General features: G+C 39.2%; 17 protein-coding genes and 2 pseudogenes across 33 annotated transcripts in view; 13 read left to right on the plus strand and 6 right to left on the minus strand.

Annotated features, from left to right (window-relative positions):
• The first annotated feature begins 638 nt into the window (after window positions 1-638).
• atp8b4 (ATPase phospholipid transporting 8B4) lies at window positions 639-24,041 on the plus strand. The gene is made up of 27 exons (XM_063002355.1): window positions 639-723; window positions 2,984-3,042; window positions 4,133-4,246; window positions 4,775-4,873; window positions 6,144-6,205; window positions 6,296-6,368; window positions 6,629-6,699; window positions 6,920-7,002; window positions 8,278-8,436; window positions 8,761-8,849; window positions 10,095-10,291; window positions 11,509-11,717; window positions 11,862-11,905; window positions 12,009-12,174; window positions 13,569-13,757; window positions 14,775-14,890; window positions 15,879-16,043; window positions 17,333-17,444; window positions 17,592-17,697; window positions 18,695-18,833; window positions 19,713-19,896; window positions 21,043-21,266; window positions 21,365-21,448; window positions 21,551-21,796; window positions 22,342-22,480; window positions 22,657-22,787; window positions 23,679-24,041. The coding sequence occupies exons 1-27, from the start codon at window positions 648-650 to the stop codon at window positions 24,024-24,026; spliced, it is 3,684 nt and encodes a 1,227-aa protein (XP_062858425.1). The 5' UTR covers window positions 639-647; the 3' UTR covers window positions 24,027-24,041.
• An 8,530-nt stretch (window positions 24,042-32,571) lies between these two features.
• galk2 (galactokinase 2) lies at window positions 32,572-41,614 on the minus strand. Its single transcript, XM_062992029.1, has 10 exons — window positions 41,481-41,614; window positions 37,999-38,087; window positions 37,014-37,137; window positions 36,828-36,918; window positions 36,580-36,726; window positions 36,344-36,442; window positions 36,086-36,238; window positions 34,745-34,955; window positions 34,439-34,640; window positions 32,572-32,949 (listed from the first exon to the last, which is right to left on the minus strand). The coding sequence occupies exons 1-10, from the start codon at window positions 41,528-41,530 to the stop codon at window positions 32,742-32,744; spliced, it is 1,374 nt and encodes a 457-aa protein (XP_062848099.1). The 5' UTR covers window positions 41,531-41,614; the 3' UTR covers window positions 32,572-32,741.
• A 234-nt stretch (window positions 41,615-41,848) lies between these two features.
• On the plus strand, window positions 41,849-51,308 carry cops2 (COP9 signalosome subunit 2). Its single transcript, XM_062992039.1, has 13 exons — window positions 41,849-41,925; window positions 44,579-44,692; window positions 44,775-44,852; window positions 44,943-45,068; window positions 45,180-45,269; window positions 47,599-47,676; window positions 47,760-47,934; window positions 48,459-48,637; window positions 48,728-48,780; window positions 48,898-48,995; window positions 50,038-50,120; window positions 50,221-50,279; window positions 50,449-51,308. Exons 1-13 carry the CDS (start codon window positions 41,872-41,874, stop codon window positions 50,591-50,593), a joined length of 1,332 nt encoding a protein of 443 aa, XP_062848109.1. The 5' UTR covers window positions 41,849-41,871; the 3' UTR covers window positions 50,594-51,308.
• A 2,721-nt stretch (window positions 51,309-54,029) lies between these two features.
• Window positions 54,030-85,635, plus strand: cep152 (centrosomal protein 152). The gene is made up of 28 exons (XM_063000308.1): window positions 54,030-54,060; window positions 57,521-57,624; window positions 68,726-68,829; window positions 68,911-68,977; window positions 69,781-70,011; window positions 70,534-70,696; window positions 70,808-70,948; window positions 72,169-72,308; window positions 72,402-72,602; window positions 72,977-73,124; window positions 73,351-73,442; window positions 73,527-73,690; window positions 74,418-74,622; window positions 75,289-75,393; window positions 75,908-76,038; window positions 76,191-76,319; window positions 76,451-76,583; window positions 77,796-78,068; window positions 78,330-78,461; window positions 79,618-80,015; window positions 80,307-80,502; window positions 81,708-81,783; window positions 81,876-82,043; window positions 82,218-82,302; window positions 82,400-82,482; window positions 84,190-84,346; window positions 84,432-84,538; window positions 84,652-85,635. The coding sequence occupies exons 2-28, from the start codon at window positions 57,538-57,540 to the stop codon at window positions 85,491-85,493; spliced, it is 4,758 nt and encodes a 1,585-aa protein (XP_062856378.1). The 5' UTR covers window positions 54,030-54,060; window positions 57,521-57,537; the 3' UTR covers window positions 85,494-85,635.
• Window positions 85,636-89,042: 3,407 nt separating this feature from the next.
• zgc:101540 (hsFATP2a_ACSVL_like domain-containing protein) lies at window positions 89,043-107,232 on the plus strand. The gene is made up of 10 exons (XM_062992049.1): window positions 89,043-89,517; window positions 93,776-93,985; window positions 94,397-94,555; window positions 97,940-98,064; window positions 98,223-98,417; window positions 98,512-98,602; window positions 100,279-100,477; window positions 100,661-100,758; window positions 102,710-102,840; window positions 105,433-107,232. Exons 1-10 carry the CDS (start codon window positions 89,043-89,045, stop codon window positions 105,607-105,609), a joined length of 1,860 nt encoding a protein of 619 aa, XP_062848119.1. The 3' UTR covers window positions 105,610-107,232.
• Window positions 107,233-116,413: 9,181 nt separating this feature from the next.
• On the minus strand, window positions 116,414-284,241 carry tjp1b (tight junction protein 1b). 14 transcript variants are annotated; one of them, XM_062992134.1, is made up of 30 exons: window positions 284,137-284,241; window positions 255,583-255,624; window positions 255,321-255,480; window positions 166,728-166,784; window positions 164,889-165,013; window positions 159,931-160,033; window positions 159,486-159,810; window positions 159,264-159,367; window positions 157,481-157,649; window positions 154,903-155,047; window positions 151,735-151,862; window positions 149,822-149,927; window positions 149,570-149,720; window positions 147,987-148,095; window positions 147,584-147,803; window positions 146,782-146,966; window positions 146,548-146,643; window positions 144,775-144,857; window positions 144,439-144,649; window positions 142,790-142,890; window positions 141,246-141,599; window positions 134,409-134,648; window positions 127,005-127,910; window positions 126,797-126,888; window positions 125,983-126,195; window positions 125,467-125,606; window positions 124,851-125,283; window positions 123,055-123,272; window positions 122,685-122,828; window positions 116,414-117,645 (listed from the first exon to the last, which is right to left on the minus strand). In XM_062992134.1, exons 4-30 carry the CDS (start codon window positions 166,773-166,775, stop codon window positions 117,551-117,553), a joined length of 5,244 nt encoding a protein of 1,747 aa, XP_062848204.1. In that variant the 5' UTR covers window positions 166,776-166,784; window positions 255,321-255,480; window positions 255,583-255,624; window positions 284,137-284,241; the 3' UTR covers window positions 116,414-117,550. The 14 variants fall into 14 exon arrangements, with proteins under 14 accessions (XP_062848204.1, XP_062848210.1, XP_062848188.1 ...); XM_062992140.1 differs by having other exon boundaries at window positions 159,264-159,370; XM_062992118.1 differs by having other exon boundaries at window positions 159,246-159,370.
• A 4,096-nt stretch (window positions 284,242-288,337) lies between these two features.
• On the minus strand, window positions 288,338-312,624 carry duox (dual oxidase). Its single transcript, XM_063002368.1, has 33 exons — window positions 312,561-312,624; window positions 312,406-312,483; window positions 311,577-311,738; window positions 310,013-310,200; window positions 309,590-309,788; window positions 307,510-307,676; window positions 307,141-307,201; window positions 304,492-304,588; window positions 304,118-304,208; window positions 303,878-303,980; window positions 303,621-303,793; window positions 303,359-303,534; window positions 302,111-302,229; window positions 301,884-302,024; window positions 301,664-301,777; window positions 301,368-301,570; window positions 297,972-298,157; window positions 297,069-297,294; window positions 296,838-296,931; window positions 296,434-296,609; window positions 296,171-296,252; window positions 295,994-296,071; window positions 293,873-294,051; window positions 293,528-293,758; window positions 292,621-292,720; window positions 292,473-292,522; window positions 291,096-291,223; window positions 290,836-290,989; window positions 289,672-289,904; window positions 289,359-289,517; window positions 289,062-289,217; window positions 288,735-288,863; window positions 288,338-288,572 (listed from the first exon to the last, which is right to left on the minus strand). Exons 1-33 carry the CDS (start codon window positions 312,622-312,624, stop codon window positions 288,450-288,452), a joined length of 4,620 nt encoding a protein of 1,539 aa, XP_062858438.1. The 3' UTR covers window positions 288,338-288,449.
• A 2,426-nt stretch (window positions 312,625-315,050) lies between these two features.
• Window positions 315,051-319,047, plus strand: duox2 (dual oxidase 2). The gene is made up of 8 exons (XM_063002398.1): window positions 315,051-315,135; window positions 315,444-315,616; window positions 315,819-315,876; window positions 316,776-316,910; window positions 317,120-317,327; window positions 318,175-318,389; window positions 318,510-318,727; window positions 318,853-319,047. Exons 2-8 carry the CDS (start codon window positions 315,470-315,472, stop codon window positions 318,859-318,861), a joined length of 990 nt encoding a protein of 329 aa, XP_062858468.1. The 5' UTR covers window positions 315,051-315,135; window positions 315,444-315,469; the 3' UTR covers window positions 318,862-319,047.
• On the minus strand, window positions 318,247-337,682 carry apba2a (amyloid beta (A4) precursor protein-binding, family A, member 2a). 2 transcript variants are annotated; one of them, XR_010013740.1, is made up of 13 exons: window positions 337,606-337,682; window positions 332,901-334,400; window positions 331,389-331,472; window positions 331,231-331,270; window positions 327,728-327,873; window positions 326,965-327,051; window positions 326,697-326,873; window positions 324,359-324,538; window positions 323,944-324,156; window positions 323,346-323,465; window positions 322,067-322,207; window positions 321,840-321,979; window positions 318,247-318,293 (listed from the first exon to the last, which is right to left on the minus strand). XR_010013740.1 is itself a non-coding variant. In XM_063002381.1 (12 exons), exons 2-12 carry the CDS (start codon window positions 334,356-334,358, stop codon window positions 321,908-321,910), a joined length of 2,718 nt encoding a protein of 905 aa, XP_062858451.1. In that variant the 5' UTR covers window positions 334,359-334,400; window positions 337,606-337,682; the 3' UTR covers window positions 321,826-321,907. The 2 variants fall into 2 exon arrangements, 1 of the variants encoding a protein (XP_062858451.1); XM_063002381.1 differs by lacking the exon at window positions 318,247-318,293 and having other exon boundaries at window positions 321,826-321,979.
• Window positions 337,683-344,171: 6,489 nt separating this feature from the next.
• On the plus strand, window positions 344,172-350,429 carry eif3ja (eukaryotic translation initiation factor 3, subunit Ja). Its single transcript, XM_062992196.1, has 8 exons — window positions 344,172-344,210; window positions 344,334-344,422; window positions 347,565-347,613; window positions 347,697-347,788; window positions 348,282-348,396; window positions 348,504-348,665; window positions 348,794-348,867; window positions 349,939-350,429. The coding sequence occupies exons 1-8, from the start codon at window positions 344,189-344,191 to the stop codon at window positions 350,068-350,070; spliced, it is 735 nt and encodes a 244-aa protein (XP_062848266.1). The 5' UTR covers window positions 344,172-344,188; the 3' UTR covers window positions 350,071-350,429.
• parp16 (poly (ADP-ribose) polymerase family, member 16) lies at window positions 349,084-357,487 on the minus strand. Of its 3 annotated transcripts, none has more exons than XM_062992183.1 (7): window positions 356,332-356,589; window positions 354,952-355,148; window positions 354,494-354,631; window positions 354,141-354,347; window positions 353,853-354,024; window positions 353,600-353,744; window positions 349,084-349,332 (listed from the first exon to the last, which is right to left on the minus strand). In XM_062992183.1, the coding sequence occupies exons 1-7, from the start codon at window positions 356,411-356,413 to the stop codon at window positions 349,320-349,322; spliced, it is 954 nt and encodes a 317-aa protein (XP_062848253.1). In that variant the 5' UTR covers window positions 356,414-356,589; the 3' UTR covers window positions 349,084-349,319. The 3 variants fall into 3 exon arrangements, with proteins under 3 accessions (XP_062848253.1, XP_062848246.1, XP_062848238.1); XM_062992176.1 differs by lacking the exons at window positions 349,084-349,332; window positions 356,332-356,589 and adding exons at window positions 351,086-352,117; window positions 357,345-357,487; XM_062992168.1 differs by lacking the exon at window positions 349,084-349,332 and adding an exon at window positions 351,086-352,117.
• A 2,572-nt stretch (window positions 357,488-360,059) lies between these two features.
• Window positions 360,060-367,576, plus strand: scamp5a (secretory carrier membrane protein 5a). Its single transcript, XM_062992208.1, has 7 exons — window positions 360,060-360,127; window positions 361,111-361,165; window positions 361,575-361,694; window positions 363,290-363,446; window positions 363,580-363,681; window positions 365,990-366,107; window positions 367,291-367,576. Exons 2-7 carry the CDS (start codon window positions 361,159-361,161, stop codon window positions 367,477-367,479), a joined length of 693 nt encoding a protein of 230 aa, XP_062848278.1. The 5' UTR covers window positions 360,060-360,127; window positions 361,111-361,158; the 3' UTR covers window positions 367,480-367,576.
• A 7,849-nt stretch (window positions 367,577-375,425) lies between these two features.
• On the plus strand, window positions 375,426-382,801 carry LOC134320790 (inhibitory synaptic factor 1). Its single transcript, XM_063002410.1, has 2 exons — window positions 375,426-375,658; window positions 381,888-382,801. Exons 1-2 carry the CDS (start codon window positions 375,512-375,514, stop codon window positions 382,506-382,508), a joined length of 768 nt encoding a protein of 255 aa, XP_062858480.1. The 5' UTR covers window positions 375,426-375,511; the 3' UTR covers window positions 382,509-382,801.
• A 19,648-nt stretch (window positions 382,802-402,449) lies between these two features.
• LOC134320794 (ubiquitin-like protein 7) lies at window positions 402,450-413,917 on the plus strand (annotated as a pseudogene).
• Window positions 413,918-416,851: 2,934 nt separating this feature from the next.
• Window positions 416,852-418,165, minus strand: LOC134320804 (E3 SUMO-protein ligase ZBED1-like). The gene is made up of 2 exons (XM_063002434.1): window positions 417,276-418,165; window positions 416,852-417,177 (listed from the first exon to the last, which is right to left on the minus strand). The coding sequence occupies exons 1-2, from the start codon at window positions 417,604-417,606 to the stop codon at window positions 416,852-416,854; spliced, it is 657 nt and encodes a 218-aa protein (XP_062858504.1). The 5' UTR covers window positions 417,607-418,165.
• Window positions 418,166-485,315: 67,150 nt separating this feature from the next.
• LOC134310595 (peroxisomal succinyl-coenzyme A thioesterase-like) lies at window positions 485,316-497,684 on the plus strand. Its single transcript, XM_062992228.1, has 10 exons — window positions 485,316-485,511; window positions 486,975-487,074; window positions 487,162-487,352; window positions 487,554-487,726; window positions 488,772-488,891; window positions 491,277-491,359; window positions 493,889-493,982; window positions 494,108-494,188; window positions 495,492-495,633; window positions 496,453-497,684. Exons 1-10 carry the CDS (start codon window positions 485,316-485,318, stop codon window positions 496,554-496,556), a joined length of 1,284 nt encoding a protein of 427 aa, XP_062848298.1. The 3' UTR covers window positions 496,557-497,684.
• A 20,867-nt stretch (window positions 497,685-518,551) lies between these two features.
• On the plus strand, window positions 518,552-542,264 carry LOC134319299 (laminin subunit beta-4-like; annotated as a pseudogene).
• A 15,448-nt stretch (window positions 542,265-557,712) lies between these two features.
• LOC134320809 (ubiquitin-like protein 7) lies at window positions 557,713-569,173 on the plus strand. The gene is made up of 10 exons (XM_063002447.1): window positions 557,713-557,896; window positions 563,354-563,473; window positions 564,447-564,529; window positions 564,822-564,906; window positions 565,963-566,020; window positions 566,156-566,289; window positions 566,653-566,702; window positions 567,405-567,581; window positions 568,645-568,755; window positions 568,861-569,173. Exons 1-10 carry the CDS (start codon window positions 557,713-557,715, stop codon window positions 568,996-568,998), a joined length of 1,140 nt encoding a protein of 379 aa, XP_062858517.1. The 3' UTR covers window positions 568,999-569,173.
• Window positions 569,174-574,360: 5,187 nt separating this feature from the next.
• The window catches only part of LOC134310603 (peroxisomal succinyl-coenzyme A thioesterase-like), an 18,606-nt gene continuing 16,250 nt past the window's right edge, over window positions 574,361-576,716 (plus strand). The window contains exon 1 of the mRNA XM_062992244.1: window positions 574,361-574,619. The gene's annotated coding sequence lies outside the window, so the exon portion shown is untranslated. The remainder of the gene's footprint in view (window positions 574,620-576,716) is intronic.

The raw sequence follows: 576,716 nt of genomic DNA on the forward strand, positions 1-576,716 counted from the left end.
TTTCTAGGGTGTAATTCAGAAAGAAAATGTCAGGTTTGATTTAATTTGTTAAAAGTCAACAGTGTAGACCTTCCACCACCCTTAGAGGTTTTTAAATGATTAGCCATAATCATATGGTAATTACTTTAAGCCCCCAAGCTATGATATTCCACTGCCAACAAAACATGTCTTTGTTTATTAGATACTCGGGCAAGTAAAGTCAATGTCTTTTCATTCTGAAGTGACCTCTACACAGATTTTAATATCTGCAATTACCTGCCCAAAGAAAATGTAGACTCTAGAGATTATAAATGTAGGAGGGACCACTCTATAGTTATAGTGAGGGGAAATATGTATTCAGCAACTTCTGTTTTTGATATTTGATGTACTTCTATTGTATACATCTGCTTCAAATATACACACATATACACACAAGATGGTGGAGGTCTTGTTTTAAATTCAGTAAGACATTTGGAGGACTTTATACATGTAAATTTGAAGTGAATATTTGCTCTAGAAATATATGCAATAACAAGGGCAAAAGTGGTTGATTACTAATTTCCCATTACTCCACATTACATGGTGGTTTTAAGTTAAACTTGTAGTGGTTTACTGGCTGATTGTGAAACCTTGTTTGTGCTATAAAAGAATGACAGTGCACACAGACAATGGCACAGAGATGGCTGTGGATGTTAGTGCCATGGAGAGGAGGCTGGAACCCACGTGCCAAAGCGCCTGGACAAGGTAGTCCTGCATAGGCTTATGGGAATGGGAATGGTGAAATGATAGCAGAAATGGAAAAAAAAACATCTGGTAATGTTAATTCTATAAGTTTATGGGTTTAAAGTTCCAGCTGCGCAATGTCTCACTCATATGGTTTAAAGTGTGGCTGATCAGCTTTCTTATGAGAGAAAAAATAGCAAAGATTTTTGATGTATTAATTTCTGCTTCTTTGTAGTTCTTAATTGTGCTATTCCATCTATCAGTGTGTTTTAAAAGATAAAAGAGAGTTGCTGGTGCACTCAGTGCTGGTCACAAGCTCAAATAAAAATAAGTATAATAAAAATAAATCTAAATTAGTCATGTAGACCAGATTTATCCACTGTGGCGACCCCTACATAAGGGAGCAGCCAAAACAAATTGTGTTGTGAATTTGATTTTAAATGGATGTAATTGTTATTTTTACTTGTCAATATACACTTAATCACCATCAAAGTCTTTCAAAAATTACATTCAAATTATAAAAAGAGTTTTCCTTATTCCACAACTTGCAGAAGGTATTGTCAGTAATTACAGCTGTCTTCTTGGAAACGTCTCTACAATCTTTGCACACCTGGATTTGGACAGTCTATCCCACTATTTATAGCAGATCATTTAAATCTGCATCAAATTAAATGGCAAGTGTATTTAAAGTGCCATTTTTAGGACACTCCACAGATGTCTGATGGCATATAAGTCTGGGCTTTGTCTGGGTCATTTAAGGACATTCAGACACTTGCCCTGACTTGAACTGTCATGCCAGAGTTCGCATGCGCTCAGGAGTAGGTTTTCTTCAAAGCTGCATTCATACATCACTGAATTCTTACCAGTCCCCCTGTCCCTGCCACATAGAAGCGCCCAATACCATGATGCTGCCACCTTTATGTTTCACTGTGAAGATGTTATTAGCCTGGTGATTTGATGTGCCAAATCTTCACCAGACATAGTGCTTGCTGTTCTGTCCAAAAAGTTCAGTCTTTGTCTAATCAGACCAGAATGTCTCCTCATGTTGTTTTACATTCTGTTTACAAAACTAAAACTCAACAGCTTGCCATTAAGGCTTGATTTATTGTTTTCTACAGAGATGTGTGTCCTTCCAACACGTTTTTTAAACTTTTGCAGCTCTTGTGGAGTAAAATTTGAGCTCTTTATTAACTTTTTTAACCCAGGTTCTTCTTGCTTAATTGTTGCATAAGTTTTATGGTTGTGCAAAGCTTTTTTAATTTCAAAGTTACTGAGGCTACTGTGGTCTTGGAAACACTCAAACGCTTTATAGATGTTTTATATACTTGCCCTGATCTAATGCCTAAGCATAATTTAATCACTGATATCCACAGACAGTTCCTTGAACATCATGACTTGTTTTATACTATAGCATACTATAGCAATGCAGGGCTATTTTAAACCCAAGTTTGTATCTTTTCAAATGATGTACTATCAATTCAGATTGTCTGAATGATTTTGTAAATAAGAGATTTTTGTTTTTGATTTTTAATTCATTTTCGAAAAACATGTTCTAATTTTAACATTATGGGTGATTCAGTGTACATTGATAGATAAACCTGGCAATTATATTCATTTAAAATCAAAGCCACAACACAATAAATACACTTATCCACTAAAAACTCTGCTATGCTAATACAAACAGTGTAATGTTTGTTTAAATAATTTAATTGCACACAAGCTTGTTATGCAGTAATGGTACTATCTTGCTACTAGAAGAAGTAGTTAAAGTAAAAACTTGTAGCCACAATGCTGTCCAAACAGTTTGCAACTTATATAGACAAAGAGTTTTCTCAATATCAGATTACTGATGTGCAAGTTAATTAAATGCTTAACTTAATATTTTTAAATTATTGTAAACATTCTAAACTCTATTTTGTAAATTGTGTTTATGTGCAGAAGATTTTCAATAGCAGTTTTATTCCTTTCCATGTGGTCACTTTACAGGAAACAGAGACAATAGATATTAAACCACAAAGTAATTTGTTGGTCCTCACCATTGGAAACTGCAGACTGTAAAGGGGTTAGTTGCAAAATTAGCACTAATAAAGTGCTGACAACCCACATTAAAATACAAACAACACACACACATAGAATATTGGGCTCAATATAGGACAACAGAAAAACTCTTAGTCATTAAGCTGTGAATTATTTAGTAGGGTGATGTATTCTTTACAGTGCTTTTGAATATTGCCTCAATAAATCTTTGTCATTTAATTTTTTAATGTTTTACTTTTTTAAGAGGAGGAACGCCATGTTAGAGCCAATGACCGCGACTACAACGAGAGATTTAATTATGCTGTAAGTATTTTGCATAAACAGTATCTTTATCAAACGCTGTAGGGCTGTAGAATCAAAAACATGCAAAAACAAAACATTTGTTTTAACTTTATTTACAGAGTGATTTACAGATACAGTTAAGCTCAACAGTTTACAAATACAGCAGTACCTTGAATCTCAACGTCAGTTGGTTCTGGGAGTGGCGTTGAGTGGGGTGTTGAGTTTTAAGGTATTTTTTCCCATAAGGATGTATGGGAAACCTGTTAATGCATTCCATGGTCCTGTGGACTTGCATATATTTTAGGCAAATGTAAAATAATAGTCGTCTCATATTTACACTTTGATGACGTATTACTGCACCCCTTCCACCCCAAGCGCTAAACAAAGCGACTGTTCATTGTTAATTTGAAATTAAATAAATATATTTAAAAAAAAAACCTGAACATGTTGAGTTTAAGGGTACAAATTTCTTGATGAAGGGCATTGAGATTTAAAGATTTTGAGTTTAGGGGGCGTTGAGTTACAAGGTACAACTGTACTTGTAAGGGACATGCTGTAGTTGTTATAACAGTCTCACAACTGTAGTTCTTTTTCCAAAAACACTTTCATAACATATTATATGTGATGTGAGTCAGTGATATTTATTTAGCAACTTGATTTACGTTTTGTAGTGTTATTTCTTATTAGTTATTATGGCTGAGCAGTGATCATGATTGATTTCTGTGTTAAATATGTTGACTTCTCGGTGCCCATAAAGTAGTCTTTTCTTTTCCAAGGTTGGGAGGAAAACACAAACTTTCATCTTGGCAAAATAGAAAGTTTCTGATCAGATGTTATCCAAGACCCACCCAAAAAACCTACCAAAATGTTCATGGGTGTGACCTAATTATGTGGACACAGAAAAAGAAAACATGTCCCTGTTGACTTGAATGACACTTTAATTCATCATTCCTATAATTTAATCAAAGGTGGAGATAATATGATAATGGCAGATGAAAATACTGTGTATGTTTGTAGGAAATGAAAAGTTAGACATAATTGTTAAAGCAATGAAAATTGATCAGTTCATATAGTTTGCAGTGTAACATGGCACTTTGCTTTTTTCCTTTAGGACAATCACATCAAGACAGCAAAGTATACCTTCTACACTTTCCTACCCATCAACTTATTTGAGCAGTTTCAACGATTTGCAAATGCATACTTCTTAGTGTTGCTCATTCTACAGGTATGTGTTTTGGTTGAGATCTTGCCACTGCACTTTGAGATTTGCATTGTTATGTTACATTAAAGTGAACAATACTTAATTATTGGAAATTTGAATGTATTAGAAATGGTTTCATACAGTAGAAAATAGATATTTTAGTACTGTTAAATGATTGACAATGATGCAGTTAATAAAGTTGGTTGGTTGATTAAGTATAGGTCCTGAGGACATGGGTTTGATCCTAGTCTCCAGTCACTGTTTGTGAGTGTTTTGATGTCTCCATGCCCGCCAAGATTTTTCCTCTGGGTACTCCACTGTTGTCACACCTCCAAAATTCATGCAAAAGCCAAATTGACTCTGCTCTGCCTGTGAGAGACTGAGCGAGTGAGTGTGTGTTGCTCTAGGATAGGATTTGCACCCTGTATTCCAGCGTTACACCCAGTGTTTCTAAATGGTATCAGACCCATTTTGACCAAACTGAAGCAGTAGGCGAATATAAATGAAATTAGTTAATGTACAGTTGATTTAATAATAATTCTGTGTTTACAGCTTATTCCTGAGATCTCCTCTCTGTCCTGGTTTACCACTATTGTGCCTTTGGTGTTGGTACTGTCTATCACTGCTGTAAAAGATGCAACTGATGACTATGTAAGCATCCATTCTTTCTGCCGATGTGCCATGTATTTCCATATAAATATTTTAATTAATAGTTTCTAATGTATATTTACCAATGCATTCACATATTCTGCTCAAAGACACCATACTAAATGTGTTCACTTTTTTCTGGGGTTTTCCAGAGAGCTGCTTTTCCTTCATCCTTTTCCTGATTTGATATCACCCCTATGTGCTTATTTGTGCTGAAAAACACAAGTGAACATTTGAAAGCACTCTTTATCTTACAGTGTTCCTCGCTGACTCTTGTGGTCAAAAAGTGGATTGGATTGCATTAACTGTGCACAATAACTATTACTTAGTAATAAATATTATTATTATAAGCAGAGCTTAATACATGTGATTAACTAGGTAAAAAAATGACACCAATTTGGACAGGTGCATAATATTTTGAATTAACCCCACTAACTGTTAGGTGCAGCTGTATTTATAACAACTAATATCTGATATTTTTGGGGGGATTTTATTTGCATTTTTCCCCAATTTTCCTCCCAATTTAGTCATGTCCAATTACCCGATTGCATTTCGCTTCCTCTCTTCTGCTGCTAACCTCCACTCCTAATCGAGGAGAGCCGTGACTTACACTGGCCCCTACTGACACATAGCCGATTGCATCTTTTACTTCTATAGACAATCTCAGGGCTACAAGTCCATGTCCAGAGAATTTCCTGTTCCTGTATCCACTGTGTGCAAAAAAAAAAAATGGAAGATTGCATAAATTTTTTTTTATGGTGGATAAAGTACCTTAATCAACCTTCAAACATATTAAGCTGACCTGCAGACACAGGGTACAACAGTGTCAGCTCACACTATCTGTTTTCATCTGAATGAAATGAGATAAAAAGTCAAACAGGAGATTCCAGAACTTACCGGAAGCCACAATCCTTCTGAAAGAATGTTCTACGGACTGATGAGAACAGAATTTTTGGTAAAGCATGTAATTGTACCATTTACAGAAAATAAAATGAGGCATTCCAAGAAAAGAACGCAGTCACTACGGTCAAACATGGTGGACCTTTACTGATGTTTTGGGTTGGGTTGCTTCTTCTGACACTGAATGTCCTGATTATGTGCATGTCATAATTAAATTTGGTCAATCATCACTTTAAAGCAGTCTCTCTCTTTCAAGTCTAGCTCTGCACTTAATTTGGCTAAACCCACCACCACTGTGTGATTATAAAACATATTAAGATAAGCTATTCGTCCAGTCTTTCATGAGCTGTAAACAGTGGTGTTTGTGTTTCAGTTCCGCCATAAAAGTGATCAACAAGTCAACACTCGCCAGTCTCAGGTACTCATTCATCAAAAGTAAGTCGTCATTTTTGCTTATTTTGAAGATGCTGAATTTGCACAGTGAAGGTTAGATACAGTAAACGTGTTGTGCATCTTATTCTGCAGGCTACAAAATGAGAAATGGATGAACGTTCGAGTTGGAGACATTATAAAACTTGAGAACAACCAGTTTGTTGCTGTAAGTAACTGTCCATTGGAATTTGAAGGTGGCGCTAAAAATAGAACATTCAATAAATATGAAATCAATGCTCTCCTCTCATATTGTTACTGGATTATCTTTAGCGTAGGCCTGGTATTACTTTAACATTTAGACAGGCCACTAAGTCATCTCATATTAACTGCTATAAGGAAGAACCTCAGCAATGCCATTTTAGAACTCTAACCCAAGTGTGTGATTGATTTAGACACTCTTTGCTCTGTTCTCTGTGGGATTGGCAGGCTGATTTGCTTCTCCTCTCCAGCAGTGAACCATATGGGCTGTGCTATATTGAGACATCAGAGTTAGATGGGTAAGAGTGTTGGTGAGACACAAGTACTTTTATAGACAAAATTATTAATGTAATGGAAGATGAAAGATCAGGCATAGTAATTACATCTACACTATTGCATGATAAGAGATAATAAAAGGAAATTTGATTCCCATACATTTATGCTTATGCTTTTTATCTTTATAGTGATTAACTAATGCACTGTACTAGCTTTAAATATTCTTCTCTCTGGATTTAACAGAGAAACAAACCTGAAGGTGCGCCAAGCCCTGCCAGTAACTTCAGACCTTGGGGCAGACGTTGCCAAGCTTGCAGAATTTGACGGTATTACAAAGCATGAGTAATGTCTTATTATTACAAATGTACACTCAGGCTGATCTCATACACAAAAAGCTATTACATTACTGCATTGATTGTCCTAGGTGTTGTGTATGTGTCCAGTATTGGAAATTGTAATCTAGGGCTCGTATAAAAGTGCTTTAGTAATCAGTTCTTGAATTTGTAAACACTCTTAGTCAGTGCAAAATAAGATAATGGAAAACTATACAGTCAGTGTGTCTGTGTGCGTGTGTATGTTTATGAGAGGTCAGATAAGAACAGTTACAAACTGCAGTATAATGTTACCTAAAGAAAAGCACATATAAACATTGGGACAACAGTATGCATTTACCCTCTTTAACTAGTGCATTTTTTTTCCAACATGGCACTTTTATTGGATGACACGTTTCCGACAAAATAGATCCACATATTTGTCCCCTACAAGTGGCAGTAAATTTTAAGTCTGTAATTAGCAAAGTGCTAAGCTAGATCACATAACAGGTTTGCTGAAGACTTAAGCATGTTCTTTATGTCATAATGTCTTCAGTTGCCACACACGCTGCTGAGTTCAAGACCTCTGGAAGCAACGAAAGCTCAAAACTTAACATTAGCAAACAAGTTTATGTTGGAGAATAGTAAGGAGAACAGTAAATTTAGTGGGGGGTGAAGAAATAATGTTATCCATGCCCTGGGCTCACTATAGTTCAATCAAGTTACCAGCGATCATACACAAAGCACTGTTCACAGAGCCAAGAACTTAAACTTAACTGAAACCCATCAAACACGCTAGGGGTCAGTTCTAATCATGACCACCAGCCAGGCCTTATGAAGACTGAAGGGCGGCACGGTGGCTAAGTGGGTAGCACTGTCTGCGTGGGTTTACTCCGGGTGCTCCGGTTTCCTCCCACAGTCCAAAGACATGCAAGTGAGGTGAATTGGAGATACTAAATTGTCCATGACTGTGTTCGATATAACCTTGTGTGAACTGATGAATCTTGTGTAATGAGTAACTACCGTTCCTGTCATGAACGTAACCAAAGTGTAAAACATGACGTTAAAATCCTAATAAACAAACAAACAAACAATGAAGACTAAATAGACAGTGAAGACTGTTGTAGCAGCAAATGGTGACCATTTCCGTTTTAATAACCATGGTTGTTGATTTAATAGTAGTGTGTCAGGTGTCCACAAACTTTTGGCCATAAAAATAGTCAATGCTTAAGAAGTCATACAAGTAATTAACATTTAATGTTGTATTTACCGTATTGTTCTGTTTAACAGGAGAGGTTATATGTGAACCTCCCAATAATAAACTGGACAGATTTACTGGGACCCTGTACTGGAAGGACAACAAATACCCCCTGGACAATGATAAAATGCTACTGAGAGGCTGTATGCTTCGAAACACTGAGTGGTGCTTTGGTCTTGTAATCTTTGCTGGTAAATGTTATTTTTTTCACAATTTGTTATAAATAGGTTAGGGCAGTGGTAGCTCAGTGATTACAGTACAGAACCAGTAGTCAGAAGCTTAGATTAAATTCAGTCACAGTTGCCTTGGATAAAAGCGTCCACTAAATGCAATAAATGTGAAATAGTCTTACAGGGAATTTATAATAGCTGCTCTTTTGCTGAGTCAAGGTTTTTTTTGCAACCACACTGTGTTTGGCACTTTGGCCTTATTAATATTTCATGTTTAATAAGTAGAAAAGATCCACCTGGATTGCCACATTTAAATGTGCTTGTGCTTTGCTTTTCCATCATAAGGGCTCCAAACCAAGCTGATGCAGAACTGTGGGAGGACAAAATTCAAAAGAACCAGCATTGACAAGCTGATGAACACTTTAGTTTTGTGGGTGAGTGCATCTCATTCTGCTCTTTATATGCAGGGTTTTGTCTGTGCGTGACATCTTAATAACTTATACCCTGGGACATGAGTTTATTCCATGTCTGCTGAGCACGCTGAAAGCCTGCAGTGTTGAAAAGAAACAGTAAACAAGTATTTACTCTATATGCAATTATTGCTTTGTGAGATAGGCTGTAATTTTGTTAGCGGATTGGCTTAAAGGAGGCATTTTTGTGACTTTTTACCATCATGCTGTGTTTCCAGTTCTTGGTTGTAACTCCTAGCACTTAAGCCGAGAAAAAGTGCATATGCCTTGACCAGTCAAAAAAGGTTGCATTTGTAATGGCACTGAGAAACGCTGTTGACCTTCCACCCTCAGGCACAGCCAATTGTTGCCTATCAATTGGTGCCTATCAAGAAGGCCAGCTCCATAGTGGGGTCCGAACAGGACTCAGTTAAGCAGACAGCAGAGTTAAGAATGCTCACAAAACTTAACTCAATAATCACAAACCATTCACACCCACTTCATACCCTGGAGGTGTTTTGACAAAGCACCTTCAGTCACAGACTGATTCCTCCCAAATGCAGGACTGAACGCTACAGGAAATCTTTTCTTACAACTGCAATCAGACTGTTCAACAACTCATAATAATTCAAAATAATTCATAATAATTTATAATAAATACATACATATATCTATCTATCTATCTATCTATCTATCTATCTATCTATCTATCTATCTATCTATCTATCTATCTATCTATCTATCTATCTGCAGCAGGCAAGGTCAATAGCACAACTAAGATTTAAATTTGTGGGTTGAAGCTCACACCTTTGCAACTGATTGTGATAGATTTTTCTTCTGGTTGTATTAGGCCAGGCAAGGTTTAGACCCTGGTCCCTAGGTATCAGGTGTTGAGTAGCACCAACAAAAGTTGATACATCACCATGCCACCCTTGATTACTGCTAATAAATGAAAATGCATTGCGTACTTAGGAGGCATGAAATGGCCAAATGTGGAGTGTTACTGACTGACTGATCTCTATTGTACTGAAACAACCAAGAGTAGAAGTTGCTGAAGGCTCTGTAACAATACACTCTGATGGACCAATAATCTCAGTAAGCTTTGGAAGAAGACAACCAAGAAACTCTATTGTGCCATATTCTTCCTAATTCTGTTTCTTGCTTACCTAGTCTTGCCAAAATTAGAACACAGAAGTACGTTTAAAATGCAACAATTGTTTTGGTTTACAGATTTTTGGATTCCTCATCTGCATGGGGATTATTCTGGCAATTGGGAACACCATTTGGGAGCAAGGAGTGGGCAGAACCTTCTGGGAACACCTACAATGGAATAAACTACTTAGCAGTCCTGTCTTCTCTGGATTCCTCACTTTCTGGTCTTACATTATCATTCTCAACACCGTGGTCCCAATATCTCTATATGTTAGGTAAGAAAACTATATTGCCAGAATAGAAAAGGCCTAGAGTGGTCTGTAGCACTATTGTCGGTAGGCCGTCAATATGTTTTATTATCTGTGAAAATAAGTAAAAAAGATACAATATAAGCCAAATTGAAATGAAGGCCTAATTAGAATACTTGTGATCAAAACCCTCACAAATTAAGGTCCTATGTATCCTACAACCGGTCAGAAATGTATTCTCATTTACATTTTAGACAATGGTATTTTTCAGATTACCTCAAAACATGACCAAATATCACACAAAATTATTAGAATAACTTCAGCTGTCCTGACCAGTGTCGCCAATGTAATGGAGTTTGTAAGGGAATGTCTGAAAAGTTAATACAACTTTCAAACTGGCTTTGGCTAAAGAAAGGAAATAAAATCAAATGTATTAAGAATAGTTTCACTAAAGGGGCACTTGGGTAGCGCAGTGGCAATGTTAAGTGGTGTAGCTTTGGCAGTATACTCAAGCTAAAAGAAATAAATAATCTAATTTAATACTTTTATTTGGGTGGTGGATCATTCTCAGCACTGCAGTGACACTGACATGGTGGTGGTGTGTTAGTGTGTGTTGTGCTGGTATGAGTGTATAAGACACAGCAATGCTGGTGGAGTTTTGTAAACACTCACTGTCACTTCTGGACTAAGAATAGTCCACCAACCAAATATATCCAGCCAACAGCGCCCCGTGGGCAGTATCTTGTGACCACTGATGAAGGTCTAGAAGATGACCAACTCAAACAGCAGCCATAGATGAGCGATCGTCTCTGACTTTACATCTACAAGGTGGATCAACTAGGTAGGAGTGTCTAATAGAGTGGACAGTGAGTGGACATGGTATTTAAAAACTCCAGCAGCGCTGCTGTGTCTGATCCACTCATACCAGCACAACACACACTAACACACCACCACCATGTCAGTGTCACTGCAGTGCTGAGAATGATCCACCACCAAAATAATACCTGCTCTGTGGTGGTCCTGTGGGGGTCCTGACCACTGAAGAACAGGGTGAAAGCAGGCTAAAAATGTATGTAGAGAAATAGATGGACTACAGTCAGTAATTGTGCTTCTATATGGTAAGTGGAGCTGATAAAATGGACAGTGTGTAGAAACCAGGAGATGGTTTTAATGTTATGGCTGATCGGTGTATTTGGGAATGAAATTCCTGGTTGGGTTATAATCTGTGCTGTTGCTGTCTGCAGTGTTGAAGTACTGCGTCTAGGCCACAGTTACTTCATAAACTGGGACCGAAAGATGTACTACAGTCGCAAAGACACTGCAGCTGAGGCTCGAACCACAACTCTAAACGAAGAGCTGGGCCAGGTTGAATTCATCTTCTCAGACAAGACAGGGACTCTTACGCAAAACGTTATGGTCTTTAATAAATGCTCCATTAATGGCCAGATCTATGGTGAGTATTTGTTTTCAATATTCAACATACATTCTCCACACACACACATTACTTCTTCTTTAAGTGGATTATTATGTATTATAGTGACTATAGTAAAGTCTTTAGTACTTTACTTTATTAATTGGTATTGATTTATGTGTGCAGGAGATGTTTATGATGAGTTTGGACACAAAGTGGATATCACAGAGGTGAGAATAATATGTAATGTAATGCCTGAACGAAAAGGATGATTTGATGAGATGGTGAATCGCTAAAGGGTGTTTGACACTCTTTATCTCACTCACATTCTAGAAAACACCATGTGTGGATTTCTCTTTCAACCCACTAATGGACCGGAAGTTTCGCTTTTATGATAGCAGCCTGGTAGAGGCCATAAAGTTGGAGGAGCCGCTGGTGCAGGAGTTTTTTAGATTACTAGCACTATGCCATACAGTCATGACTGAAGAACGGAGTGAAGGTAAATTATACATGTAATTCATAGCAGTGTGTGTGTGTTCTCATGCATAGAATGTAATAACTGCAAAAGTTCAGATGTGTCATTCTGGGATCATGGGAAAACTTTAAATAAAAGTTTAAGGTTAACATTTAATGACTGGATTTCTTTTAGCTGTGTTGCTGCATGTAAGCAATTAATTTTGCTGAAGAAGTTAATGCTGGTTCTGATAGAAAGGTGTCAGAATACACAGTGTGTCGCAGTTGCAGGGCTGTTTTGGCAGCAAAAGGGGGACCAACACAATATTAGGAAGGTGGTGATAATGTTATGCCTGATCAGTGTACATTGACCGAATAATCATAATATAAATCAATGGCATAGCTCGAGAATCAGAGTTCCACAAGGCTCTGTTCTTGGCCCCATGCTATTTATTACTTATATAATGCTTAATTTGTTAATGATACACAAATCTATCTTAGTCAAAAACCAACAGAATAATCTTTTGATGCTGTTGTCTTGTATTTATGAAATATAAGCTTAAGGCAGAAAAAAAGATATCTGATTGGTACCAAATCAGCCATGTCTGCCCACTCCAGCCCACCTATCCTACTCTGTGCATTAGTATTTTACTCGACTCCTGTTTCACTTTTGTTTCACATACCGAATCTCTGACTAAGCCTGAATCTCCTCAATATTGCTAGAGTCCACACTATGCTCACTTTTGAAGATGTTGGTATCCTGGTGAATGCTTTCATGCATCCAGGTTAGATTACTGTAACTACTTGTTCTATGGTCTACCGGCTAAAACTTTACTGTGTATTGAAAACTCTGTAGCCAGAGTCTTGCTATCCACCAAGAAGGCTGGACACATCACTTTTATCCATTATCAGATACATTGGCTTTAAGCCTTGCATGGCCTTGCTTCATATTTACCTCTCAACACTTTTACATCCGCATGTTGCGTCACGCAGGTCCTCTGACTCTTATCTGTTAGTTGTTCCTAAGTATAGGCTATCTACTATTGCAGGTCCTTTATTGTTGCCCCCCCAGTTATCTGAAATTCCCACCCTCAACTATTTGTGCCTCTGTGTCTCTTTGCAGTTTCAAAGCTAAGCTAAAACCTACCTTTTTTCTGAATAATTTTGCTAATGGCTTTTGTATTGTGATGCGACCTTGGGGTTGTGAAATGCACAAAGTATTATTTTGATATGTATATGTTGACCATTTCTATACTGTAGTTTGGTACCATCAATATTTTTGTGGAATTTTGTGAAGTGTTAGAATTCAAGGATGAGATAAATGTTTAATATCCCAAACATTTTAACACTTTATGTCTAAAATCTGTTCTAGGTGAGCTGGTGTATCAGGCCTGTTTAATATCCCAAATATTTTAACACTATGTCTAAAATCTGTTCTAGGAGAGCTGGTGTATCAGGCTCAGTCTCCAGATGAAGGAGCTTTGGTGACTGCAGCACGCAATTTTGGCTTTGTATTTCGATCCAGAACACCAGAGACCATTACTCTGTATGAAATGGGCCAGCCGGTCACATATCAGCTCGTGGCTATATTGGATTTTAGTAATGTTCGCAAAAGAATGAGTGTTATTGGTAAGCTTGTTTTGTTTATCTGTACGCGTTGTGCATTTCAGTTGTAAGATATTCTGATGCTTGACATTTACCAACATATTGGGTGATAGTTTGGGTACCATATTTCAAACAGAAAACATCATAAATTTGTAGTTCCGAATCTCAGCTTTGCTATCCGGCATGCTGGGTGCCTACATGAACATCGTTTGGCTGTTGTTCATACAGGGTGGGAGCCGGACTGGGACTCTTCATAACTGATGCAATTACGACCTCTGCTGGCTGATTGATGGTGTCTGCACCGAGACGTAGGGATAATGCGTTGATCAGGATGTGGTTCTCCATACACAAAGCTGATCTGCATATGAACTCGCCTTGTGCAGGTGAAAAGATGCCGTCGGAGTCAGTGTCAGTCTTGGCTCCCATCAACCAGGGTGGAGATCAACATCAGTAGAAAGGAAGCATTATGCAGTTGGGTATTTGGATATGCTAAAGATGGGAGAAAAAGGGGAGAGTATGCATAAACAAAATCAAAGAATGTAGGCGCTTGGGTGGCACAGTGTTCTATTACGCTAGCCCACAACCATTGAGATCCAGTTTTGAATCTCAACATTGTTATCAGCCGGCCGGGACTCTAAACAGACATGATTGGCTAAGTCTAAGGGGGCAGGCGAAGCCTGTCTGGGGTATTCCTACCAGTGTTTCCCAGGACTCTGGAACTGGGCACGCCACAACCACAACCATGACCGGGATAAAGCGGCCCAAAGGCAGTTTTCATATACAAATTATTTGCACTCTGTGTGTCAGGAATGCAAACTGAAATATCTACTTTTTATGGCCAAAATTATGTAGACACTTCTCCTAATTATTAAGTTGTTTTATCCTCAGTCATTGGTAACAGTGTATACAATCAGTTATTCAAAAAGTGTATGGTTCTAAACTTGTAACAACAGTTTAGAAAAGCTCTTTCCTTTGTCCAGCATGGCTGTGTCACTGTGCACAAAGTGTACAATACAATGCTCAGTCATTTCTCTTGTGCAGTAAGGAATCCTAAAGGGCAGCTGAAGCTTTACTCTAAAGGAGCAGACACAATAATCTTTGAGAGACTTGACTCATCCAATGAAGAGCTTATGTACACTACCTCAGAGCACCTTAATGTAAGTTCTTTTTATTGTCTTCTTTTTCTTTCTTCAGCCTATTTAACTAAACTTTTATTTAATCTTCACAAAGCTATTTTGATGTAATACATTCTCAAACCAGTGAGTCATATTTACATTGGCTTTCTACAAGCTTAAGCACTTGTAGCAGGTCTAGTGATCTGAAGATCACTGGTTCAAGCTTTAACACAGTGGTTCAGTGGGTTGCATTGTCACCTCACAGCAAGAGAGTCCTGGGTTTAATTCCCAGGTGGAGTGGTCTAGGTCGTTTCTGTGTGGAGTTTTAATGTTTTCCCCTTGTCTTTGTGGGTTTCCTTCCACAGGCCAAAGACATGCAGTCAGGTAGGCTAATTGGAGCTACTAAAATTGCCCTACGTGTGTGTGTGAGTGAGTGTTTGCCCTGTAATAGACTGACGACCTGTCTTTTGCCAAGTGTATCGTTTCGACTGCGACCCTGAATAGGATAAAGCGGTGGTAAAACAGACAACAAATTAATGAATGACCACTGCCTATAAGGAAGATCTTAAACCCTCAATCCCTTGTGTTGTATTCGACCACCATTGTGTTGGATAAAACTGTCTGCTTAATGCCTCAAATGTAAAAGACAGAGACTTGTTAGAAAAACAGTTGCATCTTTTAGCACAGACTCTGTCACTTAGTCATCTCTTGCTCTTGTTTGTTCCATTCTGTGCTTTTCAAAGAACAAATAGCTTTAATTTGCTGCACAGAATTTATTTTTAATACTTAGGAAGCAGAAAGCAGGATGAGAATTAGGCATGACAGAACCATAAACCTGGAAATAATGTATGCAAATGTTGCACATTATTTATCCTTAATTAGGCCCTTAGTTCTCTAAAGCAAAGCTATTTATCACATCTTCAAACAAAAGTCCCTTTTCCGTAAATCTGATTACTATTTTTTAAATCTGAAACATACAATTTTGGTAGGTAAACATAATGAATCTCTTTCTAATGTGCAATATGTTTAGGAGTTTGCCGGTGAAGGACTTAGGACTCTGGCACTGGCTTATAAAGACCTGGATGAGGACATGTTTGATGAATGGATGAAAAAACTGCTGTTTGCCAGCACAACACTGGACAACCGGGAGGAGAGACTTGAAGCTCTGTATGAGGAGATAGAGCAGGATCTGATGGTGAGAGCACCTGTGCGGACAGTTTGTGTATTCTAAGAATTTCACTACTATTTTCATGTGTAATATGTTAAAAAATGAAAACACTGCCCAGGTTGAAAAAACACATTTAAGTTTAGCCAGCTGACAAATTCTTTTAGCCAAGGCAACAATGTAAAATCCAAGCAGACTAAATGCCTCAGCATTGGCGGCTTGGTGGTGCTGGAGGTTAAACTTTTGTTTACGTGTACAGTTCCTTAACCACTAAGCCATCAATGTCAAAGAAAATGGGGCAACCTGGGACAATGGGACTCAGGGACTGTAGCATGGCTGCAGCCCTTTACACATAAACAATTGAATTGAATAACTTATAGACTGTAATGTTCCTCCATTTAGACATACCCAATTTCCCATAGCAATCATGACCACCAGCACATGCACAACACCTACGCAAGGTAGCTTACTCCTTCTCTGATGAGTGTAGCCACCAGTCACTTCTTTTCACCTGCCAGAGGCACATTTCAGAAGAAGGAAAATAATTATTTGTCACATTTACATATACACGAGTACAGCACAATAAAATTATTTGTTCATATATCCCAGTTTGTTTGGAAGCTGGAGTCAGAGCACAGGGTCAGCCATTGCACGACACTCCTGGAGCAGACAGGATTAAGAACTTTGCACAAGGGCCCAACAGTGGCTGCATAGCAAAGGCTGGATTTGAACTGGCAATCTTCCGATTGATAGCCCAAAGCTCTACCCACTAGGCTACCACTGTCCTATAAAAAGCTTTAACATGTACATGGGACCACACTGTGCCTAATGTATTTCCTTGGCACTTGTGGCAGTAGGTATCGATGTTGCACTGGCAAGATGCAGGCTTATCTGGCCATCTCTTTCTCAGACGTTAATGTTTTCAATAGCTGCTGACATAATAAAGTGGAATTTAAGATCATTCCTCCCGATTAAGTGATTTTAGCTCTCTTTAGGTCATACCACAGCACTGATTATTGTAACGTCTACTCTTAGGGAGAGCAGGAATTATATTAAAATGTCTGTGTCCTTTAAACTTGGTTTTGCTCTTTGCATAGTTCACATAAACAGATCTTTTTATAGAATGCAGAATCAGGCATGTCTTTTTTATGTCAGGGCACCTACACAGTTGATTAATTGGAATGCCTGGTCTTCAGACAAGTTTAGTTCATATATTTTCAGCCTGTACAGGCTTTACACTTTACTGCAGTTGTATAAAATATGTAAACCTGTCTGTAGGAACATTGGAATAGATTTCTCATCTCTTGTTCTTTTCAAAGCTTCTCGGAGCTACAGCCATAGAGGATAAACTGCAGGAAGGAGTGCCAGAAACTATAACCTGCTTAACCCTGGCCAATATCAAAATCTGGGTTCTCACTGGAGATAAACTTGGTGAGCAGCACCAGTAATAATTACTTAGAGATAAAATGTACATTTTCTTTGATTATGTAAAGTAATAGCACTACTAGATATAGATTCATTTGTGACAGTTGTATTCTTGTCTCATCTGGGGTAGCATAACTGTTTTCTGTTTTGTAGAGACCGCAATGAATATCGGCTACTCCTGCAACATGCTGAGAGATGACATGAATGAAATGTTCATAATCTCAGGTCACACCATGCTCGAGGTTCAGCAGGAACTCAGGTAACAACTTGCCAATAACTTGTTTTGATGTGCAACACGAACAGATTATCTAGTCATTTTTAGAATACTGCTTTTAAACTAGTTTCCTATACACTAAATCATTAACTGTGTGTAAATTAGGTACAGTTTCATGAAGGTTTTATGTTCTAAGAAGCATTTTATGTTTATTACTTAAAAACCTGTGCTGAACTAATTATACTATATGTAATATGGTGCTCAGGTGATACAAGGGTCTATTACCATAGCCCACCAAATTGAGATCCGTGTTCGAATCTCAGTGCTACTGTTGGCCAACTGGGCGTCTACACAGACATGATAGGCATGGCTATGTCTTAGATGGGGTAAGGTGGGGGACCAAAGCCTGGTGACAAACTGGAACCTTGTATAGGGTATTCCTGCTTTGTGCCCAGAATCGTACCTGCCACCTGAAATGTATTATATACACCGATCAGCCATAACATTAAAACCACCTCCTTGTTTCTGCACTTGCGGTCCATTTTATCAGCTCCACTTACCATATAGAAGCACTTTGTAGATCTACAATTACTGACTGTAGTCCATCTGTTTCTCTACATACCTTTTTAAACCCTTTTATGCTGTTCTTCAATGGTAAGGACCCTCACAGGACCACCACAGAGCAGGTATTATTTGGGTGGTGAATCATTCTCAGTACTGTAGTGACACTGACATGGTGGTGTTGTGTTAGTGTGTGTTGTGCTGGTATGAGTGGATCAGACACAGCAGCGCTGTGCAGGTTTAAAAAGTATGCAGAGAAACAGATGGACTACAGTCAGTAATTGTAGAACTAGACAGTGCTTCTATATGGTAAGTGGAGCTGATAAAATAGAAAGTGAGTGTAGAAACAAGGAGGTGGTTTTAATGTTATGGCTGATCGGTGTATGTATGTTGTGCTTGACTTAACCAATAGTTTGATGTGTATGTTAAAACTAACACAATGTATTTTATTTCTTTGTTGGACTTTTCCTGTTGTGCTCAGAAATGCCAAAGAGAGAATCATTGGTCCCAGCAGAGAGAGGTTCAGCAGTAGCCAAGATATGAGAAAGCCTTCTAGTGACTCTGTGTTTGAGCAGACCATCATTGCAGAATATGCACTGATTATTAATGGTCACAGCTTGGTAAGGATGCTTATGTCATTTAGCAGTTTTCTATTCATTTCCAATACACATGCATATAGAATTGTAGTCACTCCTCAGGGCGAGTTTGGTGAAAATCCACTTAGTTGTTCCAGTTCAGGTGGCACCAGGGGCAGGGGGTAGGGAAACTATTTAGTGATATGGTTTATTTATTTTGTGATCTGGTTTAGGCCTTGATAGTCTTTGCAGAGGCGTAGACCACCATCATTTTTATCCATGGAGAAGAATCTGGCAGACATGAGTGACTTAGATGGTTGAATGACACTTTGCCCGAGTGCTTTTTGGATATAGTTTTCCATGGCGTTGGGTCACCTTGAAGGACAAGGAATATACCCAGGTTTTGTGGAGAGTAGCCCCAGGGAGAAGGTTGATGGCACAATCATAGTCTCTTACTTCCATCAAGGACTTGGATTTTGAGAGTTGGAGAAAAGGTTCCTTACCCTTGGTTATTGGCATTGTGGATTTAGGATGTCTACGCAGGTTTCCATCAGGTACTCGAGTTTCATCCCACATTTTCAAAACATGCCTGTGGTTGGAGCTGCTATTCTAAAAACCCCTATGTAAGAAATCAGCTGAGTGTTATGCCCTGCAATGAATTGGCACATCCAAGTCCTGAGTGTGTGGGTAAATCAATGATGAAAAAATAAACAGTGGAAAAGATTTTCTGCAGATCTAAGATAACAATGTAAAAAGTGCAATAAAAGCATTTTGTTTTTGTGTCGGCTGAATATTTGTAATAAATATCAGTAATAAAAGCTATCCACCACTTAATGCTGCACATAATCGTATTCATGTTGCTATTGGTCCCAAATCTCACAGCTTCTTGAGGGCACTAACACTTATCTTTCCCCTAATGGACAGGCTCATGCACTGGAGGCAGAGTTGGAGCAGATCTTGTTGGATGTAGCCTGTTTGTGTAAGACTGTGATTTGCTGTAGAGTAACTCCTTTGCAAAAAGCCCAAGTGGTCGAACTGGTCAAGAGGCATAAAAGAGTTGTCACCCTGGCCATCGGAGATGGAGCCAACGACGTCAATATGATCAAAAGTAAGGCTGTATTGACACTGACTGTTTATCTTGCATGAACACAGTAATATTCAGGTTTATTTTAAAATGTTTGAATTCTTTTACACAGCAAATTGTGATCATTACATTTTCTAAAGAAGTAGCTTATATCCGATAGTATTAGTAACCCTTCTGTTAGACCTTACCAGACAACATAGCCTTCATGCATGAATCTGGCATCAGTAAGTGTTGGCCTCTTAACAACCTGTCTGCAATTCTTGGCTCATCCCTCCTCAAACCACTGATGGTGGGTACTTACCACGACTGCCTGTGAACACTTCCAACAACAATGGAAATACTCCTCTCAAATCTGCTGCATTTAATGTGTGCTATCAATAACAAGCATCAGTCCAATATTTAATATATACCTGACCATGACAAGCACAATTTTTATGAAATAGGCATTACTGTGCACATTATAAGGGTGGTTCTAATGATTTGGCTTCTAAAAGGATTTAGAAAGTATTTCAACAATTAGTCTTTTTGCACACTTCTGGTTCTTTCTGGGGGTATGTTACTGCATTGTGCCTAGTGATTCCAGATGAATCCCAAACCCTGACCAGGATAAAGCAGCAATAAAACATAAAAATGAAATGAAATAAAGCTTTCATGAATTTTGAGTATGGATTTTGCCCAAATAAGAGTTCGCCATTTTAATTAACTTGTGTCCTGCCTCTTAACACAGCCAAGCTACTTCTATTTCCGAATGATTGATGTCACTGTGGTCCTGGGATCACTCAAAGCCTTGATATAGATATAGTGTTCAGAGTATGCAGTGGTTAGTACCTACCAAAAGGGTAACAAGGAAGGACAACCGGTGAACTGGTAATGGGGGTGTGGCTGTGTTTAGCCACTACTATGTTAAACCTGTCATCAATTGAAGTAATTCTGATTTAGCTGATTAACTTTGGCGCTACTTTTTGTTGATGTATCTGTTTTAAATTAACTGTTTTTGTAGACCTTCATACTCATTTGAAATAATCATAAAAATCCGTACTGTAAACACAACTTAATCTCCAGACATTTAGAGATGTCCATTTAATTAGAGGTGTTGTAGTTGAATCAGAAAGGGTGACATTTAATGCAGTGGTTACATAGGTGACCTGGTAAATTTTCTGTTATTTGCAGCGGCCCACATCGGCGTGGGCATTAGTGGACAGGAGGGCATGCAGGCGGTTCTGGCCTCAGACTACTCCTTTGCTCAATTCCGTTACCTGCAGCGCCTTTTGCTGGTCCATGGCCGGTGGTCTTACCACCGCATGTGCAACTTCCTCTGCTACTTCTTTTATAAGAACTTCGCTTTCACACTGGTGCATTTCTGGTTTGGATTTTTGTGTGGCTTCTCTGCACAGGTAAGCTTTTTATTCCATACAGAATCCTTATAGTAACTGATAACTGTAGAAGTGTTTCAACGATGTGTCCATATTATTCTTTGTTTTTTTTGCATTAGACTGTGTATGACCAGTGGTTCATCACCCTGTTCAACATTGTTTACACTTCGCTGCCTGTTCTTGCTATGGGCCTGTTTGATCAAGTGAGAATTACACACACAGTCTCACAAATTCTCATTTAGCCCTGCAGTGTGAATTACAGCGGTGCATTTACATCTTACAACTGTTTTCTTTCTTTCTGACAGGATGTAAATGAGCAGTACAGCCTGCGCTATCCTAACTTGTACCAACCGGGGCAGCTCAATCTGTTGTTCAACAAGCGCAAATTTTTCATGTGCACCCTTCAGGGAATCTACACTTCATTTGTTCTGTTCTTCATCCCATATGGAGTCTTCTTGTGTGCTGTGCGAGATGATGGCTCACACATATCCGATCAGCAATCCTTTGCTGTTACTATAGCAACCTCACTGGTCATCGTGGTTAGCGTCCAGGTGAGTTTTTAAAATGTATACATGGGTTGCTGAATATGTAAGACTGTACCAGATAACAGGATAAGATTTAGTTATACTTAGATTCATTGTTAGAAAAAGTTTGCAAATACTACATGTCCCATATGAATGTATTTTGTATGTAAAATGCAGATGTAAGCTATATGTACGTGTATATATACATACATAAAATAATGTTTAATTTATAAATAAGGGATTAACAATAAAACTATTCAATTACAACAACATTGGGCTATATCATGGTGTTACAACATATTAGCTACTTCATATGCTTCTTGTAGAAGAAATATTAAGTTACTTAAAAGAGAGATGCTCTGTTAGTTTTGAACCACAGTAACTGAACCCATAGAGAGTGAATCTGTGGATAAGAGGGGGACTGCTGTTTGTACACTTATTGTAGGCATGCTGTAATTAATGGCTCACTCACTCACTTTCTTAACCGCTTATTTTGATAACATTCTTTTGACATTGGTCACATGTCCTTTTGTACCGTTGTTTTCGAATGCTTTGTTTTCCCATGTATTTAGATCGGGCTTGACACAAACTACTGGACAGCTGTGAACCACTTCTTTATTTGGGGCAGTCTGGCCATGTACTTTGCCATTCTGTTTGCAATAACCAGTGATGGCCTCTTTACAATATTTCAAAACCAGTTTCCATTCGTAGGTAGGTACAAACTTTATTTATAAGCGTCTTTGAGTATCTTGAAAAGCGCTATATAAATAAAATGTATTATTATTATTATTTGTACAGGCTCATGGACTAACCCAGTTTTGTTAGCATAGTAATTTTTGGATTACTGTCTTATTAATTAGTCACATGTACCATTTGTTTTGGTCTAGGCACCGCACGGAACACTCTGAATCAGAAGATTGTGTGGCTTGTCATTCTTCTCATAACCGTGGTGTGTTTAATGCCAATGATGGCCATCCGCTTCCTCAGGACAGACCTCTATCCTACACAGACTGATAAAGTAAGTGCATTACAATGCAAAGTAATTGGTGGAGTATTTGCTTACTATGGACACTGAATATTTAGTGCTTATCTGTGAAATTGTACATGTTGTAGGTGTTTAATTATTAGTATTAAGATATTTCTGTTCCACATTTTTTAAGACTTTTTGGGCTACCTGATATAGATAAAATAGCCGGAGCTCGTCTGTTGGATCGGACCACATGGGCCAGCCTTCGCTCCCTATGTGCATTAATGAGCCTTGGCCGCCCATGACCCTGTCGCTGGTTTACCACTGTTCCTTTCTTGGACCACTTTTGATAGATACTGACCACTGCAGACTGGGAACACACCCCACAAGAGCTGCAGTTTTGGAGATGCTCTCACCCAGTCATCTAGCCACCACAATTTCACCCTTGTCAAACTCGCTCAAATCCTTAAGCTTGGGAAGCATTTTTCCTGCTTCTAACACATCAACTTTGAGAATAAAATGTTCACTTGCTGCCTAATATATCCCACCCACTAACAGGTGCTGTGATGAAGAGATAATCAGTGTTATTCACTTCACCTGTCAGTGGTCATAATGTTATGCCTGATCGGTATATATTTGTTGTCAGTTGGTTAAAGTCAGCATACTACTAAAGTCAGATTTTACAAGAACACTGCAGAGAAAGTTCATTTCTGTTTAACAGAATCATTGTATTAATGTTGTATTAATGTTCACCCTTTTTAGTAACAAGAACCTCCTGCTATATTATCTATTTCAGGTAGTACAGAGAAAGCACCATTGTCTTAAATACTTTTCTTTCCAAAATGTTTAACTTTACAAATGATCATGCAGTGAGGCAGTTTGCTACTCAGGAGCAGTTTTAATAAACCCTAATCGAGTTCAACTGCTCTCTTCTTTTAATAGGTGCGTCTGCTTCAGCAGGCCAGCAGGAGGCAGCACCCTCAGGAGCAGAACCTGAGACGAGTGCGCAGGACCAGCTCTCGCCGCTCGGCCTACGCCTTCGCCCACCAACAGGGATATGGAGAGCTCATTACCTCCGGCAAGAACATGAAAGTCCACACTCCCTCCACCTCTGCATTTCCTGACTCTCCAGAGAGACTCAAAAGTAGTACCAGCTGGACAGAAAACATGTCCAAAAAGGAATTAGACACGAACAGTACAGTGGCTGGTGAGGAAACAATGCATTCTGGGATTACAGAGCATCCCAGACCTACGCACCAGCACAGCCTTCGGACACTCTACACAGACTGACTGAGTGGTATATCCTGCAGCACAATATAGAGCACACCGAGTAATGCCAGCTCAGTAAAGGTGAGGGTGTTTTTCTTTAGGAAATATGAGATTAAGTGATTTACACTATATGTCCAAAAGTATGTGGACACCTGTCCATGAGCTTGTTGGACATCAAATTTTTTTTTTACCCCTTTTTCTCCCACTCTTTAGCGCATCCAATTTCTGCCCGTCAATCATCCTCTCACTAATGCTGGTCCCCGCTCCTGATTGAGGAGGACGAGGCTGCTCCACGCCCCCTCCGACACGTGCACAGCAATCGAACATCTTATCACCTACACTTGACGAGCGCAGTGCGGTACAGCGCTGTGCTCGGAGGGCCACACCCCCTACCGCACTCCTTCCCTATCTCCGTGCAGGCGCCACCAACCAGCCAGCAAAGATCGTAATCGCACCAGTCTGAGAGAGAGTCTCCCGGCTTTAATCCCGCCCCTTATCTGAACAACAGGCCACTCAGCCTCAGCTGGCAAGGCAGAGCCGAGATTCGATACGATGTATTCGAGATCTCAGCTCTGGTGAACAGCGTGTGTTTTACCACTGCGCCACCTGAGCGGCTAACTGGACATCAATTTTAAAACCATAGGCATTAATATGGAGCTGAACCCCAAGCTTCCTCTGGCTTGTTGTGGCTGGTACACCCTTCAAACTTTTGGGAAGCTTTTCCACAGCATGTTAGAGTGTACCTGAGAAAATTTACTCAAAAGAACATGTGTCGGACACTAATATTGGATAAAAAGGCCTGGCTTGTGATAAATGTTCCAATTCAAATGTGTTTAGTGGGGTTAAGGTCAGGGCTCTGTGCTGGCCACCGGAGTTCCTTAACACCAAATCTGTTGTCTTTATGGACCCTGCATTGTGCACAGTGACATAGTCATGCTAGAACATGACTTTCCTGAAAAAGGTTAAACAAATAATAACATAATTAATTTTCTAAACCTGTTCACATTGGGTAAGGAGGCTGAAATGCCTGAACTCAGTAATTAAGAGGGGTGTCCAAAACTTTCGGTCATATTGTGCTTTGATGAGAATGCACCAACAATTAAAATGCTACATGACCTCGGTACCGGGGTAAGAAATCATCAGAAATCTGTTGGAAAGAGACTAGTAATCAGTCTTAACTAAAAATTAAACTCACATTGCTGCTGCACTCTTATATGACATGAAATATAATAATTTTTGGATATAAATTTTGTAAGCTGACTGGGACTCACGGTGTGTGCTACACGGTAATGTTTACCTAACTATAATACAAGCTAGCAGCATACGATACGTGTTAAATATTAATTTATATTTGTATTGCTAATATGTGCATGGAATTCTGTGAATTCTAAAATGAAGGGATTTTAACACTGGCATTTAATGTCACTGAACGTTACCTCAATTTGACTCAAATTGTCATTTTTAACTTTTTGCTAGGAGTAGTTTTTGTGTTTTTGGTTCTGAGGCCGAACCACACTCTTGCTTTAAATAAAATTGGCCTGCTGGGAACCTGCTTGCTATTTGTATTTTTACTAGCCAGTTAATATGGGCAGTAGGTTTTTAACAATATACTTGTCTTAAAAAAACTGTCATTAATATAAAATGTTTAGGTCTTCCATGGCTTTCTGATGTTTTTATACGAAATGCAGCTTATTAACTGTGCTGCTAGTCACAGCTAGGGTGGCCACATTCATAGACACAAAAAGGAGGACATTACACCCCCAAAAGGAGGACGTCATACCAGGACCAGGGGGACATGATACTGCAACACACAGAATTAAACCATAACCCATATAACAGAGTTTTTGACCAATTTAAGCAAGAATTCTATAACAAATTACTGTTTTACTCTTCAAATGTTGTGTCTACTTTTGATATTTAAGTCTGTTCCTCGCTGCCTCCAAAAAGTTTACTATTGGCCAGGAATTTGTGGTACTAATTGACTCAAGTAGAGGTGTATGCACAACAGAGCGAGTGGGCGAAATTCAACCACCTAATCACAGACTAGCATTTAGAGGGTGGACCTTCTGTGATTGGCCAGTGGTGGGCGAGCCACGATAGGTAGCACTATAAAACAATGAAATACAAAGCATTTGTTTTGATGTGTACCTGAGCCAATGACAGATAATATTGATCAAAAATGTAACCAGTTCACTCCAAAAGGAGAATTTTTAAGTGTCCGTCCTAGCGTTGCATGGGCGGAGGACTGGCAGCTGAAAAACCAGACGGCTGGCCACCCTAGTCACAGCTGTTGTACTGAAAAAAGGAAAGTAAAGGATTTCAGACCATGTGAACTAAAGCTCAGATGTGACAAGGATTATAAAACAATATTCTTAGTTAACTGATGTAAATATTTAACCCTAAAATTGTCAGGTGATGTACTTAAAATGTCAGAGGATGTACTTCCTTATAAACTTGCTTATTACTTTTTTATTTTACTTGCTGTGGGTTTAAAACTTTACTTGCTAAAATCATTAGGCTGTGCATAATAAAAAAAATAAATGTGATATATTAATAAAAATGATTTGATTATATAAAAAGCTAATGCATTTATGCAGTAAAAATATTTGTCAGAACAATTGTCCAGAAACACAAGAAAACAATTAGATGTGCAAAATAATATAAAATAAAATAATATAGAACTAAAGCATGATCATAATGGATGTAAAGCTGATCACTCCATGCTTTGTTCATGCAGGCCCTGGCAAAAAATTCTTTATTTGCAGACATAGACTGGCTTATTATGTACAGTATACAACGAACGCCTTTATTTGTCATAAATACATATACAGGTGTACAGTACAATGAAATTCTTTCTTTGCATATCCTAGCTTGTTTGGAAGCTGGGGTCAGAGCGCAGGGTCAGCCATTGTATGGCGCCTCTGAAGCAGAGAGGGTTAAGGGCCTTGCTCAAGGGCCCAACAGTGGCTGCATGGCAGAGCTGAGATGTGAACTCTCAACCTTTCAGTTGATGGCCCAAAGCTCTACCCACTAGGCTACCACCGTACTATGAGTACCATCTGATGCTGCTCTGATTCTAATGAATTTTAAATCACTTATTGTCACCTGTTAGAAATGGATGTTGCATAAACGTTCTGCATTCTATAATTAGGCAAGGTATACTGTATACCGATGTAATACTGACATGAAACAAACACATTTTAGGCATGCTCAGATCCCATCCCAGGCATACAGCTGTATCTCCATCTCTCCAGCTGGTTTGAGTGGTCATATAGCAGCAGCCTGCAAAAACGTCGTGGCACTAAATGAGCAGCAGTAAACAGCAGAGACGAGCCAGCATAATTAAGCACAGATAAGACTCTTTACCTTTATTTCCTCATTTATGCAAAAAAATTAAATTCACACTTTCATTTAGTCATTGACTCAGAGAGTGCATTATCTTTTTAGTCTATTTAAGTTTTATTTTTTTAGTGAACTCAGACTGGCATGATCATGAGAAAATGTTACTTCATTCAGCTTTTTGGAGAGTTTATTCAAAGGCTTCCGGTATATTGCAGAACAATGTAGTAGGTTACTTGTATGCATAAATTCAAGTCCTTACATGATTTCAATTACCTACAGTTAGGTTAAGCATTACAGTTTTGGGTTTGGTGTTCAAACCTCCCGATACAACAGTACCTCTGCTTTAAAACCTTTAAATACTCAAAAACTGCTTGTTATATTTTATAATATGTTCCTTAACTGAGCTAAATTATTTTATATACAGCCAGAGACAAAATATGAAACCACTAGTGAAAATGCATCTGTTAATTATTATTGTCTTTTTTTTTAAATAATTTAATACATGAATATTTTTCATTATACAGTAGATAACTGCTGAATCGCATGGCCATATTTCTTAGAGATGAATAATGTTCAGCAAATCAAATCCACCTGAGAGTTGTGTAAGCATATGCTTTGATGGAAGTGGTACAACTTAAGCAGGTCTGACCTTTCGTACAAAGGGAACTGACATGCTCAGTCTTACATTTTTCAGTAGTGCCAAATATGAAGGCATTCTGAAATTCAGTGGTTAAAGTTGTAGCTCAGTGGTTAAATTACTGGACTAGTAATCAGAAGGTTGCCGGTTCAAGGCCCACCACTGCTAAGTTGCCACTGCTGGGCCCCTGAGCAAAGCCCTTAACCCTCAATCGTGTTAAGTCATAATTGTAAGTCGCTTTGTATAAAATCATCTGCTAAATGCCGAAAATGTAAATTCATGTATCCAAAATGTTTATGCTGATTATATAAAAACCTTGTGTTAAATTTTACAAGAATTTTCACTAGTGGTCTCAGACCTTTGGCCCCCACTGTTCACCTTATCACTGATCTACCACTACCACAGTAACTCATCAAAAAGCTGGTATACTATAACAAAACCATGGTAAAAGTCACTAAACTCTTTAGTATGCCCATGTCTATGGAGATTGCATCTTTAAATGCTTAATTTTATACACATGTGAGCAATGATTGTTGTTGCAATAGCTAAACACACTAACTAAAAGGCTGTTCACATACTTTTGGCCATGTAGTAAAATTCTCTAATGTGCATGTTTCATCTCTCAGTCCAAATCAGGTTTGCATGCAAACAAGCAAAAATTAAATTTACAGTTAAGAGGCTACACAGCTGTGCCTTTCATTCCCTGTCCACAGATAGACGAAGCTGTTTCTGTATTTAGTAACCTTGGGCTGACTACAGAAAGACAGACAAATTAGGCATTTTGTCACTGTCCTTTTATAAAAGGGAATTTGTGCCTTTTTCTTTTTTTGTTTGAGTGAGATAAGTATATTTTTGTGTTTAGCACAGTATTTTATCTCTGCCACCAAGGCCTTTCTACACATTACAAACTGTGCAACAACCTGGTGTACACAATAATGCTTTCCAGACAAAAGCTGAACTTTTATGTTACACTCGGATATAAAGATATTGGAGAGAGTTTTATTTATGTTTATGTATGTACAGTTTGCCTTATTTAATTCAAAACTGTCTTAAATATCTTAAGAATGTACGAATTTACTGCTGTGCTATTTTGTGAATGAAGAGAATGAAAATTGTTTATCATTTTTATTTATATGCATGTTTTTTTTACAGTTCATTCTACTTTTTATACGATGCATTAAATGTTCAATACAAATGACACTGATGTCTTGTCATTTTTATTATTTTACACTGGAGACTAATATTACAAAAATAATACAAAAATTTTAACACGTGTTGCTCATGGCACAGTGGTACTCCTCACAGCAAGTCTGGGTTTGATTCCCCAGCCAGGCGACCAGGGTCCTTTCTGTATGGAATTTGTATGTTCTTCCTGTGTTCACGTGGGATTCCTCTGGGTGCTCCGGTTTCCTCCCACAAGTCCAAAGACAAGCAGTCAAGGTAATTGGTGCTAATAAAAACTGCCCTAAGTGTAAGTGTGTGTCCTGTGAAGGACTGAAGATTTGTCCAGGGTGTTTCCTACCTTTTGTAGAAAGAATCAGACCCTGACCAGGATAAAGTGGTGGTAAAACAGACAATTAATAAACCTGTAGCTCACTTGCTAATATTAAATGAACAGCCAACATTAGCACCACCAGTCTAATATGCTGTCAAAACAGCTCTAGCTCTCCAAAACATCTGGTATCTGGTACCAGGACTTTGCAGGCCCCTCAACCTCTGTACTTTGCAAGATGGATTACCCTACAGTGCATTCTGGTACAAGCTCTACGTATAGTAAAATTAAGCACAGCTGCCCAGTTGTCCACATGATCTCTGAGAAAACAGGATTCGTCAGAGTAGTCAACCTTCTTTCATTGCTTCGTGTGCACATTGTAGATGCTTCAACAGCAGACAGGTGGTAAACGTGGGTAATTTGACTGGTCTGCGACTACACAGCCCAATACATTGAAGGGTTCAATGCACTGTGTTGTGACACATTCAAAATGATCTGCAATTTGAGCCACAATAGCTTAGTACTAGATGCCAGAAACTTCATTTACTTTACAGACTGTTTCAGAGACCCTTTAACCAGTGGTTTGGCCTTAACAATTTGTTGATTTATTAAAATCACCAAGTTCTTAATGCTGTCTGTATCTGTTGCATTCAGCTTGTGTAGTAGAACTCCCATAAGCCCAAATTTAATATATCCCTCACTGTGCAATTCAATTCAACTGTTATGAAACAAGCGCTGCTATGCACGTATATATATGTTTACACACTCTTTTAGTATGTCATGGCAGTAAATGTCTGACAGAAGAGTGTTTTTCTACATAGGAAATAAACAGTATGGCTATTGGAAAAAGCAGGAGATGAATCACAATGCTGCGTCCAAAATATACAGCAACAATGTTTATATATCAGGTTGTGTGGAAAGATCACTTATGTCAATGAACCTTGTTAGTGGTTATGATTTATCTGAATTTCAGTATCCTTAAATAAACTCATGAAATAACTAAAATGCAAAAAGAATGTGTTCATGTCTTTCAGTTATTTAGAGCTAATTAGATAGCTGTTTAGCATGTGGCTAATTAATTAAAGCAACCAGGAAAAATGATGTATTAACCTAGTGAACTGACATAATAATATTACCTTGTATGTACTAATTCAACATAATTTTCAGTTCTATGCATCTAGCAAGCCAACCTACCTTTAAATGTAGTCTACACACCATGCACCATGTAGGTGTGATGAATGCGTGTGCTAATTTGGACCCATTCATTTTGAATGAATTTGAAACACACTTTGGTCAGGACTGGGCTTTAATGAGGAATTAAGTTTGTATAAGGAAGAAAGTATTATAAGACTGCTTGAAATACTGTGTGGCAGAGTGAGTGTCCTGTATTTATTTTCTAAGCTTCTAAGTGCCATTTGTGAGAACACGGACAAATCTTATGTTAACAAGCGTATCAGTACATTCCTGCTGGCTCAAAACTCAGGGACTAGTTTTATTCAGTGTTGTAGAATAATGATTAGAGCAATATTTTAAGCCAATGGGTGCATTTCAGCCACCCCAGTAGTTCTGTGTGAAGTGTACTACACAGGGAATTTGGCCATTTTCAGTGAGATTCCAAACTATAGGAAGGGAAAGCATTCAGTTGGAAAGGAATTTTTGACTGTATAGGGAGTGGTGAGCAGTGGCGGCTCCTGCCAAACCTCTCGGGGGGGCAATTGTTGCGATGATGGCTAAGGTGACCCGTTCAATGGGTAAATTAAAGCTTAAATAATTAACATCTTAAGTCATCTGTCAGTTTGCCCTCACAAATAACTTTGAACATGGAGAGAGACCAGCTTTACCATTAATCATAAAATGAAGTAAAGCTTTCACACTAACAATTTAATTCTGTCTTCATCAGATAGCATTTTATTTTAGATGCAGCAGATCCAGAATAAAGATCGGCATCGAGGCTGATGTGCAATGAATAAAGAAGTACAGTTAAACAATTGGGGAGATACAATAAGTGCAATCACAATTCACAATTTAAAAATTACATTACTTACTTATAATTTACCTGTAACTTATATGATTCCCCCCCCCTTTGTAGATACTTGCTTGTGTTTAAATTTGGTCTGGGTGGCCCTTATTCTTAAGTTGCTAATTTATCCTGATTACTACGACTGAATGGCATTTCCCTTAATGACACGATGGAGTTGCTCCGAACTGAGGTAATGGTAGTCATGGTGATGAGATCGCGACACCAGGTTACGTGTGACGCAAGCACGTAAGTGCGAGCCCTCCCGGAACCCATTCAGATTGTATTGCAGCGCCTGCAGTTAGAAAAAAAGAGCCTTAACATGAGAGTCTATGAGAGCAATCTGGGGCAATTTTCAGTCAGACTGAAATCGCCACAAAAGGGACGGTACTGTACGGAACACAACTCGATGCTGATTGGACGATATTCAGAGGCAAGACAGACTCCAGAACAGTCACAGCTGTGATAGAAAAATTTCTTCCCTTTCGCCCTTTGGTGGTGCGTTGCCCGATCGCCCTAAGGAACGAGCCGCCCCTGGTGGTGAGTAACGTTTTTTCAATGTAGAAAGTTGACAAAGTTTAACCATCAACCATCACGTGTCTTGTGGATGAAGACAGCTGGTTCATTATCTAAGAGCAGCAAATGGTCCAAGCAGAATTGTGTCATATTACGTTCAGCAGAATTATGTCCAAAATATTACATTTATTCCCATGTTGCATTCACAATATGATATATGCCTGTGGTTCATTAGTATGCTAGTAACTCCAGAAGGCAAAGGGAATGGTCGAGGATTGCTGTCAACACGACGCTGAGACATTTACATGATGATGATGCAGGGCATTCCGAATTAAAGGATTTAAACAACTGAAGTTCCCTTAGTGTGTAGGGAATTCAAGGGCACTGCATAGGGACCCTAAGGGATAAAGGCCAGCTTATTACCAAGCTGAAACACCATGGAAACCGACCAGGTGTTTAGCACTGTAACGATCTGAATAAGCAGGTCCATAAGCTGGATGAGGGTCTTATAATACGTCACATGAAAATCACCAGAAAACATAAATTTTTTTAACATCTTCCTTTTAATCAGAAAGTCTAAATGTTAGTAAACTGTATTAGAAAATCATTTTTGACCATGCTACAATTCATGTAAACAATTTGTATTAATTTCCCTCAAATTTAAAAATATGTATCAAAATCTTTATTTATGACAAGAATCTTACTAATCATAAAAAATATCTCTCTTGTATTTTATTCCTCTGTAAAAATGGCCGCTCCTCCTCCTGGCCTTGTTACAAAAAGGCTCTGCTTTACAAGAGCTGCTCGGCGAGCATCAGGCATGTAGTAGCGCTCCTTCACCGTCTGAAGAAAAGAAGCCACTTTTTCAGTGGGTACCATGGAAACAGTGCAGCCTCCCCATCCAGCGCCTGTTAACCTGGAGCCCACAGCACCGGCCTGCCTGTGGAGATCACAATGAGACTTTTACTTCCACTCCAATACAACACATGCAGAGTTTCAGCAAATCGACTGTGTGTGCAGTAACATACTGAACTGGACAACTGGACTGAATAACATGAACCTATAGCAGTATATAAATACAAAGAAGCAAAGAAGTGAATCTGTGACTTCCCATTAAAGATTAATAATGCTTACATCTGGTAATTGGATGCTTCCTACTCTTAAGTAGTTTTAGCGGTAAGTATGGGGCATTATTCCCATTAAGTATGGGAACATCTTTCACCATAGGGTGCACCTGGTTCTATTCTATTTTCTCATATCATTATGAATCACTCACTATTCTTAACAGCTGGTATCATGCACCACAAGTTAAAGACATCCTTTAGCTTTCTGCAAACATAAATTCATTAAAGTATCATACTTCACTCAAAGCTCCATATTTCGCTTCTAGAATCAATATGTACATTGGCCTTAAAAAGGGTTTTTAATGGTGATCCTGTGATAAATTCAGGTTATTACGACATATAGACAGGGTCATAGAGGTGTTTATCAAGTGCTTCTTAATAAAGATGTTATTGTGGCTGCAATTTTAAAGCACTTGGTGAACATTCTGTAAAGTAAATTCTATCATCATTTAAGATAGATAGATAGATAGATAGATAGATAGATAGATAGATAGATAGATAGATAGACAGATAGATAGATAGATAGATAGATAGATAGATAGATAGATAGATAGATAGATAGATAGATAGATAGATAGATAGATAGATAGATAGATAGATAGATAGATAGATAGATACTTTATTTATCCCGAAGGAAATTATTGAAGATAAGAGATTCCACTTGGGACCACTATTCCACTTTGCTGATGCCATTTATCTTTGTTTAACATAAATTTGACTGGAAAGTAACAAACTTGAAAAACCTAACCCCAGATCTCAGTGGCGATATCAGCTGGACACGTGTCTACGCAGACATGATTGGCTATGTGTGAGGAATAGTGTAGCCATTGTGAGATGCACTTTAATGTGTGCTTTCTGTTCCTGGTTAAAACAGGGAAGGTTGTTTCAGCAAAGGAAACCAGTGTAAAAACAGAATGAATGTCAAATCAGGGATGCAGACCAGAATGTTCCATTATAGGAAAACCTAAATACGTGAGAAGCAGAAAGAAAAAAGTTAGGTAGGCATGTATGGTCAGGTTTTTTTTCTTTTCTTTTCATCAGTGTTTTTTCTTGATCTGTTTATAAGAGCCTGAAGCAGCCAGATGTTTTCCCCTGAAAATGTATTTTATTGTCAGCTCCTAGAATATAAGGAGAGCTTAATTAAATATCCAAAATATTCTCCCTGACAGAAACTGAAACTGACAAGAAAACCAAACCTTATATTAGTAGTCAAAGTCTGATAACACTAATGCATAGGTGAATCACTTCTAGATGCTAAGCAGATTGAAAATAATGTTCTATTAACTTCCTACTGTTCCTACTTACAGACAAGTGTCCACCAGCTGGTCCAGCTCAGAGCAGCTACACTCATAGAAGTCTCTGCAGCTGGCATGGCTTTGATTCATCAGCTCACCCAGCTTTAACACAGCACCAGAAGGTGGAGAATCACATACAGCCTTGAACTCCAGCACACGAGCAGCTTCACTGTACACATGCCTGGCCCGCAGGTACAGCTTGAAGTGGGTCACTAAGGTAAAAACAAAACAAGAACCTCTCACAGATCTGATAACCGACACTAAATAACTATTCCCATCTTTTCCAAACAAGGTTTGTCTTATTAGAAACCCTGACCGTCCTGTGTGTTGGCACTGAGGATGCTGTCACATAGTTGCTCATTGGTGATTTCCAAAACTTTACAGATTTCTTCTCTGCTGTAGGGCTCAGGATGAAGAACTTCCATCACCAACTCCAGCATCTTCTCCAAACTGAAACCAAGCTCTGTCTGTAGCTGTCCCAGCTTCTGCACAGCAGTCCAATCCAGTCCTCGAACTTTAGCCAGTACCTGTGAGCAGATTAAGCAAAGCTTCAATCAGAGTGTATTGTTTCATGACATAAAGAACATCTAATTTGGCCCAGACTGCAAACTATAGGCAAGTACAGATTAAACTTAACTATCACCACAAACACCAAAAATCTAACTTTTAATACAAAGCAATGTTTTACCTGTAATATCTTGCTGAGTAATGTGCCACCCAGAAAACCTGGTCACAAGACATGACTAGATGCTGTATGGGGTGTCAAACTCATTTTCACAGATTTATTATTTATGTTATAAAATTATAACAAAGACAAAAGGCTAGAGTGATTTGAAAATCTAAAACCTTTTCCCACTACTGAAGAGAGGTTTTAGCTCTCAGTTTTGAGTATCAGTGGTGCTGCCAGTCTAGACATGTACAAAGGTGAAAAGGTAGGATGAAGTTTCCTGCTTCGTGATCAAGGTGCAGGCATGAGTAGTGAAGGAACACAAAGGGTGAAGCATGACTCAGTACCCAGTATGGCTCTCTGTGCAAACTGACAGTTGGCTGGGGAAAAGAAGTGGCCAGTGACTGCTTACGCTAGGAGGGGGCTGGTGCTTGTCTGTGGCCACTCTTGACCAAAGTGGGGGTTATGTAAACACCAGAGAAAATGTAGTGGGAAATTGGCACTGACTACATTTGGAGAAATGTAGCAAAAATGCAAAAACTCACATCCTAAAGAAAACAGATAGAAATACATTGTAAAATGTTCACGTATTCACTGCCTGTTTTTACCACTGCTTTATCCTACTAAGGGTCACAGAGGCCTGATTCCCTGGGTGAAAGGCAGGAAACACTTTGGGAAGGTTGCCAGTTCATCACAGTGCAAACACACACACACACACACACACACACAGGGCAATTTTAGTATCTCCAGTTAACCCGACATGTTTGGACCGTGGGAGCAAACTGGAGCACCCGAAGGAAACCCACAAAGTTACGGGAGAACATGCAAACTCCAGACAGAAAGGACCCGGACCGCTCCACCTGGGAATCAAACCCAGGACCTTCTTGCTGTGAGGTGACAGTGCTACCCACTGAGCCACTGTGCCACCCTGTATAAAGGTTGACTTTTTTTTTCTAATGAAATACCATGCAATGTTATTGATTTCCTCACTTTTGTGGCAAGGCGACATTCCACTACTCGAATGTTGAAGTGAGCTGAAGCTGCTTTGTTCATTTCCACACAGCTGTTAGCGATCACAAAGACAGCTCTGTCTGGCAGCTTTACATCTGTACTTCTCAGAGGATTGAACTCAATCAGCTTGGCCTTAAAAGACAGAACATACAGAATCAGATACATACTTAGAAAGCTACATTTTATAGTCCTAAAACAAATTGGTTTGTAAGAATGTGTAAGAATGAAATACATTACAGTTCCTTCTTCAGCGAGAAATGAGATGGACTGATCCATCCCTCCTCCTTCAGTGCCAATGTAGCGTTCACACTTAGCACATGTCTCAGCTAACACCACCTGGTAAAACATAATCAGGTACAATTTCTAGATGAATTACAGAATGCAGCAAACAACTGTGTATGCATGGTATTTTAAATTAACCCAATCCTAGTGAGTGGTGACAGTAATAAGGAAATTTCTAGAAATGGAATCACTTTGGAAATAGACTGTTGATTGGCTTCCATTGTGACCAGACCAGAGCAGCAAACTAGAGCACTGGAACTGGACAGTCCTGAGCTAGCAGGAATAGTTCCATCCACCAGACATCGAATTCCAGCCAGAGAAGACAAGCTCAGCAACTCCTACAATACACAAATAGACATCATCTTTTAATATTTCACTAGCTTTCACAGTTGTAAAATTAAGTGCTCTCTCTAAGGAAAACCTGTTCTCGCATTCTCACCTGAACACCCTTAACTCCACAAAGGAAATAATAGTACCACTGAGGATTCTCTCTGTCTATGGTAATTTCACTGACTGACACAGTAAAATTCCTGCATGGAGAGACTGTTTGTTAACCCGTGTAACATGGTTCAATGGTGCCATATTCAGGTTATGCTTTGACTTGCCTTAAAACAGGTACACCTACTTATATTTGGGATCAGTGTTGGCCAGTTGGATTATTTGGGAGTTGTTCACGGACACAGCAGCCAGGATATCTTGCTCAATAGCCATAGGAAGGACAGCATAACCACAGTAGTCAATGTGCTCGCCTAAACATCAGAACAAGAGGTGTAATCAAACAGTATAAATTAAATGTCTAGACAGTGATGCATTTGTCTTTTAGTGTAACTTTGGTTGGACCACTTAAGAACATTAAGAGACTTGTCCTGAACACACTCCAGTGTTGTTTTGGCTGCATGCTTTGGGACAGTTTTGTGTGTAAAAGGTGAAATGTTTTATTAAGTTTACATTTTTTGCTGCTTTTAAGAAGCTTCTTATTGAGGTTATGGTGGTCCTGGGAACACTTAAAGCCATCATTAACAGTGATTATTATAAGTGTAGACTGATAGGTAAAATTGGAAATTTTATCCATTCAAAATTAAATCCACAACTCAGTAAAGTGGGCAAAAAGTCAAAGGGTCTGAATACTTTCTGAATCCTCTGTATATAGTATGTTTTTTTTTTATATTGAAGATATTGGTAGCAAAAAATCCACACATCTAGTAGCAATTAATGAGATGAAGCTTCATTAAGTTCTTAGATACAAGGCTATCAATATATCAGCATATTATGTTTGGATAAAGAACAAAAGGGTTGTGCACATCCAAAGAACATCATACTCACAGTAAAAAAATGAAGCAGTAACAGCATTGTGTGCTGCTCGTACAAATTACACATTAGGAAAACATTAAGAGATGATGTACCATGAGATATAAGTCAATAATTTAATCTTGTCGACCAAGAAATAACATTGTGAAGTTTCAACAAGACTGCCCCAAACATAAAGCCTAAATGACATTTTTTATAAGAAAGGTTGAATGATTCCGATTTGAATGCCATAGAAAAGAATTTGGTTAAATACTTGCTTCACCTCACAGCATAGGTAAGACACTAATTACAATACAACTTACCTATCAAATTCACTCTGCCAGGAGCACAAACGTAGAAAAGAGGAAATTCTTCATACTTTCCATGAAATGCTTCTTTCAGTTTCTGAAGTCTGGAAGGGAAATGTTTCCGTTAATTCAGCTCCAAATGATTACACAGATTCATAAAGCCAATAAGCTACGTTTCTTTATTGCTGCTGTACAAACAACAGAACAGCAATTCAGGAGGAATTCGGGAGGAATGGAAACTACTACTAAATGTGTGTGACTTTCAAGCTCTCAGACAACACTACATAAGAAATCATATCTACTGTCATAAATATAGCCAAATGGGCTTAGTAGTACTTTAGAAACTATTGTCAATTAACAAAAGACCGCTGCTGCATCAAAAAAATGCAACGTGAAATCTATTATACAAATAGAAAGCAGTACATCACTTCTATGAAGAAACACCACTGAGTTGTCTGAGCCTGAGCTCATCTCAGATAAACTGAACACTGTGGTTTGTCTTCTGAAAAAAGAACATCAAGTGCCCACAGCATGGGTAACTTGCATATGTGTAAGGTACAATTCATGCAATATTTCAATTTTAAAGAGATGTTCGCTATCAAGGCAATGTTTTTTTGTTTCAACATGACAATGCAAGGCCTTATTCTGCATGTTCTACAACAGTGTGGCTTCATAGACACAGAGCGTGTGCTTGATTGGCCTGCTTGCAGTCCCAATCTGTCTCCTATTGGAAATGTATGGTGTATCATGAAGAAGCGAATCAGTTAACAGAGAATCGTATCAAGCAAGAATGGAGAAATTAGTGTCCTTAGTTCCCAAACCATTAAATAGTTTCGTTAATAGGAAAGGTAATGGAACACAGTGCTAAACATGCCTCTGTCTTAACCTTTATTTTTAAATGTGTGTTGCAGGCATCAAATTACAAATGTGTTTATATTTACAAAATACAATGAAGTTGATCAGTGAACACTGGAAACCTTTTCTTTCTAGTTTTATCAGTTTACTAAAGATTCAAGAGAATTAACAAATCACAGATTCTTGTTTTAGTGTATTTTACAAAGAAATGGGGTTTGTAATTTGCAGTTTATTTGGATGCTGATAAAAAACTAATAAATGAATGCCAAGAGGCGTACCTGTAGGTGTAATACTGCCACCTACCGGTGAAAAGTGACCTACTCTCACTGAGTCAACATATCTTTGTGATTTGTTATGGTTTAACATGGTTAAATATGGTTATGGTTCTAAAAAAACAACAACAAACGTCAATGGGCAGCCATGGTATTTTTAAAAATCTGTTTAAACAGTTGTCATTTTTCTCATTGCCAATTATGTACAGTCAAAGTACAGAAACAGTAAAAATATGTTAAACTTCTGCACATTTTATTAACAGCTACTATTAGAATCAACTAAACTGAAAAATTCAAACAAAATGTCCTAAATGTAAGAAAAATGCAACATTTTACATTGTTCACTATAGTGGAATTGCTCATTTATTTTTCCAAAAAATGTAATTTTACCAGGGGTGTCAAAACATTTGCATAATATTACCAGACAGTAAAACCATCTAGATCAAAGATCACAAGAAAATAACATAATAAACAGTTATAGCTTAACAGAATGCTACCATTCCTCAGGTTATAAAACAACAACAATTTAGGGCCATTGAAATAGTTATTGCCTCAGTGTGGTTGCAGAAGGATTTTTAACTCAAATAGACTTGAAGCCAAGTGATTAAAAACACTGCACAAATTGCTCATTTAGAATGATGGGAGCAAGGTAACCCTAACCCTAACCCCTAACCCACTAAAAAGGCATTAGGAAAGGCCACTGTTAAAGCGACTGTTCCTTTGACTGAGTTGCAGAAGGCAGTGGCTGGAACTAAAGTTGATATTTATTGCATAACCATTTCAAATGTGTTACACCAACAGTACATTGACAAATTAGTTTGTTGTTTAAAAAAGTACTTGGAGTATTCATAACAAGTAACATCATGACTTCTTAGTTAATAGCCTAATGCAGTAGTTAGCAAAGTGGGTGACATGGCACCATGGAGTCATTCGAGTCATATCCATAATTAAACATTAAAAGGAGAAATATACCCCGATCAGCCATAACATTAAAACCACCTCCTTGTTTCTACACTCACTGTCCATTTTATCAGCTCCACTTACCATATATGAGCACTTTGTAGTTCTACAATTACTGACTGTAGTCCATCTGTTTCTCTGCATGCTTTGTTAGCCCCCTTTCATGCTGTTCTTCAATGGTCAGGACCCCCACATGACCACTACATAGCAGGTATTATTTGGGTGGTGGATCATTCTCAGCACTGCAGTGACACTGACATGGTGGTGGTGTGTTAGTGTGTGTTGTGCTGGTATGAGTGGATCAGACACAGAAATGCTGATGGAGTTTTTAAACACCTCACTGTCACTGCTGGAGTGAGAATAGTCCACCAACCAAAGATATCCAGCCAACAGCACCCCTTGGGCAGCGTCCTGTGACCACTGATTAGGTCTAGAAGATGACCAACTTAAACAGCAGCAATAGATGAGTGATCATCTCTGACTTTACATCTACAAGGTGGACCAACTTGGTAGAAGTGTCTAATAGAGTAAACAGGCATTTTAAAACTCCAGCAGCGCAGCTGTGTCTGATCCACTCATACCAGCACAACACACACTAACACACCACCACCATGTCATTGTCACTGCAGTGTTGAGAATAATCCCCCACCTAAATAACACCTGCTCTGTGGTGGTCCTGTGGGGGTCCTGACCATTGAAGAACAGGGTGAAAGCAGGCTAGAAAAACTACAGTCAGTAATTGTAGAACTACAAAGTGCTTCTATATGGTAAGTGGAGCTGATAAAATGGACAGTGAGTGTAGAAACAAGGAGGTGGTTTTAATGTTATGGCTGATCAGTGTACACTTGCTACTAAACATGGGGGTCATTTACAGGGATATACACAGATGCTTTTCAGCATGGACTGGCAATCTGGTCAGGGTTATGACAATACATGACAATACAAAGAGGTTTTACACATCAGCCTGTATCGAAAAGCATCAACTGTTAGAAAGCATACACTGGGAAGAAGATTTTCAGTAGAATTAAGATCCAAAGCTGAATACCAAATCAACAAGAGATGTTTTTAAATGAAGATAATTATGCCCTTGAGTAGCCCTGTAAAAGTTCCAATTTAGATCCTATCGTACATCTGTGGTAAGACCTTCAAGGTCCAACCTGGAAAACGTGATGGAAGGAGAAAAACTGCCTTCATACTACGACATCATACAAACAAGTACTACAAGTTCTAGTACTACACCACAGTTTCTGTTTTGAGCAAATAACCTACAATAAATCAGATCTTTAAACAGATGTCAGAGGCAGCTGATACATGTCATTTCCATTATATGTACATGCACACAATGTCTTTGTGTTTACTGTATGGAATTGCATCATTTAGTTATTCAGCCACAAATAAGATATATCATACCTGTCGTTGGTACTAAGCAGCACTTTGATCTTTGGTGGATTAGCAGCCATTAGGAGTTTATAATATCGTGTAAATTAAAAGCTGCTCTATTCAAAGGGAGCAGCTCATCAGGTGACAATCATACCCGGAATATTACTCCAGCTATACGGAAGAAGTAAAGCTCATTCAAAAAGCACTGGTAGCTACACTTTGTCGGGAGTTTTACCACTGATCTGGGAACGGCTCATTTTTCAAAAAGTAGCGTTTTTGATATGCAACATGGGTGCAGATCTGATCTAGGATCAGTGCAAAGAACGCCTTCTTCTAAACACATGCGCATTAGCGTTCTCACTGTGATTATTTTGAGGCGCGAAGGATTGTGGGAGTGTTTCGGCCCTATTGACCGGTCAAGATGTCTGACATGGAGGATGATTTCATGTGCGATGATGAAGAGGATTATGATCTGGTAACTATCAAGTCGCTTGTGCAGTAATTACATGTGCTGACTCTAGAATTAGTTGTAATAGTGACAGGTTGGAATTGGTTTGCATTAGAAAACTCCGGCTTGCTGTCTTGTTAGCTTGCTATGCTTGTGCTGGCTAGCTCACTGACTGGCCTAGCCTGAGCTAGCTAGCTTATGTTTAGGGGTTCTGAATCATACACAGCGTACTACCGTACTAACTAGTATGATAACATGGTACACTGCATGTGTTTTCCTTACTAGTCTTACATGCTGTCTAGGGTGTAGTATGCGGTTTAGCAGTAAACTAAGCGGAGCTTAATGTTATAGCATAGCTTGTGTGGAATTAGCTTGTCGTTCTGCTTAGGTCCTGAAGTGTAAAATGACCAGGACTTGATACTTTTGAATTATGACTTAAGTTTAGATTATTTTTTAAAAAGAACTCTTACTGTTTAGTTATAAAGTTTAGAATTTACCTTCTGCGGACTTGGCGCTTTCAGGATGTTAAATGTCTGCAGGCTAGTTAGCTCCTTAGCCAGCTAGCTGTCAGTGACTTACTGTCATTCTGGAGTTCTGTATAGTTTATTTAACACCATGTACAATATGAATACAGCGGACTGGAGATTTAGATGTAGCTATGATGTCTGAATCACCTCACTGTCAAATAAACTCGCATAAACATGTATTTGTAGGGCTGAATGACAGCTTTGAAACAACACCATACAAACATCTGCTGCTCAAAAATGTCATCTTCGTGTCACTGTAAATTAGATGCTTGATATGCAGTGGGTTCAGAAAATGTGTGGACTGTGTGTTGGGAAGAGAAGGGATATAATTACCAACGAATATGAGATCCTTTGTTGTGGTCAAGTGCATCATGTTTGCATCAGTTATCTTTGAAATGTATCTGAAACCCAATTGGATTCCACATAGTTTGGGTGTATACAAGGACACACCATTTACACTGTATTGCTAGTACATAACCAAACCACCAAAGTCTAAGAAACTGTCTTTAGGTTGCTGTGATTAATTGTGGCAATGCATAGATCAGGGCAAGTATATGAAACACTATCTCAGACATCGAATCTTCTCAGGACCACAGTGGCCTCAGTCATTCTGAATTAGAAAAAGCATGACAGGACCATGAAGCCTGCTAGAGTTGGCTTTCTGACCAATTTGGGCATGTATGCAAGTAGGTTCTTGGTCAGAGAGTTAAGAGGACACAATGTTCACTCTAGAACAGCGGTCCCCAACCTTTTTTGCACCACGGACCGGTTTCATATAAAATATAATTTCACGGACTGGCGTGGGCAGGAGGATTTAAAATAGAATAACTATACTGCTCACAAATTAGCTTTTTTGCTGCAACGTGATGCTGCTTCCACCTGGGGGTGATATGAGATGATAAACACCCGTGTGTTGGAAATGAAAACAGTGTTTTCATTGCAGATGTAGCGATCTCTTTTTATCTCTTATTTATTTTTTCTGTGCAACTCGGTAATAAATGCCTGGTGGTTGGGGACCACTGCTCTAGAAGATCTCTGCAGTGATGGGAGAACCTGTTGGACATCTCCGCAGCACTTCATAGTTTAAGACAGAAGCCATTGTTGAGTAAAAGGCATTTGACAGCCCACTTGGAGTTTACTAAACAGCATGGAAAGACTCTGGCAACATAAGTAAAAGATTATCTGGTCTGATGAGACAAAAATGGATGTATTTGAGCAAAACAGCAAGCACTAAGTCTGGTAAAAAGCAGACACTTCATTGTTTGACAATTGTTGTTATTATGAAACTTGGTGGTGGCAACATCATGGTATGGAAGTGAAGTGGCAGCACGGGAAAGGAGTCTGGTTAGGATTGAGGGACAGATGAATGCAGCCAAGTACAGGAACGTTGTTGAAGACTTAAAGCATACGGCAAAAACAACATTGAAGCTGCTTCGGAGCAAGTCTCTGAATGTTATGTTGCCAAACCAAAGCAGCACACTTCATTTAATGTTTGTAAAGAAATCACAGATCCATTATCACTTTGTCAATATAGGTAAAAATAGCAATGATATCCATTCATGTAGGATAGTTTAAGTTCTAGATTAAGCTCTCTGTGTGTGGTGCATTACTACATGCATAATACAACAAAGACTCCAGTCTGTTGCAAAGCTGAAGTGTTATATCAAGTAAGAAAGGAAAAAATTTGAATTACAACAACTGGTGATCTTAGATACCAACCTATTATGTTTCAATTAATCTTTATCAACTGCTTTGCACTGGTCAGAGTTGTGGAGGGTCTGGTTCCACCAGGAAACACTGGGTGCAAGACAGAAGTACCCTGGACAGAGTGCCAATCCATTGCAAGGCTACAGCCATACCCACCTCAGACATAACCAATTATGTCTGTTTAGATAAATGAGGTCTGGATTCAGTGGTAAAAAGCTAGCCTACAAGATCTCTTTGCCACCCGAGTACCCAGCCTGTTACAGACCATTGTTAACAGGCAATGCCATTGGAAAAAGCTGATGTTACATATATATGATTAACACATCCTTACCAGGCTTGCCAACTATTTTAAACTTGTATCTTTCTTTCCTTGCATCCACCATGCATTTCTTAAGCTCTGTGAACTCCAGCTAACACATTTATTTTTTTATCTTTTCTAATTGTAGGAATACTCAGAGGACAGTAACTCTGAGCCAAATGTTGACTTGGAAAATCAGTACTATAATTCCAAAGCTCTAAAGGAAGATGATCCCAAAGCAGCTTTAAGCAGCTTTCAAAAGGTAAAGCAGTACCACATTAACTGTGTTCCATCTTTATAAAGCTTGCTATAATTTGACATAACACTTGTTTTCTGGTCTTCAGGTGCTGGAACTTGAGGGTGAGAAAGGAGAATGGGGTTTCAAAGCACTAAAACAGATGATAAAAATTAATTTTAAGCTGGTATGTAAAATATAATTTTTTTCGGTGTAATGTTACATTAATCATTGAGTTTATCCCCGTTTTGCTATATATATATTTTTTTTTCTTCAGACAAACTTCCCTGAAATGATGAACCGTTACAAACAACTCTTGACCTATATAAGAAGTGCTGTCACAAGGAACTACTCTGAGAAATCCATTAACTCCATTTTAGATTACATCTCAACATCAAAACAGGTATTCTTTCTAGGAAACAATTCTTTATTACACTCAGATATGCTTATCTTTTATAAACATTGGTGAAGAAAGCATGTTTTCCTTTTTTCCTCTATTGTTTCCTGTTTATAGATGGACTTGCTTCAAGAATTTTATGAGACTACGCTAGACGCTTTAAAGGATGCCAAAAACGACAGACTGTGGTTTAAAACCAACACAAAGGTCTGTTGATTTCTCAACCACATTAAATTGTGAACAATTATACAGGGGTATAAAAAAAAGTATTCAGGCATTTAGTTTTGGTTATTTAATATACCTTCAGTATATACAGGGGTTGGACAAAATAACTGAAACACCTGTCATTTTAGTGTGGGAGGTTTCATGGCTAAATTGGACCAGTCTGGTGGCCAATCTTCATTAATTGCACATTGTACCAGTAAGAGCAGAGTGTGAAGGTTCAATTAGCAGGGTAAGAGCACAGTTTTGCTCAAAATATTGCAATGCACACAACATTATGGGTGACATACCAGAGTTCAAAAGAGGACAAATTGTTGGTGCACGTCTTGCTGGCGCATCTGTGACCAAGACAGCAAGTTTTTGTGATGTATCAAGAGCCACGGTATCCAGGGTAATGTCAGCATACCACCAAGAAGGACAAACCACATCCAACAGGATTAACTGTGGACACAAGAGGAAGCTGTCTGAAAGGGATGTTCGGGTGCTAACCCGGATTGTATCCAAAAAACATAAAACCACGGCTGCCCAAATCACGGCAGAATTAAATGTGCACCTCAACTCTCCTGTTTCCACCAGAACTGTCCGTCGGGAGCTCCACAGGGTCAATATACACGGCCGGGCTGCTATAGCCAAACCTTTGGTCACTCGTGCCGATGCCAAACGTCGGTTTCAATGGTGCAAGGAGCGCAAATCTTGGGCTGTGGACAATGTGAAACATGTATTGTTCTCTGATGAGTCCACCTTTACTGTTTTCCCCACATCCGGGAGAGTTACGGTGTGGAGAAGCCCCAAAGAAGCGTACCACCCAGACTGTTGCATGCCCAGAGTGAAGCATGGGGGTGGATCAGTGATGGTTTGGGCTGCCATATCATGGCATTCCCTTGGCCCAATACTTGTGCTAGATGGGCGCGTCACTGCCAAGGACTACCGAACCATTCTGGAGGACCATGTGCATCCAATGGCGGTGCCGTGTATCAGGATGACAATGCACCAATACACACAGCAAGACTGGTGAAAGATTGGTTTGATGAACATGAAAGTGAAGTTGAACATCTCCCATGGCCTGCACAGTCACCAGATCTAAATATTATTGAGCCACTTTGGGGTGTTTTGGAGAAGCGAGTCAGGAAACGTTTTCCTCCACCAGCATCACGTAGTGACCTGGCCACTATCCTGCAAGAAGAATGGCTTAAAATCCCTCTGACCACTGTGCAGGACTTGTATATGTCATTTCCAAGACGAATTGACGCTGTATTGGCCGCAAAAGGAGGCCCTACACCATACTAATAAATTATTGTGGTCTAAAACCAGGTGTTTCAGTTATTTTGTCCAACTTCTGTATATTCATGTTAAAATGTACACATATTGTATGTTATACCTCACTCACTCACTTTCTTAACCTCTTATCCAATTAGGGTCACGGGGGGTGCTGGAGCCTATCACAGCTTTTCAATGGGCACAAGGCACACAGTAATACTCTGGACGGGGCGCCAGTCCATCGCAGGGCAGACACACATACACACACACCCATTCACCTATATGGCAATTCAGTGTCTCCAATCAACCTGACTGCATGTTTTTGGACTGTGTGAGGAAACCGGAGCTCCCGGAGGAAACCCAAACAGACACGGGGAGAACATGCAAACTCCACACAGAAAGGACCCGGACCGCCCCTCCTGGGGAGCGAACTCGGGACCTTCTTGCTGTGAGGCGACAGTGCTACCAACCGTGACGTTATACCTAACAAAGCATAACAAAGAAATGTAAACAAATACAATTGTTGGGAAAAGAGCGAGCATTCAGACACTACATTAAACTAAATAAAACTTTATTAAATGTTAATTGCATCTGGGTTTATCATAATAAATGATGCATTATGGTGAAGGTAAAGTAGCTTAATTAAGTTTATTAAGTTAATTAAGTTATCAAATAAAACTTTATATTAAAACTACATAATATAATTAATGTGTAGAAACGGGAATTCTCTAACAAGCTCATGGTAAGGTTACAGCATGCTGTTGGCATATAAAAACAATAGCTTTGTTTATATTAGCTGCTTTGTTTGCATTTGAGGCCAAAAATATATATGTCAAAATTAATGGTTAGAAATTTAAAATAATTCAATTTGTGATTTCTTACTGATATTAAAGCTCAAGGTAATTGATTCTAAAAATCTGTATAACATCACCATGCTTATTTGTTCACTATCAATATTCAGTGTCTGATTTTTGCCATCTTACTAGGCTGCAGCGGCTGCTGCATTTCCAGAAAAGAAAGAACTAAATTCTAAACTTGGATGCTTTATTTATTACAGTTGGGGAAGTTGTATCTGGAGAGAGAGGAGTATGGAAAACTGCAGAAAATTCTCAGGCAGTTGCACCAGTCATGTCAGGTAAAACACCAGGGATGCTAAAATGTTTGAACTTACCGAATTAAAAACTGCATGTTCATTGCCACTCAATTTCATTTGTATAGACAGATGATGGGGAAGATGACCTCAAGAAAGGCACACAGCTGTTGGAGATTTATGCTTTAGAAATCCAGATGTACACAGCCCAAAAGAACAACAAGAAACTCAAAGCCCTTTATGAGCAGTCTTTACACATCAAGTCAGCAATCCCACATCCACTCATCATGGGGGTCATCAGAGGTATTTCTTTGCTATATCTACTACCGATGTACACCGATCAGGCATAACATAATGCCACCTTCCTAATATTGTGTTGGTCCCCTTTTTGGGCCAGCCTTCGCTCCCCACGTGCATCAGTAAGGCTTGGCCGCACTTTCGGCCATGACCCTGTCGCCGCTTTACCACTGTTTTTTCCTTAGACCACTTTTGATAGATACTGACCACTGAACACCCCACAAGAGCTGCAGTTATGGAGATGCTCTGACCCAGTCATCTAGCCATCACAATTTGGCCCTTGTCAAACTCGCTTAAATTCTTATGCTTGCCCATTTTTCCTGCTTCTAACACATCAACTTTGAGGATAAAATGTTCACTTGCTGCCTAATATATCCCACCCACTAACAGGTGCCGTGATGAAGAGATAATCAGTGTTATTCACTTCACCTGTCAGTGGTCATAATGTTATGCCTGGTCGGTGTACATGTTTCTTTACATCTGATGTATAAGTAAATAACAGCATACATCTTTGGATTGTGTTGGTCTAGAATGCGGTGGAAAAATGCACTTACGTGAGGGAGAGTTTGAAAAGGCGCACACAGATTTCTTTGAGGCGTTTAAAAATTATGACGAATCTGGAAGTCCTAGAAGAACTACCTGTTTAAAGTACTTGGTCCTGGCCAACATGCTGATGAAGTCAGGAATAAACCCATTTGATTCCCAAGAGGTAATACAAAACATTATTTGACAGTGTTTTGTTGTCAATTTATTATTTGCCTGAGTTAACTTGTTTTTTAAAATGTTTCTCAATTGCTAGGCAAAACCCTACAAAAATGATCCAGAAATTCTAGCGATGACGAACTTGGTAAGGTAAGGAACAATTAAAACACACCTACAATAGACCTACATAATAAATGTATTATTCTAAAGTTGGTTTGGTCTAAGATTTTAAAGTACTTAACACTGTTTTTGTTTTGTTATAAATAGTGCTTACCAGAACAATGACATCACAGAGTTTGAGAAAATCTTGAAGACGAATCACAGTAACATAATGGATGACCCCTTCATCAGGGAACATATCGAAGGTTAGCCTGACCAGCAGTTACTATAAATGTAAAGGTTAAAATATTGCCCAAGTATTCACCCCCTTTTTCTGAAGTTTTGTAATGTTACAACCTGAAATAAAATTGGATTTTGTCTTTATTAGATTGGTATTTTCCATTTGTGCTAAAATTAATCTCTGGTGAAACAAGTTGCATACAGAAGTAACATAAGTTACTGTGTACACCAAGACCAATGTTTGTTTATTAATCTGGATTTAATGTCATGTTTTACACTTTAGTTGCATTTGTGACAGGAAGAGAAGTTACAGGGCAATTGCCATGGGCAATTTTATATCTCCAATTTAGCTGAGGGCGGCATGGGCGTTCAGTGGGTAGCATTGGCGCCTCATAGCAAGAAGATCCTAGGTTTGATTCCTGGTTGGAGTGGTCCGGGTCCTTTCTGTGTGGAGATCGCATGTTCTCCCTGTGTCTGCATGGGTATCCTCTGGGAGCTCTGGTTTCCTCCCACAGTCCATAGACATGCAAGTGAGGTGAATTAGAGATACAAAATTGTCCATGACTCTGTTTGAACTGATGAATCTTGTGTAACCAGTAATTACCTGTTCTGTCATGAATGTAACCAAAGTGTGAAAAACATGTGGGAGAAAAGAAACTGGAGCTCCTAGAGGGAACAAGCAGAACAAGCAGACTTCACATAGAAATGGCCCAGACTGCTCTACCTGGGATTCAAAGCCAGGACCTTTTTGCTGTGAGGCGACAGTGCTACCCACTGAGAAACAATGCTTTTCCCATAGAAATACATTTTCTCCATTCCTTCACCAAGATCGATTTCTCTTTGTGTAGCTCATATCATTACAGCTTGAGTTTTTTTATGATTATTTTGGGGTGGCGTGAAATGGTGTCTTAGTATCTTTCAGATCACGTAGGGACATGTGAACATAGGGACTGTCTGAACCAGAGATGGTTGTAACACTATATAAAGGGTGTGAATATTTATGTAGAACAATGTTTAGTCTTCAGAGGAGCATATGGGATTAAAATGACCCCTTTTTTTGTCTTTTAGAGCTGTTACGAAACATAAGGACGCAAGTGCTAATTAAATTAATTAAGCCTTATACTAGAATACACATACCTTTCATCTCAAAGGTAACATTTTCCTTACAAAATTTTGTAGTATTATATTATTACATTTTAAGTTGTAATCAGCATTTATGAGTCTGTTACCCTGGTGTCTATGTTTCTGCAGGAACTAAACATTGATGTTGTGGATGTAGAAAGTTTGCTTGTGCAGTGTATATTGGACAAGTAAGTTGTCTTGTTTTTCATACACTAATAAACTACAACAAGGTAGTAAGGACAAGTTTCTCACTTGTAGAAAAGAAAGCCAGCAAACTGTTGTGTGAATAATTAAGTTAACAAACTGTACAAGGTTACATGTTTATTCTAACTTGTGTTGTATGATTAACTGTTTTAGCACGATCAATGGCCGGATCGACCAGGTTAACCAGCTATTGGAACTCGATCACCAGAAAAGAGGAGGTGCTCGATACACATCATTAGATAAATGGACCAATCAGCTGAATTCACTCAACCAGGCCATTGTCAGTAAACTGGCTTGATTAGCTGCTCAAGATCCCTAAACCAGTTCATTCTCCAGACAGCCAGATGGATCCGAAAGGGCTGTCAGTGACACAAACTTCCTTCAGGTCTTCTAGCCCCTAATCGCTGAGTGACATGAAGTGTGTGCTTAAACTGGCTAATTTGTGTTATGCGGCTGCAGATACTTAAACCCCAACAGCTTTGTACATCCCAACAAAACAGAAATGCCCAATGGAAATCTACTGTTGTGAACCTATTGAAGTCTACTGCTCTTTAGACTATGATGGAGTCACCTTGGAAAATATTTTAATCACTTGTCTTGACATTTGGTTATGGCGAAAGGTATACATTTTACCTTTTTTTAGAGGTGTGGTAATACTCAGTAATAAACTGAAAATGTTTATCTGATGCACTTTGTCAGAGCATGTTTTGTTGTTTAGAGCACTCTGAAAGGTTTAGGTAGATTCACTGCCGCATCTGTGAACAAGGTAGTTATTACTTAAATTTCTTTACTTCTCACTAACAGTATTGGGTGGTTTTAGAAGAAAAAAAACTGTGTTTTCCAGTGTGGTTGAAAGCATGACAATAAGTGCAAATTGTTTTCACAGTTATATTGATCTTAAAGCTACATTGCATTTGGTAATTTCACACTTGATCATATCACATATGCTCTGTAAACCTTTATTACATATTTCAAAAACAATAATAAAGGATGCCTTTGTTGCTTAAAAGTAATTGAATTGTTTCATATAGAAACAAGACTGAAATGGGAAAGACAATAGCATTGATGTATTTCCTTATATTTGGGAATGATGGAAGCCTATGACAAAAAGATTTTTAAATTAGATATCAAGATATTTTACATTCACATTTAGCAGACACTTTTATCCAAAGCGGCTTACAGTTGTGACAGCATTTGATTGAGGGTTAAGGGTCTTGCTCTAGGGCCCAACAGTGGCAACCTGGCAGTGATGAGGCTTGAACCGGCAACCTTGTGATTATCAACTGCCCTAAATAGAAGACAATTCAACCTCTAAAATACACATTCTAGCTATATAATATGCACTGATGTTACCTCAAGCTCATTTTTACCCAACTGTTTGTTTATGCTGACTTTTGATTGAGCATAAAGTATATTCATAGCTTCATACAGGACTGCCACATTGTTATTTTGCTTTATTATTTTTTTTTTTAGTTATAATCCTGTTTGTAAACTATGTATTTAGGATAATCATTTTCTCTTGTCTAATATGCAATTTTACTTATAAATATGTAATTAAAGACCCCAGATTTGATTGTTGCAAGTAGGAGTGTAGTCCCAGATGTGTGGTAATTTTGCTAGTTTTATTCCATTTTGAAATACTAATGTTATTGTGAGCAATACAAACAATTCTTTAGTGTTATTACAGTTTTTAACAGTTAAATCTACATTCTACATTTAAAATCTATCTACTTGAAAATTATATTAGATGGGTAAGTTTCCATTTAAATTAATAGACATGCAAGTGGAATGTCATCTTAGGAGTGTGTAAAACAGGTACATGTGGACAAAATAGCTAAACCACCACTTAAGAAAAAGCCTGACTTTAAAGTAAGACTACAAAAAAAAAACTTAAGTGAATTAGATGGGTCAATCATCGGCATACATCAGCTTTAAATTAGCACTTTAATAAGTAAAATTCTAAAGCGGTGGGGGGGCAGCACGGTGGCTAAGTGGGTAGCACTGTCACCTCACAGCAGAAAGGTCCTGGGTGTGATCCCTAGGTGGAGTGGTCTGGCTCCTTTCTGTGTGGAGTTTGCATGTTCTCCACGTGTCTGCATGGGTTTACTCCGAGTGCTCCTGTTTCCTCCCACATTCCGAAGACATGCAAGTGAGGTAAATTGGAGACACTGAATTGTCAAATGACTGTATTTGATACAACCTTGTGTGAACTGATGAACCTTGTGTAATGAGTAACTACCGTTCCTGTCATGAATGTAACCAAAGTGTAAAACTTGACATTAAAAAAATCCTAATCATAAACAATAAAGCAGTGTAAGGCCAAATAGTAAAGTAAATCTGAAAAATTCTTAGCCAGTCACATAACTTTTTAAAACACAATTTCATTGGAAGATTGAAAAAGATATTGGGTGTATTGTGGGCTTCGGTTTTAATAAATGCTTTATCCTACCAACACGCAAGGTGGGAATACAGTCAAGACATGTACAGGGCAGTGGCATCACTTTCTCACAACTAGGGGCAATTTAGCATAGATCAGTCGTTCTCTACCAGGGGGTCGAGGTCTCCAAAGACGCCTCAGTGAGCCTGGGGGGAACCCGTTGCATTTAATTAAGAAAAGTAAAAACGAATCACATGTAATGGAACAAGATCATTAATAAGCTATTATCGTGTGGGAGATTTCTTGTGAGGTCATAAATCTATTTTGAACTGCCTATGTTGGATCTTTTAGAGTGGACACATTTAATTTTCCCACCACAAAAGTGCAAAGATCAATGGACTGCGACTACGAAAGATTCCTATTCAGATCCTGCTGAAGCAGACCAAAGGTGAGGAAGCTCCCACCACCAGTTCACCCGAAGTAAACCCACATAGACCAAAGTCAGAAAATACCAAGATAATATACCTGCATTGTGGATTAATCATAACTCCCATGAGCAAAAATACAAGAATTTTTTTGAACAGTGTGGTCTAAGAGAAAAAAGGTTGAGAACCCCTGACGTAGACAATATGCCCACAGTATAGAATGGAATGCTTTTATTTGTTGTATATACGTATACAGATGTACAGTACAACAAAATTATTTAGACGCATATTCCAGCTTGTTTGGAAGCTGGGGTCAGAGCTCTGGGTCAGCCATTGTACAGCACCCCGGAGCAGAGAGGGTTAAAGGCCTTGCTTAAGGGTCCAACAGTAGCAACATGGCAGAGCTGAGATTCGAATTCTCAATCTTTTGATTGATAGCCCACAGCTCTACCCACTAAGCCACCACTGTCCACTGTAGTATGTTTTGACTGGTCAAAGAATATAAAAGGAAACCCACGAGTAGGTAGGTGGGAGAACCTACCAAAGTGGTTCTGTAAAGCTGCTTTACACGCCAAACTCGACTCAAAGTATAAACACAAATATACACGTATATGCAACGTCACAGCCCAGATAGCCAATCAGCTTGTGGGATTTTTACCGCTGTTCAAGGCGCCATGTTTCAACTAATGACGGTTTGGCTGTGTTTGATATCACGCAGGTTAGCAGTTATAAGCTTCCTCACCCTCTGACTGGACTCTATGTAATATCAGAGCTAATGAACAATGCTTGTCGTGTAGCATTTGGAATGAAAGGATTTTTAAACAAGCTGGCTACGGTTGTCACCGGTATACCGATTAAATGTATCGACTGCTAATGCTATCACTGGCTACACTGTATTGCTAAAAACACCAGTACTGACCTACCGCTGGTTTAGCTCTGTGGCTAATATTGTATACTCTGAAGGTAAGTGGTGCTTCTATATACTATTTTATTTATTAATACATAACGCCTGTTTAGCTAGTTAGCTACTTGTATATGGCGCTAAATAGTAACGACGAAATTTATTGTGTATTAAGTTTACATATTCTTACAAAACAAAAATCCTCTCTACGTAATACCGTTCATGTTAACGGCTTTCCGTACACGTTTGTCCTGCTACTACATTGTAGTGTGACTTCACAGCACCTGGACTAACACCAAACACCAATGATTTTAATTCTCTCATAATGTTCCACATTTTGCATTCCTAATAAGCCAAAAGAAACACATCACGTTTACTATTTATTAAAGCAATTTTATTAATACATAATTCACAAATAGTGCTCTCAGTTGGTTCAAGTGTTTTGTTGATTTATTAAGTAAAGATTGTCTAAACAGGGTATAATTTATAACCCAGATAAACAAAACATTTATATGCACAGGTTAATATTGAGTGCTAAGTATGCATACATACACTTAGTTTATGGTTTTTTAATAGGTGGGCATTTTTGTTGTTTTTTACAGTCAGCATTCAAATAGAAATTGTGTACTAAAAATTTTTATAAAAATGCTGTATTTAAGTTTTCTTCCATGCAGAGGATGTGTTCAATTATATACAGTTAGAACAAACTAGAGGTGTTCAAACCTAACATTAAGATTAGGCTGTATACAAGGAAGAGGTTACGAATAATTAAACATACAAGAACAGCTATAGTATTCCACAAATGGAAAATTACAACATTTCAAAGTATGAATTTTAACTACACTTTTTATCAAGCAAAGAATTTTGGTATATATTGTTACTGTTACGGTCTTAACCCTTTAATAGTCTGCTTAATCATTTGGTTGATCTTACATTGAGTAAACACTCGGGTAAAAATTAAGCTGTATTTAAATAATCTTGTTTGGGCTGTGTCTGCTCCTTGGTTGACAAGTGTTACTCAAAAATATTGCTATGGTATGTAGATGATACTGGGGTTTTAAGAAAACAGCGTTTCTAATGTATTTGTCACCTTGAAGCCAGCAGCTGAAAAATCATCCATGAAAAGTTGGATCTTCTACATTTTTGTGATCATCTAAACTGTTTGGTAGAGGCTCATAAGAAATACTGTGTGCATTAGTAATATATTAATATTAATTGTTTGTTGTTGGTATAGTCTCAAAAAACTAAGAAATGCTAAGAAATATTTTTCTGCAAAGAAACATTATTAAAGGATTAAGTGTGTGGAAGTATTATGCAACGTTAAAAAAAAAAAAATTATGCTATATGTAACACTGTTTTCACCTGCACGAGTCGAATTCATATGTGGATCAGCTTTGTGTACAGAAAGCAACACCCTGTTCAATGCATTATTCCTCGACTCTGTGCACCCTGTATGAACAACAGCCAATCGTTGTTCATGTAGCCGCCCAGCCGGATGACAGAGCTGAGTTTCGAACCGATGAGTTCGAAATGTCAGCTCTGCTGTGCTATTGTGTTTTACCGCTGCGCCACCTGAGCAGCCCAAATTTCATTTATTTTTGATATGTACAGTGGGGCCAAAAAGTATTTAGTCAGCCACTGATTGTGCAAGTTCTCCTACTTAGAAAGATGAGAGAGGTCTGTAATTTTCATCATAGGTACACTTCAACTATGAGAGACAATGAGAAAAAAAATCCAGGAAATCACATTGTATGATTTTTAAAGAATTTATTTGTAAATTATGGTGGAAAATAAGTATTTGGTCAATAACAAACAAGCAAGATTTCTGGCTCTCACAGACCTGTAACTTCTTCTTTAAGAAGCTCTTCTGTCCTCCACTCGTTACCTGTATTAATGGCACCTATTTGACCTTGTTATCTGTATAAAAGACACCTGTCCACAGCCTCAAACAGTCAGACTCCAAACTCAACCATGGCCAAGACCAAAGAAAATTATAGACCTGCACCAGGCTGGGAAGAGTGAATTTACAATAGGCAAGCAGGTTGGTGTGAATAAATCAACTGTGGGAGCAATTGTAAGAAAATGGAAGACATACAAGACCATTGATAATCTCCCTCAATCCCGTGGGGTCAAAATGATCATGAGAACGGTGAGCAAAAATCCCAGAACTACACGGAGGGACCTGATGAATGACCTGCAGAGAGCTGGGACCAAAGTAACAAAGGCTACCATCAGTAACACACTACGCCGAGAGGGACTCAAATCCTGCAGTGCCAGGCGTGTCCCCCTGCTTAAGCCAGTACATGTCCAGGCCCATCTGAAGTTTGCCAGAGAGCATATGGATGATCCAGTAGAGGATTGGGAGAATATCATGTGGTCAGATGAAACCAAAATGGAACTTTTTGGTAAAAACTCAACTCGTCGTGTTTGGAGGAAGAAGAAAAACCCAAGAACACCATACCTATTGTGAAGCATGGGGGTGGAAACATCATGCTTTGGGGCAGTTTTTCTGCAAAGGGGACAGGACGACTGATCCGTGTTGAGGGAAGAATGAACGGGGCCATGTATCGTGAGATTTTCCATCAGTGAGAGCATTGAAGATGGAACGTGGCTGGGTCTTCCAGCATGACAATGATCCCAAACACACCGCTCGAGCAACGAAGGAGTGGCTCCATAAAAAGCATTTCAAGGTCCTGGAGTGGCCTAGCCAGTCTCCAGACCTCAACCCCATAGAAAATTTGTGGAGGGAGTTGAAAGTCCGTGTTGCCCCAAAACATCACTGCTCTAGAGGAGATCTGCATGGAGGAATGGGCCAAAATACCAGCTACAGTGTGTGCAAACCTGGTGAAGACTTACAGGAAACGTTTGACCTCTGTCATTGCCAACAAAGGTTATGTTACAAAGTATTGAGTTGAACTTTTGTTATTGATCAAATACTTATTTCCACCATAATTTACAAATACATTCTTTAAAAATCCTACAATGTGATTTCCTGGATTTTCATAGTTGAAGTGTACCTATGATGAAAATTACAGACCTCTCTCATCTTTCTAAGTAGGAGAACTTGCACAACCAGTGGCTGACTAAATACTTTTTGGCCCCACTGTACTTTCAGCAATTGACACTTTAATAAATTCATAAATTGTTTTGGTGTCAGATAAAGGTCAGTTGTATGCAACATCTTACATCACCTGTTGCAGTAATGCAGTTCACTGATAGATATCAGCCAAACTGCTGGTTTCTCCTACAGTCTATTTATATACCCATAGTATGTCTGAGCTCATATGAACTGACATGTCAGCAGAACATTCAGCATATTTTTTTTTATACATCTGCTCTCTATTGAACCAGAAGAATCGCTGTAGGTCTAACACAACCACATATTCTACAATTTTGCTTCAAAACATTTTTGTATGTATTTGTTACACATTTTGGTTCAGTGTTATACATTCTTGAATAATGTCTTTCCCCAGAGTTTGTTTTTGCATCTTTATAACTATCCAATGTTGTTTTCTTTTTAAGACACTTCATAGCTAGCAATGTCGATCGATTTTGACAGTGCTGCATTGCAAACACAACATGAAGAGGAAGAGTATGATCAAGAGGATTTTGCACGAGAGCAGGAGGTAGGATTTTTGCAGCATTTCTGCCTTTATCAGTATGACTGTATGTGTGTAGGTAAGATATTAAGTGCACAGCAGTTGGCAAATTGCGCTTTGAAAGTTGATGCAAACAATTTGTACTTGGAAAAACACATTGCACTTTTGTTTTAAATATGTCACATGTATTGTCTCACCCCAGTGGTGATTCTGTGATTGTTTGCATTTGACCAATCAATAGTCTGCACACTTTTTCATAGATAGATAGATAGATAGATAGATAGATAGATAGATAGATAGATAGATAGATAGATAGATAGATAGACAGATAGACAGACAGATAGACAGACAGATACTTTATTAATCCCGAAGGAAATTAAAGGCACTGTACTCATATGGCCCTCTTTGGTACTCTTGTAACCACTAAATCTGTGGGCTCACAGATTAAAAAAAATACTGTAACATAGGGTACTGTGAAATGGAAGGGGGCTATAAGTCAGTACCTTGACATTATTGCACTGCATGATATAGTATATTGCTATTATAATTGCCAGAAAGTGCAGTTGATAAAATAAAAGAGGCAAACCTTAATAAACCTTAACAGTAGAAGTCTCTCCTATAGAGAACTTTGAAGAAAGTCAAGGTGTTAGTGAGTACAGTTTTCTGCGCTATAGAAAGACACTTAAAAACTGGGTGAAACTCAGTAGAGCCAAAGGCAGAACAGTATCTGTTTGCCATTGCTAAGATAGCAAAATAAGAAAGAGTTTTATAATAAGTTTATAATTACTCTATCTAAAAAAAAGTATCCATCCATCTATGTAGCGATGCCCGTGTAGTTGGTCAGGCAAGGCAAAGACCTGTAACATACCTTAACGTTGTTTCAGTACTACCTTAGAAAACAAGAATAAGATTGTAGGCCTTAAATCATGGAGTGGCCAGCACAGTCTCCAGACTTAAACTCCGCTGAGCTAGTTTAGCATGAATTGGACAAAAGGGTGTAAGTAAATCGGCTCTGTAGAACGGCACTGAATTTGTATGTGTTGATGTGAATATTTCAAGTGGCCTTGAATTGGGTGCAGGCATTGTTTATGCTAGTTTTTAATTTTCTACACTAGAACATGGTGCTTAGCACTTTAGTAAACCTTTTCTAATTGTTGTTACTATGAAAAATAATACCCTGACAGTTGACCCACAGACACGCCCATTCAAAGAAGCCAAACCTCAATCTTTAAGGGCATAATGAGCAAAACAGCCTGTTGTAACATGAAGCCTGAAATCCACAAGGTGTAGTCATGTAAAATCACAGAATTTGATATGGTTTTAAGATTTTCTTTACATTTTAGCAGTTGTTATTTCATAATTGTGTTGTGTATTTATTGTGATATTAGGGTAACCGCATAATACTCACGATAATCATAGCAATTACCTTGCTTGATATTCTTATTCTGCTTATCACTTTTCAACTGGATTAGGAACAAAAGAGGTACTTACACTTTACTGTTAATTTCAAGTGATTAGTCCTGTCATCAATGTGAAATTTCAACTATTAATTGTCGTTCAAATAACTAACACATTTGTTGTCTGCTTTACACTTGTATCTGTATCTATCTATCTATCTATCTATCTATCTATCTATCTATCTATCTATCTATCTATCTATCTATCTATCTATCTATCTATCTATCTATATACTGTATGTGTGTGTATGTATATATATATATATATATATATATATATGTATATATATATATATATATACATATATACATATACACATATACAGTGTATCACAAAAGTGAGTACGCCCCTCACATTTCTGCAAATATTTCATTATATCTTTTCATGGGACAACACTATAGACATGAAACTTGGATATAACTTAGAGTAGTCAGTGTACAACTTGTATAGCAGTGTAGATTTACTGTCTTCTGAAAATAACTCAACACACAGCCATTAATGTCTAAATAGCTGGCAACATAAGTGAGTACACCCCACAGTGAACATGTCCAAATTGTGCCCAAATGTGTTGTTGTCCCTCCCTGGTGTCATGTGTCAAGGTCCCAGGTGTAAATGGGGAGCAGGGCTGTTAAATTTGGTGTTTTGGGTACAATTCTCTCATACTGGCCACTGGATATTCAACATGGCACCTCATGGCAAAGAACTCTCTGAGGATGTGAGAAATAGAATTGTTGCTCTCCACAAAGATGGCCTGGGCTATAAGAAGATTGCTAACAACCTGAAACTGAGCTACAGCATGGTGGCCAAGGTCATACAGCGGTTTTCCAGGACAGGTTCCACTCGGAACAGGCTTCGCCAGGGTCGACCAAAGAAGTTGAGTCCACGTGTTCGGCGTCATATCCAGAGGTTGGCTTTAAAAAATAGACACATGAGTGCTGCCAGCATTGCTGCAGAGGTTGAAGATGTGGGAGGTCAGCCTGTCAGTGCTCAGACCATACGCCGCACACTGCATCAACTCGGTCTGCATGGTCGTCATCAGAAGGAAGCTGACGCACAAGAAAGCCCGCAAACAGTTTGCTGAAGACAAGCAGTCCAAGAACATGGATTACTGGAACGCCCTGTGGTCTGACGAGACCAAGATAAACTTGTTTGGCTCAGATGGTGTCCAGCATGTATGGCGGCGCCCTGGTGAGAAGTACCAAGACAACTGTATCTTGCCTACAGTCAAGCATGGTGGTGGTAGCATCATGGTCTTGGGCTGCATGAGTGTTGCTGGCACTGGGGAGCTGCAGTTCATTGAGGGAAACATGAATTCCAACATGTACTGTGACATTCTGAAACAGAGCATGATCCCCTCCCTTCGAAAACTGGGCCTCATGGCAGTTTTCCAACAGGATAACGACCCCAAACACAACCTCCAAGATGACAACTGCCTTGCTGAGGAAGCTGAAGGTAAAGGTGATGGACTAAACCCAATTGAGCACCTGTGGCGCATCCTCAAGTGGAAGGTGGAGGAGTTCAAGGTGTCTAACATCCACCAGCTCCGTGATGTCATCATGGAGGTGTGGAAGAGGATTCCAGTAGCAACCTGTGCAGCTCTGGTGAATTCCATGCCCAGGAGGGTTAAGGCAGTGCTAATAATGGTGGTCACACAAAATATTGACACTTTGGGCACAATTTGGACATGTTCACTGTGGGGTGTACTCACTTATGTTGCCAGCCATTTAGACATTAATGGCTGTGTGTTTAGTTATATTCAGAAGACAGTAAATCTACACTGCTATACAAGTTGTACACTGACTACTCTAAGTTATATCCAAGTTTCATGTCTATAGTGTTGTCCCATGAAAAGATATAATGAAATATTTGCAGAAATGTGAGGGGTGTACTCACTTTTGTGATACACTGTATACATATATACAGGGGTTGGACAAAATAACTGAAACACCTGGTTTTAGACCACAATAATTTATTAGTATGGTGTAGGGCCTCCTTTTGCGGCCAATACAGCGTAAATTCGTCTTGGAAATGACATATACAAGTCCTGCACAGTGGTCAGAGGGATTTTAAGCCATTCTTGTTGCAGGATAGTGGCCAGGTCACTACGTGATGCTGGTGGAGGAAAACGTTTCCTGACTCGCTTCTCCAAAACACCCCAAAGTGGCTCAATAATATTTAGATCTGGTGACTGTGCAAGCCATGGGAGATGTTCAACTTCACTTTCATGTTCATCAAACCAATCTTTCACCAGTCTTGCTGTGTGTATTGGTGCATTGTCATCCTGATACACGGCACCGCCATTGGATGCACATGGTCCTCCAGAATGGTTCGGTAGTCCTTGGCAGTGACGCGCCCATCTAGCACAAGTATTGGTCCAAGGGAATGCCATGATATGGCAGCCCAAACCATCACTGATCCACCCCCATGCTTCTCTCTGGGCATGCAACAGTCTGGGTGGTACGCTTCTTTGGGGCTTCTCCACACCGTAACTCTCCCGGATGTGGGGAAAACAGTAAAGGTGAACTCATCAGAGAACAATACATGTTTCACATTGTCCACAGCCCAAGATTTGCACTCCTTGCACCATTGAAACCGACGTTTGGCATTGGCACGAGTGACCAAAGGTTTGGCTATAGCAGCCCGGCCGTGTATATTGACCCTGTGGAGCTCCCGACGGACAGTTCTGGTGGAAACAGGAGAGTTGAGGTGCACATTTAATTCTGCCGTGATTTGGGCAGCCGTGGTTTTATGTTTTTTGGATACAATCCGGGTTAGCACCCGAACATCCCTTTCAGACAGCTTCCTCTTGCGTCCACAGTTAATCCTGTTGGATGTGGTTTGTCCTTCTTGGTGGTATGCTGACATTACCCTGGATACCGTGGCTCTTGATACATCACAAAGACTTGCTGTCTTGGTCACAGATGCGCCAGCAAGACGTGCACCAACAATTTGTCCTCTTTTGAACTCTGGTATGTCACCCATAATGTTGTGTGCATTGCAATATTTTGAGCAAAACTGTGCTCTTACCCTGCTAATTGAACCTTCACACTCTGCTCTTACTGGTGCAATGTGCAATTAATGAAGATTGGCCACCAGACTGGTCCAATTTAGCCATGAAACCTCCCACACTAAAATGACAGGTGTTTCAGTTATTTTGTCCAACCCCTGTATATATATATATATATATATATATATATATATATATATATATATATATATATATATATATACAGTGTATCACAAAAGTGAGTACACCCCTCACATTTCTGCAGATATTTAAGTATATCTTTTCATGGGACAACACTGACAAAATGACACTTTGACACAATGAAAAGTAGTCTGTGTGCAGCTTATATAACAGTGTAAATTTATTCTTCCCTCAAAATAACTCAATATACAGCCATTAATGTCTAAACCACCGGCAACAAAAGTGAGTACACCCCTAAGAGACTACACCCCTAAATGTCCAAATTGAGCACTGCTTGTCATTTTCCCTCCAAAATGTCATGTGACTCGTTAGTGTTACTAGGTCTCAGGTGTGCATAGGGAGCAGGTGTGTTCAATTTAGTAGTACAGCTCTCACACTCTCTCATACTGGTCACTGAAAGTTCCAACATGGCACCTCATGGCAAAGAACTCTCTGAGGATCTTAAAAGACGAATTGTTGCGCTACATGAAGATGGCCAAGGCTACAAGAAGATTGCCAACACCCTGAAACTGAGCTGCAGCACAGTGGCCAAGATCATCCAGCGTTTTAAAAGAGCAGGGTCCACTCAGAACAGACCTCGCGTTGGTCGTCCAAAGAAGCTGAGTGCACGTGCTCAGCGTCACATCCAACTGCTGTCTTTGAAAGATAGGCGCAGGAGTGCTGTCAGCATTGCTGCAGAGATTGAAAAGGTGGGGGGTCAGCCTGTCAGTGCTCAGACCATACGCTGCACACTACATCAAATTGGTCTGCATGGCTGTCACCCCAGAAGGAAGCCTCTTCTGAAGTCTCTACACAAGAAAGCCTGCAAACAGTTTGCTGAAGACATGTCAACAAAGGACATGGATTACTGGAACCATGTCCTATGGTCTGATGAGACCAAGATTAACTTGTTTGGTTCAGATGGTCTCAAGTATGTGTGGCGGCAATCAGGTGAGGAGTACAAAGATAAGTGTGTCATGCCTACAGTCAAGCATGGTGGTGGGAATGCCATGGTCTGGGGCTGCATGGGTGCAGCAGGTGTTGGGGAGTTACATTTCATTGAGGGACACATGAACTCCAATATGTACTGTGAAATACTGAAGCAGAGCATGATCCCCTCCCTCCGGAAACTGGGTCGCAGGGCAGTGTTCCAGCATGATAATGACCCCAAACACACCTCTAAGATGAACACTGCTTTAATGAAGAGGCTGAGGGTAAAGGTGATGGACTGGCCAAGCATGTCTCCAGACCTAAACCCAATAGAACATCTTTGGGGCATCCTCAAGCGGAAGGTGGAGGAGCGCAAAGTCTCGAATATCCGCCAGCTCCGTGATGTCGTCATGGAGGAGTGGAAAAGCATTCCAGTGGCAACCTGTGAAGCTCTGGTAAACTCCATGCCCAGGAGAGTTAAGGCAGTTCTGGGAAATAATGGTGGCCACACAAAATATTGACACTTCAGGAACTTTCACTAAGGGGTGTACTCACTTTTGTTGCCGGTGGTTTAGACATTAATGGCTGTATATTGAGTTATTTTGAGGGAAGAATAAATTTACACTGTTATATAAGCTGCACACAGACTACTTTTCATTGTGTCAAAGTGTCATTTTGTTAGTGTTGTCAAATGAAAAGATATACTTAAATATCTGCAGAAATGTGAGGGGTGTACTCACTTTTGTGATACACTGTATATATATATATATATATATATATATATATACAGGTCCTTCTCAAAAAATTAGCATATTGTGATAAAGTTCATTATTTTCCATAATGTAATGATAAAAATTAAACTTTCATATATTTTAGATTCATTGCACACCAACTGAAATATTTCAGGTCTTTTATTGTTTTAATACTGATGATTTTGGCATACAGCTCATGAAAACCCAAAATTCCTATCTAAAAAAATTAGCATATTTCATCCGACCAATAAAAGAAAAGTGTTTTTAATACAAAAAAAGTCAACCTTCAAATAATTATGTTCAGTTATGCACTCAATACTTGGTCGGGAATCCTTTTGCAGAAATGACTGCTTCAATGCGGCGTGGCATGGAGGCAATCAGCCTGTGGCACTGCTGAGGTGTTATGGAGGCCCAGGATGCTTCGATAGCGGCCTTAAGCTCATCCAGAGTGTTGGGTCTTGTGTCTCTCAACTTTCTCTTCACAATATCCCACAGATTCTCTATGGGGTTCAGGTCAGGAGAGTTGGCAGGCCAATTGAGCACAGTAATACCATGGTCAGTAAACCATTCACCAGTGGTTTTGGCACTGTGAGCAGGTGCCAGGTCGTGCTGAAAAATGAAATCTTCATCTCCATAAAGCTTTTCAGCAGATGGAAGCATGAAGTGCTCCAAAATCTCCTGATAGCTAGCTGCATTGGCCCTGCCCTTGATAAAACACAGTGGACCAACACCAGCAGCTGACATGGCACCCCAGACCATCACTGACTGTGGGTACTTGACACTGGACTTCAGGCATTTTGGCATTTCCTTCTCCCCAGTCTTCCTCCAGACTCTGGCACCTTGATTTCCGAAAACAGTACTTTGGACCACTGAGCAACAGTCCAGTGCTGCTTCTCTGTAGCCCAGGTCAGGCGCTTCTGCCGCTGTTTCTGGTTCAAAAGTGGCTTGACCTGGGGAATGCGGCACCTGTAGCCCATTTCCTGCACACGCCTGTGCACGGTGGCTCTGGATGTTTCTACTCCAGACTCAGTCCACTGCTTCCGCAGGTCCCCCAAGGTCTGGAATCGGCCCTTCTCCACAATCTTCCTCAGGGTCCGGTCACCTCTTCTCGTTGTGCAGCGTTTTCTGCCACACTTTTTCCTTCCCACAGACTTCCCACTGAGGTGCCTTGATACAGCACTCTGGGAACAGCCTATTCGTTCAGAAATTTCTTTCTGTGTCTTACCCTCTTGCTTGAGGGTGTCAATGATGGCCTTCTGGACAGCAGTCAGGTCGGCAGTCTTACCCATGATTGCAGTTTTGAGTAATGAACCAGGCTGGGAGTTTTTAAAAGCCTCAGGAATCTTTTGCAGGTGTTTAGAGTTAATTCGTTGATTCAGATGATTAGGTTAATAGCTCGTTTAGAGAACCTTTTCATGATATGCTAATTGTTTGAGATAGGAATTTTGGGTTTTCATGAGCTGTATGCCAAAATCATCAGTATTAAAACAATAAAAGACCTGAAATATTTCAGTTGGTGTGCAATGAATCTAAAATATATGAAAGTTTAATTTTTATCATTACATTATGGAAAATAATGAACTTTATCACAATATGCTAATTTTTTGAGAAGGACCTGTATATGTATATATATATATATATATATATATATATATATACAGTGTATCACAAAAGTGAGTACACCCCTCACATTTCTGCAAATATTTTATTATATCTTTTCATGGGACAACACTATAGAAATAAAACTTGGATATAACTTAGAGTAGTCAGTGTACAACTTGTATAGCAGTGTAGATTTACTGTCTTCTGAAAATAATTCAACACACAGCCATTAATGTCTAAATGGCTGGCAACATAAGTGAGTACACCCCACAGTGAACATGTCCAAATTGTGCCCAAAGTGTCAATATTTTGTGTGACCACCATTATTATCCAGCACTGCCTTAACCCTCCTGGGCATGGAATTCACCAGAGCTGCACAGGTTGCTACTGGAATCCTCTTCCACTCCTCCATGATGACATTACGGAGCTGGTGGATGTTAGACACCTTGAACTCCTCCACCTTCCACTTGAGGATGCGCCACATGTGCTCAATTGGGTTTAGTCCATCACCTTTACCTTCAGCTTCCTCAGCAAGGCAGTTGTCATCTTGGAGGTTGTGTTTGGAGTCATTATCCTGTTGGAAAACTGCCATGAGGCCCAGTTTTCGAAGGGAGGGGATCATGCTCTGTTTCAGAATGTCACAGTACATGTTGGAATTCATGTTTCCCTCAATAAACTGCAGCTCCCCAGTGCCAGCAACACTCATGCAGCCCAAGACCATGATGCTACCACCACCATGCTTGACTGTAGGCAAGATACAGTTGTCTTGGTACTTCTCACCAGGGCGCCGCCACACATGCTGGACACCATCTGAGCCAAACAAGTTTATCTTGGTCTCGTCAGACCACAGGGCATTCCAGTAATCCATGTTCTTGGACTGCTTGTCTTCAGCAAACTGTTTGTGGGCTTTCTTGTGCGTCAGCTTCCTTCGGGGATGACGACCATGCAGACCGAGTTGATGCAGTGTGCGGCGTATGGTCTGAGCACTGACAGGCTGACCTCCCACGTCTTCAACCTCTGCAGCAATGCTGGCAGCACTCATGTGTCTATTTTTTAAAGCCAACCTCTGGATATGACGCCGAACACGTGGACTCAACTTCTTTGGTCGACCCTGGCGAAGCCTGTTCCGAGTGGAACCTGTCCTGGAAAACCGCTGTATGACCTTGGCCACCATGCTGTAGCTCAGTTTCAGGGTGTTAGCAATCTTCTTATAGCCCAGGCCATCTTTGTGGAGAGCAACAATTCTATTTCTCACATCCTCAGAGAGTTCTTTGCCATGAGGTGCCATGTTGAATATCCAGTGGCCAGTATGAGAGAATTGTACCCAAAACACCAAATTTAACAGCCCTGCTCCCCATTTACACCTGGGACCTTGACACATGACACCAGGGAGGGACAACGACACATTTGGGCACAATTTGGACATGTTCACTGTGGGGTGTACTCACTTATGTTGCCAGCTATTTAGACATTAATGACTGTGTGTTGAGTTATTTTCAGAAGACAGTAAATCTACACTGCTATACAAGCTGTACACTGACTACTCTAAGTTATATCCAAGTTTCATGTCTATAGTGTTGTCCCATGAAAAGATATAATGAAATATTTGCAGAAATGTGAGGGGTGTACTCACTTTTGTGATACACTGTATATATTGTGTATATATATATATATATATACATATATATGTATATATATAATGTTTTTATAAGATGAGCCAACTCATTAAAACCACCTTTCTAATTAGCTGTCCAAACAGCTCCGACCCGCCAAGACATGGAATCCATGAAACATCTAAAATAGTCCTAGGGTTTCTGATATCGAATTTTACTGCAGTATATGCCAGCATGAAGTGAAATGAACTTGTAATTAGGGAAGCTCAGAATAATTGCGGTTGATTATGTTTAATTGTGGATGCAGAAAAACGAGACTAATAATTGCTGGTGTCAAATGTCATTCTGTACAGTTTATTTTGTATTTGTTTTTCTGTATTGCCTTGTTTGTGTAACGACGTTAATTATGTTAAAATTTGACCTTATTTTGATGATCTGCTATTTTATCAAAATTAAGTTGAAAGGGATTGTCACTTGGATGTCCAACAAGCTTATAGTCAAGCTTATAGTGTCCACACACTTTTGGCAATATAGTGCAGTTCTTGATCTGCACTATATGATCAGCTAATATCTCAACCAATCGATGCATTTAAATTAATGTTGTATGTTGTTTGTTTTAATGATTATTTTTAGCAAGTAGAAGAGGGAACACCTCCTCTTAAAAATGCCCTGAGATGTTTGTGTTTGAAGGCGAAACTCTTCCAATCAGAGGCATGTAGGCTGTGACTCACTCCTAAGTTATCTACTGCTCAATAGACTTAAACTGTTATTGGCTGAAGTGAAAGAGCTGTCAGGTGTGTCTGATGACTCTCACAGCATGTGCTTCTCTGGCTTAATTCACTGGCTTTCTCTTAGTTTTGTGCTCTCTCAGCATAGCTGACCACATTGTCTTGTCTGATGTTTTAACCACTAAAAGGGATAGAGTAATATGTTTTGTAGAGGACAAAGTTGTGTAGGTCTAGGTTATATGGATAGCTGGCAGATTTGTTTTTTTATTGGCATGTGGGATTGTTTTTGCTCCAGTTAATCAAAATGTATGGTCCAAGCCTAACAGAAGAACTTGAAGTAGGACACAGCACAAACTAAATACAGGATAAGTTCCTCCTTTTGTTTCTGTACTTGCGCCTGCTTGATCATATGATTCACAGAGCCAAACTCCTGCAACTTGAAAGCATGTGGTTCAGTAACCAAAGCTAGCTGTGACAACACTGTCACTGTGTGTAGTCTAAATGTGCGGGATTGAACATGTTTTTGTGTGTGAGGAGACCGTGGAAGATGTCAGGTTGATACGCCACTCATTATGGCAAGTAAGTCTCTCAGGTCCAGACTCTTCATCTGTCTGTAATGCCTGTTGTATTTTGTCTGTGGACTTGTTTTGCTGATCATGAACCAATGTTTATTTCCTGCGCATTTATTTAATATTTATATATATATAGCCTTAGGTGTAACTTTTTTATAGAAGACAAATCTCCTTGTTATGAAAGTGGCTGGTATTGTTTTTGTCAACAGTTGCTATGGTTTCCTACACATTGTCGAGTCTCTCTAGATTTATGCACATTGTTTCATACAACATATGTGTTCTTTAGCTCCACAAGCTTCTGACAGACCTTCCAGACGATATGCTGGAGGATAGCCATGACTCCTCACCAGAGCTGGACCATTCAACCTGCAGTCCCCGACGAGACAATGGGTACACAAGCCTGTCAAGTATTTGTTTTCTGTGAAGTACATAATTTCAGGAGTATTTATAAGCATGTTTAATGTATTATAGAGCCCAACATTCTTGGAATGGACAGTCTGAGTGGTCCAATCAACCTCATCCTCATTCTGCTGAAGAGGTAAGTTTCTTACTTTCAGTTCAGTTTTAAAAGTTTATTCACAGTGAGAGTTTTCTGCATGAAAAAACCCCAGAATCGGCTTTTGATGTAAAAAAAATACAGTTTTTTTTAATGTAGTTTTTTATTTTCATAGCTTCTTTTGAATACAGTCAAAAACTAATCTGTATAAGAATATACTCTTGGTCAATGGAATGTCACCCTGACAAAAAGCCAGAATAGTGTTACTATTAATGTTATAAAACAAGCTATATAAATAATAATAATAATAATAATAATAAATCGAATTTAAGTAAGCACTCAGGTGGCACAGGGGGTCGGGCCCAACGCAGCTGGGAGCCGGGTTCAAGTCTAGGCAGTTCTGTAGTAGGTGGCTAAAGCCCTGCGATGTATTGACGTCCTGTTCAGGGTATTTCTGACTTGCGCTCAGTGTTTATGAACCTGCCAAAACCCTTACCAGAATTAAGCTGTCATAAAAATGTAATAAAATGAACAATAATTTAAGCATTGAGCTGTAAAGAACATTTTGGTCACTTTGACAGTTTTATTTTTTAGGCTTTAAGACAACATACAGCCAGACACTGCCTGGGGAAATCAGCTTCTTGTGCCATAATTTTTCAGAAAGGTCTTGGTTATGTATAGTTACAGGGATACAGACTCATCCATGGTGTATAAGATCATGCAGAAACTCTCTCTTTGTCCTATATTACATAAAAAATATATACAAATTAAAAAATAAATCAGGAAGAGGGTAAATGCTTTTTTTCACAGCACTTTCTGACAGTGGTAATGTTATTGATCTCCAGAATAGGACTGAGCATTTAGCTCTTGACTGGAATACACACCATGGTCAGAACTATCAGTATGAGCCTGCGGATTGTGTATACTCTTCTGCCGGAACAGCAGACTCTGACTTCTCTACCGAGGAGGGCTATGAACAGGCTGCATACCCACACATGGGTCTCTACCACAGGACAGGGAACCATGAAGATGAGCAAGGCCATGAAATCCATACCAATGGCAGAAATCGATTTCAGGTAACTGTTAAATACGCATGCTTTTCCCTAGTTTGTTTGTTTGTTTGTTTGTTAAACAAATGATTATAAAAACTTTTATGCATTAAAACCTTTATTATTTATTATTTGTATCAAGGTCTTTCGATATTATAAAAGCTGCTTAGATACAAATACAGTAGTTCATAGGCCTTTAATAAGGCCACTAATAAGGGTTACTGTGTCGCAGCATGGGGCTCTCACTTGGAGCAGCAGTCTACTACACTAGCCCACCACCTGCTCGGTTTGAATCTCAGCTGTGCTATTAACCGGCTGGTTGTCTACACAGACATAATTGGCTATGTCCTTTATAATAAAATTATTGTTGGTAAAACTGGTGTTTGCTCCTCCATGAAAATGTAAGCTTGTTTACAAAAGTAAACTATTAATTGTAGTCATTTATAATCAGTTAACAGGCAGTTACGGTAATAATTTTGACAGAACTAGTAATAAATCTTTAGTTAATATGCAATTAAATGTAATGATTTTTTTTCTTTTAAATTTCAGAATTTTGATAATGGAGTAGCTAAGAATGAAGATGTTGACTGTTACGAAGCAAGCTACCAGCCACAGAACCCAGCACACCAAGCAAACATGTTTAACGTTCAGCCAGCTCATCAAAATGGTCACTTCGACCAGCTGCAACGAGACTTTCTCGATGCATCACCAAGTAAGTTGTTAAAAACAAAAACAAACTGGTAATATTCAATGCATAAAACCCATTTTTAATGATAATTCATAGAAATGAGAAGTGTGCGCTCTCTTTTTTTTTTTTTTTTAGCTGATGTTAATGCTCAAGAATGTGCACAGTTGAAGATTTTAAACAAAGCTCAGTCAAGGCAGATTGAACATCTGGAACAGAAACTAGAGGATAACCGACGTAAAGTGAGATATTTGGAGCATCAGTTTGCCATCGTTAAAGGTAAGCTAACTTTTGACAGACACTACAAAGAACTACAGTCCCCTTCACAATAATTGGCACCCCTGATAAAGCTGAGTAAAAAGAGGTATAAGAAATCACCTTTTGGTGAATTGCTGTATTTCACACTGAAACAATAAGAAAAATCCAACTGTTATGAACATTTATTCAGAAAAGAATCCCGTAACCAGGAATAATCATTTTTAACAATTAGCACCCCATGCATTTAATAGTTTGTACAACTTCCCTTTGCAGTTAAACAGCATTTAGTCTTCTCCTATAACGTTGTATAGCATTGGAGAATGCAGAGCAGGGAATTTGAGACTATTCCTTTTTACAGAACCTTTCCAGATCATCCAGGGTCCTCTATTGCTGCGTTTTCCAAGTCCTGGGTCACGACCCTTAGTTCATTGTGAGCTGAAAAAAAAAAAGGGTCACATGTAAACTTGTATGCGAATGCCCCCTTGTGGAGGCTTTATGTTACATCTTGTAAAACACAGAGTAAGATGCATTGCTTGTGTTGCTTGGGTCGTGTAAAAAATCATGGACAAAATGTTGGTTGCTTGAAAGAAAGTTTGAAAAACCCTGCTCTACTGTGCACTCTCATCTGTAGTTCGCCCCACGGGTTTTCTATGAGGTTTAGATCAGGGGACTGAGATGGCCAAGGCAGGTGCTTGATTAAGCTATTTTTGTGTTAATATGGGTCCTGCTAGAGGCAACTTGGCAGTGGTGCGCCTTGAACTGGTCACAGGGTGGCACGGTGGTTCAGTGGGTAGCACTTTTACCTTGCAGCAGGAAAGTCCTGGGTTTGTTTCCCAAATGAAGTGGTCCAGGTCTTTTTTGTATGGAGTGTACATGTTTTCTGTCTGTGTGCATGGGTTTCGTCCAGGATCCATCTCACAGTCCAAAGACATGTAAGTGAGGTAAACTGGAGATACAAAATTGCCCGTGACGATGTTTGACGTTGAACTTGAGCTGATGAATCATGTGTAACCAGTAACTACCTGTCCTGTCATGAATGTAACCAAAGTAAAAACCATGACCTTAAATCCTAATAAACAAATGAACTGATAAAAAGTTCAGTACCGTAACCTGCTGAGCCACTACACTTAATAAATTTTTATTATTCCAGGGCATAAACATATGCAATATGTAAGTTGTGAAATAACCATGATTGAGTCTACCAGAAGTGTGAATGGCTGTATTGCTTTGTCTGTATCCAGATGAAAAGGAAGGGCTGGCATTATCACTGAAGGAGTCTGGCTGTCTGATAGATGAGGCGAAAGATAGAGAATCTCAGCTGCAGAAAGAAGTCAACTCTATGGAGCGACAGATTCAAATGCTTACAGAGAGAGAACAGGAGGTACAAATTCAGCAGTGGGAATCAAGTATTCCATTAAGGAATCTAGCTGCATCATTCAAAGGCTGTGTTCACTGTGTGTATGCTTTTGTGTAGAACATAAAGAAACAGCATGCTGCTGAGGCAGCTGTAGACAGCTTGCAGAAGCAGATGACTGAGCTGTGCCGTTCTGAAACACTGACGCGAGCGCGAGAACAGCACGACAGAGACGTGGCTGCAATGAGGGAACAGCATGAGGCGAGAGTTCTCGCCCTCCAGCAAAAACTGGATTCAGTCACTCAAAGCCTGAATGAGCAGGTCGGTACACTTAGAATTTACTCATTACATGTAGGGTCCGTGTGAAGAGCCGGTGAAAATTAAACAGAACTGATACATTTAAGTACCAAATTTAATGTGCTTTAGAGCTTGTCAGGATTAGGTTTTTTTTTGCAATTTATTGATTTTATTTTTGCCTTTATGTGGCCTGGTTTAATACTTCTAAAAAGAATATAAATTCTGTAATAAAAATATTAGCAACTAACAATTTGATCTTAATCATTTGTAACTAAGAGTAGTGTGTTGCCGTTCATGATTTTCACTACATGTTCCCTAGATGGCACTACAAGTCCGTGTAGTCTTTGGGCTTTTTATTTTACATAAAGAGCAAAGTAGTATGTGTTTGCACTTGGCAGGTGCAGGCAGGCCAGAGGCTGCGGGAGCAGGTGAAGCAGCTGGAAAGGCAACGAGAGGAAGAGCAGGTGGACAGAGCTGCGGTCATCAACGCCCTCACACAGCGTTTGGAGGAGAGCCAGCAACAGTGTGCCAAGCTACTTCAAACTGGTATGTGTGTGTGTGATCACTATATGGGTCAGTTGTCTGTTCCTGCACAAATATTCGGTTAACTGATTTTAACATAATGCATATTACCCTTAAGCAGTGTAGCTCAAATGTCATCTTGTCTGTAATATGTTTGTTCCTCTTCATAAAATCCCCTATAAAACCAGCATTGTAAAGTACATTGTCTTAAATTTTAAATGTTTGTATTTATATTTGCCTGTATTTTTAGGCTCTGTGCAAGAGATGAGCCAGATGCAGATAAAACTACAGCAGGCTCAGTCTAGTCGCAACATAAGTGAAAATATGAACAAAGCACTGCAAGTAAGTTATGCCGGCCCTGTGTGAGAATCCAAAACCAATACCATATGACCCATGTGTGTGCAGTAACTCATTTTCTTTATACAGGAAGAGTTAAATGAGCTGAAGGAACAGGTCACCCTGTATGAGTCTGCTGTGAAGCTCGGGACACTTTCATTTGACTCGAACCCAGACTGGGAAAACCAGCTGTCAGAATCCTACATAGATCTTGGGATAAAGAAAGTTAACTGGAAAAAAGACAAAAATAACAGGTAATGTTAACAAGCATGTTGTAAAGTACTACAGCATATCAAAATGTATGTGAATGTTTGGATTAGGGTTACACAATGAAGACTAAAATCATGTTTTGTTTAATATTGAGATGAGTTATTGCCATTATATGGACATTTTAGCAACATTGAAGTTAGGCTAATTAAATAATTAGTTAATTGGCAAAATGCAGTTTTAAACGAGCAATTGTAGCAAAAATATTTTATAGTTTTATATTTACATTTTAGGCTATAAACTATTTAATCGGGTGTCGTGATATGTTGTTGCATTAGACAAAAATGCCTATGTCTAATGGAGGGTAGGATGAAGGGATTTCACATTATGGCTGCAATTTTGGCCTCTGCTGGCTGGTCAGTGGTGCCTGTACAGTGCCGGTGAATGATCCAGATAAGTGTCTGTCTCTCTGCACCTGATACTGATCCCTTTGTGAACCTGCCTTATGCAGGTGAAAAGCAGCTGTTGGCTACTAAACGGGTTAAACCTGTGGGGCATGTGTTTAGATACGGCCCCGCTCGGTCTGGGTAGGGGTCTGCAGCAGTAAAGGAGATGCAATTAAAGCCATAATAAAGGCAAACACAAGAAGCATGATTAAAATATAAACAATAAACCATGCTCTGGGTTCAATATGCAAATGTTTTTAGGAAACGGGTCAGATTTTTTTTTCCTCTTTAGTCACTTACGGCTACTTCTGTCCCCCCCTCATTTTAGCACTCCTGCATTATCAGACTCTAGTCAGTCTAAGACGGACTTGACGAAAGACCTCAAGACCGAGCTTCAGCGATGTTTGGCCCAGCTGAAATCTAAAAGGGAAAAGATCTCTCAGCTACAAGAAGATCTTCGAACCTCCCACAGTCGTCTAGAGCAGCTGCAAACCCAGTTACAAGGAGCTGAGAAGATGGCCAAAGACTCAGTGGTGAGAACTATCTTTGAATGCTTATTTGTTTCTAAACATAGTGTAACTATGTCTTAAATCTTGGAGTACTGTACTAAATAATACTGTCTGTTAGAAGTAGTGCACCTCTGACTGTACGGTTGCACAGTATGCATCACATAGGATGTGGTTTGGGACACAGCAGGAGTGTGCCGTGTAAACAACATCTGCCTGCCGTGACTATGGATGTGTGCTTGCATGGCTAAAAAATAACTGTATACACTGCAGTTCATTTTAAAATCATGTGTCTTAAGCGTAAAGAACACATAATAACAAGTAAGGTAAAAGTGAGTAACGGAACCTGTGTGCATGCATACAATTGAAGCTAAGCAATGTGCTATCACCCACCAAAAGTATGCAACACATAGCATTTGATTAAGTTCTGTTAGAGATATTTCAAAGCAAAGCCTTTTGTTAAGTATGCTTATAATATGAATTAAACTACTTTTGTTTTAAACAGGGACATGTTCTAGAAAGCTTTTATGTCATAGCCACTTCGGTTTTAGCACAGTAGTGACTAAATCTGACAGTGATGAGCTTTCACCGCATCATCACATCAAATGATTGAAGTACTGTTATACTGGGTAATGCTCTTCTATTAAACCTTGACCTAATTGCTGAAGAGTTTGCATTCTCTGTCTGGTGCAGGTGAGGGAGAACAGCCTAGAAAAGCTTTTGGAACAATCAAGCGCCCCACACAAAGAGCTTGTGAGACTGGAAACGGAACGACAGCAACTCCAGAAGAGAGTAGAGGTCTCGGGAACTATTATTCTTTTTGTCATTTAACAAGTTGTTTATTTGTGTGGTATTGTGATAATTAAAAGTGTATAAATAATCATTTCACTCACACATTCATGTGTTATAAGTGTCAAAATAGGCTGCAATATTTTTATTTATTTATTTATTTATTTATAGTGTCACATTTCAATAAACTAATCCAAGTCATGTAACACAAGTTTACCTGGAAAAGCCTGGTGCAGCAGGGCAAAGGGTGTGTCCAGTTTGCTTATCAATATAATCTGATAGGCATGTGAGTGGCGCAGTTGTCTGTTATGTTAGCCCACCGCTGCTGGGATCCGGGTTAAAATCTCACTGGTGCTGCAGGTCAGGCGTCTTCACAGTTGCTTCGCCAGTGCCCTGCAATGGATTGATGTCTTATCGAAAGTGTCCTCTGCACTTGCTGTTTCCCTGTAGAGCTGGAAACTTTCTACATAGAGCGATGGTTTAAAATACTGTTTTTTAAACTAATTTTTTTTTTTAATGACAGGCTCTTGAGATGCGAAATAAGGAGCTAAAGCAGAGTGAGGAGAAGGTAAAAGCAGCAAACTCTGAGCTTTGCATAAAGATGAGAGAGATGATTCAGGAGCTGGATCAGGAGAAACAAGAGGCTGCAGAAAGGCAAGAAACTCTTCATGCACTTTACAAGGGTGGATTTTAATGCTGGCTGTGTTGCACATTTTTCCTTGATTAGACCACATTGCATTTTGTTTAAATCTGGAGCATATTATGGAGCTAAGTAAAACAATGTGTGTGTGTGTGTGTGTTGTAAGGTATGAAAGGACTCAGCAGCAGTACAGAGATGACGTGGTGCAGCATGTGCGTGCAGAACTCGTTCAAGAACATTCAGCTCATGTGGAGCAGCTCACAGCTCGACATCAACACCAAATTCAGCAGCTGGAGTAAGAGCGATTATATGCAAAATGTATTCTAAGAAAAGTGTGCAGGGTGCTTGTGACTAAGTGCTGTTACAATGGTAATCGTCATAGGTTTGGTCTTTGTAAACTGACTTGCTTGTGTATGTTCTTAACAGATCTAAATTAGCTGACCTCAATCAAGAGGTGTTGGCTGTGCAGGAATGCTACCTTTCTGTTTGCAAAGAAAAGGACAAGCTGGAAGAGGCTCTTCAAAGCAGAATTAAGGAGGAGAAACTAAGAGAGGCTAAGGTAATAAAGTGTCATTGTCTTGTCAGTCATAACACTGGTTAGCTGACATTTTATGTTTATAATAGCCCTTATAGTAAAATCACTAATTCACTCAAGTTTCAAAAAATTTTCTGCTAACACACCAGTGCCGAGATTCTGAACTCCTCGGTTCTAAACCGGTCGGCTGGGCACCATCTATTGGGCATAATGGGCAGTGCCTGCAGCAGACACTAATTGGCCATGGTGTCTGCTAGGCCAGGATGGCCGGACTATGTGGGTGGGGGCTTCAAACGCTGTGCAAGGACCCTGATTAGCAGGAAAAAAGGGGTTCGCTAAGGACTGCATAAATAACTAGAAAAAAAATTATTGCAGTGTAAAACAAGACACTTGCATTTGTGTGATTTTGGAAAACACTCCTTTAGTTGGAATAAAAAAAAAAAATAAAAAAAAAAACCGGTGCTGGAACCCATGAACACCTAAAAGACCTGACACTTCTGCCGTAAACCTGCTGCTTGTCAGTTTGTGGGTGACAAATTAGTCATTGTTTGATGAATGACATCTGTTACAGATACCAAGCCCTCATGCTGTGTGTATAAAAAGTCTGTGATTATGACAAATGAGTATAGGCAGCTGTCAATGTAGAGATGGTTATTTTATTTTTTTATAAAATCCTTTGCATACTCTGATCATTGCCTAATGGTTGTGTTTTGTTCCAATGTAAAGGTTGTGGGTTTGAATTCCAGCTCTGCCATGCAGCCACTGTTGGGCTCTTGAGCAAGGCCCTTAACCCTCTTGGCTCAAGGGGCCCTAGATTAACAGGTTATCTAAAAAGAGGGAACATAGAGATGCAATTACACTTACAAATTAAGGATATTATGACTAGAAAATGAGCATGTAAATTGGCCCTTGTATTATTTGTCTTCTGCTTATGCCTGATCCTTATTTCTGATGAGTATATAATGACACTAATGTGCAAGGCTGCTATAGTGCTTTTGAGAGAACATAATCAAGTATTCAAGCATGCTTTTTTTTTTATCAGATGGCAAGAATTGGGTCACTTGGCTTTTTTTTTTTCTTTTTTCTTTTTACAGAGGGTGAGAATTGGGTCACTATAGGCCTTTTATTTTGCTAATTCTAGGTGTTTACATGCTGTTTGTGTTTAAATATAGGAGTGGATTTGTGCATGTCCATGTTCTCACTAAAGCACACTATGTCCTAACTTTACTCACCTAGTTCGAAAAGAACTCGGCTCAAAGACTGGAGGAGGCCCTTAGGGAAAAGCAAAAAGCGAAAGCTGCAGAAACCCAGGAGGGCTCCTCTCAGACGAACAGCTCAGAGTCAGAAACCCAGCTCATCTCCCTGGAGCAGCTTGAGACCAGACTCGGTGAGCAGAGAGTGGCACTGCAGCAAGAGGCCGACAACAAGCTGGCCAAAGCAGTAGAGGAGGCAGGAAGACGAAGAGAGAGAGAGTTGCAGCAGAAACATGTGCAAGACATGTCATTGCAGGTTTGTTTTATGGAGTGAGTTGGGGTATCAGTTAGCTTCCAGCCCCAGCACCAAGACACTGTTTAATTAATGAGACAAAAAGGGAACTACTATCTAACAGACTAACACAAACATGTACACATAAAAGTGCATTCGTTTCTGAGACTTGCTCATTTTGTTCAAGCTGTTAGCAAACCCTGCTAATTCACTGCTAACCTGATCAGAATGAAATGCTTAAATGATACTGGAAATATTCCTAAAACCTAGTCTTGCTTCCTACAGGTTGAAGGTGCTGTGTCCACGGCCCAGGATAGCTGGCTCAGAGACCTGACCTCTCTCCCAGAGTACAAAACCAACCTGCAGACAGAGAGGGAACAGTGGGAGAAGCTACAGGAGCAATATACTCAAGAGCAGGTAAGTTCAGTAGTCATAATTCTTAATGTATGTAGCTCTGTTTGCCTAACACATAAGCCAGCAGTGTTTTTATTGCTTGTTTATTTACATGCTAATTATATTTTAATTGAATCAATATACCAGCCACAAACAAAGTGTAAAACAGCAAATTGTTTGACCCGCACTGTTACTCTGACATTTTATTTCTGATCTGGCTCTCAGTGTAACTGGTAAAACCAGTTCATATCAACATATTGTACCTATAGTGTCAGTAAAGCTAATATTTCTATTATTACTTACTTCTGTAATACTGGAATAAATGGTCAATTTATCTTGAATACTTTCACTACAATATATGCAGAGTAGAAAAAAAAAAACCAAATATAACTTTTTGTGTATGTTATAGACTATGCAAACAGAAGGCTGGAAATACCAAGACTGTTCACATCCAACCAACAAGCACAAGCTGGTCTATAATTTCCCACAGTTGGGCTGTATAGAATTCACAACCAATTTGTAAAACACCCTCCATAAAATGTCCTATCACTAATAGTTAAGTTTTAATGCAATATAGGAAAGAGGTAATGCACCATAAATGTGGAAATAAGCTATAATCATCCCAATCCTAAAACCAATAGTTTAAGTCCATAGTGATCCAAACATTTACTACTTCATTGCTCTAACTGGCTGTGTCTGCAAAATCATGGAAGTGATGATTAAAAACTACTCTGTGTTGGTATTAGTAGGTAATAACAAATTTAGTAAATAACAGTGTAGCTTCAGAAGAGGTCAGTGAACCATAGACCATCTTGTTAGCCTGGAAGTCTACATCCGAGATGGCTTCATTAAAAAGGAACATGTAGCAATTTTCTTCGACCTGGAAAAAGCATATAATACAACCTGGTAATACGGAATTCTAAAAGACATGCTCCAAATGGGGTTGTGCATTCTCATTTGAAATTTCTTGTCCAACAAAAAAAAATCAGTGTTTATAGTAACAAACCCTTATGCACCAGATCTGGTGTTTCCCCAAGGAAGTATACTGTCTGTTACTCTCTTAATCATTAAAAGAAATAGCATTGTGCAATCTGTCAGACCAAATGTAATATGTAGTCATCGCACACAGGTAAATTATTTTATTTGCACGCTAATATCCCATCATATTTTCATCATCCAGGTGTCTTCAGCCATTAAAGCCTCAGAAGACAAATGGCAGGAGATTATTACTGAAAAACTAAAGGAGCTGGATAGCAGTTTGAGCAGAAACCAAGAGCTTCAAGACAAGGTGCACAACCTGACCACACAGCTGAAGCATCACAGTGAGGAACAGACCTCACTACTTAAATCTGAGCTCTCTGCAGCTAGAGACTTGTGGAACACTGAAAAGCAGGAGGAGATCTCATGCCTGAGGAGCCAGTTCCAGAGGGAGCAGAACAGCCAACTGCAGAAACACCAGGCTCAGTTGGAGAGGATCACAGAGGAAACCCGAGAGGAGGCTATCAGACAGGGCCAAGCTCAACTACAGGAGGCCCTGCACAGGAAAGAGCAGGAGTGGAGAAGTCAGCAAGAGCGCATGTAATTATCAAACTCTAGATGATTACACCATGGTTTTGTTTAATGCACATTAATCCATGCAAAAATGTATCAGGCTTCACATTTGCTCCTAGTATAGTATAGTCTTTCTTGTGCTGATATATACATAAAAGAAAATGGGACACATGCCTTTTTGTGCCACTGAAACGAAATAAACTAAATAAATATGTACTTGGAGCAATAGAGAACAATCCTGATATTATTACATTTTAAAAAGTAAAGGCAGTGTTTGCTTAAGGATAAAACTTTTTTTATTTTTTAAAAATATTTTAGACTTTTGAAGGAAAGGCAGCGGGCAAAGGAAGAGGTGCTGCGTGAGTTACAAGAGGTGCTAAAGGAGCTGCACGAGAGGAGAGTGGTTTCTGAAGAGCAAGAAAGCATGGATGGCAGTCTTCGATCCAAACTGAGAGACTTGTGTAGAAAGGCACTTGTCAGATCTGTAGCCAGTGCCAAGCATGAATGGATGAAGGTTAGTGATGTCATCAGGTTCAGAAAGAGTTTTGTGTCCCCTGTTTTGCATCGTTGTTGTTTTAGGCAGGGTTTTATCACTGTCATTTTAAAAAATCAATATTTAAAGGATTAATATTAGTATTGATATTATTACTACCTAGTTTGGAATTGACCTTTACACAAACGGTCACAGGTGCTTGGGTGGTGCAGCAGTAAATTACGTTAGCCCACTACCGCCGGGATGGGGAGTTTGAATCCCCAGCTGTGGTAGTGGTCAGTTAGGTGCAGACATGACTAGCTATGTCTGGGGAGGGGACCGCCCAGGCAGAGGAGGCCCAGCGATGGTTTGGCGTTGTGTGTGTGTGGTGTGTGTTTCTGCATAGTGCCCAGTCATTCTGGGGCAGCCCTGACCAGGATGAAGCAGTGGTAAAAAAAAAAAATGGAAATAGATAAATGAATCTTCAGTTACAGAATGTCACAATGACAGTCTTTTACAGATGCTTTAAGACAGCAATATTTTACCTGCTTTCTCATAATGCTAATGTTTAAATAATATTTAATTCCAGCATTAATTGAAATGGATTACACTTGTTATAGTGTTTTCAACATTTAACAAGTTATATTCAGCAATTTGCATTTTTACAGGTGCCCTCATATTAAGGGATTGCCACAGCAGATCATTTTGGTCTGCATTAGTTTCCACTACTGTTTGCAAATCAATTATTTCAACCAGCCAGCAGAGGCTGCAATTGCAACAGCGTTTAGGAACCCCTCTGACTGTTCCTCAGACAATCATCTTTGTTGGGGTGCCCGGCTGGTTGATAGCACAGCAGAGCACCCACAAGCGAATAATTTTTAACAGTAGTGATGTTACTACATTGCCACTGGAGATTGTAATAAATTAACAACTGTACAAAAATCTCTTTAAACAAGTTGGACTGACTTGTAGATTCAGTCTGTAAAATTGGTGATCCAGTTATTGACAAAACCTTTTATTTTGCATTGATCAGATTCACACTCAGTTTGACTTGTGGGACATGTCATGCGAAGTTAACAGAAAAACTCTCAACAATATAAAATGTACTGGATCAGAAATTATGCCAGATCTATATTGCAGGACCTGCACTTGGTACATTTTCTCCCTATGTCTAAAAGACATTTTCTGTTAACCATACATGTGGCCATTTACAGACTCTAATAAAAAACGGTTTGTGTGCAATACAGAGCAGTGAGGAAAAGTTGAAGCTTGTACTCAAGGAAACCCAAGAGCAACATGAGAAGGAACTTAATCATATACGTAGTATGTATTCTCCTACTTCTACTTGATGTTTTAAGCTTATTGTTAAATTTTTTTGATAATGGAAGGGAAACCCCTGCATTACTGCTTCACAGGCTCTTCAGCTCAGAGAAGTGAAAGTGTGTGTGACAATAAAAGCTGTACTGAGACCTCTGGCAAACTCCAGAAGAAGTGTCAGGAGCTGCAAAGGCATCTGGAGAAGGCTTGCCGTCAGCTTCAGCACACAGTTCGAGAGCATAAGAACACTTTGCACAAGCTTAAGGGTGATTAGTGCTAGTGCTTTACTCTTTGCCTTTGTCCTTATGGTTCTTTTTGTTGTTGTTGGGGGGTTTTTTTTAAACAAAGAGATTTTGGCCATATGTTCTGTTTTTTGTTCAGGAGCTAGTACTTAGTAACTTACTGTGACTAATTTTAATTTGAACTTTTTGTCCTTTTAGAGGAACATGAAGATGCCTTGTGTACAGAGAGGGAGGCCCATGCCAAAGCACTTGAGGCCAAACTGTCTGAAAGCAAGGAATTAAGGTTAGTACTGCCATTTTGATAAAACATACAAATAGGCTCTGAATTTGACCTTTAATACAATATACTGTGTGTTTATTATTGTTATATTGTATTACAGTGATGGAGATGGTCGACAGAATCTTAATGCTGGCCTTGATGAAATGAAGGAACAATACCTGAAAGCTGTGCAAAAGATCAGAGGTCTGTTTTTTATTTTGTTGCATAATATAAATATATGAAGACTATTAAGAGCCTGCCCAGAATAAAGCGGATTATGGAAATAAAATTAATAAGAAAAGACATTCCAGCTTAAGTGTGATTGTTTAAGCATCACTTTGGGATGATCACATCTTGTTTATAAGGATGATGAAATGTACACATTTTTTAGTTGCTAGTTAGGCATGTTAATTATTTAAAAGTGATTTAATTACTTATGAATAGATTGCTGAGAATACATCATTTAAAAAGCCACTACAGAAATTCTACTTATTCCTACCAGAAATATCTTCTAAAATGCAATAAAAAAATAAATTAAAACTGTGACTTGTAAAATTGCTTGAACTTTTGTTTAACTGATAAAAGAACAAAGAGCATTTTGTTTTCACTGACAAGCCTAATTGTGTTTTGTAAATATAAAAAAACATTAGAAAACAATAGAATATGGAGAATATGAAGCCTGAAATGCACTCAAAAAAGTTGGGACAAAGGCAAAATAAGACTAAGGTTATACAAGAAACACTTTCTGGAAGTGTTACCATAAAGCACACCCTAACCGAATGCCCAACATATAACGAAGAAAGACAGATTACATATGTCTGAGAACTATGCCTAAGATTGCTTTGACTGTCTCTTTCTTAAAATATTTACATTTATTGTATTTGCAGGTGCTTTTGTCACAATAATTCACTTATGATTTTCACTTAATTTTTATCAACCGTTTTATTGGGGTCATGATTGCTACAGGTCTGGTTTCACCTCGTAACACACAGGCAGGAATATCCTGGACATAATGCCAATCCAGGATGGAGCTTGCATGGGTGCTGTGCTATCCAAGCTTTGGAGAATATTTTTTCATTTAAGTACATATGTTTTACCACCCATTTATTGTAGTCATGGTTTGCTGTGGGTCCAGCTTCCCCGGAATCACTGGGTGCAATGCAGTAACACACCCCAGACAGGATGCCAATCAACGCCAAGATATAGTCACAGCCAATCACGTCTATATGTATATGCCCTACCGGCCAATAGCACAGCTGGGTATTTGAATCCTGGATCTTGGCAGTAGTTGACTAATGTAATTTACCGTTGCGCCACCCAAGTACCTTCTGTTAAGAGTATACACTGACCAGACATAACATTATGACCACTGACAGGTAAGTGAATAACACTGATTATCTCGTCATCACGGCACCTGTTAGTGGGTGGGATGTATTAGGCAGCAAGTGAACATTTTATCCTCAATGTTGATGTGTTAGGAGCAGGAAAAATGATTTGAGCAAGTTTGACAAGGGCCAAATTGTGATGGCTAGATGATTGGGTCAGAGCATCTCCAAAACTGCAGCTCTTGTAGGGTGTTCCCGGTCTGCAGTGGTCAGTATCTATCAAAAGTGGTCTAAGGAAGGAACAGTGATAACTCGGTGACAGGGACAAGGCTTATTGATGCACGTAGGGAGCGAAGGCTGGCCTGTGTGGTCCGATCCAACAGACAAGTTTCTGGTTTTTGAACAGCAGACACGTTTGGGCATTTGGGTTTTGCATCCTTATGAATGATCAAAAATAACAGGATCTTTGATATGTTATTTCACTATTTGGCCATTACGGCATGCATTATTCAAATCTGTTTGTTGAGGTGTGCTTTAAGTCACAAGACATAATTTGGAAATGTTGCTGCTGTTCTGTGTTGTGCAGGGGACATGCTGCGCTACCTACAGGAAAGCAAGGAGCGAGCAGCCGAGCTGATTAGAGCTGAGGTGCTAAGGGAGAGGCAGGACACGGCTCGCAGGATGCGCAAGTACTACCTTACCTGCCTGCAGGAACTGTTAGAAGAAGGGGGGCAGACCACAGGGTAAGAGTTTGGTTTTGTCTTGAGATTTGGCACTTGTAATGGCCCATGCTAACCAGTGCTTTTTTTTATATTTCTTTTAACCCAGAGCTGAGAAGAAAATTATTAATGCCGCCAGCAAACTGGCTGCCATGGCCAAGGTGTTGGAGACTCCTGTAGCCAAGAAGAAGCTGCAAAGAAATCAGAACATCCAAGGTATTGGTCAGAACCTGATAGTAAAAATATATCTATGGATTTAAAGAGTAACCTGGCTCTTTAATACTGTACTTACAAACATTACTGTTTATTAATTATTATATTTATCACAGATGCATCACCAAATCTGGAAGCTTCTAAAATTGAACTGGGTTTAAAAGGTGTTGTCTCAAGCCAAAGCCTTTCTGCTGAGTCCAACGAACACCACAAGACACATCAGGTGAATTACCATCCTGAGACCAGCTATGCAACCCAAACCGTCAAGATAAAAGAAGTTAAACCTGTAGGCAAGAGCTCTTATTCAGACTTTAAATCTGTAAAAGCACACAGTGCCAAAGGACCTGAAAGACCTGAACAGCTCACCCCAGGATCACTCCACTCTGTAAACCTCGCATCTGGTAATGAATTTGCATCATCCAGTGTACACAATAGTACTGTTAACTCTGCCAATGTGACGTTAAGAAAGCAGAGCAGGGAGATGTTCCTGATGGGAACAGAAGCAGGAAAAGCCAGTGAGCGTTTGACTCCTCAGGTGACTGTTCAGCCCTTCCTGATTGAAGAGGCACCAGTGAGAGATGATGGCCAGAGCGACTGGAGTTTATCTAGCAACGGCTCCGCTGTCATCCATGACTTTCACTTCTCCTCGTCTTATCGCAGCAAATTACCAAATTTATTGAACATTCACTCATTAACTGGCCACTCTGTAGAGCATCTGGACTTTGGAAGTCACTTGGGAGATGACTCTGATGTAACTGTTTACAAAGAGATTGCCAAAAAGCCGTCTGATATGAAACCCAAATTAAACACACATAGTAAAGCAAGTAAAAGCAGGGAGCCAATTCCTGGCTCAGAGGAAGAGAACTATAGACTTTGTCCCAAAAGTTTATTCTCAGAATTTAAAATGTGTCTGAAGGATAGTGGGATTGACAGCCCTTTGCCCCTGCTTCAGAAATGAAATAGTGTCTATATTATGATATATTTATATTGTGTATGTGTCTGTGTTTTAGTGAGTTGCACTGAGCTTTGAATATGCTTAGTGATTATGAATGTGTTGAAAGCAGGATTTGTTTAATAAACTTTTCTACCAGGATTTTGAATTTGTTGTTTTGTCATTTATTATTCTCATTATCTAAAGTATACTTTGGAAAGAATGTAGTATCCTATACAGTTGCAGTTGGAAATATTCACCCTCCCCTATCTTAAGTTATGTTGTTGTGTATAGAATAGAGAGAATATTTTATTGATACAAGTAATAATTTTAAGTAAAAAATGTCTAGTTTTCTTGACAAATGTCCATGTATGGAACATACTTTTGAATTGATAGCTTTAATGTGAATTCAGTAAGTGCTAGCACACTTTTCCACTTGCAGCTGTACATGTCTATATAGTGCACTCCATATGTGCAAGCTATAGGTCTTTAAGACCACTGCAAAGGAATGCAGAGTTCCTTATTGACCCCTCCTTTCACTGACTGTTTGTAAGGAATGGGGTTGCCATGTTTTGAGAGAAACTGTTGACTGGTTCTAAAAAAGTTTGTTAACATCTAAATGAAACTATGTTTTAACATGAACATGTTTGTATCTATATTGCTTAATATAGTCTTGACTTGGATGTGTAGATGCAATGATTTATGTTAATTCACAGGGGTTTGACCATGTGGACATATTCATTACAGAATCATGCTGGATTTGTGTGCAGTGTTATCTGAGGGATTGAAGGTCAAAGGCACTAACATTAGTTTTCAGTCTTGCACGAAGACTTAAACGGATTTTGAAGTTTTTAATGTAATCGAATGTATTTGGAATTCCCAAATATCTTGCAATTGTATGTTTAGAAACATTGTGCTTAAGCTTTTCACTCATGCATTTTTTTTTTCAAAATGGCTAATCATGTTTGCATTACTTTTTCAGCTATTTACTTGTGGAAAGTTTTAAAACTGGTATATTTGATTATTTCCTTAGCTTTCAAGTTTTAAATTACCTGTGTTTCAATTTATGGGGTATGTTACATGCATTAAATTAGGAATTAGGGTAAATTAACAAAGATTGATAAAGCTAATTTTTTTGGTGTTTTCAAGTAAATGCCTGTGAAATATCTTATACAAATCATGTCTTTTTAAAGTGATTTACTGTCTCCACTTTACACTAAACATTTTTCCTTTATTTTATGGAGATAAAGAAAGGCTTTCTACAAGGTTCTGGAGTGTGTCTGTGAGAATATTTGCCTATTTAGTTAGAGATCTTTTGTATGGTCATGCGCTGATGTTTGAGGATAAGGTCTGGCTAGCAACTAACATTCCAATACATTACTGAAATATTCAGTGGGGTTAAGGTCAGTGCTCTGTGCAGGCCAGGGGACATCCATACCAAACTGGTTTCCCCAGAATTATTCGGTGCAATGCAAAAACACACCCAGTACAGGATGTCAATCCATTGCAGGGCTTTAGCCATCCTCCCATGTCTATGTAGACACCCGACTGACAAATAGCTTTGCTGATGGATCCCTGGATCCTAGTCGTAGTGGGCTGGCGTAATTTACCGCTGCACCACCAGAGTGCCATACTTCTTGATGAAGCTTTCCCAGATTTATTGGCAAATGTTTGTATAGATTTAGAGAGTATGAACATGATTTTTCAAATAATCGTATAAAATATATATCGTTTTCAGAGACACTTTGTTAAAGGTTATGCATGGTAAAAATCTAGGTTATTTATGTACAGTCAAATGTTTATAATTACCCTTGAGGATCATGTATGCCAGCTATTTACGGTTTTCAAAAATCTCCTATCCAGATTGGGAAGAAAACTCAATTATGCTAAAAGGTAAATTGGTTGGTTAATCTGATGTAATCGAAGAACCTTAAAAAACATATCTGCCCTAGCACTACCACCATAAAGCACTCTACAGATACGGCTGAAATCCCCTACTTGCAACTGTAACAGTGACACCTAATATATGATTGAGGTGCTGGCACAAATGGCAGAGGGATATAAAGAGCATAAAAGACTAAAAATAAATGACTGGTGGCTGCATGCAGCAGAGATTAGAAATGCAATGGCTATGTCTAAAATGGGGAGAAATTGCCGCTCAGGTGGCGCTGCAACCAGAGCTGATGATGGGTGGGACTAAGCCGGATATGCGTCTCTCTCTGTCAGACTGATGCAATTACGATTTCTGCTGGCTGATTAGAGGCGCCTACACAGAGATGAGGAAAGAGTGCTCTTAGGGTGTGTCTCTCCGTACACAACGCTAGGTAGCACAACACTCGTCAATGTGTGAGTGATAAGATGCATACGGCTTACTGCCCATGTGTCGGAGGGGGCATGGGTTAGCTTCGATCTCCTCGGTCAGAGCAGGGATCAACATAGGCGGAGAGGAAGCACGATGCAACTGGGCAATTGGACGTGCTAAAGGGGGAGAAAAAAGGGGAGAAAATGTTTTTAAAAATAATAATAAAATGGGGAGAAACCACTGGGGCAGCACGGTGGCTCAGTGGGCAGCACTGTTCCCTCACAGCAAGAAGGTCCTTGATTCGATTCCCAGGTGGAGCGGTCTGGGTCCTTTCTGTGTGGAGTTTGCATGTTCTCCCTGTGTCTGTGTGAGTGTCCTCCCACAGTCCAAGGGACATGCAAGTGAGGTGAATTGGAGATACTAAATTGTCCATGACTGTGTTTGACATTAAATTTGGGAACTGATAAATCTTGTGTAACCAGTAAAACCTGTCATGTCATGAATGTAACCAAGGTGTGTAAAAAAACCGTGTTCAAATCCTAATGAATAAATAAATTCACCTTACCACAGGCTTAAGGGTGGCACGGTGGTTTAAGTGGGTAGCACTGTCGCCTCACAGCAAGAAGGTCCTGGGTTCGATCCCCAGGTGGGGCAGTCCGGGTCCTTTCCGTGTGGAGTTTGCATGTTCTCCCCGTGTCTGCATGGGTTTCCTCCGGGAGCTCCGGTTTCCTCCCACAGTCCAAGGATGTGCAAGTGAGGTGAATTGGAGACACTGAATTGTCCATGACTGTTCGATATAACCTTGTGAACTGATGAATCTTGTGTAATGAGTAACTACCGTTTCCTGTCATGAATGTAACCAAAGTGTAAAACATGACGTTAAAATCCTAATAAACAAACAAACAAACCACAGGCTTAAAGGCTGCTATGCAAAAAGATTCTAGAATCTTTGTAAAATGCAGACAAGCAAGAATCTATGAATGAATCTTCTGTACATGGGTTTTCTATCTTTGACCAAGCGTAGTTGCTGAAAACCTACATACTCAAAGGACACCAGTTGACTTCAACTGTATGTACAGCGTGAGTGGATTTTAGGTGGGTTTTTGGTTAAACATGGCAACCCTTTAGGCTGTGGGAGGAACGGACCGAACGCTCCCAGCTCTAGCGCTGCCAAACCAGTGAACTTGCGCCCTATGTGCTCCAAGAATTCCTCTGTGTAGTAGTGAAAAATTCCGCCTGAAGTGTAGCTGAGCACCGAGTGCGCCTGGATAACCATGTACATATGCTTGACTTTGCTAGCTGGTCTGGTGATTTTACCAGTACTGCTGAAACTGCAGTTTCCATACTGTTACCAGGATTGTGTCTATATGCTGAAGGCTCTGGGTTTTGGAGTGCGCTTAGAGACCTATAAGAGGAGAAAGCGCTTCTACAGCATTCTCGACTGCTTTTTAGACGCTGTGAGAAAGCAGCCGCACAAACCCTTCATCTACTTCGAGGGAAAGACCTACTCATACTCCGATGTAGATCGTCAGAGTAACAAAATTGCTCATGCTTTACAGACTGTGGCTGGACTGAAGGAGGGAGACACTGTGGCCTTGTTCTTAGGGAACGAGCCTTGTTTCGTCTGGGTCTGGCTCGGCCTGGCCAAACTGGGCTGTCCTACTGCTTTACTCAACTTTAACATTAGATCCAAATCTCTTCTGCACTGCTTCTCCTGCTGCGGTGCAAACGTGCTCATTGCAGCTGAAGGTAAAGAGTCCATGCATTATAAAATCACTGATTACTCAAACTACACAATTCATCCTGCATAGAGCCATAGACAGTGTATGGACTTTGACCTGCTTTAGACCTACTTTAGACTAAATGCACTGATTAAGCAGGCAGCATTTTTCATTCATTGCAACCTAAGAATGTGCTATGTCGTTTGTATTGAACACATTGATTTTACATTACATTTACATTTTCAGCATTTAGCAGACGCTTTCATCCAAAGCGACTTACAGTACTGTGACAGTATACAGTCTAAGCAATTGAGGGTCAAGGGCCTTGCTCAAGGGCCCAACAGTGGCAACCTGGCAGTGGTGAGGCTTGAACCGCCAATCTTCTGATTACTGAACCAGTACCTTAACCACTAGGCTACAACTGCCCTTTAAAGAACTGAGTGTGCATTAGTAAACCTAAACAGCCTACACATTGTCTACAAATATAGTAACAGTTGTGTTATGACTTGCCTTAGGAGTTGGCATCCTGCAAAGTTCACACCAAGTGCACAATAGTCTATATTAAGTGACAGAAATCTTTAAAAGTCTAGAGAACAACCTCCGCACTAGTTGAGTTTGCGTAAAACAACCTGGATGTTTCATAATGCTTTTGGGTCAGTGTTCTCTAAATAGAGAAGATAATTTTTACCCCCCCCCCCCCCCCCCTCCATTGGCAGAAATGCACAATGCCAGGTTTTGTGAAATGGAGTGTACATCAGCACAACAGTTATCTCAAAAGTGAAGCATTGTGCGGAGAGGGATTAGCAAATTCAGGTCATGGTAGCAGTCATTCATTTAACATAATGAACCAAACCACAATTTAAACACAATACGTTTAAAAGAAAAGTTTTAGAGTGAAGGCAAAAGTTCTGACCATAACCCAACTAAAATGTAATTAAATGGCCTGATCCAAACCAACCTCTAAAAAAGAGATTGCCCCAAAACAAGCTGGATTTAGGCCAAGAAGAGGCATGTAAAATCAGATCACGTCCCTCCAGATCAACATGGACAAAACAAGAGAAAGGAACCATGTTCTGTAATAATGTTTCATTGATTTTACAAAGGCACTGAGGTAGATTATGACCACTGAGCAAGTTTACAAGATAGCCAGAACAGGAAAGCAGCTACTGAACCACATTAAGTCCCACAATTTACATTACTTTGGGCATGGGATGAGGCACCCACATGATAACATTGAAGGCAGTGTTATGACAGGATTTGTGGAAGGACTCAGAAGACAAGCAAAACCAGGAATAGGCTAAAGTGACAATGTGAATTAGAATATCAGTTCTTAGTCTGCTACAAGTGACACGAGACAGAGCACATTGGAGAAAGCTGGCCCATCTGTTCAGCCAGACCTCTCAAACGATGTGTTGACATGACATGACAAGTGGCCTGAGGAGGGTTGCTATATCCAGTTAGTTTTCAGGTTACTCCAAAGGCTTCATAAACTTTTTTTTGCAATTGTAAATAAAAAGGGTGACAAGGGGCTGGTCGAGGCCACTTAAGAGGGTCAAAGTAATGAACATGTAAATATGTGTAATATATTTTGGGGGTTATTATGTGTAATATGTCATGTGGTCTAAAATATGTTAGCCAAAAGAATGTTTTACAGAGACTAACTTTTAAAGCAATTTTGTATTTTTAAGAAGATTGCTTTTAAACTGAGCCTTTGTACAGTTGCAATCAAAAAATTCAAACATTTTTCCCCAGTAAAATAAATATTAATAATTTATTTATAATGATAACTTTTGAGTTATAATTCGAGAGCTATATTTTGAATTAAATAAATAAGGATTTAACTGTAAACTAAGTCTTTCTGTTGAATGATGCAACAAACAAGTAAAGAAAATAAATGATGTATTTTGGAGTAGCAGGATATTTTGTTAATACCGCCATGTCACAGTAATTCAATCCCTACATAATACTGCTAATCTTAAAACCTACTGCTAGTCTGTGTAACCTAAAGTTGGGTTACAACATGATTAAATCATTGGGAATCAATAACAACCTTTCATTTGCTTTAGCTGTGATGTGTTATATAAACCCCACCCAGAGATTGGAGTGTTCAAGGTCTTCCGCAAACATGGTGGAAACTAAGAAGCTGCCACAAAAGCTGAGACAGAAGATAATTTCACTGCACCAAAAGGGCAATGGGTATGAGAAGATTTCTAAGACCCTGAATCTTCCTACAGACCATTGAAAATCTTGTGTGGAAGTTCCAAACTTATGGCACAGCAGCAATCCTTCCTGGCTGTGGGAGAAAGCCCAACATTTGTATCAGTGACATTCATAAGAAGATCATTTAACCAATGACCTTATGGCTGGACTTCATGACGCCACTCTTGACCAAGAAGCTCCTGGAATATCCAGGAGTGGCCTCCAGATTTAAATTTCATTAAAAAATCTTTTGCAGCATGAAAGGCATCAAACTTTAATGAGCTGGAAGCTTTTGCATGATAAGAATGAAAAATAGTTTGCAAGAAAGGCATCAGAAGCGTGGTAGCACATACTGAAGCCACTTATTAGAGTTTATAAAGGCAAAAGGATGTCCTGATGCTGGGGTTAAGTAATACTGCACATGGACATTTGTCAGTAGGCCTAAATGTTTTTAATTTAAACTTAAAATTATATTGACTGATTAGAATTGCTTGTATGTATCAATTTCTTTCTTTGTTTACTAAGACTTTTTGTTATTTAATTCTACACACATCACCATAATAACTTTAAAAGTGAGCGGATTGAATATTTGTTAGAGATGTGCCGATCGGGGTTTTTGGCACCGATTCCGATCTGCGATCTCCTTTCAGGGACATCGGCCGATAGCCGATTGCGATCCCCCCGAGGGGGGGTTGGGGGGGTTTAGCAGTAAATAAAATAAATAAACTTAAAAAGAGCCTCACAGTGAAGATAAACCGGAGCAGCGCGCGTGTGTGTGTGTGTGTGTGTGTGCGCCCTTAGAAGATACGCTTTGTTCACAGTATCGCTATAAGTGATTCATTGATTCATGAGTCGATTCATTTTTCGCCAAGCGTAAGTTTCTCTTCTCAGTTATCTCTCCGTGTTTACTGTTATTAATTAAATGTCGTGGTTTTAAATAAACACCAGCTACTACAGAACATTCTGTGTGACTCTCTTACATTAAAAAGCTTCATTAAACTGCTATTACCACAGATCTGTAACCGACCGTCAGACTCGTTCCGTCTAAGGAGCTAAAAGTTCAGCAGATGATCCTGAACTAACGAATTTGGTAATGAATAAACTTTTGCCTCTGATTGGCTCTGTAACATTTTCTGTTCTCATCTACATCACAAGTAAGAACCACTTCCGATATACCAGAGTGAACCAGGAGTTTATATAACGTGCTGATAGAATCGACTCAGATGTGACCGGGTTGAATTATCTTTTTAAAGTAAATATTACAATCAGCAAAATTACATCGTATGTATGATGCACAACGTTAATGATGTTATTTTAGGTCATGAAGAGCTTTCACTGTGGTTTCTGTACGATGGTTGATGAATGGTGATGTGATGGTTGGCGTCTGGATCAATCCACTGAGCTGTTAACTTAACATGATCTTTATATATCACACGATCGGATCGGCTACTTTTAGGAGATATCGGCCGATCGCCGATAGCATATTTTGATTAAAAATCGGCCGATACCGATTCATAGCCGATCGATCGTCCCATCTCTAATATTTGTGATTGCAACTGTTTTGTATTAAGTTTTCTAGGCTGCTGATTCAGATGACTTAGGTCACAGGCTCAGCTTATTTTTTCCAAATGTACTACAATTTAATAGTGAGCAAATTCATTTAAATGTAATCGTTTGCAGCTCTCCCCAGTTCTCACAAAAGGTCACGACTTTCTCCTGTTCTCACAAGCTCACAACTTTTACAACTTTCTCCTGTTCTCACAAAAGACCCAATTATGGCTTTTTACCTGTTGATTAAGTACAGTATTATTACAGTGTTACTGAAAGACAGTAGATTTAAACTCTAGTTTTCTCTTAATAATCTTTGCAATTTGCATACATTTTAAGTATCACTGCAGAGGTTTTGCCATCAAAATGACAAAACAATGGAGTCATTGTATATTAAAAAAATTACTATTATTTACAAAGAAAAAGGTACACTAACATCTATTTTTGTACTTTCAATAGTTTTATTGTCGATATTATCATCAACCCTAATTTAATTTTCATGTTGTAGATAAAGTCTTTTTTACTGTGTGTTCTTACAGAGCTCAGTACTGCAGTTGAAGAGATTTTACCTGCTTTAAAAGAGAAGGGCATCAGTGTTTATTTGCTTTCTGATAAGAGCAGCACTGATGGAATTAAGGCTATCTCCCAGGCCATCACTCAGGCTTCTGATGAAGCATTATCTCCATCACTCAGAGCCAACATTAAAGTCCGCAGCACGGCTTTGTACATCTACACGTCTGGAACCACAGGTAACAATGAACATTGCTTGAGGTTTTTATATACTGTAGCCTCAGGGACCTCAGATATTTTAAACTCATCACATACAGAAAATGCATGATAAAACACACCTGGACCATTACTATGATTGGCATACACTATCCACCCACTAAATGTTCAGGAACAAAGTTCATAATAGTTTTCAGATAAGCTGCACTGCTGTATTACAAGTGCTACAATGTATTACTGAAAAAATAGCTTAGAAATAGCCAGGTTAACACTAATTTTTGGAAACATTCTTACTCTGAAGCATTTTCCACACCTGTCTAAAACTTTTGCACATTACTATATGTATGTGTATTATTGTGTATTATTATAAAAGATAGTTTGTATTATTATACATAATAGTATAATATTTAACCCATAAACTCATCTTTCTTTAGGCCTTCCAAAAGCCGCTGTGGTGACTCATGAAAGAGTGTGGGCTGCCTCATTCATTCAGGGTATTTCTGGAGCTACTTCTGAGGATGTGTTCTACCTCAACCTGCCTCTCTATCACAGTGCCGGCTTTCTCATAGGATTCGTTGGATGTATTGAAAGAGGTAATGCTTTTTAATGCGTGTCACCTTGTTTTCTCCTACTCTTAGAAATGCACCGACCCAATCATTCTTTCTGGCCCAGTATTGGCCTGACACGCCTGATAAATACTGAATCGGATTTTACTGCTGCGCCATGTGAGCGCCCTATAAATACAGATTTCTAATTCACCATATGATTATTTCTGCTCATTTGAACAAGTGTTTCTACAATTTGTAAAATATAAAATTCATTCATATAACATTTGAATTTGGTAAAAATATTTGAGTTCTGATCAGCATTGATTTCAATAGCAGAACCATTTTTATATTCTGTATATAGCCTTAAATCAGGCATGTCCAAATTCTGGCCCGCAGGCCAATCGCGGCCCGCGATCGGATTTTATATGGCCCGCGTCTTCTGTCTTCAATTGTATTACTTGTGGCCCGCCAGCACAGTCAAACAGAAAAAAAATATATTTCGTCGCTGTCTGATTAAAAACACTTTTAGCGGTTTTCACTTTTTTACATGTTTTGATTGTGGGTATAAATCTCTGTCTGTCCATAGCAGCGAATATCAAAATGATTAATTAAAAGATGGATGAAATCTCGCAATCTCTTTAATGAGTATTTCCATTGGCTGCTAGACCTGTCAATCAAACCGCGTATCCCCGCCTCCTTCCCCTCCGGTACTGTTTGAGAAAGAAGCGAAACTCGTTTGCTCTCTACAGTTTATTCAGGTTATTCAATCACATGGTTGTAAACATGATTTATATTTGTGATGTTTGTAGTTTTTTAAAAACACATTTGTATCTGATATTTATATGGACTAAGTGTTTACACGGACTGTATTTATTAACACAATTGCACTTTTTTATAGCAGTAAATAACATGATTTACAAAGTAAAGATAATGTCTGGTAATTTGATTGTTTCAGGTATTTACAGGTACTTAATGGTAATTTAGAACAGTATTTCCCAGTCTTGTTTCTGCACATTACAGTATTAAAAGGTTTTCTATAAATAATCATATCTGTGTTTTGATGTTTTATTGATGCATTATATTAGATCAAAATATTTAGAAAAGCATGATTTCTGAGTTAGCCAGATAACTTAAGCAAAATGTCAAGGATTGCTCAATATGAACGTCTTTTTTTCTCTTTTGTCTTATGGTTCTGTATGCCAGGAAATACTCCAAAGGTAGCCATGCATTGTTATAGTTTAAACCCAAACCATGTTTGGCACCTGAATGTTTACATTTGGTTGTTGTTTGCTGTGTGAAAATAAAATGATTAAATAACAGCGTATTATATGCATTATTTTTTTATTTATATTTTTCCCCCTATTTTTTCCCCCAATTTTTATCCCCCAGTCTAGTCGTGTCCAATTACCTTGGAATGCGTCCTCTATACTGATTCGACCCTTCACCGCTGACTGAGTACCCCTCCGGTACGCAATCAGTACAGATAGTGCATTTTTCACCTGCGCAAGTTGAGTTCATACACTTGGCGGGCACTGTGTATGGAGCGCCACACCCCCATCAGCATTATTCCTCAGCCCTGTGCAGGTGCCATCAGTCAGCTAGCAGGGGCCACAGTCGCACCAGTTATGAGGACCTATGATCCAACTTTTTTACCCTCTAACCCTGAACAACAGTCAATCATTGTTCATACAGCCGCCCAGCCCAGTCGGAAAGGCAGAGCTGAGATTCGATACGATGTATTCGAAACCCCAACTCTGGTGAGCTAGCGTACTTTACCACTGCGCCACCTGAGCGGCCTGCATATTTTATTGTTTAAAATAATGTCATCAGGGACTGTTGGCCCTTGGGCACTTTCACATTATCAAATCTGGCCCTCCTAGAAAAAAGTTTGGACACCACTGCCTTAAATGATATATCCTAAAAATATGCTTCATTTGACTAAGTAAACATCATTAGCATTGGCAACATGTACAATACATACAGATATCCAGGTCCAAAAAAACATAATGAGTAAGTCTTGTGTGACAATGGCAAGAACAAAAACCCTTAACATTATGACCGATAAACCTTGAGTGGACCAAGATGCACTATATTGCCAAAAGTATTCGCTCGTCTGCCTTCACACACATATGAACTTGAGTGATGTCCCATTCTTAATCCATAGGGTTTAATATGATGTCGGCCCACCCTTTGCAGCTATAACAGTTTCAACTCTTCTGGGAAGGTTTTCCACAAGGTTTAGGAGTGTGTTTATGGGATTTTTTGACCATTCTTCCAGAAGCGCATTTGTGAGGTCAGACACAATTCATCCCAAAGGTGTTCTATCGGGTTGAGGTCAGGACTCTGTGCAGGCCAGTCAAGTTCTTCCACACCAAACTCACTCATCCATGTCTTTATGGATCTTGCTTTGTGCACTGGTGTGCAGTCGTGTTGGAACAGGAAGGGGCCATCCCCAAACTGTTCCCACAAAGTTGGGAGCATGAAATTGTCCAAAATCTCTTGGCATGCTGAAGCATTAAGAGTTCCTTTCACTGGAACTAAGAGGCCGAGCCCAACTCCTGAAAAACAACCTCACACCATAATCCTCCCTCCACCAAACTTTACACTTGGCACAATGCGGTCAGACAAGTACCATTCTCCTGGCAACCGCCAAACCCAGACTCCAAACCCAGTGGCTACCACTTCGTGGCTGAGTTGCTGTCACGGTACCACGCTGGAATTCACTGAGCTTTTGAGAGTGACCCATTCTTTCACAAATGTTTGTAGAAGCAGTCTGCATGCCTAGGTGCTTGGTTTTATACACCTGTGGCCATGGAAGTGATTGGAACACCTGAATTCAATGATTTGGATGGGTGAGTAAATACTTTTGGCAATATAGTGTATAAATGGACCCATCAGTATTTGGAAGTCTTCTCTCCTTGGAGCCTTCTGTTTGATGAGTTTCTGGATATCATGTTAAATGTGGCTACTGTTACTGTGGAACCCCGTTACATCCCGTAGTCCAACAGTGTTGGCTCCAGTAGTGTCAAACCTCCAGGATGCAGCCTTTAGTAGGTAGACAGGTCCTTGGCATCATGTGAGCTGGAGAGGGTACTTGATAGTCTGCAGGTAGTTAGAAGTGGCGGAGGAGTTACAATCAAGAAATTAGAAACTGCTATATTGAGAGAAAGGACAAATACAGAAATAGAATCATAATTAAGGACTATTTTTAAAAGCATTTGTGAGTTTAGGCACTATTGGACATACATTCTATAAACACTGCATCAAATGCTACTTCTATGTCTAGTTTATTGATTTAGTCGACCTTGTCGTTATTTTTTAAGTAAGATATTATAATTTCCTTCATATAATGCAACACATTAAAGATATTGTATTATGCATGAATCTATATGTCTTAATGCAGCTTATATTTGTATCTTATTGTTTTAGGAAATTCTTTTGTGCTGAGGAGAAAATTTTCAGCCTCTCAGTTCTGGGACGACTGCAGAAAGCACAACGTTACAGTGATGCAGTACATTGGAGAAACAATGCGTTACCTCTGCAATACACCAAAGGTCAGCATTTTGTCTCTAATAAATGGCTCTGCATTCACCAGTATCTGAGGGCTGTTTCTCATCTCAATAGGAGTTTAATATCAGCTTTTGGGTTTTCTTTACTTTTTGAGCAGTGTTCACCTTATACTTCACTGCTGAATTAAAATGTCTCTTTTTAGAAAGACAATGACAGAGAGCATAACGTGAGGATTGCTATAGGTAATGGTGTACGGGCTGATATTTGGAAGGAATTCCTTAACCGATTTGGGAATATATATGTCCGTGAGCTCTACGCTGCCACAGAAGGAAACATTGGCTTTATTAACTACACCACAAAGGTCGGTGTCGTGGGCCGGGTTAATTTCCTGCACAAGGTAAGTCTGTACTCAATTGAATGGACATTGTAGGTAAAACAGCGATGTAGGTAGTACATTTTAAATCTACAAATGTTTTACCTTTCTTGAGCAGAAATTCTTCCATTACGCTCTGATCAAGTTTGACATAGAGAAGGAAGAGCCTGTGAGGAATGCAGATGGACTGTGTGTGCTTGCTGATCCAGGTCTGTCACTAACTGCTACTTACTCTACTAGTTCAGCTCATTTGCAAAGTTGACAGTGTTATGAACATCATGCTCCACACAGGGTTTTGAGTTATCGCTTAGGGACCAAATGTTTTATTGTTTTACTAGCCAAAAAGCCAATTTCATTATATCTGGTGATAAAACTGGCACAAGGTTATGTTTTTATGCCTACTTCTAATGTCATAGACTGTAAAAGGTTTGACAGAAAGTATAAGTATACTTACCCTTAGGGGGCGGCACAGTGGCTCAGTGGGTAGCACTGTTGTCCCACAGCAAAAAGGTCCTGGATTCGATCCCCAGGTGTGGAGTTTGCATGTTCTCCCCGTGTCTGCAAGGGTTTACTACCACAGTCCAAAAACGTGCAAGTGAGGTGAATTGGAGAAACAAAATTGTCCATGACTGTGTTTGATGTTAAACTTGTGAACTGATGAATCTTGTGTAACCAGTATGTTTCTGTCATGAATGTAACCAAAGTATAAAGTATAAAACATGACGTTAAAATCCTAATAAATAAATAAATAAATAACTTACCCTTAGGTAGACAGCAAACAGTGTAACCATTTGAGACATGGTATAACCTGGTATTTTTTAAATAAGTAAAATGGCTAAAACACTCAAATTGTCTAAACATTCATGTAATTTTGTTAGTACTTTACAAGCACATATCTTGTTTAAATGACAGTTTAATTAATAGATGGGAAGAAGAAATAAAACACCACCATTGCTAAATGTTGGCCTATCTCCCATTACTGCTATTTTCGGTAATGTGTCTTTTTCACAGGCCCTACCACGCACATTTAGCCATGGAAAGGCATAAGGTTCTTTTATATATTTTAGTGATCCTTTTAAAAGTCACTGATGGCATACATTTTGTCTAATACTTAGTAAATGCCTTTTAAAACAATCTTTTATTTTGTGATGTTCTTCAATGGTCAGGACCACCACAGAGTAGGTATTATTTAAGTGGTGGATGATTCTCAGCACTGCAGTGACAATGACATGGTGGTGGTGTGGTAGTGTGTGTTGTGCTGGTATGAGTGGATCAGACACAGCAGCACTGCTGGAGTTTTTAAATACCGTGTCCACTCACTGTCCACTCTATTGGACAATCCTACCTAGTTGGTCCACCTTGTAGATGTAAAGTCAAAGACGATCGCTCATCTATTGCTGCTGTTTAAGTTGGTCATCATCTAGACCTTCATCAATGGTCACAGGATGCTGCCCATGGGGCGCTGTTGGCTGGAGGACTATTCTCAGTCCAGCAGTGACAGTGACCTGCTCTGTAGTTGTCCTGTGGGGGTCCTGACCATTGTAGAACAGCATGAAACGGGGTTAACAAAGCATGCAGAGAAACAGATGGACAACAGTCAGTAATTGTAGAACTATAAAGTGTTTCTATATGGTAAGTGGAGCTGATAAAATGGACAGTGAGTGTAGAAACAAGGAGGTGGTTTTAATGTTATGGTTGATCGGTGTATATGTATGCATATATTTAGTACATATGTGGATGTTCCACAAAGTACTTTTGTAAATTAAAAATGAATAAAGTCAACAAAAAGGATTACATAAAATACACTTGAAACTAACAAATATCTTGTCATAGTAAATTAAAAAAATTTAAAGTCTATTATTTTTAAAATAAAAATAATTTGCAGGTGAGGCTGGACTGCTGGTTGGAAAAATCACCAAAAAATCACCATTTGATGGCTACGCTGGAAACAAGCAGCAGACAGAGAAGAAGAGACTTACAGATGTGCTTGTTAAAGGAGATCTATATTTCAACAGCGGCGACTTGCTGAAGATCGACCATGACCGTTTTGTTTACTTTCATGATCGGGTCGGAGATACTTTCAGGTAATCTCAAGAGTAAAAGTAACATACCAAACTTTTATCAGACGTGGAGGAATTACTTAAGTAAAGGAATTATTTGTTTTTATCACAATGGAACTTATTTTAAAAGGATGAATGATGTAATTATAAACTAATGTGTATTTATTGGCTGCACCAGTATGATTAATCAATCGTTGTCTTTTACAGGTGGAAAGGAGAAAATGTAGCTACAACTGAAGTATCAGATATTCTCTCTATGGTGGGCTGCATTGAGGAAGCAAATGTCTATGGTGTTGCTGTGAAAGGTAGAATCTAGGATATAGTGTCTTTTAAAATGTTTTAAAATATAATATTTTGCTTCGGATTATGTATGAATAATTTATGCAAAAACAAATGTAGTTTACAGTCTGCATTTTTGATTAGAAGTTTAAGAGCTTAAATTTCAGGCAGAATGTAGGAACAGAACTGGCAGTGCAATCACTAAATTAAAATGGTTCATTAAAACATGAAACTTTAAAATGCAGAAATCTGTCTAAAACCTTAGAAATGTAAGGAAACCTTTCTAACTTCTCCCTCCCTAAAGCTTTTAGAACCAGGGAAGTGAAACAATTGCAAACACAGCTGTTCACAGTTCCAAAGAGGCCAAATCATGGGTGAATACATTGCAGGGATATCAGTAAACCCCCCTGCATAATTATTTCATAAATCACATAGTAGTCTTTACCCTGCAATATTAATTAGTAAATGTGAACTGAAAAGTTAACACACACTTGGAAGGAACGTTATGGCAGTCTTGAAAGTTTAAAGATTTCTGCAACTGCTCTTTTTATAAACATTGGCATTTTGCCAGGGTCAGAAACAAATCCTGCCTAGTGGTGGTAAATTCGGTTCATTTTTTGGACTCGGGTTAATCTGAGTCGCTCGGTAATGTGATCCGGTTCACTCTCTTTATTCTCTTGCATTACTAATCTATACCACTACTAATCAGCCACATAATGCACACCAGTGTTCAGGTCATCCCAAAGGAGTTTAAGAAAGAGGGACACCAAACTCAGCACACCATGTCTTTATGGATACTGCTTTGTGCACAGGGACACTAATGCAGGAACAGGGCCTTCCCTAAATTTTGCCACAAAGATGCAAGCATTTTATACTTATATAGCTGATTTAATACAAGGTAGCTCAGTGGGTAGCACTGTTGCCTCACAGCAAGAAGGTCCTGTAATTCCCAGGTGGATCAGCACAGGTCCTTTCTGTGTAAGGTTAGCAAGTTCTCCCTGTGTCTGTGTGGTTGTCCTCTGGGTGCTCTGGTTTCCTCCCACAGTCCAAAGACATACAGTCAGGTTAAGTGGACATACTAAAAAACTGCATGTTTGCCCTGTGATGGACTGGCGACCTGTTCAGGGTATTTTTCGAGTCAAACCTGCAATTAAGTATAGATGTACCTTTATAGTGTAGGTAATTTCAATATCCACTGTAGGTTGACCCTTTGATGCACAAGCTAAGCAAACCTAATTCTAATGCACAACATGGGTCAAAAATGACCCATATTCATCCATTCAAGAATATTTTCATATGCACATTTGTCAGTTATTCATGTATTTGCTGTCTTAGCTAATAAAAGCTATCTATACTAGAATATGTTAACAGCTAGCAAGCAAATAGTATTGGACATATTCAAGATTCAAGAGCCTAATCTTTGGTTGTCTTTCAAAAGATCAGTAAATATGTTTTTGACTACAAACACTTACAAATGTCAGTAGTTCCTGTCAAATTCCATAGTAAATACATAAGGGTCATTTTTGACCCATGTTGTGCATTAGAAGTGTAGTGATACAAAAATGATTTTTATTAAAAAAGCAAAAAATATAAAACTGAAATAAGGATTTGTGATGATCAAAAACAAGTTAATTGAATAATTCATGGCAGCTTGAATGACGAAATTTATTTATTGCAAAGATATAGAAAATAATAACTCAGTTGGGTCACTTTTGACCCAGGTTGTGCATCAAAGGGTTAATAGAAGAAAGCTGTTTAGAAATGATACAATTCTGGAATTTTGTGGTGTACTTTTTATTTTAACAGCATAAATAACTGTAAAAGATCTGAAACGGACTATAAGAGTCGGTAGTATTGCCTCTGCTAAGCATGGTTGTTAAACCCTACAGTGCTCATGTGCTAATTGCATTAGATTCTTCGTTTGGATAAATGAATCTTCTAAATGAATAAATGTAATTAAATTTCTTTCTTTTTAAGGACATGAGGGGAGAATTGGAATGGCAGCCATTACATTAAAAGAGGGGAGAGAGTTTGATTGCACTGATACATGCAGAGTTGTAGCAACCTACCTGCCAGTTTACGCCAGACCTCGTTTCATTCGTATTCAGGTAAGATTGACAGTTGTATCAATGACAAATCTGAGTTTCAAAAGAGTTGATGAATACTTTACATAGGAGTAAAAATACATATGCAGTTTATCAGCAATAATCTAGTAGTGTTGATGTTTGCTTCTTCTGTACTTACTGTATTTTACATGCCTTCTTACTAACCTGTATTCTTACAAAGCATTTCAAAATGAAAATCAGAATACTATTAAAACTGCCATACATTTACACATTTTAGCTCTTACATTAACTGGTATGGTGCCTTGCTGAGGCGAGAAGGCTTGCTTCTCTAAGGGAAGCACCAGAGCTCTGCTGTCTAGAGATTTATCTCATGCAGACTACAGCAAAATTCAGAATAGGTAGAGGAACAAGAGATATTGCAGATGTCACCATGTGCTTCATTCAGTACAGCAAAGATTTCAACTGCAGTGACCACACAATATTATTGAATGTCCTCAGCAATACGGGAATACCAGAGTATCTCATCATTCTAATAAGGAACCTCAACACTGATAAACAAGCCACTATCATGACAGAAAATGGGCAAACAGATTGGCTCCATATTGGCAAAGTAGTTAGACAAGGCTGCATTTTGTCACCATTCCTGTTTAACCTGTACACTGAACATATAAGAAGAGAAGCCTCTCACTTAAAGCCCAGCTAAGCAAACGGAAGCGCTCTTATTTTGGACACATTATGAAAAGAACCAATTCATTAGAAAAGACAATTATGCCTATGAAAGTAAAAGAGGATGAGGATGGCCAGCAACAAGATAGATGGATACAGTTAGATGGACAACAAATAAGCCAATAAAAAGACTCAGGCAGGATGTTCTGCAGAAGAAAACACTATTCATGTGGTTGATAGGAATTAGAATCAACTTGACGGCATTCGACACAAAAATGTACATCATGTTAATGACCATTTTAAAATGCAGTTCTGTTAATTACAAGTGAAATACTGGAAAAGTTGGGACAGAAGAATAAAGAGTAAAAAGTATATTATAAAACGGATAGTTCCGGTCCTAAAATCTGATTGGCTGAGCCGCGTTCGAAGCCGTTGTAAAATCCCCGATAAACGCACACCTATGACCACCTCACATCATTCCAGATTAATACGCCACTGAAAAGAAAAAGTGAATGTTATTTTCGCCCTCATGTTGCCTAGCAACACTGTTACTCGAACTACCTTGCGTCGCGGAAGAATGCTTTATTGTAAGTTTATACACAATAAATACATTTATGAATTAAACATTGTTGTATTTGTTGTATTTTATGTTGACCGCCGTTTTATAAAAGCAATAAGCCACTCGAGACCGTGCGTTACTGCTATGATTTTAGCACGGGGAAAGAAGTTTTAGGCACTCTGCTTCGCGTCGTGCCAAAAATGTCATCCCCATGCTAAAATCACAGTAACGCACGGTCTCTCGTGGCTTATTGCTTTATAAAAATATTCAGGTTACACCATTCAGAAGCAGCTACAATAAGCAGGTTAGTTGGGAACAAGTGAGGGAATCATGATTCATGGTTGGGTATAAAAGAAGTATTTACAAGTAAAGATTGGGCATGGTTTATCACTTGGTGCCACTTGACGCCACTCATCAAGCAGTTGTTTTATGCAACAGTGATAAATATGGCTACATATGCTTTGGCAAACAATTCTCACTTAACACAGTCCACCACTGCTTCAAACTCTATAACACAAAGAGAAAGCTAAACATCAATTCTATGAGGAACCATCAAGTTCTCTAAGGTTGAGCTCATCTCAGATGGACCAAAAGACAGTGGAAATGTGTGCTGTGGTTAGATGAGTCTAAGTTTTATTTTGTTTTCAGTGAAAGACAACCCAAATCTAACTACTAATTAAAATGTATGTCTTATCATAAAAAAAGAGAATCAAACACTGGTGACCTCCAGTTGCTGAGCAGGTGAAGGACAATAGTGAGGCCTGCTATGTTGTACAGCTTGGAGGGAGTGGAACTGATTAAAAGACAGAAGGGGGAGCTGGATGTGGCAGAGATGATGCTGCGATTCTTGTTCGGAGTGACGAGGAAGGACAAAATTAAGAACAAGTTTATTAGAGGGACAGTGCAGGTAGGATGTTTTAAAGACAAGGTTAGGGAGGAGAGAATAAGATGATTTGGGCATGTGCCACCAGGAGCCACCAGGCAGGAGAACTAGAAGCAGGTGCAAGGTGCTTGGGGTGACAAAGGAGGATGCTTATGACAGGGCAAGATGAGCCACAAATAAGCCATCAGGAGCATCTAAAGAATTAGTATCCTCAGTTCCCAAACGATTAAAAAGATATGAAAGGTGATGTAATACAGTGGTAAACCTGCCTTTACTGAGTATAATACTTTTACAGAATATGAAACAGGTATCACATTTTTAATTATATTTACAAAATGCAATGAAGCCAATCACTGAAAACATGGTTAGAATGAACAAATCATAGATTCTTGTTTTATTGGAATTTACAAAATATTCCAACTTTCCTGGTAATAGAGTTTCTACAGTACATTAGCTACTGTCTATAATGTCCTGTATATAATGTATATAGCAGAAAGTGAATCATGGAAGCACATTTGTGTTTCAGAATTCTTTGGAAATCACAGGAACATTCAAAATGAAAAAGGTAAAGTTGGTGGAGGAGGGCTTTGATCCAGCACTCATTCATGATCAACTCTACTTCCTTGATCTGGTGAAGAAGAAATATGTTCTGCTCACTCAGGACATTTATAATGACGTGATTTCAGGAGACATTAAACTGTAAGCTTGAAAATGTACAAACTACCAAAGACATCCAGGGATTGGACAAAATAACTGAAACACCTGTCATTTTAGTGTGGGAGGTTTCATGGCTAAATTGGACCAGTCTGGTGGCCAATCTTCATTAATTGCACATTGCACCAGTAAGAGCAGAGTGTGAAGGTTCAATTAGCAGGGTAAGAGCACAGTTTTGCTCAAAATATTGCAATGCACACAACATTATGGGTGACATACCAGAGTTCAAAAGAGGACAAATTGTTGGTGCACGTCTTGCTGGCGCATCTGTGACCAAGACAGCAAGTCTTTGTGATGTATCAAGAGCTACGGTATCCAGGGTAATGTCAGCATACCACCAAGAAGGACAAACCACATCCAACAGGATTAACTGTGGACGCAAGAGGAAGCTGTCTGAAAGGGATGTTCGGGTGCTAACACGGATTGTATCCAAAAAACATAAAACCACGGCTGCCCAAATCACGGCAGAATTAAATGTGCACCTCAACTCTCCTGTTTCCACCAGAACTGTCCGTCGGGAGCTCCACAGGGTCAATATACACGGCCGGGCTGCTATAGCCAAACCTTTGGTCACTCGTGCCAATGCCAAACGTCGGTTTCAATGGTGCAAGGAGCGCAAATCTTGGGCTGTGGACAATGTGAAACATGTATTGTTCTCTGATGAGTCCACCTTTACTGTTTTCCCCACTTCCGGGAGAGTTACGGTGTGGAGAAGCCCCAAAGAAGCGTACCACCCAGACTGTTGCATGCCCAGAGTGAAGCATGGGGATGGATCAGTGATGGTTTGGGCTGCCATATCATGGCATTCCCTTGGCCCAATACTTGTGCTAGATGGGTGCGTCACTGCCAAGGACTACCGAACCATTCTGGAGGACCATGTGCATCCAATGGTTCAAACATTGTATCCTGAAGGCGGTGCCGTGTATCAGGATGACAATGCACCAATACACACAGCAAGACTGGTGAAAGATTGGTTTGATGAACATGAAAGTGAAGTTGAACATCTCCCATGGCCTGCACAGTCACCAGATCTAAATATTATTGAGCCACTTTGGGGTGTTTTGGAGAAGCGAGTCAGGAAACGTTTTCCTCCACCAGCATCACGTAGTGACCTGGCCACTATCCTGCAAGAAGAATGGCTTAAAATCCCTCTGACCACTGTGCAGGACCTGTATGTCATTTCCAAGACGAATTGATGCTGTATTGGCCGCAAAAGGAGGCCCTACACCATACTAATAAATTATTGTGGTCTAAAACCAGGTGTTTCAGTTTCATTGTCCAACCCCTGGTAGAATTGTCTTTTATGTTTTTTCATGTGCCTTATGAATAAAAACAGGAACTAATGGTAAACAGTTATAGACTAATCTCAGGGAAACTCCTGGAGGTTTATCATTCCGGTCAGTATTTAATACCCATTTACTAATTCAGTTAACAAAACTTTATGCTGTGAAAGTGATTACTATAATGTAGCATGTTTGATGTGACTTTTAATAATGTACATTTTCTGTTGTTTAACTGCCAATAAATGTACTAATCAATATAATCTGGGGGTGAAATTGTAACATTGTATGTGATGAAACTTTTGAGATTAAAAGTCCCTCTTGTACATTTACATTTTTGGTATTTAGCAGATACTTTTATCCAAAGCGACTTACAGTTGTGACAGTATACAGTCTAAGCCATTGAGGGTTAAGGGCCTTGCTCAAGGGCCCAACAGTGGCAACCTGGCAGTGGTGAGGTTCTAACAGGCAACCTTCTGATTACTGGACCAGTACCTTAATCACTAGGCTACAGTGCATAGTGGCCCAACAGTGGTAACTTGGCGGTGGAGGGGTTTAAACCAGCAACCTTCTGATTACTAGTCCAGTACCTTAACCACTGAGCTCCTTTTTATCTTAAATTTTTTTATTACTCTGCCAACCAGTATTTACATTTGGATACAATTTAGAAAATTGTTTCATATTAGTCAATGTTTTAAAGTATTTACCAGAACTTTTAAATGAAAGATATACTGAGTTGTCATATTTGCTATATTATTATTACTATTTGAATGGTGACTTAAATTTGAGAATTACCATTAATACACAATGCATTTATCAGTGAGAAATTGTGTATTAACAATTAAGAATTTAATGCCTAGTACACTGATCAGCCATAACATTAAAACCACCTCCTTGTTTCTACACTCACTGTCCATTTTATCAGCTCCACTTACCATATAGAAGCACTTTGTAGTTCTACAATTACTGACTGTAGTCCATCTATTTCTCTACATACTTTTTTTAACCTGCTTTAACCTACTATTCTCAGTCCGGCAGTGACAGTGAGGTGTGTAAAAACTCCATCAGTATTGCTGTGTCTGATCCACTCATACCAGCACAACACACACTAACACACCACCACCATGTCAGTGTCACTGCATGACCCACCACCCAAATAATACCTACTCTGTAGTGGTCCTGAGAGAGTCCTGACCCTTGAAGAACAGCATGAAAGGGGGCTAACAAAGCATGTAGAGAAACAGATGGACTACAGTCAGTAATTGTAGAACTACAAAGTGCTTCTATATGCTGATAAAATACTAGAGAGTGAGTGTAGAAAAAAGGAGGTGGTTTTAATGTTATGGCTGATTAAAACAGTGGAGGTTTTTGTGGAAGAACTTTTAGCTGCTAGGCATAAGTGTGAGTGTGTTCCAAGCCAGATCTATGAGGTCTATAATAAACAGCACTGGGGGAAAATGCCTAATTGTGCATGTGCCTGAAGTCATTGCCAATCAAAAAGTTGTTTTCATTAGATAAATGTGATGGTGTGTAGCTTTATTTATTTATGTAGCTTTGAACAGTTTGAGAACCTCTGCTGTAGTGAATACAGTAATATAGGGTCTGTCTAAAAACCTAGTGAGCTGTCTTGCTGCCTGCTGCCTACCTAAAAGGCTGCTTAAGTGCAGAGGAATGTAATAAGACTTTGAACTTTGGAGATCAGATTATTTAAACACACTGCTTAGACAGCGATTACATCATTGACTGACCCCACAGTTTTTGCTTACTAAGCTAACACAGTTAGCATTAGGACATACAAATCAATGGGCTGAGGCGACACAACCCGCTAGCATGCCAGCTAACATCTCCCTCAGTTTTCCGAATATGCAAAGAAATTACACTCTAGGGTTATACTTTGCTTGCTGCTCTATTTCTGTCCCCCAATCTGAATACTGTTGTGAGAAAAATTGTGCCAAAGTGAATGCTGGGATTGCTTCACTGCAGAGGAAGCATTGGATGCTTCCTCGTAATTCAGTCAGTTTATAGCTTAGAATTAAGGCACCTTAGTAGGCAGCATTGTAAGGTACAGTAGACCCTTGACTTACGAATTTAATTGGTTCCGAAGGGCTGTTCTTAAGTCAAAATGTTTGTTAGTTAAACCTATTTTTCCCATAAGAATTAATGTAAATAGAATTAATCCGTGCCAGACCTCCCAAACCCCTTACCTAACCTTTCTAATGTCTTAAATGGTCTTTTTTGTTATAAATACAATTATATTTTCCCTTAAATCTTAAATTATAGAATAGATAATACTGTAATAAACAACAACACAGTAGTACTGTACATAAAACACACACCACATTTCAGTACAGTACGTGTGCTGTACTATACACCATAATGCATTTCTTTCTTTTTTTATAAAATGTATCTACCAGAAACAACAATAACTCATACTTCTCTATTATTTCCTTCTTTATTTCAATAGCGTTGTATTTTGTAAGTGTAATTGCACGAAAGAAAAAATACTTTACTCAGCAATTTCCTTCTTCTCTCTCCCTCACTGTCCCCCTCGGTCTCACCACTACGCTTTCTCTGCAACTTTTTTGGGGCCATTTTAATATAGAATTTTACAAAATAAAAACCGAAAAAACACTGTCCGCTGTCCAAATGTTCGCTCACTTTATATATATATATATATACTGTATATATACAGTATATATACAGTGTATCACAAAAGTGAGTACACCCCTCACATTTCTGCAGATATTTAAGTATATCTTTTCATGGGACAACACTGACAAAATGACACTTTGACACAATGAAAAGTAGTCTGTGTGCAGCTTATATAACAGTGTAAATTTATTCTTCCCTCAAAATAACTCGATATACAGCCATTAATGTCTAAACCACCGGCAACAAAAGTGAGTACACCCCTAAGAGACTACACCCCTAAATGTCCAAATTGAGCACTGCTTGTCATTTTCCCTCCAAAATGTCATGTGATTTGTTAGTGTTACTAGGTCTCAGGTGTGCATAGGGAGCAGGTGTGTTCAATTTAGTAGTACAGCTCTCACACTCTCTCATACTGGTCACTGAAAGTTCCAACATGGCACCTCATGGCAAAGAACTCTCTGAGGATCTTAAAAGACGAATTGTTGCGCTACATGAAGATGGCCAAGGCTACAAGAAGATTGCCAACACCCTGAAACTGAGCTGCAGCACAGTGGCGAAGATCATCCAGCGTTTTAAAAGAGCAGGGTCCACTCAGAACAGACCTCGCGTTGGTCGTCCAAAGAAGCTGAGTGCACGTGCTCAGCGTCACATCCAACTGCTGTCTTTGAAAGATAGGCGCAGGAGTGCTGTCAGCATTGCTGCAGAGATTGAAAAGGTGGGGGGTCAGCCTGTCAGTGCTCAGACCATACGCCGCACACTACATCAAATTGGTCTGCATGGCTGTCACCCCAGAAGGAAGCCTCCTCTGAAGTCTCTACACAAGAAAGCCCGCAAACAGTTTGCTGAAGACATGTCAACAAAGGACATGGATTACTGGAACCATGTCCTATGGTCTGATGAGACCAAGATTAATTTGTTTGGTTCAGATGGTCTCAAGCATGTGTGGCGGCAATCAGGTGAGGAGTACAAAGATAAGTGTGTCATGCCTACAGTCAAGCATGGTGGTGGGAATGCCATGGTCTGGGGCTGCATGAGTGCAGCAGGTGTTGGGGAGTTACATTTCATTGAGGGACACATGAACTCCAATATGTACTGTGAAATACTGAAGCAGAGCATGATCCCCTCCCTCCGGAAACTGGGTCACAGGGAAGTGTTCCAGCATGATAATGACCCAAAACACACCTCTAAGACGACCACTGCTTTATTGAAGAGGCTGAGGGTAAAGGTGATGGACTGGCCAAGCATGTCTCCAGACCTAAACCCAATAGAACATCTTTGGGGCATCCTCAAGCGGAAGGTGGAGGAGCGCAAAGTCTCGAATATCCGCCAGCTCCGTGATGTCGTCATGGAGGAGTGGAAAAGCATTCCAGTGGCAACCTGTGAAGCTCTGGTAAACTCCATGCCCAGGAGAGTTAAGGCAGTTCTGGGAAATAATGGTGGCCACACAAAATATTGACACTTCAGGAACTTTCACTAAGGGGTGTACTCACTTTTGTTGCCGGTGGTTTAGACATTAATGGCTGTATATTGAGTTATTTTGAGGGAAGAATAAATTTACACTGTTATATAAGCTGCACACAGACTACTTTTCATTGTGTCAAAGTGTCATTTTGTCAGTGTTGTCCCATGAAAAGATATACTTAAATATCTGCAGAAATGTGAGGGGTGTACTCACTTTTGTGATACACTGTATATATATATATATACAGTGTATCACAAAAGTGAGTACACCCCTCACATTTCTGCAGATATTTAAGTATATCTTTTCATGGGACAACACTGACAAAATGACACTTTGACACAATGAAAAGTAGTCTGTGTGCAGCTTATATAACAGTGTAAATTTATTCTTCCCTCAAAATAACTCAATATACAGCCATTAATGTCTAAACCACCGGCAACAAAAGTGAGTACACCCCTAAGAGACTACACCCCTAAATGTCCAAATTGAGCACTGCTTGTCATTTTCCCTCCAAAATGTCATGTGATTTGTTAGTGTTACTAGGTCTCAGGTGTGCATAGGGAGCAGGTGTGTTCAATTTAGTAGTACAGCTCTCACACTCTCTCATACTGGTCACTGAAAGTTCCAACATGGCACTTCATGGCAAAGAACTCTCTGAGGATCTTAAAAGACGAATTGTTGCGCTACATGAAGATGGCCAAGGCTACAAGAAGATTGCCAACACCCTGAAACTGAGCTGCAGCACAGTGGCCAAGATCATCCAGCGTTTTAAAAGAGCAGGGTCCACTCAGAACAGACCTCGCGTTGGTCGTCCAAAGAAGCTGAGTGCACGTGCTCAGCATCACATCCAACTGCTGTCTTTGAAAGATAGGCGCAGGAGTGCTGTCAGCATTGCTGCAGAGATTGAAAAGGTGGGGGGTCAGCCTGTCAGTGCTCAGACCATACGCCGCACACTACATCAAATTGGTCTGCATGGCTGTCACCCCAGAAGGAAGCTTCTTCTGAAGTCTCTACACAAGAAAGCCCGCAAACAGTTTGCTGAAGACATGTCAACAAAGGACATGGATTACTGGAACCATGTCCTATGGTCTGATGAGACCAAGATTAATTTGTTTGGTTCAGATGGTCTCAAGCATGTGTGGCGGCAATCAGGTGAGGAGTACAAAGATAAGTGCGTCATGCCTACAGTCAAGCATGGTGGTGGGAATGCCATGGTCTGGGGCTGCATGAGTGCAGCAGGTGTTGGGGAGTTACATTTCATTGAGGGACACATGAACTCCAATATGTACTGTGAAATACTGAAGCAGAGCATGATCCCCTCCCTCCGGAAACTGGGTCGCAGGGCAGTGTTCCAGCATGATAATGACCCCAAACACACCTCTAAGACGACCACTGCTTTATTGAAGAGGCTGAGGGTAAAGGTGATGGACTGGCCAAGCATGTCTCCAGACCTAAACCCAATAGAACATCTTTGGGGCATCCTCAAGCGGAAGGTGGAGGAGTGCAAAGTCTCGAATATCCGCCAGCTCCGTGATGTCGTCATGGAGGAGTGGAAAAGCATTCCAGTGGCAACCTGTGAAGCTCTGGTAAACTCCATGCCCAGGAGAGTTAAGGCAGTTCTGGGAAATAATGGTGGCCACACAAAATATTGACACTTCAGAAACTTTCACTAAGGGGTGTACTCACTTTTGTTGCCGGTGGTTTAGACATTAATGGCTGTATATTGAGTTATTTTGAGGGAAGAATAAATTTACACTGTTATATAAGCTGCACACAGACTACTTTTCATTGTGTCAAAGTGTCATTTTGTCAGTGTTGTCCCATGAAAAGATATACTTAAATATCTGCAGAAATGTGAGGGGTGTACTCACTTTTGTGATACACTGTATATATATATATATATATACATACAGTGATCATCCATAACATTAAAACCTCCTTGTTTCTACACTCACTGTCCATTTTATCAGCTCCACTTACTATATAGGAGCACTTTGTAGTTCTACAATTACTGACTGTAGTCCATCTATTTCTCTACATACCGTTTTAGCCTGCTTTCCGTCAGGTATTATTCAGGTGGTGGATCATTCTCAGCACTGCAGTAACAATGACATGATGGTGGTGTGTTAGTGTGTGTTGTGCTGGTATGAGTGGATCAGACACAGAAGTGCTGCTGGAGTTTTTAAATACCGTAACCACTCACTGTCCACTCTATTAGACACTCCTACCTTGTTGGTCCACCTTGTAGATGTAAAGTCAGAGACAATCGCTCATCTATTTCTGCTGTTTGAGTTGGTCGTCTTCAAGACCTTCATCAGTGGTTACAGGACGCTGCCCACGGGGTGCTGTTGGCTGGATATATTTTTGGTTGGTGGACTATTTTCAGTCCAGCAGTGACAGTGAGGTGTTTAAAAACTCCATCAGCGCTGCTGTGTCTGATCCACTCATACCAGCACAACACACACTAACACACCACCACCATGTCAATGTCACTGCAGTGCTGAGAATGATCCACCACCCAAATAATACCTGCTCTGTGGTGGTCCTGACCATTGAAGAACAGCATGAAAGGGAGCTAACAAAGCATGCAGAGAAACAGATGGACTACAGTCAGTAATTGTTAAGCTACAAAGTGCTTCTATATGGTCAGTGGAGCTGATAAAATGGACAATGTGTGTAGAAACAAGGAGGTAGTTTTAATGTTATGGCTGATCAGTGTGTGTATGTGTGTGTATATACAGTGTATCACAAAAGTGAGTACACCTCTCACATTTCTGCAAATATTTTATTATATCTTTTCATGGGACAACACTATAGAACTAAAACTTGGATATAACTTAGAGTAGTCAGTGTACAACTTGTATAGCAGTGTAGATTTACTGTCTTCTGAAAATAACTCAACACACAGCCATTAATGTCTAAATGGCTGGCAACATAAGTGAGTACACCCCACAGTGAACATGTCCAAATTGTGCCCAAAGTGTCAATATTTTGTGTGACCACCATTATTATCCAGCACTGCCTTAACCCTCCTGGGCATGGAATTCACCAGAGCTGCACAGGTTGCTACTGGAATCCTCTTCCACTCCTCCATGATGACATCACGGAGCTGGTGGATGTTAGACACCTTGAACTCCTCCACCTTCCACTTGAGGATGCGCCACAGGTGCTCAATTGGGTTTAGTCCATCACCTTTACTTTCAGCTTCCTCAGCAAGGCAGTTGCCATCTTGGAGGTTGTGTTTGGGGTCGTTATCCTGTTGGAAAACTGCCATGAGGCCCAGTTTTCGAAGGGAGGGGATCATGCTCTGTTTCAGAATGTCACAGTACATGTTGGAATTCATGTTTCCCTCAATGAACTGCAGCTCCCCAGTGCCAGCAACACTCATGCAGCCCAAGACCATGATGCTACCACCACCATGCTTGACTGTAGGCAAGATACAGTTGTCTTGGTACTTCTCACCAGGGCGCCGCCACACATGCTGGACACCATCTGAGCCAAACAAGTTTATCTTGGTCTCGTCAGACCACAGGGCATTCCAGTAATCCATGTTCTTGGACTGCTTGTCTTCAGCAAACTGTTTGCTGGCTTTCTTGTGCGTCAGCTTCCTTCTGGGATGACGACCATGCAGACCGAGTTGATGCAGTGTGCGGCGTATGGTCTGAGCACTGACAGGCTGACCTCCCACGTCTTCAACCTCTGCAGCAATGCTGGCAGCACTCATGTGTCTATTTTTTAAAGCCAACCTCTGGATATGACGCCGAACACGTGGACTCAACTTCTTTGGTCGACCCTGGCGAAGCCTGTTCCGAGTGGAACCTGTCCTGGAAAACCGCTGTATGACCTTGGCCACCATGCTGTAGCTCAGTTTCAGGGTGTTAGCAATCTTCTTATAGCCCAGGCCATCTTTGTGGAGAGCAACAATTCTATTTCTCACATCCTCAGAGAATTCTTTGCCATGAGGTGCCATGTTGAATATCCAGTGGCCAGTATGAGAGAATTGTACCCAAAACACCAAATTTAACAGCCCTGCTCCCCATTTACACCTGGGACCTTGACACATGACACCAGGGAGGGACAACGACACATTTGGGCACAATTTGGACATGTTCACTGTGGGGTGTACTCACTTATGTTGCCAGCTATTTAGACATTAATGGCTGTGTGTTGAGTTATTTTCAGAAGACAGTAAATCTACACTGCTATACAAGCTGTACACTGACTACTCTAAGTTATATCCAAGTTTCATGTCTATAGTGTTGTCCCATGAAAAGATATAATGAAATATTTGCAGAAATGTGAGAGGTGTACTCACTTTTGTGATACACTGTATATATATATATATATATATATATATATATATATATATATATATATATATATATATATATAGAGAGAGAGAGAGAGAGAGAGAGAGAGAGAGAGAGAGAGAGAGAGAGAGAGAGAGAGAGAGAGAGAGACGGTCGGAGTCAACTTGTTCGTGACCACGTGTTTCACGAAATTTGTTCGTACGTTAAGTTGAAAAAAAATCACTCATAACCCAAAATGGTCATATGGTAAATGGTTCGTAAGTCAAGGGTCTACTGTATATAAAAATTTAGACAGCCTTCTTCTCGGGAGTGTGTGTAGGCAGATGTGAGCTCGCTACATAAATAGCATATTACTTATATCTGACCAGGAGAGCACCACTGGTGACAAACCAAAACTTCAAAAACAAAATACCTTCAGTTGCTATCTAGCACATTAGCTGGAGTTATTAATTTGTTATGTATATGGTACCTTCCTTGAAACTTTTCCTCAAAACCAGCTTTCTATAGGGACTCAGCAGCACACCATGATATGGCTTTAAAACAACCTTTGCACCTCTTACGCTGGCTTTACTCCAACTGTGCTACACTTCACTCCTTGTTTACTCTGCTGACACTGCAGGCATGTGACTACTTTAAAAAGAATTTATTCATTAATACAATGGCATATTTAGAAATGTGCTGCAAATGAACTTATTTAAATGAAATAAATGGCATCCTCATGAGAAAAAGAAAAATGAAAGCTGTACTATCATATCAAAAAGAAAGATTACTGATGTGCCTTCATAAATTGTTTACTAGTACAAAAATACATTTCAGGGCACACAATACAGCATTCAGTATCACAATTAAAGTACAGGGTCACTCGCACAGCGACCCTAAATACAGATTCATGAAATTATTCAAACCAAGCGCTTTCCTATTCTGTAAATAAGAATAAAAACGTTATTTTTCTTACTGTTAAAAATGCCATTGAATAGAGATTTGTTTATATGATGGTAGAAAAGGTTTATTTTAAATTTTGTATTACTGCTAAGTTTAATTCCAAGGCTCAGGGGTATAACTGTAATACAAACATAACCAATGTAATAGTTCCTTTTTGATCATTTTTTATTTTCCCCTCCATTTTTTATATAAAATAAAAAAAAATGTACAAAAGATCATTTACAGCGAACAGCGAACCAAGGCCATATGCCAGCAGTATATACAGCCATAATTTAAACATATCCTAGTGTTTCTATATCTTTTGACTTCATATGCATAGCAGTAAAATAAAGCATACCTGTTCATTAGCCTCGATTATTATGTGCTAAATCCAATCCACTAACAGAACGACTTCAGAATGCTGACATGAACTTAAATATCCTTCATCACTTCGCTCATTGTAACTGAAGTTTGCATGTTTTGGGGTGAACGGATGGAATATGCAGATAAGGCATCACTGCTTGCAGTGTATCGATGGGGAAGTCGGTGTTCTGAACGTAGTAGCAGGTTTCTGGACCTGAGTCGTAGCACATGCATAGATCTCTAGACAGCAGGAGTTTTTTTTGGAAAACCAAAGTCAATGCCAGTGTGTTCCTCTATGGTAAAACGTCACTAGAAAAAGACCGTTTGAAACATTGAGCCCATTTTGAAGCCAGTGAGAAAGTCTATCAGTGATGAGCATGAAAGTCCCAATCCTCTAAAAGCACATCCTCATGTCATAATCCTTTAGCGTCCTTCAATCTAACCCTTTAAAAACAAGGCTCAGAATGACGCAGATCTGCAGAAAGACCCCAGCCTTCACAATCAAAAAAGTGATGCACACTGCACCTTTTTTGCTTGTGAGTACATACACGGAATTGCAACATAGAAAATGAATCATTTCGATTCTTATTTTTTTTCATTTATTTTCAGACAATCGCCAAAATAGGACCATTTCAGTCTGTCTGTGGCACCAGTCATGCATTCTATCATCAGTTCTAATAATTCTTTTAATCCATCGTTTTTGGCAAGCCTTCAAGCACCGAAAAAAAGAAAGAAAAGAATGAGTTTAGTGGGGATTCAGCACCAGGAGGAGGTGCTCTACTTGTCCTCCGAGGAAATTCGTGGGCGCAATAAACTCTATCCGCAAACTAAGAGGTAAGAATTGTAGAGTTGAGCAGGAGTGAAAAGGGGAAGAAGAGAAGAAGCTTCTTCTTGTTCTTTAATAACACTTTTCCATTCAGTAACAGACCAGCTGTCCCCTCCTCAGAAGTGGTCAATGAGCACAGACACACAGTTGGCGCCCACCAGGTAGTTGGGGTCCCCTGGGAGAGATTTATTTTGCCAGCATTTAGGGTCACCTGCAAGCAAATCATAAGGTCAGTAATGGAAATAATAATCTAGCATTTCTGCATTGAATGACATCTACATCGACAACTGTTTAGGTGATTTCGAGCAGTTTGAATGATTTCCATTTGCAGCCACTGTGTGTGTGTGTGTGTGTGTGTGTATATACACTGATCAGCCATAACATTAAAACCACCTCCTTGTTTCTACACACACCGTCCATTTTTTTGGCATCACTTACCCTATAGGAGCACTTTGTAGTTCTACAATTACTGACTGTAGTCCATCTATCTTTGCATACTTTGTTAGCACCCTTTCATGCTGTTCTTTAATGGTCAGGACTCTCCCAGGACCACTACAGAGCAGGTATTATTTGAGTGGTGGATCATTCTCAGCACTGCAGTGACACTGACATGGTGGTGGTGTGTTAGTGTGTGTTGTGCTGGTATGAGTGAATAAGACACAGCAGCGCTGCTGGAGTTTTTAACTGCTGGACTGAGAAAAGTCCACCAACCAAAAACATCCAGCCAACAGTTCCCCATGGGCAGCATCCTGTGACCACTGATGAAGGTCTAGAAGATGACCAACTCAAACAGCAGCAATAGATGAGTGATCGTCTCTGACTTTACATCTACAAGGTGGACCAACAAGGTAGGAGTGTCTAATAGAGTGGACAGTGAGTGGACACGGTATTTAAAAACTCCAGCAGTGCTGCTGTGTCTGATCCACTCATACCAGCACAACACACACTAACACACCACCACCATGTCATTGTCACTGCAGTGCTGAGAATGATCCACCACCCATTGCAGAACAGTATGAAAGGGGGCTAACAAAGCATGCAGAGAAACAGATGGACTACAGTCAGTAACTGTAGAACTACAAAGTGCTTCTATATGGTAAGTAGAGCTGATAAAATGGACATAAAAAATGGCTGATAAGTGTAGAAACAAAGAGGTGGTTTTGATGTTATGGCTGATCAGTGTATATATATATATATATATATATATATATATATATATATATATATATATATATATATATATATACATACACAGTGAGGGAAATAAGTATTTGATCCCCTGCTGATTTTGTAAGTTTACCCCCTTACAAAGACTTGAACAGTCTATAATTTTTATGGAAGGTTTATTTTAACAGAGAGAGACAGAATATCAACAAAAAAATCCAGAAAAAAAACATTAAATAAAAGTTATAAATTAATTTGTATTTAATTAAGGGAAATAAGTATTTGATCCCCTACCAACCAGCAAGAATTCTGACCCCCACAGACCGGTTATGTGCCCATGAGGCACACAAATTAGTCCTGTCCCTGTATAAAAGACTCCTGTCACAGAATCAGTTTCTTCCGTTCAAATCTCTCGACCACCATGGGCAAGACCAAAGAGCTATCAAAGGACGTCAGGGACAAGATTGTAGACCTGCACGAGGCTGGAATGGGCTACAAGACCATCAGCAAGAAGCTTGGTGAGAAAGAGACCACTGTTGGTGCGATCATTCGAAAATGGAAGAAATACAAGATCACAGTCAATCACCCTCACTCTGGAGCTCCATGCAAGATCTCACCTGGTGGGGTAAGAATGATTCTGAGAAAGGTGAGGTCAGTCCAGAATTACATGGGAGGAGCTTGTCAATGATCTCAAGGGAGCTGGGAGCACAGTCACCAAGAAAACCATTAGTAACACACTTCGCCGTAATGGATTGAGATCCTGCAGTGCCCGCAAAGTCCCTTTGCTCAAGAAGGCTCATGTACAGGCCCGTCTGAAGTTTGCCAATGAACACCTGAATGATTCAGAGAAAGCTTGGGAGAATGTGATATGGTCAGATGAGACCAAAATTGAGCTCTTTGGCATCAACTCCACTCGCCGTGTTTGGAGGCAGAGAAATGCCCGGTGGGGATGGTGTTCTTGGGGTCATATCCAGCATTTCTCTGCTCCCAGCTCCCTTGAGATCATTGACAAGCTCCTCCCGTGTAATTCTGGACTGACCTCACCTTTCTCAGAATCATTCTTACCCCACCAGGTGAGATCTTGCATGGAGCTCCAGAGTGAGGGTGATTGACTGTGATCTTGCATTTCTTCCATTTTCGAATGATCGCACCAACAGTGGTCTCTTTCTCACCAAGCTTCTTGCTGATGGTCTTGTAGCCCATTCCAGCCTTGTACAGGTCTACAATCTTGTCCCTGACGTCCTTTGATAGCTCTTTGGTCTTGCCCATGGTGGTCGAGAGATTTGAACGGAAGAAACTGATTCTGTGACAGGAGTCTTTTATACAGGGACAGGACTAATTTGTGTGCCTCATGAGCACATAACCGGTCTGTGGGGGTCAGAATTCTTGCTGGTTGGTAGGGGATCAAATACTTATTTCCCTTAGTTAAATACAAATTAATTTATAACTTTTATTTAATGTTTTTTTTCTGGATTTTTTGTTGATATTCTGTCTCACTGTTAAAATAAACCTTCCATAAAAATTATAGACTGTTTAAGTCTTTGTAAGGGGGTAAACTTACAAAATCAGCAGGGGATCAAATACTTATTTCCCCCACTGTATATATATATATATATAACATTTCATTGAGCATTTTTTTAATTGGGTAGATACATCATGAAGAATCTCTTCACTTCACACTTTTGTTTTGAATCTTTTCAGACTTTTCAGCCATTTCTGACTTTTTTAAAACAAACTAACCTGACAATTAGAATCTACCATCCCCAAACCAATAAGGGGGTTAACATTAAAAAGAAAATTCTGACACTTTAAATCACAAGCTTCTCTCTAAACCATCACACAGACCACTGCCTTGTCTGACTCCCCAACAGATTGGAACTGCAGACATAAATGTTACTCTTATTTTACTACATAACCAAAGTTAACTACACCCATCATTGGCATGTTTGGCTGTTAAAAAGCTATTTTAAGCTACTGCATATTAAACATCTGAAGCTCACGCATCATAAAGCAACCAAACCTGTTTGGAGGAGCACATAAACTACGCTACTATGTTTAGCTATCTAATGCCTGCAGTTGGCTTATTATGCCGAGGAAGATAACAACTGACATAATAAGTATTTGAGCCAGGCAGTAGTAGCAGTATGTTCTAAGCCACTGATGAAAATTGAATGGCTGGGTCAGTCTCCCAACACTAGGGAGAATAATTTTCATTAAAAACCAAATTAGCACCTTACAGTTTCAATTAAAACCAATAAAGAAGGCATTTAACACAGTACAAACACTTTTTGGCAAGAATCATGAGAAAAAGAAAGGAAATACAGGTATAGGATTACAAGGATTAGCTAGAAAGAGCCAGAAATTGAATATATCACCCAACATTAATTTAACCTTCATTACAGTCACTGGGGATGTACCAAATACATTAGGTATTACCTGATACAGATTTACAGAATGGCATGTTTAATGACAATGTATCCTATGTCCACATGTATGATCTATGCTATACCTGTTTATGTACAACCTTAATTCTAAAAAGCTAAGACTGTAGGCAAAAAAAGTTTTAAAAACCAGTAACTTGTGCTGATTTTAATGAAATGAGTGTCCTAGACAATTTACCATATTTGTTGTAAAAATATGTTTAAATTCCCAATTTGATGTCTGCAACACATTCCAAAAAAGTTGTGATGGAGAAATGTATGACTAAAGAGTTTGTGAAATGGGGGGAAAAAAACCTGATTTGCAACTTTAAACGAATAACAGTGGATGTTATCATGACTGGAGATAAAAAGAGCATTGTAAAAGGCATTGGTCAAGGGTCACTTTGAGAAATGCTTTTAACCTGTTGGACTATTGGCTTGAATATTGACTGTTGGCTCACTCGGTTTTTTTCAACGCTAAATTGCAAGGAATTTAGGGATTTCACCATCTACAGTCCAAAACATTATTAAACGATGAATAAAATCTAGACAAGTCTCTGTGTGTTAAAGGCAATGCTTAAAACCAATACTGAATGCATGTGATCCCTCACATAACCACATATGCTATATTTTGGAAAATATTGGTCTGGTGAGTCTTTCAAATAGTTTTTAGAAATATCAATGTTGTGGTCCTCCCAACTGTAACCAACACAAAGTTTTAACAGTCAGTGTTTGCTTAATAGTGGAATGTATTAATTCTAATGGCATAGGTAACTTGCATTTACATTTACGGCATTTAGCAGACACTTTTATCCAAAGCGACTTACAGTTGTGACAGTATACAATCTAAGCAATTGAGGGTTAAGGGCCTTGCTAAAAGGCCCAACAATGACAACCTGGCAGTGGTGAGGCTTGAACCGGCAACCTTCTGATTACTGGACCAGTACCTTAACCACTAGGCTATAGCTGCCCAACTTGCACCTCTAAAGGCACCATCAGTGCTGAAGGGTATAAATCTTGGTGATAATTGGACTTTCCAGCAAGACAATGATCCCAACTAATTCAGGACTTCCAATTCAGACCTTGAATATCCTAGAGTTACCTTCTCACTCTCCAGAAAATCTCTGGTGGGATTTTAAAAAAATAGCAGTTACAGGACAAAGGCCACAAAACCTTAATCAGCTGAAAGCTTTTAGTTTCTACAAAAGGGGTTCCAGAAGCTTGTTAGCTCTTACTTAATATCGCTTATTAGAGGTTAAGTCAAAAGGATGTTCCACCAAGGACTGAGAGTGGAGGTTAAGTAATAGTGCATGTATATATTTTTTTATCTATTACTGAGACTTGTTGATGTATATTTCCATTCAATTCTATACACATCATAACTTTTAAGGTGAGGGGGGGTTAAATATATAAAACTGCACCTGTATATTTAAGAACAATGGAGTACTATTTTCAACTTAATACAGGTCAAAGGATTTACAAATGATTTCTCTTTTCTGTACTATCCCATCTTTTTTGGAATTGAGATTAATGAAAAACACTTTATTCAGTGAGCTACTGTTTCAGGTCAATACTGGTTTAATACCATCAGACTGGTACATCCCAAATGATCACCAACAGCAAAGAGCAAAGAAACCCAAAGGACCACAGAGAAAGGACAGCATACCCGACGAGGAGTCGGAGGATTTTAGAGCAAAAGACCAACCATCAGGGGTCATAGACGCACAGTGTGGTAAGCGCAGCTCCACCGGCTTCTGGAACTTCAGACCATGAGGTCCACACATGACCAGAGGACTGAGCAGAGTCTCACCTGCAAGAAAACACATAGTGAGCACTATAGCCACTTGACCAGCTTGAGAACAAGCCTGAGTATTTCATAATTGATGTTACTCTTAGGAACTGTGCTTAAGTGCACCACAATCAATTTATTAACGTTCTTTTATTTAAAACACAACTTCATTTAATATTTAACAACATATATTAAAACGATGGACAGGAAAGAAGGGCCCATGTGCTTATTCAGAGTTTTTCTTTACCTTTCTCCTTGTCGAGTGGAGGCAGGATGCTGTTGTCTCTGCACACTTTGAAATAGATCTCTTGCTCCACGCTTTCAGGAATAGCTCCCTGCGGAATAATAATGCTTACTCCCGTCTCTATTGAGCTTAAAACCCCACCATTACAGTTAAAGATGCCCCGTGCTGTGGCGACCACAGTGTGTCCTTCATCGTCTTCGTCATCATCCAGAGCACTTGGGCTGAAAGACAAAGTGATCAGTTAATTAAAGCTGAAAGACACCCGCAGAAAGCACAACAGCAGGTATGTTTTATTTATATGCATCGAACAGGAATGTTGCAGTATTGCATAATCCCCTGCAGTACTGCAACATTAACTATTTTAAATGCATTGCTTTAATTAATTACATTACAACAAGGAGAATTTTTCCAACTGTTAGACTGATGACAGAAATACTAGACCACTGGCAATAATAAACCACTGCACCACCCAAGCACATAGACTAAAGTAATAGATAACCTAAATTTAGAATAAGCAGCTGATGTGATGTGTAGGATTTACAAACCCTATTTCCAGAAAAGTTGGTACACTTTCTAAAAATGCAAAAAACTACCTACCTAATTGTATTTTGTAAATACAAAAATAACAATAGAATGTGACACCTGCAACACACAAAAAAGCTGGGGCAGGGGCCAAATAAAGACTAGAGTTACACAAGAAGCACTGTTCTAGAAGGTTCCACAATCATCTAAATTGACCATAAAAGAAGCATCCACCAAAGGCTTAGTCTTTGCAAGCAAGGATGGGTTGCACTTTGTCCTTGAAATGTTCTCTGGGCCCAAAGCCATTTGAGACGAAACATGTTCTGTGGTCAGATGAGTACACGGTTAGCTTGCTTTGGGTAAAAACAGATGTTGGGTTCTATGTGCCAAAGATGAAAAAGACCATACAGACTGTGATGGCATGGGGGTGCATCAGTGCCGACGGCATGGGTAATCTGCATATATGTGAAGGAACGATGTGATGTGGATGCATATATTGGTATTTTGGATAAACATATGTTGGCATCAAGATGCCGTCCTTTCTCAGACACTCCATGCCTATTTCAGCAGGACAATTCTAGGCCTCATTCTGCACAAGTTACAACAGCGGGGCTCTGTAGACACAGAGTGCAGGTGCTTGATTGGCCTGCCTGCAGTCCAGTTCTGTCTCATACTAAAAATGTATGGCACATCATAAAGAAGAGAATGATTAAAATGTAGAGTTAAAAGAAAATGTGATGTGACCCAGTGGCAAACATGCTTGAAACACACACTAAAAAGCTGGAACAGATGGGTCAATTTATACATTTGTTTACATACAAATAGAATTACGTTTGTCATAAAAAAAAACTTTGTCCTTTTGTCTGTTAATTAAAGATTCAAGTGAATTAAATTACAGCTTTTAGTTTTTTATTGCAATTTTAGTAAGTGTCCCAACTTTTCTGGAAATGGGGTTTGTATTTAATTACAGTATAATCAGATACAAAGCACCTTATGGACATGTTTGTTTGGTACAGTTTGCAAATAAACATGTTAAGCTTTTCTGTAGCTGATCAACTGTTTTATTCCCTTGTTAGGTCAGAAATGCATTTCTTCTATCCAACAATGGCATACTGGTGGTAGTGGGGCTTGAACCAGTAATCTTCACATTATTAGTCCAGTACCTTCACCACTAAGCTACCACTGCACTCACTATTGCCAGTGGGACTGCTTTGGAGATCTACTAAAAGTGAGTAAGTGTTTATGACCGTTTTAAGATTAATAAGAAGGTATTTTACCTGACAGGGATAGCCTTGGGGATAGAATTGACATTATTGTGCTGATATTTGATTCTGCTGTCCATGGTGCGAGTGAAGGTGTCCACTCCGCTGTCTGTGTCTTGAGGCTGGGGTGAGAGTTGAGGTTTGGGGTTACTGTTCACTACAGTGGGCTTTGACTGAGTGTCGTTGGGCAGAAGGTTGTGGTTGAATTTGGGGCTCTCAAACTTGCGCTCGAAGGGTCGGGCGGTGCTTGTGTATGGCTTAGGGACGTAGCGGTTGTAGCTGGTGGTGGCGGGGGCACCCAAGGTCTTGGGTGGGATGTCAGCGCCATTAACAGGAGATTTCGGGGAAAGGTAGTTGCCTTGGACCACGTCGTCCCTGGCAGGAGGCCGAAGAGTAGACACATCTGGCTTGGCTTTGGGGGAGTTGTGGGGATCTGGCAGAGAGTTCACTGTAAATGCCCGAAGACAAACTTGTTAAGAGACTGTTCAAAGCACAGATAAACTTGCAAAGTCAGCATGGGATCTAGGCTAAACAAACACAGCTTCAGCAAAGCTTATGTAATAGTACCCTGTGTCTGCCTGAATACGGCATGCTTTCAGAATCATCTAGAAAGAGTGGTTTAAGCTCTCACCCTCTGTGTTGTTGAGTTTGGGCAGAGACGTGGGTGGGACAGCAGGACCAGATTGACCATAAGGAGTTGGTGTGGAGTTGATCTGGGGGATTGGCTCATATCTCTTATCCATAGGGCTTATTTTCTCCACTGGCTCAGTCCTAAAACAGCATAAGGGTTAAAATTTTTTTTATTAAGACACACAGTCAAGTATGGCTTTGTTGGTATGAAAAAAGGACGAAAAGAACAAGGATGCCCAGTCGAAAACCATCATGATCATTTTTTTGGACCACTTTGTTTAATTAAAGCCCTTTCTGCATTTACTCAAAGCAACTTACAATTATGACCCAAATACAGTTTAAGCAATTGAGGGTTTAGGGCATTTATATCTAGTTAAACCTAACCGTATTACATACTGAAACTTGTAGTCTGCATACAGTGCATTAAAAATCATAACTATATACTATTATTTATGATACTATATACTACTATACTAATATACAATCACACCCTTGAGTCAAGTGTAGCTGATGATACCTGTTGTAAGGGTACCCAATCTGAGGCTGTGCCGGTTTATTTAGATCATGGAAGCGATTGACTGCAGGCTGATTTGTGGGCTTGGTGTCAAAGCTGCGGCGGTCAAAGTAGGAGAGCTGTTTCCTATAGTAGTCCTCATCCTCCTCAGGGTCGTAGTGGTTAGTGCGGACCACTTCTTCTAACCGAGACTGGGGTTTCTGTGGCTCTGGGGCCCTATTAAGAAACAAAGAGAAGAATTTTGTGCTCTTGAGATGCATTAGAAGAATGATTTGGTGTCAAATGTACTAACTCTATAACACAACAAGCCACTGTTCCATAACTAGAACTCTCAGTAACCCTTGTTGCCCAATTCTCCATTGTCCTTTAAAAAGTTGCACTTGAACATGAAGCAAAAACTACCAATAATTCTGTGCACACACTGTACCAGCATCAGTGCCCACAGTGGAATGCTGTTCGGAAACACTTTGCAGTGTGGGAGCATGCAGTACAGAACATCAAACAAAACAGCCTAGCTACCATTTTCACACTTCTGTGAGAGTCTTACAGCATGATTCTATCTGGCTTCTTAAAGCCCTCAAATCAAAAGGACTGGTTTATAATCTTGGAGTACTTGGGAGTCTTATCTTTTTGGCCATCATGAATGTCTTCATGATATTCAATGGACAATGGTTGGCTTGGTGCATCAAAGCTAGAACACCCTACACCTTGATAATCAATATTTACGTCACCAGTGCCTTTCTGTTAATGGTGTGTTTTTTTTTCCTATAATAAAATGACTCAGATGTTTAGAAGAAAATAAGCTGCCATTAGTTACCTGTATCCAGGCTTCTCCTGTTCCAGGTTGTTGAGAGAGTTGGTTTTAGGGACTGGCCCAGGTACACTTACAGGTTTGGGAAAATCTGTGGGCTAGGATATAAAAAGGCATTCATTTAAAATACAAAAAAATTAGAGTTACTAATTCTAAACTCTTACAAGATTTACTTGCATTCTAATATGACTTAATTTAGTAGAAAATTACATACCCTGACACCCGGTAAATCTCCGGTATCCTTGGCTCTATCAACAGATACAGAGCGTTTGTTCTCAAACATCTTAACCCTGGTGAGAACAGACTGGGGCTTCATGGCTGGGTCTTCCTCCTCCGGCTCTTCTCTGGGTGGAGGCTGAGATTTAGAAACTACAGTGTGTACTGGCTCCCCTGGTGACAGCACAACTTCAGGTTTAGGAGGAGGAACTGCAGGCTCAGAGTTCATATGTTCGTGTGGCCCTGATTTGTATGCACGGTTTGGTGGGCCTGGGTTGTATGCAGGCCTGACAGAAGCATCTCCATAATACTGTTTCGAAGGGTCAGGGGAGCGAGGGTTATTAATGGGAAAGCCATGGGTTTCTGGCTCATAAGGAGAGCGAGCATCATATGTGACTGGCGGAGGAGGCGGTTGATCATCATAACGAACAGGCCCTGCTTTATTATGCCTTTGTGGCCGGCTATCGTAAACCGCGGGCTGCTCGTCGTAGCGGGGCTGAGTGGGGCTATAATCCCGAGTGGGGCCGTCCTCGTAGGGAGAGTGGGGCTCGTAGCTATGAGCGGGAGGCTGGTGGCCCTGAGGATAGCCCGGCCCGACAGGGGGAGGAGCCTGAGGCGAGGTCTGCTGGTCATAGTGGGGCCACTGTTCATCATAATGAGGCACACGGTTGTCATAGTGCAGGTGCGCGTTGTAGTTATGAGGCTTTGGTTGTGCATAGCCGCCACCATCGTAGCCGTAAGGCGGGTGGTTGTACTCGCGGTATGGCTGTTTGTCCTGGTACACAGGCTGGTGACTGTAGGACAGAGAGGATGGGGGAGCTAAAGACGGCTGCGGTGGTTGGGGCTTCATAACATGATTCACTCGCACAGGTTCATCCACACTGTACAGATCCTTCTTATACATCTGGAGGAACACAACACCAAATATGGACAAAAATCAGATGTCAGAAACTGATGCACCACAGATAAGTGTAGGCACATTTAAAATGAAAAATGTATTTAGGAGACATTCAGAGAGTCAGGTACACTAATTCTCACATTTTACACACACACACACAAAATACAGTTTAAACATATTGTGATCAATATGCAAATAACAAGCAGATAATCTTATCAGTCTAACATATCCAGCTCTACATGTCTTTAATTCGGTAAGGGGCCTTTTAATAATGATGTGCACACATATCCAGCCCTGGGGATCCAGCTGGGATACTGGAATTAAAGCTGCTATGTAGAATTGAAATTGTATGAATTAATAATTGCTTATTCATGACTAAAAGGCTCCTTCTCAAACTTTCTGTAGCCTGAAGACAGTAAATTGTAAAAGGATAAGCACTTGTTATAAATGCATGGCTTATTGTTATAAAATAAAGAAAGGTCATGGTCCATGGTCAGTGTACCTTTTGGTCATTATGTTTAATCGTTAGCAACAAAAAATAAGAGTTTCCTTAAAGTAGCTAAAACAGGTTTTACTGAAAACCATTAATTATGCTGAAAGTTGAAGCACTTTAAGTTTGAATCTCAGGCAGTGCTACCAACCTAGCACTGCCGCTGTACAATCCCTGACCTCTGTTGTGTGTATATATATATATATATACATACACATATATACACACACACATATATATGTGTATATATACAGTATGTATGTATATACTGTATGTATGTTGTATGCATGTATGTGTATGTATATGTATGTGTGTATATATATGTATACGTATGTATGTATGTATGTATGTATGTATGTATATATACTGTATATATATACCTGTGTATATATATATATATATATATATATACAGTGTATCACAAAAGTGAGTACACCCCTCACATTTCTGCAGATATTTAAGTATATCTTTTCATGGGACAACACTGACAAAATGACACTTTGACACAATGAAAAGTAGTCTGTGTGCAGCTTATATAACAGTGTAAATTTATTCTTCCCTCAAAATAACTCAATATACAGCCATTAATGTCTAAACCACCGGCAACAAAAGTGAGTACACCCCTAAGAGACTACACCCCTAAATGTCCAAATTGAGCACTGCTTGTCATTTTCCCTTCAAAATGTCATGTGATTTGTTAGTGTTACTAGGTCTCAGGTGTGCATAGGAAGCAGGTGTGTTCAATTTAGTAGTACAGCTCTCACACTCTCTCATACTGGTCACTGAAAGTTCCAACATGGCACCTCATGGCAAAGAACTCTCTGAGGATCTTAAAAGACGAATTGTTGCGCTACATGAAGATGGCCAAGGCTACAAGAAGATTGCCAACACCCTGAAACTGAGCTGCAGCACAGTGGCCAAGATCATCCAGCGTTTTAAAAGAGCAGGTTCCACTCAGAACAGACCTCGCGTTGGTCATCCAAAGAAGCTGAGTGCACGTGCTCAGCGTCACATCCAACTGCTGTCTTTGAAAGATAGGCGCAGGAGTGCTGTCAGCATTGCTGCAGAGATTGAAAAGGTGGGGGGTCAGCCTGTCAGTGCTCAGACCATATGCCGCACACTACATCAAATTGGTCTGCATGGCTGTCACCACAGAAGGAAGCCTCTTCTGAAGTCTCTACACAAGAAAGCCCGCAAACAGTTTGCTGAAGACATGTCAACAAAGGACATGGATTACTGGAACCATGTCCTATGGTCTGATGAGACCAAGATTAATTTGTTTGGTTCAGATGGTCTCAAGCATGTGTGGCGGCAATCAGGTGAGGAGTACAAAGATAAGTGTGTCATGCCTACAGTCAAGCATGGTGGTGGGAATGCCATGGTCTGGGGCTGCATGAGTGTAGCAGGTGTTGGGGAGTTACATTTCATTGAGGGACACATGAACTCCAATATGTACTGTGAAATACTGAAGCAGAGCATGATCCCCTCCCTCCGGAAACTGGGTCGCAGGGCAGTGTTCCAGCATGATAATGACCCCAAACACACCTCTAAGACGACCACTGCTTTATTGAAGAGGCTGAGGGTAAAGGTGATGGACTGGCCAAGCATGTCTCCAGACCTAAACCCAATACAACATCTTTGGGGCATCCTCAAGCGGAAGGTGGAGGAGCGCAAAGTCTCGAATATCCGCCAGCTCCGTGATGTCGTCATGGAGGAGTGGAAAAGCATTCCAGTGGCAACCTGTGAAGCTCTGGTAAACTCCATGCCCAGGAGAGTTAAGGCAGTTCTGGGAAATAATGGTGGCCACACAAAATATTGACACTTTAGGAACTTTCACTAAGGGGTGTACTCACTTTTGTTGCCGGTGGTTTAGACATTAATGGCTGTATATTGAGTTATTTTGAGGGAAGAATAAATTTACACTGTTATATAAGCTGCACACAGACTACTTTTCATTGTGTCAAAGTGTCATTTTGTCAGTGTTGTCCCATGAAAAGATATACTTCAATATCTGCAGAAATGTGAGGGGTGTACTCACTTTTGTGATACACTGTATATATATATATATATATATATATATATATATATATATATATATATATATATATATATATATATATATATATATACAGTGGGGGAAATAAGTATTTGATCCCCTGCTGATTTTGTAAGTTTACCCCCTTACAAAGACTTAAACAGTCTATAATTTTATGGAAGGTTTATTTTAACAGAGAGAGACAGAATATCAACAAAAAATCCAGAAAAAAAAAACAATAAATAAAAGTTATAAATTAATTTGTATTTAATTAAGGGAAATGAGTATTTGATCCCCTACCAACCAGCAAGAATTCTGACCCCCACAGACCGGTTATGTGCCCATGAGGCACACAAATTAGTCCTGTCCCTGTATAAAAGACTCCTGTCACAGAATCAGTTTCTTCCGTTCAAATCTCTCGACCACCATGGGCAAGACCAAAGAGCTATCAAAGGACGTCAGGGACAAGATTGTAGACCTGCACAAGGCTGGAATGGGCTACAAGACCATCAGCAAGAAGCTTGGTGAGAAAGAGACCACTGTTGGTGCGATCATTCGAAAATGGAAGAAATACAAGATCACAGCCAATCGCCCTCACTCTGGAGCTCCATGCAAGATCTCACCTCGTGGGGTAAGAATGATTCTGAGAAAGGTGAGGTCAGTCCAGAATTACACGGGAGGAGCTTATCAATGATCTCAAGGGAGCTGGGAGCACAGTCACCAAGAAAACCATTAGTAACACACTTCGCCGTAATGGATTGAGATCCTGCAGTGCCCGCAAAGTCCCTTTGCTCAAGAAGGCTCATGTACAGGCCCGTCTGAAGTTTGCCAATGAACAGCTGAATGATTCAGAGAAAGCTTGGGAGAATGTGATATGGTCAGATGAGACCAAAATTGAACTCTTTGGCATCAACTCCACTCGCCGTGTTTGGAGGCAGAGGAATGCCCAGTGGGGATGGTGTTCTTGGGGTCATATCCAGCATTTCTCTGCTCCCAGCTCCCTTGAGATCATTGATAAGCTCCTCCCGTGTAATTCTGGACTGAACTCACCTTTCTCAGAATCATTCTTACCCCACCAGGTGAGATCTTGCATGGAGCTCCAGAGTGAGGGCGATTGACTGTGATCTTGTATTTCTTCCATTTTCAAATTATCGCACCAACAGTGGTCTCTTTCTCACCAAGCTTCTTGCTGATGGTCTTGTAGCCCATTCCAGCCTTGTGCAGGTCTACATTTGTTACATTTGTATGTCTACCCAATTTATTTATTTATTATTTTTTATAATTTATTTTCAATTTAAGTTTAATTTAATTGTGTGTATGTATGATTTGTGTAAATACTATCACTTCAAATTATTCTCCAGGCCACCCAAAGAGGATGGGGGTCCCTGCTGAGTGATTCCTATCAGGGTTTTTTCCTGTAGTTTTAAGGGAGTTTTTTCTTGCCACTGTCACCCTTGGCTTTGGTCTGTTGGTCCTGGATTCTGCAAAGTTGCTTTGAGACAATGCATTGTAAAAAGCACTATATAAATACATTTGACTTGACTACCATATATATATATATATATATATATATATATATATATATATATATATATATATATATATACAGTGTATCACAAAAGTGAGTACACCCCTCACATTTCTGCAGATATTTAAGTATATCTTTTCATGGGACAACACTGACAAAATGACACTTTGACACAATGAAAAGTAGTCTGTGTGCAGCTTATATAACAGTGTAAATTTATTCTTCCCTCAAAATAACTCAATATACAGCCATTAATGTCTAAACCACCGGCAACAAAAGTGAGTACACCCCTAAGAGACTACACCCCTAAATGTCCAAATTGAGCACTGCTTGTCATTTTCCCTCCAAAATGTCATGTGATTTGTTAGTGTTACTAGGTCTCAGGTGTGCATAGGGAGCAGGTGTGTTCAATTTAGTAGTACAGCTCTCACACTCTCTCATACTGGTCACTGAAAGTTCCAACATGGCACCTCATGGCAAAGAACTCTCTGAGGATCTTAAAAGACGAATTGTTGCGCTACATGAAGATGGCCAAGGCTACAAGAAGATTGCCAACACCCTGAAACTGAGCTGCAGCACAGTGGCCAAGATCATCCAGCGTTTTAAAAGAGCAGGGTCCACTCAGAACAGACCTCGCGTTGGTCGTCCAAAGAAGCTGAGTGCACGTGCTCAGCGTCACATCCAACTGCTGTCTTTGAAAGATAGGCACAGGAGTGCTGTCAGCATTGCTGCAGAGATTGAAAAGGTGGGGGGTCAGCCTGTCAGTGCTCAGACCATACGCCGCACACTACATCAAATTGGTCTGCATGGCTGTCACCCCAGAAAGAAGCCTCTTCTGAAGTCTCTACACAAGAAAGCCCGCAAACAGTTTGCTGAAGACATGTCAACAAAGGACATGGATTACTGGAACCATGTCCTATGGTCTGATGAGACCAAGATTAATTTGTTTGGTTCAGATGGTCTCAAGCATGTGTGGCGGCAATCAGGTGAGGAGTACAAAGATAAGTGTGTCATGCCTACAGTCAAGCATGGTGGTGGGAATGCCATGGTCTGGGGCTGCATGAGTGCAGCAGGTGTTGGGGAGTTACATTTCATTGAGGGACACATGAACTCCAATAAGTACTGTGAAATACTGAAGCAGAGCATGATCCCCTTCCTCCGGAAAATGGGTCGCAGGGCAGTGTTCCAGCATGATAATGACCCCAAACACACCTCTAAGACGACCACTGCTTTATTGAAGAGGCTGAGGGTAAAGGTGATGGACTGGCCAACCATGTCTCCAGACCTAAACCCAATAGAACATCTTTGGGGCATCCTCAAGCGGAAGGTGGAGGAGTGCAAAGTCTCGAATATCCGCCAGCTCCGTGATGTCGTCATGGAGGAGTGGAAAAGCATTCCAGTGGCAACCTGTGAAGCTCTGGTAAACTCCATGCACAGGAGAGTTAAGGCAGTTCTGGGAAATAATGGTGGCCACACAAAATATTGACACTTCAGGAACTTTCACTAAGGGGTGTACTCACTTTTGTTGCCGGTGGTTTAGACATTAATGGCTGTATATTGAGTTATTTTGAGGGAAGAATAAATTTACACTGTTATATAAGCTGCACACAGACTACTTTTCATTGTGTCAAAGTGTCATTTTGTCAGTGTTGTCCCATGAATAGATATACTTAAAAATCTGCAGAAATGTGAGGGGTGTACTCACTTTTGTGATACACTGTATATATATATATATATATATATATAAAACTAAAATTTGATAGTTACACAACGATGAATTTAATTTTGGTTTGTTTATTGGTGTGTAATTTTGGCTTGTTTATTGGTATGCAATTTTGGTTTGTTTGGTATTCAAAAAGAATGTTAAATGACCAAAAGTACACAGACCCAGACGCTATAAGGGGTTATACATTTTTGTAATTGTAATTCTTTAGTAAAGAATACTGTCTGCAGGTTAGATTGACATGCAGGTACAAAAGCTCATTCTTGCAAATAAGGTAAAGTTCCATTTGCAATTTCTTAATCTACTGCTACTACATATACAGTGCCCACTGGTGCAGCTCTAACGTCTGTGGCAAACCAAGTCCTAACAATACATACTACTTCTACAGACAGGACAAGCTGAAAGAAACTTCAATCATTAGGAGCCATGCAAAGGGTAGAAGAGGTGACTGAAGAGACTGTGAGATAGTAGGAGGCTTCTCTTCTAGGATCACACAGCTGTGCCAGGCTCTTTTCCCTTTTCCTCACACAGGCCCATCGAGTGCAGGTGTACCGGTCACTCACACTCTTGAGGTGGCAGAGGCACACGCAGCACACGCATGGGTGGGCACAGCACACATGCACACAGCAAAGTTGTAGGAAAGTAGCATTGTGCAAGAGACAAGCAGTTAAAAAAAGAGTGAGCGAGCCGAGCCCTGGTCCAGCTCACGACGGTGCTACTGGTGGTACCTTAGGATGTGGGCTGGGTGCGAGCGACTGGTGGGGGTCGTGTGTTGGGGCCTGAGTGGGCTCAGGATCGGGCTGGGGCTCGGGTTCTGGGACAGGAAGGTTTAGTGAGTCGGCCTGACCGGTGCCAGGTGGCTCCTTGGGATTCGTACCCACTAGCGGTGCGGCGGGCTCAACAGCAAGGGGCACTGCTGCTGCTGCTGCAGGGGGGAAGGAGGGCAGGGCCGCAGCAGCCTCAGCCTGCTGTGAAGTATGGGGCACACAGGTTATAGAGACACGCCACCAAAAGCACACAGCATTTTGTTTTTACATGTGGATGTCTATAAAGTAAGAACATGATAGCTTTGAGCTGCTAAAACAAACAATTAAAGAAGGTGTGTAACATGTGGCAACAACACTAAGCATTTTTTAAAGTAAGACTCTACACAAAAGCTAGACTTCAAGAACAATGAGTCCTGTTTTATCCTTACAAATTAATCTGGAAAAAAACAGACCTAGGGATTAGTTTCTTGGTTTCTCAAAGCTATGGATGAGTAAGCACATTTACAAGAACAAGTACTACGATGGCTTATTGCTGCCAAGCAGAAAAGAAATATATCCTTCAGTATACTGTTCAAACAACAAATATTTGTGGGCATAAAGCTTGTCTTTTTTTTTAGCATTGCATCACTTGTTACTGGGCAGCATCACTTGTACTTGGCAACATGTCACAGCAAAAAAAAGCTTTTAGTACTATGCTGACGCTTTGCTGGGTATCACTTCTGACCAGGCATAACATTATGACCACGGACAGGTGAAGTGAATAACACTGATTATCTCTTCATCACAGCAAGTGTTAGTGGGTGGGATATATTAGGCAGCAAGTGAATATTTTATCCTCAAAGTTGACGTGTTAGAAGCAGGAAAAATGGACAAGCGTAAGGATTTGGGCGTGTTTGACAAGGGCCAAATTGTGATGGCTAGACCACTGGGTCAAAGCATCTCCAAAACTGCAGCTCTTGTGGGGTGTTTCCGATCTGCAGTGGTCAGTATCTATCAAAAGTGGTCCAAGGAAGGAACAAGGCTCATTGAGGCACGTGGGGAGCGAAGGCTGGCCCGTGTGGTCCAATACAACAGACGAGCTACTGTAGCTCAAATTGCTGAAGAAGTTAATGCTGGTTCTGATAGAAAGGTGTCAGACTCAATGCCATAACGGGTCAGGGCTGTTTTGGAAGCAAAAGAGGCACCAACACAATATTAGGATGTGGTCATAATGTTATGCCCGATCGGTGTATGTTAGCATGCACAAGGCTAATTTTACATTTACATTTTCAACATTTAGCATTCCAAAGCGACTTACAGTTACAGTCTAAGCAATTCAGTGTTAAGAGCCTTGCTCAGGGACCCAACAATAGCAACCTGGCAGTGGTGGGGTTTGAACCAGCAACCTTCTGCTTACTAGTTCAGTACCTTAACCGCTAGGCTACTACTGCCACTGCTTATCATGTTTAGTTTGACGTAGTGGTGCAGTTGATTGAATGAACCAAATTTTACTTCATACTTGGGTTAAGTCATGTGCAAATACTACTGAAAACACCATCTTTGCTGGTTTTAAAGCTTTTTCTGCTGACACATTGCCAAGTAACGAGTGACGCATTGCTAAGTAAAGACAAGCTTTATACACACAAACCTTAATTATCTTGTATTTGTGCTACTACAAAACAAACAAACAGAATACAAACAGATCTGTACTTAACAGATAAACATACACAATTAATGTATTCTAAACTACCATTACCTAGTAGTGTTGTATAAACCAGATGCCTTTTATAGCCTACTGTGTTAAGGCAGACTAAACTAAATGCATAGCAACAACTGACTTGTCTTAAAGCTACTGTTTAGCGGAAAATATTGTCAATACTAAAACATATTTAGTTCACTTTTTAGGGCTTTTTTTATTTTTATTTCATAAAATCTAATGTATTTAGTGTGTTATCGCAAATAACATTCCATCTGTGATCTACAGCATTTGCCGTAAACATATGTTGTTCGAACGACATAAATTATATTTTCTGTTTGGCAGCAATACACCACCATATAAAACAGATAACTGAAGGATATGTATTTAACCAATCGAATCAGAGAGCTCAAAGTCTTCTTGACCTAATCAGTGATGTCAGTAAGTTCTCGGAAAGCTAGACTAAAAGTCATAAGTTTACATACACTTAGGTTGAAGTCATTAAAACTCATTTATCACTTAATAGATTCCATGTAAACGTACTTTTTCAGCAAGTTGTTTAGGATCTACTTTTTACAACAAATGTTTACAAACAGATCATTTCACTTAGAATACTTTTATTTATATTTTATTTACACTTTTTCTCCCATTTTCTCCCAATAGCATAGTCAACTTGTCTTCCACTGATTGCAGTCGAGGTGGGTATATTGCTGCTCATGCCTCCTCCGACCAGCGTGCAGCCCTTGGCAGAACCCTTTTTAGAACCCTTTTTCACCTATGCACTCTGCACAGGCATCTATCTATCTATCTATCTATCTATCTATCTATCTATCTATCTATCTATCTATCTATCTATCTATCTATCTATCTATCTATCTATCTATCTATCTATCTATCTATCTGCTAATCAGGGTCCTTACACAGCGTTTGAAGACTCCACCCACATAATCCGGTCATCCCGCCCTAGCAGAAACATGTCTGCTGCAGGCACTGCCAATTATGCCCAGCTGGCCAGTGGCAACACCGAGTTTCGAACCAAAGAGTTCAGAATCTCGGTGCTGGTGTGGTAGCAGAATATCCAGCTGCGCCACCTGGGCGCCTTTCACTTAGAATTCTTGATATTAAAAGTATAGTGGGGGTCAGTTTACACACAGCAAGTTTACAAGTGGAGAATTTCGGAAAACAATATCATGGCTTTAAAAGCTTCTGATTGACTTATTGACATCATTTAAGTTCATTAGAGGTGGACCCATGGCAGTATTCTCAACCTCCAAGTCAATCAGCCAAAGCATCAGAAAAAAGAATTGTGAACCTTTTCCAAGCAATTTCCAAATGCCTGAGGGTGCCACATTTGCTCAAACAATATTATTCAAGTTTAAACACCATGGGACCACATACAGTGTATCACAAAAGTGAGTACACCCCTCACATTTCTGCAAATATTTCATTATATCTTTTCATGGGACAACACTATAGACATGAAACTTGGATATAACTTAGAGTAGTCAGTGTACAACTTGTATAGCAGTGTAGATTTACTGTCTTCTGAAAATAACTCAACACACAGCCATTAATGTCTAAATAGCTGGCAACATAAGTGAGTACACCCCACAGTGAACATGTCCAAATTGCGCCCAAAGTGTCAATATTTTGTGTGACCACCATTATTATCCAGCACTGCCTTAACCCTCCTGGGCATGGAATTCACCAGAGCTGCACAGGTTGCTACTGGAATCCTCTTCCACTCCTCCATGATGACATCACGGAGCTGGTGGATGTTAGACACCTTGAACTCCTCCACCTTCCACTTGAGGATGCGCCACAGGTGCTCAATTGGGTTTAGTCCATCACCTTTACCTTCAGCTTCCTCAGCAAGGCAGTTGTCATCTTGGAGGTTGTGTTTGGGGTCGTTATCCTGTTGGAAAACTGCCATGAGGCCCAGTTTTTGAAGGGAGGGGATCATGCTCTGTTTCAGAATGTCACAGTACATGTTGGAATTCATGTTTCCCTCAATGAACTGCAGCTCCCCAGTGCCAGCAACACTCATGCAGCCCAAGACCATGATGCTACCACCACCATGCTTGACTGTAGGCAAGATACAGTTGTCTTGGTACTTCTCACCAGGGCGCCGCCACACATGCTGGACACCATCTGAGCCAAACAAGTTTATCTTGGTCTCGTCAGACCACAGGGCATTCCAGTAATCCATGTTCTTGGACTGCTTGTCTTCAGCAAACTGTTTGCGGGCTTTCTTGTGCGTCAGCTTCCTTCTGGGATGACGACCATGCAGACCGAGTTGATGCAGTGTGCGGCGTATGGTCTGAGCATTGACAGGCTGACCTCCCACGTCTTCAACCTCTGCAGCAATGCTGGCAGCACTCATGTGTCTATTTTTTAAAGCCAACCTCTGGATATGACGCCGAACACATGGACTCGACTTCTTTGGTCGACCCTGGCGAAGCCTGTTCCGAGTGGAACCTGTCCTGGAAAACCGCTGTATGACCTTGGCCACCATGCTGTAGCTCAGTTTCAGGGTGTTAGCAATCTTCTTATAGCCCAGGCCATCTTTGTGGAGAGCAACAATTCTATTTCTCACATCCTCAGAGAGTTCTTTGCCATGAGGTGCCATGTTGAATATCCAGTGGCCAGTATGAGAGAATTGTACCCAAAACACCAAATTTAACAGCCCTGCTCCCCATTTACATCTGGGACCTTGACACATGACACCAGGGAGGGACAACGACACATTTGGGCACAATTTGGACATGTTCACTGTGGGGTGTACTCACTTATGTTGCCAGCTATTTAGACATTAATGGCTGTGTGTTGAGTTATTTTCAGAAGACAGTAAATCTACACTGCTATACAAGCTGTACACTGACTACTCTAAGTTATATCCAAGTTTCATGTCTATAGTGTTGTCCCATGAAAAGATATAATGAAATATTTGCAGAAATGTGAGGGGTGTACTCACTTTTGTGATACACTGTAGCTATCATATTGTTCAGCAAGGAGGCACATTCTTTCCCTAGAGGTCATCATACTTCGGTGGAAAAAATCAAAATCAATTCAACAACTGCAGCAAATGACCTTGTGAAGATGCTGGAGGTAACAGATACAGAAATATCTATATGAACAGTAAAACGTGTCCTTTATTGACATGACCTGAAAGGCCACTGCTCAAAAACTGCCATAAAAAACTAGGTTACAGTTTGCAACTGCACATGAGGACAAAGATCTTACTATATGGAGAAATGTCTGGTCTGATGTCTCTGGTCTGATAAGACAAAAATTGAACTGTTTGGCCATAATAACCATTGTTATATATGAAGAGAAATGAGGGAGGCTTGCAAGCAAGACTTGCTTGGAGGGGGAATGTGTATTAGGATAAATCGTCAGGAATTGAAAAATGTTTAAATTAATGTGGCCAAGGTGAATGTAAACTTATGACTTCATTTGTAGTAGGACTACCTTGGTAGAGCTGTTATTTTCTAATTACAGAGGTGGATAAAATAAAAATCAGTCAGTTAAAATATATCATACCACAAATATGACATTAAGCTGAACAGGAAAACTATTCTACAGTACAGTAGTACAGTGGTAAACTGCATGTGAAGCCTGCATTGCAGCTATTGTTGTACGAGGGATCTTCAAAAAGTTTCTTTTATATTTTGGTTGGAAATGGTGAGGGTGAAAGGAGTAGTAATTAGTCATGTCTGAGAGACTGAGAGAGAGCTTATAGTCTGGATTTAGCGCCATCTGATTTCTACCTTTTTGGACTGCTCAAAGAAGCTTTAAAGGGAAGAAGATTTTCATGTGATGATGATGTGAAAGCAGTGGTGCATCATGGCATCAAAAAGTTGGTACAATGCTGGGCAAAATACATCAGAAGGTGACTATGTAGAAAAGTGATGTCATTTGTTTTTCAAATTCTTAATAAACAGAGTTAAGTGCTGAAACCTTTTGAAGAAACCTCATATTTAACACCAATTATTCAGATCTTGTCTCAAATATGTCCTGATATTATGGTGTGACTGACAAAAAAATGGACTGCTAGCTACTGACACTCTTCAACATGTGCATTCCAAACAGCAAACTAGCTCTGGCCATGTAACTGTGCTGCATTACTGCAAGACTGAGTGGTACATGAAGCTGTGTCTTTCAATCAAAAAAGTCTTGTTAAAATAACACAGTGAAAAGTTTAATAACTGGAATATTTTTTGTACGCTTGTCTGACTTGACTAATGAAAGTTGCTTATTGATTTAAAAACACCTGCTCTTCTGTAGCATATTTTCTACTTAAATTCTTGACCAGAATGTTTAATCCTAAAGCACTACTTATGTAGTGATTTAGTGATTACGTAAAAGTATTTGTTAAATGTGCACATATGCAAAACATGACCTAGCAGTGGGTCATTTTGCACACGTTTGTAAAGTGGCACAGATTTCTAAGGATGTGGCCAAAATTGGACCACCCTTAATTTTGTGAAAAGAAACTGACAAAGATCCAACAACCCCACTTAAAAGGAAAACTGTCACATTTGGCTGTTAAATTTCATTTTTCCCTCTAACAAGTTGCTAGAAATATCCCAGAGAAATCTAGATCAATAACATCATTGGGTCTGTATCGAACAGAAGGAAAACCATATTCCCTAGACTGACCTTATAGCTGATACTGTAACTCGGCGACCTTCTAAAATATGCCACTACATTGATTCTTGAGAGCGAGAGACCTGTATATTCGTGTTATAGATATTGTGATATTTCCTTTTTGTCTTTTTTTTAAAAATGGTTTACTATTTTTATTTAAAGCTCTGGCATTACACAGTGTTTCCATTGAACTGAATAACCCTTAAAAGCAGAGCCAATCAAAATAGTAATGTAGAGTAAACAGTACAGGATATAGTCTTGTTGCGTCTGAATAGGCTTACTGATATAGACACGGTTAGAAAAAAAGACAGTACGAGCAAGAGTACAATATATCTAGACCTTCATGGATAATCATGACATTTCACTATTATTCCAACAGGTTGAATCAACTCGGAACCGAATTGAAAGTCTGCTACAGAATGACTAAAAGCTTTATATATAATAAAACCTCTGTTATAATGTATAGACTGTACCTGCTGGGGAGCAGGCACCTTGAATCCAGCTGCCTCAATGTGGTTCATTGGTTCAGGCTGGGGAGCTGGGTGCTGGTAGCCTGGGTAAGCCGGCACATCCTGGATGACCGGTGGGTCCTCTCGAACAGGTTCTGAGGAGCGGGTGATGGCGGGTTCGCTGGGTAAGCCCACCTCATCGTTTAAGGTCTCGTCCAGCTCCTGGTCGGTATAGGCGCCTCCTTCTGTATCAGTGTCCTCGTAATCAGATGTGTGACGACTGTCTGTGCTATACATGCTGTACTCGCTGCCGGGCGCCGAGAGGTACGACAGACGGTCGTCGTGGATGTCTATGTCGTCCTCTGGAGCTCCGTCAGCCTGGTGAGGGGGTGGACATTTGAGAAATAGTAGAGTGTAAATCATAAGGTTCAAAAAAAGTTATTCTTTAGAGACAACTGCTCACATGAGCAATACAGCAGGAACAACAGTTACACTCAATCATGTAAACAACAATCATAGCACATCAAAGAACAAAACTAGATGAAAAAAATACCAGGACAGATTAGGGGAATGTAATCTCCAAGAAATGGCCAAAAACTACAACTGGATGTTTTAATAACCCTTAACATAATAAAGCAAATATTTAAAACTGGCCAATGTATTCACTTTACTCCTTCAAAAACCCTAGTAAACTTGGAATAGTGAAGACAATTTAGCAAGAGAAAGATAAATATATGTATGTTTAGTGCTTATAAATAAAATTTCGACTTTCCCCCATTATCTCCTGATCTAGATCTGGAACCAGATCACCACATGGCCCTTCTGACAAATGTTTAATATGTGCCCCTTCTGCCAGTGTTGGATTCCCATACAGAGCTGCATTGCACAACGAGAGCCATGCTAGGCTGTATGCACAGGAGCCTGGACCAGTCTCAAACCTATATTACATAGCACAGCAGCAGCAGGAAGATATCTTATCCAGCCTTCCCTCCCTCAAACTCTGCCCACTATGTTTGTATGGACGTCAGGTTGGGTGCTCTGCTGAGGTTCTAACTCGGACACTTCGCTAGTGTGTTAGACCGCTGCACCACCAGAGTGCCCACTACAGATTTTTGCATATTCATAAACATTATGTCTAAACATCTACAGTGGATGTATGAACTGAAAGTATGTCAAATAAAACAAAAGTGGCTCGCCTGTCACTACTTCATACTAATGCAAACTTTATTTTTATTAAACAATCATTACTGTAATTACATCACAAGCTCAGGCTGTTATTAGAATTGAACAGACTGACTAATCTCTACTCTGGTATTCAGATCATGTTTTACTGCATCTGTCTAAGAACTGAGTGAGTGCTGTGCCAAATGATGCTCTAATGCACTCTTTTTTTCTAACGAAGCATCTTTAAGATATGCTATTTTGGGGGTGTGGCCAGGTTTGTCTCAATGTTAATGCAATGTCTATAAACACTCTGGTTAGTAGCTACAGTGAATGACATGTCAAGCTAAAATATAATAATAATTAATCATATACAACTAACAAGAAAAAAAAAGGAATGTGCTTACCTTGCCCTCAGAAACCCAGACCAGCTGGTTCTGTTGCTGCTGGATGGTCTCTTTCAGTGCGCCATACCACCCATCATTCATGTTGTTCAAATTAATGGTGGCTAATGAGAGAGAGAGAAATTTGGTTAATGTTTCTACCTTGCGGATGACCTCTAGCATTTTAGCTCCTTTCACACATGTACTTCACCTGCGACTGGGACAAAAACACTTTTGAGTGTAACAGAGTGGGATGTCTAACAAAGGTCAGGTCTACATGCCTTCTGCCATGTTGAGTGTTTAATGCAGTTAGCATGTTTGATTTTGACAAGACAAGGATCATCCACATAAACAGAGAAGCTTACAGAATCAAACTGGCTTAATCATGTGCTATCCTGCATCTGTCATGTAAAACTGGCTTGCAATAAGTGAGCTTGCTTACTGTAACAGTGTGGGCATGGATTAGAATTGGTATCAGAATAAAATGAGAAAGTGACATCCATTATATTGAGAAGTTTTGGACCGTTTGTGCAAAGGACAAATCTCCATGTCAAATTAATAAACTGCACAGTATTAATAGTGATGGCTCAGTAGTACAGCTGCAATTAGAAATATCCTACATACCACAAAGTAATTATTTCGAACTAAACTAACATTTTGTTAATACCACCATGTCACTATTTTTCAACCCCTGAACTATACTGCTAATATAAAACCCTTAAACAAGTCTGTATGACCTAAAGTTGGGTTACAACATGATTACACCATTGGTAATCAATAACAACCCTTAATTTGCTTCAGCTGTGATGTGGTCTATAAACATCACCCAGAAATACAATTGTTCAAGGTGTGTTGCAACCATGATGAAAACTAAGGAGCAATGGGTACAAGATGATTTCAAAGACCTTGAACATTCTTAGTGACACCTTGAGGAGTATGATGCAGCAGCAAACCTGCCTGGCAGTGGGAGAAAGCCCAAAATTTGTTCACATGCCACTATTGACCAAGAAGCACATGATGGGTCGAGTGGAATAGATCAAAAGGAATTTAGATGGGCCTGTAGAGTTCTCTGGAGTGACAAAACTGGAAGTGTTCAGCCATATGGATCAGCGGTCTGTCTGGTGCAAGAAAGGTGAGTCTTATGACCAGAAGAACACTATCATCACAGTCACACATGGAGTTGGATCACTGATGTTTTTCTTGTCTGTGTAAATACATATTTTTTTCTCTGTTTACTGACACTTCTATTATCATATTTTCATTCTAAACACATTACCATAACGACTCTTAAGGTGATGGGGGGTGAATGTTTCTGATTGCAACTTTATCAGCTCTGCCAAGCTGCCACTGTTGGGCACCAAACAAGGGCCTCCAGCATTAACATTAAAAGCTCAGATTAGCTGTAAATCCCTCCGGATAAAAGCATTTGCTAAATGAATACATAGAAATAGAAGTATTTATTTAGGAATCAATCACCCTCAAATCACACCAAGAAATTTTGATGCTGTTGTGCCCCCGAGCAGATGCCTGTTATGATTCACTGATCAGTTTTGTTTAATATAAAACTGCATTCTCACACATACTTACAGTCACATAGCAAGTATATCCAGGCATATCATGGCTTTCCATATTATGGAAATTAATCATTTATTATTCATTGTTTTTGTACGTACTGGTGAAAAGATGGTGGTTGTTCTTTCTTAGTTTGAGAGCCCGCTCATACAGTTTTCTGGCACTCTTTCTAGACTCGGGGCAGAGCCTGGTCCTCATGTTCTTCACACCCTGTTTGCTGTCAGGGTTCAGGAATACCACAATGGGGTACCACTGGGCATAGTTTAGACGGTCCACAGCATTAGGAGTGATGTCCAGCACTGCATGCTTATCCTTCAAGATGAGAAAGAGAACACAAGCTCAAACAGGGAGATAATGAAAGGATTCACAAAGGAGCAAAGCACAAAGTGATGATGTGGTTAAGTGTTTTACACTGTGTTAAGTGAACAAACACTCACTCGATCGATGATCTGTTTAATGGTATGAAGACGGATGATTCCAGAGTTACGCTGGTCTGTGCCTGCGTCTCTGGGTTCACTCTCTGAAAAACAGAACACACATACTTATAGCATGACAGCTGAAGATATAGTGAATAAGAGTGTTTTAGAGTTGGTTATGTATTTGTAATATATACTGATGAAAATAAAGCTGTTTTGGTCATTTTGGTTGACTGTTTCTCTCAAAAGTAGCTTTTCCAATTCCCTACTGCAATTACTCTGCCTTTTAAACCCCTTCCATGCTAGCAGAGAAAAGCCACAGACTACCACCTGCTCCCTCAGACACATCTACAGTTGCTGACTGCTTCTTTTAGATCATGTCGATCCAGGGTTCGAATTCACAGTGGTGCTATTGGCTGGTCAGGTTTTTACCTATGCACGATTGGCTATGTCTGAGGGAGGGAAATTGCAGATGCCCCACAATGGATTGGCATGAAAATAATTTAGTTTTAATTATTAAAAGCATTATTTTATCCTTAAACTGTTTGCATCGCCTATTTTTTATTCTATGTTATGCATTTTTCCCTTTTCTCTCAATATAGTTGTATCCATTTACCTCTTCTGCTGCAGACTCCTACCCTAACCGAGGAGGGCGTACCTAACGCACGCCTCTGACACATAATGCCTAGTTCACACTACACGATTCTTGCCCTGATTTTCGCTCGGCGACTGGTCGGCGATTGATTTTCCGGGTCGGGAGCAACTCAGCGTTCACTCGGCGATCAAAACTCGGCTCTCAGTCGCTAAGTGTGAACTATCCAACAACTCGACCCGACCGGCTTGCCGAGCGCTCGGCGACCGGATCGAGTTTTCTAGCACGTCAGATATCTGATCTCAGATGGGCAACTGGGAATGAGTGACATGTCGAACAGCCAATGAGAACGCAGGATACAGCGTGAAGGGAAATGCAGAAGAGGATATAGTTTATATCAGAATACACCGGCACACACACGTTTTACAGTATTTCTGATTTGATCGTTCTCTACAAAACATAACACCCATGCTGCATTACAAAATTATTAATTAACATCCACTTCACTACAGAACAAGCCATATACTGTTTGTGTTGCCAAATCCACTCAGATTCATTTATTTTTCCTCTTTGATTTTACGCTGCACATCAGACCACAAACACTTTGATCACTCGCTACTTGTTGACGTGCATTTTTGGACGTGGTATCATTAAAACCCTCGTCACTTCTCATGTGTGTTTTTGTAAAGAAGAAAAAAAAGGAGACCAGAGAAGCTCGCCTGCGATTCCAGTTAGTGATCGATCGTGCAGTGTGAAACCCCCTATCACCGATCAGTCGTGTAGTGTGAAATATACACCGACTGAAAGACTCCCGGGTGCAAGAGATTCAGTCGTGTAGTGTGAACTGTACAGCGACCTGACGACTTGGAAAGTCGTGTAGTGTGAACTTGGCATAAGTATCACGCATTGATCTCCATTATTTACCTATTCACAATCTTAGGTGCCATCGACCAGCCAGAAGAGGCCACAATTGCAGCAGCAATGAGGAACCCTTTGGCACTCGAGATCTCAGAGTGGTGGGTTTGATGCGACAACCAAGCACTCTGTATTTCACAATTTAAAAATATAATAGGGCCTATTTCAGGTGGACTCAAATCAAACATAGGAGGATTTAAAAATACTCTGGACACGTTTTAATTGTTCATACAAACCTTAAGGTTTAATGGTAATAATAATAAGTATGATGAGTGATCTATACTCACTTGCAAGCTCGAAGATGTCTGGTTCCTCTCTTGAAAGTTTCTCTCGAGCAAGATCAGCAATAGGGCCAAATACTACCACCGGTCTCAGGAAACCAGCTATATCATAAAGCATCAACAAAATTGATCAGCGTACAAAACTATTAAACTTCATATACAAAACAGGCAAAACACACCACAATGGAGTGATAACCTGCAGAACATATGATTTATTAGCAAAACTAATTGAGTTCTCACCTTCTCTGAGAACAACCCTCTCATAAGCAGGGAACTTGGTCTGGACAGGCTGGGCAGAGAGATCTTCTCGACTTTTCCTCAGGTTCCTCTTGGAGCTACGCAGGCCACGGAACCTCCAGAAGTCCGCCCTGTCACCTCCTGCTGTTTTAGGTAGAGTATACTGCACGCTGGACAGCTGCTCCGCTCTGGATAAGTGACAGGAGCATGAATGTCTGTATCTGCTTGATACCCACACAACTAAAAAAACTAGCTGAGGGAGGAAGTCACCATCAAAAACAAAAACTTGCCACTCACCTCCAGAGTGAATGGTTAGTGAAGATGTGTATACATGTGTGTGAATGTGTGAAAGGTTTCACTACGCCACTACGTGATAAGTGTATTTGGGTCCCAAACTGCAGAACACAATATTAAATCTTATATTTGGTTAGTGCACCATGTCTTTACTATTTTGACATACTGCTTAGAACAGCAGCAAAACTTAACTATATTTACTGCCAGCAAAGTGATAATCTAGGGCAAACTGAATGACTTATACATATACATATGTACAGTACAATGAAATTCTTCTTCCACAGAGCGCAGGGTCAGTCAGCACCCCTGGAGTCGAGAGGGTTATGGGCCTTGCCCAGGATTTAAACCCACAACCTTCTAGTTGGTAACCCACATCTCTACCTACTAGGCTAATTAAAATTACAAGCTAACTTGAAATTACATTCATTCTTTCATTGTCTGTTTTACCAATGCTTTGTCCCATTCAGGGTATGATTCACTGGGCAAACAACCTCTAGAAATTATCTAGTACCTGTTTTTGTTAGGGATGATTCCTCTCTCCACCTCCTGATGGTTCTTGCCGATGCGGATGGCAAGCCAGGAGCCCAGTTTGCCGTTATACAGCGTATCCACTACACGGAACACCTCCCCCTTATTAAAGCTCAGACCATAGGGAGACTCCTTCTCATACTCAAAATGAGTCCTGATGTAAAATGAGTCACCCACGTCCGACTCTACAATTCTTCGGTACACTGAAGAGGAAAAAAGAGAGGAGCATTAGTAGAGGAAAAGGAGAAAATCCTAAATGTGTTCTTTAACTGAACATGTGATTTTAGAAAGTGCATGTTCTTTATATCATCTGTAGGAGATTATTATGAGGAATTTTACACAGAGCATGTGATTTATAAAAATGAATACATGTTATGCACCCCTACCATCCTTCTTTTTTTGAGCCAGAATAGTGACATCATCTCCTTTGGGCAAATCCAAAAGAAAGAGCACAGCTTCCTCTCGGATTATGTTTGCAAAATCTACATTATTGACCTGAGGAGAAACAAAAGATAGACACTTGATTAAATGAACACTGATTTATTCTACTGCTATAAACAAGAAAAAAACTACACCTAATACACAACATTAAGTTTGCATTTTGTACATTGTACTGTTTGTAGAATTTGGTGTGTGGGAGATCCAAAGGCAGCTTTTGGCAGCTACTCAGGAGAAAATCCCACTGAGGAAACCACCATGAAAGTAAAAGCATTTTAATACAGGCTGAGGTTTAAGAACGTTTATACTGCAGACAAGGTCAAGTTCGAGAATCAAACCCTCATAAAACCAGGGCTGCCATTACAGAAACCATAAAACATGACTATAAAAGTAGAATCCTCCCAAGGCATTTAAGTATTCTACTTATCATTTAACAGAGCTAAACTAGCTGTCTGATGTATTATGGTACAGAAAAGCAAAGAATGAGAGGAAAGGTATTATCAGAAATGTAGAACATTTAAATAATTAAATGCTTATTGGACTATATACACAGGTACATTAAAAACCTTGGGCACTAAATTAGTCTGTTTAAACTGAACCTGTGTGCATTTAATTACTAGTTGCTGCTCATTAAGGTAAGTGAGAAAGCAGTAAATCCTACTCAGGTCTGAACTAAAGGAGACTAACACTACATCTAAATCTGGATTGATTACTGCAAGACAGTAATTGCACCTTGATTAGACCCAAATGTTGGTACTTGGTTTTACAGGTGAGCTGCATTTTGTTTATTTTTTGTAGCGAAAGCTAAACTGAAAAAAGAACAGTTTCAGAGCTATTTTCTATATTTTGCCCTCACATAAGAAAGAAGCTCATATCACTTGTATCTGACTAGAACATAACCAAATGCAGGTGCTCCAGTGGCACAGGGGTAAAACACTTGATCTCTTGAGTTCTAAACTCTGCTCTGGTATCAACCAGCTGGGAAGCTACACAGACATGATGGACACGTCTGAGGGAGAGCAGAGCAGAGCAAAGGGATTCCTAACTGCTGCTGCAATACAGCCTCTGAATTTTGTGTGTCACCATGAACTACTAGTAATGGAATCCTCAAGGAAGAGCTGACATGGAGCATATTATGTGGGAACCAACCATGACCTGAACAGCGGTGGTGCAATCAGCAGTGGAACTACAATGGGGATGACTGGAAATGACTACACTGTTTAATACAGGGAAGAAAACAGTGTGTGTGTGTCTACATACATACATACATACATACATACATACATACATACGTATACAATAACCATTTCCAGTTTCCCCATATGGTCCATGTGACTTCCCCCCAGCTCTTCCTTGAGGATTTCTCTACTAGTAGTGCATCGTGACACAAAAATGTACCATGTTTTTTTGTAAGTTTTTGTTTCAGGCTATCAGACATAATCAGTGGATCTATGGTTTATTCTTAAGTTGTATTCTTAAAATATGCCCATGTTTGTGTGTTGCCAACACTGCAGTCCAAAGGAGGCCTCACCCTGAGAATTTGGTCTCCCTCTTCGAGGCCTTCTTTAGCAGCAGGACTGTCCTCCAGCACGCCAGCCACAAAAATGCCCACATCGTTGCCTCCAGCCAGCCGCAGCCCAACACTTTCACCCTTCTTAAACTTTACCAGCTTCATACTGGGCCTAAAAAAAGAAATACAAACACAAAAGCAAATAAAACTATCACCTTACTGATAGTAAATACTATGAAAATGTGTTAATGAAAAAGCAACATAAAAGCATACCGCAGAATACTGTCATCGTGAGTTACACTGGGCACAGGGGCATCTGCTGGACTAACAGGTAGGTCCACATCAGGCTGGCCAGGCTGGGCATATACAGGCTTCGGCTCTGTGGAGACCAGTGAAGAGTGTAAATCCTATTTAGTACAGCACACAATGCTAGCAACGTGTAGTTAGGAAGTCTTGCATTAAAATGCACTGCTGATGTTTGCATTATTTTAATATATACAATAAACAGTGCTTACAGCAATTCGTTATACCCTGTCAAAATCTGAAAGCTTAGTACAGAGCACAGTGCCTGAATGCAGGGGCGGACAAAGATTTGGAATCCGTCCATCCAATAACAGCAACATGCAGCTGAATTCTGTTGACTGTTAAAATAAATTATACCATCTCTTGCTTGTTACATTCAATAGATCTTAGTAAAAAAGGACAAAATAATGCTACATTTTATCTATTATTACTGATTTAATAATTAAGCACTTCGGTTCCTAAAGCACTATCGGCCTTCCTGGTCATAACTAGGGTAAAATGCCGGTAGGAACTTGCATGTAGCCGCTGTCGCTGTCCCTCACCTCCGACCGAGGACAGCCATAGACTGTCCCATGCCCACACCCATTGCAATCAACCGCTCCTTTTCACCTGCTAGTGGCAGGGTCTTACAGACTGCAGCATCACAGAAAGCCACACACTGCAATTCTAGATCAACCACCCCTTGTGCAGGCACCCCAACCAGCCAGAAGAGATTAGGCTTCCCTGCTCAACCATTGTCCTTTCCCACTACAAACACATAGCCTTTTTTGCACCATGGACCGATTTCATATAAGATATAATTTCACGGACCGACAGGGGCAGGGGGTTTAAAATAGAATAACTATAGAATGGAAAAGAAGTGTGAATCCTGAGCTGTTTTGCTGCAATTTGCTGGTGACTGGGGACAATAACACCCTAAGAGTATTGGAAATTGAATTGCTCTTGTAGTGATCTCTAATTATTTATTCTTTCTGTGCGGCCCAGTAATAAATGACCCACGGATTGGTACCACTCCGCGGCCCGGGGGTTGGGGACCACTGCATTAGACTGCTGTGCCATCCGGTGTGTCACAATTTTGTAACAAACCCTTACTGATTAAAGTGTTGGATACTCCACCTCAGTTCGCTACTTATTTATTTATTTAAGATTTTAATGTCATGTTTTACACTTTGGTTACATTTATGACAGGAACGGTAGTTACTGGTTGCACAAGATTAATCAGTTCAAGTCTTTAATGGACAATTTTGTATCTCTAATTCACCTCACTTGCATGTCTTAGTGCTGTGGGAGGAAACCAGAGCTCCCGGAGGAAACCCACACAGACATGGGGAGAACATGCAAACTCCACACAGAAAGGATCCGGACCACCCCACCTAAGAATCAAAGCCAGGACCTTCTTGCTGTGAGGCGACAGTGCTACCCACCAAGCCTCACAGGCATATGTATACAAATACTGAGATGTGTTCTAATATTGACATTAGAATTACCTATTGCTACCTAATAGAATGCTTACTGGAAGTTTAAGCTTGGGAACTTATATTTATATTCATTCAGATAGCCCATGGAGGCAGCATGATGCCCACACAATATGTTCTGTACTGAAGCAGGTCAGGCAGGAAATTGCTGCACAGCAAAATGCTGCAGGCAGGAGAATGTCATAATGAATCAACTCATTCTGATTAGCACTTCACTCTGCACGCACACGGTTCAGCAGTCCAAATAGATGTACTTTTTCCGGCTGGTTAGCTGTATTCAAGCATAGCTACGGATTTAAAATCAACCATGTTTAATGCTTCCTGCAAAATATTTCAAATCAATTGAACACGCTGGTGAGTGTGTGTAAACAGATAAAGGTGGGTCAGTAGGTTGATGTGAACTCTGACCTGGCAGAGGGGGGAGCTGTTTCTCCTCTCTGGGCGCAGACTGCTCCAAAGCTTTCTGAGTCTCCTCCACCATTTTAGCAGGAAGAGGGAGTGGCTTGGAGATGTGGTCCTCATCACGACTCCTGTGGCTGCAAACACAAGGACGAGTTTTTACACCGTCGTAGTGGAGTCATTTAGTCAGTACATCAACGTCGGGCATCCATTGTCCCGGGCACTCGATACTGGCAGATGCTTAGAGACCTAATTAGCATGCATGCATTAACAAGCAATACTGAAAGTACAGCTAAAATGTGCAATTCTCACTGAGCTCATCCAGCAAACGTTTTTAGAATTAATGCACGCCTTTTGGCCTGAAGAACAGATGTGATAAAAGCACATCCCTTTTCCTTACTATCGAGGCCAATAAAGCACCGTTTTACCGCAAATGACAAGCTGCTGTGAGGGGAAGAGAGCCAGACAAGGACGGTGCGTGGCTACGGCAGCTCGCTAGCCTTGAAGGTCACAGCTGTGTATTACTGCTCCTTTGCTAGACTATATTTAGAGCAGCCCATCTGATCTGGAGTGATGGAGGAAGATAGAGAGATAAAACAAGACAATCTCCAGGTCCAGTGTGCTCTCTGACCGTCAGAGTTAAATGGGAAAAGGGGCCCTGAAAAATCGGCACATGGCCCCAAAGCCAGAACGCTTTCATTCAGTAACCTTTAATGTCCGAGTCAGCACTGCAGAGGAAAAGAGGAATCTTTCTTCTTTCTTCTGATCCTGCATCTCACTGTAGGATCCACATGCGATCCTGTTTTATTCATGACACTATTGAATATTTTTCTGGCACTTACAGTAAGGCTCAATCATAAAAGTCTCCGGGTCTCTTTTTACGAAGAGTAAAGCTGCGTTCATGTTTTAACAACGTCATACAATGTATTTACGCAGAACGGAATCTTATGGCTGAATAGTATACATTACTATATTTTACACTCACAGTCATGAGAAAAGCAACAATCTACTACGAATTATTCATTTTGTGGTTTGGAAAGCTCAGAAATGCTATTAAATATACAGGCATGGCCTCCTTATTCTTTGTTAAGAAGATTAAAATCAACTTCAGCCATGAGTTGATATAAATGGGGCCAGTTCTACTACAATTATTACATTTAGGGTATTTTGCAGACTCAAGGGAAGACAATGCTAGAGATAAGGGCCTTGCTCAAGTTCCCAAATGTGGTAACTTGGCTGTGTAAGCTATAGGAGTGGAAAGAGAGGACATAAAGAAGAGAAGGAGGTGAGAGTTTGGAGGGAAAAAAGCAGTGACTGCCAAAGCACTTTTTTTAAACACACACTTTCCCCTTTGTTAACCGACTGGCAGGTTGGAACCAGGCAGTAAAAGCAACAATGAAAAGAGCATGGGAAGAAAGAATACCTTAATTAATTCTACCCACAGCTGCCCTACATGGCAAAGCTCAAAGCACACAATTACAATCGATTCTATTTGAGAGCATTTAGACTAATTTAAGTCAGTTTTAACTGTGTACAGAGATTTAGAACAACATTTTTAACATTAAAACATACTGTTCATCTAGTTGTATTTCAGATTTCCTGAAGCGTTAAGCATTAAGGCAAATTATAATGTCTTTAGAGATTTCCAATGCACAACGATTCATTATTTAACTTGAGCGTTGGCTTAAATTGGGGATGTCCAAACTATGGCCATTTTGTGGTGTATTAGAAGGTGTTTTAGAAATAAAATAAACGTTGGCCCACCATTAAAATAAAATAAAAAAAGCTTAAACAGTTTAAACTCTTGAGTGTTGCTATTGCATAAAACAAATCAAAAACACTCCCCATTTTCTTTCTCAAACCTAAAACACTAACGTTAACGAGTTTTTGGATAAACATGGCAGCGCCAAAGAAACGAAAAAACTAGAATGCAGAAGATTTTTTAAAAATGCATTTTCCTCCCTTTTCTCTCGAGTTTTTAGCGCGTCCAATTTTTACCCAATTGCGTTATGCTTCCTTTCTACTGGTGCTGACCCCTGCCCCAATTGAGGAGAGCAAACAGACACACGCCCCCTCCGACACATTTGCAGTAGCCGACTGCATCCTTTCACCCGCACGAGGCGAGTTCATATGCGGATCAGTTTGTGTATGGAGAGCCACACCCTGATCAACGCATTATCCTTCAACTCTGTGCAGACGGCATTAATCAGCCAGCAGAGATCGTAACTGAATCAGTTATGAGGTCCCCTCCCTGTATGAACAACAAGCCAATCATTGTTCATATAGCCACCCAGCCCAACAGATGAGTTCGAAATGTCAGCTCAGGTGTGCTAGCGAGTGGCGAGAATGCAGAAGATTTTAAGCGTGCTGGAAATATGAATATTCAGAGGGAAGTGTGTATGTTTCATTCAAAAAAGTATAAATAATAATCTTCCCATTGGGATTATAAACTGGTGAGTGAAATTGGTCAAACCTTAGTTTACACAACATTGTCAAAGATAAATGAATAGTCATTTGAATACAAAGGAAGTGTAATTGTTATTAAGTAAGTCTATTATATTTTTATTTGTTTTAATACAAGAGAGTCTGTAGCCCTGTGTTTGCATATTTTATACTCCATGTGGCCCCCAACAAGAAAAGTTTGGACACCCCTGGGTTAAATGAAACAGTCTACACTACTACTGAACAGCTATCTATCTAGGGTATGGTCAAATATCTGTGTAAACACCAATCATGGCTATATGCAAGATTAAATGCTACACCAATAGTTTATTGCACTACATACACTGCAAATCCATTTAAACAGTATGCTGAAAACATGCTGCTTCTCCACTGTTTCTGAGTGATTTTGATTGATGCTCGTTTAAGTGGTTCCGCACCAGGCTATCAAGGTCACAATCACTTTGGCAAAGTGTTAAAATACATTTCATGTATTGCACTAACAAACAGCAGGACAGTTACTATGAGGTGTGCATCAGCTCAGTATTAGCCGAGACTCAAAGCTCTTTTATATGTTATATAAGAGGGGAGCACTCTTTATTACAGTTAATATAAGTTATCTTAGGCCCATGATAAAAATCCAAAAAAGAACAAGCAAGCTGAAATGTTCACAAAAAGAAATGCAGCTAAAGGATCTGTTGTAAGAAAACATGTAGGAGAGTGAGAGAAAGTACAGACCTGCCATTGCTGATTTGTGGAGGAGAATGTCTCGAATGGTCCGAGGGCTCTGAGCGTCGGTCTGGAGAGCGAGAGCGACTGCTTTTCTTCTTGTCGTGGGATCGGTTCGAGTGATCAGAAGCTACTGAGTGAACATCTGAAATATCTGCCACAAAGAGAACACAGACAATGCTCTTCAATCTGATATGTCAGGCTCACTCAGCCCGAAATGATTTTCTAACAAAACAATGCACCTGGAAACGAACGTGAGGGACTATGAAGCCAATCCAGAGCCACACATAAGCTTGTTACCACACTAAACTAAAGTATGTTAAATTAGTTTTCTATTTAAGATATGATTACTGACCATACAGAACAGTCTGAACAGTTTGAACCCAGTTGAACCCAGAAAATTGTTGAGCCAACTTTTTTACCATAGTTTGAATCATTGTTTTGTTTGTGTTCTGGATGGTAATGGTGTACGGCAATTTACTACTAACTTGTAAAAAGACATTCTCACAACTGCAATTCTTGTTAGGCTGCATTCCCAGAAAAAGCGCTTTAGTGCTGACTGTGCCATTCCGTATTCCAGATTCACCATATTGACTCGACTTTTTTAGCGTTTGCCACTGTGTTCAAAGTTCAGTCTGATTGAATTTTGACAATTCTATCTCATTAAATTTTGACCTGGCCGGCACAGTGGTTAGTTGAGTACTATTGTCACCGCACAGCAAGAAGGTCCTGGGTTCAATTGCCAGGTGGACCGCTCCGGGTCCTTTATGTGTGGAGTTTGCATGTTCTCCATATGTCCATGTGGGTTTTTTCTGGTGCTCCGGTTTCCTCCCACAGTCCCAAGACATGCAGTCGGGTTCATTGGAGCTACTAAAATTGCCCTAGGTGTGAACCTGTCTTTTTATTGTGTGTGTATGTGTGTTTGTGTGTGGGCCCTGTGATGGACTGGCAACCTGTCCTGGGTGTTTCCTACCTTTTACCTGGTGAACTGTACCCACTGTGATTCTAAATAGGATAGGGATAGGAAGTGGTGGTAAAAAGACAATGAATGAATAAATGACTGAATGAACTTTGACCCTGTTTGCCGCTGACCTTTTCTAATTGTTTGTATGACAATGTAGTCTGAAGTAAAGCACAGACATGGCAAGGAGAAACCAGAAATGAGGATTCTCTCCGGTTTACAAAATCCTGAACAGTTTAATTTTACTATAAATTATAAGCATGGCATTGTGAGAAAAAATACGGCATGGCAACTAGTAAACTGAAATAGGGAGACCGTATTTGCATGTTAATTAACAATCCCACATTTCCGAATCCTGGATTTACTTGTTGTGGCTTTGTAACTCTTTAATAAAGTTTAATGCACCCTTTGATTGATGCAATAAAGTTTCATGAACCTGTTTCTGTTTTTTTATTGTTTCACATCTCCAAATGACAACTGCTGCAGAGCTTTCATGTTTTTAAACTAAACTACATTCATATAAAACTGCATGTGAATAAACTTTAACACTGGCAGTCAATGTTGTGTATTGTATTCAAGCTTGCCGCTCAGTAGCGCTGCTGCAGTTTATCAGGTGAAAGGCTTAATGGCTCTGATAAGTGGCAATTTGCACCCAGCTTTGCAAATAGATGCAATCTTTCAGAAAGGTGTGGCTCAGTGAGAAAAAAACAACATTTTAGGTTGACTGTCTAGAAAAGCCATGAAGGAGCTATAAAAAAAAACTCTGATAGTTAGCACTCAGATGTGTGAGATTTTAAGGTAACACAGGATATGGTGCAAACGCCCACTGTGCAAGATAATAATGCTCAAAATGGATCAGAATGCCAAGCCTCGTGGCAAGATTTCATGGCCTACCTCACTTGATTTAAACCTAGTAAAATCTTTAGAAAAAAGACTTAAGGTACAGTATGTACTTGCTTTGATGTAGGAATGCTTTGACATTTCATTACAAACCTCTCACGCCTCGTATAAAAGCATTCCAAGAAGAATTAAAGCTAATGTTAACATAGGGCAAATGTTGGCCCTACTCCTGAATAGCTTTAATGTGTTTTTGGGCGCCCAGATGGTGCATCGGGATATTCCACTAGCACACCAGCACAGGGAATCTGAACTTTCCAAGTTCGAATCTCAGCTCTGCTACTGGTCGGCTGGGGGCCTCCTAGCAGACACAACGTGCAGTGCCAGCAGCAGACAAAATTGGCCACTAATCTGCTGGGTGGGAAAAGATCGGACTAAAAAGGGGGTGGGGTCTTCAACACTGTGTAAGGACCCTGTGGAGGATCGCAGAAATCAGTGCATGACAGTGTGAGACTGGCCTTACACACGAATCCACCAAAACACAGGCGAATAAGAGGAGGTCGGTGAGAGTCAGGCAAATATACCATACTTGGATGCAATCAGGGTCCCCAGCAGCGGAAAACTAATTGGCTATGCTAAATTGGGAGAAAAAGGGATGCAACCAGTAATAGATTTGACACATAAAAATAGAGAATAAAAACTGTGCATTGTGTATGAGTAAACATCTGTTTGGTTCTCATCTTGCAACCCTTTGAACCCTGTAGTGTACTTAAGAACAGCAATACTAACCATCCCTGTCCGAAGCATTAGCTGAGGGGATGCTGTCGTCCAGGTCAGGGATGTTAAGCAGCGTGGCTCTCTCATCCCTCTGAACAACCATCTTCAACTTGCCCTTGGACCTCTCAATCAACTTTTTAGCATCTATCAAGGACAGGTTCTCCGTCACTGTTCCATTGATCTACACGTGGAAAAAAAAGAAATTGTGAGAACAATTCCCCTTTAAAGTATAAATTATGTAAACTGAAAATTAATATGCAAACTTATTACCAGATAAAACTGTAAAAAAAAATCATGTACAACTTTAAGAAACAATTGACACCTATTTCAAAAAGTTAATTGTTTTTCATGAATGATGTGCCAAGAAGTATACACGAGACATCAAATAAGCAATAATGAAACATAATAGATGTTACTTAAAGTAACATACATTTACATTACATTTATGGCATGTAGCAGATGCTTTTATCCAAAATAACTAACAATTATGACGAAATACAAATCGAGCAATTGAGAGTTAACAGCCTTGTTTAGGTGGCAACTTGGTGGAGTTGGGGCTTGAACCACCAACCTTCTGATTACTAGTTCGATACCTTAACCACTTCTTAGACCTTTATGGAATTAAGCAGATGGTTCTATACAAGGCGACTTACAATTGTTACTGAATACAAAGCAAGTAATTAAAAGTTAAGGGCATTGCATAGGTGCCCAACAAAGGCAACTTGGCAGTGGTGGGGTTGCCATATGGAAGGCAAAAACTACATATCAAAATCAATAGCAAGCAAAAACTATATCAAAATCAAAGACTATATTAGTTTTTGATTTAAACATGCAAGTCTAAGAGGGGGGAGGGTTGCACTACTAATTATAGAAACGTGTATTTTTTATTCTATTTTTGCATTTCCCCAGCAATTTACAGCAAAGGCTGAGTCTGACTATGACAGACACCAGCCAGTGGTGTCTGCATGTAGGTGCCTGGCCGACCGGCCGGTAGCGGATCTAGGATTCAAAGGGAACATGCATATCCGAATATAAATATGTGATAAAATGTTGGCACACATATGTGAAACCTCTATTTAATAGACTAAAAGGGGGTGCACTGGTCCGTAAAATGCGATTGTCCGAAACAGCAAGGTTTTATTTTTCAGGGGGTGCAAAAATATACGAAAACACAGCACTAAGGTCCACAAAAGTGCTGAATATGCACATATGATCAACAGTGAACAACATAAATAGATATGTAAATAAGTAATGTAAAATCTTTAAATAAATATTAAAATTGGTGTACTGTATTACTGGGGGGAAATTTCATTTACTTTGTGTGGTGGAAGTTTTTTTTTTGCGCTGTGATTGTATAGTGGGGACTCTATTATTTTGAGTCTGAAGCAGTGCTGGTGGCTACCGGAGCAATTCTGGTGCATAACTAATCACTAGAAAAAAAGCGAGAACAAAGCGAGCCTCCCGACAAAACAAAGCCCATCACTCATGTAAAAAGAGAGACGTGCGCCGGCTAGCGGACCATTGCTGAACTACTGGTCTTGGTACGCTTCTCGCTGGAATTTTAAACAATCGAAGCAGACATTTGGTTTTCCAAATTTTGTACATTAAATCCGAAATCCATTAAATGGAGATCTGTTAAATCAAGGTTCCACTGTATTTTATTAATGCTTTTATTTAAATACATCCCTCCTTACACTCAGCAGATCTGATGTAAAGTTATCACTTTGCATACTTTGGTGCCTTAATCCATATCTAATCTCCTCCCAACACTACTTACTGTCCTGCTCTCCCTCACCTTCAGCACCACATCTCCTTCCTGGATGTTGCCGTCCCTGGCGGCCAGGCTCTCGGGTGAGATGTCCTTGACGAAGATGTGGCTGGCCAGGCGAAGGCCATATTCTGCTTATAAGAGTGAAAGGCAGCAAAATGTGCGCGCCATGTTAGCATAGGCTTATACATGATGAAATACTCAGCATATGAGAGGTGTTTGTTTCTAGATTGACGCTGTGAGTCTAACCTTCATTCTTGCGGGACTTGACGAGCGTGACCTTGGCTGGCCGGGAAGGTAGGTTGGAGGAGACAGAGTGGCGGTCTGAGCGCGGGGATAGACTTCGTTCCCTGGACGCGCTGCGCTCTCTGTCCCGCTCCCTTCTGTTGCCCTGCCTCTCTCCCCTCGCACTGCGCCTGCCTGTAGCCCCGCCCCCGCCGTAGCCGCTACGCCCACTCCGTGATTCATAGATCTCTTCCTCGTAGCTGTCCTCGTCTTCGTCGTGTTCTGACATGATTTCACGATCTCCGTGATTCCCCATGTTGACCTGGACCTTCCGCTTTCGTCTGATGGTCTGCAAAGGAATAAATGACATGAAATTTGGAGTCAGGAACTAGCATTTTGTCTTTTTCTTTGTTATTACTTACACTGTGTGTCCACAAGTCACCCGATTAATATTGAGAATTAAACTTACTATTTTTGCATTTTTCCCACTTTTCCGTAGCTGCTGCACTGCATATGCATGCTCCACATTATCCATAGAGACTGAGTTGACCATTACAACCCTGTCATTTTCCCTGTAACAACAAAGCAAATGTTTATTTATTTATTTATTTATTTATTAAGATCATTTCACATCATGCTTTACACACTTTGGTTACATTCATACAATACAGGTAGTTTCTGGTTACACAAGATTCATCAGTTCAAGTCTTTAATATCCAACACAGTCATGGACAATTTTGTATCTCCAGTTCACATCACTTGCATGTATTTGGACTGTGGGAGGAAACCGGAGCTCTTGGAGGAAACCCGAGCTCCCAGAGGAAACCCACACAGTTATGGGGAGAACATGCAAACTCCACACAGAAAGGACCTGGACCGCTCCACCTGGGAATCAAGCTCAGGACGTTCTTGCTGTGAGGTGACTACCCACCAAGCCACCCTGCCACCCGAGCAGAGCAAATAGGCTCAGGCAACAATTTAAGTTCTTTAATATTTTTCTTTTGAGGCCAGCTAATAGGAACTAGTAAAGTAAATATAATAAGCAAGCAAGCATACATAAATTACTCTAGTTTATTAAAATAGAAGAATGATGATGTATGTCTAATTAACCTGACTGCTTGGGTTTTCTATGGGAATTCCGGTTTCCTCCCACAGTCAAAAGACATGGAGAACCCAAACCGCTCAACTTGAGGTTCAAACCCAGAACCTTCTTGCTGTGAAACAACAGTGCTACCCACCAAGCCACTGTGCCGCCCGACACGCAAACAAAGCAATTAAAAACAATATTTTGACCACTCCAGTAGGGATTGCATTTTGCTGTATCCGAAGAACTAACAAATTTTGTACTTTACACCTTTTGTATTCTTGCCTGAACTGCCATACATGGCTTCAAGTACCTTACATTTATGCAGATCAACAAATCATCATCATCATGCTCAGTATAAGTGCCATAAGGCTGACAAACGCCCATTATAGGTTTATAATGAAAGAACTGAGGTGTCCGTGTACTTACTGAATCCACTCTATCTTTACTACAAAAGATATGCCATAATGATATTGTATAGCCTACATAATGAACTGCACAGTCAGGGCAGTGGTAGCTCAGTGGTTAATGTACTGAACTAGTAATCGGAAGTGCCATATTGCCACAGATGAGCCTGAGAGCAAGGCCCTAAAACTTCTATTGATTGTACAGTATCATTTACAGGTATAAGTGTGTGTGTGTGTGTGTGTGTGTGTGTGTGTGTGTGTGTGTGTGTGTGAGAGTTGTGTGTGATGAGTTTTTTGTTCTGTTTTCGTGCTCTGTCAAATACCTTGTACGTGTGAGCATACTTTGAAAATAAAGCCTAATTCTGATTCTAATATTTAGACATAATTGTAAGTGGCTTTAGATACAAGCAGCCACTAAGTGACAAAAATGTAAATATAAAGCAAAATGAGAACCTTTGCTTCCATTCAAATGTGGCGGCCCTATTGCTGAATGATACAAGTAGAGGTAAATGTGTATTTTTTAATTTGTTATTTAATTATTTATTTAGTTACACTAATGACAGGACAGGTAATTACAGGTTACACATGATTTATTAGTTTCAATTTTGCATATCAAATTATCTAACTTACATGTCTATAAACTGTGAGAGGAAACCAGAGCTCAGAGTAAACCCAGAGTAAACCCACACAGACATGAGGAGAACATGCAAACTCCACACAGAAAGGACCCAGACCGCTACACCTAGAAATCAAACCCAGGACCTTCATGCTGTGAAGCAACAGTGCTACCCACCGAGCCACCGTTCTGCCCACAAGTTTTTATTGTACTTTAGACTGCAATTACTGACAAAGTTTGCTTTCGACAGCATTTTTATTCTCACTAGGATTCAAATAATGACTCGTTAAGCATCATGAAGGCACTCAGTGTCATTTGAGCCACCAGATTAACTCAATCAGAGACAATAAAACAGCTATTAGGTAGACAAGCAGGACATAATGGATTCTAATTGACAAGGAAGACCAGAGGTTTTTCTTTTTTTATTCCCCCCATTTCATTTCATTTTCAATGCTTTATCCAGGTCATTGTCACAGTGGAAATCAGTGGGGGCAATGCAGTAACACACCACAGACAGATGATGGCCAGACAGACAGCCAATTGTGTATGTACAGTGTATCACAAAAGTGAGTACACCCCTCACATTTCTGCAGATATTTAAGTATATCTTTTCATGGGACAACACTGACAAAATGACACTTTGACACAATGAAAAGTAGTCTGTGTGCAGCTTATATAACAGTGTAAATTTATTCTTCCCTCAAAATAACTCAATATACAGCCATTAATGTCTAAACCACCAGCAACAAAAGTGAGTACACACCTTAGTGAAAGTTCCTGAAGTGTCAATATTTTGTGTGGCCACCATTATTTCCCAGAACTGCCTTAACTCTCCTGGGCATGGAGTTTACCAGAGCTTCACAGGTTGCCACTGGAATGCTTTTCCACTCCTCCATGACGACATCACGGAGCTGGCGGATATTCGAGACTTTGCGCTCCTCCACCTTCCGCTTGAGGATGCCCCAAAGATGTTCTATTGGGTTTAGGTCTGGAGACATGCTTGGCCAGTCCATCACCTTTACCCTCAGCCTCTTCAATAAAGCAGTGGTCGTCTTAAAGGTGTGTTTGGGGTCATTATCATGCTGGAACACTGCCCTGCGACCCAGTTTCCGGAGGGAGGGGATCATGCTCTGCTTCAGTATTTCACAGTACATATTGGAGTTCATGTGTCCCTCAATGAAATGTAACTCCCCAACACCTGCTGCACTCATGCAGCCCCAGACCATGGCATTCCCACCACCATGCTTGACTGTAGGCATGACACACTTATCTTTGTACTCCTCACCTGATTGCCGCCACACATGCTTGAGACCATCTGAACCAAACAAATTAATCTTGGTCTCATCAGACCATAGGACATGGTTCCAGTAATCCATGTCCTTTGTTGACATGTCTTCAGCAAACTGTTTGCGGGCTTTCTTGTGTAGAGACTTCAGAAGAGGCTTCCTTCTGGGGTGACAGCCATGCAGACCAATTTGATGTAGTGTGCGGCGTATGGTCTGAGCACTGACAGGCTGACCCCCCACCTTTTCAATCTCTGCAGCAATGCTGACAGCACTCCTGCGCCTATCTTTCAAAGACAGCAGTTGGATGTGACGCTGAGCACGTGCACTCAGCTTCTTTGGACGACCAACGCGAGGTCTGTTCTGAGTGGACCCTGCTCTTTTAAAACGCTGGATGATCTTGGCCACTGTGCTGCAGCTCAGTTTCAGGGTGTTGGCAATCTTCTTGTAGCCTTGGCCATCTTCATGTAGCGCAACAATTCGTCTTTTAAGATCCTCAGAGAGTTCTTTGCCATGAGGTGCAGTGTTGGAACTTTCAGTGACCAGTATGAGAGAGTGTGAGAGCTGTACTACTAAATTGAACACACCTGCTCCCTATGCACACCTGAGACCTAGTAACACTAACAAATCACATGACATTTTGGAGGGAAAATGACAAGCAGTGCTCAATTTGGACATTTAGGGGTGTAGTCTCTTAGGGGTGTACTCACTTTTGTTGCCGGTGGTTTAGACATTAATGGCTGTATATTGAGTTATTTTGAGGGAAGAATAAATTTACACTGTTATATAAGCTGCACACAGACTACTTTTCATTGTGTCAAAGTGTCATTTTGTCAGTGTTGTCCCATGAAAAGATATACTTAAATATCTGCAGAAATGTGAGGGGTGTACTCACTTTTGTGATACACTGTATGTATGCATGCAGACAACTGATCGGCTGATAGCACCACTGGGAGATTTGAACCCTGGGTCCCAGCTCAGATGTTCGTCAAAAGGTAAATGCTCTTAAAGCCTTTTAGTCTTGCACTAGAATGAATGGAAACCCTCTTACTATTCTAACTGCAATTGCATCACTTAACTCTGGGTTCTTAAACAGATCCTTTCTCACAGAGTTTTCATACTTTTATGCACTAAGGTGATTACATATACCTTGAGCAAGTGAAACATGATGTAATTGGGAGAGTAGTGTTTATGCAGAGAATAAGGCAATGTTCAAAAACACATTTAGAATCCTAGTGTCCTTAGTGTAAATAATTTTATGACTTCTCGTCCATGTATTATTTTAGCTTCTTTCACTTTGCCGGAGAATTATAACTAAGGCCTTATTCACGGCCGTGAAAATTGCATCACGGACCTTGAAATGAGCCTTTACCTGTGTAATATGCAACATTAATGTTTGTGTTTAGTGTAGCATTCAAGTGTCTCATGTTTACTGGTTAATTTCCACTACGAGCCGGTCCTAGCAATCCTATGGCAATTCAGTTAGCAATGGGTAAGTCAAAATGTCCAAGATGTCAAAGTCTAAAGCAGCTAACACGACTGAGTTTGAAAATGAGAATGTTCATATTTAAGACAGAGCCTTGCACCGTCGCTGAATGTTTTAGGTTTACATTCAACTATTAAAATAGGCTGTGCTGTGTATTGCAGCTTCCATTTATTCCATCATTCAATTTATTAGTGTAATTTAATGACTGTCATGAAATGTGGCACTTTTCTTAAAGAATCTGTGACATCTGTAATTTAAAAAAATGAGGTCTGTGGAATAAAACTAATTTTCCAGAGAATTTAGTAGGGCCATAATAATAAGAAACAAGTGTGACAAGATTTATTTATCTGTGACGTATGTACTTGTTGCCTGAAGGTTGCCAAGTTTTTTTTTTATATATAATGGCTTAATGGATGGTGTGAAGGTCAATTCTGTTTAAACTGAGTAGAATATGTCCAGCTAAAAGCTTCATTAAACAAGTCCATGTAGGCCTACAAATAAGAAATCGATAAGTCAGAACACTGTTCGATCAGACAATGAGAGGTTCTTACTGCAGCAGGCCTTCTGCCGGACCTCCCTTCAGCACGTCTGAGATGACTATGGAGGTCTCTCCACTCTGGAAGTGAGGGTTATCCCTTCCACCTGAGATAGCAATTCCAAACCCAAACCCTGGAGCCTGCAAAAAGAAAGTGAAAACTTATTATTAAACCTGTATACATGCTACATGCTTTCAAACATTAAAGTACAATCTATGTAAATATCAAGAAGGACGGGAAAATAGAAAAGAGTTGGTATTGCTAGCACACAACTGGATCTTCAATACGTCCCAGAACACATGATACCTTTCTAAGGAAATGTATGAACTACACTAAGGAGTAGCAAACCACAGTTTGGCATCAACTACTCAACAAAGTTTAGTGTGGTTAAAATTTGAACACATACAAGCATGTTAAAGCTACCTAGTTCAAACTGACTGATTACTGATCAATACTCCATTGCCCATCTAACAAGCAACGGGCTGAGGCGGCACAACCTGCTTGTATGCCAGCTAACATCTCCCTCTGTGTACCTAAAACAGTACTTTAATAAATTACAACTGTACACCTTTATAAAAAAATCAATGATTATTTACATTTGAAAATAACTCCGCATCTGTTCACCATATTTGGATTTTTTGTGAGAAATGTTGTGCCGCACTGACTGGGATTGGCTTTACTGCTAAGGAAGCATTGGATGCTCCCTCGTTATTCAATCAGTTTATAGCTTCGAAATCAGGCACTTAAGTATGCAGCATTTTAAGGCATCAAACAATTCTTCTTCTTGGAAGCACGTGTAGGATGGCATAAATTTGTCTATGTAAAGAGCTCACTTAATTGATTATTTTATAAGCTACACCACAGATGAACTTTGTGGGTGTACCATTACTGACTGTAGCCCATTTGTCGCTCTGTACACTTCGTCACCCCCTTGGACCTCATGTATCAATTGAGACGGACACCCACAGGGTATATACTTTAATGTTGATGCTTGGAGAAGAACAGAGCTCCAACCAAAAATATAAAGCCAACAGCATCAACAAGTGCTAACAGAGTATGTGTTTTTAATAAAGACACCAGTTGTACTGTAAAACTGTATTTAAAAATCCCAACAACACTGCTGCACCTGATGCGCTCAAACCAAAACAACACACCATATCATTATGTTATTGTCATTCTATTGTGGAGAATCATTATCTGGTCGGTCCTGGTCTTCCTGGAATTGGGCTTGTAGAACTGCATGAATAAATACTATGATCAGAGATAGTTAGCATGTAGAGTGTATATTGTAAACAAGAAAAGTCTCTAACCAACAGTCTATTAATATGCGAGTCATAAAATGAAGAAGTAGTCCCCTGCCACTGCTACTTAATATAACACGGTCAGCAGGGTCTGATCAGTAGAATCCCGACATTCTGTCTTTACTGCTGTAAAGACACTGGTTTAATATAGAAAAAACTAAAACACTTTATTTGTCATATATACATATGCTAGGAAGCTAGGGTCAGAGCGCAGGGTCAGACAGGGTGCAGGACCTTGACAGGATTAAGGACCTTGCTCAATGGCCCAACAGTGGCTGCATTTTGGCTCCGATTTATAGCCCAAAGCTCAATCCACTAGGCTACCACTGTCCCTTAAGCCTTTAAATGGAGATTTAATATAATAACACTGAATTCCTGATATGTTTGCACTCACAAGAGGGAAAATAAGCCAATATTTTAAGAAATACTTATACACATATATTCAACCCAACACTACAGAAGTTTACCCAGAATAAACCAACAGTTAACCCTATATACAGAACTTTGTCCTTTCAAAATATAATTAGAAAGAAAAAAGGAAAACAGGCCTTACCCTGTGTAGAGTTACTGTGTGCTGTTCCCATATTACTGTCTCCTCCATTGCTGCACTCTGCAAGAGAAAAAGCAAAGCGTAAGCTGTTAGATTAAACCACATTAACATCCTACACACTCTAAGTGGGCTAAAATCCCTAAAATAAGCAAAAACTCCCTACCAACACTGCATCAAATACACGACATCCATACTGTAAGATTATGTGCTCAAGTACACTGTTTTTCTTCCTCAAACCTGATTTTGCTTTTGGGATGCTCACATTACAATTTTAACATGCAATATATTTAAACCGAGTCTTAAACCTTTGGCACTTTATATTGTGCTTTACAATGCACCACCTTACTATAGGTGACAGATTTGGACTTCAGTCAGGAAAGTCTAGCACCTGCACTCTTATTACAAGCCCACAATGTTGTAACATAAAAAATATGGCTTGGCATTGCCTTACTAAAACAAGCTGGGATGTTTTTCATCCTCAATTCTATTTTGCTTTTAGGTTGCTCACATTAAATTTTTTGTACATGCAATATATTTGAAACTAGTCTTAAATCTATGGTACTTGGAAAATTACCCACATGCGCAACAAGCCCCACTAGTGTTGTCAGAACAAATTTTACTATTCTAATACTATTACAACCGCAAAAATTGGGAAAATTATTCCTTTAAAAAGATCTAAATAAATCACAGGCGCTCGGTTAATGCAGCAGTCTAGTAGGTTAACCCACCCCTGCTGAGATTCATCCCCAGGTATCACTTGGTCATATCCAGGGTCTTTCTTTCATGTGGCCAGTGTTTCCTGATGAATACAGGATAAAGCAGCAGGATATTCCACTAGCACACCAGCGCCGAGATTCTGACCTCCTCAGTTCGAAACTCAGTGTTGCCACCGGTCGGCTGGGTGCCATCTAGTGGGCATAATTGGCAGTGCCTGCAGGGAGGGATGACTAGAATATGTGGACGGGGTGATTGGCGGATAGAGGTGCCTGTGCAGAGTGCATGGGTGGGAAAGGGTTCCGGTAAGGGCTGCGTGCGGGTCGGAGGAGGCGTGAGCCTCCTCAACTGCAGAAAATCGGGGATCTCCAGCAGCTGAAGATAAACTGACTACACTAAATTGGGAAAAAATGGGAAAAAAAACACGGTGGTAGATCAGCAGTTTAGATACTGCACCAGTAATCAGAGGGTTGCAAGTTCAAGCCCCACCACCACCAACTGCCACTGTTGGGCCCCTGAGCAAGGTCCTTAACCCTTAATTGCTCAAATTGTGTTCAGTCATAATAGTAAGTTGCTTTGGATCAAAGCATCTGCTAAATACCATAAATGTAAATACATGTGCACAGTGAGGAACAGCATCCTATGTTGGACTGTGAATGAGGATGGATATTCAGTGCATTTGGTCCTTGCTGTATAAGTGGTGCACATGGGACACTCATAAAGGACAAGCTTTTGTTAGTATTGTCAAGCCAGAAGGCTGCACCTGGCAGGATATTCTCTCTCTCTCACCAGTGTTTCCTCCTTCACACACGTGCACACAATAATCATTCAGTGTTGTATTTACATTAGCACATTAGACTCAGTCGAAGGTAAAGTTATAAACCTATATATGCCTAACCCAAGAGCCCAGCTCAGTCCAGCAAATAAAACCACAGACTCAGAATTAAAATGGTAAAATGAAAATCCAGGAGCAATCGGGAAGTCTTTAGTAAACACTTCCTTAATAGCTTCCTGTGGTATTGTTTAAACCCACTGGCAGGCTAAAAGGGAAGCTGGTGACTTCAGTGTGTCACATACCTCAGGACAATAGAATCATTGTGATCTGAAGTAAACAGTAGAGCAGAGTGAAACTAGAAAGCTCTAGTATAGGTTTACATCCAAGACAAGTGCTTGTGCATCTCTCAATGACAAATGAGTTTTAATAACACTGGGACAAAAACGAAAGGTGTGCTAGACTGAATTTAAAATAGTTTTTTAATTGTTTTACTGAATGAACCCAGATGACACAAAGCAAGAATGCTAGAGGGCTAGCATTTTAATACAGTATTGCTGCAGGGGAGAAACATCTGTTGCTAAAAAAAGGTTATACATTTTAATAGAATAAGGCAGATGAGAACCCATGAGCTGACTAGAGAAACCTACTGACTTAAATTCCATTGGGATGCTGCAGCAAGACTTTAAACAGGCAGTTCATGTTCAAAAACTGCAGTGTAGCCAAATGAAAGAGTTCTATGAAGAAGAGTGGGCCAGAATTCCTCCAGAATCACTCACAAACATTCATCCCAACGTTTGATTGCAGTTCTCATGTCAAGGGTGGCACAGTCAGTCATTAGGTTTAGAAGGCCATTACTTTTACATGGGTATTACAGGTTTTTAATCACCTTTTATCCTTTCATAAATTACAATTACAAATACAGCCACAAGTGGTGATTTCCAAGGACCAAGCACAAATTACCCCAATGTGGCTCCATGCCTGAATATGGGACCATTCCTAAATGAGAATATACTCAAATGCACTCTTTGTTTGCATAATATTATCTTTAGGGCTGTCAAACGATTAAAATTTTTAATCGCGATTAATCTCAGAATTTCATATAGTTAATCGCAATTAATCGCATTTTTTTTTTTTTTTTTTTGGAAAAAGGAGGTGGTTTTAATGTTATGGCTGATCCGTGTACATACACTAACATACACAAAAACTCATTCACAATCAACAGTCTTGTTCCCTGGGTTCTGACAACTCATACTAGTGACTATATTACTTGCATCTTTGCACAATATTGGATTGTTTTTGCACCTTATTCTCACATTATTCCACCTGCTGCTATATAAACCCTACGCTGCTAACTGGATATCAGAATACGTTTTTATTAGGGCTGTCGAAGTTAACGCGATAATAATAACGCGTTCCAGTGTTGCCAGATTGGGCGGTTATCCGCCAAATTGGGCGGATTTTGTTGGAAAACAATTTAATAGCATTTAAATAACACTTCTGTTTAAAAGAAAATATTCAGTTTTAAGAAGCACCAGCATTGTAGAAGGTTATTAAAAGTAAAGTCAATTTTCAATGCTGATTTGGCTTAATAGTGTTGGTCAGTCTGTATCATATTCTTGAAATGATAAAGTATTGCAAAGGAATATCTTTTAAATTCTTCCTCATATATTTTGGTTTTTCACATGTCAGGGAAAATTAAGAGAGAAAAAAGCTTATTATTATTATCATGCGTGTGATATATATCATTTACGTGATCTGCGTATCACGTTACCACTGTGTGTTGTACGTCACTGAGCTGATATGTGTATCAGGTGACCAGCGGGTAACGGCGTGTTCTGTTTAAGTGTGATGCTCCAAGTTGTGGATTAAGCAATAAAGACAAACACGTTCTCCACATAACTAGTGTCATTTGTATTTCGTGGTTAAGTACAAAACATAACAATGCGGGTCTTCGTGATGTAATTCTACATGGCACTTACTGCCTGTATAGGTGAATTTTTCCTGTATAGAATTTGCGTTAACGGCACTTTTTTTTTTTTATCGCGTTAAACTGAGATCGCATTAATGCATTATTATCGCGTTAACTTCGACAGCCCTAATTATCTTGCATGTTATAGCACCACCTAACACTGCAGTTATACCATATTTTTGCCATAGCATACGAACCTCCTATGCTATGTTAAATATATATTTTCTTTATGCATTTTCTCCCCTTTTTCTCCCTTTTAGCGCGTCCAATTCCCCGATCGTGTCATGCTTCCTCTGCACCAATGCCGATCCCTGCTCTGATTGAGAAGAACGAAGCTAAACCACGCCCGCTCCGACACGTGGGCAGCAGCCGTATGCATTTTGTCACCTACATTTTGACGAGTGCAGTGCGGATCAGCCTTGTGTACGGAGAGAGACACACCCTGATCCACACTCTCTACCCATCTCTGTGCAGGCGCCATCAATCAGCCAGCAGAGGTCATAACTGCATTAGTTATGAGAGAGTTCCTATCCAGCTTTAATATCCCACCCCTATCTGAACAAGAGGCCAATCGTTGTTCATGTGGCTGCTCAGCCCAGCCAGCAGGCAGAGCTGAGACTCGATACGATGTATTCGAGATCCCAGCTCTGGTGTTCAGCGTGTGTTTAACTCATGTTTTTAATTAACATCTGACAACACCCCTGTACAGAAATTCCAAATGTTTGTTGATAAGTGTTTAGGCATGTGCAATCAAAGTGGGCGGAGCTACATGGGCTTTTATGTAGAGTGTGAGACAAGTAATCGAGGGGAAAAGAAATTTGTCTTTATGCCATATGGGGTAGAAGATATGGACCTCAAAGTTAATATGCCATAGCGACACCATTAGGCCAAATGGGTTTAGGCACCTGAGTAGCAGTCACATGGCTAAACATCTTATGGTTTGGTCTGTGCAGTGGTCAAATACTTTCAGCAATCGGATTGGTCGATGGTGGCCCTGTTTTTTTCAGAAGCATAGAACCTTAAGAAGGATATGATACAGAAGCATTATGCCAAATTTCATGTCAACAATCATTGGACAATTATTGTTTGTGTAACATTATCTTGGATGTTCTAGCACTGCAGTTAGACCATAGTTTTGCCATAACCTTCGTACCCTCTATGCTATGTTACTCTGAAGTTTAGTGACAATCTATGAAATCCTAACAAAAACTTTAGGGTTCCAGCACGTTTGATGCTTGAACCCCTAATAATCAAAAGAAAAGAACCCCCCACAAGAGCAGAACTGACACTGTTAGTATGAGTATCACATCAGCTGTTGAGCCAGACTTCTGACATCCAGTCAAACTTTTTTAATATATGCACCACTGGGGAATAAATCTCAGGGTGGTAGATTGACCCTTGTGCATGTCCCAGGACACCACGTTGGTTCTTTGTCAGTAATCTATTTAAAGTGTAGGAGGGTGAATCTGCATTTCCTCACAACGCATTTTATAAGCAAGTCTTAACATTTGGTACATTAGGGTTTGTTGTTTTTGCAAATAAAGCCTTAGTCATGATTTGCGCTAGGCTGATCAGTCAAGAATTTGGCAAAATGTCCATCTTTTTCTCATACCTACAGTAGAAGTAGATGAATTTTGTACATTTCACACCTAGGTTCACTCATGTGCTGTCTCGGGCCCAAACAATTGCTTTAACCACGATTTTCTGCCATATCTGCAACATGATACCAACAGAGCCCTGGCATTTATCAGCTGACTGCACGGTAATTAAACACAGTCCTCAAAAAATGAAAGGGAGTTAAAGAGATTAAACTAAAAGCCTACAGTATCTGGCCGTCTAGGTTAAAAGCTAAATGCTTTCTTGGGTTTTTGAACGCTTTTAAGCTAACATGGTGTAGACTACACAACTTTCAAACTTCTCTATCCCTTGTGGATAAAGTGATGCATGCACTATGCAATCTATCACAGACAAATCTCCCACAATACACTATCTTTCTCCTGGACTAATCTCTGATACAAAGAGTCTGAACAAGAGATCTGGAAATGTGAGAGACTGGTTGAATAGATGCAGAAGGCGAGGATTTTCTGTTTCAAAACAGGTTAGAAGTAAATTACAATGAGGAGTATCAGAAGAATTGTGTGCATGCTATACTTTCAAATACAAGATTCTTCTATTATTTTCAAGACTCCCTGTATAACACATGAAGCACAAATCAGGCAAGAGAAGTGGTACAGTTGCTGCTTGTAAGATAAAAAAGCAGCATCCCAAACTGCATACTACATACTGATCTCAATGTTTAAAGTCGTACTGACCATGCTAGTGCTGTACTAATTTAATATACTATATACTGTATAACAGCAGCAAGATTTCGTGTTATGCAATAATTCTAGCTGGTGGTGTTGGTATACTTCTTGCAGCCGGCTTTCATGATAGATCTCTTATGCTCTAATTGGTGGTTAGTCATGCCAGGGTTAATAATGATGTGTTTGCTCAGTGGTTAAGGTGCTGGACTAGTCATTGATTAAAGCCACTGTTGGCCCTTGAGCAAGACCCGTAACCCTTAATTGCTCACAACTGTAAGTTGCTTTGGATAAAAGCATCTGCCAAATGACGTCAATGTCAATGTAGAGACGGACTGGCAAGCATTTTGGGGCTGATGCTAGTTGACAACGGCCCTTCAGCTAGATCGCCTATTCCAGACCTAGGTTATTAAAAACTAAAATGATTCAGTAACAAGCTCTCAGAAAAGGGCAGTGTCACCATTTCATGGTCAAATGCTACAGGTTTTATTTACATCAAGTGTTTTATTTATTTATTTGGATTTTAATGTCATGATTTATACACTTTGGTTACATTCATGACAGGACAGGTAGTAACTGGTTACACAAAATACATCAGTTCAAGTCTTTAATATCAAACACAGTCATGGACAATTTTGTATCTCCAATTCAACTCACTTGCATGTCTTTGGACTGTGGTAGGAAACCGGAGCTCCCGGAGGAAACCCACGCAGACACAGGGAGAACATGCAAACTCCACACAGAAAGGACCCAGACCGCTCCACCTGGGGATCGAACCCAGGGCCTTCTTGCTGTGAGGCGACAGTGCTACCCACTGAGCCACAGTTCCACCCCATCAAGTGTTTAAACATGTAGATAAGATATTTAGAATCAAATCCTACATCTACTTTTAGATGCTGGCATTTTCCCTTAGACCAGCTTTTAGGTTGTTCGCCAATTAGGAATTAATGTATTAAAACTGAAGTGTCTACAATGTACCATTGTTCTTGACCATTTTTCTTTTAATGAAGCATCAAGCATCATTATCACTGCTCTTCAGATCTTGTCATCTCACAGCTTACAATCTTTTCCCACATCATAATTAAAATGTACTGTAAATAGCTCGGCGGTTGAAGACGTTCAGCATGGAAAAACAGCATCATATACACGGACTTGATAGGTGGTTGGTTGGGAGTAACTATTGGAAGGTGCACTTGTCAGTCCGCTCTCAGTGCCAGTCTCAAGCCCGGATAAAAAATATAGAGGGTTGCATCAGGATAGGCATCCAGCATAAATAACCAAAATGATGCTCTGTGGAAACCGAAGGACAAAATGTTTAACCCTTGTGTAGTCTTAACATTCTGTATACTCCCCTTGTCCTTATGGTCAAAAATGACCCACCTGATTAACCCCCTAAAATAACGCAGCCTAATAAAATTTTAAAACCCAAAACTAATTTGCCTGTAAACAACCTGTTGGGTGCTCAGGTGGCGCAGCGGTAAAATACAGAGCTGACAGTTCGAAACTCAGCTGTGCTATCCGGCAAGCTGGGCACCTACATGAACAACGATAGGCTGTTGTTTATGCAAGGTGGGGGCCACACCTCAGAACTGATGCAATTATGACCTCTGCAGGCTAAACACAGGGACGAGGGATAATGCATTGATCAGGGTGTGGCTCTCCGTACACAAAGCTAATCTGCATATTAACTTTGCTGGTGAAAAGATGCAGTCGGCTACTGCACACTTGTCGGAGGGGGCATGTGTCAGTCTCGGCTCTCCTCAACCAGGGCGGAGATCAACATCAGTAGAGAGGAAGCGTAATGCAATCAGGTACGACTAGATTGGGAGTAAAATTGGGGGAAAATGCAAATTAAAAAACAACCTGTCAATCATTCCAAACTTTGTGAACATCTGGATCACTCCAGGAAAAGTCAAATCTCAGGTTGAAAAAAAAGAAAATAATCTTATCTGCTAATAATCATATTGATGGGTCATTATTGACCCATAAGACAACACAAGAGTAAAATAAATAAATGATAAATACATAAACAAAGAAATTAGGTCTAGCTGTCTGCTGGAATTTTGTATCTATGTCACAATTCTCTACATACAAAAACATTTGCCTGCTTACACTCTTATATCTCGTCTAAAAAGAAGCCAAATACAATCTATAGCCAAAAGAAATCTTTCTGCGGCATTACTCTGTATGCTTACACTATACTACCGACATCAACCGACTGTTAAATATGTTAAAAATAAAATAACTCAGGCTTGTTGACACAGGTCATTCCACTCTGATAGGCTTAGCCAAAGTTTACTCAACCATTTCAGAGAGATGCCCGACTGAGGGGAAAAGTAATGTACAGCGCTCCAGGCTTAGCTGCACTCTGCATGCTTGTAATCAGGAGGACCAGAGGTCGTTTTTACACTTAGCCCTAATACCCGGGTTAGTGTGCAGGACTCATTTCAGACTCGTCCTTCTAAACCCCAGCTTTTGCAAAGATTTCCAGCACATCAGACATAACAAATAGTACATTTCTTTACTCTTCTTATAACTGTCCATTTCATTGACGCTTTGCATATTGACCCAGTGCATTTTTACTTTGCTTGCCACTAATCAACCATACTAGTGAAGCCTTCCAGCTCAGGCAATAAATTAATATACAAAATCATTTTTTTCAGTATTTTCAATGTGTTTGACCCATTTTGTACATTATTTTATATATGGTGCATAAACTAGTCACATCTAATTCATAAAAAATATTTGACAAGCATAACAATACTTGATTCTGTTATTTCCAGTGGAATGTCACTTAAGATTTAATGCCATGTTTTGCTTCTATTTGTTACATCTATGGAAGGACAAGGTCATGCTTTTAGGTCAGTGTCTTCATCGATTTTTGTTCTCCATCATTGGTTTTACATACGTGTTCAGGTTTATGGGCTAACATTTTTAAAATTATTATGTTTATTAGGATTTTAATGTCATGTTTTACACACTTTGGTTACATTCATGACAGGAACGGTAGTTACTCGTTACACAAGGTTCATCAGTTCACAAGGTTATATCGAACACAGTCATGGATAACTTAGTGTCTCCAATTCACCTCACTTGCATGTCTTTGGACTGTGGGAGGAAACCAGAGCACCCGGAGGAAACTCACACAGACACGGGGAGAACATGCAAACTCCACACAGAAAGGACCCGGACCACCGCACGTGGGGATCAAAACCAGGACCTTCTTGCGAGGCGACCCACTTAGCCACCGTGCTGCCCTTTCAAATTATTAGAGTCATTAGTTCATTCTTTTGTCTGTCCATTTAATTCACACTTATTGACCATATTGACCCAGCACATTTTCACTTTGATTGTCACTTATCAACCATCCGAGTAAAGCCTTCCAGCTCAGGCAGTAAATTAATATACAAAACCAATTTATTCGGTGTCTTCATGTGTTTTATAAAACAGAACGACAAAGACACATATGCACCACAAAAGGAATTAGAGTCTATTATTCAACACATGGTCTGTACAATGTATTTACTTACCACAGCGTCCTATTGTCTGCCAGCATAAAACGTAAAATACACTAATTGCCAAAAGTATTCACTCACCCATCCAAATCATTGAATTCAGGTGTTCCAATCACTGCCATGGCCACAGGTGTATAAAACCAAGCGCCTAGGCATGCAGACTGCTTCTACAAACATTTGTGAAAGAATGGGTCGCCCTCAGGAGCTCAGTGAATTCCAGCGTGGTATCGTGATAGGATCGAAGTCCAGTCGTGAAATTTCCTCACTACTAAATATTCCACAGTCAACTGTCAGTGGTATTATAACAAAGTAGAAGCGATTGGGAACGACAGCAACTCAGCCACAAAGTAGTAGCCACGTAAAGTGACAGAGCGGGGTCAGCGGATGCCGAGGCGCATAGTGCGCAGAGGTCGCCAACTTTCTGCAGAGTCAATCGCTACAGACCTCCAAACTTCATGTGGCCTTCAGATTAGCTCAAGAACAGAGCGTACAGAGCTTCATGGAATAGGTTTCTATGGCCGAGCAGCTGCATCCAAGTCTTACATCACCAAGCGCAATGCAAAGCGTCGGATGCAGTGGTGTAAAGCACGACGTCACTGGACTCTAGAGCAGTGGAGACGTGTTCTCTGGAGTGACGAATCACGCTTCTCTGTCTGGCAATCTGATGGACGAGTCTGGGTTTGGCGGTTGCCAGGAGAACGGTACTTGTCTGACCGCATTGTGCCAAGTGTAAAGTTTGGTGGAGGGAGGATTATGGTGTGAGGTTGTTTTTCAGGAGTTGAGCTCGGCTTCTTAGTTCCAGTGAAAGGAACTCTTAATGCTTCAGCGTACCAAGAGATTTTGGACAATTTCATGCTCCCAACTTTGTGGGAACAGTTTGGGGATGGCCCCTTCCTGTTCCAACACGACTGCACACCAGTGCACAAAGCAAGATCCATAAAGACATGAATGAGTGAGTTTGGTGTGGAAGAACTTGACTGGCCTGCACAGAGTCCTGACCTCAACCCGACAGAACACCTTTGGGATGAATTAGAGCAGAGACTGCGAGCCAGGCCTTCTCGTCCAACATCAGTGTCTGACCTCACAAATGCGCTTCTGGAAGAATGGTCAAAAATTCCCATAAACACACTCCTAAACCTTGTGGAAAACCTTCCTAGAAGAGTTGAAGCTGTTATAGCTGCAAAGGGTGGGCCAAAATCATATTAAACCCTATGGATTAAGAATGGGACGTCACTCAAGTTCATATGCGTGTGAAGGCAGACGAGCGAATACCGTTGGCAATATAGTGTATCACGAGTGACCGGATGTTTGACCAATCACAGTATTCTATTCCTTAAGTCAGTAGAGGTTCACCTTACAACACAGCACAGTTCACACTTAAGCTTACTAAAAGACCCTTAGCCCTTGTTATCCGGGGATCAGACACTGATATCCAGGGTCTGCACCCTGTCTTGACAGCTTTTCACACATGCCCAACTACATCAACTTCAGTAGTTTAAACAGGCTCAGTCTGTAGCAGAAGTGCAAATGTAAAAAAGTTTACTTTTTAGTCTACATTAATATTTTAACATATTGGGAGATACTGATCAAGCATAACATTATGACCACCTCCTTGTTTCTACACTCACTGTCCATTTTATCAGCTCCACTTACCATATAGAAGCACTTTGTAGTTCTACAATTACTGACTGTAGTCTATCTATTTCTCTACATATCTTTTTAGCCTGCTTTCGCCCTGTTCTTCAATGGTCAGGACCCCCACAGAGCAGGTATTATTTGGGTGGTGGATCATTCTCAGCACTGCAGTGACACTGACATGGTGGTGGTGTGTTAGTGTGTGTTGTGCTGGTATGGATAAGACATAGCAGCGCTGATGGAGTTTTTAAACATCTCACTGTCACTGCTGGACTGAGAATAGTCCACCAACCAAAAATATCCAGCCAACAGCACCCCGTGGGAAGCGTCCTGTGACCACTGATGAAGGTCTGGAAGATGACCAACTCGAACAGCAGCAATAGATGAGCGATCATCTCTGACTTTACATCTACAAGGTGGACCAACCAGGTAGGAGTGTCTAATAGAGTGGACAGTGAGTGGACATGGTATTTAAAAACTCCAGCAGCGCTGCTGTGTCTGATCCACTCATACCAGCACAACACACACTAACACACCACCACCATGTCATTGTCACTGCAGTGCTGAGAATGATCCACCACCCAAATAATATCTGCTCTGTGGTGGTCCTGTGGGGGTCCTGACCATTGAAGAACAGGGTGAAAGCAGGCTAAAAAGATATGTAGAGAAATAGATAGACTACAGTCAGTAATTGTAAAACTACAAAGTGCTTCTATATGGTAAGTGGAGCTGATAAAACCCTTGCAAAAAGCAGTGTAGGCTTATTGGTTTTTACATAAATATTAGGCTTATATATTTATATAAATGTTAAATTGTTTTTTTTTTTTTTTACAAAGACCACAAGCTAAAGTAATACAGAATAAGAAAATTAGCCCTCCTATATTATCCACTTTGCGTTCTTTCTCTGTCAGCTGCAGCCTCCTATAGAGCCGGTATACTGGCCAGATGAGCAAAGTCGGGGGACAGTTACAGCATAGTGAAGCATAAAAGAAGGATTAATAATTAAACAGAAAACTCTACTTTAATTCAGAGAATAGAAAAGGTGTGGAAGGAGACGGAGAAAGAGAAAATCACAGTACAAATGTGCTGATCAAGGAGATAACTACTGCAAAATCAGCCTCTTCATCTGTGCTCTGCATGACGGTGTGGAGCAGCTTATTGATTTATGCTATGGATATAGCTTGTGGTAAAGAAAGGGCTGGACTATTTTTAGAGATGAGATGTAGGCTGAATATGACCTGTATGTACACATTACGTACATTTTTTTCATATGGTGCATAAACTAGTCACATTTAATACATAAAACGTGTTCAGTTTATTGGCTTCACTTTACGAAATAAAGACATTAGTTTATCCTTTCGTCAGTAGATATATAAGCTGACCTACCACCATGCTACATCATCACTGACCTACCTCCATGCTATCCTCTGTGGTGATAGTATTCTTCTGTTTATAAGCCTTGCCCTTCTTGCACCAGACAAACCACTGATCCAAATGACCACACAACTCTTGGTCAAAAATGGCCTAGTCTAGACATGATGGCATAGAGTCTAAAAATGGCATAGAGTCTTGACATGCAGTCCTTGGTTGTTGGGTAATCTTACGGTTGCCACTTACACATTTGTTCTAGCCTTCATCAGGTCATCCTGCAAGTATTTTATGGTAACATAACACATGGGTTTTTCGTCATTGTCCTGATGAGATCAATAAGCCCTCTGGACCAAATGTTGGGCTTTCTTCCACGGCCAGGCACGGCTACGTTACCATAAGCTGGTAATTTGCTTCATCACAGATGCAGCAAATTAAGGGTGGTTATTATGTTTCCAATGGTGTAATCATGTTGTAACCCAACTTTAGGTCTTACAGACTAGCAGTAGGTTTTAAGATCAGCAATATCATGCAGGGGTTGAATAATTGTGGCATGGCAGTATTTACAATTCTTTCTTCATTTGCATGCATCATGTAGAGCTAGATTATGCTTTACATTAAGTCTTTTAGTTCTAAAACCTTAATTTTCTTTGGCCTCTGTGTCCTTTGTTAAGTATTAACCAGGTTACACACAATTACATGTTCAAATTGAGTACCCAAAATAAACAGCAGCACAGCTTACAAAGTGCAGTGAACTAAGTCCCAGATACTGCTGCTAAACTAAATACAAGCTATAAATAAATGGTTGATGGTTTAAATGATTGAATAATTCTACAATAAAAAACACCAAAGGAAAATTTATTGCAGGTGTAAAGATCAACGTTGATGGAATTTCCTGTTGCAATTGTAAGACAGAGACTCATTGTTTAATGAACCATATCCATAAATAACCCAGCACCAAATTACAGCTGACAAACAAACACCGAAAGGCCAAATCAAATTTATAGGAAGAGACAGCTTGGTCTCAGTCGAGCAGTTAAATTTCCATCTGAATTAAAAAGCAGCACTGACAAGTTCTTTTCTAACAATAAGAATGCCTGAATAGGGGGCGTCCCTATTGAGATGAGCAACATTTACTACATTCAAACAAATTAGTTTTGCCAGGATAGAATTTTCACCACAGGAAAAAAACGTGTTGAGAATTGATCGATTAAAACAACCTGTATCAGCAGCAGAAATTGAGCTTGTGTGGTGTAATGGAGCCACGCTGCTGGTAATAACAGTACTGCCTGAATTCTGGATGGGGAGGGGGGGGCAACCATAGTGCTGGTTCTAAGCCTGGATGAACAGGAGAGAAAAGAAGAGGCATCCAGTGTACAAAATGTGCCAATGTGGACAAATGATTCTCTGCGGCATCTCAAAAACAAAAAAAAACAAAAAAGTAAAAAAAATCTTCTGCATACCAATTTTAGAAGCAGACTCAAATGTTTGTTTGTTTATTTGTTTGTTTGGATTTTAACATCATGTTTTACACACTTTGGTTACATTCTTGACAGGAACGGTAGCCACTCGTTACACAAGATTCATCAGTTCACAAGCATCAATGTCAAACACAGCCACGGACAACTTAGTATCTCCAGTTCACCTCACTTGCATGTCTTTGGACAGTAGGAGGAAACCCACACAGACACGAGGAGAACATGCAAACTCCACACAGAAAGGACCCGGACCGCCCCACCTGGGGATCGAACCCAGGACCTTCTTGCTGTGAGGCGACGGTGCTACCCACTTAACCACCATGCATCCCAGCAGACTCGATGAAGTCCTCATTATTAGTTGAACTTGATTTCAAGTAGTTACATGCAGCTAGCAGACCACCACGTCTGACCCAGCTCTACAGACAGCCTACACACCGTGCTATGCAGGCTATGACGTTATAAAACCACAGGCAGGCATCGAAATTTCACCCATCCTCACTGGGAAGGTAAACTTTGGTGAGATAGTCACGTTTCGTCTTCAACAAGGGAGTGATTGATGGTCTAACAGCAGAGTGCAGAAGCACTGAGGTGCTGCTTACAAGCTTAGAAACACACTGAATGCTTGTTTGTACATGAAATCAGTCATGTATGTAAGTGTGCACACCCTCTTATAATTGTGGATGTGGATGTATTCAGAATGAACCAATCACATTCAACCTCATATTAAACGGTAGTCAGTGACACCTGCCATCAAGTCAAGTGACTCTAATTAAAACCATATAAAGCTCTTTTAGTAGGATTTTCCTGAGTTTACTTAAATTTATCTTACAGCAAAAGACAGTCCACAAAGAGCTTACAAGGCATAAAAGTGATCTCATTACTGAAAGGTATCAGACAGGAAAAAGGTACAAAAAATACAAGGCATTACATACACCATAGAACACAATCAGCAAGAAAATGAAATATGTCACAAAGTGACGTTACAAAGAACTGGACGTCCTTCCAAAACTGATGAAAAGACAAAAAGAAAACTGGTCTGGGAGGCTGCCAAGAGGTCTAAGCAACACTAAAGTAGCTGCAGAATGTTTTGGTTGTTATTCTTCACATGTCTAGGTTGTACAGTAGGGTGGCAAAATGGAAGAATTTTCTTACATAGAAGGGCATCCAAGCCCAGAGATGGGGACTCGAGTCCGAGTCGCACGTAAGTCGCACACACAGCGACTTCAGACTTGACTCGGACTCGTTTCAAATGACTCAGACTCGACTCGTGACTCGCAAAAATTGACTTGTGGACAACAAAAGTCAGCAACATTAGTCACGTGTGACAATTATATATATATATAGTTCGTGTTTTACTTCACAACCGGGAAAAGTTTGGAGGTTTTTAATTAGAAGCACATATACAAAATAACGGATTCTATTCCTAATGGGACACACGGTTATAAATGTAATAGTATCTGGAAGTACAGAAGTTAAGGTAAGCAGTATTATGGATTTTTTACTGTGTTTGGGATTTGGGCCACTGTGCCCGATTTATTGCACGCTTTTGTTTTGCAATGAAAACAAAACGTATCAGTTTAAGCTTTTAACTGGTACCTAGGAAAGTAAAGGCACTAAGTAAAACGGCAAAATACAGTCGCTAATCTGTTGTTTTTTATCTAAACTTACAAATTAATTGTTTATTTCTATGCTACATTTCCAATATATGTCGGACTCTAGCCTAAAGACTCGTGACTTGACTCGGACTCTAGCCTAAAGACTCGTGACTTGACTCGGACTCTAGCCTAAAGACTCGTGACTTGACTCGGACTCTAGCCTAAAGACTCGTGACTTGACTCGGACTCTAGCCTAAAGACTCGTGACTTGACTCGGACTCTAGCCTAAAGACTCGTGACTTGACTCGGACTCTAGCCTAAAGACTCGTGACTTGACTCGGACTCTAGCCTAAAGACTCGTGACTTGACTCGGACTCTAGCCTAAAGACTCGTGACTTGACTCGGACTCTAGCCTAAAGACTCGTGACTTGACTCGGACTCTAGCCTAAAGACTCGTGACTTGACTCGGACTCTAGCCTAAAGACTCGTGACTTGACTCGGACTCTAGCCTAAAGACTCGTGACTTGACATGGACTCTAGCCTAAAGACTCGTGACTTGACTCGGACTCTAGCCTAAAGACTCGTGACTTGACTCGGACTCTAGCCTAAAGACTCGTGACTTGACTCGGACTCTAGCCTAAAGACTCGTGACTTGACTCGGACTCTAGCCTAAAGACTCGTGACTTGACTCGGACTCTAGCCTAAAGACTCGTGACTTGACTCGGACTCTAGCCTAAAGACTCGTGACTTGACTCGGACTCTAGCCTAAAGACTCGTGACTTGACTCGGACTCTAGCCTAAAGACTCTGACTCGTATTTTGTGACTTGTGAACATCTCTGTCCAAGGCCCCCTACATTTGGCAAAACCCTACATGTCTGCCAAAAGCATGTGGGGAAAATGTATTATGTTCTGATGAGACCAAGGCTGAACTTTTTGGCCATAATTCCAAAAAGCATGTTTGGTACAAAAACAACACTGTGCATCACCAAAAGAACACCATACATACAGTGAAGCATGATGGTGGGACCATTGCTTTGGAGTTGTTTTCCTATAGCAGTAAAAAAAGGCCTTTAGTAAGCATGGAGGGAATTATGAACGGTTCCAAATTTAAGTAAATTTTTGGCACAAGCCCTTCAGACTTCTGCTTAAAAGCTGAAGATGAAGAGTTTGTTTGTTTATTAGGATTTTAACGTCATGTTTTACACTTTGGTTACATTCATGACAGGAACAGTAGTTACTTATCACACAAGGTTCATCAGTTCACAAGGTTATATCGAACACAGTCTTGGATCTCCAATTTACATCACTTGCATGTCTTTGGACTGTGGAAGGAAACCCACGCAGGAACGAGAAGAACATGCAAACTCCACACAGAAAGGACCCGGACCGCTCCACCTGGGGATCGAACCCCGGACCTTTTAGCTGTGAGGCGATAGTGTGAAGATAAAGAGTAAATTCACCTTTCAGCACGATCCAAAGCATACCTCCACATCAACAAAAGAATGTATTCACCAGAAGAATAAAGTTTTAGATGAACCAGCCAGAGCCCAGAGCTAAATCCAGTTAAAAATCTGTAAGGTACCCTGAAGAGGGCTGTGCACAAGCTGTGCTTTTGCAGAGATGAGTGGGCAATTATTGGCAGGTAAAGATGCGCCATGCTGATAGAGTCCTATCCTAAAAGACTGAATGTTGTCATAAATCAAGAGGTGATTCAAATAGGTGATTAAGTGGGTTGTGCATTTTTATGCAACCACATTATTGTAAGTTGTTTTATTATTATTTCCCCTCAAACAGGTCACATTAAAGGTGGAAAAAGTTCAAAAAATTATTCATCTTGGTCTCATTTTTTTTAAATCACAAAAACCTGGTACTACATATTGTATTGAGAATCCAGTATTTATCCAGTATTTTTTTTTACAGTTCCAGGACACGAGAGGTTTTAGCTGCACACTTTGTAGGGCATATTGGTGAAAACCTTTGCCACCCAGGACTGCACAGTGTAGGAGGAAAGCTGGCAGGAGGTGGAGCTGACAGCTCTCTCCACTACAGGGTCCTGAGGCTCAGACTGAATCAGGGCCACTCGGGCCCACACACAGATGGATCAGACAGCTGAGCACAGTGCGAACAAGAGGCTGGGGCCAAAGCATTCCCTAAGAAAGGCTACTGTCCAAATCATGTCCTCGGTCAGACACAAGCTGATCGGAAAAAAGCCATCAATAGAGCGTTAATACAATGCATGTAAAATTATTACTGACAGATTTGGTGCAAGCCAAACTGACTGGCTGCACATGAAAGCCTGGTCACATCTGATTTGTGGCAAGGCATGAATGGTCCTTATGGATAACCCAAACTTTAAAAACCTAACTTTTGAATTGTAATTATGCGCCTTCATTTTGATTTATTGTTCAGTAGCTATTCTTTTTTAAGGGTTTACAGAACTTAGTCATACACATGATTAAATATTCCAAAAATGTTGTTTTGCTCAGCCAAGAAAAACAGCCAAGAACAATGATCTTATACACAGCACATGAGAACTAATGAGAACGAGAATGTATTATCTACAGGGGCAAGCTGTAGCCCAATCAGAAGGTCGCTGGTTCAAGCCTCACAACTGCCCGATTCCTGCTGTTGGGCCCTTGAGCATGGCCCTTAACCCTCAATTGCTCAGACTGTAACTGTAATGTATGTCACTTTGGATAAAAGCGTCTCCTAAATGCCAAAAATGTATGTAATGTAATGTAAATATAACACTCGTCATGCCAAGAGTTCCTTTACTGTAAGAAGCAAGAAACACAATGAGTTATTCTATGTTATTTACGTCTTGCTATACAGCCCCATTCACCCTGTATAACAATGAGAGGAAATGGTACTAAAAATAGTTCTCGCTGTCGCTGGTGGGTTTGGATGGTGAAGCCCTATGGGACAGGGATGTAGACACTGACAAGCACAGAAAAGTCAAAAAAATGTACAGTATAATTAACCAAACAGGTTAGACAATATGTCAGAACCATTTAGAACTGCACTGCAATGCTGAATAACTAAGAGGAACAGCAGTCTTAACCTGAAGGATGTCACATGCTTCCACAGAGTTCTATGCTATCACAGGGCTGCTGTAAGAAAATCTGTTTTATTTCAGCCCCAATATTTCTCATTTGGTGTCACAGCCAATTCCCAACCACAACCTAAATCTCCCCCTCAATCACATACCAGCTACCTGAAAGGGTGAGCTTTTAAGATAAAATTTGATCCTTTTAGGTAGACCATGCCGTGGATTCATAATGCACCCAAAATTAATTACATAAGGTAGTACTACATAGCGTATTACGTAGGGATGGTAATGACTAACCAATTAACCAATAATAAACTAAGAAGTTATTGTTCGATTAAAGCTGTCAGTTAAAAATGTCATTTAATCAGGTGGCGCAGCGGTAAAAACACACGCTGGAACCAGAGCTGGGATCTCGAATAAATCATATCGAATCTCAGCTCTGCCTACCATCTAAGGTTGAGCGGCCACATGAACAACGATTGGCCTGTTGTTCAGATATGGGCGGAACTAAACCGGATAGGGTCTCTCTCCCATAACTGGTGCAATTACGACCTCTGCTGGCTGATTGATGGCGCCTGCACAGAAATGAGAAGAGAGTGCTCTCAGGGTGTGTCCTCTCCGTACACAACGCTGATCTGCACTGCACTCGTCAAAGTGTAGGTGATAAAATGCATACGCCATGCTGCCCATGTGTCAGAGGGGGCATGGGTTAGCTTCGTTCTCCTCAGTCAGAGCAGGGATCGGCATTGGTGGAGAGGAAGCATGACGCAATCGGGCAGTTGGATGCGCCAAAAGGGAGAAAGAAAAAAATTTAATTAATTTTCCAACAGTTGACGCTTGGTTTTAATTGTAAGCAGAACTGAAGAGCTCTCTCTTTCCTACCGATCTGAGACTCACCCTCAGCCACGCTCAGTTTGCATCCGCTACTTCTGGGTACAAATGTAAAGTGTGTTAGAGTTGTAATCCAAACAGTAAAACTATAAAGTGTTTTATATTATTTCAATGATTAAAAGTTAAACTAATGTACATTAAAATTATAAGCAGAAGTCGTTTTCTCATCTGTATGGAATTGAATATTTTGCATCACGTCCCAGTCTTATAATAATGACACTAATGTTGTCAGAAAAAGCTTTAAAATTACCGACCGCATTTATATTGTTTGATTAGCATGTTTTATTAGCTTTTTTCAGTTTGCTACTGACTTTGTTTAAAATGTACGTTCAAAGTGTTGACCTAGTTACTGTGTTTATGTTTCCGTTTCTGTTCTGCTCCTTTATTTGTTTTATACTTTAGGACTTTGAGATGTCATCCAGATGACAGAGAACTACAACCGTTATAAAGCTTAGTGACTGCAATAAACCACTGTATGTAAATAATTTTTGACCTGCATGCCAGTATTTGACTAGCCTATACTGCCACAAGATTTGCTTATGAAAGCGACTACGTTCACTTCCCATGTTTTATTTAATAAAAATACAACCACTTGTCCAGGGCAAAGTGAAATTACACAACATTTTTACCCAATCAATATGGATGTTATAGAATAGAATAAATGCCTTTATTTGTCATATATACACATACAGGTGTACAGTATAACAAAATTCTTTTTTGAAAGATTGGGTCAGAGCCCAGGGTCACCCATTGTACGGCAGCCCTGAAGCAGAGAGGGTTAAGGGCCTTGCTCAGGGGTCCAACAGTGGCTGCATGGCAAAGCTGGGATTCGAACTCTCAATCTTTCAGTTAATAGCCCAAAGCCATTCCTACTAGGCTACCACCGTCCCATTGTTCATGATTAAGCAATAAACAACAGATGAATAAAAGAAAAAGGCCATTAAAATTGGTTTCCTATAGCTAAAAAAAATACTTTAATGTAGAGAAGGACTGCTACAATCACACACATTAAAGCAATCAAGTGATTATAAGCGCTTGCTCCAGTTTAGGACAGCATGTTTACTACAACACTGGTGTTATTGCCTACAGGCATATAACGGCTTTCTAGTGCAGAAATCAACATGTTACTAACTTACTATGTTTAAAATATGCATTCTACATCAGCCAATTTTGATTTAATGATAAATAAAGCCATATTTAATTTAACAATTTATATTTAATGTATTTTTATTAGGATTTTAACGTCATGTTTTACACTGTGGTTACATTCATGACAGGACAGGTAGTTACTGGTTACACAAGATTCATCAGTACACAAGTTTTAATGTCAAACACAGTCATGGACAATTCTGTATCTCCAGTTCACCTCACTTGCATGTCTTTGGACAGTGGGAGGAAACCGGAGCTCCCGGAGGAAACCCACACAGACACGGGGAGAACATGCAAACTCCACACAGCAAAGGACCCGGACAGTTTCACCTGGGAATCGAACCCAGGACCTTCTTGCTGTGAGGTGACAGTGCTACACACTGAGGCACTGTGCCAGCCTATTTGATAGAATGAAGGTATGTGACTGCCTACCATGCTGATTTTACCACACACAGTTGAACAAACAATTGTTAGCAAGCATACCCTACCTTTACCAGTGCTCAGTGGCAGACTGCCAGTAACAAGTACAACTAACAACAGACATAAAGATCTGTCACAGTAAGTCATCTTTAATTAGATCTTCACTGGTCAGAATTTTGACTGGAAATCAGATCATCATACACAACAGCACCCAACCCCCTAACCCAAACTGTTTGGTGAAGCTGAACTAAAAATAACTGTTGCGCACAAACCAGTGTTTATACAGTATTAGATTCTTATGTTTTTGTTAAGGTACCACAGCCAAAAGGTGAGGGGAGAAATATAAACATATATCCACATTGCCATGCACACCCTTGTGTTCTGGCACCGCATCACGGAGCACTAGCAGAACAGGTATCATGTGGTGATAGATGACGATCCATCCTTTCTCCGTGTCAGATGCGAAGTGCTGATGTTTGCTGAACGTATGCAAGCTAGGGAGCAGGCGGTGCCAGAAATTCCGAACAGAGTGGCGACCTTACAGCACGGTACAGGACAAACGGAGTCCCAGAGGATACAGCGACATTGAGTGGACATGTGTGACCTCACACAGCCAGGCTGCATGTAATCAATGCAGATTAGCATGGAGGAACTTAATGCCGCACTAACAATCTGACAAATGTAATAGCACTAAACGAACAGAATGAATCATTTGACCAGTTGAATCATTAAGCTTCATTTAGTTTTAGCTGCACTTTGAAAATAAACAATCGATTCACAGTTTAATGACTGCAAAAAGCAAACGATTAAACTTTACTTACAATAGCTTCTGATCACGACATAAGACTTGGACTCATCGCTACCTCCAATAATCCAGCTGTACATACGGCAGGCTCAACCATCCACCTGTACCTGCATCCTTAACCTGAAACTGTCTTCTCCAATCAATCACTGAGCTTCCAGATGGTGCACAAAACCAAGTTACTACTCCAAACACTTTCTGAAATCAGTCCTGAAGTACCAGAACTAATTTAGTCACCTCTGGAAACATCTTTAAACATCCTGAAGCGGATTCACCCGTCTCACTTTTCCTTCTTGCTCTGCCTACCGTCATGTTTCCATTTCCTCCACCTCTCGCCATCTGCACCTCCGTCTCTTGTTCCGTCCGTTTCGGTTCTTATAAACACACACACGGAGGAGAATGCATCCCAGTGGCCTGGCAGCGTGCTAGCGTGCGTGTGTGCATAGAGGGAGGGGAGCTGCAGTTGTGCTACAGTGTGGAGCTCCTCCACTCAGCAGGAGCACAGATCCATCTGCAGTAGAAACTGCTGTACTGGCCTTAACCCTTCATGCACCATGCACGAGCCAGCTACTGTTAGACCAGGGGTTATGCTTAAAATCCTAGCACCAGATCACGAGCATGGCGATTCACACTGGGCTTGAGCTCTTTACACATCTGGAACACTGTACTTGTGCTTGTAGATTGTGTATTACAGATGTGAAACCAAAATCGTGACACGATTTACCTTCGGTGGCGTATTTTTAAAAGGGGGGGGGGGGGGGGATGGGGAGGGTTGGGGCATGCCATATTATAGGCCAGGGTTGTTTCTGTCTCCTGCCTGTGTGCACATAGGGACAACTGATATCAAGATATTTAGAAAGCAACTGCGTAGCAAAGGGAGAAAATTCAAACTCAGCAAATAATAACCAACGATCGGACGATTTTTGAAGCCATTACTAATTGGCCATGTTCCTTTAGAGCAGACGCCCATATTGCCAATTTTGAACGGGTTGAGAGGGCAGGTGGTGCAGTGATGACGCAACACATCACCAAAACCTAGTTAACATGAATTTCCATTTAAAAGCCTCACAAGTAGTATCTGGGTGGCGTCAGTTTGTGGCTAAAGATTAACTAACTGAAATCAAAGGGTTCTATTCTAACCAGTGACGCAGGAGCCTCTGTCAAGGTTGATTTATTTCAAATCTTTCATTTGTGCCATTAATAATAATCAAATTCATTTAAAGATTACTGACCAGGCTTCTGTTAAGAGATTTCGTTCACAAATGAACAACTACATGAATAAATACACTTTTATAAATAAAGAATTAAGAAAGTCTGACACTGGGCACAGGGCAGGAATATCCTAAAAGGTCATCAACCCTTTGCATACAATAATGTCTGTGTAGATGCCTGGCCAGTCGATAGCACAGGTCAGATTCAAACCCATATTCGAATACTGTACTTAAATGATTCTGAACTGTCTGAACACTTGGAGGTATGTCTACACACAAGTAATAATAAGAACTGTTACTGGAACTTTGCACTTTACCTTATTTTAACCAAGTTTGTTGTGCCCAGAAGACGATAAACAGTTAGGGTAAACATCAGGTGTCCTTAAACTAAAGCTAATGGGCCAGGTGTATAAAAATAAAGTAGTAATTGGCTCCTTACTTTACATATCAAAAAGGCATTCAGTTTAATTCCTGGCCATTTTTTGCCTGTTTTTAGTTCTATTTTTGTATTTTCCCATTTTCTCTCAACCTAGAAATACTCAAACCCCCAACTGTAACTTCCTCTAATGCTGATGCAGCCCTCCTTAATCTTATCTAGGGTTGGGGCCGCCCCTGAGAGCACACTGACATCTCCCCAGTGCATCTCCCAATGGCTAATCTGTTCATCAATAACATAAGGTCTGTGTTTGTTGAATTTCTAATGCCATGTCAGCTACTATGGCTATCATCATTATTATTATCCTTAATTATGATTAATAAAGTATTTATCCATCCATCTATCTATCCGTCTGTCTATCCGTCTGTCTATCCGTCTGTCTATCCGTCTGTCTGTCTGTCTGTCTGTCTATCCGTCTATCTGTCTGTCTATCCGTCTATCTGTCTGTCTATCTGTCTGTCTATCCGTCTATCTGTCTGTCTATCCGTCTATCTGTCTGTCTATCATGGCTGGATAGTAGATTCAGTCTTTACATGTTAAAATAAGGAGTCGATTTGCTTTTTTAATTTTTTTTTTACTTGTGTGTATAGTGGTTAGAATGTTTGGGTGTCTATGAGGGTGTAGAATTTAATTGTTTTTTCATAACTTCTATGGTGTTTTTAAGTGCTAGTGCATAGTGTCTATGTAGACGGCCAACAGCACCACTAAGATTTGAACCCCGGTTCTCAAAAAAAGTGGGTGGGCTAACCTGTCTCACTACTGTGCCACCTGAGCACCCTTTAAGAAACTGTATTGTTTACTCAAAATGATGTTTTTGCAAAGAAAAGGCTAGCGAAACTAGGCCATTGAAGTCATTGTTATGCAAAAGGTGAAACCAATGTGTGTGCATTAACATTAAATATCAGTGAAACCAGTATAGAGAAAGCTGTTTGATGCAGGCACAACAATTCCATTGGTCTTAAATGGTAATGAGGGGACACACAAAAAAGACTAAAAATAGCCAAACATGACTAGTCTGTGTTTTGTTGGTCCATTAGTGTCCATTTACAGCACAAGACATTAACATGCCATCTAAACATCAAACCAGTTATCAGTGTTGGTTGATACAGCTTTGATATACCGATCAGCCATAACATTAAAGCCACCTCCCTGTTTCTACACACACTGTCCATTTTATCAGCTCCACTTACCATATAGAAGCACTTTGTAGTTCTACAATTACTGACTGTAGTCCATCTGTTTCTCTACATACTTTTTTACCCTGCTTTTACCCTGTTCTTCAATGGTCAGGACTCTCCCAGGACCACTACAGAGTAGGTATTATTTAGGTGGTGGATCATTCTCAGCACTGCAGTGACACTGACATGGTGGTGGTGTGTTAGTGTGTGTTGTGCTGGTATGAGTGGATCAGACACAGCAGCGCTGCTGGAGTTTTTAAATACTGTGTCCACTCACTGTCCACTCTATTAGACACTCCTACCTAGTTGGTCCACCTTGTAGATGTAAAGTCAGAGATGATCGCTCATCTGTTGCTGCTGTTTGAGTTGTTCATCTTCTAGACCTTCATCAGTGCTCACAGGGCGCTGTTGGCTGGATATATTTTTGGTTGGTGTACTATTCTCAGTCCAGCAGTGACAGTGAGGTGTTTAAAAATTCCAGCAGTGCTGCTGTGTCTGATCCACTCATACCAGCACAATACACACCAACACACCACCACCATCAGTTTTACTGCAGTGCAGAAAATGACCCACAGCTCAAATAATACCTGCTCTGTGGTGGTCATGTGGCAGTCCTGACCATTGAAGAACAGCATGAAAGGGGGCTAACAAAGCATGCAGAGAAACAGATGGACTACAGTCAGTAATTGTAGAACTACAAAGTGCTTCTATATGGTAAGTGGAGCTGATAACATGGACAGTGAGTGTAGAAACAAGGAGGTGGTTTTAATGTTATGGCTGATTGGTGTATATTAAGATGGAATTTAAAAGACATTAGAATAACTGCATGAGTTACTGATTCATAAGCAGGAGCATTTGCATACCCCACAAGCCTCAGCTGTACACGAGCCTGTTATGCTGCATAGCGAGGGAGGCTAATACTGCGTGCTCTCCTCAGTACCCTTGCCAAGGTGGCATTCAATCAATCCCTCCTCTCAGTCACACACACAGTTAGCCCTGTTAGCTGTATTATATACAGGTAAGGCAGCTGGGATGAGTTGTTCGGTAGCTGCTGTTCGAGTGTCCGTGCTCAGATATACTCGTCAGTAATCTCTCACGTGTACAGATGTTTGGAGGAACAGGAGCTGTTGGCACGCTGTCATGGTGGAATGTGAGTGAACACACAGGCTGGGAGCGGTGACAGATTTCAAGCGTGTTTTCTTTGCCCCTTTTAATACGGCGAGGCTACACTAACACAGAGCATGTGTGATCATGGCTGACAGCCAGAACACCTCCAACCTAAGGAGAATATTAATTACTCTGAGCTATGTATAAATTCTGCTGATGATCCCTGTGTTTATTTAAATCCATCTGCAAACGTGGGAAACGCATCGCTCCAGTAAATCTGCTCTTCCACATCGAACGGCTATAAATAGCTCAAAGCCGCCGATGCTAAGAAGAGCGGATATTTCATTATTTCTGCCCGTAGATCAGAGGCGGAGCATAAATCAAGCAAAATAACGTTCGAATCTCAAAAAAATTGTACATTTCTACCCTGGCTTTCTCATCCAGAGTGCACACTACTCTACTGTCAGTATCTTACAATTGCTGTACCTCTCCCACAATACCACTCAATCATTCAGAAGCACTATATCTGTGATGGTAAGGAAATGCACACTGATCCAAATATCAGTCTTTTAAAAACGAACGTGAGCAGAGTTGACATGACTGTCAGATGTCCAGAAAAAATTGACAAATGATCGATACCAATACAAACAGCAAGAATGTGTGGTTTTGCAACACAGAGTGCATGAACAAGAGACACACTACTACAGCAAGAGTAAATGGTCCGTCACTAAATTCCAAACCAAAAACTAAAAGTATGAGGGATCTTCGAATAACTTCCGCACGTTTATATTTTGGTTTAGCGCCATCTGATTTCCACCTTTTTGGACCACTCAAAGAAGCTTTAAGGGGAAGAAGATTTTCATGTGATGATGTGAAAGCAGCAGTGCTACACACTCAACTAGGGATGTAACGATGCACCACAAGGCAGTTAAAAATCGATGCACATGATTCGAATCGGTAATTCATGTAAAATGAATGAATATTCACTTTAAACAGCACTATTCACCTCGCCTGGTTGACATCACTACACAGAGTTGTACTGGATTTTCCAGCAAAATTTATTTATGTAAGGATACTTTATAATGTGGGATTTGTTTTAAAATTTCATTTCAGTTTTTTTTACACAAAAAGGGAAATGTGCAGTATTGTTTTGCATACTTTGTACCTACCTCAGAAATAAAAGGGCATTCATTATTTATATAAATAAAAGATTTATTATTTTTCCCCACTATTTTTTCTCCCCTAATCTAGTCGTGTCCAATTACCCTGATTGCGTCCTCTATACCAATTCGACCCTTCACCGTTGACTGAGGACGCCTCTCAACTGACATCCGGCACGTAGTCAGTACAGACTGCATTTTTCACCTGCACGAGTCGAGTTCATACACTGACGAGCACTGTGTATGGAGGGCCACACCACCATCAGCATTATTCCTCAGCCCTGTGCAGGCGCCATCAGTCCGCCAGCAGGGGTCGCAGTTGCACCAGTTATGAGGACCCATGATTCGACTGTTTTTACCCTCTAACCCTGGACAATCGTTGTTCATGCTGTCACCCAGCCCAGTCGGAAAGGCAGAGCTGAGATTCGACACAAGGTATTCGAAACCCCAACTCTGGTGCGCTTGCGTACTTTACTGCTGCGCCACCTGAGCGGCTTATTTTATTTTTTTAAAGAGAAATAATAAAAGGACATTTTGTCATAATTTGTCTTCAATTTCATTTTGTTAAAAAAAAAAAAGTGAATCCGTATCGTGAACCCAGTATCGTGAATCATATCGCATCGTGGGTAGTGTGTATCGTTACATCCCTACGCTCAACTAAAAACATTTTTTGATGATGGCATTAAAAAGGTGGTATGATGCTGGGAAAATGCATCTATGTAGAAAAGTGATGTCATTTGTTTTTTAAATTCTTAATAAATAGAGCTAAGAATCAGTGCAGAAACTTTTTGAAGAACCCTCAACATGGGGTGGATTACAAGGTGCATGCTGTACACAGTAAATTCCAAACTACTTGTACGTTCGACAGAGCAACAGGACTGTTTCTAATAAAAAACTGAACAGGCCATACAGTAGGGAAGCGCAAAGTAATGCTTTTGCCATGAAATACCAATACCAGCACAAGTCTCTCTGCATGAGCTTTAAATTCAGCCGCGATCAATTTAAAGTTCGTTAGGCATGAGAGACGATCCTTGAGTGGTCCCTGAGAATAAAACTTGATCCTCAATGAAATAACTTCCGCCAGCTAGATGTTAAATCAATAATACCTTAATACTACTTATTAGTCCATGACTTCTACTGTTTCTTAGTGGTGAGAGCAGCTCACAGCGTTTACAGAAATAAACTGAATATAATCACTAACACTTCTCTTAGTTACTTAAAGCAGTGTTTACTTATCTGTTAAATACATAAAGGCAACAACTCTTGTTTTATTGTTGTTACACAGTTAATATAGTTTTAACAATAGCAGTTGTTTATTAATAAGTTTAGGCTAATAATTAAAGGTCTTATTTGCTTTTAATGATATTGAGCTACTACAAAGAATCATCAGATTTACTAGTACTGAATTGACTACCAAAATGTTGGTATTATGACAACTTTGCATGTACAATAGTATGTGGTTTGGGACACATGGTGGTTTGGCCCTGCGATACTTTGTTGTTAGGGACCAATCAGTCCATTAAATAATTATCTCTATAGGTCAATTCTCAGAGCGTCGTTACCAAAATCACATGGAAAAGAGGGGTAAAAAATTTAATCAGGATGGAGAAGGCACATTCTAGTCCCAACCCTCTTTGGCCAGTGCAGGTGCAAGCAGCATGATTCCAACAGGAGGGAATTGGAACTGAACTCATAAGTGGAGACAAGTCAAAACTCTTGTTATGATTAAGATTGGCTTTCCTGACCATGAGGCTGATGGCAGAGCTAGTTGATACTGTGAGTGTCATGGGGGTCATTAGTGATGCCAAGACCAGACCTTTGGCCATACTCAACTGCTCCCTGGAAATCATGTCTTGTGATAGATCAAGTCTTTAGGAGGAGGACTGGAGGAGAAGTTTTACTCTAAATAAGTTGGTTATTGTGAGTAATGACCAGCAGAAGCAAGTACATTTCTTAATGCACTCCATGTTCCTTTTTTTTATCCAGCTGAATTGGAAGAACCACTTGAAACAGAGTTAACTTGCTAACAAACGTGCTGACTGTGCTTCTGGTCAGATTTTTCCATCAACCGCTGGATGGTTGGAATACTAGTCAGGGCACAGTGGCTCCAGGAAACACTAGGTGTAAAGCTCCCTCCCTTCCCAAAGACATATCCATTTATGTTTGTATAGATGCCCAGCCAGCCAAACATGATAGTCAACCACTGCTGAGATTCAAATTCATAATATACCACTGCACCACTTGAGCCCCAAACATTTTGTTAAATGACCAGAAGCTCCTTAGAATTAAATGCTGGTTGGCAAAAAAACTTGGACAGGTAATGAAAGCTTTGCTTATCAGACAAGTCAAGTTCTTCCACACCAAACTCACCCAGCCATACCTTTATGGATCTTGATTTGTGCACTGGGACACAGTCATTCTAGAACTGTTCTCACAAAGCTGAAAGCATATAATTGTCCAAAATGTCTTGGTATGATGAAGCATTAAGATTTCCCTTCAATAGAACTAGGAGGCATGGGCCAACCCCTACAACCACCACACAGCATTATCCCTCCAACAAACTTTAGAACTGGCAGAATGCAGTCAGGCAGGTAATGATCCCCTGGTATTCGCCAAAACCAGAGTCCTCAATCAGACTGCCAGATAGAAAGGTGTGATTAGTCATGCCACAGAACACGTTTTCACTGCTCCAGAGTCTACTGGCAGCACGCTTTACACTACAGAAAGCTCCTGGCGTACAGTTTTTGTGCTGATCTTAAAGCCAGAGAAGTTTTGGAACACCCTGGTGGCTTTTACGCACCGTGAGCATCAGCACTCGTTGTCTCCGCTTTGTAACTTTAAGTGGTCTGCCACTTCATGGCTGAGTTGCTGTGGTCCCAAAACGCTTCCACTTTTCAGTAATAAAACTCACTGTTGATCGTGGAATATCTAGGAGGGAAGAAATTTCACATACGGAGCTGTTGCTACTGTGGCATCCCATTACAGTATCAAACTCAAATTAAGTGAGCTCTTTAGAATGACCCATTCTTTCACACGTTTGTAAAGGTAGACTGCTTGATTTTACACACAATAAGACAATGGGACTGAATGAAACACCTGAATATAATGATTAAGAGGTGTGTCCCTATACTTTTGTCCATGCAGTGTTTATAACAATCCACAGGGTCCTACACACTTTCTATAAAGCAACATTATGCTCTGTGTAGCGGTGGGTTGATGTGCTGATCGTGCAGAACACACACACACACAAACGCTCACACATAAACCCACCTCACAAACTCACACACTCACAGTGATGAATGAGCTGACAAGAGGATGTATGGTGTCTCCAATAAGATATGGATATTAAGGCCCCTATTTCAATAAGAAAGATTAATGAGAATTTACAATCGGTCTGAGCTAAGGGTTTTCTGCATAGTCAGAAAGAAGATGGGATGCCAATTCACACATCCTGAAAGTTCTTTATCTATCTGACATTACAAATTAGAGTCGAACCAGAAATGTAAGACCCATTCTTAAGCCATCATTAATGTCAAATAAACAATATAATCATAATGTCACAAAGCACAAGACATAATGAACATGACAATGAGTTCACTGTATATCAGTAGCCTCCGAGTCAGCAGATTTGCATCCATTAAAGCACCTATGGAATGTATCTCAACACCTTGTCCGTACCATACCATTCATATACTGTCCAATTATGTGTGATTCCCTAACCACTTCATTCTAATAAAGGGTTGCAGTGGGTGTTGTACCACCCAGGAACACTGGGACGCATAGCAGAAATATACCATGGGCAGGGTGCAAATCCACCACATGGCATCACCTTCTTACTCACTCATTAATGTATAGAGACAATTTAGAGTAGCCAGTCCCTCCGGTGGCACTTTGGAAGGTAGAAGAAAATTAAGAAACCTAGAAGAAAGTGGAGTACCTGGTAGAAACCCAAGTAGGCATGGGTAAAACATGCAAAAATGAAATAAATGGAGGTCCCCAGGAGGTCAACCAGCTTTAGAACAGTGCTGCCTATTTCCCAAATGCTACTACCATTATGTTTACATCGAATAACCTGTTCACATTACACCTAAATATTTTTATAATACAGTTCTCAAACACTTTCCCATGAAATTTAACTGACGTTGTGTTATACTATGATGATGAATATCATATCTGTCCTGTTAGGAATTAGAAGCAATTGTTAATCAATTACACCTGTTTTGGTGCAGATGAAAGTGACAACAGGTGTACTAGAGAGGTGAAAGCAAGACAACCCACAAAATGTGAATGGTTTTACAGGTGGTAGCCACAAGCAAATACTCTCTCCTTGTCCTTCATGACTGATTCTTCTCTAGTTTTGAGTTTTGCTAGTGTCCTTATCACTACAAGTAGTGATACCTGCAGCCCAATCAGGCTGTACAGGTAGTCCAGCTCCTTCAGAATAGGACATTCATACATGGCGTTGCAAAGTGGTTTGCTGTGTCTCCCAGCACACTCTCAAGAGCATGTTAGAGATATGCCATGGCTGTTACACGAGGAGATCTGGACAGGGCCATAGAAGGGCATCAGCTCAGCAGCAGGACCGGTATCTGCTTCTGAGCAAGGAGAAACAGAAGGAGCACTACAAAACAACCTCCTGTGGCCTACTGGTGTGCATGTTTCTGACCAAACTGTTTGAAGCAGACTCCATGAGGGCTTGACTACCTATAGTGGAACCTGTGCTTATAGCCCAGCACTGTGCAGCTCAACTGGCATTCACCACAGGTCCACCACTGGCACCCCATTCTCTTCACAGATGACAGCAGGTTCACACTGAGCACACCTTAAGCCCAGACCAGAATGAACCAGTTACAGATTTCTTTTTTCTTTTCTCTGCTCCTATATTTTAGGGTGTCACCATTGCAGATCTGGTCTGCATAGCCAATGGCGAATGCCCAACCTGACGCAACCCTCCCTAAATTTATCCGGACTTGGGACCAGCACTAAGAGCGCACTAACAAGTGCACTTGGACACGCTGGTCCTTTCTGCCAACCACTCCACCAACACCTCGCTCCTCAATTATTGGTTATGCCCGCCCGGCTCATAGCAAGATCCAGGGTACAAATCTCAGCGGTAGTAGACTAGCGTATTTTGCCACCTAAATAATCAATAGATGTGCTTCTGAGCACATTCTTTCTGTGATATTTCTGCCTATAGTTGCAGAAAACTGAAAGATCCAATTAACGGCATATGTTCTAAACACTATTACTGCACTGAAATACGGGTGGCTTTTTCTAGATTTTTCCAGCTCCGTAACTAAATTCTACAATTCAATAAAAATCCGATTATTCCTGTCCACACACTCACTTTAATACTGTTAATGCTTTTCTTGAAAGTTTTACAGGAAGTCATAAATGAAACAGAAGCAAAACAGTGGGTTTCAGCACAATAAAGCGAGAAATAATAAAGTTTGTCGAATAAGGGTAGACAAAAGTAGCAGTTGGGATGTGAGCCAAACGGCAAGAATAATGAAAAAATAAATCAACTGCATCTCTCCGAAAGCTTTCTGAGTCACCAGGTACTTGCCTTCTCTGTAGTACAAGCACAGCACTATGCTAAAGGAAGACAATAAGGTAACAGCATGGGTTTAAAGCACATGGTTCTTTGTACACCTGATACCTGGCTGCTGTAATACTACACTAGCCTGTGAGAAAAGGTTTTATTAACTGCACGTGTTACTGCTGACCTATAACCCTATAAAGGTACACGCTGGAAAAGGCTGTGGTGTACATTGCAACACACCCCTTCATGACTCAGACAGACGTAGTTAATATGCGACCTACGCCATCTCACATTTATACCGGCTTAGTCAGAGCAAACTCTCAATCTGTATTCTCATAAAAGGGTGATGGCAAAATATAAATGGAACTGGATGATTTAAGAATGAGTTCAAATAAAAGGGGTGACATAATACACTTGGTATGTGATTTTTTCCTTCTGAACAATGACGGAATCTATTCAATGCTATACAGCCATAACATTAACACCACCTCCTTGTTTCTACACACATTTTATTGGCTACGCTTACCATATAGAAGCACTTTGTAGTTCTACAACTACTGACTGCAGTCCATTTGTTTCTCTACATACTTTGTTAGCCCCCTTTCATGCTGTTCTTCAATGGTCAGGACTCTCCCAGGACCACTACAGAGCAGGTATTATTTGGGTGGTGGATCATTCTCAGTCTCTGACTTTACATCTTCAAGGTGGACCAACTAGGTAGGAGTGTCTAATAGAATGGACAGTGAATGGACACGGTATTTAAAAATTCCTGCTGTGTCTGACCCACTCATATTAGCACAACACACACTAACACACCACCATCATGTCAGTGTCACTGCAGTGCTGAGAATGATCCACCACCCAAATAATACCTGCTCTGTGGTGGTCCTGTGGTGGTCCTGACCACTGAAGAACAGGGTGAAAGCAGGTTAAAAAAGTATGTAGAGAAACAGATGGGACTACAGTCAGTAATTGTAGAACTACAAAGTGCTTCTATATGGTAAGTGGAGCTGATAAAATGGATAGTAAGGGTAGAAACAAGGAGGTTTTAATGTCATGGCTGATTGGTGTATATGGTGTTTCAGAACTGACACAAATGTCCAACAAAATCTAAAATGCACATGTAGGACATTACCAAACTAGTGGTCCAGGTGTCACAATGTTTCAAATAATAAACTGAGCAATCTTGTACATTTAAGACAACTGGACAGTAGTAACCTTTGGACAACAAAGCATTGTCAGCAATTGTGATAGGTGTGGAACTTGCTGCTCCACCCTTTATCCTTTTCAAAATGACAATAATTATAGACAGACAAGAATGCATGTCATGTTTTACCGCCCCTCTACCCTGATCAGGAATATTCAGATTCAGATTCAGATTCAGATTACTTTATTTGTCCCCGAGGGGCAATTTAAAGAGCATAAAGGTAGCTTAAGAGCACACACAACTCTCAAGACACATAACAGCACACAATACAACAAACAGCGTTCACAAATAAGAACATATACAAACTCATAGATGAATTATAAAGTGCATGCATTATTAAAAAGTTGTACTTCATGTAGCCGCATCAGCGCTTATGACTGGTCAGTGTTCAGCATTTAAGAGCTGGACTGCCCTGGGGAGGAAGGTTATCTTCCTCCTCTGCGTCCTGCAGTGTGGACAACGGAGTCTGCGTCTTGAGGGAAGCCATTCAAACTCAGAAAACAGAATATGAGAGGGGTCCTGTAAAATCCTGCGAGCTGCCTTCACAGTCTGCTGATCACATAAGGTGGTAAGAGAACGAATAGGTTGTTCAATGATCTTTGAGCATACTTTAACCACATTCAACAGACGGTTTCTGTTCTGGAGAGTGATGGAGTGAAACCAGCATGTGAAAGAGAAGGTTATTATATTTTCAATAAAAGTATAATAGAAAGTGGTAAGAGTGTCCTTACTAGTTCCAAATGATTTTAACTTCCTGAGTAAGTACTGTCTCTGATGGCATTTCTTTAGTATCTCCTCTGTGTTGGAAGAAAATCTCAGCATGTTGTCAACAATTGTCCCCAAATATTTATACTCTTCCACAATCTCCACTGTCTCCCCTTGTATGACGGTGGTGACTGCCTCGGCCTTCTGTCTGTGTTTGGAGGAAAAGGTCACTATCATCTCCTTGGTTTTATTTATGTTGAGCTCGAGGCACAAGTTTCCACACCACTCCACAAAACTCTGCAGAGCCGAGCTGTGGTAGGTTTATTTATTTATTAGGATTTTAAAGTCCATGGTTACATTTATGACAGAAACGGTAGTTACTCATTACACAAGATTCATCAGTTCACAAGTTCAATATCAAACACAGTCATGGACAATTTTGTAACTCCAGTTCACTTCACTTGCATGTCTTTGGACTGTGGGAGGAAACCGGAGCTCCTGGAGGAAACCCATGCAGACACAGGGAGAACATGCAAACTCCACACAGAAAGGACCCGGACCACCCCACCTGGGGATTAAACCCAGGACCTTCTTGCTGTGAGGCGACAGTGCTACCCACTGAGCCACCACCCAGAATATGGTGGGTCCGGCTTCCTCGGAATCACTGGGCACAATGCAGGAACACACCCCAGACAGGATGCCAGTCCATCCCAGGGCCTCTGTAACCGATCCCCCCTAAGACATCAATACCGTCTATATGCAAATACCTGAACAGCCGATAGTGCAGGGGATTCTAACCCGGGATCCCAGCAGCGGTGGGATAACATATATTACAGCTGCAGTCCACAGCACGTGGTCTACGGTCCATGTTCTATTGTTTTTAAAACAATAGAATTCAGAGGGTAATTTGTTTCTGGTTACAGAGCTTGGAGGCCTGAAGTAGAAACACAGACTGCAGTTTTTACTCAGAGCATAACAGGTACTTAATCAAATGCTACACTACAAGAAGTGCTCTGTCAACAAATGACCTTACCTTTAAGAGCTTTCTGTTTTTGCATGATCAGGATACTTCTGACAGTAACTACTAATTACTATAGATCACCACATATGTAAACACATATTACTATTAAATATTATCATAAGAGGTTGTTAGGCTATTGAAGACTTAATGTGATGACAATTACCTAACACCATGATTTTAGTATTAACAATAAGAGTAAAATACTTATTGTATGTATACAATGTCAACAATGCCTACCCTACAAGGTAGGCTACTCATCAGTTACTTTCTCCGTTGGCATTTCTAAACCTCTTTTCAGTTTCGATCAAGATAAAACAACAGATTGCAACAAAAAGACCTGGGTCATGATACCAACACATACTCTAGACACCATTTAAATATTCTACATTCTGTCTGTCTGTCTGCATGCGTTTCTGGTTCACTGAAGCCACTACTGTGCAGCATCAGTGAAACACAGTATGACAGCTCTATTTCAGGATCTCATGTTTCAGCACATCTAGTTTATTGCATTTTACTACACTTAGAAACTGCATTCACGAATAATACAATGCTTTCCGCCTGTACATGTAAAGTCTATGTAAGGCATTGTATTAGTAAATACTTAAGGCAAAAAGGGCTAGTGGCTGGCAAGATAGATGTAAACAATTCAGTCCAGATAAGTGTCTATAAGAAGCCTAGGACATCATTGTTATGAACCTGACAAACAATATATGAATTCCTAAGTAAAACTAAGTCTAGTAAAATACTACTATAATCCAACTAGAATTCACCATTCGTATTGCAGACATTATGTCTGTAATGTATGTATTGTTTTCACCTAGTAAACGCTTTCCTTAAGTGACTTCTTTCAATTCATTTTGTTCAAATTCCATCAACCACTTTGTCTTGGTCAGAGTCACGGTTGGTCCGGTTACACCGGGAAAGCCTATATGAGTCACGTTAAAACAAAAAACAAAGCTCTATTGTTGTGGCCAATAATGTGCAGCTACATTATCCATAAACTAAAGTAAAGAGAACGTAAAAACCATGACACATGCTGGATGACACAGAGGAAAAACAGGTCAGACACATTCATGGAATGCCAGACTAGTTTCCTGCACTTCACCCAAGTTTCAACCGAAACAGACACACACCCATAGTACAATGTGCGTCGTAGTAGAGGATGAAAGAGGGCGGGCTCATTAACTTTAAAACTGTTTCTAACTCTATTATAGGCCAAGTCATGTCTATAAAATTGATAAACCAGCTAATTCTTACTGCCATTAATGCCATAAAGACAACAAAACTAAAATAAGGTAGAACTAATATGTGTATATGTGAGCATGAATATCATACTGATATCAGAGCACTATTTTATAGCATCTAGTTGTTGTGTATTGAAAGCGGCGCTGCAACTGCTGAGGTGGAAGCCATCCTAGCATCCTAGCTATTTACATTAGTATTAAAATCGACTTTATAGTGCTGACTGTATCTGAATTCAACAGTCTAAAGCATTTTAGCTTAAGAACAGTGAACTGTTAAACTGTTGCTTTAGAGCTGTTTGTTAACTGCTGTCTAATGACGGTTGGTTGCAAATTAAGACAATTCTTAGTCAAAGCATGACCTACCAAAATAATCAGATAATAACGGTCTGAGAATCGAATGAAGCTGTGGGTATTGTGACATGAGTCTGTGGATCTTGCATTACAGCTTTGTGTGTAATGTGGATAGTCAGGTGTCAGAGTGATCTGACTGTAAAGTAACATCACTGATCACATCGCTTACCCTTAATGTTATGACAACCCCATATCAGAAAACGTTGGGACAGTATGGAATATGCAAATGTTTGATTGTTTGTTTATTAGGATTTTAACGTCATGTTTTACACTTTGGTTACATTCATGACAGGAACGGTTGTTACTCATTACACAAGGTTCATCAGTTCACAAGGTTATATCAAACACAGTCATGGACAATTTTGTATCTCCAATTCACCTCACTTGCACGTCTTTGGACTGTGGGAGGAAACCGGAGCAGCCGGAGTAAACCCACGCAGACACAGAGAGAACATGCAAACCACACAGAAGGGACCCGGACCACCCCTCCTGGGGATCGAACCCAGGCCCTTCTTGCTGTGAGGCAACAGTGCTACCCACTTAGCCACCGTGCCACCCGAATATGCAAATGTAACAGAAAAAAATGCAGTTTACTACATTTACTTTGACTTTAATTTAATTGCAGACAGTATGAACCCAAGATATTTCATGTTTTGTCGAGTTTCAAATGAGTTAATTTCATTTATTAATAAACATCAATTTATGCATTTCAGACCTGCAACACGTTCCAAAAAAAAGCTGGGGCAGTAAAGCATTTTTCACATTGCAAAGTTGCCATTACTTTCTCACAACACTTGAAATACATTTTGGCACTGAGGATTTCAAGTGATAAAGTGTTTCAGGTGTTTTTTTGTCACATTCCTTCTGCAAACACTTCTTAAGGTGTGTGGGGTTGTCTTTGTCATATTACGCAATCCTTTTCCAAATTCTCCACAGCCATGCCTTTGTAATGTGTGCATCGTGTAGTTTTGTATCGTCTTCTTAAAAAATGAATGGACGTCCCTAGAAAAGATGCATATGTTGCTCTAAAATCTCACTGTACTTCAGGAATGGATGTATAGTAACAAAACAATAAAACTGACCAGACAAAACATGAAATATATTGGGTTCATACTGTCTGCAATGTAATAAAAGTCAGTGTAAGCATTTTCCATCAACTTCACTCTCCCAGGATTACAGTAGATGACGTTGTTGTGTAGTGTGGGTGCTGCATGGTAAGTTCTGAGGAACTGGGTTTGAACATCACATCCAGTCAGTATATAAAAAGGAATTACAATGTCCAGGCCCTCTGTTAAAATCTGTATGCAGAAGGGGGTGTGTGTGTGTGTGTGTGGCCACCCGATGGCCTGGCGTCCTGTATAGAGTATTTTCCCGCCTTGCGCGTAATGGTTTCTAGGGGGTGAGGACCCGGACCCCCCGAATGAGAGTGTAGTGACCACTTGATTGCTAATGGGCACTGCTAATACTGCTACAACATAGAGCAACTTCATGGCTGCTCAGAAGACAAAAAAAAACAAATAGGTGATTTGGGTGCTCAAACAATGTATTTTAAGAGTCAATGGCTCTGTTCCAATAACGAAAATCAGTATTTTTATAAATACCCTGACCCTTCTTATCATAGTAACGAATTGCTAACTAAAACAATCAGCGTTAACCACTGCTATCTCACTAGCACAGCCCGTGTTTAGCCTGTTAGCTACTGCTACACCTGTGTTAAAGCTACATTCATGTGTTTTTCGCATTCTTGTACAACCGGGTTCCCAAGCTAACAGGTGCACCTGTTACTTTGAGTCTTAATTACGAGTTAGAGTTTAGAAAACAGTTCTGGTATTTGAAGTTTTAGACTTGGTTGACTGTTAGCGTATGTCGAAAGAAAGTTTATTACGGACAAGATCTTGAGTAGTTCATAATTTTGTATTTATATTGATATAACGTTTAGCAGTCAACAGTTACGCCATGGGCAGTGGCTTACATTTGTAACCACTGGTTGCACTATGTAATGTAGCCACATTTCTACACTGGGTAAATGTTGGGAAAATACCAGAATAAATTAGATACGAAACATCAATAGCAGTGCTTTTTAATAATTAAAACAAATTACGATTGTACAACCGGGTGAATTAGGAGAATTCCAGAAGCATGTGAACTTGGCATTAGTAAACACAGCGACTGTACTAAGAAGGCAGCCACAAGTAACGCGATGGACGACTGTTAAACATATGATCTGTTCGTGTTTTAGCCAGAGACAGACCTAAATGTATTTCGGAAAAGATGTAACAAAGATCCAAACTCAAATCTTTACCTTATTAGAAGCAGCCCTGGCAGACATTTTGTTCCTTCTTCAGCAACTTGGCTAAACGTTGTAGGTTAAAACCACACCGCGTTGCGGTTGGTTGGTCGCCCGACAAACTAGTAATAACAGGCGGTTTGTTTCCCCTCGTCCGATGCCGCAGCGCCGGGCTACAGTTGATCACTCAACCCTCTGATGAGCAACATGTCAGCACCGCTACCTCAGTCCAAAGTTCCTGGCGAGATCCCTTTTAGCGTAGCAAATACGCTATCGGCAACAGCTGCTATTGACGCTAATAAATCGTTCCTGAGAACCAATCCAAATCGATGAGTCGAATCCAGATGTTTAAAAAAAATCTTCCGAATTCAGATATCCGTTCAGATATACAAGCGGAGATGCGGGATCATCGTCCTCAGCGTCATTACTGCCTGACTGCAATGGCAGGATGGCTTTTCTGTCTAGAGCTGAGATTCGATTCCAAAAAGAGTCGATTCCTACAGTCCAGGCATTGAAAACCTGATAAATCCAGGGCTGTGGATGAGATATATGCTGGTATGCCTCAGTCTACACCAGTTATTCTCAAACTTTTGGCTACACTCCTTTATTTAATAATTTATTAATCCACGTACCCTATTATCAGACAAAATCATACATTAAAAAACCCTTAATGCAACAATTATTCATATTTTTCTTAATAAAAAAAGAGCAAACTAGTCAGTTGTAAATCTGCCTCGTGTGCTGCATAATACCTACTTGGGACTTCATTTATTTTATTTATCAATTATTTATTTGTATTATTTTTTAAAATGCGTGTTACAGTATTTAATACTTTCCCTAAATATTATTTTCCCATTTTGGCTATTAGTGGCTATGTGACCGGTTTTGTCCCTGAGGAATAACCGACTTGTCGTGTTTTAAGATCAATTCTAATTCATATTACACTTTTTTGTTAGTGCTATATTTCTTTTTAAAATATATACATTTTCCCTGTGTTTAAGTTTTAGAAAATTTCTGGAATCGATTCCTGGACTCGATTCTATTCCCAACATTCAGAATCGGAATCGTATTTTTCGATTCGAACAGCCCTATTTCTCTCACAGCGCCCTGACTCCAAGCAACAGCCATGACGTCTTTCTGGGACAGTCCATTCGTTGCTGAAGGGGTGTTTAGTAAACACCGAGAGCTCAAAGTACACGGCTCTACTGTAATATATGTTTTTGGAGAGGTCTGTGTTTTATATTAGTGTAATTAGCATGCATGAATTTAATTAATATCCGTAAAAACGGGGAGAAAACGCCACTCAAAATAAAATGCTCCCCCGAGAGATAAATGAATCGTTCTAAATAGTGGAATGGGCAGAAATTATTATGGCACATTTAACAATGTTTGTAATGTTTGAGGTCTGGTGTAACTGTTAGTGGATGCAGTATATTTACAAGTCTAACTTTAAATGTGGTTATGACTGCCTTGCCACTTTAACCACACTGGAAACCTCAGCTTCTTGCAAATTTCCTGTCTGCTTAAGCACTGAACAATCACTGCAACTGGGTGCTCATAAAATAGTCAAGTGCTCCTGAAATGGTCGTTTTAACCATTAAAAATCAACGTGGCTTGCTTACTAACTACATTTGCTTTTGTTTTTAGTTACTTACAAGTGTGATTTAAGTATAAGTCAGTTTTGTGTATTTTTAAATGATTTATTTAATAGTAGTAAAGCATGTTAAAATAAAAAGTAAGATTTAGGCTTTTTCTGTCTCCAAAGCCAAAAAAAAAAACTTAAAATAAACCAAAAGATTCCAAAAATTTATTAAATAATATTTGATTTCAGGTGCAGTCTTTTAGCAGGACCCAACTTGCTGGCTGGCATCTAAGACTTCATCTTTTATTGGTCACAATTGGAATTGTAATGTTTCTGAATTAATTTAGTTTATATCATAAGCAAATAATGATACAGGTGCAAAACACTTGTATGATGATTTGTGGTCATACATTCATATACATTCAATCATTTATTTTTATTAAAAGTTTTTTTTTCAGTCAGGGTCACAGTACCATTTGCAATACCATTTGGAAACTGACCGCAAACAGGAATACACCCTGCTCAGGGTGCCAATTAATTGCAGGACAACACACTTTTTAGAGACTCAATGTAGTCTATCAATTATGACAAGTCATCAAGGTACCTGCCTGTAAGTTCGACCTTTTGACACATCAGTCCACATAATATTGTTTCAAAAGTCTTGGGAGTCATCTAAATGTTTTTCTGGCAACAACTAGACGAAGCATTGTGTTCTTTTTGGTCAGCATTGTTTTGTTCAGACAGGTTCTATTTAAGTGATGTTTTGATTTAACACATGGCAGTAATTATGCTGTGTGGTGAGTGAAAATTGAACCCAGTTGTCAGTGAATTTGGTTAACTGATTGATTTAGTACATAAGGAGCAATTACTGCTTTACATATGGCCAGGTAAGGCTAAGTATAAATCTTATATGATGCATTCTCCCCGTGTCTGCGTGGGTTTACTCCGGGTGCTCCGGTTTCCTCCCACAGTCCAAAGACATGCAAGTGAGGTGAATTGGAGATACAAAATTGTCCATGACTGTGTTTGTTATAACCTTGTGAACTGATGAATCTTGTGTAATGAGTAACTACCGTTTCCTGTCAAGAATGTAACCAAAGTGTAAAACATGACGTTAAAATCCTAATAAACAAACAAACAAACATTTGTTGATGCATTGTTGTAACACATTCACCTCATCACCAGTGTTACAATTACCTGCAATCTGACACCTAATGTTTCATGGATTGCCCCTACTCAGACCATTACTGTTTGGTACTCATGACTTATGCCTGCCTGTATCTGCTGCATTTAATGTGTGTACTACAAGTAACAACCGTCAGCTCAACATGTAATATATCCTAAACTGCAACATGCGCAATTGTAGTATTACCATGCACATTTTTTGGAGATTGTCCTAATTCTGTGGCACATTGGTGTATAAACATATTAAAAATGCAGAAAGCCTCTCACTCTTTTGTCCTCCTTTTTTTTATCCAAGCATGATTTGTTGCATAACTAAAAAATCTTTAGCACAGATTCATAAAATACAACTGTTTAAGGTGCTGTCAAAAATAATGCTGTAATTTCAGTGGGTGAACTGTAATAAAATAAAAAAGGTGTACATTTTCGGAATATTTTTTGGACTTTTTTTTGCTCACTCAACAGTCCTTTCGGAATGGGCTCACTATCACTCTGAGTTTGGCAGTGTAAATCAAGCAGGCTTGTGCTTTATAGCCGATAACTGCATGGCTATATAATGGATCCATAAGCAAGATACATGGCTCCATAAGCAAGAAAGTATTTAGCCTGCATCTAAACTGCCAGACATAACTCAGTTTGATGCTGCAGGGAAACGCAAAAGCGTTTTACAATTATACACCCTTGGATCAATGAAGAACAACCTAAAACACATGTAGGGTGGTCATGTAGCATTGTGTGCAATGTTTTAATTCTAGTTCCTGATCTGTCAGGTTACTAATTTATACCATACTGCTAAATGCTGAGATGGTCCATCAGAACACCTAAGACACAATCTGTAGGACAAAGCCAAATTGTTTCTGACAACAATAGTGACACCATGCACATCCTACCTTTATTCTTAATACATTTACCTAAGCTCTAGTGTATGTGAGAATAGTGCAGTGACATTTATTGTGAGGTCAATGTTTATGTTAAACACATTGTTAAATGTTAGCACTTTTACTTTTAGTTAATATTATTTGTAAATGAAGCTTTGAATGTAAATGAAGCATTTTAGAGATTATACTGGTACAGAAAAAGGAATTTAGAATTCAGTGCCAATTTGGTTGTATGGGTTGGATGAAACTATATGTCCATCATAATCTGTCTGTCCAAGTGTTGCAGTTTTAAATTAAATTTGATTTATAGATGACACTATAGGGTGACACTGTCTGCAGTCATGGGCTTAGAGGCTGGTGTCCAAGAAAGGACAGCCTGCTCTTGTTTTTTTTCTTTGTTCATCTGATCAGCAAGAAACTTTAGTTGTGATTTAAGCTGCCAGTTTTAGAGCAAAAGCTTGTTTGACTGTGGTTATATGGTGAACCTGCTTATTGGTTGTTTAAAAATAACAGACCATTCATACTCCATAAGTATCTGTTTAGGTTTTCTTCAAGACCATGGCAAGAGATCATTGTTTTAAGTGCTTATTAATTTGTTTGTCCAACTAGCCCTATTTATATGGGTACAAGATAGACACTAGATATAGTCAATCAATCACATCAGTTTACATTAAATCAAATGGTTTTTAATTTCTTCTTCTTTTTCCTGAGCCTTTGTCCCGTTTTTTGGTTATGTGGTCAGTATTTCTGGCTTCTTCCCATTAGGGGTCGCCGGCGGGATTTGGCACAGTTTTACGCCGGATGCCCTTCCTGACACAACCCTCCCTATTTATCCGGGCTTGGGACCGGCACTACAATGCACTGGTCTGTGCATCCCAGCGGCTAGGTAACTATGGGACAATTCAGTGTGTCCAATTAGCCTAGTGGCATGTCTTTGGACTGTGGGAGGAAACCGGAGCACCCAGAGGAAACCCACGCAGACACGGGGAGAACATGCAAACTCTGCACACCCGGGGATCGAACCCAGGACCTTCTCGCTGTGAGGCGACAGTGCTACCCACTTAGCCACCGTGCCGCCCTAAATGGTTTTTAATTTAATTATATTAAAAAAACATTATATTTACATTCTAAGATGTATCTGTATGTTTATTTCTGATACAACATATTTTCTAAAAACCCAAAACAAACTTTAAAGAACTTGAAAAAAGAAATGACAGAAATCCCCAAACTGTCAAGACATGCCATGTCTTGTAAGTGTATAAAAAACTAATGCATTCAACTGCAAGAGTGGCTAATCCGTGCTTTTTACTATTTTGTTTAAACAGCAGAAATAACAAAATGTTATTCTAATTTGGAACTATTAGTGATATATAATAGTGGTTACATAAAAGTGTTATGATGGCAAATTAAGACAGCCAACTTTTTTTTTACTAATTACATTCAAAGTTTAATCACGCTTCTGCTTTTTCTCACCACAGCAGATCATTCGTCTCCATCTTGCCCTGTCCTGTCACCCCAACCACCTGCATCACTACCTCACCGCATCATAAACCTTTTTTTTTTTCCTTCCCTTCTCCCACCTGGCAGCTTCATTCTCAGCACCCTTTTCCCAATACAACTGTCATCTCTCATCTACATATACAGTGTATCACAAAAGTGAGTACACCCCTCACATTTCTGCAAATATTTCATTATATCTTTTCATGGGACAACACTATAGACATGAAACTTGGATATAACTTAGAGTAGTCAGTGTACAGCTTGTATAGCAGTGTAGATTTACTGTCTTCTGAAAATAACTCAACACACAGCCATTAATGTCTAAATGGCTGGCAACATAAGTGAGTACACCCCACAGTGAACATGTCCAAATTGTGCCCAAAATGTGTCGTTGTCCCTCCCTGGTGTCATGTGTCAAGGTCCCAGGTGTAAATGGGGAGCAGGGCTGTTAAATTTGGTGTTTTGGGTACAATTCTCTCATACTGGCCACTGGATATTCAACATGGCACCTCATGGCAAAGAACTCTCTGAGGATGTGAGAAATAGAATTGTTGCTCTCCACAAAGATGGCCTGGGCTATAAGAAGATTGCTAACACCCTGAAACTGAGCTACAGCATGGTGGCCAAGGTCATACAGCGCTTTTCCAGGACAGGTTCCACTCGGAACAGGCTTCGCCAGGGTCGACCAAAGAAGTTGAGTCCACGTGTTCGGCGTCATATCCAGAGGTTGGCTTTAAAAAATAGACACATGAGTGCTGCCAGCATTGCTGCAGAGGTTGAAGACGTGGGAGGTCAGCCTGTCAGTGCTCAGACCATACGCCACACACTGCATCAACTCGGTCTGCATGGTCGTCATCCCAGAAGGAAGCTGACGCACAAGAAAGCCCGCAAACAGTTTGCTGAAGACAAGCAGTCCAAGAACATGGATTACTGGAATGCCCTGTGGTCTGATGAGACCAAGATAAACTTGTTTGGCTCAGATGGTGTCCAGCATGTGTGGCGGCGCCCTGGTGAGAAGTACCAACACAACTGTATCTTGCCTACAGTCAAGCATGGTGGTGGTAGCATCATGGTCTTGGGCTGCATGAGTGTTGCTGGCACTGGGGAGCTGCAGTTCATTGAGGGAAACATGAATTCCAACATGTACTGTGACATTCTGAAACAGAGCATGATCCCCTCCCTTCGAAAACTGGGCCTCATGGCAGTTTTCCAACAGGATAACGACCCCAAACACAACCTCCAAGATGACAACTGCCTTGCTGAGGAAGCTGAAGGTAAAGGTGATGGACTAAACCCAACTGAGCACCTGTGGCGCATCCTCAAGTGGAAGGTGGAGTTCAAGGTGTCTAACATCCACCAGCTCTGTGATGTCATCATGGAGGAGTGGAAGAGGATTCCAGTAGCAACCTGTGTAGCTCTGGTGAATTCCATGCCCAGGAGGGTTAAGGCAGTGCTGGATAATAATGGTGGTCACACAAAATATTGACACTTTGGGCACAATTTGGACATGTTCACTGTGGGGTGTACTCACTTATGTTGCCAGCCATTTAGACATTAATGGCTGTGTGTTGAGTTATTTTCAGAAGACAGTAAATCTACACTGCTATACAAGTTGTACACTGACTACTCTAAGTTATATCCAAGTTTTATTTCTATAGTGTTGTCCCATGAAAAGATATAATAAAATATTTGCAGAAATGTGAGGGGTGTACTCACTTTTGTGATACACTGTACCTAAACCATCTCAATCTCTTTACCCTAACTTTGTCTCCAAAATATCCTACCAGCGCTGTCCCTCTAATAAACTTGTTCCTTATCTTGTCCATCCTCGTCACTCCCAATGAGAATTGCTGTATGCTCATCTCTGCCACCTTTAGCTCCCTCTCTGTCTTAGTCAGAGCTGCTGCCTCCAAGCCATATACCATAGCAGGCCTTACTACTGTTGTAAACTTTCCCTTTCACTCTGGCAGACAGCTTTCTATCACAAATCTCTCCTACCATTCTATGCCACCCACTCCTGCCTACACACTCTTCTTGACCTCTCTACCACAGTCCTTCCTCCCACTACGCACATGTGCATCATATTCCATGGAGACTCCAGCACAACATCGTCCACCAGCCTATCTGTGACCATTGCACTTTAAGAACACAGATTTTCTTATTATCACAAAACGTCAAAATATGTGTCCATGTTAATCACTCATCTGCTAGAGATATGGTAGAGATAAGGATTAAAAATGCTTTCATATCAGCATTAACAAAAACACTATGAAAAGCATTTACTTTAATTATTTCAAACAAGAGAATAATATGATTGGTTATTGTACTCCAGCTGGTACTCATGTTGTTTGCATCAGGGGTTTGTGAGAGAATTACTGTCATTAGCACTATACTCAGGAAAAAAGGAACATATAGTCTTTACTAAATGTCTTCTATGTGTACTAATAATGTTCAAGCATGTAGCAGAAACAGCTAGAAGCAACTGACGAGGCAAAGTCACATGAAGCATAATGAGAAGAAAACTGAAGACACTGCGTCAGTCAAGACAATGAGAAAACTTAATAACAGTCCTACACTAGATGTTCTTATAGCAGCTTTGTTATTGAAATCCTTTTCGTATTTCTTTACAAAGCATTACAGTGATGTTGAAGTTACAGTGAAAACAATGTAAACAATAGCCAAGCTCATATTGTAAGAGTCTGAATCTGAGAGACAACTGGTACTGTCACAGAGATGACAGTGAAAAGCAACTTCACTGTCACTACAGCGCAGTGATGCCATTAGTAATCAATCTTTCACTGACGCTGATTTATATAGGACATTAAAAACAACCAACGTTGACACAACTACTGTATGGCTGCTAAAATATATTTATTTATTTTAAAATAAATAAATGAGGATAATTGGTTATCCAATTAGTTGGAGTCCATGTCATCTAAATTTAAGCAAAGTATTTTAGTTGCCATGTCTCATGAAACAGATACAATTACAGTTTAAGATATACTGTATATGTAAGTGTTGGGTAAACTCCAGTTGCATAATTGTTTCAACAGCTAATTATTGCTATTAAAAATTATAATACAGTGGTACCTTGATACTCAACGTCAACTGGTTCTGGGACTGGCGTTGAGTTTTAAGGTATTTTTTCCCATAAGGATGTATAAGAAGCCTGTTAATGGGTTCCATAGTCCCGTGGAACTGCACATATTTTAGGCTTAAGTAAAATAATGGGGTTGTTTTTGACACTTATACACTGAAAATAACACAAATATAATATAACACTGAAATACAATTACAAAACAGTTAAAAATCAATCACAAATACAATAAAACCTGCACTTTACCTTTACTTCTTTATTGTTTTCTTATGCTTCTTAATTAGTGAAGAGAAAAAATAAGCAGTAATAATTAGGTTTAGTGTTTTTATGTCATTCTTTTAATACATTAAGTTTCATTATTTTGTTTTTATAATAAGCATTTTAGAATCAAGAAAATCAAGATTGATTACACCACACAACTGTGCTGAATCACTCTGAATCAAACTTTCCATATTATGCCAAACACCTCAATTTTACATCTTTTTTAGACAGCAATGGCTTTGTAATGAATCTTTCAAACAGAAAACCTGCATAAGACAAACTTCTTATAACTGTTGCTATTAAAAAAATCTTGCTTTGTGATGTCTTGAATGCTTTTAACAGTTTTACCCATTTTTCCGGTCTCTACACTTTACATACTATTATAAATACTATACAGTGGTACCTTAAAACTCAACGTCAATTAGTTCTGGGACTGGCGTTTAGTTTAAAAGATTCAAGGTATTTTTTCCCATAAGGATGTATGGGAAACCTGTTAATGCATTCCATAGTCCCATGAAACTGCATATATTTTAGGCTTATCTAAAATAATGGGGTTGTTTTTGACCCGTATACACTGAAAATAACACAAATATAATATAAAAACACTGAAATAAAAAGCTGATTCTTATAATTTCTCAGAAACCCGAGCTGTAACACAAGTTTAAAAGTGAAACAGGAGAAAAATCCAGATACACAGATACATGTGGAGCTTTCAGGGTGAATGTGATGGTTATTCCACACAAATGCAGATTCGTCTCATGTGAACACTTTGATGACGTATTACTGCACCGCTCAAGCTCGATCGCTGAACAAAGCGACTGTTCATTGTTAATTTGAAATTATATAAAACGATTTATAAAAAATAAACTGAACACATTGTGTTTAAGGGAAACGTTGAGTTTAAGAGTACAAATTTCTCGAGGAAGGGTGTTGAGTTTCAAAGATTTTGAATTTAGAGGACGTTGAGTTACAAGGTACCACTGTACTACACTATAAAACTGTAAATTCCAGATGTTGGCCATCCCCTGCATAATGTGACTTTGGGTCCTCCTGATCCTTTCTGTCAACAGTATTTTATTTTATATAGTATTATATATTAAACATTTTATTTTTTATTATGCTTTAACTTTTGTGTAAAAGAAGTTCATATAAATTAATTTCCATGTCTAATTTCTTTCTAAAAATTCATTGCAGCTAAAAGATGCAAATGGTGGCACAGGTATTTTTTTTTTTATTAATACCATTAAAAGATTCTAATTTTGCTATTATGGCCTTGGCCCATTTGTGCACAGGAGCGTATATGGCTGTAATTTACATACAGTATGTAGAAACACAGAACCCACCCCTCTGATATGACTTTTTCAATGCCATCCACAATTTAATATTTTGTTTTTTAAACATGGCCATGTCTGATTTGTGGGTAGACAGAGGGGCCGACAGGAGAAGTGCTGTAACCCAGTAATAAGTCTGTAATGAGCAATCATTTATAATGAATGAATTACTAGTGGATTTCTTAAATAAAGTGCTTTTCACTAAAGAGCAAATTCCAAATTCCACATGTAAGTGTATGTGTTTTTTAAAAGCTTAGGTGGCATAGCAATCTAACACTCTAGCACACCCCTGCAACATGATGAAACTCAAAATCTCAGCAGTGCTATCAACCCGGCGTCCAACAGACACAACATTTCGTGTCTGTGGCAGGGAAGGTCGGATGAAGTTGGTACCAGCGTGAGTGAGGGTTGTCTCACCACTGACAGATGCCAAGTAGCAGCTGGCAACCACATGCGTGTCAGAAAGGGCACATAATAGTTTGCAGCTCTTTTTGTCCCGAACAGAGGTGGTGCAAGAAGAGAAAGTGGTGATGCATTTGGTTTTTTTAAAAACATAGAAATTACCTGGTTTTAAGTGTGAAAGGTATTTAAGTGTGATAAAGTATGTCACACTTAAATAAATAATACAAATGCCATTGGTCTTGTTGGAGCCAAACCTGATTGGTACCTTTGGTTCTGCTCCATTGGCTTATGGTAAAAGCACAATTTAGTGTTATTGTACTTTGTAGTAAAACCAAGCAGTAGTTTGTAGTAAAACAAGGTCTTAATATATTGGTATATTAAAGTGCTCTAAAATAAATAATTAAATGAAAACATTTGCATCTTTAGTGTAAGCACTTTTTTGCTTTGCAGGGTTGCTGAGCTCTTTGTAATTCCCTTAACCACTTCTGTCACCTCTTATCTCTAGTGCACTAATGAGCTCGGGGGAGATTCAGGCTCTGTGGGAGCCGAGCAGAGACAGGGGTCCTGCAGTGTCGCTGATGTAGGGAGACCTCATGCTGGTTTCATCACAGGATACAGGGATGGAATGAACAGAGAGAGAAAAAGGAGAAAATCGACTTCTATAGCACTGAAAAAGTTCGCGTTCATGCATTAAAGAAATTAAATGGTTTAATAATACATGAATACATAAAAATAATCCACTGTCCCAAATGAAGAACAAATGTTGCATAAACCAACAGCAAAAGGTACTGCTTAACAAACTACATACATTTATTCGGTGCATAAGAAACAACCTGCAAATGTCCTAAAGCCACTTCACAAGTAAAATACTACCACCATACAATCAGCCTGCACACACTGACAGGAATGTTGAAGTAGCTGTTTTACATGTATAAATATGAACACAATTATAAACCCCATGTGTTTACAAACTACAATTGAGTTAATAAATGAAAACATTGAAAATCTTTTCTTTCTTTCTATGCTTTTGCCAGTTAAATTAACAAATCACAAATTCTTCCTATTACTGCATTTTACTAGTATTAGGAGACCTACGGTAGCTGGTGAATGCACCCCGAGTTCCCAGCGAAGTAGGTCTTACAGAGCAAGACAAACAAAGGCCTTAAGTGGCAGGAGGACCAATTAGGGCTGATCACCCACAGCTGCGGAGTTGGCTATTTAAGCCAGCTCTGCGCAGCAGTGGGTGTCGCACCTTTTGTTTGTTTTCCCGGTTTATCAGTGGCAGTTCGTCCGCGCTTTCTAGGGTTTAGAGGGTATCCCCTGGTGGCATCGCCATTAGGGTGTGTAGACTGGAAGGTCGAGGTACTTCTTTATTTTCACCTTAGAATTTAGCGTGGTGCGACGCCGTGCAGCCCTTGCGCTGCCTTTTTGTTTATCGGTCAGCGTTAGCAATGCTGCTACGCTACCAGCCTTCTTGCTGGAAGCGGTTTGCCCGCAACCCCTATTAACCAGGCAGTAATCGGATTCAGTTACCACTGGGTGGCGACGCTGTTAAGCGTGCGGCTGGAGCGTGGCATTCCCCGGTTCGAATCCTCACTTGTGTCTGGGTAAACTAAACGTGTTCTCTTCTCTCTTTTCAGATCGGCGTTATTCCTCAGCGGTGTTCCCCCTGCGAGGTCACGTCGATCGCGAACATTTGTAGACTCCCGTGGTTCGGGAGTTAGTGTCATTTCGACAGCCATCGGATTCAGTAACCACTGGGTGGCGACGCCGTTAAGCATTCGACGGGTGCGCTGCATTCCCTGGTTCGAATCCCCGCTTGGTCTCTTTAAATTAATATTTTATCTGTTCTCTTTTCAGATCGGCGATCCCCCCCGTGGGGTTCTCTGGAGAGCTTTCGCCGATCGCGGACATTACTAGTTTCCCACCGATCTGGGAGCTAGTAGTACTCGGGGAAACTCTTCTTCCGCATCCTTCTTCTACAGCGCCGTAAAGCGCCCTAGCAGTCTCAACTACCCGCGGCGTTATAGCGCGGAGTTAACGCGACCGTCCCTCGTTGAGGAGACCTGGGTTCGCGTCCTCATTTTGTCATTTGTTTATCTGTGTTTTCTTTGCCTGCAGTTTCGGCGGCACCAGCGGACTTCCCGACTGGTTTTTATTTCCAAGCCTTTTTCCCTTTTTGTTTATTTTTCTATTATAAATAAATTATTATTTAAGTTAAGTTTCCGCGTTTGAGTCCTCCTTTCTCCATCGTAACAGAAAGGTGCGACCAGTTATGGACTCAGCGGAACTCGCCCCTGTGTCTGACGCACTACGCCACCAAGGGATGGCGCTGGGCAGGCACGAGGTAGCTCTCAATGAGCTGGCGCAGCGCGTAACCGCGCTCGCCCAACACGTGCCAACCTCGGGAGCCACCCCGAATCCCGTGATCCACGCTGGGGAGTCTGTCACCCGGGACACACCTATTCCTCCCCCTGAGAGATACTCAGGGGAAGCAAAGAAGTGTCGGGGATTTCTCCTCCAATGCTCGCTAGCATTCGAGCTGCAACCGTCTCGCTACCCAACTGAACGTTCGAAAGTGGCCTATATCATTTCCCTTCTCACCGGGAGGGCACTGGAATGGGCTACCGCACTTTGGGAGCAGAATGCCCCCGAATGTTCATCAGAAAGCTCCTTTAAGGAAGCATTAAAGGAGACGTTTTTCCACCCTGCAGGGGGTCGAGAGGCGGGTCCACGCCTGCTCGAACTCATGCAAGGTAGTCGCTCAGTAGCGGACTACGTAATCGAGTTCCGAACGCTAGCAGCAGAGTGTGGTTGGGATGAGGGGGCCCTCGTCGCCATTTTTCATCGCGGCCTTTCCTGCAGAGTTAAGGACGAGCTGGCCACGAGGGATCCTCCTGCCACCCTTAGGGCCTTTTACACGCTGGCCACGTCTATAGACACTCGACTTCGCCAGCGAGCGCGGGAACGGGGTTCTTGCCCTCCGTTCGTGCGTTCGTCTGTCCCTCCTAACTCCTCTCTGTCCAATCCCGATCCCGAACCCATGCAATTGGGCTCGACACGACCTGACGCCCCTCAGGCATCAGGAACCCGCTTTAGACCCCGAACCACCGTTAAACTAGCGGGCCGCTCTCGAACTAGGGAGTCGAGAGAGGGCCAGACTAATATCCCTAGTCAGGGACTGTTTTTTTCGGCCCAATTGTCTTGGGGTTCGGGGAACACAAACCTCCGGGTTTGTGTAGATTCGGGAGCAGTAGAGAGCTTCATTGATATCAATCTGGTACGCAGGCTGGGGATAGAGGTCCAACCGCTAACCAAGCCGGTCTCGGTCCATGCTGTTGATGGCCGAGCCGTAGCGGGTAGCCCGATTACCCATCGGACGCAGCCCTTGACGCTGCGTCTGGAGGACCACGAGGAACGGATCACCTTTTTAGTGACTCACGTTCCTCACCTCCAGGTGGTCCTGGGTTTTTCGTGGTTACAAAGACACAACCCCCAGATCGACTGGGCCACCGGGTCAATCTTCATTTGGGGAACACGGTGTAGAGATTCATGCTTGCTTCAAGCCGGCGCGAATCTCAACCCGCCAGTACCAAAAATGGAGACCCCGGATTTGGCCACAGTTCCTCCTGTGTACCATGATCTTCAGGAGGTTTTTAGCAAGTCCAGGGCGCGGGACTTGCCCCCCCATAGACCGTACGACTGCGCCATAAATTTGTTGCCCGGCACCACTCCTCCTAGGGGGCGCCTTTTCTCGCTCTCCGGTCCGGAGAAGACCGCCATGGAGGAGTATGTGCGCGAAGCACTTAAGCAGGGGTTCATTCGTCCTTCTTCCTCCCCGGCCGGGGCGGGGTTCTTTTTTGTTGGTAAGAAGGACGGTTCCTTGCGCCCCTGTGTCGATTATCGCGGTCTAAACGCCATTACGATCAAGGATCGATACCCGCTGCCGCTGATGGCCACGGCTTTTGAAGCTCTTCAGCGAGCATCTATTTTTACGAAGCTCGATTTACGCAGCGCGTACAATCTGATCCGGATCAGGCAGGGGGACGAGTGGAAGACTGCGTTCATTACACCGACTGGCCACTATGAGTATCTAGTGATGCCCTTTGGGTTAATGAATGCCCCCGCAGTCTTCCAGAGGTTCATCAATGAGGTCCTACGGGAGACCCTTGATAAGTTCGTCTATGTCTATCTTGACGATATTCTTATTTTTAGCCGGTCCATCGACGAGCACATAGGGCACGTCCGGCGAGTTCTCCAGCTTTTGCTCGAACACCACCTTTTCGTCAAGCTGGAGAAATCCGCCTTTCACGCCCCATCGGTTTCGTTCCTGGGGTTCATAGTGTCTCAAGGCGCCCTACGCATGGACCCGGCAAAAATTAAAGCTGTGGAGAGCTGGCCGACTCCAAGTTCTGTTCGCCAAATGCAAAGGTTTTTGGGCTTTGCAAACTTTTTTAGGCGATTTATCAAGAACTTCAGCACTATTGCCGCGCCACTAACTATCCTTACTGGCAAAGGGCCTTTTAAGTGGTCGGTGCCGGCCCAACAAGCCTTTGAGAGGCTGAAATCTCTCTTGACAACTGCTCCGATTTTGCAGTTGCCTGACCCTGAGGAGCCATTCGTGGTCGAAGTGGATGCCTCGGAAGTTGGGGTTGGGGCAATATTGTCCCAGAGAGTAGGGCCAGGAAAGAAGCTGCATCCGTGTGCCTTCTTTTCGCACCGCCTGACTCCGGCTGAGCGGAATTACCCGGTCGGAGACAGGGAACTGTTAGCCATTAAAATGGCTCTAGATGAGTGGCGACACTGGCTTGAGGGAGCTAAACATCCTTTTCTTGTATGGACTGATCACAAGAACTTGTCGTTCATCCAACAAGTCAAAAGGATGAATTCTCGTCAGGCACGATGGTCCTTATTTTTTGGTAGGTTCCATTTCACATTGTCCTATAGACCGGGGTCCAAAAATGTCAAACCGGACGCCCTGTCTAGACAATGGGAACCAACTAGGCCGGAGACCGAGCCTGATCCCGTGATTCCCTCAACCCAGATAGCTGCCCCAGTCACCTGGGGTATTTCTAAGGTCATTCGGGACGCCCAAAGGGCCGAACCCGACCCCGGTGGGGGACCTCCTGACAGGCTGTATGTACCTTCCACTGTACGCCGTCAGGTTTTTGAGTGGGCGCATGCCTCTCCTTTTGCGGCGCACCCAGGCGTGACTAAGTCCCTGGTTTTGCTGCGCCGAAGATTTTGGTGGCCGGGGATGGAGAATGAGGTACGTGACTTCGTCCGTGCCTGCACTGTGTGCGCTCTCAACAAAAGCCCCAGGGAGCGTCCTCGTGGCCTTCTCCATCCGTTGCCAATACCTTCAAGACCGTGGTCCCATATAGCACTAGACTTTGTGACAGGCTTGCCAAAGTCTAGAGGGTTCACGGCGGTGTTGGTAATTGTCGACCGGTTCACCAAGTCTTGCCTGTTTATCCCTCTGCCCAAGCTACCATCCGCCATGGGTACTGCGCAAATCATCCTGCAACATGTGGTGAGAGCGCATGGGGTCCCATCAGACATTGTGTCTGATCGGGGCCCGCAGTTTGTGAGCCAGTGCTGGCGGGCCTTCTGCCAACTTATTGGCGCCAAGGCCAGCTTATCCTCGGGGTATCACCCCGAGTCGAATGGGCAATCGGAAAGGCTTATCCAGGATCTGAGCAAGATGCTTAGATGCCTGACGGCAGGGAATCCGGCCACGTGGTCGGATAAACTTTTGTGGGCGGAATTTGCTCACAATACCCTGCATCACTCGGCGATAGGAATGTCACCGTTTGAGGCTCAGTTCGGGTACCCTCCTCCGCTCTTTCCCGAGCAGGAGCAGCAAGTAGCGGTCCCGTCTGTTCAGCTTCATGTCCGCCGCTGCCGCGCCGCCTGGCGCAAAGCAAGGCAGGCACTTGTGGCCAGCCAGCGCTCCATGAAGCGCACTGCTGACCGCAGGCGGCAACCGGCTCTCACCTTCCGGCCGGGCCAACGTGTCCTTGTCTCGACGAGGGATCTCCCCGTCAGAGGTGCCCCTCACAAGCTGGCACCCAGATACATTGGTCCGTTTAAGGTGGTCAGGCGGATTAATCCGGTGACCTACAGGTTGGAGCTTCCTCCCAAGATGAAAGTGCATCCAACCTTTCACGTCTCCCAGCTCCGACCATTTATGTGCGGGGGAGTGTCACCCCCTCCCCAGCCTCCCGCCCCTCGTATCATCCAGGGTGCCCCTGCCTTCACTGTCCGCCGTCTGATGGATAGCAGGAAGGTTCAGGGTAGCACCCAATACTTGGTGGATTGGGAAGGCTACGGCCCTGAGGAACGTTCATGGGTACCGGCTCGTCAGATCCTGGACCCTGAACTGATCCGCGAGTTCCGCCGGAACCGTGATGCGGGTCTTGGGACCTCAGGAGCTGTCCCTAGAGGAGGGGGTTCTATTAGGAGACCTACGGTAGCTGGTGAATGCACCCCGAGTTCCCAGCGAAGTAGGTCTTACAGAGCAAGACAAACAAAGGCCTTAAGTGGCAGGAGGACCAATTAGGGCTGATCACCCACAGCTGCGGAGTTGGCTATTTAAGCCAGCTCTGCGCAGCAGTGGGTGTCGCACCTTTTGTTTGTTTTCCCGGTTTATCAGTGGCAGTTCGTCCGCGCTTTCTAGGGTTTAGAGGGTATCCCCTGGTGGCATCGCCATTAGGGTGTGTAGACTGGAAGGTCGAGGTACTTCTTTATTTTCACCTTAGAATTTAGCGTGGTGCGACGCCGTGCAGCCCTTGCGCTGCCTTTTTGTTTATCGGTCAGCGTTAGCAATGCTGCTACGCTACCAGCCTTCTTGCTGGAAGCGGTTTGCCCGCAACCCCTATTAACCAGGCAGTAATCGGATTCAGTTACCACTGGGTGGCGACGCTGTTAAGCGTGCGGCTGGAGCGTGGCATTCCCCGGTTCGAATCCTCACTTGTGTCTGGGTAAACTAAACGTGTTCTCTTCTCTCTTTTCAGATCGGCGTTATTCCTCAGCGGTGTTCCCCCTGCGAGGTCACGTCGATCGCGAACATTTGTAGACTCCCGTGGTTCGGGAGTTAGTGTCATTTCGACAGCCATCGGATTCAGTAACCACTGGGTGGCGACGCCGTTAAGCATTCGACGGGTGCGCTGCATTCCCTGGTTCGAATCCCCGCTTGGTCTCTTTAAATTAATATTTTATCTGTTCTCTTTTCAGATCGGCGATCCCCCCCGTGGGGTTCTCTGGAGAGCTTTCGCCGATCGCGGACATTACTAGTTTCCCACCGATCTGGGAGCTAGTAGTACTCGGGGAAACTCTTCTTCCGCATCCTTCTTCTACAGCGCCGTAAAGCGCCCTAGCAGTCTCAACTACCCGCGGCGTTATAGCGCGGAGTTAACGCGACCGTCCCTCGTTGAGGAGACCTGGGTTCGCGTCCTCATTTTGTCATTTGTTTATCTGTGTTTTCTTTGCCTGCAGTTTCGGCGGCACCAGCGGACTTCCCGACTGGTTTTTATTTCCAAGCCTTTTTCCCTTTTTGTTTATTTTTCTATTATAAATAAATTATTATTTAAGTTAAGTTTCCGCGTTTGAGTCCTCCTTTCTCCATCGTAACAACTAGATGTCCCAACTTTTCTGGAAATGGGGTTTGTATGTATTTATAAGCATAAACAAATAAATATGTGAACAACCCAATTAAAAGGTGAATAAAGTATTAATATACCACACATTAATAGCATTGATACTTTGTTACAAAGCTGATAGTGGCAATAACAGCTTCAATAAGAAACAAACGTTTTGCAGCACTGTTATGAATGTCTGTTATGAACCAGTCTTAACTTATTTTGACTGTATATCTGCAGTTGTTGTTTTGTTAATATTTGCAGATTTTAACAAATTACATTTTAACAAATGAATTACTTGGCCAAATAATTATTTATTGGCTCGTTTGATGTGTCTTGGCACATCAGTCAATTCAGGTTTCCTCTGATGACAGGTAAAACCTCAGTACCATTTACATTTGCTCCCACCTCCACACTTCACCAAGGGTATGATTTTTTCTGTATCATGTGCAATCCTTCTTTCTCCAAACATAACAGGCAACATTATTGCCAGACTTTTCTCTGACAGTTGTTCTGACTTAAAATCTTTAGTGAAAATGATATATGTCCACCTCTGTGCTTTTTTTTTTTTAGCACAAAAATGGTTGTGTATTTTAGAAACAAAGATGTCTGCAATGCAAATGATTGCTTATTATTTTCTGTGTATCTCGTTCCTGCTGTTTTGTTGTTGCCCTGTTTTTTTTACACACTTATCTTTGTTTGATGCTCATAAATATACTGTATAATGTGCACAGTGTTATACAAAGTAGTTGGTTACATGTTTCCCCCACAATGTAAGTAAATGTTAAAATGTAGTTCTATAATTATTAATTATGTATAATAATGTAATAAACATTCACCCTCACAATTTAAGGGCAGTTTAAAATAACCAAACATAATGCAGTCCTTTTAAAAACATTACACTAGTTTTTATGGTGAAAGCACATGCTTTCTCAGCAGTACAGAAAATGGACCCTGTTTACTATACACTACTGCAGCCTAGAATTAATATATATCAATTGTTTAGTGAGCCATAAGAGCACTAAAGTACAAAGTTACTTTAATGGTATTTTCTGGCACGCAGCACTGCTGTTAACATTTGCGATAGGCATTTTATCTCCACTCTCCAGATTAATGTGTACAGAGATTAAATGTTTTAACATAGTGATGTTTCTTTAACACCGGTGGGAAGGTGTCCATTTGTATATTAAAGCACAACAGTAATGTCCACCTGGCATGGAGTGAGTCAACAATATGATGAAACATGAATCACAAATTCCAACTGAGCCTCACGATTGTATCACAGTGCCTGAATCTGGGCGAAAAGAATTTACCAACCAGAACCCACAGTCCAGTTATGTAAAGTCTTGATGGGAATGAAAACAACTGACCTCAGTAGCATTAGTCAGTTATGTAGGTTAAACAGTTAAACAGAAGGTAATTGCTGTAGCACAACCAGTTTTGTAGGCAGCTGTAGCCTAGTGGTTAAAGTACTGGTCCAGTAAACATAAGGTTGCCAGTTCAAGCCCCACCACTTCCAGGTTGCCACTGTTGGGCCCTTGAGCAAGGCCCTTAACAAACAAGTCGCTTTGGATAAAAGAGTCTGCCAAATGCTGAAAATGTATAGGTGATCTCTAACACAGACACACATACAGCCATTATGAATTGGCAGTGTATTATTTTATTAATTACATTTTACAGGGCAATAACCTGGTAAATTCCAAAGCTTTTCTGTGCCAGAATAAAGTTTTTTATTTACTCGGACTGGTGTGAGATGTGCTCATATGGCAGCATATACTTACTAATGCATAGCACAACAGCATTTAATGACAAATAGTTATGCAGTACAGTTGCAGAGCAGCCAGTGGATAAAATAAACCTGCAAGAGCATGCAACCAGGTGGCGCAGCAGTAAATTATGCTAGCCCAATGCCGCTGGGATACAGGGTTCGAATCGCATCGGTCGATTGGGTGTCTACATACAGACTTGATTGGCTATGTCAGAAGCCCCGCGATGGATTGGTGTCCTGTCTGGGGCATGTTACTGCACTGCACCCAGTGATTCCAGGGGAAACCAGACCCATTACAAAAAGATGAAAACAAAATGAAAATGAAATTTAAGGATCTTAGTAGAAACATATGAAACCTTTATAAGTAAACTGCTGCATGAGTCTATAAAATTGCAGTACATTAAACATAAAAGTTAAATGATCTGTATTACTGTATATCATCATATGAAATCAAAGTAAAATAGTAAAGTTTACTTAGAACAGATATTTCCCCTGTTCGGATTTCATGACTACACCAGATTTTTGTCCCGTCAGCTTTATAGAATAGCCCCACTGTAACGCAATTAAGTGATTGATTTGGAACAACACTCGTTTTGTGCTTACTGGTCTGTCGATAGCTCTTAGCAGAATGATTAGACTAATTTTCTTTATTTTTAATTGCAATTTTCCTTAAAACATAATAGGAAATGTGCCTGTTTGAGGCATGTTCACAATTTTATACATCAACAATACCCAAACAATAAGCACTATGTTGACACTATGACAAGAATCCCATGATGAATGTTAAATCCCATTTAGTTTTCACTTCAGCTAATGTTATGTCATCAGAACCATAAAACAAATGAATAAAATAGTGCATGTTAAGATCTGCACATCTAGATGTAATATATTTAAGTCTATTGCTTGTCTTAGAACCATATGGTGTATCCTTTAAGCAGTTTTTCAAAGGCTTAGTCCTGAATGCTTGATAGTGTTTTTGTTATAATTTTACCAGATTTGGTGGCTAAATCCTGTTTGCTAAAACTTTTAAACAATATTTAATAATAGTGTTATATTTGGTGCACTGACCTCTTTAGTTCAGAAGACCCAAGTCTTGGAATTGTAACTCTTGGAACTGCTTTTGTTGTAAATAAGTTTTTTAAATAAATAAATCTATAAATAAAATAAATCTAATGTGCATTTTTTCTACATTGAAAAACCATAAGGATGTAAACTTTTGTTCTCGAATTTAGTCATTCAAATTAAATAATTCATTACACATTAGGTTACACAAGTGCATCTCTATATACACCGATCAGCCATAACATTAAAACCACCTCCTTGTTTCTACAGTCACTGTCCATTTTATCAGCTCCACTTACCATATAGAAGCACTTTGTAGTTCTACAATTACTGACTGTAGTCCATCTGTTTCTCTACATGCTTTGTTTGGGTGGTGGATCATTCTCAGCACTGCAGTGACACTGACATGGTGGTGGTGTGTTAGTGTGTGTTGTGCTGGTAAGAGTAGATAAGACACAGCAGCGCTGCTGGAGTTTTTAAACACCTCACTGTCACTGCTGGACTGAGAATAGTCCACCAACCAAAAATATCCAGCCAACAGCGCCCCATGGGCAGCGTCTTGTGACCACTGATGAAGGTCTAGAAGATGACAAACTCAAACAGCAGCAATAGATAAGTGATTGTCTCTGACTTTACATCTACAAGGTGGACCAACTAGGTAGGAGTGTCTAATAGAGTGGACCGTGAGTGGACACGGTATTCAAAAACTCCAGCAGCGCTGCGGTGTCTGATCCACTCATACCAGCACAACACACACTAACACACCACCACCATCATTGTCACTGCAGTGCTGAGAATGATCCACCACCCAAATAATACCTGCTCTGTGGTGGTCCTGTGGAGGTTCTGACCATTGAAGAACAGGGTGAAAGCAGGCTAACAAAAGTATGTAGAGAAATAAATGGACTACAGTCAGTAATTGTAGAACTACAAAGTGCTTCTATATGGTAAGTGGAGCTGATCAAATGGACAGTGAGTGTAGAAACACGAAGGTAGTTTTAATGTTATGGCTGATCAGTGTACAAGTGTGTGTCTATATAACATGCACTAGGCTTTTATTTTGATGTATTTGCATCTACTGTAAAAGCAGAGGTTATATACTTTCAAAATGATATACACATGAAGTCAGGTAAATCTTTAAGTGTCTGTCCTTTCCTAACATATCTCTCTTACTCATCCATCATTAAGATAAACATCTAAGCCAGGAACCCCTAAGGGGAGCGTGTTTTGGGAGTATGTTGTTGGAGACAGATAACTGAGCAGTGTGATATGGAACAGAGTCACACTAATTCAGATGACACAAACAATTGAGACGATGGCCAGTATGCCACCTTGTGAAATTAAATGTATGGAGTTAAGCAGGCAGAGGGAATATAACTAAGATTACATACTCACAGGGCAAATCACAAGTTACAATGGGTGGCGATAAAAAGAAATAGCTTAACACCAGTAAATTCAAGGAAAAAAGCAGAGAAGCTAGGTGTGTGAGGCCCAATGTGTGAATGGATGACTGCATGTATGTGTTCCTTGAGCCCTGTTTTTTTCTGGGTAGACTCTGGAAATATAAATCAATGATGAATTCTTAATATAATATTTTTATTGATGTCTGTGTGGTTTTATGAAGAACTCATAGGGCATGTGGTTACTGTAGGGCATCTTGAATTACCTTGTATAAAATGTGCTGTATAAAAAAACTCACCTTGCCTCACCTATTCTATGGTTACCCACCCCTCTTCCCCACCCTGTACAATTCCTCCTGCCAAACCTAACACACCTAATCCAGTTTAGCAAGATCTATTGTTGTGTCTGGATATAAGAATTAGGTGTGATGAAACTGCACTCTGCTAGTAGATCTATATGTATTTTTTCCCTCGAAGCCTCCATAAATAGGGGTCACAACAGCAGATCTGGTCCACATACTAGATTTGGCACAGTTTTTACGCTGGATGATTTTCCTGATGCAATCCTTAGTTAATATCTGTCAACTGTATAGAACTGATTATATATCAATCACAATCAATAACTGTCTATAGTTAATGTGGACATACTGTATGTAATATGATGGTACTATTAATTAAGTAAGTGTAAGGTTATCAAAACTCAAAACTGCTGCAAACCTCCCCTCCTGACTGAGGACAGCTGTAACTAACACACTCCCCTCCGACGTGTGTGCAGTAGCCGACCTCTTTTTTTCACCTCCACTAGGCGGGTTTTACCAGGAGATTTGCATAGCGCATGGAGAGTCACACACCAATCTCCATTACCCCTCGGCAGGCACTATCGATCAGCCATCAGAGGCCGTAATTGCAGTAGATATGAGGGACTCCCCGGCAATCCCATCCCATGACAAGCCAATTATTGTCCGTATAGGTGCCTGGCAGGCACATAAAAGAGCTGAGATTCTAATTTGCAAGTTCAAAATGTCAATACTGGTGGGCTAGCATGTTTTACCGCTGCGCCAACCGAGCGCAAAATTGCTACCAAGAAAAACTGTTTGTTATTCTGTACCCACACAATTGTCAGCCACCTGCCCTGCCAGTAAGTAGCAATATAATTAATGCAATTTTGGCAGCTTTGACATGGAATGACTCGTGTACATAGTGGGCATAGTACAACAGGAACAAAACCTGGAGATTAATGGATGCCAACAGTGTGGCATCTTGGTCAGGCAAAAACAATAAGTTCACATTAAACTAACCTTGAAAATTGTAAATGTGGCATTTAGTGTTGGAGATACTGCTGAGATATTGCTAATCCATAACACAGGTGTACGTGGCATTATAGGAGGTGAACTGGAATGGAACTGACTTAGTCTGATGCTACAGCAGATGCATTGCAGAACAACTTTACTATGTTATATAACAACATTTACAGAATCTCTAGATAATTTAAATACAACCCCACATCACACATCAGAAAAAGTTGGGACAGCATGAAAAATGCAAATAATAAAAAACACAGAGTATCTTACACTCACTTTGACTTTTATTTGATTGCAGACAGGATGAACCTGATATATGTCATGTTTTGTCTGCTCAACTTTATTTCATTTATTAATAAACATCCATTCCTGCATTTCAGGCCTGCAACACATTCCAAAAAAGTTGGAACAGTAAAGCATTTACCACTTTGTAATGTTGCCATTCCTTTTCACCACAGACGTTTTGGCACTGAGGATACCAAGTAATTTAGTGTTCCAGCTTTTTGTCCCATTCTTCCTGCAAACACATCTTAAGATGTGCAACAGTACGAGGTCGTCGTTGTCACATTTTTAGTTTCAAATTTCTCCACACATTCTCTATTGGGGACAGGTCAGGACTGCAGGCAGGCCAGCCCAGTACCCGTACCCTCTTCTTCCACACCCATGCCTTTGTAATGTGTGCAGCATGTGGTTTGGCATTGTCTTGTTAAAATAAAATGAAGTTGAGCAGACAAAACATTAAATATCTTGGGTTCAAACTGTCTGTAATCAAATTAAAGTCAAAGTAAATGCAACTGCATTTTTATTTTATTAGCATTTTATTTTATTTCCATACTGTCCCAACTTTTTCTGATTTGGGGTTGTATTTACAGAAAAGTTTGACATCACATTTAGATATGTGGCATGAAGGCACAAATTGTAGAATGGGTAACCCCATGGCTATGGAGACACATGATTAATTTATGCCTCTGGTCACAGCGTTGAAGGTATTTTGCATGTTCTCCATACATCTGCACATGTTTTTACTTCAGGTATACTGGTTACATCTCACCAGCTAAAACATGCAAAATTGGCTACTTCAGATTGGCCCTAAGTGTAAAATGATTCTAGAGTGTATTCCTAGGATCTTTTAAAGATTAGGATGATGTAATTGGTGTAAATAAATAAATGATTAATAAAGGAGCAACACACACACACACACACACACACAAACGGACACATTTACATCTAGGGCAATTTTGTATCTCCAAGTAACCTGACTGCATGTCTTTTGATTGTGGATGGAAATTGGAGCAGACAGAGGGAGAATATGGAAACCCCACACAGAAAGGACACGGACTTCTCCACCTAGGAATGAAACCCATGACCTTCTTGCTGTGAGGCAACAGTGTTACTCACCGAGCCACCGTGCCACCCTCCATATATTTCTTTTTGCTTAATTGTGCAAGGACTATTAATCAGGTGATTTCCACAAGGCTACAAAGCATGTAATCTCCTCTTTCACAATCACTTATTTTCCTATAACCTATATTTACTCTTGAAGTGAACAAACTACCTAAATCTAACATAGGTGCCTCTTGATTGATGCTCCTTGTGCCACTAAGAGGCACACACTTTGATGACAAGGGTAAAACAATTAGCAAACATGCTTGATGTCAGTGGTTACTTCTATCCTGGGATGAAGGAGTTGGGGTAGGAGCGAGGAGGTGGGGGATGAAAAATCATCCCTGGGGTAATGTACCGCACTGCGCAAAATCCTGACAACACTATAAATCTTTTCCACTTTACAATTCCTCAGGAAATCAATTCTATTAATTTTCACTTGTGTTTTATATAGTGGGGGAAAGATATTTACTACAGTGTATGAATCTTAAAGTATCCCGAAAAGCTCCCAAACAGCAAAGACACACAAAAAATGGGTTTACGAACATAAGTGGGGGTGTGATATGAGTGGGAGGTGTGAGAGATCAGAGGAAGAGGTGAGGTGTATTGATCACCAGGGGGCAGTGGTGAACATGGGGGTGGGGGCGGTGGTGGGGAGTGAGGCAGTCTCACAAACAGAAAATGTAAACATTTTAGAGGTGTGTAAGTAGTTAATCTCAAACCGATCACACCCCTTGCATCATGAAAGAGGGTATTGCATAAGCCTAAGCTCCTGGCCTTATATCCTGCCAACATTAATGATGCCCTTTAAGTTAATGGGCAAAACATGCAGCAGGGCTGAACAAACTGGGAAAATCACATGGCATTATTACTCTTTGTAAAGCTGCAATATTAAAAAGTAAAATATGTACCCAAGTATTTATTAAAATTTTATACTGACTAGGATATGGTGTGTTGCTGACAGAAGCATAGTTTGGAAACAGATGGCTCTATAATGGAAAACCTGTTAAACAGTGTGCCAGCCCACACACTTGCTTGGCATCATACACCAACCTAGTTACTCACTTACACTAAAAGGGAAATTAGCCAGCCATACAGTACCCAGTCCAACTACTGACATGTTTTTGGGAGGAGGAAGGAAATAGCATATGTACAGTGACTAGAGGCAGTAATAAATCCTACGTATCTAGTAGCCTGAAGCTACATGCCACCATGCATACATTTAAAATGAATGAAGTGAATAAAGTGATGTATTAAGATTCTTTGTATTTTTATTACTGTAAAAACAGAAAGCTAAAATAATAATAAACCAAGCATGTATTGAAGTATTATTGATGATGTACTGATGTACAATCTGTTTACTAACACAAGTTAGTGCTCACAGTGTGTCAACCTTAACCCAAGCTGCCATCTAATTCTTTAATGTGGGCACACCATTGTACCTTTAAAGTGTACATTTGTCGAATTCCATAACACAGGCATGTCAGAACTAAAATCATATGAAATTTTAGGTATTAAATTAAAGTTCTGAATGCTGTAATTCCTGTATACCTCAAGGCACTGTTGTTAATGGATCCTTGGTGCCTGCCATAATATCCCACAGGGAAAATGCAAGTAATGAAAAAAACAGGCAGCACTTATTTTAAAGCATAAGCACACAATTCTGAAAGTGAATGAATGTGGTTTAAGCTACAAAATGTAATGTTACCCTTCCTAATAAATAAATACACTGTTATATGGTTAGCAGTCTTAGTTGGTTTTTGGTGCAAAACAGTACATCCTTGTCAGTGACCAGCAAAACCCCCAAAAGACACTTGTTTTGAAGAGGGTTTGGTTCCACCGGGAAGCACTGGGCACAAGACAGGAATACCCCAGACAGGCCACCAATCCATCACAGAGATTCAGTGTTTTATTGTTACTTATGAATGTAAAGGACACCTACATAGCAATGTACATTATTATTTATGCATTTTCTCCCAATTTAGCGTATTTATCTTCTGCTGCTGGGGGATCCCTAATTGCAGTCAAGGTGGGTATATTGCTGCTCACGCCTCCTCCGACCCGTGTGCAGCCCTTAGCGTAACCCTTTTTTACCCATGCATTGTGCACAGGCACCTCTCTATCTCCGTTTGAAGACCCCACCCACATAGTCCGGTCATCCCACCCTAGCAGAACCGTGTCTGCTGCAGGCACTGCCAGTTATGCCTACTAAATGGCGCCCAGCCGACCGGTGGCAATGCCAAATTTCAAACCGAGGAGCTGCGCCACCTGGGCGCCATGTACATTATTAATTAATTCATACATCCAACGTTTATTATTAAATTGTTTATCCTGATACAATAAACTAACATCCTTGCAAACAGTGTATTTGTTTAATCAATTTAATTTGTATGTAATATGTTTTAGTCATAAATAAAAGTGTATATAGTACATACTAAAGGAGCAGAAAACAGCAGCAGGCTAGAACGTAACTGTCACATGGGCACTCTTTTAGACAACAAACTGGGTGATGGTCATTGCTTTTGAGTTTTAATGTAATTAAAATCAAACAAATAAGCTCTTGAAAGGCAGACAATACCTCACTCCAGAGATCACTGGAATGAATTTATTTAATTCATATTCAATACAAGTTTGCTAAATTAATATATTCTTTATTTACAAAATAGACCAGTCAGTATCTGTCAGTACAAATATTTTGGACAAAATACTTATGAATTTGATGCCTATTTTTATTGCAGTGCTTATGCCGATACTAAATGCAGCTCCATACAGGCAACAAAGATGATCTAATGAGACAGATCACTCCAGCCGGTTAATTTTAATTATTAAGACCATGGTTCTATTTACTTAAATGGACAGACACCATTAATACAGCCCCAAATCAGAAAAAGAAACTTGGTACAGTATGCCAAATGGTAAAGTAAATGTAAGAAACATTGTTTTTTTTTTTCCATTTTTCATACTATCCCAACTTTTTCTGATTTGGTTGTACTAAAAGAAGACAAAACTGTTAAGGCTATTTCTATACTACAGCTCCCAAGGGAGGCTAAACCAAAATTACTTCCATCTCTCTACATCCACTCACTACACACTAGGTGTTGCACTCTATAGCCAATACAAACTAATTTAGAATTTGCCCCACAGGCTCTTCCACTTTTTCTTTTTATAGCTAACATCAAGGGTGCTCAGGTGGCGCAATGGTAAATTACGCAAACCCACTACTGATGGGCTCCAGAATTAAATCTCAAGCAGTGCCATCAGTCGGTCAGGTGACTATATACAGACATGATTGGGTATGTCTGGGGGTGGGGAGATGGCCGAGGCCTGTGATTGTTTGGCAGCTTGTCCGGTGGGGTGTGTTACTATATTGTACTCAGTGATTCCAGGTTAGCTAGACTCATTGTCACTCTGACCAGCATAGTAGTGGTAAAATAAATGAACAAGGTAGCTTTTTCATCACAGTTGTTTGTTTGTTTGTTTATTAGGATTTTAACATCATGTTTTACACTTTTTGGTTACATTCATGATAGGAACGGTAGTTACTCATTACACAAGATTCCTAATTTCTCAAGGTTATATCAAACAGTTGCGGACAATTTAGTATCTCCAATTCACCTCACTTGCATGTTTTTGAACTGTGGGAGGAAACCGGAGCACCCTGAGGAAACCCATGCAGACACGGGGAGAACATGCAGACTCCACACAGAAAGGACCTGGACCCCCCGGAGCCCCACCTTGGGATCTAACTCAAGACCTTCTTGCTGTGAGGCGACAGTGCTACCCACTTAGCCACTGAGCCCCCCCCCCCCCCCCCCCCCCCCCCCCCCCCCCTTCCCCATCACAGCTGAAATGTGATGGAAGTAAATCTGGTTTAAACTAAAGCTGAAGTGTAACATCTGTCTTCTATTACAGATTACATGGAAAGTATAGACTCGGACTCCATATTGTACACTTGTAACAATAAGTTGTGCATACTATTGCAATCATATTTCAACCAGTGTTTCTGCGTGTAGATAATGGCATGTCGTTTGTGAAATGTAATGTATAGCAATCATAACCAGGGTAAATTATGGTAGTAAGAGGTATTGGACAATGGGGGTGGGATTGAGATGGAAGATGATGGTCTAATCAAATTCCATATCATACATGCTAATGCACTGTTAAAATATTAATGAGGATAAATGTGTAGAGCTATTTCTGTCCAATTTATTATTTTAAGGTAGATTAAAACACATTAAACAATTTCTCTTTTTAAACGTAGCTTATTCCAGTGGTTAAAACCTCACTCAAAGGGACTTTAAATATACTTCTGATGACTGCCCGCTGATTGAATCCAGTACCTCCTGTACTAAATCTATCCCTGTTTGACATTGTAAAATGCTATCATTCAGCTATTCCCTCAAGACGCCACTAGAAAATGACCAAGCCTACGTGACCTGCATCAGGAAAGTGTGGCACACACAGTTCTTTTAGAGAGCATCCAAACTGCCTTTATTTTACTGTTTGGAGAACACTGAACTTGCTGACAATGAAGTGCCAGAGTAATGAGGTCATTATTCTGATTATTCTGCCACCACTTGCCACTGCTATCGGATTTAATAGTGAAATTGTGCCCTCTGCAGGAGCCTGGCTGCACATTCGACCCTTTGGCTTTGAATGCTCCGCACCTCTGCAGCAAGGGTTGAGCTTTAGAGGACAAATACTCGTTAATACATTTGAGTCTCAAATTTTGTCTTTTGATTGTACTTCACTTTTAAGGATGAATAAAAAAGTGCACAAAATTAGAATATTAATGAATTAATGTATATACTAATTTATTTATTAATTTAAGTAGACACAGGACCGTCGGAACACATAGTGGGCAGGGCACCAGAAATACAAAACATGAAATACCCACTTATTCACTTACTGACCCTCAATCTAGAGGCTACAGTTTTGAGTCAATATGATAACATGTATGTCAGAAATAAGAATCATACACAAAAAAACAGAAAAAAACATGCCAAACTCAACACAGACATTAACCAGAGGCAAAGATCAATCTCACATCTCATACAAGTCATAACATACTATTCAAATCTTACAATTCACTGATAAATTTAAAACGACCTTGATATCTGAAACAGTGGTTTTATATCTAGGGACCTTAATATCTAGAGACAGTGGTAGCCTAGTGGGTAGAGCTTTGGGCTATCAACTGAAAGGTTGAGAGTTTGAATCCCAGCTGTGCCATGCAGCCACTGTTGGGCCCTTGAGCAAGGCCCTTAACCCTCTCTGCTTCAGCGGCGCCGTACAATGGCTGACCCTGCGCTCTGACCCCAGCTTCCAAACAAGCTGGGTTATGAGAAGAAAGAATTTCATTGTACTGTGCGTCTGTATATGTATATATGACAAATAAAGGCATTCTACTCCATTCTGTTCTGAACATCTAGTATAGTACTGCAGGCCATTAATAAAATAAACTATTTTAAGGTTGTTTCAGGTACACATGCAGAAAAGCTTTTTACATTTTTAAAAACAACTGTGCCACCATACCGCCTAACATCAAATAATTTTTAGTTTACCACTTAAACAAAGAGATTCATAAATATCAGCTACATCAAATTTACATTAAGTTAAAAATATCTGCAAATAGGATCAAATCACAATTGAGTAATTAAAAGGTTTGTAGCATATGGTGTCTCCCTAGGACTCCACACAGATCTGCAGCAAACAACCACGCAGCACAAAGAAGCCTTGCCCAGCAATCAGAGAGCTTTCATTTTATCCTTCAACATGCAAACCCAGCAGGCTGAGTAAGACCAATACACAAATGCAAGACTTACTGTTGTCAATGAAAGACAAAAATTGACTTACAACACACACTGAATAAAGAACGTTTTCAGAACCATTGACTCTTGGCATGCTTTATTGTGTTGTGAATTTGTTTTTCAAAATTTGGATATAATTGCCATTTTTCTTTATAGAAGCCCCTTTAGCAGCGGTTACAGCTGCAAGTCTTTTTGGATATGTCTCTACAAGTTTTGCGTACCAGGATTGGGCAGTTTATCCCAATGTCAATGCCAAATTCTTTTAAGCTCTGTCAGATTGGATGGCAAGTATTTGTCAGGTTTTCAGGAATTGGCTGGGCCACTTAAGGCTTTGCCCCAAAGATACTCCATTGTTGTTTTGGCTTTGGGTAATTGTAAAGTTGGACAGTGAACTGTCACCCAAGCCTAAGTTTGCATATTGTTGCTGTTTGATGAAAAACACGTATCTCCACTTTTAGCGGTTTTCACCTATAAGGTGAATAAATAGGTATAAATCTCTGTCTGTCAGCTAATATAAAAATGCCCAATGAAAAGATGAAAAATCACGCAATCTCTTTAACGAGTATCTCCATTGGCTGCTATATTAAATGTGCTGATTTTGACCAGGTATAGTCCAGTATAGTAATATGGCATTCATACCGACAGTATTTAAAAGAACACACATGCTCTTTTGGAATTCACCAAAAGAAATCCACGTATGTCCCTGTTTGCTGTCTATAATACACGTAAGTCCATTTTACATATGAAACAGATGGACTGACGACCTGATAAAGATATATTTTTATTTCTGTGCTGAATTGTATCTGAATTGCGCTATCTGTGGTTATTTGCACTGTTACTGTCAGGGGAAAAGTTTTTTCCTTTTCCTAAAAGGTTGGGTTATTGGAGATACGTGTTTTTCATCGGACATTGACGGTATGCTCTACAGGAGGTTTTCTTCGAGGATGATCCTGTATTTGGCTGCATTCTTCATACACTTAAATCTTACCCGTCTCCCTGATTAGAAACACCCCATAGCATGCTGCTACCACCATCATGTTTTACTGCAGGAATGGTATTAGTCAGGTAATGTGCAGAGCCTATTTGTTGTCAGGTCAATTTTTATTAGTCAAATAGCAGTATAGCCAGCAATCAAGAATCCTCACACACCTACATACACACATATGTACACATACCCCTACACAAATAATAACACTACATGACTGCACTAGCTGAATTAGATACCCTGCCAGTTTCCTCATAGTGGATCTAGATGATTTTCCAGAACCCCATGCAGCTCAACAATAACGACATAAGGCCTGTAAAGAGGAAAGATAAAATGACGTAGCAATACTTCAAAAGAAGCACACACATTGCATTAAGACTATTCCCAAACCATTTGTGTTCAGATTCCCATGGGGAGTCTAATAGTATTTAGCCGAGAAGGCAGAATCTTTTTCCATTAGAGAAAATTAACAACAAGCTGGAAGAGGCGGGGGAGGAGAGGACGTCAATAGTAAATGTCCCTCTCAAAGCTCACAAGAAGCTGTTTACCAAAACCTCCCATTACGTCATCTGAACAATAAAAAAGATTTGTTTAATTAATAATGGAGCAAATTGAAATGCAACCTTCAATGAGATGTTTCTTAATTATGCATTAACATTCACAAAATAATTCTATAATTTTAGCAATAAATAGTTCAGTACTTGACAATAGGAAAAGCCCATAATTACATTAGCTACATTAGTTTAATTAAAAAATCCAGTGGTATGATGATCATGCATGGGTACTTTTTATATATACTTAATTGTAAGTAGTTGAAATATTAGTGGTGCTGATGTTAGCTACAACATTACTTTTTGTGTATACATTACTGGCTTTATTTAGGATCAAATGCTAGCATACTAAATAAATGTAAAAACAATAATGACTTTCTTGGTAGTAGCTATATAATTATATATAATTATATAATTATAATTATATATAAATATATTTTTAAGGGTATTTTGTCGTTGTTGTGGATTGCCCATAGTGCTGCCCTTCTCTAAATTCTTTTTTTTTTATTAACAGATGGACGTAAGCTTATTCCAATCCAAATAATCCAAATAGTGGACCAAATAATTATTCTAATTCAGTAGCTCATAATCTGATTATGGCATTACTTTTATCATAAGAATATTATGGTTCCATGACCACTTAAAAAACCCAAATACAAAATTATTTTTTTGGATTTTCACCAACTGCTTTATCCTGATCCGGGTCAAAATCTTAGCAGTGGTGGGCTAGAGACAAGGATCTCAACATAAGTGGTAAGCACCTATACCAAAAATACATGAGCCTAATAAACATAGTATTCAAATAAAACATATAAATTGATTCATGACTCATAGCCCAATTATAATATTAACAGATACATTACAAAATATTATACAAAAACAATATAAAAATAGTAAATATGATGGACCATGGCTGGTAACGTTTCTGTACCAACATAAATAGTGTTAGTTTGACTGCATCCATTAAAATGTACAGTGTATCACAAAAGTGAGTACACCCCTCACATTTCTGCAAATATTTCATTATATCTTTTCATGGGACAACACTATAGACATGAAACTTGGATATAACTTAGAGTAGTCAGTGTACAACTTGTATAGCAGTGTAGATTTACTGTCTTCTGAAAATAGCTCAACACACAGCCATTAATGTCTAAATGGCTGGCAACATAAGTGAGTACACCCCACAGTGAACATGTCCAAATTGTGCCCAAATGTGTCAATATTTTGTGTGACCACCATTATTATCCAGCACTGCCTTAACCCTCCTGGGCATGGAATTCACCAGAGCTGCACAGGTTGCTACTGGAATCCTCTTCCACTCCTCCATGATGACATCACGGAGCTGGTGGATGTTAGACACCTTGAACTCCTCCACCTTCCACTTGAGGATGCGCCACAAGTGCTCAATTGGGTTTAGTCCATCACCTTTACCTTCAGCTTCCTCAGCAAGGCAGTTGTCATCTTGGAGGTTGTGTTTGGGGTCGTTATCCTATTGGAAAACTGCCATGAGGCCCAGTTTTCGAAGGGAGGGGATCATGCTCTGTTTCAGAATGTCACAGTACATGTTGGAATTCATGTTTCCCTCAATGAACTGCAGCTCCCCAGTGCCAGCAACACTCATGCAGCCCAAGACCATGATGCTACCACCACCATGCTTGACTGTAGGCAAGATACAGTTGTCTTGGTACTTCTCACCAGGGCGCCGCCACACATGCTGGACACCATCTGAGCCAAACAAGTTTATCTTGGTCTCGTCAGACCACAGGGCATTCCAGTAATCCATGTTCTTGGACTGCTTGTCTTCAGCAAACTGTTTGCAGGCTTTCTTGTGCGTCAGCTTCCTTCTGGGATGACGACCATGCAGACCGAGTTGATGCAGTGTGTGGCGTATGGTCTGAGCACTGACAGGCTGACCTCCCACGTCTTCAACCTCTGCAGCAATGCTGGCAGCACTCATGTGTCTATTTTTTAAAGCCAACCTCTGGATATGACGCCGAACACATGGACTCAACTTCTTTGGTCGACCCTGGCGAAGCCTGTTCCGAGTGGAACCTGTCCTGGAAAACCGCTGTATGACCTTGGCCACCATGCTGTAGCTCAGTTTCAGGGTGTTAGCAATCTTCTTATAGCCCAGGCCATCTTTGTGGAGAGCAACAATTCTATTTCTCACATCCTCAGAGATTTCTTTGCCATGAGGTGCCATGTTGAATATCCAGTGGCAAGTATGAGAGATTTGTACCCAAAACACCAAATTTAACAGCCCTGCTCCCCATTTACACCTGGGACCTTGACACATGACACCAGGGAGGGACAACGACACATTTGGGCACAATTTGGACATGTTCACTGTGGGGTGTACTCACTTATGTTGCCAGCTATTTAGACATTAATGGCTGTGTGTTGAGTTATTTTCAGAAGGCAGTAAATCTACACTGCTATACAAGTTGTACACTGACTACTCTAAGTTATATCCAAGTTTCATGTCTATAGTGTTGTCCCATGAAAAGATATAATGAAATATTTGCAGAAATGTGAGGGGTGTACTCACTTTTGTGATACACTGTATATGGATTAGAGGTCTCCTGCATTACGCTTCCTCTCTACTGATATTTATCTCCACCCTGACTGAGCCTTGACTAACACAAGCTCCCTCCGAAACGAGTGCAGTACAGACTGCATTTTTTCACCTGCATGAGGCGAGTACAAATGCGGATCAGCTTTGTGTATGGAGAGCCACACCCTGATCACATTATCCCTTGTCTCTGTGTAGGCGCCATCAATCAGCCAGCAGAGGTCGTAATTGTAACAGTTATAAGGAATCCCCTCCAGCACCCTCCCCCTGAACAACAGCCAATCGTCCTGCCATTAATTCTAAGTCATCCACAGTCGAGGGAGCTTTTCACCAGCATGGGTGTAGAGGCTTCCATGCAAGATGGAGTCGCCTGCTCCTTTAAGAGTACAATTTAAAGGTGTTAGTTTGTTAGCTAGGCAACCTCTAAGTATACTGTATGGGGAAGTAAAGTCTGCTTGACTGTGGACAGTGTCATTCATTTTCTATTTTAAAATTATGACATGACTCCTGAATTAGATCTAACTATAAGCACTTTCAACAAAAGGTGGCAGTTTGGTTTTTTATTTTAACCTTGACTTAAAACAGTGTTCTGTGTACTTTTAAATGAGTGAAGTCAAGCTTGCTCTATCTACATAGGGCATAAAAGAGTACCCAGTAATAGTCAATTATAATCACTAACAGGGAGTTAAGAAGCAGTACCACGGGGAACATTCAATTATCAAACTTTTCATAGTGCCAAATTACTTTCAGTATGTTTTTAAAAAAAAATTACAACAAACTTATGAAATTTGTAAAAGCTTTTTTGAACACGTCACTTACAGGTTAATAGGAAGTCTAAATTGACTTTTTAAAGCTCTGGCATTGTACAACATTTTGCTCTACTGAATACAGCCAAATATGACAGTTAACCTTTAATAAAACCCAGTGTAGGATAATTCTGGCTTACCAGGAACCAGTAAGATTGTGTTTTGAAATAGAATTTTCTTTGTGTGGTTTTAAAGGTCATAAAACAAGCTATTCTGAAGCAAAAAAACTTATAATAAGATATAATTAAGTAAAGATAGCTTTGGGGAAACTTGGACCTTAACTGCAGTGTTTACTGCATTATGCATAAAAAGTTATAATGGTTTAGGATATGTTAATTTGATAATAACCTGCATTCATAAATTCTGTGGATGCATTTATTATGACAAATGGAGATGAAATGTTCTGCAGTGTTAGTTTTGTGCATATGTTAAATTTGTGAGGACACACATGGTCATATATTCTTCTAATTTGCAAATTTTATCAGCCCTGTGGTATCAGCATCACAGCTGGCCAGCTATTAACACAGCCCTTGTGAATGCTTTCAGTCCATAAACATCAGTTCCTCACACACTGCACGCACACACACACACACACACACACACACACACACACAAATGAATTACTACCATTTACTCACAAAAAATTACTAATATTATTAATAAAGTAACTACAAACATACATTGCACCAAACCTATTTGTCTCAAAATAATTGTAAAGAGGTGAGGTAAGTTGAGCCAAGTGTTGGAGGCTTGCAAGAAGGACAGAAGCTCAAAAGTCCAAGTTCCCAGTGCTATTGTTTTATTTGCACACACAAGAAATATTTACAAATGCGTTGACAAATAAAAACCAAAGCTGGTTGACATAAGTAATCCCATTGACCTCAGTCAACTAAAAGGCAGTTACCAATGAGATAAGCTTTAGACCATAGCGGTCTTACTATAAGGCTGTAGCTGCGAAGCTACCTATGACTTTCCTCCATCTTTTCCTTTCCCTCCTCACTTCCTCCTGCTTTAACTAAAAGGTCCCTCCCTCTAGGACCTGGCGGCCAATCCTGAAGCAGGAGAAATTAGAGGTAGCATTTAAACACAGACAACAAATCACATTCATATGGCCATATCATTCAGTGTACACATTCATTCACAATATATAATGCATATGCAGAACTTAAATCAATAATTTAGCTAGCTTTATTCATTATTATGTTCTTTTCTATCTTCAGGTACCTTCTAACCATCAAAGTCCCGGACCAGCACCGACCCCGTCGACACCCAGATCATCTCCACACAACAGGTAAGTACCTATTTGTTTATTTACACTATTTACAATGGATAAATTAGTCTAGTCTCCTGGTAATCAATACAAACAGACTTACTTACATCATCACAATCATAAAAAGCATAAAAGTGATACTGTGTCACCATAAATAAAATGGCAAGTATGAGCTTGACTTGTAGTACTGGAAAATATAAGACTGAAACATGTACGCTATTATATTGCTACTTTTATAATACCTACTACCACAAAATCTAATTAAAAATGTATGTCTTTAGTTTTATCCTGATCAGTGTAACAGCATGTGCAAGGTGAAAACACCTGCTTGCTGCAATTCTAGTCTGTTGACTTGCAAAAAGACAACAACCCCAAAGATACAGCCAATTTTTTGTAAACAAAAGCTGCGTCCGAAATTGCATACTTCCATACGGAACAGTACACGAAAGCAGTACGCGAGAGTAGCTAGTATGTCTGATTATGTAGTATACATTAAACAGTATGCGAAAAGCACCCGGATAACCTACTTCATGGGCAGCCATTTTTGAGTATGCAAACGATGCACACTTGCGGTTCAGCTAATGTATCCCATAATTCAACTGGAGTTGATAGATGGTGGAAAGCAGAGAGTCGGCTGTTTATAAGTGTAAGTAAGACAAAAATTTTAAATGTTATTATTGTGTACAACCCTGAGTAATGTTATCAGTAGGTTTGTGGAGAACTACAAAATGAATTTTGTCTGATTTTAAAATTGTTATAACTGCGGCAATGTAACGTCATGCATCACATAACAATGGTAAAATGGCGGACATAGTACGTCTGAGATGCATACTTGTGTACTGAAAAAGCTTACTGCTTTACCGGCTGAGCAGTGCACACTTCCTCAAATCTAGAACGTACTGTTTAAGTATGCGATTTCGGACGCAGCCAAAGACTTGTTTACAAAATGAAAATACTTACACACATATACACTCATGTACTTAACCTCACTCCCAAAAAGATCAAACGTACAGCATAAAAGCATATGGTACCAACCCACCCACACACACACTTCATTATCATGATGCTCCATAAACCTAGCATTCTACTCCCACCTTTCTCTCCACCCCTCTCATCTCTCAATCCTTTTTGTCTGGCACAAAAGACCACCTGTGCCTTCTATTTCAGTTTCCAAGGAACCACCTCTGCCTTCTATTTCTGTTTCCAATCTTCAAATCCACTTAAGAAATGGAGCGCCTTAAAAATAGTCTATACATGAAAACACTGTAGCTTAAATTATATAAGGAAAGTATATAAGGAGGTTTCTCTTTCCACAAGGCGATGAACCAAACACATTAAATCAAATAATCACCAGTGTGGTTAAAATAAATAAAATGAGTGTTGTCAACCATTGCTTTCCAACCAACCTGGAAGACCTTCAAAAGTTTGTAAATAAGAATAAGCCACAGCTGTTCTACCACACTCTGCAAAATTAATTAAGATTTATCCAAAGGGACTATAAATAAAGGCAATAGGGCAAGCAATAGCCTAGTCGTTAAGGTACTGGACTAGTAATCAGAAGGTCACTGGTTTAAGCCCCACCACTGCCAGGTTGCTGCTGTTGGGCCCTTGAGCAAGGCCCTTAACCCTCAATTGCTCAGATTGTATATTGTAATGTAAGCCTCTTTGAATAACGGCGTCTGCTAAATGCTAAAAATCTATCTAATTCAAATCTACACACATACTGTCTATAAACAAAATACATACATGTATTTATGAGCATACAATTATACTGCATGTACAGACAATAATTGATAAGGAAAAATAGTATACAGACACCACAAATTAGTAACATTAACATTTTGGCAAAGCTACTATTAGTAATAAGAAATACTTCATTCAATGAGACACAGCTCAGAAGATAAACTACACCTTTACCACTATGCATCTTTTTTCTTTTTTTTGTAAACTATTGTCATTTTAGCTTCATAATTAATGAAGTACTCCTCTTCTTCATAAGTGTGTTTTTCCTGGAATTATACCTGCAACCAGGGGTGTCCTTATATCCAATTTACTGGGGCAAATGTTACTTACACTGTCAGTTAGAGCCTTTTTATATCTTTATATCATACCAGCACAACACACACTAACACACCACCACTATGTCAGTGTCACTGCAGTGCTGAAAATGATCCACCACCTAAATAATACCTGTTCTGTGGTGGTCCTGTGGGGGTCCTGACCATTGAAGAACAGGGTGAAAGCAGGTTAAAAAGGTATGTAGAGAAACAGATGGACTACAGTCAGTAATTGTAGAACTACAAAGTGCTTCTATATGGTAAGTGGAGCTGATAAAATGGACAGAGAGTGTAGTAACAAGGAGGTGGTTTTAATGTTATGGCTGATCAGTGTAGAATCAAGCATTTTCATTAAACAAGGCAAGCTATATTACAACTAGAATTATATTTGTCTTTTATCTGACTGTTGTTTTAATTTGTCTAATTGCACATGTGATAATTTATGACATTAGCACAATGGTGCTGCTTTTTTATAAGAAAAAACAAGTGTTGTTTAATAATTTTCCTCCCACAAACTCTGTAAGCTACTTTCCTCTCACCATGATTGCTACTCATCGAGTAAATTCATCCTAATCAATAGTGCCATTGTTTATAATGAAACCAGATGCAAGTATAATGAAAACAAAATGTGGTTGAATTTCTTTTTTGTTACTGAGGGTCTCACTCTTCACAGCTTTCCCTCCTCTACACAGAAAAGCAAGCCATACATTCTGTTCCTGTGCCACACAAGAAAAACACACCACTCCACATCCTCACTGCCTCCATCACTTCTCCTTCCTATAACCTTTTTCCTTCCCTCCTCCCATCCACGGTAACTGCACATCAGGATAGCCCCTATAGTCCCTCCTCCTCACGTGCAATGGCACACGGTCATTCCTCAATTTTTCTTCCCTCTGCATCTCTCTCATCACATGCAGTCCTCTATGCAGATTGAGTAATTCAGCTGCAGTCTTGCTTCAGTAGCAAATGCAGCTGCAGCACTTTCCCTAGACTGAGCAAGTCTATATGTGCTTAGAGTGGGGATTTTAGAGGGGAAAAATATAAAACTGGGGAGGATTCACATTGAAAGCTCACTATCGCACATACACTAACATAGTACTGTTTTACAAGAGGTAAGGAGATATGGTTTGTTGCTATGCCATAAGTTTGGAAGTTCCAAAAAATATAACATACATATACTGTATATACCCTATATATAATCAAGAGTCTGTTTGAATTGGTTGGTCACAGACAAATTGAAAAAAACAGCACTTATGGAACCCTGCAGATAGCATCACCATCATGAACCAACACAAATCACATATTAAATTAACATAATAAGACATTTTGGTTCCAATAAAAAAATCACATGCTATTGAACAACAACAAAAACAAAGAATGCAGGGTTGTACCTGATGGCAGTGCATTATGTGCTATGGGTGACTGAGAATTTGCAGGTTTGACAAAAAAATAGTGAGATTATTAAAGCACTGAAGCCATGGCATATGAATGATAACACAGCAGAACAGGAGGAAAAATAGATTGTCAGATCCCAAGAAAGAAATAGGAAGGATAATGAAAGAATAAATAAAGATCTAGAATCAACTGCAGGCTTGCGTGATGCATTTGACTGTGCTGCAGTTCTTTCTTGTCTTTATCCTCCCCCACCTTTCTGATGATGCATGCAGCTTTCTGCAGCATTTGCACTACCAACCAATTCAGCCTCTTGTGTGCGCAAGGGCCACTTGCCAACAGAAATAACAGTAGGAGTGGACACAGTGCCAACAACATGACCTGCCTCCATACAGAACTTTATCCACAACAACAACATGGCTACAACATAAATAAAAAATGAATAATACATATACAGTTTAAACGAAGGCTTTACTACTATACTGGCAGATGTTACATCTTGAACATGTGTGTTTAACAACAGTTATTCACACACAAGCTACTAGCCTGTTAATTTTTGTGATTTGTGCTTTATGTTTACACTCAGTGCTGGTTGTAAACCTGACCCGCCTCTCTACAGCTGATGGTTTGTAATTCACTTTTTCTAGGAGGAACCAGTAGAGCAGGTGGCAGCACTACACAGCCATTCACTCGAGCATTACCTCGGACTCATCACTCACTGTATGCTGGCCTATTGCTCTCATCGGCTGTGTTCAAGATTTGGCCCTGTCAGCAAGTTACTGTGTGTGTGTCAGTGTGTTCCAGAACTGGACCACAGAGAGAATGTACATCTATGAAACACATTTTATTTGGGATATTATATAAACAGGGCTGCCATGAAGGGGTTAATGGACCTAAAAAGACAAAGGGGGCAAATTAACATAATGAAAAAACAAACTGTCCTAGATGGATTTGATAGGACTAATCAGGTAGAAGCCCAACAATCATCAAACGAAACACAAAAAGCTGCTATTTACATAAAAAGCAGTGCTACTATAAACAAGCTTCATCTTTATTTGTGAGATAAAGAGAATAATTAAGAGCATCAGATCAACAGGTCAAAGAAAATCTAAATACAAATTTTATAAAATATGCACATACACTAAAACCACCTCCTTGTTTCTACACTCACTGTCCATTTTATCAGCTCCACTTACCATATAGAAGCACTTTGTAGTTTTACAATTACTGACTGTAGTCCATCTGTTTCTCTACATGCTTGTTAGCCCCCTTTCATGCTGTTCTTCAATGGTCAGGACTTCTCCCAGGACCACCACAGAGCAGGTATTATTTGGGTGGTGGGTCATTCTCAGCACTGCAGTGACAATGAGATAGTGGTGGTGTGTTAGTGTGTGTTGTGCTGGTATGAGTGGATAAGACACAGCAGCACTGCTGGAGTTTTTAAACACCTCACTGTCACTGCTGGACTGAGAATAGTACACCAACCAAAAATATCCAGCCAACAGCGCCCTGTGGACAGCGACCTGTGACCACTGAGGAAGGTCTAGAAGATGACCAACTCAAACAGCAGCAATAGATGAGTGATCGTCTCTGACTTTACATCTACAAGGTGGACCAACTAGGTAGGCGTGTCTAATAGAGTGAGTGGACACGGTGTTTAAAAACTCCAGCAGCGCTGGGTGTGGTGGTCCTGTGGGGGTCCTGACCATTGAAGAACAGGGTGAAAGCAGGTTAAAAAAGGATGTAGAGAAATAGATGGACTACAGTCAGCTACAGCTACAGAGCTGATAAAATGGACAGTGAGTGTAGAAACAAGGAGGTGGTTTTAATGTATTGGCTGATCATTGTACATTATAAGCACATTAAAAACCTGTTTTATAAGATAACTCATGGTAATTAACTGATGGTCAGTAATATAGGAAAGTTCATATAACTTAAAACTGTTAAAGTAAAAAAGGAAAGGAGTAGTCATAAACATCTATCTCTCATATTGTTGTAAAATGTACAGCTATAATTATACTCAGATAATATTAACAGATCAGCCATTTTCTCTCTGTAGAATTGCAAACATGCAGAACTGGCCCATATTAAAAATATTTAGTTTTAAATGCATACTTAAATTCTATGCTCAGATTGACCAAAATTATATTAAATTTTATTTAATTTTAGGGAGGTTGGGGGGCTTTGGGGTATTTGTATTCAATCACTTAACATACTCATGCCTGCATACTTACATGCCTGCATACTATGATGTTTTAGAGCTATAGGATAATTTATTGGATAGTAAAAACTTGCATTGATTGTTAAAAGTGATCATCAGATTGGTTCAATTTTAAATTCAATAAAAAGATAGAAAATGTTTAACAATAACACATAATGAACTGCAATGATTAACATACATAAAACTAAGGAATCTATTAGAGCATACAAATAGTAAAGGTAGCACACTCAATCTTTTAGAAAAACTAATTATTTTGGCCAATGAAAAAGCACTATTCCTGTTTCTGGTACTAAAAGGTCTGAAGGATCACAAGTAGTTTTAAACCTGGGCTTAAAATAGATTAAAAAAACACTAAAGAAGGGATAAAAATACACCTCTATGAGACACGGAGGTGTTGTGGGGAGAGTGGTGTTAAAGTGCAGGTTGGCCCTGAACCCTAGTATTAAATTAATCCTATTTTAGGCCGTCAGTTATCCACAGGAAACTTGTTTTCTTTCACATCAATGGTACGTTTAACAAAACATAGCAATCTAAGTCTTTAAATAAATGACTGACCCATCATCAGACTTTTAATAATAAAACAGAGAATGTAATTAATACCTTGGATTATTTTAAACTGAAAGTGATATAAATTAAATAAATACATATCAGTGAAATGCTGATAAACAGGGCTTTGTAAGATGACAGAAAGTTGTAATGATAGTTAAAATAATGTTTATAAGATTCATTATTAACTACATTCATTAAAGTATAATATAATTAATCAATGCAAAGTTTTTTAAAAATATCATTAACAAAAAACTCATTTTAATGGTTGATAAAAATGTGACAAAGCATGATTGCACTGTAAAGACAAGATTAGTTCATTCAAAAACCAGTCAATTCAACACACTGTTTTTCCACACAATATTAATAAAGTACATTTTAATGGTAGATTTCAGTTAATGATTTTAATTAGATTTAGAATTATTTTATTTATATAACTTAACTCCAAAATTACTAACAAATTGATGAAAGATTTGGTAAAATAGGTAGAAATTTTATGAAAATGTATTTATGCATGCTATATTGAATAAATATTTGATTAATCTGACATTTAATTGATGTATTGGTTAGATATTCAGTAGGACAATATTGGAACTTTGGTTTCTGGCTAGAAGAGACAAATGTAAAATAGTGGGTAAAATAGTATAATCTAATCCCCTTTGAGAATAGGCTACACTGTTAAAGTGGAGGATGTTTTGGTTTTTTTTTATCCAACAGCCCTTAGAACCTTGATAGAAGCCTTAAACATAGACTTCTTGAAGTACAAGATATTATAAAAACCTGTCCGCCTTTGCCATCTGCCAAACTCGTCTGTGGCTGGACCTTCCAGCAGTTCAATGATTCAAATCCACACCAAAATTGGCCACAGAATCATGGCAATTTTCTTTCTCTGACCTAGATCCCATGCTGAAGTGAAGTCAAGTTAAATTTATTAGCGCTTTTTACAACAGACATGGTCTCAAAGCAACTTTACAGCATCAAAAACTGAAAAACCACCCCCCTCACTAAAATTACAAGGAAGAAACCTTGAGAGGAACCAGGCTCAACAGAGACCCATTCTCCTTGGGTGGCCTTGAGGATAATGTATAGTTAAACAATACATGTACCATACATGTAAAATTTTTTTATTTTTAAAGTAGCTAGTGAAAAGAAAAAGACACGACATCATATCTAGCAGGATTGGCATTGTTGGCATGGTATCCCGAGAGATTCTGTATTGAGGAGTGCTCGCTTTTTTATTTTCCAATCTCATCAAGCATTATATAAGAAGGCTCATTGTTGTGATGTTGGCAGTTGGATGTCACACAAAGCACTAAATGCAGTGGTGCCAACAGTTGTGACATACAGTATGTGGTTTTGTCACTAACATTATTTTCACATAAAACTTTTATTAAAAGCTTAGACTGATTTCACTTTTTAGGCAGTTTTAATGCTTACCTTATCATTTTACTCGATAGGTTAGAAAATACAGTAGGTGTTAAAGGACTTGCACTCTCTTGGTTCAAATCATATTTGACTGACCGCTCTCAATTTGTTTATGTAAATAATAAATGCTCGGAAACTACAAAAGTAAAGTGTGGTGTTCCACAGGGGTCGGTACTGGGACCGCTATTATTTACACTCTATATGCTTCCACTAAGAGAAATTATTCATAAACATGGCATACATTTTCACTGCTATGCAGATGACACACAGCTGTATATATCAGCCAAACCAAATGATACTGACACAATCAGTAAGATAGAAGATTGTGTAAACGACATAAAAAACTGGATGTCATGTAATTTTCTTTTACTTAATTCAGATAAAACAGAGGTTTTACTTGTTGGCTCTAAAGCTGCAAGAGACAAGTTGTCTAACCTGGTGCTAAACCTAAACACTTTCTATGTTACTCCCAGCTCAGATGTAAAAAACTTGGGTGTCACACTAGATTCAGATCTTTCCTTTGATACACACGTCAATAATATTACTAGAGTTGCTTTCTATCATTTGCGTAATATTTCTAAAATAAGAAATATACTATCTGTTAATGATGCCAAAAAACTGATCCATGCGTTTATAACTTCTCGGTTAGATTACTGTAACGCTCTTCTAACTGGATGCTCTGGTAGATCCATACACAAACTCCAGTTAGTTCAAAATGCAGCAGCTCGAGTGCTAACTAGAACTAGAAAATTTTATCATATTACTCCTGTTCTATCATTTCTACACTGGCTGCCAGTTACATTCCGCATTGATTACAAAATACTTTTACTAACCTATAAAGCGCTACATGGTCTGGCTCCACAGTATCTGAGTGAACTTATTAATCACTACAACCCAGCGCATCCACTTCGCTCACAAGATGCAGGGTTACTTATAGTTCCTAGAATTAAAAACACCACAGCTGGTGGAAAAGCATTTTCTTACAAAGCTCCACAACTTTGGAATAATCTTCCTGCCACAGTCTCAATGTTTAAGTCTAGACTGAAAACATATTTATTTTGTCAGGCTTTTGATTAGTATAGACAAAGGAGCAGAGCTTGGGTGTTCTTGGTCATAGAAACTTGTGGTGATCAGGGATGTTGGGTTGCTGTCATTCTGTCTCTCTTGTCCGATCACACAGGTTTGGGTAGGGGAGGTGGACGCTGATGTCCTGTGAAAGCCTTCATGACCTTGTTACCTGCTCGCTCTCCCTTTTAGTTATGCTGTAATAATTAGGGCTGCCGGAGTCTAAAACTCTCTGTAAAACTGTTTTACTCAACTAGCATTGTACATTATTTAACTACATTCTCTGTTTTTTTACCCCGAGGGCATTCTGATGGAAACCTGTTTACCCGCCGAGGTTAAGGATTGAAGTTGAGACTGCCGTGACAATGATGCTGCTCCTGCCAGATGTGACGGGTCGGGAGTAATTGCACCAAAAATTACAAGAACTCACTACAGACTTTATTGAAGACTAGACCGAATAACAACTCTATTATTATTTATATATTTATTTATTTATTTATTGCCAGTTATAACTTCTTATTATATACTTATTTAAAGTATCCACCAGGCCACCCAAGAAGGATGGACCCTGCTGAGTCTGGTTCCTCTCAAGGTTTCTTCCTGTAATTTTCAGGGAATTTTTCCTTGCCACAGTCGCCCTCGGCTTACTCAACAGGGGGTTTTGTATCTGTTGGTCCTGGATTTTGTAAAGTTGCTTTGAGACAATGTCTGTTGTAAAAAGTGCTATATAAATAAAGTTGACTTGACTTGACTTATGTTATAGTTTGTAAAGCTATCTAAAATACCAAACACATCTGTTTTCCTCTCTATAACTTTATAAGAAAGTATAGCTGAATCATTGGCTGAAAATTACCACTATGTCTGAGGCTGTTTTATACAGTGTACACTTAACGGACAATGTGTATTGACATCCAATTATCCAATACATCATAAGTGCATTTGTGATGCACTGATGTCAAACAAGATGGCCTGGCTCACAACTGACAATCCAATTTTATTTTTTTAAGTTGTTTATTAGAATGAGACCAGGGCTCTGTTCAGATCACTTGTCAACCCATGTCTTCATGGACCTCTCATTCTGCATAGATGCAAAGTCATCCGGTGGCTACAAAGTTAAAAGAACATTGTTTTGTGTAAGCTGTAAGATCCCAGGCCTATTTGAGATTTACTTATACTAGTGCAGAGGAAAAAAACAAAGACCACAATGATAAATAGACTCACTCATGTAAGTGAAATTATTGATGGCTAAGGGAAACAAACAAGCAGCAAATCACCTACAAATATGCAGCACTCTGCACCTTTAAATTAGATTTGCAATAGTTTAAAATAAGCAACACCTGAACAAAATATTATACCAGACTGCAGCAGTCTTTCACAGTGTATAATTATGTAAGCCTAAAAATGAGAGGATACTTTAGAGACAGTTAAGGCTATGCACATACCATAATTAAAAACTATGTAATTACCAGAGATACCAAATGTGGCTAAGCAAGCAGCATTATGTAGTGGAGTGGCACCCATTCAAACTGACGTCTGTAAACTGATGGAAGGTGTTAATATTACTCAGCTTACCACAAACTTAATGACAAAGCAGTAAGATCATGAACAGAGATGCAGCTGACATTTTAAATTCCAAGTAATCTTAATAAGTTATGACTAAACCATAGCCTTTAAAAACTGTCCTGCTGAAATAAGCTCTTTATCATAACAATGTTGCCACAGAGATGACCTAATACATATTTGAGCACATAATAAGAGCACAGTAATTCATTGGAAGAGTTTTGCTCCGAAGTGCCCCAAAGGATGATCAGTTAGGCTTAACCTTAAGCAAGAATGCATTAACAACTAATGAGGCATTCAAAATGTCTACACAAACACATACTGACAGCTGCATGAAGCATTTATAGTGCATAATTGATGAGACCTTGAGGCTTTCAGCTCTGCTTTGTTGAGTAATGGGAGACACTGGAAAGCCCTGACTGGCAAAAAAGTCAAATGTATGAATACAACTGGTATGTGTCAACATTTCTGAAATGTCAAAGAAATAAAAACAATAAATAAAATTTTTTATTTCGAGATCTGCATACTTTGAATTCCATATTTAATTGTACTATATCCTGCCTGTTGAGTCCTGCAGAAATCGATTTAAGACATTTACAGAGACTTTATTTTGATTTTATTTTGATTTATTTATTTTTGTTTATGCATTTTCTCCCTTTTTTCTCCCTTTTAGCGCATCCAATTGCCCGATTGCATCATGCCTCCTCTCCACCAATGCCGAGGAGAACGAAGCTAACCTACGCCCCCTCCGACACGTGGGCAGCATGCCGTATGCGCACTTTGATGAGTGCAGTGCAGCTCAGCACTGTGTACGGAGAAACACACCCTGAGAGCACTCTTTCCTCATCTCTGTGCAGGCACCATCAATCAGCCAGCAGAGGTCGTAATTGTACCAGCTATGAGAGAGAGAGAACAACAGGCATATCTGAACAACAGGCCAATCACTGTTCATGTGGCCGCCCAGCCCAGCTGATACGATGTATTCGAGATCCCAGCTCTGGTTAATGCATTTTCTCCCCATTTTCCTCCCGATTTAGCGCACTCAATTTGTCTTCCGCTGCTGAGAGATACCAGATTGCATACAGCCCTCCTCTTCTTGCCCCTGCATTCCGCACAGGCGTCTCTTCCGCCAATCAGGGTCCTTACACAGCGTATGAAGATCCCACCCCACACATAGACCGGCCCCCACCCTTCAGATACGGTGGCCAATTAATACCTTCTGCCATGGGCTATTCTCCCCAGGTCCAGAGTTTATCTTTTCTTGATCAAGAAGACTACTGCTATTTAAGAATACATTCAGATGAGATTTTGGGGAGGTGTTCATCCAACCCTCCCGGTAACCCATGTCAGACAGGTTCTTTTTCACAGTAAAAAGGATGAAGGCCTTCAGCCATGTATTGATTACCATGGTTTTAATCAGATTACCAAGAGGTTTTACTACCCCCTGCCATTGGTGCCAGCTGCACTGTAATAATTGCATGGAGCTAGAAGTTACAATGGTAAGCTCATTACCTCTCACAAGCTCACACTTCCATAGTCACAATCCTCAGATTAACTAGAACATACCTGTTATTGTCAGGTTGTTACTGGTGGTCTAACATCCACGCTTATGTACAAATGTTTTCTCTTGCTCTGCCTGTGCCTAAGCCAAGACCCCCAAGCAATTCCCCACATGACACTGGAACACCTACCTATTCCCTAAAGACCATTAACACCCATCATTGGACTTTGTCTTAGACTTTCCAGAATCTGAAGGTAACCACCATACTTGGCAGTGATCAATCAGTTTTCTAAAGGCTGCCTAATCCCTCTCCCAGGTCTCCCTACTGCCAAAGCCATCTTCCAGCATGTCTTACACCACAATGGCCTGCCCAAAGACATACTTGTTGAGAGTCTTCAATGAATGACCGGGGATTAACATCAGTCTGGTCATAACTAAAAATCTAATGGACAAGTAGAACATTCAACCAGAAACTGGGACACTGCCTTCTTAGATACTAAGGAGACCTGCCAAATGACTGGTGTAAGTTTGCTTGCTTAGAAAACATTTAATGGGCACCTGACCATGAGCTTGTAGTAAAACCTTCAAAAAGCCATTAAAACGTTAAACCATAATTCCACCACTTCGAGCTAGCCTCTATAAAAGCATCCACACTGCTTCAAATCTGTGTGAAGAGCATTTATAATGTCAGTTCCTGATGTTAAACAAGGTCTGTCTTTAAACTGAATTTGTTTCTAAAAATTAGATAATCACCATATTGTCCAAAGAAAAATCTAACTGAACAACAAAGGTTGTCCAAATACTTTTGGCCATCTAGTGTATTTGTGTACTTTGATGCACAGTCACATTCAGATTTTATGGTTACAAGAATAATCAGTACACAAACAAACAAACACACACTCAAATTATTGCACTCAGTGCTGTGTTAAACTCACGTTGGAGTCCAGCAGGTCGATGCTTTCCAGGCTCTTGCTGCGGTGGATTCGGCCCTTGATTCTGCGCAAGGATGGTTTGCCTTGCTTCGAAGTCTCTGATTCACCCCCCAAAGATAGCGTATCAGGCGTGGAAATGAATGTGTGAACCCTAGGATAGTACCTGACAAATAGAATTAAAACAGTGTTAAAATCTTACAAGGGTCAAAACTAGACAGTAATGCAGTTACAATTATATGAAATCCAGTAAGTCTAAGATACTTACACAGCCGGGCCGTATTTATCTTTTTCGTGTTTGGGAAAAATCCTGAGATTTGAGCACAAAGACAGAAAAAGAGAAAGATTTTAGATTAACATCATGAACATACTGAACTTAAACAATTTTAAAACATAAAGCAGAAAAACTTAATAAATACTGTTATTTGCATTTTAAAAACATACATAAAAACAGCATTCTTATTAATTCCATAGCATTCAGTATGGGAAAATGCAGCAGGTAGTGTGGTTTCTGAATGGTATCAAGGGTCTGAGGTAGAGATGCATGAGTACCGATACTGGTATCGGGTATTTGCCCGATACCGCGCTCATTAACTTGTACTCGTACTCGCAAACGAGGCTCCGATACTAAACATCCGATACCGTGTGCCTAGTGCACGTTGCTGTGTTATGCCTGGTTCACACTACACGATTTTTGCCCTAATTTTCGCTCCGCGACTTGCCGACTCGGGAGCAACTCGGCGTTCGCCGATCAAAACTCGGCTCTCGATCGCTAAGTGTGAACTATCCAACAACAAAAGTTTTCTAGCACGTCAGATATCTGATCTGAGATGTGCGACTGGGAATGAGTGACATGTCGAACAGCCAATGAGAACGCAGGATACAGTGTGAGGGGAAACGCAGGAGAGGAGTGTAAACAGGTGGGACAGGGGGATAATATAGTTTATATCAGAATACACCGGCACACACACATTTTACAGTATTTCTGACCTGATCGATTTATTAACCTCCAACTCACTACAGAACAATCCATGCTGTTCGTGTTGCCAAATCCACTCTGATTCATTTATTTTTCCTCCTTGATTTCATCACGTCAGCGCACAAACACTTTGATCACTCGCTACTTGTTGACCTGCATTTTTGGACGTGGTATCATTAAACCCCTCGTCATTTCTCCCGTTTGTTTTTGTTTAAAAAAAAAAACGGTATTCTAAATAGGTATTGGTATCGGTATCGGCAAATACAAAAATACATGTACTTGTACTCGTACTCGGTTGGGAAAAAATGGTATTGATGCATCCCTAGTCTGAGGACCTGGAGTCAAATCCTACCTTTGATTACTAAAAGTGAGGATTTTGGTATGTGATTTTTCTTCGGGTCCTTTGGTTTCCTACCACCCCATACAAACACGCAGTAGCTAAATTGTCTTGAGTTGACTACTTTAAATTGTCCATAGGTGTGAGTAAATTAGTGTGTAATATTGTGGGTGTATGGTGCCCTGTGATGTCCGGGGTGAGTCCATGTCCAGGGTCCTGTCTTGCTTCCAATGTTTAAAACGGTTTTTGAAAATAATTATAAATTAAGCCAGTACTTGTTTATTATATATAATACATAACTGACTCAATACTATGAGGTATATTTAACTTGCTTATGAAATAGGAGGGTTGCATCAAGAAGTGCTTCCGGCATAAATACTGTTCCAGGTTTGGTATGCGAACCAGATCTGCTGTGAAGACCTGGTTCCGCCAAAATTTTCCATTTTAACAGTAAACCTATCAAGTATGTGTACTATGGATGTGTAGAGTAAAATACTGTAGCCCAATTTAGACATGTTTCTCACCCTTTCATCCCCCAACTGTTAAGGTATAGCAGCATTGCAGGAATAAAAAAAAAAAATAATCCAGCATCATAACCGCATCCTGTGATTCACTGACACTAATAAATAGTGAGTGGAGGATTAGCACTAATTGTGCCCAGAAAACCATGACTCACAAACTGTACCATCAAGGCAGGTGTCTATAATTAAGTGAGCAGTAAGTGACACAGTGTACAAAAACTCCAGCAATGATGCAGTGGCTAATACATTTCCACCAGCACAGACTGTCACTGGTGTGTTACTGGTGTGTTACTGGTGTGTCACTGGGGTAAATGAGCCATCATGCAAATAAGGTTTGGTCAGAAGGGCTTGGGCAATAGTGCAGCCAATTTACATTCTGTAATACCGGAAGGAAACACATGTAGACACAGGAAGAACATGTCCTTACAGACAGTGCACAGAAGTAAGAATCAAAACCAGGGCTTCAGAAACCATGCTGCTCTGTCCTACCCACTTGTACCCCTGTGCCGCCTGCATTCGTGCTTAATTTTACATTTTAAAAAATCCCCATAAGACGCAGGGATATAAAAACTCCCATGCAGATTTAATTTTTTACATTTAGGCATTTAGCAGATGATTTTATTTTTTACTTATGCTGTTGACATTTAAGAGTCTTGCTCAAAGGCTAAACTGTCACAGGGCTGAACTGAATTCTTAACATAAATCATATTTGGTAGGACTTTATATAAAAGATATCTAATTTGAGCTGTAAAACACCATTATATATACTGTAGATAATGCAAATGCTAATTAATACTGCAACCTTTAAAAAAGACAAAGACCTGTGTGTTGATATTAAACATTTTAAGGCATTGACATTTTTTTATTGACATTTTAAGGCATATTTATATGTTGAGGTTATTAAAACAGTTACCAAGCAAGATGCTCTTTGCAACACATTATCATCAAATTTAAGATGTATAAAATGAATTACCGTTGTTGTAATTTGCAACCAGGAGTTACATTATATTTGTTTGTTTGTTTATTAGGATTTTAATGTCATGTTTAACGCTTTGGTTATTTTCATGACAGAAACACAAGATTCATCAGTTCACAAAGTTATATCACACACAGTCATGGACAATTTAGTGTCTCCAATTCACCTCACTTGCATCTCTTTGGACTGTGGGAGGAAACCAGAGCACCCAGAGTAAACCCATGCAGACACAGGGAGAACATGCAAACTCCATACAGAAAGGACCTGGACCGCCCCACCTGGGGCTGTGAGGCAACAGTGCTACCCACTGAGCCACCGTGCCACCCGAGTTACTTTATATTACGGTATTACAAATTGAATTTGATCAATACAGGTTAAGGAATAAGATTTTTTTTTTTATTCAGCTGCAGTATAAGCTTCACAAATATGTATATATATTTTCTCTAGTTTTATGTCACATAATGCATAAAACATAATTGTTTCAAGCAAGTTTTAATTTAAAGTCATGATAAATACTCTAGTATTGTTTTATGAATATGAAGGTCCGGTGTAGGTACCCTTTAAATGGAATGTCACACATTATTAACATTAGTATTTTTTAACATAAGCATGTACTTTGGTAGAAATGGTATGGACTACCAACTACCTTTATTTAGTATTTTAAAAGAGGATAAATGGATGATTTCAGTCTCCAAGTCAGACTCAGAGCAAGCCTCTTTAATGGTTTTTAATGGTTGTTAAGCAAATAGAAGAAAAAATGTTATGTATGAAGTATTATTAACTACATAGCTGATTTCTTAATAGAGTTCTAACTTAGAAATCATTCATGTTTATTTATATGCTTTGCCCTTAATGTTTATTATCAGAGCATGTAAAAAGGATAAATAATTCCCAGCCTTTTTATTACAGTACTAAAGCCAAGATTGCTAGATGCATGGTTTACATGATACTGAGGCACTTCAGAACTGATTTTGAGGGTAACTTTTGTTTGCAGATGGGTTAGAGGCTAGGAATTAATCCCCCTGGCAGAGAAAGTAAAGTATACAGTAGTTTCATTTATGTGTTTCAAATATGACTTCTTAAAACTGTATTTCAAAAGTATTTTAAATACGAGGGATCTTCAAAAAGTGTTTGCACTTTTATATTTAGGGTGGGAGGAGTAGTAATTGGTCATGTCTGAGAGACCGAGAGAGCTTATAGTCCGGATTTAGTATATAAACATTAGTAAAGAACAGTTAATATATCATGAGAAATGTAAGCACACTGGCAACACATGGGTTAGTTTAGATATTGTGATTCAAATGCTGCCAAAAAAGCACATGTGCCTTTGGTGTTTGATGTTTAATGGGAACAGACTTAAACACATCATAATATATGGTTTATACAGCTTTTTGGCATACTAATAACACACACAATATTTTATAGCTTGTTCATTTCAGTCATCAATAATCTGTATTACTCTTGATCTTTATTAGCTTCAAACCATCTCATACACAACATTGTGCATGCATTATTTAAGAACATTTGTAAAATTACATGGTTTCAGTATAGTCCAGCATCATTCATTTGAGCTCAAATACTGTTTCTCCCTATTATATAGATTCCTCAATGAGAAAAAAAATTGATTAAGGATTTGTGGATAGTTTAAAAAGAACACAATAAACATTATTGTGAAAAAATGCAGATTTTTATAAAAATTAAAGCAAATAGAATTATTAATAAAGACTAATTGCATTACATAATAATAACATATTTATTACATAAATCCCAAACATAATTGAAACCACATAGGTCAATCTTAGGATTTTTTTTCTTTTAAACAGGATGAGGGTGTCCTGTAGTACTACCTAACCTGCTAATGAAAGAATATACCATCGTGCTAAAGGATTTGCTCTCAAAACTTCAAAGCAAAGCTTAATATTACAAATATGTTTCAGTTTACTGGCTGGACTTTTTTGTAAAAAGGATATTCTATTTTAAATGGCAGATTAGGTCAAATTTCTAACAACACCAGAACATGAAAAAGAATTGAGGGTGCATAGTAAATGTCCCTGCTAGACTATCATCTACTGTATTAAATAGTAGAAAATAGTGTAAAACAAAAGACAGAATAAGGAAGAAATGAGCACAAAAACCTTGGAATGGAACATGAAGGTCAAGCTAAGGACATTTCGTTTACCTTTATCAGTCAAACAAGCTAAACACATCTAAGGAGGGAAAACTTGGAACATCATTGTACTTCATGTTTGGAATAATTAGAGAATTTAAAAAAGATATTTCATAATACAAATAATTTTGTACAAGATACAAAAATGTAAGATGAAAGGGACTTAAGGGATAAGTAAAATCAGCATGATGATTATTTATAGTGTATATATGTGGATGTACATAATCTGCTATTTGGTGCTTTTTCTATAGAGCATTGTCTCAAAGCAGCTTTAAGATGATCCAAATCCAAAATCCCTAATTAGCAAGTCTAGAGCAACAGTGACAAGGTCCATACTATGGGGAAAGAACAATCGCCACTAAAATAAGCATTTACAACGTGCTTACAAGAAACAATGTGGCACATTGTTGTAGACTTTAGTAGAGAACTATAATACTGGCTATAATAAACCAGACAGACATGACATAGACTATAGCAAAATGTTATTTTTATGAATATTATAGGTGTATTATAATTAATTACAAGGCTGTATGTCTCTTCAAGAAAACTCTACCCGATTCAGTCAGTCAGATTTCTCTTAGTCGCATCTTTTTCCAATAGTAAAACTGTTTATATATTCTGTATACAGAGGGGGTAAGTAGAGCAAAGAAACAACCAAAGCAGCATACACTATCTGGCCAAAAGTGTGTGGGTCTAAACTTCTAAACTGATCATGTACTTTTGAAACCAAAGATTGATAATCCTATATTTTGCTCACTGTTCTGTTGGCTTCTTCTATACTACCACTATACTACACTATACTATTATGTAATGTTATTGCCTGGCAAACAACAGTGATAGCAGATGCCTGATGTAATTACAGTTCAAACAAAAGTCGAGAAGCAGCCAGTGACAAACTGTAATAGATCATGCTGTCCTTCAAGCCTTTCTTATGTACCTTACACTAACACCGGGTATAATTAGTCTGACTAATACAGGGTTCTGCTTAAAGAGCAAGTCAATACTCAATGTTACGCTTCATGTCATTGGTCTTGATTCAGTACAAGGAAGCACGCAGCAGGCCAATCATTACTCTCTCATGCGTGTCCTGCTATCAGCACTATCTCTCCTGGTGTAATCACAAGCATTATCATAACTCTGGCATAGACAGAATGGTACAGCCAAGAGGGTAAAGCTGGTTAGGAGCAGGACATTGTGAAGCAGTGCAGTCATGTGGATTCAGCCCTTACTGGCTGTAGGCTCTGTACAGAAGCAAGGCCAATTAGTATTCTCTTCACCTACAGTTGTTGACTTCAGGTTAATTGCTCAGACTTAATAAAGTAAACAATAGTTCTGAGTGAATACAGTATAGGTAGGTGCAAAAATCTGCTGACAGTTTTTAAAATAAGCTTGCAATTAGGGGTTTGGGTACAGCACTTCATGCTAATGAACTATTACTGACGAAAGGTAGTGCTTAATGAGATATGTTGCATTAGTTGGTTATATATGCAGTATACACATATAAAGCCACTAGCACACACATAGAAGAAGCAGCATGTAGATTCTAAAAAATATGTACACCCCTCAGGGTAGACAACTGACATTAAAGTTCATTATGCCACGTTAAAGCTAATCTCTGGGATAGTTTTTAGGCCTGTAGGGAGGAGGACATCTGCTGCATTATTATGTCTCAGCTTCTCTCTCAAAGTTTCTTTCACACTCCGCAAGCAGTACTGAGGCTTTTAAAATGTCATTTCCACTAAATGCAGTGATCCAGAACAAACCAGACAGAAATGGACAACACTGGCACAGCTGAAGTTAGATTTCACTTCAAACTTATTGACAGTACCTACATACTAATACCATACTAATACTGTATAATGGAGGTCTCATTTGCTTTAAAAGAAGGCTTATTTCTGGCATGGATTTTAAAAGTTCCTAAACATTGCTTCAAGATTTTTGTTTATGTTGATGTAATTTATTCATGAGGATCTGAATGCCACACTCTACTACTTCTCAGATTGGGCCTTAGTGAGATTCAGATCTGGTGACTGGGAGGCCTATAAAGTATGATAAACTTATTGTAATGTTTATGAACCAGTTTGAGATGGCTTGTGTTTTGGAACACATGGTACATTATGATGATTAGAAATTCTGGCCGTTAATTAATACACATGGTCAGCAACAAAACTCAAACAGGCTATAACATTCAAACAACACTTGATTGGAATTAGGGAGCCAAATGTGAGCCAAGAAAACATTCTCCACTATTAAAACACCACCAGACTGACCTGTTGACACTATAATTTTTAAATGCATGGTTTTTATACTAAATTCTAAATACTAAATACTGACCCTAACATCTGTAACCGCAGCACATCCAAATTTATCAGACTAGGCAATATTTTGTTAATCTTTCACTCTTGAGGTTTAGTGAGTCTATAGCCCATAGATTAAATAAATAATAAAATTAAATTAAATAGTTGATTTTTTAATGTGGTCATGTTGTAGCCCATCAGTCTAAAGATTTAAGGTAGTTGAATCCATCTGAGTTTTTTTGCCAACCATGGTTATAAAGGATAGATAGATGAGTTACTGTAGCCTTTCTGTCAGAAGCCTGCCATTTTTCTCTGTCCTCTCATCAACAAAGCGTTTCCCATCACAAAACTATGATTTAGTAGGTGTTTTTGTTTTTCACAGCATTCTGTGTTAGAGACTGCTATACATTGCAGTCCCAGGAGATCAGGAGTTTTGGACATACTCAAACCAAGCCTGTCTGGCACTGGCACAACAACCATGCCACTGTCACATTTACTGAGATCATGTTTTTCCCCATTCTGATGTTTTTATTTCTGTAAATATTAACCGAAGCTTTTGCTGACTTTTATCTGTGTATTATTCTGCACTGATACCACATGACTGGCTGATTAAATAATTACATGAAAAAGCAGGTGTACAGGTGTTGCTAATAAAAAGGCCAGTGAGTATACTGTACACTCCCTTTATACAGCAGTTTTGCTAATCCAGATGTAATCTTATAATACATAACTGAAGAACCATCCTAGACATTTTTACTATATGTAGGTGAATAAAAGCATTTGGGTGCAGGAAAAATTCAACCTCAAATACGTTATGCAAATCCAAAGCTTTTTGAATTTGGAGCATAATGTTCTCATTGATGTGGACTGCGACCAAGCCAAACATTACAGTTATTAAAGGAAGTAAGTATTGTGCTAAAGTCATGCACCACTTTGGGTATATATTTAGTTATGTAGTATTTAAAATGTACAGTTGAAGTCAAAAGTTTACATACACTTGTAATACTTGTGTGTGTGTGTGTGTGCCATGACTGTTGGGATTTTAATTATTTCTGCTACTGTTTTATTTTCATGACTAAATAGCTGGTACACATTTATACAAAGAAATATAAATATGAGTTAGAGGTTTATTGTGAAATTTTTTTGCTGTGTCAAGTTGGGACAGTATGGAAAATGCAAATAAAAAAACCTGCAGTCTTTCTTATCCAGAGCGACTTACAGTAGTCAACATTTCATTTCTCTAGTTTAAGTAGACAACAGTCCAAGAACACAAGTCTGCTAAAACCTGTTAGAACCAAAGTGTTTTTTTAAATGGAAAAGTGTGTTAGTAAGTAAGTACAAATCAGCTTAAGTGCTTAGTAAAAAGGTGGGTTTTTAATCATTTTTTAAAGATCTTACGTTGACTCTTATTTCACTGCAGACAGTATAAACCCAGATAATTCATATTCAATGTGTGCCACTTTCTTATATATGGCAATGATGAAACTAGGTGAAACAGGGGATGGCAGCATCATGCTATGGAGTTTAATTTTATTTTTTAATATACATCTATTCCTCCATTTCAGGCCTGCAACACATCCCAAAAATGTTGGGACGGGGCAATTCAAGGCTAGTGATGAAGTAAAACATTTAAATAATGATATGATTTCAGACAAGTGATGTCAGCAGGTAATTGTAATCATGGTTTGGTACCAAAGAAATATCCATGAAGAGTCTTTGAGGAACAAAGATGGGAAGAGGATCTGACCTGTCCCCAATAGAGAATGTGTGGAGAATTTTGTAATGAAAAATGTGACAATGACAACCCCTTAGGACGTGTTTGCAGGAAGAATAGGAAAATAACACCTAAAACACTTGGTGTCTTGAAAGAAATGCTTTTGATAAACAAGCTTCTGACTTCCTTGAACACTGTACTTGACAGAATTGATAGGGTTTGCTCAAATTTTTTTTTTTTTTTTCTAAGGCATTTTTCTGTTTACATATGTTAATAGAGTTGGGGTCAGGACTGACACTTTTGAGAAAGCCATTGTAAATTATTATATTTCGTCTTAAGCCAATCCAGAACCAGGTCTGACTTTGTTTTTGACTGTGGTTCTACATCTGTTCTTAAAGGTTTTCTTAAGCAACAAATGACCACAAATGTCTTTGGGACCTAACCTAGAGCAAACCCACAGTAAACTACAAGACAAAAGAACAGTTGCAGATATCACTGAAATCCCAAAATGTCAATTACATCCCAAACAAATTTATGTAAACATTTAACTGTATAATGTTGGCACAAAGCCAGGAAATAACCAGCATTGTCCAACCAACAAGGTACCCCTTGTTTTTAAATTTGATTTATTCTTTTGTAATCCCTCTACATTTTTACTCCCTGCCTCCAAACATCCTTGCATCTCCTTCTCCTTCATCAGGACACTCCTTTTGTAAGCATATCCTTTACCTTTTTTCCAGGAGATGTTCCTAGGTCCTCTGGTAGAAAGTGGACAGATATAAAACCCCAGGCAGTCTCACCTAGGAACAAACCGAATGTAGAAACTCTCTAAGAGGAAAAACGAAGAGCTCTCTGGTGGAGATTTAAAACAACATAACTGACCTATGTTCACATTTCTTTATGAACTGCTAATATGAAATTGCACAATAATGTCATAAATGATTATTTAAACTGGCAAAAAGGTAAACATCCTGAATTATCTGTTAACAATCCCACTTTAACCCAGTTTTATTTGGACAGTCTCTTTGTTTTGTTTAATGTGTTACTACTGTCCACACCAGAGGGGAAACCATCAGGGCCTACAAATAATATAATAAATATATAAATACAATAAGTGATTGGTTTTACTTTTACATCTATTTTATTATTTTTTACTACTCATAGTGTGACAACACACATTTAAACAAATACAACTGTAAGCAAATAAATCCTTCATAACTGCCTTTTCAACTTGTGTTGAAATGTGAAAGGTTAGATTAAAGAGGCATGCCTTTTGATGGTGGTAGAAAAAAACGTCAGACCATCTATAAATGATTAAAAGGCTAGATAGTAGTGTTTCCATGAGAGACCAAATTCAAATTGACCAATTACATTTTCCCTCTAAATAGGCGGGCTATGTTATTGCAGACATTTTTGACAATATTTATTGTACATATAGTGATGGTGGTTGGGAGGGTAGCACTGTTGCCTCACAGCAAGATGGTCCTGGGTCCTTTCTGTGTGGAGTTTGCATGTTCTCCCCGTGTCTGCGTGGGTTTCCTCCGGAAGCTCCGGTTTCCTCCCACAGTCCAAAGACATGCAAGTAAAACTGTATATACTAAATTGTCTTGAACAGATGAATTAAGTGTAACCTGTAATTAACTGTCCTATTATCTATGAAACCAAATTGTAAAACATGACGTTAAAATCCTAATAAACAAACAATAAAAAATGAATAAATATAAGGTGAGCAAGACCTATTACTTTAACCATCCATTTATTTAGGAGTTTCTGTTTATTTACGAAAACAGGATAAAATAATGTGCGCATGAGGAAGATAGCAAGAGGAAGATAGCAGTTTACCTGATGTTAAAATGAGGGACATTGAGGATAAAGTTATACATTTATATCGGTTTCACAAATAAAGAAATACTCAATCTGCTGGCACAGCAGCATCAGTTTGTTAGCAAGAATGCTGAAACGGCTCTGCAAGAAGCGGGGGTGATGCAGAGGGCCAAGATTTAAGAATTACGGTTCTCTACTGCTCCATATAGTGGCGAGTTAGTAAAACTCACGTTAAACAGAAGCGCCACAGCAAGTTCATGTATCGCAGTCCATGAATAATTAACAAACATGCAGTAGCAGCATCTGCACATGTTGTTGGTGGATTTTCTCTGCAGGTTTAAAAGCTTCATCATCAGTTTAGATTGCGATTTAGCTCAAAAGGTTGTGGTTCAATGTTAAAATTGAAAGGCATTTGGTCAGAAATTGGAATTCCTTTTGAACCATCTGTTCTTACAGCTCTTTTTGGAATTCCTTCTCCCAATTTACAGTTATCTAAACGTGAGGCCGATTTGATTGTCTTTACAAGGCTAGGCAACTGATCCTGTTGTGGTGGAAGCGGCCTAGCTCACCCCTGTTTTCTTTGTGGATTAGGGAGATTTTTCATTTTGTTAAATTGGAAAAAATCCATAGCACAAATTTAGGAACACTTGGGAGCCCTTTCATAGATATGTGGAGCACCTGTAGTCCATTAGTTACCCAAAGTGACTTCCTAATCCTTTTGGGTAGCCTCTACCTGCATTAGATTGATTCTAGATGCAGTCATTTACTTTTTACCGTTTGTTAATTATCAGTGTCATCGTTTGGGGTAAAATACAGGTGTGGCATTAATATGAAACAGGCCAGAATTTTTTTGTTTTTTTTGTTCTCTGTATATCTAGTAATCTTGCATTTAATTGTTGAATTCTCAGGAAAACGTAGCCACATTGCATACTTATATTTACGCTTAAATGTTCTTGTCTTATTGTACAACACATTTTTAATTGCTGTAATATGTAAACTGAATCATTCTTTTTGTATTGTCTGAAAAAGCTAATAAATAAAACTGAGAAAAAAAAATAGTATTGGGCTGTGTGACCTCTCCATAAAATCGTATCATGTTCTGCCTACTCACTCATTCATCTCAAACAAAATGCACACAATGATATGTCTGTTTTTAGTGGTTTTGGTTTTAAAACACCTAGATCATTCACTGAACTACCTGTACCAGTATCTCAATTTATTGGTATTGAATTGTTATTTCAAAGTAACCCTTTCCAAAACATTATGAAGATTAAAATGTAAGGATATTTGCTATTGGGTTAAACACCTCAGAAATGTTTTATTTTTTGTTATATTTTACTATTAAGTCAGTTCTTTTAAGCAAGTCTTATAATGCATAACAGATTATAATTTGCCTTAAGGCTATTTTCTCTTATTTTTGAGTCCTTGTACTCATCCAATGCAAAGACAAAAGACATTTTATGATCATTATAATGTTTTAGCTTTTAGTTTTTAGAAAACAATACAATTACGTTGCTTAATATTAACAGCCTGATAAAGAAAAAACTATGCCGATCAGATATCTAAATATTTAGGATATATAACAACACAGATAACATCAAGGTTTAAAGGACAACACATTGTTCAATGCAGTCTTGTATATTTAAGTAAAATGATCACAAAATAAGAATGCTAAGAATCTCACGAACTTATTTATTTATTATGGTTTTAAGCTAAAGGGTACTTTAATTTAGTGTGTGTTTGTGTGTCAGTGTGTGTGTGTGAGTAATTTTTAGTAATTTCCTATAAACATATGTCATCTGAATCTACCAGTGATGAAAATTAACTACCCCAAAGTGTAATCCCGTTACAGACCCAATCCTCTAGGACAGAAAGTTCATAACCTCTTACATTGAACAATCCTAATGAAAATCAAGCAAATTAATCATCAAGACAAATGCCATGAGACAGAGATGGAGACAGCAATGAATAGCACAAATGACACAAAGAGGAGTAAAGGGTTTTATGAATATCACAAAGGTTAAAAACACATAAATGCAAATCAGTAGTTAGTGTTGTGATATTAAAACACAAAGGTGACACATAAAGCAGGTGGAATGGCTTGCATTTTTATTTGAAACATTGGAAAAATTCACAGCAATAAAAAATGAATGACATTTGTAACAGGAGAATGATTTATGAGTAAAATACAAGGCAGTGAGCATGCTTATCAGTAAGAAACAAAGCAGCATGACATCATATGCAATAATCTAACATGTATGATTCATTTATGCTGCATCAATACCTGCACTCAAGCTACATACACTTTATATTAATACAAAGGAAAATCCAATTCACTCTGCAGTTTCCGATTAAGACAAGCTGGATTTTAAGATATTAAAATTGTGCGTGGGTTGTTTTAAAAGAATATGACAACCAACAAGGTAAAATTGTGTAAAAAGACATTATCTTAAGAGTCTAACCCCTGATTGTAGCATTCACATTTTACAAATAGAAAAATACCAGAATTTGTCACTTTTGTTTTGGAGCATTAACATCATTTATCCAGGTTACATTATATAAAAATAGAGCTTTATGGTTGTGTTATAAATAGATAGCCTACTACCACTTTAGTTGAAGCTAAGAAATCAACAGAACTGATAAAGCGGGGATCTAAGCTTGATATTCGGATCAAGTACCTACACCAATCGGACAAATAAGAAAATTCAAATTTAAAATAGAGTGAGATGTAAACAAACATGTCGTTCTAGTAGTTAAGATTTATTAAGACATATGCATTAATTAATTATTTTATTTTGCCATACAGTGTAGATATCTACAGTGATCATATTCTGATCAGTTATGTTAGTCAAGATTTTTAACCATTGTAACTAGTTATTTTTGACTAAAGCTCTTGGTAAAGGTACCAAATACCAAAGATAAATAATTAACGCTTTCAATACCACATTACATTTACTATTAATTATATTTTAGTGTACTTTTAATATTATTATTTATTTGATTATTTTTTGGTATTATTTATAAAACAGTACATGTAAGTCATGTATTTTATAATTTGCACCTACTGCTTTTTGTAAGTTTTAATAATTTAATTGCTGGAAGAATTTGGAAGAATGACTCTAGTCTTAAATAAATGTAAGATTGTTATGTTTATTGGTAATGAAAAGGTTCATTGTCAAAACACTGACAATATCATACTAACAATTTACCAGCAACTGTAACATTACTGTGAAACTAACAAGTGTAATTTTTGTATATTGTCTTTTATTACCATGTTTTTACCATAATTGTGTATGTTATTTTACACTATGTCAAAAATGTTAGTTTTAATTATAAGGTTGGCATCTCTTTGTAAGGACACAAATCATCTGGTTTTAACTGAATTTAGGTCTTACATTGACGCTATATTGTCAATTAAAAAGGTTAATCGTCAAAGAAACGTTATGTTTTGGTAGAATTTATTAGCAAACATACTAAACTGCCAACAGTAGTATTATTGTGTATTTATTTATGTATTTATTTATACAGTATGTGTAAGGACACTGTAATTTATGTTACAGTAGAACAGTTGGTAATGGCCATCTTTATGTGAAGGATACAGTGCTGTATTGGCTGTATTAAACAGATTATATAGTGTAATATCTTATTATAGATTAACACACCAACCCGACCCCCCTCCACACACACACACACGCACGCGCACGCACGATTCGTAACTGTACCTTTCAGCTCAGCTGTTCTGATCATAATCCAGTATAATGATCCTGTATTTCTAAAGGCGAATGCTCATTTCTCTTGAGTAAGCTGCTGTCCGGTGCTGATGAAATGGTGTACATTACAGACTAAACCCCCGATCCCCCCTTTCCTCTTTTTATCATCCTATTGGGCACATGGGCACCAGTGATCACTGAGCTCATACTCACCACATATGCTTTCTCGGAGGCAGACTACGGTCTCGGTTGTAGGCTGTCACACCTAAGGCCAGCTGCATAACAGTAATGTATTTCTGATAGTTCACCATGGTATTGCTCGCCGCTTTGCTTCAATAAAGAAAAAAAAAAGAAAAGAAAAACTAAAAATCCGAAGCAAAACAAAAGCACAGGTACCGCTAGATCTGCGCTCTCCTTCCTTCCTATAGTCGGGCGTCCGCTCCTGGCGCGTCTTTCTCCTTCAGCAACAGCACCATCGTCTTCATCATCACAGCGCCATTGCAAAGAGCACGAACTGCGAACTGACAGGGCAAACAGTCCCCGAGGAGCAGAAGAGCGACACGAGCCATCAGACACACTCTCCAGCAATTCTGCCCTCACCTCCTGTCTGCTATACACACACACCGCTCACAGCGCTCACACCGCCAATGCGCCTGACTTCAGCCCGGAAATGCACACGGTCTTTCCCCCTCCCGCTCCTCATCCTCGCTCGCTCGCTCACACACACACGCGCGCGCACGCCTGCTTTTCTCCGCAGCGGCCAAGCGTCCTCGCGCGCGCCAGCCACGCACCAGTGAGCGTGTACCTAGGTGTGCGCGCGCCTACGTGTGTGAGGAGAGAGTATGGCGAGGGAAGAGGAGAAAACACACTGATTAAATGGGTTGTTTCGATTATATTCGAGGACAGTAAAACGCTCACTAACAGTGCGGTTCTGCATTGAGTAGATTAACTGTTTACAGCCATTTCTGTTTCACAGCAAATACACAACGTCGTGTTACAGCTGTGAATTGGTTAGCACCATAAATACATAACATCAGCTCATGTACAGAGTCGTATACATGTGATAGTCAGGTTATATTCGTCCTTAATCTGTTGTGGAGAAAAGTTGCAGTTCTGTATCCTGAGAATTGGTGCCAAAATAGCCTCATTCATTCATTCATTCTAAGAAATTACACTATGGGTCTGTTTGAAACCCTAGTGAGCTACCTTGCTGCCTACTGCCTACATGGGCAGCTGCCTAAGTAGAGAGGATTCTAATAAGTAATCGATTTATAAGTCAGGTTATTCGGATGCACTACTTAGTACTTGATTACATCAGTTTTCGCTTACTAAGCTAACACAGTTAGCCTTGTGCCATTCAAACCAATGGGATGAGGTGGCACAACACGCTAGCATGTCAACTAACGTCTCCCTCCATGTACCGAATACGGTTAAAAAGTCACTGACAAGCCAGAATTTGCAAATAAATGACACTTTACACGTTTGTACAAATAAAAAATCAATGATAATTTATTTACATTTGAAAAGAACTCTGTTTGTTGCTCCGCATTCGTCCGCCATATTTGTAATTTTTTGTGAGAAAAGTTGTGCCGCACTGAATGCTGGGATTGCCTTCACCGCTAAGGAAGCATTGGATGCTCCCTCATTATTCAGTCAAAATACTGTTCAAATTTAAGGTACCTTACTAGGCAGCATTTTAAGGCATCTAAGAATTCGAACAGCCTTCTTCTCGAGAGCATGCATGGGATGACGTAAAATGCGTCTATGTAGAGAGCTCACTAGGTTTTCGAACACACCCTATGAAACAAATGCCATGGGACAGAGATGGAGAGAGCAATGAATGGCACAAATGACACAAAGTGGTGTAAAGGGTTTTAAGAATATCACAAAGGTTAAAAACACATAAATGCAAATCAGAAATTATAAACATGTGATAGTCAGGTTATATTCATCATAAATATGTTGTTGACAAAAGTTGCAGTTCTGTATCCTATATATAAACTGGTGCCAAAATAGCTAAGAAATTTATTCATTTATTCATTCATTCATTCATTTATTCATTCATTCATTCAAAGCAATTACACTATGACACTCCTTCCTTCTGCTGCTTTATCTTAGTGTAGACTTGTCTTTCTGGAACATATTGGAGAGTTTGTTTTGAATTAGCATGAGAAAAATTCTAATTTTGTCAGTTAATAATAACATCTTGGCTGCTGTTCTTTAGATTTCTTGTGACATGTTTGAAGGTTTTCTGATTAAACAGAAAATAAAGTAGGATAAATGATATATACACAATGTTACCCCTAAAACAATTTTGAGGAACTTGAAGGCAATCTACAATGTTTTAAAATGTAGGCACTTTTGAGTTTATGTTTCAGTTACCAGTTTATGTAAGTTACCACTTGAGCTTAGTCATTTTTTTTTAAACTTTCATCAATGCTTTGTGGGCATTCACATTTATTTATCTTACCAACGAAATGTAGTATGGCCATGTAAACACAACTCTGTAATTTAAATCTGTAATTTAGTACTGGAACAACTTGTTCGTTTCGATTGTTCCCCCTTTCAAATGCTTAATTTTCCTGCTTTTGACTATAAACACTTTAAAGTTAAAAACTTTAGACTGAACTTTGGTTTTGGAAAAAGCAGCAGTATAAAGAATTTTGTATGACTTGTGAAAATATCATAAATGTTTTTTGGTACAATTTAAATATTTGTTGTTTGTATTTGCATCAAATGTCGGAGCCTGACCTCACAATTGGTCTTTTGACTGAGTGGGCACAAATGCTCATTGTTTTTGAATCAGACAATCAACAAGGTAATGGTCAGGTGTCTATAAACATTTGGATAAATCATGTGGGTATTGATGTAGATGCATATTTTAATGTGATTTTCCTACAAAAATGTTTGTATGCAGTAAACGTTTTAACATATTTTAAAACCCAGTTACTTAAGATTTGAACATAATAATTACACAGTCATGACCCAACTGTAAACAACCACAATCACTGACAGTTTTAAATAGCAGTTCAATTCCTATTATGCCACAGACAATATCAGTCCCAAAACAGCATGCTTAGCATTACAGTGCCTATAGAAAAGCTTTATTCCCCTTTAAAATAGCAACTTTTTTGTCTTACAGCCTAAAATTAAAAATTGTCTCCAGCTTTATTTTCACTTTTTCCCTTAAAACATTCAAATAATGAGCAAATTAACAAAAGGAGAGAAACTAGAAACAGGGTTGAAAATTGGATTAGTCCCCTAATTTAGTGCATTTTAGAATGACAGTTTGCTGTAATCACAGCTGTGAGTCTGTTTGGAGCTGTTCCTACCAGCTTGGCACTCCTAGATTGAGAAATACTTGCCCTTTCGTCCCTGCAAAACTGTTCGAGCTTAGTCAAATGTTGTGGTGATTAGTAAGCACTGCTCTTTTCTGTTCACAAATTTTCAGGTTTAGGTCAGAGCTCTGACTTGGCCACTGAAGGACATTCACCTTGCTATGCTTAAGCCAATGCTTTTTTTGGCAGTGTGTTTAGGGTCTTTGTCATGCTGGACATGGAACCTCCTGCCCATCTTCAGCTGTCTAGTAAAGGGTCACATGTTTTCTTGAATGAATGGGAAGTACTTGGCAGCATCAATTTTTCCTTCAGTGCTGACCAACTGCCCAGTGTTTGGTGAAGGGATACAGTCCAATAACAATGTTATGGAGATAGCAATGTTGCCACTTTTTGCCAACTTTTTGCCAGATGGTATTAGTGTTATAGTGTATATAGTATATAGTATATAGTATATAGTGTTTTAGTATGGCACTTAATCAGGATCTGAACACTGACATATGGACCAATGTTGTGTAAAGCAAGTGAGATTGTTGTCACATGCACAGACCAACAAATCTCATCCATACATACGTTTAAGTCTGTATGGTGAAGGTGTTGGTATGGTGAAGGTGTTGGTGGTGCAATAAACTTTCCACTTCTTGATAATGCTCTGAATGGTACTCAGAGGGATAATTAAAGCTGCCTTTCTACAAGTTTATTACAGATCCATTTTAAAAGCACCTTTCCATCCACTGTGGATTTTTGTTACCATGGATTACTAGTAGTGAAATCCTGAGAGAACAGCTGGTTTTATTGATTGTGCCATGTTTTAATGTAAAAGATTTTTTAGGATGCAGTATAGATTGTTGTGTATTTGTTTTGTTTTCTTATTGTTCTATATGTTTGTTTTTATTTGTTGCACCATGTTTAAAAAAATAATGTCCGAATATTGTTTTTGAAACGAGCATTCCACCCTTGTTTTTGGTATAACAAACTTGGTGTAAACTTTGGTATATCTTTCTTTTTAAAAAAGCCTAAATACCAATGGTATTGTATATATGTTCTATTTGTGTACTTATCAAGTTAACATTCGTTAATCTTTAAAATGTCAACTATTTTGAAGATTCCTGATTAATTCCATGCATTTTTTATGAGAATTTGAGAGGTTTGAGAGTAAGACTGTAGAGAAAAACCTGGTTGCTGTAGCAGATGCTTTATTTTGACTACTTAAAATATGAAATAAACAATGGACTTGCTGGAGGAGAAGAAGGTTCTTTAAGCCAATTCTTAAATCAAATCAATTAACTAATTAATGTCTGATATCTTTCTGATGACTTACTATTAGGTAAAACATAATAAAACAGTGCTACCAGAAAGCAAACCAACAACTCGGTTACTTTTTAGAGAACTGTTTTGAATAAAAATCATGTAGACCTAACGTTTATATTATTAGATTACTTAAGTGAATCTAACATTGTGATTGAATTACTATGCAGTATATTTTGCAGTATTCTGATTATTTTGTCCATGCAAACACAATCATTGCAAAACGTCTGTGAGACACTGCTGGGCCACTGAAGCCCAGGTTTGGTAATACATCATGGAATTGTGGGACTGTGTGTTTATAAGAAGACTAGGTCACTGGTTGTCCTACTGCAGTCTGAAGCTCTAATGCCTCTCATTCATGAACACTTTGTACTGCAATGCTGCAACTGCATCTGACTTTAATCACCAGAGACGTACATGGACACACACACACACATATTGCGCACACTATTACACACACGTTTACTGTACATACAAACCCATGAAGATAGAAATACAGAGAAGAAAACAGTACCCACATCAGAAAAACATACATACATTCCTCTCCAGCAGGGGAACCTGCTGTGAACAGTAAATGCTGTAAAGTATTTGATGTTAAGTTTATATTGCAGGTAGGTGTCACAGAGTATATATAAAACATGCTCTTTTACTGTCCTATTTTTTTTTTCCTTTCTTGTCTAACTACGTATGTTTGTTATGTGTGTTGTGTTTCATGGTTATGCTTTATTACGCTTTGCATCTTTTAATTATTGTGCCATGTAACACCAGCAAAAATTGCTACCCATCTAATGGACTAAACAGAAGATGTAGCAAAGATTAAGTAAGCAAAATAAACACAATTAATATGCGATTTTGGTTGTTTCTAATTGTGCAAAGGGTATGACAGTGGAGATAGGATTCATGTAAGGGTACCATGAGGTAAACCATGATTTCTGTTTAGTTAAGTGTATAATGTTTGCTGTGTCATTTTCATTGTCATAGTTAATTTTTTAAAAACTTTTTTCTTTGTCTTTTCTTATATAATAATAATAATAATAATAATAATAATAATAAAACACCTTTTTTGTAGGTGCACTTGTGCTCCTATTCTCACTTGGTAGCTCTGTAGCCACCTATGTTTTTATCCTACCTTCCCCAATGTCATGTGGAATTCATTTGCAGTGTGTTAAATAGGACAAGTGCAAGATGCCCTATTTCCTCTGACCATCTCCATTTCCTGATTTTCTAAGTGGGATGAAACAGGAATAAAAAATCGTTTGTAGGACTCCCAGAAAATTCCCAGAGGTGAAAACTGGACCTGAGCCTTAAGAAGCCTTTCCAGATGGAACAGTGTGATTTATAGCTTTTTGCGCCAAACAAAGGAGGTGCCTGGAAGGTCCTCTACACATGAGTACACTGCACCAGCAGGGAACACACTCAGGCCAGGCCACATGCTAAACACACACACACACACACACACACACACACACACCAAGTCACACTTCACTGCTGTCGCAGTGTTCTCTCTCTCTCTTTCCTCCCTTTTACATCCCTCCCTGCTTCTTCCTCCATTTTTGAACCTGACAGACCAGGGTTTCAGCCTAGTTATTTTTAACCAATCAGGAACCAAACTTCATGTGACTCTGTCTCTAGGAGTAGCTAAAAGGGGTTATATTCAAACTATAAGCAGACATCAGCTGTGCAGAAGCAGAAATAAATTGATAATTCAGCACATTTTAACCTCAACTTCATATATTTACAAAACCAATAATTTTCACATGTTTTCTTTTGTCAAGAAGTAGATATAAATTATTTATAATTCAAGCCATTTGGCATAAGTGTTGAAACAGACACAAATTATTGGTTACATATTAAAAATTATGTTTGTAATTCATAACCAGTAGTTCTATTTTTGTAAGGACAAACTATACTGATGTAGGGCTATATACTGTGTCTGCAGCTTTGTTAAAATGTCACTAGTTGCTTAGAGAAAGTAACTAGTACGCAGACATGCAATATGTAACGCAATATGTAATGAAGAATCTCAAAGTCAAACATAAAAATATTAACACTGGCCCTAAAACACTGTCATAGTGGCCTCTTCTAACATACTACCAAAGTTATTCAACAAAAATAAGGACAATACTTCAGTCTTAGAATTGTATCCAGCAAACAGCGCAGAGTTATGCTATAAACAAAATAGCTAATTTCTTTTATCCAAAATACAAATTCTCTTTACATAAAATTGCTTTATCACACAACATCTGGGTACAATTCACTGTTCCCATTGTTTCATTTTCATTGTAACATTACAAGGCTGTAATTATATCAATATTGAAAATTTTTTGTTTAAAATATTTTGCATGGAAAATGGAAATAAAAAATGCAGTGTTTCTTACATTCACTTTGACTTTTATTTCATGCAGACAGTATGAACCCAAGATATGTCATGTTTTGAAATAATACAACCCTTCCTACATTTCAGTCCTGCAAAAAAACTCCAGGCAAAATTGGGATGGAGCCGTCAATAAGTGGTTGTAATCCTGATTTGGAACAAGAGCAGTATCTATGAAAGGCTGAGTCTATGAGGAGCAAAGATAGACAAAGGATCTCCAGTTTGTCAACAAATGTGTAAGAGAATTATTGAAAACAATGTTCTTTAAAGAAATATTGAAAAGGATTTGCATATTTCTTCCTCTATAGTGCATAATATAGAATATGGAATACTGTGCAAAGGCACAAGCTGAAGCTGAACACCTGTGATCTTCAATCTTTCAGACAACACTGCATCATTCATTATTAGCTGATATAACCACATGGGCAAGGGATTACGTCAGCAAACCTTTGTCAAGCACTACAATATGGAATTACATTCACAAATGCCATTTGAAATGTTACTGTGCAAAAACATGTATGTTATGTTAAACATGTACAGAAGTGTCGTTGAGTTCTCTGGGCTCTAAGCATCTGGGATGGACCATCACAAATCAGAAACATGTATTATGGTCAGACAAATCAGTATTTCAAATCTTCTTTGGAAGAAATAGATACTGTGTGCTCCAGACCAAAGAAAAAAAGGACTATCCAGACTGTTATCAGCAACAAGTCCAAAAGCCAGGGTCTGTGATGGTATAAGGTTGTGTCAGTGTCTTTGGCAAAGGTAACTTACACTTCTGTGATGGCAGCATTAATGCAGAAAAGCACATTGAGATCTTAGAGCAACATATGCTGCCTTCAAGACGACATATTTTCCAGGGATGTACATGCATGTTTCAACCAGACAAAGCAAAACCACATGCTGCACACATTACAAAGGCATGGCTGCGGAAGAAAAAGGGTACGGGTACTGGACTGGCCTGCCTGCAGTCCTGACCTGTCCCCAGCAGAGAATGTGTGGAGAATTTAACACAAATGGGACACGATAACACCTGAAACTCTTTTTTCTTTGTATCCTTGGTGCCAAAATGTGTTTTGAGAAGGTATAGTAACATTGCAAAGTGGTAAATGCTTTGCCGTCCCAACCTTTAAAAAAAAAAAAAAAATTAAATACTTGGAAAAGCATGAAAATGAAATGAAACATATCACAGAACAAATAAGATATAGTTAGATCAAAGTTTTCTTTCTGTCTTTGTAAAATTGTAGTCAAATATTAGCCATGAAAATGCATACAATTTTAAATAGTTACATTCAATAAACAGCGAACAGAATTTTAAATGCATACAATTCTCAATAATCTATTGCTGCCTCATACCTTCACAGAGTAGAATGGACCTACAAGGTAGGCAGAAATAATCTAACAGCATATCTAATTTACTGCACATAGTCAAAATTGGAAATCATTGAAGTGGTTAGAGATGGTAGTGAGCTAAGTATATGGCCAGCCAAACCCTGCCCTTGTAAGGAGATAGCACAGGCTGAGCTCAGGCCCCAGGCTATGATTTAGAACATTGTATTTGGTTTATGTCAGCAAGAAAGTGAACACCACCAGACATATACAGAAAAGAGTGAAAATGCAACCAATAAATATTGTAACCTTTCCTGCAACAGCGGACCTGCCATAGAAATCAATTTCCCTCCTTAGCAAGAAGGGAAACTGTGCATGTGTGTGTCTGTGTGTGTGTATTTGGAATTTGGCACTTGTAGATTGTTTAAAATTATGGTACTCTGTCGAAAAGGCTGAGAGGTAGACAGTGGAAACCATTACCTGCCTTTAAGTTACACAAACATTTACATGTGTTTATACTGTAACTATGAGCTGATGTGTAAACAGCAGACAACCCCAAATCAAAAAAGTTGGGACAGTAAAAAAAAGACAAATAAAAACAGTGGTTGCAGCCAAGTATATTCATTTATAAACATACATTTAATAATGAAAGCAAGTAAAATTAGTATAAGATCTAACATGATACACATATGTTTTCAATATTTGAGTTATTATTTTACATATATTTTTTCTATATTTATTTTTATTTATATATTTATTCTATACACACTTTGGTTATATTTATGACAGGACAGGTAATCACTGGTTACACAAGATTTATCAGTTCACAAGTTTAATGTTAAACACAGTCATGGACAATTTTGTTTCTCCAATTCACCTCACTTGCATGTCTTTGGACTGTGAAAGCAATCTGGAGCTCCCGGAGGAAACCCATGCAAACTCCACACAGAAAGGACCAGGACCGCTCCACCTGGGAAACAAACCCAGGACCTTCTTGCTGTGAGGCGACAGTGCTACCCACTAAGCCACCCCGCTGTAGGAGGTAACAAACAAACAGATTGTTTGACAGGACACATGAGTAGAGAACTATATTTAAAATTTACTTGAGAAACACAGATATACAGTAGTACAAGGCAGGCACAAAAAATGAATGAGATGAACACAATAAACACTGCAAACACAAGAGGGAGCTACACTGTCAACATGGATGACTAGGCTAAAGGCTAATACTAAGCTAACAGCTATGCTAACACTAAATGCTAAGTAAGACTTGGGGGTGTTCCAAATCAATCCCTAAAATAACATGAACCCTGAACTTTACTAAACAAGGAATGCTAAATTCTAATCCTAAGCTAAATGCTAACAAGAACACAAGGGGCAAAACACCATGGGAAGCACCACTAATATGGCAAGGACAAGAAAGAGACTATAACTAAGATACTAAGGTCAGGCTTGTTCAAAAAGCAAGAATAACTAGGTCAGGCTGTATCAAGGCACATGGACTAAGGTTTACTATAGCAAATAACATAGATCTCAAGGTCACGCTACAAACATGCACAAGCTACAACAAGGAGGGTTTCAAGCTAATCTGTGTTATCCTGCTTACACCTAATTTTACTCAAACCACACTTCATCTGAGCAGGGGTGCATTGGTAACTTATACACAAGACAATGAATACATAACAAGGAACAGGTGATCACAGTAAAGGTGAGGGCAAATCAAGAGACATGGGTGGTGACAAGGGAGGTGTGGAACAAACATTAAACAAAAGTCCATGTGCTCTGAGAGCCGGGCAAGGCTGGAGCTGTAACATGCAAAAATTATTTAGACTATACAGGCTTTACATCCAGTAATCAAATGTTCTATAGGTAGTGTCACACATTTTGGACTGTATTAAAAAATCCTCAAGTGCTCTAATAAATCTTTTGAGACATAATATGATATAAATAAGATAAAATGTAATAAATAACACACTGTGTTGTGTCAGCAGCTCAGCAGTTCCTATACAAGTTAAAATTCATGACCCTGTTTATTACAGGACATTACTGAAATAAACGCAAGTACTATGATTAAAACTGCTGGTACTTATGTACTGTAGCACTGCACCCCTCTGTAACTCTTTGTATCCATAAGCATGGTTTTTCTGCTGTCTCTGCTTTTTTTGAATGTCTGCTTCTTTTAGATTGTTCATCTATTTAATTTATCTCTAGGTGTGTGCAAGTGGCTCTGTCCTACAAAAATAACTGTCTTATTGCCTTGTCAGGGACTGTGTCCAGTTGAGTTAGATTTAGTTCAGCTGTAGGTCAGAGTTGACCGGTGTCCTCATGCTGACTTTGCTGTCAGTAAGAAAGAATTAAAGACCTTGTTTAATGGTCTTGAGAGCAAAAGACCTAGATGTCCACTTCACAAAGCTTTATTCATATAACCCTTTCTGTCTTGGCTTTCCTGCTTTTTGCCGTCTTTGCATTTCATATTTCACCCACGCACCAATTTTTCCTTAAGCTCCCCATAAAACCACTAGTTATCAGGCCTATACACCTATTATACACACAGTATATAGCACAGTGCTTTATGTCCTCTAGGGCTCTGTGCATTTTATACTGCACTAACACTAAAGTAGACCCTTACAGTTACACACAGTGTTTACACAAATCTATTATTAGCCTTCACATTATAATAATAACAAAAAAAAAGTTACTGTGTGTAGAAATGACCTTCAAAGATTCTTTTTTTTCAAACTACTGGTATACAGTGAGGTGAGTCAAAATTCAGTTTTCAGTGGATATAAAAAAGTCTTTACAGCCCTGTTAAAATGACAGGTTTTTGTGATTAGACCAAGATCAGACGAAGATAAATCACTTTAGATTTATTTCCACCTTTAATGTGACCTATTAACAATCTCTTATATTTGTGGTAGTGGTTGTGCTAAGAATGAACTAATCACAGTCAAATGTATGTTAAGTAGTAGTAGTAACCCCATTTAAAGTTTAGCTCTTCCAGTAGGATTTTCCTGACATTTATTTAGTTTAATCTTACAGCAAAATACATGGTTCACAAAGAGCTTACAAAGTATCAAAGATAAGAGAAAGACATTAGTGACATTATCAAGAACGGGACATCCCTCCAAAAACTGATGAAAAGACAGGAAGGAAAGTGGTCCAGGAGGCTGCCAAGAGGCCTAAAGCAACATTACTGGAGCTTTACTTTAGTCAAGGTGGAGGAAATTATGAACAGTTCCAAATATCAGTCATATTTGGCAAAAGACATACAGGCCTGTGCTAAAAAGCTGAAGATGAATTTTACCTTTCAGCACGACAATGACCAAAAGTTTTACAATTGCCCATCCAGAGCCCAAACCTGAATCCAACTGAATATCTGTGGGATGACCTGAAGTACAGAAAGTGCCCTGACAATCTGATATGGAACACTTATGTAAGCAAGAGTGGGCAAATTCTGCCAGGACAAGATGTACCATGCTGATAGATTCCTACAAAAAAGACTGAATGTTGTCAAAATCTAAAGGTGACTCAACAAATTATTAGTTTAAGGCTGAGCATATTTATACAACCATATTATTCAAGTTTTTTTATTCCCCCATCTAAACAAATTCAGTTTGTTTTTCAATTTAATTGTACAGATTATAGGTAACATTAAAGGTAAACTTTAATAACTGAAGTTATTCATCTTGTTCTCATTTTACATCACAAAAACTACTATAAAATATGATGGTAGTAGCATTGGGCTTGAATGCTTAAAAAAGATTCTGGACTAAAATCTGCTGCACACTTTAAATGTAGGCAGAACTTTAAATGTAGGTAATTTAGTAAATAAGAATGGACAATTCATCATTTTGTAAATGTGCATAATTAATCATTTAGCAAAAGATAACTGGTTTTAATAACTGCAAGTTTTAATAAAATCATTCCTATTAAAAAGGTCAGAGAATGAATGCTTGTAGTGCACAGTTTTCTAATAACCAGATAATAAAACCTCCAAAGCAAAAGCTGCTACGCTTGACAAATATTCTCACACATTTCTACAAAATGCACACACTATTTAAAAGCAAAAATAGGTGGTGAGGTAAGCAAGCTTGTATTGGTAATGTAAGCAAAAGACAGAGCCAAGGGCATATTTCCAGATGACCTGATAACAGAATGTCTACATGAAACATAGGACTAAAAGTAGAATTTAATTTAATCATAGATGTAATCAGTTAAACAAAGGCCATCTGCAACTCTACAAAGCCACCAGGCTTACTTCATAAAGCAAAATTAGTTTCAAATAAAGCCATCTTGCCACATGCCTCAGTCTAAACCATCTCAATTAAATGAGTAAATTGGTAATGAAAAAAGAAGAAAAGGCATGAGTCTGGTGCTTTTTTAACACTACATGTAAAATACTAATAAAAGCTAATAAATAAAATGCAATGTTTTTATGGGTAGACAAATATTATTGCAGAAAAGTTCAGTGAATGCAACAGCTAATAAAAAGTGGTGTAAACACTCAGGATGGCAGCCTTTCACATTTTGGGAAAATAGGGATAAAGCTTCATTTGCTGATGAAAGAAAAAAGAAAAAACTGCATAAAATGGCATAGCAAATTAGTAATAATAAAAGACAACCAAAGACTGCTGTGACATTAGCAACCATCCTAGCGTCCACTCACAGATGGGTAATAAAGCACTAGTTACATTAGTTTAGATAATGTTTTAAATAAATTATATGTGTAAAGTAGTTTGAACTGTTGGTACTTTTTACATCTGTTTTAAATACATTTTTAAAAACAGTTGAAAGAGGTGTGTTGCCCCTCGCCACTCAGGCAGCAGGTGTAGAGAATGTGGAAGATGAACCCACAATGCAGGATGCAAGGTAGAACAATACTGTGGTTAAAGAGCCACAAACAAACAGGAATCTATAAAATAAAGAGTGGCCAAAATAAAATAAATAAATTAAAAAAAACAAAAGACTAAATAAAATCTGCGACCCAAAGTGGAGAGCCGATAGAACAGATAGATGAGCACAGTAGTGGAGTAGGAGATGTCACAAAAAAACCCTCAGGGTCCCCACTATAAATCAGAAAACCCCGGTGGCCACGTTCTTGCCTCATGGGGACATGGGTGACATTCCCCCAGTGAAAAGGACAACCAGTTATTTATGTAGTTATTTGACTGAATACTTCTAAACCAACTTTTTTTCAGGTTGTTTTGTACTTTGATGAGTGTAATTACTTTTCTAATTATAAAAAACAACAGAATGTGAATGTGATGCCTGCAAAACACTCAAATGGTTGGGAGGTTACATAGGTAACACCATTCTAGAAGGTTCCACAATTAGCAGTTTAACTGCTAAGACTTTGCAAGCAAGGATGGGTTGTGGTTCATCATTTTTGCCAAACTTTGTGATAGAATTGTCAGTCAGTTCAGAGTCAATGTTTCTCAGTGTAAGATTGCAAAGAATTTCAGTCATCTACAGTTCACATTATCATGAAAAGATTCAGGAAACTGGGAAAATCATACGGGCCAAGGGCAGAAACCATGAACGGCACCATCAAGTCCTTATCCAGTATAATTATATACTCTTTCTTTTTCTCCAATTTCCCCCCCAATTTTCTCCCCAAATCTAGTCAATTCCAATTACCCTAATTGTGGTACGCTTTACCTCTACCGATACAACCCTCCACTGCTGACTGAGGAGCTTCGCGACTGACACACTTACCCTCCGACACGTGTGCAGTACCGATTGGCTCTTTTCACCTGCACGAGGCGAGTTCATATGCGGATCAGTCTTGTGCACATATTAATTTTGCGCAGAAACACTGGTGAGTTCTCTGGGCCCTAAATTATCTAAGAGCAGTTTATGCTTTCTTATTAGAGCAGGTTCTCTCAGGTTCTAATTAATTGTATAAAACAATCCTAATAGGGTTTGAAAGAACACAATAAACAATGTCTTACCTGGTATCAAAAACAGGATCATTGTACAAAGGGGGAGAGTATACTGTTTCCTGTTCTTTGCAGAGGACATTTTTCTTGCTATAAGTTGGCAAAGTCTGTCCCTGTGTTTTATTTAGTCTGCCTGCAACATCTGTAATGAATAGATAATTCATAAGAAAATATTTATTCAAGAGCTAGAAATGTGGTTACATAATTAATAAGAAAATAAAAAATATAAAAATATAACATATTTTTTCATATACTCATAAATATGTATTTCAAATGTTATCAAAAATAGTACATAGCTAATGTACAGTTGCAAAAATGATTTAAGTTTTAATATTCCTAAACCCCACTGTGTTTTACTTGAGGTGAGGTTTTAGTGTTGTGATACAGAAATACAGTAAGTTAAACAGTTTCTAGCCTCTTAGCCTTAGTCCTTCGCATTAGCACACTGTTGTTATTAGCAATAGCATTTCTTATCATGTCTGGTGTATGTTTGTATTTCTCACAGTGTTTTATTATATTTATCTGGTAGCGATTCGCATTTGCTTATTGTGTTGTACATACTTTGTGTCTGTTATTGTAATAAATACCTGCACTAGTGTTCTTAACCAGTGCCAAAATGCTCCCCTTAGTTCAGAATGATGTGCCCGATCGTGACAATTAGCATTAGCATTTCTTACCATATAGTGTGTGTGTGTGTGTTTGTGTGATGTTTTTTTTTTTTCATATTTATCTGGGGGCAGTTTACATGTGTTTCTTGTTTTGCACATATTTTGTGTTTCTTATTGTAATAAAAACCTTTATTAAGGTTTTTAACCCGTGCCTCAGTTCTTTTATTATTAATACATCACCTTCCTCATTCTGGATTAGAGAGATTGTCAAATGCCGTACATGTAAATAGATTTGTCTCGTTTGTCAGCTATTAAAAAAATTTATACTGTTAATAAACATTGAGAATATAGTGTAATAATGCAAGTCAATTATCTAATACTGAAATTTGACAAGTTTTCACATTTCCACATGACATAAATAGTATATTTTGTGATGCTTTGTCCTTGGTCAGTTATTAACAGTTTGATGCCATTGTTTCATTTATAAGTTATAAAAGTTATTATTATTCATAGATGTAGTTGTAGTAGTAATTATACTACTACTAGTAGTAATAATAATAACAACAACAATAATAATAATAAGATACTATATTGAAAGAAAAGTCAAAGTCTTCTGTCAACGTTCTTGGTTATGTATGACCAAAAGTACCTTTGGATTTCAGCAGGAAGCATGTAAGCAGGTAAGGAGACACTTCCTCCAGAATAGAGTAGAATAAGTTGAAGGCACTTTTTCAACATCTGATCTAACTGACTTTTTGCCAGTCCGCTGATTCTTTAGCTCACTGCATTCACCACAAAGGCCTCTTTGTTCAACAGGTATGGCAGTTTACATCCAGCTCATTCAGTAACTGCTCTTTCTGCCTCTTCAGTAGCCCAGCAGCCTATCTTCTTTTTTTCTTTTGGATTATCACACTCTTAGCTCCAAACCACTTTTTGCCACTTCTTTCAAGTCTTGGCACTAAAACCTCTTCAACGGGTCTCTCCATAAATTTCTAAATTAAAGAATAGTACATATTTTACAGCTGGAGCTGTAACTTAGTACAACTTATTGTCTTTCCCTGAGAAGCAGAGTTTGTACACATGTACACAATGTCTGGAAAAGTAGGACAATCTGGATAATGCCATGACATAAGCCTGATGCTTACCAAGTGTAAGAGGATTAGCTTTAAGATAAACATTGTCTCATCCTTGCTTGGGCCAATTTTGAAACTGAGAGACCAACTTTTCAAAATAATAAGTAAACTATTTTTAAAATTAGCCCAATCAACCCCATTCTATTTTGTTTTGTATAGTGGATACAGTATGAATCTTGAAAGAAAATTTAACATGACTTTTATAAGTCTAACGTCAGTCCAGTGTATCAGAACCAGAAACTTTAGGACTGTTGAATGTTAAAAAAAATATATACAGTAACACTTGCTACCTTGACAGGATTTGAAAAAAAATGTTTTTGTACCAGTAGAGGGCATAATATTCCACTTTACATACACCAAATGCGCATGGGCAATGGCTCTTTATTCTGCTACTGCAGATTTGTAACAACAGTTTCAGTACTTCAAGGTAACTGTAACATCAGCTTTTTATTGGTCATGCCCTGTATTCATTTACAAAACACACTGTAGTCCATAAGTATTTGGAAATATATGTAAAAGTAGAAACATTTTATACAATGCCTTTCTCTGATAACCATATGGATAGTGTTTTTGGTTTGTACAATGGAAAACCCAATGTCCAAATTAATTTTAGCATATCTTATATAACTTTTGGGATAGTTGGCCCAAAGAACTGTTATTCTGTGGTGTTTCTGCATATAATTAATTAATAGATTTTTCTTTGTGTAATATTTGAACTTTAAACAGATTGAACTGATTGAAATTTCTCTCATGAAGTTTGCCACAAAGTTGTAAGCCAAAAGCCTCATTTGCTAGCAAACATTGAGTCTGTGAAGATCCCACTTATAATACTCTCAATTGTTACCTAAATTTCAACAACTTATTGTGGAATGTAAATAGAATATTCTAGGAACTTTTTACTTTGCCCCATCCCTATTTTTTTGGAGTGTGTTGACGGTAAAATAAATATACATTTCTTTTTATGAACAAAATACTGTATGGTCAGTAAAATTATTAATTTCTAAAGTCATATTTTGTCAGTTTAATAAAGGTTCATAAAAATGAAAAAAATCACAGATTATTGAATAAGTGTGTTTGTTTAATCAAAATATTCTTAAGATCATATGTCTGTGAGCTAAAGCTGAGGTGTAATTGTGTTCAGCAAGGACAATGAAAAAAAACAACTGCTGTTTTGGTATGGCTTAATAAAAGTGCTAATGCTAACCTAATAGGAATGCTATGATGAAACCCAAAACCAGCAGTTCATGCTCAAAAAAGTGCACAAAAAATGATTTGATCTTTAACATTGACCTGAAAGCCTAATATCAAGATCAGCCATTGCTGCAGAAAGTGGTGAAACCAGTTTATAATTCTTGGGGGCAATGACATTTTTACAAAGGTAACAACTGTCATGGTACTGTACGTCGCTTTGGATACAAGCGTCTACTAAATGCTGAAAATGTAAATGAAAATGTAAATTGTGTTTGATAACTTTGATGCCCATAACATTTTACAAAATGTATTTTAACACAGATTTATTTTGAGTAATATGATTTGTTTAATGATCTGGAATCATTCACTGTGACAAATAACAATGAAAATGGCTTTCATCCAATAATGTATCAGCATTCTTAAAAATTTTAAATAACATACAAATGATCTAATACAAATTCATTTTTAAAATTTGAATTACAATATAGGTCAAATGTTCACACAAACTTGTAAATGACGTACTGTATGTCATGGCATTTTTGGGGATTTTAATGCATTTTGCAACCATTTTGCCAATTTGTTAGTGATTATGACTGTTTGATCGCAGCGCTAGACTGCTTCAACTATATGCCCATATAAAGACAACTAGTCTGATTTCACTTTTTAAACTGAGCCCAAGCATTACAATAACAAAATCTTGGAAGCGTGCTACAGATCCTAAAAAAAACGATGGCAAATTTCTGAATTCATTTAGTCTGACAACTATGTAATAACAAGCAGTCGAAAGGGAGGTAATTACTTTTTCACATTTTTCAAATAATTTAATATATTCAAGGCACAAAGTTATCCAAAATCCATATTACCATGTGAAAAAATAAATGCCCTCTATTGAATAAAATAGATGTCCTTAAATGTCTTTAAAAATAGGAAGAAGACAAGCAATTACAACTTTTTATTGATAAAGAAACTATCACAAATGGCTAATGTCACAGTAAGAGTATCACCAGAAAGAGTAGCACATTGAAAGTCATTTACAGAATCATATTAATAAAGGAAAAAAATTATATATATATATATATATATATATATATATATACTGTATATATATATATATATATATACAACTTTAGTTTAAACCTCTACAAGTACTTCACGACCATTAAATAATAAACAAATCCAATTTATGGAAAAATGGGGACATTTTGTAAACTGCAACAAAAACAGCAATCTGTTATTTTTTGCATTTTGCACAATTTCCCAACTTTTCTCAGAAATAGGCTTTGTATATGCATCTGTAAAAAGTAAACAGTTAGAGCTAATATAGATTTCTTCATTGTTACAGTAATGATTAGTATTTAGTTATTCTAAATTTGACAGCTAGGTGTTAAAGAAGCTAAAAATTCTCAAAATGGTGAATAAAATGAGCTTGATCACGTTTGTTCATCTGTTTACAGGCTTTCTCCACATTCTTTGTCAGACCAGGTGGACCACAGCTAAACACACCCATTTTCCCCACCTTAAAAAACAAATAAAATATAGGGGTTAGTTAGGTAACACACCCTATATTTTGCACTGTGTAGAAATATATCATATTTGACATAAAATTAACATAAACGTGCAATTAAAAGAACTAAGGTAAGGTGTATGCATATGCAACTGCAAATATGTGCAATGAGACCTCAGGATGAACTTCTTGCAGTGAGCTGAAGAAGGCCAAAAATGGTGGACGACCAAAGTGGGTGACAGAGCGCAGACCAGTAAACAGACTCCTGTTCCACACTTTCTGGAAGTGGCGCTCGCAAACATACTGAGAAAACAGAGAAACAAGCATGATTTAAACGGTACCAATACCAACACATTTAAACAGTACCAATACCAACACATTACACATTAAAATGAATTAAAATTGCCAGCAGAATACTTAAACAAATAATCTTAGCTATTCGCAGTACATCTCAGTCACTGTTTCTACAGTATAACAGGTTAAGGTCAGTTCCGGTCCTACCAGCATGGTAGTCCGAAGATCAAACTTCTCTGCCAGCTGAGTTATATAGATGTGAACAGACACCAATTGCTGAGCATCCATCTCCTCAACCTCTCGTATGATGTCGGACAACCACTCAAATTGACGCTGAGTCCGTGTCACCCATATAAAATAGACCTGCAGGATTATTAGGCACAGTTATTTTATTTATTAGTTTTAACAACATAGCACTAAGTCAACCATAGAGACAAGACAATGGTCAAGTCATTAAAAATTGAAAATAATTTAGTAAAATATGTTGTGTAATGAGTTATTTACCTTTTTGCATTGGACTTTTAGTTTTACTGAAGACTTAAACACTATGTCCTTTAGTATGGAAGCAAATGGAGTGACTCCAATACCTCCACCCACCAAAACTGACACCTCAAAATCTTTCCATTCTTGGTGTCCCTCCCCAAATGGTCCATCCAGATACAGCTGAAAAGATAAAATGTAAATTAACATCACTAAAACAGACATAATAATTCAGTCCCAAACACACAGATCAACCAAACAGATCCATGTTAAATAATATGTTTGACTCAGTGGAATACTGGAAGATGCAGAAATGCAGCTTTATATATTTTTTTACTTTAGGATAGGTCCCCAGTTCCTGCAATTTCTCTGGATTGTAGATCTCTCGCAGCTTGCTGGTCCATGGTCCAACAGCGCGGATGTGCAGGCTCAGAGTCTCCTCATGGGGAGCTGAAGTTAGAGTAAAGGGGTGGTACTCATCTGTACCGAGCTCCAGACAGGCCACCCGAACCCATTGCCCTGAACGATATGTAAAGCCATGAGGCCGCTTAAACTCCAAATGTGTCACTCCTGTCATAAAAGACAGATAACACAAGACAGATATGATATTAATAGAAAATTAATGTGCAATTTGCTATCCTTAGACTGGTTCATGTGTACCAAAAAGCATTGCTGGGAGTCACTCTGAATTAAGAAGATACATAGTGGAATAAACACACTGCATGTAAAAGCATCAGGTTTTAAATAAATAAAAACAAACAAACAAATTAAATAATAATAAAAAAAAAATTTAATATCTAATTCTTCAAATTCCTAGAATTGAGTATTAACAGTCAACCTTAAAGCTTAGGGGCAATGGTAGCTTAGTGGGTAAGATACTGGACTAGTAATCAGAGGGTTGCTGATTCAAGCCCCACCACTGCCACACGCATTTAGCTGCTAAAAATCCATATTGCTGCTCACAAATTCTTAACTCTTTTCTCATGTTAGCTTCCACTACTCTTTCCCAGATCTTCATTCTGTGGTTGCTACAGCTCTGCACATCAGCCTTATGCTTAAAAATCTTACAGTACTTACAGTACTGTGACAGTATATTGTCTAAGCAATTGAGGGTTAAGGGCCTTGCTCAAGGACCAAACAGTGGCAACCTGGCAGTGGTGGGGCTTGAACCAGCGACCTTTTGATTACTAGTCCAGTACCTTAACCACTAGGCTACAACTAATATGCTAAAATGCTAAAAACAAATTTAGATTTCTTGCAGTTATTTATACATTCTGTGTATGTGAATAATTTTACTGTATGTCTGTTAGGGCTAACTTTGTACAGATAAACAGCCAAGGCCTGCCCTCCCACTGAAATAGACCATATAAAATACACTAAATATTGAGGTTTCATAAATGACTGTACAGGGAGAAAACCTGGCTGAGATGCATACAATAATTGAAGTTATTGCTCTGGGTATATGCTGGTGTTTACTAAGTTTGCAGCTAATGTTCTGTACCTGAAGGTAGCAGCTCCGATTTCACCACAGGGATCTCCACCTTCTTCCTGCTAAGGCTGATAAGTTTGTCCAGAAGAAAGAGAAGAGCGGGTGGGATCAGGTAGATGTGGAAACGTGGCTCCTGGAGGAGGGCAAAGCTGCCGTGGATCACAGTCTGCCAGTAAAAAACATAAAGAAGGATTTCATGATCTAATTACCCAGCCACAAACACCGTTTCATCCCACCAAAGGCCCATTATTGTATAAATGCTTTGTTCTCACCAGGGTATAGATAAGCAAGTAGAAATAATGAGTGATCCAAAACCCTCTGAAACTGATACGCCTGAAGTAGTGTGAGGCAAAGACGTACATAAATGCTAAGATAAAGAGTAGAATGATCCCTGTGAGGCCTGAGAGAAAGGAAGAGAAAACAAAAATACATAAGCCTACATACCACAAGTACTCTCTGCTGTTTTAACACTTATCTTCTGATATGTATAAAGAAGCCATTCAAACCTGACAACACCCACAAATAAATCTGACTTGTGTACAGAGAACTGCATTTATATATTAGATGTTTAGTGTGTTTGATTTTAATGGTAGAACAGTATAAATTACAGCCAATTTAAAAACCCCATCTGTGGAATAGATAAAACATTTGATAATATGAAATAAAACAAGAATCTGCAAGGCAATAATTTCTTTTTTTGGCTAATGAACTTGATTGTATTTTGTATGCATTAAAAAGGGAAGGGAATTCTGATTAGGTATAAATGCTCAACACTTTGTGCCAAACTTTGTGAAAACTGTCAATCAGTTCAAAAAGGAACATTTCACAATGCAAGATTGCAAATAATTTAAGTCTTTCAGTATCTACTGTACATAATATTGTGAAAAGATTAAGGAAATCTGTGGAAATCTCAGTTTGTGAAGCGCAAGGACCAAATCCATTGTTGAATGGGTATAGTTTTCAAGCACTTAATGGCACTGATTTCAGATGAAAACATGTGATGTGTTAAGATGAGTCAATATTTCAACTTGTTTTCCAGAAACAAATGGACACTGAGTTGAAAAGGAACATCCAGACTGTTATCAGCAAAAGGTCAGGGTATGCGTTTTATATTTTTTGTGTAAGGGTACCATTGACGTGATGGCTTAAATTGAGATTTTAGAGAGACAAAGCAGGCCTCATTCTGGATGTGCTATAACAGCATGGCCTCAAAAACAGCAGAGGTAGCCATTGTACAGTTGACCTGCCTATGTATGCCTATTTGGATGCCCTGCCAGGTTAATTGCACTGCCTAGGATTGGAACCTGAGAACTTAAGATTTCAACACTGCTGGGTAGCATATGCATATCTCCAACTGAGCCACAAAAAATGTGTGACTCACAGACACAGCGCGTTTCAAATACAGTTCAACTAGGCCACTCAATTATTGCTTGTTTACTTACCCCAATGGCTGATTAAATATTACACTTATTGAATTTAAGGACTTTTAATGTCATCCTCACTCCTAATGTACTATATTAAGAAGCTAATATGGTTATACCCTATATAAAGTCTATATGGTCCCTGTGCGCTATCTCCTCCTAATATCTAATATCCTCCTCTTCCCCACCAGTGTAAACATTTTATTGTCAGTTTAAATGCTTTCCTACCTGGCACTGTACCAAAGAACCAGTAGGTCCATCTTGGCGGCAGCTCTGACCTGTAAGTATTTACAAATGTAACTTTACACAAGCCTAATTCTAAACAGTATTGAGTTATAGATAGAGGGTTATTAGACCAAACATATTGACATATTACCCGTTATCAGAAAACACTCTGGGAAACAAGCATGAGAGGATGCTGAGGTCACTGATACAGAACATGTAAATATTGACCACATGACCCAAACTGTGAATGACTGTTGGGAGAGGAAAAAGAACAGAGCTAGGTCAGTATGACCTAAAAATGTGAAGAGGAACAACAACACAAGTAAACATGCTAGAAAGACTACATATACTACATATATTTAGTATATACTTTATGGACAATATAATATATAACAGAGGTAAGCCTCTGCATGGCGTAGCAGTAAATTATGTTAGCCGACTACCATTGGGATCCAGAGTTTGAATACCCGGTCAGCCAGTGAGGTGTCTACATACAGACATGACTGAACTATTAAAAATATGTGATAGCTTAAGAGGTTTAAACTAAATGATAAAAAGAGCACTCTTGTTAATAAGCAACTAATTGCTAGTACAAGTACATTAGTTTTGCTGTTAACCATTAGGTTTTTAAAAGTTTAAAAGTGAAACCACCACACAGTGAGGAAAATACAACTAAACATATATTTATATATGGATGCTTTCAGAGTGGATTTGATGGTTATTTCACACAAACGCATATTCGTGTCATGATGCACTTTGATGACGTTGTACTGCACCACTCAAGCCAAGCACTGAGCAAAGTGGCAATTTACCCTGAGGCTTGCGGTGACATGTGAATGCGTCCTACTCTTTTTTAGCCACAGTATTATTCTACCTTGGTTAAGCACCCTGCAAATTGGGTTTATTTTCAATTCCTGCAGGTGCAGGACTACACCTGGTGCCTCAGTGGTGCAGAGAGATCTGCCCTATTACAGCTTATGGCTAACATTGAAAACAAGAAAATCTGGTTTGCACAAAAGAACAGCTGTCAATGATCAGTTTAACCTCAAGTCCCTGACCTGTAAGGACGATTGCTGTCATTGCCATAAGTCGATGCAAATCTATAGCAGAGTCAAAGGGAATGTATTTGTTGAGAAAGGTCTCTCTGCACATGGTTATCAGGTTGCGGCACACTGTCAGGAGCATGTAGGGAAACAGAAAAGATATGGCAGCAGCAGAGCCTCGGGATACCATGATGCCCACTATGGAGGTTTCCGAGATTCCAGAGGAGTGAGCCTGTAAACCATAGACTACACACAGGGTTATTAGTTTGCATTTAATTAATGTTGGAAGAGCTTAATATAAATGTGAAGTATGCACCTGTATTAGTCCACTGAGGAAAATAAATAATAGACTAGACTTACAATAGCATCTCTCCATGGCCAGTCCAGCAGTGATCCCATAGAAGATAACAACACATACAATATGACGACGATAGTTTTCCACAAAGCGTTTAAACTGCTGGATTTTCTGTTGGACACGACTCCTGATGTAGCGCTCTCTCTGAGCCTTCACATAGAGCTTGGGATTGGATGGGCTCAATCTAAAAAAGAGCAATACATTTTCTCTTACACTTTAGGAATTACTACATGCCTGGTCTAAAAGATGATCTAATTCACAGTGAAATTTAACAGACGTTACGTCATCATATTACATCAAGCCCACAGGCGAAGAGGGTTTCATATAGCAGTAATCTGAAAATAACTACCACTGTAGCTTAGGTAAAGCTTTTTGAAGAACATGGTAATCACACCTGGACACTGGGCATGCAACATGACCAAACTTTAAACTCTGTGTGTAATGCAACACAATTTAAAAACCTTTGATGTTATTTGTCTTTAAGATAATGTGCACTGTAAAACAATCTATCTACAGCATTATAGTAATTATAGTTCCTCATTTTATAAGAAAACATGTAATTAATGACAAATTCTTTGCAAAATACACATGTAGTATACTCTAAGCCTTATGTAAAAGAGCTTTAAGACTGTAACTGCTACACTTAACACGTTTGCCATTAAAATACTACCTCAAACTTTAATTGAAACCCTTAACCATTAACCTATGTAAAAGGTAAAATGCTTGGACAATTTTGTTTTCTATTTATTTATGCTTTTTCTCATATTTTCCTCTTGATTTAGCGTGGTCAATTTGTCTTCTGCTGCTGGGGATCCCTGATTGCATTTGAGGAGGGTATACTGCTGCTCATGTCTCCTCCGACCCGTGCACAGTCCTAACGGACCCCTTCTTTTCTGCACAGGCGTCTCTATCTGCTAATCAGGGTCCTTACACAGCGTTTGAAGACCCCACCCACATAGTCCGGTCATTCCACCCTAGCAGACACAGTGGCCAAATAGTGTGTGCTGCAAGCACTGCCAATTATTCCCGCTAGATGGCTCCCAACCGACTGGTGGCAATGCTGAGTTGCAAACCGAGGAGTTCACAATCTTATTGCTGGTGTGCAAGTGGAATATCCCACTGAGCCACCTGGGCACCTTGGACCATTTTTAAGATAATTTTGCAAGAAGTACAGGAACTGTGGATAATATACACTGATTAAGATGACCTAGCTCTGAGCTGCTGTCCTGTGGTATCCAGTACCAGGACACTATCAGCAGGGCCCTCAACTTCTAAAATTTGTAAGGTGGATCATCAGCCACCTTTTCTGCAGGTAAATGGTGCACACATGCTCAGCTGCCACATAATCAGAATTCATTTAAACAGTTAACCTAAGTCTATTGCTCGGATGTCCAGTTACAATGCCCGTGTGCCCATTGTAGGTGTTTTTGACAGTAAATAGGTGGTTTACATGGGTACTTTGGCTGGACTGCAGCTACACAGCAACATTAACAGAAGGGTTTGATGCACTGGGTGCTGTGACACATTCACCCCATAACCACAATTAAAATTATCTAAAATTTGAGCCACAATAGTTTTTTTTTCTGATGGTCTATATGAGATGACCCAGCCTTTATGTCCTCTGGCATCAGGGAGACTTGGCTGCACAATAACCAATCAGAGGTTTGTGGCTTGTCCCTCCTTAGACCACTGTCAGTGGGCTACCTATGAGCACCCCTTGATTTTTCAAGGATGATTTAACCCAGACGCCTGGCCATAACAATATGGCTCATATTAAAGTCACCTAGTTCTTTATGCTGCCCATATCTGCTGTATTTACCATGTGTACTATGAGTAACTCTCCCATCAGCCCAACATTTAATATATCCCTGAATGTAAGATGTACCTTTGTTACAAAAAAGGTATTACCATGCACATTTGGGGGGTGGTCCTAATGTTATGGCTACTTTGGGTATACTTTGAAGTAAACACTGACCCAGCTGTCTATGCACTTAACTTAGAAAATGTCTTTTAATTTCTTTTTTACCTCCTCACTACACACATATAACTTCTAATTAAATTCTAATTACTATCTAATTACAGTTCTTAGAAATAAACTACAATGTAATATTTATTAAAATCCTTACTTTTTTCGCTGATGAAGTTCTTGACCATCATCTGCAGGGCAGCTGTAAACGTAACCATAATCTTTTTCAAAGGGGGAACTGAAAATAAAAATAGTCTACAGTTACAAATATTTACTACACAAATTCCTCAAATCTGAGTCAGATTCTGAACTTCTTATGAATTCCTTATGTATTTACCTGATATTCTTAGTGATGATAAAGGACACCCGATGCTGTTGGTTCAGTCTGTTCGTGTCTTTCACGTTATGCATCTTCATCCCTACAGTCACAGTATAGAATCCAAAAAAAGGACACAACAGCAGAGAAAAGTTTGTGTAGTGAGCACTTGACTGATGCCAAATAATATATGCAATTTGTAGACTTGTACTGGCAAGCCAGACCACTACATGGGGGTGTAATATGATTGATTTAATAGGAAATGATGCATGGAGTGAATATACCTTTAAAATTGAGTTGTGCAAACTGCAGGACATTCTCATAGTCATGCATTAAGAGGTGAAAGTCCTCCCAGGTAATTTGATCTTTATTATCAAAGCCTGCAGCATTAAGCATAGCTGCTATAGCATCCTCTGCCTGGTTCTTAGATAGAACATTGCTGGAGATTTCCAAAAAAGACCTGCCAGGGACACGGCAAGACAAGTAGGAACATTCAGAATTAAATTACAGTCCATTACAGTGGATTAAAGTCCAAATATTTTACTAAATTCCCAGCAAGTTATGACAAATGTCGGTATGACAAATGTATTACTCTATTACAGTAGACCAGGTATGTCAATATTAAGTAAGGAATGACTCTTAAGCAATTACTGGTCTAAACAAGCCTATATTATTGGGTCAGCTCAACCTGAGCAAAGATGTAAATTCCTCCTTAGACAGGAAGCCCTCTCTTCTAATGTCATGCATTGAGAACAAAAGCCTGGACTTCTCCTTTGGGGTTCCTAAAATAAAGAACAAAAAGTAGGTGGCAGAGAAAAATTAGGATTAATTGGCGTTCAGAAACAAAACAAAAAGAACCTGCATCTATTGTTTACAATGTCACTGACATATAAGATCAGTAAAATCTTTATATTTTGACCTTTCATGAAGATGATCACAACATCAAGAAACTCTTGGAAGGAAAGGTATCCATTGCCATCCTTGTCTGCCAAAGAAAACATTGACTCTACAAACATTGAGTCAAGCCTTAGTCCCAGTGCTTGGGCAAACTCAGCTCTGGTGAGCTCACACAGCAGAGCTTCTCTGGTTTTCTTAGAGGACACAGAACTCAGGTCTCCTGCATCACATTTATCAATATCTAGAATCTGAGGAGAAAGAAGATGTTTGAGATGAAGCCTCTGGCTGCAAACAATATTACAGTAAAGGATTTGCAAGCACATCCAAGCTTATGTGGGCATTCAAGAACATCAAGCTGCCTGGTATTGCCCTATGGCTGCAAAATCTTTAACACAATAGAGACTAAATAGTAAAGCATTTATGTCTTGATACGGAGTAAAATGGGGGGAAAAATCCTTCTGCTGTATAATGCATTTACACTATGAGCTAGATTAAACTGACATTTCATTTTTTACCACTGAAATATTCATTCAATTGTTTCTTTTGTATTTGTGTTAAATTTTTATTGAAACAGCAAACTGCAAATAATTGATAATGCCCAGGGTTAATGCACATTTTGGAATAATCCCAAGGTCCTCAGATTATGCACTGCAGCCTCTCCTGCAACATAATCACTGAAACTAAACTTATTTTTTTCATTATATCACAGCAGTTCTGGTTTCACTGGGCACAAGGCAGGAACACCCTGAACAGGGCACCAATCCATCCCCCACCCCAGACATAGCCTGTGGAGACGCCTGGCTGGCCAAGGCTAAGCACTGTTGAGATTCGAATACAAAATAGACCGCCTTTTGAGGACCAGTGGAACTGAGTAGTCAATGCGATTGAGTTGTAATCCAGTATTTAAAATGTCTCCAGTTTTTACCTTTGCAAATGCATGTCTAAAGAAGGTCTCCACTATTTGGGCTCGCTGCTCTTTAGTCACAGCTTCCTTCAGTAGTTCCTTCTCACTCATCTCTTTAATTGTCAGACACCGAGTCATTCCTTTTAGGTCAGACTGCAACTGATCTACAAACTGTGACCTTTGTACAGTGTCCTCGAAAAACAACACCTGTGAGACACAGAATAGACACTAATGTAGTATTAACTGTATTTTATAGGATTTTCCTTAGCCTGTTGTTTGAGGTGCTAAAATACATTAGTTCTATATATAGTAAATTATAATTAAATTTAAAACTGATTGGAAAATATTTCTAGAGCTAATTCTAGAGCTTGAGATCCCCGTGGTGGTAGGCTAGACTGCTGCATAAATTTTGCATACTTACAAAATGTACAGTGCCTTGCAAAAGTATTCAGCCCCCTTGAACTTTTCAACCTTTTGCCACATTTCAGGCTTCAAACATAACGATATGAAATTGTAATTTTTTGTGAAGAATCAACAACAAGTGGGACACAATCGTGAAGTGGAACGAAATTTATTGGATATTTTAAACTTTTTTTAGAAATAAAAAACTGAAAAGTGGGGCGTGCAATATTATTCAGCCCCCTTGCGTTAATACTTTGTAGCGCCACCTTTTGCTGCGATTACAGCTGCAAGTCGCTTGGGGTATGTCTCTATCAGTTTTGCACATCGAGAGACAGAAATTTTTGCCCATTCTTCCTTGCAAAACAGCTCGAGCTCAGTGAGGTTGGATGGAGAGCGTTTGTGAACAGCAGTTTTCAGCTCTTTCCACAGATTCTCGATGGGATTCAGGTCTGGACTTTGACTTGGCCATTCTAACACCTGGATACGTTTATTTGTGAACCATTCCATTGTAGATTTTGCTTTATGTTTTGGATCATTGTCTTGTTGGAAGATAAATCTCCATTCCAGTCTCAGGTCTTTTGCAGACTGCAACAGGTTTTCTTACAGAATGGTCCTGTATTTGGCTCCATCCATCTTCCCATCAATTTTAACCATCTTCCCTGTCCCTGCTGAAGAAAAGCAGGCCCAAACCATGATGCTGCCACCACCATGTTTGACAGTGGGGATGGTGTGTTCAGGGTGATGAGCTGTGTTGCTTTTACGCCAAACATAACGTTTTGCATTGTGGCCAAAAAGTTCGATTTTGGTTTCATCTGACCAGAGCACCTTCTTCCACATGTTTGGTGTGTCTCCCAGGTGACTTTTTATAGATATCTTTGAGAAATGGCTTTCTTCTTGCCACTCTTCCATAAAGGCCAGATTTGTGCAGTGTACGACTGATTGTGTCCTATGGACAGAGTCTCCCACCTCAGCTGTAGATCTCTGCAGTTCATTCAGAGTGATCATGGGCCTCTTGGCTGCATCTCTGATCAGTCTTCTCCTTGTTTGAGCTGAAAGTTTAAAGGGACGGCCGGGTCTTGGTAGATTTGCAGTGGTCTGATACTCCTTCCATTTCAATATGATCGCTTGCACAGTGCTCCTTGAGATGTTTAAAGCTTGGGAAATCTTTTTGTATCCAAATCCAGCTTTAAACTTCTCCACAACAGTATCTCGGACCTGCCTGGTGTGTTCCTTGGTCTTCATGATGCTCTCTGCGCTTTAAACAGAACTCTGAGACTGTCACAGAGCAGGTGCATTTATACGGAGACTTGATTACACACAGGTGGATTCTATTTATCACCATCAGTCATTTAGGTCAACATTGGATCATTCAGAGATCCTCACTGAACTTCTGGAGTGAGTTTGCTGCACTGAAAGTAAAGGGGCTGAATAATATTGCACGCCCCACTTTTTAGTTTTTTATTTTTAAAAAAAGTTTAAAATATCCAATAAATTTCGTTCTACTTCACGATTGTGTCCCACTTGTTGTTGATTCTTCACAAAAAATTACAATTTCATATCGTTATGTTTGAAGCCTGAAATGTGGCAAAAGGTTGAAAAGTTCAAGGGGGCTGAATACTTTTGCAAGGCACTGTAACTCTACAATCAGAAATGGTAAAAGCTTTTATCGCTTTTTAATTTAAATTTAAAAACACATGCTGAACACCAGAGCTGGGATCTCGAATACATTGTATCGAGTCTCAGCTCTGCCTGCCGGCTGGGTTGAGCAGCCACATGAACAACGATTGGCCTGTTGTTCAGATAGGGGTGGGATATTAAAGCCGGATAGGGTCTCTCTCATAATTAATGCAATTATGACTTCTGCTGGCGCCTGCACAGAGACGGGAAAAAAGTGCTGTCAGGGTGTGTCTCTCCATACACAGTGCTGATCCGCATTGCACTCATCAAAGTGTAGGTGACAAAATGCATACGGCTGCTGCCCACATGTCGGAGGGGGCATGGGTTAGCTTCGTTCTCCTCAATCAGAGCGGGGATCGGCATTAGTGGAAAGGAATCATGATGCAATTGAGCAAAAGGGACGTGCTAAAAGGGAGAAAAAAAGAGTAGAAAATGCAAATATATATTAAAATACAAATATATATTTTAAACAAATGTCAGTGAGAATAAGGGGGCACAACAGAGGTCTACCATCATTACACAGAGTTCTTTCTTTTTAAGATCTGAATTACTTTAAAAAAAATTAATAATTAATAAATGTGAAAAAACAGAAAGTATATAGACCAACTGACTTCTTGTATTCTTCATTGTGAATAAACAGTAAACACTGTGCCACAGGACAGTTACAATTATAATTATAATGGTGGTGGGCTAGTGTAATAGTCTACTGTGCCACTCAAGCATCAAGTGAAATGAACTAATTGTTTTACTGTGTTTTGTTGTTTTTTATTTGTTTGTTTTTTTTCAGTTATTTTTAAATGCACACTAATAATAAGGATTAACAATAACAAATGGAAAGAAATTGTTATAGAATTAAAAGCCACAATCTAGGTGAATAATAGACTAATATTTGTTTATTTGTTTTACACTTTGGTTACATTCATGACATGAAACGGTAGTTTATCTTCACACAGGGTTAATCAGTTCACAAGGTTGTATATTGAACACAGTCATGGACAATTTAGCATCTCCAATTCACCTCACTTGCATGTCTTTGGACTGTGGGAGGAAACCGGAGCACCCGGAGTAAACCCACGCAGACACGGGGAGAACATGCAAACTCCACACAGAAAGGACCCGGACCGCCCTACCTGGGGATCGAACCCAGGACCTTCTTGCTGTGAGGCGACAGTGCTACCCACTTAGCCACCGTGACGCCCAATAGACTAATAGAATAATAGTCTAATAGAATAATAGTCTAAGCTTTATGTCTATATTCAAATGAGCGCTCCACAAATACAATGTTATATAAAAATATAAAAACCCCTCTGTAAATCTGGAAACATTATGGCTTCCTACCAAGTCATATTCCTTCTGAATTTTTAGAAGTACGGCACGATGCTGATGATCACTGGACAGCAGCACTTCCAAGTGGTCCTGAGTGCCTAGGTTATGACAGCGCAGAGGAGACCCATTTTCACCATATATCTGAAGCCGTTTCTTTTCATCGATCATCAGACTGACCTGCTGAGGAGACTCAGTATATCCCTGCCACTCACAAGCTAAACAAATACAAAGCACACATATGTTTACCTTTGTAAAGATTCACTAATATCAAAGCATAAAGCACAAATTATTTGGGTGGTAGAGGTTACCTGCAATTCCATGAGTGGGTTTTTTGTCTTTGGTAGGGCCTCTGGTGTTTTTTAGAAACCTTTTGTATTTGGTTGCTCGGATATGGGCTACTAAGTATGCCACAAGGAAACTCACTGTGTATGAATTAGAGAAATACAAGATGTGATGATATTTTTTAATCTTACACTATCTTCATCAACTTTGTGTCTATGCAGTACAAATACAAACAGTCACACTGACCCACAGGAAAGAGAAATAGAATAATCACTGAAATGCCATAGCCAGCTTTGCTACTAGTATCGAAGTAACTTATGGAAGTAGCCTTAGTGCAGGGTTGAAGCATGGCAGCTGAGATTGGCTGAGGTTGAGGGCATGGATCTCCTGTAGGTAAAAGACATTTAAAATATCTAGATATTAAATACAGCATATTGTAGAAAATAGTCTACAGGTTCTAAGGTTTAATTTACCATGTAGCCAGAAGAACACATTCTTTTGCAAGTCTCCACTCTTTGCATTGGTGGTGGCGAGAATAACATCATAATATGTTGTGTTTCGTATAGCCTGGATTTCCTTCTCTGTAAATAATCTAAAGAACACAAAAAGCCCATGTAAAAATAGTCTGTATATAAAGGGACTCTTAACAAAGTGAACATGATACATGTTTACTTGATAATTATATTTATACAAGACGTAATGTATGCAAAACCATCATGCCACTGTGATAAATATAGCCACATGGGCCCATGAGTACTTCAGAAAACTGTTGTCACTAAACACAGTTAACAGCACCAAGTTCTCTGGGCCATAGCTCATCTTGGATGGACTATAAGACTGTAAAAACACATTCTGTGGTCTGATAAGTACACATTCAGCTTGTTTTCTGGGAAAAAAGACAGTGAGAAATCTTCATGAGAAAGATAAAAAGGAACATCCAGAATGTTATTAGAGAAAGCTGCAAAAGCCAACATCTGTCATGGTATGGGGGAGCATCAGTGCTCACAGCATGGGTGAATTGCATGAGTGTGAAGGTACCATTGATGCAAAGGAGTATATTTTAATTTTAGAGCGATGCTATCACTGCTATCAAGACAATGCCAGGCCTCTGCACATGTATCAACAGAGTGGCTTTGTAAACACATGTATCTGTGTGTGTGCATGTGTGCTTGACTGGCCTCCCTGCAGTCCAGATCTGTCTACTACTGAAAATGAATCATGTATTTCGTATCAAGAAACAAGCAAAATGGAGAAGAATTACATTTGTAAAGTTGCAACAATTAGTGTCCTCAGTTCCCAAACCATTAAAAAGTCTGATTAATAAAAAATAAAATAATGTAAAACAGTGCTGAACCAAATCAAATTCTAAATATGTTCATATTTACAAAATACAACAAAGTTGTACCATTTTTTAAAGTGGTTAAAACTAATTGATTAGATATTTTTTACTTAAATATACATAATATTTAAAGGGTTTGATAGATGAACTACTGTATGTTGAGAACAAAATTGGGATTTAGTCTACTTTTGATCTGGCTAAAATAAAAATAATGTAAAATTGTGCATGCATAGCCGTTTTTACCAGTAACCACATACAATTTTAATTGTGACATTCAAACCACAAAACACAAAAAGCTTATTTTATTATGTTTAGCAAATTGTAAAAAATCATTTAATCTCATTGTTTTTGAATATAAGATGCTTCAAATAAGCAATCTTACCCATTTTGTTTGTTTTCAAACCAGAATCGGTCTGCATTTCTGATGCGTTCAAACTGGTCCAGCATTGTTGAGGAGACCACTGGGCCTGGTCCTTTGTTTGACTCCAGTAGAGCTCCTACAAACAACTCCAATCTGTTGATATCATTTCCATAAAGCTCAGACAGCTCTCTAAACAACTGAAACAAAACAATCAGAGGAATGTAAGTACAAAAGTGTTTTACTAAATAACAATTTAAGGATTAATGTAAGACTGAACATATACCTGTGGCTTATTCTTGTATAATTCTGGATTGATCTCTTCCCAGCTCCGGACTGGTTTCATGTTGAGTGCTTCTCTGACCTGGTTATAGCTGGGCAGCCCAAAGTCTCGCCCTCTATGAATGGCCTGGGCCACTGCATCAGAGCGCGAGTACCGCAACGGACCATACATGTAGTCTGCACAGGGAAAAAAACCCTTTATAACTTGCTTATTTTAATAAAATAGATAAAGCAAAAACAAAGAATGAGAAAAAGAGTAACCTTGTAAATCTTCAACAATTACATGATCCTCTCTCTCAGCTATCTGCGACACCATGCCCAATATCAAATCCTCTACATCCTGGCCAGACTGCAAATTTGGGTTCTACAGGAAAAAGACCAAATACTTAAAAGCTGATCTAGCTGATCTAAAAAAAAGCTTTTACAACAACATATAACAACAACAAAGGATTACAATTCTGTTTTGATCTGTTAAATCACCCTCTCACAGTTCTGACTTACATTTCTGCTCCAGAAATTATTGCACAAGCGCAGTGCTGGAGATATGCTTCCATCATTGTTTACAACTTTCCTGTAGTGGCAAGTCCTGTTTCTACAGTAAAACAAAATCATGCTTAATATTGCATACGTCTGTTCAAAATTTAAATGACATTATTAACTGAATGGCATCAATGCAATTTAAGACAAAGAGATGGCATTTACTTGTTTTTACATAACCCTTTGTTTTTATTAATAATATTAGTTGCTCATTTAAAAAAAATATTAAGAATTACACAAGAAATACAAATTAAACCTTAATAGATGTGCAAACATTAGTTTTACTCATCATGCATGATAAATTATGTTCAGTGCAGCAGTGAAGTGTATGCATTTACCTCATATAGACTCCGGGGGGAACCAGAGACAACCCAATACTCATAAAAGTAATCTGGAACTCGGGGGAAACGCCAGGATCTACAGATTTCTGATAGCCTTTGGACAGATGTTTGCAAAGAGTTTAGAAAAGCATCCAAACTGTTCAAATAAAATGTTTACCATGAGTAACATTGATTTTTATTGTTTAGTATGTAATTATTATACAGTAAGAGGGTAATATTTAACCCGTCTTTTATTATACAGTGCATATATGCACTATAAATGTACACTTTTAATGTCTTTTTACTTTGCATTTTAAAAATTAAATAAATTTACAACCATAAACAGTACAGTGCCTGGCAAAAGTATTTAACCCCTTGGTGTTTTTTTTTCTATTTTGTGACATTACACAAAGTGCTCTATCATTTTACTTAAAATGGGTTGCGTTGATGTCCAGAACTCTTCATGTCATGCCACAGATTCTCAGTTGGATTAAGGTTTTCCTTTAAACTGGCATAGCATCAGCATTATGTTTGTCCTACTGGAGGGTGAACTTTTATTTCAGTCTCAAATCTCCAGCAGAATCTAACAGCTTTTCCTCAAAAAATGCCTTGTATTTATTGCCATACATCTTTTCTTTAATCCTGACCAGTTTTCCAGTCCCTTCTGGAATATATTGACATAACGTTACACTTTGATTGCACAAAGGTGGAACTTAATCTATGTGACTTCTAAAGTTAATTGGTTGCACCATTTCTTATTTAAGATTATTTTGTTAGGTCCATTAAATAAAATTAAAAATCCATTTTAGTAATAAAAACTGGAAAAAAAAAAACACCAAGGGGGCTAGATACTTTCGCAAAGCACTATAATATGTTATAGTGATAACTATATTGCAATGTACATAAGCTAAACTTACAAAAAAATCAAGTTCTTAATACTGCAAAAAATAAAAGTAATGTGCAAATTAAATCTGTTTCTTTCATACAAGCTGTCATTGGTTTGGAAGATTTCAAGTAGCAAGTAGCTTATAGTCAAATTGGAAGAATTAAACAAAAATAATAATCCCAGCTACTGTGAAGTACAGGCATCATTAAAGGTGACTGCTTCTTTGCACATATAAAATGAAGATGTAATTTAATGAGCAAGATACAAAATCCACTAAAGGCTCAGCCTGTACAATCAACGATAGGTCATGGCTCACCACTTGTACCAAACTTTATGAAAGAATTGTCAATCAGAATTGTCAAAAATCTCAATGCAAAATTGCAAACAATTCACATTTTTCACCATACACCATACATAATATTGTGAAAATTCTTAGTCTGTGTAAGGCAAAGTCAGAAAAAGCTACATGATCTCAGAGTACTTCAGAAATCCATTGCTACTTAACACAATCCACTGCTGCATTAAGAAATGCAACCTGAAACTCAAGAAATGTAACCTGAAACTATTACACAAGGACAAAACCATACATCAATTATTTGCAGAAACATTACTGTTTAAAACAAAATGTTTAAAAACAACGTTCCTCAAAGAAAGATTGGAAAGGATTTGCATATTTCTCCTTTTACAGTGCATAATTTCATACAAAGATTTATCTCAGTGTCTATCTATCTATCTATCTATCTATCTATCTATCTATCTATCTATCTATCTATCTATCTATCTATCTATCTATCTATCTATCTATCTATCTATCTAAATAATTAAAGCAATCTGCAGGAATTTTCAAACATAAAAGGTAAGCGCACAAGCTTAAGTTGAACACCAGTGATCTCTGATCCCTCAGACAACACTGCATCAAGAACCGCCACTCAACAATAGCTGATATAAACACATGAGCAAATAATTACTTTGGCAAACCTTTGTCAAGCACTTAACACTTTACTGTGCAAAAAGAAATCCATGTGGTAACCATGTCTAGAAATGGCATCAAACTCTCTATGAAATGTGGATTGAGGTCAGACAAATCAGTATTCCAGATCTTTTTTGAAAGGAATAGATGCTGTGTGCTCCAGACCAAAAAGCATCAGAAACATGTGACAATGACAACACCGTGCTGTTGCACACCTAAAGTCGTGTTTGCAGGAAGAACAGGACAAAATAACATCTGAAACACTTCATCGATTGATATCTTCAGTGCCAAACTGCCTTTTAAGCAACATTACAAAGTGGTAAATGCTTTACCATCCCTTTTTTAAATGTGTTGCAGGCCTAAAATGCAGATGTGGATGTATGATAACAAATGAAATGAAGTTTACAGACAAAAGAGTTCATATTTGCATTGAAGTCACTTTAAGAAACATAAATTTTATTTTCTATACTGTCCCAACTTTTGATTTGAAGTTTGATTTTAGGCGCTTATTTTGTATAAAAGTATAGTAGTAATGTAGTTTTCATAACTTGAGAAGGTACTTTAATTTTACACAGTTTTTTGCTCTGTGTTGGCAGCAAGAATTACCCAACTCAAATAGCACCCTCAACAAAATGATTACCCTGGCCTGTTTTAACCTGCACTGACGTAGCTGAAGCCCACTGAACCCATTAAACAGAGCCTCAAGTGGTAACTCACTAAACCACAGATAAGTAGAGCATGTCAGCTTACCACAATTTGTACACACAAAACACACACACACGCACACACACAGACAGACGTAACCTCTCACCTGGGTATGGAGGCATTGAGACTCCTAGATATGCAGGCAGCCATTCATACAATACAATACTCTGATAAAAGAAGAAAGTAATACATTATTGTTATATTAACACCACAGGCCTAATCATGTAGAAATTAGTATTGTTTTAGTTTATTTTTTTATTTATTTCTTTACCTGTTAGTATCATAAACGTATGACTCATGCTTTCAGCAACAGTATTTTTTTTTCACCTATTAGTAGCTTTTAGGTCAAACAGATGCATTTTAATCCCTGTTGCAGAAAGTGTATGAGGCAATCTGACAGGTGGAGAGACTTTAACTAATTGGCACCCATTTCACCCATAGTGGTTTCTTAATAACAGAGGACTTTTCTATCTACCTGAAATGTGGCAATAACCCTTTTCCTAGCATTTTGGAAAAGCTCCTCATCTGTCCACGATGGGTGTTCCTTGTGTAGTCGAGAGGCCAGAAAATTATGGTAGCGAAACCAAATAATCCCCTCAACTGCAGTGAAGATGTTCTCATTAGCCCAGGCATTCCCAAACTCTGTGAAGACAAACCAGAAACAGTCAGAGCAATGAAATATGTCGTTTTTAAACAGATGAAAAGATTCATGCCTGTATTATCACAATAGATCACAACTGACTGCGATGTTCATTTTATATATTGTCTTGACAATATTGGGAAGAAAATAGTTGAGAGCTGAGGCCTCTTATGTGACATTCTAATTTCACAACTTTAATAGCTTAGAGAAATTAAATTTAATGCTGAATGATTTTGTTTATACAACTTGAAAAATGTATTTTTTTTCCAAGATGGACTAGCTGCCCTGGTTACCGTTACTGTGGTATCTAGATGCTGCTTAAGAGCTTTGCTTTATTACGACACATGCTATCACAGCCTGTCCAGCATAAATAATGACTTACACCTTAAAAAAAAAAAAAAAAAAGCAACAACAATACAGTCATTGTAGGATTTACTCAGGTCACCAAACATAAAGCAACATCTGCACAACAGATTTACCAATATAAAGGAAGATAGAGTCTGTTTGAAAGACCGAGTGAGGTAATTCTAAGCTACGGGTCTAGTCTAAATAAACATAGAAAATACTAAACAGTACAGGTGTCTAATGGTGTGCTTCCATAACCCTTTATTAATTAAAGCTAAGCCTAATTGTTCAAAAACTTTTCACTTAAACCTCTTTATTCAGATTTTTGTGACCCTAGAATTGTTAGCAATTTCAATACCAACACAATAAGTACAATAAATGGTCTGTATAATGGAACAGGTATTGTCAGAACAAAGCAAAACAAAAAATACCCACTGACTGTATTTTTGAAAATATTCACAATAATATAAATTTGATCTGTTGTTAGTTATAAACACAACAGCCATATTAAATGAATTAAAATCAATACAGAAGCACAAACTATAGGTGTATAGTTTATCAGTGTAAAGGCAGTCTGGAAAATGAAGGAGTGGCCCATGATTTTAGAAAATACCATAGTATATGATATGTAAATAACAATTTACAATATATTTATGATGTGCCTCCTCCTGATTTTCTTCTCTTAGTGTTTTAGCAGTGCTTTTGGCCAATTTGATATCTACACAGCTATGTCTGAAAATGGTGGTTGGCCAAACAGCCTAGCCACTGGAGTGCACCTGTCAGCCTCTATACCTCAGCCTGGATAAAATTAGGAGGGTTGTGCTTGGGAGGGTATCTGGGATAAAAACTGCCTAGTCAGGTATGCGACCCCTGAAATATAGTAGCAGCCAAAATAAGGTGATGTCTATAGTGTACCACAATACTGTTTGGTCTGTCTGTGTTAGTCATGTTTTAAATGTATTTACATAATAAAGCCTTTAGGTAAATACAATTTGAATGTGATGGTTAATGTTAAGTCGGCCACATTGCTAGTATACATAATTAGTTTTCACAGATGAGAGGTTGTGTACGATATACTAACGGATTTAAGCGTTTAAATTGATCTGATCTTATGCATTGATTAAATATCTGCACATGGGTTCTATTTCCATTCTTGCAGGTGAGTGGAATTCTTCTTCTTTCCAGCTTGGTTACAAATTTCTTTAAGTTATAGTACTCATATTGAATGGTTTGCTACCAACCTTAGATCACAATAATGCTAATTCTTAATCTTTAAGAATAGGATCATGTTTACTATTCATGACTTGAATACTATACGATTTCATGTACGCAATGAGCTTCAGCTACTTTAATATTGTGCATGAATTATACATTCATTTGTGGACTGTTGTAGCCTAGCGGTTAAGGTACTGGACTAGTAATAAGAAGGTCGCTGGTTCAAGCCTCACCACTGCCAGGTTGCTGCTGCAAGGCCTTAACCCTCAATTGTTCGGACTGTATACTGTCACACTACTGTAAGTCGCTTTGGATAAAGACGTCTGCTAAATGCCGAAAATGTAAATGGACTTACCATAAAGCCCTGGGCCAGTCTGGCCGGTGGAGGGGTCTGGAGCGCTCCACATAAAATTGTCACTGTCACTCTGTTTTGGCATGTTGTGAGATGACCCTGCAGATAGTAATCCCCTATGGAAACTCCTCAGTGCATCACACCAAGAGCTGGATGAGCCATAGATTGAGCTGCCATCTATCCAAGCTGTCACGTCATTCAGCTGTAATGATTTTAAATTGTCACATGTAAACAGTCACAGAAAAAAAGTACTGGGTAAAATAGTGTTACAGCATCTCTTAGAACTATATTAAACATACAGTATATATTTGAATATTACTTTAACATTACTTTAATATTACCTGACCTTGGTGTTCAAGTCAGAGTATAGTTTTTTTCTGTGGTTGCTGTTTCAGATGAACTACATTGAATGCTACGTCATGTTACCTGTATTCTGGGGTTGTTTGGATTCTGTCCACTACTTTGATCCCACTGTGCACGCTGGAAGTGAAGACGGATTTCCTGAGTTGAATTATTCTGAAAGACTGGGTCACTCTTTGGAACTGAGATTTGCATGATCTCTGGAGGGCAACTAGGTCTTCGAGATTCCACAATCTCAAACAGTGCATGATAACCTGATGGCCGACAGAACATTTACTAGCAGTTTTCTTAAAAATGTACAATTGTCTTTTGTACAATGCTTGATCTACAGCATTTTATTAGTACAGTCAAATAAATCCACCTGCATTATAACTATGGACTGTTACTCTATGTCCTCTAAATGGAACACTTATTTGATTGCTGAGATTAGGTAACCAAAACAAAAACTGTGTTACAAAATGTACATTTCTTTTATGTCATCTGTTTTCATTAATCATCAGTATCCTCTGTACCTCGTTCAGGGTTGTGGTGTACCCAGAGACTATCCCAGGAACACTGGGCACAAGGGTCAGTCTATTGTGTGATAAGGCCATCATGTCTACAAGTTGGCTGAGCTAAGCATTGCCCATTTAATAAAAACTCGTTGTTATAGACAAAAAATCTCTGTTATAGACAGAGGAGTTACCAAAATGCCATCTTTGGGTGAGAATTTGAATTATTTCGATGGGCAACAATGATGAAGGCAAAAGGAATACAATTATAGCATCCAATTTTAGGGGGGTCCAAACCCACCTATCCATGCTTAAGTCCAAAAAGCTTCACACATATGCAAGTCACCCATGCTGTGGGCACTGATGCACCCTCATACCATGACAGGTGTTGGCTTTTGCAGCTTTCGCTGATAGCAGTTTGGATGGTCCTTTTAGTCTTTGTCACAAAAAACTTTATGTCCTTTTTTTTTTAAAAACAAGATGAACCATGAACTTAAGCGCAGAACGCATTTCAACTGTCCTTCTGAGATGAGCTTGGGCCCAAAAAACTCAGATGTGTTTGTTTCTGTATGAAATCAATGTTTGGCTTTCTTTGTGTGAAATAGTTTTAGATTGCATTTCTTGATGCAGTGGTGGACTATGTTAAATGACAACAGTTTTCTGAGGTACTCCCAAGCCCATGTGACTATTTCTCACACAGTGTTGGCTGATGGCTTAAAGGTCACTGTGATGCCGAGGTGTATATTGGAGTTTTAGACAAAACAAAAAATCACAAATTTAACAAAATGTCCCAACTTTTCCTGAAATGAAGTTTGTAAAAGTAGCTAATCAATCTGCTGGCATGGTTTTAACAGGGAAAAAAACTTCTCCATACAGTGACTGGAGATAAGAACTAAACCATGAACGCTGGAGCCACACCAGCATTCCAAATGACAAATGTAAGTATTTTTGTCATTTTGCTCATTTTGTACTGGTACACTACAGAACACTACTGTCAGTGCAACAAAATGAATTATTATCTGTGGGACTTTCTGCTACTGTACAAAACCTAATTACCCCCACTATTGCTTGGATAAACAGTAATAAAATAATTGCAAAAGTAACTAAATGTTCGTACATTGAGTAAAAGCATCACTCACCGAAAAACAGAGAGAGAGCGGTCTGGTTTCGATGGGACAGGAGACCAGCTGGGCCCCGTGCTACTGCATTGCTAAGGAGCCGGGCATTAGGCAGGTGAAATCCTTCAACTTGATAGACTCCATCTGAGTAGCGTGCAGGCAGGAGACGCATCAGAGGTGCACCTATTTGACAATCGTTCACATTGCTGGAGTTACATAATTCAAAGGTAGTAGCATACTCAACAGTACTTTAAAATAGTAAACAATCAGATAAGTACTATTTAGTACTGATGTACATTTGACTCAATGTTAATTACAATAGTGTTTGATTTGAAACCTGATTAGAAGAGTATGATGATTAGTCATACTTTAGATGTTGTTGGAACATGGATAACAATGTCCACAGTTACAGCTTGACATGCCCCTGCTCCTGCTTTTTGTCAATGGGATCACCAAAAAACTTAAGTTGGGCTTTAAGGTGCCATTTTTTAATCAGGGTATCCTTTCTTGCTTTAGCTTTTTAAACCATTGGTAATGTCATATTTGCTTAACTCTGGACAGTGTCGCCCATGTGCCAGCAGGTTTTTGGGGGTTCTTTAATTACACATTTAACCCTCAATAAACTTATGAAAGAACTGAGAAGGAAGTATGTGTTTATTCAGTCTCAGATGGGAACAATTGTGGAAATCATTGAACTCCCAAGATGTTATAATGCATTTCTCTTACAAGTGTATGCAAACATGTTACTTTAACTGTACATTAGAAATATGTGTACTTCTGTCATCCATGTATACAACAGTGAAAGATTTACCAATCAACCCTGTTCTCCTTTAAATGTCAAAGCTATTACCTGCAGTCCCCCGTCGATGATGGGCCAAGTTATTATACCAGCCATCATATCTCTGAACTTCCCAATTGATGCCATAATCTGTAAAAGACATGTTATTTGCAGATTACCGCTTAACTACACATTAATTTTTTTTAAGTGATACTAACTATACTAACCTGCTGTGCATAACGTAGTAGACAGAGTTATTACTGTCCACCATGCTGTGATGGCTAAATCCATTTTTTAGGCACAGCCAAGTGCAGCTCTTCAGAAGGCAAGCCACCTGCATAAGACCACTCAAGTTTAGAATAAACAGGCAAAAGTAACCAGTTGTGGGTACAGTCAAAAGTAGAGCAAATATCATTTATTCACTTATTTTTGCTAACCCCTTTAGCCTGGTCAGGTTGCATAAGACTGGGCACCAGCCGGATACAATGGGCACAGTGCCAGTCCACTGCATGGTAGCATATATACATTTACTTACTCACACCAGAGGCACTTTAGAGCAGCCAGTCAATTTTTTGGTAAGGTTTTTGGGAGGTGGAGTGTTCTGTGAACATAGTTGCCAGGTTTTCTTGCCAAATTGGACTTGTTGTGGGTGTAAATTAAAAGGTTGCGGGGTGCGATTTTTGGCCTACTTAAAAATGTCCATCAATCAGGACAAAATGAAAATGAATATCTACTCAGCACTTGCTGAGGAAGACAAAAAAAGAGCATGAACATTTCTTAATCAAAACTCAAATCAAAAGGAAGCTGCACAGCAAGGCAGTAAAACAAAGATTTTGGAAAGAAGTCCTAAAAAAGTCATGATAGAAGACGAGAAGAAGACAAAACCGTTAACAGACAAAGAGGATACCGGGGAGAAGAGAGTACAGAAGAGGAAAGAACAGAAAAGAGTAAGTACAAATCAGATTCAGTCCTTTTAGTGGTAATTGTACTACTGTTAAATATTCTTGACTGGGATCTGAAACTTTTATACAATATATATAGAGTAATATAATTAATAATATAATTATGATTATAAAACGGATAGTTCCGGTCCTAAAATCTGATTGGCTGAGCCGCGTTCGAAGCCGTTGTAAAATCCCTGATAAACGCGCACCTATGACCACCTCACATCATTCCATATTAATACGCCACTGAAAAGAAAAAGTGAATGTTATGTTCGCCCTCATGTTGCCTAGCAACACTGTTAACGAACTACCTGGGGTCGCGGAAGAATGCTTTTTATAAGTGTTTTTGTAAATAAAAACATTTATAAATTGAACATTGTTGTATTTTATAATATTTTATGTTGACCGCCGTTTTATAAAAGCAATAAGCCACTGGAGACCGTGCGTTACTGCTATGATTTTATCACGGGGAAAGACGTTTTAAAACAACCTTCCCCGTGATAAAATCGCAGTAATGCACGGTCTCTCGTGGCTTATTGCTTTAATTAACAAAACTACTAATAATACCATTGTAAACAAAATGATAAACAAAAAATAAAAACTATAATATAAACTTAAAAACAAAGTAAGATAACAGAACATTTAAGGGTAGTACACTGGTAGTTATTTTTTCAGTTATAGCCTGGTTTCTTCAAACGTCTGTGACAGCTTTGATAGGGACAGTGGTAGCCTAGTGGGTAGAGCTTTGGGTTATCAACCGGAAGATTGGCGGTTCAAATCCAGGCTCTGCTATGCAGCCACTGTTGGGTCCTTGAGCAAGGCCCTTAACCCTATCTGCTCCAGGGGTGCCATACGATGGCTGACCCTGCGCTCTGACCCCAGCTTCCAAAACAAGCTGGGATATGCAAAGAAAGAATTTCATTGTACTGTACACCTGTATATGTATATATGACAAATAAAGTATATCTATCTGATTTTGGACTAGTTTCAGCTTCTGAAGGGCTGGTTTAAGACAGACTTTGGGATGGATATTTCTGCTGGACCAGGCAACCCTGCAGGTGAAAACTCATGCTCTAATGATGTGTAGTTACAGTCAAAAGTAACGTTACGCTTGCTACTTTTACTGACCAAAGACACATGGGTACCACAGGCCTATATCAAATTAAAAGATTAAAACTAATGAATATATATGAAATATATCTTATTTTTCCTCATGTAATGTAGGAATATAAGCAACAAATGTAACAGTATTAGCAGCTGTTATTACAGTAGATGTTAAAACGCTAAGTCAAATAAAAAGCGCTGATCATTACTGATCGTCTAGTCAAAAATACGAAAATACGAAATACATATATAACAACAACCATGGTTACCTAGGAGACCACTACTTCTGACGTAGAATTCACCATACTGTCTGCAAAATCATCCAAAATACACGGAATACTGTTACCTCAGGTGAACAAAACGTAGTAAAAAGAACTAAAAGCCGTTTAAGTTGAGTTGAAATTGTGGGATACAGTGATATATGTCAGTAAAGGTAAACTCACCGAGCTGAAACGACTGTGGTACCAGCAGCAGTAAATGAGTAGAAGTGAGAGAAGTGAATATAAGTAAAAGCACCGGCAGTGAGCGGACCCACAATGAGTACCTCTGCTCAAACCACTAGCCACACTTATGAGAGATGGGATGGTCAGGTTGACACCTCCACTCCTAGACATAGCCTACTAATCCATGCAAATCAAGTCGAACAGGTGTGAAGCTATAAAAGATGCGCGCCGACGAGCAAACTCAATTCCCTCTGGACTTCGACTATCCGCAACTTTGTCTGTATACTTGACCATCTTTCCTGCACTTCCAGGTAGGTCACAAAGTTGGCGTTGTTTATATTGCTGTTGGATATTTCTCGTTTGAGAGACGTGCAGATGAACGTTGGGGATTTCTCAGAGCAAAGATATCAAGTTTCAAGTTAGTCTTACAAAGGGTTATTAGAGCTAATGATAGGAAAGGGATTAGGACACACATCTAGGGTGTTTCAGTAAGCTATAGCTCTATCAGAAAGCAACAGTAACACAAGTACAGTCTGAGTAAGTAGGTGATGCGCTCCGGTTAGGCGGACTGTTATCTCAGGATCTGTAGTAACTGAGCTGCACCTCTCCTCTTTTACAGCTCTAGCGCTCGGGTTTAAAGGAAAGATGACTTACCACGATGACATTTACCCATTCTACCCGTTAGAAAGAAGCTCGTTTATATTCAGTGGCAGTCTGCTCACTGTCATCTTGGTATTCCTGCTGATGGCACTCACTTTCCTCCTCATTGTACCTGGTATACGTGGCAGATCGGTAAGAGCGCTCAAACACAAGAGCCTTTAAAAGACCTTTTGAATACTTTGGAGGCCTTAATGACAGATAGTCGCATTTACCACTATTGCTTTGCTTATCGATCATGTGCATTTATAATGTATTAATTACATGCATAACAATATATATGTTAAATGTATCCATCAATAACAGATTTTTGTTGTTGTTGATGTTTTTATTTCAGCGGATTCTGTGGACAGTCAGGATGTTCGTTAGTTTATTTATAGGAGCAGTAATAGTTGGTGAGTATTTTATACCTGTATAACAGCTACAGTAGTAATACAGTTATACAGTAGTACTGGATGTTGAAAGGGTTTGGGTGAAACATTGTTATTTCCAGTCTCAGAGAAAATTGTAAAAAAAAATTGTAATATTTTTGCTTTTAATCCACATCCTAATAATAAATAAAAAATAGGCAAATCCTTTCCCTCCTGTGATCAAATGGGGTTGGTTGACAAATGTGCTAACCTATCTGTTGTCACAACCAGTGTTACCTGCGAAAACACCATATTGTGTCATTCCTGACATTTAATTATTGCTACAGCATAATTTAAATGCATGGTCTTTGAAGTTCCTATAGGTGCCAACAAATAGTGGTGCTGTGCACAGCTGACTTTATTCATAAACACTTTACTTACAAGACATTTTAATTTTTAATTGAAATATAATATTATCTAAATGTATATTTAATTTTATTCAGGTTGTTCTGGTTCCCAACATTTATACACACTTTATACAATGTATGGAAAATGTTTTCTTACATGTTTCAGACATGATGGAAGTAAAATATTGAAGCGTCTAGTACAATATTAATAGAAGATGTAACTGTTGTATGTAAAACCATAAATGTGTGAACTGTATAATAAAACCAGACATTATCATGATATTATATGTCAAAATACATGGAAGAAGCACAAGGACCACAAGTACAAAAGTTGTGAATGTGACTTTTAACCCTCTTTACTCTGTTGTCTTTTAAATGCTTTGTTAGCCAATACATAGTGTGATTTAGGAAAAATATGTCCATTTATCTATACATAGAACCTATATATCTTCATCCTGTTGTTTACTTTTGTTTACATACTACTACTAAAAAAAGATATTAAAATCGAAGTTTCTAATTCTTCATTCTCGCTTGTAGCACTTAACTTCACCTGTGATTGGGCTGAGGGGAAACTCAAAGCCAACACCACATACAAATCCTTCAGTAATGCTGTGGTGAATGCTGAGGTGGGACTGCATGTGGGTCTACATGGAATTAACATCACCCTTAGAGGTCAGTCTCTCAGCAGTGACTTGATAACTTGATAGCTTTGCTCTTCTCTAAGCATAGTGTTATAAATTATTTGTGTTGAAAAAAAAAATCATGCATAAAGTTTATGACAACTTTGGTAACATTAAATTATAATGTTGGTCCGACAGATCAGGTTTAGGTCACAGCAGACAAGGTGTATTCAATGCCACTCTTTATTTCTGTCATGGTAGGTGACCCAGTGGTGCAGTTCAATGAGACCATAGACTACAATGAAATGTTTACTTGGAGTGGTGTCATGGATGATGATTATGATGATGCTCTGGAGAAAGGTCTTCCTAATCCAATACTTTACATAGTGGAGAAGTTCACCCTTCACAGCCCCTGTAGTCTCATCTACCAGTATCAGCATTCAGGCAGATTTGCCTCAGCCACCCTTTGGTAAGACACACTTAGTACTGGCACTAGTGTAAATGACCTATTTAGCGAATGCAATAAATTTAAGTAAATTTGGGAGATTAAATTGCATGCATTTTTACATCATTAAACTGACTTTAAATAGACATTTATTTCCACCAGGATCTGCTTTTTATTTTATTTTTCTCACAACTATTGATTTTGCAGTGGCCTTTTTTCCTAAATTTGCGACACTGTTAATTTCATTTTTGAAGGAGTAGTACAATTAAACTCTAAACCTCCAACTGGTGCACCAAAAAGTGTTTGCTTTTTATATTTGCTGGTAAATGTGATTTTCTCTCTGCATTATTTATCACTTGGCTGCATGCCCACAGTAATCATTTAAACACTTTATGCAGACTAATAAGTTTAGCATGGAAATACATTTCAGCAATGAAGACAAAATTGCAAGTACTGCAACGGTTTCAATTTAAATTGAATTTACTCATGAACATTTATTCAACAACTTATCATTACCATTAACTACTTATTAGTGTATATTTGATAAAAACATTACTCTATCACCCAGAAAAACAAATCTACACACACATACAATTGATTTTAGCTGTACAAGTGGCTCAGCCCTTCTAGGTCAGCTAGGTGTGGGACACCCAGCACTTCAACATCTTTAGGGCTTGAAAATGATTGTATTACCTACTTTTAATATGAAATAACAGAAAAGACTTGGTGTATTAGGAAACTACACAATAATAGTTATGCAGTCATTGCTGTTACATTGAATAAACTGTAAAAGGTTTGGCAAAAAGGGTTCAATTTACCTGAATTCACCCTACAGTAAAGAATGGTGTCTCTTTCTGACTCTTTCCCACAGGACAGCTTTTTGCTGTTGGATACTGGCCAATGTGCTCCTCTCAATGCCTGTCATCCTCTATGCTGGCTGCATGATGGCTGCTACAGCTGCCTTTATCTTTTTTTCCTTGGCTTCCTTTTCTACAATATACAATGTTCCAAAATGTGACTTCTCTATAGGAGCAGAATCATTTGATCATAATTTTAGCCATTCGTTTTGGCTTGCATTAGCTACTGGTATGTATCTAATGTCATTCTCAGATTTCCTTTATGTATTTTAGTATATTAGTTTCTATACATTTTAAAAATCAAACCCTTATAGCATAACACTGAATTACAAACTGTGCTGGTTTGCAGGATTCATGTGTGGGGTGATTGGTGTAGTAGTAATACTGCTAGACTGTCTGATCCCAGACAAGATGAGAGAAGCCTTCAGCTTTGAGGCGGACAGTAATATTGAAGAAGTTTACCCTCTAGAGGGCTACCTCAATGCCAGCTTCCTAGAACGAATACGTTTGGATGGTGTGACTGTAAAAGGACTGAGCAAAGAACCACAACAACCCTCCAGTTTAACAGTAGGTCACCATTTCCTCACCAAACAAGTATTCTAAATAACAACATACAATCATATTAAATTGTTTGTATTTGTACACAATGGCTTAATAATGGTAAATTAAATATTTTAATTATGTCTTCACAGAAACTTTGAGAAATGAACAGTTCCAGACAAGGCTGTCAGTTTCATTACTTGAAAAACAAACATCTCGCAGAAGAAATCATTTTGCTGGAGGTTGCTATAAATACAACTGTAAACATTTTCTGTTCTGTAGACACTTCTGTAAATATGTACATACATATGCTAAAGTTGAGAAAAATAAAATGTGATATACATGAAATGCCTTGTTACAGAGAAATTGATCACATCGTCATTATTGCAAAAGCACCTTCCCTAAATGAGAACCTCCTTGGTCCTGGTGAAACGATTCTTGTTGTATGAGAAGTACTGAAGATGGTAAGGCTACTATCACTTAGTAAATCTTTTTAACTGCAGTCAAAATATATCTATTCTACTTAAACAGCAGCAGTCTTAAATGTTCTGCACATGTGTGTATGCTTATGTCTGGGCCCAAATTTATATTTATGCAAAACCATTTACATGTCAGGTGTCCAAAGCAGCAATGTAGAGAGCCTGCTCTTTAGTTAATAATGATGCCATTCCTGTTAATCAAAAACAACACTTCTCTAAAACAATCTCTAGTGTTGAGTCTGGTTCCTCTTTAGGCTTCTACATTAGAATAATTAGCTTGAAGTTGCTTTGAGACAATGTTTATAGTAAAAAGCACTATGCAGACAATCTTTAAAACCTGTATGTACACTGATCAGCTATAACATTAAAACCACCTCCTTGTTTCTACACTCACTGTCCATTTTATTATAGAAGCACTTTGAAGTTCTACAATTACTGACTGTAGTCCATCTATTTCTCTACATACTTTTTTAACCTGCTTTCACCCTGTTCTTCAATGGTCAGGACCCCCACAGAGCAGGTATTATTTAGGTGGTGGATCATTTTCAGCACTGCAGTGACACTGACATGGTGGTGGTGTGTTAGTGTGTGTTGTGCTGGTATGAGTGGATCAGACACAGAAGTGCTGCTGGAGTTTTTAAACACCGTGTCCACTCACTGTCCACTCTATTAGAGACTCCTACCTAGTTGGTCCACCTTGTAGATGTAAAGTTAGAGATGATCGCTCATCTATTGCTGCTGTTTGAGTTGGTCATCTTCTAGACCTTCATCAGTGGTCACAGGACGCTGCCTACAGGGCGCAGTTGGCTGGATATTTTTGGTTGGTGGACTATTCACAGTCCAGTAGTGACAGTAAGGTGTTTAAAAACTCCAGCAGTGCTGCTGGGTCTGATCCAGTCATACCAGCACAACACACACTAACACACCACCACCATGTCATTGTCCCTGCAGTACTGAGAATGATCCCCAAATAATACCTACTCTAAAGTGGTCCTGTGAGAGTCCTGACCATTGAAGAACAGCATGAAAGGGGGCTAACAAAGCATGCAGAGAAACAGATGGATACAGATACAGTCAGTATGTGTAGAACTACGAAGTGCTCCTATATGATAAGTGGAGCTGATAAAATGGACAGTAAGTGTAGAAACAAGGAGGTGGTTTTAATGTTATGGCTGATCAGTGTATACATCTTCAAGGCAGTTAGTATACCTCTCTAATCCCTATCTCCAAGCATGTGTTAGCCCTCAACGTCCTGAGCTAAACTCCTATGTAAGGACAGCAGAGACCCAACAAGAAATAACTGGCAATAATAAAATTGGGAGAAAGCTTACAAAAAGTACAATGTTCAAGTGCAGCCATTTGAGCTCATGCCAGTTTACTTTTATCAGCGACGTATACCTAGGCTACTTGGGTTACAGCTGCTTGTGAAGAATCTTCAACTCATTAAAGATCTATTTTTTAGATGTGATGCACTTTTTTATAATTCACTTATACACCTAAAATCAATTATAATCAATTTAGTGATGCACCACATAGTTTATATACTGTACCATATCCACTCTACTGGCATGTTTTACACTACAGTCATCTCTTAATAAACATATTATTAACTCTGTTTACTGAAACAGGGTTGCTTTAAACATAATTTAAATGTGGACATCATTGGCACAGGAAAATTACAGTTAATACAGTGGGATAGCTGGTAATATGACACACAGCAATGTGTGGTGCTCAGGTGGCACTGTGGTAAATTTTTGCTGCCCACTGCTGCTGGAGTCCAGGGTTAAAATCTGCAGACGTGTTGTTGGCTGGCTGGTTGTCTATATACAGACATGACTAGCTATGTCTGACGGAGGGCCGAGGCCCCCGAGATGGACTGGGGTGTGGTGCTGCGTTGCGCCCAGTGGTTTTTTGAGGACTGGACCTGCTTTAACCCTGACCAGGATAAAGTAGTGGTGGAACATAAAAAATAAAATAAATATATACACTTATTTTCTATATACAGTACACTGAATTTGGTGGTCCAAAGATTCGTCTTTACACAACATGAGTTAATTCACTAGGCAAAGTCAACAGTCGACTTTTCCAGTGATAAATCATTCACATTTACAGTATTTGGCAAATGCTCTCATACAGAGCGACATACAATAGTCCTTTAATGTCTAAAAAAATATCATAAATGTATTGGTATTATGTTTGTCTTTGGGAGTCAGCAAATTCTACCCAAATTACTAGAATTCTATACACAAGTGAATAGATAAAAAATTAAAAATGAACATGATTAATTGTAGTATCTGAAGTTAAATCAATACTGTGTAAAACATTAGAAAATGTTATGTTGTAAATGTTAATCTAAAAATGTTCATACATGACTGAGCAAGGGGTGAAACATCAACCTTAGCCAGTGCCAATTTGTTATTCAGCTTGAGAAAGACCACCTGGATGAAACATGGTCATACATTAAATTATTTTAGAATGAAAAGGGGCATAATATCACCAACTTTCATAATTCATTTCTTTTTTAGATGTGGCATTATGATGCACAACAATTTTTAAGGAGTGCTGTTGAATCTGTAAACTACCATATTCGTACAGTTCACGACAAGGTTGCTATTTTTAGAAGACTTTAAAATCCAACACCACACATGAGAAAGAATAACCTAGGTAGGTGAAGTAGGTTGCAGTCAGAACAGAGCATCACTGAGCTTCCAGAACACCAGCCTTGTAATTAAATGTATACTGGCATCTCCTGTCCAGTTAGCAGTCTGTACATCACAGCAGGCATGGTTTTCATGTGAATCTGTCAATTATCAACAAAAGAATATAAAAGTTTAAAATTAATATTACAGGCCCCACGCAATCATGCTAAAGTTAAGAAGCGACTCACCTCTCCAACAGACACTGATAAGGCATGGACGATTTTCTCATGAGCCATTGCAACGACACTTTGTCCATTAATCTCAATTATTCTATGGCCCACACGAACTCCTCCCCGTTCTGCTATTCCACCTCGCATCAGGCTACAGATCTGGAAAGACGATTAATATGGCATAATAAATTTACAGTGATCTGAATCCACAGTGTTATCTTGTGGAGGAATATGTGGAAAGACAATTAATTTATACCAGGACCACTACAGAGCAGGTATTATTTGGGTGGTGGGTCATTCTCAGCACTGCAATGACACTGACATGATGGTGGTGTGTTAGTGTGTGTTGTGCTGGTATGAGTGGATCAGACACAGCAGCGCTGCTGGAGTTTTTAAACACCTCACTGTCACTGCAGGACTGAAAATAGTCCAGCAACCAAAAATATATCCAGCTAACAGCACCCCGTGGGCAGCGTCCTGTGACCACTGATGAAGGTCTAGAAGATGACCAACTCAAACAGCAGCAATAGATGAGCGATCATCTCCGACTTTACATCTACAAGATGGACCAACTAGGTAGGTGTGTCTAAATGAGTGGACAGTGAGTGGACACTGTATTTAAAAACTATGTTTGATCCACTCACAGCAGCACAACACACACTAACACACCACCATGTCATTGTCACTGCTGTGCTAACAGTGATCCACCACTTAAATAATACCTACTCTGTGGTGGTTCTGTGGGGGTCCTGACCATTGAAGAACAGGGTGAAAGCAGGCTAAAAAAGTATGTAGAGAAATAGATGGACTACAGTCAGTAATTGTAGAACTACAAAGTGCTTCTATATGGTAAGTGGAGCTAATAAAATGGACAGTGAGTGTAGAAACAAGGAGGTGGTTTTAATGTTATGACTGATCAGTGTATATTGTTAACATTTGTAATAGTTTAGAGAAAAATATACAAATAGATTTGTACAAATAGAAATACATTTTTACTAGTGGTCTCAAATCTGTTGCCTCTCACTGTGAGTCAAAAATCCAACCTTACCGTGGTCCTTTAATAACAAGCATGTAAACATCTTCTCATTAATTTATTTAATAGTAGGATTTCATAATCCTGCAATAATGGCTCAAATTTGCAAAAAAATTTTCTTATACATTTTTAATGTCAGAGGTAAATGGTAAGTCAAAAAACTGTGAACTTTGAACTCTGATGACTAATTTTACTTGAAATCGATATAATAAAAAACAAGCATCTATCGTGTCTGGCTCTGCGTCCCCACCAGAGTGCACTCACTATGCCATTTTGTACACTGAAGCCCAGAGGGTATTGCAGCTCCGGTCTCTTTATTAACACAGTGGTAACAGGAGGGCAGCTTACGACACTTAGCTTTATATGCAACTGATTCTTTAAGCCCTGAAACAAACAAACACATACATACAAATACACATTATAGGTTATTTACAAGAATGTGTTTACCTACTGTCAAAATGAAAAAAATATTGATACAAAACTTCAGTCCTATGGTTTGGTAAAATGACCAAATTATGGTAAAATTAAATGTTTTTTATTTTTATTTTTATATGTGAAAATAAATAAACACAGAGGACTGAGGACAGCATTTTGGGGTAAATAACACATAGTAAAAATATGTAACATACACATAAACATTTAATGTAAATGTGACAACTTAAATGCAATTTATATTTAGTTTTTTTCACAAATATATTTAATTACACTGCATTAAAATGAGCAGTTTATTTTAAATGTTTCATTTTACATTGAAAATTAAAAATATGTACATACACAGTTCACATTAAAACATATCAGAATCTTAAGCATTGACATTAACAATATGGATATTGAACTATTAATATAAAGAATGCACAAAAACCTTGATGATGCCTTGGCAGGTAGCAAGGGGCAAGCCCACCAAACTTGTGTCATTAACAGCCATGATCTGGTCGCCCACGTTTAGCTTTCCCGACCGGGCAGCTGGCCCACTATTCAGCATACAGGCTAAGATGACTGTGGGTAGGATAGAACCCCAGCCAGACTCCACTATCACCACACCCAGAATCTCCCCTTTCTGTTTTTCTAGGTGCAGCTATAAATGTGGGAAGACAAGAATGGGTTAATAGAAAGAAACAAAATTGATAATAAAATATCTAGGTAAAATAAAATTGAAATTACATAAAAAAGGTAGAAGACGTGTGACAGATATGAACAAGCACTAAATGCAAATATACTTTCCAGGTACTGACTCTTCAAAAAGCAAAAACATTGAGTAGCCCTAATTCTTGCTATACCTCTTTGCAGTTTTCTGAGTTTGAGAAGTGGATGAGGTCATCGTTGTACATCTCTTGTGAATTAAGAACATCGCTGTAGTCTTTCTGGCTGAGGTCCTTAGGGTTGATCCCATTTGCTCGCAAAAATTCCTGGTAGGCCATGCTAAATGCCTGACCAATGGACTGTGCAATGAGCTGAGCCTAAAGATGAAAAGGAGAGAAAAAAGTAGGGTGAATACTTGCCAGAAAGGATACTTAATGTAACAGAGTGACAAAGAAAGCTTGGCTAAAACAGAGGAACATACTAGGATCATGAGCATTTACAAACTTATACTATAGTACACCTCATTAATTTTTAGAACAGTGCATGTGTGGCATACCAAAAAGAACAGTGAAGAAATGAATGCATGATTCCAACCAAAAGGGAGTCAAGTGGCTGTGCTATAATATCAAGGCTATTTTCTGTAATGATTGGGTTCATCTTGAAGGAAAGGGAACATTTCTATCCTGTTAACAGTGTTACAGGGCGGTGCATGCTTCACAACGGAGGCACAAGTTATAGCCCTGCACCTGTCATGTTACAAAGGATGAACCCAGTGGCACAATATTTAAGGTAGAACAATACTGTGGTTAGAGTCACGAAAACAAAACACAGAAACAAGAAATGCCATTGTCCCACAGAACCCACAGTGATTGCATGAAAAGACAATAAACACAAAAATAGAAGAAATGCAGAAGAGCTGTGTTGCCATTAGTGCCAGCTGCTTAAACCAACAGTGAGTGACAACGCAAGCTCAGGAAAAGGCATTAAAAAATTATACAGAAAACAGTGACAGCAAAAGGGGCCGATGCAGGAGGTAGGAAGATCCTTCATTCTGACCTTAAGCCTGGCAGAACAAGCAGGACAAGTTTCCCAAGTCTGACATACATACAGCCAGGAAAATAAATGAAAGGACCCAGCATAGAACTGGGTCACAAAACTGGTACATAATAGGGCATCCACCAGCTGAAGTGTATAACATTTAATGAGCCGCAGAGACTGCCCTTGAGTGCCATCTAAAGAAAATGACACTGTCTGTCATCTGCATCTCCGTGCCCCCTGCTGGCTATTAATGGCACTGGAAATGTGCACATTATTACAATCAACACCCACACAAGCAATGACAATTTCTGGAAATTTGAGCTTTGGCATTTGTGTCCATGTCAAGGAGCATTAACACTGTTTTGGCAGCTCATAGTGGCCCAACACCTTACACCTAACCACTTTATGTTTTGTTTAGTTTATTTTCCAATTTGTAACTTGTACTGCACATTTTCTAATTAATGTGTAAATATTTAATGTTATTATGGTAACATTTCATTTTCAATAATTCGATAGGCAAACACGTCATTTAACTGAAGGTATAATAATAGAACTACAATAAAAAGATTAAAAATCTAACTAATTATTCAATTTAATGGGTTTTTCTTCACTTTAAGTTTCCCCAGCATGAAAGAGATGAAAAAAGAAAGATTATTGCACAGTTTCTGTGTCTCATCAGCAATAATCTGCTGCAGCTGGAAAGCTTTTTAGATACCGTCCTCATTGGCTTGTTGGCTTTGCATTCTATGGTGTCCGTGTCTTAGTGACACCTTCACGCTCTGCGAGGTCAGTATCCTTTTTTCGCCAACTCATATGCCGGCATCAAGCCCTATTGACCGGAGCCCCACAGACAAATCCACACTGGATATGGGCTACATTAGTAATGAATGAATGGCTGCTCTGCTCCTTCTTGATTGTTGTCCTGTATATACTGAGTTTCTCTCTTTTTTTAACTATTTTATTGAAAACATGAGTTATCACACACCTGTGGACAGAGTAGTCATTCTGTAACAAGGCAATGGACAGTCATCTGACCCACCATGCATCCTGCTGGTCATTAGTGGCAGGACAGATGGATATAATTCTGTGATCCGAGCCCCCTGCTGATCTCCACAGCAGGTGGACCTGTTCCAATTTTTCTATAGTTCAATTTAAATTAATTTTAACATGCTTTATTCTTTGTTTATACAACACGTTTTAGGTTAATCTAAGATCAAGTATACAAAATCTACAGATAGCTGACCAATAAAAACCCACACAGATGCACTGAAACCAACAGGAAAAAAGTAATAAATTCCATGTTTATAATGGAATGTAATGTTTATCTTTTAAGATTTGGCTAGCAGTCCTGGACAAAGCCTGAATATAATAAACTGAGAATCTACACGAGTACAACAAAATATTTACTGCCTGAACTGCCTTATTAAAGGACTGTCTTATCCATTATATAAGTAATCTAACCATCCAGTTTGGAATCACTGACAAGGTTTGACTTACATCCTCAGACTCAAAAACGTAACAGATCATTCTGTACTGTTTCCTGCCCTCTGAGTTGGGGTTGTTACAGTCCAGCATGGCAGACTGTGCCACTCGTCTGCGAGCCATCAGGACCACCACACTTCCAATGTCTGCAATGTAGGAGATAGTCCGAAGAGCGTTGTCTATCATCGTTTCCTACATCCAAAGAATTACAAAATAAGCTTACATGCAGATTATAAAGAGACTGAGAAAGAACAGAGTACTAATATGGTAACTGTAACACTACCTGTGTGTCAGCATTAAGCACTTTGATTGCTTTGGTTGAAATAAAGAGATCAACCTCGACCAGGGTCTGGTTCTCTTCGTCCAGACACTAGAAGCCATTAGAGAGGAGTTATAGCTACATCTAGTGGACTAAGCAGACATTTTTCATTAACGTCTCATTATTTTGACAACCATCAAACAAAACAGCACTGGTAACATAGTTTAGAGTTTTAGTTTGCATTCCCATGGTTACCCACTTTTTAATAAAAGGATAAATGTAGATTTTTACCATTTATCCACAAAGAAATTCCAAAACATAATAAAATGTGGTTATATCCTGTCAAAAATATAGGGCACTATAGCCTATAAAACAGCATGACCATCATGGTCTTTAGAAATGATGTTAAGAAGGATGAGCTTCAAACAGTAAATCTAAAAGATAGTCACACGAAAGCAACTAAGGAGATAAAACATTTACAGTCACACAGATGTGCATTACAACTGTAAGTTTTCAAAAGCGGCTCTGCATATATATAAAAAAATCTGAATTAAGTTAGAATAGAGGATGTTTCACGTACAGAAAGGAAGGAGCAAACGTGTCAAATTTTTAATTTTTCTTACTATTAATCCTACTACTAATTAAATTTGATTAATAATCCTAGTTCTAAACGTTAATGTTAAGATAACATTTGAATGAATGGGACTCATTAAGAAGTATCAAACACTGATCTAAATCTTTTCTAGCTTTTCAACAAATTTAAATTCAAGCATTCTGTATTCTGTACCTTAACTCTGTCTACAGCTTCCTGAGCTTGCATCATGCGCATATTCTTAGATGGGTTTCGGTCTGACAGGAGCTGGGTGGAGCCGAGGTAGTTAGCTGCAAAGATGATCCCATCAATGAGGTCCTCAGGTTCACACGGACCTGGTACTAAATGCAAGACATAAATACCTTAGGCTTTTGACAAAGACCAAAATAAACATTTTCATAATACTCCAGTGTTAGTGCCCCTAGATACAACACCAACACATTTTTAAAATATAAAATATACCAGTAAAACAAATAAAAATTGTCAAATGTCTTTTTCCATACTGAACCAGCATTCGATGTGGTATCTTGTGGTATTCTTGGTAATATTGCCAAAATTCTCAGTCATAGTATGTTTACTCAGTACACAATCAGACACATATTATTAGACAGTGCACATACACTATTGTATGATATTTGGACATCTGACCATGAGCTTGTTGGACATCACAAGACTTTGAAGTATATCTGTGGGATTTTGTGCCAATTTAAACACAATATTCGTATGACTGGGCAATGATGTTGGTCAAGAAAGTCTCAGTTGATGTTTTCTTTAGGTCTTTTATAGACCTTATTTTTGTGCACAGGAGCACAGTAATGCTGGAACATGAAAGGAACTTCTCATGCAAAGTTAAAGTATATACTTTACCTGTTAGAAATTGTGGTGGCTACAACACATGAACAGTCTCACCTGCCCAGGAGATTGGCGGTAGGGTTTGGTAAAACTATCATGACTTTCTGATTTGCCAAATAAGGCCGGCAGATGGGGCATGGAGGTGAAGATAACTGACGTGTTGGTTCCACTTAACCCTTGTGTGGTGTTCATAGTTTTGTTACTCAGCCAATGTTTGTGTATCAACACAGCCATAACTTATTTAACATACAAAATATCAGATGTTTACTTTAAGATGTTTACAAGCAATAAAGACAGCATATTTGGTTAACATTTACTATTTGCCTATGTTGGATCATATTTATAAATAACAGCGCTATCCATTTGTTGTGATAAAATATAAAAAAGGAAAAATCACTATCAAAATATGGCTGGAAAAACGTGTTTACGTTGAAGAAATCGAAATGAAACAACCTTAAGAAATGTGAAACATTTGTCAGTGTAAGAAACACCAGCCTGAACAGATACAGTACTCGTATCAGTCTACACATCAGTCCCACTGAACACAGTCTATTCATGCTAGCTTATACAACACATGAGGGTCAGCTTTACTGTGTGTGTGTGTGTGTGTGTGTTGCTTTTATTTGATGCATGTATGCTGTGTCTGTCTGTCTCTCTGTCTGTTAGGGCTGGGTATCGCCACTAATTTCCTGGATCGATTCGATTCCGATTCACAAGGTCCCGATTCGATTCGATCTTCGATTCGATTTTCGATTCCGATTCAACACATTTAGGCATATTTGAGTTACATTAACAGGTTTTGTTTAAATATGTACAGATGCTCAGAGAACGAATGTGATAATTGTACAAAGAACACTCATTATTAAAAATATTTGTGTATTTTGTTTACATAAATAATTAATCCAAAACAGAAAACAGTAACATTCATTTTTTATTATTATTTTATATGTCTGACACGCTACAACATTGTAAATGTAATGTAAACATACACCTGGCTGTTGAACAGTTTATGCCAAGTTTACACTACACGACACTCTGATTAACACCTGGTCGCTGTAATGTTCACACTACACGACTGATCGGCGATGGGGGGTTTTACACTACACCATCTATCACCAGGGAGAATCACGGGCGAGCTTCTCTGGTCTCCAAAACTACGTTTTGTCACGAAAACACACGTGAGAAGTGATGAAAGGTTTAATGATACCACGTCCAAACATGCACATCAACAAGTAGCGAGCGATCAAAGTTTTTGCGCTGATGAAATAAATGAATCTGAGTGGATTTGGCAACACGAGCAGCATGGCTTGTTCTATAGTGAGTTGGAGGTTAATAAATATTTTGTTTTGTAGAGAATGATCAGGTCAGAAATACTGTAAAACTCGTGTGCTGATGTATTCTGATAGAACCTATATTACGCCCCTGTACCACCTGTTTACAACCTCTCCCCTGTGTTTCCCCTCGCTGTTTCTCACATTGATTGAGAGCCGAGTTTTGATCGCAGAGCGAACACCGAGTTCCTCCCGAATCCAGCACCGACCCGTCGCCGAGCGAAAATCAGTGCAAAAAGTTGTGTAGTGGTCATAACTTGAGCTTCTGCCATGCTGAACTGATGTGCAGGTCAGATCTCGTTACATGAAAAAACACTGGCTGGTCACGCGAAATTAAAGGGGGTAACAGATTTCCGTGTGCACCGTAAAAAGGGGCGTATCTAAAAGATCGATCTCGCGTTTATATGAATCGATATCGGATCGTTCAAATAAAGATCGATTCGAATCGAAAAATCGATTTTATAAACCCACCCCTACTGTCTGTGTCTCTGTCTGTCTGTCTGTCTCTCTCTCTGACTGCCTGCCTTCCTGTCTCTATCTGCCTGTCTGTCTCTGTCTGTCTCTACCTGTCTGTCTGTTTTTATCTATCTGTCTGTCTGTCTACCTTTTTGTCTGTTTCTCTCTCTGTTTCTCTGTTTGTCCATCTGTTTCTCTGTGTCTGTCTGTTTCTCTCTGTCTGTCCGCCTCTCTCTCACACACACAGACACACACACACACACACACACTCACAGCAGGACATGTTGTAGTAGGTTAACTGCCAGTTGACGACGCCTATCTAAGCATTAAATTACTCCAAGTGGAAGTGTTTTAATTTATCATTCTTCCTTACAGATTTGCCAGTTTCTCTCCCAGGAAAACTGTGTTTCTATTAAAACCATGATTCTGGGCTTGATCAGGTCTGGTTTTCTGCAGGTGCATGATGCCAAAGCCAGCATAATTCATTTGTTTCTGGGAACTCAGCTGTCGTTTTCAGACATTAAGAAGGAGCCACTCTGTACAACTGAGGTGCCCCAGAGGTGCCCCAGAGGTGAGGTGATGAAGCAGGCCAGTGTTTGGACCCACGCTTGGCATGGGCTAAGCCAGTTGGTATGGTGGGGTGCAACTCGTGCATTTCCGTCTATTGTTCTGGGTTTCCTTTCTTTCTTATTTTACAGAGACCTTGGTTGTCGGAGGAGCTTGCCATATAGTAGAACCAGTTTTCATTTCTGCGCTATCACTTTTTCTATCCACATTACTATTTTCTAGTTGTTTCCTTTTTTGTGTGTTTTTTAGCCACAGTATTGTTCTACCTTGGTAAGGCATTTTGTAAATTGGGTTTAATTTCTTCTTGCAGTAGTGAAGCTACATCTGGCATCTCAATGGCATTACATTATCGTCTCATCTATTCCTTCTTACACTGGATACTATTGTATCAGTGCATCCCACTTTACAATAATTTATTACTTATACATATAAATATATCCAGAAGTTACATAGCACTTTAAAAAGATTAACCAAAGACTGTTTAATGCTTACCGTCCACAAAACTTGGAAAAGAGGGACTTCTTTTTACCTGCTGGAACATGAAAAACATAATTTTGGCTATAGATCCCAACATTTTGTTTTACTATGATGTTATTTCCCAGAAAACAGGTTCCTTATGTACGTTATTTCTAGAGTAGTTAGTTTCTTACCTGAGGAGGGTTATGGTTGCTTGCTGCTGTGGAAGTATCACATTGCAAGTTTCCTGTGCAGTTCTGTTGGCTGTTCTGAGTTATCTGAAGATGATTGAACAATTTATAAGACTTTACATAAAGCTGGTTAACTTTCTAGCACATTGTGACATTACAAACAAGTGTCAATAAAGTCAATAAACAAAGCTGGTTATAATTGTCACAGGATTGTCTGATATACTGACACAATTTAAAATTCTTGGAGGCTTTTTCTGACATATACAATGACAATTGGCCTACCTTTTTATTTTTATAAAACGGGGGACCATACATATTATTGCCTGACCATACTTATTTCTGCCACAATGAATGAAAAGGTTATTGCATTGTAAGGGCTGGACTCCACAGTGTATGCAAAAATGTACCAACACATGTAAGGTACATGTAAGTAAGAAAGTCATTTTTATGGCAGCACGTCTTTCTAAAATCCCAAAATATGTCTCTGCATCATTGGTACCTTCACACATACTGTATGCAAGTTGACTTTTGCACCTTTAACTAATAACAGTCTTGATTGTCTTTTTAGTCTTTGACACTAAAAACCTGACATCAATTGTTCCCAGCAATAAGCTAAAACATGGACTAATCATACCACAGCACACATTTCCACTGTCTTTCTGGCCAGATGAGATGAACTTGGGCCCAGAGAATTAACAGGATTGATGTATTGCTCTTCCTGTGCATTATGGAGTTTCTATTTGGCATTACAGAGTTTCAGGATGCGATTCTTGATGCAGCGACAGACCAGTTTCTCCAGATTCCCTGAACATTTTCACAATATTATGTATGGTAGATGATTTATTCATTTATTATGTGTTTTACCACCGCTTCATCCAATTCAGGGTTAAGTGGGCACAATTCACTGGGCGAAAGGTAGGAAACACCCTGAACAAGTCACCAGTCCATTACAAGGCACACACACACACACACACACACATTCACACCTGGGGCAATTTTAGTATTTTTTATTAACCTGATGGCATGTTTTGGACTGTGGGAGGAAACTGGAGCATCCAGAGGAAACCCACATGAAAATGCATAGGACCCTGACCGCTCCGTCTGGGAATCGTATCCAGGACCTTCTTGTTGTGAGGCGACAGTGCTACACACCAAGCCCACATGCCATCAGAGTGCTGTGTGCTAATGGCATTAATATTTGTGCCACCAAATAACACAAATTTACTTACATACTGAACTAAAATCTATCAAATCATTGTTTTGATACACAAACAAGCTTCACTGAGATGTTTTTCTGTGTACAAACACTGGTGGTGCCACTAAGCCATCTAAGAAGTCCCTTAATAGACAGGATGATGACCCCGGTTTTATCATCCTGATTTAAACACATAGGCACTCTTGGCTGAAAATTACACGACTCTGGCTTAGTGATTGAAAACTTTATCATTTACAGCAGCCAAGCCTGCATATACTGTATTAAAAAAAAAAAATACATTTTATTAACAAAACAGTTACCTGGTCCTGACTGGACCTCAATTCCTCTTCTTTGGATGATTTAACCATGTCTTTTTGCACCCGTGAGTCTGGGGGTTTCCTTGGTGTGTCGGTTGCTTTGGGTTTGCATTCTTCTCTCTGTGATGGAACTGATGAAGCTTGAGAACTTTCTAAAATTTGTTTCTCATCACATGACTGCTCAACTACACCCTTGTTTGATCTGGTGCTCTGAGGTTCTACTTTTAATTTCATCCTAACTTCATTTTTGATCTGATCAACATTCTTATTTTTGTCCATTGGTGGTTGCCTGTCTCTCCTGGACTTTGGTCTGTAATTACTCTGAGAACGCTCCTGTCCCTTCTTTGTACTGTGTTTAGGGCTTTCATTATCCACATGTAACGGCCTGTTTTCTCCTGCTTTCTCAGCATGTTGTCTGTATAAGTGTCTTTTTTTTAAATCTGGTCTACTCACAAGATCACGTTTGGATGCTTCATTATGTTCACTACCTTTGCAATTTTTGCAGTCACTGCTGTCCTTATAAATGCATTCTAACACTTGTCTTGGGTTTTTATCTGCCTTGACAACTTTACAATCTCCTGGACTGTCAACTTTTTTTATTGCATTGACCTGTTTTTTAACCTCCGTAAAGCCACTAAAAGACTTCTGTGTATTTCCCCTACACCTTTCTGAGATACTTTTGTTCACTCTAAAATTATTACATAAATCATCTTCTTTACTCTTTCTTGGACTGTAATTTAGTCCCTGAGGAGGATTTCTACTGTCCTGCAGTAAATTACAATGCCCAGCCTTCTCTTGGTCATAAACAAAACACTTTTCCTTCTCCTCCACAGCATCCTCATCATCATCATCTTCCACCTCCTCTTCTTCTTCATCTTCCTCATTCTCAGCCATTGGAGCTTGAATAAAGGTAGCTTCACTGATTGGTTTAGGACGTTTGAAATCCTTTTGCTCTGCGCCTTCACAAAACCCTTCAGGGTATTTCCAGGCATCTATTGGCTTTACTCCAGCATCTGGATCTTTGGAAGTGCTTGGTTTGTCACTGCTATCAGCACCCTCATGACAATCCATTCCATCCATGTAGCTCTCGTCCTCAGGGCAACAATGAACATAGTAAGTCATCCCATCTGCTTCTGTCCGCAGCTCCTCATCTTCCTCGTAGTCCTGCTCTTGCTCCCTTTCTGATCCCACGTTATCATATTCAGACAGTAAGTCTTCCTCCATGTTATCAGGTTGAATAGGACTCTCGCCATGGACGCAGTCCTCACCTGAGGCAGAACCATTGGTGGTGCAAAAGCTGGTCAAGATTGGCGTACTGGGTTGGGTTTCCGGGGTGCTGCTGTGAAGTTCTTCAGAATCATCAATGTCGTTGGAGTGGTCCTCAGGCTGCTCTGGTCCAGCCGAGGAATATAGGGAAGGATCGGGTTCGGCCCTTGAACTGTAGCCTCGTCTGAGAGCCATAACTGGCTTTACTAAGTCCTGGTTAGTGAAAGTCCTTCAGAGCTGTAAAACAATGCATCCCACAATTATTAAAGAAGTGTCAACATAGAGACATAGAAACAGTCATCTATTAATTTTCACAAGACTTATTTGTGTATAACATTTGTTATTAAATATAGGACTACTAATAAAAGTTTACATTAACTTTTAGGGGAGTTGTATGTCATGACAGTCTTGTGAGTGCTACTTCTGCCACTTTTCTTTAAACAATATGACAACGTGCTTAATTAAAATGGTTAAAAGTAAATTATTAATTTAGAATAGTGGGTTCCCTACCAAGGTCTGAAAAAAACACTGTCACCTTATGATAAGAGGGAAGGTTTTTTTTTCAAATGGTTAAATAACAGGTTTGCCATGATTTTAAAACTGATGGAACATGGGCGACATTGTCCACAGTCAAGCAAGATGAACCAAACTGAAGGATGAACTTACTTTTATTATGCTTTTTATTTGTGATCCTATTCTTTTAAAGTAATTTTTTACTTTAGTATTTATTAGATTCTTCCTGATTTAACTAAGCTAACTATGCTCTACAATACCATTTGATTAACTTTAAGACAATCTCAAATGTAAGCACATGGGTGGCGCTGTGGTTTATTATGCTAGTCCACCACCACTGAGACACAGGCTGTATCTCAGTGTCGCTATCGGCTGGACGGTGGTCTACACAGACATGTATGTCTTGGGGGGGATCAAAGTGTCCTGTCCAAGGTATTTCCTTGCTCCCAGTGTTTTTAAGGGAAATTGGACCCACCATGACCCTGACCAGTATAAAGCAGCTGATGAAAATCTACACTACAAAATACATTTGGCTTGGCATGACTAACAATGTTGCAATGTTGTGGCAAAAACAGAAATGGGCAGTTTATGCTCAAAAACCTTTATAGGTAAGAGTATCAGACTGCTACTTAGTAAAAACATCTTGACTAATCTAAATGTTTTTGCTCTGCAGTTTTTTGCAGGACAATTAAACAATGTATAATAACATCATATTTCAAGTGCAGGTAATAACCGGTTCCATAGTGACTACACTGATTCATTCATCCTAGACATTACCTACAATATAAACACATACACATATTACAGACCACATACCACAAGACATCACATCATATGAATTGTAAATACAAAAGCTGAATTACATGCCCATGCTCAAATGTTGTAAGGTGTAAATGCTTTTCACTGGGTTGGGGCTCAAGAGTAAGAAAGAAATGCTAGCTGGCTGGCTATCATGAAGTGATTTTTGTTTATATGGATAGAACAGGTTATGTGATTTACAGCTTGTCATGTTCCATCACACTGAGGTATTTATTGCTATGTTATGTTCTGTTATAGTGCAGCAGTGGGTAGCCCTGTCGCCTCACAGCAAGAAGGGCCTGGGTTTATTTCCCCGGCCAGATGACCAGGGAAGTTTGCATGTTCTCCCTGTGCCCATGTGGATATTCAAAGAGCAAGTCCAAAGACATGCAGTCATGCCAGTCAAAGTAATGATTCAATGTGCCATCTCTCTCTGTGTGTTTGTAACTATGTATGTGTGTATGTGTGTGTGTGTGGTTGGGGGGGGGGGGGGGGTGAAACTCGACACCCTTTGCCGCAGCCACGGTTCTGGACTGCGTTGATTGGGAGGGCAGTGAGAAAGGGGGGGGGGGGGGGGCGCCCCCATAGCATAGGCCCTGCATGTTTTACTTTAGTTTCGCCCTAAGCCAGATTCAAACCTAGGGTGGAAAAATATGCGAGATGCGCTCTGCCCACTGCACTACTCAAACAGCGGTGTATTAAACACATTGTAATGCTGATATAACCTGCACACACTTTCACTTTTAAACTTGTGTTATAGCTTTGGGTTCTGAGAAATTGTAAGAATAAGAAACGCTTATCGTTAAAAAAAAAAGCTCAATGTGACTTAATGTATTATAACAATGACACAGGAACACTAAACTTCTCTTAATTATTACTTCTCTTCACTAATCAAATACCTCATTCGTTGTTTTAGTACAATAAGTCTTGTTAAGCTTTGTGCACCGCCACACTTATTAGGAAATACTGGCACAGCCAGAGCAAAAGCAGTTTTGTCACATCTCATGTGAATGCACCTTTAGTGATCAGAAGCATCTCCAAGATTAAGAAGCGTAAGAAAACAATTAAGAAGTCAAGGTAAAATGCAAGTGTTTTTTTGTTTTAATATTATATTTGTGTTATTTTCAGTGTATATGTGGCAAAAACAACCCCATTATTTTACAGTAGCCTAAAAAATATATGCGGGTGGAATGGTGGCTAAGTGGGTAGCACTGTCGCCTCACAGCAAGAAGGTCCTGGGTTCGATCCCCAGGCGGGGCGGTCCGGGTCCTTTCTGTGTGGAGTTTGCATGTTCTCCCCGTGTCTGTGTGGGTTTCCTCCGGAAGCTCCGGTTTCCTTCCACAGTCCAAAAACATGCAGTCAGGTTAATTGGAGACACTGAATTGCCCTATAGGTGAATGGGTGTGTGTATGTGTGTGTATGTATTTGTGTCTGCCCTGCGATGGACTGGCGCTCCGTCTAGGGCATTACTGTGTGCCTTGCGCCCATTGAAAAGCTGGGATAGGCTCCATCAAAGAGTAAAAAGAGTCATTCATGCTCTTCTGTGCATCTTTTCTACCTGTAGATAGAGCTAATCATAGAGGTCAGTAGCTAAATGCTGATGTAGTCGACTGGAACATCCATTTTGTAATTACTTCTTCCCCCATCCACACACACACACACACACACACACACACACACACACACACACACACACACACATACAGTGAGAGAGAGCAGATTGAATCATTGCTTTGATAAGTACACTCCCCAACTATGAGGCTGAAAAACCAGCAGCTTTATTGCATGGCTTTTACATATTAACTGCTCAATAGGTGCAGGATGTTTTGGATTGATTAAGGCTGTGTAGGCTATGGCACCATCAGTGTGAGATTTGAGATTTGCGTGATTTCCACCTATTCACTAACATCTGGGATGCGCCATTGCAGACATATCACATAACATAAAATCAGTTACACGTTACACACATATACACAAATATATTTCTTATTTAGCACAATCGCCGTCATATGCCCTGTATCACACAGGCGTGTGATTTCTGTCACTGTTTCACTCACTGATGCAGCCACTCTCATAACATGACTAACAGACCATAAACACATGCACGTTAATCCACTTTAAACGGGCTTACCTTTTCTTGGTGAAATAACCTGAATGTAATATAGTTGCGTTGCGTTGGTTCAAGCAGCTACGAGCATTGTGCATGTGGGAAAGGCACAGGCTCCTGCAACACACACACACACACACACACACACACACACACACACACACACACACACACACAGCATCCCGGGACAGAGCTTAGTGTCTTAAAGAGACAGCCATATCTATCCCTAACCGTTATATGAATAAACAAGCATGAAGGTTTATCCATGGCTACAGTAATAACCTTTCCAGAATGATTTAACTGCACTTAGTTAAGTCTTTATGTAACGTACTAAACAAGCAGAATGTAAACAATCAACCTACTGCAGTAGCGATGAGTCATTCGCAAACGAATCGACTCTTTAAAGTAAACACTATGAACCGACTCGCAATGCAGAACCGATGTTCTAAATCCCCTGGCTATGAAATTTAAGAAATAATTGCATTTCTTTAAAGACTCCAAATTGTGTAATATCACCTTCCTATTTGCACATTAACAGTTGTCAAAAACGGTTTGCGATAAGCTGTATAGCTAGGAATTTTATTTATTTATTTATTAGGATTTTAATGACATGTTTTACACTTTGGTTACTTTCATGACAGAAACTCGTTACACAAGATTCATCAGTTTACAAGTTTAATGTCAAACCCAGTCTTGGACAATTTTGTATCTCCAGATAACCTACCTGCATGTCTTTGGACTATGGGAGGAAACCGGAGCTCCTGGAGGAAACCCACACAGACACGGAGAGAACATGCAAACTCCACACAGAAAGGACTTAGACCGCTCCACCTGGGGGATCGAACCCAGGACCTTCTTGCTGTGAGGCGACTGAGCCACCGTGTCGCCCGTATATCTAAGTATAGCGAAGGTGTATTATGTAGAGAGAAACCACATTTGTCAGCAAATACTTCAGATAAGAGCAGGGCAAATAAATTAATGTTTTATATTGCAACCTTGGCAACTATTGGGGCCTTGCCTGCTGGACTGTCACTGAAGCCCCTCGGGAGATTATGTAAATAGTTATGGTTGCAAAGACTTGTAGGTAGTCTTACCTTGTCTTTTTAGGAGGGCTTGACTGTGTTTTTAAATTAATTTTCTCCACATTTTCCTCCCGATTTAGCTCAGTCAATTTGTCTTCCGCTGCTGGGGATACCCAATTGCATCCGAGGAGAGCATGCCGCTGCTCACGCCTCTTCTGACACGTGCACAGCCCTCTTTTTCTCGCCCCTGCATTCTGCACAGGCGTCTCTTTCGCCAATCAGGTCCTTACACAGCGTATGAAGATCCCACCCACACATAGTCCGGTCGTCCTGCCCTAGCAGATACGGTGGCCAATTAGTATCTCCTGCAGGCACTGCCAATTATGGTGCCCAGCCAACCGGTGGCAACGCCAAGTTTCAAACCAAGGAGTTCAGAATCTCGGCACTGGTGTGCTAGCAGAATATCCCGCTGCGCCACCTGGGCACCCAGGGCTTGACTGTTTTTAATGATGTTATTCCTGCAAACGTTATTGTTCAGTGGTTGGGATACTGCCTGTGCAGTACACCTGTATACCTAAATGAGCCACCCAATAAAAGCCAAAAAAGTGTTTTCAGTAAGTCTGGTTTTGTAAAGAAATAGTCTACACTATATTGGTGTCAGAAGTGGGATCTGCTAAACTGGTGATGTAGTACGTCAAATGCCAGCATGATGGAGCATGACAAGCAAGCTGGAATGGCGAAGAGAGGTGAGGCCGATGTAAAACAGGAAGAAACCACCACAGCTGCAAAGAACTGGACTGACATTTTTGAGGGAAGGGTTAGCTCTCCCAAAGAAGGAGAAAGCAAGCAGAAAGCATAGGCACCACAGCTGCAAAGAACTGGACTGACATTTTTGGGGAAAGGATAGGCTCTCCCAAAAAAAGGTGAAAGCAAGCATCAAGCATGGGTGACCATGGGGTGTCTCATACTTCTGGCCTTGTGGAAAAGCTTCCTTTCCCAAAGAATGTGCTTGGTGGAGGGGTGTGCCATCACTCCCCAGCACATAGGTTAGCATTGGCGATATCTTATCTGCAATGGTCGATCTTCAATTGTCTATATTTAAAAAGCTGCTACCAGGAAAGTGGAAAGAGTAACCAGACAAGCAGTGAGGATCGAGAGAAAACAACAGCTCACTCTATAACCTGGTGGACAACATATCATCCATTGCTTCTTTGTGGTAGAGAATGGCTATCTGTGCAGTCTTAGATTTGACATCCTTACTCCTATTAACACTACCATCATTACTGCCGGTGCTGAGGTTGGACAATGGTAAGGGGCTTGTTAGTGAGAAATCGGTATGACAAAAAAAAAAAATAAAAAGAGCAATCCTAAAAGAGAAAAAATGCCATACCAAGAAGGCAGATGGCAATTCGAATCCTCACAGCAAAGCACTCTTTTTCACGCTCCAATGCAGCAACCAAGGCCTGAGTCAGAAGCAACAGCAGCAGCTGGTAGAACTAATCCACCACTATAGCCACATCATTGCTGCCAACTACAGCAACTGCTGCACACCACACTGTGCCAGCACGGCATCACTGCCCTGATTAGACAACGTGTCTGCTACCTGCCACTCATGCACTGCCAAAAACCAGCTGACCAAATGGAGGAGGAAATGGTCTTGCATAGCATCCCCACTGAGTGAATCATGTTTTTAGCTGACCTTTTGCTGTATACCATTGGTCGGCTGTGTTTTAAAGAATTGAAAAGGCAAATTTGTCTCCCAATCCTGAGAAATGTATGCTTATGCAGTGGGAGGTAGAATTTCTGGGTCATAGGGTTGGATCGAAAAGGGTTGCCACTGACCCAGTAGATGCAGCTGCAAATTTGGAAACCGACGTTGAGTGAAGGGCTGCAGTGAACATAGCAACATACTCAGGCTCAATGTCATTTACTTGATCTGGAGTGGCAGGCAGAGGCATGTGAGAAAGAGTCTGCAGCAGCATTTTCTAAGCAGGCCGATACACCACGTCAAAATTACAACAGAGTCATGCAGGCCATCTCGCAACATGCATGTCGGTTCTGCCAATACCCTTTGTAGTTACAGGAGCGTCATTGCTTGATATCTGTGCACAGTGTGAAAAGGCAGTCCCACAGATAAGTTTACCAGTTTTCCACAGACCACTACCTCTTTTTCAACCATTAAATATTTTCGTTCATCTGGTGAGGGAGTGAGAAGCAAATGCAGTGTGTACTGCTCTGAGACCATAATCAGACACAACAATGGATATTATTTTTGACAATATAGGGTTAAAAAGAGCTAAAGCAGGGCTGTCAAAAATTTGTTTCTTTACCGGTTTAAAACTAAGTTGCACTTTGACAGTCCATATAAATTCAATACTTGGGAGGGAGTGTGAGTACCATGAAAAGAGTCCGAGAAAATAGTGATTGATGTATTGCTGAATCAATAGTGAAAACTGTTATGCCCCGAAGTGTAGAAAGAAACTTGTCCATGTGGGAAAAAGTTAAACAGTCAGTGATCACTGCTTTATTGGGCTCTCTTGGGTCAACACACAGTCTAATTCCTCCTGATTTTCCATGCCACAATAGTAAAAGTTTAAAATGTTTTAAATATGCCACTAGAAAGATTAATTATGCCACAAAAACGTTTCAGTTGGAAACAGCATCCCTGAGAGACAGTGGTAGACACCTTAGCTTAAGTTTAAGTGCAGTAAGTGCAGAAAAGTTCCTAAATGAACAGTGAAGAATATAACAGGTGCCGTGATGTTTCTTGTCAACACATTTGCTAACAATGAGCCCAGGACAGAAATGTGATATTTGAAATACGTCACAAGCCTGACTGTGGTGGAATGTTGCTGAAATGCTGCTGGTAGATGGAGTGGGGCAGCATATTTACGGATGAACCAGTTTCCACTGTGAGCTGAACTAAAACCTTTGAGTGTTATATGATTTTGGACTGTATGTGCAATTTTGTTTGCCTGGGTAGACATAAGTCCCTAAAGATTTGGCACTATAAGCTCCGGTAGTTCGACTTTCGTAACTGTATGTGCACCTTGTGGGTTTTAGCAATGTGATTTTCTGAGCCGCAGCAAAGCACATATGATGCTTAGTACCAGATACAGCAGTCTGTCTAGTGCAGGACTGTTGACCAGTTTTGTTTCAGCGTCTTGGAGTGTAGTGAACACAGCACTGAGATTGGCTAGTGTTTCATTATTAATGACCGAGACAAAATTGTCCTTGTTTAGGGAGGGAGTCAGGCCAATAAGCTTCTGGCTTTTGGCCACAAATGACTAAGTCGGCAAAAAACCCTTCTGTTTTCTGGACATAGGGTGAGCCCTTGTTGTGCCACTTCAAAGCCACAAATTTTTACAGTTTTGTCATGCCCTGCTCAAAAAATAATCAATCAGTAAATGAAGTGTCATTTTAATTTCATACAATCACAAAATAGGGCAACACATTTCCATATATAAGTTATATTTTAATATCAGTTTGCAATAAATATTTATGTAAAGATATATTATATATGGCGTAATTATTAAACATACATATTTTATCTATATTACTTTAGTAATTAGGAAGCAAAATAAATGCTGGTTAACAAATAATCACAGGTAGTAGTAACATCTCGGCTAAATTTAAAAACTGGCAATGCTAACGAAGAGCCGTTTAGGTTTAAAAAGAGTCGACTCTTTTAGTCAGCTAAGCCTATTGTTATGACTCACTGAAAGGGAATGCTCTCACGTTACAGCAATGAACTACAGGCTAACTAAGCGCGTTACTGATGGATGGAGCAAGTGCCTGGTATCAAAATAAAAGTCCGGCTATAACCACACGTAGTAAAGCTCTGGGACAGCCAAGTTTTAATACACGACTAGAGTTCAGGACTTAGGTTTTTGGTTTGGCTTGTTTTGGGTTGGTTTTAAATTGGAAAATTATTTTTTATTATTATTAGATGTAGTAGTAGTAGAAGTAGCAGTAGCAGTAGTAAAATTACAGGTAACTATGGTAAGACAAAAGAAACATTTATAAAACTGAGGTGAAGGTTATATGGTTATTTTTCCATTTTGGTCATTTTGTTTACACACTCACACCTGGGGGTGATTTGGAGTAAATTAAATACACACTGTATGTTTCAGGGAGTTGGGAAGGACCTAAAGAACCCAGAGAAGAACATGTTCCGTAACATTTACATTTTTGGCATTTAGCGGACGCTTTTTATCCAAAGTGACTTACAGTTGTGACAGTATACAGTCTAAGCAACTGAGGGTTACGGGTCATGCTCAAGGTCCCAACACTGGCAACCTGGCAGTGGTGAGGCTTGAAGTGACAGGCTGCTGTCACAGAGCTGCTCCACGGACAGGCTTAGAAGGTCCTTTGTACCCAAAGCCATTAGGCTCTACAACTCCACCAGGCAGGGACGGCTGGCTGTAGCTAAAGACTTAGGGTCCTAATTTAGCCATGTCTGTACGTACTTGTATGCGCATACAAATGTATATATACTGTAGGTGTATGTATTTGCATATGTGTATATGTATGTATATGAGTATGTACAGTATATATATGGCTATATTGGCCTCATTGTGCAATATTGTCACATGTCACTTTACTATTTAATTAATAATTTAATTACTTTTTAATCTTTACACTGAAACTATACCTCATGCATAGTCAGTACAGTTACCCATTTTATGTAAAATACAAGAAATACTCAGTTCTAGTTTTTCTGTTTGCTTTTGTTTTGTTTTGTACTGTTAATTATTTGTTGTATTATGTTACTGGGGCTTTAATTTCCTATCCATCCATCCATCCATCCATCCATCCATCTTCTGATTACCAGTACCTTAAGCACTTAGCTACAACTGTAATACATAACAGTTCAATACAAACACAAACCCCTTTCACATTCTACCCCTTCAGTTAATATAATAAAATAATAAATAAATAAATAAATAATAATAACAATAATCTGGAACCAAGGACGGATTAAGGATAGTCTGGGCCCCTGGGCAAAGAGACCCCTAATAGCCAGAAGTCGAAGTCAGAGCAGTGCCACAACGCCTCATCCATTTTCATAAGGGGCCCAAAAGCATGGCTTGGGCCCAAAAGCATGGCTAGGGCCCCGGCTAGGGGCCCCAAAAGCATGGCTAGGGCCCCCAAGAGGCCCTGGGGTCAAAGTCCCTAATAGTCAGAGGATCCTTAAAATGGAGGGCCCTCGGAAATAAAAATATATTGTATCATAAATGTTGATAGGCATCGCAAAATGTTTTGGGCCAGGGCCAGGGCCCCCCCCCCCGCTGGCCCCACTGGCCCGGTCAGTAATCCAGCCATGTCTGGAACCTGTCCTGTAACACTGGGCACCAATCCAAATGACACGCTATCACCTACTGTCACTCATTTACATTCATAATTATAAATAATAGTAGTATTAGTAGTTTATAAAGCTGTAAGGTATGTGAAGTAAATGTTCCCTTGTTAAAATGTTTTAAATAAATAGCAGCATGTTGATAAACTTTACGTTTGAAGTTTTTTTATGATGTTGAATGCCGCTTCACTTTACTTGCTGAGTTTCAGACACTGGTGCATCCAAAATGGCGGACTCAGATTCTTGGGGTGAGTATTTCACATCACTAGAACAGTTATGAGTTACACATATGGTAGATTGGAAGTGTGTACTCTCTGCATTACTAATGTAGGATGTGGTTTAATGGAAACGCTGTTCTCCGTGTGTTGCAGACGCGGACAGTTTTGAACCGGACGAGCCCGTTCAGAAGGCAACAGTGCATGATAAGTGGGAAGGAGAGGATGACGATGAAGATGTGAAAGTTAGTAACAGTGGAGTTGTACTGTACAGTAGTTTTAACATGTTCGCTCATGCTAATGATGAGACTCATTCAGTTTAATCACCGTGTAGCACCATGGACGTGTCCATATGTTTAAACTGTTAGCAAAGTAGCTAGTAAGATGGTGTATTAGCTATATGGCTAAGCTAAATAATGAGATAAGATGCTAACTGGTTACTAATGAAGTCTACGTGATGATGTAGAGTACAGTACAGTACAGTACAGTCATAGTGTTCCATACAGATGGATTTTACTCTCTTGTACAAGTTTAAGTTAAAATATGCAGCCCCTCTTTTACACAACACAAAAAGAGACTATTTGCACTGAAACAACTTTACCACATTAACCTGCATACAAGTAAAACTACTGTTTCTTTGTTTGTTTATTAGGATTTTAACGTCATGTTTTACACTTTGGTTACATTCATGACAGGAACGGTAGTTACTCTTTACACAAGGTTTATCAGTTCACAAGGTTATATCAAACACAGTCCTGGACAATTTAGTATCACCTCACTTGCATGTCTTTGGACTGTGGGAGGAAACCGGAGCACCCGGAGTAAACCCACGCAGACACGGGGAGGACATGCAAACTCCACACAGAAAGGACCCGGGTCGCCCCACCTGCGGATCGAACCCAGGACCTTCTTGCTGTGAGGCGACAGTGCTACCCACTGAGCTACCGTGCCGCCCGTAAAACTACTGAAAGTATAACAGTGTAAAACCGTTTGGCCCTGCTTTTTAATATTTATTTATAGTGTTGTGGTGGTCTGGTGCCACTAGAAACACTGGGCATATGACAGAAACACATGCTGTACCGGCTGCCATCCTATCACACAGTGACTTACTGCATCATTGGCCTCACAGCAAGAAGGTCCTGGGTTCGATCCCCAGGTGGGGCGGTCCGGGTCCTTTCTGTGTGGAGTTTGCATGTTCTCCCCGTGTCTGCGTGGGTTTACTCCGGGTGCTCCGGTTTCCTCCCACAGTCCAAAGACATGCAAGTAAGGTGAATTGGAGACACTGAATTGTCCATGACTGTGTTCGATAGAATCTTGTGAACTGAAGAATCTTGTGTAACGAGTATCCACCGTTCCTGTCATGAATATAACCAAAGTGTAAAACATGACATTAAAATCCTAATAAACAAACTAACAATACTGCATCATTGCACCTTTATGTTTGTTTTTGTGTGAACAGGGTACCTGGTAGAAACCTACATTGTATTATTATTATTTATTAGGGTTTTAACATCATGTTTTACACACTTTGATTACATTCATGACAGAAACGGTAGTTACTCATTACACAAGATTCATCAGTTCACAAGTTCAATGTCAAACACAGTCATTTAGTATCTCCAGTTCACCTCACTTGCATGTCTTTGGACTGTGGGAGGAAACCATAGCTCCTGGAGGAAACCCACGCAGACATGGGGAGAACATGCAAACTCCACACAGAAAGGACCCGTACCGTACCCGGGGATCGAACCCAGGACCTTCTTGCTGTGAGGCGACCCACTGATTGTGCCGCCCGAAACCCACATTCCAGAACATACCAGACTCTTTAGATAGTGACCAGAGGCAGTGATCGGTCCCAGGTCCACAGGACCCCACTGTGCCACTGTGCTGGTCCTGTGTTACATGTGGTTCAAGAATATATTTATGGTTTGATTAAAGTAAGCAATAGATTAAAGACATACTGCATCATTGCACCTTTATGTTTGTTTTTGGGTGAACAGGGTATCTGGTAGAAACCTACATTGTATTATTATTTATTAGGATTTTAACGTCATGTTTGACAATTTTGGTTACATTCCTGACAGAAACGGTAGTTACTCATTACACAAGATTCATCAGTTCACAAGTTCAATATTAAACACAGTCCTGGACAATTCAGTTTCTACAGTTCACTTCACTTGCATGTCTTTGTACTGTGGGAGGAAACCGGAGCTCCCGGAGGAAACCCACACAGACACGGGGAGAACACGCAAACTCCACACAGAAAGGACCCGTACCGCCCCAACTGGGAATCGAACCCAGGACCTTCTTGCTGTGAGACGACAGTGCTACACACTGAGGCACTGTGCCGCCTGAAACCTACATTGGAAGAACATGCCAGACTCTAGATAGTGACCAGAGACATTGATCGGTCCCAGGTCCACAAGACCCCACCGTGCCACTGTGCTGGCCCAGTGTTACATGTGGTTTGATAAAAGTAAGCAATAGATTAAAGGCAGATAAACAGTAATATACAGTGTGTTCTAGAATGGGGAACAGTGGTTCATCTGGTAGAATAGCCACGTAGCCACCTGGGTTCTGGGCATCAGGGTTTAACCCCTGCCTCTGGTCTCTTAATAGAATAGAATGCGTTTATTTGTCATATATACATATACAGATGTACAGTATCATTAAATTCTTTCTTCGCATATCCCAGCTTCTTATGAGTCTGTGTGGCTTGTCTTACATTTGTCATAAAACTACCTGATGACTTGAAGGCCTTTTGGAATAATATTATGTAGACTGACGAGTTAAAAGTGTAATGTTTTGGAAGACGTGGGTTACACGTGGAATACTGTAAGAACCACAAGGTGGTAGTTGTTTGATGCCTTGGAAATGCTTTGCTACTATAGGGTTTGGGGGACATACCATATTTGATGCAGACATAAATTCTGCGCTCTACCAGAATATGTTGAAAGAGAATGCCTGGTTATTAATCTTTGATCTAAAGCTCGAGTACAGTTGGGTACCAACATGACGGTGAGTTGAAGCATAAGAGCAAGTGCACTTCTGAATAGCTCAAAAAAAGGAAAATATAGGGGTTGGAGTGTCCTAGTCAAAGTCTTGATTTGAACCCCATTAAAATAATAAATTAATACTGTGTTTTGTGTTGTCATGTTCTCATCTACTGTTTGAACAATGAACACATGTAATATTTAATGTTCTTTGAAATGCTATTGCACATTTATTATCAGAATTACAATACATTTCTTACACCATTATGCCTATACCAACTACCTACATATGTACTTCATGATGTAAAATATTACATTTTTATGCAAAGTGCCAAGAAAATACTACGTAAGAAACTCTGGAAACTGCTGGTAGTAATTTTTTTCCCTTATTCAGGATAACTGGGATGATGAGGAAGAAGAAAAGGTGGAAGACACCAAAGCAGGTGGGTTACAGTTAATAAAAAAAAAAAAATTATGATTTTATTTGGTTGATGATGCTTTTACATTTACATATTCTCAATCACAGTGGCAAAGCCATCAGAGAAGAAGAAACTTAGTGATAAAATTAAAGAAAAAGAGAGTTTAGAGAGAAAAAAACAAGAGGAGCTTCAAAATCGGGTAAGTGATTCATGCTATAGTGCCTGTAGTAAACAAAATTCTGTATTTTATATATTATATTTAAAATATATTTTTAAATTATGTAGCAAAACTTCAGTATTAGAGTGCCATGCAGACAGTGTTGGCCCTTGGGCAAGGGCAGTTTCTAGTTCATGGGACAAATGGGACAAAGGTAGCCCAGTGGCCACTCAACGGTTGTGGGCTTAAATCCAGGCTCTGCTTTGCAGCCACTGTTGGACACTTGAGCAAGACCCTTAACCACTGCAGCTCCAGGGGTGCCGTAAAATAGCTGCCTCTGTGCTTTGACCCCAGCTTCTAAACAAGCTGGGATATGCAGAAAAAGAATTTCATTGTACTGTACATGTGTACATGTATATATGACAAAGAAAGGCATTCCATTCTGTTTCATTGCATGATCCATGATGTCATCTTGCTGTGAGAAATCAAATTACCACCAAAACATTCTGCTGTTAATTCATCACTTCTGTGACAGTTAGAGGAATCAGAAGACACGACAGAGCTCACACCCGAGCAGGAGTTAGAAGATAAACTTGGACTGGAAAAACTTCAAGAGGATTCAGACTTGGAACTAGCAAAAGACACTTTTGGTGAGCTTTGCTTAGCACTGTACTGTGCTTGCTTTATAAACTGTTTCAAAGATGTCTTAACACGTTCAGCTACTGTAAACATTTTGTGTGTGTGTTTTGTCCATTAGGTGTATCAAATAACGTAACGGGTATAGATGCTATGAGTCCCTCCTCCAAAGACGACTTTACAGAGTTTGAGCGGTTGCTAGTAGAAAAAATAACTCCATATGAGAAGTCGATACACTATTCCAGCTTTTTAGAGTCCCTGTTTAGAGACCTGTGTCTTTCATGTGAGTGTTGCCTTCATGCATTGCTGTATCATCTGTTAGTGATTTATTTATTTATCAGAACGTTTTGATAGATACAGTCTAAATTGTCGTGCACATGGTTAGGTCATGACTTGTGATTTGTCTGACAGTGGAAGTTGACGACCTGAAAAAGATAAACAACTCACTTACAGTGCTACTCGGTGAGAAGCAAAGGCAAGAAAAGGTAAGCTGGTCGAAGACAATTTAACCTTATTGGTTTCTTAAGCATATTGATCTATAGATATGTATATGGACAGTGCAGTACATAATTAAATATCGATATATTATTAATTCTTTCTTATAGTCTGTCTGAAGTACAATTAAATGAAATACAATTACCTTAAAATGAAATACTGACTTGGTTCAAGCACACTGGCCTTTATTTCTAGTCATTTCCAGTTTCCAATTGTGTATGTGCGGCAGCTTGCACAACCTCCGACCTGATCAAGAAGTTGGATCACCACACGTCCCCTTCGATACACGTCCATCCGTGGCTGCTGTTTAATACTTGCCACTGTTTGGTTCCCACACAGAGACCCAGTCTGATCTTCCACTCCTTAAACACTGCCAGATGCTCCGCAGTGTAGCATGTTAGACCGCCGTGCCACCTGAGCGTCACACTAGCCATTTTTTATTTCAGATCAGTGTGCTGAAATACAGTATGGAGAATTTAACCAGCAGCACCTATAGCTACACACTAAACATATTACAGTTTTCCCTGTACTGCAATCAGATAGAAGGTACATATTTGCCTTTTAGCTGCTGTGTTTATGAAGGCTAATGTGTTTAGCAGCAAAATGGACCAGAACACACAAGGAGCTTAGCTTAATGGCTGCCTGGCAACAGCATATGTGATCATCTTTGTGTTTAGATATCCCTAATGTAACTGTCATAAGTCACTGAAATGCCATGATGACACCCAAACCTGGAATTGTTGTGAGCAAGATTTCTCCGGTGCACGTTTCTTTTTGACCATGTACTCTTTTTAGTTTTTTCACAAATATAAAAAGGTATTAAGACCTGGTTAGGTTGGTTTTGTCTACCATGTTATGTTGTATGACCTCAGGTTGTTAAAGGCTTAGAATTAGGCCATCAGTATAAACCCAACATCCACAACCAAGAGTTATGCCATTAAAATTCTATGGAACAAAGTATATTGAACAGGTTGTTGCAAATACAAAAAAGTTTTTGTTAATTACCTTCTAGAAACGTATTATTCTCTCCTAATATTTGCTCTATCTTGCTAAATTCACAGCAAAACAAAGGAAAGAAGAAAAAAAAAGGTGTTTTACCAGGAGGTGGGTTAAAAGCCAAGTTGAAGGATGACCTGGATGACTACGGCGAGTTTGACGGTGGTTATGCACAAGACTACGAGGATTTCATGTGACCCCAGCTTCATCACCCAACACATTTCATGACTGCTTTTCAGCATGACCTCTCCTTACAACCAGACCCTCACCAGAGCCATGCTAGAGAACTGAAACTAAGTCATCCAATGGAACAGAACCTAAGTGGTTTATTCTGAAAGAGACTTAATTGCAGTATTTTTGTTTGTTTATATAGACTAGGTCAGTCTTAAGGTTTGCTGTGGAAAGCAGTGATGATCCGCTTACATACTCAAGTAAAATAAGTCAAAATGATGACGTGAAACATCAGCTTCACATGAAATCCTATTAAAGACTGACAGTATAACTGTTTAAATCGGCTACTACTTGACATTAAAATAAATTTGACAGTCTATGCAAATTTCAGACAATGTCTTATGTATTTCATATGCATTTTTGAAAGGCTGTCCTTGCAATGTGAAAAGTATAAGGGTTACTGCTTATTGCTTTTACAGAAAAAGATGAAACTCAACGGAAGCGATTGCCATTAAAAGCAGACACGCGCTTCTGAAAGCTGTCTACATCATTTTCATTTTCTTATTTGTAAGTGATAGTGTGTTAATCTTTGTTTAGCTGCGTTGAACCTTAAATAAGGGTGTAGTGTACCAAATCTGATAAGAGCCTATTTCTACCTGCAGATATAGCACAGTAATGGAATACATTCCAGGCAAATCACTAAACTAGAAATATGGAGCTATAAGTCTGTTGTGCAGAGCTGATTTTAATAAATATCATTATATTTGCAGTCACTTGTTTGTTTCGTTACAAAATATAAAATCAATAGTACAGTTATGTCAAAAACTAATAATGTTTATAAGGTCAATACATAATAAATTCAGAGAATTGTAAAAGTTTAACGATGGCAAGGCAAACATAAGCGTTCTGCAATGTTTTATAGTAATCTAATTTAATAAAAGCTTTAAAGTTTTGCTTTGTGCTTACATTGTGGCATTATTTTGGGTAAAAAAGTCAAGAGAAAAGGGGGAGAAAATGCATTAAAAAAGAAAAGCTGACAACTTGTTAAAATGTTTGTGTTTATTGACTCGGGTGTAAACTATCTTAGGCTTAACCAAAGCAAAATAGCTTGGCGGTCATGGACCTGTACATATATTCAATGATCAAATGATACAACATAATTGACAATTAGAAACCTTTTTGTTTAGGAAATAAAATCAGTATATAACACCACCATGTTGATAATCAGCCGTACATGGAATAGCTGGCAATCTACCCCCCAAATTTGGTCTTAGGTTACAGTGCTATTGGTTTTTTTAATGTAGAGATATATTAAGACCTTTTAACTAGTCATTTTTAGTCATCTAAAAAATGATATTCATTATGGTTGTATATTGTTTTTGTGTAAAGCATGAACTGAAACAGAACTTCCTACATGAATGAGTTCCTATAAAAAAATGATAGTCAGCACTACAAAGACTAAAGCAAGTGTTGGTTAATCAGTGGTTCCCTATGATAAGCATAATAGCAGCTACAGGACTTGGCAATGTCTGACTCGAAAACCATGCACTGAGTAACAGACAAGCACGTTGTCCCATATTATTTGGTTGTACAGCAAATACCATCATTGTACATAAGAACAACACACAAAACATTTGTGTTTTGCTACAATGATACAAAAGCCCCTGGTCTGGACAGGAAGGCTTCCATTCCTATAGACATACAAGTTCTCATAATGAATTAAATGTTGATTTTAAAAATGTATGTACTAATAAATTCCTAGTAAAAATTTAATAAAATGATGTGTACTGTCAGTACAATTGATACACAGCAAGGATGGAATAACCTTTTCAGAGATTCCTGAGCGTTTTCTTCACTGCAGGTGTTGAAATAATGTGAATCAACTAAAAAGGCACTTTTTAGAAAAAGACAAATGGCAAATGTGACCCGAGCCTGGTTCACCGGAACACTCGATGCCAAAATGACTGAAATGTAGTGGAGTTGAAGGCACCGATGAGTATGAGGAGTAAAAGGTAGAGACCCATCATAATGGCAAAATGATGTCGGACCATCCATGATGATCCTTGAGCATGTCTGAAAAACAGAAAGAACAAACAAAAAAAAAAAAAAAAAAAAAAAAAAATCTTTTATACATTATTCTGTTTTTTTCAGTACTCTAGCCTAGCTAAGCCAAGGCTACATGTTTCATTTTGAAGTAATGTAAACTACTATCCTGTACAAACACTGTATGGACAAAATTATGTGGACCCCTAATCATAAGTTTGTTAATCATCTCATTCCAAAAATGCAGACATTAATATGAAGTTGCCACCTCCCCTTGCAGCTATATCAACCGCCACTTTACACAAGAGTTTGTATAAAGAACATGGGGAAAGTGTCTGGCTTAAAACTGACATTCAACTTGGACCCTGCTCTGTATACACGGGGTATAGTCCTTAGGGACAGAAAAGGAACTTACCCAAAATGTTACCACAAAGTTGGAAGCATATTATCACTGATTGAACATGAAATTGTACTGAAACACCTAAACATAATCATTAGGAATTCCATCCACATACTTTTGGTTGTATAGTGTTTATGCTGTGTAACTGAGTTTGTACTGCTTATATTCTGGTCTTTCTTTAAAATGTATTTTCTGATTATCCCCCCAATCTAGTTGTTTACAATTACCTGATTGTAATTCACCTCTACTGCTGCAGACCTCCACTCCTGATCTAGGAGAGTTGTGACAAACACGTATGCAGTACCAACCCCATCTTTTCACCTCGGATCAGGATCACGTACTGATCAGTTATCTCCAGTCTCATTGTGCAGGCACCATTGATTAACCAGCAGAGACAATAATTGCAGCAGTTATGGTCAGGCATCGTCTCGCCCCTTACAGACACACAGCCAATTGTGTGTCTGCTATCAGCCAGTCAGGTGGCTACACAGAGCTGAGGTTCGAACTTGAGAGCTTGAGATCTCAGCACTTCTGAGCTAGCATATTTTACTGATGCGCCACCCGAGCACCCTGTTTTAATAGGTGTTTTAAACCTAGAATGTACCAAAATTAAATGATGTTATGTTTCATGTTTGGTTTAATGACCAATGTATTTCTTGTCCTTTGATTGGGCATGTGTTGGAGGGGGTGTGTGGTGATTCGGCTCTACTTGGTCAGATTGGGGATTGTACAAGCAGCACCGGATTCACAATTGGGAATTAGAAATGAATTAATGTATTAATTACATAACACTTATAATACACTAGCAATATTCTACATTGCCTTATTTATGTGAATAAAACAATGCCACATGAGCACCTTCTTGCAAGATTTATCCACCTACTATTTTATATTAATTTACTGTTAAAAGTGACTTTTTGTGACCACGAGTTTAAGAACCTCTGATATAAACTGTGTGCAGTAGCTGCCTTAACTTACTGCAAGTCAAGAGCCACCAGTAACGTAAGTCTTAATTGCAAGTTGCTTCGAATAGAAGCCATAAATGCCATAAATGTAAATGCATCCTGAAAAAACAGTGTGTCAAACATAAACAAGCCATTTTGCCCCCTTACCTGGTCCTGTAGCGTTTCTCAGAGTAAACCAGCAAGTACTTCACTCTTAGTAGTTCATTATTGGTGACAACAAAGTACTTCTCCGGCACATCTCCTCCCTCACTATTCCTTGCTCTCAAACGCTTGCGGTCAATGCCCTCAGAGTCTAAAACATGTTAGCATATGTATTATAGCTAATGTATGGGTTAAGGATAACAACTATAATACAGCGATATATAATTATTACTTTTCTTTTCAATCACTGGTACATTACCTTTATTTTTTACCTGACACTTGACATCTGGATGATCAATGATCTCACACAGAGCAATACAGCTCAGTACAGGCCCAAGGACACTCTCAGACCACCCATTTCCATTGGGACTATAAAGGAAAGCCATACTAAGATCACTGGTGAGGTAAGTGCCTTCTCCAAAGAGTGATGTCTGGAATTAAAAAGAAAATATTACATTATTGATGAATGATACTTTCTGGCCAGCAAATAATAATACATTTTATCAGTTTAACAAAAACAAAGTACACAAACATGTTAGGCACTTACCTTATTTAGATGGCAGTGTAAACCATTGTGAATTATGGAGTGGAAATTTTCCAATCGGCTGCCATGAAATGCATAGATAATGTCCCGTCCACCCCTCGTTTTCTCAAACTTGGAGTTTATCTGTTCACAGTATTCCAGCTCAAAAAGGAAGTCTGGCACAGGCGATGAGACCCCACCATTTTGCATCAGTTGACAGAGTCTGGACCACTAAAGATGAAATGATTATAGAGACAATGGAACCTGGGCTAGATCATTTGGATCTTTTAGAAAATAAGGCCACTTCAGCCTATATTTATAACATTCAGTAGTAAATATGATGATGTTTAATATACTCCTAAAAAAATGTCACACACTTCTTCTTTTTGGATGGTCTTCACAGCAAAATTCTTGGTAGATAGAACCCAGTGTACTAGTGCAAGATGATGGTCTGCCTCTCCAGATCCCAGTCGAACCAGGTCTCTTACGCTAGGTAAGGAGCTCACATCCTTCTGCTGCAAGTCACAGGGAGGTTTCCCCACACAGTTGTTAGAACTCTTTTAGACAACTAATGTAATATTTTAGCATCCTATGCTTCAGTCTAGTATTGGCTAAATTAAAATGACAAACACAGCTGTCACTGATTACATTATATTAGGGTAAGTGTCAATTACTAGCCCTAATCAGCTATGAAAGACAATTAGCAAAATGTGAGTTTTTATAGCTAATTAAAGCAACGAACAGACAACGAATATCATTACAGGTTTGTTATTTTGTCCACTCCTGTATTAGTAAAAGGTACACTCAGATAGATTTACTGAATCCATACACTTACCAACTCCTCAAAATCCTTAATTTCCCCTCTCAGATATTGAGGCGGGAATGGTCTCAGCACAGAATCACGTTTGTAGTTCTGTACTGCAGCTACAAAAAGACTACAGCGCAAATCTGCAGCTACAGGGTCAACATGGAGATGGGAGCGCACCAGCTCTCTGACTGTGGCTGGTGGTAGAGGTGGCTGCATCCCCAACACTAAAAAAGAAGTAGGAAAGATGTAATAAGAAACTTAGTACAATGACGAAATCCTCTAATAAAATACAGGTTACAAATAATCTGATCCAAAACCACACCCATGTGTAAAGTACCACTAAGTGTACACATTATCATGACAATGAGCATCATGTGAGTTCGGTCAGGGTAAGAGGAACAACAGCATGTCACCTAATTGCTGTAAAATTATGGCGAACTCAGTTTAAGTTTTCAGCATAAACTTTGTCTCTTCTGCAGATCCGTTTTTACTTCTGCAATGTTAAATTTTGTTAACTTCTGCTGTAACGCAAAGGCATTTGCACAAACCGTACTTAAACTTTAAGATTGGGAATGTAATGGGATACAGGTATTTAAATGGCTATTATTAATCTATTTAATTAATTGTGGATGACACACCTCAGTCAGACTAGTCTATGCCAATTGAGGTGTATAAATAGATGTATTTTATTCTGATTGAGCTATTAGTGGTATTATAAACACATCATCAGGCTGTATGTAAACGCGGCTATTTATATGGTAAATGTTTATTTTTATTAAAAGTAGATTAAAACAAATATAAACTAAATACATCAGAAATTAAGTATAAATTTGTATAATAGTATAAAGTAAATCAAAAGTCAGAATAATAGAAACGTTATCTGGACTTTAGCCATGTAATAAAACTATCATCTTATTGTATTGCAACCAATTTAAGAGAAGGAAATGTTAACTGGTTAGTTAATAACAAGTAACTGAGGCTTTTTAAAACCTTTTTAAGCTTTTTTAGGTCAATAAAAGAAATACCATTGCAAAATGTATCACCTCCTTCTTAACAGTACAAACAAACTGTATGGATCAGAGAGATCCAATGTGAGATTAATGTTGTTAGATAGGTTGTTACCTAGCTTGTTTGGTTTACACCAAACAAACATAAGATAATTTTACAGGACTAGGTGGACATAGTTCAAACCCTTTTCCTGGTGATATCCTTATATTTAAAGATGGCAATGCCCTAATGCATTCTGATAAAATGTTTCTAAACTATTAGATCTTTAGTGTTAGTATACTGTTGCAACTTTCCTTTATTTTGTTTTTATTTTGTGCAATTTCAAAGTAAAAGCGTTCTGTTATACAGCAGCCACCCATCAAATAAGTTACAATGTTTCATACAATTAACGTTGCCTACCATCTGGTTTTGTCCGAAAGTCCTGTTTTTGGGTCAGCAGTTGTCCTGTACAGAACTGTTCTTGTGTCATACAACCTGACATTAAATTGAAATCTTAGGTGCAGTTATTTGAATTACCAGAGTGCCAATAAATGGATTAGTTAGAAAACTAGTAAGAAAACTTGGGGGACCAGGATCTGCATTACTAATGGGAGAACAAGTGCAGTGGTAGCTAAGTGGTTAAGGTACTGGACTAGTAATCATAAGGTTGCCGGTTCAAGCCCCACCACCACCAAGTTGCCACTGCTGGGCCCCTGAGCAAGGCCCTTAACCCTCAATTCAGCTCATTGTGTAAGTCGCTTTGGATAAAAGCGTCTGCTAAATGCTGAAAATGAAAATGAAATTTAAATCTACAGATTTTTGGAATTTGGCACCAATACAAAAAGGTCAGCTGTTCTTGCGCCCTACCATTCCCACTGAAGAAACGACTTTTAACGATAATTGTTCACCTATTATAAATGCGACCATATCAAATATTAAGAAAATTCGAAATGTATGTACATTTCCCAAAGGTTCAACTTTTCACTCAAATTGTTACTTCAAGTTAAGAAGTGTCCGGCAACTACGTGCAGGCAGTAACTAGAGTTGAGAAGCAAAGCAAACCCATATGTTAGCATGCGGTACCCACTTTACCAGCTATATAGTTACGGTACTAGATCTATTTAAAAAAAACCATTTCGGTAGTACAGCTAGTTTTAAAAAAGCTAACAAAGTGACACATAATAAGTTGTAAAATCTGACATGTTTACCAAGACTTTTACGAAGTGAAATGCGTCGGTGTTAAGCTGTTAGCTGCTGGTGTTGTTAGCTAGTTCGCCAGTCAGCTTGTTTATGTAGTACACGCTAGTCCTAGCTAGTTAGCTTAGCAAGATAGTAACAGGAGTTAGCTTACAAAATAGCCTAGCCATTATTACAAGCTACATTTGACAGGCTTGAAGATAACAGCAGTTTCAGCTCAAGCTAGCAATACTTACATCTCTGACGTGTTACACCTGATAGGACACAGATACAATCATTTAAATCCGTCCTACACAGCAATAGTGTTTTATCGGAATGTACACTGCATCTGTTAACAGCAGCATCTAGCAGCACAGCTCACGCCGCTACAGTAGTTAGCCTCTAGCCTGCACCGCTGTGAAGATGAATATCTTTTTTTATCATGAATAAAAAATGAGAGAATGATTACAAGTGCTGAAGCACATTCCCAATGTTTTTTGTCGTGTCGTTGCTAACTTATCCTGTAGGTGTCGACCCCTGCTTAAAGCTGCAGTACGTAACTTGTAATTTGAGGACTTTAAATTTGGTTGCCCAGCTCTAGTGCTGAAGATTTACTATGCCTTGAGAGGGAACAAGCTGAGCCAGTTCCTTCTAAGAAGGAACCCTGGGCGAGGCACTAATCCACATCATGGTATAGCACAGTCACCAGTTCACCTAGTTCAGTAATTCAGAATGAATAATTGCATATCTGCATATTTTGGAAGGTGAGAAGAAGCCCAAAGGAAATCCTTGTGTGCACAGGGAGAACATTACAAACTCCACTCCCAACACTACTTAAAAGTTTTACCAGTCATAGATAGTTGATACTGTTTGTACTATGCATGCTCTGCAACAATACTACCCCAGAAACCTATGTTTTTGTTAGTTTGGGGTGGCATGGTGGCTCAGTGGGTAGCACTGTCGCCTCACAGCAAGAAGGTGCCGGGTTCAATCCCCAGGTCTGGGTCCTTGCATGTTCTCCACGTGTCTGCGTGGGTTTCCTCCAGTTTTCTCCCCCAGTCCAAAGACATGCAAGTGAGGTAAATTGGAGATACAAAATTGTCCATGACTGTGTTTGACCTCGTTATCCTGATCGGGGCCATGGTGGGTCTGGTGCCATCTGGAAACACTGAATATAGGGCAGGAATGCTTCCTGAGACTGTGAGGCAATTTATAATGGGGCACCACACATTAAATTGCTCAAAACTACAGGAAATCTAGAGTAGCCAATTCACCTTTTGCTTGTTTTAAGGAACTGGTAGGAAACTGGAATATACTGAGAAAACTCATGAAGGCAAAGAAAGATCAGGTGGCGGCAACATTATGTTATGGGAATGTTTCTTTTTAACAGAAACTTGGTAACTGGCCAGAAGCAAAGGGAAAATTTATGCTGCCAAGTGCATCTAAATGCATAGGAAATATGCAGCCCTCTGCTAGACCACTGAAGGCAGGAGGTTTACAACCCAGCACAACAACGATCTTAAACACACCACCAAAAAACAACAACAAAGCAGCATTTAAGTATAGGAATGGAATGTCAAGTCAGAGCTTTGACTTATTTGATAGAAAATCAGTAAATGTATATAAATCAATAAATCAATAGATCACTAAATCAATTCTCAACCTAATTAAGTTTTAATCCTATTATATAACCCTATTATTTTATTAATTTTCAGAAGTTTCTTTTTTCTCCAACCAATTGTAAACAGGCAATGCCCTTAAACAGCTTATTGGCTTTAAATCATTTGTTTTAAAGTTATTAGCTTCGGTACAGCTAAAACTACGCTACAAAATGACGATTAAATATGCTTATCAACTCATTTATTTTCTACTGGCCTTAACTACTAGGGCAACTACTAATAGTTTAACTAAATAGCTAACTTGATGGTTCCATGTTCTTAAATTGAAAGACTCAAAGTTCACAGAATCTAGAACAAGCTATAGAAGAGCACCACTCAATACACAATCACCCCAGATCTTTCAGGGTTCTAGGTCCTTTTCTGTGGACTCTCCTTTTCAACTTACCCACAGATTTTCAAAAAGGTTTAGTTCAGGGGAATGAGTTGGCAAAAGCCTTATTCTTTAAATCAGTTTGTGTGGAATGGGAGGCATGTTTGGAGTCATGTTCTGCTGAAACATCTAATCATGAACCAATCTGATCTTGGTAAAAAAGCTATTTGTATACAGGGTTCTTGTATACTTGTATACATTAAAATATGGGCAACTGACCATTAGCTTGTTGAACGTCCTATTCCAAAACCTTTGCTATTGATATGGAGTCCCCACTGTTCTGCAAAGGTATTCCACAATATTTTGAAGTGTGGCTTTGAATATTTGTGCCCATTCAGTCTAAAGAGAAGGCCTAGCTTGCAATCAATGTCTCAATACTTCAGAAAGGTGTTCACTGGGTTTACCGTCAAGGCTCTTTGCAAGCCACTGAATTTCCTCCATTCATCAAATTAAGTCTGTATGTATGGACCTCTCTTTGTGATCAGGGGCAAAGTCATTCAATATTCAAGATAAGTGGTTTCATGCACCTGAACCCAAGTAGGGGATGATAAGGGGTTTCCACATACTTTTTCAATGCGGTGCATAAATATTTTGAACTAACCTGTGTTCAAAATATTATGGTATGGTTCAGTACCGTGGAGAGCGGTCGGTAGCAACAGACACCGGATGAGCTACGGGTGGGGGAGACAGTACAGGAATGAAGTATCGCGAGTACTGAGCAGCAAAGCTCGTTGCTCAGATCCCACAGCATCATCTTCTTCATCATCATCACCGTCTCCTCCTCTAAGCCCAGACGGAGTGGATGCTCGGGGGAGTCACACGACGCGTAGAAGGATTCTGACCTGATTCTTTTAATCAAATCTCCACTATCGGATGTAATGAAAACACAAATCTGACAGAGGAGCTCCCTGCTGTAAATGTTGACTCACCTTGGGTGGAAAGTTGTTTAACAGATACAAGGGATCAGTGTTTGGTTTGCTTACCGATCGAGGTGAGGTGATGCTATTTCATTCTTTGTTTTAATTTCTATTTTACCGATGTAAATTGCTATGAAAGCTCTGTGTCATATATGTGCTACAATACTGGATGATCATATTGGGAAAATAATATCGGTATTATCAGCATCCTCAGCTGAAGGGCGCTTTCGCCGACCTCCATACCAGCGACCTTAAATCAAGTAAAATGTAAAGCTATGTTAACAAGCTTTCGTTGTAATTGTATGCTTATACGATGCACTAATTCGGATATCAGATTGCTCTTGTATATATCTCAAAATGATAGTACACGAAATGATTCCGATTTCTAGCTTATCAGGAAATCATTGTTTGAACCGCGCTCGAATGAATCACAGCAACATGCCCTTCAACAGACTTAAATAATGATGATCCAAAAATATCATATTAGCAATCCAATGTGTTTAATTATATGTATTTTGTGTATATATGTGAGGATGGAATTCTGGTTTCCGTTTCGTGTTTCCTTTTCTCCTATCGCCAGATGTCCTGCCATCGTCACTCCACTGGGCTCCACTATTAGCACAGAGCTAAATAAATAAATACTGATAATTAAATTCACGCCCAAGCATCTTTAAATATTGTACATAAAACATAAAAAGCGTATCGTTTGGTAATGAGTAGAAAATATGTGATACAGATCCTAAAATCCTGTGAGAGGCCCTTTTCGTTGTTTCTTTCACTTGGGGGCGCTGCATTGCTGGGCCTGACTGAGCGCTTCCTGAAGGACGCATAGGCTAGGCCTACTACCATACTACATAGTATTTAAAACCACACAGCCAAAACACTGTTTTCACATACTATGTAGTACGGTAGTACGCTACCTTGTGACGTTTCAGTTTTGTCCTTCTACCGTACAGATTGGATTTGCGGCTACGAGCTCATTTTTATGACATTTGTTTTTTTAGTGTTGGTGTGATATTACAGTTTAGTTTGTGCTTATGGAGTCTTTCCCGTCTAGGTAATTAAATTTTGCTGTCTGAAGTCAGGAATCTGAAAAAGGATCCCAATGGCAGGTAAGAGTTAACTTTACTAGAATTGTGAATGATATGTAGTAGCAATGGGTCCTCGTAATAAGAAAATCAGCTTTATGTGTCTCCCCCAATGAATAAGAGATAAGAAAAACGAACAATAGGACTTTTATTTGCCCACATGTAGACTATAAATTAAAATATAAAGTATGAAGTAAATTAAAGTATGAAGTTTAATCACAACTGTTACTGTAAACACATTGCCAGTAACTGCAGGTGGTGAATTCGGTTCACCCAACAATGAACTCTCTCTAAACTTGTGTGTAGTACTATTTTGAATTCTTTTATTCTAAGTAAAATGCATACTCGTTTGGTAAATCAAGTATACTATAAAAGTGTTAATTTTATATTCAGTACAAGGTCTAACTATAAACTACTCTTTTATTATCCATAGAAAACAATTTTCCTCCACTTCCTCGTTTCATTCCACTGAAACCTTGCTTTTACCAAGACTTCAATGAAATTCCAGATCAACGACGCACTATGTGCAAGCGCCTATACTATCTCTGGATCTGTAAGTTTACATTTCATGTCTCTTTTTGAATTTACTTTCATTTCTGTCGCGTCCGATGCATTTTTTCCATTTTATGCATTAATGAGTAGACAGTGTACTACCGTTTGGCTTAACATCACTGTGTTTCCACCCAAAACACGGCAGAAGCCACAGCTGTGTTTACAGACCAGTTGAATAGACTTCACTGAGCTACAGACTTAGCCCACCACTTGATGTAGGCCTTCTGTATAGATAGATAGATAGATAGATAGATAGATAGATAGATAGATAGATAGATAGATAGATAGATAGATAGATATCCTTTATTTGTCATATATACATATACAGGTGTACAGTACAATGAAATTCTTTTTTTCGCATATCCCAGCTTGTTCGGAAGCTGGGGTCAGAGCACAGGGTCAGCCATCATACAGCGCCCCTGGAGCAGATAGGGTTAAGGGCCTTGCTTAAGGGCCCAACAGTGGCTGTATAGCAGAGCCTGGATTTGAACTGCCAATCTTCCGGTTGATAGCCCAAAGCTAGGCTACCACTAGGCTACCACTGTCCACTTGATGTCATATCAAGAAAGATTTTATTAAATTAAGTAACACAAAGACTCACAATATTCCAAGCCTGAATGTATTTGTTTAATGTTATAATGTATGTTATGTGATAATGTTTGTTTAATGTGTTACCAATAGCAAAGAGTAATCTCAGAGTTTTCACACATTTCTAAAATAATTTGATAACACATAAGTGTGATGACACAGCAGCTGGAGCAAAAATGTCAAATGCTGGGGGAATCTAGCTGAATTGGAAGTCCAGCCATTTTTAAATAAAAGACCCATTTTAGTTACGTTACCACATTAAAATTTTGTATTAGCACTGCTGTTATGACAAGCTTTTGGAAGCTTTTTAATATTTCTTTAAATTACACTGAGCCAAATGATGTGGGTTCTTATTCATGCGAACAAAATGGAGCAGACATAGTTTTGTGGTTTTGTTTCACTGACCTACATTTATATTTATAGTGCTTAGCAAATGGCCTTGTCCGGAATGGCTTGTAAAATGCTTTGTGTTCTTCATAGTAGACATATTTTATACTCTTGCTTTAGTCTAAAAAACATTATTTACATAAACCCTTTAAGTATGGGTAAAGAAAAAAGTATAGTCAAAAGGATTTTTACAACTGCAATAATGCTTGTCTTCCTTGAGTCCCGAATGATGGATCAGGTTGAATCAGGCTTGAAGGGAATAAAGTAAAAAGTTTAACCTATGCCTTCAGGTAGGCAAAATTCATTCAAAAGAATGCAGCAGTGGGTTGATGTGGGGGTACTTGGTAGTGGTTTGACATGTGCACATACAATACAATATTTAAAATAATAATAATTAGGCTGTCTAGATAAACATTATCCTTGTGTTTCAGTAAAATCAGTATTTGTAGCAGTATTTGTAAAGCTTTGGCTGTCTATTTAGGTTGGGTAAATGGAAGAAAAAAGAGTAGATGCATGCTTTTGGTTGAATTTATAATGCAAAATATTATGGTTTGAAGTATTTACTTAAAAATGTAATATATGAAGTTCAGTGTTTTAGTCTTCTTGTTTTCTTTGATGTAGTAAACAGTGCTACACTGGCAGTAAATCTAATTGGCTGCTTGGCGTGGATGTGTGGTGGAGGCGGAGCCACAAACTTTGGAATGTCTATACTGTGGCTCATTCTTTTTACTCCATGCTCGTATGTGTGCTGGTTTCGACCCATCTACAAAGCCTTTAAGTGAGTACAGCTGAATTACTGTGTGTAATGGCATTCTGCATTATAAAAAATAAACATCAATGTTATGCAATTTAAAACAAATATGTTGACAGGTTATAATAGATATATAACCTTGTATCTTTTTTTCTTGCAGGACGGATAGCTCTTTCAACTTCATGGCATTTTTCTTCGTATTTATGGCCCAGGTTGTAATCAGTATTATCCAGACAGTGGGCATCCCTGGCTGGGGAGTTTGGTAAGAGTGCTGGATCTAGACTTTGAGATATGAACTTGGTAGACATATGAACTAAATGTTTAAGGCAAAACATACACCGATCAGGCATAACATTTTGACCACCTTCCTAATATTGTGTTGGTCCCCCTTTTGCTGCCAAAACAGCCCTGATCTATCGAGGCATGGACTCCACTAGACCCCTGAAGGTGTGCTGTGGTGTCTGGCACCAAGATTTTAGCAGCAGATCCTTTAACTCCTGTAAGTTGCGAGGTGCGGCCTCCATGGATCGGACTTGTTTGTCCAGCACATCCCACAGATGCTCAATTGGATTGAGATCTGGGGAATTTGGAGGCCAAGTCAACACTTCAAACTAGTTGTTGTGCTCCTCAAAATATCCCTGAACAGTTTTTGCTTCGTGGCAGTGCGCATTATCCTGCTGAAAGAGGCCACAGCCATCAGGTAATACCGTTTCCATGAAAGGGTGTACATGGTCTGCAACAATGCTTAGCTAGGTGTTACATATCAACATCCACATGGATGGCAGGACCCAAGGTTTCCCAGCAGAACATTGCTCAAAGCATCCCACTGTCTCTGCTGCCTTCTTCCCATAGTGCATCCTGGTGCCATCTGTTCCCCAGGTATCCCCATCCATGTGATGTAAAAGAAAATGTGATTCATCAGACCAGGCCACCTTCCATTGCTCCGTGGTCTAGTTCCGATGCTCGGACCATACGGGCCAGCCTTCACTCCCCACATGCATCAATGAGCCTTGGCCACCCATGACCCTGCCGCCAGTTTACCACTGTTCCTTCCTTGGACCACTTTTGATATATACTGACCACTGCAGACCAGGAACACCCCACAAGAGCTGCAGTTTTGGAGATGTTCTAGCCATCACAATTTGGCTCTTGTCAAACTCACTCAAATCCTTACGCTTGCCCATTTCTCCTGATTCTAACACATTAACTTTGAGGATAAAATATTCACTTGCTGCCTAATGTATCCCACCCACTAACAGGTGCCATGATGAAGAGATAATCAGTGTTATTCGCTTCACCTGTCAGTGGTCGTAATGTTATGCCTGGTTGGTGTAAATTAGAATGTGTTTTTTTTTTTCTTTTTGGCCAGTCCAATATTAGGTTAATTTATTTATTATTAAAGTATCCTTGAGATGTGTCAGGAACTTAGTTGCAATTGGAATTGATTGAACATGGACAGGAACATACCTGGAGCTATAAGGGCCCACAGTTTACACTGCATTGTCAGTACCAAAAGCAAGCTATGTAGTTTAAGGGAAATGAGCCATGAAGCTCAAAGAATGACTTGGAAGAATCTTGGCACAACCTCAAACCTTTTTAGGTAGCCAGCCAAATTGATGGTAGCCAGCCAAATTTCACCTCTAGGGATGAAAGGCCTTGGTCAGAAAGGTAAGAGCTCCTGTGCAAAGATGGGAGAACCTTTTGTACAGACAACAATCTCTTCAGCACTTCTTAAAGTGGCCTTCATGGCAGAGTGGCAAAACAGTTGAGTAAAACACAAATGACAGCCTGTAAAGGACTGGCAATTCAAGGAATAATTCTCTGGTCTGATGAGACAAAAAAAATACTCTTTGGGCAAAATAGCACAAAGTGTGTCTGGTGAACTGCATGACACTGCATGTTACTTGGCTACTATCATCTCTATAGTAAAACATGGTAGTGGCAGCATCATGCAATGGTGGTGCTTCTCAGTGGCAGGGACAGAAAAACTGGTAAGAATTGAGGTACAGATAAATGTGACCAAATACAGGAACATTATAGAAACCAAAAACCTCCTTCAAAGCACACACATACTCAGCATGGGGTGACATTTCATTTTTGAACATGACAATGACCTGAAGCATACAGCCAAAACAATACTGGAGTCGCCTTTGGGCAAGTCTCTGAATGTTCCTGTTTGGCTAAGCCAAAGTCCAGACTCAAACCCTATTGAATGTGAAAGGATCCACCATTAATAATGGGGTTAACTGCCCAGGTCCATGTGTGCCAAGCTTGTGGAGATGTATCCAAAATATTTTGATGGGTAAAAATTACAATTATATCAATTCAAAATTGAATCCACAAAACAACAAATTAAAGTAAAAAGTATGCTTTAAATAAAGACGTAGTAATAAAATAGTTTGCTATTAAAGCAGTTTTGGAAATTGGTTATAAATACTGTGTTTAGGATTGATTTAGGGAGTGATTCTTTAGATCCTAGCCATATTAGCTCATTTATTTGTGCCATGAGAAATGTTTAAAATCTCTCTGTATCTCTCATTATCTCTGTATCATTTTTCTTTGCATCACAGTGGGTGGCTGGCTACCATCACATTCTTCAGCACTAATATTGGCTCTGCTGTGGTCATGCTGATACCCACCATCATGTTTACAGCTGTGGCTGTACTCTCCTTCATTGCTCTCACCAAGGTACCTCATGCCCTTATACCCTTTATATTATTATAAAATATATTATTACATATAATATATTTAATATATCTATAATATATCTGTCATGTATGTATATATCATGTTTACTAGCAGTAAGAAAAAGTTTGTGGATGCATCTTGATTTTCTTTTTTTAAATATTCTGCATCAGTAAAAATAATAGCATGCCAATAATGGAAGAGAGAAGAAAGTGCTAAAGCTCATTTGCATGCCACACCCAGCAAATGATAGTAACTATACATTTAGTAATTGAGCTGTAAGATGCTAAATTACTAAATTTGGAGACTGGGCTTGTTGCCTCTGTGGTAGCCTCTAAGCCTACAAAAATGTCAAGTTTCTAATAATGTGGAGGTGGCCAAAGTCCTATGATGAATTGGCTCTCTGTCCAGGTTATTCCTGCCATGCACTCAGGGATTCCTGGTGAACAGCCTGCCGCAACCCTGACCAGGATAAAGTGGTTGATGAAAATAAATTGACAAAATGAAATATTTTTGGCCAAGTTGCAATTCTGGACACAAACCTTAACTAGCTGGCTGGTAAAACATAGTGCATGTGCTATGTGTAAAAATGAGACATGCTAGATTTTTTCTCCCAACTTAGCATAGCCAATTAGTCTTCCAGTTCTGAGGACCCCAATCGCATTCAAGGAGGTTATATTTGCCTGACACACAGTCCCTCGTACACAGTCCACCAACCTCTTCTTATTCGGCCATTCTTCAGTTTTTTGATGGACTGCTTTCCTCTACTTTCTAGTACTGGACTGCTTTCCTCTACACTCCCCTTCTGTACAGTCCTCCACTTCCTTACACAAAGACCCCACCCCCTTTTTAGTCCGGTCTTTTCCCACACAGCAGACTAGTGGCCAATTTTGTCTGCTTCAGGCACTGCCAATTGTGCCTGCTAGGGGCACTCAGCCGACCGGTAGCAAAGCTGAGACTCGAACTCGGAGAGCTGAGAATCCCAGCTCTGGTGTGTTAGTGGAATATCCTGCTGTGCCACTGTGGCGCCCGGATTTAGCAGATTTAAGTTAAAAATAGCTAATTATTATTAGAATTGAGATGCTTTAGCATGCCTCAGGATACATGATGATGATGAATCTTTTGTATGATCACACCATTGCACCCTGAATCCCTAAAATTGCCTAAACATTTTTGTGTGGTGCAGGTGCACAACTTCTACCGTGGTAGTGGAGGAAGCATGAGCAAGGCCCAGGAGGAATGGACGACAGGTGCATGGAAGAATCCCCATGTGCAACAAGCAGCCCAACAGGCCGCAATGGGGGCAGCTCAGGGGGCAGTGCAGGGACAACAATACTCTGCCGCCCCCACCTACAACTATGATGACCCTATGTAATGAGTTTTTAATGGAAAGCAGGAGGAAACTAGAAGGAATACATCAAATAATTGACCAATATTATTATAAACAACTTTTCTCTGGTACAATAATGCATCAAACTTATCTTTAGCTGTTGTATATAGTAAAGTATTGTTTTGTCCATATTAGTACCAGATTTGAATCTTTTCTTTTGCTGTTGAAGCTCCAATCACAGTTTTAATGCCCGTATATTATTATGACCCTAACTGAATTAGAGCTCAAATAAAAATATAGGAATATTGAGGGGCCAGCCAGCCAGCCAGCCATAACCTTTGATTCCCACTGGCCAAGTTAAATTAAACCAGACAGGTTATTAAAAATTAGAAAATTCATTCTCAATTTAGATCTTGTTCAAATGAGGGAAACTGGTATAGCTACAGCAGATGGATAGTTATCATTTAATTACTACAATTTATATACACATTAGTAATAAATATAGTTAACACTTACAGTCTTCATATTTGTTCAGCTTTGAGCACCTAAACACTGTTGTGTTTATTCTAACAATAGGTTAAACTTTTTTAAAGTCTTATTCATTACCTCATTGCAGTTTTTTTTGCAATAACACAGTGAGCCATACACTTAGACTTTTAATATTTCATTAAATTTCAACTTCACTCCTTGTCAGTTTCAAGTTTTCTCTGCTAATCAGCAACATTTCAAGCAGTTGATTCAGGTGTTTGGGGAAGGCAAGATTTTAGTAGACAGTGGATTTTTAGGCTTGGAGGTGAAAATCCTTATAAGGTTTTTATTTATTGGTTTTGTAATTGTGTTTAGATTGCAGAAATATGGTTTGTTATTGCCTTCCTTTTTCTATTTTGTAACTTGAAAACTTGGTTATTGGTATTACTCAGGATTAAGATTTTTACTTTTGCTTGAGTACAGTAGCAGTGGTAAGATGTAAACCTGAGGGATAATCAGTGCAGGAGTCACCAAAAATGGTGGATTACTTGTTAAAAGCCTTTATTTCATGTTTTAGGTCAGAAAGACTTAATTATTATAGATTCTTGAACTCATATAAGGTTTCAAATTGGTTGCATTGCATTGAGAATCATAGAGCCATGAGCTAAAGCTTTTATAATATGATTTAATGCTGTCTATACAACTGTTGCAGTAATACTCTACAATATTTGTATTATTTGGAAATATTGTATTTAATTATCATTACTCTGCTTACCTATTTATGGCAATTTTGGTAAACTTGGGCATATTTATTAACCAATTGCAGGATATAAATACCGGCAAATAAAGCACACGAGTCTCTGAATATTGTAAGAACACTTGCTTTATCGTTTAAACGTTGTAAATCCACTCTGACTGGTACATTTTGAAATTGTTCATAATGGGTATCTTAATATTTGATTTACGTAAATATTTCTGTACAACAGTGACTACTAATTGTGAAATTCCCAAATGGTAAGGTTGTGAATATTATGTAATCCTTTTGTCTGATTCCACTAATAAGGCTGTAATGTTTTCAAACATATAATATGTGTAAAGAACACCAGACAGATTATTGATATAGATGTATGTTTGTAATGACTTAATTGTATCCATAGTCAGAAAGGATGATGAGATAGATATGTTAGATTTAAAGCTATGAAACAGAGGAATCTTTTATACTCCGAAGTAGCTTTAAAGTGGATCACACGTACATGTACAGTTCATGTTATATGTAATCATACCGTCTTAAAGAAAGCTTGTAAAATAGCACCTCATCTCTGAAGCTGTGAAATTGTCGGTGTTTATGTATGTGTATATCAATGTAAATGTTTGCTGTTTCGTTTTAAAACCTCTTGCCATTATTTTTGTGCAGGTGTGCGTGTTAGAGTTTAGTGCTCATGGTTCATTTCTGTTACACCAGTATAGTTATGGAGCTTGGTAAAAAAGACCATCAAGTTTAAGGCTTTGGCAAGGTGTTGGGCTAAGTTAGTACTAGATCAGCATAAAGTTAATAACAGAGAGAAATTTCATCTTCTGCTTTTGTCCTCAGCCTCAAATCTTGCAGACTTCCAGCTGTTTTTTTACATTTTCTATTTGGCATCAATCAGAGTTTACTTAGATGAAAACAGTGCTTTTTTGAATATGAGTAATAAAATAATAACCTCAAATGCAAATGTTAAATTTGAGCTGCACCAGCAAAAACAAAGCCCAGTGTCTATTGCCAAGACCCACTGCCCACCTCTGTACTATAATCTGATTGCATATATACTGATACTGTCAAAAAATAAATAAATGAAGCCTTGTTTATATTGTAAAGTGATAGGTGACAATAGTACAAGAACTACGTCTATATATGGTTTGCTATGTGGTGCTTGGTATACTTGGTAATTGAATCTAACCTTGTACTCTAGGTACATAGGTGATATGTGTGTGTGTGTGTGTGTGTGTGTGTGTGCGTTATATTCATGTTAATGTTACTGCTGTTCATCCTAATATGGAATGTATTGTCTTCAGGGAAAGAGCCACAGTCCACTTGTAGTAAGTCCTTTATGTTAGTGTAATAGCAGTTGCATTAGTAAAATGTATTTTATTTCTGATATATATTATGGAACCAATTAATCAGTGACCACAGTCTTTAGTGGTCAGACATTCTTTTCGTTCATGGTTAGTAAACATATACTGTTGCATTCAGTGTCAAGAGTACTTCCATAATGTTGTATTTTCTGAGTGTTTCCCAGCAGAGGGCAGGAGGGGTCTTGTTAGAGGAGCTACATATTTAGGATTGTTTTCGTGAAGTGTTTTCCATTAAGTGAATGCTTTTAGAGTCAGCTTCACAATGATTGTCTCCGTTTTTAGTAGAAATAAATATGACAAACATTTGGCTCTTTATTGGAGTACAATTTTATTGTGAGAAAATAGAACAAAACAACAACTGGAGCTATAATAAACAATGATCACAGTTGGAAATGTGTAGCTTGCAGTCAAGTGTTCAAATCTTACATTACACGGATCAGCCATAACATTAAATGGTAAGTAGAGCTGATCAGTGTAGTTGCACACTTTCTTCCAACTAATTATTTTGAGTGCATGCCAGGGAAAAGGCCTGTTTCAAATTTAACCACAAATGTAGACACCTAAAGTTAGTTTGACACTAGTGAAACTTTGACTTTCCTATGATCAGACAAGACAAGACAGGTTTTTATGAAACCTGGAAACTCTTACATGGCATAATGGACTTTATCTTAGCTGTTTATTAAAGTAAAGGCACATTTTACATTTTAATTCTGGAGTTGACTGTAGATAAGATGACAGTAAAATGTGTATTTGACCATCCAGTATAAATTAATACATTTGCAAATCTGGAAACCCATTTCCAGAAAAGTTGGGACAGTTATTAAAATGCAATAAAAAGAAGAATCTGTAATTTGTTAATTCTCTTGAATCTTTATTTAACTAACAAAAGTATAAAGAAAATATTTATAATGTCAGTTATCAACTTTATTGTATTTTGTAAATATAAACAAATTTAGAATCTAATGCCTGCAACACAATAAAAAGATGGGACAGGCAAAATAAGTGTAAAAAATGTATGTAATATTTGGAACATTCCATGATAAGCAGGTAAATGTGTAACAGGTGAGAGAATCATGATTGGGTATAAATGGAGGCTCCATCAAAGGTTTAGTATTTGCAAGCAGTGATGGGTTGTGGCTCACCATTTGTACCAAACTTCATAAGAGAATGCAAATAATTTATGTATGTTGCCATCTACCGTACATAATATTGTGAAACATCTCAGTCTTTGTAGCAAGGCCTGAAAGTACTGTTGAATGTCTATGATCTTCAAGCCTTCAGAAAGTATTGCAGCAGAAGTTAACTGAAAATGGTAAAATAATAAATGTTGCCACATTGTTGTTAGTAAGTTGACAAGCAAACTTTTTGATCAGATTTATGTGAGAAAAATGAAGCTCGGGGGAAGTGAAAACCAAAGGCTTATACTATAGATTCTCTTTTACAGACCTCTCTTACTCAATTCAGTATTAATAGTGTTCTATACAAGCTTTTAAGTAAAGGGCTCATTCCATATAGAGTAATTACAGCAGAACTCTTAGTGGAGGCATAATGAGTAGTAGTAGAATGATTGGTTTCCTTTTACTTTTTTTAGTTTCTGTGCTTTTCATTAATATATTTAATAGAATAATCTGCCCAGCTTCCACTGCTGCAGCACCAGCTCGTTTGTCTTTCTTCCTGCACTGCACCGCAACACTGAATTGAATTAATTTTCATCCCCGATTGAGGTGGCAAGCTATGTAAAAGATTGAGATGAAGCAAGAGGATGTGAATGTGTATGTGTGTGATACATTGCCTACATGTGAATAAATGAGCATTTGAAAGAAAGATCTAATAAATAGGGCACAGTTTGTAAATGAGAAGACTAATGAAAAAGATAAGAGGTCCATAAGAGAACGGGTGAGTTAGAAGAAGAGGAAACAAATGTTTAAGGGTTATGCAAGGGAAAAGATAAGAGAGCAGTGAGTGAGCGAGAGAGGAAGAGAGAGGCAGGGGCTACGAGCAGAGAGCTAAAGCCTCCTTCAAGCTGTTTGAGCTTGATGATGATGAGAGGTGCTGAACAAAAAAGGGGAGCACAAATGGAATACATCATGGATTCCTAAGCCAGGGTAGTTCTTGCAATGCCAAACTGAGATCACTCACATAGCTCTGAAAAGCTGCCAAGGATAGCTGCAAAAGTGGTGTTTACTGAAACTAAAGCACTAGCCTGTTTTAGCCCAGTTCTCTTATTTTCCTCACTCTCCTAAGGGGGATGTGTTCTGTACAGGAGCTGTGATGAGTCTTTTTGATATTTCTCCGGGACGTCACAGTGGACAGAGAGAATGTCTCTCACTCCTGGAATTCTATGTGGCTTTCACTTGAAGATCCATTATTGGATTTACATTTCACCCAATTCCACTAAAATGGATATTTCAACTTTCAGATGTGAAAAATAGCATCACTGTTACAACTTTGTGAGTAGAAATTTTAAACGCTTTATCAGCTGAACTGTTGTTACAGTCTGCTAATAGGAAATGCATGTACAACTATCAGATGTTTGTGAAACTATTGAAATTGCCTACATTACTTATGTAATGTGATCTGATCCCCTGTTGCTGATTTTAGATCACTGTCATGCAGCATAATCCAACTTCAAATAACTGGTGATGAATCACTGACCTATTACACTACATGATCAAAAGTATGTGAGCACTTCTTGTAATTACTGAGTTTTTGTGTTTCAGTCACAACCATTGCTCACTGGTGTATAAAATCAATAATATAAAATAAATAATTACAGTGACCTTGTGCTCAAAGCAAGGTCCATAAACATTATTTAATGGGTTTAGTGTGGCTTGCACAGCCCGCTGTTGTGAGATGTCAGTTGTAAGCCAGACAAAACTAAGTGCCAAGATCCTGTGAAAAGCATTCCCAGATGAGTAGAAGCTGTTATGGCAACTCCATATTAATGCCCAATATTTTGGAACGAAATGCTCACACTATTTCTGCTTCCATTTTCCATTTATTGATACAATTTTGACATCATTGTTCTGAGATAGTAGTTCAAGCCATGTGACCAAAAAGCAGTCCCAAACCATGATGCTTTCTCCAGCATGCTTTACAGCTTGGATGAGCCTGGTAAGATGTGAAAGGTACAGGTGGTCTTTTGATACTTAATATTTCCTAAAAGCCAATTCTTTAATCTGTATAGACTTGGTAAACACAAAGATATATGTGTTGACAAAAACAGAATTTTTGTGGCTTTTATATAGGACAGGGTAACAAAAACAACCCATAATTCTGTTTTTATTTTATCAGGCTTTTTGGAAAGCACTTTGCCCAGAGGTTTAAAACTTCACATGCAATACAAACTAAAATATGTAATTTGTTAATTTACTTGAACCCTAAATTAACAGACAAAAGAACAAATAAATGATTTTCAGTGTTTCAGATTTTCAATGATGATAAATTCTATTTGTTAAATATGAACAAATATAGAAACTGCCTGCAACACCCTCAAAGGTAGCTGGGACAGAGTCATGTTTACCACTAGTCACATAACCATTTTTTTATTATACTTTTCAATCACTTGGAAAATGAGGACCATTCTTGCTGTATACAAGCCTTCAGCTGCTCAACAGTCCGTGGTCACCATTGTCTGATTCTCCTCTTCATGATGCACCATACAATTTCAATAGGAGAAAGTTTTGGACCGCCGGCAGGCCAGTCAAGCACACACACTCTGGGTGTGTTCGAAAACCTAGGGAGCTGCCTTGCTGTCTTACTGTCTACATAGGCAGCTGACTTAGTAGAGAGGATTCTAATAAGTCAGTGACTTATAAGTCAGGTTATTCGAACGCACTACTTAACGACAGCGATTCCATCGGGTTTAGCATTTCGCGTTTAGCATTTAGCATTTCGCCATTAAAACCAATAAACTGAGGTAGCACAGCACGCTAACGTCAATATAACATCTCCCTTCATGTACCGATAACGGTTAAATATCCTGACAAGCTCGAACTTGCAAATAAAAACACTTGGTACAAGTTTATACAAGTTAAAAATCAGTAATATTTTATTTACGTTTGAAAATAACTCCATTCGTTTCTCCGCCCCGTCAGCCATGAATGCTGGGATTGTCTTGATCACTAAGGCAGCGTCCGATGCTCACTCGTTCTTGAGCCAAAATAACATTGAAATAATAAGATGCCTCAGAAGTGTGGATTTTAAGGCATCTAGGATTTCGAACAGCCTCCTTCTCGGGAGCGCGCACAGGATGACGTAAAATGCTGCCTATGTAGAGAGCTCACTAGCTTTTCGAGCACACCCTCTATGTCTATAAGGCTTCATGTTGTAAATCATGCAAAACAAGGCCGACATTATACTTCTAAAACTGACATCAGTTTTTATTCTATTTTTATTTTATGTTTCTTTTTTTAATTTTATATTTTCTTAAAACTCTGTCTTTTTGTATATTTATATAAATGTCTTTTCAATGCTTTGGCAATACTGTAACCACTACAACAGTCATGCTAATAAAGCTAATAAAGAGTTTCTGGGAAAAGACATGTGTCTTTCCAAAATACCAATATAGGCCTCTGCAACAGTGATACATTCACATATATGTAGATCACACATGCCATGGGCACTAATCCCCCCATTCCATTACAGATGCTGTTTTTTGCACTTTTTGTTGGTAACAGTCTGGATATTCTTTTTCATCTTTCACATGTAGAATCCAGCATCTGTTTTTCCCCAATCTGACCATAGAACATGTTTCCATTGTCTTTCGGTCCATCTCCCAGAGAACTTGGGAGTTTTTTTGGGGGCAAAATTAACATATGGCATTCTCTTTTCGGTGCAGCAGCGGACTGTGTGAAGTGACAATGATTTTCCAAAGTACTTCCGAGCCCATGTGGCTATGTTCATCATGGTTTCATGCCTCTGTCTCAAACAATACTACCTAAGAACTCAATAATTACAAACATTCAGCAGAGGTTTCAGCCTTGTCCTATATGCCCAGAGATTTCCCCTCCCAGAATATTTTTATGATATTATGAACTGTAGATGGGAAAAGAGCTAAATTCTTTGCAATCTTGCACTGAGAAACACAACCACAACCTATCTTCACTTGAAAAGGTTAGGCCTTTGTTGAATGCTCCTTTTATACTCTTTTATAGTTTTGATTGTGGAACCCTCCCAGTGTTACTTGTATAACCTTAGTCATTTTTGCCTCTGAACTAACTTTGTATGAGTGTGTTGCATGTGTCACATTCTATTGTTTTTTATATTTACAAAATATGTGATGGTATGCATATTGTTGAATAAAACAAGATCTACACAATTCTTTTACAACCAGGCAAAGCTGTGTGAGGAGTCTCAAACCTGAGGGGATTACATCTGATATGTGTCCTGCAAGCAGTGCTCCCATTCGAAAAACCACCAACCAACCGGATGGCTTTAGACATGAAGCCCTGGATCCTTTGCCTTTTTGGATGCTGTTGTCTCAAAGTAAAGCATGTCCAACAGCGTACTGCTAGGATCTCTGGCTCTAAATGAGACATTAGATCAGAGAGAGCACATCCGTAATAACATAAGGAGGGTAATGGAACAGCTTGAGGAGGTCCTCACTGAGCTAAAAGAGGTGGCTAAAGAACTTAAAGAGGTAAAATAACAGTTTCAAGCAAATGCCAAAGTGTTTATTTTTTAAGTTATGTTCCTTACCTTCTTTATATAAAGGTACATTTATACAGGCATGGCTATTTACTGTTTTAGTCTGTTCAATATGAATATACCATGCCATCACAACAAAGTAGCCTGTGCTTTGTATCATTTTCATACTGCGTCATTAAACATTCTACTGAGCTTCAGGTCTTTGTACAGTTTAAATACAAGGTCAAGAAATAAAAAAGGGTCTGGTATACAAGACAGCAAAAAAGTAACTTGACACAAAAATAACAATGAAAAAAAATCTGCTAACCACATTTGGATTAACTTACTCATGTGAGTCATAATTCTTAACAATTGATGTCATTAAGTGACACAGTCCATCTCAGCTGTCCAACCAATGTTTATACAACTGCTCGAGTTTTTTTTTTATATCCCTCGCAAAGCTGAACGCCAATAGCTTCTGATAGCTTTGGGCTATCAGTTAGAAGACTGCTGGTTCAAATGCAAGCTCTGCTTTGCTGCCACTGTTGTAAAGACTGTAAAAGGAAAGAACTTTTTTCACATTAGTGCAAGTTGGACATTTAGGCTACTGTCTATACACACTGATCAGCCATAACATTAAAACCACCTCCATATTTCTACACTCACTGTCCATTTTATCATCTACACTTACCATATAAAAGCACTTTGTAGTTATACAATTACTCACTGTAGTCCATCTGTTTCTCTACATACTTTTTTAGCCTTCTTTCACCCTGTTCTTCAATGGTCAGGACACCACAGAGCAGGTATTATTTAGGTGGTGGATCATTCTCAGCACTGCAGTGACAATGACATGGTGGTGGTGTGTTAGTGTGTGTTGTGCTGGTATGAGTGGATAAGACACAGCAGCACTGCTGGAGTTTTTAAATACTGTGTCCACTCACTGTCCACTCTATTAGACACTCCTACCTAGTTGGTCCACCTTGTAGATGTAAAGTCAGAGATGATCGCTCATCTATTGCTGCTGTTTGAGTTGGTCATCTTCTAGACCTTCATCAGTTGGCCCAGGATGCTGCCCACGGGGTGCTGTTGGCTGGATAGTTTTGGTTGGTGGACTATTCTCAGTCCAGCAGTGACAGTAAGGTGTTTAAAAACTCCAGCAGCGCTGCTGTGTCTTATCCACTCATACCAGCACAACACACAAATAATACCTGCTCTGTAGAGGTCCTGGGAGAGTCCTGACCATTGAAAAACAGCATGAAAGGGGGCTAACAAAGCATGCAGAGAAACAGATGGACTATAGTCAGTAATTGTAGAACCACAAAGTGCTTCTATATGGTAAGTGGAGCTGATAAAATTGACAGTGTGTGTAGAAACAAGGAGGTGGTTTTAATGTTATGGCTGATCAGTATGTATTAAATCTATTAGTAAATCCTGTTTTAGTATTTATTTTACTTTTTCTGTTCATAGTCACATCAAACCAATTTCTGATCTTGGGTGTGTTATATACGTAGTATGAAACTAATACTAAAGGTTTGCGGTTAGAGACTATAACTAATGCTTTTTCATGCACAGTGTGTGTTAATCCTCATCTAAACTTTTATTGGTGTCAGTAAGAGAACCCCAGGACACTGGGAAAATTTTTTTTTACACTGGTACCAACAGCACCACAGTCAAACATGTCACTATCACGTTAGATTCAGTGCTGAGAATGCTTCATCATTTAAATACAATTTGTTCATGTATATATGTTGGTCACATTCAATTAATAAATGAAGTGGATTCTTTTAAATCACCTGTATATCAATTATAAGGTAGACCATTTTTATTATTTATTTATTAAAAAACCTAATTTTAGATTTTTTATAGATTCATACATTTGAAACCTCAACTAGAATGCTAAAAAGGTGCATTTGAAATCCAAGCAATCCACAAGAATTCAAAATTATTAGAGTTACTAAACCTCTATCACTGGTATGTATATAATAGTATTTTATTCCTAGTTGTTACCTGCTACTTCATCATCGGCTTTAAAAAAAGTTGTTATGGAAGATATTATAACCGATACAATCCAGGCTGGCATCATTTTATTCCTTGCCCAGCCATAATGTTGCTGTATTTTATAACTTTCTCTACAGCTTTAGTCACCGCTGTATATTTACTTTATCACCTCTGAAACATAGATACGTTAAAAATATAAAAAATGGTAACAATTAATAAATTTTGATATTCTTACAAGGTAGCATCCTAACATTTCATTTTTAAATTTTTTTTTAACATTTCTAAATGCTCTCATACAAGTCCATAATGGTCTGTGATGGAAAGTGTAGAATTGTTTAATAAGAAAAGCTTGTTTATTAGGAGAAGGACATGGAGAGTTACTTCAACAGTCAGTTCTCTATAACTTCTAATTAGGGTCAATTATGTTCAAACTTAGAGACTGGAAAGCAATGAAATAACCCATTTACACATAATTTTTTGCAATATTTACTAGCACCCTGGAATATGGAAACATCAAAGTGATAGCATTGTAGGGTGCATCTGATGTTGTAAATTTGTACCATATAGCAACTATCTGACAAATGACTAGACCTTTCACATTTTTACAGCATTGATGTCCATACTTTAATGCATTCTTCTCTTAAAGGTTGAAGAAATCAATAGGCTTACTTTAAATATAAATATTTTGACTCATCAGACATTTTGTCATTGCTCTGTGGTTTAAATTCCTATAAATTCAAACCTGAATTTAAAAGCTTCCTAAATGGCAGGCCTTTTATGAATTCCAGTTTTGTAAATCGGAAACCTGCAGTTTTTGTGCTCATGCAGTTCTTTAGTTTTTTTTGAGGTTGTATTTTTGGGATATTTAGCAAGAATCGTCTATTCTTGTCAACGAGCTTTGACTTACAGCCACTGTCCCTTTTTTTGCTCTTTTTGTTCATGTTTGAAATAAGCTGTTATGATTTTTGCTATGAAAAATCAAACATGTTCTGATTTATTGTGATTAAGTCATCTGCAACTGAGCCTCCACTATTTGTCATTATTAGAACTATTTAAGTTGCTTCATACTGCTTTGAAATCACAAATTCTAAATTGTTAATTGTCAGGGTTAGTTAACAATAAGTACTACTAGAGCAGCTATAAACACTGAACTAGTAATTGGCAGGCTGCTGGTACAAGCACCACTACCAGGTTGCCACTCTTGGGCCCAAGAGGAAAAACCCTAAGCTGTACTCATTTTTCTGTCTATCAGCTGTAGGTCGATATTAACATCTTAATCAACTTAAATGGGACCTGAACAACAACAATATGAGGAAGGCCTAACAAAGACTGCACTTTTTTAGAGAACTAAGGAAGTATAGACAACAATCAAAGCCCCCATTAACCAAAGACTCAAATTCTAGTATGGTACAAAAATGCAGATTGAATTGATTGTAATCAAGGCCTTAAATATAATCTGATGATCTCCCTTCAGTAAAATCTCTGTACATTTAATTTATCAGGAACAATGTTAATGTCTAGACAATGTCCATTTGTCTATCTCACTCACCATACTGGTTATTTCAGCCTCTTCCCTCTGGTAAGCGATATACGTAGATGAATGATGAACAGAACATATCCATCACAGAACTCAATTCCTAGCTACAATTTATCTTATTCTTAAATTAAGTTCAGTATCATTCCTCTTCTGTTAATTTAGACATGTGCACTATTCCCTAGCACCTACTATGTTGTCTGACTTTTGTTTGTTGTCCAAAATGCTTGCATCTTTTAGCTGTAACTTAATGTTCTTTGTGTTTATTCATGTTATTCATGTTATTCATGAGTGTGACTGAATCCAAATACTATAATGATAGTTGCAGGTCAATAAAGGAATCTTAAATCAGTGAACCATTAGATTTAGTAGTGTCACCTGATAAATTTCTTGTTTTAATTCAAGATTTTTTTTTATGAGCGTTTGCTTCAGGCATCAACAATCCTTACGCTCCTTCACCCAGTGCTCTCTAAAATGTCTTTTAGATTTATGGTTCTGTCAGCCAGGTCTCATCCACCATCACTGTGATCTGCACTCTCACTCTGAGTCTGACTGTCAGCAGTGCATTAAACATGAACTGTCTCTAACTCTGGCAGTACAGAGCTAAGTGCAGCCTTACATGATCAGTCACATACTTTTGTGTTTTTCATGATTAATATATGATGAACCCCCCCAATCTAACGCTACTTTGGGCTTTTTAGTTAACTTGTAGCACCAGAAAACTTTTTATTGGATCCTATTCGTTTTTAGTACTACAGTTTTTAGATCAAGTATGGAATTAAAGTATCATTAACTCACTTTGTGTATCAAAGTATTAGCTTTTTACACATACCTTAACACAGAATAAATATCAAAAACCAGCCATGAATGGTCTGATTAAGTGATGCAAATATTAAAATCAAATTCCTGAACAGATCTAACATGAACTGGGATTCTCGCATGCAGAGGCTAGACTGGCTGCCCGCATTTGCCCTTAGATGTAGGTGAATGTGTGAGTGTGTGTTGCCCTGCAATGAATTGCTGCCCTGTCGAGGTTGTGTTTCTGTCTTGCATTCAGGGTTTTTAAATGGTGTTAAAGTCACTAGCAAAAATTAGATTATGATTTTAACATCTTATTTTACGATACTATTATTGTCATTGGTAAAAATGTGTTTAAATCATAATAATCTTTACTAATCCTGGTTACTGAAGATGCACAATAAATAAATTTGAGCTTTAGGTGTAGAGCAGTAGTTTGCATGATTCTTCTAATTTTTGTTTTCTCAATTTAATCAAATTATTAATTACTATTACTAGTTTTAGCATGTCTGTATATAATAAAAATGCTAAATATTCACCTTGTTCATCCATAATCAACTTATACATTTTACTTAAAAGGAAAAGTCTTTATTTTATAAAAGCTTACAGTTATTATAAAGTTTAGCAAAGAAAAAATGTTAAATCAATTGAAGGGCAGCACGGTGGCTTAGTGGGTAGCACTGTCACCTCACAGCAAGAAGGTCCTGGGTTTGATCCCTAGGTGGGGCGGTCCGGGTCCCTTCTGTGTGGAGTTTGCATGTTCTCCCAGTGTCTGTGTAGGTTTCCTCCCACAGTCCAAAAACATGCAAGTGAGGTGAATTGGAGATACAAAATTGTCCATGACTGTGTTTGACATTAAACTTGTAAACTGATGAATCTTGTGTAACGAGTAACTACCGTTTCTGTCATGAATGTAACCAAAGTGTAAAACATGACATTAAAATCCTAATAAACAAATTAATTTAATTTAAAACAATCTATGGAATTATTTATTTTTCTTCAATAACAACTTGCAGATCAGGATTGCAATGGATCCAGTGCAACTTAGTGAGACTGAGCACAAGTCATCAATCTACTGCTGGGCACCTCACTTATTTACTCACTGGCCCACATTACGTTCTGCATAACTGCATAATGGCATATTTATGCAAAAGTTTATACAGTACAACTTTATACTAAACATAAAGTTCAGTAACATTACAGAAGATTGTACCCCACCAAATGATTAGTCAGTATATTAGTATACAGTACATATTTTAATACAACCCGCAATAAACATCAGAATGAACCTATACTGATGACTATATTGACGATCTTTTGGTTGTGGGTTAAGATCTGGACATCAATTTAATTCTTTTTTTTAACCATTCTGTTATTGATTTACTCATATGTTTTAGATTATTGTCTTTTTCATCTTTTAAGGTCCATAAGGCACCACAACCCTGATACTCTGCTGTAAAATTTCTTAATCCAATTTCGAAACTATTGTTCCCTCAATCATTGCAAGCTGTCCAATTCCTGAGGAACAAAAACAGACCAAAACCACAAAGCTCCCTTCAATATGCTTAGCATTTTTGTCCTTGGATTTCTGCCAGAAAGCACTGTCCAGAAGGTTTCCTAATGTCCTTCGATAATGTTTTTCTATTAATATTTTATCCACTCTTTTGTGAATAAAGTGGACACATTGACAGAGACTTTTAACAGATATTAATAAGAAGAGCAGACTTAGACTTTGCTTTAATGTTGATAGCGCAGGGCACCTTTACAGCCTAGAGTCTTATTAATTGGAACACCTTGCTTTTGAGGAAGTGGTTATTCCAAATACACTCATATATTTGTTAGCCGGGACAGTATATGATTTATAATTTCATGAATGAATAAATAGTTACTGTAATTTTCTGTTTTACAGATAGTGGCTCATATTGACAAGCTGACAGCTGACATTGATCTGGACTCTGAAGAGGATATAGAAGATGGAAAAACTGCCATGCCTTGCAGCACTAGTAGAAGCAAAAAAACACTGGGAAATTGTTTCATAGTAGACCATTTTTCTGACTTTTGTAGCCTGGGTTCTTTATTGCACAACTCTCATGTGGAGACTTCTCAGAGACAAGCACCAGACTTGTACAGACGGAGTTGTGGAGATTTACCCGCACTTTACCGGCCAGTTTGGGCTTCTTATAGCCCTAAAGCTTCCTGGCTCTTTGGCAGTGGGGAGAAAATCCATTCTTTTGACAATGCATCATATCATGCACTATGCTGTGATGATGATGACTTTGATGAAGAAAGTGGTCGCAGAAGATCCTCTAGATTCTCGTCCAGTGACTCTGTGTTTTCTTCCTCTCCTGTGCAACCTTTATTAGCAGAGACCTTGACGCCCACATCTGCTTGCAAATACCGACCGAATCCAGGACTGAATAAAAAAGCACTACGGAGCTGCAGCACTCAGACAGTTTCTCATAAGAGCACACAAACTGTGATGCCCTACAGTCCTGCAAGAAAAAGGGCTGCAAGCGAGCATAAAAACTAGAAACATGGACAACATTCCATTAACCAATAACTGCATATTTATACAAAAATGTAAAGCTATGTGCATCTGAAATAGAGGCAGGTTGACCACAGTACTAGTCTAGTCTCAAGCTTTAGTTATAGGTGCCACTTGACTGTGCATACGTTTATGCTTTGGTGGAAGGATCATTAATACAATAATCCAGGCACAACTGGATACTGGATTTAATATAATTATGTATGCATGTTATGCTAAACATGGCTGTGGAAATACAAGCCAATCACTTTTAATACAAACCTTATTTGCAGAAAATATGGGACATTTTGTTTTGATTAAAATAAATTAAATAATTTTTTCCCAGTAACTTGTTATTTCTCTTGATTCTTTATTTAACTAACAAGAGTACATAGAAGCACAATTTTTAGCTAAATTTTTAGTTTTGGCTGAATGCCTACAATTTACTCCAAAAAAGTTTAGTTACCATTGACACAAATGCAAATATTGGGATTGCCATCAATTTTGTCATTAAGGCAACAACTTTTCAGCAAGCAATCCACATTTGCTACAATAACATGGGTTTAAAGACACAGAGTGTGTTAGAATACCTAGTGAGCTGCCTTGCTGTCCTACTGTCTACATAGGCAGCTGCCTAAGTAGAGAGGATTCTAATATGTCATTGACTTATAAGGCAGGTTATTCAAACGCACTACTTAGACAGCGATAACATCGGGTTTCGCTTACTAAGCTAACACAGTTAACATCATGCCATTCAAACCAATGGGATGAGGTGGCACAACGCGCTACCATGTCAAATAACATCTCCCTTTGTGTACCGAAAATGGTTAAACTGTCCCTGACAAGCAATAAAGACCTTGATAGATGCATTAAAGACCATAACAACTTTAAACAATTGTTAATTGTATAAATTATATATAACTCTAAAATACAGACTAAAATTGTAATAATTAACATTAACATAACATTAATTTACAGTTGTGGATCTTCTGATTTAAATACATTAACTTTTATGGCTGAAAACACCTGCCAAACAGTATTGCAAAATAGATTTAAATGAACTGCTAGTGCTAATTTTATGCAACACTAATTGTCCTAGTCTGTCTAGATAAGATTACAGATGCCCAATATTAAAATGGTTGAAATGGAAAAGAGCACAATATTTTAAATGTCCCCTGATAATAAACATTCATTATTTGGCCCTCTTGCTGAGTTGGAATTGGTTTTGTTCACACCTAAAGGGGGCACTTAATAACTGCAGAAAAAAACTGGAGGTACAGCTTTGTAAAGGATAAGACAAAGGCTTAAGACAGTGTTAGATTATTGTGAACGCTAATCTGTATCACATACAAAAAGGAAAAACAAATGAATAAAAACTACAAACCCCATTTCCAGAAAAGTTGGTACAAATCCTAAAAATTCAATACAAACTAATAATTATAATTTGTTATATCACTTAAACTTCAGTTTAACAGAAAAAAGTTAACCTAATGTGACTCTTGCAACACACTCAAAAAGCTGGAACAGAGGCAAACAGGACTAAGGTTATACAAGTAAAACTGTTATGGATAGTTCTACAATTAGCAGTTTGAATGGTAACCGGTAAGGTCATCAAGATTGAGTATAAAGAAAGCACCCACCAAATGTATTTGCAAGCAAAGATGGGTCGAGGTTCGCCACTTTGTGTCAAACTTTGTGAGAGAATTGTCAGTCAGTTCAAATACGATGTTTCTCAGTGCAAGATTGCAAAGAATTTAGGTCTTTCACCATCTACACTCCATAATATCATTAAAAGATTCAGGGAGGCTGGGAAAAGCTCTGTGCATAAAGGCCAAGAGCAGAAACTGCTGCTGAATGTGATTGACCATCTGGCCCTCAGGCGGTATTGTGGTGTACATTTGGAAAAATCATTGTGCAACCTGAAAGTGTATAATGCAAAGAGGAAGCCATGTATTAATTTTACACAGAAACTATGGTAAGTCCCAATGTATTTTCTCAAAATAATTTTCTTCTCAACAGGGGATCCACCTATGATATTTTTCTTATGTGCCAAGGGTATACACACTGTATTATCAGTAAAGTGCCAGAAATTCAAAAACAAAAGAGCCTCTACTAATACTTTACCATGAAACTACAAATGCAACACAACTGTTAGGAAAATACGTAATTACAACTTAGATGTTACTAAAAAATACATCCCATTGTGTATATATTTTGTCAACCTCAAATCAAACAAAAATAGCTGAAATAAAAATACTACCTTATCCTCTGTGGTGTTAAATCAACCTTGTTTTACATACAAAATGCCATTAAAGTTGAGACATTTTGTAAAATGTATAAATATTTGTATTGTAATTAAAAGATTATTTTACTATAGTAAAATAATTCACTTTTAATGTTTTGGCTGAACTGTTTGATTGTATTAAGTCCAAAATAAAAGTTAAAGGTTTGTAGACTATTTAAGTTATAGTATTGAAATGTTCCTCAATATGTAAGTGAATGGATAGCAGGTGAGGGTATCATGGGTGGAAATAAAAGGAGGATCCACCAAAGGCTCAGTCGTTGCAAACAAGGATGGGTTGTGGCATCACATTGTTCCAAACTCCGCAAGAGAATTGTCAATCAGTTTAACTACAGATAATTTGGGTATTTCACTATCTACCTTACATAATACTGTGAAAAGATTCAGGAAATCTTAAAAAAAGTTTAAAGATAATGTTTCTCAATGCTAGGTTGCAAAGCATTTAGGTCTTACCTACAGAATATAATATCATAAAAAGATTCAGGGAGGCAGAGGAAATTTCAGTGCATAAATGCCAAAGGCAGAAACCAATGCTGAATGTGAGTAGAGTACCGTAAAAAGATTCAGGGAATCCAGAGAAAGTCTGGAAAGCACTGTTGAATATAATTGATCTTTGAGCCCTCAAATAGCATTGCATGAGAACCCATCATGCTACTGTAAAAAAGTAGTACTTCAGAAAACCAGTGTCACTCATCACATTCTGCAGTTGCATGATGCAGAAGCTTAAACTGATATTTTAGAAAGACATATGCTGCAGTCAAGGCCACATCTTTTACAGGAACTCCATGTCTATATCAGCAAGACAATGCCAGAATTCATTCTGCACTACCTACAACAACGTGGCTTCACAGACATAGAGTGTGTGTGGTTGACTGGCCTGCCTACAATAGCTCAGGGCCAGTGATAGCTCAGTGGTTAAGGTACTGGACTAGTAAACAGAAGGTTGCCGGTTCAAGCCCTGCCACCACCAAGTTGCCACTGTTGGGTCCCTGAGCAAGGCACTTAACCCTCAATTGCTCATCGTGTTCAGCTCATTGTGTAAGTCGCTTTGGATAAAAGCGTCTGCTAAATGCTGAAAATGTAAATGTAAAATGAAAATGTACAATCCAGATCTGTCTCCTATTGAAATGTATGTCATGTATCAAGCAATAAGTACAGGGCTAAGTCTTTGCATTGTACCAGGCATAGCTGGTAAGGGTGATGGCTGGTGTTGCAATCATTACTTGTTTACAGAAAGCTCTCTCTAAAAAATGTTTTAGAAGAAAATGTGTCAGGGAACTTTCTCTTTTAAAGAAAAAGACTTGAAAATGTTGTTTAAAAACAGCCAGCTGTTGGAACAGACAAAGTCACCTTACAGTACCTTAAAGGTGCTGTTATAGAGTGTAGCCTTGAGGGATGGATCAAGATGAGCTATATTTTGGTACAGATAAGTGCTTTGAGTGTTTAAAGGACAAATCTTTGGCCATATAGTGTAGATTGGCTTTAAAGTACCATAGAAAAAATAGATTATGTATTTGTATTGCTCTTTAAAATTATAAAAAAGGAACACCCAAATATGTGTAGAAAATATCTACACATATTTGGGTGAAAGACGAATAGGGTGTTCCAAGTACCAAAAAAATAAAATGGTTAAATTGTATAATTTTTTCATTTAATATTGTGCACAAATGTGTCAACTATGTAAATATGTATTTTTTTTCTCAGCATTTTGCTTATTTGATAATTTTAGTGTTGTTGACACACAACAAGGGCACAAAAATGTCATTCAGTGCAACGACTAATTTATGACAAAATACACACACAAGGAACAATCTTAGCCATTTCAAATTTATAAGTTTAGTATATCTCTTACAAAAGATTTAAAACCTCAGAAGAAACTGTACTTACTCTGTTTTGAATTTTCTGTGCATTGTTTGTACTCTAATGCGTCTTGGGATTTTGTTTATTTGTATACAAGATGTTTTTGCTACACATTCTATTCTATTTGAAACCCAATCAAACTCTGTTTTCTATGAAGCAGGCCTGGATTCTCTTGCATTTACATGAAAAAAATATATAATAATTACTTATTACAGTTATTTTAAGCAAATGTTTTTGTTGCACTGTATGATGATTTTATGTTGCACTGAATGACATACTCCAAATTATCCTGTTACATCAGAATATTCATGACTTAATTTGTTTTTAAGTTCTTTATTGATTAAAGTAGAATGAAAATATGCCACACCAGTGGCAAGTATGTGTTATAATATTACTACATCATGAAAAAAGTAAGGCAATGAAAAACATAGCTAATGAAGCCATCATAACAACTTGTAAGGCACCAGAACAGTGTGGAAGTGTGGAATTTGTGTCATAACACGTGAAAAAGTTGCTGCAGTAAATCTAAATTCATTCAGCCGTGAAAACCATTTGAAGTCGCATTTTATTTCATGAACTGATCAAATGTTTTCCAGTCTTTTGTTGTTAACCTTGAGGTTCTTGCTGTACATGGCTTTGGTTCTGCGATTATGATTTTGACATCAGGCTTAAGGTAGTAAATTTCATCAGGTGGATTTGGCCACACAAAGGAATTTCTGTTTCAATTTTGTAGCATGCAGCTAACTTGCACCTCATCTCCTACAGACAGCAGTACCTGCCCAACGAATGGCAGGTCATCGTACTTGACAATAACAAAATCTCAGGGACCACTTCATCAAAAACATAATTATTAATATTCATTGTAATTACTGCTCTTATTAAGGAAGACTAGAATGGAAAAAAGTGGTTTTAATATTTAAAAATAATTTTAAAACATTATAAAGTCAGTATAACAATGTCATTGTCAATTTAGTGCAACAGCGAAATTCTGAATGACTTGTTGTACTGAATGACAGAAATTTTACTTTAGCACATTTTACAGTTATCCCAGTGGTTAGCAAAAGCTAACATTGACCTTAGCTCAAAGACATTTCTACACATATTCACATTTAAATGTTAATAACCTTGTTTGTTTACAAGATTAACCGTAATATTACGTTTTCTGTGTTGTACTGAATGACACTCAGTTTTGTTCTTTAATGTACTGTGTCAGTAAAAATACATTTTTATCAAATAATGTTCAAATGCATTGACCTCGTGTGTGTGCTGAAGGGTCCCCAGGAGTCTTCTTTTGTTGTTATAATTGGTCACATGACTGCAGTAGCTTGATTGCATATTAAAATAAGGCTTTTTATTAACGTTGTACTGAATGACAACTGAAGATTGGGAAAATGGGGACTGAAAGTATCCTGAATATTATTAATATTAAAAAACACATCTGATTGAATATTATTTAATATGTCACACATGACATTTGTACAATTATGCCAAAGCAGTAAATTTAAAGTTTTACTTAAGATTAATTAGTTTTTTCTTAATGTTTTATTACTTAAAGAGGTAGGGGGACCGTTGCACTGAATGACATTTTGGGGGTTTCAAGGGTTATTTTTTCAAAAATCAAACATTTTCCGTAAAAATTACTTTAGCTTTCAGTAAAGATGTACAAATGGAGTAGATTGAAGGTATATCCACTTATATTAATATAATTGTATATTATTTATCAAGTGGGGACACTAAAAAGTTACGTCTCGTCTTTGACCCATTTACCTTCTATCTTAAACATTTCAGAGTTCGTAAATAATAATATGCATTTAAAAACACGCACGACTTCTTGTCATATTATAAAAAAGAGTTTTTATTGTAATATTTTCTTTTTATTCTTATTTTTATTCATTTTATTGTAATATTTCAATTCTTTTTTTCTATTTTAATTTATTTTCTCCCATTTTTTTCCCCAATTTAGCGTAGTCCTCCGCTGCTGGGGGATCCCTGATTGCAGTCAAGGTGGGTATATTGCTGCTCAAGCCTCCTCCGACCCGCGTGCACCCCTTAGCGGAACCCTTTTTCACCCATGCATTCTGCACAGGCGCCTCTCGATCTGATAATCAGGGTCCTTACACAGCGTTTGAAGACCCCACCCACATAGTCCGGTCATCCTTCCCTGCAGGCACTGCCAATTATGCCCGCTAGATGGTGCCCAGCCGACCGGTGGCAACGCCGAGTTTCGAACCGAGGAGTTCAGCTAGCACAATCTCGGCGCTGATGTGCTAGCGGAATAACCCGCTGCGCCACCTGGGCGCCTCTTCACTTCTTTTTTTAATTATAACCCAGCATACTCTTATGAAAAAGGGATTTTTTAAAATGCATTTTCTCCCCTTTTTAGCGCGTCCAATTGCCCCATTGCATCATGCTTCCTCTCCACTAATGCCAATCTCTGCTCTGATTGAGGGGAACGAAGCTAACCCACGCCCCCTCCGACACGTGCGCAGCATGCCGTATGCATTTTATCACCTACACTTTGACGAGTGAGGTGCAGCCTAGCTGTGTGTACGGAGGGACACACCCTGACAGCACTCTTTTCTCATCTCTCATGCAGAGATGCAATGTATTCGACATCCCAGCTCTGTTTCCAGCGTGTGTTTTTACCGCTGCACCACCTGAGCAGCATGAAAAAGGGATTTAAACAGATCCGTCTGGTAGTTTTCCAATCTGCATATAAATGTACTAAATACAATGTCAAATAACAAGTAGTGTTATTATTTTTGCCATACTATGTAGTACACTGTGTAGTAGATGAATCTTTTGGTATATTGCTAACAATGGTTGCACTAAGGCAAGTTAAATGATAATCTTAGATTTGTTTCAAGTAAAACAGGTGGGATTTTAGTATAAAAAATTTATTGAGCCGAAGAGAGGAGTAAATCTTTAGATGAGACGGTTTCTTGTTTCTAGCTAACATAAGTTGTTAAATTACATGTATATTTAAATAAGACATTAGTTAACTAGCTATTGTGAAAATATTTTAATAATAAAAATATTTATTAAAAAAAAATGGCTTTCTTATGCAGCCAAGGTGTTTTTGTTCAATATTGCTTTACTGGCAACCACACCTTTAGAATATATTCCATTCTGAAAATTGAATTCCTGGATATGTTTAGAATTGTTTTCAACATGTTTTCAACATGTTAACATGTCACCTCACCATGCAGTCTACCTTTACAAACACTTATGAAATAATGGGTCGTTTTAAAAAGCTCAGTGAATTTGACTGTGTTACCGTAATATGACGGCACTGTTGCAACAAGTCAGTTTAGATATTCCACAATCAACGGTGAGTGGTATTATTGAAAAGTGGAAGTGTTTAGGAACCACAGCAACTCAGCCATGAAGTGGCAGACCACTTAAAGTTACAGAGCAGGGTCACCGAGTGCTGATGCGCACAGTGCTTAAAAATCGACAACACTCTGCTGACTCAAATGCAGAGAACCAAATCTCCTCTTGAATTAACATCAGCACAAGTTTGGTGGAGCAGGGATAATGCTATGGGGCAGTTTTTCAGAAGTTGGCCTATGCCCCTTAGTTCCAGTGGAGAGAAATTTCAATGCTTCTGCATGCCAAGACATTTTGGACAGTTGTATGCTTTCAACTTTGTGGGAACAGTTTAGGGAAGGCCCTTTTCTGTTGCAGCATAAAGCAGGATTCATAAGGGCATAGTTGGGTGAGTTTGGTGTAAAGAACTTCACTAGTCTGTACACATCAGACACTTTTGGGATGAAATAAGACAAATATTGTGAGACAGACCTTCTCATCCAACATCAGTGTCTAACCTCACAAATGCTTTTCTGGATAAATGGCCAACAAATTCCCATAGACACACTCCAAAATCTTGTCTTACTGGAGTAGTAGCAGCTCTTATAGCTGCAAGGGGAGCAATTCTATATTAATGCCTATGGATTAAGAATATGATATCATAAAAGCTCATGTAGATGTAATGTGTATATAGAGTCTACAGTCTACAGTTCTGACCAACTAATTGTGCATTCTGACGGACTGAACCAACTCACTACATTTTATTATGGTCTAGAGAGTAATTGTTTAGTATACTTGTTGTAATGCCAAGGCTTTTACAGCATATGACATTACAGTACAGTATAATAGGGCTTTATAAACTCTAAACAAATATACCATAATTGTTTCTAGTGTATTTTTCCTGGTTCTGAACCACAACTGCCTTCATTGTTGATTTGTTTTTTATTAAAAATATGTTCCTTCAAGTATGTTTTAAATGGTCAAATGCCTAAAAATAAAGCACCAGTAGGTGACACCTCAGCACATAGCTGTAGGGGGTCCAAGCAAGGAGAGGAAGCTGTCAAGAACACAGCAAAACAACAAGCTGATTAGAATAAAGCATCTACTACCCTAAGTGAAATTCCACTTGGCTCCAGTACAGCAGAAACAAACTGTTTGTACAAGGATATAGTGACTAATATTTTAATCATCAAACACTTGAGCTCATTGCAAGTTGTAATGAATTGTGTTTCCTTTTGGCTTACTTTTGGGCATCTAAAAATAGGCCTTCAACTGCTTGCACTGTAATTGGTTCACAGATATAAATTGCTTTGGATAAAAGTGTCTGTGAAATGCAGAACATGTAAACAAATAACTAGAAAAAGTAAATACAGCACTATAATGCTGCTGACGCATGCACCAATTTGGCTATCAAAACCAAGCCCAGAATCTACAAGGTTGCTTAAGAAAGTAAAATCAGTGTGTTTATGAATAATGAATTACAGACTTTAGGGAGCATGTGGTATCACTGGGTCTAATCGCATTTTATGTTCTGCCTGTAACGTACCAGCCTGCTATGCCCACTTAAACCAGCAAGGAAAGACACCAGTATAGTTTTGAGAACTACACTCCCCAGTGTCAACGCAAGTCAGCTCTTAATAAAGCTTTAAAACTGGCTGGTAAAGCAGCTCTTTATTGAGTCTTTGCATACTGTATGATGAACCGTGGCGTAACTAGGAGCTCATGGGCCCCAGTGCAAAAAAAAAATGTTGGACCCCCTCAACAAATTTCATATATATATATATATATATATATATATATATATATACAGTGGGGGAAATAAGTATTTGATCCCCTGCTGATTTTGTAAGTTTACCCCCTTACAAAGACTTGAACAGTCTATAATTTTTATGGAAGGTTTATTTTAACAGAGAGGGACAGAATATCAACAAAAAATCCAGAAAAAAAACATGAAATAAAAGTTATAAATTAATTTGTATTTAATTAAGGGAAATAAGTATTTGATCCCCTACCAACCAGCAAGAATTCTGACCCCACAGACCGGTTATGTGCCCATGAGGCACACAAATTAGTCCTGTCCCTGTATAAAAGACTCCTGTCACAGAATCAGTTTCTTCCGTTCAAATCTCTTGACCACCATGGGCAAGACCAAAGAGCTATCAAAGGACGTCAGGGACAAGATTGTAGACCTGTACAAGGCTGGAATGGGCTACAAGACCATCAGCAAGAAGCTTGGTGAGAAAGAGACCCCTGTTGGTGCGATAATTTGAAAATGGAAGAAATACAAGATCACAGTCAATCACCCTCACTCTGGAGCTCCATGCAAGATCTCACCTGGTGGGGTAAGAATGATTCTGAGAAAGCTGAGGTCAGTCCAGAATTACACGGGAGGAGCTTATCAATGATCTCAAGGGAGCTGGGAGCAGAGAAATGCTGGATATGACCCCAAGAACACCATCCCCACCGGGCATTTCTTTGCCTCCAAACACGGCGAGTGGAGTTGATGCCAAAGAGCTCAATTTTGGTCTCATCTGACCATATCACATTCTCCCAAGCTTTCTCTGAATCATTCAGGTGTTCATTGGAAAACTTCAGACGGGCCTGTACATGAGCCTTCTTGAGCAAAGGGACTTTGCGGGCACTGCAGGATCTCAATCCATTACGGCGAAGTGTGTTACTAATGGTTTTCCTGGTGACTGTGCTCCCAGCTCCCTTGAGATCATTGATAAGCTCCTCCCGTGTAATTCTGGAGTGAATTTATAGCTTTTATTTCATGTTTTATTTCTGGATTTTTTGTTGATATTCTGTCTCTTTCTGTTAAAATAAACCTTCCATAAAATTATAGACTGTTCAAGTCTTTGTAAAGGGGTAAACTAACAAAATCAGCAGGGGATCAAATACTTATTTCCCCCACTGTATATACAGTATATATACAGTGGGGTCAAAAAGTATTTAGTCAGCCACTGATTGTGCAAGTTCTCCTACTTAAAAAGATGAGAGGTGTAATTTTCATCATAGGTACACTTCAACTATGAGAGACAAAATGAGAAAAAAAAATCCAGGAAATCACATTGTAGGATTTTTAAAGAATTTATTTGTAAATTATGGTGGAAAATAAGTATTTGGTCAATAACAAAAGTTCAACTCAATACTTTGTAACATAACCTTTGTTGGCAATGACAGAGGTCAAACGTTTCCTGTAAGTCTTCACCAGGTTTGCACACACTGTAGCTGGTATTTTGGCCCATTCCTCCATGCAGCTCTCCTCTAGAGCAGTGATGTTTTGGGGCTGTCGCTGGGCAACACGGACTCCACAAATTTTCTATGGGGTTGAGGTCTGGAGACTGGCTAGGCCACTCCAGGACCTTGAAATGCTTTTTATGGAGCCACTCCTTGGTTGCCCGAGCGGTGTGTTTGGGATCATTGTCATGCTGGAAGACCCAGCCACGTTCCATCTTCAATGCTCTCACTGATGGAAGGAGGTTTTGGCTTAAAATCTCACGATACATGGCCCCGTTCATTCTTCCCTTAACACGGATCAGTCGCCCTGTCCCCTTTGCAGAAAAACAGCCCCAAAGCATGATGTTTCCACCCCCATGCTTCCCAGTAGGTATGGTGTTTACTCAGCATTCTTCTTCCTCCAAACACGACGAGTTTTTACCAAAAAGTTCCATTTTGGTTTCATCTGACCACATGATATTCTCCCAATCCTCTTCTGGATCATCCATATGCTCTCTGGCAAACTTCAGACGGGCCTGGGCATGTACTGGCTTAAGCAGGGGGACACGCCTGGCACTGCAGGATTTGAGTCCCTCTCGGCGTAGTGTGTTACTGATGGTAGCCTTTGTTACTTTGGTCCCAGCTCTCTGCAGGTGATTCATCAGGTCCCTCCGTGTAGTTCTGGGATTTTTGCTCACCGTTCTCATGATCATTTTGACCCCACGGGATTGAGGGAGATTATCAATGGTCTTGTATGTCTTCCATTTTCTTACAATTGCTCCCACAGTTGATTTATTCACACCAACCTGCTTGCCTATTGTAGATTCACTCTTCCCAGCCTGGTGCAGGTCTACAATTTTCTTCCTGGTGTCCTTCGACAGCTCTTTGGTCTTGGCCATGGTTGAGTTTGGAGTCTGACTGTTTGAGGCTGTGGACAGGTGTCTTTTATACAGATAACGAGGTCAAACAGGTGCCATTAATACAGGTAACGAGTGGAGGACAGAAGAGCTTCTTAAAGAAGAAGTTACAGGTCTGTGAGAGCCAGAAATCTTGCTTGTTTGTTATTGACCAAATACTTATTTTCCACCATAATTTACAAATAAATTCTTTACAAATCCTACAATGTGATTTCCTGGATTTTTTTTTTCTCATTTTGTCTCTCATAGTTGAAGTGTACCTATGATGAAAATTACAGACCTCTCTCATCTTTCTAAGTAGGAGAACTTGCACAATCAGTGGCTGACTAAATACTTTTTGACCCCACTGTATATATACACACACACACTCCCAAAATCCCTTGCTGTGCACTCACTGTATATTTTGATTTCATGTATTCTGATATTGTCTTTTAGTTATTTTAATATTTTACTTAACGAAATTATTGTCGTGTTTTTACTTTTGTCATCGCCACACTTTACTGCTAGCATTAGCCACTTACCACTAAAGGGTCATACAAAACTAACTGCAGAACGTCCGAATGCACGTGTATAAACTGGGTGCTACATTCTGATTGGCTGAGCTGAATGTCACTCACATAACGCCGCTACAATATTGTAATATAATAACAACGACCTGGTGAGTGCAGCCAATGAGTGCGGTGAGGGTTGAATTCATGTCGTGGAGGGCCCCCCCACGCCATGGGCCCCAGTGCACCTGCCCCCCCCCGTAGTGACGAAGCAGGTAAGGTAGTCGGCCAGTTTGGTGTGAAATTAAGAGAGCAAAGAACACGAATAAAGTGAATGTTTAGAAAAAATTTGGTCAGTGTTGTCGAATATCCGTAGGCTGATTGCATTTGAGAACTAGAAAGGGCTATTTGCTTTTTTACCCTCAGTGAACCGCCCAGTTGGTTAGTTCAGGCTGTTGAGCAGTAAGTTCGTACACACAGTGATGGATCGAATCAGTTTGGCGTTCTGGTTTTGTTTTGTTTGCGTTCATTCACTTATGTCCTAATTATCTGGGTAGTGAGCATGCTTACAAATTTTTTTCCACCATCCCTGTTACACCAACAATCTTTTTTTTTTTTTATTATACCACAGAGACCCAAGTTAATGCTCTGCACATAGACAGAGACATATTAAAACCTAATTTCTTTAAAAAGATCACTATTTTTCCTTCTGTCTCTTAAATTCTTAAATATCTCAATTTATCTTGGGGAGGGGGTACGCATTTCCTCTGTGGGTACTTTATAACCCATTTTCATTAGATGGCTGAAAAAGGGTCTTGTGCATGATTAATCAAATTAGAGAATCCACTTTGCCTACTTAGGCAGCACTATCTACGCTACATCTCAAATCCCAGCATTAAAGACAGTTCATATTATTATTAATTGATCTGTATTAACCCTTTTATCATGGTCCTTGCTTTCCCTCACTCTTGAGGAACATTGAAATGCCAATCCACCAATGGATTTTAAAGGGCAGAAAGGAAAGAAAGAAAAGCCCAAACAACTATGAGGTGAGCAAAATTCAGACTTGACAGGTTTCATCTGTTGTATGTTTTTTGGTCTCCTGTATATCTAGGCACCTAACCATTTTGCTAAACAGCTCTTTCAAAAACTATAAGCATTATAATGGAGTTTCCCTTCAACCCCCCTTTCCCTCTTTTCTTTCATGCAGCCTTTAGTCTTCTGGGAAGCTATCTATGAAAGTGCGCCCTTGCAGTCAAAAGAGCATTTGTGAGATCAGGCTTTAATGTTGGACAAAAAGTCCTGAAGTTTTTCACCATCAATCTTGTCAAACCGTCCCTTTGCTTTGTGCACAGAAACAAGAAACGGTCTTCCCCAAACTGTTGCCACAAAGTAGAAAATATATAATTGATGTTATTCTCCTGTTAGCCACCTGAACTCAACAATTACAAGGGGTGTTCACATACCTTTAAACATATAATGTATTGACTACCTAATAGATACTTAAATACATACTGATTTGCATGTTAAAGCACTAAATTAATCTTGAAGGACAGGTTTGATAAGTGACCTTTCAAAAATGCATTTATACCTGGTCATTTACCAGTATCCTAGAGGTAAAAACCTGGGTGGATTGATGAGGCTATTTACTGGGACCAGACCTAATACAGTTTTAGTAAATTGTATAGTAAAAAAAAAAAGTAATTTTATAGTATGTATATTGTATTGTATTGTATATTGTGTGTATAACAAAAAGTTATCAGGTATAATGTAATACAGTGGTAACTTGTAACTCAATGTCCCTTAAACTCAAAATCTTTGAAACTCAATGCCCTTTGTCGAAAAATTTGTACCCTTAAACTCATTGTTTCCCTTAAACTCAACAAATTAACAATGAACAGTGTCTTTGTTCAGTGCTCGGCTTGAGCAGTGCGGTAATACGTCATCAAAGTGTGAATATGAGACGAAACTGCATTTGTGTGGAATAACCGTCAGATTCACTCTGAAACCTCCACATGTATCTGTGTTTAGCTGGATTTTCTCACTGTTTCACTTTTAAACTTGTGTTACAGTTCGGGGTTCTGAGAAATTTTAAAAATCAGTTTTTTTTCAGTGTTTTATATTATATTTGTGTTATTTTTAGTGTATAAGTGTCAAATGACCCCATTATTTTACATAAGCCTAAAATATATGCAGTTCCACAAAACCATGGAATGCATTAACAGGTTTCCCATACATCCTTATAGGAAAAAAAATACCTTGAAACTCAATGCCTTTTAAACTCAACGCCAGTCCCAGAACCAATTGACGTTAAGTTTGTATACCTATTACGAAAAAAGGAATAAATAATAAAAAGGTAAACAGAAGACATTTCTGGTATTTAGACTTTTATTACATTGCATTTGCTTGTTAAGTAAAAAGAAGATGCCTTTCTTCTTTTGTTATATACGTTTCTGCAACAGTACTGTTAAATACATATCTGCTTTGGCTGAATTGAGTGTCCTTGTTTCAGGGTAGGAAGTGTGTGGGTTGGTGCCATTTCCCTGTTGTAACTAGTGTGTCCAGGTTTCCCCCAGGCTATTTCAACCATGCTGCACTGAGTGTGGTGTGTTCACTGTGGCAACTTGCATTCACTGAAAAGAACAATCCAGCCAAGCTGCCATCTGTCATTGTGGATAACAGCATGACTACAAAAATATTGGCCTACCTGACAATATTTCATTAAACAGGAGAATGTAAAGGAACAGAGAATTGAGTCAAAAATGAGTAGCGTTAATGATTTACATTTATGGCATTTATTAGATGCTTTTATCCAAAGCAACTTAGAATTGTAACAGATACACTGCAAGCAGTTGAGGGTGAAGGCTTTGTCAGGGGCTTAACTGTGGTAACTTGGTGTTGGTGGGACTGAACCAGAGACCTTTTGATCACTAGTCCATTTCCTTAACCACTGAGCTATCACTGCCCCCATTCATAAGTCTAACAATTAGGAAACAGGCTTCATATCCATACACTAAAAAAGCAACAACAAAAATCTATTGGCTATATGAAGTCAGTTTACAATTAATTTGTTAAACAGGATACTGTTAATATTTCACAAAAGTCAATAAAAATTTGCAACAAAGTTAGAATAATGAGATTTATGTTCTGTTTTTATGTATAAAATGTATGCACCTTTGCTGGTTTTATGCAGATTGCTTAGTTTTTGATGTAGGCTGTACATATACAGTGCCTTGCAAAAGTATTCGGCCCCCTTGAACTTTTCAACCTTTTGCCACATTTCAGGCTTCAAACATAACGATATGAAATTGTAATTTTTGTGAAGAATCAACAACAAGTGGGACACAATCGTGAAGTGGAACGAAATTTATTGGATATTTTAAACTTTTTTTAGAAATAAAAAACTGAAAAGTGGGGCGTGCAATATTATTCGGCCCCCTTGCGTTAATACTTTGTAGCGCCACCTTTTGCTGCGATTACAGCTGCAAGTCGCTTGGGGTATGTCTCTATTAGTTTTGCACATCGAGAGACAGAAATTTTTGCCCATTCTTCCTTGCAAAACAGCTCGAGCTCAGTGAGGTTGGATGGAGAGCGTTTGTGAACAGCAGTTTTCAGCTCTTTCCACAGATTCTCGATGGGATTCAGGTCTGGACTTTGTTGATTGATACGTTTATTTGTGAACCATTCCATTGTAGATTTTGCTTTATGTTTTGGTTCATTGTCTTGTTGGAAGATAAATCTCCGTCCCAGTCTCAGGTCTTTTGCAGACTGCAACAGGTTTTCTTCCAGAATGGTCCTGTATTTGGCTCCATCCATCTTCCCATCAATTTTAACCATCTTCCCTGTCCCTGCTGAAGAAAAGCAGGCCCAAACCATGATGCTGGCACCACCATGTTTGACAGTGGGGATGGTGTGTTCAGGGTGATGAGCTGTGTTGCTTTTACGCCAAACATAACGTTTTGCATTGTGGCCAAAAAGTTCGATTTTGGTTTCATCTGACCAGAGCACCTTCTTCCACATGTTTGGTGTGTCTCCCAGGTGGCTTTTTATGGATATCTTTGAGAAATGGCTTTCTTCTTGCCACTCTTCCATAAAGGCCAGATTTGTGCAGTGTACGACTGATTGTGTCCTATGGACAGAGTCTCCCACCTCAGCTGTAGATCTCTGCAGTTCATTCAGAGTGATCATGGGCCTCTTGGCTGCATCTCTGATCAGTCTTCTCCTTGTTTGAGCTGAAAGTTTAGAGGGACGGCCGGGTCTTGGTAGATTTGCAGTGGTCTGATACTCCTTCCATTTCAATATGATCGCTTGCACAGTGCTCCTTGAGATGTTTAAAGCTTGGGAAATCTTTTTGTATCCAAATCCGGCTTTAAACTTCTCCACAACAGTATCTCGGACCTGCCTGGTGTGTTCCTTGGTCTTCATGATGCTCTCTGCGCTTTAAACAGAACTCTGAGACTATCACAGAGCAGGTGCATTTATACGGAGACTTGATTACACACAGGTGGATTCTATTTATCACCATCAGTCATTTAGGTCAACATTGGATCATTCAGAGATCCTCACTGAACTTCTGGAGTGAGTTTGCTGCACTGAAAGTAAAGGGGCCGAATAATATTGTACGCCCCACTTTTTAGTTTTTTATTTCTAAAAAAAGTTTAAAATATCCAATAAATTTCGTTCCACTTCACGATTGTGTCCCACTTGTTGTTGATTCTTCACAAAAAATTACAATTTCATATCGTTATGTTTGAAGCCTGAAATGTGGCAAAAGGTTGAAAAGTTCAAGGGGGCCGAATACTTTTGCAAGGCACTGTACGTAAAAATGTTCTTAAATAGTGGGTTTATGCCCCGATGGGTCACTGCAACCGGATGCCGCAAAATATTTAATTTACTAAAATTTCTGAATTATTAAAACACAATGATGTAGTGAATACGGCAAATGTTTAATATAACTAATGTGTCTCTGGTTTAATTATTATGTTTGTTTGTTTATTAGGACTTTAACTTCATGTTTTACACTGTGGTTACATTCATGACAAAAACGGTACTCATTACACAAGATTCATCAATACACAAGGTTATCAAACACAGTCATGGACATTTTAGTATCTCTAATTCACCTCACTTGTATGTCTTTGGACTGTGGGAAGAAAACCGGAGCACCCGGAGGAAACCCATGCGGACACGGGGAGAACATGCAAACTCCACACAGAAAGGACCTGGCCTGCCCCACCTGGGGATCAAACCCAGGACCTTCTTGCTGTGAGGCGACAGTGCTATCCACTTAGCCACTGTGCCGCCCTAATTAATATGTTCTATTCCATTTTTTTTTTAAATAATAAATCTCAAAAGTTGTGCATTAAATAGGATTTGTAGCAATTTGTCCATGAGATGCCTGGTCCGATATCTAAAAATGTTGTCTTGCTTTCACTGGAACAGTTTATCTATTTTTTTTTTAATCAGCAAGAACAGTTTTCACGCTGGCTGGTCAAAAAACACGTTGAAAGTTTTGACGCCCTCTAGCAGTAATTCCAAAAAACCGCACTCACTATACTATTCTTAATATTTGATATTTAATGGGGCCAGTTGGCTATAAGTCCCATGTACTGCTTTTTCCCTTGTTAATCATAAACACGTAAACACTGACAGGCCAAAAACCTTACTGATTTTCTACACAGTTCACAAGTTTAAATACAAAAACTTTGCAGGATAGTCACTAAAAGCACAGCCACAAAAACTGTAAAACTGGAATTAAATTAGCTTAAATGACATAGTCTCAACAAAAACTGTGAAATTCATGGAAAGGCTGTCAGTTGGAAAATGTATTTCGCAACACATTAGGCTTATATTTTATTAGGTGCATTATGTGACTGCACTGTTTTGTTGCAATTTGAACATTTCCAAAAGGTCTGTAATGGAAAAACATTATTTGTTAGGAAGTTTGGGTCACTTTTTAACCGAAGGACACAGGGTGTTCACCGAATATGAAGATTACAAGTGTATCTTACAGGCTGTCTCACTGTCATTGGTTACATTCATGACAAGAACGATAGTTACTCATTACACAAGATTCATCTGTTCACACAAGATTATATCGAACACAGTCATGGACAATTTTGTATCTCCAGTTTACCTCACTTGCATGTCTTTGGACTGTGAGAGGTAACCGGAGCACCCGGAGTAAACTCACGCAGACATGGGGAGAACATGCAAACTCCACGCAGAAAGGACCCGGACCGCGCCACCTGGGGATCGAACCTTCTTGCTGAGAGGTGACAGTGCTACCCCAACTGTCATTGAATGAGATTTAAGTGGTGTAGCATAAGACCATGAGATTCATCCCAATAAACAAGACTAGAGCGTTTTTCATTGAGCAGAGTTTACTATGATTATAAGTTATTTCAAAACAAATCAACAGTACCATAAGAGTTTTATTATCAATTATTTGATGGATTACTAGCAAGACCCAGAAAGGTTTTGTGTTTTTTTTTTAAATCTAAATATAACAAACGTTGTTTTCTAGAGATCATGACTTACTGTGATAACAAAGGTTGCGTACACTCCACCAAAGCTAGCAAATCTTATTAAGATGGCAAATTGCTTTATGGTGATTTTGACAAAAGCAAGACTATGTAAACAAATTATAAAGCATAAATGTTTTATCTGTTAAGTATTAGTCATCTGTTTCATCTTTATCCATGCCAATTCTTATTCAAGCGGCTAATGCATTAATCACATGAACAATTGTGACAATAAGAAAACTTGAAAAAAATGAAACACACACACAGTATTGTACAATATTGTTGTTGCTGTTGCTATGTATATTGTAAAAATATATATATATTCCATTTTTTTATTTATTCATTCGTTCAGTTCATATCAGAAACAGTTTGTTTAACAGAAAGCACGTAACTAAACACTTGAAATGGATTAATTTACAGATGAAAAACAAACCTAGCAACTACTCATCCATTATCCGAGCCTGAACAATCTGCACAAAACATTTCAGCACATACAGTAATATTAGCTTTAAAGCAGTTAGAATATCTGCATTACCTCTGTACAATATCCTTCATCACTCCTTCAGTCAGCCTCGTCTGTACATATGTAAGTGCTGGATGTACAGTAGGTCTTGTTTACATTATTACATTGACTATTCATTAAAGATGTATTCAATACATTTTGATTAATGCTTGAACATGTGCTGTGTATTTCTATAGAAATGCATCATTCAAACATGTAAATAAGTGAATAAGAGGCAGGAAACTTTTGAAGAGCGAATCTTTGAAAATTAACTAAACTATTATAACATTTCCAGTATCATTCATAAAAGACCTGACTGCTGTCACAAAACGTAGCTCTGTTTTTATGCCCTGGTGTTTATGTTTTAATTCATTGTTTATTTACTTTTACATTAAAACAGATATTTCGATTTTACCTAAAGTTGTTTAGATGACTTTGTTTACTCTGATGAGTTTTCCCTCAGTTCATCTTCTAAACAGCGACTCTATCCGTTAACATGAGGGTTTTGCACTTTTTAAAAACTACAATCAAGATGGCGCACATAAACGGTTTTTTTTAACAATTTAAACTAAACTACATTTCCCATCTGCCGATTAATGTTTACGTCTGTACGTCATTTCGCACAGAATCAGGACGAGGTTTTGGCTTTAGCGTAGTGTACTTATATTTGTAAAATTACATCAGTAGTTGTCTTTATCTTAAGGCTGTCCGAACAAAACAGACTAAAACAGTTAAAACAGATTTTAGAGTAGGGGACGTACATACATCACAGACTCCTGGTGGGCAATATTAATCATTGATTTTGACATTGATGAACATAATTAATATGGCAGGTCCCGAATGGATATTGTCGCTGAAGTTAATGGACCAGCCTTCTCTCCCGAAGTCTGTGCTGCAGTTTCCAGAAGCAGAACCTGGTGATGTCCCGCCTGGTCAGTATCGGGTTGCTACTCTAAAACAGCTTGTTTCAGCACAGTTACCGGATACTATTCCAGATCCAGATCTTATAGGTGGGTTTATCCTTTTTATCATCAATTGTAAAATAGGTGCCTTGTGAAATCAGATGTCTTTGATGTATTCAACGTGACTCTTTATGATGGGCGGACCAAATGTCAGATCTGATCACTATCAGACTAAGACATTTCTTATTTTTGTGTATCGTAGGTGTCGGCATCTGCTGGACATTTAGAATTACTTTATTTTCCGTGTTATATATTAAGTAGAAACTAAATTGAAAAAATGTCTGGCACTGTAGCCTCTTGTTACTGTCTGTGGTCTTTGACATGTTTAATTATGTCTTGTTTTACTCCGAGCATACCGTTTGTTCCCACCTTTCAACCATATCCCTGCAGGTGGATTACTGGTATATATCGCTATAAAGTTTAAATACGAGTGATTAGAGTGCCCTGACCTGGGTGTTTTCCTTTTTTGGGTGTTTCTGGGTTAGGCTTTGGACCCACCATGACCCTGACCAGAATAAACAGGTTATTGAAGATAATCGAATGGATAGATATAAACAGGCAGTTGTGCAGCAATTATTCTTACAGCCTTCAGTCTAAATTACTCCAGGGTGTAAGATGATGTTAATTAACAAGTGAATGTTGCTATGTGTTAGAATGAATGAATTCAGCATACCTGCTTACCAGAGTAAAGCAGGTACTAAAGTTAAATGATTGAGAATATTGGCAGGTAGGATGGTGGCAACTCTAGAACACCAGGTTTAACCAGTTTAGCATTTTCTTTCAGTGCCCTTGTATGCTGCTTTAAACTGCCCCACACTAATTAAAGTGTATGTGTGTAAATTATGTACTATAATAAACTACCATCATGTTCAGGGTGTATTTCTTTTTTGGCTTCAGGCCAACTATGACCCAGACCATGATCAATTGGTAACTTCAATTTATGTTATGAACTCCATATCCAGGAAAGTTTGGATTTTTTAAAAATCATTTTAAAAAGAATCTGCAATTGGTTAATTCTTAACCAATTTGAACCGATTTTACTGACCAACCTAATTTTATTCTGTAAAAGTAAACAAATTTAGATGTAGCTCTTGGGGCACAGTAAGTTTTTTACTCTAGCCCACCACTGTTTGAGATCCGGGTAAGAATCTCAGCAGGTGTTAACGGCCAGCAGAGCGCCTACACAGAGCGCCTACACAGTATTCCTGCCTTGCTTTCCAGTGAAACCAGACCCACTGCGAGCCCTATAACCAGGATAAAGCAGTGATAAAATAGAACTGAAATCTAGAATTGGATATCTGCAACGCACTCGTTAAAAAGTTGGGGCAAAGGCATGTTTACCACTGTGTTACATCAACTTTCCTATTAATTAGACTTTGTAATAATTTGAGAAGGATACTAATGATTGCAGTTTTGCAAGTGGAATTTTTACCCATTCTTGCTCGATATGTGCAGGCAAGTCAAGCACACACACTCTTTGTCTTTTAAGCCACACTGTTGTAGCATGTGCAGAAAGAGGCCTAACATTGCTTGCTGAAGTAACCATGGACATCCCAGGAAAGGACATTGCCTCGATGGTAGCATGTGTCTCTCTAAACTCCCAATATATGCCTCTGTGTCAGTGGTACACATATGCAAGTCACTCATGCTGTGGTCACTGATGCACCCTCATATCATGACAGATGTTGGCTTTTGCACCTTTAGTCTGAATTATCCTTTTGGTCTTTGGTACTGAGAGCTTGATGTCTGTTCTAAAAACAAGCTGAAATATGAACTCTGATCTCATCACACGTTTCCACTGTCTTTCGGCTCATCTGAGATTAATCTAGGCCCAGAGACCTTTGGGAAATTTCTTCACAGAAGGATGTATGGCTTTCTTTTTGTGTAATAGAGTTGGACTGTGGGAAGTAACACAGTTTTCCAAAGCACTCCCGAGCCTGACTATTTTTTATCACATTTGCCTGACTCTTTCTTTTGTAATGCAGTCTGAGGCCTCTATGGTCACACACATTCAACAATGGTTCAGGTCTTGTCCTACACGGGCTGAGATTTCCCTGAAATTTCAGAATCTTTTAACAATGTGTACAGTAGATGTTGAAATATCTAAATTATTTGCAATCTTGCACTTAAAAATTTTCTTTTTGATCTGAGCTTGTCCAGTGCTCTGAAGAAGTTTGATGCAGTGTTGAGCCCCGACTTATTATTGCTTACAATGACTGAGCCATTGGTGGATTCTCCTTCTATAGCTAATTATAATTCTTTCACCTGTTACCAATTTACCTGGTTATTGTGGAACGCTGTACGTTAAATATAGGTTCAAGAAAATTAATAAATCACAGATTCTTTTTTGCATTAAACAAAACTTCCCAGCTTCTCCCTAAATGGCGTTTGTATTTTTTATAATATGACATTTTTTGACAAAACTTCTATTGTCACTGTGCTGTAAAAGTATTTGCCCCTTAAACAGTTTTTTTTATGTTTTTGCTAATGTCACATTTAAAAGTTTCAAATTGTCCTACTAATTTTAATATAAGATTAAGACAACATGAGAGGAAAAGGAATGCCTTTATTTGGCATATATACATGTACACGTGTACAATACAATGAAGCCCCTTTTTTGCATATGCCAGCTTGCTTGTAAGCTGTGGTCACACCGCAGGGTCTGGCATTGTACAGCGCCCCTGGAGCAGACAGGGTTAATAAGGGCCTTGCTCAAGGGCCAAACTGTGGTTGCATAGCAAAATCTGAATTTGAACCGACAGTCTTTCGACTGATTGCCCAAAGCTCTACCCACTAGGCCAGGGTTTTTCAAACTCTGGGTCGCGACCCAAAGAAAATGGGTCGCCCAAAAATAAATAAATAATTAAAGGATTTTTAACAGGCTCACATAAACAGGATTGTTTTTAACAGGCACATCACGAACGCCCCCTAGTGCGGGCTTTATTACAGTGCTGCAGCTCAGAGCTGTTGAGCCTAGTTGTTGCTGTTCAAACCTTTTATTCAGAATAATATATACAGTGTATTACAAAAGTGAGTACACCCCTCACATTTCTGCAAATATTTTATTATATCTTTTCATGGGACAACACTATAGAAATAAAACTTGGATATAACTTAGAGTAGTCAGTGTACAACTTGTATAGCAGTGTAGATTTACTGTCTTCTGAAAATAACTCAACACACAGCCATTAATGTCTAAATGGCTGGCAACATAAGTGAGTACACCCCACAGTGAACATGTCCAAATTGTGCCCAAAGTGTCAATATTTTGTGCCTTAACCCTCCTGGGCATGGAATTCACCAGAGCTGCACAGGTTGCTACTGGAATCCTCTTCCACTCCTCCATGATGACATCACGGAGCTGGTGGATGTTAGACACCTTGAACTCCTCCACCTTCCACTTGTGGATGCGCCACAGGTGCTCGCTCAATTGGGGTTAGTCCATCACCTTTACCTTCAGCTTCCTCAGCAAGGCAGTTGTCATCTTGGAGGTTGTGTTTGGGGTCGTTATCCTGTTGGAAAACTGCCATGAGTTTTCGAAGGGAGGGGATCGTGCTCTGTTTCAGAGTGTCACAGTACATGTTGGAATTCATGTTTCCCTCAATGAACTGCAGCTCCCCAGTGCCAGCAACACTCATGCAGCCCAAGACCATGATGCTACCACCACCATGCTTGACTGTAGGCAAGATACAGTTGTCTTGGTACTTCTCACCAGGGCGCCGCCACACATGCTGGACACCATCTGAGCCAAACAAGTTTATCTTGGTCTCGTCAGACCACAGGGCATTCCAGTAATCCATGTTCTTGGACTGCTTGTCTTCAGCAAACTGTTTGCGGGCTTTCTTGTGCGTCAGCTTCCTTCTGGGATGACGACCATGCAGACCGAGTTGATGCAGTGTGCGGCGTATGGTCTGAGCACTGACAGGCTGACCTCCCACGTCTTCAACCTCTGCAGCAATGCTGGCAGCACTCATGTGTCTATTTTTTAAAGCCAACCTCTGGATATGACGCCGAACACGTGGACTCAACTTCTTTGGTCGACCCTGGCGAAGCCTGTTCCGAGTGGAACCTGTCCTGGAAAACCGCTGTATGACCTTGGCCACCATGCTGTAGCTCAGTTTCAGGGTGTTAGCAATCTTCTTATAGCCCAGGCCATCTTTGTGGAGAGCAACAATTCTATTTCTCACATCCTCAGAGAGTTCTTTGCCATGAGGTGCCATGTTGAATATCCAGTGGCCAGTATGAGAGAATTGTACCCAAAACACCAAATTTAACAGCCCTGCTCCCCATTTACACCTGGGACCTTGACACATGACACCAGGGAGGGACAACGACACATTTGGGCACAATTTGGACATGTTCACTGTGGGGTGTACTCACTTATGTTGCCAGCTATTTAGACATTAATGGCTGTGTGTTGAGTTATTTTCAGAAGACAGTAAATCTACACTGCTATACAAGCTGTACACTGACTACTCTAAGTTATATCCAAGTTTCATGTCTATAGTGTTGTCCCATGAAAAGATATAATGAAATATTTGCAGAAATGTGAGGGGTGTACTCACTTTTGTGATACACTGTATATATATATATATATATATATATATATACTGTATATCGGAGCTAAAAAATGAATAGGCCAACTGCCGGTAACATTGAAAAGTTCTTTTCAAGAAAACGACAGACTGAGACAGTGGCTCCAGAAACAACTGAAAAGGTGTGCAATCTTCAAGAGCAAGTTCAAGAGGAGAAGGCAGTGAGCTACAAGCTAATCGCATTGCTACTGAGCCAGTCAAGAAAAAACAAAAAACGAGTGCTAGGGTCTATAAAGATGAATTAAAAGTTAAAGTTTGGATTTGTAAACTGTTCCAGTGCAAGTAAAGATGCTAAGCCAATGTGCCTTATTTGTGGTGAAAAGCTGGTGAATGAAAGTTTGAAGCCCGGAAAGTTACAACGTCATTTAACCACCCGTCATGGTGATTTGGCGGAAGGCTCAAGAAAGGCAAATGTCAGCTCAGGTGCTCAGCAGGGTGCTGTCACACAATGACAAATTGCACTTAGCATCATATAAAGTTGCATATCGTGTTGCAAAAGAAAAAATGCGCCATCAAACATTTATAGAAATATATATATTTTTATGTTGCCTGGGTTGCGTGAAAACATCATGGACAAAATGTGGGTCACCAGAAAAAAAGTTTGAAAAACCCTGCACTAGGCTACACTGTCCCCAAAATCTTGACCTTAACTTGGAATCTTGACCTCAACTGAGGCAAATGAGGCCTGCAATTTTTAGACAAACGTTCTAGGAGACAAGCTCCTGAGTGAGCAGGTCAGTAGCTCTGGTTTTACCATGTTTTTTTTTTTTTTTTAAGTAAAAAGAGCTTGCTTTTTACAAAATACAAAATTGTCCACTGTTAATAAAAGCCAAACATAACAGTTCCCGTTTAATGCCATTACACACTGCAGAGCTGGTGTACTGCGGCAGGAAGCTGAGAGATGAGCTCACTTTAGACTCCTACGGAATCCAGTCAGGATCCACAGTGCACATCTTGAGAAAGTCATGGCCAGAACCTGAGGTCCAGCCTGGTAGGCATCTGCTTTCTTAGATTTATTTTAAATGGGAACAAAGATAGCAAAACTTTGAAACTATGTAGAGTAAATTTGTATTTAACTATTTTGGCTTAACAGAAATTATATTAACTAAAAGAACATTTTAATTCACAGCCATCACATTAAAACCACCTCCTTGTTTCTACACTCACTGTCCATTTTATCAGCTCCACTTACCATATAGGAGCACTTTGTAGTTCTACAATTACTGACTGTAGTCCATCTGTTTCTCTACATACATTTTTAGCTTGGTGGTGATGGTGGTGGTGTGTTAGTGTGTATTGTGCTGGTATCAGTGGATCAGGCACAGCACCTTGTTGGTCCACCTTGATGTAAAGTCAGAGACGATCGCTCATCTATTGCTGCTGTTTGAGTTGGTCATCTTCTAGACATTCATCAGTGGTCACAGGATGCTGCCCACGGGGCGCTGTTGGCTGGATATATTTTTGGTTGGTGGACTATTCTCAGTCCAGCAGTGACAGTGATGTGTTTAAAAACTCCTGCAGCGCTGCTGTGTCTGATCCACTCATACTAGCACAACACACACTAACACACCACCACCATGTCAGTGTCACTGCAGTGCTGAGAATGACCCACCACCTAAATAATACCTACTCTGTAGTGGTCCTGGGAGAGTCCTGACCATTGAAGAACAGCATGAAAGGTGGCTAACAAAGCATGCAGAGAAACAGATGGACTACAGTCAGTAATTGTAGAACTACAAAGTGCTTCTATATGGTAAGTGGAGCTGATAAATTGGACAGTGAGTGTAGAAACAAGGAGGTGGTTTTAATGTTATGGCTGATCGGTGTATATTGTTTATTGTGTATATTTATTGTTGAGTACTGTTGTAGAATTGTATTGGTTTAATTGTAGCTTAAATACATGTGTACAAAACATTACTTGATGGAGGTTTTAATATACTGTTTAAATTACATTTCTTCAGAGCCAGTGGACAAAGTAACAGCTGCAAGAGAATTTCGTGTCCTGCAGGCAGCTCTTCACACCAGCACAGCCTACAGAGACTCGGTAGGAGCATTCTTACAGGCAACATCTGTGAGGACTGTTTTAGCTAAAACTAACGGTTTTCAAAGTCAACAAACAAACAAATTAAGCTCCTCCTGTTACTGTTATTTACAAAGCCCATGTCATAACACATGTATTTCTATTCAACCATTATTGTCTAGGAAGTAGAATGTGTCCCTTTACTGAATAACACACACAGATAATGATTTTCCTTGACATATTGTTCAAAATAAACATTATACTAAGGGACCTGATGACTTTAAATGTGTTTTTCAAATTTCTGTTTTATTGTCAGGTGTTTAAGATGCTTAACAACAAGGAATCTTTGGATCAAATAATTGTGGCAACACCTGGCCTGAGTAGTGATCCAATGGCTCTTGGTAGGCTACCTATGTCTGTATTTGCATCATTAAAGAAGCTTGACAGGCCACTCAGCAGAGGTGGAAAGAGTACTAAAATATTGTACTCAAGTAAAAGTACTATTACTTTGATGAATTTTTACTTAAGTACGAGTAAAATTACTAGTCTAAAAATCTACTGAAGTAAAAAGTTTAAAATGTACTCAGAGTAAACGTTACTTTTTTAACAGAAGGAGGGACATCATTTTCCAACAGAAGTTGATAGATGAATGATACAGCAGCAGCTCACCAGCCATGCAGCATATTAGCAGTTCATGTGTGGATTTAACCACTCTACACACCTAACAGACTGCAACTGCTGTTATCAATTCAGAATAGCATTATTTCTGTTTATCCTCAATAAATCACTGTATTTTATAGCTTGTTGGACTTGACGCTAACTAACTTGGTTCAGGTCAATAGTGCCAATTAGGGTTGGGGGGGGGGGGGGGGGGGTGTTAGGCGTTTAGGGTTGTACTTATAAAAAATATAACGGGTCTTACCCCATCATAGGAACATGATCAAAATGATCAAAAACAAACCAGCAGAATCTCACAATCACATTTATGCTGTACGATTGGCCTGTTATTCAGATAGGGGTGGGATATTACAAAGCCAGATAGGGACTCTCTCATAACTAATGCAATTACGACCTGTGCTGGCTGATTGATGCCGCCTGCACAAAGACGGGAAAAGAGTGTCTCCCCATACACAGTGCTGATCCGCAGTGCACTCGTCAAAGTGTAGGTGAAAAAATGCATACTGCTGCTGCCCACGTGTCAGAGGGGGCACGGGTTAGCTTCGTTCTCCTCAATCAGAGCGGGGGTCGGCATTAGTGGAGAGGAAGCATGACGCAATCGGCCAATTGGACACGCTAAAAAAAGGGAGAAATAGGGGAGAAAATGCATAAACAAAAAAAAAGCTTGAGAGAATGCATTAGATGTATATAATGCAGTGGTTTACAATTATAAAATAAATTCACAAGAAAGGTATAGCCAATCTTGACTGATATAGTTTTGGGATGCTATTGGAAACATGACACATGGTTTGATTGAGATGTTGTCTTTTAGGTGTCCTTCAAGACAAGGACCTCTTTGTGCAATTTACAGATCCCAACATGCTTGACATGTGAGTAAAATATGTAAATATTGGCCTGGCCTGTTTTATATGTACTTCCAATATGCAAAGGAATCCAGATAGTTTTTTATTCAACATAATTATTCAAATTAGATTGATTTGATCATATTTCTGTGTATTTTCTAGGTTGATCAGCTCTCATCCAGCACTGGTTAATGCCATCATTTTGGTATGGTTTTGCATTCTGTAGCGGGCAGTGTGCCCAGCCAGACAAGTGCAAGCTCTTCCAGAAATGTGTCCTCTAGCTCCTACAGTGACATGCCAGGTAATAGTTACTTTCAAATAGGCTATTGCATGAGTGTTCAGCAACATTATACAGTTAAAGTCATAAATTACATACACTTGTAAAGGATATGTATGTCATGACAGTAGTTTTAGTAACTAAACAACAAATGCATACAGTTTTAAAACCAGAATACATTTTCCAAAATTCCAATGATTTATTTACATAAAAAGAACAGCTGCAGAAAGCATTTAAATCACATGCCGGTAAATGCATGTTATGACATACACTTACAGGTCTATGTAACATGTTAGTTTCAACTGTACTCATAGAAGTCTAGTGAATTTAATCTATGAGCGTAATACTGTTATGCAGCTTTCACATAATTTTTTTTTTAATCTGCAGGAGGTTTTCTTTTTGAAGGCATGTCAGATGATGAGGAAGAATTCCAGTCTGTAAGGATTGGCATTTATTGTCTTTTTCTTTTTAGTTAACTGAATTTTTAACCACATTAGCTGTTTTCAAGTCCCACCTACTACTTCATTACACAAACTTTATTACACAAACTGCCTTGGAAGATGAGGGCTAGCATGTGCTTGTTCTAAAACCCATTAAACCAGCTACTACTTTTTCGAAATGCTGCTCATACAATGTCACAGAAGGGTGATGATACCTGCCCTGTTCTGTGTAAATAAGCTCTCAGACCCCAACATCGCAACACCATATCAAGTTTGCTTTCATAGACTTCCAGACACCGGAGTCAGGATTCAGACTACCAGCCTCTAATGGACAGAGAAAATGCTTTATTGTTATGCCAAATAGGAACTAGTTTTTCGAAAGTCTACATAGAATAGAATGCCTTTATTTGTCATATATACATATACAGATGTACAGTACAACGAAATTCTTTATTCACATATCCCACCTTGTTTGGAAGCTGGGGTCAGAGCGCAGGGTCCGCCATTGTACACCCCCTGGAGCGGAGAGGGTTAAGAGCCTTGCTCAAGGGCCCAACAGTGGCTGCATGCCAGAGCTGGGATTCGAACTTTCAACCTTTTAGTTGATAGCCCAAAGCCCCACCCACTAGGCTACATCATGTGAAGCATGCTTTTATGTTGTGTCTTTTTCACTCAATAAACTGTTCTGATCTGTACCAGGGGAATCGCGGTGGGCCATCCACCAGCTTTGCAGGCTTTTCTGGGTTGAGGCCTGCTACCTTAGGTTACAGTGGAGCAGTAGGACCCAGACCAATCACCCAAAGTGAGCTTGCAACAGCTCTGGCCCTCGCCAGCACTCCAGAGAGCAGTGCTGTTACACCTACCATAGGAAATCAGGTATGCTTTTGGCATCTGTTAGCTTTGGCTATAGTATTTATTTAATCTATCTAATAAGATTACTAATAAACAATAGGGACTTTCTCTGAATGCAAATTTTAATGTGTTATATGCATATAATAATAGGAAACGGTGTATATTATAACTTTTGATTAAGGTACAGCAGTCTAAAATCTACACTTTATCATTCATAACGATGAAGTGAAAATGTTTTTAGTTTTTACCAATTTTTTTTTAAATAAAAAAACTGAAATTACTTTTTCACAAAAGCATTCAGACCTGTTATTAAATACCTTGTAGAAGTTCTTTTGGCAACAGTTACAGCTGACATATCAATTCTTCTTGATATGTCTCTACAAGCTTTAGAAGCTCTAGATTCTCTTAAACTCTATCAGAGTAGATGTGAAGTGTCTGTGAACTGACTCTCCATAGATGTTTAATAGGGTTTAAGTCTGGTCTTTGGTTGGGACACTCAAAGAAATTCATAGACCTTCAATAACCGGACTTTCCAGCAATACAATGATCCAAAAGCAAACTTTCAAGTCAACCAAAGCTTGGTTAAAGAATCAGTCCTGGAATATCCTGGAGAGTCCTTTTCAGTCTCCAGATTTAAATACCATGGTAATTCTATAGGGGGATTTAAAGAAACATTTGGAGCATTAAAGCCATCAAAACACTAGGAGCTGGATGCTTTTGCACGAGAAAAATGTTTCCACAAGGGAGGTGTCAAGAGGCTTGTTAGCACTTACAGAAATCACTTATTAGAGGTTATTAAGGCAAAAGTACTGAGGCCAGGGGTTGAATAATAGTTCACATGAAAGAGAACTAGACGTTTTTTATTTGAACTTAAAATTATTTTATGAAAATTACTTGTATGTATTAATAAATATTCTTTGTCTTTTTACTGACACTTGTGTATTTATTTTCAACACATCATAGTCATAATCCATCATAAGGTGAAGGGGCTGAATGATTCCAGTTGCAGCTTTGCATAATTATTATTTTTACCTTAAGGTTTTAAAATATCAAGTTCTAAGTTAGACCTTAATTTCTTAGGGTGCCTCTTCAGGGGTTTCACCTATTCCTGCTGGAACTCCTATAACAAATGACTTGTTTAACCAGGCCCTACAGCAAGCCTTACAAGTGTCCAGTATTTCCTCACTCCAGGTAAGTACCCACTATCATACATTTTAAAGCTGTGATTATTTTAAATAAGGATTAGTTTGGTGTTGCAGATCTGTCTGTAAGAAGCACATTAATGTGTGTTTTTAGAGTCAGTGGCAATCTCAACTTCAGCAGCTGCGTGATATGGGAATCCAGGATGAGGAGCTTATCCTGAGAGCCCTACAAGCCACTGGTGGAGACATTCAAGCTGCTCTAGAGCTCATTTTTGCTGGAGGAGCACCATGAAATACTCACTATATTTTACACTACAATATTTGTGCACTTTTCTCTGAGATGCCCACATGTTTTATTTATTTTAAATTATGTGAACATGTTTTAAGAAAACTGTTTATTACGCCGACTCAACCACCAATGTTCGAAGATATTATAAGATATTATATTGAAGTTCTGTGTAAAGTTATGCACTAATTATTCATTAAATGCAACTGAATTATTACAGAAACTTTGTTGGTTTCTATACATTGTACATTAATGGGTGTCAAAATAATTCCATTTGATTAATTTTACTATTTTTTTTATTTTTATGTATGTATTTTGTTTTACATTTGGGTTTTCAAAGACGTTGCGATGTAGAGGAAAATTAATGACAATTTCAATTTGAAAAAGATTGATTTTTGATTGAAAGTTGTTTTTATTATATTTAAATTTAAGGCTAGATTTTGTATGCCTTTTTATTCATTTATTGTTTGCAATTAAATAATATTGAATTTTTATTTCCCCCCAATTTTTCTCTCGATATAGTCATACCCAATTGCCCATATTGTTTGCCTGCAGCCCCCTACCCCGGGCTGTAACTAACACGCCTAAGTTAAAATTACATTTTTAATAGCATTATCAGTGGTTTAATCTCACACGCAGAGCAGTAAAGGGATACCCTAACAAAGGATTAAAATAAATAAATTCCTACATTAGATTTATAGCTTATATTTGCAAATTGCATTTAGAAAAAAGGTACAAATTCTTTAATGAAATGTATTTCTATCAGAAGGCTGCATATTTGCTTCAGAGTGCACCAGGGTCCTGGGTTCAAATCTTGTCTCCGATCACTGTCAGTGTGGAGTTTGACACTGAATTGCCCTATAGGTGAATGGGTGTGAATGAGTGTCTACCCCACGATGGACTGGCGCCCCGTCCAGTGTGTTACTTTGTGCCTTGTGCCTGTTGAAAAGCTGGGATAGCCCCCCTATCCTAATTGGTTAAGAAAGTGAGTGAGTGAGTTTAATATCTGGACGTTTTGGCTTTTACTTAACCGAGGTGATTATTGCTGCCACCCACTGGTGCAGTTCACATTGTTGCCATATTGACGTGCAATCCTTATTTTAAAAGTTGCATTTGGTGTGACATTGCTCATGCATTTTTAATTGAGGGACTTAACACACACACACGCACACACACACACACACACACAAATCTGATACTTAGGTGTCCACATACTTCAATGTATAATTGATTAAAAAAAAGTATTAAAACCCTATTTCAATATATTGGAGCTAATAAAAAGCTAAGATGGTTGTTAAAGCATGCTTTTGCTTTCTACATATACTGTACATAATAATTTAAATGTAGAACAATTAATAAAAGCTCACTCATCAGACCACACTTTTTCCCCCATTGCTCCTGGGTCAGGTATTTGTGCACATAACACAGAGTGATGCGATGCCCTTATAAAGGTTTCTGAGCTGTGGCTTGCACCACTGTTACTCTTTGCTGATAATGTTGGTTTATAATGTTAGATATGCTGCATTGACTTTTATAGGACAGTGTTTTAAGGCCACTATTTAAAAAATTTGAGAATGAAGTCGTAATATTTTGAAAGGTGTAATATTTCCAGACTGAAGTTAAAATATTAGAGATTAAAAGTCTTAATATTTTGAAAGGTGTAATATTTCCAGAATGAAGTTGAAATATCAGAGATTAAAAGTCTTAATATTTTGAAAATAAAGTCGAAATACTTTATATTCGGAATGAAGTTTTGATTTTGAGAATAGTAACGTAATAGTAACATTTCAAGACTAAAGTCGTAAAGTTGTAAGAATGGTAGATTTATAGCTACCAAAGATAGATTTATAGCTACCTCCACCTCCAAGCTGAGGTAAGGTTATAATTTACTGTTATGAGGTACTCCCTTTCATCTGTGCTTCTCTAAACTGGCAGCCCCCTACAATTAGCCTACTTTTCCTTTAAATATTAAGACTTTATTCTTAAAATATTATGACTTTATTCTTGAAGTCTATATTTCAAACATTGGCTCTAAAATCGTACTTTTATGATTGTTTTTATTAAACCATAAAATATTACTTTTTATTTTTTGTACCCAAGACACCTGTAATTCTGGCACCCACTATTTTGGCTTCTTTGAAACTCTGTTAATTGCCTATGCTGTTTCGAAATCTTACACAATGTTAACTGTTAAATCTGTTTATGTTTTAGAGATGATAGATCATAGATGCTATACAATGCCATAAGTTCCATCACATATAGACCGTTTCAAATGAATATTCTGCGTCCGGAATCGCATACTTCCATACTCAATAGTACGCGAGAGCGGTTAGTATGTCCGAATACATAGTATAAATAAAGAGGTACGCGAGAAGTACCCGGATAACGTACTTATTGGGCAACCATGTTTGAGTATGCAAGCGATGCAGACTTGACCGCTAATGTATCCCATAATGCAACTGGAGCTGCGTAGGCGTTCAAAGCGGAAGTCCTCTGTTCACAAGTGTAAGTAAGATAAATAAAATAAAACATTTTAAAGACGAACAAATAACAAAAACACGATAAATATCCAAAATTTTGGCGAGTGGGGTTTGTAATGAGTCTGTAACTATGGTGATATTACGTCATCACATCTTTACGTCATCACTTGACGTTGGCAAGATGGCGCATGTAGTACGTAGTGATGTTGTGTGCATAGTGCATACTTCTATACTGAAAGTATGTACTTTTTTACCGGCCGAGTAGTGCATACTTCCTCCAATCTAGTACGTACTCTGTAAGTATGCGATTCCGGACGCAGCTAAATATTCATGATTCAAGGAAGTGACGTAGCTGTTCCTAAGACGCTTCCGCTTGGCGGTAAACAGTAGTGATGCTCAAATGAAGCAATGAAGCAGTATTGAACCACTTTGCCAATTGTATTGAACATGGGTTCATTCATTCATAGGTTCGTTTCAGTGACATCTAGTGGTGAAATAGTAGACAACAAACACTGTCAATATATGTTCAGCTGATTTAGTGGACATGTTGACTAATATCTAGGATTGAGAGAGGGTGTGTTTAAAGAAACAAAACCGGTGCAGAAAGGTGGGTTGTGCTTATTTAACTCAGTCATGAAATTTAGTGATGGGAATTCAGAGGTTTTTATTAAGGAATAAGAGTTTTTCCACAGTTTTTGGACTTAGCCGATTTCTTTTTTTGCTGACAACTTCTCCGGCTTTTGAAAAAACACGTTCACACGGAACAGATGAGGCTGGTATGCATAAATATTGTTTAGCCAACAAGAACAAATGTGGATAAACATTTTTGTGCTCATTCCAGTAGGCCAGTGGATCATCTGATCTTTGCAAGGGAGGATCAGACAAGTATCTCTGAACTTCAATTGTGGCATCTGATGTATGATTCCTGTGAGCTCTTGCCAGTGCAGCATCTCGATCAAAACTTGACCAAAGGTTGGAAGCTGAAAGAACAATAAAGATTTGACAGTCATGAATACATACAAGTTTCATTGTGTCTATGTGACTGTCTGTGTGTTCATAATTACCAACTTACAACTACCTGAGGAGGATGGATTTTGTGCACTTGTTGCTGGTTGAGGTGAATGATCTGATAAAGTCTCCACTCGTGTCTGCCTGACCAGTGCTGCACATTCAGCTGTAAGTTTCCGTGCAGCATTTTGGGCCTTTTCTGGACTGTGAAATCCAATGGCTTTAAATCTTGGATCCAACAGTGTGGCAAGTGACACGAGTGTTGAGCTCTCAAGGTTATCAAACGTATTTATGAGGGTTGCAGTGATATTCCGTCCAAGAAGTGTTGCTGTTACATTTGTGGTCTTCAGTATTACTTCCTGGGTTGCTTGAAATAACATCTTTACAAGTGGAATCACCATTTAACCTGACACTCTCTTCTCCTGGGACAGTTCCACAGTTGCTGCATAGAACGGGGAAAGCACTTGGAGACATGCTGCGATTGTTTCATATTCCTCAGAAGAGAGAGGATGAACATCTTAAGTGATGCCAGAGCTGCCCCGACTGTCTGTCTCTCATCATACAAGCGCTGCAACATCAAAAAGGTGCTGTTCCAGTGTGTATCCACCTCCTGAATTAGCTTCATCACTGCACAGTTCATTTGCTGTTGCACATGTTTCAGTTTTTCTTTTCCGGTAGTGCTTGACCTAAAATAGGTCACCACTTTTCGTGCCTTTGAACGCTGTTCTTCTAGGCCAGGCGTTTGATCCAGGGACTTTTTAACAACCAAATTTAACGCATGTGCAATGCAAACAATATGTCGCATGGCTAGTTTTTTTGCAGTGCAGAGCATGTTTGCAGCAGCATCAGTCACCAGGCATTGAACCTTCCCCTCAAGTCCCCACTCCACTACCAGAGACATCAGAGCAGCTGCAATGTTTTCAGCACTGTGGTCTTGGGGGAAAGGCAGCACTCCTAAAAGTAAAGTGTCCATCTTCATATTATCCAGGACACAATGACAAGTTACTGCCAGATAGGCATCCATATTCATGGAGATCCACATATCAGAGGTCAGGCTCACTCTCTCCACACTCTGCAGTTGAGCCTTGGCTTTGGCCTTCTCCTCCTCATATTTTTCCTCCACCATCAGAGCCTGTCTGGAGGGCAGAGTGTATGTGGGGTCAAGCTTTGCCACAAACTCCTTGAAGCCTGGATCATCCACAATGGTAAAAGCCTGAGAATCCCTCACCAGAAAATTTACCAAAGCCTCATCCAGCTCATGCTTTCGGTCCACTAGGACAGAATCAAACAAAAACTGTTATCTGACATCATGTTACTGTAACATTTTAGTGGTTTATAGAATTGTGTGGAAAAACATATATATTAAACATAACCTACCAGTGTTGTCCTGCTTGGCTCTGTAGTGCCTAATCATCAAGGACGCATTGTTATTATATGCCAGTACAAGCAAACAATACAAGCACTGGACCTGTATGAACAGTAATGATCAAACAAAAAAACAAACTGTCAGGTCATAGAAATCACTTAAATCACCACACATCACCCCCTCCCCGCTTTAAACAAATTGCTTGTTTAGTAATAAAGAACTCACCTTATTAGGACTGATCAGTTCAAAGTGTTCCCACATTTGAGAACGGCTTCTTTTCCTAGTTGACTCCATATTAATCGACCACAAGCAATATTTATGAGAGCAACAACACCACACGCAATAAACCCACATGTTGTCAGTTGTTTCGGGTGCCTTTAAAGTGTGTTTTGGCGCGCACAAGCCACCTGAAGCAAGTCGCGTCAGCGACTGATCTTGCGATCTGAAGCTATTGTGGGATTCATTCCGGGACCGAAGCAGTCACTGCTTCATACGTCATCGCTTACGTAACTTGCTCTGCCGTGAAGCAAGCATTGAAGCAGTGGTTCAAAGGAAAGGCAACTTCGAGTTTGAAGCAAGGATCGGAGCTTCGGTGTCAGACTAACATCACTAGTAAACAGCGCTCAGAACAATAGCGACTGACCACAACTGCTTCAATTCTTTTGCGTTAGTTCAGGTCTGATTTATTGACAGTATGTCTAAATTAAAGTTAGGACCATGTTGTTCGGTTGGCGGATGTTCCCTCAGGCCAGGTACAAACTTGCTTTCAGAAATTAAAGTGGACAGATTTCCAAAAGACCACGCACAGCGAAACGCTTGGATTGCTGCTATAAAGAGAGACGGCTGGATACCCACTATCAACTCTTATAATAAATGTAATATATAGCAATGTTATCATAATAAAATATTGTGAACAAATGTACTCACTTGAACGCTGTTCTCATGGTGTCTTGTCCCTGACGTTTAGCTTAAGTGTATTAAAATACGCAGGCACTTAATATTTGTATTAAAAGAACAGAATAAACATTAACCTAAGACCTAATAAACATAAGCCTTAAAAGTTTACATTCCCCTTATAATACTGTGTAAAAGTCATAACTTTATAGGACTATATTTTGGGGAAATGTCACTATATGGAATTATATCAACAGCTCTTAGCTCAATTATTAAATGACATGCAGACCTGTAAAGAAACATTGTTCTACTTTTGTAATACAAAAAGTAAGTAAACTATTTATGAATACATTGTGCTTACTGTGAAATATTTCATGTATTTCCAGGCTATAAAAAATATAATATGTTCTAATTCAGATGAGAAGTAATTCACTGTGGTTAATGGTTAAAACTCTGTTAATTTCCTATGCCATTTTGAAATCTTACACAATGTTAACTGTTCATCCATCACATATACTTCCTAATACATTGGAGGAAAAGATGATATTCCCAGCAGTTTTAGAAATAATATGGATCTATCCTGCATGAGACACAGGTTTGGTGTTGGATAAGGAGTGTGATAAGGATCAAGTTGCTGCATTTTCTGTAAGATTAACAAAATTACAAATTTGTAACCATACATCAGTACAACAAAAAGTGTTGAAAATCTGCCATCAATAACCCAAACTACCAGGAAACATTAAGGAGCGTTCACATGTTTAAACCACTGCAAGGACGGCACGGTGCCTCAGTGGATAGCACTGTCGCCTTACAGCAGAAGGTCCTGGGTTCGATCCCCAGGTGGGGCGGTCTGGGTACTTTCTGTGTTGAGTTTGCATGTTCTCCCCATCTCTGCGTGGGTTTCCTCCAGGGTTTCCGCCTACAGTCCAAAGACATGCAAGTAAGGTGAATTGGAGATACAAAATTGTCCATGACTGTGTTTGATGAACCTTGTGTAATGAGTAACTACCGTTTCTGTCATGTACCCAATGTAACCAAAGTGTAAAACATGATGTTAAAATCCCAATAAATAAACAAACAAACCACTACAAACTACAAAATGTTAATAGCAAATTGGTAAGTTTGATTTTAGTCCAGGAATTAGTATTTCTTTTTAAACCTACACACTTGTTTAAACTGCTTTAATAGATGTAGGGTTTTGGTTTTTTTATTCAGCAAGACTAATGCTTATTATTAAAAGTCCCCCAGCCAACCTGAACTGCTGGCCGTGCACTAACGTTGCAAAATTTTGTCTTAAATGTGGGTGGAAATATACCAGGATGGGCCCAAGCTTAGCCCTGACTAAAATTGGCTACGTTTATGGCATTATTGGGTGACATGGTGGCTCGGTGGGTAGCACTGTTGCCTCACAGCAAGAAGGTCCTGGGTTCAATTACCAGGTGGGGCAATCTGGGTCCTTTCTGTGTGGAGTTTGCATGTTCTCCATGTGTCTGCATGGGTTTTCTCCAAGAGCTCCGTTTTTCCTACAGTCCAAAGACATGCAAGTGAGGTGAATTGGAGATACAAAATTGTCCATGACTGTGTTTGACATTAAAACTTGTGAACTGATAAATCTTGTGTAACCAGCAATGACCGTTTCTGTCATGAAAATAACCAAAGTGTGTAAAATGTGACGTTAAAATCCTAACAAATAAATTATGGCGTTACTGTAGTGCCAAAATCGAGACGAGCAGAATTATCTATTCTCTCACTCGAATTCACCCTGCTCGCGCACGGATAAACTGTGCTCGTGCACAAAAGGGTGAAATTCGTGCAAGAGCAGAGAAAATCCTGCTCGCACACATATTGTGCTCTCAGCTTTTGGCTGTAACGCCACATCTGTTGGAACAGGGGTCCTCAAACTTTTTAACTTAAGGGCCGGATTACTGTTCTTCAGTGTTTCGGGGGGCCGGACCGCAGATGAAATAGTAAACACACCCCAAAAAAAGCTATTTACTATGTATACTGGATGTATTGTCTGCTGTGTATAACTGTAGTATAATTTTACTTCATAATGATAATGCAGACATTTGATTTATTTTAATCATTTTCATTATCCCAACTCATACAGTGTTTCCCCAAAAATCAGTGTGAACTGTGAGTCTGCTTTTGCCTGACGAGACAGTAAGCATCAGGTTCCATATTTGTTACTGCCAGTCATAATAGGTAATAAGTGTTGATGAGTGAGTCTGAATCTGGTTGGAGATTTAAGGTGTTTAAACTTCGATAAAGTCTGCTCACAGGTACAGTGGTACTTCGGTATACGTCCTTAATCCGTTCCACCCAGCTAACAATTTTTGGTTCCCAGAACATTCTGGGAACGTTAGTTTTTGGTTCCCAGAACGTTCTGGGAACGGATCATTTTGGTTGCCCTTTGGTTCCCCAGGAAAGTTTTCTTTACGGAAATAGAACGTTCCCGTTTGGTTGTGCATTACAGTTCTGGGAACGTTCCCCTAACGTTCCCGTAACCTTAAAATTATTGAAACCTTCCCAGCTAGCCTTGTAATTGTGGCCCACTTCCGGCGCAGCTCCTGCCAGCCGAGCCGAGCCTGCCGCATCTGGTTCAGTGCCGGCAGCCCGTGTCGGCTCTGACTCTTTTTGAATGACTGCCCAGAATCGGGCCAAATACACTGGCCCAAATCCGGATGCCGGATCTCCGCCGACTCTCCCATAACTGGGCCGGAATAGCCCCCAAAGCACTGCGATACTATTTATTTCCCGCTTTCTTCTCCTTTACATCATCATAGATAAAATAGTAGATTTATGCTACAGATTAACTACAGATTGTGCAGCAGAAAGTATTTTATTAAGATAATTGCAGCAAGTAGTATACTATTTATAATAATAATCAGAATATTATAAATGAGACCAATTATAAAAGTGAACCAAAATGACAGCTAATTGAATATTATATATAGAAAATAACATATAATTGCATATAAGAATAATAATTAAAAATGTGAACAATATATAAAATATATATAAAAACAATATAAATTACAGTTTGTTTGTTTGTTTATTAGGATTTTAACATCATGTTTTAAACTTAGGTTACATTCATGACAGGACAGGTAGTTACTCATTACACAAGATTCATCAATACACAAGGTTATGTCGAACACAGTCATGGACAATTTAGTGTCTCCAATTCACCTCACTTGCATGTCTTTGGACTGTGGGAGGAAACCGGAGCACCCGGATGAAACCTACACGGACACGGGGAGAACATGCAAACTCCACACAGAAAGGACCCAGACCGCCCCACCTGGGGATCTTGTGACCTTGGCTGATGATCTACGCCGGATGTTAGATGCTGCAGAGTAGTGTTCATAGTTTTCACTCATGTATGAGAGGTGAATAAGCAAATGTGGCTCAGTGATGGTAGTGGACACTTGAATATCTACAAAAAATACAAGGGACAACCTTTGGGTTATAAAATTATATACGATCAGCCATAACATTAAAACCACCTCCTTCTGCAATTTCCCTCTGGGATCAATAAAGTATTCTGATTCTGATTGTATGTATACTCTTTTTCTATCAGCTCCACTAACCATATAGTTTACTAACCATTTACTGACTTTCCCTATGGGATTAATAAAGTTATCTATCTATAGGTGCACTTTGTAGCTCTACAGTTCCACTGTCGTCCATCAGTTCCACTGCATACTTTGTTAGCCCTCTTTTACCTTATTCTTCAATGGTCAGGACTCCCAGGACCACTACAGAGCAGGTATTATTTGGGTGGTGGATCATTCTCAGCACTGCAGTGACACTGACGTGGTGGTGGTATGAGTGGATCAGACACAGCATCGCTGCTGGAGTTTTCAAATACCATGTCCACTTACTGTCCACTCTTAAATTATACACACCTGCTTTGTTGGTCCACCTTGTGGATGTAGTCAGAGATGGTAGTTCGTCTGTTGCTTATTATTGTATTACTATTGTTGTTGTTGTTCTTGTTGCTTATTGTAGCTTTTAAGTTTACGTTATCCACAGTATTCAGTGAGCTTCAATTATTTAGCAGCTGTTGTCTAATGCTAGAAACTGTTAGCCTTTTAGCTAACGTTACCTGAAAAGTTTCAGTTCAGACTACCAGTTAACCTGAAACTCACTAGATAACATTACCTAACAGTTTCATTTCCAAATTACTCTCTATCTTAATCCAAAACTCATTAATAGACTTTCTGCTTACATTTTACTAAGTAAAAAGTTGTTAAGATTAAATGTTTATTTACCTCACACGAACGAACGATTCCTCTTTTTCAACGGCTCGCGTCGCACTATTGCTATGGTGACGCTGTTCTGCCGGCGCTGAATCAGAGACTGAACGCTGGGCCACAGCCGGACAACCAGCGTCGGCGCGCACGCGTTTCTACGAGCACCAGCCAAACCCAGCTGTGGTAACAACTGGGCCGGATCTGGCTACATTGATTCTGGTCGATTCTGACACTCGGTCGACTGTAGAAAAGTGGGAACTGGGCCAGATGGTTGTGCTAGCTGGGAATGGAGAGTTCTGCTTGCTATATATACAGTGTATCACAAAAGTGAGTACACCCCTCACATTTCTGCAAATATTTCATTATATCTTTTCATGGGACAACACTATAGACATGAAACTTGGATATAACTTAGAGTAGTCAGTGTACAGCTTGTATAGCAGTGTAGATTTACTGTCTTCTGAAAATAACTCAACACACAGCCATTAATGTCTAAATAGCTGGCAACATAAGTGAGTACACCCCACAGTGAACATGTCCAAATTGTGCCCAAATGTGTCGTTGTCCCTCCCTGGTGTCATGTGTCAAGGTCCCAGGTGTAAATGGGGAGCAGGGCTGTTAAATTTGGTGTTTTGGGTACAATTCTCTCATACTGGCCACTGGATATTCAACATGGCACCTCATGGCAAAGAACTCTCTGAGGATGTGAGAAATAGAATTGTTGCTCTCCACAAAGATGGCCTGGGCTATAAGAAGATTGCTAACACCCTGAAACTGAGCTACAGCATGGTGGCCAAGGTCATACAGCGGTTTTCCAGGACAGGTTCCACTCGGAACAGGCTTCGCCAGGGTCGACCAAAGAAGTTGAGTCCACGTGTTCGGCGTCATATCCAGAGGTTGGCTTTAAAAAATAGACACATGAGTGCTGCCAGCATTGCTGCAGAGGTTGAAGACGTGGGAGGTCAGCCTGTCAGTGCTCAGACCATACGCCGCACACTGCATCAACTCGGTCTGCATGGTCGTCATCCCAGAAGGAAGCTGACGCACAAGAAAGCCCGCAAACAGTTTGCTGAAGACAAGCAGTCCAAGAACATGGATTACTGGAATGCCCTGTGGTCTGACGAGACCAAGATAAACTTGTTTGGCTCAGATGGTGTCCAGCATGTGTGGCGGCGCCCTGGTGAGAAGTACCAAGACAACTGTATCTTGCCTACAGTCAAGCATGGTGGTGGTAGCATCATGGTCTTGGGCTGCATGAGTGCTGCTGGCACTGGGGAGCTGCAGTTCATTGAGGGAAACATGAATTCCAACATGTACTGTGACATTCTGAAACAGAGCATGATCCCCTCCCTTCGAAAACTGGGCCTCATGGCAGTTTTCCAACAGGATAACGACCCCAAACACAACCTCCAAGATGACAACTGCCTTGCTGAGGAAGCTGAAGGTAAAGGTGATGGACTAAACCCAATTGAGCACCTGTGGCGCATCCTCAAGTGGAAGGTGGAGGAGTTCAAGGTGTCTAACATCCACCAGCTCCGTGATGTCATCATGGAGGAGTGGAAGAGGATTCCAGTAGCAACCTGTGCAGCTCTGGTGAATTCCATGCCCAGGAGGGTTAAGGCAGTGCTGGATAATAATGGTGGTCACACAAAATATTGACACTTTGGGCACAATTTGGACATGTTCACTGTGGGGTGTACTCACTTATGTTGCCAGCCATTTAGACATTAATGGCTGTGTGTTGAGTTATTTTCAGAAGACAGTAAATCTACACTGCTATACAAGCTGTACACTGACTACTCTAAGTTATATCCAAGTTTTAGTTCTATAGTGTTGTCCCATGAAAAGATATAATAAAATATTTGCAGAAATGTGAGGGGTGTACTCACTTTTGTGATACACTGTATATAGAGCTAATTTCTCTCACTGGATCATGAGAAAACCTTCCGGGAACGTTACTGGAACGATACTTTGTACACATAAGAAATAAAACCTTATACAAGCTTTAACTAACGTTCTCTGTTAGTTCTCATAAAACCATGAGAGAACGTTAGGTTTCATAGTTTTATAGTTGGTACTTGTAAGTAAAGGTTGATCTACATGGACCGTCTCAAGCAAAACCTTCCGGGAACGTTACTGGAACGTTACTTTAAACACATAAGAAAGAAAACCTTAAGGCAACTTTTAGATAACGTTCTCTGTTAGTTTTCATAAAACCATGAGAGAACGTTAGGTTTCATAGTTCCCGGAACGTTCCGGGAACAGCGCTGATTTTTTAAACAAAAATAGAACGTTACCATAACGTTATGGGATGGTTTCCTAAACATAACCATAGGGGAACCAAAATCTAACGTTACGGGAACGTTCTGTGTTAGCTGGGCAGCTCCTTGGATTCATACCAAACAGAACGTATACCAAACGAATTCTTCCCATTAGAAATAAAGGGAAAATGATTAATCCGTTCCCATGAAAAAAAATCCTATTGTTATTGGCATATTACACGTTGATGGGGTTGTATAAAATAATGTATAAAGCGGATAGTTCCGGTCCTAAAATCTGATTGGCTGAGCCGCATTCGAAGCCGCTGTAAAATCACCGATATAAGCGCACCTGTCACCACCTCACATCATTAATACGCCACTGAAAAGAAAAAGTACAAGTTTGGTTGAACACTATTTTAAGTCATGTACTATACATGGAAATGTCCAGATTAATATAAACAGTAATCCTGATAATTAAGCAGGTTTTTCGTCCAAGAAATAGTGTAATAGTTTGCGAATGTTATGTTCGCCCTCATGTTGCCTAGCAATACGGCACACCGTTAACGCTCGTGGCTTTGTCTCGCGAGAGGTAAACAAGAGTAGCACGCGGGGTCGTGACTCATTTTGACCCGTACAAGTCGTATTCCAAACAAAGGTCGTATACCAAGTAAAATTGTTCGTGTCCGAACAGGACAATAATTCCTGAATCTGCATGTAGTTAAGAGCATTAGTTTTAATGAAATCAACACAGGACACAACGATTTTCATAATGAAATTCCATTTAACTGCTTTGCAACAGAGTGCAGTGGCTGCGGTCAGTCATCTCTCTATTGATACGCACAATCACTCCTCTCGCCGAACCCACCATGCTTGGAGCGCCACCCGTTGGATCGCTGCAGGTGGCCAATTTTTGTTTTTTTCTGTTATTTTTTTCCCGCTATAATACTGTGAGTTTAAAGATGAACAGGGGCCAGACAACATGTATTGCTACTGTGGTTAAAGGGGCCGGTCAGATGAAAGCATCGGGCCGTAAACGGCCCGCGGGCCGTAGTTTGATGACCCCTGAACTAATGAATATGTGGAAGGTGGCTTAGAGATAAATATTAAGTAGAGTATAAATATTGGAGATGGGCTATACTCAGTTAAAGAACTGCTATGTGTAAGAACTCCATGGTAGGTGTATCTGATAGAACAGCCAGAAGGTGTCAGTACAGGGTGGTGAAAACAGGCTGCCACAAAAGACTTGCTGCCTTAAGATTTTGGACCCAAGTGCAGTGGCTGAACAGAATTATTCAGTAAGGTGAACAAAGCTAAAAACTTAAAAAAGAGATATTGCAAACTAAAGGTCTAAGGAGGCAGGAGCGCTAGGGTGGAAGTGTAATCGACACAACATGCCAGGTAGTCATTCCACCAATATGCCATGACATGATTACATATGCATTTCCTTTAAACCTCAAATTCATAAATAGATAATAAACAAGCAAATCACTGATATACTCTTTTAGTCACTGATAGACTCTTTTAGTCACCGATAGACTCTTTTAGTTTTTACTTTTTAGTTTTAAAGAGCAAACACATTACCGGTCATTTACCTTATTGGCTGTGTTAGGCACAAAGCACTGAGTGTGCTCTGTGCACCTGAGCACTATTACCTGCGCACCTCTTTGCAGGCAAAAGAGGATGTCACAGGCCGATTCATCACTGTACCCCGTCCACTAGGAACTGCGATGTTCCCAAGCCTGCTTCTTGGTTATGGCAGAATTCCCTGATCAGGTCTGGGTCCAGAATGTGATGGGCTGGAACCTAGGGGCATACCCACTAGGTAATGAGTGCTGCCTTTCACCTCAAGTAGGTCAAGTAGGTGCTTGATAGTATATGCTGAGGACCCAGCAACCAGCTAGGGAAAGGGTCTGTACAGCACTGGTGTGGGGCAAGACACATGAAAGATTAATCTACCTCAAATGGAGAGTTGTTATATGCACACTATACGTAACAGGATTAATCACCACAGGTAAGGGCACCTCAATGTTCCGAACACACATTTGAGAGGTCCTGCTGTAGCCATACACCAAAATCACCTAAGCAGAATCTCTAAGACATACTGTATAAAAACCCAGCGTGACCATTAGTGGGATCAGATTCTTTCCGTTAAACCTGACAAGACTGCAGACAAGAAGTCAGTGAATAGCCTGACCATTTATATTGATGAGACCTGTTTTTATATAATTGATATAATAATTACTGCAACAGTGTAATAAATAAACTGTTAAGGGGGGGTTTCAAGTGAACCCGTAGCAGAGGGGAACCCAAACAATAGATGCATAAAAAGGTCAGAACCACAAGTAGGTAATGGGGCTTTTATTGGAATTAACAAAACAAAAGATAATACTAAATGAACCAAACAACGGAGAACACTGGGGAAGCGGCTGGGGCGGTACTGATGGTAGAAGGCGCAGGGTGTCTGAGAGGTGAACAGGGGGAGCCGTGGTGTTCATCCAGGTGTGCGGGAAGGTGTCCCAAGCAGTCCAGGGTCTGGAGGAACACGAAGAGGCAGGTAGGAGTGGAACCAGGGCACAAGGAGCGAAGGAGCCAAAATCCAGGAGACGATAGGTAAGCCGGGAAGCCAGGTGGTGTGGGGATCGCTGGGCTGCAGACAGCAGGGAAAAAAACAACAAGGTTTAAAGGCTTGAATAGCAACCAGGTACTAACTCACAAAGTAATGTGTAGTTCAGGAGTCAGACGTCACGGTACCGCGGTGGCAAGCAGACAATCTGGCGAAGAGCAGAGGAAAAGCCGGCGTTTATATGCAGTGGTTGATGAGGTGGTAAACGAGGCACAGGTGAGTAGAGTCCGCCCTCCAGCGATCTATTGGCTGGCTTCCGCAGCGAACTCCGGGAACAGTACCGCTCCAAGCCGCTAGGGGGAGAAGGGAGCCAAACAGGAAAAACAAACGCAAACACTAACAAGAACAAAAACCCGACCGGACTAACGGGGAATAAATAAACGCGGATGAAAACAAACGCCAAAACGGGGAAAACGAAAGTAAAAAGGTAAGAGCTGAGCGAATCCTAACAGTACCCCCTTCCTCAACGGCCGCCTCTAGGCGGCCTACCGGGTCTATCAGGGCGTAGGCGGTGGAATTCTCGGATCAGGTTGGAGTCGAGGATAGCAGATCGGGGGACCCAGGACCGTTCCTCTGGCCCGTAGCCCTCCCAATCCACCAAGTACTGGAGACCTCGGCCACGCCTACGAATGTCCAACAACCGGTGAACCGTGAATGCTGGGTGCCCGTCGACGAGCCGGGAGGGTGGTGGGGGGTCGGACGGAGGGTTCAATGTGGACAAAGCCACTGGTTTAAGCTGGGAGATGTGGAAGGTGGGGTGGATGCGCATGTGGCGAGGGAGTTTCAAGCGCACGGATGTGGGGTTTATGATGTTCTCGATGATGTAGGGACCAATGTAGCGGGGGGAGAGTTTCTTGGATTCAGAGCGCAGGGGGATATTAGTGGTGCACAGCCACACGGCCTGACCAGGAGCATAGGTGGGGCCAGGTCTCCGATGGCGGTCTGCCGAACGCCGGTTGATGTCCCGTGTACGGAGGAGGGCTGCCCGGGTGGTCTTCCAGAGCCTTCGGCACCTACGGAGATGGTGCCCAACCGAGGGAACTGCCACATCAGCCTCTTGCTCGGGGAATAGTGGGGGTTGATAACCTAGGGAGGCCTCAAATGGAGATATGCCTGTGGCGGAAGAAATCAGGGAATTGTGGGCGTACTCGACCCAGGCAAGGTGAGTGCTCCAGCCCCTGGGGTTGCGGGCGGCCATGCATCGTAGGGCGGCCTCCAGGCCCTGATTTGCTCTCTCCGCCTGCCCATTGGACTGTGGGTGGAAGCCGGACGAGAGACTGACAGTCGCTCCCAAGGCTTTGCAAAAAGTCCTCCACACCTGGGAGGTAAATTGGGGTCCACGGTCTGACACGATGTCTGCAGGGATCCCATGCACACGGAACACCAGATTGACTAGCATCTCGGCCGTTTGGAAGGCTGTAGGAAGCTTGGGCAGGGCCGCAAAATGCACAGCCTTGGAGAACCGGTCCACCATGGTTAAGATTACCGTATTCCCATTAGATTCCGGTAGACCAGTGACGAAATCCAGGGCTATGTGTGACCATGGGCGACTTGGGACCGGAAGTGGGTGTAGAAGCCCCGCAGGAGGTTGGTGGGAGGCCTTATTACGTGCACAGGTGGTACAGGCAGCCACAAACTCCTTAACGTCCGTCTCCATGGATGGCCACCAAAAATGTCTTTTTAAGAGCGACAGTGTGCGACCACTTCCAGGATGGCAGGCGATGCGAGATCCATGGGCCCATTGTAGGACGGGGGAGCGAGCTGTGGCTGGGACGAAGAGACGGGTTTGGGGTCCCGTCCTGGGATCTGGCTCCTGTGCCTGGGCCTCGGTGACGACCCGGTGAATGTCCCACGTGAGTAACCCAATGACTCGGCTGGGCGGAAGGATAGTTCCAGGGCAGGTTGGGGCTTCTTCTGTGGAGAACTGGCGAGAGAGAGCGTCCGGTTTGACATTACGCGACCCAGGCCGGTAGGTCATTGTGAAGTCAAACCGGCCAAAGAAAAGAGCCCATCTAGCCTGCCGAGAGTTCAGCCTCTTTGCCGCCTGGACGTAAGACAGATTCTTATGATCCGTCCAGACAACAAAGGGCTGAGCGGCCCCCTCCAGCCAGTGCCTCCACTCCTCCAAGGCCAGTTTCACAGCCAGCAGCTCACGGTCGCCGACGTCATAGTTGGTCTCGGCTGGGGATAGGCGACGGGAGAAGAAGGCACAGGGGTGCAAACGGTTATCGGGCCCCGCCCGCTGGGATAGGACTGCCCCTATCCCAGTATCAGACGCATCAACCTCCACAATAAACTGCCCGTCGGGGTCCGGTTGAATGAGAATGGGGGCAGATGTAAACAGTGCCTTGAGCCGGGAGAAGGCTTCTTCGGCCTCTGGGGGCCAGGTAAAGGGGATCTTGGTGGAGGTAAGGCGAGTGATGGGTGCCGCGACCTGGCTGTAATTGCGGATAAACCGCCTATAGAAGTTGGCGAATCCGAGGAAACGTTGGAGCTCCTTGCGCGAGGTTGGAGTTGGCCACTCGGTCACCGCACAAATCTTGTGGGGGTCGGCCCTGACCCGGCCACTCTCGAGAATCACCCCCAGGAATTCCACAGTGTCAGCGTGAAACTCACACTTCTCCGTCTTCACGAATAGTCTATTCTCAAAGAGCCGCGAGAGGACTTGGCGGACATGTGCTCCGTGTTCTTCCTGAGACCTGGAAAAGATTAGAATGTCATCTATGTACACAAACACAAACCGGTTGAGGTAGTCCCTGAGCACGTCGTTCACCAGCGCTTGAAATACCCCAGGAGCATTGCACAACCCAAATGGCATCACAAGGTACTCGAAGTGGCCCAAAGGGGTGTTGAATGCTGTCTTCCACTCATCGCCCTCCCGGATCCGCACCAGATGATAAGCGTTGCGTAGATCGAGCTTGGTGAACACTGTGGCCCCCTGCAGGGGTTCAAAAGCAGAGGAAATCAGGGGCAGAGGGTAACGGTTCTTAATGGTGATTTGATTAAGACCCCTATAATCAATACAAGGCCGCAGGGTCTTGTCCTTTTTCTCCACGAAGAAGAACCCCGCCCCCAGGGGGGAGGACGATGGGCGGATGATCCCGGCGGCGAGGGACTCGGAAATGTAGCTCTCCATCGCACTCCTTTCGGCACGAGAGAGTTTGTACAGCCGACTGATAGGCAGTGGGGCGCCAGCCAGCAAATCAATGGCGCAATCATAGGGTCGGTGAGGGGGTAGGGACTGGGCACGGTCTTTCCGGAAAACCTCACGGAGGTAATGGTACTCCAGGGGCACGTTGGATAGGTCAGTGGTTACTGCAGGAGGAATGGCGCGAGCCTTGTCCCCAGGCTGTGGAATGGCTGAGACCAAACAGTTGGCATGACAGAAATCGCTCCAAACCACCACTCGTCCTAGGGCCCAGTCGATATGGGGATTGTGGCGCGCCAACCAAGGGTAGCCCAGGACTAGGGGGGTCTGGGGGGCCTTGATAACAGCAAAAGAGAGAGTCTCCCGGTGGTTTCCCGAGAGGACAAGGGTTAAAGGCGTAGTGCGGTGGGTAACCCGGGCAATGATTTGCCCATCCAGGGCGCACGCGGTGACTGGGGGATCCAGGGGTTGTAGGGTGCACCCTGTCTGGGCCGCCAGCCCCTCATCGAGCAGGTTGTCTTAAGCACCCGAGTCTACTAAGGCCTGGAGAGGGACCGAACAACCGTGCCAACAAAGGGTGGCCTGAATGCGGAGGTGGAGTTGCCTGGGTGGTGGGGGTTGCTGAAAGTTGCCCGCTAGTACCCCCACGGCTACTGACGGGCCACCTCTTTTGGCCGAGCAGGGCACGTCCGCAGAATATGGCCCGCCTGACCGCAATAAAGACATTGCCCGGTCCTGAAGCGATGAGCCCGCTCCTCGGGGGCTAGCCGGGCACGCCCCAACTGCATGGGTTCAGGCTGTGGTGTAAGGGATGAAGGGGTACAAACAGAGCCACCAGGGGGCTCCAGGGGACTGGGCAAAACAAGGGGTAAATGAGACACAGGACCGGGTCTGGTCGTCTTTTCACGGCGCCGGCCACGGAGGCGGTTGTCCAGGCGGATCGCCAGAGCGACCAGGGAGTGAAGGTCAGGACTATCCTCCCTTACCGCCAACTCGTCCCTCAGGGGATCGATGAGGCCCCTCTGGAAAGCCTCCCGAAGAGCCTCCTCGTTCCACCCAGAGTCGGCAGCCAAGGTCCAAAACTCAATCGAGTATTCAGCTACGGACCGGGAACCCTGACGCAGGGAAAACAGACGAGCGGAGGCGCTCCCCGAATGATCCGGGTGGTCAAACACAGTTTTGAATCAGGCAAGGAAGTCAGAGAACGACCCTGCCCGAGGGTCCACCTGCGACTGAACCGCCTCTGCCCAGGAGAGGGCTCTGCCCCTTAGGTGACCTATAATAAAAGCCACCTTACTGGCATCAGTAGCGAATGTGGTGGGGCGCTGACGGAAAATGGACTGGCACTGGAACAGGAAGCCTCGGCACCTATCCAGGTCCCCATGAAAAGGCTCAGGATTAGGGATAGGTGTCTCCAAAGGGACCTCAGGGATCGCGGGGTCCGTCGAAGCCGCGGACGGTCCCATGAGAGCCTGAGGGTCAATGGAAGGAACTGGATTGGGAGGGTTTAGACGGGCAACCTGTTGGGTCAGGTCCGCGAGCCGCTGGTTGAGTGTCTCTAACATCTGATTGTGGCGGCTCAGGACCATTCCCACTGTAAGGTCCTCACCTGTTTGTGCATCTGAGGGTTCCATAGTGGCCAGATTGTACTGTTAAGGGGGGGTTTCAAGTGAACCCGTAGCAGAGGGGAACCCAAACAATAGATGCATAAAAAGGTCAGAACCACAAGTAGGTAAAGGGGCTTTTATTGGAATTAACAAAACAAAAGATAATACTAAATGAACCAAACAACGGAGAACACTGGGGAAGCGGCTGGGGCGGTACTGATGGTAGAAGGCGCAGGGTGTCTGAGAGGTGAACAGGGGGAGCCGTGGTGTTCATCCAGGTGTGCGTTAAGGTGTCCCAAGCAGTCCAGGGTCTGGAGGAACACGAAGAGGCAGGTAGGAAAGGGAACCAGGGCACAAGGAGCGAAGGAGCCAAAATCCAGGAGACGATAGGTAAGCCGGGAAGCCAGGTGGTGTGGGGATCGCTGGGCTGCAGACAGCAGGGAAAAAAACAACAAGGTTTAAAGGCTTGAATAGCAACCAGGTACTAACTCACAAAGTAATGTGTAGTTCAGGAGTCAGACGTCACGGTACCGCGGTGGCAAGCAGACAATCTGGCGAAGAGCAGAGGAAAAGCCGGCGTTTATATGCAGTGGTTGATGAGGTGGTAAACGAGGCACAGGTGAGTAGAGTCCGCCCTCCAGCGATCTATTGGCTGGCTTCCGCAGCGAACTCCGGGAACAGTACCGCTCCAAGCCGCTAGGGGGAGAAGGGAGCCAAACAGGAAAAACAAACGCAAACACTAACAAGAACAAAAATACGACCGGACTAACGGGGAATAAATAAACGCGGATGAAAACAAACGCCAAAACGGGGAAAACGAAAGTAAAAAGGTAAGAGCTGAGTGAATCCTAACATAAACTTTGTGCTGGTGTATTTTATTTTTACTTCTGAGTCTCATTCAGTGTGCACAAAAGCTGATGGGAGGTAGACAGGGATGACCCACAGGGGGGCACTACACCAGCACAAGTCTGAGAGTCATACACTCTACAATAAAGATAGACAGACAGACAGGTAGGTCGGTCAACTTTATTGTCACTGCTCAGTACAGTTACAAGGCAACATATACCACTAAGCAAGTTTTGAATGGGATCAAATGTGATAGGGCAGTGATAGCTCAGTGGTTAAGCTACTGGACTAGCAAACAGAAGGTTGCCGGTTCAAGCCCCGCCACCACCAAGTTGCCACTGTTGGGTCCCTGAGCAAGGCCCTTAACCCTCAATTGCTCATCGTGTTCAGCTCATTGTGTAAGTCGCTTCGGATAAAAGCGTCTGCTAAATGCTGAAAATGTAAATGTGAGTTACACATAGTCTACATGGCTAGTTTTACATTGTGGGGGAATTTGGCTGGTCTCATTAAAGAAATATATTTTATTCTCTCTCTAAAACAGAACGAAGTATGGACATTTTTTATGTAATACTTTTATTTTGCTGTAGTAAAGCACCACCTTTGCTCTAAATCTTAATTTCCTTTTTTTAATCTAGACTAAAATTAACTATGGCATAACAGTCTGTGTTGATACCACAGTGAAAACAACCACTACATGTGCCATCATGGATTTAAAAAACATACCGTATGGTGGGATATTGTACAACAGAAATTGGCAATAGGACTAATATTAATTAGTATCTTATTAATGCATTAATAGTAAATTAATACATTAAGCTTTATTTTTAGTAATTCAAATTCCAAGGACAGACTGTTTTTTTTTAATATACAGTATATTTAAGTAACATAATTAAAATAGATATTTAAATTCTTGTTACCTTCTGTTATTTTTTAAAACTAAATCAAACCTCATAATCATTAAATACATAATGTTTTGGGGTATTTGTCCCTTTAATATTAGTATTTCCTCATGTTGTTTAAAGCCTTCAAATTACCACACATTTATGGTGTAAATATTATTAACATTAGCACACCACTATCACATCGTTGACATTTTGCTTTACTTGATTACTTGGTATTATTTGGGTGGTGGGTCATTCACAGCACTGCAGTGACACTGACGTGGTGGTGGTGTGTTAGTGTGTGTTGTGCCGGTATGAGTGGATAAGACACAGCAATGCTGATGGACACCTCACTGTCACTGCTGGACACAGAATAGTCCACCAACCAAAAGTATCCAGCCAACAGCGCCCCGTGTGCAGTGTCCTGTGACCACTGATGAAGGTGTAGAAGATGACCAACTCAAACAGCAGCAATATATGAGCGATCATCTCTGACTTAACATCTACAAGGTGAACCAACTAGGTAGGATCGTCTAATAGAGTGGACGGTAAGTAGACACAGTATTTCAAAAACTCCAGCAGCACAGCTTTGTCTAATCCACTCATACCAGCACAACACACACTAACACACCACCACCATGTCATTGTCACTGCAGTGCTGAGAATCCACCACCTATATAATACCTGCTCTGTGGGGGTCCTGATCATTGAAGAACAGGGCGAAAGCAGGCTAAAAAAGCATGTAGAGAAACAGATGGACTATAGTCAGTAATTGTAGAACTACAAAGTGTATATTCCGGGCAGTGATAGCTCAGTGGTTAAGGTACTGGACTAGTAACCAAAAGTTTGCCGGTTCAAGCCTCACTACCACCAAGTTGCCACTGTTGGGCCCCTGAGCAAGGCCCTTAACCCTCAATTGCTCAAAATTGTGTTCAGTCATAATTGTAAGTCGCTTTGGATAAAAGCGTCTGCTAAATGCCGTAAATGTAAATGTAAATCATTACTTGACTATCAGATTTGGGACTTTTAGTGGAGGATATAGCAAATTTGGAAAGGGACAGGCAGTTACTATAGAATGTGGAGACCAAGACATTAACTTTTGTTTAGACCAAGAATATTGAGGGTCATCCTTCTTTAACCATGTGAAACCAAGGATGATGGAATACTCCAAACCCATTAAGATGACAGAGCCAATGACAAAGAAGCTAATGTTCTCTGAATGAATCTTTGCACCTTCCTTTAAATAGTAAATGACTAAAGCAAATGGCAAGAGAAAGTCTAGAGATAAGCACTCGCCTCTCTGCATGCTAATTCAGAAAGCATATTGTGTTGAGACCATTACTAAAGAATCAATAGAGCCGGTTTCTTTCCAACCACTGCTGCCAACTAGCGTATGGAATTCAATAGCATAATCAGCTACAGAGCAACTTCCCTGGCAGAGTTTAGGCAAAAGTTTCCCCACAGGATCTACCTTTATTGGTTATTAAACTTACTAAGAAAACATTTGTAAGAGCTGGATTGAATCAGGGGCCAAGCTGTGGCCCAGCTGAGCACTTATCAGCGAGTTGTAAGATTACAAAAGAGATTTGTGACTTGTCCGAGCTAGGCAGAGAATTATTAAGTACAAAAGAGCACTGGAGTAAAAATCCATGACACTTATCTGCATTAACATCAAATTTATCAGGTTTCCTAACCTGGAATAGATGGCTAGAAATCAGAGAGAAGCTGGGTTATCTATTTAAAGCTCAGACATGAATGTCTTTAAAAAGTTAAGCTCCTGAAGGCTATTGCAACTGTTCCCTGTGTTTATTCTGCTGTTGAGAAAAAGTATCCAGAGATTGAGAGAGGGTCTCAAAAGCAACACCTTGCCTGGGTAATCACAGCAAGGTTTAAAATCATCCAAACCTGAGGTCTGCACAGATAAGTATTTCTGTAACACCAGGAAAGTCAGAAACTAAGGGAAGAAAAGTAAAAAAATAAAGTAGATATTTTAATAAACCAAAATCACAATCAGAGAATCAACTAGCCAGAGACAACAACCAGGTGTAACAGCTGACAGAAAAACAGGGAAAATCCAGACAGAGAGTGGAAAACAAAGCAGAAACAACCAAACAGTCAAAAATCAAACTGGCAAAAACATAAAACTCAGTATACTTCAAATACTTAACAGGTTGAGTGGAAACAGGTGAAAACCATCAATAATCAGGTAATGATGAATGTAATGAAGACTGTGTCTGGACTGGTGGCGTGAGGAGAAGCAGGGGACATGTGACTCTTATCAGGATTCTGGGAAGTGGAGTGCACAGCAGAACTGACTGAGGAGCTGTTGTCCACAAAGGGCAGTATCTTAATTGGAAAGCATGGCAATCTGTTTTAAATCAGTTATTACAACATGGTGAGTTTGCAAAGCAGCTACCTGAAAAGAATCGTTCCTAAAATTGAATGCACTATTAAATTTGGATGCAACAATATTAGCCAGTATTAGCCACTTTTATGCTGACTTTACATTCTCTCCAACAGATAGAATAACTCAATAATAAAATAACATAAGTCACATTTAGAAAAACTGCTGAGTAAATCACACCTCAGGCATTATGTGAATGCACAAAAGCAGGTTTATCCATCCTTTGCAGAAACACACAGCACAGTAAATGCTAATACGGTGGCTTGGTGGGTAGCACTGTCGCCTCACAGCAAAAGGTCCTGGGTTTCATCCCCAGGTGCAGCGGTCCAGGTCTTTTCTGTGTGGAGTTTGCATGTTCTCCCAGTGTACATGGGTTACCTATGGGAGCTCCGGTTTCCTCCCACAGTCCAAGGACATGCAAGTGAGGTGAATTGGAGATACAAAATTGTCCATGACTGTGTTTGACATTAAAATTGTGAACTGATGAATCTTGTGTAACCAGTAACTACCTGTCCTGTCATGAATGTAACCAAAGTGTGTAAAACATGACGTTAAAATCCTAATAAATAAATACTTTAAAGTTAATAGAATAAAATAAAAATAAATAGTAATTGGAAGGTAAATAGAAATCAGCAAAACAGAGTTTGTATGTTTTCCAATCTGAAAGTCATTGGAAGTTGTAGGCCACCCCTCCACTGTTAGACAGCCTGGACATCTCCTTCAGTTTGGCAAATGCACTAACGGCAGGGGGAACAAGGTTGACCTACCGCACACATTGACCCTGCATATTCTTCCATCAATAGGAGCTGGTATTAAATACTATAGACAGAAGACGTCAGCATGAATTTTAATGAATCGGATGCTGGCAGAGCTGCTCAGGAAGCACCTATTGATTAAAGAGCAACTACAGTACAGTGACTGACACAATAAGCACCACGATTGGCACCAACTATTCTTAGAAGCTAACAAATTTAAGAAAATGTCTTCACCTATTAGTAAAATAATATTTAGTACCACAGATTACATTATATAAAAGACATTAAAGAATCACGTTGTCACATTACCTAGTTTGTGAAGCTATTGAGTGGTGGGACACCTCCAAAGCAGTCAAAATTTTAATTACATTTTATCGAGTTAAGTCAATGTAGCTTTAACGACAAGCAGAAATTTAGGCAACGCATATGTTTGGGTCTTAATATTTTACTGCTGAACAAATGTAACAACATCCTAATATTGTTCTATTTAACAAATGTAACAACATCTTAATATTGTAGTGTTGAACTAATGTAACAACACCTTAATATTGTAGTGCTGATCAAATGAAACAACAATTATATGATAACAGTAAATTATTGACTATACAGTAATATGTATTAGGACACACCAAAGTTGCAACTACTGTATTTCTGAACCATGGGCATTAATATGAAGTCTGTACTGTCATCAACTACCATAAGAGGCTTCTTACTACATTATGGAACATGACTATAGGAATACACTATCCTTTTGCCACAGGAAATGTTAGAGAGGGTACAGATGGTGGGCAATAACTTAAAATATATTGTTGGACATGTTTTCATATATCCCATTCTATCTATCCTCCTATATAACTGAGCTTTTTGATAGAGGAGACTAGCGAACAAACAAATACAAAAGCCTACCAGCAAACACAGTAAACACACTTACCATCAATAACTCTCTTGACTCTCCAAATACGAAGAGTAATGATAAGGCTAATGGCATCCCAGGGGCTGCTGGGTCCATTAGCAACAGTGGAGGCAACCATCGGAGCCAAAGAGAGCACAATCACAGCACCATCGAACACCTAGAAACAGCAAACAATTATACACTTATAGTGCTTAAACCCATAAAAGGGTGTATTTAACACTGATAAAAAAACTGGTCCTAATAAAAAACACAAAACTACACTAATTAACAGAAGGTCTCTGGTTTAAGCACCATCACTGCCACTGTGCTTAAACCACAGCAAGACCCTTGATTATTAACAGCTTGCTTACAATCATAGTTGTAAGATGCTTTGAATGAGAGAATCTGGTCAAGGTTCAGGGCTTTTTAATATTAAAAAATGTGGCATGTTAATATGCACACATACATGCACCCACACACCCACACAAACTTTTTATATATCAAACATAAAACATACTGTGAATTTTTACTGATTTCAAATGCTTCTTGCAACAACTATTGGACTAAGGGTGAGGGTCTTGTCTAAATTTCAAAAGCTGATATTGAACAAATTAAAATAAGGTTTTTCAAATTTCATGTCTACCTCATTCAGCACTGGTATATTAACATCAACATTATGATCTAAACTTTAACAATGCCTTTTTAATCTACCAGCAATTTCCATTTTTAACTATAATTTTAGCCTAAATGCCTTTTGTTTGATCAGATAAATGCATTGCACAGTATTTTATATCATAAAACAGATTTCAATTTTGTATTGTAACACTGTGCAATAAGTAAATCAGTTATTTTAATGTGGTAAGTCACTTGAATTATGAATTAATTGCTCGAATTTTATTAAGTAAAAGTTAACAATGTAACAGAAAGCAAGTTGTGGAAATTTACATTTACAGCATTTAGCAGACGCTTTTATCTAAAGCGACTTACAGCTGACATATAAGACAGTATAAGATCTAAGCAATTGATAAGTGCCTTGCTCAAGGAACCAACAGTGGCAACCTGGCAGTCGTGGGGCTTGAACTGGCAACCTACTGTTTAGTAGTCCAACACCTTAGCTGCTAGGCTACAACTGCCCTTGGATAAGTGAAATGGATGGAAATGCTTATGCTAACCATTCTATTCAGTTCAATAGCTTATAGCAGTAAATATGACTAAATTCTGTTCAAATATTAATTTATATTCAGGCTTAAATTTTACTATAACAATAATTAATATAACCTGCTTTGGTCTTATACACATTAAAACATTTTACCATCAGAACAATGGTAAAACCTTTTCATTTAAGTATGTGTTTATCATACAGAGTTTTCAGTTTGTACATAGAAATTTCATAATTAGTTAAAAACACGTAGCCCAATTTCTGAATACCAGTTGGTTTTGTAGTTAGTTTTGTTGTTAACCACTTGAAAATGCTACTGAACTGGTGGACAATATAAATAACAGTAACAGTTTTCCGGTGCCAAATGTTTTAGTACTTAGTGTAATACAATAATTGCTCTTAATATAAAGGAGGAAACTATCCTACCTTACACAATTAGACATTATTGTGCACACAGGCAGGGCATGCAGTGCACAGCAGTGGGGCTGTACACTACACCATTACATCACTACAACCCAGCTGTGACATTGAGAGCATGACACTGCAGCTATGAGAGAAAGATACTTTCCTTCCTAACTATCCACCCACCCTCAGCTTAATGAGTCCCTGGAGATCTTACCTCAACTTTATTCTCTATGTAATCCCATATCCCCAGCACCACAATCCTGAACACCGTCTGAGAGTGAGACAGGGAGAGAGAGGAAGAAGGGCAACCAGGAGAAAAAGTCTCACAGAAAGTCAAATACAGATACAGAAAAAAAAAGGTTTGGTAAACACTTAGATGTGCTGTTTATTTGGCTAAATAACACAGTGTTTACTGTCTACTGCCATAAACCTAATTTAAGACTTATTCCAAACACAATTATTTTATGTTAAACTTACAGTAATGTTCATTCATTTTCTTATTTTGTTATCTTCAATAATACTAACTCTGATCAGGGTCAAGGTAGGTTTGGACTCGACCCCCCAAAATACAGGGCCAGTAATCAATTCAGTTAAGCTTGGTTAAAATTTTTGGTAATTGTATCTTATTGTGCTGCTGCTGATAATATTTTTGTATTATTTTAATTTGTTTCTTCTTTCAGCTGCTCCTCTGTTTAGGGGTTGCAGGCCTAAGCTGAACACCCATGATCTTCAATCCCTCAGATGGCACTGCATTAAGAACTTAAAACTTAACTGTGCAAAAAAAAAGCCTTAATTTTTTCCCAATTTTTTTATGCATTTTCTCCCAATTTAGCATAGTCAATTTGTCTTCTGCTGCTGAGGGATACCTGATTGCAGTTGAGGTGGGTATATATTGCTGCTCACGTCTCCTCTGATCCGCATGCAGCCCTTAGCAGAAGCCTTTTTCACCTATGCACTCGGCACAGGCGCCTCTCTATCTGCCAAACAGGGTCCTTACACAGCGTTTAAAGATCCCACCCACATAATCCGGTGATCCCGCCTTAGAAGAACCGTGTCTGCTGCAGGCCCTGCCTATTATGCCCGCTAAATGGCACCCAGCCCACCGGTGGCAACGCCGAGTTTCGAACCGAGGAGTTCAGAATCTCTGCGCTGGTGTGCTAGCAGAATATCACGCTGAGCCACCTGGGCGCGTAAGAACCATGTCAGAACCGGAGCTTGGAGGCATCCGAGGTCTTTTTTGGAAGACCAGTATAGATTCTTACTAGATTCTTACTAGATACATGTCATGTTATGGTGCTGTGTGCCCTTGGCAAAGGTCATTTACAATTCTGTGATAGCAACACTAATGCAGAAAAGTACATTATGATTTTAGAGCAACATATTTGCCTTTTCCTATACTGTCCCAACTTTTATGATTTGAGTTAAAAAATGATTATTATGCCCTCTTGGTTTCCTTAAGAAAGTAGCAGATGACATCTTCACCATATGTTTTGTAATACTGTCTGACAAGTCAGAAAATATAGACTATTATTGTTACTTAATCATTAAATACTTTATATTTATATAGGATTACAACTTCACACTAGTTATTTCATTAAGTAACTGTACTATTGGTACAGTTTGCTACTGTTCTTATGATCAATATCTTTATATAGGTCTCATGTTGTTTTATTACCAGCATCCTTAAAGTGACATGGTAACATTTCACTGCATTCATTTGCTTTTTAGCAATGTGCCACACTACAGATTGCTTGCTCTAAAGCAAAAAAAGCAGGAAAGGTAAACAAGTTTACAGAAAGTAAAGAGACAGATGTGTATCTTTTAGCTCAGCACATGCCGCAGAGCTACAAAATGAGTTCGTGTATAAATTCATGTGGCAAACTATAATTTAAAATTGAAAGGATTTCACACAACAGAAGCAGCATAGCTATTCAAATCACCACTGCCTGTAAATTTAAACGGATCCTAGGAATATTAACAAATCAGCAAATCCAATTCCCACTTTAAAATTGTTCATAAATCATAAGTGACATGCAGCAGTTCATTCAAACAACTTAAAGAAATGCAGTGAGTAATGGTCACCAAAGTCAATATGTGCTTTACACATGCATACATACCTCAGTGAAGAAGATGGAAAGAATGACTAGGCTGATCCAGTGAATAAAGGCAGCAAACCGAGATTCATTCGTAACTGAGGAAATACAACATAGACAAGACACCCAATGTGTGATGAAGTAAATGTTTAACTCTAAAGCCATCAGTATAAACATTAAGTTGGTCTCTCATTTGCTGCTATTACATCCTCCTCTCTTCTGCAAAGGCTTTCCATTAGTTTTGTGACTGAGGCAATTCAGTTATTGTGCTGATGTTGCAGATTTAAATCACTTTAATAAGTGTTGCAGCTGATAACAGCTCATTTTTACGCTATACGGTCTTAAGCACAAACCGATACTTGTGCTTTTAACACCACAGGTACGCCATTATTGCTTTCAGACACTTTGACTTCATAGCTGAAGTGTCTTCACAGTTTTAGCAGATCAGAAATTTTATGAACTGACTCAGTAGCATTCTATGACATAGCCATAATAAAAACCACTCAAATCATTTACTGCCATTTTATTTTTGTTTCGGCATAAACCTTTAGCCATGTAAAAGTAGTGTATTATGCATTTTTAACAAAAGGCCACAAGTGTGATGATTTGGGTTGTAGATATGCCCTTACATTTTGTTTCTCAAAAAAGATCAGTTCAAGGTGTTCTTTCCACTTATAAAGATGTATCATGTGGGTGGTGGGAAAAAATGGACAAATATTCAGAGTAGACTGTGTCAACTGTGTAACAGCAAGTCTCATAAGAAACCATTGACATTTGTAGTGTATATTTACTGACTAATAAATCTATTTAAAATTATTTAAAAATACACTGCTTTTTTAGTAATGTTAATTGTCTACAGTGGCATTGTACAGCCAAAGAAAAAAATCGAAACAGAATGTAACATCGGCCAGTTTTTTACTTTAATTAAGGTAACCTACATTCAAGTCATTTAGGTTTAATGAATTCAGGAATCTGGTAATTGTATATTATAAGCAACCATTTCAACTTCTATTTTTAAGCATTCACAATTGACATAACGGCTTATTTACAAGGGGAAAATGAGCATTGTATGTATATAACATTAAGTGGATCAGTGCACTTACTGCATGGCAGAATTTGAATAGAACAATACATTCTAAAAAGCTGCAAGTACACTTCACTTTTTCAAATGTTTTAAGGTTAAAATGGATAAAATATAACAATTACATACAATATTAGTTTTATTGTGAAACACTAAACATGCTAATATGAGGACCCTATAGAGAAAACTATTCCTTTTCACTAAAACTTAGTTTGCAAAACACACATACTGTATGTTGTCATGCTTATTTTCTGTAGCTGGATAATCAGTAAAAAATGCACAATGCTATCATTGGGAAAACAGGGCACACAGCAAAAGTGAACCCTCATCATAACTGTGAAGCATAGTGGAGGGAGCATTATGGCTTGGGGTCACTTTGTCATCGGAAAATTTAAAATTCTTCCAATCATTAAAGGTATGAATCCATTGCTATAAGCTTTATAGAAGCTGTATGATGCAATGACAGAATGACCCAAATAATAGAAATAAATCAACACCACAACACAGTAAGATTAAGGACTTATCTCACCTAGGATGCCGTGACATGACCGAAATAGGTCTTTTCATACAGGAAATTCCAAAATGGTTTGAAATTCTTTCTTACAGTTGTGCAAGTCTGATCAGCAGGTAAAACAAGTTCCAAGTTACGCGCTGCTGATTGGCCCACTTGTTATGAAGAAGGGCTTCTATCTAGTGTCAGATCATTTAGATTAGCTCAGTTCGCTGTGCCAAAAGAAAAATGCCACATAGACAAACATTTGGGCTTGGTATTTCTGAAGCAAAATGGCAACACGACTGAAGACTGCTCCATCAGTGACACAGGACAGTTTATGATTTATAGGTGAGACTAAATGGTTAAAACTAAATGATATAATCTTTTCTGTCCAAAAAAACATTGGGTTGTTTCATTGTATTGTTGGCCTCCTAAATATATCTCAGTGTATGCAAAGCAATATAATGCAGCAGAACTTATAAAGATTGTTATTAAAAATGGTATTTAAGAAAGAAACTGACTGTGGACTGTGGGCTTTATCATATGGTTACATAGAGGTTACCAGCTGTTACAGATTAGGAAGCCATGCCACATATTTAAATTACATTTTTATAACTTTGTACAAGATAACTTACACTGACTAGGCATAACATTATGACCACTCACAGGTGAAGTGAATTACACTGATTATCTCTTTATCACGGCACCTTTTAGTGGGTGGGATATATTAGGCAGCAAGTGAACATTTTATCCTCAAAGTTGATGTGTTAGAAGCAGGAAAAATGAGCAAGCGTGAGGATTTGAGCGAGTTTGACAAGGGCCAAATTGTGATGGATAGACGACTGGGTCAGAGCATCTTCAAAACTGCAGCTCTTGTGGGGTGTTCCCAGTCTGCAGTGGTCAGTATTCAGTGTATCACAAAAGTGAGTACACCCCTCACATTTCTGCAAATATTTCATTATATCTTTTCATGGGACAACACTATAGACATGAAACTTGGATATAACAGAGTAGTCAGTGTACAACTTGTATAGCAGTGTAGATTTACTGTCTTCTGAAAATAACTAAACACACAGCCATTATTGTCTAAATAGCTGCAACATAAGTGAGTACACCCCACAGTGAACATGTCCAAATTGTGCCCAAATGTGTCGTTGTCCCTCCCTGGTGTCATGTGTCAAGGTCCCAGGTGTAAATGGGGAGCAGGGCTGTTAAATTTGGTGTTTTGGGTACAATTCTCTCATACTGGCCACTGGATATTCAACATGGCACCTCATGGCAAAGAACTCTCTGAGGATGTGAGAAATAGAATTGTTGCTCTCCAAAAAGATGGCCTGGGCTATAAGAAGATTGCTAACACCCTGAAACTGAGCTACAGCATGGTGGCCAAGGTCATACAGCGGTTTTCCAGGACAGGTTCCACTCGGAACAGGCTTCGCCAGGGTCGACCAAAGAAGTTGAGTCCACGTGTTCGGCGTCATATCCAGAGGTTGGCTTTAAAAAATAGACACATGAGTGCTGCCAGCATTGCTGCAGAGGTTGAAGACGTGGGAGGTCAGCCTGTCAGTGCTCAGACCATACGCCGCACACTGCATCAACTCGGTCTGCATGGTCGTCATCCCAGAAGGAAGCTGACGCACAAGAAAGCCCGCAAACAGTTTGCTGAAGACAAGCAGTCCAAGAACATGGATTACTGGAATGCCCTGTGGTCTGACGAGACCAAGATAAACTTGTTTGGCTCAGATGGTGTCCAGCATGTGTGGCGGCGCCCTGGTGAGAAGTACCAAGACAACTGTATCTTGCCTACAGTCAAGCAGGAGGGTAGCATCATGGTCTTGGGCTGCATGAGTGTTGCTGGCACTGGGGAGCTGCAGTTCATTGAGGGAAACATGAATTCCAACATGTACTGTGACATTCTGAAACAGAGCATGATCCCCTCCCTTCGAAAACTGGGCCTCATGGCAGTTTTCCAACGGGATAACGACCCCAAACACAACCTCCAAGATGACAACTGCCTTGCTGAGGAAGCTGAAGGTAAAGGTGATGGACTAAACCCAATTGAGCACCTGTGGCGCATCCTCAAGTGGAAGGTGGAGGAGTTCAAGGTGTCTAACATCCACCAGCTCCGTGATGTCATCATGGAGGAGTGGAAGAGGATTCCAGTAGCAACCTGTGCAGCTCTGGTGAATTCCATGCCCAGGAGGGTCAAGGCAGTGCTGGATAATAATGGTGGTCACACAAAATATTGACACTTTGGGCACAATTTGGACATGTTCACTGTGGGGTGTACTCACTTATGTTGCCAGCCATTTAGACATTAATGGCTGTGTGTTGAGTTATTTTCAGAAGACAGTAAATCTACACTGCTATACAAGCTGTACACTGACTACTCTAAGTTATATCCAAGTTTTAGTTCTATAGTGTTGTCCCATGAAAAGATATCATAAAATATTTGCAGAAATGTGAGGGGTGTACTCACTTTTGTGATACACTGTATATCAAAAGTGGTCTAAGGAAGGAACAGTGGTAAACCGGTGACAGGGTCATGGGCAGCCAAGGCTCATTGATGCATGTGGGGAGCGAAGGCTGGCCTGTGTGGTCCGATCCAACAGATGAGCTACTGTAGCTCAAATTGCTGAAGAAGTTAATGCTGGTTCTGATAGCAAGGTGTCAGAAAACACAGTGCAGCACAGTTTGTTGCGTATTGGGCTGCATAGCCGCAGACCAGTCATAAGGTGGTCACAATGTTATGCCTGCTAGGTGTATAAACGGCATTATTTTAGAATGCCTTTATTTGTCATATATACATATACAGATGTAAAGTACAACAAAATTCTTTCTTCGCATATCCCAGCTTGTTTGAAAGCTGGGGTCAGAGTGCAGGGTCACCCCTTGAGCAGAGAGGGTTAAGGGCCTTGCTCAAGGGCCCAACAGTGGCTGCATGGAGGAGCTGGAATTCGAACTCTCAACCTTTTAGTTGATAGCCCAAAGCTCTACCCTCTAGGCTCCCACTGCCCATGACTAACAATAAACGTGAACACACTGTGTTTTTAGACAGTAAATCGTGTGTTTCAATAATTAACCAACCTGAAAAGTAGTGTAAAAATGTAAGCTTCTGTATTCTGTATTATGGGTCTCAGCTTACTTGTTTAATTTTTTATTATATCATTAAATTATGTGTTTAATTGCTGGCATATCACAAATCTTTAATTAAGCTAACCTATATTTAAGTCAGTTGGGTTTAATGAATTCAGGAAGCTGGTAATTGTATATTATAAGCAATCATTTGTAAACCCCTATGTTTAAGCATTCACAATGGTTTATTGACATAATGCATTATTTACAAGAGACAAATGAGAGATAATGGTTGGTATTGGATGTGTATAACATTAAGTGGATCAGTGTACTTACTGCGAGGCAGAATTTGAATAGAACAATACATTCTGAAACGCTGCAAGTATACTTGACTATTTTAAATGTTTTAAGGTTAAAATGGATAAAATATAACCTTTAAATAGGATATTAGTTAAAAAACAAAGGGTTTAAAATGTACAAGATGACGCAGTACTCACACTGCAGCAGCTTGGTGTCGATGAGGAGCTCCAGCGTCAGCAGTACCACCACTAAGATCACGCTGGCTACCAACAAGGAGTTAAATCCTGCACTCAGCAAGCAAACCTGCCATAGAGCTGCCCTCCTTCCACAGCATGGCTTTAACCAGTTAGACCTAAGAGACACACAGGGCAAGAGTGAGAGAGTTTAATGTAGTTCACCATCTGTTAAGTTTTTAAAGTACTGTTTGGAATCTCATGATTACAGTCAAGTTTTAACATCAGGAAATGTTTTGTAAAATAAGAGCTTTAAATTAAACTGCATATATTTTTCCTTAAAATGTTTTTTAAAAAACTGGACAATAACACTACTGTGCTTGTCTCATGGTAAAACTTGGACTACCTACTACACTGATTCTTGAAAATCAAGTAGGTAACTGTTCTCTTCCTGCTTGTTATAGAGAAACTTTGACCATAAATATTTTATTGTTTTTTAAAAAATAAATGGTTGACCGCTCTGGTGGCACATCGGTAAAATACACTAGCACAGCAGAGCTGGGATTTCGAATACATCGTATCGAATCTCAGCTCTGCCATTCAGCTGGGCTGGGCGGCCACATGAACAACGATTGGCTGTTGTTCAGGGATGGGATAAGCTGGACCAGAGTTCCTCATAACTGGTGCAATAACGAAATTTGCTGGCTAACTGATGGCGTCTGCACAGAGTTGAGGAATAATGCTGATCAGGGTGTGGCTCTCACAAGGCTGCACAAGGCTGATCCACATATGAACTACACACGTGTGTCAGTTGCGAAGCTCCTCAGTCAGCAGTGGAGGGTTGTATCGGTAGAGGTAAAGCATAACGCAACCAGGGTAATTGGATACGACTAGATTAGGGGAGAAAATTGGGGGGAAAATCTGAGAAACAGAGTAAAAAATAAATGGTCAGGCATTTAACAACAATTTACTTACTTAAGCATGTAAGTTGTAGTATTATCAGTGGGGAACCACCAGGGCCCTCTCTACCCAGAGAAATCAATGCTTAAAAAATTAAAACCAGCAATCTCTTAGACATGTTTAACCATGCAAAAATAAATGTTAAAAACAACCACTTTTCTGGACTGGCTATAATTGCTTTATTCCTCATTTATCTGTACTGCTCATACATTGTCAGATTTTAGTGGGACCTTTTGCTGAGCAGGGATGGTTCTATATGATTAATCACTTATGCAGTGCTCGTCTCTCTTTGCCAACCTCCCTTCTTCCCTCCCTCCTATAAAGACTGGCTAATTGAATTGCCCCGTTGATTGCCTTTTTCACTCCCATGCTCTCTGTATTCCTGTCACTCTTCCTCTTCCTTATCTCCTCTTTCTCATATTCACTCTCGCTTCCTGCCATCTGCTACTATGGGGCGGTACGGTGGCTAAGTGGGTAGCACTGTCGCCTCACAGCAAGAAGGTCCTGGGTTCGATCCCCAGGTGGGGCGGTCCGGGTCCTTTCTGTGTGGAGTTTGCATGTTCTCCCCGTGCCTGCGTGGGTTTACTCCGGGTGCTCCGGTTTCCTCCCACAGTCCAAAGACATGCAAGTGAGGTGAATTGGAGATACAAAATTGTCCATGACTGTGTTCGATATAACCTTGAGAAGTGATGAACCTTCTGTAACGAGTAACTACCGTGTGTCTGTCATGAATGTAACCAAAGAGTGTAAAACATGACGTTAAAATCCAAATAAATAAATAAATAAATCTGCTACTATGTCACTGCCATCAACAATTCCTGTTTGGCACTTTGCAGGAACCTAGGGATATTCATCATCAGAAACATATGCTATAATCTGCATTTCATAATCATAGGAAAAATTGAGAATCTATTGGCCATACTGGAATTTGCATCAGGGGTGTCCTGGCATTCATCCACTGACGTCTCTCTTTCGATTAAACACTTACTGTGCCAAATATAACATATCATATGGAGAACAAGCATTTGCGTATTATGTTCCAGTGAGAGCTCCAAATTCTTCTGCTCATGCGGCTCATGCTGTCCCTTTCCATAGGAGCGGATCCTAATTTTGGCAGTATTGAAATTATCTATTCGTGGAGCATGTCTAAACTCATCCTGTGTCCCTGTCCACACAATCACACACATATTCACGCTCACACACCATCTGGAGGTTACAGACTCCATCCTTCATAAGCAGCCAAAAAAATGATTGCTTAACAGCATGACTTTGCCTACATTTGATTAGCCAGATAATGTTTACATGCTTCAGTCATTGCCCTTGCACTGTTTAAATGAGAAGGACACAGGAGACACTGGAGCTGAGTGGGTGGCTCAAAGGTGATGTCTGATAATAGCAGCTTAGCCCTTTATCGTCCTTTGCTCTTGCCAAAGTTTAGTCTGCACTTCTGATTAACTAATACAATTACAAGTGCATTTACATATTCATTAAAACCCCTCTCACCATTAATCAGGGGAATAGAGTAATTAAGTTGAAATAATTCGATACTGCACTAAAATACAATGGCTACATCTTATTCTGATATATTTATTTTACTTACAATATTATATAAAACATTAAAGAACCTGCTCCCTCTATTACATTGAACGTAACACACACTACGTGGTTGATACTGTAGAAAGTGGTGTTAAACATCAGATTTACTGTAAAATAATGGATGCTGAATGAACAGTTAAGAAATTAAGTAATTAACAAGTAGGGCGGCACGGTGGCTCGGTGGGTAGCACTGTTGCCTCTCAGCAAGAAGGTCCTGGGTTCGATCCCCAGACGGGGCGGTCCGGGTCCTTTCTGTGTGGAGTTTGCATGTTCTCCCCGTGTCTGTGTGGGTTTCCTTCGGGAGCTCCGGTTCCCTACCACATTCCAAAAACATGCAGTCAGGTTAATTGGAGATACTGAATTGCCATATAGGTGAATGGGTGTGTGTATGCCCTGCGATGGACTGGCGCCCCGTACAGGGTGTTACTGTGTGCCTTGCGCCCATTGAAAAGCTGGAGTTTGCTGTAGTTAAGCTTTAGCCAAGTGCTTATAGTATTAGAATATCTCTGCTTTAAGTTTGCCCATCAACCCACTCTGTTTTGATAAAACGAAAGTGTTTATTATGTATATATAAATGGTAAACAAAAAGGTCTAATAATTACATTTTTATCTTTTATAATAAAAACATTTCTAGAATTTAGATTCCTGAAATCTAGAATTGATTCCTGCAACATAATCCAAAAAAGTTACATGCTGATGAAATGCTGATAGAATATTGAAGGTACAGTGTTTTAAAACATTTCACAATAAGCAGGTGACTTATTGTGGAAACTGTTGTCACTTAACACAGTCCACCACTGCATCAAGAAATGCAACCTGAAACTCTATTACAGAAAAAAGCTAGACATCAATTCTATGCAGAAACACCACCAAGCTCTCTGGTCCCAAACTTATCTCAGATAGACTGAAAAACAGTGGAAACATGTGCTGTGGTCAGATGAGTCCATGGTTTAGCTAGTTATCAGGAAAAAAGGACATTGAGCTCTCTGTACCAAAGACAAAAAGGACCATCCAACAACTGTTATGGTTTGGGATGCACCAGTGCCCACGGCATGGGTAATTTGTATATGTGTGAAGATACCATTGATGTGAACGTGCATATTTTGATTATATAGTGACATGCTTCTTTCAAGGTAGCAGCCTTGAACATGAACAGTGTAATGAGTGGACCCCACAATTGAATCCATGCTGTCCATGGGCTGCGTCAGGTGGAGTGAATGCCCTGCTTGTTTTAAAGCCATCCCTGGTTAGCAGCTAGCCTTATTGGATAACAAGTTTTCATTTATACTCTATCCTTTTTATGTCCACTTTTCCCGCTGTGGGATGCAGATGTTTATGCCTTTCTTTTGATACTTTGTTTCCTGCACTTTTTGTTTGTGTTTTGTAGCCACAGTACTGTTCTAAGTTGATTAAGCATTTATTAACTTGGGTTCATTTTTCAAATGTTACAAGTACGAAGATAAAACCATAAAAATTTAATAAAGTTGAATAAAGGCCTGGTGTTCATCAAGCCAGTTTTGAATATTTTTAGCAGTATCAGTGTGGGTGTATGATTCTATAATGTGGAAACATTATCAGCAATGAGAGTTTGCATCATAGTGTCCACCTAATTTAGTGAAATTGTAAAATATTTATTTTACAACAATGCAAAGCAATTATGGGATCTGAAGTTTTTTCTGCAGTGGCTGCCCAAACCATTATGAATCCCGCACCATACTTAACAGGCAGGAGCAGACATTGTGGGATAAATCAAATCTTTGGCTTCTTAAAATAATCCTTCCAGATGTAGCAGTAAGTAATAAGGTCTAGATACCATGTTAATGCTATTAGCATAGACAGTGGTAATATACAGGATGAGTCAAAAGTCGCAGGACACGCAGATATTGCAAATCTGATTGCGGCAATTGATTTCTGAGAAAATTCTGGTCTTCTTTGACATGCTACATGACCACCTTCCTTATGGAAAAACTTGCCCTTGATGCAATATGGCGGCTTTCAAGATGGCGGCCATGTTCCGGACACAGCCTAAAAGATAGGCCCCCTCACCCATTACTTGCTGGGGTATTCAGATATGTTATTTTTCCTTTCGTTTCTGAAAAAAAAGAGTGTCCTGCGACTTTTGACCCTGTAGTTGCTCAGTAATTAGTAATACAGTCGACCCTTGACTTACAAACTTAATTGGTTCCAAAGGGCTGTTCTTAAGTCAAAATGTTCGTTAATGTAAATAGAATTAATCCATGCCAGACCTCCCAAACCCTTCCTTACCTAACCTTTCTAATGTCTTAAATGGTCTTTTTTGTTATAAATACAATTATATTTTCCCTTAAATCTTAAATTATAGAATAAACATTCCTGTAATAAACAACAATAACCAACAATAAAGGAAAAACACAATTCTGAAATTGTGGTACAACTAAGGATCCACTGGGTGCTACACATTTTCTGAACCAAGCAGCATTTTTGTCTTTAATGCATAACAAGATAAAATGCAATCAAACACTTCTTATCTTTACTTGAGCCTTCAGTCTAGCAGTATGAAAGAAAGAGTGAGTCATGCTGAGATTTATAGCCAAAACATAGAGAAGAGAGAAGTAGATGTCAGCGTTTAGCAGCAAAGCAGGCAGGTGAGCTGATTTAGCCAGAGAGCACAGTCCCTCAGGATGGTCCCAACCGCACACAAAGAAGAGCCTTAAACCTTTAAATAGAGCTGTCACAGAATTAGAACCTTGCTCTGAGATAGGATTTTAGGTGAACATCCAACCTAATAAAGCTTAAAGTTGTGTATGTTCTCAGAAATCTTGCTCAGGTAGAAAAAAGGGAGTGCAGTAAGATCAAGTAGGCGTTTCCACTGAAAACATAACATAAAGGAAGTGCTGTAAGATCAAGTAGGAGTTTCCACTAGGATTCTGTAGCATTTTGAGAACTAAGGAGCTGAATGAGAACACAGTTCATGGTTTTCCAGCAAGTGTCATGACTGTTTTGAAAAAATAGCAATGCTAAAGTAATGCTTATGGCATTATACTGTATGTCTAATAAATATGAAATATAAATTCCAGCATGCAACAAAACAGCAATAAAGCCAAAAGAAAAGAATGTTGAGACCATTTAATGTTTGTATTATGACAAGAACATTAATGCAATTCACTACAGTTAACACTTTAATAGTCTGCTTAACCATTTAGTTTAACTTACTTTGAGTCTAAATACTTGGGTAAAAAAGCTGTATTTAAATAATCTTGTTTGGGCCGCATCTACTCCTTAGTTAACATGTGTTAAACTCAAAAATATTGGTAGACACTGTGTTTTTAAGTGGTTTTAAGCCTTTCTAACCTATATGTCAACTTGAAGCTAGCAGCTGAAAAATCATCCATAAAAAGTTGCATCATTATTGTGATCATCTCAGCTGTTTGGTAGAGGCTCATTAAAAATACTGTGTGCATGGTTAGTATAGTCCCAAGGAACTAAGAAATGCAAAGAAATAAATTTTTAAGCATTATTTTCTTGGTGAGACCATTAAAGGGTTAAAGCAAAATGTCATGTGTCATGTTTGTCATGGTACCCCTGGAATTGTGAATGATTTCTGCACCTCTTCTTTTTTTGTGATTGAATGATTGAAACTTCATAAGCCTGAACGCTCTGAACTGCTGCAATTGCGGCCTCTGCTGACTGATCGATGGAGCCTGCAGAGAGATGGGAGATAATGAAGACTGGTGTGTCACTCTCCGTGTGCGATACGGATCCCAATATAAACCCACCCAGTGCAGGTGAAAAAGAAGCGCTTGGCTACTGCTAAGTGTTTGAGGGGGGTATGTGTTAGTTACCCCTCTTCTCGGTCAGGAGTGGAGGTCTGCAGCAGTAGATGCAAAGTAAGATAGGGTAAGTGGATATGACTTAGATTTGGAGAGAATTGGGAGGAAATGAAAAAAATAAATCATGATGTTCAAAAAAATAAAGTTTTGACAATATGTAAATAAAACTGGTGCTATAGTATACATGGCCTACTATAGCTAGTAACTTTTCTGTGCCCCTAATAAATTGGGCTAATTTGATTGCACCGATAAAAAGTACATTAAACAGCCATACTGTACAAACAGCTGGAACATAGGTTAAGAGGCTCCTGCATGAAAAAAAAAAGCACCTTAAAGTTTGACTAAAGTTTGTTTTAACTTACTCAATGCCTGACTTCATTCATGCTGTTGTGGCAAACATGGGAATGGGCATAGCAGTAATGGACAGATTGACAATGATATGGAAAAACAAATCAATCACCATCACCAGGCTACAATCGATGAAATGCTTGGTCTGGCAAGTAGCCACATATGGATATAAAGCCTGGACACTAAAGAAAGTGGAAGAAAGATGCATTCAGGCGCTTGCAAACAACTACATCAGAAAACTGCTAAAAATCCCATTGAGAAAGATAATGAACACTGAGCAATTTAACAAGAAAAAGAGCAACTGAACCACAAGTTACCACAAGTCCTGCAAGTTACGTTACTTTGGGCATGCGATGAGGCACTCACATGACAACATTGAAGGCAGTGTTATGTCAGGACATGTGGAAGGATTGCATTATCAGGTATGAACCGTCATGCCGCACGAAAGCAGCTCATCCATCAAGAAAGCTTCAGTCGTGACAGCTAAAAAGTTGCTGCAACACTAACAAAGTTGCATGGCAGGTGGACATGACACTGTAATCTGTGCTCCCCTGCCAAGCTATACAACAGGTCGGAACATTACAGTCCTAATTTGTTGTTAAAGACGTATAAGAGGATCAGACACAGCAGTTTTTAATTACCGTGTCCACTCACTGTCCACACTATTGGACACTCCTACCTAGTTGGTCCACCTTGTAGATGTACAGTCAGAGATGCTTGCTCATCAATTGCTGCTGTTTGAGTTGGTCATGACCTTCATCAGCGGTCACAGGATGCTACCCACGGGGCACTGTTGGCTGGATATATTTTTGGTTGGTGGACTGTTCTCAGTCCAGCAGTGACAGTGAGGTGTTTAAAAACTCTGTGTTTTATCCACCCATACCAGCACAACACACACTAACACACCACCACCATGTCAGTGTCACTGCAGTGCTGAGAATCATCCACCACCTAAATAATACCTGTTCTGTGGTGGTCATGTTGGGGTCCTGACCATTTAAGAACAGGGTAAAGATAGGCTAAAAAAGTATGTAGAGAAACAGATGGACTACAGTCAGTAATCGTAGAACTACAAAGTGCTTCTATATGGTAAGTGGAGCTGATAAAATGGACAGTGAGTGTAGAAACAAGGAGGTGGTCATAATGTTATGCCTAAATGGTGTATGTCTATATTCAATCTATGGGTATATTTCAGAAAACCCATACTTCACTTATGAAAGGAACAGTTGCAGTAGCAAGTTCAAAACTGTAATGATATACAAGTACCATGCAAGAGTATGTAGTACATTTTCAAATTCAGCTGTATAGTCCAGGCTGCCACCACTGCAATGTCTCCACTGTAGCACCTTCTTTTGTTCTCATTCATCTTTTCCAGTTATTAACAATGTGTGGAAAAGAGAAATGACAGGCCACAGGAGACACGTTTATAAAGACATCAGCATCAGTTTATAAAGACATCAAATCATTACAACTGATTTGCTGAGGAAAGATTAAAGACTTGCTGACAGGCAAGCAAAGGAGGCTGGAAACATGGTCAATAGCAGTCGGAAGTAATGTTCTGTCTTCTAGGATACTCAGTCACACATTGTTTTTGGATCAAGACAGAACCCACACGTTATGCGATAAAGGAAATTTAAAAGTGTCTTTGTTTATCTGTGCTGTTGTGGGTAATATTTTAAATGCCAACAAAGATTAAGATTTCAATAGCTGAGCTGTGACCGTGAAATCTATTGGTTGACTGCGTGACTGCATAGGGGCGGAATTTATAGACAAGTCATTTGCAGATAAGTCATGACTTTTTCAAGACAAATGAAAACCAAACGGTGCCTTAAGGTTTCATTTGTGTGACTATGGAGCCTGATCATTTTATCACAGCAAAATGTCCAAGTGATACTTGTCTGAAAGAATAAGTGAGGGGGCAATTAACTGTTGTTATATTACAGTGGTACCTTGTAACTCGGCGTCCCCTAAACTCAAAATCTTTAAAACTTGTTGCCCTTCATAAAGAAATGTGTACCTTTAAACTCGCCTTTTAACTTAAACTCGAAGTGTGTGCGACTGATGCTTTTTTCACATTTATGCTGTTCATTTTACTTCACATAAATGAGCATAAAAAATGCGGAAAAAGTTTGATAATGCTTTGCTATCATTGTGAAATGAAAGCGCACAGTAAACAGTAGCACCGCGACCCAGATCAGCCACACAGCAGCATCAAATCATTACCGCTGCTTACCTGAGCTTCTCTTCTTCAAATTGAGACCAACTCCATATCTGTGTTTTGTTCCACTATGGATATAATCCACTTGTTTTTCTACTTGGCGGCCATCTTGTATGTTTTCAGAATATTTCCAGAATATATAAATCCATATTCAACTGTGTTTGTCCACCAAACTAACGAAAACTGTCTTAGTCCGATAATTTATTATCTCAGCTTTCGCAGTAAAAAGCTGAAACTTGTAATTCGTTAACTAAGCGGTCACTTAAACCTCTACAACCAATAAAGAGAGAGTTTTTCATTGCCAGCTCACCTGAATGACGCACATTGGAGATATAAAAAAAAAGTAGCATATTTTGTTTTGGATTAGAGGAACAAATGAAATTCCGCCAATAATCTGAATTTGGAAGCTCTGATTGTTTTATACAGCTGTTTTTTAAGGCCTGAACCAAGACTGATTCACTAAAACACATGAGCACTGATTCATGGAGTTGTTTACACACGACACCGTAATGAAACAGAGTGAGCAAAACAAATGAATCTTTACCACAGACAAGAGCACAGCTCCCTGATTTTATTCCAATGAATAAATCGTTTAAAAAGAGTCGTTTCTTACTGAGTGATTCAGTTTGCTTCTGAACAGACACAAATGTATTGAATAATGACACTATAAAGGATGTTCAGGTGGCGCAGCGGTAAAAACACACGCTGGAACCAGAGCTGGGATCTCAAGTACATCGTATCGAATCTCAGCTCTGCCTTGCCGGCTGAGGATGAGCGGCCACATGAACAACGATTGGCCTGTTGTTCATATGGGCGGGACTAAGCCGGATCTGGTCTCTCTCATGACTAATGCAATTACGACCTCTGCTGGCTGATTGATGGCGCCTGCACAGAGATGAGAAAAGAGTGCTCTTAGGGTGTGTCCCTCTGTACACGCAGCTAGGCTGCACTGCACTCGTCAAAGTGTAGGTGATAAGATGCATACGACATGCTGCCCAGGTGTCGAAGGGGGCGTGCGTTCGCTTTGTTCTCCTCAATCAGAGCAGAGATCGGCATTGGTGGAGAGGAAGCATGCTGCAATGTGGCAACTGGACACGCTAAAAAGGGAGAAAAAGGGGAGAAAATTTATCGTTTTTTGTGTGTTGGAAAGCTTTGGAGACCAACATGGATTCTTTTTACTCCAACTTCAATAACTCCAGAGCAAGTTAGAAGCTAAAAATTTTATTTGGTAATTGTAAACAACATTTGCCAAAGGAATAAATTGTTGGTATATCTTATATATATATATATAATATTCATATAATGAAATATATGCAGTTCTGTGGGACCATGGAACGCATTAACAGGTTTCCCATACATCCTTATGGAAAACAAATACCTTAAAACTCAACACAATTTTAAACTCAAAGCCACTCCCAGAACCAACTCACATTAAGTTTTAAGGTACCACTGTATATTACTTAAAGGTAAAGAAATAAAGAAATTCTATGTATCGTATATTCTTTTTATGGAATGATGGGCCACTGTGACAGTTAACCATAAACCACTTTGACCCCTCAATTGCACACCCAGATTGAAAAATCACCATAAACAGTAATCAGTCCTATAGCAGCAATGACATTACATCTGATTAAAAAAAAATCCATCTTCCATCTTACCGCAAGTCTATGAAAAATGAATTTAGCTGAGCATCGGTAGTTTCAGCCTCAACTGCAGCTCACCCCTGTTAAATCACTGCTCAGGCAAACTTATCAAGACTCCCTGCAGCTTAAAAGGGACTTTTTTTTATCAATAAAATCACTCAATATATACAATTTATTATACCACTATAATCATGAACTGTAATCTATACTTTCTAATATGTTTTTCATGCATCATTTCCAAAGATGTTTTCCATTTGTTTTCCTGTTAAGTCATTTTGAAGTGGACTGAAGTGTGCCATGGTACATTCATAACCAAAAAGTAGATACAAAGTTTCTTAAAAATCTATCTAAAATTCTATCATGTGTCATTCCAATTTAGCAAGAGTTTCTTCACATACAGTATCTGGTTTGTCTGAAGTGGAACATGGCATCACCATTGGTGAAAAATGGTCCTAACCTGTCATGCTCAATTTGGCCGGCAGGTAGAGAAGGTTCAGTTGAACGTATAGTTCCCTGCATCTTATCAAACATTTTCAGGGACACCTGCTGCCTGTCTTAGCTTGTCATGAGTCCCGCTCTGAGCTGCGTCTTATGGTTTCATTATGTTGAATTACTCTTTTAATTCATTTAGTCTTGTTTTTGTGGCTTTTCAGCCACTGTATTGTTCTGTCTTGGTTAGGTCTTATACCTTAGGTGTTGAATTACACCTGGCACCTCTGTCATGAGGTGCACACCACCCCTTTACATTTTTTTAAATTTGAAATGCAATGTCAAGGTGGTGTGTGTGTCTTTGTAAATTAGGATGCAATGTACGTCAAGTGTACTGGGGGTACTCAGAAGCCCTGCCCCAATTCAGCGGTCACAGGATGCTACCCACGGGGCGCTGTTGGCTGGATATATTTTTGGTTGGTGGACTATTCTCAGTCCAGCAGTGACAGTGAGGTGTTTAAAAACTCTGTGTTTTATCCACCCATACCAGCACAACACACACTAACACACCACCACCATGTCAGTGTCACTGCAGTGCTGAGAATCATCCACCACCTAAATAATACCTGCTCTGTGGTGGTCATGTTGGGGTCCTGACCATTTAAGAACAGGGTAAAGATAGGCTAAAAAAGTATGTAGAGAAACAGATGGACTACAGTCAGTAATCGTAGAACTACAAAGTGCTTCTATATGGTAAGTGGAGCTGATAAAATGGACAGTGAGTGTAGAAACAAGGAGGTGGTCATAATGTTATGCCTAAATGGTGTATGTCTATATTCAATCTATGGGTATATTTCAGAAAACCCATACTTCACTTATGAAAGGAACAGTTGCAGTAGCAAGTTCAAAACTGTAATGATATACAAGTACCATGCAAGAGTATGTAGTACATTTTCAAATTCAGCTGTATAGTCCAGGCTGCCACCACTGCAATGTCTCCACTGTAGCACCTTCTTTTGTTCTCATTCATCTTTTCCAGTTATTAACAATGTGTGGAAAAGAGAAATGACAGGCCACAGGAGACACGTTTATAAAGACATCAGCATCAGTTTATAAAGACATCAAATCATTACAACTGATTTGCTGAGGAAAGATTAAAGACTTGCTGACAGGCAAGCAAAGGAGGCTGGAAACATGGTCAATAGCAGTCGGAAGTAATGTTCTGTCTTCTAGGATACTCAGTCACACATTGTTTTTGGATCAAGACAGAACCCACACGTTATGCGATAAAGGAAATTTAAAAGTGTCTTTGTTTATCTGTGCTGTTGTGGGTAATATTTTAAATGCCAACAAAGATTAAGATTTCAATAGCTGAGCTGTGACCGTGAAATCTTTTGGTTGACTGCGTGACTGCATAGGGGCGGAATTTATAGACAAGTCATTTGCAGATAAGTCATGACTTTTTCAAGACAAATGAAAACCAAACGGTGCCTTAAGGTTTCATTTGTGTGACTATGGAGCCTGATCATTTTATCACAGCAAAATGTCCAAGTGATACTTATCTGAAAGAATAAGTGAGGGGGCAATTAACTGTTGTTATATTACAGTGGTACCTTGTAACTCGGCGTCCCCTAAACTCAAAATCTTTAAAACTTGTTGCCCTTCATAAAGAAATGTGTACCTTTAAACTCGCCTTTTAACTTAAACTCGAAGTGTGTGCGACTGATGCTTTTTTCACATTTATGCTGTTCATTTTACTTCACATAAATGAGCATAAAAAATGCGGAAAAAGTTTGATAATGCTTTGCTATCATTGTGAAATGAAAGCGCACAGTAAACAGTAGCACCGCGACCCAGATCAGCCACACAGCAGCATCAAATCATTACCGCTGCTTACCTGAGCTTCTCTTCTTCAAATTGAGACCAACTCTATATCTGTGTTTTGTTCCACTATGGATATAATCCACTTGTTTTTCTACTTGGCGGCCATCTTGTATGTTTTCAGAATATTTCCAGAATATATAAATCCATATTCAACTGTGTTTGTCCACCAAACTAACGAAAACTGTCTTAGTCCGATAATTTATTATCTCAGCTTTCGCAGTAAAAAGCTGAAACTTGTAATTCGTTAACTAAGCGGTCACTTAAACCTCTACAACCAATAAAGAGAGAGTTTTTCATTGCCAGCTCACCTGAATGACGCACATTGGAGATATAAAAAAAAAAGTAGCATATTTTGTTTTGGATTAGATGAACAAATGAAATTCCGCCAATAATCTGAATTTGGAAGCTCTGATTGTTTTATACAGCTGTTTTTTAAGGCCTGAACCGAGACTGATTCACTAAAACACATGAGCACTGATTCATGGAGTTGTTTACACACGACACCGTAATGAAACAGAGTGAGCAAAACGAATGAATCTTTACCACAGACAAGAGCACAGCTCCCTGATTTGATTCCAATGAATAATTCGTTTGAAAAGAGTCGTTTCTTACTGAGTGATTCAGTTTGCTTCTGAACAGACACAAATGTATTGAATAATGACACTATAAAGGATGTTCAGGTGGCGCAGCGGTAAAAACACACGCTGGAACCAGAGCTGGGATCTCAAGTACATCGTATCGAATCTCAGCTCTGCCTTGCCGGCTGAGGCTGAGCGGCCACATGAACAACGATTGGCCTGTTGTTCATATGGGCGGGACTAAGCCGGATGGGGTCTCTCTCATGACTAATGCAATTACGACCTCTGATGGCTGATTGATGGCGCCTGCACAGAGATGAGAAAAGAGTGCTCTTAGGGTGTGTCCCTCTGTACATGCAGCTAGGCTGCACTGCACTCATCAAAGTGTAGGTGATAAGATGCATACGACATGCTGCCCACGTGTCGAAGGGGGCGTGGGTTAGCTTTGTTCTCCTCAATCAGAGTAGAGATCGGCATTGGTGGAGAGGAAGCATGCTGCAATGTGGCAACTGGACACGCTAAAAAGGGAGAAAAAGGGGAGAAAATTTATCGTTTTTTGTGTGTTGGAAAGCTTTGGAGACCAACATGGATTCTTTTTACTCTAACTTCAATAACTCCAGAGCAAGTAAGAAGCTAAAAATTTTATATGGTAATTGTAAACAACATTTGCCAAAGGAATAAATTGTTGGTATATCTTATATATATATATAATATTCATATAATGAAATATATGCAGTTCTGTGGGACCATGGAACGCATTAACAGGTTTCCCATACATCCTTATGGAAAACAAATACCTTAAAACTCAACACAATTTTAAACTCAAAGCCACTCCCAGAACCAACTCACATTAAGTTTTAAGGTACCACTGTATATTACTTAAAGGTAAAGAAATAAAGAAATTCTATGTATCGTATATTCTTTTTATGGAATGATGGGCCACTGTGACAGTTAACCATAAACCACTTTGACCCCTCAATTGCACACCCAGATTGAAAAATCACCATAAACAGTAATCAGTCCTATAGCAGCAATGACATTACATCTGATTAAAAAAAAATCCATCTTCCATCTTACCGCAAGTCTATAAAAAATGAATTTAGCTGAGCATCGGTAGTTTCAGCCTCAACTGCAGCTCACCCCTGTTAAATCACTGCTCAGGCAAACTTATCAAGACTCCCTGCAGCTTAAAAGGGACTTTTTTTTATCAATAAAATCACTCAATATATACAATTTATTATACCACTATAATCATGAACTGTAATCTATACTTTCTAATATGTTTTTCATGCATCATTTCCAAAGATGTTTTCCATTTGTTTTCCTGTTAAGTCATTTTGAAGTGGACTGAAGTGTGCCATGGTACATTCATAACCAAAAAGTAGATACAAAGTTTCTTAAAAATCTATCTAAAATTCTATCATGTGTCATTCCAATTTAGCAAGAGTTTCCTCACATACAGTATCTGGTTTGTCTGAAGTGGAACATGGCATCACCATTGGTGAAAAATGGTCCTAACCTGTCATGCTCAATTTGGCCGGCAGGTAGAGAAGGTTCAGTTGAACGTATAGTTCCCTGCATCTTATCAAACATTTTCATGGACACCTGCTGCCTGTCTTAGCTTGTCATGAGTCCCGCTCTGAGCTGCGTCTTATGGTTTCATTATGTTGAATTACTCTTTTAATTCATTTAGTCTTGTTTTTGTGGCTTTTCAGCCAATGTATTGTTCTGTCTTGGTTAGGTCTTATACCTTAGGTGTTGAGTTACACCTGGCACCTCTGTCATGAGGTGCACACCACCCCTTTACATTTTTTTTTATTTGAAATGCAATGTCAAGGTGGTGTGTGTGTGTCTGTAAATTAGGATGCAATGTACGTCAAGTGTACTGGGGGTACTCAGAAGCCCTCCCCCAATTCAGTACTGTACTGTTTATGACATTTAAGTCATATAGTATCGTCTGTGCCAAAATGTCTTTTAAATGTTTCGTTCATCTGATTCAGCTTGGACCCAGTTTGACGCTGACTTTTCAAAGCACCTCCAGTAAGACAGAATGTTTGATATGACATAGTAAAAGTGACTCAGGCTGTATAAACAACGCTTAACGTGAACAAAACTTAACGTGACTTATTGTATTAAAACAATGAATGGGAAATTCAGTTATCTTCCCAACTTTTTTCTGGAATGTATTGCTGACCTAAATGCAAGAATGGGTGTATATTAACAAATGAAAAAAGTCAAAGTAAATGTAATTAACACTGCATTTTTTATTTGCATTTTACATACTGTGCCTTCTTTTTCTGATTTGGGGTTATAGGTGGTTGCTTATTTTCACGGTGCAGTTGCTGTTTTGTTATTGTTGGGCCAGAAAGAGACTTTCTTCATATGTGTTTTCTTTAACTGGAATACCTATGATTCAATAAAACACAAGCAGATATCTACTTGAGACACAGGCAGGCCACAGAAGTGGTAGCAGTGCCTGGAAAAAGCAGTGCCACACTGATAGGAGTTTCCTGTAGCTACTCTGGTTTTCTTAATCTGATAAAACATAAAGAAAGTGAATTGCCTGCTGTAACGGTAAGAGTGAGTCTGCTGCCCTATGATAGATTGGTCCAGAGTGTCCACCCAGTAAACATAAATAATAACCTGGTTCAGTTTACTATACATATTGTGTAATTTCAAGTTTTTAGGGCATGCCAAAAAGTGAGAAACAATGACAAATGCGGCGAATAGCTCAGTGTCATAACCCACTTACAAACCTCAACAGTTCAGCAAGCACGAGAGACAGAAAACCAAGTAAGCACTAAACATGTGCTGAATATTGCTTCTCTGGCTGTTATCACAGCTAATCAATTTCACATCTGAGAGGTTCTTTATTAGAAATGCCACTACACACCATAAATCTTGTAAATTCATCACAGTAACATGAAAGCAGTAAAACATTTATCCTATCATTCACAAAACCACTATAATTAAGGGAGTCAAGTGGGTGAAATCCTTACTGCTTTATGGAATTTAAACACTTGCTCTCACAAAAACATCCCAACAGAAGACTCCACACCAACAGGTCATCTGACCTAAAGGTGGAAAAATAAAGAGCATAGTGTCACTGTGTGCTCTGGTGTTCCTGGGTGCCACGTCCCCCTTCTCCATGAGCACACTCTGTCTCCTGCCACGCCCCAGCTCATGATTGGTTCATTTGAACTTATTGGCTCCAGCTGCCCTCTATTTAGGAGGTGCACTGGAGCATAGACTCTGTGAACTGTTTTGTCTTCCTTGTGCCATGTTTCCTTGTGCCATGTTACCTTGTGCCATGTTACCTTGTGCCATGTTTCCTTGTGCCATGCTTCCATGCTTCCATGCTTCATGTTTCATGTGTTTTGGTATGTTGGATTTCTGTTCATGTTTAGTTTTTGGTGTTATCTAAGTTTGCCATGTTTGCCTTAGTTAGCTTTATTAGCCTAGTTTTTGTTGTTAGCCATGTTAGCCTGTCTTGCCTTAGTTAGCTGTGTTTAGTTTAGTTTAGCCTTGTTTTGTTCTGTGCTGTCTTTTGTTATTAATAAATATCTAGTTTTGTTCCATCTCTGCGTGTGTGTCCGCCCCACTTTGTCTTGCCTAAACCCCCCGTTCGTGACATAACAGTTCACCTATTAAGGACGCAGCGAGATGTTTTTTGTTCATGTCTTCCCGGAGTTTAACTCCATGAGGTTTCCTCAAACCTTACCGCTTAGTAGGCCAGCTCCATACGATGGAAGCGACTCATTTGTCGACGGCTTCCTTCTGCAGAGCCAGCTCTACCTGCAGCACCTTCTGGACCCCCAGCCAGCTGAAATCGACAAGGTACGATTCATGATGTCTAGACTGAGGGGTGCCGCTCGTGAGTGGGCCAGGCAGCTGTGGTCTGACAGGGGAGCTGTGCTGAACTCGGTTAAGGTGTTTGAGGGCCTCATGAGAGCAAAAATTTCTGCAGCTTATACTCGGCATCCAGTGCCCACTGGGGATGTTAAATTTCCCCCAGTGCCCACTGCTGATATGGTCCGGGTGCCAGTGCCCGCTATTAATGCTCGTGACCCTCCCATGTCTATGTTAGGAGCCAGTCATGATCGTTTGTTAAGTAATGCTCCTTGTAATGACCCCAAGGGCTCCAGGGGTCCTTCTGTTTGTTTGCCGGTTCCAGGTATTCAGTTTCAGGTCAGTCAGCCTGTCATGTCTTGTCCGTCTGTTCAAGTTAGTCATGTTTCCAAGTCATGTTCCAGGAGTTCTAGTTTGTCTAGTCATGTTCCTTGTGAAGATCCCAATGGCTCCAGTTTCAGGTACTCAAGTTCAGGTGAGTCCTCTGCTGGTCCCGTCTGTTTCCTTGACTCATAGTCAGCCTAAGTCTATGTCTAAGAAAGTCCATGGCCGTACCCTGCCAGTTCAGTCCATGTCATGTTCGCCAGTTCCAGGTATTCAGGTTCAGGTCAGTCAGCCGGTCATGTCTTGTCCGTCTGTCCAGGTCAGTCATGTCTCCAAATCGGGTTCCAGGAGTTCTAGTTTGTCTAGTCATACTCTTTGTAAAGACCCCAATGGCTCCAGGGGTCCTTCTGTTTGTTTGCCAGTTCCAGGTATTCAGGTTCAGGTCGGTCAGGCTGTCATGTCTTGTCCGTCTGTTCAAGTTAGTCACGTCTCTAAGTCAGGTTCCATGAGTTCTAGTTTGTCTAGTCCTGTTCCTTGTTCGTCTGTCTCTGTCGGTCGTAGGTGTCAGTCAGCAGGTCAGGGTTTCAGAGATGGTCTGTCTTTACTTTCAGTCAAACAGTTCCAAGTCCTCTCCAGTTTTGTTTCCTGTTAAAGTTCCAAGCTTTATGTTCCAGTCTGCAGAGTTCAAGCCACAGTCTACTACAGACAATTCAGCTCTGCTGCTGCCGCCACAAGGTTCCAAGCAACTGATTCAAGACGAATCTTCAGGTTCCAAGCAATTGATTCAAGACGAATCTTCAGGTTCCAACCAGCTGATTCAAGACGAATCTTCAGGTTCCAAGCAATTGATTCAAGACGAATCTTCAGGTTCCAAGCAGCTAATTCAAGATGAATCTTCAGGTTCCAAGCAATTGATTCAAGACGAATCTTCAGGTTCCAAGCAACTGATTCAAGACGAATCTTCAGGTCCCAAGCAACTGATTCAAGACGAATCTTCAGGTCCCAAGCAGCTGATTCAAGACGAATCTTCAGGTCCCAAGCAGCTGATTCAAGACGAATCTTCAGGTCCCAAGCAGCTGATTCAAGATGAATCTTCAGATTCCAAGCAACTGATTCAAGACGAATCTTCAGGTTCCAAGCAGCTGATTCACGAAGCTTCTTCAGGTTCCAAGCAACTGATTCAAGACGAATCTTCAGGTTCCAAGCAGCTGATTCACGAAGCTTCTTCAGGTTCCAAGCAGCTGATTCAAAACGAATCTTCAGGTCCCAGGCAGCTGATTCAAGAAGAATCTTCAGGTCCCAAGCAGCTGATTCAAGACGAATCTTCAGGTCCCAAGCAGCTGATTCAAGATGAATCTTCAGATTCCAAGCAACTGATTCAAGACGAATCTTCAGGTTCCAAGCAGCTGATTCACGAAGCTTCTTCAGGTTCCAAGCAGCTGATTCAAAACGAATCTTCAGGTCCCAAGCAGCTGATTCAAGAAGAATCTTCAGGTCCCAAGCAGCTGATTCAAGATGAATCTTCAGATTCCAAGCAACTGATTCAAGACGAATCTTCAGGTCCCAAGCAGCTGATTCAAGATGAATCTTCAGATTCCAAGCAGCTGATTCACGAAGCTTCTTCAGGTTCCAAGCAGCTGATTCAAAACGAATCTTCAGGTTCCAAGCAGCTGATTCACGAAGCGTCTTCGCCAGGCTCCACGCAGCTGACTCCCGAAGCCTCTTCGCCAGGCTCCACGCAGCTGACTCCCGAAGCCTCTTCGCCAGGCTCCACGCAGCTGACTCCCGAAGCCTCTTCGCCAGGCTCCACGCAGCTTACTCCCGAAGCCTCTTCGCCAGGCTCCACGCAGCTGACTCCCGAAGCCTCTTCGCCAGGCTCCATGCAGCTGACTCCCGAAGCCTCTTCGCCAGGCTCCACGCAGCTGACTCCCGAAGCCTCTTCGCCAGGCTCCACGCAGCTGACTCCCGAAGCCTCTTCGCCAGGCTCCACGCAGCTGACTCCCAAAGCCTCTTCGCCAGGCTCCACGCAGCTGACTCCCGAAGCCTCTTCGCCAGGCTCCACGCAGCTGGTTTTTGTTCCTGAGTTGGCGCCCCCCGATGGCGCTTCTGTTCCTGAGTTGGCGCCCCCCCGTTACTGCACTTATGTCATGCCTGCCTCAAGATGTACTTAATGATTTTAACTTTGCCCCGCAGGGCCCAGGACCTCCTTGTGGTTTTTGTTTTTTTTAGGCACTCCAGGAAGAGTGCCATTAGGGGGGGGTTATGTCACTCTGTGTGCTCTGGTGTTCCTGGGTGCCACGCCCCCCTTCTCCATGAGCACACTCTGTCTCCTGCCACGCCCCAGCTCATGATTGGTTCATTTGAACTTATTGGCTCCAGCTGCCCTCTATTTAGGAGGTGCACTGGAGCATAGACGCTGTGAACTGTTTTGTCTTCCTTGTGCCATGTTTCCTTGTGCCATGTTTCCTTGTGCCATGCTTCCATGTGCCATGCTTCCATGCTTCCATGCTTTATGTGTTTTGGTATGTTGGATTTCTGTTCATGTTTAGTTTTTGGTGTTATCTAAGTTTGCCATGTTTGCCTTAGTTAGCTTTATTAGCCTAGTTTTTGTTGTTAGCCATGTTAGCCTGTCTTGCCTTAGTTAGCTGTGTTTAGTTTAGTTTAGCCTTGTTTTGTTCTGTGCTGTCTTTTGTTATTAATAAATATCTAGTTTTGTTCCATCTCTGCGTGTGTGTCCGCCCCACTTTGTCTTGCCAAGCTACCCGCTACACATAGTCACACTGTAATAGGATCTGGACTTTCTCGCTGTTTTACTTGAGGTTTTTCGTTTTTTTTTATTAGTAATTCAGGTGGTAGAATCTTTAACATTATTGTGGCGCCAGCGAGTAGGAAGAAGAGCGTCGGGGTTTAGGACAGACACTCATACAACAGACAAACATATAAGCTGCCTATCCAGCCCTTACCACAGCCACCCCAGCCCCAACACTGGGCTACACGGCTACGGTAAGCCTGGACAGCATGGCCGCATGGCCGCAAGGGCTTCTGGGTAAAGCCCGTGCCGGCCCCCTAGTGGCGACACTACATTGCCCGGTCCCTAATGGTCAACCGACCCGGTGACCAACTCACCAGCGTTCACTGGGTGGCTCCTCGTCCGCACCACGCCCCCTTACACTGCCGAGCCGCCCTTCCACCCACTGCTGGACCGGGCACCCTGCCCCTACAGCCACCTGGGCTAGCGGACTCAGACAGACCGGGCATATTGGCCCACTGAACCACCAGAGCCACCCAAACACCACAATCCCACTTCTGACACCAATGTGGCGCCAGCGAGTAGGAAGGAGAGCGTCTGGGCCGCGAGTGAGCTGCCCTTGGCAGTTCACTCAGTGGTTTAGGACAGACACTCATTCACACACATACATTCATACAAAAGACAAACATAAAGGCTGCCTATCCAGCCCTCACCGCAGCCACCCCAGCCCCAACACTGGGCTACACGGATACGGTAAGCCTGGACAGCATGGCCGCAAAGGCTTCTGGATAAAGCCCATGGCGGCCCCATAGTGGGGACGCTACATTATACATGATCAAACACGATTAGTTTCATGAAACTAATCCCCTTTTTCAGGGCACTATGCCACGGACTCTAAGAAGAATTTAAGTTTATCTAGATTCAATTTCATATACACCGATCAGCCATAACATTAAAACCACCTCCTTGTTTCTACACTCACTGTCCATTTTATCAGCTCCACTTATCATATGGAAGCACTTTGTAGTTCTACAATTACTGATTGTAATCCATCTGTTTCTCTACATACTTTGTTAGCTCCCTTTCATGCTGTTCTTCAATGGTCAGGACTCTCACAGGGCCACTAAAGAGTAGGTATTATTTGGGTGGTGGATCATTCTCAGCACTGCAGTGACACTGACATGGTGGTGGTGTGACACAGCAGCGCTGATGGAGTTTTTAAACACCTCACTGTCACCGCTGGTCTAAGAATAGTCCACCAACCAAAAATATCCAGCCAACAGCACCCCGTAGGCAGCGTCCTGTGACCACTGATGAAGGTCTAGAAGATGACCAACTCAAACAGCAGCAATAGATGAGCGATCGTCTTTGACTTTATGTCTACAAGGTGGACCAACTAGGTAGGAGTGTCTAATAGAGTGGACAGTGAGTGGACACGGTATTTTAAAACTCCAGCAGCGCTGCTGTGTCTGATCCACTCATACCAGCACAACACACACTAACACATGTCACTGCAGTGCTGAGAATGATCCACCGCCTAAATAATACCTGCTCTGTCATGGTCCTGTGGTGGTCCTGACCATTGAAGAACAGGGTGAAAGTAGGCCAAAAAGGTATGTAGAGAAATAGATGGACTACAGTCAGTAATTGTAGAACGACAAAGTTATTTTAATTAAATTGCTTCAGGTTCCATGGAACCAAAATACAGCACAACTTCCTTGAAAGATTTTTTTGCTACATGCAGTTTCTACGAAAGGCCAAACCCTTTGCTCATGCTCTGTACAGTTGACACTCCCTCCTTTAAAAAAAAAAAAAAGTCTGTTGTTAGAAATAAGAATAAAACCGACACTATAGCCTAACTCCAGTATAACTCTTGTAGTGTGTAACGGTTCAATGTGTTAAAGGTACACAATATGTCCTTTATCATACAATAATATACCAAAACAAGTACCCTCAAGGGAACCACACCAGAAACAAACAAAAGTATGTTTCAGTTCTTCAGTTTTCAGAGGGTAAGGCTGAGAGTGTGTTTATGCCATCTGGTGCTGTGTTTACACACACACACTCTTACCCACAGGAACATGCAGGTGGGTGCGGTGTGTGGATGCTTTGCCACTTGCTATAATTAAACTTATGCTGTTTGTCCATATTATCAGCATGAGGCTGAGTACAGCACAGTGCCTGTCTGCTATGAGCCACACTTTTGAAAATGGGACAACAAAAAAGCACGCACACTACAACCATTTTTCTCAATCAATAAAGTGTTAAAAATGACTCACAGAGTGAGTTAAAAAAATTATATTCTTACCTTTCATAAATCTGAAATTGTGTCTAATATTGATTAAATATATTAGTAAAAAAAGCAAGACTTCATACATTGAAAAGTTTAAGTTCAAAAGTATTTAATTTGAATCTTATCAACATTTACAATAAATAAAATATAATACATAAGACAGCTGATGATCGGCATTAACCATCTGACGATCACCTAACAGAATCCTGTAAACTCAGGTTAGGTGAGTCAATTACCTGTTGTCCCATGGTTCTCTATGCTTTTCAAACCTGAGAAATATAACAGGACCCGCAACTCTTGCAAAGAGTTTTTTATTGCAGGTGTACCTCTAACTTTCTGACAATACTACCCACTTTCCCACAAAAAGTGCTAAAGTGGCCTTGCTCATCTCCCAACTGCATGATAGAGCATGCAGTGGACAACTGCCATGTAAAAACAACAGAGAGAGGAGACTCAGTCATATAAGCAGTTTCAGGCTACCATCAGAACCACGTTTGACCATCCCACTGAAAGTAGGAAGTCAGCAAAGAACAAGAAAGAAAAAAATCAGTGTTTCTTACATTTACTCTTTTATTTCATTCAAGACAGTATGAACCCAAGATATGTCATGTTTTGTCTGCTCCACTTAATTTCATTTGTTAATATACACTGATCAGCCATAACATTGCTTCACAGCGTCCTCTCTTGTTTCTACACTCACTGTCCATTTTATCAGCTCCACTTACTATATAGGAGCACTTTGTAGTTCTACAATTACTGACTGTAGTCCATCTGTTTCTCTACATACTTTGTTAGCCCCCTTTCATGCTGTCCTTCAATGGTCAGAACCCTCCCAGGACCACCATAGAGCAGGTATTATTTGGGTGGTGGATCATTCTCAGCACTGCAGTGACAATGAAATGGTGGAGGTGTGTTAGTGTGTGTTGTGCTGGTATGAGTGGATCAGACACAGCAGTACTGCTGGAGTTTTTAAATACCGTGTCCACTCACTGTCCACTCTATTAGATACTCCTACGTAGTTGGTCCACCTTGTAGACGTAAAGTCAGAGACGATCACTCATCTATTGCTGCTGTTTGAGTTGTTCATCTTCTAGACCTTCATCAGTGGTCACAGGACGCTGCCCACAGGGCGCTGTTGGCTGGATGTTTTTGGTTAGTGGACTACAAAGTGCTTCTATATGGTAAGTGGAGCTGATAAAATGGACAGTGAGTGTAGAAACAAGGAGGTGGTTTTAATGTTATGTGTAGTTTTTATTAGTGTTCAGTAAAACAAAGATTATGATCAGTTCAATACTAAGGAACAGTTTACATAACACAATCTTTTTTTATCTAACTTAAATTCCAGGAATACCATCTAAAAGTTAGTATCGTTGGTGTGGGAAGTATCAGTATGCTGTCTCTCCTGATTTTTTGAATTGTTGGCTGATCTTTCACTCTATTCTTAATAATCTGTGCATGACCCACAAAGTGTGTAAAAGGTAAAATCAAGCATTTAACACTAAGTGGATACAGAATGTACCAAATGTCCACACACAAACCTGACTACTCTCTTTAGGTGCAAGGAAAGTGCCAATGGTAGGCAGACTTGATTTAAATTAAAGTGTACATACAATAGCATAAAAATGCTTTTATCTCCCTTTTACCCCCTTACATAAATACATTGTTGTTAAAGGATTCACTTTAATTGTAGAACTTTGGTACACCAGCAGCACTTAGCAGTCCAAAAGATCAGCACTCCTTGATTTTCTTCTGCAAAGCTTTAAGGTTTGAGAACAAAATAATAAATCAAAGAAAATGCAATTTCACTGGTGGGGGAAGTCCTGTCTTTTTTCAACCAGCCGCTTATGTTGTCTTTTAGCAGACTTATAAGCTTGAAGAAGGGGTCAAACTGTCCCTTTCCACAGACCCCTGAGACTGGCTAGTGTTTCTTTGAAATACAGATATTTACAGATACAGAACAACAAGTACCTTCTTATACTTACAGGACATTGGCAATTTTCCTTTTATGGACTCTCAGCAATGGTTTGTTATGGCATAGATGGAGTTTGAACTTGGTAGTTCCTACTGATAAAGCAAACACTTTTTTGCCCCAAATGTAAATTACCTATTGAGTTCACACAACCAATTCATTACACAGTCAACGACTGCTAAGAATATTAGTTGCTTGAGATGATTTGTCATGGTTTGTGTTATGTTTATGCAATATGGACAAGGGTATGTAAATAACACATCCTGATTATTAGGTTCAGGTGTTTAGCCTGTTTAGCATGGTGATGACCCTGACCTCATCCTTTGGAATTAACTGAAACATTGATTCAAGCCAGGCCTTCTTGTCTAACATCAGTGGCTGACAATGTCCCACAGATGCACTCCAGCTTTTAATGGAATGCCTTCCCAGAAGAAATGAGATTTATTTTTATAGCCACACAGTAGGAGCCATCTTTATGTAAATGCACATGTTTTAGCATGGGATGTTCAACAATCTTATGGTCGGGTGTCCACATATTTTTGGACATACAGAGTGTATGCTTCTATTTCATAGTGTCAGTGGAAGTGGCATTAATACAAACAGCAGTTTGACAAATGTATAAAGCTTACATAAAAAGGTTTGAATACTGATTACACAAAGTGACTTTGGTAATGTATTACCTACATCAGTAAAGCAATTCAGTGAGCTTAACAGAGGGTAAGAAAATCGATGCTGTCATTACATAATGTTTTATAACGATCACATACCATTAGGGTATAGTAGCATCAGTCTGCATATATCACTAATATGTCTGTGTATGACTTTGTAATAAGAGGATGAAAAGATTCACATACCCTTCTCTATTTTCCTCTTCATCCAGGTTGGAGATGAGCTGAGAGCCAGCCAGTGATATATCCAGAGCAGCCAGAGGAAGATCTCTGTAAGTGAAGCTAACCAGCTGCACCGGAGCCATGCACTGGCCCTCGTCCTCCACCTGCTGGGAGATCACTTCCACGTCGGGTGCTGCGGCTGGCTGAGAGGGCCTGCACACACAGGGGGTCAGTCACATACCTGGCTGCAGTAAAAGACTGCTGTAACGTCTCAAAACTCCTCCAGAGATACAAGCCAAAAACATCTACTTAGATGAGCAGTCACTATTTTATATATATATATATATATATACAGTATATATATATATATATTATATCCGCCATAACATTAAAACCACCTCCTTGTTTCTAAACTCATTGTCCATTTTACCAGCTCCACTTACTATATAGAAGCACTTTGTAGTTCTACAATTACTGACTGTAGTCCATCTGTTTCTCTACACTTTTTATCCTGCTTTTACCCTGTTCTTCAATGGTAAGGACCTCCACAGGATTACTACAGAGTAGGTATTATTTGGGTGGTGAATTATTCTTAGCACTGCACTGACACTGACATGGTGGTGGTGTGTTAGTGTGTGTTGTGCTGGTATGAGTGGATCAGACACAGCAGCGCTGCTGGAGTTTTTAAATACCGTGTCTACTCACTGTTCACTTTATTAGACACTCCTATCTAGTTGGTCCACTTTGTAGATGTAAAGTCAGAGTGTTCTTCTAGAGCTTCATCAGTGGTCACAGAACGCTGCCTAAGGGGCGCTGTTGGCTGAATGGTTTTGGTTAGTGGACTATTCTCAGTCCAGCAGTGACAGTGAGGTTTTCAAAAACTCCATCAGAATTGCTGTGTCTTATCCACTCATACCAGAACAACACACACTAACACACCACCACCATGTCAGTGTCACTGCAGTGCTAAGAATGATCCACCACCCAAATAATACCTACTCTGTAGTGGTCCTGTGGAGGTCCTGACTATTGAAGAACAGCATGAAAGGGGGTTAACAAAGCATGCAGAGAAACAGATGAACTACAGTCAGTAATTGTAGAACTACAAAGTGCTCCTATATGGTAAGTGGAGCTGATAAAATGGACAGTGGGTGTAGAAACAAGGAGGTGGTTTTAATGTTATGGCTGATCAGTGTATATATTACAAGCTATGGCTATATGTCTTATAATTTCCTTACACAGGAAAGAAATGTCATTCTCTGACACACATAATTGATCATTAACAGATGAATTGATACATGTGTTTTTACAGCTAGAAAAACATCAAAATATGGTATCCATCTAACAAGATTGCAAAGTAGTTTAATGCAGTTGGCTAAAATTCATGCTAACAAAACAATTCCTATGTGTTAACTCAGGGGTCCTCAAACTTTTTAACTTAAGGGCCGGATTACTGTTCTTCAGTGTTTCGGGGGGCCGGACCGCAGATGAAATAGTAAACACTAAAAAAAGCTATTTACTATGTATACTGGATGTATTGTCTGCTGTGTATAACTGTAGTATAATTTTACTTCATAATGATAATGCAGACATTTTATTTATTTTAATCATTTTCATTATCCCAACTCATACAGTGTTTCCCCAAAATTCAGTGTGAACTGTGAGTCTGCTTTTGCCTGACGAGACAGTAAGCATCAGGTTCCATATTTGTTACTGCCAGTCATAATAGCTAATAAGTGTTGATGAGTGAGTCTGAATCTGGTTGGAGATTTAAGGTGTTTAAACTTCAATAAAGTCTGCTCACAGGTACAGTGGTACTTCGGTATACGTCCTTAATCCGTTCCAGATTCTTGGATTCATACCAAACAGGACGTATACCAAACGAATTCTTCCCATTAGAAATAAAGGGAAAATGATTAATCCGTTCCCATGAAAAAAAATCCTATTGTTATTGACATATTACACGTTGATGGGGTTGTATAAAATAATGTATAAAACGGATAGTTCCGGTCCTAAATAAAGCAATAAGCCACGAGAGGCCGTGCATTACTGTGATTTTAGCACGGGGATGACGTTTTTGGCACGACGCGAAGCGGAGTGCCTAAAACTTCTTTCCCCGTGCTAAAATCATAACAGTAATGCACGGCCTCTCGTGGCTTATTGCTTTTATAAAACGGCGGTCAACATAAAATATAATAAATACAACAATGTTTAATTCATAAATGTATTTATTGTGTATAAACTTACAATAAAGCATTCTTCCGCGACGCAAAATAGTTCGATTAACAGTGTTGCTAGGCAACATGAGGGCGAAAATAACATTAATTTTTTCTATTCAGTGGCGTATTAATATGGAATGATGTGAGGTGGTCCTAGGTGTGAGTTTATCGGGGATTTTACAACGGCTTCGAACGCGGCTCAGCCAATCAGATTTTAGGACCGGAACTATCCGTTTTATAAATCTGATTAACTGAGCCGCGTTCGAAGCCGTTGTAAAATCACCGATATAAGCGCACCTGTCACCACCTCACATCATTCCATATTAATACGCCACTGAAAAGAACAAGTACAAACTTGGTTGAACACTATTTTAAGTCATGTACTATACATGGAAATGTCCAGATTAATATAAACAGTAATCCTGATAAGCGGGTTTTTCGTCCAAGAAATAATGTAATAGTTTGCGAATGTTATGTTCGCCCTCATGTTGCCTAGCAATACGGCACACCGTTAACGCTCGTGGCTTTGTCTCGCGAGAGGTAAACAAGAGTAGCACGCGGGGTCGTGACTCATTTTGACCCGTACAAGTCGTATTCCAAACAAAGGTCGTATACCAAGTAAAATTGTTCGTGTCCGAACAGGACAATAATTCCTGAATCTGCATGTAGTTAAGAGCATTAGTTTTAATGAAATCAACACAGGACACAACGATTTTCATAATGAAATTCCATTTAACTGCTTTGCAACAGAGTGCAGTGGCTGCGGTCAGTCATCTCTCTATTGATACGCACAATCACTCCTCTCGCCGAACCCACCATGCTTGGAGCGCCACCCGTTGTATCGCTGCCGTATAATCTACGGAGACTCCAGGTGGCCAATTTTTGTTTTTTCTGTTATTTTCTTTCCGCTATAATACTGTGAGTTTAAAGATGAACAGGGGCCAGACAACATGTATTGCTACTGTGGTTAAAGGGGCCGGTCAGATGAAAGCATCGGGCCGTAGTTTGATGACCCCTGTGTTGGAAGCACTGCCAAAATATCACTAGATGGTGATACGTATATGTACATTGTCTGCCTCTCAAAACCAAAATCTGTTTTTATTCTACAGTAGACAACACATGGAGATTGTGATAGGTAAATAAATTGTGATGGGTAGAGTAAACTGTCAGTTAATGACCGTGTAAACAGTCAATGTAACAGAACTGACCTAGAGATGAGGGGATTTGGTTCAACACATCTGGCAGCCCACAACACCAACATAACGTACTCGATAAACAGAAACGGAACTACATAGACTGTTTCAAATGAATATTCATGAGTCAAGGAATATATTCAAATAGAATTGTTCTCAGGAAAAACAATAAAAAATAAGGAATTTTCTTCCTTTCAGTGCAATTCTGTTTTTTCTTAAATAAACAGAGTGTAAAAAAATATCACTCAACACAACTTCAACAAAATCTCCTGAGGTAGAGGGCTGACAAACCACAATACAACAAAATTAACACACCACAACAAATACTGTAAACAGTTTCAAACTTATTCTGTTTTTTCTGAGGAGAGCGCTGAGTGGGCGGGCCAGGCTGAGACTACCTGCATGGCTGTTTGGCTGGCGCCGCTGAGCCACGTGACGGTGCAACAGCAAAAGACGAGAGGGGGGAGGGTGCGCAGAAAAAAAGCTTGAGTATCGATCTTTTTACACGAGTATTGCTCAATATCAATACCAGCGTTGGTATCGATATTATCGATATTTGGATAGTTGTCTAGTGCACTATGTAATGAACATGAATGCGTTATCTGATATACAATCTAGCGCACTGTGTAGGGAACATAACCAATTGTCTAATATATTGTCTAGTGCACTATGTAGTGAACATGAGTCAGAGTCAGAGAGGTTTTATTGTCATTTCAGCTACATACAAGTACATATTGAAACGAAACAGCGTTCCTCTAGGATCACGGTGTAACGGTACAAAAAGTGCAAGACAATACAAAACACTGTAAATACAACAATAAATACAAAAAATCCTATAATAAATAACTACAAAAGATATTCCTAATTATCCCTAATATAAACAAGTAATTAGAAGACAGGACTAAAGACAAGTGTTAGTACATGATGGTGAATAGATGGTACAATGGTTCATGAGGTAGTGACATGTTGTACATTAGCAGCGTAAAATTGGCAATGCCGATAAGGTGCCTAAAAAGTAAATAAGGTGCAAAAATACAAGTAAGGTGCAGAAATTAAAAAACTTGTGCAGTTCCAGGAGGTGTGCAAAAAATGCAAGTAACATAGTCAATACAGTTCAGTGTGTGGCAGCAGAAAATTTCCGGAGGAAATTGTTATAGTACTGAATTGAGGAGTCTGATTGCCTGAGGGATAAAACTGTTACACAGTCTGGTTGTGTTAGTCCGGATGCTGCGGTATCGTCTCCCAGACGGGAGCAGAGTAAAAAGTCCATGTGATGGGTGGGTTGGATCGGGCGGATGCAGCGGGTGTTAAAAATGTCCGTGAGAGATGGAAGAGCGACCCCGATGATCTTTTCAGCTGTCCTCACTACTCGCTGGAGAGTCCTGCGGTCCGACGCAGTACAATTTCCGAACCAGACAGTGATGCAGCCGCTCAGGATGCTCTCGATTGTTCCTCTGTAGAACGTGGTGAGAATGGGGGGTGGCAGATGAGCTTTCCTCAGTCTTCTCAAAAAGTAGAGACGCTGCTGGGCTTTCTTGCTGATGGAACTGGTGTTGAGGGTCCAGGTGAGATTCTCCTCCAGATGAACACCGAGAAATTTGGTGCTCTTGACGATCTCAACAGATGAGCCGTCGATGTGCAGTGGGGAGTGGTCCCTTAGTGTCTTTCTAAAGTCAATGACCATCTCTTTGGTTTTATCCACGTTCAGAGACAGGTTGTTGACTTGGCACCAGTCCGTTAGATGTTGTATCTCCTCTCTGTACGCTGACTCATCGTTGTTGCTGATGAGTCCCACCACAGTTGTGTCGTCTGCAAACTTAACGATGAATGCGTTATCTGATATACAATCTAGCACACTGTGTAGGGAACATAACAACCACAATGGTATTACTCCGCTGACGCGTTGCCAGTATCGACAAGCTTCATGCACACAAACGCGCACGCAGGCGACACAGACTTTATTCCCGATCGCGTTTTAAATCCGTTATCTGATATACAATCTAGCGCACTGTGTAGGGAACATAACCAATTGTCTAATTCACTATCTAGTGCACTATTTAGGGAACATTAATGTGTTTGTAACGCGAACAGTTAGTTAAGCCAGTTAGCAGCTCCTAGTAGTTCTGTTTTCATCCATAGCCTTTGGTGTGTGCGAGAGGTTTTTTTATTTCTTTTTTTCCCTTCGGAGGTTCTTGCTTTCTTCTTCTTCTTGTTCTTACCTCCCTGAAATGAGTTTTTGCAACTTGGGATGTCTGCTTTGTAGTGTTAAACTTTATATTCGTTGTGGAACTACTTTTTGGCGGAAGGTATTGTCAATATTAAAGCATATTTAATATGAAATTCAGGGCTTCTTTGATTTATTTTATTTCTTTATTTTGTAAAAACTGTTGTATAAAAGCAATAGAACACTCGAGGTCGTGTGTTATCGCGAATATAATCACGGCTGTGATGATCTACGGCACTCACCTTCGGTTCGTGCCTGCGACCAAATCACAGCCGTGATGTTATTCGCGATAACACACTCCCTCTCGTGTTCTATTGCTTAAGTGTAGTCGATTATGTTGTTTCATTGTAGGAATGTGGTTTATTCATTAACTCATGGTTCTGATAAGAAACACTGAACTTTGATTAGATTGAGTTGTTGATCTGGTGAGCCGCTGAACACACCGACGCAGGGATGGACTGGCCATCGGGAGGGTCGGGAGTTTTCCCGGTGGGCCGCTCTGTATGTGGGCCGCTGAGAGAGTGAAAAATAAATTCTGTTTTAAATATTCCTGAATAATAATCCTGAAGTGTGCATTGGCCCACCACAGTATCCTCGCTGCATGTCCATTGGCCAATCACAGAAATGTCCCTCCCCCAGGATAAACCGTAATCACAACCACCAGTACAAAAACTATGAATGAATGCGAGATGGAGAAAGGGTCGAAAAAGCGTAAAGGAGGTGCAGAAAAAGCCCGTGATAAAACACAGAAAAAGCTGCAAGCAGATGCAGAAAAGTGCAGGAAACTGGACAACCTGTTTGGCAGTGAGGAACTACAGCATATCCAGAGAGCAGAAAAGGAAAGGTTAGTGTTCAGTGACTCTGCTTCGTTAGTAACGCCGTTTAAGAAGAGACTGTGGGCCCATCTCAAATGTCGCCTATGCCCTACTTAGGGTACTTCCTAACAGTACAAAACATTTCTTTTAACAGTCGCTGAATGATTAATAAGTAGTTATCTAAGCTACTGTTGGATATCAGGGGCTTTAAACCAGCCGTTTTAAGGACGATTTTTGTAAAAGTTATTTGATGTCATGTCCAAGTGCACTACATAGGGCGGTGGATATAATTTGAGATGGTACCATTAGTCTCTGCTGTTCAGAAAAAGTAAACACTATCTTGTCCTCTGTAATACAGAAAGGAAAATGCAGCTGTTCAGGACATTTTTTTGAGTGATTATGTTCATAGCGCACATGGTTAATTTCCCTTGTCAACATATAAAGTATTTATTTCTTTGCTCATCGGAGCAATGCACTAATTTGGAACAAACGTGAATCACGTGTGAATAAAAGTGCGAAAAAAGCATATTTACCAGTGTTAAAGGTTTAATGAAAGAAAGGTTTAATTTTATTTCTTGCGGTTTAATGAGACAGGATGGGGAAATCCAATAGAACCATTTAAGAAATTGTAAATTTTATGTGTGTGATAGATGGATAGAACTATTAATCCCAAAGGAAAGTGTTGGAAATATATATATTTGTTTGTAGTTATTTTTTTATTATTTAAATTTTTTTTTATAGTGAGTTATTAACTTGAGTGGTAAGATAGATGAAAACTATTAATATCAATCATCTAACATTTGATTAGGGGGTGATATGTGTGGCGCAATGTGCTTGTAGTGCCCAGCTAACAATTTTTGGTTCCCAGAACGTTCCGGGAACGTTAGTTTTTGGTTGCCCTTTGGTTCCCCAGGAAAGTTTTCTTTACGGAAATAGAACGTTCCCGTTTGGTTGTACATTATAGTTGTGGGAACGTTCCCCTAACGTTCCCGTAACCTTAAAATTATTGAAACCTTAAGGGAACCTTGTACTAACCTTTAAATTATTGAAAACTTTAGACAACCTTGCAATAACACTCCGGTAACACCGGTAGCCCGTGTCGGCTCTGACTCTTTTTGAATGACTGCCCAGAATCGGGCCAAATACACTGGCCCAAATCCGGATGCCGGATCTCCGCCGACTCTCCCATAACTGGGCCGGAATAGCCCCCAAAGAACTATTTATTTACCGTTTTCTTCTCCTTTCACATCCTCATAGATAAAATAGTAGATTTATGCTACAGATTAACTACAGATTGTGCAGTAGAAAGTATTTTATTAAGATAATTGCAGCAAGTAGTATAATAATAATAATCAGAATATTATAAATAAGACCAATTACAAAAGTGAACCAAAATGACAGCTATATAAATACTATATATAGAAAATAACATATAATTGCATATAAGAATACTAATTATAAAAGTACACTATATATGAGTCATTCTATAATTTGGGGTACATTCCATGTCCAATGATAATAATTATATTTATTCTAACTTTTCTTTAAAAATGTCATATTTTACCTATTAATGGAAAACATGTTTTAATATCACAAAAACATTATGTGCATCCTATGCTTCATTTAGCTTGAAATTTGTCATGATGTTCCTAAATGAACAGTTTTTGCTGTGTCCGTTTTTTAAGTTGAGGGTGCCTTGGTTTTAAAATAATGAATAAAATCATTAAGGGCAACAACATCTATTTTTTTATTTATTTTAAAAGTTTAAATACCAAAGAAAAATAATATTTTTTAAATTGAGTTTCTCTTTTAAATAATTTAAATATCTTTATTTATTAATGTCCGCAAAAGTTCTGTCAACTATGTTACTAACAGAACTCCACTCAGCAACTCAAAAATGGTTTGTTCTAAAACTATGTGACCAGCATTACATGATATCATTTTTCTCTGTGGAGGGTATATTGAACAAACTGTGGTGAATGTTCTCTTATTTTTTTATATATTTTATCTATAATAGAACATTGTCAATGAGTATATTAATTGACCGTCAACTATGTTACATACATTGTCATGGTAAAATTTTTTTTTATAACTTTAATTCAAACGTATGTTCAAATTAGACATTATTCTGTTCAAGAAATGACATGTGGTCAGCCAGGCAAGGTCTACCACTGAAGTTATGGGTCAAAATAGGGAAATTGTCAACTATGTTACCTGTCAACTAAGTTACCTAGTAGTCTACATCTACTGTCCCTTTAAAATAAAAATTAAAAAAAATAATGTTTAAGCTTTGCAAATAGTGGATATGTTACACTAAAGGAATATATTAACTTGAACCACTGATTGTTTTATTGAGAGAGAACATTGTTTTTGTACTTTTTTGGTGATGTGAAATGTACCCCAAATTATAGAATGACCCATATATATATATATATATATATATATATATATATATATATATATATATATATATATATATATATAACAATATAAAGAAGTAATGTTTGTTTGTTTATTAGGATTTTAACGTCATGTTTTACACTTTGGTTACATTCATGACAGGAACGGTAGTTACTCATAACACAAGATTCATCAATACACAAGGTTATATCAAACACCGTCATGAACAATTTAGTGTCTCCAATTCACCTCACTTGCATATCTTTGGACTGTGGGAGGAAACCGGAGCACCCGGATGAAACCTGCACGGACATGGGGAGAACATGCAAACAACACAGAAAGGACCCAGACCGCCCCACCTGGGGATCGAACCCAGAACCTTCTTGCTGGATCTTGCTGAACCTTGGCTGATGATCTACACTGGCTGTTTGATGCTGCAGAGTAGTGTTCATAGTTTTTACTCATGTATGAGAGGTGAATAAGCAAATGTGGCTCAGTGATGGTAGTGGACACTTGAATATCTACAAAAAATACAAGGGACAACCTTTGGGTTATAAAACTATATATGATCAGCCATAACATTAAACCTCCTTGTATGTATACAGTACTCTTTTTCTATCAGCTCCACTAACCATATAATTTACTAACCATTTACTGACTTTCCCTATGGGATTAATAAAGTTATCTATCTATAGGTGCACTTTGTAGCTCTACAGTTCCACTGTCGTCCATCAGTTACTCTGCATACTTTGTTAGCCCCCTTTTACCCTGTTCTTCAATAGTCAGGACCTCCACATGACCACCTCAGAGCAGGTATTATTTAGGTGGTGGATGATTCTCAGCACTGCAGTGACACTGACATGGTGGTGGTGTGTTAGTGTGTGTTGTGCTGGTATGAGTGGATCAGACATAGCATCGCTGCTGGAGTTTTCAAATACCGTGTCCACTCTTAAATTATACACACCTGCTTTGTTGGTCCACCTTGTGGATGTAGTCAGAGATGGTAGGTCGTCTGTTGCTTATTATTGTATTACTATTATTGTTGTTCTTGTTGCTTATTGTAGCTTTTAAGTTTACGTTATCCACAGTATTCAATGAACTTTAATTATTTAGCAGCTGTTGTCTAATGCTAGAAACTGTTAGCCTTTTAGCTAACGTTACCTGAAGTGTTTCAGTTCAGATCACCAGTTAACCTGAAACTCACTAGATAACATTACCTAACAGTTTCCATTTCCAAATTGTTCTCTATCTTAATCCAAAACTCATTAATATACTTTCTGCTTACTTTTTACTAAGTAAAAAGTTAAGATTAAACGTTTATTTACCTCACACGAACGAACAATTCCTCATTTTCAACGGCTCGCGTCGCACTGTTGCTATGGTGACGCTGTTCAACATGGGCCAGATGATTGTGCTAGCTGGGTTAACTTAGGAACCTTCCGGGAACGTTACTGGAACGATACTTTATACACATAAGAAATAAAACCTTATACAAGCTTTAACTAACGTTCTCTGTTAGTTCTCATAAAACCATGAGAGAACGTTAGGTTTCATAGTTTTATAGTTGGTACTTGTAAGTAAAGGTTGATCTACATGGACCGTCTCAAGCAAAACCTTCCGGGAACGTTACTGGAACGTTACTTTAAACACATAAGAAAGAAAACCTTAAGGCAACTTTTAGATAACGTTCTCTGTTAGTTTTCATAAAACCATGAGAGAACGTTAGGTTTCATAGTTTTATAGTTGGTACTTGTAAGTAAAGGTTGATCTACATGGACCGTCTCAAGCTAAAAGCTGCTTTTTTGTTTCTACTAAAAAACTTTAAAGATCATAAGAAAACCTTCCGGGAACGTTACTGGAACGTTACTTTAAACACATAAGAAAGAAAACCTTAAGGGAACTTTTAGATAACGTTCTCTATTAGTTTTCATAAAACCATGAGAGAACGTTAGGTTTCATAGTTCCCGGAACGTTCCGGGAACAGCGCTGATTTTTTTAACGAAAATAGAACGTTACCATAACGTTATGGGATGGTTCCCTAAAAATAACCATAGGGGAACCAAAATCTAATGTACCGGGAACGTTCTGTGTTAGCTGGGTGGGCTGGTCAAGAAAAAAGTCCAGGGCTGAATTTTGTTCTAAAGGTGGGCGATACCGGGAATTTTGGTATCGATCCGATACCAAGTAAATGCAGGGCCAGTATCGCCGATATCGATACCGATACCGATACTTTTTAATATTTAAGCTTCATAGATCCAAAGGATCCAAAAGACCTAGGATACAATTTCGCCAAACATTGTACGTGACAACAAAATACTTTATTATCACAATCAACATTTTTGTTTAGAAACAATGGAACAGTAACAAAAACAAAGTTTGCCTTAACATTAGGAAAATAAATCTTTTTTGAGGTAGAAAAGGAGAAACCACAATACAAAAATAAAATAAAAATTCTCCCCTCACTAGACATCTTTTCTAGTTCTTTCTTTCTTTGTTTCTTTTTTCAAATAGAATTGTTCTTAGGAAAAACAATAAAAAATAAGGAATTTTCTTCCTTTCAGTGCAATTCTGTTTTTTCTTAAATAAACAGCGTGTTAAAAAATATCACTCAACACAACTTAAAACAAAATCTCCTGAGGTAGAGGGCTGACAAACCACAATACAACAAAATTAACACACCACAACAAATACTGTAAACAGTTTCAAACTTATTCTGTTTTTTCTGAGGAGAGCGCTGAGTGGGCGGGTCAGGCTGAGACTACCTGCATGGCTGTTTGGCTGGCGCCGCTGAGCCACGTGACGGTGCAACAACAAAAGACAAGAGGGGGGAGGGTGCGCAGAAAAAAAAAAGCTTGAGTATCGATCTTTTTACACGAGTATTGCTCAATATCAATACCAGCGTTGGTATCGATATTATCGATATTTGGATCGATCCGCCCACCTCTATTTTGTTTCCAGTCCAGCCCTGCACCGACGTATTCACACGCAGTGAAAATAGAGCTCAGCTTACAGTTATTTGTGTTGACTTACTTGTTTTGTTTACTCGCTTGTTTCGGCAGTAGAACATGGCCAGACAGGTCGTGTCCCCCATACTTTCAGTTCATCCGCTACGTTGCCTTGTGGATGCAATGTTCGAGGTAGAGGTTAAGCATTTACCCCCTGCTCATCAGTGTACTCTGCATTCACTTATTCATTCTGAGGATGGAGACTTTTGGGAAGCTTATGGACACTACATCAGTGATGCATCAGGGACTGCCAAAGGTACTTTTTTAATGTTTTGTAAACAATGTTTATTTTCTTTAATGTCAATAAGAGCTCTAAAATTGTAATTGCCAAAAAACCTTTATTCCAGTTCCAAAAAAGTTAAGCAAAAAAGCAGTGAATATTGAACTTGTGTTTAATTGACAACAGGAGATGTATTTAATTTTTTACCTTTTTCAAATTTCATATCAAATTTATGTACATTCACAAATAGGAATCTGGAGCACTGGAGCTCGCACAATAAGTTTTTCACAACCATGTTGCCCTACTAAACCTTTTTAAAATGTTCTGTTTATTTAAGTTTTCACACACAATGACTGAACAATGGCAGAAGAGCAGTTTGAAAAGAAAAAAGAAAAACATGCATATACGAGGGATCTTCAAAAAGTTTCTGCAATTTTTTTTGCATATTTTGGTTGGAAACAGTGAGGGCGGGAGAAGGAGTAATTGGTCGTGTCTGAGAGACCGAGAGAGAGCTTATAGTCCGGATTTAGCACCATCTGATTTCCATCTTTTTGGACACTCAAAGAAGCTTTAAGGGGAAGAAGATTTTCATGTGATGATGATGTGAAAGCAGCGGTGCATCAGTGGCTAGGCGCTCAACCAAAAATGTTTTTTGCTGATGGCATTAAAAGTTGGTATGACACTGGGAAAAATGCATCGGAAGGTGACTATGTAGAAAAGTGATATAATTTGTTTTTGAAATTCTTAATAAATAGAGTTTGCGGAAAAAATGCAGAAACGTTTTGAAGAACCCTCATACGTATTAACGAATATTACTAAAATATATTGTTTAGTAATGGGTTGTCTGACATAAAGGCAAGGGGGATTTTTTTTTATTCAAAAAAAGTCCAGACTGTTTCCCAAATATTAGAAAAGCTTCTTGTGTTAGTTTGTAGTGAGCTATTTTTCGAAATAGAGAAACTGCACAATTTAACCAGTGATTATATGATGGTGGGAAAATATGTTTCCATCTGAGCAAAATTAGACACCTTGCTATGACATCAGATTGAGAGGCAGAGAGAGAGAGAAATCAACAGTTTCGCCAGAGTCTACTGAAAAAGTTTTAAGTTTATTAACCTTAATGTTCGCTTAGTTTATGAAACTTATGTGCAGCTTATGTTAAATTAAAAGAAAAAAAGCCAAAACCTTTTAACATTTTAATTAAACTGTTAGATTAAACCTAGTGCTAACGGGTATAAATACTTTTTGTAATCTCATGCAACACGTACTGCACACTCAACTCTTGTGTAAAATTTGTGGGTCATCTGTTTTTAATTACTTTATATTGCTTAATATCGATCTTTTGTAGGTCTATCAGTATTGTAAAGACTGTCTACAGATCCAATTAAGTTGAGAACATTCAAAACAAGCAAGGCATCCATTCATAGATATCTTCAGTGTCTTGTATTTTTAATCAGACCTGTGTATATCTAAGTTTACACATATTTGCTATTCTTTAGTATCTACAAATGCCAGTCTTGGTGGATCTTACAGCGGAGTTGAACCCATGGGTCTGCTCTGGAGTATGAAACCTGTTCCTGGAAGCAGACCAGGCCTCAGGTTAAACTTTTATCAATCTTTAGAAATTCTGTACTACTAAAGACATGTCCAGTAAATTAATGACTTTTCTTTATTATTACTTAAAAGATTTCGCAAAAAGGATGTCTACAAGCCGACAGATGTGAAAATATCTGTTTATGAGGGCCACCTAACTAAAGGATTCCAGGAGAAATCTCCCTTAGCCTCTGTTGTGGCAGAGCGGTGGTACACAACTCCTGGAATCAGAAGGGTTGATGTCACAGAGAAAGGATTAAAGGGGACCCTTTTCATCCCCCCAGGTACCAGTTACAGGGTTAAGTAGATATGAAACTGATGTTGATTTAGAGCTAATATTTGGTAAGATATTTATTTCTTGACCTCTTCATAGACTTATATTGTGTATCTTAATTAAATTTACCTAGAACAATTGTGTATGTTCTGTTAAATGGTATTTGTAATCTATTTGAAAAACTCTTTTTTTTTTTTTTTTTTTTTTAAAGGTCCCGGTCCTTTTCCTGGCATACTGGACCTCTGGGGTGGAGGAGGAGGAGGCCTAGTGGAGTATCGCTCTGCTCTCCTAGCCTCCCGAGGCTATGTCTCTTTTTCTTTAGACTATATTGGGAGAGTAGATACTAATGGACAACCCTACAATGTGGACAATGAATACTTTGAGGTATTTGTGATATTATACCAGGAATTGTCAACATCTTTAAGCCAGTGACCTAATTTTAACCATTTAACTTTTTTGTGAGGAGCACTTCAGTGTGATAAAAGTAACAATAGTAACAAATCAAAGGGTAATGCAATGGGTAACGCTGTTGCTTCACTGCAAAAAGGGCCTGTGTTGTTTCTGAGTGGAGTTTGCATGTTCTCCCTGTGTCCATGTTGGTCTCTTTCAGGCAGTTGTAGCCTAATGGTTAAGGTACTGGACTAGTAATCGAAAGGTCACTGGTTCAAGCCCCACCACTGCCAGGTTGCCACTGTTGGGCCCCCTGAGCAAGGCCCTTAACCTTCAATTGCTTAGACAATACACTGTTATGATAATGTAAGTCGCTTTTGATAAAAGCGTCTGCTAAATGTCGAAAATGTAAATGTTTCAAGTGCTCCGGTTTCCTCCCACAAGTCCTAAGACATGTAGTCAGGCCAACTGAAGACACTAAAAGTTGACCTAATTGTGTGTGTGTGTATGTGTGTGCCCTGTGATAGACTGGCGACCTGCCCGAGGTGTTTCCTTTCACCCAATGAGTCAGACCAACCGTGACCCTGACCAGTATAAAGCAGTGGTAAAACAGACAATGAATGAATGTTTCAGGTGCTTCGGTTTCCTCCCACAAGTCCAAAGACATGTAGTCAGGCCAATTGGAGGTACTAAAAGTTGCCCTAAGTGTGTGTGTATGTGTGTTCCCTGTGACAGACTGGCGACCTGCCCGAGGTGTTTTCTCGTTTTCACCCAATGAGTCAGACCAACCGTGACCCTGACCAGTATAAAGCAGTGGTAAAACAGACAGTGAATATATGTGGACACCTGACTATGTTATGTAAATGAGAGGTTCAAGCTAAGTTTAATAAACTTTTATGACCCCTTTTTTATCTTAGGCAACCATATGTGAACTTTCAAGGTTAAGGACAACTACGTTGTACTCTGTGTAGTAAAATTATTTATGTGTAGATAATAAAGTAATGCTAATACACAAAAACAATGTATTGTTATTTTTTAGGCTGCCTACACTGTGCTAAACCAGCACCCCCAGGTCTGCCCAGAAAGAGTTGCTGTGCTGGGTTTGTCTTTTGGTGTGTCTGTGGCCCTGGGTATGACAGCATACTCCTCAGTGATACAGGTAGACAAGCTCAGAGAATGTAAAATGTGTCTTTACATTTCATAAAACACTTGTGCTTTTTATAAATATTGTGTTGTGAACATAGTAATTGGCATCTTTCAGACCTTGCTGCATACTTGTCCACACTTAAATATATAACACAGGAAGAAGGTTATTCAAACTGTCCAGCTGGTTACATAGTTTACCAAATTTACTTGGTAAGCCAATTTAGTCAGTTAAACACAGCCAGGCCTAATAAAATATAAATCCTGTAAAATATTAATTAAATATACCTCATCTTAACCCATTAAATTCATTGACTGTACAGTTTTTACAGGAACACTATGGCATAATCTATGCACATATGACTTAGAACTTAAGACAAAAGAACTACTTGACTGTCCAGCCTGCTAAAATTCAGTGACAGAGTTCAGTGGAACTCATCCATTAAGTCACAAAATATCCCAGATAAACATCTATAGAATTGCAGACAATGGCAGTGTTTATACCTCCACAAAATAAAACAGACAAAAATGGGATGAATAAAAAATTGTCAAGGAAAAAAAAAAACATCGGGCGCCCAGGTGGCGCAGTGCAATATTCCTCTAGCACACCAGTACCGAGTTTCTGAACTTCTCGGTTTCAAACTGTGTTGCCACCGGTCGGATGGGCGCCATCTGGTGTGCATAATTGGCAGTGCCTACAGCAGATACTAATTGGCCACCGTATCTGCAGGGTGGGGGCTGGACTATGTGTGGGTGGGTGGGTGGGTTTTCATACGCTGTGTAAGGACCGATTGGCGGAAGAGACGCCTGTGCAGAATACAGGGGCGAGAAGAGGAGGGCTGTAAACGTGTCGGAAGAGGCGTGTACAGCGACGTGCTCTCCTTGGATGCAATCTGGTATCTCTCAGCAGCGGAAGACAAAATTGAGTGTGCTAAATCGAGAGGAAAATGGGGAGAAAATGCATTTAAAAAAAAAAGGAAAAAAAACCCATCTGTTTTATAGACTGACCAATCAAAATGGGATTTTTGGACATCATATATTGCCTGGCAAAATAAATGCAGCATTAATGAATAGTAAGAATACTTTACTTACCAAAGAGGTAGTTTGATGTAAGATTTTCCATAAATCCATATTCCTTACAATTCTTAATGAGAACATAATATGTTATTAGTTAAAACTGAGGTGCAATGGGATATAAAGCATTGTGAAATTTTAAGTAGGTCTAGGCCCAGTGATTCCTGACTTGAGCCCAATGAAGAAGCTCATTCCTGAAAACTTAGCAGTGTATCTGATTTAAACATGTTCTGTAAAAAGGGGTTATCTAAAATTCATCTAAAGTGATGTAAAAGACAATTATTAAATTGTGCTATTAAAGTTGTAAGTGTTGTCACTTGGTACTTTAGGGGATATCATGTTTGATAATTTAAAATCGTTATTACACTGCTTTATCTTGATTGTGGCCAGTTGGCTATTGATGTGTATTTGATTGTACTAGTTATTTTGTTAACTTAGTAATTTATGAGTGATCTTCAAAAAGTTTCCGCACTTTTATATTTCCCTTGGAAACGGTGAGGGAGGGAGGAGTAGTAATTGGTCGTGTCTGAAAGAGCTTATCGTCCGGATTGAGCCCCATCTGATTTCCACCTTTTTGGACCACTCAAAGAAGCGTTAAGTAGAGGAAGATTTTCATGTAATGATGATGTGAAAGCAGCGGTGCATCAGTGGCTACACACTCAACCAAAAACATTTTTTGCTGATGGCATTAAAATGTTAGTATGACACTGAAAAAAATTTATTAGAAAGTGACTGTGTAGAAAAGTGATGTCATTTGTTTTTGAAATTTGAAATAGAGTTTAAAAGTGCTGAAACTTTTTGAAGAACACATTGTATTCTTGGCATTAAGATTTTGTGTGGTTAATGACTGTGAGAATATACAATTCAAGCGATTCTGAGTTACGGGATATACTCAGGAGACCAACAGTGGCTGGCTTATGTATGCAAAGTTAGCTTAGAGGTTACAGTACTAGATTAGTGATCAAAAGGTCCCTGGTTCAAGCCCTATGACCGCCAAGTTGCCACTGTTGGACCACTAAACTAGGCTTTCAATTGCTTGTTTTCAGTCACAATTGTAAGTCGCTTTGGAATACTGCTAAATGCAATAATGTAAATGTGGGTTTGAACCAGTGACCAATAAAGATAATAGTAGAGTATCTTAACTGCTTAACTACCACTTGCCTGACACAATATTAATCTGCCTGCTGTAGATATACACAATTAAGACATTTTCATAGGGCTCATTTGTTTAATGTGGTGTATAAATAAAAAAGATGGATTTGTGATTGCACCAAATGGTTTATATTATGATGAAGTATATAGTAGTTTGTGACTCTCTGTCTTTCAGCCCCGGTGTGTGGTCTGTGTTAGCGGAAGCCATGTTATGCCTGTAAAGGGATCACTGGCTGATGTCTTTTCTGCAATCAAAAAGTGAGCAACAGATTATATGACCTTGTAGGCTTAATGCTTGTATAAAAATTGCAGTGGCTATTTTATTATGCACTTTTATTATGAACATTCCTAGGGTTGTATTGTTCCTTATTACTTGCCATGAACTTTACAAATATTTGACAGTTTGTTATACTGTTATACACAGGCTGTTTAAGGAGTGTTGTACACCTGTACATCTACCAGATTGCTTTATTATCCAGTCAGGCTATCATGTGGCAGCAGTGGTATGCATAAAATCATACGGATGAAGAGCTTTCGTTAATGTTCACTTCAAACATCAGAATAAGAATAAGATGTGATCAAGTGACTTGGACTGACAAACTGGTTTGAGTTTGTTGGAATCTGTTGATCTACTGGGGTTTTCGTGGACAGCAGTCTCTAGAATTTTATACAAAATTAAAAAACTAAAAACATTTTATAAAGCGGCAGTTCTGCAGCCAAAAATACCTCAATAATGAGAGAGGTCAGAGGAAAATGAACTATGCTTGTTCAAGCTTGTTCGAATAGCCTCTCTTTTTAAACATGGTGATCATAAAAACATCCCAGAACATGTCGAATCTTATGGCAGATGAGCTAAAACAGCAAAAGACTACATCTTTTGGCTAATAACAGATATTAGGGTACATCAGGTAACTGGACAGTTAAAGATTTGATAAACCTTGCCTGATGTCTGATGAATCTTAATTTCTGCTGAGACCTGCAAGTGGAAGGGTCAGTAGTATTAGCAGTTCAGGCTGGTAATTGTGATTGTGTAGTGGTGTGGAATGTTTTCTTGGTACACTTGGGGCACAAACAGCCAATCAGAGTGTTGTTGCTGACCATGTACATCCCTATATGGACACAATTTACCATCTACCAGCTATAATGGCTATTTTCAGAATAGTAATGTCACAAAGCATTAAAAATTGGTTGCATTAACATGTCAATAAATTCTGTTTACTTGATTGCCCTCACCACTCTGAGTCTCAACACATTTTGGTATGTGGTTTAAACAACTTGCAGCATAAATGTGCATCTAACAAATCTGAAGCTGTTACATTTTGCAATTATGCCAACAGGGACCAAAGTATCAATGATAAAAAGATAAGTATCAATATTCTTAGGTTTTATATAAAATGGATATAAAAAGTCTATACACACCCCTGTTACGATGCCAGGTTTTTGTGATGTAATAAATAGACAAAGATGAATATTTGTGAACTTACAATTAAATTGAAAAACAAACCGAAATCATTTAGTTGGGAATTAAAAAATACAATAATGTGATTGTATAAATATTTGTTCAGACAGCATTCAGGAGTCTACCAGCATGGCACATCTTGACTACTTGACCGAATGCTCCAAATTTGTCAGATGGCGAGGGCATCTCTTGTGTACAGCCATCTTCAGGTCACCTGTCATTTTCAATTGGATTCAAGTCTGGGCCATTCCAAAACTTTGATTTTTTAATCTGGTGAAGCCATTCTTTAACTAAACCAATTAAATGTCAGGTTCTTTTAGAGGAGCTGAACTTTATGTGGGTTTAATTAGAGTCACTAATTGATGTCAGGTGTACACACTACTACTTTTACCACTACTATTTAACATGAGTGTGATTGGTTTATTTGGAATATAGCCACACCCCCAATTATAAGATGGTGTGCACACTTATTTTATTGTTTATTTTCCCACCTAAACATTTTAATTTTTTTTTACAAACATCAACATCACAGTCAACGCACCTCTGTGTGTGTGTGCGAATGAGTGCTTTTATTAGGGATTTTATTCAGGGAGTTGAATAATTCTGAGACTGCAGTCGTTTTATAGCATTTGGGTTTAATTTGGAGAAGCTACTTATTGTATTAGTTGTTTTGAGCTATTTAAATTGTTCTTGTTTGATTTGTTTAGTGCAAACAGCATAAAGTTTGTACATTTTGCTAATAAACATACTTTGCAATGGAAGGTGAATAATTTGGATTGCAACTGTATCTGTTGCACTTGTTCTGTAGTCATGGACTTTTCTCCTGAGTGATTTTTCCTTAAATTGCCTCTTGGGTGCTTGTTCAGCCTCTCACTATTTTCTCCTGGCCAGCTTGTTCCTGGACAGTCTTTCATTTTGTTTCATACTTTCAGCTGAGTGTAGCTGCCTGGCTTGTAAGCAGATGATAAAAAAAATACACTCTGTGTATGTACGTATGCTCCTTTTAAAAGCATTTCTAAATTAGCTTCTCTTTTCCTGCATTGATTTTTCAGGCCTAACAGCCAATTGGAGACCTTTCTTCTGCTCTGACACCACTTCAGCATGTTTAGTTTACACTGGTAGAATCCATGGCATTCAATAGTGCAGACATAATGCACTAACTATGGACCGTGGACATCTATCAATGCTTGACACAGCAGGGTGTGTCATAACAATAACATAATTGTTAATGCTTGCCACTCCCATTTAGAAAACATAACTTTTTATATATGGAGATCTGCTTTTATTTGTAGCTGTATTCTCTGATTAGTAACAAACCTTTTCTTTAGAAATGTCAAGAACACTCGTTATGATGACCAAAAGAGAATCATCTGGCGAGATGTACTGCTACCAATACCAGATGACACTTCAAAGAAAGTTGAAGTAGGAATACAAGAATTATTTGCAACATTTATTTAAGTAATGCTTTATACATATCTTATTGCTTGTTGTGCCTACATGCACACAGTTATTTACATGTGGGTAATTTTTTTTTTTTTTTTTACCAGATGGGTCGTATAAAATGTCCTGTTTTATTGATTGTTGGTGAAGATGATCAGAACTGGCCAGCATCAGAGTCTGCAGAGGATGTGAGTATTGACACTATTGTTTATTTAATTTATACCACAGGTTTAGCTTGGTCAGGATTGCAGTGGGGGTCCAGTTTTCCTAGAAACACAAATAGACCACAAATTTGGCACCAATCCATCAGAGGACTTCAGCCTAGACATTGCCAATCATGTCTGTGTAGGCACCCAGCTGGCCGATAACACCTGACCTGGATTTCAGCGGCGATGAGCTGCCGCAATAGACCGCTGCACCACCTAAGTGCCTTGGCACCATAGTGTAGACTCTTGAAATATTAGATACTGGAGCCACTGGACATCTTTAGTGTTTTCTAATATACACCAATCAGCCATAACATTAAAACCACCTCATGGTTTCTACACACACTGTCCATTTTATCAGCTCCACTTACCATATAGAAGCACGCTGTAGTTCTACAATTACTGACTGTAGTACATCTGTTTCTCTACATACTTTTTTAGCCTGCTTTCACCCTGTCAGGACCCCCACAAGACCACCACAGAGCAGGTATAATTTAGGTGGTGGATGATTCTCAGCACTGCAGTGACAATGACATGGTGGTGGTGTGGTAGTGTGTGTTGTGCTGCTATGAGTGGATCAGACACAGCAGTGCTGCTGGAGTTTTTAAATACCATGTCCACTCACTGTCCACTCTATTAGACACTCCTACCTAGTTGGTCCACCTTGTAGATGTAAAGTCAGAGACGATCACTCATCTATTGCTGCTGTTTGAGTTGGTCATCTTCTAGACCTTCACCAGTGGTCACAGGACGCTGTTGGCTGGATGTTTTTGGTTGGTGGACTATTCTCAGTCCAGCAGGGACAGTGAGGTGTTTAAAACTCATTCAGCATTGCTGTGTCTTATCCACTCATACCAGCACAACACACACTAACACACCACCACCATGTCAGTGTCACTGCAGTGCTGAGAATGATCCACCACCTAAATAATACCTGCTCTGTGGTGGTCCTGTGGGGGTCCTGACCATTGAAGAACAGCATGAAATGGGGACTAACAAAGTATGTAGAGAAACAGATGGACTACAGTCAGTAATTGTAGAACTACAAAGTGCTTCTATTTGGTAAGTGAAGCTGATAAAATGGACAGTGAGGGTAGAAACAAGGAGGTGGTCATAATGTTATGTGTGATCGGTGTATACGCCAATCAGTACAATTACCTATAAAGTAAAGAAACTATAGTTTATCTAGTTTAATTGTGTTTCTTTCTACAGAATATAGCATCCATATTTTGTGTCACAGAATACTAATGTTAATTAAAATATATGTTTCTCTGTCTTATTTCAGATGAAGCAGATGATGGATAAAGCTGGAAATAGTCACCTGTTAACTATCCTCTCTTACCCTGGAGCCGGCCATCTGATTGAGCCCCCCTACAGTCCTCACACACGTTCCAGTAACTTCAAGCTGTTAGAAGTTAGACCTACAGGTAAACCTTTTACACTCCTCCTCATTGATGATTTCAGGTGTTTCAGCCACATCCATTGGTAACTGTTTAAAAACAATTTTATGTTTCCAGCTTAAACTGTGACAATAACTTGGAGAAGATTTGTTAATTTACAAAGCAAGTTCCATACAGCCATGGTCAGTGGTAGCTTATTGGGTAGAGCTGTGGGTTACCAACTGGAAGGTTATGGGTTCGAATCCTGGCCTTTGGGCTCTTGAGCAAGCTCCTTAGTAATGCCCATGACTTTAGAATAGGATGTCCAACAAGCCTGGGTTATGTTATATGGGTTAATATCAACGTTGCACTGCAAAAAATATTTATTTGACTTCCGACTCTGCTTATCGAACAGACAATCCCTGCTAGCCACGTAGCCAAATCCACTTCTTCACCCAGATTCTTTTTTTTTTTTTTGCTTTTTGCTTTTACGCTGCATATCAGCGCACAAACAACTCGTTCGCTTCTTGTTGATGTGCATTTTTGGATATGGTTTCTGTGACCAAACATAGTTTGGGAGACCAGACAGACTCGTCTGATACTCAGTTGCATAGTGTGAAAACCCCAATGACTTAAAAGACTCCAGGTTCCAAGAGATCAAGTTGTGTAGTGTGAACAGTACAGCGATCTGAACACCTTGAAAATTGTGTAGTGTGAACTTAGCATTAGTTGTCCACATACTTTCAGACATTTCTCCTGCACTGATGTTGCACAAATACTGTATTGTATTTTAATAACCCATTACAAAGGTGTTATGAATGTCATCATGAATTTTACTGTGTAATGTGGGTTGCATTTCTGTTGCAGTGGTGATGCTTTGGGGTGGACAGATGGAGCCTCATAGTCAAGCTCAGGAAGACTCTTGGCACAAAACTTTGGCTTTTCTGGAGCAGCACCTTTACAAACCTTAAGCAAACCAAATGCTCTGTAAATCACATTGCCATCTGAAGCATGTGTGTCTGTGTATATAAACACAGTGCCTTGTTAAGTATTTAACCCTCCTCTGATTTTTTGTATAAACCTATAAAGAACAATTTGTTAAAGTGGTTAAAAATAATAAATACTTCGTAGAACCACCTTTGCCTCCAGTTAAGCATCTCCTTTGGGGTCAAACTCTACCAGCTGCCTTGTCTTGTGTCTGTATCTGTTACTGTATTGAGTCAAAATCCCAAAAAGACCATTAAACAGTTACAGCTCATTCAGAACGCTGCTGCTAGAGTTTTAACTAAGACGAAGAGAACTGAGCACATCACTCCAGTTCTAAAATCTCTACACTGGCTTTCGGTTAGTTACAGAATAGAATTTAAAGTGCTGCTACTGGTCTATAAATCACTGAATGGGTTTGGCCCAGAATACATCTCAGAAATGTTTAGAGAATATAAACTCTTAGATCCATGGACTCAGGTCAGCTAGTTGAGCCCAGACTCCAAACTAAACACGGTGAAGCAGCATTTAGCTGTTGGGCTGCATATAACTGGAACAGACTGCCAGGAGATATTAGATGTTCCGCAAATGTAGAAATGTTTAAATCCAGGTTAAAAACTTTTCTTTTTTCTTGTGCCTATGATTGAGCTCGACATTTTTGCTATTACCCTATTTCTTTTAGTTTTTCATGCTCTTAATAATTCTTTTTATAGAGTATTGTACTTTCTAAATTGTAGTGTATATTTTACTATATTTTCTTTTAGTTTTCATGTTTTAATTGCTTATCTCTCGTTTTAATTTCGTATTTTCCAAATTGTAGGGTATATTTTACAATATTTTCTTTTAATTTTTCACGTTCTTAATTTTTTATCTCTCGTTTGAATTTCATATTCTCTTAATTGTAACTAAATGTTTGCAAGATGTCTTTCTGAGATTCTAGATCTCAGGAATGTTTTAATGCTTTTAATTAATTTTTTTTCCTTATGTAAAGCACTTTGAATTGCCACTGTGTATGAAAGGTGCTATACAAATAAACTTGCCTTGCCTAAACACTTAAGCTGACTTGTACCTATTTACTAACATTTTTTTTCCATTTCCAAAAAAAAAACTAAAAACACTCTGGTTCTAACAGGTTTCAGCAGATTTGTGTTCTTTGACTGTTGTTTACTAAAACTTGAGAAATGAAATGTTTACTATGGAAGCACTTCTGTAAGTCGCTCTGGATAAGAGCGTCTGCTAAATGCAGAAAATGTAAATGTAAATATCTCACTGTGGATTTCTACAGTTCCTCCAATCAGAAAACAACATAGAATGTCTAAAGTGCTTACATAAAAGACTTCATTCTATTTTTGTCATAAAATTTTGCTTAAATAAATTTAAATACCAGAGTGGAAGTCTTTTTTGTGAAACGGCGTGAATACAAGCAAGAACATTTAAAAGAAATATTTATGTTGCAGTAATGCACATTTATTGCTAAATGTATTTAAAATCATTATAACAGTTAAAAATGCTTTTGGTGTTTTTTGGGACCTCCTGTAAGCACACAATATATATTTGCAGTTAAAAAGGGGTACAGACTAAACAGGTTGTTTTGGATAACACCTGGAAACTCATGCACTGGGCAATAACACACACTGTACAGACATCAGGAGCTGTACAGAACAGCCCATCCACCTTCATGTTTTTGTGAGGTGGGAGGAACCTGGATAATGTGCATAACGCCTTACAGACAGTGAGAGAGGATTAAACTTGGGTCCTAAGAATCCCTGCTGTTGTGAACTAACCAGCAACAAGTCCAAAAGCCAGGGTCTCTCATGGTATGGGGGTTGTCTCAGTGCTCTTGGCAAAGGTCATTTACACTTCTGTGATGGCAGCATTATTGCAAAAAAGTACATTGAGATTTTAAAACAACATGTGCTGCCTTCAATGTGACACTATTTCCAGATATTTACATATATTTTTCAACAAGATAATACAAAACCTCATGTTGCACATGTTGCAAAGGCATAGCTACAGAAGAAGATTGTCCATGTACTGGACTGGCCTGCCTGCCTGCGGTCCTGACCTGTCCCCAGTAGAGCATGTGTGGAGAATTGTGAAACAAAAAATGTGACAACAACCCCATACTGATGCACACTTTACATGTTTGCAAGAAGAATGGGACAAAATAACACCTGAAACACTTCATCGCTTGGTATCCTTGATACCAAAACATCTTTTAAGTGTTGTGAGAAAGAATGGCAACATGGTTAATGCTGTACCGTTTTAACTTTTTTGGAATGTGTTGCAGGTCTGAAATGCAGGAATGGATATTTATTAACAAATGAAATGAAGTTGACCAGACAAAACATGAAATATCTTTGGTTCATACTGTCTGCAATGAAATAAAAGTCAAAGTTAATGTATGAAGCACTGCATGTTATTCTTTGCATTTTCCACACTGTCCCATTTTTTTCTGATATGTGGTTGTACATTGATGGACAATTTAGAATAACATCTACTGGGATGCATTTAAGAGGTGGAAGGAAGAGCATACCACAGTCCACCAGCAGTAACCAGAGGTGATGATACAACCTGTGATTCTGAAGTTCTGCAGCACCACCACTACTTACTACATCACTTTTACTGATGTACCCTTTAAGCTCTCTTAATTCCTTTTTTTTCCAGAAAGTTTTCCCAGAAAATCAAGAGGCTGTATTAGGTTTACCAAACATCCCCCAATACAGGGTTAGTAGTATATATCCTACACTACCTGTCAAAATATGATTTATGACCCTTGATTTATGACCCCCTCTGTGAGAGTCAGGCTAGTTTGATTGACAGGTCATGTTGACTGACAAGCCATGGGTCCCTCAGACCCCTCCCTCAGACCCCCACCCATCCCTCCCAACCCCACCCACACACACACACACACACACAAACACAAACCTAGGTTTTTTAACAACAATGGTTTTATGACAAACCACATTTTGTAACAATGTCTTTATATAGTGTTTAAGCAGCCGTACACTGTTGGGTTTCTAAGAGAAAAGCTTTAAAATGGCTACCGTATGTGTAAATCAGACACATTTTTAGTATTTTACAGCAACACTGTTGTTAGACCTAGTGTTCGTGAAACCAATTTGGTTTTTGTACCAAGGAGAAAAAGATAGACAAGGCATTGGCGGTAGGCATAGCAAGTATTTTAAGGAAAAGTTAAAATAAAACCTATTTGATTCTTTGGCTTACGATAATTGTAGGTCTAATAAAGAGTAAAGAGGCATGCATTGTTTTGTCTGTTAAAAGAAACATCAAACACATACACCCACACATCACTCCACCACTACTCATACACTTACACTTATTTATGTTAGTGTTTTAAAGCCAACATCATGATTAATGATGGCTAAATATAAATTTATATTTTAAAATAATTGTATTATGAAACAAATAAACGAGAAACTTATAACACAATACACACACACACACACACACACACACACCCCTCCCAACACACACACACCTCTCCCCAATCCCACACCCACCCAAACCACAGACCCCCACCCCACACACCTCTCCCTACCCCCGCCTCATCAACCATGATTGACTAGTAATATTGAATGACAGAAATGGGGTCACACAGACACATAAGTTATATAAGCTAGTGTTTTAAAGTATGCATCATTGATTAATGCTAACTAAATATAAATGTGTATTTTAAATTAAATGTTTAATAAACAAATACATTAGAAACTTTTAGTTTTCTTCACAGGCCAACACAACATCATAAACACATCCACACACCCCAACACCTCAAGGGCTCATCTGGTTAGGGCACCTCATAGTTTCTAACATCAAAAGTCAATTAGGTGCGATGTCTCTATATATGTTAATGTTTAAGGTTTAGTTTTAAGGCTAAGGGTTATCTTTACTACAAAGGATTTGCAGATATACACCTCACCCCACAAATGGTGGGCACAAACACATTTCCAAAGGTTTACGAAACCCCATATCACACAGACTGCTAATTCTTTTTATATATATTTTACAGTTACACCGGTTGTTAGTTCTTGTGTTCGTGAAACCAAACTGGTTTTTGCACCAAGGAGAAAAAGATATGTCAAAGTATATGGCAACCGGTATTGCAACCACTTTAAGGATGTTAAAATAACATATTTGATTCTCGGGGGTGGTTATGACGATTGTGGATAAACAAAAGACTATCACTGCCTACCCCTGTTTTGTTTGTTAAAAGAAACAACAACACAGTCACTTACACATCCCGCATCACTCCACCGCAACTCAGACACAAACGCGATTTAAGTTAGCGTCTTAAAGCAAAACATCATTGATTATTGCTAACTAAATAAAAAAGTATATTTTTATTAATGTATAATAAAACAAATACATTAGAAACTTTTAGTTTTCTTCACAGGCCAACACAACATCATAACACACCCACACACCCACACACCTCACACCTCAAGGGCTTATCTGGTTAGGTCTCTAACATCAAAAGATTTTATGGCTTTCCCAATGCTGTGACAATGTCTGTATATGGTATTTAAGCATTCACACACAGTTGGGTTTCTAAGACAAAGCTTTAAATGTCTACCGCATGTGTAAATCAGATACTTTTGAGATATTCTACAGATACAACAAACTGTAGTTCCAGCGTTCATGAAACAAATTTGACTTTTGCTCCAAGAAAGAAGAGATATGTCAATGCATATGGCAGCCGGAATTGCGACCACTTTAAGGAAGTTAAAATTAACCTATTTGATTTTCGGGGCTTATGATGGGTTGAATAAAGAGTATCACGGCATACCCTGTTTTGTCTGTTAAAGAAACATCAACCACATTCACTTACACCTCTCGCATCACTCCACCACTACTCAGACACAAAAGCGCTTTAAGTTAGTGTCTTAAAGCAAACATCATTTGATTAATGATAACTAAATATAAAATTATATTTTAAATTAAATGTATAATAAAACAAATAAATGAGATACTTAGTTTTTCTTCACAGACCAACACAACAATCATAAACACACACACACACACACACACACACATACACACCCCACACACAAACGCACCTATAGCCACTGTTCCTAAGACACTAAAACTACATTTTCCTAAGACTGAAGACATTTTTTAACCAAGCGATTTTATTTTTTGTGAATGGCAAAATACATTAAGATAAGATAAGACTTTATGACCCCCTTTAGGGAAATTAACTTGTTACAGCGGTATGAAGACAGGAAAAAATGGAAAGAATTACAACTAAGAAAAAATATTGCACACATAGTGTGTAGTTGTTTACTCTAAAAAAACATCTAACAATAATATATACATTAGAAAATGTTGCACACATAGTGTGTAGTTATTTACTCTAAAAAATATCTAACAATAATATATTCATTCGAAATATGCAAATATATTAGGTTATTGCACTTTTTGTAAATAAATACATATTGCACTTGTTATTACACTATGACAGCTTGGCTATCATACTCCTTTCTCCCACCTCCTCTATAGGTTCTGGGATTCAGCAAGTGATTGTGCTGTCAAATTTAGTTTTATACAATGTGGATGAAGGTTCCACATACATTTTCTTATTAGCTTATTAACCTACAAAACTACACACTAGATAATTACTTAATCACAAAATGAAAAAGTTACCAAATACATTTTTATACATGTATAACACATATATACTTTATAATACACCTATAGCTGTATTGCTAAACCACTAATTACACTTAAAACAATTACAACTTAAAATACAAATGAAATATTGCTTGTTGCCCCAAAACTTTTCCAGTCTTTGTTCGAATGTGGATGGTGCATCCGTTCTTCATATCTATTGCATTCAAACTCTGGACCCCACTCTCTCCCACAATTTCTGTTCTGCTCTTCCATCTCTTTCTTCAAAGATCAACTAAAAACTTTCTTCTTCACAGCTCATTACTTTTCTTCATCCATCTTTTACTCTTTTTTATGTTTTCCTCTTCTTCATATACCTATCATAAGTATCATTGTGAAAAAGTTATATAAATAGAGTTATTTAATATTATTATTATTATTGTTGTAGTATTTAAGATGCTTTAACTTGCTGTTTTTGCATTAAAGTAGTTAGCTTGCTACACATTTGTACAGCGTTTTGTGTAAAAAATAATATTATGTTAATCATTAACCAGTTTCACACAAGGTTTTTCCCAACTACACTTTCTTAAAGCGATGCAGCCATAAATTTCGCCTGTGGTTATCAACATATTTGTTTGGGTCTAATCATGTTGTAAGAAGGTGTGATGCTAATGAGGTGGCTGGGTAGGTAATACATTTACATAAGTCATTGTTTTTTGTTGTTATTGTTCTTTTCTTGGTACAGGAAAGATTTAAGATTCTTGTCCATTGTAATTACTAATGCTATAGAATGGTGCATAATATAAGGTTATAATTTATTCCTTTAACATAAGAGCACACATTTTCCTGCATACATCAAAATGAGAAACATTAATGCTGGCACAGTTATACTTTTAACTTTTAACATATTCTTCACAACACAGCAGTAGTACAAGCCAAAGTATGAAAAGTCACACAGGATCACTATTTAAAGTGACAAAACTCTTAACTCAGTACATGCATCACATATGTTGTTTAATTATTGTAGTTAATTATTGTTCACTACATATACTAGGTTATCAATAATGCTGTGAAGTTTTTTTTGTTAAGTCCATTGCACTTGGTTATTATTATTGTTTATAAATATTAAAAACTTAGATTTATAATCATCCATAGTATTACAGAATTGACACAGAATGTTGTAGAAGAAAGGCCTTTAAGTTTAAATGTCTTAAATAATTATTTAAATGTTTTTACATCAACCGATAAAGCTATAAGTTCTCTCTGCAACTAAATACAAACCATTTTACAAACTGCCGTATGCAATAAAACCAAAGAAAAATACAGTCAAGAAAGACTATTATATTCATCAGATAAGGTCACTTTGTGATCATGCAAACTGATTGCGACTGAAGACATGCAAATTGCTAGAGCGGATGTCGGTGAAAAAATGGTCGGTTAAAATGTATTGTTCATATAATTATGTATAGTTAGTAATTAACAAGACTGTCTGACCTTGTAATTCTGACTTTGTAAAGTATCATCTATTGATTTTAACTAAATAAGTTTATCATATCTAGAATCTTGCTTGAAATAAAAAAAGAAATACATGATTGTAACTGTAGATTAACAAAAAAAAAAAAAAAAAAAAAAGTGAAATAACATTTACACCTCAAACTTAAGAAGGGAAATGTATAAACATTCACTCATACTGTTCTGCCTACAAAACAGCTGGCAAACTTTGTTAGCTCAATAATATGATGCACAAGAGTTTAGTATTCTTCAAAAGAATGTAAAGACTCATTTCTTTTTAATTTCATTTGATGCCCGATATCATTTTTTAGAAGTTGGAAGGTTTTCAATTTGGGCTTATCATTAAATATAACCGGTTTCTAAATAAAATGTGTCTGTATTGACACAATTAAAATTCCTATTTCATCACAATACACAATGTATTAGGTCATAGATCTGTTTTAGACTGTTGTTAGAAATGTTCAGACTCTTTCCTTAGAAACAATAGTATGGGTTATTTTAATATCATCATAAAGCAGGCAGGCAGTGTTAAACTTTTCTGGTTGTAACAAGAGAAAGTCAGGTGCAAGGTATCAGATACGTATATCTGATTGTACTGATATCAGTACTAGATATTACCAGATTCAGTTATCATTGTTCATCATCGCTTCATTAAAACAGACAAACTTTTACTGATCATTACTGTAAAACTGATTTCATCAAGGGGAACATGCAATGTGTTTGTTAAATGTCAATCTGATTTATACATTTAGCTCCATGGTTAACAGAGCTAATCAACTCTAGAGCAGACCTCAAAAGATCATAATTTTAAAACATTATTATTAAAATAGACAATATTTAATTCTTAAAATATTGTCTTAAGTCACTTTTTTCATGTTTTTGTCCCTGTAAAATGGAGGCATGCATTCCTTTATCTTTTTAAAAAATTAACCGTATGGTAAACTGCCTAAAATCCGAGAAGCTGTATTAAATCATGCATTTTTTTTTTACTGTAATATTCTTATACACATTATCTGTGATGCAATCATTACACACAGAGTTTACCAATCACAGTAAATGTTGATAAATTTAATGTTGCAAAGTAATGTTGACAGTACTTAATGACATGTTAAGTAGTGGGTGGGCAGAGCGATACAAATAACGATATTATGTTACGATATTACGATATAACGTTGGTATTGGTATCGGATCGTTACCTTTGTGATGGGATCGATACTTTAGTTGTACTTTTTCTCCTCTACATTTAGCACGTTTCTCCCATTTCATGAGAAAGTAAAGTACAGGCGCTGCTTCTCTCACATCTTACATGCTCACCTTACTCCTCCCCTCCTGCTCTGCTGTGTTTTGTTGCGGTACCGTCTCGTTGTTATGTTGTTAAAATCCTAACAGATATCAGTACATTGGTAGGCATTGGAAGATTGTAAGTTTTTGAATACTTTGCTTTGCAGGTACAGAAATAGTGGCGATTTTATGGAAATAATAGTGTAAACTATACATACGTAAGTACGGATGCACCTTACGCACATGAATCGAAACATGTGTAGTGAGGCTCTTATTCCGTATTTAGGTGAATAAGTGCTCTTTTCTTTTGACTTTGTGTTTATTGTAAACAGAAAAGCATTGATTTTTTATTTTAAATGAACAAGGATACATACAGTATATTCGGTCACTATTAAAAATGTACAAATGTATTCACCCAACAAACACAACTATACATTAGCCGCTGTTTGGTGATATGCTATGATGGTAATTTTGTGAGAAAGTAAAGCACTAGAAACAAGAAATCAGACCGCTTTAAACTGGTTTATTTGTTCCTTCTATTTTTATTTGCTCAGTTTGAGTAGTTTTATTTGCACTTATCTACCAAATCAATTACATGCATAAACTCGTGACTATTTGGATACTTTTAGTCGTATGATCTTTAAATATGATTAAAGCTGGCTGTACGATAAACTATTATGTAAGCCGTACAATTTACCGGTTAAGTAAAACCTGTTTAATCCGTGGATATGAAAATATTTATTTGTTTTATATATGTTAAGAGTAAAATAAAGCATGTAAACTAAATCATTGATCTGTAACTATTAATGGCAGATTTATTAAACACTACTGTAATTTAATGTAACCCATGTTTATAATGATAAACTGAATGGCACAATAAAAATTTTTACTGTATATATTTTAATAAAAAAATGTTTTGTATCAAAACCACATGAGAGTTACATTTAACAAACACATTGCATGTTCCCCTTGATGAAATCAGTTTTACAGTAATGATCAGTAAAAGTTTGTCTGTTTTAATGAAGCGATGATGAACAATGATAACTGAATCTGGTAATATCTAGTACTGATATCAGTACAATCAGATATACGTATCTGATACCTTGCACCTGACTTTCTCTTGTTACAACCAGAAAAGTTTAACACTGCCTGCCTGCTTTATGATGATATTAAAATAACCCATACTATTGTTTCTAAGGAAAGAGTAGGAGGAAATCCTGATGTCTCCTGTGTCCTGTTAAGCTCAATTTTCTTGTTTCATATACCCATCATTCATAGTGAATGTGTTGAAAATGCACACCTTATCTGTGTGTAAAAATGTATGTCTAAAATAAACATAACTTCAGATGAATCCGGCATTTCAAGAAATAGCTTGAGCAGTATTTTTATTACTTCTAGTAACATAGTCTGAACATTTCTAACAACAGTCTAAAACAGATCTATGACCTAATACATTATGTATTGCGATGAAATAGGAATTTTAATTGTGTCAATACAGACACATTTTATTTAGAAACCGGTTATATTTAATGATAAGCCCAAATTGAAAACCTTCCAACTTCTAAAAAATGATATCGAGCATCAAATGAAATTAAGAAGAAATGAGTCTTTACATTCTTTTGAAGAATACTAAACTCTTGTGCATCATATTATTAAGCTAACAAAGTTTGCCAGCTGTTTTGTAGGCAGAACAGTATGAGTGAATGTTTATACATTTCCCTTCTTAAGTTTGAGGTGTAAATGTTATTTCACTTTTTTCTTTTTTTCTTTTTTTTTTGTTAATCTACAGTTACAATCATGTATTTCTTTTTTTATTTCAAGCAAGATTCTAGATATGATAAACTTATTTAGTTAAAATCAATAGATGATACTTTACAAAGTCAGAATTACAAGGTCAGACAGTCTTGTTAATTACTAACTATACATAATTATATGAACAATACATTTTAACCGACCATTTTTTCACCGACATCCGCTCTAGCAATTTGCATGTCTTCAGTCGCAATCAGTTTGCATGATCACAAAGTGACCTTATCTGACGAATATAATAGTCTTTCTTGACTGTATTTTTCTTTGGTTTTATTGCATACGGCAGTTTGTAAAATGGTTTGTATTTAGTTGCAGAGAGAACTTATAGCTTTATCGGTTGATGTAAAAACATTTAAATAATTATTTAAGACATTTAAACTTAAAGGCCTTTCTTCTACAACATTCTGTGTCAATTCTGTAATACTATGGATGATTATAAATCTAAGTTTTTAATATTTATAAACAATAATAATAACCAAGTGCAATGGACCTAACAAAAAAACTTCACAGCATTATTGATAACCTAGTATATGTAGTGAACAATAAGTAACTACAATAATTAAACAACATATGTGATGCATGTACTGAGTTAAGAGTTTTGTCACTTTAAATAGTGATCCTGTGTGACTTTTCATACTTTGGCTTGTACTACTGCTGTGTTGTGAAGAATATGTTAAAAGTTAAAAGTATAACTGTGCCAGCATTAATGTTTCTCATTTTGATGTATGCAGGAAAATGTGTGCTCTTATGTTAAAGGAATAAATTATAACCTTATATTATGCACCATTCTATAGCATTAGTGATTACAATGGACAAGAATCTTAAATCTTTCCTGTACCAAGAAAAGAACAATAACAACAAAAAACAATGACTTATGTAAATGTATTACCTACCCAGCCACCTCATTAGCATCACACCTTCTTACAACATGATTAGACCCAAACAAATATGTTGATAACCACAGGCGAAATTTATGGCTGCATCGCTTTAAGAAAGTGTAGTTGGGAAAAACCTTGTGTGAAACTGGTTAATGATTAACATAATATTATTTTTTACACAAAACGCTGTACAAATGTGTAGCAAGCTAACTACTTTAATGCAAAAACAGCAAGTTAAAGCATCTTAAATACTACAACAATAATAATAATAATATTAAATAACTCTATATAACTTTTTCACAATGATACTTATGATAGGTATATGAAGAAGAGGAAAACATAAAAAAGAGTAAAAGATGGATGAAGAAAAGTAATGAGCTGTGAAGAAGAAAGTTTTTAGTTGATCTTTGAAGAAAGAGATGGAAGAGCAGAACAGAAATTGTGGGAGAGAGTGGGGTCCAGAGTTTGAATGCAATAGATATGAAGGACGAATGCACCATCCACATTCGAACAAAGACTGGAAAAGTTTTGGGGCACCAGTTGTAATTGTTTTAAGTGTTGTTAGGTTTTTCGGAACATAAAAACGTAAATTTAATATGGGAAGTTTTCCGGCATTCACCCACGTGGTCTTTTGTTCAAAATGGCGCCGGCCATGTCCCCTTTGTTCAAAATGCCGCCGGCCATGCTCCCTTCCTGACTCCTACCGAGGGGGGGGAAGGCGGAGCCCTGGGCTTGTTTAGCACATTTCATTGGCTCCACCAGCAGTGAAGGAGGAGGAGCCTAGCTTAGTTTAAAAAACCCCGCGCTCAGACGCAGACTCTTTTTTCGGTGATCACCCAGATTACAGGAGAAAGGAGCGCCGATCGGCTTAGCTCTGACATATATTCACAGATCATTTTGTACACTTAATAAAGTGCTTTGAAGAGTACTTTCTGGATTATCCGACTGCTTCTTCAGGGCCTCTCGACCAAAAGATTCGTCGTAACAAATGGTAGCAGAGGATGGCTCAAGAGGCCTGAATCAAGGTAGGACCTGGAATACTGAGAATCTTTTGTACTCAGTACAAGGCGCGCCTACAAGGTAAACAGATGTTCTCTGTATATATTAGCTGCATTTATTATTTAGCGTATTGAGTATGAAATTGAATCTCAGAATCCGTAAGTGTCTGATTAAATTACTAAAGTATCATTAGATAGTTTAAAACTGTGAATATATGTTGGAGCTAAAATGTATGTTTCCTGATTGCTGAGTTTGAACCAGACCGGTCAAAATAAATGGTAAAGGGCGCCATTGTGTTCGGCAGGGCTCCACCCGGAACACCATTGGAGCGAAAGGAGAGTCTGTCTGTTTTGGTAACGGGACTCGCCTAATTCGATTGTAACAAATCTTAAAAGAATCTGTCTGTTTTGGTAACGGGATTCGATTAAGAAGTTTGTTCTAAATTCTATTGAATCCGTCTGTTTTGGTAACGGGATTTGATTAATTCGATTGCTACAAATCTTAAAAGAATCTGTCTGTTTTGGTAACGGGAATCGATTAAGAAGAGTGCTACAAATCTTAAAAGAATCTGTCTGTTTTGGTAACGGGATTCGATTAAGAAGTTTGTTCTAAATTCTATCGAATCCGTCTGTTTTGGTAACGGGATTTGATTAATTCGATTGCTACAAATCTTAAAAGAGTCTGTCTGTTTTGGTAACGGGATTCGATTAAGAAGAGTGCTACAAATCTTAAAATAATCTGTCTGTTTTGGTAACGGGATTCGATTAAGAGGAGTGTTCTAAATTTTAGCGAGTCTGTCTGTTTTGGTAACGGGGCTCGAGTAATTTGAGTGTTCTAAATTCTAAATTCGGTTCGAAAATAGTACATCAGGAGTTTTGTTTGTCAGTAAGTCTCTGTGTATGTTTGTCTGTGAACCGCGGGTGAAACCGTGTGTGTGCTTTGTGTTATTTCGTGTGTGTGCGTGTGTTCTTTTGTTCGTCGGCGCCATTTTGGCTCTGAGAGCGCAGCGTGGTTATCTTTTGTCAGCCGGCGCCATTTTGGCTCTGGGTTGCGCAGCGTGGTTTCCTTTGTTCGGCGGCCATATTGGCTCCGGGCGCGCAGCGTGATATCTTGCTGTATGTCGGCCATTTCGGCTCTTTATGCGCAGCGCATTTCTGTCGGATATCTTTGTCTTTGTATGCCTGGATTGGGTAAGTGCTGCAGTTAATTTTATAATTTAATTTAATTTTATAATCTTAAGATAACTGAGTTAAGATGAAGTATTTGTTATGGTACCTTATTAAGTGTGTTTTAATGTGGGTAGCGTCTGAAAGAATCCAGTGAGTTTTGCGACGGGGAGTCGAGTCTTTTGTCTCGGTTCCTTTTGAAGAGCCGCGTATTTACATGGCGACTCCCGGAAGAGTCGGTTCCTTTGTTTCAGTTTGGAGAGCCGTTTCATGGATTCGAATCATTTTGCGACACATCACTAGTGATTATACAGTTTGAAAAAGTTTTATGTCATTTGAAATGACACATTACACATCCCTAACTGTTTTAAATGTTGTATCAACATGTTTCTTCTATTACATTTGAATTAAAAACAACTCTTGTGAGATTTATATCCACTCCTGTTACACTGAAGAGACCCCCCCCTGCTGTTTACTCGGTGAGTACATTTTAAATGTTACTTTCTACTTTTTACTTGAGTAGATTTTTAGAGTAGTAACTTTACTCGTAATTAAGTAAGGATTCATTGGAGTAATAGTACTTTTACTTGGATACAGTTTTTTTTTTTTGGTACTCTTTCCACCTCTGATTAAGACATATGTTAATATATTAGATTATATATTGTCAAAGCTTGTGTTTGTTTAAGAGTGATGTCGTGTTTTTCTCTGTATACAAATGCTGAATACAAGTATAAGGTAAAAACTAATATATCGTTATTGTTTCTAAAATATTGTGTGGTTGTAAAGGGTGAGATTTCATGGACTGTCGCAGGGTTCAGAGGTTTGCATGTGAGGCCTTTCAGTGTTGGTGTTTTTGGCTGTTTTTCTGGGATTTGTATTGTTCATGTTGGTATCGGAATTGTGTCGTGTCGACCGAGGTTGGGAGTTGTGTCGTGATATGGGTTTTGGCCATATCGTCCAGCCCTAGTGTGGGGGTTGTGAAGTTAGGAACACATGTCTACGTGATCCAAAAGTTTAAGGCCTCCATTGTAGTGTTGATGTTAAACTTTAGAAATACTGTATGTGCTCCCCTCTGTAGTTGATAGTGAATTGGAGAAAGCTAAAAGGTTGAAAAAATTTACTTTTAAAAGGGTTTTAATATCTGTTGAAAATGATTTAGCTCTGACACAGATTATAGTCCAACATAAGAAGCCATTTGTTTAAGCGTGAATTCTGCCCCCGCTGAAAATCACACACACACACCCACTGAGGAGAAACAGGAAGTAACCAATTCAGCACAGATGGCGCCGCCCGACACAGCTGTGCTGAGCTGCGCCCCTCCCCATAGGTAGTGTCAGCCATTTCTGAGCAGACGGCCACCTCCCTCCCGTCTCTCACTCTCACACGTACCTCAAATACCAAACCCAGCGCTCCTGTTTTACAGCACACACAAACACACTGATAATGAGCATCAGAGTGAACAAGGTAAAGACATACACACATCAAATGTGACATTAAAGGTGCTAAGTGGGGTTTTACATGCTAAATCAGAAGAATATGAGCAGCTTAGAAGGCAACAGTTTGATTTTCAAATGAAAGTACAAGAACAGGTACAGCAATTGTCCAATGTGTTAACAGATCAAGTAAAGATGTTGACTGATAAAGTAGAGAGGGCTGAGTATATTTCTCCAAGAGAACAGGAACTAGAATCTGGGAGGGAGGAATCAGAAGAAGATCGGGGCCAGTGATAGCTTGGTGGTTAAGGTACTGGACTAGTAAGCAGAAGGTTGCCAGTTCAAGCCCCGCCACCACCAAGTTGCCACTGTTGGGTCCCTGAGCAAGGCCCTTAACTCTCAATTGCTCATCGTGTTCCGCTCATTGTGTAAGTCGCTATGGATAAAAGCGTCGGCTAAATGCTGAAAATGTAAATGTAAATCAGAAGAAGAAGAGGAGGAAGATATTGGAAGTGAAGAACAGCTGGATAGATAAGGGAGCTAGTGTAGTGGAAGGACTGTGGAAAAGTAAGGAAGGATTGATTGTGGCACCATCACATTTGCTCACACTATTGATGAAAGAAGCACATGGTCCAACACATGTAGGTACGTCCAACATGTTTGACAGTCTGATGCAAAATTGGTGGCATCCACACATTAGGGATATGGTGAAGAGGTTCGTAGTTGACTGTGAGGTGTGTCAGAGCTACAATCCAAAACCAGAGTATAGAGTGACTGCAGGACGGTTTCCTGTCCCTGAAGGACCCTTTACCGATAAACAGGGGACATTTTTCAGAAGGATGGTGTAAGGAAACCATTATCCTGGATAGTGATGGGAAGTATACAGGCAGCCAGCTGAATTTTGCACAAAAATTCAGGAGGGCGGATTTAGTATGATTGTGTGGAGATATGAGAATCCGGCGAAGGTTGCATGGGAATTGGTCTGGGGAGTGTGCGTTGGTCTTTCTGATTATGCCTTTCAGAATTTACAAGCAGCACGGAGTGGAGGAAGCCGCGGACGTCCTGACCAATCACCACAGCCATCGAAGAGACACCCGAGAGGTCAAACCTGGCGGATCCTTCGACAAGACCGTGTGGATTGATGGTATAGGGGTCCCAAGGGGGGTCCCAGATGAATTTAAGGCTAGGAACCAGATTGCTGCAGGGTTTGAAAGTGCACTCTTTTGGTGGGTAACTATCAATAAGAATGTAGACTGGATAAACTATCTCTATTACAATCAGCAGAGATTTGTTAATTTCAGTGTTCAGGCCATTGAGGGACTGAGAGACCAGCTAGACCAGACTTCACTTATGACCATACAGAATAGAATGGCATTAGACATGTTGTTAGCAGAGAAAGGTGGAGTTTGCCAGATTGTGGGTTCATCGTGTTGCACCTTCATCCCTAATAATACTGCACCCGATGGTAGTGTGACACGAGCTTTGGAAGGATTGAGGGATTTGTCACGAGAATGGAAGTAAAATTCAGGGATAGACAATGAATGGGACAAGTGGCTAGAAAAGATGTTTGGACCATGGAAGGGAGCTATTACTGTTAGGTAGGTGAGCGACCAGGGTTCGCGCCTCGCGCTTCCCCTTTTTTCCCCTTTATGTTTTTTTCCCTGTTTCTTTCAGCCTGGCGTCACCGGCTGCCTTCGGGATTCCCCGAAGTGTTTTCTGTTTTGGTTATTCTTTATTTTATGGTATTTTATGTTTATTATTTGTAAATAAAACCCTTTTAAGTTTAATCCTCTGCATCCTTGGGTCCTTTCTCCCCACATCGTAACAATTACGAGTTTGGTGATGTCAGTGTGTGTGGGATTGGCAATTTTAGTGGTATGTTGTTGTTGTGGTGTCCCGTGTATCAGGGTATTAATAGAAAAATTTGTGGTAGAAGTAGTGAGTAGAGGAAGCAGAGGGGGGCAGGATCCTCCAGTTATCCAGATGGTGTTGGCTGATTTGCCTAAATATCATATAGATGATGAGGTGGAGGATACCCTTGAAGGTGGGCCGGAAGACCCACTTCGAGCGGCATAAGTGCTACTAACTCTGCTTACTTAAAGGTAAAACCGTAACAGAAAATGAGGAGAGAGGACCAGCACTACGGATCATACACCGAGAGGAAGGAAGGAGACGTGTAAGGACTGGCAGAGGCAGACTTCGTGGGAATTGGAAGACCCACTCCGAGGGACAGAAGTGACACCAACTGGACCAGCCAACAGGGAACAAAACACAGCAGAAAGCCCGACAAAACCGACTATGTGGAAGAAGAGTCCAGTGGAGTCAACGGAACGAAACAAGAAGATGGGGGAGCATTTAGTTAGACTAGGAGAGAAAAACATAAACATATAATTCGCAGACACATAGACCATCTTTGAAAACACTAGTTAAGTGCAACACACATAGTTTAGCTACAAAACGCAAGGGGTTAGTTCAGGACTGTTTACGATGTATATATGTTTGGTACTCTGCTATTTTTATGAAGGATATTCCCTGTGTTTCATTGTTTAAATGTTCGTGCTGCTGCGGAAACAGGTAAGACCGACAGGGGAGAATCCATGAGACTGTATGAGCCATGCAGAGAAACAGGAGCTATGGGCCCCTTCTGAATATCTGCAGCTCCGTCCGGTGGAGGACAACCTGAACGGACTTCCTGTAGAAGCTACGCACCCATTGTTTTTATTTTTTCTCGTTTTTGATTTCCTATTTTTTTAATTGCTTTATTTTGTTTTCCTATTCTATTTTTTGTTGTTTGTTTGTTTGTTTGTTTTAGGGTTAGGAGCTGTTGCGATAGGTACGGTTCCTTTAGTTTAACTGGTAGCCTTTTATTTTTAGATACCTTTTATTGTAAAAATTCAGCCCAGTGGCCATGTAAGTCAGAAGGGGTTAAATTGGGGGGGTTGCTGACTGCTATCCTTTTCTCCTGGAATCTAGAAACACCTAACCTAAAGTTAAAAGTTAATGTGAAAGCATTAAGATGCTTTCAAGGGGGGCTTGTTAGGTTTTTCGGAACATAAAAACGTAAATTTAATATGGGAAGTTTTCCGGCATTCACCCACGTGGTCTTTTGTTCAAAATGGCGCCGGCCATGTCCCCTTTGTTCAAAATGCCGCCGGCCATGCTCCCTTCCTGACTCCTACCAAGGGGGGGGAAGGCGGAGCCCTGGGCTTGTTTAGCACATTTCATTGGCTCCACCAGCAGTGAAGGAGGAGGAGCCTAGCTTAGTTTAAAAAACCCCGCGCTCAGACGCAAGACACTCTTTTTTCGGTGATCACCCAGATTACAGGAGAAAGGAGCGCCGATCGGCTTAGCTCTGACATATATTCACAGATCATTTTGTACACTTAATAAAGTGTTTTGAAGAGTACTTTCTGGATTATCCGACTGCTTCTTCAGGGCCTCTCAACCAAAAGATTCGTCGTAACAGTGTAATTAGTGGTTTAGCAATACAGCTATAGGTGTATTATAAAGTATATATGTGTTATACATGTATAAAAATGTATTTGGTAACTTTTTCATTTTGTGATTAAGTAATTATCTAGTGTGTAGTTTTGTAGGTTAATAAGCTAATAAGAAAATGTATGTGGAACCTTTATCCACATTGTATAAAACTAAATTTGACAGCACAATCACTTGCTAAATCCCAGAACCTATAGAGGAGGTGGGAGAAAGGAGAACGATAGCCAAGCTGTCATGGTGTAATAACAAGTGCAATATGTATTTATTTACAAAAAGTGCAATAACCTAATATATTTGCATATTTCGAATGAATATATTATTGTTAGATATTTTTTAGAGTAAATAACTACACACTATGTGTGCAATATTTTCTAATGTATATATTATTGTTAGATGTTTTTTTAGAGTAAACAACTACACACTATGTGTGCAATATTTTTTCTTAGTTGTAATTCTTTCCATTTTTTCCTGTCTTCATACCGCTGTAACAAGTTAATTTCCCTAAAGGGGGTCATAAAGTCTTATCTTATCTTAATGTATTTTGCCATTCACAAAAAATAAAATCGCTTGGTTAAAAAATGTCTTCAGTCTTAGGAAAATGTAGTTTTAGTGTCTTAGGAACGGTGGCTATAGGTGCGTTTGTGTGTGGGGTGTGTATGTGTGTGTGTGTGTGTGTGTGTGTGTGTGTTTATGATTGTTGTGTTGGTCTGTGAAGAAAAACTTAGTATCTCATTTATTTGTTTTATTATACATTTAATTTAAAATATAATTTTATATTTAGTTATCATTAATCAAATGATGTTTGCTTTAAGACACTAACTTAAAGCGCTTTTGTGTCTGAGTAGTGGTGGAGTGATGCGAGAGGTGTAAGTGAATGTGGTTGATGTTTCTTTAACAGACAAAACAGGGTATGCCGTGATACTCTTTATTCAACCCATCATAAGCCCCGAAAATCAAATAGGTTAATTTTAACTTCCTTAAAGTGGTCGCAATTCCGGCTGCCATATGCATTGACATATCTCTTCTTTCTTGGAGCAAAAGTCAAATTTGTTTCATGAACGCTGGAACTACAGTTTGTTGTATCTGTAGAATATCTCAAAAGTATCTGATTTACACATGCGGTAGACATTTAAAGCTTTGTCTTAGAAACCCAACTGTGTGTGAATGCTTAAATACCATATACAGACATTGTCACAGCATTGGGAAAGCCATAAAATCTTTTGATGTTAGAGACCTAACCAGATAAGCCCTTGAGGTGTGAGGTGTGTGGGTGTGTGGGTGTGTTATGATGTTGTGTTGGCCTGTGAAGAAAACTAAAAGTTTCTAATGTATTTGTTTTATTATACATTAATAAAAATATACTTTTTTATTTAGTTAGCAATAATCAATGATGTTTTGCTTTAAGACGCTAACTTAAATCGCGTTTGTGTCTGAGTTGCGGTGGAGTGATGCGGGATGTGTAAGTGACTGTGTTGTTGTTTCTTTTAACAAACAAAACAGGGGTAGGCAGTGATAGTCTTTTGTTTATCCACAATCGTCATAACCACCCCCGAGAATCAAATATGTTATTTTAACATCCTTAAAGTGGTTGCAATACCGGTTGCCATATACTTTGACATATCTTTTTCTCCTTGGTGCAAAAACCAGTTTGGTTTCACGAACACAAGAACTAACAACCGGTGTAACTGTAAAATATATATAAAAAGAATTAGCAGTCTGTGTGATATGGGGTTTCGTATCACACAGATGCTGTGTCTCTCCAATTTACCAGTATACGCTTCCACATCAATGGTACCCTCACATATATGCAAATCATCCATACCATGGGCACAGTTGCACCCTTATGCCATCACAGATGTTGGTTTTTGCTTTTTTCATTGGTAGCAGTCTGGATGGCCTTTTTCATGGTACATAGAATCTGACATCCAGTCTGACCACGGAACCCGTTGTCCATCTCAGGTGACCTCAGGCCCAGAGATTTTGCCAGCGTTCCTGCGCAAATGTAATATATGGCTTCCGCTTTGCTTAATACAGTTTAAGATTGCATTTCTTGATAAGTGAACATGATTTTCTAAAGTACTCCCAAACCCATGTGGCTATGTACATCATGGTGGCATGACAGTTTCTCAGACAATACCGTATGAGGACTCAATGGTCACACACATTCAGCAGCGATTTCTGCCCTTGGCCTTTACAATTTCCCTGAATATTTTCATGATATTGTGAACTGTAGATGGTGTAAATTATTAGCAATTTTGTGCTGAGAAGCATTGTCTTTGAACTGACCATTGTCTCACAGAATTTGGCACAAAGTGGCGAACCACAACCCATTCTTGCTTGAAAAGTCTTATTTTGTCTCTGTCCCAACTTTTTTAATATTCATTTACGTTTGTCAGTAAACAAAACACTGAAAATGTTTTCTTTGTACTTTCGTCAGTTAAATAAAAGTTCAAATTTAACAAATTAGTTTAGTTTTTATTGCATTTTTAGAAAGTGTCCCAACTTTTCTGGAAATGGGGTTTGTATTAAACCTTTTCTGGGTTTTTTTTACCCATTTCACTTTAATGGTCTACAGATTATTGGATATATTATTGTCTCTCTTTGTATCATTTGGCTAAATTGTACCCCTATTTTAAATCTGTTGTTGTTTGTTTATTTTGTGTCATTTGCTTTTTACAGTGATGTCTAGTGAATTACCTTAAGATTACTGTCAGCACACTGTGCAGTCTAGATATTAAATTACTAATATAATTTGTTTGTAAACACATATTGCCTATAAAATTACATATGATTACATGTAATAATATTTGATTTTTGAAACAGAGTGTTTTTAACAAATATTATACAGTGTGCCACCACTGTCAATAAGTTATTCCACAGCTCCAGGCCAGATTCACTAAATCAGAATGTGAACATTTTGCCCAAGAAGTCAGCACCTGGTCTGTCTATTGTACAGTAGCAAGAATGTTTAAAAAACCCTTTGACATTCCCTGTGGTTCTGCATTAATTCCTCATAAAAAGTAACCATATCTTTATCCAAGTTCTGAAATAATAAAAACAGTTGCATGTTTACTTAAAATTGATACTTCTTTTGCAGTAAAAAAAAAAAATTCCTACAGCTTCTGATTAGACTTGCTCAGAAAATCTTGGATTCACATACTTTTCCAGCCTAAACAGTGAAGGTTTAATCGATATGATTCCAGATATATAGCTGTTTTTAGTTTATACAAAAAAGTGTTAAATAATATGACCTGATGATTAAAGCAGATTTCATTTCTAACTACTGCAGACATCTAGAATTTTAAAGGGTTTAAACTAAAATATTGACTATACCATATAGAAGGTCTGGAATGTTTGAGAAGTTCCACATCCAGGTAATTGGAGTGAAATAAATTTCAGGTTACTCACTAAATGAAAAGCAGCATACTTAACATGTCATTCATTTGAGCTGAAGACTGCTGCAACAGAAGAACTCATATGACTGTACATGTTGGATTTAAATAGCTTAGGGCATTGTAGACTGCCAAGGACTTTTACTGCATTTTTTGGAATCCCTCTGTGCTTATAGATTTATGAAAGTAATATGTTCAGTGTGCCATTATTTTAAAATAAAATGACAAAATAGGTTTTGTTGTGAAACCTAATTGTTTAAGTTTAGAAACAAATAATGCACATGTCAGTATTGTGATGCTTTGTATTTACTGATTGAGTTCTTAAAAATATAGACTTTCTTTACTTTTCCTCCCATCAGCACATAGTTTTCATAGCCAGAGCAGCAATGGGTGGAGAGGTGATGTCTGCACTGCTGCTCCTTGGTAAGTTTGATAATATTTACTTTGACATTGCTGATATTTGACAGAGAAACTGCCTTATAGTGCCTATCAGCAAAAACATGTGATTACTTGTTGCACTGCGATGGTTATTTTTGCCTTTTACTTGCTGACACTTGCCTTTTCTTATTTTTTTATTTTATTTTGCCACTCATACTTTGTTTAAATATCTACAATAATTCTGTGGAAGTTAAGTAAATCACAGCACTGCAAAATCCAATATTATTTTCCAAATAATCAGTGCTTAAATTGTAGGTACATTAGAACAAACCTGAAGACTATTCTTCTAAAAACATGAAAATATTCAAAAACCATGGCAGTAGCACACATGAAAAAACAAGAACCAGTTCCAGCAAGTTCCATCTTACTGACAAGGATTAACAAAACTTAAAAAGCCTTAAAATGCAGTTACAAAATTAAATAACAGTAACACCACAGAATTAATTAAGCTCTGTCTACATTCAGCCACCCTTGCTGCAATAAAATGTTGACCCATTAGCAATGGAAGACTATGGATGACTATTTTACCATATTTCCATACATGAGAGTAAAACAGTCAGTAAATAAAAAATAGTTTTACAGGAGCTAATGCACCAATGTAGTGCAAACACCCAGTTAAATTCCCATTTCCCAAGATAATACAAACCCCATTTCTAAAAGGTTTGGATGTTTTGTAAAACACAATGAACATCTGTTAATTGTTAATTCTCTTTAATTAAGTAATGAGTACAAAGACAACATTTTAAATGTTTTCACTTATCAGCTTTATTGAATATTGTAAACAGTAACATTTAGAATTTGCCTGCAACACATTCCAAAAAAAAGAGGATGGATGCAAAGTAGAAGTGAATAGGCAAGAGAATACAGCAATCCACAATAAATGGGTGAATTGGTAACGAGTAAAGGAACCATGATTCAATATAAAAGGAGGATCCACTAAAGGATCAGTCTTTACAAGCAATGATGGATTGTAACTCACAACTTTGTGCCAAACTTATAGAGAGAGAGAATTACCAGTTCAAAAAGAAGCAAGATTGCAAAGAATTTAGGTCTTTCACCATCTACTGTTTACAATATTGTGAAAAGGTTCAGGGAATCTAAAGAGATCTTAGTCTGTGTAGGGCAAAACCAGAAACCACTGGTGAATGTGCTCTACCTTTGACCTATCAGATGGCATTACTGTGCTTGGGGGTACCTTTAAAACTGTTGTCACCTAACACAGTTTGCCTCATCAAGAAATGAAACCTGAAACTCTATTATACAAAAAACACTGTACATCAATTGTATGCTGAAACACCAAGGAGTTTTCTGAGCCCTAGCTCATCTCAGATATTTGATTTGTATTTTGGGTAATTTATGTACTTTTGGTGATTTGTGTGTTTTTGTTGACACAACTAAAGAAAAATGACTAAGTACCTGTTAAACCCAGGCATAGTTAAAATTTACAGAACTGCTCCAAATGGCTTTACACACTATAAATCCTTTGATGAATAATGTTATTCAGGGATGTTGGTACACATTTTGGGCTAGACAGGTTACTGTATTGCAGGGGCATGTCTTTAGGTGGGCTGAGAAAGTTAAGAATTGCTCATCCAATAAAAAAATGCACTGTGTTCTGAAAAGTCATTTTGAATGTGTGGATGTGCTTGCTCAGTGCTTTTCCTTTACATTATGGTCAACAGAGATGCTAGGTTCGTACCAAATTGGTCCTGTTTAAAAATGCAATTGCAGGTGAAAATTCAAAGGATTTTTATGCCGTTATTAAAATTTAACACAGGCTCCAAAAAGCTTTTATTACAAACAGTACACTAGCTGAGGAGCATAAGGAAAAGAGCAAAATATTCGGAAGAAAAAAATCTTAGACTGTAAAGTTCTGTAAATGTAAGTTCTTAATCAAAACTCAAATCAAAATGAAGCACCACAACAAGGCAATAATATAAAGCATTTGGAAGGAGTTCTGAAAAGCCATGACAGAAGAAGACAGAACAGGAAATAACAAAAAGTTAAAACTGTATGTATGCTTGAGCTTGAATGGCAACAGAAAGCAGATGAGAAGGACTGTCCAAAAGTTCAAAATAGCACTTTATGTTACCTAAAATTCTAATCAGAAATCATAAGAGAATGAAAAGACAATACTGACAAAGAGAATCACAGGGAAGAGGAGAGTACAGGAAAGGAAAGAAAAGAAAATAGTAAGTATAAGTCATATTTAGTCCTTTTAATGTTCATTGTATTACTATTAAATGTTCTTGACTGGGATCTGAAATTAGGATGTTAAACAGTAATATTAAAATATTGTTAATAATATAATGATTAGATAATACAACTAACAACACATTTGTAATTGTAATGCTTTACAAAATGTGTAAATTAGAATATAAAATGAAAAACAAAGTAAGATTTACAGAAGATTTAAGAGTAGTACACTGGTAGTTCTTTGGCCATTTATAGACTTTATAGAGTTTAAAGAGTTATAGAGTTTTCTTCAACTGTCTGTAACACCTTGGGCTTTTTGATTTTAGGCTAGTTTCAGCTTCTCAAGGGCGTGTTTAGACAGACTTTGGGCTTGATACCTTTTTTTTGAACTGGTATCCCTGATGACCATAACACTTCTTCACACATGTGCTGCGGTGCCGCCCTACATTGTTTATTTCATATCAAATTAACACTAGCCGACAAAAAGGAACTAGCTGTATCTAGTGTCTCAGTTAAAGCACGTTTACCTTCATCTACCCAGACTTGTCAAATAATGGTGGAGACTAAATTGTGATTATTTAGTGTGCATCTCTTTAATATACTTAAAATGCTTTTTTCAGTTGCATCCTAACAGCAAATTGATTTGGCTATTAGTAGGTCTTTCTTTCAGACAACAGCATGTGTATGCATATTCTTTGAGAAAGACAAGTACTGTATGGCAGAGGAATGTAGACTCAGTGTAATGTGGACAGCTCTAACATTTGTCCTTTCTGATTTATAGTGCTGGTAGTGCCCGCTTATTTCCAGGATGAGTGTGATGGAAACTTGTGTTATCGCAGCCTAGGCGATCTTATGGTGGGTCGTGCTGCCCAGCTGTCTGCCACTTCCACATGTGGTTTAAATGGGCCCCAAAACTACTGCATCCTGGGATATCTGGAGGTCAGTGTAAACTACAATGTTTTACTAAGTTAACTGGCCTCGTACTGGTGGCATTGCCAAAAATATTGTGACATGATTAATATGTTAAATGTAGAAACTTTAATTGTACACTGATTAGCCAAAACAATAGCACCACTTGCCTAATGTGCTGTCAAAACAGCGCTAACCCTCCAAACATAAACTCCACAAGACATTTGAATGAGCCCTGTTATATCTGGTAAAGGACTTTACCACCTTGTCCTTGAACTACTGCATGTTAAGTGGTAGACCATCCTACAATGAAGCCTGGTACCATCTCTCATGCACTCATGCCTAGTTGTCCACTTGATCTTGGAGAAAACAGGATTTATTACACTAGTCGACCTTCTTACATGTCCAGCTCCTATGCCTGTGTGCCTATTCAAGATGCTTTTAACGATGGACAGGAGTTAGCAGCGACAATTTGGCTGGCCTGAAAGCAAATGCCATAAACAAAATGGTTTGATGCTCTGAGTTATGAAACAGTCATCTCATCACTAAAATGAAACTTATCTGCAATTTGAGCCACAGTAGTCTTTCTGCTGGTCTGTACCAGGAACTATAACGTTTATGTCCTCTGGCAGCAATTAGTTTCTTATTTTTCTGGACTGGTGGAGCTGCTCTGATCAACTGTGTTGCAATTTCTAAGTGGTAGGCAACGTTAACATTTACATTTACATTTTCAGCATTTAGCAGACGCTTTTATCCAAAGCGACTTACACAATGAGCTGAACACAATGAGCAATTGAGGGTTAAGGGCCTTGCTCAGGGACCCAACAGTGGCAACTTGGTGGTGGCGGGGCTTGAACCGGCAACCTTTTGTTTACTAGTCCAGTACCTTAACCACTGAGCTATCACTGGCCCCAACTGTAAGCTATTAACTTACAGTACATTACCTAAACACTAATTGTTTAAGGCCATGTCATATACACATGGAACTTGCAATCACGTTTCAAATTGGCTCTGAAAGCTGAATTAGCACTAGAACTATTTGTCAGCAGCTCTATGGATTAAGGTTTCATGGAAAAGCCACACATAGAAATAAGATGTGCAATGGCAAGTGTCTAGAGTGGTGTATATCACACCACTGTTGGATCCTAAAGCAGTGGATTTTTTTTTGTAGATCAATCACATATCACCAGTTTGAACAGATAAATCTGGGGTTGGTTGAAGTCAATGCTTACAATTGGCCACCAAAAATGTCCAGAACTTACAACGGACTTTATTACAGACTGGACTGAACAATAAAGAACTCCAATTAATATTATTTTTTTTGCTAGTTATAACTTTCAGTTCAATTCAATTTTGTGTTTGTATAATTTGTGTAAATCCTATTTATTTAAAGTATCCACCCAAAGAGGATGGGTCCCTGCTAAGTTTCTCTCAAGGTTTCTTCCTATTATTTTAAGAGAGTTTTTCCTTGCCACTGTCGCCCTCGGCTTGCTCAATAGGGGTTTTTGGTCTGTTGGTCCTGGATTCTGTAAAGTTGCTTTGAGACAATGTCCATTGTACAAAGCACTGTATAAATAAATTTGACTTGACTTGGCTACCATGAAGGAAGAATAACAGTCTTAGTCAGTTTTAGGTAAGGACCCTTAGTTTTAGTTTAGAAAAGGTGAAAAATAAACTACAGGTGGTACAGCTTATAATACTGTAACCCAGGTGGTAGGGGGGGAAAAAACCCTACTAGCCACCTTACAACAAGGGTATAGTTATACTTGGGGATGCAGCAGAAATGGTCAGTGATGCACAGAGTCAGGAATTTACAAAGTTTACAATTTTTATTACCACAGAAATAAAAGACAATTAAAACATCAAGTTCATCACAATCCCTTGGGTCCCAGAGCTGCCAGTGGAGGGAGTAGACCAAAGTGGGCTTGTCCAAAAGTCCTATTGCACGACGACAACAGACTCAGTCCAATTTATTCAGTAAAAACCGCCACTACAAAGAAAAGAGAAAGAAGGGTATACATTTACCTTCCTAACGGCGACACTTTCTACCATCACAGAGAGGAAACTACCACCTTACACTATGACAAGGACTAACATACACACATAGGAGCCCGAATCTACATAAAAAAACCTATACAAATGGGATCAGTTTTATAACACGCAAAAATATACTCAAATCATATACAGAATAAGTAATTAATAATGCACTCTCCAATCTATCAAATAAACAAATAATAAATCACACTACTACAAAACGATGTAAAGAAAAAAACCTATCCACTGGTACAAGCTTCATTAGACATAGGCTACTATGGCTAAAAGTTAATTTAAAACCTCTAAAGTCACAAATAAGGTGGCGTAACGTTAAAACTTTAAAATACGGGAACGGAGGCACACTGCACAAACACAGCGCTTATTTCTTTACACATACAAGAGAGCAAGCACTTAACTTTGGGAAGGGTGAGCGTTCTCACCACTCACAGCTACCGTTCCCTTGCGGATGATAAGGGGTTGTTCGACTCTTCCGACACCCATATACCCCACATAGTTCTTGAATCAATACAGATTCGAAATTAGGCCCTTGATCCGAATGGAAAACCTCTGGACAACCGAACGGCTGAATTACACAGTTCCAAAGGACTTTAGCTGTGGTTAAGGCGGTTTGATCCACTGTAGGTACTGCCCACACAAATTTTGTGAACAAATCAGTAATCACAAGAATGTTCTGGTATCGGTCCATAGGGCGTCCCAAAGTTAAAAAGTCCATGGCCACCATGTGAAGGGGGGCCTGTGCTACTATAGGGACTAAAGGAGCCCTCCCCTCCGGTCTAGCTTTACGAAGTGTACAGCGGGAACATGACCGAACAAAATCCTGTACAGCTACTGCCATCCCCACCCAATAAAAATATCTCCGCAACAGAGAGGTTGTCCGCTCCACCCCTTGATGTCCAATCTTAGCATGATACATTTCTAGAAGAACTCTAATATACTGTTGTGGGACCCAAATTTGAGTAACCATCTCATTTGTTAAATGGTCCTGCACAATACGACACACCACCCCATCCTTCAAAATTAGCCTATTCCACTGACCAAGCATTTTCCGTACCGGTCCTGTCTGCCGACTTCTCTCAACCCCTGGAGGTAACCTATTTTCTTCCAAATACCGTCTGACAACTTGGAGATCTGGGTCAGCCCCCTGCAATTCCTGCCAGTGGTTTGGATCCCATCCCCAACTGTCCAAAGGAACATCCTCCGGGACTCCAGGGGCCTCAACCATTCTCACCACACATCCACTGGCATCCTGGAGAGGTACAACTGGGGCATGGTCATCAGCCACCATGGGGAGCCTCGAAAGAACATCCGCATTAATATGGTTACGGCCAGGTCGATACTTTATCTGGTAATCATAATTGGCCAACTGTGCCACCCACCTCTGTTCAACAGCCGCCAGTCTAGCTGTATTCAAATGAACCAATGGGTTATTATCTGTTACCACAATTAATTTAGCGCCCCACAAATAATCTTTAAATTTTTCCGTCACAGCCCACTTTAGAGCAAGAAGCTCCAATTTAAAAGAGCTATAATTGGAAGCATTCCTCTCGGCCGGGTGCAAACTCCTACTTGCATATGCTATTACACGCTCCGTACCCCCTTGTTGCTGAGACAACACTGCTCCCAGCCCATGATTACTGGCATCTGTATAGACTACAAAAGGCTGGGAAAAGTCTGCATATGCCAACACAGGCGCTTGTAGCAGCTTCTGTTTTAACTGTTGGAACGCAGTCTCACACTCTAAGGTCCAACTGACCTGCGGAGAACTCCGCCTCCTACAGCGACCTGTACCCCCCAACAGTCCATTCAACGGCTTGGCAATTTTGGAAAAGTCTTTAATAAAACGCCTATAATACCCCACAAATCCTAAAAAGGACCGTACCTGCCTCACAGTTGTTGGGGTAGCCCATTCCTGGACAGCCGACGTCTTTGCAGGATCAGGCAAGACGCCTTTTCCGCTTACACAGTGTCCCAAAAACTTGACCTCTCGCTGGAATAGCTGACACTTCTCAGGCCGAAGTTTCAAACCGTACCGCTCCAAAGATTGGAACACCGCTTCCAAATGAGCCAAATGGGCTGCAAAATCCACTGAAAAAATGATTACATCATCCAAATATACCAATGTAGATTCTGCCAACTGGCCACTTAAACACCTCTGCATGAGCCTCTGAAAAGTCGCAGGCGCATTACAAAGCCCAAAAGGCATACGCTCCCACTCATAAAGGCCAAAGGGCGTGGTAAAAGCAGTCTTCTCACGATCTCGCTCATCCATCTGAACCTGCCAATACCCACTCGCCAAGTCCAATGTTGAATACCACTCTGCCTGGGTCAAGCTGGTCAAGGAATCCTTTATCCTAGGAAGTGGGAAAGCATCCTTCTTGGTTACACCATTCAATTTTCGATAATCAACGCAGAACCGCCACGCCCCACATTTCTTCTGCACCAAAACTACAGGGGCAGCCCAAGGACTACAACTCTCCCTTATGATATTCCCTTCCAACATACCCTGTAGTAGGCCACGAATCTCCTTATAGAGTGTGGGAGGCACTGGTCTGTGCCTTTCTCGAATAGGAGCTGCTTCCCCAGTAGGGATGCAATGCTTGACCACATCAGTACACCCATAATCTTCTTCATGGGAGGCAAACACATGCTGCCACTTACACAACAATTGCTGTAATTGTAGCTGTTGGCTCTCATTCAGCCCTTTACCCTGTAATGACTGACCTGTGAGTTGCTCAGGCAGCTCACCCCCTAAGGGGCTTAGGCCCTGGCCCACTTGCCCAATGCCCACTTCCACGATTCCAGGACTCACTTCCATAAGAACCACCTCTTTTTGTTCCCGCACCCGATGTGGATCCACCATGGACACTCTGGCCAGCTTCTGATGACGATACAGAGACACAGGGAAAGGGTTAAGATTACAAACTTTCACCAGAACCCGGCCACGCTGGACTGTGGTGAGGGCTCGTGCTACACCAACACTCAGACACTCTCCATAAGGTTCAACAAGGACACAACTTCCTTGATAGTCAGCCCGGCCTGGCAACCTCGCCCACAACAAGGCTTCGCTAGCCGCCGGAACAGTCACAGCATAGCGACAGGCCACCCGAGCGGCATCACACTGTTCCCTCTGTAACAAGTTAGCTCTAATACGACGACAATCAACAAAAACATTGTCCCATTCCTTCCCCAACGGATCGATCTTCGACTGAGGAGACAAATTCTTGTGGTTATTCAAGAAGAGTTCCTCCCAACAAGCAGAAATCACATTCATTCCCAGGAGAGCCCGATTATTTCCCAAGCAACCATCCTTCACCACAACCACCCCCCGAGCCGGCACTCGTACACCTCCTACCTGGAAGTCTGCTACCAAGTAGCCAATATATGGAATGTTTAATCCATTTGCAGCTCGCAGCGTAAGCCACGGTATCTCCTCAACACCACTTAACTCACCCCGAAACAATTCTCTGCAAAGGCCCTCTGCAAACATAGTAACTTGTGAGCCAGTATCAACTAAGCATTTAACATCCATATTATCCACTTTTATATCCACAAGGGGGCACTCGCCTGCTATTAAAGCCCGAGAAACAAGGGGGGGGGGTCTTTAGAGGGAAATCCGGACACTTGACCCACAGTGACCGGGGAGTCTAAAAATCCCCCTGAGAAGCACCTGTCGCTAGACAGCTTCGGCTGATGTGTCCCACTTCGCCACACCGGTTACAAATTGGTCGACCTTGTGAGTCCCACTTGAATCTATTAGTAGGCCTAGCTGGAACTCTTGAATTTCTCCACCTACCTCCCAAGTGGGTCCCATCCGGAGGGGGGTGCTGATTGCCACGCAACTATTCCAGAATAGTTTTTGACAGTTCTGACATCTGCTCCTTGACTTCCTTCATAATCTCTTTCCGAAACTCTGATTTCCAGTCACCTGCAGCCCGTGGGGGATGAGATCCAACACTAGCAGTCATACATGCAGAGGGCTCCCAGTGTTCTTGACATTCATCCGCCAAGATTAAAGATTCTGCCCTTACCTCCTCAAAGGTCAATCCCTGATCCCGTCTAACTTGTTTCCTCAACTCCTGCCGGATCGGCCCATCTCGTAATCCCATAATAAACTGGTCCCGCAACAATACATCGCCTTCCTCCAAACCCGTACCATCTCTACCCTTTAACCTAGAGAACAACTCACGCAGGTGTAAGGCAAAGGACCTGAGAGACTGCCTGGGTTCCTGTCTACAATTAAAAAACTGAGCCCTTAAAGCTGCAATTGGTGTACTATCCCCATATAATACAGTTAACAAATCAAAGATTTTCCTTGCAGTATCCCGGTCGCTCTCTTCCACAGCTAAAACCTCACGACGTGCCTCTCCCTCCAACCACCCAACAATAAACTGTACCTGCTGATGTTCGCTCAACCGCTGTACACTTAACATATACTTAACCTGAGTCTTCCATTCCCCCAGCTTCACAGTTGTACCTACCCCATCAAACCTGGGCACCCAGGGAGCTCCCATCATAAACGGCATCATACCGAAGGGACCGGCGGCCTGTGATTCCTCACCTGGCATACTGACAATTCCAGCTGCTCAACCCAAAGTATAGATCCTGCCGACAACGCCAAAAATATGTAACCCAGGTGGTAGGGGGGGAAAAAACCCTACTAGCCACCTTACAACAAGGGTATAGTTATACTTGGGGATGCAGCAGAAATGGTCAGTGATGCACAGAGTCAGGAATTTACAAAGTTTACAATTTTTATTACCACAGAAATAAAAGACAATTAAAACATCAAGTTCATCACAATCCCTTGGGTCCCAGAGCTGCCAGTGGAGGGAGTAGACCAAAGTGGGCTTGTCCAAAAGTCCTATTGCACGACGACAACAGACTCAGTCCAATTTATTCAGTAAAAACCGCCACTACAAAGAAAAGAGAAAGAAGGGTATACATTTACCTTCCTAACGGCGACACTTTCTACCATCACAGAGAGGAAACTACCACCTTACACTATGACTTAGGTCAAGGACTAACATACACACATAGGAGCCCGAATCTACATAAAAAAACCTATACAAATGGGATCAGTTTTATAACACGCAAAAATATACTCAAATCATATACAGAATAAGTAATTAATAATGCACTCTCCAATCTATCAAATAAACAAATAATAAATCACACTACTACAAAACGATGTAAAGAAAAAAACCTATCCACTGGTACAAGCTTCATTAGACATAGGCTACTATGGCTAAAAGTTAATTTAAAACCTCTAAAGTCACAAATAAGGTGGCGTAACGTTAAAACTTTAAAATACGGGAACGGTGGCACACTGCACAAACACAGCGCTTATTTCTTTACACATACAAGAGAGCAAGCACTTAACTTTGGGAAGGGTGAGCGTTCTCACCCTTCCTTATCCCAAACACGCGTCACAGTCTGCTGGCTCCAATCCTGTGCCACTCGAAGTCGGTGCACCTCGCCCTCGAACCAGCAATATGAACGATCAGTCGACACGTCTCCGATTCACAAAACAATTGGTTTCTCGTAGCTTCCCGCTTTCTCGGCGCTGTCCGTTTGTCGCTCTCCGCGTGCAGCTCCCGTCCCGGCTTCCTGTGTCCCGTCCTCTGTCTCCCGACTTATCCACTCGTCCCCTTTTTTATTCGTTCCGCCGCCCGCCCATTCCTATCATCTCTTCCACAGTCAGGTCCTTCCCAGGTGTCACCAATTAACTCACTACCCCTCCAATTTAGTCACCCGTGACAATACTGTTCCAAAGAAATTATGATAAAAACAATGTGGCAGCAGTTTTAGTATGACAGTACCCCTGTGCACAAAGCAATGTCCTCAAAAATGATTCGACATGAAACAACTACCTCATCACTGACACAACACTTTTGAGATGATTTAAAACTTTATCTGTACGCATTTAATAAAATATGTTTCTAACAAATGTAGGCAGAATACAGGAAACCAACTCCAAACATTTTTAGACAACTTTAAACCAACACATCCAAAACCAAAGCCATTGATTATGCTCTTACAGGAACCCGCTGTATACTGTAAACTATCAGTGGAAATGATTTCTTAGTCTTCAAAACTTCATATTTTAGTGGTACTACCAGGTCTATATTGTTGTGCCCTCAGGAATGCCTTGAACTCTTACCGATATAGGAATATTGCTTAACCGTCCCTCTTTTTGATGCAGTTAGACTTGGCTCATGTATGACACATACTATAAGACATTATCTTCCTCAAAAGACCTACATGTCTTGGGTGAAATTCTATCACAAAGCTTGCATTTGTAAGCAATTTTGCAGGAAATTTTTGATGTAGACTAACAGCAATGCAGCTAACTCTGTACTTGCATACTACAGGCGTGTTTGGATCTGCCAGTGTGTGTGTTCTCTCCTCCCTAAAGACAAATTTATGTCTTTTTTATTGCTCACCCTCATCGCACTTCGCACAGGTGATACAGGTGTGGTGCGTCTCCAAGGACTGACTTTGTTCTCTATTTTTGTTGGCCTGGACAATCAGCTGTAGACACAGAGGAATTCACAGTTATAGCTTCACTAAAACAACTAGTGACAGGGATATGTTCATATTGTAGTTATTTGATAGGATTAGTTTAGTCTTGTTAATACATGCCTACCCATGAAACGATGTGTTACGCATTTTTGTAACATTTGGCTTTAACAGTGTTTTCCATTGCTGTCACTGCATATAATGCTAATCGAAAAACTGCCATGCAGCCCTGATTTATACTAATTTATTACAAATTTGCTCTAAATTTGTTTAAATAGTAAATGTGTTGACTTGGAATAATGTTAGCTTTTCTCTGTCTAAAGAAGAGAGAAACAGTATAGAATTTGCAAGGTGGCCAAGCTTCCAGGATTAGAAAATGACATATAACGGATTGGTGCTTTTTTACGGGTATTTTCCCACCTTGTGCCCATTGTTTCTATCCCAGGCTCCAGACTTACATTACCCTGGTCAGCATGATCACATAAGTGATCACATATTATGAATTTACCCACATGGTGGGTTTTGAAAGTTAAGTGCTGAAGTTGGGGTAGCAAATTGGTACATGAGGCAGTGTGGCTTCAATCTTCCAGAAGCTGGTTTTGATCCACACCTCTGGCTATTGCACAGATGTAAGTACTGCCACTGTCCAGGGTGTATTTGACCAGGGTGTAGTCCACCTTGCACCCAGTATTCATGGAATATGCTCTGGATGCACCATTTATAGAAATAAATAAATATGTGAAAATACCAAAGCAGATAAGTTTAAGTATTGGTGAACTTTTAAAATGTGATATTTCATTAATAAATTAATTCTTTTTTTTATTAGGATGAACAGAAGTGTTTTGTTTGTGACTCTAGAAGTCCTTACAATATGCACAACAACCATAACAGCCACCAAGTAGAGAACATTATCACCAACTTTGAACCAGAGCGCAAAATGAGATGGTGGCAGTCTGAAAATGGTGAGTATTCCAGTTTATTAAAAAATGGTATTATGTCTAATCATTAAATAATCATTAAAGTACCCCTGAACTCTAAACTAGTTTTCATGGAATGGAGTCTAGTATAGTTCTAGGCCAATAACACCAGACATTTTAATTATTAGAATGGCAATATCACAACTGCTTACTTGTTGGCAGTTAGTAGTCATCCTGTTTGTGTCCCAAATTCCATACTACATTAATACTACACCAACATACTACAACAATAAGCCAAAACATTAGGACCATGCACATTTTTAGCAGGTGGTCCCAATATTCTTTTAATTTCTGTTTAGTACATGCACCAATCAGCTGAAACATTATCATTAATATTAACAATGGTGTTGTACCAATTTGACATGAATGACATTTCATGTAAGATACTCCTTTGTCATTTTATTTATAAAATACTGTGCAATGTATTATTTAATCAAATTTTGAAATTCTTTATATGATGTATGGTGTTGCTAGTGTATTAGGAATGCCAATACTATCAAATTTATTAAATGTATTATTTATTATTTTAGGTGTGCATCAAGTCAGCGTTCAGCTGGACCTTGAGACCGTTTTTCAATTTAGCCACATGGTCCTTACATTTAAGGTATGTCCACTTTGTTGAGGTTGAGTTTTTTTTATTGTGTTTGGTTGTCATCTATCATCTCCACAACACCCTGGACTCTTATTGTACAGAGCTTCCGACCTGCAGCAATGTTGGTGGAGAGGTCAAAAGACTTTGGGCGTACTTGGAAGGTGTTACGATACTTTTCTGTAGACTGTGCCAGTGACTTCCCCAGAATCTCAGAAGGTCCAGCTGAAGCTATAGACGATCTTATCTGTGACACCCGCTACTCTGGAGCTGAGCCCTCTACTGAAGGCGAGGTAATACACATTCAACATCTGACTTTAATGAATGTTTAACAAGTATTATTTGTGTTTTAAATACATATTTTTTGCAGGTGGTTTTTAAGGCTCTGGACCCCAACTTTCATATTGATGATCCATATGACCCCACTATTCAAGGTTTGGTTTAAAAAAAAAAAAGTCCTTTAAATGCACTACCTTGCATTTATGTTAGGGTAATATGTTGCCCCAGCTGGAGAGTGGGCACTGCACAGCAATATGGGTACTAAGAACCTAGGGTTTTGGTAGTCTGTAAGTTAGTGAGTGAGTTTATATGTACTACAACCATGACCAAGATACAGCAGTTTATTTTATTTAGTAAAATAAATAAATGAATTTGAACTTACACATTCAGCAGAAATGACTAAATGTACTGTATGTAGACTACAACCAATAACAGCTTTTGGAGAGTGGATGCCGCACAACAATGTGAGTCCTAAAGTCCTAGAATTAATCTTTGGTACTCTGGTTTTCTTCTAGCTTATAAATATGGATTGGCAACCTTAAATTACCCCTGGGTTTAGTGAGTGAGTGAATATGTAAGTGTATGTTACGACTCTGATCAGGGTAAAACTAACTGTATGTTTAAAACACCAGTAAAACAATTTTCATATAATGTATGATACCAAATGTAAGCAATATCTGTTTCTTTTGCTGTCAGAGCTCATCACCATGACTAACCTGCGAGTGAACTTTACACGTTTACTCACCCTGGGGGATGACTTGCTGGGAAGAAAGAGAAGATACCCACAAGAAAAATATTACTACTCTCTTTATGAGATGGTGGTCAGAGGGAGCTGCTTCTGCAATGGCCATGCCAGCCAGTGTATGCCTGTTGATGGCACACATGGAGATACCTTCAATCAACCAGGCATGGTGAGTGTGACTACAGTTTGAAGCATTCTTTTTTAACCACTTTTACTCACACACAGTGTTTTGAATACTTAGAATGGATTTAAATAGTATTCAGATCCATTTTGTTGTGGATTTGTTTCTTTAATTACTTGAAAATCAAAAACTAAAATCTCTTAAGTATTTAGCCCCTTTATCCAATTTGCACACCTAAATTTAGGCAGTTTATCCAATTCATCATTGCAAATCCTATCAGAGTCTGCCAGCATCTGTGAACTGCCATCTTCAGGTCTCTCCACAGATGGGATTTCAGTCTGGTCCATCGCTGAGCCACTCGAGGATTTTCAAAGACAAGCAGTATATAAAGTAAAAAACGCTATTAGACAATGGGCTTTAAATAGTGTCACTGATAGGCAGGTATGCAGGTGTTAGTCCTCAGGAAATGTGGAGCGCTCTGACTACACCGCTGAAGTTGGAGCTGTTAACGGGACATTCTGATAGTTGCGTCCCTTATATATGCCTTTAACTTTTATTGTTGGCCTGATTTATTGGATGTTGGAGAAGAAGAGATAGTTGTCTGTCCAACAGGTTCTCCCATCTCTGCACAGTACTTTTTGAGCTCATTTAGAGTGACTATTGGGTTCTTTTTTACATCCCTGGCCAAGGCCTTTCTAGCATGGATGTCCAGTTTGGCCAGATGGCTAAATCAAGGTTCAAGGTTGGGCCAAGATTCTTTCATTTTAAAATGTTAGTGCCACTGTGGTCTTGAGAACACCCTAAAGATCTTGCTTTAAATCTTTGCCCTGATCTATGCCTTGTCACATTTTTATCACAAAGGTCCACAAACAGTTTTTGGGGCTTCATGGCTTGTTTTTTGTCCTGACAATACAATGTGAATTGTAAGCCTTTGCAGAGCCAGGTGTGCACCTTTTCAAACTGTCAGTCAATTTAAATGATATATTATGAAGTATGAAAAATAATTTACAATACATATTTATTGGCAGACCCTCTCAGAACTTCTCTGTGCCAAAACTAAATAATAGTGCGATGTATTATGTTTTATATGTGTCTTATAAATGTGTTCTAAATGTATTCTGGGGGAAAAAAATACACATTTAAGTAGTGTGATGAAACATTGCACTGAATTTATTAGTAGTTTGTTTTAAGTATTAAACCATTAAAACATATTTTACCCAACAATAACTGTAAACAACATTGCCTTTTTTCAATAAATGAAACTTTCCTACATTTATGTTTTAAATTTTGTAATATATAAATATGCATGGAGGTGTAGCTGGTGGAGTGGATAACAGACAAGAAACATGGGTCTTGAGGACCTAGGTTTGATGTTTGTAGTCCCAGTCTGTATGAAGTTTGGCATGTTTTCTTGTGTCTGTGTGGATTTTGTTCTGGATACTCCAATTTTGTTCTACCTCCCAAAACATGCAAAAGGAGGATTGGCTCATTTAAATTGCTCCGTTATGTTGGTTAGTGATAAATGAGTTAGTTTGTTGCTCTGTGATTCTCTTGTCCATTGTTTGTGGAAAATGAATAGTTGATTTTTATACATTTCCTTTTTATGTTTTACTATTGCTTTCTCATGGTCATGGTCACAGTGGACCGGACAAGGATAAAGCAGTGGTAAAACATTCAAATTTGACTAGTTAAAGAGCCACAGAAAAGTCCACACTGTTTCAGTTAAAAAAGGAAGTTGGGAAATCACATTCACACATTTCACATTTTTAGCATTTAGCAGACGCCTTTATCTAAAGCGACTTACATTACAGTTACAGTATACAGTCTGAGCAATTGAGGGTTAAGGGCCTTGCTCAAGGGCCCAACAGCTTTAACCTGGCAGAGGTGGGGCTTGAACCAGCGACCTTCTGATTACTAGTCCAGTTCCTTAACCACTGGGCTATGGCTTTTTGTTGTAGGCAAAATGGTCAGGAAAGTAAAACTAAAGAACCAGAGATGGCATAATGGTTTGACACACCGTGTATTCTATTTTTACAGTGTTTAATACAGTATTACTGTGTAATCTGTGCCTCGTTTGAACGATAGTAATTTCCCTAGCAAGTCTACTGGCCTACCTGCAGCCTGGATCTGTCTCTTATCAAAACCTGAAATATTTTCTTTGTATTTTTGTCAGTTAAATAAAGGATCATGATAATTAACAAAGCACTTCTATAAATTGTACCATTTTTTGGAAATAGGGTTTGTAAAAGCAAAATAAAAAGTGTTTTGACATGTTGGCCTAATCACTGTATGGTTGTCAGTTAATATTTTATTCTTGTTTTTCAGAGTGTAACTGCAATGGCCACTCAGAGAGTTGTCACTTTGACTTGGAACATTACTTGGCAACTGGGCAGACCAGTGGTGGTGTGTGTGATGACTGCAGAAATAATCGCATGGGTGCTCAGTGTGAACTCTGTAGTCCACGCTTCTACCAGGATCCTCTGCGCTGTGTAGATGATCCTTATTCCTGTATACGTAAGTGTGTTTTAAAAATAAAGTGAGCATCACCCCCGGATTTTAAATAGCATCACTTCAATTCAGTTACATATTTTTATACTTTAGTTGGCTTTATTCTGTTTATCTGCAGCCTGCAACTGTGATCCAGTTTGGGTCAGTGGATGGAGGACTGTGTGATTCAGTCACTGGCCACTGTGTATGTAAGGAGAATGTAGAGGGTGAACGCTGTGACCGTTGTAGAGTGGGCTTTTATGGACTTGAACAGGAAGACCCCAGTGGCTGCCAAGGTACGACAGCTTTTTGTTGTTCCTAATTACAAAAAAAACATTACTGTTGGTTTTAGCGGCATTATTAAATATTATATATTATATATATAGATATATAAACCACTTCTCAATAGACTACAAAGTATATAGTTTTTTACAGGTTAGTAATAACTCCTCTCATTGCCCACTTGTGTATGTGACCAGCTTGTATGTGTAACTTCTTGGGCACTGTACGCACATCCCCATGTGACCAGAACACAGGCCAGTGTATTTGTGAACTGTTTGCCAGTGGACTGGAGTGTGACCAGTGTCTAGTAAGTCTCTCAAATATATTGCTACAGCTGCATGTTAAAACTTCCATGAATTCATGCTTATACCTAATTCTAACCATGTTCGAACCATGTTCTAACCATGTCAGCATCAACTAAAACTCATTGTTTTTCTGCCTTATGACTGGCTCCTGGAGCTGTGTATTACTAACACTACTAGCAGCAACTCCCAGCCTCTCAAATTAAAGAATTTATCTTTTACTAGACTGTTCCACAGTACTATAACTTCCAACACAAAGCATTGAATAACGTTTAAATTTAAGTCTGAAATAAATGAATGTGTCGTAATTTTTCTATTTTTTCAGCCAGGTTACTGGGGACTTGGAAACACAGTTCATGGATGCGCTCCATGTGACTGTGACATAGGTGGAGCCTTCAATACCATGTAAGCTAGCAAGTTACTGAAACACACATCATTCTTTAGATGATATAGTTGGTCATTTAAAAATCGCAGGATCGCACATATATTTTATGCATCACGCATATTTGAATGGATGAATAAATAGATAGATAGATAGATAGATAGATAGATAGATAGATAGATAGATAGATAGATGGATAGATGGATAGATAGATAGATAGATAGATAGATAGATAGATAGATAGATAGATAGATAGATAGATAGATAGATAGATACTTTATTAATCCGAAAGGAAATTGAGGGATGGATGGATGGATGGATGAATAGAGAAATGGATGAGTGGTTGGGCGCTTGGATGGAGACACTAAATTGCCCTATAGGTGAATGTGTATGTGTGTGTGAGTATGTGTCCCCGTCCAGGGTGTTACTGTGTGCCTTGCGCCCATTGAAAAGCTGGAATAGGCTCCAGCACCCTCCCTGCGACCCTAATTGGATAAGTGGTTAAGAAAGTGAGTGAGTAAGTGAGTCTCAAGTCATAGATACACTGCATCAGCAAAGCCCACTGATAAAGATAGTCTGTTCCTACTAACATCTGGAACCTGCACGGAATTGGGTCTGGGTATTAATATGTATGTTGTGACTGTGAAATCCTAAGTGTTAGTAGCCACAGAACTGAAAAAGTAACCCAGTCTCCCGAAAAAGATACATAAATATGGAATTCCATTATGTTGTTCATCTCAAATATATACAATATGCATTTGTGCAAAATAAGGATGCATGTATATTTGTATATAATACAGTATGTATGGGTGACTATACAGCATTGTATTAATCTTTGTGTGTTTATACAAACCTATTTTCAGTAGGTTGGGATGTTTTGTAAAACACAATTAAAAGAAGAATCTGTGATTTGTTAATTAGGTTTACACAATGTACCAACTTTTTTTGTACATTGCATATGTCTGTATGTATCTTTATGTAGGTGTTCCTTAGACAATGGTCAGTGTCAGTGCAGAGCTAATATGGTGGGACGTAGCTGTAGTGAGCCTGCACCTGGTTTCTTCCTGGCACCTTTTGACTTCTATTTGTATGAGGCTGAAAATGCTGTTCCTCTGGACAGCAAATGTCCCACAGTGAGTAATCATGATAGATACATCTACTCTTGTAATTTGTCTGTTTCTGTAAAGATGTTGGATATGTTATACCTATTTCTGTTTCCAAGATAAAACCCACTAGGCGTCCGTACTGCCCGCCAGCACCCTCGAAATATCCTACTTCTGCTCCTGTGCCAACAAAACCGGCCCAAATGCCCAACTGTGTAGACTACTTTAGAAGCAAGGGTTTTGACGTTTACTTCAGGGATGGAAGATTTAGTTGTACTAATAACACTGTTAGCCCGGAATTTATATTTAATCAAACATTTTTAGTACAACATACATAAATTATTTAAGTTTTTTTGCTCTACTCTAAAATGCAGAGTACATTGTACTAATTTGAGTACACATTTAAATGTGCTAAAAGATTTAAGTTTACTAAACAAAAAAAAATACTTTTCTATCAGATTAACTTAAAAAAGTTAAGTTAAGGTAATAAAACAGAAAAACCATTTACGTGTAAGTCCGCCTTTTTTCAGCTCGCTGTTGGTGAATCAGGCAGCCATTTGTTTTAACTTTTGTAACCTGTTGTTGCAAATTACTTTTTACTTTTCATTTAAGGCTTTTTGCAAAAGTAAACTTGACTTCCTCCAATGTCTTTTGTGAAGTGGAACCTTTGTTAAACTAAGTGGACAAAAATTTTCTTCCTCATTATGCTATTTTTGAGTAGCATGTACACCAGTCTGATGGGGCTGTTTCATCTTCCGTCTAATTTTGGTAAGTGTTGTACTTAACAATTTTGTTTAAAATAAATGATCTTAATGTTGACACTAAATAAATAATCAAACAGCGCTGCTTTATTTGCCGTATTTAGGCTACATGCTAGCATGTTAGCATGATAGCCTTCATACGAAGCAAAGAGTGTGCTGGCTTGCTTTATTTTAATCCTTAAATTAATGCTATTAATGTTGATTTTAATACTTCTGTTTCTTGTTTCTTTGTGTTGTTTTACAGGTTCATGGTTACTGTGAGGAGCTGTTTGTGTTTCATCAGAACTTTATATACAGTTTGTACAGCTTTAAAGATGTTTTCTTGACATGTTGTATTTTAAGTAAATACTTCTGAAGTGAAATAAAGAAAAATAATTGTATAATTGTGTCTGTTTCTCTATAAACATTTGTAATTCATATTTAAAATGTAATTAACATGAAAACTAAGAAGAAATCAATAGTTTTTTCCATTGAGCTCAAGATAATAAGTAGAATTATTGGGAAAAGCAGTTGGTATAACAAAAAAAAGAAAGTTTAATCAACTTGCCTTTCAGGTGTAATAACTTAATGTTTTAAGTTATGCTAACTCAAGTTTTCATTATACATTACTTAACTTTTTTAGGGCAACCGGTTTCCTGAAATTTTTTAAGTAGATTGAACTTATCCGGGCTTACAGTATAGTTGTACTAATATGTAACATTTTGTCATATCTAATCTGTTGTATGCATTTCAGATCTCTGAATGAAGGTGTTGTTTATCTTTCAGAGAACCATTTCTTTGCAACCAGGATCAGCTCATGAGGTTATCCTCCGATCACAAACTCCAGATGGACCTATCACTTGGACTGGACCAGGATTTGTGCGGGTTCAGGACGGAGCAGGACTTCGATTTACAGTCACTAACATCCCACTAACATCCCAACTACAATCTTGTTATTCGTTATGAGCCACAGGTTTGTCAATACTTTTGCTGTATAACTCAGAATTGTTGTAGTAATCATATTTATCTATGATGATTTATAACAAGCTGTGCTACAAACAAAATAGAAAAGGTTTAGATTATTTGTGAATTTTGGCCAAACTCATAGCTAACAGGTGCATAAAATCAAGCATACAACCTTGCAATGTTAAAAAAAAACATTAGTAGTTGAATGAAACATACTAAAGCTGTCAGTGACTTTCAATGTGACATGGACATTGGATGGCAAAAAATCCATGTGAAGTTTCTTTTTTATTATAATTATAATATAATTTGTGTATGTGTATAGTCCACAGATGACTGGAAAGCAACTGTAAAATTTTTGCCTTTGGAATCTACTGATGAAAGCTGTCCGTATGATCTTACCAAGCACTGGCAGGTAAGATATGCGCACGAATAGTAATGTTTGCTATATATTTAATCACAGGTACACCTGCAGAATAATGTTTCTTGTAGTGGGACACTGTTAAGCGTATTATTTTATGTCCTAACACATCTAGGGCCGCCACCCTGGACACCCCATTATGTGTCAGCTTTGGTGTGCGATACTATGTGGATATCACATTTGAGAAACAGGACAATCCTGACTGCAGCTCACATATCCTTATTGATTCAGTAAGTATAGACCTACCCAGCAAACGCAACTACAGGGTTACAAAATCATTAAACATTATTCTAAACCACTGATAAATGTAATTCTACAACATTTTAGTGTTCGTCTTCAGTATGAGAGCAACATTGGGACAATCTAATTTCTGGTTATGTTTGTTTGTTTATTAGGATTTTAACGTCATGTTTTACACTTTTGGTTACATTCATGACAGGAAATGGCAGTTTATCTTCACACAAGGTTCTTCAGTTCACAAGGTTATATCGAACACAGTCATGGACAATTTAGTATCATCAATTCACCTCACTTGCATGTTTTTGGACTGTGGGAGGAAACCGGAGCTCCCGGAGGAAACCCACGCAGACACGGGGAGAACATGCAAACTCCACACAGAAAGGACCCAGACCGCCCCACCTGTGGACAGAAACCAGGACCTTCTTGCTGTGAGGTGACAGCGCTACCCACTTGGCCACCGTGCCGCCCTTCTGGTTATGTAAAGACCACGCAAGTCAAGACTAGATTAGTGGTTTACTATAAAGTAAAATGTGCTTTTATTTATAAGTACTTTTACAAACACAATTAGTTACTTAAGCTGATCTAATTTAGTATATATAGCATGTTAGTTACTACCCATGTATAGATAACATCGGTTTAGCAAAGCATTCGAATATTGTGTCCTCATGAACCACAAAAGGCCACACTTATTGACATTGTGTAATAGATAATTTGTTATTTTACTAGTGTTAAATAAAGTATTTAGAAATATTTAACCTAAAAAATCACCTAAAATCCAAAAGACTTGTGGTACAGTGGTACAGTCACATGTGGCTTTTTTCTTGGAAAAAGTAGAAAATGCTACGTAATGCCAGCTCATCAAAATGCATTATTTACTCTTAATACTAATTCCAAGAAAAAAAGCCAAAAAATATGACTATAATACAAAAAAAGACAATTAAAATATTACATAATTAAGTTATACAAGCACGCCGCTCAGGTGGCGCAGCAGTAAACTACGCTAGCACGCCAGAGCTGGGATTTTGAATACATTGTATCGAATCTTAGCTCTGCCATCCGGCTGGGCTGGGTGGCTATATGAACAACATTTGGTTGTTGTTCATCCAGGGAGGGAGCCGGATAGGGACCTCATAACTGATGCAATTATGACCTCTGCTGGCTAATCAATGACGTCTGCACAGAGTAGAGGAATAATGTGATCAGGGTGTGGCTCTCCGTGCACAAAGCTGATCCGCATATGAACTCACCTCGTGCAGGTGAAAAAATGCAGTCGGCTACTGCTCACGTGTTAGTCAGTGTGTCAGTTCGCTCTCCTTAGTTGCGGCAGAGGTCAGCACCAGTAGAGAGGAAGCATAACGCAATTGGGGAAAAATTGGACGTGCTAAAAATTAGGAGAAAAAGGGAGAAAATGCATAAAAAAAAGTTATACAAACACGACTATATTATTTAAACTACTTTTTTTTTTTTACTAATAAACCATGCATCTCCTTATTTATGCCCCCACATTGATAATTGGAAGTTGAGTTGCCTCACTGTACAAAACAGATACAATTACACTGTTTTTTTTTCAGGTTTCTCTGGTGCGTTTTTTTATCATTTAAAAGATTTTTGAAACTGCTGGCATTAGAAAGCTTTTTTTTACTAATAAAAATAGCAAATGTGATTGTTTGCTTTATGGAAACCTAACAAATTAACAAAACATTTACATCTGAAAAAATCTTTTGTGCTCTTTTAAAAACCAGAAGCTTGAATAACAATATAATTGTAACTTGTGAGAACATATTTTGTTGGGTATACTGGTGTCAACCCACAAAATAAATCACCACAACTTTACAGGTTGATGTGGAGTGAACAGAAGTACATTGTTCAATCATTTCCAAACTGAATATAACATATTTAGGACATTTTAATGTGGATGAGTGGTTGTTTGGTAGTGTGAGCACCAACATATGCACAATGTAAATACAACATCTGTGTGAAGGTTCTGTTTGAGTACATGAAAAGGTGCTAAGCCACATTCACTTAAATTTGCATACAGCCTTACATGTGTTGCTTCGCATAAATGACATTTGTGGTCAGGCATTTGCAAAATAGATTACAAACATTTTACTTATTTAGACTTTATGTTCTTACAGGTGGGACTTTTACCAAAGATAGAGTCTCTTCCAAATTTCTGCTCGGATACAGATCTGGCTCAGTACCAGCATTATGACTGTGAGAAGCTGGGTGCACAAGCAGGAGAACGTACTCTACCTGAGGTGTGTGAAAGACTGTTTGCCAGCATTTCCGCCTATATCCATAATGGTGCAATCTGTGAGTATTCCTCCAATATTTACCATAGCTGTGTGTATTAACCTCGACTGTTTAATTAGACAATAATAATTGTGCCGCTTCTATATATGGGTGAAAGACGAATAGGGTGTTCCAAGTACCAAAAAAATAAAATGGTTAAATTGTATAATTTTTTCATTTAATATTGTGCACAAATGTGTCACCTATGTAAATATGTATTTTTTTTCTCAGCATTTTGCTTATTTGATAATTTTAGTGTTGTTGACACACAACAAGTGCACAAAAATGTCATTCAGTGCAACGACTAATTTATGACAAAATACACACACAAGGAACAATCTTAGCCATTTCAAATGTATAAGTTTAGTATATCTCTTACAAAAGATTTAAAACCTCAGAAGAAACTGTACTTACTCTGTTTTGAACTTTCTGTGCATTGTTTGTACTCTAATGCGTCTTGGGATTTTGTTTATTTGTATACAAGATGTTTTTGCTACACATTCTATTCTATTTGAAACCCAATCAAACTCTGTTTTCTATGAAGCAGGCCTGGATTCTCTTGCATTCACATGAAAAAAATATATAATAATTACTTATTACAGTTATTTTAAGCAAATGTTTTTGTTGCACTGTATGATGATTTTATGTTGCACTGAATGACATACTCCAAATTATCCTGTTACATCAGAATAATCATGACTTAATTTGTTTTTAAGTTCTTTATTGATTAAAGTAGCAGTAGTAGAATGAAAATATGCCACACCAGTGGCAAGTATGTGTTATAATATTACTACATCATGAAAAAAGTAAGGCAATGAAAAACATAGCTAATGAAGCCATCATAAGAACTTGTAAGGCACCAGAACAGTGTGGAAGTGTGGAATTTGTGTCATAACACGTGAAAAAGTTGCTGCAGTAAATCTAAATTCATTCAGCCGTGAAAACCATTTGAAGTCGCATTTTATTTCATTAACTGAACAAATGTTTTCCAGTCTTTTGTTGTTAACCTTGAGGTTCTTGCTGTACATGGCTTTGGTTCTGCGATTATGATTTTGACATCAGACTTAAGGTAGTAAATTTCATCAGGTGGATTTGGCCACACAAAGGAATTTCTGTTTCAATTTTGTAGCATGCAGCTAACTTGCACCTCAACTCCTACAGACAGCAGTACCTGTAATGTATTGTAATTACACAACGCGTTTCGTTGTATGTCGCAGTAAGGCTTCCGTACCAAAACAGAGTAGCATGAGAAATGTATGTAAAAACAGTACCGGAATAAAGCACGTTGTTGTTCTATCATCCTGTTTACCGTGTCTATGATTTTACAGTACCTGCCCAACGAATGGCAGGTCATCGTACTTGACAATAACAAAATCTCAGGGACCACTTCATCAAAAACATAATTAATAATATTCATTGTAATTACTGCTCTTATTAAGGAAGACTAGAATGGAAAAAAGTGGTTTTAATATTTAAAAATAATTTTAAAACATTATAAAGTCAGTATAACAATGTCATTGTCAATTTAGTGCAACAGCGAAATTCTGAATGACTTGTTGTACTGAATGACAGAAATTTTACTTTAGCACATTTTACAGTTATCCCAGTGGTTAGCAAAAGCTAACATTGACCTTAGCTCAAAGACATTTCTACACATATTCACATTTAAATGTTAATAACCTTGTTTGTTTACAAGATTAACCGTAATATTACGTTTTCTGTGTTGTACTGAATGACACTCAGTTTTGTTCTTTAATGTACTGTGTCAGTAAAAATACATTTTTATCAAATAATGTTCAAATGCATTGACCTCGTGTGTGTGCTGAAGGGTCCCCAGGAGTCTTCTTTTGTTGTTATAATTGGTCACATGACTGCAGTAGCTTGATTGCATATTAAAATAAGGCTTTTTATTAACGTTGTACTGAATGACAACTGAAGATTGGGAAAATGGGGACTGAAAGTATCCTGAATATTATTAATATTAAAAAACACATCTGATTGAATATTATTTAATATGTCACACATGACATTTGTACAATTATGCCAAAGCAGTAAATTTAAAGTTTTACTTAAGATTAATTAGTTTTTTCTTAATGTTTTATTACTTAAAGAGGTAGGGGGACCGTTGCACTGAATGACATTTTGGGGGTTTCAAGGGCTATTTTTTCAAAAATCATACATTTTCCGTAAAAATTACTTTAGCTTTCAGTAAAGATGTACAAATGGAGTAGATTGAAGGTATATCCACTTATATTAATATAATTGTATATTATTTATCAAGTGGGGACACTAAAAAGTTACGTCTCGTCTTTGACCCATTTACCTTCTATCTTAAACATTTCAGAGTTCGTAAATAATAATATGCATTTAAAAACACGCACGACTTCTTGTCATATTACAAAAATTCAGTCTGAGTTTTTATTGTAATATTTTCTTTTTATTCTTATTTTTATTCATTTTATTGTAATATTTCAATTCTTTTTTTCTATTTTAACCTCTTGAGACCCTGCGGTCACATATGAGGACATTACATTTTGGCTTTGTTATGCCTTATTCCTTGACCTGCTAAACTTAGACCGATTGTCCCCATTAGTGGACACTTTTGTCTGCCATCTAGTGGTAGCAAAAGTACTAGAAAACTAATAAAGTTTGTTTCTTTATTAAGATTTGAACATTATGTTTTACACTTTGGTTACATTCATGACAGAAACGGTAGTTACTCATTACACAAGATTCAGGTTATATCAAACACAGTCATGGACAATTCAGTGTCTCCAATTCACCTCACTTGCATGTCTTTGGACTGTGGGAGGAAACCAGAGCACCTGGGGGAAACCCACACGACAACATGCAAACTCCACAGAGAAAGGACCCGGACCGCCCCATCTGGGGATCGAACCCAGGACCTTCTTGCTGTAACAGTGTGCGACAGTGCTACCCACTGAGCCACCGTGCCGCCCAACTAATAAGGTTAAAAACAAAAGGAATAGAAAAAATGCATTGAAAAAATCAAAGCTCGGGTCTCAGGAGGTTAATTTATTTTCTCCCATTTTTTTCCCCAATTTAGCGTAGTCCTCCGCTGCTGGGGGATCCCTGATTGCAGTCAAGGTGGGTATATTGCTGCTCAAGCCTCCTCCGACCCGCGTGCACCCCTTAGCGGAACCCTTTTTCACCCATGCATTCTGCACAGGCGCCTCTCGATCTGATAATCAGGGTCCTTACACAGCGTTTGAAGACCCCACCCACATAGTCCGGTCATCCTTCCCTGCAGGCACTGCCAATTATGCCCGCTAGATGGTGCCCAGCCGACCGGTGGCAACGCCGAGTTTCGAACCGAGGAGTTCAGCTAGCACAATCTCGGCGCTGATGTGCTAGCGGAATAACCCGCTGCGCCACCTGGGCGCCTCTTCACTTCTTTTTTTAATTATAACCCAGCATACTCTTATGAAAAAGGGATTTTTTAAAATGCATTTTCTCCCCTTTTTAGCGCGTCCAATTGCCCCATTGCATCATGCTTCCTCTCCACTAATGCCAATCTCTGCTCTGATTGAGGGGAACGAAGCTAACCCACGCCCCCTCCGACACGTGCGCAGCATGCCGTATGCATTTTATCACCTACACTTTGACGAGTGAGGTGCAGCCTAGCTGTGTGTACGGAGGGACACACCCTGACAGCACTCTTTTCTCATCTCTCATGCAGAGATGCAATGTATTCGACATCCCAGCTCTGTTTCCAGCGTGTGTTTTTACCGCTGCACCACCTGAGCAGCATGAAAAAGGGATTTAAACAGATCCGTCTGGTAGTTTTCCAATCTGCATATAAATGTACTAAATACAATGTCAAATAACAAGTAGTGTTATTATTTTTGCCATACTATGTAGTACACTGTGTAGTAGATGAATCTTTTGGTATATTGCTAACAATGGTTGCACTAAGGCAAGTTAAATGATAATCTTAGATTTGTTTCAAGTAAAACAGGTGGGATTTTAGTATAAAAAATTTATTGAGCCGAAGAGAGGAGTAAATCTTTAGATGAGACGGTTTCTTGTTTCTAGCTAACATAAGTTGTTAAATTACATGTATATTTAAATAAGACATTAGTTAACTAGCTATTGTGAAAATATTTTAATAATAAAAATATTTATTAAAAAAAAATGGCTTTCTTATGCAGCCAAGGTGTTTTTGTTCAATATTGCTTTACTGGCAACCACACCTTTAGAATATATTCCATTCTGAAAATTGAATTCCTGGATATGTTTAGAATTGTTTTCAACATGTTTTCAACATGTTAACATGTCACCTCACCATGCAGTCTACCTTTACAAACACTTATGAAATAATGGGTCGTTTTAAAAAGCTCAGTGAATTTGACTGTGTTACCGTAATATGACGGCACTGTTGCAACAAGTCAGTTTAGATATTCCACAATCAACGGTGAGTGGTATTATTGAAAAGTGGAAGTGTTTAGGAACCACAGCAACTCAGCCATGAAGTGGCAGACCACTTAAAGTTACAGAGCAGGGTCACCGAGTGCTGATGCGCACAGTGCTTAAAAATCGACAACACTCTGCTGACTCAAATGCAGAGAACCAAATCTCCTCTTGAATTAACATCAGCACAAGTTTGGTGGAGCAGGGATAATGCTATGGGGCAGTTTTTCAGAAGTTGGCCTATGCCCCTTAGTTCCAGTGGAGAGAAATTTCAATGCTTCTGCATGCCAAGACATTTTGGACAGTTGTATGCTTTCAACTTTGTGGGAACAGTTTAGGGAAGGCCCTTTTCTGTTGCAGCATAAAGCAGGATTCATAAGGGCATAGTTGGGTGAGTTTGGTGTAAAGAACTTCACTAGTCTGTACACATCAGACACTTTTGGGATGAAATAAGACAAATATTGTGAGACAGACCTTCTCATCCAACATCAGTGTCTAACCTCACAAATGCTTTTCTGGATAAATGGCCAACAAATTCCCATAGACACACTCCAAAATCTTGTCTTACTGGAGTAGTAGCAGCTCTTATAGCTGCAAGGGGAGCAATTCTATATTAATGCCTATGGATTAAGAATATGATATCATAAAAGCTCATGTAGATGTAATGTGTATATAGAGTCTACAGTCTACAGTTCTGACCAACTAATTGTGCATTCTGACGGACTGAACCAACTCACTACATTTTATTATGGTCTAGAGAGTAATTGTTTAGTATACTTGTTATAATGCCAAGGCTTTTACAGCATATGACATTACAGTACAGTATAATAGGGCTTTATAAACTCTAAACAAATATACCATAATTGTTTCTAGTGTATTTTTCCTGGTTCTGAACCACAACTGCCTTCATTGTTGATTTGTTTTTTATTAAAAATATGTTCCTTCAAGTATGTTTTAAATGGTCAAATGCCTAAAAATAAAGCACCAGTAGGTGACACCTCAGCACATAGCTGTAGGGGGTCCAAGCAAGGAGAGGAAGCTGTCAAGAACACAGCAAAACAACAAGCTGATTAGAATAAAGCATCTACTACCCTAAGTGAAATTCCACTTGGCTCCAGTACAGCAGAAACAAACTGTTTGTACAAGGATATAGTGACTAATATTTTAATCATCAAACACTTGAGCTCATTGCAAGTTGTAATGAATTGTGTTTCCTTTTGGCTTACTTTTGGGCATCTAAAAATAGGCCTTCAACTGCTTGCACTGTAATTGGTTCACAGATATAAATTGCTTTGGATAAAAGTGTCTGTGAAATGCAGAACATGTAAACAAATAACTAGAAAAAGTAAATACAGCACTATAATGCTGCTGACGCATGCACCAATTTGGCTATCAAAACCAAGCCCAGAATCTACAAGGTTGCTTAAGAAAGTAAAATCAGTGTGTTTATGAATAATGAATTACAGACTTTAGGGAGCATGTGGTATCACTGGGTCTAATCGCATTTTATGTTCTGCCTGTAACGTACCAGCCTGCTATGCCCACTTAAACCAGCAAGGAAAGACACCAGTATAGTTTTGAGAACTACACTCCCCAGTGTCAACGCAAGTCAGCTCTTAATAAAGCTTTAAAACTGGCTGGTAAAGCAGCTCTTTATTGAGTCTTTGCATACTGTATGATGAACCGTGGCGTAACTAGGAGCTCATGGGCCCCAGTGCAAAAAAAAAATGTTGGACCCCCTCAACAAATTTCATATATATATATATATATATATATATATATATATACAGTGGGGGAAATAAGTATTTGATCCCCTGCTGATTTTGTAAGTTTACCCCCTTACAAAGACTTGAACAGTCTATAATTTTTATGGAAGGTTTATTTTAACAGAGAGGGACAGAATATCAACAAAAAATCCAGAAAAAAAACATGAAATAAAAGTTATAAATTAATTTGTATTTAATTAAGGGAAATAAGTATTTGATCCCCTACCAACCAGCAAGAATTCTGACCCCACAGACCGGTTATGTGCCCATGAGGCACACAAATTAGTCCTGTCCCTGTATAAAAGACTCCTGTCACAGAATCAGTTTCTTCCGTTCAAATCTCTTGACCACCATGGGCAAGACCAAAGAGCTATCAAAGGACGTCAGGGACAAGATTGTAGACCTGTACAAGGCTGGAATGGGCTACAAGACCATCAGCAAGAAGCTTGGTGAGAAAGAGACCCCTGTTGGTGCGATAATTTGAAAATGGAAGAAATACAAGATCACAGTCAATCACCCTCACTCTGGAGCTCCATGCAAGATCTCACCTGGTGGGGTAAGAATGATTCTGAGAAAGCTGAGGTCAGTCCAGAATTACACGGGAGGAGCTTATCAATGATCTCAAGGGAGCTGGGAGCAGAGAAATGCTGGATATGACCCCAAGAACACCATCCCCACCGGGCATTTCTTTGCCTCCAAACACGGCGAGTGGAGTTGATGCCAAAGAGCTCAATTTTGGTCTCATCTGACCATATCACATTCTCCCAAGCTTTCTCTGAATCATTCAGGTGTTCATTGGAAAACTTCAGACGGGCCTGTACATGAGCCTTCTTGAGCAAAGGGACTTTGCGGGCACTGCAGGATCTCAATCCATTACGGCGAAGTGTGTTACTAATGGTTTTCCTGGTGACTGTGCTCCCAGCTCCCTTGAGATCATTGATAAGCTCCTCCCGTGTAATTCTGGAGTGAATTTATAGCTTTTATTTCATGTTTTATTTCTGGATTTTTTGTTGATATTCTGTCTCTTTCTGTTAAAATAAACCTTCCATAAAATTATAGACTGTTCAAGTCTTTGTAAAGGGGTAAACTAACAAAATCAGCAGGGGATCAAATACTTATTTCCCCCACTGTATATACAGTATATATACAGTGGGGTCAAAAAGTATTTAGTCAGCCACTGATTGTGCAAGTTCTCCTACTTAAAAAGATGAGAGAGGTCTAATTTTCATCATAGGTACACTTCAACTATGAGAGACAAAATGAGAAAAAAAAATCCAGGAAATCACATTGTAGGATTTTTAAAGAATTTATTTGTAAATTATGGTGGAAAATAAGTATTTGGTCAATAACAAAAGTTCAACTCAATACTTTGTAACATAACCTTTGTTGGCAATGACAGGTCAAACGTTTCCTGTAAGTCTTCACCAGGTTTGCACACACTGTAGCTGGTATTTTGGCCCATTCCTCCATGCAGATCTCCTCTAGAGCAGTGATGTTTTGGGGCTGTCGCTGGGCAACACGGACTCCACAAATTTTCTATTGGGTTGAGGTCTGGAGACTGGCTAGGCCACTCCAGGACCTTGAAATGCTTTTTATGGAGCCACTCCTTCGTTGCCCGAGCGGTGTGTTTGGGATCATTGTCATGCTGGAAGACCCAGCCACGTTCCATCTTCAATGCTCTCACTGATGGAAGGAGGTTTTGGCTTAAAATCTCACGATACATGGCCCCGTTCATTCTTCCCTTAACACGGATCAGTCGCCCTGTCCCCTTTGCTGAAAAACAGCCCCAAAGCATGATGTTTCCACCCCCCTGCTTCACAGTAGGTATGGTGTTCAACTCAGCATTCTTCTTCCTCCAAACACGACGAGTTTTTACCAAAAAGTTCCATTTTGGTTTCATCTGACCCCATGATATTCTCCCAATCCTCTTCTGGATCATCCATATGCTCTCTGGCAAACTTCAGACGGGCCTGGGCATGTACTGGCTTAAGCAGGGGGACACGCCTGGCACTGCAGGATTTGAGTCCCTCTCGGCGTAGTGTGTTACTGATGGTAGCCTTTGTTACTTTGGTCCCAGCTCTCTGCAGGTCATTCATCAGGTCCCTCCGTGTAGTTCTGGGATTTTTGCTCACCGTTCTCATGATCATTTTGACCCCACGGGATTGAGGGAGATTATCAATGGTCTTGTATGTCTTCCATTTTCTTACAATTGCTCCCACAGTTGATTTATTCACACCAACCTGCTTGCCTATTGTAGATTCACTCTTCCCAGCCTGGTGCAGGTCTACAATTTTCTTCCTGGTGTCCTTCGACAGCTCTTTGGTCTTGGCCATGGTTGAGTTTGGAGTCTGACTGTTTGAGGCTGTGGACAGGTGTCTTTTATACAGATAACGAGGTCAAACAGGTGCCATTAATACAGGTAACGAGTGGAGGACAGAAGAGCTTCTTAAAGAAGAAGTTACAGGTCTGTGAGAGCCAGAAATCTTGCTTGTTTGTTATTGACCAAATACTTATTTTCCACCATAATTTACAAATAAATTCTTTAAAAATCCTACAATGTGATTTCCTGGATTTTTTTTTCTCATTTTGTCTCTCATAGTTGAAGTGTACCTATGATGAAAATTATAGACCTCTCTCATCTTTCTAAGTAGGAGAACTTGCACAATCAGTGGCTGACTAAATACTTTTTGACCCCACTGTATATATACACACACACACTCCCAAAATCCCTTGCTGTGCACTCACTGTATATTTTGATTTCATGTATTCTGATATTGTCTTTTAGTTATTTTAATATTTTACTTAACGAAATTATTGTCATGTTTTTACTTTTGTCATCGCCACACTTTACTGCTAGCATTAGCCACTTGCCACTAAAGGGTCATACAAAACTAACTGCAGAACGTCCGAATGCACGTGTATAAACTGGGTGCTACATTCTGATTGGCTGAGCTGAATGTCACTCACATAACGCCGCTACAATATTGTAATATAATAACAACGACCTGGTGAGTGCAGCCAGTGAGTGCGGTGAGGGTTGAATTCATGTCGTGGAGGGCCCCCCCACGCCATGGGCCCCAGTGCACCTGCCCCCCCCCGTAGTTACGCCCCTGATGACGAAGCAGGTAAGGTAGTCGGCCAGTTTGGTGTGAAATTAAGAGAGCAAAGAACACGAATAAAGTGAATGTTTAGAAAAAATTTGGTCAGTGTTGTCGAATATCCGTAGGCTGATTGCATTTGAGAACTAGAAAGGGCTATTTGCTTTTTTACCCTCAGTGAACCGCCCAGTTGGTTAGTTCAGGCTGTTGAGCAGTAAGTTCGTACACACAGTGATGGATCGAATCAGTTTGGCGTTCTGGTTTTGTTTTGTTTGCGTTCATTCACTTATGTCCTAATTATCTGGGTAGTGAGCATGCTTACAAATTTTTTTCCACCATCCCTGTTACACCAACAATCTTTTTTTTTTTTTATTATACCACAGAGACCCAAGTTAATGCTCTGCACATAGACAGAGACATATTAAAACCTAATTTCTTTAAAAAGATCACTATTTTTCCTTCTGTCTCTTAAATTCTTAAATATCTCAATTTATCTTGGGGAGGGGGTACGCATTTCCTCTGTGGGTACTTTATAACCCATTTTCATTAGATGGCTGAAAAAGGGTCTTGTGCATGATTAATCAAATTAGAGAATCCACTTTGCCTACTTAGGCAGCACTATCTACGCTACATCTCAAATCCCAGCATTAAAGACAGTTCATATTATTATTAATTGATCTGTATTAACCCTTTTATCATGGTCCTTGCTTTCCCTCACTCTTGAGGAACATTGAAATGCCAATCCACCAATGGATTTTAAGGGGCAGAAAGGAAAGAAAGAAAAGCCCAAACAACTATGAGGTGAGCAAAATTCAGACTTGACAGGTTTCATCTGTTGTATGTTTTTTGGTCTCCTGTTTATCTAGGCACCTAACCATTTTGCTAAACAGCTCTTTCAAAAACTATAAGCATTATAATGGAGTTTCCCTTCAACCCCCCTTTCCCTCTTTTCTTTCATGCAGCCTTTAGTCTTCTGGGAAGCTATCTATGAAAGTGCGCCCTTGCAGTCAAAAGAGCATTTGTGAGATCAGGCTTTAATGTTGGACAAAAAGTCCTGAAGTTTTTCACCATCAATCTTGTCAAACCGTCCCTTTGCTTTGTGCACAGAAACAAGAAACGGTCTTCCCCAAACTGTTGCCACAAAGTAGAAAATATATAATTGATGTTATTCTCCTGTTAGCCACCTGAACTCAACAATTACAAGGGGTGTTCACATACCTTTAAACATATAATGTATTGACTACCTAATAGATACTTAAATACATACTGATTTGCATGTTAAAGCACTAAATTAATCTTGAAGGACAGGTTTGATAAGTGACCTTTCAAAAATGCATTTATACCTGGTCATTTACCAGTATCCTAGAGGTAAAAACCTGGGTGGATTGATGAGGCTATTTACTGGGACCAGACCTAATACAGTTTTAGTAAATTGTATAGTAAAAAAAAAAAGTAATTTTATAGTATGTATATTGTATTGTATTGTATATTGTGTGTATAACAAAAAGTTATCAGGTATAATGTAATACAGTGGTAACTTGTAACTCAATGTCCCTTAAACTCAAAATCTTTGAAACTCAATGCAAAATTTGTACCCTTAAACTCATTGTTTCCCTTAAACTCAACAAATTAACAATGAACAGTGTCTTTGTTCAGTGCTCGGCTTGAGCAGTGCGGTAATACGTCATCAAAGTGTGAATATGAGACGAAACTGCATTTGTGTGGAATAACCGTCAGATTCACTCTGAAACCTCCACATGTATCTGTGTTTAGCTGGATTTTCTCACTGTTTCACTTTTAAACTTGTGTTACAGTTCGGGGTTCTGAGAAATTTTAAAAATCAGTTTTTTTCAGTGTTTTATATTATATTTGTGTTATTTTTAGTGTATAAGTGTCAAATGACCCCATTATTTTACATAAGCCTAAAATATATGCAGTTCCACAAAACCATGGAATGCATTAACAGGTTTCCCATACATCCTTATAGGAAAAAAAATACCTTGAAACTCAACGCCTTTTAAACTCAACGCCAGTCCCAGAACCAATTGACGTTAAGTTTCAAGGTACCACTGTATACCTATTACGAAAAAAGGAATAAATAATAAAAAGGTAAAAAGAAGACATTTCTGGTATTTAGACTTTTATTACATTGCATTTGCTTGTTAAGTAAAAAGAAGATGCCTTTCTTCTTTTGTTATATACGTTTCTGCAACAGTACTGTTAAATACATATCTGCTTTGGCTGAATTGAGTGTCCTTGTTTCAGGGTAGGAAGTGTGTGGGTTGGTGCCATTTCCCTGTTGTAACTAGTGTGTCCAGGTTTCCCCCAGGCTATTTCAACCATGCTGCACTGAGTGTGGTGTGTTCACTGTGGCAACTTGCATTCACTGAAAAGAACAATCCAGCCAAGCTGCCATCTGTCATTGTGGATAACAGCATGACTACAAAAATATTGGCCTACCTGACAATATTTCATTAAACAGGAGAATGTAAAGGAACAGAGAATTGAGTCGAAAATGAGTAGTGTTAATGATTTACATTTATGGCATTTATTAGATGCTTTTATCCAAAGCAACTTAGAATTGTAACAGATACACCACAAGCAGTTGAGGGTGAAGGCTTTGTCAGGGGCTTAACTGTGGTAACTTGGTGTTGGTGGGACTGAACCAGAGACCTTTTGATCACTAGTCAATTTCCTTAACCACTGAGCTATCACTGCCCCCATTCATAAGTCTAACAATTAGGAAACAGGCTTCATATCCATACACTAAAAAAGCAACAACAAAAATCTATTGGCTATATGAAGTCAGTTTACAATTAATTTGTTAAACAGGATACTGTTAATATTTCACAAAAGTCAATAAAAAATTGCAACGAAGTTAGAATAATGAGATTTATGTTCTGTTTTTATGTATAAAATGTATGCACCTTTGCTGGTTTTATGCAGATTGCTTAGTTTTTGATGTAGGCTTCACATATACGTAAAAATGTTCTTAAATGTAGGGCCAGTGATAGCTCAGTGGTTAAGGTACTGGACTAGTAAACAAAAGGTTGCCGGTTCAAGCCCTACCACCACCAAGTTGCCACTGTTGGGTCCCTGAGCAAGGCCCTTAACCCTCAATTGCTCATCGTGTTCTGCTCATTGTGCAAGTCGCTTTGGATAAAAGCGTCTGCTAAATGCTGAAAAGGTAAAATGTAAATAGTGGGTTTATGCCCCGATGGGTCACTGCAACCGGATGCTGCAAAATATTTTATTTACTAAAATTTCTGAATTATTAAAACACAATGATGTAGTGAATACGGCAAATGTTTAATATAACTAATGTGTCTCTGGTTTAATTATTATGTTTGTTTGTTTATTAGGACTTTAACTTCATGTTTTACACTGTGGTTACATTCATGACAAAAACGGTACTCATTACACAAGATTCATCAATACACAAGGTTATCAAACACAGTCATGGACATTTTAGTATCTCTAATTCACCTCACTTGTATGTCTTTGGACTGTGGGAAGAAAACCGGAGCACCCGGAGGAAACCCATGCGGACACGGGGAGAACATGCAAACTCCACACAGAAAGGACCTGGCCTGCCCCACCTGGGGATCAAACCCAGGACCTTCTTGCTGTGAGGCGACAGTGCTATCCACTTAGCCACTGTGCCGCCCTAATTAATATGTTCTATTCCATTTTTTTTTTAAATAATAAATCTCAAAAGTTGTGCATTAAATAGGATTTGTAGCAATTTGTCCATGAGATGCCTGGTCCGATATCTAAAAATGTTGTCTTGCTTTCACTGGAACAGTTTATCTATTTTTTTTTTAATCAGCAAGAACAGTTTTCACGCTGGCTGGTCAAAAAACACGTTGAAAGTTTTGACGCCCTCTAGCAGTAATTCCAAAAAACCGCACTCACTATACTGTTCTTAATATTTGATATTTAATGGGGCCAGTTGGCTATAAGTCCCATGTACTGCTTTTTCCCTTGTTAATCATAAACACGTAAACACTGACAGGCCAAAAACCTTACTGATTTTCTACACAGTTCACAAGTTTAAATACAAAAACTTTGCAGGATAGTCACTAAAAGCACAGCCACAAAAACTGTAAAACTGGAATTAAATTAGCTTAAATGACATAGTCTCAACAAAAACTGTGAAATTCATGGAAAGGCTGTCAGTTGGAAAATGTATTTCGCAACACATTAGGCTTATATTTTATTAGGTGCATTATGTGACTGCACTGTTTTGTTGCAATTTGAACATTTCCAAAAGGTCTGTAATGGAAAAACATTATTTGTTAGGAAGTTTGGGTCACTTTTTAACCGAAGGACACAGGGTGTTCACCGAATATGAAGATTACAAGTGTATCTTACAGGCTGTCTCACTGTCATTGGTTACATTCATGACAAGAACGATAGTTACTCATTACACAAGATTCATCTGTTCACACAAGATTATATCGAACACAGTCATGGACAATTTTGTATCTCCAGTTTACCTCACTTGCATGTCTTTGGACTGTGAGAGGTAACCGGAGCACCCGGAGTAAACTCACGCAGACATGGGGAGAACATGCAAACTCCACGCAGAAAGGACCCGGACCGCGCCACCTGGGGATCGAACCTTCTTGCTGAGAGGTGACAGTGCTACCCCAACTGTCATTGAATGAGATTTAAGTGGTGTAGCATAAGACCATGAGATTCATCCCAATAAACAAGACTAGAGCGTTTTTCATTGAGCAGAGTTTACTATGATTATAAGTTATTTCAAAACAAATCAACAGTACCATAAGAGTTTTATTATCAATTATTTGATGGATTACTAGCAAGACCCAGAAAGGTTTTGTGTTTTTTTTTTAAATCTAAATATAACAAACGTTGTTTTCTAGAGATCATGACTTACTGTGATAACAAAGGTTGCGTACACTCCACCAAAGCTAGCAAATCTTATTAAGATGGCAAATTGCTTTATGGTGATTTTGACAAAAGCAAGACTATGTAAACAAATTATAAAGCATAAATGTTTTATCTGTTAAGTATTAGTCATCTGTTTCATCTTTATCCATGCCAATTCTTATTCAAGCGGCTAATGCATTAATCACATGAACAATTGTGACAATAAGAAAACTTGAAAAAAATGAAACACACACACAGTATTGTACAATATTGTTGTTGCTGTTGCTATGTATATTGTAAAAATATATATATATTCCATTTTTTTATTTATTCATTCGTTCAGTTCATATCAGAAACAGTTTGTTTAACAGAAAGCACGTAACTAAACACTTGAAATGGATTAATTTACAGATGAAAAACAAACCTAGCAACTACTCATCCATTATCCGAGCCTGAACAATCTGCACAAAACATTTCAGCACATACAGTAATATTAGCTTTAAAGCAGTTAGAATATCTGCATTACCTCTGTACAATATCCTTCATCACTCCTTCAGTCAGCCTCGTCTGTACATATGTAAGTGCTGGATGTACAGTAGGTCTTGTTTACATTATTACATTGACTATTCATTAAAGATGTATTCAATACATTTTGATTAATGCTTGAACATGTGCTGTGTATTTCTATAGAAATGCATCATTCAAACATGTAAATAAGTGAATAAGAGGCAGGAAACTTTTGAAGAGCGAATCTTTGAAAATTAACTAAACTATTATAACATTTCCAGTATCATTCATAAAAGACCTGACTGCTGTCACAAAACGTAGCTCTGTTTTTATGCCCTGGTGTTTATGTTTTAATTCATTGTTTATTTACTTTTACATTAAAACAGATATTTCGATTTTACCTAAAGTTGTTTAGATGACTTTGTTTACTCTGATGAGTTTTCCCTCAGTTCATCTTCTAAACAGCGACTCTATCCGTTAACATGAGGGTTTTGCACTTTTTAAAAACTACAATCAAGATGGCGCACATAAACGGTTTTTTTTAACAATTTAAACTAAACTACATTTCCCATCTGCCGATTAATGTTTACGTCTGTACGTCATTTCGCACAGAATCAGGACGAGGTTTTGGCTTTAGCGTAGTGTACTTATATTTGTAAAATTACATCAGTAGTTGTCTTTATCTTAAGGCTGTCCGAACAAAACAGACTAAAACAGTTAAAACAGATTTTAGAGTAGGGGACGTACATACATCACAGACTCCTGGTGGGCAATATTAATCATTGATTTTGACATTGATGAACATAATTAATATGGCAGGTCCCGAATGGATATTGTCGCTGAAGTTAATGGACCAGCCTTCTCTCCCGAAGTCTGTGCTGCAGTTTCCAGAAGCAGAACCTGGTGATGTCCCGCCTGGTCAGTATCGGGTTGCTACTCTAAAACAGCTTGTTTCAGCACAGTTACCGGATACTATTCCAGATCCAGATCTTATAGGTGGGTTTATCCTTTTTATCATCAATTGTAAAATAGGTGCCTTGTGAAATCAGATGTCTTTGATGTATTCAACGTGACTCTTTATGATGGGCGGACCAAATGTCAGATCTGATCACTATCAGACTAAGACATTTCTTATTTTTGTGTATCGTAGGTGTCGGCATCTGCTGGACATTTAGAATTACTTTATTTTCCGTGTTATATATTAAGTAGAAACTAAATTGAAAAAATGTCTGGCACTGTAGCCTCTTGTTACTGTCTGTGGTCTTTGACATGTTTAATTATGTCTTGTTTTACTCCGAGCATACCGTTTGTTCCCACCTTTCAACCATATCCCTGCAGGTGGATTACTGGTATATATCGCTATAAAGTTCAAATACGAGTGATTAGAGTGCCCTGACCTGGGTGTTTTCCTTTTTTGGGTGTTTCTGGGTTAGGCTTTGGACCCACCATGACCCTGACCAGAATAAACAGGTTATTGAAGATAATCGAATGGATAGATATAAACAGGCAGTTGTGCAGCAATTATTCTTACAGCCTTCAGTCTAAATTACTCCAGGGTGTAAGATGATGTTAATTAACAAGTGAATGTTGCTATGTGTTAGAATGAATGAATTCAGCATACCTGCTTACCAGAGTAAAGCAGGTACTAAAGTTAAATGATTGAGAATATTGGCAGGTAGGATGGTGGCAACTCTAGAACACCAGGTTTAACCAGTTTAGCATTTTCTTTCAGTGCCCTTGTATGCTGCTTTAAACTGCCCCACACTAATTAAAGTGTATGTGTGTAAATTATGTACTATAATAAACTACCATCATGTTCAGGGTGTATTTCTTTTTTGGCTTCAGGCCAACTATGACCCAGACCATGATCAATTGGTAACTTCAATTTATGTTATGAACTCCATATCCAGGAAAGTTGGGATTTTTTTTTAGAGATTTTCTAAAATACATTTTAAAAAGAATCTGCAATTGGTTAATTCTTAACCAATTTGAACCGATTTTACTGACCAACCTAATTTTATTCTGTAAAAGTAAACAAATTTAGATGTAGCTCTTGGGGCACAGTAAGTTTTTTACTCTAGCCCACCACTGTTTGAGATCCGGGTAAGAATCTCAGCAGGTGTTAACGGCCAGCAGAGCGCCTACACAGAGCGCCTACACAGTATTCCTGCTTTACTCTCAGTGTTTCCAGTGAAACCAGACCCACTGCGAGCCCTATAACCAGGATAAAGCAGTGATAAAATAGAACTGAAATCTAGAATTGGATATCTGCAACGCACTCGTTAAAAAGTTGGGGCAAAGGCATGTTTACCACTGTGTTACATCAACTTTCCTATTAATTAGACTTTGTAATAATTTGAGAAGGATACTAATGATTGCAGTTTTGCAAGTGGAATTTTTACCCATTCTTGCTCGATATGTGCAGGCAAGTCAAGCACACACACTCTTTGTCTTTTAAGCCACACTGTTGTAGCATGTGCAGAAAGAGGCCTAACATTGCTTGCTGAAGTAACCATGGACATCCCAGGAAAGGACATTGCCTCGATGGTAGCATGTGTCTCTCTAAACTCCCAATATATGCCTCTGTGTCAGTGGTACACATATGCAAGTCACTCATGCTGTGGTCACTGATGCACCCTCATATCATGACAGATGTTGGCTTTTGCACCTTTAGTCTGAATTATCCTTTTGGTCTTTGGTACTGAGAGCTTGATGTCTGTTCTAAAAACAAGCTGAAATATGAACTCTGATCTCATCACACGTTTCCACTGTCTTTCGGCTCATCTGAGATTAATCTAGGCCCAGAGACCTTTGGGAAATTTCTTCACAGAAGGATGTATGGCTTTCTTTTTGTGTAATAGAGTTGGACTGTGGGAAGTAACACAGTTTTCCAAAGCACTCCCGAGCCTGACTATTTTTTATCACATTTGCCTGACTCTTTCTTTTGTAATGCAGTCTGAGGCCTCTATGGTCACACACATTCAACAATGGTTCAGGTCTTGTCCTACACGGGCTGAGATTTCCCTGAAATTTCAGAATCTTTTAACAATGTGTACAGTAGATGTTGAAATATCTAAATTATTTGCAATCTTGCACTTAAAAATTTTCTTTTTGATCTGAGCTTGTCCAGTGCTCTGAAGAAGTTTGATGCAGTGTTGAGCCCCGACTTATTATTGCTTACAATGACTGAGCCATTGGTGGATTCTCCTTCTATAGCTAATTATAATTCTTTCACCTGTTACCAATTTACCTGGTTATTGTGGAACGCTGTACGTTAAATATAGGTTCAAGAAAATTAATAAATCACAGATTCTTTTTTGCATTAAACAAAACTTCCCAGCTTCTCCCTAAATGGCGTTTGTATTTTTTATAATATGACATTTTTTGACAAAACTTCTATTGTCACTGTGCTGTAAAAGTATTTGCCCCTTAAACAGTTTTTTTTATGTTTTTGCTAATGTCACATTTAAAAGTTTCAAATTGTCCTACTAATTTTAATATAAGATTAAGACAACATGAGAGGAAAAGGAATGCCTTTATTTGGCATATATACATGTACACGTGTACAATACAATGAAGCCCCTTTTTTGCATATGCCAGCTTGCTTGTAAGCTGTGGTCAGACCGCAGGGTCTGGCATTGTACAGCGCCCCTGGAGCAGACAGGGTTAAGGGCCTTGCTCAAGGGCCAAACTGTGGTTGCATAGCAAAATCTGAATTTGAACCGACAGTCTTTCGACTGATTGCCCAAAGCTCTACCCACTAGGCCAGGGTTTTTCAAACTCTGGGTCGCGACCCAAAGAAAATGGGTCGCCCAAAAATAAATAAATAATTAAAGGATTTTTAACAGGCTCACATAAACAGGATTGTTTTTAACAGGCACATCACGAACGCCCCCTAGTGCGGGCTTTATTACAGTGCTGCAGCTCAGAGCTGTTGAGCCTAGTTGTTGCTGTTCAAACCTTTTATTCAGAATAATATATACAGTGTATTACAAAAGTGAGTACACCCCTCACATTTCTGCAAATATTTTATTATATCTTTTCATGGGACAACACTATAGAAATAAAACTTGGATATAACTTAGAGTAGTCAGTGTACAACTTGTATAGCAGTGTAGATTTACTGTCTTCTGAAAATAACTCAACACACAGCCATTAATGTCTAAATGGCTGGCAACATAAGTGAGTACACCCCACAGTGAACATGTCCAAATTGTGCCCAAAGTGTCAATATTTTGTGTGACCACCATTATTATCCAGCACTGCCTTAACCCTCCTGGGCATGGAATTCACCAGAGCTGCACAGGTTGCTACTGGAATCCTCTTCCACTCCTCCATGATGACATCACGGAGCTGGTGGATGTTAGACACCTTGAACTCCTCCACCTTCCACTTGTGGATGCGCCACAGGTGCTCGCTCAATTGGGGTTAGTCCATCACCTTTACCTTCAGCTTCCTCAGCAAGGCAGTTGTCATCTTGGAGGTTGTGTTTGGGGTCGTTATCCTGTTGGAAAACTGCCATGAGTTTTCGAAGGGAGGGGATCGTGCTCTGTTTCAGAATGTCACAGTACATGTTGGAATTCATGTTTCCCTCAATGAACTGCAGCTCCCCAGTGCCAGCAACACTCATGCAGCCCAAGACCATGATGCTACCACCACCATGCTTGACTGTAGGCAAGATACAGTTGTCTTGGTACTTCTCACCAGGGCGCCGCCACACATGCTGGACACCATCTGAGCCAAACAAGTTTATCTTGGTCTCGTCAGACCACAGGGCATTCCAGTAATCCATGTTCTTGGACTGCTTGTCTTCAGCAAACTGTTTGCGGGCTTTCTTGTGCGTCAGCTTCCTTCTGGGATGACGACCATGCAGACCGAGTTGATGCAGTGTGCGGCGTATGGTCTGAGCACTGACAGGCTGACGTTCCACGTCTTCAACCTCTGCAGCAATGCTGGCAGCACTCATGTGTCTATTTTTTAAAGCCAACCTCTGGATATGACGCCGAACACGTGGACTCAACTTCTTTGGTCGACCCTGGCGAAGCCTGTTTTGAGTGGAACCTGTCCTGGAAAACCGCTGTATGACCTTGGCCACCATGCTGTAGCTCAGTTTCAGGGTGTTAGCAATCTTCTTATAGCCCAGGCCATCTTTGTGGAGAGCAACAATTCTATTTCTCACATCCTCAGAGAGTTCTTTGCCATGAGGTGCCATGTTGAATATCCAGTGGCCAGTATGAGAGAATTGTACCCAAAACACCAAATTTAACAGCCCTGCTCCCCATTTACACCTGGGACCTTGACACATGACACCAGGGAGGGACTACGACACATTTGGGCACAATTTGGACATGTTCACTGTGGGGTGTACTCACTTATGTTGCCAGCTATTTAGACATCAATGGCTGTGTGTTGAGTTATTTTCAGAAGACAGTAAATCTACACTGCTATACAAGCTGTACACTGACTACTCTAAGTTATATCCAAGTTTCATGTCTATAGTGTTGTCCCATGAAAAGATATAATGAAATATTTGCAGAAATGTGAGGGGTGTACTCACTTTTGTGATACACTGTATATATATATATATATATATATATATATATATATATCGGAGCTAAAAAATGAATAGGCCAACTGCCGGTAACATTGAAAAGTTCTTTTCAAGAAAACGACAGACTGAGACAGTGGCTCCAGAAACAACTGAAAAGGTGTGCAATCTTCAAGAGCAAGTTCAAGAGGAGAAGGCAGTGAGCTACAAGCTAATCGCATTGCTACTGAGCCAGTCAAGAAAAAACAAAAAACGAGTGCTAGGGTCTATAAAGATGAATTTTTAAAGTTTGGATTTGTAAACTGTTCCAGTGCAAGTAAAGATGCTAAGCCAATGTGCCTTATTTGTGGTGAAAAGCTGGCGAACGAAAGTTTGAAGCCCGGAAAGTTACAACGTCATTTAACCACCCGTCATGGTGATTTGGCGGAAGGCTCAAGAAAGGCAAATGTCAGCTCAGGTGCTCAGCAGGGTGCTGTCACACAATGACAAATTGCACTTAGCATCATATAAAGTTGCATATCGTGTTGCAAAAGAAAAAGTGCCCCATCAAACATTTATAGAAATATATATATTTTTATGTTGCCTGGGTTGCGTGAAAACATCATGGACAAAATGTGGGTCACCAGAAAAAAAGTTTGAAAAACCCTGCACTAGGCTACACTGTCCCCAAAATCTTGACCTTAACTTGGAATCTTGACCTCAACTGAGGCAAATGAGGCCTGCAATTTTTAGACAAGCGTTCTAGGAGACAAGCTCCTGAGTGAGCAGGTCAGTAGCTCTGGTTTTACCATGTTTTTTTTTTTTTTTTAAGTAAAAAGAGCTTGCTTTTTACAAAATACAAAATTGTCCACTGTTAATAAAAGCCAAACATAACAGTTCCCGTTTAATGCCATTACACACTGCAGAGCTGGTGTACTGCGGCAGGAAGCTGAGAGATGAGCTCACTTTAGACTCCTACGGAATCCAGTCAGGATCCACAGTGCACATCTTGAGAAAGTCATGGCCAGAACCTGAGGTCCAGCCTGGTAGGCATCTGCTTTCTTAGATTTATTTTAAATGGGAACAAAGATAGCAAAACTTTGAAACTATGTAGAGTAAATTTGTATTTAACTATTTTGGCTTAACAGAAATTATATTAACTAAAAGAAAATTTTAATTCACAGCCATCACATTAAAACCACCTCCTTGTTTCTACACTCACTGTCCATTTTATCAGCTCCACTTACCATATAGGAGCACTTTGTAGTTCTACAATTACTGACTGTAGTCCATCTGTTTCTCTACATACATTTTTAGCTTGGTGGTGATGGTGGTGGTGTGTTAGTGTGTATTGTGCTGGTATCAGTGGATCAGGCACAGCACCTTGTTGGTCCACCTTGTAGATGTAAAGTCAGAGACGATCGCTCATCTATTGCTGCTGTTTGAGTTGGTCATCTTCTAGACCTTCATCAGTGGTCACAGGATGCTGCCCACGGGGCGCTGTTGGCTGGATATATTTTTGGTTGGTGGACTTTTCTCAGTCCAGCAGTGACAGTGATGTGTTTAAAAACTCCTGCAGCGCTGCTGTGTCTGATCCACTCATACTAGCACAACACACACTAACACACCACCACCATGTCAATGTCACTGCAGTGCTGAGAATGACCCACCACCTAAATAATACCTACTCTGTAGTGGTCCTGGGAGAGTCCTGACCATTGAAGAACAGCATGAAAGGGGGCTAACAAAGCATGCAGAGAAACAGATGGACTACAGTCAGTAATTGTAGAACTACAAAGTGCTTCTATATGGTAAGTGGAGCTGATAAATTGGACAGTGAGTGTAGAAACAAGGAGGTGGTTTTAATGTTATGGCTGATCGGTGTATATTGTTTATTGTGTATATTTATTGTTGAGTACTGTTGTAGAATTGTATTGGTTTAATTGTAGCTTAAATACATGTGTACAAAACATTACTTGAAGGAGGTTTTATTATACCGTTTAAATTACATTTCTTCAGAGCCAGTGGACAAAGTAACAGCTGCAAGAGAATTTCGTGTCCTGCAGGCAGCTCTTCACACCAGCACAGCCTACAGAGACTCGGTAGGAGCATTCTTACAGGCAACATCTGTGAGGACTGTTTTAGCTAAAACTAACGGTTTTCAAAGTCAACAAACAAACAAATTAAGCTCCTCCTGTTACTGTTATTTACAAAGCCCATGTCATAACACATGTATTTCTATTCAACCATTATTGTCTAGGAAGTAGAATGTGTCCCTTTACTGAATAACACACACAGATAATGATTTTCCTTGACATATTGTTCAAAATAAACATTATACTAAGGGACCTGATGACTTTAAATGTGTTTTTCAAATTTCTGTTTTATTGTCAGGTGTTTAAGATGCTTAACAACAAGGAATCTTTGGATCAAATAATTGTGGCAACACCTGGCCTGAGTAGTGATCCAATGGCTCTTGGTAGGCTACCTATGTCTGTATTTGCATCATTAAAGAAGCTTGACAGGCCACTCAGCAGAGGTGGAAAGAGTACTAAAATATTGTACTCAAGTAAAAGTACTATTACTTTGATGAATTTTTACTTAAGTACGAGTAAAATTACTAGTCTAAAAATCTACTGAAGTAAAAAGTTTAAAATGTACTCAGAGTAAACGTTACTTTTTTAACAGAAGTTGATAGATGAATGATACAGCAGCAGCTCACCAGCCATGCAGCATATTAGCAGTTCATGTGTGGATTTAACCACTCTACACACCTAACAGACTGCAACTGCTGTTATCAATTCAGAATAGCATTATTTCTGTTTATCCTCAATAAATCACTGTATTTTATAGCTTGTTGGACTTGACGCTAACTAACTTGGTTCAGGTCAATAGTGCCAATTAGGGTTTGGGGGGGGTTGTTAGGCGTTTAGGGTTGTACTTATAAAAAATATAACGGGTCTTACCCCATCATAGGAACATGATCAAAAACAAACCAGCAGAATCTCACAATCACATTTATGCTGTACGATTGGCCTGTTATTCAGATAGGGGTGGGATATTACAAAGCCAGATAGGGACTCTCTCATAACTAATGCAATTACGACCTGTGCTGGCTGATTGATGCCGCCTGCACAAAGACGGGAAAAGAGTGTCTCCCCATACACAGTGCTGATCCGCAGTGCACTCGTCAAAGTGTAGGTGAAAAAATGCATACTGCTGCTGCCCACGTGTCAGAGGGGGCACGGGTTAGCTTCGTTCTCCTCAATCAGAGCGGGGGTCGGCATTAGTGGAGAGGAAGCATGACGCAATCGGCCAATTGGACACGCTAAAAAAAGGGAGAAATAGGGGAGAAAATGCATAAACAAAAAATATATATAAAAAAAGCTTGAGAGAATGCATTAGATGTATATAATGCAGTGGTTTACAATTATAAAATAAATTCACAAGAAAGGTATAGCCAATCTTGACTGATATAGTTTTGGGATGCTATTGGAAACATGACACATGGTTTGATTGAGATGTTGTCTTTTAGGTGTCCTTCAAGACAAGGACCTCTTTGTGCAATTTACAGATCCCAACATGCTTGACATGTGAGTAAAATATGTAAATATTGGCCTGGCCTGTTTTATATGTACTTCCAATATGCAAAGGAATCCAGATAGTTTTTTATTCAACATAATTATTCAAATTAGATTGATTTGATCATATTTCTGTGTATTTTCTAGGTTGATCAGCTCTCATCCAGCACTGGTTAATGCCATCATTTTGGTGTTGCATTCTGTAGCGGGCAGTGTGCCCAGCCAGACAAGTGCAAGCTCTTCCAGAAATGTGTCCTCTAGCTCCTACAGTGACATGCCAGGTAATAGTTACTTTCAAATAGGCTATTGCATGAGTGTTCAGCAACATTATACAGTTAAAGTCATAAATTACATACACTTGTAAAGGATATGTATGTCATGACAGTAGTTTTAGTAACTAAACAACAAATGCATACAGTTTTAAAACCAGAATACATTTTCCAAAATTCCAATGATTTATTTACATAAAAAGAACAGCTGCAGAAAGCATTTAAATCACATGCCGGTAAATGCATGTTATGACATACACTTACAGGTCTATGTAACATGTTAGTTTCAACTGTACTCATAGAAGTCTAGTGAATTTAATCTATGAGCGTAATACTGTTATGCAGCTTTCACATAATTTTTTTTTTAATCTGCAGGAGGTTTTCTTTTTGAAGGCATGTCAGATGATGAGGAAGAATTCCAGTCTGTAAGGATTGGCATTTATTGTCTTTTTCTTTTTAGTTAACTGAATTTTTAACCACATTAGCTGTTTTCAAGTCCCACCTACTACTTCATTACACAAACTTTATTACACAAACTGCCTTGGAAGATGAGGGCTAGCATGTGCTTGTTCTAAAACCCATTAAACCAGCTACTACTTTTTCGAAATGCTGCTCATACAATGTCACAGAAGGGTGATGATACCTGCCCTGTTCTGTGTAAATAAGCTCTCAGACCCCAACATCGCAACACCATATCAAGTTTGCTTTCATAGACTTCCAGACACCGGAGTCAGGATTCAGACTACCAGCCTCTAATGGACAGAGAAAATGCTTTATTGTTATGCCAAATAGGAACTAGTTTTTCGAAAGTCTACATAGAATAGAATGCCTTTATTTGTCATATATACATATACAGATGTACAGTACAACGAAATTCTTTATTCACATATCCCACCTTGTTTGGAAGCTGGGGTCAGAGCGCAAGGTCCGCCATTGTACACCCCCTGGAGCGGAGAGGGTTAAGAGCCTTGCTCAAGGGCCCAACAGTGGCTGCATGCCAGAGCTGGGATTCGAACTTTCAACCTTTTAGTTGATAGCCCAAAGCCCCACCCACTAGGCTACATCATGTGAAGCATGCTTTTATGTTGTGTCTTTTTCACTCAATAAACTGTTCTGATCTGTACCAGGGGAATCGCGGTGGGCCATCCACCAGCTTTGCAGGCTTTTCTGGGTTGAGGCCTGCTACCTTAGGTTACAGTGGAGCAGTAGGACCCAGACCAATCACCCAAAGTGAGCTTGCAACAGCTCTGGCCCTCGCCAGCACTCCAGAGAGCAGTGCTGTTACACCTACCATAGGAAATCAGGTATGCTTTTGGCATCTGTTAGCTTTGGCTATAGTATTTATTTAATCTATCTAATAAGATTACTAATAAACAATAGGGACTTTCTCTGAATGCTAATTTTAATGTGTTATATGCATATAATAATAGGAAACGGTGTATATTATAACTTTTGATTAAGGTACAGCAGTCTAAAATCTACACTTTATTATTCATAACGATGAAGTGAAAATGTTTTTAGTTTTTACCAATTTTTTTTTAAATAAAAAAACTGAAATTACTTTTTCACAAAAGCATTCAGACCTGTTATTAAATACCTTGTAGAAGTTCTTTTGGCAACAGTTACAGCTGACATATCAATTCTTCTTGATATGTCTCTACAAGCTTTAGAAGCTCTAGATTCTCTTAAACTCTATCAGAGTAGATGTGAAGTGTCTGTGAACTGACTCTCCATAGATGTTTAATAGGGTTTAAGTCTGGTCTTTGGTTGGGACACTCAAAGAAATTCATAGACCTTCAATAACCGGACTTTCCAGCAATACAATGATCCAAAAGCAAACTTTCAAGTCAACCAAAGCTTGGTTAAAGAATCAGTCCTGGAATATCCTGGAGAGTCCTTTTCAGTCTCCAGATTTAAATACCATGGTAATTCTATAGGGGGATTTAAAGAAACATTTGGAGCATTAAAGCCATCAAAACACTAGGAGCTGGATGCTTTTGCACGAGAGGAATGGGCAAAGTTTCCACAAGGGAAGTGTCAAGAAGCTTGTTAGCACTTACAGAAATCACTTATTAGAGGTTATTAAGGCAAAAGTACTGAGGCCAGGGGTTGAATAATAGTTCACATGAAAGAGAACTAGACGTTTTTTATTTGAACTTAAAATTATTTTATGAAAATTACTTGTATGTATTAATAAATATTCTTTGTCTTTTTACTGACACTTGTGTATTTATTTTCAACACATCATAGTCATAATCCATCATAAGGTGAAGGGGCTGAATGATTCCAGTTGCAGCTTTGCATAATCATTATTTTTACCTTAAGGTTTTAAAATATCAAGTTCTAAGTTAGACCTTAATTTCTTAGGGTGCCTCTTCAGGGGTTTCACCTATTCCTGCTGGAACTCCTATAACAAATGACTTGTTTAACCAGGCCCTACAGCAAGCCTTACAAGTGTCCAGTATTTCCTCACTCCAGGTAAGTACCCACTATCATACATTTTAAAGCTGTGATTATTTTAAATAAGGATTAGTTTGGTGTTGCAGATCTGTCTGTAAGAAGCACATTAATGTGTGTTTTTAGAGTCAGTGGCAATCTCAACTTCAGCAGCTGCGTGATATGGGAATCCAGGATGAGGAGCTTATCCTGAGAGCCCTACAAGCCACTGGTGGAGACATTCAAGCTGCTCTAGAGCTCATTTTTGCTGGAGGAGCACCATGAAATACTCACTATATTTTACACTACAATATTTGTGCACTTTTCTCTGAGATGCCCACATGTTTTATTTATTTTAAATTATGTGAACATGTTTTAAGAAAACTGTTTATTACGCCGACTCAACCACCAATGTTCGAAGATATTATAAGATATTATATTGAAGTTCTGTGTAAAGTTATGCACTAAGTTATTCATTAAATGCAACTGAATTATTACAGAAACTTTGTTGGTTTCTATACATTGTACATTAATGGGTGTCAAAATAATTCCATTTGATTAATTTTACTATTTTTTTTATTTTTATGTATGTATTTTGTTTTACATTTGGGTTTTCAAAGACGTTGCGATGTAGAGGAAAATTAATGACAATTTCAATTTGAAAAAGATTGATTTTTGATTGAAAGTTGTTTTTATTATATTTAAATTTAAGGCTAGATTTTGTATGCCTTTTTATTCATTTATTAATTGCAATTAAATAATATTGAATTTTTATTTTCCCCCAATTTTTCTCTCGATATAGTCATACCCAATTGCCCATATTGTTTGCCTGCAGCCCCCTACCCCGGGCTGTAACTAACACGCCTAAGTTAAAATTACATTTTTAATAGCATTATCAGTGGTTTAATCTCACACGCAGAGCAGTAAAGGGATACCCTAACAAAGGATTAAAATAAATAAATTCCTACATTAGATTTATAGCTTATATTTGCAAATTGCATTTAGAAAAAAGGTACAAATTCTTTAATGAAATGTATTTCTATCAGAAGGCTGCATATTTGCTTCAGAGTGCACCAGGGTCCTGGGTTCAAATCTTGTCTCCGATCACTGTCAGTGTGGAGTTTGACACTGAATTGCCCTATAGGTGAATGGGTGTGAATGAGTGTCTACCCCACGATGGACTGGCGCCCCGTCCAGTGTGTTACTTTGTGCCTTGTGCCTGTTGAAAAGCTGGGATAGCCCCCCTATCCTAATTGGTTAAGAAAGTGAGTGAGTTTAAAATCTGGACGTTTTGGCTTTTACTTAACCGAGGTGATTATTGCTGCCACCCACTGGTGCAGTTCACATTGTTGCCATATTGACGTGCAATCCTTATTTTAAAAGTTGCATTTGGTGTGACATTGCTCATGCATTTTTAATTGAGGGACTTAACACACACACACACGCACACACAAATCTGATACTTAGGTGTCCACATACTTCAATGTATAATTGATAAAAAAAAGTATTAAAACCCTATTTCAATATATTGGAGCTAATAAAAAGCTAAGATGGTTGTTAAAGCATGCTTTTGCTTTCTACATATACTGCACATAATAATTTAAATGTAGAACAATTAATAAAAGCTCACTCATCAGACCACACTTTTTTCCCCCCATTGCTCCTGGGTCAGGTATTTGTGCACATAACACAGAGTGATGCGATGCCCTTATAAAGGTTTCTGAGCTGTGGCTTGCACCACCGTTCCTCTTTGCTGATAATGTTGGTTTATAATGTTAGATATGCTGCATTGACTTTTATAGGACAGTGTTTTAAGGCCACTATTTAAAAAATTTGTAATATTTTGAAAGGTGTAATATTTCCAGAATGAAGTTAAAATATTAGAGATTAAAAGTCTTAATATTTTGAAAATAAAGTCGAAATACTTTATATTCGGAATGAAGTTTTGATTTTTAGAATAGTAACGTAATAGTAACATTTCAATACTAAAGTCGTAAAGTTGTAAGAATGGTATATTTATAGCTACCAAAGATAGATTTATAGCTACCTCCACCTCCAAGCTGAGGTAAGGTTATAATTTACTGTTATGAGGTACTCCCTTTCATCTGTGCTTCTCTAAACTGGCAGCCCCCTATAATTAGCCTACTTTTTCCTTTAAATATTAAGACTTTATTCTTAAAATATTATGACTTTATTCTTGAAGTCTATATTTCAAACAGTGGCCCTAAAATGCAGTCGTACTTTTATGATTGTTTTTATTAAACCATAAAATATTACTTTTTATTTTTTGTATCCAAGACACCTGCAATTCTGGCACCCACTATTTTGGCTTCTTTGAAACTCTGTTAATTGCCTATGCTGTTTCGAAATCTTACACAATGTTAACTGTTAAATCTGTTTATGTTTTAGAGATGATAGATCATAGATGCTATACAATGCCATAAGTTCCATCACATATACTTCTTCTTAATACTTACTCTATCCTGCATGAGACACAGTGTTGGATAAGGATCAAGTTGCTGTGTTTTCTGTAAGATTAACAAATTTATAGCTACCTCCACCTCCATGCTGAGGTAAGGTTATAATTTACTGTTATATGATACCACCTTTCATCTGTGCTTCTCTAAACTGGCAGCCCCCTACATTTAATCTACTTTTCCTTTTAAATATTAAGACTTTATTATTGAGGTATTACGACTTTATTTTCGAAGACAGTGGCCCTAAAATACAGTCGTACTTTGATAGTTTCTATTAAACCATAAAATATTACTTTTTACTTTTTGCAGGACACCTGCAATTCTGGCACCCACTATTTTGGCTTCTTTAAAACTCTGTTAATTTCCTATGCCATTTTGAAATCTTACACAATGTTAACTGTTCATCCATCACATATACTTCCTAATACATTGGAGGAAAAGATGATATTCCCAGCAGTTTTAGAAATAATATGGATCTATCCTGCATGAGACACAGGTTTGGTGTTGGATAAGGAGTGTGATAAGGATCAAGTTGCTGCGTTTTCTGTAAGATTAACAAAATTACAAATTTGTAACCATACATCAGTACAACAAAAAGTGTTGAAAATCTGCCATCAATAACCCAAACTACCAGGAAACATTAAGGAGCGTTCACATGTTTAAACCACTGCAAGGACGGCACGGTGCCTCAGTGGATAGCACTGTCGCCTTACAGCAGAAGGTCCTGGGTTCGATCCCCAGGTGGGGCGGTCTGGGTACTTTCTGTGTTGAGTTTGCATGTTCTCCCCATCTCTGCGTGGGTTTCCTCCAGGGTTTCCGCCTACAGTCCAAAGACATGCAAGTAAGGGGAATTGGAGATACAAAATTGTCCATGACTGTGTTTGATGAACCTTGTGTAATGAGTAACTACCGTTTCTGTCATGTACCCAATGTAACCAAAGTGTAAAACATGATGTTAAAATCCCAATAAATAAACAAACAAACCACTACAAACTACAAAATGTTAATAGCAAATTGGTAAGTTTGATTTTAGTCCAGGAATTAGTATTTCTTTTTAAACCTACACACTTGTTTAAACTGCTTTAATAGATGTAGGGTTTTGGTTTTTTTATTCAGCAAGACTAATGCTTATTATTAAAAGTCCCCCAGCCAACCTGAACTGCTGGCCGTGCACTAACGTTGCAAAATTTTGTCTTAAATGTGGGTGGAAATATACCAGGATGGGCCCAAGCTCAGCCCTGACTAAAATTGGCTACGTTTATGGCATTATTGGGTGACATGGTGGCTCGGTGGGTAGCACTGTTGCCTCACAGCAAGAAGGTCCTGGGTTCAATTACCAGGTGGGGCAATCTGGGTCCTTTCTGTGTGGAGTTTGCATGTTCTCCATGTGTCTGCATGGGTTTTCTCCAAGAGCTCCGTTTTTCCTACAGTCCAAATACATGCAAGTGAGGTGAATTGGAGATACAAAATTGTCCATGACTGTGTTTGACATTAAAACTTGTGAACTGATAATTCTTGTGTAACCAGCAATGACCGTTTCTGTCATGAAAATAACCAAAGTGTGTAAAATGTGACGTTAAAATCCTAACAAATAAATTATGGCGTTACTGTAGTGCCAAAATCGAGACGAGCAGAATTATCTATTCTCTCACTCGAATTCACCCTGCTCGCGCACGGATAAACTGTGCTCGTGCACAAAAGGGTGAAATTCGTGCAAGAGCAGAGAAAATCCTGCTCGCACACATATTGTGCTCTCAGCTTTTGGCTGTAACGCCACATCTGTTGGAAGCACAGCCAAAATATCACTAGATTGTGATATATGTACATTGTCTGCCTCTCAAAACAAAAATCTGTTTTTATTCTACAGTAGACAACACATGGAGATTGTGATAGGTAAATAAATTGTGATGGTAGAGTAAACTGTCAGTTAATGACTCATTAACTCATTTTCACCGAGGGCCACATCAGCATTATGGTGGCCCTCAAAGGGCCGATTGTAACGTATCCTGCTGTGATTGCAGTCACATTGCTGTTTTTCTTGGAGGCTGAATTCTGCATTTATATTGTTCTACTTTACCACAGACACAGCCTCATAACACAAGAGACGCACCGGTTTCTCTTCCTGAAGCACAAACTTGTTTTCACTTTCATTAAATTTCCTCCTTATGCTTAATTTTCTTACTTATCTTCTTGTACATTTTAGGATCATGTGTAAATATGTGTAACATCATCTACTGGCAGGATGTGTCACTTTGCAGGTCACAAAATCAGCATGCATTTTGAAAGATGCAGTTTGTTTAGGATTTTACAGTGTATTTTTAAGACAATCATTCTGCCCTCACTAATAGTTTATCCCCCTTTCTCAGCTAGACAGACAGACAGACAGACAGACAGACAGACAGACAGACAGCTCCCTTCAGAATACAGTCGGTTTTATTTGCTTCCCAGCTGTGAAACACTGTGTGCACCAGAATGAAGTAAAAATACAAACAATAAAAACAATAAAGAACCTAATACAGTAAAAGCACACAGCTGTAGTCAAGTGTTACATCTGGTACAATATGAGATTTAACCAAACGTAAAATAACGAGTTAAAATTGTGTGTAAAGATACTAATTGCTATAGTAACGTAACAACAGTATTTCATTACGGTAAATTTGTAACTAAAACGCTGTGATATACTCACTAAACATTTACTAACAACTGAGAATATAAACGCCACTACTTACAGACGATGCTTTGGTATTATATTGCAATATAATTATTTGTATTTATTTATTATTGTTTACATTACTGACTACGCTACCCCGCGTTCTTTTGCAGTAAAAGTCACATGGCTTCTTAGCGAAGGTTAAAGTTAGTTGCCATGACTACGATGTCGCGTTGTCTCTTAAAGGCGCAGGAGCGCATTAAATTATAAGCGCGTCTCTGTAACGACTCGAACCATCACAAAGTCGTTTAAGCTCTCGCGGGCCGGATCAAATGACGCGGCGGGCCGGATCTGGCCCGCGGGCCGTGAGTTTGACACCCCTGGTGTAAACAGTCAATGTAACAGAACTGACCTAGAGATGAGGGGATTTGGTTCAACATATCTGGCAGCCCACAACACCAACATAACGTCCTCGATAAACGCAAACGGAACTACACAAGCATTGAGTAGAGTCTTGCTGCAGAACCGAGTTATATATTATTGTGGGGCGGGGAGCTAAAAGACTAAAATTGTTTATAATACAATGTAATAAACATCACTCTTTGGTTTGCAGTATGTCTACTAGTGTAGTCCAGGGCCGGAGTGGGCCCCTTTTTCAGCCCGGGAGTTTCATGCCCAAACCCGGCCCACTTTTTCCACGGAGGAAAAATTTGAATAAATGAAACAGCAGCTAGCTCTTACAATGACTTTTTATTGGGTATAAGTTCAGGTATATGTTGGTAAGTTAACAGAAAACACTTCACTTAAACATGTTTAATTAAAATTTAAATCAGATAAAGATTTAAAAGGTAAAAAATGTGATAAAGATGGAAAAGTATTTACATTTGTACATGAGCAATAAGTTGAAATAAAAATTAAAATTGCATTTGTCTTTTTAACAGAGAGGTGATCTATTGTTAGGTTTACACAAAACTCTTAAGTAGCTTCACTATTTAGTAGGCTACCTACAGCATCAAAAGCCTCCTAAGCAGTGCACTTTATTAATAACGGTGTCATTGTCTATAGACATGAGACATGGCTTATCTGCTGCTCTGAGGCTAAAAAAAACCATTTCATTAAGGGTTAGCCTGTTTTGCTGAATAACAACATGCTTAAAGTTTTTTTTTTTTTTTTTTTTTTTTTTTTTACAATTTAGCTTTTATTATGATGGTGTAAAATTGATAGTGATTTAGGCTATTTGTCTTCATTTGTTAAAATAAAATAGGCTATCGTGCTGACATCTTTCTGAATGTCTGAACAATTTAACATATATCATGTACAGTATATTCTCTACGTTATATTTTACATTACAAATAACTATCTTAGTTTAAATAACTACAGTACAGTAGCGTCGGAACAAAAACATTCCATTAACGAGTTAGGCTATTTAATATATCACACTTCAAATTATGTTTATTAATTTTAGCTTGAAACTGGATATTTGTGATTAATGCTGTGTATTGGGTTCTACAAAATAAACTATGCTAAGTTGACTTGGCTATGTTGCACAATACCGGCCGCATGGGGTCTGTCATCTGGAAAACATGTCTGTTAATTTGGCACATTTGGCAGCATCTTCTTCCAATGCTTTTCTTTTTTTTTTTAACCTGGTCTTTTCGGCTCCACCTGGCCTCTTCCTGCCCTCCATCACCACCGACTTGCGCTATTCTGTTGCTATATTTACTGTAACACCGGCGCTCCAGAAAAGACGCCTCATAGGCCAAACCAACTTAAACATGTGGGAGGGGGGGATTCCCTCAGATGGTAGAACCCATCTAATGTACTGCGGTGTAGGGGCTGCGCTGTCAGACGAATGGAGAATGAATGCAATAATAAGATTAGATAAGTACGGAGCCCCTTAGTACGGAGCCCCTTAGGGGTCACTAAGGAAAAAAAATATGTGAAGACAAAATCCGTACCCTCGGTTTAGTAATCCGTACCCTCGGTTTAGTAATCCGTACGCACGGTTTAGTAATCCGTACCCTCGGTTTAGTAAACCGTACCCTCGGTTTAGTAATCCGTACCCTCGGTTTAGTAATCCGTACGCACGGTTTAGTAATCCGTACCCTCGGTTTACCCTCGGTTTAGTAAACCGTACCCTCGGTTTAGTAATCCGTACCCTCGGTTTAGTAAACCGTACGCACGGTTTAGTAATCCGTACCCTCGGTTTAGTAATCCGTACCCTCGGTTTAGTAAACCGTACGCACGGTTTAGTAATCCGTACCCTCGGTTTAGTAATCCGTACCCTCGGTTTAGTAATCCGTACCCTCGGTTTAGTAAACCGTACGCACGGTTTAGTAATCCGTACCCTCGGTTTAGTAATCCGTACTCTCGGTTTAGTAATCCGTACCCTCGGTTTAGTAATCCGTACCCTCGGTTTAGTAATCCGTACCCTCGGTTTAGTAAACCGTACGCACGGTTTAGTAATCCGTACCCTCGGTTTAGTAATCCTTACCCTCGGTTTAGTAAACCGTACCCTCGGTTTAGTAATCCGTACCCTCGGTTTAGTAATCCGTACCCTCGGTTTAGTAATCCGTACCCTCGGTTTAGTAATCCGTACTCTCGGTTTAGTAATCCGTACCCTCGGTTTAGTAAACCGTACCCTCGGTTTAGTAATCCGTACCCTCGGTTTAGTAATCCGTACCCTCGGTTTAGTAAACCGTACGCACGGTTTAGTAATCCGTACCCTTGGTTTAGTAATCCGTACCCTCGGTTTAGTAAACCGTACCCTCGGTTTAGTAATCCGTACCCTCGGTTTAGTAATCCGTACCCTCGGTTTAGTAAACCGTACGCACGGTTTAGTAATCCGTACCCTCGGTTTAGTAATCCGTACCCTC

Source organism: Trichomycterus rosablanca, chromosome 1, assembly GCF_030014385.1.
Source record: "Trichomycterus rosablanca isolate fTriRos1 chromosome 1, fTriRos1.hap1, whole genome shotgun sequence".
Taxonomy (NCBI): Eukaryota; Metazoa; Chordata; class Actinopteri; order Siluriformes; family Trichomycteridae; genus Trichomycterus; species Trichomycterus rosablanca.

Bases quoted from the DNA above. Each gene is read 5' to 3' on its own strand.
- apba2a (XM_063002381.1), bottom strand. From the start codon at position 334,358: ATGGCTCTCAGACGAGGCTACAGTTCAAGGGCCGAACCCGATCCTTCC. The intron at 331,271-331,388 runs GTAAGAAACTAA...TTCATGTTCCAG, and splicing joins GCAACCATAACCCTCCTCAG to CAGGTAAAAAGAAGTCCCTC. The intron at 324,539-326,696 runs GTAAGTCAAACC...TTTCATCTTTAG, and splicing joins ACGTTTTTGAGTCTGAGGAT to GCTCAGCTCATTGCACAGTC.
- LOC134310595 (XM_062992228.1), top strand. From the start codon at position 485,316: ATGGCCAGACAGGTCGTGTCCCCCATACTTTCAGTTCATCCGCTACGT. The intron at 488,892-491,276 runs GTAGACAAGCTC...TCTGTCTTTCAG, and splicing joins CATACTCCTCAGTGATACAG to CCCCGGTGTGTGGTCTGTGT. The intron at 493,983-494,107 runs GTAGGAATACAA...TTTTTTTACCAG, and splicing joins ACACTTCAAAGAAAGTTGAA to ATGGGTCGTATAAAATGTCC.
- scamp5a (XM_062992208.1), top strand. The intron at 361,695-363,289 runs GTAAGTTTACAT...TCTTTGATGTAG, and splicing joins CCTATACTATCTCTGGATCT to TAAACAGTGCTACACTGGCA. The intron at 366,108-367,290 runs GTACCTCATGCC...TGTGTGGTGCAG, and splicing joins CCTTCATTGCTCTCACCAAG to GTGCACAACTTCTACCGTGG.
- galk2 (XM_062992029.1), bottom strand. From the start codon at position 41,530: ATGGCTGCTAATCCACCAAAGATCAAAGTGCTGCTTAGTACCAACGAC. The intron at 36,239-36,343 runs GTAATGTATTTC...CTGTCTTTTAAG, and splicing joins TTCTCGCTGAAGAAGGAACT to GCCAAGCTGATTGAGTTCAA. The intron at 32,950-34,438 runs GTAAGTAGGAAC...TGATCTCCACAG, and splicing joins CAGCTGGTGGACACTTGTCT to GCAGGCCGGTGCTGTGGGCT.
- cep152 (XM_063000308.1), top strand. From the start codon at position 57,538: ATGTCGATCGATTTTGACAGTGCTGCATTGCAAACACAACATGAAGAG. The intron at 68,830-68,910 runs GTACACAAGCCT...AATGTATTATAG, and splicing joins AGTCCCCGACGAGACAATGG to AGCCCAACATTCTTGGAATG. The intron at 76,584-77,795 runs GTAATAAAGTGT...TTACTCACCTAG, and splicing joins AGAAACTAAGAGAGGCTAAG to TTCGAAAAGAACTCGGCTCA.
- duox2 (XM_063002398.1), top strand. From the start codon at position 315,470: ATGACTTACCACGATGACATTTACCCATTCTACCCGTTAGAAAGAAGC. The intron at 315,617-315,818 runs GTAAGAGCGCTC...TTTTTATTTCAG, and splicing joins CTGGTATACGTGGCAGATCG to CGGATTCTGTGGACAGTCAG. The intron at 317,328-318,174 runs GTAAGACACACT...TCTTTCCCACAG, and splicing joins TTTGCCTCAGCCACCCTTTG to GACAGCTTTTTGCTGTTGGA.
- duox (XM_063002368.1), bottom strand. From the start codon at position 312,624: ATGGATTTAGCCATCACAGCATGGTGGACAGTAATAACTCTGTCTACT. The intron at 312,484-312,560 runs GTTAGTATAGTT...TGTCTTTTACAG, and splicing joins TACTACGTTATGCACAGCAG to ATTATGGCATCAATTGGGAA. The intron at 289,905-290,835 runs GTACAGAACATT...CTTTTATGACAG, and splicing joins ATCGGAGCTGCTACCTTCAG to GAGTGACACATTTGGAGTTT.
- zgc:101540 (XM_062992049.1), top strand. From the start codon at position 89,043: ATGTACATATGCTTGACTTTGCTAGCTGGTCTGGTGATTTTACCAGTA. The intron at 94,556-97,939 runs GTAATGCTTTTT...TTATTGTTTTAG, and splicing joins CGTTGGATGTATTGAAAGAG to GAAATTCTTTTGTGCTGAGG. The intron at 98,065-98,222 runs GTCAGCATTTTG...GTCTCTTTTTAG, and splicing joins ACCTCTGCAATACACCAAAG to AAAGACAATGACAGAGAGCA.
- parp16 (XM_062992168.1), bottom strand. From the start codon at position 356,413: ATGTCAGGTTGTATGACACAAGAACAGTTCTGTACAGGACAACTGCTG. The intron at 353,745-353,852 runs GTAATGTACCAG...AACATGTTTTAG, and splicing joins GTGTCAGGTAAAAAATAAAG to ACTCTGAGGGCATTGACCGC. The intron at 352,118-353,599 runs GTAAGGGGGCAA...TCTGTTTTTCAG, and splicing joins GAGAAACGCTACAGGACCAG to ACATGCTCAAGGATCATCAT.
- LOC134320809 (XM_063002447.1), top strand. From the start codon at position 557,713: ATGGCAGGTCCCGAATGGATATTGTCGCTGAAGTTAATGGACCAGCCT. The intron at 563,474-564,446 runs GTAGGCATCTGC...ACATTTCTTCAG, and splicing joins AGAACCTGAGGTCCAGCCTG to AGCCAGTGGACAAAGTAACA. The intron at 566,703-567,404 runs GTAAGGATTGGC...GATCTGTACCAG, and splicing joins ATGAGGAAGAATTCCAGTCT to GGGAATCGCGGTGGGCCATC.
- cops2 (XM_062992039.1), top strand. From the start codon at position 41,872: ATGTCTGACATGGAGGATGATTTCATGTGCGATGATGAAGAGGATTAT. The intron at 41,926-44,578 runs GTAACTATCAAG...TTCTAATTGTAG, and splicing joins ATGAAGAGGATTATGATCTG to GAATACTCAGAGGACAGTAA. The intron at 45,270-47,598 runs GTCTGTTGATTT...TATTTATTACAG, and splicing joins GGTTTAAAACCAACACAAAG to TTGGGGAAGTTGTATCTGGA.
- atp8b4 (XM_063002355.1), top strand. From the start codon at position 648: ATGGCACAGAGATGGCTGTGGATGTTAGTGCCATGGAGAGGAGGCTGG. The intron at 6,369-6,628 runs GTAAGTAACTGT...TGGGATTGGCAG, and splicing joins AGAACAACCAGTTTGTTGCT to GCTGATTTGCTTCTCCTCTC. The intron at 16,044-17,332 runs GTGAGAGCACCT...TTCTTTTCAAAG, and splicing joins AGATAGAGCAGGATCTGATG to CTTCTCGGAGCTACAGCCAT.
- LOC134320790 (XM_063002410.1), top strand. From the start codon at position 375,512: ATGTCCAACAGCGTACTGCTAGGATCTCTGGCTCTAAATGAGACATTA. The intron at 375,659-381,887 runs GTAAAATAACAG...TCTGTTTTACAG, and splicing joins TGGCTAAAGAACTTAAAGAG to ATAGTGGCTCATATTGACAA.
- eif3ja (XM_062992196.1), top strand. From the start codon at position 344,189: ATGGCGGACTCAGATTCTTGGG. The intron at 344,211-344,333 runs GTGAGTATTTCA...CGTGTGTTGCAG, and splicing joins GGCGGACTCAGATTCTTGGG to ACGCGGACAGTTTTGAACCG. The intron at 348,666-348,793 runs GTGAGTGTTGCC...TTTGTCTGACAG, and splicing joins TAGAGACCTGTGTCTTTCAT to TGGAAGTTGACGACCTGAAA.
- tjp1b (XM_062992126.1), bottom strand. From the start codon at position 270,120: ATGCAGCTGGCCTTAGGTGTGACAGCCTACAACCGAGACCGTAGTCTG. The intron at 159,371-159,485 runs GTTAGACTCACA...CACTCTTATAAG, and splicing joins CAAGTCCCGCAAGAATGAAG to CAGAATATGGCCTTCGCCTG. The intron at 146,967-147,583 runs GTACTAGATAAT...TCACTTATCCAG, and splicing joins ATCATCCCTAACAAAAACAG to AGCGGAGCAGCTGTCCAGCG.
- LOC134320804 (XM_063002434.1), bottom strand. From the start codon at position 417,606: ATGGTGATTCCACTTGTAAAGATGTTATTTCAAGCAACCCAGGAAGTA. The intron at 417,178-417,275 runs GTAGTTGTAAGT...TTGTTCTTTCAG, and splicing joins ACAAAATCCATCCTCCTCAG to CTTCCAACCTTTGGTCAAGT.